General features: G+C 36.5%; 5 protein-coding genes and 2 long non-coding RNA genes across 17 annotated transcripts; 5 read left to right on the forward strand and 2 right to left on the reverse strand.

The window, feature by feature from the left end:
* Positions 1–76,809: 76,809 nt before the first annotated feature.
* LOC128920122 (uncharacterized) lies at positions 76,810–81,407 on the reverse strand. The gene is made up of 5 exons (XM_054226620.1): positions 81,260–81,407; positions 81,002–81,198; positions 80,766–80,942; positions 80,550–80,703; positions 76,810–77,051 (listed from the first exon to the last, which is right to left on the reverse strand). Exons 1-5 carry the CDS (start codon positions 81,315–81,317, stop codon positions 76,810–76,812), a joined length of 828 nt encoding a protein of 275 aa, XP_054082595.1. The 5' UTR covers positions 81,318–81,407.
* Positions 81,408–136,243: 54,836 nt separating this feature from the next.
* On the forward strand, positions 136,244–404,265 carry LOC105220469 (electroneutral sodium bicarbonate exchanger 1). 4 transcript variants are annotated; one of them, XM_054227256.1, is made up of 12 exons: positions 136,244–136,886; positions 175,172–175,275; positions 237,796–237,924; positions 244,673–245,137; positions 268,913–269,147; positions 269,210–270,017; positions 270,106–270,240; positions 270,303–270,805; positions 270,860–271,172; positions 286,122–286,430; positions 301,236–301,483; positions 403,492–404,264. In XM_054227256.1, the coding sequence occupies exons 2-12, from the start codon at positions 175,182–175,184 to the stop codon at positions 403,583–403,585; spliced, it is 3,333 nt and encodes a 1,110-aa protein (XP_054083231.1). In that variant the 5' UTR covers positions 136,244–136,886; positions 175,172–175,181; the 3' UTR covers positions 403,586–404,264. The 4 variants fall into 4 exon arrangements, with proteins under 4 accessions (XP_054083231.1, XP_054083230.1, XP_054083229.1 ...); XM_054227255.1 differs by lacking the exon at positions 136,244–136,886 and adding an exon at positions 153,537–153,683 and having other exon boundaries at positions 403,492–404,265; XM_054227254.1 differs by lacking the exon at positions 136,244–136,886 and adding an exon at positions 153,709–153,869 and having other exon boundaries at positions 403,492–404,265.
* Positions 404,266–433,325: 29,060 nt separating this feature from the next.
* LOC105219262 (serine/threonine-protein kinase nekl-2) lies at positions 433,326–450,306 on the forward strand. 4 transcript variants are annotated; one of them, XM_054227263.1, is made up of 3 exons: positions 433,326–433,544; positions 448,490–448,631; positions 448,706–449,165. In XM_054227263.1, exons 1-3 carry the CDS (start codon positions 433,483–433,485, stop codon positions 448,706–448,708), a joined length of 207 nt encoding a protein of 68 aa, XP_054083238.1. In that variant the 5' UTR covers positions 433,326–433,482; the 3' UTR covers positions 448,709–449,165. The 4 variants fall into 4 exon arrangements, with proteins under 4 accessions (XP_054083238.1, XP_028900726.1, XP_054083237.1 ...); XM_029044893.2 differs by lacking the exon at positions 433,326–433,544 and adding an exon at positions 446,239–446,378; XM_054227262.1 differs by lacking the exon at positions 433,326–433,544 and adding an exon at positions 446,347–446,484.
* Positions 450,307–472,026: 21,720 nt separating this feature from the next.
* Positions 472,027–474,325, forward strand: LOC105219261 (uncharacterized). 2 transcript variants are annotated; one of them, XR_852148.3, is made up of 4 exons: positions 472,027–473,212; positions 473,266–473,641; positions 473,699–473,886; positions 473,943–474,325. It is a non-coding gene; the product is annotated as an uncharacterized LOC105219261 (long non-coding RNA). The 2 variants fall into 2 exon arrangements; XR_003752984.2 differs by having other exon boundaries at positions 472,036–473,641; positions 473,943–474,320.
* Positions 474,326–499,787: 25,462 nt separating this feature from the next.
* On the forward strand, positions 499,788–516,340 carry Mcm10_1 (protein MCM10 homolog). Of its 2 annotated transcripts, none has more exons than XM_011195273.3 (3): positions 499,788–500,867; positions 500,923–501,222; positions 515,831–516,340. In XM_011195273.3, the coding sequence occupies exons 1-3, from the start codon at positions 499,910–499,912 to the stop codon at positions 515,986–515,988; spliced, it is 1,416 nt and encodes a 471-aa protein (XP_011193575.1). In that variant the 5' UTR covers positions 499,788–499,909; the 3' UTR covers positions 515,989–516,340. The 2 variants fall into 2 exon arrangements, with proteins under 2 accessions (XP_011193575.1, XP_011193574.1); XM_011195272.3 differs by lacking the exon at positions 515,831–516,340 and adding an exon at positions 501,285–502,003 and having other exon boundaries at positions 499,791–500,867.
* Positions 516,341–517,112: 772 nt separating this feature from the next.
* LOC128920270 (uncharacterized) lies at positions 517,113–533,939 on the reverse strand. 3 transcript variants are annotated; one of them, XR_008470371.1, is made up of 6 exons: positions 533,780–533,939; positions 518,596–518,686; positions 518,414–518,470; positions 518,290–518,356; positions 517,528–518,111; positions 517,113–517,453 (listed from the first exon to the last, which is right to left on the reverse strand). It is a non-coding gene; the product is annotated as an uncharacterized LOC128920270 (long non-coding RNA). The 3 variants fall into 3 exon arrangements; XR_008470370.1 differs by lacking the exon at positions 533,780–533,939 and adding an exon at positions 532,551–532,691; XR_008470372.1 differs by lacking the exon at positions 533,780–533,939 and adding an exon at positions 529,257–529,601.
* Positions 533,940–534,000: 61 nt separating this feature from the next.
* Positions 534,001–540,793, forward strand: LOC128920269 (uncharacterized). The gene is made up of 2 exons (XM_054227253.1): positions 534,001–534,222; positions 534,274–540,793. Exon 2 carries the CDS (start codon positions 535,058–535,060, stop codon positions 540,461–540,463), a length of 5,406 nt encoding a protein of 1,801 aa, XP_054083228.1. The 5' UTR covers positions 534,001–534,222; positions 534,274–535,057; the 3' UTR covers positions 540,464–540,793.
* The last annotated feature ends 18,598 nt before the right edge of the window (positions 540,794–559,391 follow it).

The raw sequence follows: 559,391 nt of genomic DNA on the forward strand, positions 1-559,391 counted from the left end.
CACAATGCGCTCGACAGAACCTTATACGCGATGTTGAGGAGGCTTATCCCACGGTAATTGGCGCAAATTGTTGGGTCTCCCTTTTTGTGTATTGGGCAGAGTACACTGAGATTCCAATCGTCAGGCATGCTTTCTTCCGACCATATTCTGCAAAGAAGCTGATGCAAGCACCTTATCAGCTCTTCGCCGCCGTATTTGAATAGCTAGGCCGGTAATCCATCGGCACCCGCCGCCTTATTGTTCTTCAAGCGGGTAAATGCTATTCGAATTTCTTCACGGTCGGGCAATGGAACATCTGCTCCATCGTCGTCGATTGGAGAATCGGGTTCGCCATCTCCTGGTGTTGTACTTTCATTGCCATTCAGCAGGTCGGAGAAGTGTTCCCTCCAAAATCCCAGTATGCCCTGGACATCAGTTACCAGATTACCACCTTGGTCTCTACATGAGGATGCTCCGGTCTTGAAGCCTTCGTTAAGTCGCTTCATTTTTTCATAAAATTTTCGAGCATTCCCTCTGTCCAGTTTCTCAAGCTCTTCGTACTCACGCATTTCGGCCTCTTTCCTTTTTTGTCTGCAGATGCGTCTAGCTTCCCTCTTCAGCTCTCGGTATCTTTCCCATTCCGCTCGTGTTGCGGTCGATCGCAACATTTCGAGGTAGGCAGTCTGTTTTCTCTCCACTGCGAGACGACAATCCTCGTCAGAGAATTACTGGCTTTGGTGAAGTGTATCAAACATTTCCATAAGTACCTTTATGGACAGCGATTTCGAGTAAGGACAGATCACGCAGCATTAAAATGGCTTCTGCAATTCAAGAATCCAGAAGGATAGTTGGCACGGTGGATTGAGAGATTCCAAAGTTATGACTTCTCTATAGAACATCGCAAAGGTAGTAGTCATGGGAATGGGGACGCGATGTCCCGTCGTCCTTGTAATTTAGAATGTAGACATTGTTCAAGAGCCGAGGCCAAAGAAGACATTATAGATGTCCGATTAATGACAATAACTTCGACAGAAGGCTGGGATCCAAAGGATTTACGAAAATGTCAGCAAGAAGATCCAGATTTGGAACTGGTAATGCATGGAGTGGTGATGAACAAGCGTCCAACGAGAGAAGAAATATCTGCAGAGAATCCAGTAGCACAGTGGAACAGTTTAAGGATGGTATCCGGCTGCTTGCATCGAGTATGGGAAAGCGAAGTGCATTAAAGCAAAAGGGCCGAAATCCAGGAGTCACGGCCAGATGAAGCAGTACAATTCGGGTGCCCCATTTGAACGAATTGCCATGGATGTAGCCGGTCCGTTTCCCAACAGTAAATTAGGAAACAAATATGTTTTGGTAGTTATGGATTACTTCAGCAAATGGCCAGAAGTATACCCAATTCCTAATCAAGAAGCTGAAACAGTAGCGAATGTATTCATCAATAATTGAGTAACAAGGTATGGTGTTCCAATAGAATTACATTCTGACCAAGGAAGGAATTTTGAATCAGCTCTAATCCAGGAAATGTGCCTAAAATTGGGTATACGGAAAACTCGTACCACAATCCGATGGAATGGTAGAACGTTTCAATCGAACTTTAGAAGAACATCTAAAGAAAGTGGTAGACAAGCATCAAAAGGATTGGGATACCCATATAGCTTTGTTCCTGATGGCTTACCGGTCTGCTGTACATGAAACAACGGGGCAGACTCCAGCAAAGGTAATCTTTGGTCATCACCTTCGGTTACCGATTGATTTAAAGTTCGGAATAAACGCAAATGGTGGAAAGAATGTTAGGGAAGCCGACAGTGTTCTAGAAGACGAAATGAGAGAAATTCATGCTATGGTGAGACAGCGTGCACAAATAATGAGTGATAAAATGAAGGCAAAATACGACAAGGCAATGAACTCCGAAGGATTTGTGGAAGGAGATTGGGTATTGTTATATAACCCACAACGGAAGAAAGGACTGTCTCCTAAATTTCAATGCAGCTGCGAAGGACCATACCAGGTTGTTAAACGGATAAATATGTAGTGTATCGCATACAAACAATTGGTAGACCTAGGAATAAAATGAAGGTGGTTCATCTAGAACGGCTTGCAGCATTTGGTTCTGGAAGTATGTCTAATCAGGACGACCAGACTTAAGTGGAGGGCACTGTAACGAAAATGACACCAGAACAAACTAGAATTGACAATCGAAATCGATAACTTGCCAGATGTATCTAGACATCGATATTCGTAGTTGCCAGAATGTTCGAGTTCAACACACAGTTCTAATTAGACAGTTGCCGAGTAAAGTGCAAGAAATTAGAAGTACGAAGTTGTAAACTTGTACAACGAGTAATCAAGTGTTAAGTTTGTTAAATTAGAAATAAAGATAAGTGTATAACCATTAAACAGTGACTTTTATTTGACAATCCAGTGATCAAACTCAAGGTAGAGTTTTAGAGTAAACGATTTATTTTGGAAATCCGTTAAAATACTTTTGATTAAAACCGCGCTTCCTCCTCGTGCTGATTTTGTTGTTTGGGTGCGGAGTGTGATATAAGTCATAATTTTTATACTATACTCTCGCAAAAAAGTTGCTAAGAGAGTATTATAGTTTTGTTCACATAACGGTTGTTTGTAACACCCAAAACTAAACGAGTTGGATATAAGGTTATATATACCAAAGTGATCGGGGTGATGAGTGGAGTTCAAATCCGGATGCCTGTCTGTCCGTCCGTCTGAGTAAGCTGTAACTTGAGTAAAAATCTGGATGAAACTTGGCACACTTATTTCTTGGCACCATAGGAAAGTTGCTTTCGAAGATGGGCAAACTGGCCCATCACGCCCACAAAATGGCGAAAACCGAAAACACATTAAGTGCCATAACTAAGCCATAAATAAAGCTATGGAAATAAAATTTGGTACAAAGGATCGCACTATGAAGGGGCATATGTGGATTTAATTTTTTTGGAGAAGTGGTCCTGGGCGAGCCCCTTACTAAGTTTTTTGTACATATCTCGTAAACTACTTAAGCAAATCTTACTTAGTTAAGTCGCTTCATAACTACAATTCTGGTCAAAAGAAATGACATATGCATATTTTTAACACCATAACTACATTCTTTGTACTTCCATATCTGTCAACATTTGAAGGAATAATAGGATTAGACCTGCTTAATGAAGTAATTGTTACATTGGATTTCAAAAATAAAGTATTTAAAAACAGCATCCGGTTCAGAAATAATTTAGTTTTTAAAATCTATTGTTCCCACCATCCGAAAAGAAGACGAAGAAGCGGTATACTCTAGAATGGAAGTTTCTGACTTTGTAAATAGTGAAGTTAGTAACTTGTTGAGACAAAATATAATTAGGCCATCTAGAGCATCACCCTACAATAATCCAGTAAGATATTCCCTCTAAATAAGGCTAAGTTCGGGAACAACCTCTCGCAATTTATTGCTATATTTTTATTAAGATAACACACAATTGAACCACCAATTGGAAGAAGGGTATAATTACAAAAAGTTCGAACTGAGATAATTAGAAAAAACTGATTTACTCTCAACGTATAGATCAAATAACCATGATATCTTAAAATGAAATGTAGTAAACATTGTTGCCTATAATATGCTGTAAAAAAATATTTTATGTGCAATTTATGAAAATAAAGACACAAATATTAAAAAATATTAGCATAAAAGATATTAATAACATAGAAAATATATTGTATTAATCCTCATCTATATCAGCACCATCCAATACGGTTGTGGGCCAAGTCAAAATCAAATCATAAAACGTCTTATACTCTTCAAGAATATATGGTATGATTTTTCGCGAATATATGGTATGATTTTTCAAAACAAAATCGCGATTGATCCAGCCAATCAAATTCAGTTGTTACTAACGGTTTAGGTGAATATAAATGTCAAATTAAAATAAACTTTAATTGTATGACAAAAGGTTGTTAGTTGGAAGAAGGAAATAAAACCATGATTACAAAATTAAAAAGGGTCAAGAAATATAATAACTACGGACACATAATGAGACAAGACGAAACAGAACTTTTCAGGTAGGGAATAAAGTAATTATGAAAATAAAAGGAGGCAAGGCAACAAACTTATTAAGAAGCTACAATAGAAGCCGACTTGAGAACAGCAGTTCTAATTAAAGGGAAAGAGGTTCATAAGGATAATCTAAGATAAATCTTAATTCCACTTGCTATTCTAAACTATATTTTTTTATTTAGGCTATCGACTGTGCTGCTTTTCGTGACTGTAACAACCGCTAAACTATCCGATTAAAACACTCAGATTACATCCCACTAATAGATGGAATTGCAGTTATCTGGCAGCATTTTAAATATCTCAGACCATCATCTAATGTAGCCATGTATTCAGAAATAGCTGGTGAAACAATATTACTGATGAAACACTTCCCCCAGACGCATATAAAAATATTTTAGATTCTGATACAGGTCATAAAGAAACACTTTTAGAAACAGTTAACATTCATTATAGGTAAGCAACGAGTATTACTATTCTAGGAACTGCTTTGAAAGTGGTTGACGGATCTACCGATTTTGATGATTTTGAAAATCTAAAATATGCAAGCAATAATAAATACTTGGATATTGGAACGAATTAACAAATTAACGGAAATCGTAAATAATATCGTTAATTATGTAAAAGATAAAGAAATCGATACTGGTCACCTCTATGAAACATTACTCCCGAGGGATAGAACCCTAACCTCAGAACTTGAAACAGTAGTGTTGTCAATTACACTCACAAAGACTCGCGTTATTAACTCTCTTATCTTAATTCTAAAGAAATAGAAAAAAAATTTAAATGAGCACTCTACAGGTATGACAATAATAGATTTAATGGAAAAGGGATATGTCAATGTAATAGTAGAACATAATTTCCTATATTTCATAATTAAACATCCTGAACCAGCCACCTAAAACCGTTGGAAGTAATAGACGGCGAAAAAACAATCCATGGTACATTTCTGGTGACATTCGATGTAGAAGTCGAAATAAATGGGTCTCTATTCTCGAATAGGAAGAATATTGTTGGACCCCAGCTCAGTGACATCGACGCTCTTGAATATCACTGGCCATCAAGAGTCTATCATACCTACAGAGGCTTATCATCAAGAATCTACTATATATTGGAGACATTGATAAAAAGCTGACAACAAGGCCTGCATCGTTTAGCGTGGCTATCCTCCTCATCATTGCTATTTTATTTTCTTAGGTGCTCCAAAAAGTTAAAAGAAAGAGACGCACATCTTCCATAAATAATGCCATTGCCTGAGGAAGCCCGAGGATGCCCTAAATTTAGAAGGGGAGTAGTTAACTCAAGTAGCTCATCCACAGACGGAGAACACACGCGTGGCTTGAGTGAACAAAATCCTTATCTCACGCCAGCCACTGCGTTGGTCACTTGATGCTATTATTAGTGCAACAAAAGATATTGTGAGGATAAGGAAATTAGTTATCTCACGTCAGTCACTGGATTGCTCGCTTGACACTACTTATAGTGCAACAGAAGATATTGAGAGGATAAGGAAATTGGTAAACTGGTACAGATATACTAGATATATTTCTTTAGAATTAAGCTTTAGTTATAAATTGTAGCTCATAAGGTGCAGCACTAGTTCACCAAATAATAAATTAACAAGTAAGGAACGGCTAAGTTCATTTTATACTCTCGCAATTTATTTATTTAATTATATTAATATAACTCACATTTTGGCCCACATATTCGTCATATATATGGTATAAAGTCGATTGAAAGTTGGAAACCCTAATATTAGGTATATGGGAGTTATGGTGAAGTTAAAACCCGATTTCACGCATTCTTGGGACTGAGTCATATTATTAAAAGAAAGATATTCCCTCTAAATATCTGAGAGACTTACTTATATTTTCGGTAAAACAATGTAGTCGAAGCACTGAGGTCCTCATGTTCGTTATATGGGTCCTTGAATACTTATAGTCCGATGTCGGCAATTTTCAGAAGGGCGATGCCACACTATAAATACAACATTTGTGCCAAGTTCTGATCCAATATCTACACTAGTGTTTACATTATATATGGTAAGGTTTCATTTCACTTTCATAGCTTAATTTATGGCTTAGTTATACCTCTTTATAGGTTTCGGGTATCGTCATTTGGTGGCAGTTGTCTGATTTCGCCCATCTTCGAACTTAACCTTCTTATGGTACCAAGAAATACGTGTACCAAGTTTCATCAAGATATCTCAATTTTTACCCAAGATACAGCTTGCACGGACGGACAGACAGACAGACATGCGGATTTCTGCTCTACTCCTCACCCTGAAGACTTTGGTATATGTACAAAACAAATGTGAACAAAATTATTATACTCTATTTAGCAACTTTGCATAAAATCTTAGCAATAAAAACTTACAGCGTCCATCAGTTCAGCCAACTTTTTGATTGTGATCAGCTGTGAGAAATGTACAAAAAACATGTAAGAAAAGGCTAAGTTCGGGAACAACCTCTCGCTATTTATTGCTATATTTTTATTAAGATAACACACAATTGAACCACCAATTGGAAGAAGGGAATAATTACAAAAAGTTCGAACTGAGATAATTAGAAAAAACTGATTTACTCTCAACGTATAGATCAAATAACCATGATATCTTAAAATGAAATGTAGTAAACATTGTTGCCTATAATATGCTGTAAAAAAATGTTTTATGTACAGAAAAACAAAAGTTAGGGTAGTTTGAAATTCTTGGAATTATTCCCTTTTTCCAATTTATGAAAATAAAGACACAAATATTAAAAAATATTAGCATAAAAGATATTAATAACATAGAAAATATATTGTATTAATCCTCATCTATATCAGCACCATCCAATACGGTTGTGGGCCAAGTCAAAATCAAATCATAAAACGTCTTATACTCTTCAAGAATATATGGTATGATTTTTCAAAACAAAATCGCGATGATCTAAGCAGCTATTGGCTAACCAGCCAATCAAATTCAGTTGTTACTAACGGTTTAAGTGAATATAAATGTCAAATTAAAATAAACTTTAATTGTATGACAAAAGGTTGTTAGTTGGAAGAAGGAAATAAAACCATGATTACATTTTTTTGGCCGCTAGTATTTCATCGGCGTTTGACCTTTTTATTTCTTTTTTCAACCTGACCCGTAGTTTTACGATTGAAGAGAACTAATATGAGTAATTATTCTTCCATATTATATTATATATAGGGCTGAGGTAACCCATCGTATTTTTGCAAAACCTATAATTAGGTATATGGGAGCTAGGGGAAGGTATGAACCGATTTTAACCATTTTTAATACAGAGACACACTATTGGAAGAAAAAGATTCTCTCTGAATTGAATTAAGAAATCAGAGATTTACCGATATTTTCGGTGAAAAATTACCTTAAGGCACTGAATTCGATATCCGAGGCATCGAAAAGTTATAATCCTGAGTACAACTGAGTACAGCTTCCTTCTGCCATTTCTTCTGCAAAATTTAGAGTTTCTGATGTTATTCGCTAGTGAGTTAACGCACTTTTATTAATTTTAATTTAACCTTTGTATGGGAGGTAGGCGTGGTTAAATACTGATTTGCTCCATTTTGGACTGTATAAGGTAGTGCCTAAAAAAACGACTGTAGAAAGTTTGGTTGATATAGCTCAGGTGGCTTATGAGATATGTACAAACAACTTAGTATGGGCGGGTCACGCCCACTTTTCCAAAAAAAAAAACATCCAAATATGCCCCTTCCTAGAACGATCCTTTGCACCGAATTTTACTTTTATAGCTTTATTTATGGCTTAGTTATGACACTTTAATCTTTTTCGGTTGTCGCCATTTTATGGGCGTGGCAGTGGACCGACCACAGACGGACGGACGGACAGACATCCGGATTTCAAAACTACTCGTCACCCTGATCACTTTGGTCTATAAATAACTTGTTTCTATTCTATTACTTGCAAAAAATGAAACATTCGCGCAAGCTACACAAACAACAACCAATCGTATGCGCAAGCGTATTAAAAAAGTTTCAGCATTACAGGATTCGAACGTAAATGCACGGAATAGCGTTTGATTAACTCCTTCGCGTTTACCACCTGCGCTAGAGGGAAAATGGAAATGCGCGCGCCTTAAGTGCCTTGGAGACGATCAAATAATTGCGTCAAACACTTTAAGTGTGTTGGTGTCGTCGGCTACACGTACGCTACACCGACCTGTTGTCGGCTCTGTTTGATGAAAATAAAAAAATTTTGATATTTCTATTTGACGGACGATAATTTGATCGTCTCCACTCATGTTTGACAAGCATGAGCTCATTTGCAGGGAAGATTTCAAGCTGAGAGGACATAGAAAAGTGAAGTGAAGCGAAGCGGAAAAAATAAAATAAAATCAAATAAAATAAAATAATAAAATCAAATATAATAAAATAAACTAAATAATATAAAATAATACAAAAATGGAGAAATTTTTTTTCATAAGCATTGCAGCACATGCCAATAATAGATAATCATCATCCGACGATGACATGATGACTGTTCGTTACGAGCTCAAAACTAAACTGATGTTTGACGTGTTAATTTGAACGTTTGCGGGCAACACACGATTGAACATCGCTAACACATATGCACTGTTTGACGCAATTATTTGATCGTCTCCAAGGCACTTTAGTCAGTGTTTTATTCAGATCATTTGCGTCTGTTTGTTAGCATTCCCTCATTCTGCGCTGTACTTTTTTCTTTCGAAGTGGCGAGTTTTCGATAATTTCGCACTCAAAATGTTGCGAGTTAACATTTGCTCCTGAGCTGGGTAGGCGCTGATCAGCTGCCAACACATGCTTAGTCGCAAGATCCTTCTGGCCTAAGGTTAACCGCGGTAGGTCTGCTGAACTTTTCGCCCTAAGTAAACCTCACCTCTCCTTAGTCGTAGGGGTTCTTACTGGCCATTGCCCCATTGGGATCCACGCTGTAAGGTTAAAAATCTTACCCGATACTAGCTGTAGAAGCTGCATGGAGGAGGATGAGATGGAATCGTCTCATCACTTTCTTCTGGAATGTCCCGCCTTTGCGAGATCAAGAAAGAGATTTCTTGGCTCTCACTTTTTGGAGCATGCTCGCGAAATAGCGAATATAGAGGTTAAGAACCTCTGCAGATTTGTAGTAGGTTCAGGGCGATTCGTCGACTCCTAATTTTGTTAATCTAAGGGGGATCCAAGCTTCACAAAGGACTACATTTTAAAGTCTACGTGTGTTTTTCCATTTGGGAAACAGCCTTGCAACCTAACCTAACCTAACCTAACACTCAGTTTCACTGTCGAGCTACTAGACGCCTCATTATCAACAAAGATTGCATCACTTGGACCAAAGAATATATTCTATGTCAACGCAACAAAATTTCACGACATACATTCTCACCTATAGCAACTTTTAAACCACCTTCACGTCGTTTCGAACATATTCACATAGATTTGGTGACACTTCCTCTATCAAAAGGACACACCAAATGTCTTACAATGATCGACCGATTCACACGCTTTCCAGCAGCCGCACCACTCATTGACGGCACAGTCGACCGAGTAGCACACGCACTTATGCAAACTTGGATTCCTACTTTGGAATCCCACTTCGCATAACCACCGATTTTGGAAGATAATTCGAGTCAGATCATTTCAGGAAACTCGCTGATCTCCTTGACTTCAAACATCAACGCACAACGAGTTATCACCCACAATCAAACGGACTTATCGAACGTTTTCACCGACAGTTAAAATCTTCTCTTATCTGCCACAACGAAAGTTGGTACGATGCACTTCCAGCAGTACTCCTTGGAATACGTGCAGCAATCAAAGAAGACGTTCAAGCCACTCCAGCAGAAATCGTTTTTGGTGAGTCAATTCGACTCCCAGGTGAATTTTTAACACCATCAACACAAAACATCGAAGCACCAGAACTCGTTAAAACTACTGCGTACTACTCGAGAAAACATTCATTTCAAAGGATCTAGTAAATTCAACACACGTTTTCATTCGAAACGTTAAAGTAAAACAATCATTTTCATCACTATACGCCGGACCATTCCCAGTCATGGAGCGATATGAAAAATACTACAAAGTACTACTTTATGGAAAATCAATACACATATCCATAGATCGTCTAAAACCAGCATTCATCTGTAGTGACGATATCGAACAACTAAATATCAATCCGTCTGGAAATATCAACAACATCACTCCTGATCCTCCTACTACAAAGAAACGACATGATAAAAGAGTACGATTCAAAACTCTTAGGTTAGGTTCAAAAAAATCACTCGTAGGATTTTCGATCACTTACAGGTTAATATTAAGATCATTTATATTAGCGCAACTAATGTGCTGAACACAAAGACGACGTCACGACACGACGTAGCGACGGCTGACCACAAATGTCGCTTTGAAGCCAGCGGTTTGAACATTTTGAAGACGGCAGCGACATATCAAACAGCAATTTCATTGTTGCCGTACTAACATCTTTCACTTCAATAAAATTTACATATTTAGTTTAAAGTGAAATTATTTACGCAAAAAATGTAAAAATTGGCGATTTATTTGTTTTAAATAATCGATTGTTATTTTAAATGATATATCCGCTGGCAAAATAAAGTTATACTTGTGGGAACTTTGAATAATTTTACATTTCCCATGTTAGTGGCAGCTCTACAGCGGCCATTGTCGTCGGCAAAATTAGAAACATTTCTAATTTGGCGACAACGACAACTACAAGCCTGTTGTCGCGTAGTCGTGCTGTTGTCAAAAAATCTGTGCCCATAAGAACGCGTGTATTTTAATATTTGACAGATGTCGCTCGTCGCTTGTCGTCTTCTATGTGTTCAACACAAGAGTTCTAAATTCAACAGACTTCCAAATCAAGTCATGCGTTCGCTAATCAAATACATGCAAGGCCCATTAAACGGATCTTTTATGTGACAGTTCTCAAGTCTCTCTAGGTCAAGTCAAGTATGGATAACTAGAGCTTTAGCATGTGCTAAAGGAGCGTAAATGATCGTATACACACAAGCGAAGAGCGTAAAACGAGGGACAATACGATAAATAAACGTTTTCATCAGTCTGCAATCAGAAGTTGAGTGAGCAGGTTGATGTAAGCGGAGCTGTATATTTTATGTATGAAATAATAACTATTATTTCATTGAAAAATATCATAAAATATTGAATATAAAATATTATTAATTTTTACATTCATTAAATTGTGCACATATTCGTATTGGCCAATCGTGTGGCTAAGACCTGCTCACTCAACCTCTGCAAGCAGACTGAATATTTTTGTTCGCTTACTCGCTTAGTCCCACAGTAAGCGCACTAACACAATCTCATTTTGTGATGCTGGTTTGACTGTAGTGATGCCCATCCCTGGTTATGACACTTCGTATGTTTCTGATTTTCTGCCATTCTGTGGGCGTGGCAATGATCCGATTTCGCCCATTTTCAATACCAACCTCCTCACCGTTCCCAGGAACAAGTTTCGTCAAGATATCTTAATTTGACGGACATTTGAAAGAAACTATAATACTCTCTAACCAACTTTTGTTGCGAGAGTATAAAAATTTTAAACATTGTAAACAGTGCATTATACCTAAGATACGTTCCATCGCTTTGGAAAGTATCAGAAGTTAATATGATACCTAAGCCGGGTAAACCACTACATGATATCACATCTTATAGGCCAATATCGCTGTTGACAGCTTTATTGAAATTCTTCGAGAATGCTCTCATAAAGAGTTTCACATCATTATCAGATCGAAAACACTTTATATCAGTACATCAGTTCGGCTTTCGTAATCACCATTCAACCATGGACCAGGTACACCGAATCGTTAATTTCGTTGAAAATGCTATCGATAAAAATAACTTTTGTTATGGATAACACAGCCCTGTTAGCAGCAGGAGAGTCTACCTCAGTATCTACCCTTCCAGTGAAGATAGTAGGAAATTACCAGATCTTCTTGAGTTTTTAAACATACTGATTGGTATAAATTTAAGAATAAAATTTTAAAATTAAGGAGTCATTTGTAGAATTTCACGTAAGTGAGGAAAGTTTCTGACTGCCACTCACTTGGGAGTGGCCAGGAACCATTCTTTTGCATGTGGCTCACGACTTCCGGTCTTAGACCAAGTATCCTCTGGGTAGCCAACAGACATCCGTTCGTAGGCGAGCTAAAGCGAGAAAACGAATCCCGCTTATGCAGCTGTGCGTAGGGTTTGGGAGCCACCACGTAAAAACAAGTAACCAATGAACAGGAAGCCACAGCCTCGGATAAGGAACCCCAATTTTTATGACGACAACTGCAAACGTATTAAGGACTATAATTTAAGGGTATGCACCTGGAATGTCCGGACCCTTAATTAGGAAGGTGTCAGCTGGTTGATGTCCTCGTAAGAGTAAAGACTGATATGACCGCCATCCAAGAAATGCGATGGACGGGACAAGGACGGAAGAAGGTGGGTCCTTGTGACATCTACTACAGCAGCCATCAGCCTGAGGCTGATCGACTTGGCTGGGGCCCGAAATTTGGTCGTCTGTAGTACTAGATTACAGTATAAGAAAACCCATCAAGCTACTTGGATGTCCACCGATTGAATCACTCGCAACCATATCGAGCATATTGTAATAGATGGACGACATGTCTCCAGTGCTTTTGAAGTGCGTACGCTCCGTGGTTCTAACATCGACTCGGACCACTATCTTGTAGCAGCTAAGATACGCGCCCGCCTCTGTGTAGAAAAGCGCACACGTCAACAAACACAAGGAGGTTCGACATCGAGAAGCTGCAATCACAACCGACAGCCGAACGAGTTTCTACTCGACTTGCACTTCTACTCTCTGAAAGCACTCATCAGGGCAGTTCACTTTTGCGAAATGTTCATGTTTTTGAATACCCAAAAATAATAATTTAATATATGTTAATACATTTAAATTTCACAGTTTATTGTTGTTTAGTATACATATTTATGTTTTTCTTAAGGGAATGTAAGAGAAGATTGTTATTTAAAAAAATTCACCCATATTTTTTTGCACATCACTAAGCACGTCCTTTTTGTAATTTAAGAGAATTTCAGAATTAGGGGATTTCTCAAGTTTAGAATTATTTAATACGCTAGACAGACGGCAGAGTTAACTCGGATTAACTGCGCTTTTAATCAGTTCCAATTTTGTGGGTGACAGACGGCAGCAAAGCGAGTTATAAACTCCCATAACAGCTGATTGGCAATAATATTTCCATTTTGGTGAAATAAAATTGGATAGAAAGAAAATAATGCGGTTGTTAGCCGCACAACTAGTACAAAATCACTAATTATTAAAAAAAATATACATAAATTCGTTATTATTAAAACTTCCTTTTTAGAAAAATTTAGCATGCGTATGTTTTTGTTTACATTCAATTGAAAAACAGCTGTCAGTATTGCATATTTTCATTCACAATAGATAAAAAGCGGCCATGTTTAACAATGTTGCCAACGAAAATGCCACGAACTCCCACTAACTCTCTAAAATTTTAAGGATTAAATGGGAGTTAGTAAACGGAGTTAACTGAGATAACTCTCGAATTAACCCCGATTAACGCAGTTAACCCGAATTAACGACGCCGTCTGTCAGGGGTATAATATCGATACTAAATACATTAAAATATTGAAACATTTATTGTTCATGTTTTATAGCTTTCGTGCCTTATTCACGTTTTAGAATAGTCAATGCACAAAAAAGTGTGTTCACTTTTCTGCGTGTTCACGTGTTAGAGTGTTCATTTTTTCGAGCGTGCGCGTGTATTTCATAGAATTCATTATACTATCAGTAAAGTGAATGGTGTCGACGCCACTTGCAGACATGTCGCGCTATATAGTAAAATATGTAACGAGTTTTAGATGTCGCTCTCAAAAAATGTAAGCTACCTGAGCAATGATGGTGAATGTTCAAAGTGTTCAGTAAGCTTTTTCATCTCATCGTTCTTTGTCAAGCTAGAGAAATGAGTTATTATTAATTTGAACTAATATGTTCTGTAAGCTTTTATGTTGATGCAGTCGTCATCAAGAATGGCTTTGTTGTTAATCTATAAGTAAAGGCAGAACTTAGTAGTTTGTTAATATTTCCAATACTAAAATGGTGAAACTAAAAGAATGGCCTTCAAATAGGTTTCCTTACACATGGTTAAAATAAGTGTTGTAAATATATTTGGTCATTTACTAAATTAAACAGATCTAAACGAGTAATGTTGTTAAATGTTACATATATAGTTATAGCACTTCATATTTACTTTTTACCAAATATATACAGTCAAACCTGGATAAGTGAGAACTGGATTAGTGAGAAAACTCTATATGTGGGAGTAATAGCTAGGACCCGTCATTTTAAGCTTCCAAAACCTCTATTAGTGAGAAACAAAAACCTCTGTAAGAGAGAGTCATTTTTGCCTCATAGACCTCCGTAAGTGAGACTGCTACTTATCTGGTCTCTATAAGCGAGAGAGGAACTTTATTTACAAGTTTAACATCTGCAATTTTATTACTTATTCTTAGCATTGGTTAAACTTCCGACCATTGTTTTGTATTTTTTTTCGTGGAATTCTATTTCGTGAAACTAAAAATGCTGTTACTCTATGGCATTCTTTTCGAATGGACACGTGTGCTTGTTTACCGTCCTGTTTGTCGGACTCACTCAGTTTATAGTTATCAATTGCGAAGGAAAGTTCTGCTCTGCATCATGTCAAAAAGATAAATCAAAGTACTGTCATTAAGTGATAAGCTTAAAATAGTGAATGCGTTTGAATCCGGAAAATCGCGGAATGAAATTCAGAGTGAGTTTACATATGTACATATTTACTACATTCGTACTTGCTGTGACTTGTTATTGCTGCGTACCTCTATAAGAGAGAAACACTACATATATACGTGCATTAGCGAGAAACTCGAGTTAGTGAGAAACCTCTTTAAGCGATAATAAGATTGTGCTCCCTTGAACTCTCGCTTATACAGGTTTGACTGTATATGGAATAAAGTCCATTGAAACCATAATATTAGGTTAAATGCACCGAGGTCCTCATGTACGATATATAGGGGCCTTGAAAACCTATGGTCCGATTTAGGAGATTTTTAGAATAGGACTGCCACACTATAAATGCAGTATTTGTGCAAAGTTCTGTTCCGATATCTTCAATAGTACTAACTTTATATATTGTAAAGTAAACTATTCAGACCGACTTCAGAGTTCTAGTATATGGGAAATAGGTGTGGTTGTGAATCGATTTAGACTATTTTCACAACATATCATTGCGAAGGTAGGAAGATTTTATGAACCGAATTCCATTGAAATTGGTCGAGTTGTTTCGAAGATATGGTTTTTGACCCATAAGTGGGCGGAACCACGCCCATTTTCCATTGTGTAAAAAAATCTGAGTACAGCTTCCATCTGCCATTTCTTATGTGAAATTTAGTGTTTCTGACGTTTTTATTTAGTGAGTTAACCCACTTTTAGTAATTTTCAACCTAACCTTTGTATGGGAGGTGGGCGCGGTTATGGTTATTTTTTTCATTTTTGGACTGTATTAAGAAGTGGCTAAAAAAAGACTGCTTCAAGTTTGGTTTATAAAGTTCTATTGGTTTGCGAGATATTAGTACATATCATACAAACGTATTTGGGGGCGGGGCCACGCCCACTTCCCCAAAAAAATTACATCCCAATATGCCCCTTCATAATGCGATCCTTCATACCAAATTTAATTTCCATAGCTTTATTTATGACTTAGTTATGGCACTTCATGTTTTTTCGGTTTTCGCCATTTTGTGGGCGTGACAGTGATCCGATTTTGCTCATTTTCGAAAGCAATGGTGCCAAGAAATAAGTGTGCCAAGTTTCATCAAGATATCTTAATTTTTACTCAAGTTACAGCTTACACAGACGGACGGACAGACAGGCATTCTGATTTGAACTCCACTCTTCACCCTGATCACTTTGGTATATATAGCCCTATATCTAACTCGTTTATTTCTGGGTGTTACAAACAACCGTTATGTGAACAAATACTCTATAATACTCTCTTAGCAACTTTGTTGCGAGAGTATAAATATTTATAGCCACAGTAGTTAGCACATAAAAAGCTTTCTAAAGATTTTATATTTATTTCATATAAAAAATAAAACTGCTGCTTTAAATTACTGTATATTTTCTTGACTGCAAATAGGTTTTCCGGGATATATATACAGTCAAACCTGTATAAGCGAGAGTTCAAGGGAGCACAATCTTATTATCGCTTAAAGAGGTTTCTCACTAACTCGAGTTTCTCGCTAATGCACGTACATATGTAGTGTTTCTCTCTTATAGAGGTACGCAGCAATAACAAGTCACAGCAAGTACGAATGTAGTAAATATGTACATATGTAAACTCACTCTGAATTTCATTCCGCGATTTTCCGGATTCAAACGCATTCACTATTTTAAGCTTATCACTTAATGACAGTACTCTGATTTATCTTTTTGACATGATGCAGAGCAGAACTTTCCTTCGCAATTGATAACTATAAACTGAGTGTGTCCGACAAACAGGACGGTAAACAAGCACACGTGTCCATTCGAAAAGAATGCCATAGAGTAACAGCATTTTTAGTTTCACGAAATAGAATTCCACGAAAAAAAATACAAAACAATGGTCGGAAGTTTCACCAATGCTAAGAATAAGTAATAAAATTGCAGATGTTAAACTTGTAAATAAAGTTCCTCTCTCGCTTATAGAGACCAGATAAGTAGCAGTCTCACTTACGGAGGTCTATGAGGCAAAAATGACTCTCTCTTACAGAGGTTTTTGTTTCTCACTAATAGAGGTTTTGGAAGCTTAAAACGACGGGTCCTAGCTATTACTCCCACATATAGAGTTTTCTCACTAATCCAGTTCTCACTTATCCAGGTTTGACGGTATATATTTGGTAAAAAGTAAATATGAAGTGCTATAACTATATATGTAACATTTAACAACATTACTCGTTTAGATCTGTTTAATTTAGTAAATGACCAAATATATTTACAACACTTATTTTAACCATGTGTAAGGAAACCTATTTGAAGGCCATTCTTTTAGTTTCACCATTTTAGTATTGGAAATATTAACAAACTACTAAGTTCTGCCTTTACTTATAGATTAACAACAAAGCCATTCTTGATGACGACTGCATCAACATAAAAGCTTACAGAACATATTAGTTCAAATTAATAATAACTCATTTCTCTAGCTTGACAAAGAACGATGAGATGAAAAAGCTTACTGAACACTTTGAACATTCACCATCATTGCTCAGGTAGCTTACATTTTTTGAGAGCGACATCTAAAACTCGTTACATATTTTACTATATAGCGCGACATGTCTGCAAGTGGCGTCGACACCATTCACTTTACTGATAGTATAATGAATTCTATGAAATACACGCGCACGCTCGAAAAAATTAACACTCTAACACGTGAACACGCAGAAAAGTGAACACACTTTTTTGTGCATTGACTATTCTAAAACGTGAATAAGGCACGAAAGCTATAAAACATGAACAATAAATGTTTCAATATTTTAATGTATTTAGTATCGATATTATACCCCTGACAGACGGCGTCGTTAATTCGGGTTAACTGCGTTAATCGGGGTTAATTCGAGAGTTATCTCAGTTAACTCCGTTTACTAACTCCCATTTAATCCTTAAAATTTTAGAGAGTTAGTGGGAGTTCGTGGCATTTTCGTTGGCAACATTGTTAAACATGGCCGCTTTTTATCTATTGTGAATGAAAATATGCAATACTGACAGCTGTTTTTCAATTGAATGTAAACAAAAACATACGCATGCTAAATTTTTCTAAAAAGGAAGTTTTAATAATAACGAATTTATGTATATTTTTTTTTAATAATTAGTGATTTTGTACTAGTTGTGCGGCTAACAACCGCATTATTTTCTTTCTATCCAATTTTATTTCACCAAAATGGAAATATTATTGCCAATCAGCTGTTATGGGAGTTTATAACTCGCTTTGCTGCCGTCTGTCACCCACAAAATTGGAACTGATTAAAAGCGCAGTTAATCCGAGTTAACTCTGCCGTCTGTCTAGCGTATTAAATAATTCTAAACTTGAGAAATCCCCTAATTCTGAAATTCTCTTAAATTACAAAAAGGACGTGCTTAGTGATGTGCAAAAAAATATGGGTGAATTTTTTTAAATAACAATCTTCTCTTACATTCCCTTAAGAAAAACATAAATACGTATACTAAACAACAATAAACTGTGAAATTTAAATGTATTAACATATATTAAATTATTATTTTTGGGTATTCGAAAACATGAACATTTCGCAAAAGTGAACTGCCCTGATGAGTGCTTTCAGAGAGTAGAAGTGCAAGTCGAGTAGAAACTCGTTCGGCTGTCGGTTGTGATTGCAGCTTCTCGATGTCGAACCTCCTTGTGTTTGTTGACGTGTGCGCTTTTCTACACAGAGGCGGGCGCGTATCTTAGCTGCTACAAGATAGTGGTCCGAGTCGATGTTAGAACCACGGAGCGTACGCACTTCAAAAGCACTGGAGACATGTCGTCCATCTATTACAATATGCTCGATATGGTTGCGAGTGATTCAATCGGTGGACATCCAAGTAGCTTGATGGGTTTTCTTATACTGTAATCTAGTACTACAGACGACCAAATTTCGGGCCCCAGCCAAGTCGATCAGCCTCAGGCTGATGGCTGCTGTAGTAGATGTCACAAGGACCCACCTTCTTCCGTCCTTGTCCCGTCCATCGCATTTCTTGGATGGCGGTCATATCAGTCTTTACTCTTACGAGGACATCAACCAGCTGACACCTTCCTAATTAAGGGTCCGGACATTCCAGGTGCATACCCTTAAATTATAGTCCTTAATACGTTTGCAGTTGTCGTCATAAAAATTGGGGTTCCTTATCCGAGGCTGTGGCTTCCTGTTCATTGGTTACTTGTTTTTACGTGGTGGCTCCCAAACCCTACGCACAACCGCATAAGCGGGATTCGCTTTCTCACTTTAGCTCGCCTACGAACGGATGTCTGTTGGCTACCCAGAGGATATTTGGTCTAAGACCGGAAGTCATGAGCCACATGCAAAAGAATGGTTCCTGGCCACTCCCAAGTGAGTGGCAGTCAGAAACTTTCCTCACTTACGTGAAATTCTACATATGACTCCTTAATTTTAAAATTTTATTCTTAAATTTATACCAATCAGTATGTTTAAAAACTCAAGAAGATCAGGTAATTTCCTACTATCTGCACTGGAAGGGTAGATACTGAGGTAGACTCTCCTGCTGCTAACAGGGCTGTGTTATCCATAACAAAAGTTATTTTTATCGATAGCATTTTCAACGAAATTAACGATTCGGTGTACCTGGTCCATGGTTGAATGGTGATTACGAAAGCCGAACTGATGTACTGATATAAAGTGTTTTCGATCTGATAATGATTTGAAACTCTTTATGAGAGCATTCTCGAAGAATTTCAATAAAGCTGTCAACAGCGATATTGGCCTATAAGATGTGATATCATGTAGTGGTTTACCCGGCTTAGGTATCATATTAACTTCTGATACTTTCCAAAGCGATGGAACGTATCTTAGGTATAATGCACTGTTTACAATGTTTAAAATTTTTATACTCTCGCAACAAAAGTTGGTTAGAGAGTATTATAGTTTCTTTCAAATGTCCGTCAAATTAAGATATCTTGACGAAACTTGTTCCTGGGAACGGTGAGGAGGTTGGTATTGAAAATGGGCGAAATCGGATCATTGCCACGCCCACAGAATGGCAGAAAATCAGAAACATACGAAGTGTCATAACCAGGGATGGGCATCACTACAGTCAAACCAGCATCACAAAATGAGATTGTGTTAGTGCGCTTACTGTGGGACTAAGCGAGTAAGCGAACAAAAATATTCAGTCTGCTTGCAGAGGTTGAGCGAGCAGGTCTTAGCCACACGATTGGCCAATACGAATATGTGCACAATTTAATGAATGTAAAAATTAATAATATTTTATATTCAATATTTTATGATATTTTTCGATGAAATAATAGTTATTATTTCATACATAAAATATACAGCTCCGCTTACATCAACCTGCTCACTCAACTTCTGATTGCAGACTGATGAAAACGTTTATTTATCGTATTGTCCCTCGTTTTACGCTCTTCGCTTGTGTGTATACGATCATTTACGCTCCTTTAGCACATGCTAAAGCTCTAGTTATCCATACTTAACTTGACCTAGAGAGACTTGAGAACTGTCACATAAAAGATCCGTTTAATGGGCCTTGCATGTATTTGATTAGCGAACGCATGACTTGATTTGGAAGTCTGTTGAATTTAGAACTCTTGTGTTGAACACATAGAAGACGACAAGCGACGAGCGACATCTGTCAAATATTAAAATACACGCGTTCTTATGGGCACAGATTTTTTGACAACAGCACGACTACGCGACAACAGGCTTGTAGTTGTCGTTGTCGCCAAATTAGAAATGTTTCTAATTTTGCCGACGACAATATATCGCTACGTCGTGTCGTGTCGTCGTCTTTGTGTTCAGCACTTCTAAGTTACGTTGACATTTGAACTGCTCTCCCTCTCTCTCTTTTCATTCTCATTATGACACTATTCCAGTGTTGCCTGAATGTTTTCGGTTAAAATTAAATATGTTAAAATTCTAATCTTTAATATTTATAAATCTTCAAATAAAGAAAAAATAAGATAATTCACAGGAAAATACCTTTTTCACAACAATTATTTTTTAATGTGTTTAATAAAAAAATCTTTTATTTTATTTATAACGCAAATACTTGTTTAACTTTAAGTGCAATAAACAAATCAAATCAAATAGGTACGATATGAGGGTAATTTTTGAAACAGAAACATAACTATTGCGAATCTCTGCAAGAATTTGTGGTGATCTGCTCCGAAAAAAAATATTTTGCGAATTTATGTAATGAAAAATTGATTGTAAATGTTCAAATACAATTTGAATAAATTATTTATTCACCTATCATTTATACGCTTGGCTGGCTCCAATTTATTACATCTTCTAACAATTCTAAATATCGAAAAACTGAACTACGCGTGCACGTTTCTTTTGTGCTATTCTGCTCAAAGCTATATTCATATATTTATTAAAGAGTTTTTTTCAAACAGAAAATCATCACGTGTTCTCAGATTTCCTAATAGTGAAGATTTTTTGTATACTAGTTTTAAAATCTTCAATCTTGGTGATATTTTAATTTAAAAAACTTAATTTTAAAGCCAAATCTGCACATCTGGCAACTCTACCCAGAAACTATAATAATAACAGCAGAATTTTAAGTTGTGGGAAGTATAACTGCATCTAAGTTTTCCAAGCCAAATTTTTCTAAGCTGAGTTGAGTCAAGCATGGATAACTGAGCTTTAAGACTTTGGCCATGCCTGGTCATAACTAAACTATAAATAAAGCTAGAAAAGTAGAACTTGGTATAAAGGATCGCACTAGAAAGGGGCATATCTTTAATGGATGTAATGTTTTTTGGAAAAGTGAGCGTGGCCCCGCACCTAAGTAAGACCTATGTGAATATTTCGCAAATCAATAAAGCTATATCAACCAAACTATCTGTAGTCATTTCTCTTACGTACCCCATTGCACACCATACAAATTTATATAATGGGATAATAGCCACGCCCACCTCCCATATAAAGGTTAGGTTGAAATTAACTATAAGTGCGTTAACTTACTAACGAAAAACGTCAGAAACACTAAATTTTACAAAAAAAAATTACTGAAGGAAGCTGCACTCAGTTTTATTTACAATATGGAAAATGGGCGTGGTGTCGCCCACTTATGGGTAAAAAGCCATATCTCAGGAACTACTCGACGCATTACAATGAAATTCGGTACATACTACATTCTTGACACCCTGATAACAAGTTTGGCGAAATCGGTTCATAACCACGACTACTTTCCATATAACTCAATTTTGAATTCCATCTGATTCCTTCACTTTATAATGTATACATAAGGAACCAATAAAGATAGCGTAATAAAACTTTACACAAATACGGCATATCATCTGTGGCTTCACTTGTGGAAAAATTGTTGAAATCGGACTATAACTTTTCAAGGCCAAAGATATCGCACGTGATGAACTCAGTGCCTAAGGGTAATTTTTAACCGAAAATATGGATAAATCTCTCAGTTAATTTAATGTAATTCAGAGAAAATTTGTTTTCTAATAGTGTATTAATATCGGGTCATAACATCTCCTAGCTCTCACATGCCTAATTATAGGTGAAATCGGTTCAGGTATTACCTCAGCCCTTATTCATTATATATGATGATTTTCGTTATTCTATTCGACTTTATGCCGAATATATGGGTCAAATTATGTGTTATCTTAATAAAATTATATCAATAAATTGCGAGAGTATAAAATGTTGGATTGCACTCGAACTTAGCCTTTCCTTACTTGTTTTTATTCAATTCTTTGGTAGATAGCGTAATATTTCTCCGGTTATTAAATCAAGCTTTTTTGAGCCTTGCGTTCCTGATAAGACTTTTAATTTCTTTACTAGTAACTGGAGAAATGCTGACGAGTGGATCCAACCAACTATTTTCACAGTTTAGCTCATGCCCATCGTTAGGAGTAAATGTGTTTCTCAAACAATTTGCCAACACAGCAGCTGCAGTGCAACATGTTTTATTTGTTTATTGTTTGGACATTGTTTATTGTTTGTGTTTTTCAGTATAGTCTTAAATTTATACCAATCAGTATGTTTATTAGATAAAGAAGACGTGCCGGACGAAATTACTAGTTATAGTTTTGTTCACTTAACGGTTGTTTGTAACACCCAAAACTAAACGCGTTTTATATATACGGTTATATATGTGGCGATACCTACATTTAACATTTATTAAATTTATATAAAGCGCTCACTTACAGGTTAATATTAAGATCATTTATATTAGCACAACTAGAGTTTAAGTTATCCTACATTCTCCTTTACCTTGTTATCTTTAGAGTTACACTATTGTTATCTCTCTTACGCATAGTAATTAAGCAATTACTATTACATTAATATCAATACATTATAAGTAAACCATCATTTCGCAGCGTTTTCATCAACCACCGGAATTTTGTAACTATCGCTCGCATATTTTCTTTATTTAACAATAAAACGTTTGAATTGAAAGTGAATCAAAATGCCTTCCGACGCTGACACAACACGCCTGCCGAAAGCATGGGAAACATCATGGGAAACAACCCCAACGCAGCAACAATTCGTGTTCCAAGTTTCAACCAAGACAGACCAGGTCTCTTTTCGCGCAGTTCCATAATCACAACGTCACACACGAGGTGGACAAATTCCATCATACGATTCCACTGGTTGACAGGCGCATAGCAGCCGACGCTGAAGACATCATTTCCAATCCACCAGTCGACAAGCCATATCAACGATTAAAAGCCGCACTAATCGTGTGCTACCCGAAATCCAGAGAAGCAAAACTACTTCAACTACTGGACGGTGAGTATCTTGGCCACAAAACAGCATCTCAACACCTACGAAGTTATTGACAGACATAGATGAGGAGATATTACGTGTAAGGTAGCTCTCACACCTGCCCGACCAAATGTCGATCGCAACATTGCGAGGTAGGCAGTCTGTTTTCTCTCCATTGCGAGACGACAAACCTCGCTGTTTTTTGGCTTTTCCGAAAACCAATGGTTTCGGTTGCAGCTGTACGTAAGGAGTTTGATATGCCGTCCCACAGCTCCTTTATACCGAGATGCTGATGAGTGCTCTCAGAGAGCAGGAGTGCAAGTCGAGTAGAAAATCGTTCGGCTGTCGGTTGTGATTGCAGCTTCTCGATGTCGAACCTTCCTTGTGTTTGTTGACGTGTGCGCTTTTCTACACAGAGGCGGGTGCGTATCTTAGCTGCTACAAGATAGTGTTCCGAGTCGATATTGGGACCACGAAGCGCACGCACATCAAAAACACTGGAAACATGTCGTCCATGTATCACAACATGATCGATCTGGTTGCGAGTGATTCGATCCGGGGACAGCCAAGTAGCTTGATGGATTTTCTTATGCTGGAATCTAGTACTACAGACCACCATATTTCGGGCCCCGGCGAAGTCGATCAGCCTCAGACCGTTTGGTGATGTTTCGTCATGGAGGCTGAATTTTCCGACTGTTGTGCCAAAGGCACCTTCTTTACCCATCCTAGCGTTGAAATCGTTACTCTTACGAGGACATCAACCAGCTGGGCAGAGGCACCTTCCCAATTAAGAGTCCGGACATTCCAGGTGCATGCCCTTATTTCGTAGTCCTTTAAACGTTTGCAGTGGCCGTCATCAAAATTGGGGTCTCTCATCCGAGGCTGTTTTCTCTTTTTCATTGGGGGGTGTTTTTATGTGGTGGGTCCCAAACCCTACGCACAACCGCATAAACGGGATTCGCCTACTCACTTTAGCTCGCCTCCAAACGGATGTCTGTTGGCTACCCAGAGGATACTTGGTCTAAGACCGGAAGTCGTGAGCTGCTTGAACCACATGTAAGAGAATCGTTCCTGGCCACTCCCAAGTGAATGACAATCAGAAACTTTCCTCACTTACGTGAACTTCTACATATGACTCCATCCTCCAATTAAAGTAACTCCCTTAATAAAAAAGAAAAATACTATTTTGAGTTAGTCTATATCTCCTACAATACTAGGAATCGCAATGTAAGCGATAACCAGTGGAATTACTTTTGAGGATTTAAAGCTTTTAACAGCAATTGCTCCTCAAACAAATGGTGTCATTGTTATGGAAACTTGTGAGGCTTTAATAAAAGTCTTAAAAGATTATATAAAGATATTATTGAGAAATTTAATTTTGTTTAAAAAAATCTGATGTAAATAATACTCTGTTTATAGTTGCCGGCAAACGAGAATGAATGGAAAACTGAGGCCAATGATTTTGGGTCAAGATGGAATTTTCCTCACTGTATTGGAGCAATCGATGGGAAACACATCAGCATTACAAAACCCCCAGGAACTGGATCGTCTTTTTACAATTATAAAAAATTTCCATCGTATTAAGGCGGTAGTAAACGCGAACTATGAGTTTTTATGGTTGATACTGGAACGAACGGAAGAGTGTCAGATGCAGGAATTTTTAATGAAACTCCATTATTTTCATTACTCAAAGATAAAGAACCAAACCAAATGTTGGTGTTAACCAACATAAATTGGAGCTTATTAGATTTCTGAATGAAAATAATGTAGATGTAATGCTGTTGCAGAAACCCATCTTACGATTAAAAACAATTTCTTTATACCGGAGTATAGAATCTATGTTACAAATCACCCAGATGGAAAGGCACATGGTGGAACAGCAGTGTTAGTTAGGAAACGACTAAGCCACCACGCATTAGAATCTCATGCTACAGCGCAGTTACAAGCTACAACAATATCTATAAAAAATCGTTGCGGAGACTTAAACCTGACGGCTATATACTGTCCACCTCGTTTTAAAAATACAGAGAGCGAATTTAAAGACTTTTTTGAAACGCTAGGTCATAGATTTCTAGCAGGTGGAGATTACAATGCAAACATATGTATTTGGGTTCACGACTTATTAATCCGAAAGGACGACAGCTGTATCATACTATTATAAATAGGCGCAATAACCTTGATATAATATCCCTGGGTAAGCCGACATATTGGCCTAGTGATCGTAAAAAATACCAGATTTAATTGATTTTGCAGTAATCAAAAAATATAGATAAATCGCACATAACAGTAGATACATGTACTGGCCTATCTTCTGATCACTCTGCTATACTAATAAACTTATGTGAACAACCCATATTTGTTGAAAAGAAAGTGGGCCTAACATCTCAAAAAACGAACTGGCTAAAATACAAAAAATACGTGAGTAGCCACATTAATATTGAATACAAAATAAATACAGAAGGAGATATTGACGAAACTAAAAGGGAACTCAATGATATAATTATTAACGCAGCTATAAGCCACTTGGTCTCAGAAAAATCAGTAATTGAGAAATAGAACAGCTTGTAAATGAAAAAAGACGTGCTAGACGAGAATGGCAGATAAATCGCTCCCCTTCCACTCAGCTTCAATTGAAATCTGCTGTACGCAAATTAAAAAAAACGCTTAAACGAGAGGAAGAACTCAACAATGAAATATATAAGCAAAATTCACTTTGGAAAGCCCAAAAGTCCATGAAGCCACCAGTCGACTCCAACATGCCTATACGGGACTTGGGTGGAAATTGGTCTCGAAATGACGCGGAAAAAGCCACTTGTTTTGCAAATCACCTAGAAAAGGTATTTCACCCAAATTGCCCAAAGAATAACTTTAAGTTGTCAATCTTACCTAACACAGCAAATGAGTCGAACGAGTCCTTTAAGACTTCACCTTCTGAAATTATTAGCATCATAAAAGAACTTAATCCAAAAAAGTCGTCATGACGTGATAATATCACCCCATAATTGCTAATTGAGTTACCAAATATTGCTGTAGAGGTGCTCTCTTTGCTCTTCAATGCAATTCTAAGTTTCGGATACTATCCAATTTCGTGGAAAAAGTCGCAGATTATCCTGATAGATAAATCTGGGAAAGACTTGACACAGCCGTCTTCATACAGACCAATCAGTCTTATACCCTGCCTTTCTAAAATATTTGAAAAGGAGCTACTCTCAAAGATGTCTCCTTTCCTCCACGAAAATAATGTAATACCAACGCACCAATTCGGGTTTCGTGCAAAACATAGTACAATAGAACAAGTAAATAGAATAACTAACGAAATAAGAAAAGCATTCGAGCACAGAGAGTACTGTTCAGCTATATTTCTAGACGTAGCTCAGGCATTCAGGCAGGTGTGGTATGAAGGTCTTTTATATAAGATTAAAAATATTCTACCTTTAGAATTGTATAAAATATTGGAGTCTTATTTAAAAAATATACAATTTATGGTTAAAGTGGGAGACTTTATATCTGATGAACGACAAATAAGGGCTGGTATACCACAAGTGTTTTAGACCCAACTCTGTACATCATATATACTGCTGATCTTCCAACAGCTAATAATGTTTTGACATCAACTTTCGCGAATGACACAGCTTTAGTGAGCCGTAACAAATGCCACATTATAGCATCAAGAATATTATCGGAGAACTTAAGATTTGTCGAAGAATGGCTAGCCAACTGGTGTATAAATGTGAATGAACAAAAGTGTAAGCCCGTTACATTTTCGCTAAGACCAAAAATGTGCTCGGCAGTAAAAATGAAAAATATTCTAGTGCCTCAAGCGAATGAAGTTACCTATCTTGGTATTCACCTAGATAGAAGGCTTACGTGGAGAAAACATATATCTAGTAAAATAACGTGCATGAAGATAAGAGCTGCAAATTTAAATTATCTTTTAAATAAAAACTCTAAACTTAGCCTAGACAAAGAAGTGCTTTTATACATTGCGGTCATAAAGCCGATTTGGATGTATGGCATTCAACTGTGGGGTACGACTTGTGCAACTATATATATATATATTTAGCGTAGAAACCGCTTAAGCGATTATAGCCGAATCCACCAGAGCGCCCCACTCGTTCCTCCTTTTTGCTTTTTGGCGCCAACTGGAAACACTTTGCACTTGGTCTTTCCACCGGAGTGGAGGTCGTCCTCTTCCGCGTCTTCCTCCAGCGGGTACTGCATCGAATACTTTCAGAGCTGGAGTGTTTTCATCCATTCGTACAACACGACCTAGCCAGCGTAGCCGCTGTCTTTTTATTCGCTGAACTATGTCAATGTCGTCGTATAAATCGTACGGCTCATCGTTCCATCGTCTGCGGTATTCGCCGTTGCCAATGTTCAGAGGACCATAAATATTACGCAAAACCTTTCTCTCGAAAACCCCAAGAGTCGTCTCATCGGATGTTGTCATCGTCCACGCTTCGGCGCAATACATCAGGACGGGAATAATGAGCGACTTGTAGAGTTTGATTTTTGTTCGTCGAGAGAGGACTTTACTGTTCAATTGCCTACTCAGTCCAAAGTAACACCTGTTGGCAAGAGTGATTCTGCGTTGGATTTCAAGGCTGTGCAACTAATATTGATATAATACAAAGGTTCCAATCGAAAATGCTTAGATCAATTACGTGCTCACCATGGTACATTCGTAATGGAAATATCCATAAAGACAGCAGATTGAAATATATATCTAAACTCCGTGATCACCCAAACCCATTGGCTAATGCCTTAGTACATTCCTGCGATCAAACACGCCTAAAAAGAAGGGATATGCCTGCGTACTAAAGAGCAACGTTTCACCAATACAGCTCAATCACTTGTTTGAGCTTGTCTAGTTTTTTAAATAGATTTAAGATTTTATAACTTATTGTTAGGCTTAAAGTAAAAGCAGATTGAATAAATAAAGAAATATTGAAAAAAAAACTTTTGAAGTAGAAAAAATAATACAAATTAGTCAAGAGGTGGTTATACCAATGAAAAAATTGATACTGGAGAGATAAAGCGCATTGGCAAGAGGAAGAAATATCTTTCACACCAATCGCAATGCACTACTGCAAATATATGAACGACGACAAGTAAATGAATATAAAATTTCATTTCATAAAATGAACAAACCAAAAATGAGTTTATTGGCTGTAGGTTGCAAAATATTCTACATTGGTATTTGTAATTTGAATCTCTCTTCGAAAAGTCACTATAAACTGATGAAATCTCGGAGGTGAGTTAAAATGGCTGGGTTATAATTGATGATTATAATGTCCGGCTGTGAAGTACATCATAAACTTTTTCAGCCATTGGCACGGTTAGTACACCCATACATCCTTGAAACAATACATCATACACTATTTTTCGTATCAACAATTTTTGTTCCGACTTCATATCTTCGTATTCTTGTGCCCAAGATTTGACTGTAGCATTTTCTGGTTTGTTCCACTGACGCTTAGCTTATAGCTGGCCGCATGCGATTTTTATTAAATTATCCTCTGGGCTTGTTTCTTTTCTTTGTATGCATGTATGTGATTGGCGTTGAACCGTTTAGCCGATTACAGCTGTATCGATGATAGCGCGGCACTCCTCTCTTTCCTTCGCAGTTCGGCGCCAGTTTGAGATCTCAAGTGTAACCAGATCGCTCTCCACCTGGTCCTTCCAACGGAGTGGAGGCCTTCCCCGTCCTCGGCTTCTACCGGCGGGTACTGCCTCGAACACTTTCAAAGCCGGAGAGTTTTCGTCCATTCGTAGCCGCTGTCTTTTTATTCCTGAACTATGTCATCGTCGTCGTATATCTCGTACAGCTCATCGTTCCATCGTCTGCGGTATTCGTCGTTGACAATGTTCTGAGGACCATACAAATTTTCCTCTTCAAAACTCCTAGTGTCGTCTCATTTGATGTTGACATCGTCCTCGCTTCTGCACCATAAAGCATACCTGGAATGATAAGCGCCTTATAAAGATTGATTTTGGTTCGTCGAGAGAGTACTTTACTTTTTAATTGTCTACTCAGTCCAAAGTAGTACCTGGCGATGTTGATGCTGGTTCCCAGGTATACGAAAATATCTACGACTTCGAAGTTATGACTGTCAACAGTGACGTGGGAGCCAAGACGCGACTGTTTGTTTGATGTCTGGAGATATTTCATCTTATCCTCATTCACCTACAGACCCATTCGCTTCGCTTCCTTATCCAGGCGGAAAAAAACAGAACAAACGGCGCGGTTGTTGCTTACGATGATATCAATATCATCGGCGTACGCCAGCAGCTGTACACTCTTATAGAAAATTGTTGCCCGGCTTCACAGTTCATACTTAAGTTGTGCCCAAATAAAATCTTAGCTATGCATTGTTATTGACTGAGTAGTAATTTGTGTTTCACAGTCGATGCTAATTTTATATAAAATTATATTATGATATATGTCATTACAATGAAAAGCATTTGTTTACAAATGCCATCTGAATATATCTATATGTTCGAGTAATTGAAATTATTGTTGATGAAAAACAAATTAGCGACGAAAATTAATTTATTTGAATTTTGGAAATAAATGTAAACAATAAGAGGACACCGAATTTCACCGCAAGCGAGTGGCGGCACCTATTGCAACTCGCAGGAAAGCATATAACCGTCATCGAATGCAAGAAATTCCAAAAAATTTGTCAGCAAATAATTTTTATTTTATTTTTTTTTTTTTACAAATAAGTCAATATTCAAAACAAAAATCAGCTGTTAAGCACAACCTAAGCACTGACTGTGAAACCGGGCATGTATCTTCTCTATTTAGCTCTGCGGCTCGTATTAGCATCGGGTTAAAGAAGTCACACGATTTTTAGTCACCTTGTCTGAAACCTCGCTTGCTGTCGAACGGCTCGGAGAGGTCCTTCCCAATCATGACGGAGCTTTTGGTTTTGCTCAACGTCAACTTATACAGCCTTATTAGTTGTGAAGGGATACCAAATTCAGACATCGCGGCATAAAGGCAGCTCCTTTACGTGCTGTCGAAAGCAGCTTTAAAATAGACAAAAAGGTGGTGTGTGTCGATCCTCTTTTCACGGATCTTCCCCAAGATTTGCCGCATGGTGAATATCTGGTCAGTTGTTGATTTACCAGGTCTAAAGCCACACTGATAAGGCCCAATCAGTTTGTTGACGGTGGGCTTTAGTCTTTCACTCAGTTCGCTCGATAGAACCTTATAGGCGATATTTAGAAGGCTTAATCCACGATTGTTGGCACAGATTGTGGGATCTCCCTTTTTATGGACTGGGCAGAGTACACTGAGATTCCAATCGTCAGGCATGTTTTCTTCCGACCATATTCTGCCGAGAAGCTGATGCATGCACCTTATCACTCCTTCTCCGCCGTATTTGAATAGCTCAGCCGGTAATCTACAAACCAGTCGAATTAACTACTAATGCCTCCTCTCACGGTATAGGCGCTGTTCTATCCCAGAACGGACGACCTATTACTATGATCTCGAGAACCCTTCCCTACAGAAGAAAATTACGTCACAAACGAAAGGGAATTAATGGCCATACCCTGGGAATTACAAAAACTTCGCAATTACTTATACCGTGTTAAATCTTTAAACATTTTTACAGATTAGATCATCAACCACAAAACATCAGATCCACGATTTCAGTTGATAATAACATCGAATCGGAAAGTCCTGTTGCAAATCAGCGATATGTTGAAGAACCTCGCTTTGATGCGGATTGTGGCTAGACGTTCATCCACGGGAGTGAATGCCAGGACTCGACGACGGAGTCTCTCTCCCACCACGAATCCCACACCGAATTTGCGCTCCTTTATATGGCCGCTGTAGTAGATGTCACAAGGACCCACCTTGTTCCGTCCTTGTCCCGTCCATCGCATTTCTTGGATTGCGGTGATGTCAGCCTTTACTCTTACGAGGACATCAACCAGCTGGGCAGAGGCACCTTCCCAATTAAGAGTCCGGACATTTCAGGTGCATGCCCTTATTTCGTAGTCCTTTAAACGTTTGCAGTGGCCGTCATCAAAATTGGGGTCTCTCATCCGAGGCTGTTTTCTCTTTTTCATTGGGGGGTGTTTTTATGTGGTGGGTCCCAAACCCTACGCACAACCGCATAAACGGGATTCGCCTACTCACTTTAGCTCGCCTCCAAACGGATGTCTGTTGGCTACCCAGAGGATACTTGGTCTAAGACCGGAAGTCGTGAGCTGCTTGAACCACATGTAAGAGAATCGTTCCTGGCCACTCCCAAGTGAATGACAATCAGAAACTTTCCTCACTTACGTGAACTTCTACATATGACTCCATCCTCCAATTAAAGTAACTCCCTTAATAAAAAAGAAAAATACTATTTTGAGGGAGTCTATATCTCCTACAATACTAGGAATCGCAATGTAAGCGATAACCAGTGGAATTACTTTTGAGGATTTAAAGCTTTTAACAGCAATTGCTCCTCAAACAAATGGTGTCATTGTTATGGAAACTTGTGAGGCTTTAATAAAAGTCTTAAAAGATTATATAAAGATATTATTGAGAAATTTAATTTTATTTAAAAAAATCTGATGTAAATAATACTCTGTTTATAGTTGCCGGCAAACGAGAATGAATGGAAAACTGAGGCCAATGATTTTGGGTCAAGATGGAATTTTCCTCACTGTATTGGAGCAATCGATGGGAAACACATCCGCATTACAAAACCCCCAGGAACTGGATCGTCTTTTTACAATTATAAAAAATTTCCATCGTATTAAGGCGGTAGTAAACGCGAACTATGAGTTTTTATGGTTGATACTGGAACGAACGGAAGAGTGTCAGATGCAGGAATTTTTAATGAAACTCCATTATTTTCATTACTCAAAGATAAAGAACCAAACCAAATGTTGGTGTTAACCAACATAAATTGGAGCTTATTAGATTTCTGAATGAAAATAATGTAGATGTAATGCTGTTGCAGAAACCCATCTTACGATTAAAAACAATTTCTTTATACCGGAGTATAGAATCTGTGTTACAAATCACCCAGATGGAAAGGCACATGGTGGAACAGCAGTGTTAGTTAGGAAACGACTAAGCCACCACGCATTAGAATCTCATGCTACAGCGCAGTTACAAGCTACAACAATATCTATAAAAAATCGTTGCGGAGACTTAAACCTGACGGCTATATACTGTCCACCTCGTTTTAAAAATACAGAGAGCGAATTTAAAGACTTTTTTGAAACGCTAGGTCATAGATTTCTAGCAGGTGGAGATTACAATGCAAACATATGTATTTGGGTTCACGACTTATTAATCCGAAAGGACGACAGCTGTATCATACTATTATAAATAGGCGCAATAACCTTGATATAATATCCCTGGGTAAGCCGACATATTGGCCTAGTGATCGTAAAAAATACCAGATTTAATTGATTTTGCAGTAATCAAAAAATATAGATAAATCGCACATAACAGTAGATACATGTACTGGCCTATCTTCTGATCACTCTGCTATACTAATAAACTTATGTGAACAACCCATATTTGTTGAAAAGAAAGTGGGCCTAACATCTCAAAAAACGAACTGGCTAAAATACAAAAAATACGTGAGTAGCCACATTAATATTGAATACAAAATAAATACAGAAGGAGATATTGACGAAACTAAAAGGGAACTCAATGATATAATTATTAACGCAGCTATAAGCCACTTGGTCTCAGAAAAATCAGTAATTGAGAAATAGAACAGCTTGTAAATGAAAAAAGACGTGCTAGACGAGAATGGCAGATAAATCGCTCCCCTTCCACTCAGCTTCAATTGAAATCTGCTGTACGCAAATTAAAAAAAACGCTTAAACGAGAGGAAGAACTCAACAATGAAATATATAAGCAAAATTCACTTTGGAAAGCCCAAAAGTTCATGAAGCCACCAGTCGACTCCAACATGCCTATACGGGACTTGGGTGGAAATTGGTCTCGAAATGACGCGGAAAAAGCCACTTGTTTTGCAAATCACCTAGAAAAGGTATTTCACCCAAATTGCCCAAAGAATAACTTTAAGTTGTCAATCTTACCTAACACAGCAAATGAGTCGAACGAGTCCTTTAAGACTTCACCTTCTGAAATTATTAGCATCATAAAAGAACTTAATCCAAAAAAGTCGTCATGACGTGATAATATCACCCCATAATTGCTAATTGAGTTACCAAATATTGCTGTAGAGGTGCTCTCTTTGCTCTTCAATGCAATTCTAAGTTTCGGATACTATCCAATTTCGTGGAAAAAGTCGCAGATTATCCTGATAGATAAATCTGGGAAAGACTTGACACAGCCGTCTTCATACAGACCAATCAGTCTTATACCCTGCCTTTCTAAAATATTTGAAAAGGAGCTACTCTCAAAGATGTCTCCTTTCCTCCACGAAAATAATGTAATACCAACGCACCAATTCGGGTTTCGTGCAAAACATAGTACAATAGAACAAGTAAATAGAATAACTAACGAAATAAGAAAAGCATTCGAGCACAGAGAGTACTGTTCAGCTATATTTCTAGACGTAGCTCAGGCATTCAGGCAGGTGTGGTATGAAGGTCTTTTATATAAGATTAAAAATATTCTACCTTTAGAATTGTATAAAATATTGGAGTCTTATTTAAAAAATATACAATTTATGGTTAAAGTGGGAGACTTTATATCTGATGAACGACAAATAAGGGCTGGTATACCACAAGTGTTTTAGACCCAACTCTGTACATCATATATACTGCTGATCTTCCAACAGCTAATAATGTTTTGACATCAACTTTCGCGAATGACACAGCTTTAGTGAGCCGTAACAAATGCCACATTATAGCATCAAGAATATTATCGGAGAACTTAAGATTTGTCGAAGAATGGCTAGCCAACTGGTGTATAAATGTGAATGAACAAAAGTGTAAGCACGTTACATTTTCGCTAAGACCAAAAATGTGCCCGGCAGTAAAAATGAACAATATTCTAGTGCCTCAAGCGAATGAAGTTACCTATCTTGGTATTCACCTAGATAGAAGGCTTACGTGGAGAAAACATATATCTAGTAAAATAACGTGCATGAAGATAAGAGCTGCAAATTTAAATTATCTTTTAAATAAAAACTCTAAACTTAGCCTAGACAAAGAAGTGCTTTTATACATTGCGGTCATAAAGCCGATTTGGATGTATGGCATTCAACTGTGGGGTACGACTTGTGCAACTATATATATATATATCAGCTGATAGCCTTTGTAGCTAGCGCTGCATGCCTTAGGTTATACATATAGTATTAACTTTGTATAAGCTTTTATAAATAAAAAAAAAAAAAAATTTAGCGTAGAAACCGCTTAAGCGATTATAGCCGAATCCACCAGAGCGCCCCACTCGTTCCTCCTTTTTGCTTTTTGGCGCCAACTGGAAACACTTTGCACTTGGTCTTTCCACCGGAGTGGAGGTCGTCCTCTTCCGCGTCTTCCTCCAGCGGGTACTGCATCGAATACTTTCAGAGCTGGAGTGTTTTCATCCATTCGTACAACACGACCTAGCCAGCGTAGCCGCTGTCTTTTTATTCGCTGAACTATGTCAATGTCGTCGTATAAATCGTACGGCTCATCGTTCCATCGTCTGCGGTATTCGCCGTTGCCAATGTTCAGAGGACCATAAATATTACGCAAAACCTTTCTCTCGAAAACCCCAAGAGTCGTCTCATCGGATGTTGTCATCGTCCACGCTTCGGCGCAATACATCAGGACGGGAATAATGAGCGACTTGTAGAGTTTGATTTTTGTTCGTCGAGAGAGGACTTTACTGTTCAATTGCCTACTCAGTCCAAAGTAACACCTGTTGGCAAGAGTGATTCTGCGTTGGATTTCAAGGCTGTGCAACTAATATTGATATAATACAAAGGTTCCAATCGAAAATGCTTAGATCAATTACGTGCTCACCATGGTACATTCGTAATGGAAATATCCATAAAGACAGCAGATTGAAATATATATCTAAACTCCGTGATCACCCAAACCCATTGGCTAATGCCTTAGTACATTCCTGCGATCAAACACGCCTAAAAAGAAGGGATATGCCTGCGTACTAAAGAGCAACGTTTCACCAATACAGCTCAATCACTTGTTTGAGCTTGTCTAGTTTTTTAAATAGATTTAAGATTTTATAACTTATTGTTAGGCTTAAAGTAAAAGCAGATTGAATAAATAAAGAAATATTGAAAAAAAAACTTTTGAAGTAGAAAAAATAATACAAATTAGTCAAGAGGTGGTTATACCAATGAAAAAATTGATACTGGAGAGATAAAGCGCATTGGCAAGAGGAAGAAATATCTTTCACACCAATCGCAATGCACTACTGCAAATATATGAACGACGACAAGTAAATGAATATAAAATTTCATTTCATAAAATGAACAAACCAAAAATGAGTTTATTGGCTGTAGGTTGCAAAATATTCTACATTGGTATTTGTAATTTGAATCTCTCTTCGAAAAGTCACTATAAACTGATGAAATCTCGGAGGTGAGTTAAAATGGCTGGGTTATAATTGATGATTATAATGTCCGGCTGTGAAGTACATCATAAACTTTTTCAGCCATTGGCACGGTTAGTACACCCATACATCCTTGAAACAATACATCATACACTATTTTTCGTATCAACAATTTTTGTTCCGACTTCATATCTTCGTATTCTTGTGCCCAAGATTTGACTGTAGCATTTTCTGGTTTGTTCCACTGACGCTTAGCTTATAGCTGGCCGCATGCGATTTTTATTAAATTATCCTCTGGGCTTGTTTCTTTTCTTTGTATGCATGTATGTGATTGGCGTTGAACCGTTTAGCCGATTACAGCTGAATCGATGATAGCGCGGCACTCCTCTCTTTCCTTCGCAGTTCGGCGCCAGTTTGAGATCTCAAGTGTAACCAGATCGCTCTCCACCTGGTCCTTCCAACGGAGTGGAGGCCTTCCCCGTCCTCGGCTTCTACCGGCGGGTACTGCCTCGAACACTTTCAAAGCCGGGGAGTTTTCGTCCATTCGTAGCCGCTGTCTTTTTATTCCTGAACTATGTCATCGTCGTCGTATATCTCGTACAGCTCATCGTTCCATCGTCTGCGGTATTCGTCGTTGACAATGTTCTGAGGACCATACAAATTTTCCTCTTCAAAACTCCTAGTGTCGTCTCATTTGATGTTGACATCGTCCTCGCTTCTGCACCATAAAGCATACCTGGAATGATAAGCGCCTTATAAAGATTGATTTTGGTTCGTCGAGAGAGTACTTTACTTTTTAATTGTCTACTCAGTCCAAAGTAGTACCTGGCGATGTTGATGCTGGTTCCCAGGTATACGAAAATATCTACGACTTCGAAGTTATGACTGTCAACAGTGACGTGGGAGCCAAGACGCGACTGTTTGTTTGATGTCTGGAGATATTTCATCTTATCCTCATTCACCTACAGACCCATTCGCTTCGCTTCCTTATCCAGGCGGAAAAAAACAGAACAAACGGCGCGGTTGTTGCTTACGATGATATCAATATCATCGGCGTACGCCAGCAGCTGTACACTCTTATAGAAAATTGTTGCCCGGCTTCACAGTTCATACTTAAGTTGTGCCCAAATAAAATCTTAGCTATGCATTGTTATTGACTGAGTAGTAATTTGTGTTTCACAGTCGATGCTAATTTTATATAAAATTATATTATGATATATGTCATTACAATGAAAAGCATTTGTTTACAAATGCCATCTGAATATATCTATATGTTCGAGTAATTGAAATTATTGTTGATGAAAAACAAATTAGCGACGAAAATTAATTTATTTGAATTTTGGAAATAAATGTAAACAATAAGAGGACACCGAATTTCACCGAAATAAAATCTTAGCTATGCATTGTTATTGACTGAGTAGTAATTTGTGTTTCACAGTCGATGCTAATTTTATATAAAATTATATTATGATATATGTCATTACAATGAAAAGCATTTGTTTACAAATGCCATCTGAATATATCTATATGTTCGAGTAATTGAAATTATTGTTGATGAAAAACAAATTAGCGACGAAAATTAATTTATTTGAATTTTGGAAATAAATGTAAACAATAAGAGGACACAGAATTTCACCGCAAGCGAGTGGCGGCACCTATTGCAACTCGCAGGAAAGCATATAACCGTCATCGAATGCAAGAAATTCCAAAAAATTTGTCAGCAAATAATTTTTTTTTTATTTTTTTTTTTACAAATAAGTCAATATTCAAAACAAAAATCAGCTGTTAAGCACAACCTAAGCACTGACTGTGAAACCGGGCATGTATCTTCTCTATTTAGCTCTGCGGCTCGTATTAGCATCGGGTTAAAGAAGTCACACGATTTTTAGTCACCTTGTCTGAAACCTCGCTTGCTATCGAACGGCTCGGAGAGGTCCTTCCCAATCATGACGGAGCTTTTGGTTTTGCTCAACGTCAACTTATACAGCCTTATTAGTTGTGCAGGGATACCAAATTCAGACATCGCGGCATAAAGGCAGCTCCTTTACGTGCTGTCGAAAGCAGCTTTAAAATAGACAAAAAGGTGGTGTGTGTCGATCCTCTTTTCACGGATCTTCCCCAAGATTTGCCGCATGGTGAATATCTGGTCAGTTGTTGATTTACCAGGTCTAAAGCCACACTGATAAGGTCCAATCAGTTTGTTGACGGTGGGCTTTAGTCTTTCACACAGTTCGCTCGATAGAACCTTATAGGCGATATTTAGAAGGCTTAACCCACGATTGTTGGCACAGATTGTGGGATCTCCCTTTTTATGGACTGGGCAGAGTACACTGAGATTCCAATCGTCAGGCATGTTTTCTTCCGACCATATTCTGCCGAGAAGCTGATGCATGCACCTTATTACTCCTTCTCCGCCGTATTTGAATAGCTCAGCCGGTAATCTACAAACCAGTCGAATTAACTACTAATGCCTCCTCTCACGGTATAGGCGCTGTTCTATCCCAGAACGGACGACCTATTACTATGATCTCGAGAACCCTTCCCTACAGAAGAAAATTACGTCACAAACGAAAGGGAATTAATGGCCATACCCTGGGCATTACAAAAACTTCGCAATTACTTATACCGTGTTAAATCTTTAAACATTTTTACAGATCAGATCATCAACCACAAAACATCAGACAAAAATCCAAACGGTAAACTAAAACGATGGCGTGCATTTGTAGAAGAGTTCTCTCCACGATTTCAGTTGATAATAACATCGAATCGGAAAGTCCTGTTGCAAATAGTAAGAAATCCCTCACATAGACAATTTTAATGGTATAAAAAACCTTTAAATTGTTTTCTAAACCAAATAATAATTGAAGAAGGGAAGACTTTTCCTAAAACCTCAAAAATAATCTTAAATCTAGATCTGATGCAAACTTTGAAAACTTGCGTAAATCCGAATGTAGTTAATTGTTTACTACCTTCCAATTCTTGCCAAAATTCGAAATAGAATTCTCACTGAATTCCCAAATTCGGCATGCACAAAACAAGTCATAGATGTCTTCAACGAGGACGACCAAAAAGAAATTAACAGAGCTCATCGCTCGTTACGTGAGAAAACAAAAAAAAATATTAGAAAACTACTATTTTCCAATGGTCAAATTGAAAGATTTCACAGTACTCTTACGGAAAAAGCACGTTGCGAGAAACTCGAGAGATGTATCACTGATACAATTGAGTTAATACTCATTGCAACAACTAAATATAATAGAACAATTCACTCAGTAACTTAAAAAAGTTCGATAGGCATAATTCATTAAATTCCAGAAGAACTTAGAGACGAAATAACTTATTACTTATTCAATAAACAGACCTTTAACGACATAGAGTTATTGTTAAAACAAGCAGAAGGATAGGGAACAAATTTTCAAACTTTATGTTGCAAAAATAGTGCAAAATCTGATCTAGGCACTTTTGTAATGATTGCTGGAAGAAAATTACACAAGAGTAATTAGAGGAATTAACGAATGTTTTCTTTTTGTCCCTAAGATTGTCCGGTTCTGACTTAACTTTTGGGTTAACGCAAAAATCCTTAACTACACCAACTCCTTCTATATGCCCATTACATCCGGGAATGTAATTGTTTATGAGGAGTATTACTTTCTGTTTCACAAGACTAACTTTTCGACATTCGATCAATAGCAGAAGAAACTGACAAATTACTAAATCAATTCCCACAGTCGCACGTCAAACGACTCTTAGAAAGCGACTCTAAACAAATACTACAACTATTAGACGCCGTTGAAATACATCACAGATACGCTATAGGAATTAACATTCTGGAGACCGCGCTAAAATACATAGCAGGAGCTCCGGACTTTGACAACTTAGGAACACTGGAGACTAGAACAGTAGAGGGCAATGAACAGCAAATAGTTGTGAATTCGGTCACTCAAAAGAAAATTGACGAAGTCCAGTTAGAACAGTGTTACCTAGTAACATGTCGGTAACGCGAGCCGGTTTAATTGTAATTGATAATTACTATCGCATTTTTAAGGGCGCATCAAAAAACCTCCCAAAATGTTTGTATACATGTGATTTTTTATCACCTTCTTAAGCACACGTTTTCTGTTGCAATAAACCTTCTCACACTTTGGTGAAATTTAAAGCAAGTGGAGAAAACTGCTTTTAGGAAAGCGCTTGGTATTCCGTAAGGCTCGTATTCGAATCTCAAAATAAAAGATAAAAGAATTTGGCGAGAGGTTGCTTCCCACCTCTACCGTCCCAGTTACATAAATAAATAGTTCATCAGTATATAGACTTCGCAACACATCATCATTGGGAAAAAATTATATATTACTTACCCTTGCACATAGATCGATTTTAGGAATTTAGGCGGTCACTTAGTATTGTCTTTTGTATAATAAGCATAACGTCTTACATATCAGGTATAGGTTAAAACAAACATTAAAAAAATATTTATTTATTCCTCACTTTCTGCCTCTGATATATCAGATTCTGGATTTGATTCAGCTGGTATATTTATTGTTTCTACATAAAATGATCTTAATTTTATGTTCTTTTTATTGTCTAATACTGCTTAATAGTGGATCTGAACTCAATAATAATTTATTATAAATATCAAGGTTGCAATGCTCCCTAGAAAATTTTCTAGCATAATTTTCTCGATGTAATCGAAAATGCTTATTTCGTGCCTCGGCTGCCTCCTCTGAAAGCTGTCCTATTGTAATGTATTTTCAATAATTTCGGCGATATGTATTAATATTTTATGCATAGGCGGAGTCATGGGATGCCACCCGTAGAGATCACAATACAATCTGGCCGTTGCTATAGCATACTCATAAAATTTTTTGGTGTCTATTTTATGCCCACTTGAAATAGTTTCCAAGCTGTCCAAATCACATTTATTCGGACAATGGCACTAATTTCGTTGGAGCATCGAAAGAAATTAAGACATGCCCTTACGCGATAGCCAACTCCAGCAATTTACCCCACCTAAAATGGCATTTCATTCCTGCAGGTGCTCCTCATATGGGGGCTTGTGGGAGGCTGGAGTTAAAAGTCTCAGGATCTATGAAGTACACATTCGAGGAACTTTCTACGCTGTTAGCTCGAATAGAAGCCTGTCTAAGCTCTCGGTCTATAATTCCGATGATGACGGATGACATCAACGACCTGACTCCATTAACACCAGGTCATTTCCTGGTCGGAGCACTCTTACTAGCAACGGCAGAACCAGAAATCACTGAGAACCCGCTATCATTAGTAAACCGCTGGCAAAAATTAAAGGCCCTAAGTCAGCACTTTCGTCAGAGATGGAAAACCGAATACTAAAAGGAACTTTAGAAACGAAAGAAATGGAAACATCCCCAACGGAACCTCCAAGTAAACGACCTAGTGGTAGTTCGTGATGAAAATTTACCTCCAAATGAATGGAGATTAGGCAGGATCACCAAAATATATCCAAGGTTGGACCTTCGAGTTCAAGTTGTGGACATCAAAACTCAACGCGGGTTAATTTGTAGGCCTATCAATTGTCATTTTACCCAATCAAATGGAATGGAAAATAATCCGTTCACCATCGCTACAACGGATTCGATGCCTTCTCAACCATGCCAACCGACGTCATGCAACCAAGGGAAAGTTCTGACCAACGATGCTTCTCTCGCATACCACACGCCCAGGATCGAGCCAGTCTCGACTCGTCTCGCCGACTTCGGCGTGCTGGTAACTTATATTAGGATTGGCGGCATGGTAACGATCGACTGAGACTCGATTCGTCTCAGCGACATTATCCGGACCCAGCGGAATGCAGTGCCACGCCGTCCGAAGAGAAGGTTTTTTGTTTTATTTTATTATTTTTTTTGTTTATATTACATTGCAACTAGTTCGAAAATATTTACAAAAGAAAAACTAACAAGTAACTTGAGTATGATATAAATTATTACAAAATTATAAAAATATTTTGAGAGTATTGGCTAATTTAAAAGATCGCTGGGTCTTACGCGTTTGAGTCGTCTTGGTGGTCCATCTCTAGAAGTTAACATGACTACTTCTTCGTTACAATGCTTTAGCAACCTGGCTTCATGTGTTGCTGCAATTTTTAATATTTTAGCGTTAACTGAGTTTACGTTTAGATCATGCTCTACAAAAATTTTCCACCGTAGCTTAGAGTCATGTGTCATTCGCAAGTATTTAGCGGAGTTGAAGTATGGTATTCCTACACCGTCTATGAAAATTGGTAAATACTGTATTTTGTTGTACGGGAAAACAATGTGTACAGACTTAGCTCCATTAAGTTTTATCTGCAATTTATTTGCCCAATGTAGGACTTTATTTACAGCTTCTTGAAGACTAATAATAGTTGACTCGTGTTCACTGCTACCAACAGCAAGCAACGCGGTATCATCTGCAAATGTGGCTGTTGTGTCATTGCAGTCTACTGGCAGGTCATGCGTGAATAAAATATAAAGAAGAAGATGGCTCAAAACACTACCTTGTGGAACTCCTGCTTTTATTTCCTTAAGACTAGAATACTCGTCTCCTTATTTAACACGGAAGTAGCGATCTGAAAAATATGATTTTACGATATCATAATGCTGTTTCGGTAAAATCAGTTTCAATTTCGAAAGCAGTCCTTTGTGGCAAACTTTATCGAACGCTTTTGCAACATCCAAAAACACTGTAAAACAGAATTTCTTTTTCTCAAATGCCTTTTCTATAGTATTTGTAATTCTATGGATTTGATCAATCGTAGAATGGTTAGCACGAAACCCAAACTGATGAGCTGGAGAGAAGGTGTGGACAAGGTGCTCGACGTCAAGCAGACGCACGCCGTATCATCAAGGATAGGCACGCAACACTACCTTCTTCTTCTTGACTGGCGTAGACATCGCTTACGCGGTTATAGCCTAGTCCTCAACAGCGCGCCACATATCTCTCCTTTTGGCAGTTTGGCGCCAATTGGTAATACCAAGAGAAGACAGGTCATTCCATCGGAGTGCAGGCCTCCCTCTTCCTCGGCTTCCACCAGCGGGTAATGCATCGAAAACTTTCAGAGCTGGGTCGCTTTCGTCCATTCCAACAAAATAACCTAGCCAGCGTAGCCGCTGTCTTTTTATTCGCTGGACTATCTCTATGTCGTCGAATAACACATATAGCTCATCATTCCATCTTCTGCGGCATTCGCCGTTGCCAATGTTTAAGGGACCATAAATCTTCCGCAAAACCTTTTTCTCAAAAACTCCTAGTGCCGTCTCATCGGATGTTGATACCGTCCACGCTACCATAAAGTAGAAGGGGAATGATGAGGCACTTGTAGAGTTTAGTTTTTGTTCGTCGAGAGAGGACTTTACTTTTCAATTGCCTACTCAGTCCATAGTAGCACCTGTTGGCAAGATTGAATCTGCGTTGGAATTCAAGGCTGACATTATTATCGGTGTTGAAGCTGGTACCTAGGTATTCGAAATTATCTACAACTTCAAAGTTATGACTCTCAACAGTGAGGAGCCAAGACGCGAATGCGCTGACTGTTTGTTTGATGACAGGAGATATTTCGTCTTGTCCTCGTTCACCACCAGACCCATTCGCTTCGCTTCCCTATCCAGGCGGGAAAAACCAGAACTATAGGCGTGGGTGTTGTTTCCAATGATATCGATATCATCGGCGTACACCAGCAGCTATACACTCTTATAGAAGATTGTACCTTCTCTATTTAGCTCTGCGGCTCGTACTATTTTTTCCAGCACCAGGTTAAAGAAGTCACACGATAGCGAGTCACCTTTTCTGAAATTTCGTTTGGTATCGAACGGCTCGGAGAGGTCCTTCCCGAGTCTGACGGAGGTTTTATTGATGCTCAACGTCAGCTTACACAGTCGTACTAATTTTGCGGGGATACCAAATTCAGACATCGCGGAATAAGGACAGCTCCTTTTGGTGCTGTCGAAAGCAGTTTGTTGAAGGTGGGCTTTAGTCCTTCACACAGTACGCTTGATAGAACCTTATAAGCGATGTTAAGGAGGCTTATCCCATGTTAGTTGGCGCAGATTGTAGGGTCTCCCTTTTTGTGGATTGGGTAGAGTACACTGAGATTCCAATCGTCGGACATGCTTTCTTCCGACCATATTCCGCAAAGGAGCTGATGCATGCACGCTATCAGCTCTTCGCCGCCGTATTTGAATAGCTCGGCCGGCAATCCATCCGCCCCCGCCGCCTTGTTGTTCTTCAAGCGGGTAATTGCTATTCTAATTTCTTCACGGTCGGGCAATGGTCGGGCAATCGTCGTCGATTGGGGAATCGGGTTCGCCATCTCCTGGTGTTGTACTTTCACTGCCATTCAGCAGGCTAGAGAAGTGTTCCCTCCACAAACACAGTATACTCTGATCATCAACAACCAGATCACCTCTGGGGGTCCTACAGGAGTGTACTCCAGTTTTGAAACCTTCAGTTAGTCCTCGGATCTTTTCGTAAAATTTTCGAGCATTACCCCTGTCGGCCAGCTTGTCAAGCTCTTCATACTCACGCATTTCGGCCTCTTTCTTTTTTGTCTGCAAATGCGTCTCGCTTCCCTCTTCAGCTCTCGGTATCTTTCCCATCCTGCTCGTGTTGCTGTCGATCGCAACATTGCGAAGTAGGCAGTCTGTTTTCTCTCCACTGCGAGACGAAACTTCCTTGTGTTTGTCAAGTGCGCTTTTCTACACAGGGGCGGATGTATATCTTAGCTGCTATTATAAAAGATAATGGTCCGAGTCGATGACCACGGATGACCACTATGACCACGGAGCGTACGTACTACAAAAACACTTTATACATGTCGTCCATCTATCACAATATGATCGATTTCCTCACTTACGTGAACTTCTACATATGATTCCATACTCCAACACTACATTGGCAGCAAAAAATAGCGCTTTCACCAACCGCCTTAATCAAGATACGCACTGCAACCAGGTTCATCACAGTGCGTGCCATGATTAACCCGGTCAGTCCATCCACTGTCATTCTCACCTCCAAGCCCGTGGAGACAGCCGAGTGTGCGATCTTATGTTTCGGGACAACCATGGTGGACAGTAAGAAATCTGCCCTAATACAACGTCATCAATTACCACCGACGCCAGTAAGGTCTCTGGAAGACCACACACTTCAACACTTCCAGAACCTAAGACTCGCAGACAACGATTTCTACAAGTCAGCGCCAGTCGAGGTAATTTTGGGAGCGAACATCTACTCCCGGCTCATACTGCCAGGGTTACAACCAGCGACTGTGCGACGCTTCTGATATTTACGATCGAGTTAGACTCGAGTCGTCTCACTGACCTCGGAATGTGGTAATTTCTATGCAGTTTGGTGGCATGGCAATGACTGTTTAAGACTACATTTGTCTCAGCGGCATTTCCCGGACCGAATCAGAGTCGATTCGTCTCGTCGGCCACCCCATTTGCAAGAAATGCACCGCTTGCCAGAGGAAGTACAGGAGCCAGTCGCGTGTTAGTTTTAAGTACTTAATTATAAACTGCATTTGCAAGGAGAGCGCATTGCTGACGCGCCCCCGCCTAATTTCACTGCCACCTCTGTGTCGGAAGAGAGGTCTCTTCTTCGAAGCTTTTTCGAAGTCTTAATTCGAACGCAACCAAATATTTGAATTTGCGATCTTGCTTTTCTTTGCTTCTGCTTACTTCTTCCTTTGCGACATCTCATCCGATCCTGACGAGGTAATTGACGAAGCATAAAATTATAATTATTATAAAGAATATTCGTTCTTTTTTTGGATTACATTGTGTGGAATCATTTGCGCCCATATTTCCCCACGGCCAACCACGAAACGAAGCACACCGTATTCCACGAACTGAGTTAACAGATGAAAATCAACTTTTGTTATATCAGCAGCTAATTGCAGGTTTTCAAAAAATCTCCTACTTATATTGCCATCATTGGTATTGCCGAAATTAATTTTTGGCATGTCTACCAACAATCCAGTTGAAAAATCTCAAGCGTTTTGAGATGCGAAATTACTAATACTGGGATGCGCGAATAATTAACAAACCTAATTGCCTGTTAGGAAAAATATAAAGATTCTGATTAAATAAAAATCACGTGCGTTCGCTTCTACGGTTCAATTACAAGAGAATTCTTTATTCCGTTTAAAAGGCTCACATAGCCTAAACTTAAAATAATTGTATTATAAATATGTATATTACAAAAAAAGGGCTAAGTATAATTTTGGCGTATTTTCGTTAAAAGACGTAATAGATCAAGGTAAGTAATAGAATAATGTAATATAAATGTATTATTAGGGTAAGTAATAGAATAAGGATTCTTTAACAAACCGAAACTTTTTTGGCCTACAATATCTAGGCGATGATGGTATAGGGTTTTGCCATATAATTTGTTTCCTTTTTTTCCACAAGTTATTCGAAGAGGAACAAACGAGCTCAGAAACATATTGGAGTCTGTGGCATCTTCGAAGGTTTGCTTATATTTAGCTTGTTGTGATCCGTCACAACCCCACTTACAAATTATTTTTAAGGAATTTCGTTAATTATCGTTAAGGGAACAGAGGATTCCTTCAAGCGCCATAGGTAAGTGCATAATTGTGTTATCAATTAGGCTTTGTAAACTGCTTTCCGCACAGGTGCTTTTGATCCTTATACAATCCGTGGGTGGATAACATTCTTTTTTTGCCTTGATTAACATATCATCGATTTGTTAAATATTCTTCAACAAACATTGATAGGGCGTGCAGTGGTGTAAGACAAGAAACTTCAGCTCGATCTAATTCTGCTATTTGGTAAGCTCTTCTGTATTTCACCGCGCGTGTAGGAGAATTTTTAATGTCTCGAAGTATTTTCGTCGCGTTCCTTTTTCTCTGAGAATGCAGTGTGGTGTTTGCTGCGTGAACTATGGCATCCACACTAAATATAGAGCGCATATTTTCCGTTCTCTTCGTTTAGTTCTTTCACTACAATCGCTAAAGGATTTAGACCAGTCGATTTCTAACATTTGGCGGAAGTTCCAACGTTCTGCTTAGCCAATTCTCATTTGTTTTATGGAATATAACTTCTTTTCTGTGTGCTTTAGACCATTTTTCTATGATAGATGATTTAAAATACCAATTTGTTTTTTTTTTTCCAAAATGTTTATATGGTCAGGTATGTCACAATAACAGGCAAAAAGGTAATTTTCAAAATAATTTAGTTTTTCATCCAAATTCGGCAAATTCTGCTGTTGAATTTTGTCGTAAAGATAATTATTTTTACGACAGAAGTACTTAAAGCCAAAAAATATGCACTTCATAAAATTTTAAAGATTAATTTTATTTTATTTTTTTAGACTTCCAATATTAAAAGCCCTTTAAGTCGCTCATCCGCTGTTATACGCACCCACAATTTATGTCATACGGTAGCCTAATATGTTAAATATTATAAACTATAAAAATTGTCACGCGAGAAGATAATTTATATTTACTACTATTATAAAATGGAAATATTTGTTTGTATGTTTGCAATGAATAACCTCAAAAACTACAGTGCCGATTTGAACTATTATTTCACCGTTGGAAACCTACATTCACCCTGAGTAACATAGGCTATATTTATTGCTTATAGATTAGGGATCCTTATTAAAACTTAACTAACGTAATCCAAAGAATAAAAAGTGGCCTAAAACGTCGGAGTGGTGGTCGTCCTCTTCCGCGGCTTTCTCCAACGGGTACTGCATCGAACACTTTCAGAGCTAAAGTGTTTTTATCCATTCGTACATCTTATCGTTCTATCGTCTGCGATAGAGTTTGATTTTGGTTCGGCGAGAGAGGACTTTATTTTCAATTGTCTACTCAGTCCAAAGTAGCACCTGATGGTAGAGTGATTCTCCGTTGGATTTCGAGGCTAACATTGTTGGTGTTGTTAACGCAGCGAATGCGCTGACTGTTTGTTTGATGACAGGAGATATTACATTTAGTCCTCATTCACCACCGGACAAATAAGCTTCGCTTCCTTTTCCAGTGTGGAAAAAGCAGAACAAACGGCGCGGTTGTTGCTTCCGATGATATCAATATCATCAGCGTACGCCAGCAGCTGTACACTCTTATAAAAGATTGTACCTTCTCGATTTAGCTCCGCAGCAGGTATTAATTTTTCCAGAAATATATTGAAGATGTCGCACGGTAGTGACTCGCCCCGTTTGACGGAGCTTTTGGTGTTGCTCAACGTCAGTTTACATAGCCGTATTAGTTTTGCAGGGATACCAAATTCATCGCGACACAGAGAGCAACTTCTTTACGTGCTAACGAAAGCAGATTTGAAATCGATGAAAAGGTGGTGAGTATCGATTCTTCACTCTCGGATCTTTTCCAAGATTTGCCGCATGGTGAATATCTGAAGCCACATTGATAAAGTCTAATCAGTTTGTTTGTATTTCCCACAATACGCTTGACAGGACCTTATCAGCGATATTGAGGATATTATACAACGGTAATTGGCGCAGATTGTGGGGTCTCTCTTTTTATGGATTGGGCAGATCACACTGAGATTCCAATCGTCAAGCATGCTTTCTTTCGACCATATTCTACAAAGAAGCTGATGCATGCACCTTATCAGTTCTTCGCCGTCGTATTTGAATAGCTCAACCGGTAATCCATCGGCCCCCGCTGCTTTGTTGTTCTTCTAGCGGTTAATTGCTATTCGAAATTCTTTATGGTCGGGTAATGGAACATCTGTTCCATCGTCAGCCAGCTTCTCAAGCTCATCATACTCACGCATTTCGTCCTCTTTCTTTTTCTGTGTGCAAATGCGCCTCGCTTCCCTCTTCAGCTCTCGGTATCTATCCCATCCCGCACGTGTTGTGGTCGTTTGCAATGTTGCGATGTAGACAGTCTGCTTTCTTTCCGCTGCGAGACGGCAATCCTCATCGTACCTGGTCGTTTTTTGTCGTTGCCGAAATCCAATTGTTGTGCTTTCAGAGAACAGGAGTGCAAGGCGAGTAGAAAATCGTTCGGCTGTCTGTTGTGATTGCAGCTTTTCGACGTCGAACCTTCGTTTCGTTATGGAGGCTGAATTTTCCGACTGTGTGCCAAAGACACACTCTTTACCCACCCTGGCGTTGAAATCGCTAAGCACATCTTGGATGGTTGTATGGGGACACCAAATAGCGGGGCAGAGGCATGTTCCCAATTAAAGGTCCGGACATTCCAGTTGAATGCCCTCAAATCGTGATCCTTAAAACTTTTGCAGGGGTCGTCATCAAAAGTGGGGTTTCTCATCCGTGGCTCTGTTTGTTCTTTCATTGGGGAGGTTTTTTTGTGTGGTGGGTCTTAAACCCTACGCACAACCGCAGGAGCGGGCTTCGCCTTCTCACTTTATCATTCCAATGTCATATAATACTTTAAAAATGTAAGTTATTAGAAAATTGTAGTCTGGTCGCCACTCACACCCGCCTACCTGCAAATTGGTAGAGTTTTGGATTTAAATCTCACAACGTTAATTACAATTAACCAAAAAAACATGAAAACATCGGACGCATGGGTTATCTGATGGAATTTTCGGACATGCTGCCACTCTGAATATTTTTTGGAAATGAAAAACGATCAGAACTAATATTCAGTTCTTTTCATAACTAAATCCACCTTATTTCCAATTTTCAGTAAATAATATATTTACTTTTAATTATCCGAACAGCGTAGCGACTCGAGTATTTCTTATAATTTTTTAATTATATTTTTTAGCTATTAAGCAAATAATTTACAAGCAGTTGTCGAGAATCGATTATCGACCTATCGCAGCTGATTGCTGAATAAAATTTCAGAACCGCCCAAGTACGCGCTCAAGAATCGGGTACTGAGCTTGTGAGGTGGATTGAAGAACAAAATATTTGAAATATACAAGCTCGCACTAGAGAGTTGAACTCTGAGCGTTCCCAACGCCTACATAATCAGAGAGAAAGACAACGGACAACAAAGATTTGAGGTTGTAATCATATTTTGCTCATTACAAAAAAAATTCATGTTCGAGTTTTCCTTATTTTACTTTTTTTAAATGACCCCACACTAGAAACGAGAAAGAACATATATATGAACGGGAGAGTGTGTATTTGTGTGTAGGAACATATAACTTTTGCAATGTTTGTTTTAACCCGTGCGAAGCCGGAACTGCTAGTTTTCGAATAAAGGAAATATAAGGAAATGAACTAAAAAAAAAATTCTACATACCCTCTTTCAAAATTGAACTGTTTCCATTAAATGAAGCTTACACACTTGAAATACCACAGAATATAAAAAAATATTACCTGAATTACACAAATCCATCACAATATTTGCGAAATAGCAATTAGAAAACACAAAAATAATTATTCTTTAATTTCATCAGCTGAGATCACTAAAGACAATTAAAGCGAAGATCAAGATGTTAGGTAATTAGCCTATTATTAGGTATTAACCTTTTATTAAAAAAATTAACTTTTGGCCAGCTAATTTTGAATAATCGACCTATGTGCGTTGTAGCAGCGAATTCGTCGTCATTTTGCGGATGAGGACCTAGCATTCATGGACCGTTTTTGGTTGCGCAATTTCTTCACTTTTATGAATAATCTGGACAAGAAACAAAGGGACATGTAGAGAAAAAATTTTATTTATACATATAAAAATTGATAAGGATGTAAACTTAAATTTTTTTTGCTTATCGATTTTAGTTTCCAAATTGCATACTCCCCTCGGCAAATAGTAAAGTGAATTGGAAATAGTGGTTAACATCACAATAACCTCTGGAAAAAGAGTAGAAATATAATAAATTAAACAAATTTAAGGAAATAAATTATATGGTTGTTAGATGACCGTTTCCTTCCAGACGTGTTAATTTTTCGCTTCAAATGTAATTGCTCTACAATAACAAAAACGTAACAATATATTGAAACGATACCCAGTAAAAAATCGAATGATCCAAAGATTAATCTTAGATCGCTCCTTTGCGAGTAATGGATTACTCCACAATGCTCCGAGGCCCATGCATTTATTACTCCTTTTTAACATAGCATGTCCTTACGAGGGATCACTCCTTTTGAGCTCCTAATGGAGCGCAAACCGAGCATTCTTTTGAGCTCTCTTTGACCTCCGAAACGAGAGCAGAGGGAGTGATCTTCTTTATCTCCAGAAAGAGTACAAAAGGAGTAATGATTTTGGAATATAGGAGCGCAAAAATAGTAATGATTTTTGCCTCCAGAAAGAGCACAAAAAAGAGTAATATTATTTACATCCAAAAAGAGCAGAGAAAAATATAAACAGTTTTTTAAATAATTTAATTCAATGTTTTAATTTTCAAAATATAAGAATTAGTAATTCACATAAATTATATACACTGTTATAATAATTTAAAATCAAGTTAATAGCTACTTTAATATTTAGGAATACTTCTGAGACGAAGCAGATTTGAATCGCTTTTTCAAAATCCCCATAAGACGAATATTTTTTTATTTAACTGATTCTGCAAAAGATGAAAAAATAGATAACATATATGTATAAGTTACTTAAGATAAAATATAAAAGCTCAGATCTTACCAATTTTTTTTTTTTTATCTGGAATTATTATAAATTGTGGTTTCAAGTTCATTATATAAATGTGTTAATATCAAATCATTTGGTTTCGACGCCTCTTCACAAAAAGTAGAACGATTCTTGGTAGAACATTTTTGAATTTCTCTTTTCATTAATCGCCTTAGGTGACGCTTGGAATAAATATTTTCACACATTTTTTTAGATTAACTAGCAGACCCGGCCACACGTTTTTGTGGCTAAGGTATACATTAAATTTGTAAATTTTTCAATATAGTGAAACAATTTATATATATTATAGTAGATCTTCTAAATCGTGTATTGAAGTATGTAACAAATGAGAATATTTCAAAGTTGGCAGAATGATGACAACTCCCACTACTTTTAATTGCAAGTGAGTGGGGATAGTCCAGACAATTTTAAATAGTCTGTGGGACATACTAGTTTGTAGCTGTGTCAACTCTTCTGGAACGAAATCCTAAATTGTAGCATTAAGATGGTTGAGATCTTTGTTTTTTTTTTTACCACCAATAAGTCATTCAATCAGTCATTTATGGTTATCATATTGAGTTTTCATGTCAGGAGTCAATGAAGTGACAGAAATCTGTTGGAAATGCTATTAATCCATCGAGGTGTCAACTGCGACCCTACCATTTCCAACTGCTTCTACAATCGCAATATTGGTGCAAAATCACTCGTATGTTAGTTGTTAATTTGCGATTTTTTATGTGTCTTCATAAATTAGATAATTTTAGGCATGTGATTAGATCGTCAGCAACAGTTGATCTAGGAATACTTGGTAGAATCTGGCGTAAATCACTTGCCAACAGAATCATGACTCCACCAAAAACGTTTTGCTTGTCGCGTAAATCTTGTAAAGTCTTGTCCCCCAGCTACTTCTTGAATATTTGGAAAGTCTTCGTTATAGCGCTATTTTGCCGACTGGTGTTTCTTTCATTTGCAAGTTAGGAATAATTTCAAGGTGTGTGCCGTTTGTTTGCCTACTAACAGGTGTTAAGTTGCCACTTTTGCCGTTATATCTTGGTGGTGAAAAATAGTGAAATTTTTTCAGGAATTATGTCAAACCCTCATATACTATATATAATGATTTTCTATTGGACTTTATGCCGAATATATAGGTCAAATTGTGTACTATCTTAAAAAAATTACATCAATAAATTGCGAGAGTATAATATATTCGGTTGCACCCGGTTGGGCTATCGACACAACCTTATACAATTGAACAATGACAAAAATATTTTAACAAAGCAACAATCACAACCTTTAAAATGTTATTATTTTTTGTTTTCTTCTTTTATATTTTTGTTGTTAACTCGAATAAAATTATCTTTCTCGCAATTTTTCCATATTTACTTACTTTCTTATCCTTCCCTGACCTTCCACAAATATTTCAAAACTAAAATTAGCCAGATCAGTTTAGCCCTTCTTGACTTTTTGCGAATTGCGACTACCTCTAGAAACATTCTAAAAAAATAATTTGAGAAATCGGTTAAGCGGTTCTGGAGTTATGCGCTTAGCAACACATTTAGCGATTCATTTTTATATTATAGATTAAATACATATGTATGTTTCTTATAGTTAATCACTTTTTACTCGTATCCTCGTTCAGTTAATCACTTTTTACCCGATTATATTCGCGATACTTCAATAATGATCACGCGTTGATTACAAATTTCAAACTATTTTAAAGTGATAATAAACGAGCAATAGAAGTATGCGTTCGCATATTATTAGCTCGTTTATTCCTCCAAAATGTATCAATAAGCGAGAAAACAAACAATTTTCGTAAAAACTAACGAAAATTACTTTATTACTCACTTAATGCTCGAAATGGATGAACAAGTCATTACTCCTTTATTACTCGATTTTGATATTAATCCAAATATTTTTTACTGGGTATTTTGTTAGTTTACATATACAGTAGAATTCATTTATAACGACGTCACTTTCGTCGACTAACCGTTTTTAGCGTCGATATTATTTACTCAAGTTTGGTTTAATAGTTAGATACTGAGAAAATGTAACCGTTTAGTGCGACTCCGGTTTGAGCGACAAATCCGTTTATAGCGACATTTTTTACCATAATTCGTCCGTTTAAAACGACGCGCGTCACCGTTTAATTATCCTTATTGGTGCGCGTAAATCACAGTTAGTGTTTGTCACCTGTTATGACAAGTTCATAAAGCGCCATAAAATGAGTCTTTGTCAGTACAACAGAGTTTTTTTTTTTTTATTTTTTTTTTTTATTTTTATTTTGCCATTGTAACTAGTTAATATAATACAAACTAACGAACAATTTGTTTTGCTTATTGTTTCATATAAATAAATAAAAGTTAAGGATTCTGTGCTTGTATATAGCGGAGAGTCTGGCTACTGCATGAGGTGGTGCGGCTTTTTGCGTTTTAGTCTTTCTTTCCATTCGCTTTGAGCGACAAGAGCAGAGGCTTCAGTGTTCACATGATGTGAAGGTCTTTCCATGTGAGATTTGGCATATTTATGGATTGCTACGGCAACTGAATCAATTCCGAGATCGCGTTCAAGGTCATGGCTGCATGGTGCATTGACGGCGCATCTTAGGATTTTGTTTTGAAATCGTTGGATTTGTGCAACTGTGTTGGGACTTGAGCAGCCCCAAAGTTGAATACCATAAGTCCAAACTGGTTTGAGTATTTGCTTGTAAAGCAGGACTTTATTAAATATGGATAGAGCAGAGTTTCTACCCAATAGCCAATACATGTTTCTGTATTTTATTTCTAATTCTTCTTTTTTCTTTTTAACATGTGCGCTCCATCTAAGTTTTGTATCTAATGTCATACCCAAATATTTCGCAGTATTGTGATATGGTATTTGTACACCATTTATATATAGTGGCATATACTAATATTATTGTAAGTGAAATCCACATGTACTGACTTATTTTCATTTAATTTTATTCGCCATTTGGATGTCCATTCATATATTTTGTTTAAATGTTGTTGCAAGTTGACAATTGATGCAGTTTGCGTTCTTCCGACAGACAAAACAGCAGTGTCATCTGCAAATGTTGCTGTAGTGCAATTGCCATCGTTAGGTAGATCACACGTAAAAAGTAGGTAGAGGATGGGACCTAACACGCTACCCTGAAGAACACCGGCTTTTATTTCCTTTAAGTCAGAGTACATATCTCCATGTTTAATTCGAAAAAATCGGTCCGAAAGATATGATTTTAAAATATTATAATATGCTGTTGGAAAAAACACCTTAATTTTGTTTAAGAGTCCGCCATGGCAGACCTTATCAAACGCTTTGGAAACGTCGAGGAAGACGGCTGAGCATACTTTTCTATCTTCAAAAGCATTTTCGATAACTCGTGTGATTCTATGCACTTGGTCAATAGTGGAGTGATTTTTTCGAAATCCGAACTGGTGCGCCGGTATCAGCTTCCTCTCTTCGATTATTTTGTTAAGACGAATAGCAAATAATTTTTCCATAAGCTTTGAAAGCATTGGCAGTAGAGATATTGGCCGATACGAAGTTACATCATGTGTTGGCTTTCCAGGTTTGTTGAACATAATCACCTCTGCGGTTTTCCAGTAAATAGAAACGTATTGTAGATTAAAAGTTGCGTTCATTATATCAGTAATTTTACTTATAATATTTTGTGGTAGCTGTTTTAACATTTCACTGGTAATAAGGTCAAACCCAGGTGATTTTTTTGGCTTAAATTTTTTTATTTCCGAAGACACATCATCGTCAGTTACGAGAGGGATTTCTGTGTGGTTGATATAATTATAAGGTTCCATTTCATCTGCATTGGTTGTATTATCTGGTTTAAAAACACTTTCAAGGTATTCTGAAAAAACGTTTGCTTTCTCTATATCGCTTTTGGCCCATGTATTATCTGTTTTTCTGATTGGATTATTCTGTATCACTGGTCGCGAAAAGTTTTTTGTACACTTCCAGAGTGAATAATCATTCCTCTCATCATTTGATAAACCTTTCAGATAATAGCTAAGAGTTAAATTTTTAAATGACTTTATCTTATTGGTAAGTTTTTTAGTTATTTTGTTAAGACAACTTTTGTCAGATGGTGATCTTGTTTGTTGCCACTTCCGGCGTAATCGGCGTTTTTCTGCAACCATTTCTTTAATCTCTTTGGTATACTTGTGGTCTGCTGTGACGCTTCTTTTAATCGGTGTGGCTGCAGATCAGGTCTATATACTTATCGCATTTTATTTGATGTCTTGGAGGACTGTAAACCGCTGTAAGGGAAATGTTGTTGCCACTAACTATCGTTACAGTTGTTGCTTGGAATTCATTTGTAGATATGCAGTTTTCTTGGTAGTGTTTAATATTGTTTCTTATTATAATTGCAGCTCCTCCTCGCGCACAATTATCCGGGTGTATTGCGTGATATGTTTCAAATTTTCTGAATTTAATATGGGTTTCCTTGATGAAATGGGTCTCCGATATTAAACATACGTCAATTTGTTCAGTGTTGAGTATTAGTTCTAGCTCATCTTTGTGTTTCATTAAGCCGTTTGCATTACATAGCATAATTTTTAAGAATTTAGTCATATTTATTTTCTTTTTTCTACTGGTTTTTCGAGCTTACAAAGCCTCTTTTCGATTGAAACGGTAAACTCATTCTGCTTTGTAAGCTTTTCTAATATTTGTTGAAGAATGCTAGCGTCATTTGAGCAAGTGTTATCTTTCACAGCTTGCGAGTAACTAATTCCGTTTGATGATGTAATTTTATTTGCTGCAATTAATTTGCGTGTTGTGTTTATTGAGAGATCTTTTGCATCTTTTTCAACCAGATTTTTAGCGCGAGTGTCGTTTTTCTTTGTACCAGTCCTTTGGTCCCGAATCTTTTGCAATTCTTTTGCAACTACGCATCCTCTATAGTTTGCAGGGTGAGCCTCACCACAGTTGCAACATTTTGGTTGATGTTGAGCAGGTTTCTGACACTCAATGGTTTTATGTTTTCACACATCTTGGTTGGTTGCCACGGTAATTGTGAGTATGTCCATAAGATTGGCACAACTTACATTGTGGTATGAGCTTCGACTGCTTTACAGCCTCAATAACGACAACAGAATGTAATATTGTTTTTATTCCATATATGTTGTTTATGTTTTCAGTTGCTTCGAAGGTAAGAAGAAACATATCTAGAGGCTCCTTCGTTTTCCATTTTAATTTGTTAACTGCGTTTATAGCTTTGAATCCTTTTTCATGAAGATCTATTAATATTGCCTCTGGCTTATTTGAATGATGTAAATTTTTTACCATTACTTTAATTGGTCGCGATTGCTTGTTTTCGTAAGAATACCATGGTAAACTCTCTTTGGATAACATCTTTGTTATTTTTCTATAATCATCAGCGTCTGAGGTACTGATTTTATAGATATTATTATTTAGAAGTTTAATAGAAAATCCTTGTTTAGCTTCATTATTAGCAATATTATAAATTTTTTGGTATTCACATTCCCCCGATATCATTATTGATGGAGGCCGAAAGATTTTCTTTTCCTTTTTGTCAATTACGCCTGCTTTTGCGGTATTTGTAGTTGGCTCAATAAGCTGAGGAGAGAGTTCAGCTTTTCTTTTTTTACTGGGTATTTTTTTCAAGATCCAATCTGTTTCACGGGAAAGCTCTTCCTCATCCGTTTCAAAACTTTCAGCATTTTGATCTGTATTTGCCGAATTTATAGTTTTTGTTTTAAGGTACTGGTTTTCAGCTTTGAGCAAGGCTATCTCTTTGTTTAATTCAGCACACAATTGCTCTATTGATTCCAACTGCCTGGATTTTTGGTTTATTATGGTTTCATAATGATTTGCTTTGTAAACTGTAGTTTCAGGGTTTTTGGGTAGTTGACCCCCACCAGGTGGAGGTGTTTGGAGATTTTCCATAATAAGCCACTAACTAGTTGGTAAAAATAATTATATGGCAACGTTGTATACAGATTTCGGTGTATACTTTTAGGCTAATCTTAAACGAGTAAAGCAAAAAGCTTACTACTTAGTACAGTATTCCAATTGGGTTTTTGTATTAGATATATTAATAGTATTAGATAAAAATAAAGCTTATACTACGGTAGCGGCTTTTCCAGATTCTCTTTTCGTGGTCAAAGTCCAGTGAAAAATGAAAACAGGTTGTCTTACATCTACTGTAGAAACTTTTAGCAGGTGCAGCAGCCTTCCTATTCGATTATTTCACCTCACTTCAACTTACAGGTGATCTCCGTAATAATCACTTCCGTGTAGAAACAAGCTCTTTTTAACAGAGTGATGTACACGATTGGTTAGAAAAAGTTTGGCCTACTCTACGGTGGCAGCCAACATGAGTGGCACAGCTTAAAAAAACTTCTCGTAATCGAGAAATCTCAACGTCTCAGTTGTTTTAAAAATGTACGGCATTTGCCATTGGAATATGAGAGCAATCGAAAAGCCTGGATCGTGAACTTACGAAAAAGAATAAGAAAATCCTGCTGTTAGTTGACAACTGTCTGCACATCCCCATATTGCAGACTTGAAAGTTGTTAACATCATGCTGGTTTTGCCGAAGCAATGTAGAATGTACCATAACTTTAGATGATTTTAACGAAGAAGACGACGTACATAATGCTGTCCGAATTTCTTACTACCGAACAAAAGTTTGTCAAAAACAAACCCAAATAACATATTTCCTACGTTAGTGACAGTATTACAGTACATTACGTACCTATGTTTGTAATTTGGTATGTACTACTTATTTGTGTACATATAAGAATAATTAATATAAACATATGTAACTGATTCCTACAACATGTTTTATTTACCTAAATAGGAAAATCAAACTTTCGCACTTATAATACATAATTACATACATAAGTAAATATCCGTTTATACGTCATCCGGTTAGTACGAAATAAAATCGCCGGTCCCTTAAAGGTCGTTATATCCGGATTCTACTGTATTTACATACCTTTTGCGGGAGTTGAAGGCGCTGTTGGACAGTCCCCCAAGTCAATTTCGTCAAATATATTTTCCATCCAATTTAGAAAAAAATTGCCAGTATCAAAGTTCTGTTTTCAAATATTTAAGAAAATGTAGTAAAATGAGCCGAGAAAAATATATATACAGTAGAGTTCATTTATAACGACGTCGCTTATAACGACTAACCGTTTTTAGCGTCGATATTATTTACTCAAGTTCGGTTTAATAGTTAGATACTGAGAAAATGTAACCGTTTAGTGCGACTCCGGTTTAAGCGACAAACCGTTTATAGCGACATTTTTTACGATAACTCGTCCGTTTAAAACGACGCGCTTCACCGTTCAATTCTCCTTATTGGAGCGCGTAAATCACAGTTAGTGTTTGTCACCTGTTATGACAAGTTCATAAAGCGCCATAAAATGAGTTCTGTGAAGAGAAAGTGTTTTACAATTGAAGAAAAGAGTGCAATATTACACAGATTAGAAGCTGGTGAGTCAAACACGACCCTCGCAAAGGAATTCTGATGAAAACATTGTGGATAATATCATCGCCGACGACGCGAATAGCAAAGATAGCGACGGTGATGATGACGAACCAGAGTTTTATCCAACCTAGAGTGTAACTGAAGCTCTGAAGGCTGCGGAAACGCTTAATATATTTGTTCAGACTAACTTTGATAATGACCATATGAAAACAATGATGCCACGAATTCACAATGCTGTCCGAAGTTCTTACTACCGAACAACAGGACATTAAGTACCTATGTTTGTAATTTGGTATGTACTACTTATTTGTGTACATATAAGAATAAATAAAATAAACATATGTAACTGATTCCTACAACATGTTTTATTTACCTAAATAGGAAAATCAAAATTTTGCACTTATAATACATATGTAAATATCCGTTTTATACGTCATCCGGTTAGTACGACATAATATCGCCGGTCCCTTGAAGGTCGTTATATCCGGATTCTACTGTACATAAATAATTTAAAACCCTAAATTGAAAATTTATGAAATAAATGATGTAGAATGGGTATAAGAAGAAACTTACTCTCAAGTGGAATAGAGAAATATTTGTAAACAATGTAATCTTTTTTTGATTTTATATACGATTTTATCTAATCTCTTCGCTACTAAAATTCTAAAACCAGTTGACGATTCTAAAGATTCTTCAAAATTGTTTTCAACATTCATGATCTGGCAACGCGCCAACTGTGAAAGCTCGTATTTCTTCTCGGTTCCTGAACTTTTGTGAAATTTTAACTTAAATATTAAATTTTTATTAAATATAACTTGTGCTGATTGAAATATAAAACTAATTATTTGTGCTAAATTGCTTCTGTGTTATATTAAAATTTTAATAGTATTTTAACTATTTTCTTAAACTCTTGTGTCGAGTCATTTAAATTATTTATTGCTGTTATAAATTTTTCCTCTATACTTTGTATATTGATTTTGTTTAATTTAATGTTTTTGTTTTGATTCGTTTTGTTTTCATATTTTGCTCATAGCTGTTTGCGTTTAAGGGTCTCAGTGCTTCTCAAACTGCTCATTATATTGGTTGCGATCTTTGATCATCCATTGTTATCCATCTTAAATGTGCTGGATTGACAGTTAGGATCTTATAGTATGTTTACATATGAAAATAATCTCGTTCTAAGCTCGTTCAATAAGCTAACCGTTTACATATAGCCAAATGAGATTATCAATTGTCAAATGTTGACAGGTAGGATCTTATAGTATGTTTACATATGAAATAAATCTCGTTCTAAGCTCGTTCAATAATCGAACAGTTTACATATAGCCAAATTAGATTATCATTTGTCAAATGTGTTGCATTTGTTGTTGTATTACATATATTTCTCTCGCTCGTTCTTCAAAAAATTATCGATAAATCTAGGAATAACACCGAAAATCTAGTTGTATAAAAAGAGATAATTTAATAATCTAGGAATATCGAGAGAGGAATTTTGTATGGAAAATCTTGTTTCTTAATTACAGATTATCGAGTTAAGCTCGTAAATGGAGATATTCTCGTTATATTTAAACATAGTATTAGATTATATTCTTGATGGTAAGGGTCTGCGTTGGTCTTGCTTAAAATCTAGACCGACAGAAATTGAATTATTTAAGGTTTTTAAACAGGCACTTACTAAACCCTAATCAAAACGTAAACGTCCGTCTGATGATGAATCTGCCACTTTGTACGTAAAGAGAATATCCAATGTAAAAATATAAATCAAAAGTGCATATTCCACCAAAAATTAGTTACTGTCAATCTTGTTGTTGCAAAAAATTTGGTCGTAATACCACAAAGAAAATCAATTTTCATTTCGAGATTAAGATATAAAGTTTTACATCTCGTCGAAATTAAAAACGAACGATATTGACATCAGAAATTTAACTGTAAATACGAAAGGAATATATCCTCTTTTAATTTGAACATAAACAACAAAAGCCAACAGTAATTGCTCAAATTCCAAAAAAAAGCCGAGGATGCAAAAAACCAATTATTAATAATTCATTGCAAATTTATTATAATAATGTAAGGGGTCTCAATACAAAATTAAAAGAATTGTATTTGAACAGCATTAATTGTAATTTTAAAGTCATCGCTTTTACTTAAACCTGGCTTAAACCTCATATTTTTGATAATGAGATATTAAATAGTGAATTTCAAATCGACTAAACAGAATCAAAGGAGGTGTACTTTTTGCTGTCCACTCTTCAATTTCATCTGAAGAAGTCGAAGTCTCTCATGCGGACATTATTTTATTTAAATGCATACGAATTTGCTTTAATAGTGGTTTTACTTACTTAACGTTATCGTATATACCTTCTCAATCAGACTTATCTGTATGTATGCACCATGCTTCTTTAATAATAAATGTTTTTTTAATTGCTAATAATACTGATTCCATGATTGTTCTGGGCGATTTCAATCTACCGTATGTATTATGGAAATCCATTGATGATTATATTATACCTGTTTGCACTCGTTTAAACTTTAATGAGTTCTTCGAAGAAATGTCTGAGTTGGGTCTTAACCAAATCAATTTTATTCCGAACGAATTCGGTAAATTCTTAGATTTGCTCTACGTTGATAATACTTCAATATTTTCTGTTATCTGATCTTATCCTTTAGTATTGCCAGAGGACTCTTATCATCCTACTTTGGAATTTAATGGCGAAATCATATCCGAAGTACTTGTTTATAGTGGTAATATTGAATTTAATGTATCACATTTTAAGAAAACTATTTTTAATTTATTTGAAAGGTTTGTTCCGAAATTTTTTGTTACCCAAAGTAAAAACTCAAATATATGGTTTTCGAAAGAACTATGTAAACAAAACAAGTAAGGAAGGGTTAAGTTCGGGTGTAACCGAACATTTTATACTCTCGCAATTTATTTATTTAACTTTATTTATATTATACAATATACAATTTGACCCACATATTCGTCATATATATTGTATATTAGGTTAGAAGCACCGATGTCCTCATGTTCGATATATGGGGCCTTGAAAACCTATGGTCCGATTTCGGCGATTTTTAGAATGGGGCTGCTACACTATAAACGTAGTATTTGTGAAAAGTTCTGCACCGATATCTTCACTAGTGCTTACTTTATATATTGTAATGTAAACGATTCAGATCGTTTTCAAAGTTTTGGTATAAAGGAAGTAGGCGTGGTTGTAAAGCGATTTGGCCTATTTTCACAACATATCATTGAGATCTAAGGAAACTATTACAAACCAAGTTTCATTGAAATTGGTCGAGTAGTTCCTGAGATATGGTTTTTGGCCAATAAGTGGGCGATGCCACTCACGCCCATTTTCCATTTTTTTTTTTAATCTGAGTGCAACTTCCATCTGCCATTTCTTAGGTGAAATTTAGTGTTTCTGACGTTTTTCGTTAGTGAGTTAACCCACTTTTAGTAGTTTTCAACACAACCTTTGTATGGGAGGTGGGCGTGGTTATAATCCGATTTCCTCCATTTTTGGACTGTATAAGATAGTACCTAAAAGAAACGACTCTAGAAAGTTTCCTTGATATAACTTTAGTAGTTTCCGATATATGTGCAAAAAACTTAGTAGGGGGCGGGGCCACGCCCACTTCCACAAAAAAATTACATCCTTCCTACCTTCATAGTGCTATCCTTCATACCAAATTTCATAACTTTATTTATAGCTTAGTTATGACACTTTAAGTGTTTTCTGTTTTCGACATTTTGTGGGCGTGGCAGTGATCCGATTACGCCCATTTTCGAACTTAACCTTCTTATGGTGCCAAGAAATACGTCTTCCAAGTTTCATCAAGATATCTCAATTTTTACTCAAGTTACAGCTTGCACGGACGGACGGACAGACAGACATCCGGATTTGAACTTTTCTCGTCACCCTGATCATTTTGATATATTTAACCCTATATCTAACTCGTTTCGTTTTAGGACTTACAACCAACCGTTATGTGGATAAAACTATAATACTCTCGTAGAAACTTTGTTGCGAGAGTATAAAAACAGAAAAGATCGTACTTTTAAACTTTATAAAAAATGGAGTACTTGGCGCCTATTTTAAATATTCTAAGTTACGCCAACAGTTTGCGGACCTTAACACGTCGGACATAGACGACGTCTACTTCATTGGTTTTATATGTAGTAGCTTATAGTGTGCCACTGCAGAAGCAATCAGATTTAAGTTAGTGTCCGAATTCGATGTGTTTTGTTTTTTTTTTTGTTAACTATAACGGAAATTTTCGTGAGTGGGACAAAAACATCACTTCGGTTATAGCCGACGTACTTATTTGTATTTTTGCACAGTTGCAAAAAAAGTGTCATTGCGTGAGAACCTAATATTTTTGGTAAGTTTTATTTTTTTACTTTCTTTTTCCCTGTGTTATTTTTGCTTTGACACTGAAAAAAATTAACTTATAGAAATGGATCACGAAAAATGACAAGAACATTTACAAAAAATGTTTGATGAGTGCTGTACCGACGATTCGTCAGAAGAGGACCAGTATCAAACTGACGGCGATGGCGATTCGGAGTACGTCATGGAAAATTCATCATCAAGTGACGACGACGGTGATTGTGATGAGGAAAGTGCATGCATTGGCAGCGATGGTGAAGCCAATGACTCCGGATCGGACGATGTAGAAGCAGATGAAAATATTGATTCCGAAACGGACGATGTAGAAGCGGATGAAAATGACAAGGATTGGCATGACACGGTTAGCGATATACCAAATTTTAATTTCGATTCTACTTCGGTTGGTATAAAAATCGAAATAAGTGACATATCGTCTCCAATTGATGTCCTCAATAAAGTATTTAATAACAACATCATGGAGCTACTTATTAGCTGTACAAATGAATACGGACTTAAATTAAGTAACCAGCAGTGAGGTAGCAGATTCAAAAGGATGATGAAATTTTCACCCGTTGATCGTCCTGAAATGTTAAAATTTTTAGGTTTGTGTCTACTTCAAGGGCAAATTAAAGTACCAAAGATTCGTCAGTTATTTTCGAAATCTGCACTATACTATCACCCGGCATTCTCTGCGACAATGTCCGGCAGAAGGTTCTAACAAATCTTGAGATGTCTTACTGCTAATCATGTGCGAGGCGAGTCACATATGGCAAAAATATTTAATTTCGTAAAATTGATAAATCAGAGTTTTCAAGCTGCTTTCTGGCCGTCTGAGCAATTTGTGCTAGATGAATCGTTGTTACTCCATAAAGGTAACGAGTCTACCTCATTAAATCGTCAATACATTAAATCGAAAAGGGCACGATTTGGAATAAAATTCTTTCAACTATGCGACTCATCCAGCTATGTTTTAAATATTGAAACTTATAAAGGTAAACAACCAGATCCAACGAAAGGTTCAAAAATCGACGCAATTGTTAATCGACTTGTTACTCTATACTTTGAGAAGGGTCATCACCTATTTTTGGACAACTATTATAACAGTATAAATTTATCTCATGATTTATTGCTGCTCAAAACTCACACTACTGGAACGTTAAGAAGTAATTGAAAAGGTAATCCAATTAAAGTGACAAAAAACAAATTAAAAACAGGTCAGTATATTTGGAAAAGACAAGGAAAGGTGTATGTATCAAAATGGTACGACAAAAGAGATGTCCTATGTATCACCACCGGCTACAGTCCACAGATGGTTATCACAAAGAACCGATTTGGGGTTGAAAAGTCAAAACCACTTGAAATTGTGAGATATAATGAATTTATGGGTGGCGTTGATCGCACTGATCAAATGAATTCTTATTATTCAAGTCCTCGTAAGACGATTCGGTGATATAAAAAGGTTATATTTCGAATGCTAGATTTGGCAGTACACAATTCATTTTTGTTGTACAAAAAAAGATTTCCGGCAAAATCAAAAATGGAATTTTTATCTTTTAGAGAAGAATTGATATATGCTATGATAGATTTGCCGAAATCAAAATTTCATCCAGAAAAACCTAGCCGCAAACTTAGATTGACAGTTCCAATTCAAATTGATCATTTTTTGGAAAACATACCCCGTAAAGGTACAAAAAAACAATATATTCGATGTCGTCAATGTTCTAAGAATGGCGTTCGTAAGGAAACCAGTGTTCGATGTGCTGGCTGTGAAGTTAACCCTGGACTATGTGTTGGCAAGTGTTTTACTGATTGGCACCAACAACAATCGTCAAATTTAGAATAACTTTTTTAGGTTCCCTTTTTTTATTCTTATATATTAGTTTTTAGTTTAAAAGTATTTGGAGATATATAACCTGCTTATTTTAAAAACATTAATTTTAGTTATGTACACAAAAACCAAATGAATGGACTGTGAATCGAATTTTTTTATTTTTTTTTTAATAAATGAACATTTTTTCTATGAAACTGAATATTCTTTCATATTATTTGTTGTATTTTAGCCTAATTACATAAAAAGAAAAATACACTTTTATTGTCAGATAATGACGACGTGTCCCTATAACAAATCAAAATCCCTAACTAGGACACGTCGGTGTATGTCGACATACTATAATTTTTTTGGTTTGAGTAAAAATTAAATATTCAATAAACCATAAACCCAAAACTGAAATCGGAATTCAATTATCGGTTTTGTAAGCCAAATAAATGCATATGTCATTCTTATAACATTTACTAAATTTCGTGTGGTCGCGAAAGGGTTAAGAAAAAATGTTATAAAAATTACATAAACAAAGTTAAAAATAATATTATTCGCAATCCGAAATCTTATTATGGTGTCGTTAACTCCAAACGCAGATTTCCAATTCTCCGCCCGCCATGAAATATAATTCAACCATGTCATGTGACAATTATACTATTTCTAATATTCTTAATTCTTTAAGTTCAATTATTGTTCGAACTCCCCTACGAATGTGCCATATCAGCATGTGTTTTGTCCGAGTACTGTTTGTAATGCACCAATTATTTCTGAATTATATGTCTTAAATAATTTAAATACATTAAAAAGTTCGTTAAAATATGGTCCTGATATGATATGGAAATCTACAGCAACAAACTTGCTTGAATTCGTAAGCCATGTGGCAATGGGTTTTAGGGACAATAAGAATACCGATGTTATTTATACAGACTTTAGTAAAGCATTCGATAGAGTAAACAACTCAATTCTTTTGCAAAAATTGGATCTTCTTGGTTTTGAACCAAGACTTTTTGATTGCGAATCTTCATATCTTAATAATAGCAAACAACAAGATATATTTATTAATACTTTATCCGATTCAATTAGGGTCCCTTAAGGCGTTCCACAAGTTAGTCATCTCGGTCCGATTCTGTTCTTATTTTTTATTAATGATATACCTTCCTTAATTAAGTTTTCAAAAATTGTATTATATGCGGATAATGTACAACTTTTTAAATCACATGCTTCTTATAACAAAAAACTGAGTTACAATTAGCTTAGAGCAAGTATTCACCTCTGTTGATTTATGAGTTACTATGGACCATAAACTAAATTTTAATTCTCATGTAAATTCAATAGTCTTAAAAGCTAAAGATGCTCTTAGCTTTGTTAAACGTTGGTCTAAACAATTTAGTGATTCCTATATTGGTATATAAGTTTGTAGCTCATTTTTTGTCTTATATCAAGTTTAATGACCCATTTCGTTCATCTAGGCAGTTTAGACTATTACCTTTAAAATCTTCTGGAACACATTTTGAGTAAAACAAACCATTCAGCCAAATATGTTGGGATTTTAATTTTCATTCCAGCACGTTTGATCTGTCTGACTCAATCTTTAACCTTCGCTTAATAAGTAAAATTAAAAAATGTTTAATGTTTGTTTTTGTAAATTTTTAATCTTAGCTGTTGAAATTTTTCTTTCTGTAGCTGAGCAGTTTAAGAACCCGACGCTTAAAAAACTCTTGCCTGTCATGACTCGGCAAATTTCGCTCGTTTTGAAAACAATTTTTGATCGCATTTTGAACAGCTGCCTTTTCCAGTGTGCGATTCTACACCTGTGACAAAAGTTCGGGCGGGAGAATCGCAGCAAAATAAACGAATGTTAAATTTCTTTTTAACGTGATAAGAACCTACCAGAAGACTGTTTTCTTTTAAATAAGACTTCTTCATACAAGAAATCGTTAATATTCCAGGGCTTTTCTGTTCCAGAAAAATATGCTATTGTAAATGGCTATTCGTTTGGAAAATCTACGATAGCCGCTAAAATTAGCCATAATGTATTTTTCGAATTTTTGAATAATCTAAGACTATCTATTCCTACATTATGTACAATGTTATCTCTCTTTTCAAGGTGACGAAATGAATTTTTCTCAAAATAATTTTGAATTCCCCTATATAAAAATGCGGCATTTGGAATGGTTTAAATATTAACTTTTATTCTACTTGTACCTGTAAGACTTTTTGCTGTTAAGTAAAAATTCCCTAAGCCTATTTTTTGGAAGTTTTGATGCAAATCAGCCATATTGTGGGACACTCTATTGCGTAAAGCCCAAGCTTTTATTTATTTGCATTTAATGGTATCTGGGCTATCATAATCATTTAAAGAAATATCTTTAGAGCTCAATTCTTCAAAATTGGAATCACCATCAGAACTCTAAAGAGGAAAGATTTGTATGAATGTTTTTAATAATTACTCAAAAACTACTTTGCCGATTTCAAAAATTATTTCACCTAGAGGTTGTAATCAAGTTTTAGCTCATTGCAAACAACATATATGTACATAATTTCGTGTTTGAATTTTCCTGCTTTTCCTTTTTAAAAATGAACCCACGCAAGAAACGAGAAAGTACATACATATGTATGGTAGAGTGTATATCAGTGTGTAAAAACTTATAACTTTTGAAATGTTTGTTTAAACCCATGCGTAGCCGGAGGAATCTGTTAGACTGAAGACAAATTTTTCGCAATTGTACACGCGTACTGAATTTCTTTTTCTAGAAACGAATAATCGAATGTAAACAATCTTATTATCATGTTGTATACTTTTACATACCTGGTTTTCCATAAACGGTGGCAAGTCCGAAATCAGTTTGTCTTTTTATACTCTCGCAACAAAAGTTGCTAAGAGAGTATTATAGTTTTGTTCACATAACGGTTGTTTGTAACACCCAAAACTAAACGAGTTAGACATATGATTATATATATCAAAATGATCAGGGTGACCAGACGAGTCAAAATCCGAATGTCTGTCTGTCCGTCCGTCCGTGCAAGCGATAACTTGAGTAAAAATTGAGATATCTTAATGAAACTTGGAACACATGTCCCTTGGGACCGTGAGAGGGTTGCTTTCAAAATCGGACCACTGCCACGCCCACAAAATGGCGAAAACAGAAAATACGTAAAGTGTCATAACTAAGCCATAAATAAAGTTATAAAAGTAAAATTTGGAATAAAGGATCGCACAAGGAAGGGGCATATTTGGATGTACAATTCGGTTATTTGTATATATCTCGCAAACCAATAAATTTATATAAACCAAACTTTCTGCAGTCGGTTCTCTTACGTACCCCATCACACACCATGAAATTTGTTGAAATCGGATAATAACCATGCCCACCTTCCCATACAAGGGTTTGGTTGAAAATTACTAAAAGTGGGTTAACTCACTAACGAAAAACGTCAGAAATACTAAATTTTACAGAAGAACTTGCAGAAGGAAGCCGCACTCATATTTTTTTACAAAATGGAAAATGGGCGTGCCATCGCCCACTTATGGGTCAAAAACCATATCTCAGGAACTACTCAACCGATTCGAATGAAATTCGGTATATAATATTTTCTTGATACCCTGACGACACGCGTGGAAAATGGATGAAATCGGTAACTCAATTCTGAACTCCGTCTTATTCCTTCACTTTATAATATATAGATAAGGAACCAATGAAGTTTGCGAAATAAAACTTTACAAAAATACTGTATATCATCTATGGCTTCACTTATGAATATATTTTCGAAATCGGACTATAACTTTTCAAAGCCCCGAACATTAAATTTGAAGAATTCAGTGCCCAATAGTAATTTTTTACCGAAAATTTCGGTAAACCTCTCAGGTACCTTAATTTAATTAAGAGGAAATATTTTTCTTCTAATAGTGTGTCTCAGTACCAGAAATGGTTAAAATCGGGTTATAACATCCCCTAGCTCTCATATACCTTATTATAGGATTTTAAAATTGGGTCAAATTGTGTGTTATCTTAATAAAAATATATCAATAAATTGCGAGAGTATAAAATGTTCGGTTGCACCCGAACTTAGCCTTTCCTTACTTGTTTTGTTTTGTTTTTATAGAAAAGCTGTTGTGTGAAGAGCTTATAATATAAATCAAACAAAAGACACAGAGGATTGACTCTTTACGCATTTAAATGATTTGTGTCGGAGTCTTAGTAATCAGTAACAAGTAAGGGAAGGCTAAGTTCGTGTGCAACCGAACATTTTATACTCTCGCAATTAATGAAAAAATTTTATTAAGATAACACACAAATTTACCCATAAATTCGGCATAAAGTAGAATAACGAAAATCGTCACATATAGATATGAGGGCTGAGGTAATTCCTGAACCGATTTCATTAAATTTCACCAGCAAGACACACTCACTTAATTTTGCTAAGATATCTCACATATTAACCAATACATATATGCGGGGATGTGGTCATATGTAGAAGTTCACGCAAGTGAGGAAAGTTTCTGATTGCCATTCACTTGGCATTGGCCAGGAACAATTCTTTTGCATATGGCTCAAGCAGCTCACGGCTTCCGGTTTTGGACCAAGTATCCTCTGGGTAGCCAACAGACATCCGTTTGAAGGCGAGCTAAAGTGAAAAGGCGAAGTCCACTTCTGCGGTTGTTCGTTGGGTTTGGGACCCACCACTTAAACACACCTCCCTTATGAAATACAGACTCCGTCGCCGAGCCCTGGCATTCACCCCGGTGGATGAGCCACAATCCGCATCAAAGCGAGGTTCTTCAACATATCGCTGCTTTGCGCCCACGGTTCAACGGAAGAGAAGGACGATGTGACCAAAGATGCTCTGTATGAGCGCTGCCCCTGCCACGATGTCAAAATCGTGCTTGGCGATTTCAACGCCAGGGTGGGTAAAGAGTGTGTCTATGGCACAACAGTCGGAAAATTCAGCCTCCATAACGAAACACCGCCAAACGGCCTGAGACTGATAAACTTCGCTGGTGCCCGAAATATGGCTGTCTGAAGTACCAGATTCCAGCACAAGAAAATTCATCAAGCGACGTGGCTGTCCCCTGATTGAAACACGCGCAATCAAATCGATCACGTTGTGATAGACGGAAGACATGTCTCCTTTGTTTTAGACGTGTATACGCTCCGGGACCAAATATTGAGTCGGACCATTATCTAGTAGCAGCAAAGATACGTACTCGCCTCTGTACAGCAAAGTGAACAAACACAAGGAATGTTTGACGTCGAAAAACTGCAATCACAACAGACAGCCTAACGATTTTCTACTCGACTTGCACTCCTGTTCTCTAAAAGAACACTCACTCACCAGCATCTCGATATAAGGGAGCTGTGGAACGGCATCTCAAACTCATTGCATTCCGCTGCAGCGGAAACAATTGGTCTTCGGCAACGACGAAAAACCAGTTGGTACTATGAGAATGGTCGTTCCGCAGTGGAGAGAAAACTGCCTACCTCGCAACGTTGCGATCGACCACAACACGTTCGGGGTGGGATAGATATCGAGAACTGAAGAAGGAAGCGAGACGCATATGCAGACGTTAAAAGAGAGAGGCGGAAATACGTAAGTTTGAAAAGCTTGTAAAGCTGGCCGACATGGGTAACGCTCGAAAATTTTATGAAAAGATGAGGCGATTTACAGAAGGTTTCAAGACCGGAGCATTATCATGTAGGGACCGAGGAGGTAATCTGGTAACGGATGTCCAGAGCATACTGAGATTATGGAGGGAACATTTCCGACCTGCTGAATGGCAAAGAAAGTACAACACCAGGAGATGGCGAACCCGATTCCCCAATCGATAACGATGGAACAGATGTTCCATTACCCGACCATGGAATCGAATAGCAATTTCCCGCTAGAAGACCAACAAAGCGGCGAGGGCCGATGGATTACCAGCCGTGCTATTCAAATGCGGCGACGAAGAACTGATAAAATGCATGCTTCATGAGCTTCTTTGCAGGAAGAAAGTATGCTTGACGATTGGAATCTCAATGTGCTCTGCCCAATCCATAAAAAGGGAGAACACACAATCTGTGCCAATTAGTGCCAATAATCTAGTGTGGCTTTAGACCTGGTAAATCCACAATTGACCAGATATTCACCATGCGCCAAATCTTGGAGAAGACCCGTGAAAAGAGGATCGACACACACCACATTTTGGTCGATTTTAAAGCTGCTTTCGACAGCACGAAAAGGAGATGTCTTTATTTCGCGATGTCTGAATTTGGTATCCCCGCAAAACTAATACGGCTGTATAAGTTGACGTAGAGCAACACCAAAAGCTATGTCATGATTGGGAAGGCCCCCTCGAACCGTTCGATACCAAACGAGGTTTCAGACGAGGGGACTCACTATCGTGTGACTTCTTTAACTTGAGCTCCAAAGCTAAATAGAGAAAGTACAATACTCTATAAGAGTGTACAGCAGCTGGCGTACACCGATGATATTGATATCATTGGAAACAACACCCGAGCCGTTTGTTCTGCTTTTTCCAGACTAGACAAGGAAGTGAAGCACATTTGTCTGGTGGTGAATGAGGACAAGACGAAATATCTCCTGTCATCAAACAAAAAGTGAGCGTAATCGCGTCTTGGCTCCCACGTCACTGTTGACAGTCATTACTTTAAAGTAGTAGATAATTTCGTCTACCTGGGAAACAGCTTCAACAGCTTCAACAACACCAACAATGTCAACCTCGAAATCCAGCGCAGAATCACTCATACCAACAGGTGCTACTTTGGACTGAGTAGGCAATTGAAAAGTAAAGTCCTCTCTCGACGAACCAAAATCAAACTCTACTAGTCATTTATTATTTCCGTCCAGCTTTATGGTGCAGAAGCTTGTAAGATGTGAACATCACATGAGACGACACTAGGAGTTTTCGAGGGGAACATTTTGCGCAAGATTGATGGTCCTCAGAACACTGGCAACGGCGAATGCCTATGGCTGGAACGATGAGCTGTACGATTTATACGATGACCTTGACATGGTTCAGCGAATAAAAAGACAGCGGCTACACTGGCTAGGTCATGTTGTCCGAATGGACAAAAACTCTGCGGCTTTGAAAGTGTTCGATGCAGTAGGTACTCGCCGGAGGAAGCCGAGGAAGGGGAAGGCGTCCACTCGGTTGGAGGGACCAGGTGGAGAGCCTGGACCTGGTTAAACTTGGGATCTCCAACTGGCGCCGAACTTCGACGGAAAGAGAGCAGTGGCGTGCTATCAGTGATTTGGCTATAACCGGCTAAACGTTTTCAACGCCAATCACATATATGTGTGCATGCCGTACATCTTCATACATATTTACGACAAGCCGATTTTCTACCAACAACGCAATGTTGCGTTGGTTTGACGTCTCGCAGGCGGCCATCAATCCCTTCCTAATTACAATTGCGCTTATTATGTATGTTGGATAGTATTGACCTACAATTAGAAAATTGATGTAAATAATTATATGTATTTAAATATTCTACCAATGCACTACAATTGATTTTTGTAAGAATCAAGTCATAAAAAATCAAACGATACTATGAGTTGGGGATCTGGACCCCTTTGCATGCGAACGCGCGACACTCTTTACAAGTCTTTGACATGAGAACAAAAAATTACAATTTGCGGCCATTCGTTGTCCGTGGCAACGAAGATGTTACTATAAACCATGAGGCACATATTTAGGAACATTATGCATATGGTTCTTTCGATTTTGTTTACGTGCACACATAATTTGAAATTATGAGCGAATTAAATTGGCTAGTAGGGTTCTGTGGTGAGACTAACTTATTGCGGCGAGTACCCCTGTAAAAAGAGGACCAATTTGTCAATCGGCACACCATGAACCTGCTCTATATTATACGTTCTCTGGATGAAGCAGCTACGTGAAATGATGTCACAGTTCCCTGCAGTTCAGCCAATGCAGGTCACTCATGAATTTAACACACCAATTAACATTACTCACTAGGGATTTCATTACCTATACTTAACTAGCTACCTAACTACATACATTCGGTTATAATTCACTACTTTTTTCATAACCTACCTTTATTTCAGTGGACACCATAAATAATTAAGAAATAACAATAAACTTAAAAAAAATTATTTATTTTTTTTCACAATTTTTATTTACCATTTGCATTGTACTCTTGAAAAGTATCGCCCAATGAGATTCTTTACTTCTCATACTGGTTAGGAAATCTGAAAAAGGAAGACCGTTACTAGAAATTAATGTTTATTACAAATTAATAAAATCACATATTTTCAACTGATGGTTGTCGTTGGTAATTCCTCTACGCTGATCTGCACTTCCTAATGCGTATTTCAATATGATTGGCATTTTTGACCCAAACCACCTGTAACTATAAAGAAATATATATATTTTATATCGTATTAATGAATTCACATATAATATAGTTTGAATATACATATTGTGACGAATATGTATGCTAGAATATACTAGAATCGGCAATCAAAATCGATAACTTTCCAGATTTATCCACACATCCATATTCGTAGTTGCCACAATGTTCGAGTGACGATAACTTGCTAACAATCGACTATATAAGGGCTGCCTGACAGGCAGCAACACACAGTTCTAATCAGAGAGTTGCTGAGTAAAGTGCAAGAAGTTATAAGTAAGAAGTTGTAAACTCTTATAACGAGTAATAAAATGTTAAGTTCTTTGAATTAGAAATAAAGATAAGTGTATAGCCATTAAATAGTGACTTTTTTGGACAATCCAGTGATCGAACTCAGGGTAGAGTTTCTGCGTAAACGATTTATTTTGAAAATCCGTTACAATTGGTGTCAGAAGTGGGATTGACAAATAAAATTCCATAGGAGATAATGGTTAAGTTCAAGAGAGTTGCCGAGTAAAGTGCAAGAAGTTATAAGTAAGAAGTTGTAACCTATTATAACGAGTAATAAAATGTTAAGTTCTTTGAATTAGAAATAAAGATAAGTATATAGCCATTAAATAAGGACTTTTTTTGACAATCTAGTGATCGAACTCAGGGTAGAGTTTCAGCGTAAACGATTTATTTTGAAAATCCGTTACAATTGGTGTCAGAAGTGTGATTGACAAATAAAATTTCATAGGAGATAATGGTTAAGTTCAACGATTTAAAGATACCACAACTGAACAAGTAAGGAAAGGCTAAGTTCGGGTGCAACCGAACATTTTACACTCTCGCAATTTATTGATATATTTTTATTAAGATAACACACAATTTGACCCAATTTGAAAATCTTATAATTAGGTATATGAGAGGTAGCCGCCATTCTGTGGGGGAAGACAATGATCATTGATCAATACACAATCCCCAAGCTGAGGCGCCCTTTGTGGTGTTTTCCACCGGTACCTTCTGTGGAGGTCCTTTAAATAATTTTATTTCCATCGGCGACTTAATTCATGATGGAGAATTTTAATTCTTTCCCATCTGTTTCTCCACGCCTGGCTCAGTTATGGCCAGGATGGGCGCTCCTTTAAGAAAATGCCCAGAAGTGAATGCAGTGAAGTCTGAGGGATCTTGCGAGAGTGCAGCGAGAGGCCGTGAGTTGAGAACGGCTTCAATTCTGGTTAACAATGTTGAGAATTCTTCATAATTAAATTTGTAGTTGCCAGCCAGCTTCTTAAAATGAGATTTGAAGCTTTTTACAGCTGATTCCCATAGGCCACCATATGAGGAGCGCTTGGAGGTATAAACTGCCAATCGATACCTTGGGGAGCGTATTTTTGGACAATATCGGGTAAGACTTGTTTCATGAAAACCCCAAATTGTCTTTCTGTCGCTCTTTGAGCTCCGATAAACGTTGCGCCATTATCGCTCATTATTTTTGAGGGGAAGCCACGTCGTCCGACGAAGCGAGCAAATGCTGCGAGAAAAGCGTCCGTCGTCAGATTAGTACATAGCTCAAGGTGGACTGCTTTTTCGCGGCTGAAGTAGCGCGTTTGTGTAGATGTGATATGATCGATCTTTGCATTTTGTAGGTCTTGGTGCGTCAATGTATCGCATAAGGGATAAGTTAATCCTTTGACTTTCAATTTGAGGCGCTCTATGAATTTGAGCATATAGGCGACTACTCTGAGTGCCCGGCGGAACGATGAAAACCGTTGAAGGTTGTCAGTATCATCCAGTGTTGCAAGATAAGTGTCGATTTTTCGACTTTCTGGGGCTATTATGTTTCGCATGAGCGATTGTGGCCGAGAATCGGGAGATTCTGTTAACCATCTGGGACCATTTCACCATAGGGTGGTGGTGGCGAGATGCAGAGGTTTGCATCCTCTTGTACCTAGATCAGCAGGGTTGTCAGCACTGGCTACGTGGCGCCAAGTGGCTGATCCCACTAGGTCAAGTATTTGAGACGTTCTGTTAGAAATATTTTCTAAACATGCTTGAACTATTTCGGAATCGGACCAAAGATATAATTTGTATCTTACCATGTTTAAATGGGTCTGCACCATAGATACTAGCTTGGCTAGTAGCAGTGCGCCGCAGAGTTCAAGCAGTGGTAGACTTTGCGCTTTTAAAGGAGCACCTTTCGCCTTTGCTACTAGTAGGTGACTTGTTGTAGCTATATCGCTTTGTGTGCGCACATAGATAGTGGCACAATATGCCTTTTCAGAGGCGTCGCAAAAGCCGTGTAGTTCTACTTTGTATTCGGGGGAATAGTTTACCCACCGAGGAATTTGTATCTGAGAAATGTCGTTCAGATTACTAGCAAACTGGGACAATTTTTCTAAACGAAGAGGCTTTACTTGTTCGTCCCAGTCAGTTCCGTCTAGCCATAATTCTTGGATCAGGATTTTCGCTTCTATCATAATTGGCGAAAGCCATCCTGCGGGATCGAAAAGTTTTGCCACAGAAGATAAAATTTGTCTCTGTCTGTCTGTAGTATATGAAATCTTATCAGATGTCGCATTCCATTGGATGCCTAGTGTTTTTGTTGTACTTTCCTTTTCGAATACAAGAAAATTAGTATCCAACAAATGATCTTTTGGAATATTTTTTAAGATATTTGGGTGATTGGCTGTAATCTTTTTTAACGGAAATCCTGCGGTGTTGAGGGCATTTATTACCTGTGATAAGGACTCGTATGCTAATGGAAGACTGTGGCTTTCAGACAAGATATCGTCTACATATGTTTGTGTTTTTAACACTTGTGTTACCATGGGAATTCTGACTTTGTGTCTTCTGCCAGTTCGTGGAGAGTATTTAGGGAATTCCCCGAGCTAGTGGATCTCGATGCATTAAATACAACTCTAACTTTTGTTTTTTTTTTTTTAACAGGCTTTACTACTGCGTGATGTGGCAAGTAGAATGAGTGATATTTGCCTTTTATGATTTTTTCGCATGGGCTTATTTTCTTCATGTGATCTAAATGGAGGTATTATTCTAAGACACTATCGTACTCCTGTTTGAGTTCACCTTTTCTAAGTAGGTTTTTTTCCATACTTAGAAACTGCTGAATTGCAGAGGTGCGAGAGTGACCTAAGGCGAGTGTGTCTGGAAATTGTTGTTTTAGTGGTAGTCGTACGACATACCGACCATTATCTGATCGAGTAATTGTGGCTTTGTAAAAGTCTTCACAATACTGATCTTCTCGTGTTGTAACCGAAATGGGGGGAGCTCTTCTAACTCCCAAAATTTCCTTAATTGTGAATTAAGACATTCGTTGGATATTTCTTCAACTTCAGTTGTCATGGTGGAAACTGTTTCAGTAACTAGTCCACTTAGTATCCAACCGAAGATAGTATTTTGAGCTAGAAGGGTGTTTGAGATTTTTTCAACACCTTCTAGTATAATTTGTGGTATAACGTCGCTGCCTAGTAGAATGTCTATTTGAGCTGGGGTGTTGCAGTTGGGATCTGCTAGAGTTAGGTGTGAAACCTTATCCCAATGCTTGCTTTTTATTTGATAGCTTGGAAGCATGTTTGTTAGTTGTGGTAAGACTATAGCTTCTGCTAGAATGCGCTTATTCGTTTAGTTGGATATTATGGTAATGGGGCAGATTTTATTAGAGTTCTGTATAACTCTTCCACCCATTCCCGTAATTTCATATTTTGCTTGTTTCGTTGGCAGTTTTAGTTTATTTTGTGCCTTAGACGCTATGAAGGATCGTTGTGATCCTTGGTCTATTAAGGCCCTAAGTTTGAACAGTTCTCCTCGGTGTTCGATGGAGACGACTGCTGTGGGTAGTAATACCATACTTTGAATTTCGCTATGTAGTGCTTGGGTCTTTGATGCCTTTGAGCAACATGGTGCCTCTTGGCCAATTTCGGGGTTTTGTGTTTCAGGAGTTGCTGTTGCAACTAAACCCGTGGTTCTTTTTGTGCTAATGTAAGCATTATTTTGAGGTCGCATAAGAGGTTTGTTAAAATGCAACATTGAGTGGTGTCTTTTTTGACAATAAACGCAGTTGAATTTGCTTTCGCAATTATTTATATTATGTGTGTGGGACAAGCAGTTTGTACAGAGTCGTTTTGATCTAACAAAGTTGTTCCTTTCACTAATATTTAATTTTTTAAATTTCTCGCAAGATTTTTTTTTATGACCCCCCTTACACATTTCACATACTGATTGCCATTTATTGGCTTGGTTTGACACGAAGGAGTGTTTTTTATTAACGTGTGTATTGTATTGTATATGTTTGCTGGCTTGAGGTTTAAGCAAGTTTTAACTTGACTCATTTTTATGACTTGATAGATTTATATTTTGGTTGTCCATTCGCTCGGCTATCTCGTACTGAGCAGCGAGGAATGTTTTCATTTGCTCCCATGTGGGCATTTCTCTTCTATCGTCTAGTGACTGTTCCCATCGTAGTAACGCAGCCTCAGGGAGTTTTTCTGCACAAATAGTTACTATCATATGGTCCCAATATTCTACGGGAGCATTTCGTGTTTGTAATACTGATAGGTACTCTTTTATTTTCATATCTTTGGACTAGTGCTTGCCAAGCCAGCTTAAAATTTTCGCCATTTAAACCGAATTGCTTGACGATCATGCCTGCTTCCCCTTGTGTTTTGTACCTTAGGTGGTATAGCTTTTGTGCATCATCTATAAAAAGGGCTGTGAATATGTCCCGGAAGGACGGCCATTGATCATAACATCCGTGAAATATTTCTGTATCGCATGCTGGGACTTGGAGATAAATGTCTGAATTATCTTCTTGGGGTTTTATTTGTGCCAACTCTACTCTCGATTGGGGAGTAGGCGCGATTGACTTCAAAAGTTTTAATTGATCTGAGATCATAATTTTTCTGTCTACATACTGCTCTAAACCATTTTTAAATTTGGCGTAAGCCGAAGATTTAAAATTTTCTGGTAGATCTGTATCATCAGTTTCTACGATTAAGTCATATACAGCTTGGAGACGTATCTAAAAATTTTCGATTGTTTGACCTTTTATTTCTAGTGCCGATTCAGAATTATCTTTCATCGGCGAAGAATCAAATCGAGTGCAGTATCTGTCACTCTCAGAAATAAATTTAGTGTATAATATGTCTTCCCCCCTGTTTTGTTTCGTAGTACCCTGCTTAGAGAGTGTAGCTTCTGCAGGTGCACATGGACTCTTATCGTCTGAAATCATTTTAGAAACTTTTAAAAATTGGGTCGCTTTAGATTCCTTTGAATCTAATTTCATTTAGACAATGTTAATTAATAAAATATAGGTATATTTTCTTTCAGTGTTAACTGAGAATTGTGGTAACCGAAAATTCTTTTAAATAAATAAGAGTTGTTATTTCCGAAAAATTACTCAAAAGTCACGTTTGTCGTTTTTATTTTCGCGTTTGTAAATACTTGCGATTTTTGTATTGCAATAATTATTTAGTATGGAATAATCCGTATGCCCTTGTATGTGAGCGCACTCGTGATTATAGGGGTCAATACCCTTTGTATTTACATATGTGTGCATGAAATGTGCTTATGTATGTATGTGCATATACCCTGCCAGCCAAAGGTGGTGAAAAAGCTGGTTAAACCAAAGCTTTTTAAACCAACAAAAGTGGTGAGTTTGCCATAGGCCAGCATAGCTGCTTGTGAGTTTTTTAACCACTATTCCCCTCACACGTACGAATTCATGTGATCTTACATCTCAGTTGCGCTCATTATGCAGTGTCATATAATTTATATACACAAAAATATAGCTGAACTGCTCTAATATCCCTAATTGTCAGCTGATGCAGGGTTGCATTTTTTTCATCCCTATTTATAAATTTTCTTAAAATTTCAAACATTTTATTTTAATTTCAAAATTATTTTATTAAACTTTATTTATTTATATGTTAACATATTTACATTTTATTTTTATAATTATTTAACATAATAATAATAATTTTTACAATTATTAGCATAATTAAATATTTATTATATAAAATATTTTTTGTAAAATATGTTATTGATATCTGAAAATAAAAGATAAGATAAAAGAAAAAGATTATTAATATCTGAAAAAGAGAATATTGGTTGAGAAATATATTAAATAAATAAAAATAATATAATATCTGAAAAAAAGATTAATAATAGCTGAAAAAAGATTAATTAAATAATAATAATTATAAAATATTAATTAAATATTTGTAATTATAAATTCTGAAAAAAATTAATTAATGGTGAAAAAAAAATCTGAAAAAAGGTTAATTAAAGCTGAAAAAATATTTATTAATAAATAATAATTATAAAATCTAAAAAAAAATTAATTAAATAAAATCTAAAAAAGGTTAATTGAAGCTGAAAAAATATTAATTAAATATAAATAATAATAGTTAATATGAATTATTACTTCTCCAATGTTACAATATTGTAATAAAACCAATTTTATTAAATAAATGAACATGAAATTATGGGTTAATGTTAAGCGCATATTTATAAGTATTTCAAACACCATTTACAGATATAAAAAGAACCACGCACCACAATGAAACAAGCAATAAAATAACAGCACAACATAAAGTAAAATTATATACATATATATTTCTATAGCAAAAAATTATATATTATAAATTAATTTTAATTCATTATTTCATTATTATATATTATAAATTAATTATAATTCATTATTTCATTAAACATTAAATTTACTTATTATTACGCCTAATTTGTTTTTGTCTATTATGGCTTAAAGTAACATAATGCTTAATAGCTAACATTTTTTCTACATGCATACTTGCAAATGCAGCTATTTGTACATAAAACATTAAAATTTAAATCTATTATCGTATTATATATATATCGTAATATATATATTTTATTAAATTTACCGAGAGTGAGGTCCACTATTTTTAACTTTATTAGCGCCTTCTTTCCTGCTTTTCCATCGCAGTTGTACAGCCACACCAACTCGTCGCTAAACAGTGACTGCAACACTTTTTCTATGGTCCCCTTGGTCGATTTTAATTTGAAAATAATGCCCGCCTATAAATGTATAATTATTAATATATTTATATATATATATATGGAAGGAAACATGAACTTACCATAGCGTCAGCGTGAGCCTTGTGGTTAAGGTGCTCCTCCATCTTCTTCAGTGTTTCCTCTGACGACATAGGGAGTAAGCTTTGCAACAAAATTTGTTCCTCACTCCCCACATCGCCAGTTATACGGCTTACACTGCGGTGGGTTTTTGCGTGCTGCACCTCAGCACGTTCGGGCATCTGAAATTTGAAATAAATATTAAATAATCAAAATATTACAATATTGGTATAATAAATACCTTCTCTGCAAGAGCACTTTCCACAGTTGTGAGGCGATTTAAAAGTGTCTCTTGTCGAAGTTCCATTCTACCAAGGGTCTCCAATATCTGTTGCAGTACCATTGCAGTATCTGTTGTTTCGTTGCTGCTAACTGTGGGTTGGGTGGCCATACGCTCTGAGTGAGCTTGTGCGATGCTGAAACGGCGCATTTCTCCTCCTACAAAGAAAGTTACAATTAATAGAATGAAAAACATATAAGTAGAGTAAATTCCTTTTACCATCTCGCTGATTTGCATCAATTCTATCTTCTTCCTCAACCAAGAATGAGAAGTCCATTTTCTACGAAAAATTATAAAATAAATTATGCAATAATGGAATTAAAATAAATTTATTCCCTATTGGAATAGAACAATACTTAAATTCTAAATCTACTTTTTGAATAATTTTAATGTCCTCATCTATAATTTGACCTACTAGGATACCCAAGCCAGATGAGGACACTAAGGGTTCTCTAAAAACATCACCCACTTTTGTCAAAACAACACAACCAAAAGTATCTGGTTGGTTTTGTTGGTTGACAATTTTTAAAGAGCCTATTTTATTGCTAAAAAAAAAACTCTTTATCTTTTTTAAAATTAATAATAAACTTATCTATTTGAGAAATATTGCTAGAATCTGTAAAATTTCTTCTTTCTTCTATTCTTAAATATAATTGCTGTAAAATCTTATTGGGGTTACTAATAGTTTTTTTTATATATTGCATATGATTTTCAAATTTTTATGCTGAAAAATTATCTAAGTGCCCGAATTTTTTAACGCAATCAGTTAAATGTAAAAGACCATGAATATTGAAACTAATTAAATGCTCTCCATAAAAATTACTAAATAACTTAACAAATTCTTTCAACATTTCGTTAGCAACATTAGATTCTACTCTACATGATTTTTCGCAACTTAGGAGTCGAATACCGGATTGTAGCAAAAGAAAATGATAATATAAATCGTCCGGAATGCAATCATTTAATACAAATAAACCCGAATATAATAAAAATTGACGGAATTCTGTGGACTTCCAGTTACTTATTTCGTCCAGATCTCTACTGCGTCTGGAAAACTCAGAGGGAACGTGGTTATTAACATGTACTATTTTCTCATTCATTTTTGTTACGTTCCCTCTCTTAATAAGTAACTGAAGTAGTTTTTTTGTAACCCCTAAATCAACTAAATGCAATTTCTAACGGAAATTGAAAAACCATGTCAATATTTACAGATTCTAGCAAAATTTCCGCATGCTTAAAATGGTCTATATGATGGCTTATTTCTAATCTATTCTTAAATGAAATACTAGTTCTCAATTCTCCTACAGTTTGTGAGAAACACACACTCCTTTCTTTATAAACCCCTTCCTGAATGCATTTAGGACAACTATTCTTCCCGGCGTGTGACTTTATACCTGTTACAAATGCGCGAGCGGGTGTGACAAACAAAAATCCTAACACTAAACTCTTTTAAACTCTGACTAGATCCTATTTTAACGCCATTTTGTTGCAAAAACTTAAGTTCGTCACAAAATTCTCTAATAAAATAAAATCATTCACATTCGCTGGCTTACCCATTCCTGAGAAGCATGCGATTGTAAATGGTCTTGAGCTAGGGAAGCCTACTACATGACCTAAAATTGCCCTATTGGAACTTTTATATAATTTAAGTCCATCTATTCCTACATCTATAGAAACTCTTTCTACGCTGTCTAAAAAATCAAAATCTGAAAAATTAAAATTGTATTGTATTCCTAAATACAAAAATTCACCCTCAGGTAGATATCTAAATTTTACTGGCTCTCGACTAGTACCTAAAAGAGTCCTTGCACTTAACGGCAGCCCTTTAATACCTGTTCTATCTAATGTTTGTAAAAGGTCCGTCAAACTAGTTTGTGATATTTTATTTTTTATAGCCCATGACTTTAACCCCTTACAAATTTCCTCATTAACGTCTTTGTCAATTGTTTCTGTATTATTGTCAATCTCTTCATCTTCAAACAAAAATCTGTCAATTTCGCTTTCACTACTATACTTCGTTTCCTTTTCAATTTCTATATTACTTAATGTTTCCCTACAGTTATCTGCTACATCACTGTCTAATCTATGAGAAACTGCTGCCCTGCTTGTGTATGGTATATCAGCGCTATCTAATCTAAAAGATTCGTTTATATTGCGAAACTTCGCAACTTCAGCCCGAAATCTAGCCTTTTCCTTGCTCAATAGGTTTGCAAACGTCCATTTGTTCATTTTAAATAATAATAATAATTCTAAGATAATAATAAAGATAAAATATTAATAGTTATTATATAATATAATAGTAATTATATATATATATATATTTGGCGTAGGAACCGCTTTAAGCGATTATAGCCGAATCCACCAGAGCGCGCCACTCATTCCTCCTTTTTGCTTTTTGGCGCCAACTGGAAACACCAAGTGAAGCCAGGTCACTTTGCACTTGGTCTTTCCACTGGAGTGGAGGTCGTCCTCTTCCGCGGCTTCCTCCAGCGGGTACTGCATCGAATACTTTCAGAGCTGGAGTGTTTTCTTCCATCCGTACAACATGACCTAGCCAGCGTAGCCGCTGTCTTTTTATTCGCTGAACTATGTCAATGTCGTCGTATAAATCGTACAGCTCATCGTTCCATCGTCTGCGGTAATCGCCGTTGCCAATGTTTAGAGGACCATAAATCTTGCGCAAAACCTTTCTCTCGAAAACCCCAAGAGTCGTCTCATCGGCTGTTGTCATCGTCCACGCTTCAGCGCCATACATCAGGACGGGAATAATGAGCGACTTATAGAGTTTGATTTTGGTTCGTCGAGAGAGGACTTTACTTTTCAATTGCCTACTCAGTCCAAAGTAGCACCTGTTGGCAAGAGTGATTCTGCGTTGGATTTCAAGGCTGACATTGTTGGTGTTGTTAATGCTGGTTCCCAGATAAACGAAATTATCTACAACTTCAAAGTTATGACTGTCAACAGTGACGTGGGAGCCAAGACGCGAGTGCGCTGACTGTTTGTTTGATGACAGGAGATATTTCGTCTTGTCCTCATTCACCACCAGACCCATACGCTTCGCTTCTTTACCTAGTCTGGAAAACGCAGAACAAACGGCGCGGTTGTTGCTTCCGATGATATCAATATCATCGGCATACGCCAGGAGCTGTGCACTCTTGTAGAAGATTGTACCCTCTCTATTTAGTTCTGCAGCTCGTATTATTTTTTTCAGCAATAGATTGAAGAAGTCGCACGATAGTGAGTCACCATGTCTGAAGCCTCGTTTGGTATCGAACGGCTCGGAGAGGTCCTTCCCGATCCTGACGGAGCTTTTGGTGTTGCTCAACGTCAGCTTACATAGCCGTATTAGTTTTGCAGGGATACCAAATTCAGACATCGCGGCATAAAGGCAGCTACTTTTCGTGCTATCGAAGGCAGCTTTAAAATCGATAAAAAGATGGTGAGTATCGATTCTTCTCTCTCGGGTCTTTTCCAAGATTTGGCGCATGGTGAATATCTGGTCCATTGTGGATTTTCCAGGTCTAAAGCCACACTGATAAGGTCCAATCAGTTCGTTGACGGTGGGCTTTAGTCTTTCACACAATACGCTCGACAAAACCTTATATGCGATATTGAGGAGACTTATACCACGGTAGTTGGCGCAGATTGTGGGGTCTCCCTTCTTATGGATTGGGCAGAGCACACTAAGATTCCAATCGTCAGGCATGCTTTCTTCCGACCATATTCTACAAAGAAACTGATGCATGCACCTTATCAGTTCTTCGCCGCCGTATTTGAATAGCTCGGCCGGTAATCCATCGGCCCCCGCCGCTTTGTTGTTCTTCAAGCGGGTAATTGCTATTCGAATTTCTTCATGGTCGGGTAATGGAACATCTATTCCATCGTCATCGATTATGGAATCGGGTTCGCCATCTCCTGGTGTTGTACTTTCACTGCCATTGAGCAGGTCGGAAAAGTGTTCCCTCCATAATCCCAGTATGCTCTGGACATCCGTTACCAGATTACCTTCTCGGTCCCTACATGATAATGCTCCGGTCTTGAAACCTTCTGTAAGTCGCCTCATCTTTTCATAAAATTTTCGAGCATAACCCATGTCGGCCAGCTTTTCAAGCTTTTCATACTCACGCATTTCGGCCTCTTTCTTTTTACGTCTGCATATGCGTCTCGCTTCCCTCTTCAGTTCTCGATATCTATCCCACCCCGAACGTGTTGTGGTCGATCGCAACGTTGCGAGGTAGGCAGTCTGTTTTCTCTCCACGACAATTCTCATCGTACCAACTGGTTTTTTGGCGTTGCCGGAGACTAATTGTTTCGGCTGCAGCGGTATGCAATGAGTTTGAGATGCCGTTCCACAGCTCCCTTATATCGAGATGCTGATGAGTGCTCTCAGAGAGCAGGAGTGCAAGTCGAGTAGAAAATCGTTCGGCTGTCGGTTGTGATTGCAGCTTTTCGACGTCGAACCTTCCTTGTGTTTGTTGACGGGCGTTCTTTGCTGCACAGAGGCGAGTGCGTATCTTTGCTGCTACTAGATAATGGTCCGAGTCGATGTTGGGACCGCGAAGCGTACGCACATCAAAAACACTGGAGACATGTCGTCCATCTATCACAACATGATCGATCTGGTTGCGAGTGATTCGATCCGGGGACAGCCAAGTAGCTTGATGGATTTTCTTATGCTGGAATCTAGTACTACAGACGACCATATTTCGGGCCCCGGCGAAGTCGATCAGCCTCAGACCGTTTGGTGATGTTTCGTCATGGAGGCTGAATTTTCCGACTGTTGTGCCAAAGACACCTTCTTTACCCACCCTAGCGTTGAAATCGCCAAGCACGATTTTTACATCGTGGCGGGGGCAGCGCTCATAGGTACGTTCTAGGCGCTCATAGAAGGTATCTTTGATCACTTCGTCCTTCTCTTCCGTCGGGGCGTGGGCGCAAATCAGCGATATGTTGAAGAAGCTCGCTTTGATGCGGATTGTGGCTAGACGTTCATCCACCGGAGTGAATGCCAGTACTCGACGACGGAGTCTCTCTCCCACCACAAATCCAACACCGAATTTGCGCTCCTTTATATGGCCGCTGTAGTAGATGTCACAAGGACCCACCTTCTTCCGTCCTTGTCCCGTCCATCGCACTTCTTGGACGGCGGTGATGTCAGCCTTTAGTTGTATGAGGACATCAACCAGCTGGGCAGAGGCACCTACCCAATTAAGAGTCCGGACATTCCAGGTGCATGCCCTCAAATCATAGTCCTTTATACGTTTGCCGTGGTCGTCATCAGAAGGGGGGTTTCTCATCCGAGGCCTGTGTTTCTTATTCACTGGTTATTCGTTTTTATGTGGTGGGTCCCAAGCCCTACGCACAACCGCATAAGCGGGCTTCGCCTTCTCACTTTAGCTCGCCTCCAAACGGATGTCTGTTAGCTACCCAGGGGATACTTGGTCTAAAACCGGAAGTCGTGAGCTGCTTGAGTCATATGCAAAAGAATCGTTCCTGGCCACTCCCAAGTGAATGGCAATCAGAAACTTTCCTCACTTGCGTGAACTTCTACATATGACCCCATCCCCCAATAATTAATAAAATGTAATATAATATAAGTATATATAGATAATTATAGTTCTAATAAAAAAGAAAAAAACGAGCCGAATACCAATATCAAAAAACGCAATCTGAAAAAAAAAAAATTATGAAATTAATAATGCGCAGGCCGCTTGAAACACTTTTCTTTTTATATTTTTTTTTTTTCAAATCCGCAGGCACACAAAACATAAGCATGCACTCAAATTATTGCACTGCGCAGGCACACAACACATATATGAGAATATCCGCCACAGAAAATCGATTAGTTTGTTGCATTATTTCACTGCTCAGGCACACAAAACATAAGCATGCACTCCAATTATTTCACTGCGCAGGCACACAAAACATAAGCATGCACTCAAATTATTTCACTGTGCAGGCAAACAAAACATGAGCATGCACTCAAATTATTTCACTGTGCAGGCACACCAAACATAAATTGCTGCACTGCGAAGGCACACAAAATATATAATGTAAGCAAAACTTACATTTTTTTGTTTGCTGCTGCTTCTATGCTATGCTGCTATGTTGCTGGTTGTTGTGTGCTGCTAGAATAATAACAAATTAGTTAATTTTATATAAATTATAATAAAAAATATTAACAATTCCATTCAACTCACCTTTTTAACCATATGTGCGCAAATGACTCGCGTTTTTTCAGTTTTTTTATATTTCCCTTTAGGGGATTTTTTTGGCACCAATGACAATTATGTTTTCTCTTTCGCACTCATTTAATAAGAACAAGAAATGAGATAACTAGTTTTGTTCTGTTTGGGAAATTCAAAATGTATTAACCCTAGTATGATTAATTCGACTTTTGAGGAACATATTTCTAAGCATTTTAGAGGAATTATTTTTTCATCGCATTAGGGTTAAAAAACAAAACAACCCAAACGTGTGCGTTGGTGTTAGTAATTGAAGAAATATGAGGGGAAAGTGGTTAGGCCTGGCTGGCAGGGTAATAATGCTCTTATATGTTGTTCGTTGTCCTGCTTATTTTTGTTTGACGAAGAACAAGGGGAACTACGTGAAATTCGCCAATAAGGACTTTGAATATTTATATATGTATGTAGGTATATGTACTTTTTTTTTTTTGAAATGTGTAAAAGAGAAACTTGACTATGTGCGGGTGTTTGACCTCAGCACTTGTATATGAGTAATATGTAAATATGTAAATAATAAAAACACGCACAGAGTTATTTTTATAAGTTTATTTTATTTAATATAAACGTTTACTCTCCTTGAGTGCTTAAATGACACTGAATTTGAATCTGAATTTCTAAAATGTCGTCAACCACACTTCATGCTCATATCTGTATGTATAGGAGATGAAATGCGGGAGAGACTTTTGGGAGAAGAGTAACATACGATATATATATATATGTAAAGTACATAAGTCACTCCTCCCAACTTTAAAGCTTCCCATAGTTCTTAACTAGTATATAAGTATTAATTTATTTTATATATTTAATTTTTTTTTAAATCTACATTCTTATTTTTTTTATAATATTTCTCACATATTATTTTTACATTAATATTTAACATTTGGTTTTTTTTTATTATGCTTCAATTAATTATTATTTACATAAATAATTATGAAAATACAATTCTCTTCTTCTTGTTGACTGGCGTAGACACCGCTTACGCGGTTATAGCCGAGTCCAAAACAGCGCGCCACGCCTCCCTCCTTCTGGTAGTCTGGCGCCAATTGGTTATACCAAGCGAAGCCAGGTCCCTCTCCACCTGGTCCTTCCATAGGAGTGGAGGTCTCCCTCTTCCTCGGCTTCCACCAGCGGGTACTGCATCGAATACTTTCAGAGCTGGAGCACTTTCATCCATTCGAACAACATGACCTAGCCAGCGTAGCCGCTGTTTTTTATTCGCTGGACTATGTCTATGTCGTCGAATAACACATACAGATCATCGTTCCATCGTCTGCGGTATTCGCCGTTGCCAATGTTTAAGGGACGATAAATCCTCCGCAAAAACCTTTCTCTCGAAAACTCTTAGTGCCGTCTCATCGGATGTTGACATCGTTCACGCTTCTGCACCATAAAGTAGGACGGGAATGATGAGGGACTTGTAGAGTTTAGTTTTTGCTCATCGAGAGAGGAGTTTACTTTTCAATTGCCTACTCAGACCATAAACACAAATACTTTGCACAAATGGAGGATTACAATAGCTACAACTTTTCTTAGGTTTGTACTACGAATACAAATATATTCATATTTTCTAATCGTTAACAACAATTTCTATTTCTAATATTTTTCAGGCATGATAAACAAGACAACAACAAATCCCATCGGACATTTAGATTAGCAGTTGCACAACCTCTTTCCGACGAGCTGAACCTTTTTATGATGTACATATGGGATAGGATTGTATGGAATTGACATCAAACAATATTGGTTCATTAGTTTCGTTGGATCCTTACAGGATAGTTATAAGGAAATCGTTCGCGTTTAGTATTAATTTATTCATTTGCTAATTCATAATTTAGATGTAAAATATTATTAAATTATACAAATGAATGTTCGAATACTAATAACATTCGTAATAGTAATGGAATTTTATTTGATTTGTATAACAACAACTACAAAAAATAAAAATGTAATAATTAATACTAAATTTATATATGAAATATGTAAAACGTAAAAATTTAATAATTAATACTAACTTTATTTTTAAAATATGTAAATTTTGTCAATGTATAAATAGCTGCAAAAACGTTTGTAAAAAGTTCACTTTGTACTGAAATGCTAATATTTAAAAATTAATCTATAATGATTATTAAAAATTTAAAATATTATACAATACTAATTTATTAATGTAAATACATCATACAATTATAATAAATAAATAAAAATAAAACAATTTCAATTTTTCATTTTAAAAAGGAAAAGTAGGTGACCTATAGAATGAAGACCAATGGAGACCAATGAACCAAATATAAGTAACGAAACGGTGACCCAGCAAATGACCAATACCTGTGATTAAAGGGTTACCCTGAAAATGATAAATCGAACAGTCTTCACTGATAGGTATGTATGTATGTGATTGGCGTTGCAACCGTTTAGCCGGTTATAGCCGAATCGACGATAGTGCGCCACCTCTCTCTCTCCTTCGCAGTTCGGCGCCAGTTGGAGATCCCAAGTGTAACCAGGTCGCTCTCCACCTGGTCCCTCCAACGGAGTGGAGGCCTTCCCCTTCCTCGGCTTCCTCCGGCTGGTACTGCATCGAACACTTTCAGGGCTGGAGTGTTTTCGTCCATTCGGACAACATGACCTAGCCAGCGTAGCCGCTGTCTTTTTATTCGCTGAACTATGTCAATGTCGTCGTATAACTCGTACAGCTCATCGTTCCATCGTCTGCGGTATTCGTCGTTGCCAATGTTCTGAGGACCATAAATCTTACGCAAAATTTTCCTCTCGAAAACTCCTAGTGTCGTCTCATCTGATGTTGACATCGTCCAAGCTTCTGCACCGTAAAGCAGGACGGGAATGATAAGCGACTTGTAGAGCTTGATTTTGGTTCGTCGAGAGAGGACTTTACTGTTCAATTGCCTACTCAGTCCAAAGTAGCACCTGTTGGCAAGAGTTATTCTGCGCTGGATTTCGAGGCTGACATTGTTCGTGTTGTTGATGCTGGTTCCCAGGTATACGAAATTATCTACGACCTCGAAGTTATGACTGTCAACAGTAACGTGGGAGCCAAGACGCGAATGCACCGACTGTTTGTTTAATGACAGGAGATATTTCGTCTTGTCTTCATTCACCTCCAGACCCATTCGCATCGCCTCCTTATCCATGCGGGAAAAAGCAGAACAAACGGCGCGGTTGTTGCTTCCGATGATATCAATATCATCGGCGTACGCCAGGAGCTGTACACTCTTGTAGAAGATTGTACCTTTTCGGTTTAGTTCTGCAGCTCTTATAATTTTTTCCAGCATCAGGTTAAAGAAGTCGCACGATAGTGAGTCACCTTGTCTGAAACCTCGTTTGGTATCGAACGGTTCGGAGAGGTCCTTCCCAATCATGACGGAGCTTTTGGTGTTGCTCAACGTCAATTTACACAGCCGTATTAGTTTTGCGGGGATACCAAATTCAGACATCGCGGCGTAAAGGCAGCTCCTTTTCGTGCTGTCGAAAGCAGCTTTAAAATCGACAAAAAGGTGGTGTGTGTCGATCCTCTTTTCACGGGTCTTCTCCAAAATTTGGCGCATGGTGAATATCTGGTCAGTTGTCGATTTTCCAGGTCTAAAGCCACACTGATAAGGTCCAATCAGTTTGTTGACGGTGGGCTTTAGTCTTTCACACAGTACGCTCGATAGAACCTTGTATGCGATATTTAGGAGGCTGATCCCACGGTAATTGGCGCATATTGTGGGATCTCCCTTTTTATGGATTGGGCAGAGCACACTGAGATTCCAATCGTCAGGCATGCTTTCTTCCGACCATATTCTGCAAAGAAGCTGATGCATGCACCTTATCAGTTCTTCGCCGCCGTATTTGAATAGTTCTGCCGGTAATCTATCAGCCCCCGCTGCTTTGTTGTTCTTCAAGCGGGTAATTGCTATTCGAATTTCTTCATGGTCGGGTAATGGAACATCTGTTCCATCGTCATCGATTGGGGGATCGGGTTCGCCATCTCCTGGTGTTGTACTCTCACTGCCACTCAGCAGGTTGGAGAAGTGTTCCCTCCATAACCCCAGTATGCCCTGATGTCCAGGTTACCAGATTACCACCTTGGTCTCTACATGAGGATGCTCCGGTCTTGAAACCTTCGTTAAGTCACTTCATTTTTTCATAAAATTTTCTAGCATTCCCTCTGTCTGCCAGCTTCTCAAGCTCTTCGTACTCTCGCTTTTCGGCCTCTTTCTTTTTTTGTCTGCAGATGCGTCTCGCTTCCCTCTTCAGCTCTCGGTATCTACTCCATACCGCACGTGTTGTGGTCGTTTGCAACGTTGCGAGGTAGGCAGTCTGTTTTCTCTCCGCTGCGAGACGGCACTCCTCATCGTACCAGCTTGTCTTTTGTCGTTGCCGAAAACCAATTGTTTCGGCTGCAGCGGTACGCTGTGAGTTTGAAATGCCGTTCCACAGTTCCCTTATACCGAGATGCTGATGAGTGCTCTCAGAGAGCAGGAGTGCAAGTCGAGTAGAGTATTTCGTGGCTGTCTGTTGCGATTGCAGCTTTTCGACGTCGAACCTTCCTTGTGTTTGTTGACGGGCATTCTTTGCTGCACAGAGGCGGGTGCGTATCTTCGCTGCGACCAGATAATGGTCCGAGTCTATATTTGGTCCTCGGAGCGTACTCACGTCTAAAACACTGGAGACATGTCTTCCGTCTATCACAACGTGATCGATTTGGTTCCGCGTGTTTCGATCAGGAGACAGCCAAGTAGCTTGATGTATTTTCTTATGCTGGAATCTGGTACTACAGACGACCATATTTCGGGCCCCAGCGAAATCGATCAGCCTCAGGCCGTTTGGCGATGTTTCGTCATGGAGGCTGAATTTTCCGACTGTTGTGCCAAAGACACCTTCTTTACCCACCCTGGCGTTAAAATCGCCAAGCACGACTTTTACATCGTGGCGGGGGCAGCGCTCATAGGTGCGTTCTAGGCGCTCATAGAAAGCATCTTTGGTCACATCGTCCTTCTCTTCCGTTGGGGCGTGGGCGCAAATCAGCGAAATGTTGAAGAACCTCGCTTTGATGCGGATTGTGGCAAGACGTTCATCCACCGGGGTGAATGCCAGGACTCTGCGACGGAGTCTCTCTCCCACCACAAAACCAACACCAAATTTGCGCTCCTTTATATGGCCGCTGTAGTATATGTCACAAGGACCCACCTTCTTCCGTCCTTGTCCCGTCCATCGCACTTCTTGGATGCAGAGGCACCTTCCCAATTAAGAGTCCGGACATTCCAGGTGCATGCCCTTATATCATTATCCTTAAAACGTTTGCAGGGGTCGTCATCAAAAGGGGGGTGTCTCATCCGAGGCTTTCGTAGATTTTTCATTGGTACTTCGTTTTTATGTGGTGGGTTCCAAGCCCTACGCACAACCGCATAAGCGGGCTTCGCCTTCTCACTTTAGCTCGCCTTCAAACGGATGTCTGTTGGCTACCCAGAGGATACTTGGTCTAAAACCGGAAGTCGTGAGCTGCTTGAACCATGTGGATAGGTGGCTGATTGAAAAAAAACTACTACAGGGGCTCTGCTAACCACAGAGTGATATATGCCTTTCCAAAACAAAGAAAAATTAGAGCAGAAAGACATATGCAGCATTGGCACCAAAATCAATGAGAGAGCGCGAGCAAGATAATCACATGCCGTAAAAGAGGAGAAATGGTAACTTTTTTCCTGCTGCTAAAACAAAAGAGACCAAAAAAGTAATACAGCTTCCTTTACCGGTAACCAATATTCCATAAGATAAGTAACTCTACTCGTCTTACAGGAAAGTGTTAAGTTCTTTGAATTAGAAATAAAGATACATAAGTGTATAGCAATTAAATAATGACTTTTATTTGACAATCCAGTGATCGAACTCAGGGTAGAGTTTCAGCGTAAACGATTTATTTTGGAAATCTGTTACAATATGATTGATAAACAAATAACTAATAAATTCATTTTCTGTGAAAAATGGGTAACCATGAAAATTACGAAACAAACAATACCTCTTGACAGAAATCAATGAGAAAAAGCGAGAACATGCAAAATAATCACACCGACGTGTAGCAAAAGAGAAGAAATGGAACATGGACCATAAGATAACTAACTTTTCCTTGGAGCGTTAGAGCAACATTTGCTTTCGTATTTTTCATATTATCCATTTGTTACCTCTGCTCGTAACATATGTTCGCAACTAATTAACCCATTTGGTACTAATATCACAATATATTGTTACGCTGCAGATCATTGTTTTCGTTAGCACTTTGTTACCTGGTAGTTTGTCACCACCACTGACAAATAAAAAAAGAGTGCATGGAGTCCCTATGCGCGGATGAAGTTATACTTCTTAGTGATATTCCAAGAAATGCATATCATTTAGTATGAAAGAAAACTAGCGAGAGACACTTTCTTAAATTCACATTTTATAAATTTATTATGCACATTTTATAAACCAAAGTCCAAATCAATTATCATTTCTGGGTTCTGACGGATTGATATCTATAATATTTACAATTGGATTATGATAACTAAAATACGATATGAAATGTCTTACATCTATTTTATCTATATTTCTCGCGAATACCGTATCAATAGTCGTACCTCCTTTTGTCGTAGGATCATTTCTTCCATTGATCATTTCAAATGAATATTTCTCTCTGAGGAATGCCAGTAATGGTTCAGCTTCTGGCAATGAGAAATTTACATTAAAATCTCCCGCAAGGAGTACCTGTTGTTCGCTATACTCTACTGGTTCTCCTATAATATCTGCAAAAGCTTGCGAACCTGCAGTTGACAACGGTAATAAAGCTTTACCGATGAACAATTTTATATCTCCCATCGATGAATTTGGTGATATATAAATGACAATTAAATTCAATTTTTTATTATTATGATTATCGCTAGGGTTCATTTTGCATTCTACCGCACACAAATCGCCAATTCATGTTGATGTTGATATCGTCACATCAGCATCACTCGCGTACGGAGCCTTTATATCTAAATGAGGAGTGAGAATATGACATTTGTCTTGTTCATTGTGATAAATAGCAACGCCTGAATTTCTTGTTTCATTTCGTTGAAATCTTACAACGAAATCAAAATTTGGTACGGTTAGAGGAGGCTCGTTGTCGTTCATAAATGTTTCGGATAACATCAAGATGTTTGACTGTTTGAACACTCTATCTGAGATATCATCAACATGAGCACGAAGACTTTGACAATTGAATGATATTATTGATAAACATTTTCTTGTGCTAAGAAACTCGAATAATTCTTTTTCTAAGGTGACAATTTGATTTCGACGTAATTTTATCATTTCATCTCGCAAAGCGCGACATGACCTATCATTGCTTCCAATGCCATGATCAATTTTTTCTGTTTGTTCACTGGGATAATGTAAATTTAGTGGTTGACAAACTTACGTGCACGCATATACTCGTACAAATGTAAGTTTGTGTGTTTGTTCAATGACATATAAACTTGTACATATGTATGTTTTGTAGTACATTTCTTGTAAAAACTTCGTTGAAACGGACAACAAATGACCGCAAATAGTAAGTTTTTTGTCACAGACTTATAATCAGTGTCGTTTTCGCAGGCAAAGAGGTCCATGTCCCAAACTCATATTATTATGGATTGTTTTATGTCTTGATTCATCATATATTAGTAGAATATTTAAATACATTTAATTATTTATATTTGCTAATAGTAAGTCAATACTATCCAATACATATTTTGCGCATTTATAATTACGGAGGGATCACTTGAAACGACTCTGTAAAGCTCGATGTGTAGAAAAATTGATGGCCGCCTGCGCGACGCTACATTGCGTTGTTGGTAGAAAATCGGCTTGCCGTAAATATGTATGAGCATTAGGGTGGCCCTTATTTTCCAAAGTATTCCGATTCTCGATCGCACCCCCTAGAAATATGAGAATAGCCAACAAACTAGTATATACAAAGTTTTAGGTCAATCAAAAAAGATTTAGAGGTTGCGCAAGGAGCTTGAAATCCTGAAAAATTAAGAATGTTTGCCATTTTTATGCCTCAGACTTCCATATTTCAAAGCCACATTATCCCTTACTGGTTTTCCATACCGTAATAAGATAATAAGAATAACATTAGAACCGTTATAACGGTATATCACGAGCATGCGACGCTTGAGAATGCACGTGCAACACATTTAATTTACTTTCATATTTGTATTTCTGTAACTCTATCATCAATCGACCGATTTTTAAGATTGTGGTAATTTTGGAAAGGTAATAAAATGCAGATCTTATTACGGTATGGAAACCAGATAGTGTGGCTTTGAAATATGGAAGTCTGAGACATAAAAATGGCAAAAATTCTTAATTTTTCAGGTTTTCAAGCTCCTTGCGCAACCTCTAAACCTTTCTTGATTGACCCAAAACTTTGTATATACTAGTTTTTTGGCTATTCGCATATTTCTAGGGGGTGCGATCGAGAATCCAGAAACTTTTCTTATCCTCCATACAACTAAGGGCCACCCTAATGAGCATGCAAACATATCGACATAAATTTTTGGCACTTGTTGTTTTTGTAGAACATTGCTTTTGATTTTTGGTGATTGACAAACTTACGTGCACGCATATACAAATGTAAGTTTGTGTGTTTGTTCAATGACATATAAAAATGTACATATGTATGTTTATGCATAATGTTGCTGTTGCGCAACAATTATCGCAACTGTTTTCAATATTTAAAAATACATATAGAACAATCATATATATTCAAATAGTTTAAACTGATTATATAATTGTTAAATTTAAAACTAACAGCCCTATTCTGAAAAAACCTCATAACTGAGTGAGAGGAAAAGTTTGTGAGGTTTCATGTGACGTATATTTTGTGAGTCTATTCTGGCTCGAACCTCATAAGAAAAAAGCTTAAAAAAGTCATCAATTGAGGTGAAAAGCATTTTGCTGTCAAACAGTTGTTTCAAAAGAAATAAATTAAAAAATTTGTAAACAAATGAAAAACATCACAATTGCATATTTACAGTCGAAAGTTAAAAAACAAAAGAATTATAAAAAAATAACATGGATGTAAATCATCGTCTTATAGAGGCTATGCGTCAGTATCCTTTGCTTTACAAAAATAATGCGTCCTTATCGTCACTGCCCTTAACATCCACAATTAGTTTAGATACAAAATGTAGGGCTCTAAACACAGAGGACTGGCTCATAGAAAGTATATAACTTTTCCCAACACATTTTTGGTAAGAGCCAAGCCCGTAAAAGTACAATCACGCCAGGAATCGCAGAGTAAAAGGAATATTCTCCTTCTGCACATCATGCGGCACTAATTCATCTATAAGAACTTTACATAGCGATTTTGGAAATCGAAATGTATTTATAAATGACTAGCTGACTCCGCAGTCGTTGCACTGCGTGAAATTATTTGTTTTGAAAACAAAGTTGAATTTGTATAGTGTTGGAAAACATTTATTTGCGATTTTTCTAATTTTTTTTTCAATGTAACACAGCTTAATAAACAACATTTTTTGTTTTCTGTTCCGGTGCGTAAATGTACAGAGAAGATGATTTTTCAACTCGTGAATGAAATTTATGCCACACACCTCCAGCGACTGTCTTTGAGACCAGTTGATTGTCATCCCAAATGCAAGTCTCATTGGAAACTGAATACGTTTGAACTGAAATGGAAAATCGTTGGAAGCCAAAGAAATTCGTGGAATCAAGCATTCTGCCCCCTTGTAAGTCCCTTTAAAAAATTCTTGCAACTAATACATTATTCGATAGCTGCTTGAAGATTGCGAAGCATAATAAATGACAAAGCATTATAATGACAAAGAATTTAGAAATTTCACTGGATAATTCACAGCTTCGTCTTTATTTTCAACATGATCGATCGATGTGTATGAACAGAAATATCCCGGAAGTTGACTTTAAGTCGTATAGATTAAGTCATCGACATCGGTATTTTTGAAAGTTAAAAATCTGCGTGCACTCAACCAATCGTAGTTACGATAAATTTGGCTAATGTTCGGATTGATATCAAACCATTTGAAGTATTAACCGGAAGTTCCTTGCAGATCTTCTGCGGTGCTATCCTGTTGCAGTAACACACGCATATTCATGGTCAAACATATTTTTCGCGTGCCGCCACAAGTACGATGACTTGAGACATGCGTTCAATTCCTCCGCCGTTGTTGATTTCGAAATAACAGAATGTGTTTGTCAATAACAGTATCATTACGCCACCAAAGCGATGATTATTATTCCACAGATCTTTCATTGTTCTGTCAAGTGCTTTCAGAAAATTGCGCTCATCTCATATATGTTTCATAGATTTGCATGTTTAACTGAAGCTACAGTGTCGTATGTGCCGTTCTTCCAACTTCAAGTAGCGTTGCAGCAATTCCAGTAGATGCGAGAGCCACGTAATGCCATTTTGAGATCGAATTGTTGCCAAAATCCCGTTTTTTACACATTTACCACTGTTTTTTCGCTCCTATTGGTCGTGATGCTATATAGCCTATAGCCTTCCTCGATAAATGGACTATCCAACACAAAAAGAATTATTCAATTCGAACCAGTAGTTTCGGAGATTAGCGCGTTCAAACAAACAAACAAACAAACTCTTCAGCTTTATAATATTAGTATAGATGTGTCTTGTATGGTAAAAGGATCGCTTGTGTCTCGGAAACCCTTCAAAATTTTTCTCCTACTCCCCGATTCCTCCTGCTCCTCAATAATAGCCGCACATACAAAGAACCATTCCTGCATGCTAGTTATAGCACGAAAATATTTACACATTTGTTTCCAAATATTGCTAAAAACCAAAACAAACACAAATAATTTTGAAATATTTTTTTATTGTGATGGCTGCTTTCACACCTCTATACAATGTTTTACACGTCACAGATGTTTGAGAAAATTGTGAGCATTTGAGCTTTTGAATTTTCTCCAGCTAAGGTAATCATCACAAAATTCAAAAACCTCACAGTAGTGAGTGTGGTGATTTTTGTGAGGGCATGAGAATAGCACTGTAATTTTATTATTTTTCTGTACAGTAATAGCAGTAACAGACGAGCAAAATTAATACGAATTGGAATTTTATGGTGAAACACGGAAGATTTATGCATTTAGACAGCTGATTGTGAAATCGTTTACTCATTAAAAAGTGAACAAATCATTAACATCTTTTCGTCGCTGGTTATCGCTGTTGTTCTTGAAACCGACTTTTCCATTAAAAATATTAAAATTTGTATTTGTTAAAAAAATTGCACATAATTTAATTTATAGAATACAAACTTAAAGCATTTGTTTCCGCTTTTATACCTTCTTCTCAATTACCATTCCTAATAGCAAAAATATGCCAATCTACGACTAATTATATCTAAACAAATAATAGCCGTGTTTTATTTGAACATCACAAGCTAATAGCCAAATCATGGACAAATAAACCACACTTATAGCGTTTTTAGACAGCCAAATTAATTCTCTTCTTCTTGACTGGCGTAGACACCGCTTACGCGGTTATAGCCGCGTCCAAAACAGCGCGCCACGTATCCCTCCTTCTGGCAGTTTGGCGACAATTGGTTATACCAAGCAAAGGCAGGTCCCTCTCCACCTGGTCCTTCCATCGGAGTGGAGGTCTCCCTCTTCCTCGGCTTCCACCAGCGGGTACTGCATCGAATACTTTCAGAGCTGGAGCACTTTCATCCATTCGAACAACATGACCTAGCCAGCGTTGCCGCTGTCTTTTTATTCGCTGGACTATGTCTATGTCGTCGAATAACACATACAGCTCATCGTTCGATCGTCTGGGGTATTCGCCGTTGCCAATGTTTAAGGGACCATTAATCTTCCGCAAAACCTTTCTCTCGAAAACTCCTAGTGCCGTCTCATCGGATGTTGACATCGTCCACGCTTCTGCACCGTAAAGTAGGACGGCAATGATGAGAGACTTGTAGAGTTTGGTTTTTGTTCGTCGAGAGAGGACTTTACTTTTCAATTGCCTACTTAGTCGATAGTAGCACCTGTTGGAAAGATTGATTCTGCGTTGGATTTCCAGGCTGACATTGTTATTGCTGTTAATGCTGGTTCCCAGGTAGACGAAATTATCTACAACTTCAAAGTTATGACTGTCAACAGTGACGTGGGAGCCAAGACGCGAATGCGCTGACTGTTTGTTTGACGACAGGAGATATTTCGTCTTGTCCTCATTCACCACCAGACCCATACGCATCGCTTCCTTATCCAGTATGGAAAAAGCAGAACTTACGGTGCGGGTGTTATTTCCAATGATATCGATATCATCGGCGTACGCCAGGAGCTGACGGAGGTTTTATTGATGCTCAACGTCAGCTTACACAGCCGTACTAATTTTGCGGGGATACCAAATTCAGACATCGCGGCGTAAGGACAGATCCTTTTCGCGCTGTCGAAAGCAGCTTTAAAGTCGACAATGAGATGGTGTGTGTCGATACTCTTTTCACGGGTCTTCTCCAAGATTTGGCGCATTGTGAATATCTGGTCGGTTGTGGATTTTCCAGGTCTAAAGCCACACTGATAAGGTCCAATCAGTTTGTTGAAGGTGGGCTTTAGACCTTCACACAGTACGCTTGATAGAACCTTATAAGCGATGTTAAGGAGGCTTATCCCACGGTAGTTGGCGCAGAATGTGGGGTCTCCCTTTTTGTGGATTGGGCAGAGTACACTGAGATTCCAATCGTCGGACATGCTATCTTCCGACCATATTCCGCAAAGGAGCTGATGCATGCACGCTATCAGCTCTTCGCCGCCGTATTTGAATAGCTCGCCCCCGCCGCATTGTTGTTCTTCAAGCGGGTAATTGCTATTCTAATTTCTTCACGGTCGGGCAATGGAACATCTGCTCCATCGTCATCGACTGGGAAATCGGGTTCGCCATCTCCTGGTGTTGTACTTTCACTGCCATTCAGCAGTCTGGAGAAGTGTTCCCTCCACAAACTCAGTATACTCTGGTCATCAATAACTAGATCACCTCTGGGGGTCCTACAGGAGTGTGCTCCGGTCTTGAAACCTTCAGTTAGTTGCCGGATCTTTTCGTAAAATTTTCGAGCATTACCTCTGTCGGCCAGCTTGTCAAGCTCTTCATACTCACGCATTTCGGCCTCTTTCTTTTTCTCTCTGCAAATCGCTTCCCTCTTCAGCTCTCGGTATCTTTCCCATTCCGCTCGTGTTGCGGTCGATCGCAACATTGCGCATTGCGAGGTAGGCAGTATGTTTTATCTCCACTGCGAGACGACAATCCTCATCATACCAGTGTTTTTTTACTTTTCCGAAAGCCCTTATACCGAGATGCTGATGAGTGCTCTCAGAGAGCAGGAGTGCAGGTCGAGTAGAACATCGTTCGGCTGTCGGTTGTGATTGCAGCTTCTCGATGTCGAACCTTCCATGTGTTTGTTGACGTGTGCGCTTTTCTACACAGAAGCGGGTGCGTATCTTAGCTGCTACAAGATAGTGGTCCGAGTCGATGTTGGGACCACGAAGCGTACGCACATCAAAAACACTGGAGACATGTCGTCCATCTATCACAACATGATCGATCTGGTTGCGAGTGATTCGATCCAGGGACAGCCAAGTGGCTTGATGGATATTCTTATGCTGGAATCTAGTACTACAGACGACCATATTTCGGGCCCCGGCGAAGTCGTTCAGCCTCAGACCGTTTGGTGATATTTCGTCATGGAGGCTGAATTTTCCGACTGTTGTGCCAAAGACACCATCTTTACCCACCCTAGCGTTGAAATCGCCAAGCACGATTTTGACATCGTGGCGGGGGCAGCGCTCATATGTACGTTCTAGGCGCTCATAGAAGGTATCTTTGATCACTTCGTTCTTCTCTTCCGTCGGGGCGTGGGCGCAAATCAGCGATATGTTGAAGAACCTCTCTTTGATGCGGATTGTGGCTAGACGTTCATCCACCGGAGTGAATGCCAGGACTCGACGACGGAGTCTCTCTCCCACCACGAATCCCACACCGAATTTGCTCTCCTTTATATGGCCGCGTAATAGATGTCACAAGGACCCACCTTCTTCCGTCCTTGCCCCGTCCATCGCATTTCTTGGATTGCGGTGATGTCAGCCTTTACTCTTACGAGGACATCAACCAGCTAGGCAGAGGCACCTTTCCAATTAAGGGTCCGGACATTCCAGGTGCATGCCCTTAATTCGTGGTCCTTTAAACGTTTGCAGTGGTCGTCATCAACCACATAAGGGGGTTTCGCCTTCTCACTTTAGCTCGCCTCCAAACGGATGTCTGTTGGCTACCCAGAGGATACTTGGTCTAAGACCGGAAGTCGTGAGCTGCTTGAGTCACATGTAAAAGAATCATTCCTGGCCACTGCCAAGTGAATGACAGTCAGAAACTTTCCTCACTTACGTGAACTTCTACATATGACTCCATCCTCCTAAATAAATAAATACAATTAGTTAAAAAAAAAAGAAAATTAACTTCTTCAATACATTTTCTTTTTCCTTTTAAACTGGGTTTTATATTTTCGGACTTTTTGATTTTTAAATTTTACTATATGGTGTTCCCCATCTTCTTCTGTTTTTAACAATCTTACTTGCCTATATGGATTACAAATTTTATCTAACCGTTTCCTTGAATTTTCCGCATTTACAAAATTAGTATCAATTTCTTTATCTTTTCTGTATTTTTAAATGTTTTCAATTATTTTTTCTTTGACTCGTTGGGGGTTATTTTTAGGTGACTTTTTATTGAAAAATATATTGTATGGAGTTTCTCCTGTAGTGGAGTGAATAATTGTATGATTATAATTATAAATTTCTTGCTCTATTTCCAAATATTTTAATTCTTTGTCTTCCGATGTATGTATGTATTATTCTCAATTTTTCGTTAAGTGGCCTATACCTGTTTTGCCTGTTTTGCCTGTTGTTACCTCAACTTTAATGTTCATTTGAACACACCATCGTTTGATAATAGTGTTGTTTAGGCCCTGATGTTGGTCAATTTAGTGCCTTCACTTTCTCTACCATAGCGTATTTAGAAAATATATCGATACGTGTCAAATGATATTAATTTTCCTACTTCCAAAAGTCTAAAACAAATTTTTCTCTGACTTCGTATATCGGAGGTGTAATCTTATTAGCAATGTGGTCACTTTTACAGTGATTCCAAAGAACACATTTATTAATAATATTTGAAATTTCTTTTAGATAATTTGGATAATAATATTTTTCTTTAAAGCATTTTGCAACTTTTTCAATTCCTTGGTGAAGTCCACTTAAATGAATTTCTGTAACAATGGATTTAAACTCAGGATATTCTAAAATATTTTTTAATTCTTTAGTGGTCCTACAAACTTTGTTTCTGCTACTACTAATCAAATTTTGTAAATATCTTGTAGATACAGGAAATCGTCATCACTTGGCATGTATACAACGGTCTTATTTTTTAGAAGATAAGTTTTAACTAAGTCTTTTATAAATTCGGGGGTTAATTTTTTGTATGTGATCAGAGTAAAAGTATTACCGAATATTTTTTCTGATTGGCTACTATTTTCATGTCCCCTTATTAGCTTAACTTGATTCTTAAACAAGTTTAATGGTCTTTCAGTTATTGGAATGTAACTTTCTGCGTCTTCCTGACCTGAATGGATTGTTGCACAATTTGAGGCTATTTCGTCTTCCTCTGCATTGCATTCCTCTATTTTGATGCGAGATAATGCATCCGCTACGTGATTTTCCTTTCCAGGAATATATTTCACATCGAAATCAAACTCGTTGAGGCGAATCTTCCACCTCTGCAGCTTTGCGTTTGGTTCTTTTAAATTATGTAGCCATTGAAGTGGTCCAATGGTCGTTATTTAAAACGAATTTTCTACCAAACAAATATGGTCTAAAATATTTTGTGGCCCAAACCATTGCTAATAACTCCTTCTCTGTAGTCGAGTAGTGAAGTTCATGCTCATTCAGAGTGCGCCTCGCGAAACAAATGGGATGACTATGTTGGCTTAATACTGCCCCTAAGGCGACTTTAGAAGCGTCTGTAGTTAGCGTAAATGGCTTTTCATAATTTGGGTAAATTAATATGGGATCTTCTGTAATCAATAATTTGATAGTCTCAATAGCATTTAGATATTCTTTGTCTTGCGCATTTATTATATTTTCCTTTTTTAAACAATTTGTCAGTGGTTTGGTAATATTGGAAAAATTTTTGATAAATTTGCGATAAAACCCCGCTAAGCCCAAAAACTGTTTGATCTCCTTTTCTGTTTGAGGTACAGGATAATTTAATATCGCTTTAATTTTATTCGGGTTTGTTTTCGTGTAATTGCATTCACGTTTTAATTTGATACAATCTTTAATTTTACAAATTTCATTATTTATTTCTTCACACAGAAGGCGTACGCTACTTCTAAATTTTATATTACTAACTTTTAATATTAGTGTCGATAGGAGTATGCTCTCCAAACTCGTCAATCAAAAGCTCTCTTAGTGTTGCCCAATTTGACGGCTGCTCCCTCCTTACGACGTCCATAGCTTCATTTAGGTTCATTAATTTGTTCTCTACTTAAGCAGCAGTAGTTTTTAGCAATAGTAATTTATAATTCTCATTTTTTTTTTCCTCCGGATGAGTAATTTTTGCAGTTTTTAAATTCTTAACTTTTTTTTAATGTTTTTTCCCTGGTGAGTAGTTATTTAACTTCTCACTGTTGTTGTTGTAAGTTTTTTGCCGGGTGAGTACTCACTGTTTCATTCAAGTTACTGTTTTTTTTCTCTTTTTTATACTCTCGCAACCTGTTGCACAGAGTATTATAGTTTTGTTCACCTAACGGTTGTTTGTATCACCAAGAAATATAAGAGTTGGATATGGGGTTTTATATATATAAATGATCAGGATGACGAGTGGATTTGAAATCCGGATGGAACATAGGATCCCATTAGGGAGGTGCACATTTGGATGTAATTGTTTTTGAAAAGTGGGGGTGACCCCGCCCCCTAATAGGTTTTTTGTATATAACTCGCAAACCAATAAAGCTATATAAACCAAACTTTCTGAGGTCGTTTATTTTAGCCATTTTTATACAGTCCAAAAAGAAATCGGGTAATAACCACGCCCACCTCCCATACAAAGGTTAGGTTGAGAATTAATAAATTTGAGTTAACTCACTGACGAAAAACGTCAGAAACACATAATTTCACATAAGAAATGGCAGAGTGAAGCTGCAAGCAAAAAAAAAATTGAAAAAAAAAAATCATTAATTCACGTACATACGAATCTATAAAATGCAAAACTAAAGTGCACAAAGTTAACAAGCGAAAGTGCAGTGTAAGAAGCAAAAAAGTGGTAAAATAATCAAAGCTACAATTGTAATAAACGGGCGCGATATTACATAAAACAAAGGTCAACAACCTCAACTCTACAACAACTACATAAACGGGCGCGATAAAATACAAATTACTAAAACTAAAAGAGACTAAAAAAATTACAAACAAGTAAGGAAGGGCTAAGTTCGGGTGTAACCGAACATTTTATACTCTCGCAATTTATTTATTTAACTTAATTAATATTATATAATAGACAATTTGACCACATATTCGTCATACATATTGTATAAAGTCCATTGAAAGTTGGAAACCATAATATTAGGTTAGAAGCACCGAGGTCCTCATGTTCGATATATGGGGCCTTGAAAACCTATGGTCTGATTTTGGCGATTTTTAGAATGGGGCTGCCACACAATAAACATAGTATTTGTGCAAAGTTCTGCACCGATATCTTCACTAGTGCTTACTTTATATATTGTAAAGTAAACGATTCAGATCGTCTTCAAAGTTCTGGTATATAAGAGTAGGCATGGTTGTGAAGCGATTTGGCCTATTCTACTATTACAAACCAAGTTTGGTTTACTCTCTTTAGCAACTTTTATTGCGAGAGTATAAAAAAGCCATTTCCGCGTACGGCTTTGCAAATTTCGCATATACATATACTGTACATACATACATAAATACAAAGTACAAAAAGTAATACCTGCTTACATACTTAGCCTGTGTCCCGAAACACACCACAAAATAAACCACAAAACTAATATTTTACATAAGTCAAGTATTACATACTTGCAATTTCTACAGCGATACCCCTTAAGCTAAAAAGCAAAACGCAGGATCGCTAATAATTCTAAGTAAAGGCAGAAGAAACAAGTAAGGAAGGGCTAAGTTCGGGTGTAACCGAACATTTTATACTCTCGCAATTTATTGATGTAATTTTATAAAGATAACACAAGTCTGCATAAAATTCAATAGAATAACGAAAATCATCATAAATAGTATACGGGGACTGAGGTAATTCCTAAACCGATTTCACTCTTTTTCACCACCAAGATACAATATATCGAAGACTTTACGCTCACTTAATTTAATACTACTTATAATTAGGTATATGGGATCTGGGGGAAGTTATGACCCGATTTTTACCATTTCAGGTACAGAGAGAAACTGTTATAAGAAAAAAATGCAGAGGGAATGAATTACAATAAAATATCTGAGGGATTTACCTATATTTTCGGTGAAAAATTAACCTTAGGCACTGAGTTCTTCATGTTCGATATCAGGGGCCTTGAAAAGTCATGGTCCAATTTTGACAATTTTTCCACAAGTGATGTCACAGCTCAAATACAGTATTTGTGAATTCAAAATTGAGTTATATGGGAAGTAGACGTAGTTGTGAACCGATTTCGCCCATATTCCACCCGTGTCATCAGGATGTCAAGAAAGTATTATATACCGAATTTCATTGAAATCGGTCGAATAGTTCTTGAGATATGGTTTTTGACCCATAAGTGGGCGACGCCACTTATGGGCGTTGTTATTATCCGATTTCTTTCATTTTTGGACTGTATTAAGAAATGGCTAAAAGAAACTACTGCAGAAAGTTTGGCTTATATAGCTTTATTGGTTTGCGAGTTATATACAAAAAACCTATTTGGGGGCGGAGTCACGCCTACTTTTCCAAAAAAATTACATCCAAATGTGCCCCTCCCTAATGGGATCCTATGTTCCAAATTTCATTTTCATAACTTTATTTATGGCTTAGTTATGACACTGTATAGGTTTTCGGTTTCCACCATTTTGTGGGCGTGGCAGTGGACCGATTTTGCCCATTTTCGAAAGCAACCTCCTCAGGGTGCCAAGGAACATGTGTTCCAAGTTTCATTAAGATATCTTAATTTTTACTCAAGTTATCGTTTGCACGGACAGACGGACGGTCATTTATGTATATATAACCCCATATCTAACTGTTATATTTCTTGGTGACACAAACAACCGTTATGTGAACAAAACTATTATACTCTGTGCAACAGGTTGCGAGAGTATAAAAAGAAAAAAAAAACAAGTAAGGAAAAGCTAAGTTCGGGTGTAACCGATCATTTTATACTCTCGCAATTTATTGAAGAAATTTTATTAAGATAACGCACAAATTTACCCATAAATTCGGCATAAAGTTTAATAGAATAACGAAAATCGTCCTATATAGTGTATGAGGGCTGAGGTAATTCCTGAACCGATTTCATTCAATTTCAAAAGCAAGGTACACTATATCCAATACTATACGCTCACATAATTTTGCTAAGATATATCACATATTAACCAATACATATATGCGTAATAAAGCCCAACGAATTTTGGAAAAACCTTTAATTAGGTATATGGGAGCTAGGGGATGATATTTTTGCAAAACCTATAATTATGTATATGAGAGCTAGGAGATGTTGTGACCCGATTTTAATAATTTGTGGAACAGAGACACACTATTGGAAGAAACCAATTTCCTCCGAATTACATTAAATTAGTTGAGAGATTTACCCCTATTTTCGGTTAAAATTTAACCTTAGGCGCTGAGTTCAACATGTTCGATATCTGGGGCCTTGAAAAGTTATAGTCCGTTTCGACAATTTTCCACAAGTGATGCCACAGATCATATATTGTATTTGTGTAAAGTTTTATTTTGCTATCATCATTGGTTCCTAATGTATATATTATAAAGTGAAGGATTCAGATGGAATTCAAAATTGAGTTATAAAGAAAGTAGTCGTGGTTGTGAACCGATTTCATACATTTTCCACACATGTCATCAGGGTGTCAATAAAATATTATATACCGAATTTCCTTGAAATCTGTCGAGTAGTTCCTGAGATATGGTTTTTGACCCATAAGTGGGCGATGCCACGCCCATTTCCTATTTTGTAAAAAGATCTGAGTGCAGCTTCCTTCTGCCATTTCTTACGTAAAATTTGGTGTTTCTGACGTTTTTCGTTAGGGAGTTAACCCACTTTTAGTAATTTTCAACCTAACCTTTGTATGGGAGGTGGGCGTTGTTATTATCCGATTTCTTTCATTTTTGGACTGTATTAAGAAACGGCTAAAAGAAACTACTGCAGAGAGTTTGGCTTATATAGCTTTATTGGTTTGCGAGTTACATACAAAAAACCTATTTGGGGGCGGGGTCACGCCCACTTTTCCAAAAAAAATACATCCAAATGTGCCCCTCCCTAATGGGATCCTATTTTCCAAATTTCATTTTCATAACTTTATTTATGGCTTAGTTATGACACTGTATAAGTTTTCGGTTTCCACCATTTTGTGGGCGTGGCAATGGTCCGATTCCGCCCATTTTCAAAGTTAGCCTTCTTATGGAGCCAAGGAACACGTGTTCCAAGTTTCATTAAGATATCTCAATTTTTACTCAAGTTACAGCTTGCACGGACGGACAGACGGACAGACGGATTTGAACTTTACTCGTCACCCTGATCACTTTGGTATATATAACCCTATATCTAACTCGTTTAGTTTTGGGACTTACAAACAACCGTTAGGTGAACAAAACTATAATACTCTCTTTAGCAACTTTTGTTGCGAGAGTATAACAATTAAGGAAGGGCTAAGTTCGGGTGTAACCGAACATTTTATACTCTCGCAATTTATTTATTTAACTTTATATTATATAATACACAATTTGACCCACATTTTCGACATATATATTGTATAAAGTCCATTGAAAGTTGGAAACCATAATATTAGGTTAGAAGCACCGAGGTCTCGTGTTCGATATATGGGGCCTTAAAAACCTATGGTCCGATTTCGGCTATTTTTAGAATGGGGCTGCCACACTATTAACATAGTATTTGTGCAAAGTTCTGCATCGATATCTTCACTAGTACTTACTTTATATATTGTAAAGTTAACGATTCAGATTGTCTTCAAAGTTCTGGTATATAAGAAGTAGGCGTGGTTGTGAAGCGATTTGGCCTATTTTCACAACATATCATTGGGATGTAAGGAAACTCTTACAAACCAAGTTTCATTGAAATCGGTCGAGTAGTTCGTGAGATATGGTTTTTGACCCATAAGTGGACGACGCCACGCCCATTTTCCATTTTGTAAAAAAATCTGAGTGCAGCTTTCATCTTATTGTGAAATTTAGTGTTTCTGACGTCTTTCGTTAATGAGTTAACCCACTTTTAGTAATTTTCAACCTAATTTTTGTATGGGAGGTGGGCGTGGTTATGATCCGATTTCTTTCATTTTTGGACTGTATTAGGAAAAGGCTAAAAAAACGACTGCAGAATGTTTGGTTTATATAGCTCTATTGGTATGCGAGATATGTACAAAAAAATTAGTAGGGGGCGGGGCCACGCCCACTTCCCAAAAAAAATTACATCCAAATATGCCCCTTCATAGTACGATCCTTCATAACAAATTTTATTTCCATAGCTTTATTTATGGCTTAGTTATGGCACTTTATGTGTTTTCGGTTTTCGCCATTTTGTGGGCGTGGCAGTGGTCCGATTTTGCTCATTTTCGAAAGCAACCTTCCTATGGCGCCAAGAAATAAGTGTGCCAAGTTTCATCAAGATACCTTAATTTTTACTCAAGTTACAGCTTGCACAGACGGACGGACGGACGGACAGACAGACATTCGAATTTGAACTCCACTCTTCACCCTGATCACTTTGGTATATATAACCCTATATCTAACTCGTTTAGTTTTGGGTGTTACAAAAAACCGTTATGTGAACAAAACTATAATACTCTCTTTAGCAACATTTGTTGCGAGAGTATAACAATACAGTGCTCCCTGCCAGCCAAAGGTGGTGAAAAAGCTGGTTAAACCGAAGTTTTTTAAACCCACAAAAGTGGTAAAAAATGTGGTGAGTTTGCCATAGGCCAGTATAGCTGCTTGTGAGTTTTTTAACCACTATTCCCCTCACACGTACGAATACAAAAACAAAACAACCCAAACGTGTGCGTTGGTGTTAGTAATTGAAGAAACATGAGGGGAAAGTGGTTAAGCCTGGCTGGCAGGGCTTAAAGAGATTTATGTATGTACATATATTCCCTTAAAAATTATAGTATCTTTCGCGCTATATAAATGATACCGCAATCGTACCCATCCTTGTGCTCTCTCATTTCCCATACATATTCTCTCTTCATATACATACTATATTAAACCACAATATACATATAAACACACATAAATATACGTAAAACAAGTAAGGAAGGGCTAAGTTCGGGTGTAACCGAACATTTTATACTCTCGCAATTTATTGATGTAATTTTATAAAGATAACACAAGTCTGCATAAAATTCAATAGAATAACGAAAATCATCATAAATAGTATACGGGGACTGAGGTAATTCCTAAACCGATTTCACTCTTTTTCACCACCAAGATACAATATATCGAAGACTTTACGCTCACTTAATTTAATACTACTTATAATTAGGTATATGGGATCTGGGGGAAGTTATGACCCGATTTTTACCATTTCAGGTACAGAGAGAAACTGTTATAAGAAAAAAATGCAGAGGGAATGAATTACAATAAAATATCTGAGGGATTTACCTATATTTTCGGTGAAAAATTAACCTTAGGCACTGAGTTCTTCATGTTCGATATCAGGGGCCTTGAAAAGTCATGGTCCAATTTTGACAATTTTTCCACAAGTGATGTCACAGCTCAAATACAGTATTTGTGAATTCAAAATTGAGTTATATGGGAAGTAGACGTAGTTGTGAACCGATTTCGCCCATATTCCACCCGTGTCATCAGGATGTCAAGAAAGTATTATATACCGAATTTCATTGAAATCGGTCGAATAGTTCTTGAGATATGGTTTTTGACCCATAAGTGGGCGACGCCACTTATGGGCGTGGTTATTTTCCGATTTCCTTCATTTTTGGGCTGTATAAGAAAACGGCTAAAAGAAACGACTGCAGAAAGTTTGGTTTATATAGCTTTATTGGTTTGCAAGATATATACAAAAAACATATTTGGGGGCGGGGTCACGCCCACTTTTCCAAAAAAAATTATATTCTAATGTGCCCCTCCCTAATGCGATCCTATGTTCCAAATTTTATTTTCATAACTTTATATATGGCTTAGTTATAGCTCTTTATGTGTTTTTGGTTATCGCCATTTTGTGGGCGTGGCAGTGGCCCGATTCCGCCCATCTTCGAACCTAACCTTCTTATGGTGCCAAGGAACACGTGTTCCAAGTTTCATTAAGATATCTCAATTTTTACTAAAGTTACAGCTTGCACGGACGGACAGACGGACGGACGGACAGACAGACATCCGGATTTGAACTTTACTCGTCACCCTGATCACTTTGGTATATATAACCTTACATCGAACTCGTTTAGTTTTAGGACTTACAAACAACCGTTATGTGGACAAAACTATAATACTCTCTTAGCAACTTTTGTTGCGAGAGTATAAACATCAAAACGTGCATATGAGCGACAATGCAAACAGGTGACGCTAAGTAAAAGCTAAGACGAGACTAGGTAGTGAATGCACACAAAGAAAACGATTAGTGGTAACAAGTGACCCAAGGAAATAAAGAAAAAGCTAAGGAATGACGGCCGCAGGTATGCACCCACAGAAAAAGATAAGTATACATCTATTTATTTTTATACTCTCGCAACAAAGTTGCTAAGAGAGTATTATAGTTTTGTTTACATAAGGGTTGTTTGTAACACCTAAAACTAGACGAGTCATATATACCAAAGTGATCAGGGTGACGAGTAGATTTGAAATGCGGATGTCTGTCCGTCCGTCCGTCTGTCCGTCTGTCCGCCTGTGCAAGCTGTAACTTGAGTAAAAATTAAGATATCTTAATGAAACTTGGAACACGTGTTCCTTGGCATCGTAAGAAGGGCGGAATCGGACCACTGCCAGTGAGAATGGGGCAATGGGGCATTAACACGCCCACAAAACTGCGAAAATCAAAAATACATAAATTTTCATAACTAAGCCATAAATAAAGATATAAAAGTAAAATTTGGAATCGCACTAGAAAGGGGCATATTTGGGTGTAGTTTTTTTGGGGAAGTGAGCGTGGCCCCGCCCACAAATCGGTTATTTATAAATAACTCGCAAACCAATAAAGCTATATAAACCAAACTTTTTGCAGTCGGTTCTCTTTCGTACCCCACTACACACCATGAAAATAGTTGAAATCGGATAACAACCACGCCCACCTCCCATGCAAATGTTATTTTGAAAATTACTAAAAATGGGTTAACTCACTAACGAAAAACGTCAGAAACACTAAATTTCACATAAGAAATGGCAGATGGAAGCTGCGCTCAGATTTTTTTACAAAATGGAAAATGGGCGTGGCGTCGCCCACTTATGGGTCAAAAACCATATCTCAGGAACTACTCAACCGATTCGAATGAAATTCGGTATATAATGTTTTCTTGGCACCCTGATGACACGTGTGGAAAATGATGAAATCGGTTCGCAACAACGACAACTTCCCATGTAACTCCATTTTGAACTCCATCTTATTCCATCACTTTATAATATATACATAAGGAACCAATGAAGATAGCGAAATAAAACTTTACACAAATCACTTGTGAAAAAATTGTCGAAATCGGACTATAACTTTTCAATGCCCCGAATACCGAATATGAAGAATTCAGTGCCTCATGGTAATTTTTCACCGAAAATTTCGGTAAATCTCTCAGGTATCTTAATTTAATTTAGAACAAATATTTTTCTTCGCTTCGTCGGACCACATAGACGATTTATTGTTCCGCACTCACCTTTTAGTTGTACAGTGTACACTCACACCAACCAATTATTAAAACGAGTATTCACTTCCCGATTTGGTAATTTCAAACTTATGATCTTTATTGAACGGATTTTAAATTAATTGGCAATTAGTACAATTATTAGGAGGGATAGAATAAAATATAAAATTGCGTATCGAAAAGAAGGGGCGAGATCTCCTATTGTAATCCCATTTGTATGAAATTATGTGAATTATGTGTGGTGTCCTCATGCGTGCTGTTATCGGTTTGATGTATGTGTGTATTGGTGCATCGGTGTGTAGTATTGATGTGTAGCGCGCTCTTGAGTGTTGTATGATGAGGATGGTAAGTGGTGATGTGGTGAGTGTGGTGAATGCGTGTTAGTAATGTGTATTTGCATGTGGAAATGGTGTGTGTCCAGGGTGATTAGAGCCTCTCAGGTATTGGTGTTGGTATGGTGTTTACGTGTAATGTGTTGTGTTGTTAGCCGATTGAGACTCATTTAGCCATTTTCATAACTTTATTTATGGCTTAGTTATGACACTGTATAGGTTTTCGGTTTCCACCATTTTGTGGGCGTGGCAGTGGACCGATTTTGCCCATTTTCGAAAGCAACCTCCTCAGGGTGCCAAGGAACATGTGTTCCAAGTTTCATTAAGATATCTTAATTTTTACTCAAGTTATCGTTTGCACGGACAGACGGACGGTCATTTATGTATATATAACCCCATATCTAACTGTTATATTTCTTGGTGACACAAACAACCGTTATGTGAACAAAACTATTATACTCTGTGCAACAGGTTGCGAGAGTATAAAAAGAAAAAAAAAACAAGTAAGGAAAAGCTAAGTTCGGGTGTAACCGATCATTTTATACTCTCGCAATTTATTGAAGAAATTTTATTAAGATAACGCACAAATTTACCCATAAATTCGGCATAAAGTTTAATAGAATAACGAAAATCGTCCTATATAGTGTATGAGGGCTGAGGTAATTCCTGAACCGATTTCATTCAATTTCAAAAGCAAGGTACACTATATCCAATACTATACGCTCACATAATTTTGCTAAGATATATCACATATTAACCAATACATATATGCGTAATAAAGCCCAACGAATTTTGGAAAAACCTTTAATTAGGTATATGGGAGCTAGGGGATGATATTTTTGCAAAACCTATAATTATGTATATGAGAGCTAGGAGATGTTGTGACCCGATTTTAATAATTTGTGGAACAGAGACACACTATTGGAAGAAACCAATTTCCTCCGAATTACATTAAATTAGTTGAGAGATTTACCCCTATTTTCGGTTAAAATTTAACCTTAGGCGCTGAGTTCAACATGTTCGATATCTGGGGCCTTGAAAAGTTATAGTCCGTTTCGACAATTTTCCACAAGTGATGCCACAGATCATATATTGTATTTGTGTAAAGTTTTATTTTGCTATCATCATTGGTTCCTAATGTATATATTATAAAGTGAAGGATTCAGATGGAATTCAAAATTGAGTTATAAAGAAAGTAGTCGTGGTTGTGAACCGATTTCATACATTTTCCACACATGTCATCAGGGTGTCAATAAAATATTATATACCGAATTTCCTTGAAATCTGTCGAGTAGTTCCTGAGATATGGTTTTTGACCCATAAGTGGGCGATGCCACGCCCATTTCCTATTTTGTAAAAAGATCTGAGTGCAGCTTCCTTCTGCCATTTCTTACGTAAAATTTGGTGTTTCTGACGTTTTTCGTTAGGGAGTTAACCCACTTTTAGTAATTTTCAACCTAACCTTTGTATGGGAGGTGGGCGTTGTTATTATCCGATTTCTTTCATTTTTGGACTGTATTAAGAAACGGCTAAAAGAAACTACTGCAGAGAGTTTGGCTTATATAGCTTTATTGGTTTGCGAGTTACATACAAAAAACCTATTTGGGGGCGGGGTCACGCCCACTTTTCCAAAAAAAATACATCCAAATGTGCCCCTCCCTAATGGGATCCTATTTTCCAAATTTCATTTTCATAACTTTATTTATGGCTTAGTTATGACACTGTATAAGTTTTCGGTTTCCACCATTTTGTGGGCGTGGCAATGGTCCGATTCCGCCCATTTTCAAAGTTAGCCTTCTTATGGAGCCAAGGAACACGTGTTCCAAGTTTCATTAAGATATCTCAATTTTTACTCAAGTTACAGCTTGCACGGACGGACAGACGGACAGACGGATTTGAACTTTACTCGTCACCCTGATCACTTTGGTATATATAACCCTATATCTAACTCGTTTAGTTTTGGGACTTACAAACAACCGTTAGGTGAACAAAACTATAATACTCTCTTTAGCAACTTTTGTTGCGAGAGTATAACAATTAAGGAAGGGCTAAGTTCGGGTGTAACCGAACATTTTATACTCTCGCAATTTATTTATTTAACTTTATATTATATAATACACAATTTGACCCACATTTTCGACATATATATTGTATAAAGTCCATTGAAAGTTGGAAACCATAATATTAGGTTAGAAGCACCGAGGTCTCGTGTTCGATATATGGGGCCTTAAAAACCTATGGTCCGATTTCGGCTATTTTTAGAATGGGGCTGCCACACTATTAACATAGTATTTGTGCAAAGTTCTGCATCGATATCTTCACTAGTACTTACTTTATATATTGTAAAGTTAACGATTCAGATTGTCTTCAAAGTTCTGGTATATAAGAAGTAGGCGTGGTTGTGAAGCGATTTGGCCTATTTTCACAACATATCATTGGGATGTAAGGAAACTCTTACAAACCAAGTTTCATTGAAATCGGTCGAGTAGTTCGTGAGATATGGTTTTTGACCCATAAGTGGACGACGCCACGCCCATTTTCCATTTTGTAAAAAAATCTGAGTGCAGCTTTCATCTTATTGTGAAATTTAGTGTTTCTGACGTCTTTCGTTAATGAGTTAACCCACTTTTAGTAATTTTCAACCTAATTTTTGTATGGGAGGTGGGCGTGGTTATGATCCGATTTCTTTCATTTTTGGACTGTATTAGGAAAAGGCTAAAAAAACGACTGCAGAATGTTTGGTTTATATAGCTCTATTGGTATGCGAGATATGTACAAAAAAATTAGTAGGGGGCGGGGCCACGCCCACTTCCCAAAAAAAATTACATCCAAATATGCCCCTTCATAGTACGATCCTTCATAACAAATTTTATTTCCATAGCTTTATTTATGGCTTAGTTATGGCACTTTATGTGTTTTCGGTTTTCGCCATTTTGTGGGCGTGGCAGTGGTCCGATTTTGCTCATTTTCGAAAGCAACCTTCCTATGGCGCCAAGAAATAAGTGTGCCAAGTTTCATCAAGATACCTTAATTTTTACTCAAGTTACAGCTTGCACAGACGGACGGACGGACGGACAGACAGACATTCGAATTTGAACTCCACTCTTCACCCTGATCACTTTGGTATATATAACCCTATATCTAACTCGTTTAGTTTTGGGTGTTACAAAAAACCGTTATGTGAACAAAACTATAATACTCTCTTTAGCAACATTTGTTGCGAGAGTATAACAATACAGTGCTCCCTGCCAGCCAAAGGTGGTGAAAAAGCTGGTTAAACCGAAGTTTTTTAAACCCACAAAAGTGGTAAAAAATGTGGTGAGTTTGCCATAGGCCAGTATAGCTGCTTGTGAGTTTTTTAACCACTATTCCCCTCACACGTACGAATACAAAAACAAAACAACCCAAACGTGTGCGTTGGTGTTAGTAATTGAAGAAACATGAGGGGAAAGTGGTTAAGCCTGGCTGGCAGGGCTTAAAGAGATTTATGTATGTACATATATTCCCTTAAAAATTATAGTATCTTTCGCGCTATATAAATGATACCGCAATCGTACCCATCCTTGTGCTCTCTCATTTCCCATACATATTCTCTCTTCATATACATACTATATTAAACCACAATATACATATAAACACACATAAATATACGTAAAACAAGTAAGGAAGGGCTAAGTTCGGGTGTAACCGAACATTTTATACTCTCGCAATTTATTGATGTAATTTTATAAAGATAACACAAGTCTGCATAAAATTCAATAGAATAACGAAAATCATCATAAATAGTATACGGGGACTGAGGTAATTCCTAAACCGATTTCACTCTTTTTCACCACCAAGATACAATATATCGAAGACTTTACGCTCACTTAATTTAATACTACTTATAATTAGGTATATGGGATCTGGGGGAAGTTATGACCCGATTTTTACCATTTCAGGTACAGAGAGAAACTGTTATAAGAAAAAAATGCAGAGGGAATGAATTACAATAAAATATCTGAGGGATTTACCTATATTTTCGGTGAAAAATTAACCTTAGGCACTGAGTTCTTCATGTTCGATATCAGGGGCCTTGAAAAGTCATGGTCCAATTTTGACAATTTTTCCACAAGTGATGTCACAGCTCAAATACAGTATTTGTGAATTCAAAATTGAGTTATATGGGAAGTAGACGTAGTTGTGAACCGATTTCGCCCATATTCCACCCGTGTCATCAGGATGTCAAGAAAGTATTATATACCGAATTTCATTGAAATCGGTCGAATAGTTCTTGAGATATGGTTTTTGACCCATAAGTGGGCGACGCCACTTATGGGCGTGGTTATTTTCCGATTTCCTTCATTTTTGGGCTGTATAAGAAAACGGCTAAAAGAAACGACTGCAGAAAGTTTGGTTTATATAGCTTTATTGGTTTGCAAGATATATACAAAAAACATATTTGGGGGCGGGGTCACGCCCACTTTTCCAAAAAAAATTATATTCTAATGTGCCCCTCCCTAATGCGATCCTATGTTCCAAATTTTATTTTCATAACTTTATATATGGCTTAGTTATAGCTCTTTATGTGTTTTTGGTTATCGCCATTTTGTGGGCGTGGCAGTGGCCCGATTCCGCCCATCTTCGAACCTAACCTTCTTATGGTGCCAAGGAACACGTGTTCCAAGTTTCATTAAGATATCTCAATTTTTACTAAAGTTACAGCTTGCACGGACGGACAGACGGGCGGACGGACAGACAGACATCCGGATTTGAACTTTACTCGTCACCCTGATCACTTTGGTATATATAACCTTACATCGAACTCGTTTAGTTTTAGGACTTACAAACAACCGTTATGTGGACAAAACTATAATACTCTCTTAGCAACTTTTGTTGCGAGAGTATAAACATCAAAACGTGCATATGAGCGACAATGCAAACAGGTGACGCTAAGTAAAAGCTAAGACGAGACTAGGTAGTGAATGCACACAAAGAAAACGATTAGTGGTAACAAGTGACCCAAGGAAATAAAGAAAAAGCTAAGGAATGACGGCCGCAGGTATGCACCCACAGAAAAAGATAAGTATACATCTATTTATTTTTATACTCTCGCAACAAAGTTGCTAAGAGAGTATTATAGTTTTGTTTACATAAGGGTTGTTTGTAACACCTAAAACTAGACGAGTCATATATACCAAAGTGATCAGGGTGACGAGTAGATTTGAAATGCGGATGTCTGTCCGTCCGTCCGTCTGTCCGTCTGTCCGCCTGTGCAAGCTGTAACTTGAGTAAAAATTAAGATATCTTAATGAAACTTGGAACACGTGTTCCTTGGCATCGTAAGAAGGGCGGAATCGGACCACTGCCAGTGAGAATGGGGCAATGGGGCATTAACACGCCCACAAAACTGCGAAAATCAAAAATACATAAATTTTCATAACTAAGCCATAAATAAAGATATAAAAGTAAAATTTGGAATCGCACTAGAAAGGGGCATATTTGGGTGTAGTTTTTTTGGGGAAGTGAGCGTGGCCCCGCCCACAAATCGGTTATTTATAAATAACTCGCAAACCAATAAAGCTATATAAACCAAACTTTTTGCAGTCGGTTCTCTTTCGTACCCCACTACACACCATGAAAATAGTTGAAATCGGATAACAACCACGCCCACCTCCCATGCAAATGTTATTTTGAAAATTACTAAAAATGGGTTAACTCACTAACGAAAAACGTCAGAAACACTAAATTTCACATAAGAAATGGCAGATGGAAGCTGCGCTCAGATTTTTTTACAAAATGGAAAATGGGCGTGGCGTCGCCCACTTATGGGTCAAAAACCATATCTCAGGAACTACTCAACCGATTCGAATGAAATTCGGTATATAATGTTTTCTTGGCACCCTGATGACACGTGTGGAAAATGATGAAATCGGTTCGCAACAACGACAACTTCCCATGTAACTCCATTTTGAACTCCATCTTATTCCATCACTTTATAATATATACATAAGGAACCAATGAAGATAGCGAAATAAAACTTTACACAAATCACTTGTGAAAAAATTGTCGAAATCGGACTATAACTTTTCAATGCCCCGAATACCGAATATGAAGAATTCAGTGCCTCATGGTAATTTTTCACCGAAAATTTCGGTAAATCTCTCAGGTATCTTAATTTAATTTAACGGGTGATTTTTTTGAGGTTAGGATTTTCATGCATTAGTATTTGACAGATCACGTGGGATTTCAGACATGGTGTCAAAGAGAAAGATGCTCAGTATGCTTTGACATTTCATCATGAATAGACTTACTAACGAGCAACGCTTGCAAATCATTGAATTTTATTACCAAAATCAGTGTTCGGTTCGAAATGTGTTTCGCGCTTTACGTCCGATTTATGGTCTACATAATCGACCAAGTGAGCAAACAATTAATGCGATTGTGACCAAGTTTCGCACTCAGTTTACTTTATTGGACATTAAACCAACCACACGAATGCGTACAGTGCGTACAGAAGAGAATATTGCGTCTGTTTCTGAGAGTGTGGCTGAAGACCGTGAAATGTCGATTCGTCGCCGTTCGCAGCAATTGGGTTTGTGTTATTCGACCACATGGAAGATTTTACGCAAAGATCTTGGTGTAAAACCGTATAAAATACAGCTCGTGCAAGAACTGAAGCCGAACGATCTGCCACAACGTCGAATTTTCAGTGAATGGGCCCTAGAAAAGTTGGCAGAAAATCCGCTTTTTTATCGACAAATTTTGTTCAGCGATGAGGCTCATTTCTGGTTGAATGGCTACGTAAATAAGCAAAATTGCCGCATTTGGGGTGAAGAGCAACCAGAAGCCGTTCAAGAACTGCCCATGCATCCCGAAAAATGCACTGTTTGGTGTGGTTTGTACGCTGGTGGAATCATTGGACCGTATTTTTTCAAAGATGCTGTTGGACGCAACGTTACGGTGAATGGCGATCGCTATCGTTCGATGCTAACAAACTTTTTGTTGCCAAAAATGGAAGAACTGAACTTGGTTGACATGTGGTTTCAACAAGATGGCGCTACATGCCACACAGCTCGCGATTCTATGGCCATTTTGAGGGAAAACTTCGGAGAACAATTCATCTCAAGAAATGGACCCGTAAGTTGGCCACCAAGATCATGCGATTTAACGCCTTTAGACTATTTTTTGTGGGGCTACGTCAAGTCTAAAGTCTACAGAAATAAGCCAGCAACTATTCCAGCTTTGGAAGACAACATTTCCGAAGAAATTCGGGCTATTCCGGCCGAAATGCTCGAAAAAGTTGCCCAAAATTGGACTTTCCGAATGGACCACCTAAGACGCAGCCGCGGTCAACATTTAAATGAAATTATCTTCAAAAAGTAAATGTCATGAACCAATCTAACGTTTCAAATAAAGAACCGATGAGATTTTGCAAATTTTATGCGTTTTTTTTTTTTTAAAAAGTTATCAAGCTCTTAAAAAATCACCCTTTAGAACAAATATTTTTCTTCGCTTCGTCGGACCACATAGACGATTTATTGTTCCGCACTCACCTTTTAGTTGTACAGTGTACACTCACACCAACCAATTATTAAAACGAGTATTCACTTCCCGATTTGGTAATTTCAAACTTATGATCTTTATTGAACGGATTTTAAATTAATTGGCAATTAGTACAATTATTAGGAGGGATAGAATAAAATATAAAATTGCGTATCGAAAAGAAGGGGCGAGATCTCCTATTGTAATCCCATTTGTATGAAATTATGTGAATTATGTGTGGTGTCCTCATGCGTGCTGTTATCGGTTTGATGTATGTGTGTATTGGTGCATCGGTGTGTAGTATTGATGTGTAGCGCGCTCTTGAGTGTTGTATGATGAGGATGGTAAGTGGTGATGTGGTGAGTGTGGTGAATGCGTGTTAGTAATGTGTATTTGCATGTGGAAATGGTGTGTGTCCAGGGTGATTAGAGCCTCTCAGGTATTGGTGTTGGTATGGTGTTTACGTGTAATGTGTTGTGTTGTTAGCCGATTGAGACTCATTTAGCCATCCCGATCCCCCTAGGCGAATATTCAGCCTAGCAATCGCTGGAGTTGCTGCAACGTAGCTACTATGGTGCTGAGGCCGCTTGGGCGGCGGGATGGTGGCCTAGCTCGGTAACGTCGGGTCTGTGACGAGTTGGGACGGTGCCTCGAACGGGGTTCCCCTATGTGGGATACTTGCTTGCGCTGCTGCGGTCGTCCGTACGGTGCAGCATCGTGTGATGCGAGAGCATACATACATGGCACAGATGGCCGGACGTACACTCCTGTGTTGTGTGTGTAGGTGCGAGGCAACTCAGGCAATGACCATGGGCCTGGGCGACCCGCTGACGTTGCGGAGGTGGCATCCCCTTAAAGATTCGACAGTGGGACAAGCGATGCGGTCAACAACAGAGAGGACATCGTACGCGAGGTGCTTCATTTGGTTGAGCTGCCGTGGTTGGGCGTGTTATGTTTCGTTGAACGATAGGCTGCGGTGTCGTGTGGTTCGGGGAGCTGGAGTAGGACCAGGGCGTGACACAATGATGGCCGAACGAATAGTTGGTACTGGTACTGCAGGCATATCCGCGTCCATATCAATCTGTATGGGAGAGAGTTATTAATATTATAAATTTCTGGCATATATATGAATGCCTCGGAATGTGGCAAGAGTGGGTCGTCATATGATCGATCACTTATGTTACTTTGTTGGTGTTAGCAGATTTTCAGTTTCGTTATTTATTTATTATATTGTTATTTATTTATTTTCTTTCGGTTTTTTGAGTTTTGTGCGGTTTATTTGTTGCGATTTTAAGTTTCGGTGTTATCGGCGGTCGGTAAAAAGCATAGTTTAACGAGCGGTCTCGTTAGTGTTCCGGTTTATGTACGCAGATCGACTACGCGAATATGACCGTCGGAACCGTAGTGAAGTTCTCTATGCGACCAAGCCGCCATTCTGTGGGAGGAAGACAATCATCATTGATCAAGACACAATCCCCAAGCTGAGACGCCCTTTGTGGTGTTTTCCACCGGTACCTTCTGTGGAGGTCCTTTAAATAATCTTCTTTCCATCGGCGACTTAATTCATGATGGAGAATTTTAATTCTTTCCCATCTGTTTAATAAGGAGAGCGTCTCCACGCCTGGCTCAGGTATGGCCAGGATGGGCGCTCCTTTCAGAAAATGCCCAGGAGTGAGGGCAGTGAAGTCTGAGGGATCTTGCGAGAGTGCAGCGAGAGGCCGTGAGTTGAGAACGGCTTCAATTCTGGTTAACAATGTTGAGAATTTTTCATAATTAAATTTGTAGTTGCCAGCCAGCTTCTTAAACTGAGATTTGAAGCTTTTTACAGCTGATTCCCATAAGCCACCCATATGAGGAGCGCTTGGAGGTATAAACTGCCAATCGATACCTTGGGGAGCGTATTTTTGCACAATATTGGGTGAGACTGGTTTCATGAAATCCACAAATTGTCTTTCTGTCGCTCTTTGAGCTCCGATAAACGTTTTGCCATTATCGCTCATGATTTTTTAGGGGAAGCCACGACGTCCGACGAAGCGAGCAAATGGAGAAAAGCGTCCGTCGTCAGATTAGTACATAGCTCAAGGTGGACTGCTTTTGTCGCGGCTGAAGTAGCGCGTTTGTGTAGATGTGATATGACCGATCTTTGCATTTTGTAGGTCTAGGTGCGTCAATGTATCGCATAAGGGATAAGTTAATCCTTTGACTTTCAATATAAGGCGCTCTATGAATTTGAGGATATAGGCGACTACTCTGAGTGCCCGGGGGAACGATGAAAACCGTTGAAGGATGTCAGTATCATCCAATGTTGCAAGATAAGTGTCGATTTTTCGACTTTCTGGGGCTATTATGTTTCGCATGAGTGATTGTGGCGAATCGTTTCGCTGCTTTTACGACCTCTTTGTCGGTAACTGGTGGGCTCATTGTTCCTGATTCTTCGATGCAGTATTCTTTCGGCGTTTGTGCAGGGAAGAGAGTCTCTACTACAGACTTTAGCAGCGTTGGGCAGGTTGGGGCTTGGCCTTTACGTCCTCGGACTTTTGTCATAACAATCTTGTAAGCGTCACCCCATGGATTTTCTTCTAACTTGTTGCACAACTCTTTAAAGCAGCAGGCCTTGCTCTTTTTAATTGTCTTCTTTAGTTCATTCCATTTTTTCTTAAAACTTTCTTGTAGTACTGTGTATTCTGCCGAAAGTCGTCCTCTTTGACACACACGCCTCGCTTTGTGACATTCTTTTCATAGGTCTTCAATTTCATAATTTCACCAGTATGCTGGTCTTTTATACGTGGATTGCTTTTTCTTTCACATAGCAGCATCACATGCCTTACTGATGTGTTGTATTAGATACTCAGCCTGTTGTTCCGTTTCTGTGGCATTTTTCGGGTCGTTGTCTAGCATGAGTTTAAATAATTCTTCGTCAATGGTGTTAGTTTTCCATCCTCTGGTTTGAACTCTCTTATGGGATCTAAATCTTTGTATATGTGCAGGATTTCCAATTTCGAAGAGGATGGCCAGATGGTCACTATGCGTGTATAGTTCACTTACTTTCCAGGTTGCTATTCGCACCAGGGAGCTACCAGCTAACGTGATGTCTATAACGGAAACACGGCCGTTCTTTTCGAATGTATTCCTGTTCGTGTGAGTGCTATCCCATTCCGTTGCCCACGCGTTGAAATCACCTGCCACAATATTCATTGTTGTATGTGCAACCTCTAGAACCAGGTTATCAAGGATTCTTTCGTATTCACACTCGGCGGTAGGTAACAGCTATAAAAGTTTATGCCACAGATTGTTGCTCGTGTGTAGTAAGTAAGTCCTATTATTATTATTCACAGTGGTTGAGGTTGAGTTGCAAGACCCTCATGTTTTGGCCCTTTTGCACGCTGAATGGTACTTAGGACATTTTTTTACTACCAATTTGGTGATCTGTACTCCCTCGTCCATTTTTTTACATACATCACACGATGGTTTCTTATCTTCGCAAAGTGTCCTTTTTCCCCACATTTAAGACAGGACTGGCTTCTTTCATCTGGGTTGCTGCAGGTTCTAGCCAAAGGCCCGTATTCCAAGCACTTATAGCACTTTTTAAGGTTCGGTCTTTCTCTGAACCGACATGTTACCCAGCCTATTTTTATGTTTTTTGCCTCTAGTAGTGATCTTGCCTGATGAGCAGAGAGGCTTAGAACGGCCGTTTGCATACCCCGCGTATGCAGCTTTGATGCTTTTAAGAGCACCTTTGTCAAAATCGCCAAGTCCCTTTACCTGGGTACGTATTCAGATGTTATCTGGTCAAGATCCCTGTCCACTGTCTTTTTCCTTTAGTATTCATTTACTAACGGTAGTTGGTTTGTCAATTTTTTTCTCCTTAGGCCTCCTCGGTTCCTCTCCATCGGTGGCGTCCTTCGTTTGGCTTGGTTTTCGTCACGGGGTCTCTTCGGTGTTATATCCGTGGTCGACGGCATGTTCAGAATGTGCCTTCTTTGTTTCAGTTTATAGTGCTCTTCTTGCGCTTTGTTATATAGCATTCCTATATGGCTAAGGAGATCCCTAAGGTTGTTGTTGATGGTTCGCTGCGGTGGTCGCATCATTTCCGTCAGCTTCTTGATTTCCTCTCCCAATAGTTTCAAAGCGTCTACACACGTTTCTATTAAGTTAGCCTGTGGTGTGCTATATTGCAACGCTGGTGGCGACGATCTTGTTCTCAGTGGTTTATCCACATCCATGGTAGGCGATCTACCAAGTCTTGGGGATCGTTTAAAGGGATATATATCCATACTCGGTGTCCTCTGGGAGGAGCATATCTCTGGATCCTTGTTGGTACAGTCATTTGTGGTTCCACTACCTATTATTGCGGCATAGATGTTGCTGCTACTATTGTCATTTCTCAACTAAGTTTCCATATCTTTCTAGTTTGTTTTACCAGCGCATCGTGTGCAGGGGGCGGACCGAAATAAACAGGAACGGGTTTACCCTCGGAGTCTATGCTCCTACCCCAGTTCCCTGAGGCCTGTCCTTCGCTTTACCAGTCCCGGAGAACAGGGACGGACCAGCGCTCGCCCGGAGCAACGTAGGCTACTAATCCTACGCCCAATGCTGGCCAGGAAGCCGCCCATTTTGGGCCCGTCGCGCCTGGATTTTTGTATTATTCAACATGCCCATGCATGTTGAGGGAGACACATATTTCTATGAGGCGGTGTCGATTCGCCACAGTCACAGGAGTTTCGACAGATTTGCTGGCTTTTATACCGCACCCTCCACTCCTGTCGCTCATCGTCGGGGGTTGCTTATTCGTTCAGACTTATTTCGCAACTAACCTGGTAGCTTAGAGCCCAGCTAGGAAGTTAGTATACAATGTACTACTTCGGGAGGAATATACAGAGGTAGTCAAAATTATTTACACATCGGACGTTTTTTTACATGTTTCACAGAAAAAGCTTTCGCTTGTTGTTGTTGTTGTCGCAAGGGGTTGTTGTAAATCTTGATCTATTCCCGAGCGAATGAAGTCGGTTTGGCAAGAATAGGTAGAAATATGGCGGAGATATAAGCAAATGAACTGAAGACTCGCAGTAGTCAAAAGTATTTACACACGGCGATTTAACCTTTATCCTTGGATTTGGTTTGAGCAAAAGTAGTAATTTGATTCTATTGCATTCTTAACAACCTAACTCAGCCTTAAAATATAAAAATTGGTAAATAAAATATCGAAAACAAAGGAATTATCGATTATAACTAGATTGAAGACTGTTACTAAGTTTAAGACTAAAAAGAAGGAAACGAAGTATTGCAAGGGCAATTTAAAGATAATTGGGCGGAAACCTGTGATAACTCAAAGAGAATGCAGAAGATTGGTAGGAACTGTCATACAAAATCCCACAATTAGTCCTCTTAATATTGCAGCATCATCGAATCAGCATATTGCATGAACAGCCAATGATGCTACACTGCTAAGGACATTTAAAAATAGTAACATAAATACATACGTTGTGCATAAAGTTCACCACTTCCGAAAACAAAAAAGTTTTATTTCCGAAACCAAAAAAGCGATATGCCTCTCATTTGCCATTGATTGCATCCTAAAGCCTATCGTGGGCAGATAAGGCTAAATTTTAGTTCCAGGGCTTCTTTAGTAAACGCTTTATGCATTTACCACGTGAAAAGAAGAATTATGCAGTTTAGACGCTAAATGGAGTCGGGAGTGACATTATGATTTTTTGAAATATTTTTGGAAATTTTCCTTACATCTGTTTTGAAGATTTGGTACTAATTTAGGGACCCTAAATCATCCGGATATATATGAATTCACATGGCCATGCCATTCTAGTGGTCCGTCGGCCTTTTCCAACTATTGACTGCATTTTACAACAGGATAATGCTCCATTTCATAAGGGATCTTTACCTACAAAAGTGTTAAATGAAGCAAATCAAGTTGACCTCCGCACATCCCTGACCAAAACTTTAGTCAAAATGTTTGGTCTTTCGTTAAATATCAGAGGACAATTGATATAATAACCGAAAACGCGGAAATTACCGACATTTGGTCAAAATTAACAGTTAACTTAGCGCACAATTGGGTTTAATCAATTCGAACCATAAAGCAGGCTGGTATTAATGCCAATGGTAATGTAACCAATTATGAATTTAGCGCTTTAGAATAGGAATTTATACTGAACATTTAAATTTTAAAGTTTTCATTAAATAAGAACAGGATAATAGAGTTTATGTTGTGTGTAAATACTTTTGACGCAAAAAAAATGTGTGTAAATACTTTTGACTACTGCGAGTCTTCAGTTCATTTGCTTATTTCTCCGCCATATTTCTAGTTATTCTTGCCAAACCGACGTCATTCGCTCGGAAATAGATCAAGGTTTACAACAACATAGCATTTTGTTACCCTTCGACAACAACAACAACAAGCGAAAGCTTTTTCTGTGAAACATGTAAAAAAACCTCCGATGTGTAAATAATTTTGACTAGCTCTGTATATGTGTATGTTTACATGTGTGTGCATCTCTTTGAGCATTAGGAAAAATAGAATTCAGTATACATAATATTTGCATACATACTTATGTGCGTGGAGTAACGCAGAGCTGTATATGAATTTCATCTGCCATAGACAATTGAAATACAATGTGATCAGTGGTCCTGTTTGCATAGGGCAACTTCATGTTGCAACTTAAAATATTTTGCCGATGTTCAAATACCATGCGAAATTCAACAATTTTCTTTATAATTTTTATGTTTTTTTTTATTTTACTTAAAATTAAACAGAATTACCTTGATTTCTTTTATATTCTCCCTATAAGTTAATTGGTTATTAATACACATTTTTCTAATATTCCCTAATGCGCATGTGCAAGATCAGCTGCGCAAGCAATCTCTGTTCTCATGTTCCTTTATATTGTGGTAAACACTTCCCTTATCGACTGGTAAACATTTGATTTGTTCCCCTTTTGAGTGGTGTGTTCCTTTATAGTGTTCCGAGGGGCTACTATTCCTCAGTGGGAATGGTCACCCTAGCTGAGCTTTAAGCGACCGGGGGGTCGACAGGTCCCGGATAGCCGGACGGCCTGTAGTAGCAGGTTAGTTGCGAAATAAGATTAGACGAATAAGCAACCCCCGACGAAAAGCGGCGGGAGCGGATCATAAGCCAGCATGACCGTTGAAACTCCTGTGGCAGTGGCGAACCGACACCGCCTCTTTTTAATATGTGTCCCCTACAACATGCGAAGACATGTTGTAAAACATAGAAAACCCAGGCGCGACGGACCCATAATGGGCGGCTTCCTGGTCAGCGCCCATGTTAGGTGCGGCTGATTCAGAAAATATCTTGACCGGTACACGACGTAGCATACTGGGAGTCCCTTGAAGTTTCACTAGCGACTTCTCCGTTGGGGAAATTGATAGGGTGATGTGAGCTTGGCTCTGCCGAGGTATCAGCTGTGCCGTTTACCAGTAAGCAGCCACTTCGGTCCTTGGTCAGGAAGTGTGTATTTGGCGTAGGCGCAGTAGCCTACGTTGCCCCGGGTGATCGCCGGTCCGTCCGTGTTTTCCGGGACCGGCAAAGAGAAGGGCAGGCCTCAGGGAACTGGGGTAGGGGCATTGTCCCCGAGGGTATACCCGTACTTGCTTGTTTCGGCCCACCCCCCTACACACGATGCGCTATAAAACAGAAGTCAATGGAAAACAAATCGAGAACCAATATAATTAATACAAGCAATAATAACAACACAAATGGAATTACGGTTACAATGAATAGTGTCGTTGAAAACTCTGTTGCAGAGATAGACCCGACGGTGAGAACTCCAAGTACGGAAATAGATCCTTTCAAGCGAGCATCAAGAATAGCGCGATCGCCAACACAGATGCTTATGGTAAATAAGCCGACACGTGCAAGGTCGTCACCACCAGTATTAGAAGATAGCACACCTCAACCCAAAATGGTACATGACAACTACTTGTTGCAGCTAGCTAATGCTATAAAGAAGCTGACAGAAACGATGCGTCCTCCGTAGCGTTCAATTAACAATAATATGAGAGACATTCTCAGCTCTATATCAAAATTGTATGCCAAAGCTTTAGAGGAACACACAGGAACGAAGGACATTAGACGGAATGTACTCCTCAAATCGGCAACTACGGAAAGAACACCAAAGAGACCCAGGGACGAAAATCAACTGAAGTGAAGAACACCGCCAAAAAAAAAAAAAACAAAAGGTCTCATGAAAAGGTCCTAAAAGATGAAGCTGTCAAGCATACAGCAGAAAATATCGCTGCTAAGTCCAGAGTACGGATGGAAACGGAAGAAGGCTGGGTAAACGCAAGCGCAAACCACAAAACCCAAAGAAGATCGCACGTAAACCACCAACACGGCCCGATGCTATAGTCAAAGCGCGCTCCGGAGATATGTCATACAGGGACATCCTAATGACAGTCAGAAACGAGAAAAAACTGCAGAAACTAGGGGAAAATGTATCACGCATTAGGAAGACAGACAAAGAAGAAATACTACTGGAACTGAACGCAAATGCAAAGTACGACCGAATTTAAAAGTGAGATAAGTAAACTGTTTGGAGATCAGGCGCAAATTAAAGCGCTTCCTCACGAAATCGCAGTAGAAATTCGGGACCTTACTGATGCTGAAGTGACGCAAGCTGCAGAAAGGTTTGGAAATATCAAAACACCAGGTCTAGATGGAATTCCCAATAAGGCACTGAAAATTGCTATTAAACACAAAGTGAAAATCTTTTCAGAGCTGTTTACCCGCTGTTTGCAAGAAGGCGTCTTCCCGAAAATATGTAAGAGACAGCCATTAGTTTTTCTGCAGAAGCCAAATAAACCGGCTGGAGAACCAAGTTCGTACCGACCTCTCTGCATGCTGAATACACTTTGCAAGATTTTTGAAAGAATTATCTATGTAATACTAGAGAATCACTTGGAACAAGAATACACAGGACTCTCCAAAAACCAATAAAAAAACGCCGTGCTATTTGCTACGAGTGGTCTCTAAATACTTGTCGAACAGATTGTTACAAGACGCACATCGAAAAAGCAACGAAAAAGCGGCGCGAGTAACCGCGGCCATATCGAGAATGATGGCCAATATCGGCGGACCAAGCCAGAACAAGCGAGCACTCCTGGCTAAAGTAAGTCAGTCTGTGCCAATGTATGCGGAACCCATTTGGGGACCAGCAATGCAGATTAATACGTATGCTAAGAAAGCAAGATCAGTGACTAGACTAACTGCAATCAGGGTGATCAGGGCACGAACGAAATGTAACATAGTAGCGAAAGAGAAGAGCTAGCGAAGAGTAGATTAAAAAATCACTGATGAAGAGCCAATTTTGGCTGAGCCTGGTCCTGCGAAGAAATGCTTAGCGGCAGACCCGTGGGTCCAGTGAACTGCAATCGGAGTTAAGGGTTTAGTACGTAGGTGTACTGCTACGCAAGTCTAGCATAGTAAGATACTTTGTAGGCGTTGTCCCGAAAGAGGTGTATCTTAGCGCGCAATATGAATCGTGCATGCTGTCTACTTTTGACGGTATTTATGAAAGATTCCCCCTCCGACATAAAAAAAAAAAACAAAAAAAAAACATATATTCCTCACAATCCACAAGTTATTTCTTCACTATGATGCTAAAAATCAAGAGTTGAAGAATTTTCTAATGTTCACTTCTGAAGTGAAAAGTGGCAACATATCCCTTTCCAGACACAAAAGATTCTTCAATCAATTCTGCAAATGCAAATCAATGTTCAGAATGAATGAATGCATATCTCTTATTCTTATTAGCCTATTTTAGCTGAAACTCAGCGGCATGAAACGAAGGCAAATCGAACATTGCATAACTATAAAAATAGCGTATGTCATAATTCAAGAACAAAACCTTACGAAAGAAATAAATGTGACAACATAGCCGACATTGTCTCTCGTCGACTCGCACAACAATTCGACATCAATATGTAAGCGAGCACATCTGTATGTTTGTGGGCAAAGTTGTCAGGGGTAAGGGAAGCGGTCATTTACTTACTTTACAACACAATATAGCGTCACGCCGCCTTCGCGCAAAATCGCCGTTACACCTTCGACATAACACCATGGGCAGAGGCGTTTCAACGGAGGGTTCCTTCTTAATCATAGTTATTGATTTGTATTGCGAAATATTTGTCATATTAAGGGGTTATTTAATTAAGAAAGTATGAATTCATACTAATTCTTAACTTTTGTTCAATTGCATATAATTTAATGCAATAAAAAATATCATTCATATATCATGGGGCCATTGCGCCAAGATCCTCCTTGCGAGCGATCATCCCACTTGCTTCTACAACTGTACTCGCATAAAAGTGACGACAAGCGTATGTGTATTGATGAATGCGTGCGTGAATCTGATTTGCGTTCATAGCCATAAACGTTTTGCGGAATTTTGGGCAGATGAGCAAATATTTTCATGAAATATTATAATTATTAAAATAAAGATAATATGCTATTGAAATGACTATATGTTATTCCAAAAATTCCTTATAAAAAAAGAGTATTAAAAAAAATTTCAGCATTACAGGATCCGATCGCTTTTGATTAACTCCTTCTTGCTTACCACCTGTGCCATTTCGAAAGTGGCAATCATCGCGCCTTAGTCAGTGTTTTGTTCAGATCACTTGCGTCTGTTTGTATCATTGTTCCCAGTTCCCTGATGCTGTGTTGTACTTTTTCTTTCGAATTGGCGAGTTTCCGATGTTCCCTTATAATTTCGCACTCAAAAAGTTGCGAGTTAACATTTGCTCCTTCTTATTATTATACGTTCTTTGATTATACATCAGAGGTCGGCTCGAGAGGAATTGTGATTGTGTAAGTGAGCACGAAATAATGAATACCCAGTGAGAACTCCGTAGCCTAAAATTTTAAGAATGTTTTTCATTGTTTCATAAACATTGCATTTTTGAGCTCATTTATTCATTTTAATTATTTTGTTATTAAACCATGACCATTATATAATAGGTCATAAAAGACTTAACTTTACTGTCTTTAAACAGCTTAAAACCTTAAATATAATACATAACATCAAAACAGTAAGGCATTTCGCACAGGGCACTTAAACAAAGTGCCACAGTCATGCGCGATGTTCATCCGGTGCTGGTTCGACAACGACTGAATGATAGAGCGTGAGCGTACGTGTGATGTGAAGTCGTCACAATTGTGCCAAACAGTGCCGACCACTGTTCTAATTAGATCATTGTTGCAAAAGGAGTAGTTAACAAAAACATTAAACATAACCAAATAAAGTTTGGATTAATTCAATTAAACAATTAAATCATTTTATTTAACTTGTATACTCTGTGGAGCGCCAGCGAGAAAAATCACCAAGGAAGGAGGTGTTGTCCTTTTTTGCTGCAATTACGTGTGGCACAAAAGTGCAGAGCGGCAAAACGAACAATATCAATTTCTCAAAACTTATTGTATTGATTGACATCAGGAAGGAGCCATCATCAAATATAATCGTATTCCATCGAAGCGAACGGCGATTAGTCAATTATTACTTATGAAAAAATACCTTAATATCGTAAAACGTAAATTTGCTGAATGGGCTTAAAACCATTACTTCTCTTGAGGCAACATTTGAATTGTTCTATTATGGTTTTTTATTTTTTAAGAAATCTTATATATGAAAATAAAAAAATTTATTAAACTGAAATTTACGGATATTAAGCTCATTTTTATTGAAAAGTATACCTCTAAGTGAGTACTCGAATTAACGAAAAATTTAATGTAACGAACAGGCCTGACATTCCACAGATTTTTTAAAATCTTTGAAATTGCCTAGACTATCACCACTTCATTTGCATCTCAAACTCACTGCGTACAGCTGCTGCCGAAACAATTGGATTGCGGCAACGACAAAAAACTAGCTGGTACGAAGAGGATTGTCGTCTCTTAGCGGAGAGAAAACAGACTGCCTACCTCGCAACATTGAAAACAACCACAACACGTGCGGGATGGAATAGATACCGAGAGCTGAAGAGGGAAGCGAGACGCATCTGCAGACAAAAAAAGAAAGAGGCCGAATTGCGTGAGTATGAAAAGCTTGAAAAGCTGGCCGACATGGGTAATGCTCGAAAATTTTATGAAAAGATGAGGCGATTAACAGAAGGTTTCAAGACCGGAGCATGCTCATGTAGAAACCAAGGTGGTAATCTGGTAATCGATGTCCAGGGCATACTGAGATTATGGAGGGAACACTTCTCCGACCTGCTGAATGGCAGTGAAAGTACAACACCAGGAGATGGCGAACCCGATTCCCCAATCGATGACGATGGAACAGATGTTCCATTACCCGACCATGAAGAAATTCGAATAGCAATTACCCGCCTGAAGAACAACAAAGCGGCGGGGGCCAATGGATTGCCGTACGAGCTATTCAAATACGGCGGCGAAGAGCTGATAGGGTGCATGCATCAGCTCCTTTGCGGAATATGGTCGGAAGAAAGCATGCCCTCAGTGTGTTCTGCCCAATCTATAAAAAGGGAGATCCCACAATCTGTGCCAATTACCGTGGGATAAGCCTCCTAAATATTGCCTACAAGGTTCTATCGAGCGTACTGTGTGAAAGACTAAAGCCCACCGTCAACAAACTGATTGGAAATTATCAGTGTGGCTTTAGACCTGGAAAATCCACAACTGACCAGATATTCCCCATGCGCCAAATCTTGGAGAAGACCCGTGAAAAGAGGATCGACACACACCACCTTTTTGTCGATTTTAAAGCTGCTTTGGACAGCACGAAAAGGAGCTGCCTTCACGCCGCGATGTCTGAATTTGGTATCCCCGCAAAACTAATACGGCTGTGTAAGTTGACGTTGAGCAACACCAAAAGCTAGTCATGATTGGGAGGAGAGGTCCTTCCCGAGCCGTTCGATACCAAACGAGGTTTCAGACAAGGTGACTCACTATCGTGTGACTTCTTTAACTTGATGCTGCAAAAATTATACGAGATGCAGAGCTAAATAGAGAAGGTACAATCTTTTATAAAAGTGTACAGCTGCTGGCGTACGTCGATGATATTGATATCATCGGAAGCAACAACCGCGCCGTTTGTTCTGCTTTTTCCCGCATGAATAAGGAGGCGAAGCGAATGTTTCTGGAGGTGAATGAGGACAAGACGAAATATCTCCTGTCATCAAGCAAACAGTCGGCGCATTCGCGTCTTGGCTCCCACGTCACTGTTGACCGTCATAACTTCGAAGTCGTGGAAAATTTCGTATACCTGGGAACCAGCATCAACAACGCAAACAATGTCAGCCTCGAAATCCAACGCAGAATCACTCTTGCCAACAGGTGCTACTTTGGACTGAGTAGGCAATTGAAAAGTAAAGTCCTCTCTCGACGAACCAAAATCAAACTCTACAAGTCGCTTATCATTCCCGTCCTGCTTTATGATGCAGAAGCTTGGACGATGTCAACATCAGATGACACGACACTAGGAGTTTTCGAGAGGAATATTTTGCGCCTTTTGGTCCTCAGAACATTGGCAACGGCGAATACCGCAGACGATGGAACGATGAGCTGTACGAGTTATACGACGTCATTGACATAGTTCAGCGGATAAGAAGACATCGGCTACGCTGGCTAGGTCATGTTGTCCGAATGGACGAAAACACTCCAGCTCTGAAAGTGTTCGATGCAGTACCCGCCGGAGGAAGCCGAGGAAGGGGAAGGCCTCCACTCCGTTGGAGGAACCAAGTGGAGAGCGACCTGGTTACACTTGGAACTGGCGCCGAACAGCGAAGGAAAGAGAGGAGTGGCGCGCTCTCATCGATTCGTCTATAACCGGCTAAATGGTTCAACGCCAATTACATACACACATACAATATGTGAGATATCTCAGCAGAATTAAGTGAAATTAAAATCATGGATATAATGTAATGTGTAATGTGACAAAAATAGTTGAAATCGGTCCAGTAATTCCTGACAGCTTCCATATATTATAAATAATGATTTTCCGTATTCTAGAGAACTTTATGTAGTATGTTAGTAAAATTCTGAGTTATCTTAATGAAATTATATAAGTAAATTGCGGGGTATAAACTGTTGCGTTTCACCTGAACTTAACCCTTTCTTGTTACCATAAGTTATATAATCGTAGAGGATGTGATTATTAACATATATAACAAAGTGTAATAAAATATGTTTTGGGTGGGGTGCCACGCGCACTAACTAAACATTTTTCAAGCACTGTTGTTTCTGTGATATTCTGTACCTAAATAAATATTTATAACGAAGTATATTGCTTGGTTATACATTTTATAGCTATCACTAAATGTCTTTGCTTTTCTGCGAAACAACATGTTTTCAGTAGTTTGGGTGAAATCTGTGACAATATGAGACTGTTTACGATAATTCTCTGTACATTCATTCATGTTCAATTATTTTATTTATCATTTACATAGTTTATCATAGTTATAGATAATAATATTAAAATTACTTTAATGCGGTCTCTGATAAAACTATAACAACCGGTTTCACGAAATTTTTTTATTGAAAATTAAGTTTAATTTTAATTTTTATTTAACTTTGCACTTAAGTTTCCTCCGTTTCACCATTATTGACATTTGGCATCCAAAGAATTAAAAGGCAGGGATGTTAGCAAGAATGATAGAGACAAGATTACGACAGTCGTTTACAGTTAGCTTTTTTGGGTTTTGAGTTGCTGTTGAGTGACAACTTTCACGACCCCGAACACGCGAGCAAAACAAAAAACAAAAGAAAAATTTGCATATTGCACGGTGGTACAAAACTATAAAACCGAAACAAAGAGCTGAAGTCAAGGCTAGTGCTTAAATATTATTTAAAATTCTAAGTCAAAAATGTATTAACTTGAAAAAGAAGTCCGCAATGGCGGAATTAAACCACAATAGTACAAAAATGTCGTATATAAACAATTTTTTTCACTTTTCTAACCAACAAAATAGTTGGCAAAATGGAGAACTTTTTGTAACAAAACATATAACTTTAATTATAAATATGCATTATAATATTGGATCATTTTATAAATGAAGATTTTAAGAATTACCTTCATTGTGATATTTCATCTGCACATTATACAATTTGGTTCACTATGTTTAACATTTCCGTTTTCCATTTGACAATTCTTCTGTTGCCTATTCCCATTCGTGGGTCGTGAACGCTTCAGTCTGTCGTAATCTTGTCTTCTATCATTCTTGGGATGTTAGTAAGAATAACAGCTGATTTATGTAAACAAATAAATTGTATTTCTTTGTCAAAATGGTAAACAAATGGGAATTCAGCTGATAGAAAAGAGTAACCATGGTTACATATGGCAGTATTTAAATAATATTTAAATGGCAAAGCGTGACCATTTAAATAAAAATTAAGTCAAATGATGAAACTGAAATTAATTATTTTTCACTTAAATTTGTTTCGTGAAACCGGCTGTAAGATTGGTAGCAATGTCTATATGTAACCCATGACGGATGTTGCAATTTGCGGATAAGTGTGTTATTTCACGTTAGAGAAGCATACGTGTCTTAAAGATTTGTAGAAGGTAGTAAATAGTAAATTCAACTGCAAATCTCTATTTACAACTGTAATTAATCATATTCAGTTATTGTAATATGTCGTTTGTTCGTTAATACCAAAATATCAAAAAATTAATGTTTTAAATGTTCTTAACAATGCAAAATTAAAATATTTATCCCCTCATTATTTAACCTTTGAACTAAGTTTTATCAAGAGAAAGTAATATAATTCTAAACTACTTTATTTATTTAGTCCTGTAAAATTTATATTAAGCATTAATAATATACACTATAACACATTGTTTACGTCTTATTGGCATTGGAATTTCCTTCGAGTGCATGGTTAAGGGTGTGAAATTGTAGAAACGGTTAATATTGCCTATTTTGTGGATTATATGTTTATATTTGAGCCTGCGCAATGAATACCGTGGTAGTGATTTCAAACTCTTTGCACGAATAATTCAATAAGGAAAACCGGATAAATACTATTTTGTATTTTGAAAAAAATATAGTTTTAGTAGCAGAATTGTGTGTGTTATACATACAGAGTTTAAGATAAAAAGTCTATATAAGAAATAATTATATAAATTGAAATTTAAAATATTGCATAATTTACATTGTTAATTGTACATTATAGATAATACAATATACTGTTAGTGAATATAATATTGAAAAAGTGAATGAAACACTTATCATAAATATTATTATACAAAATATTTAATTAGTTCTATTTGTATTTATGAGAAGATTTAAAAAGTAATATGCCATAGGTAAAGAAGTACAAATTTTTGTCTGTTACTAAGCCAAAACTAAACTGTTAAGAAGTTTCAACCCACCGTTAAATATTGTACAAATCGATTTTTTACACTTGGAAATGGAAAACAAACTTCTATTGCCAAAATATCCAGTAGGCGGGCAAGTGTTAATTATATACAAATTCTAGAACAGACGACAAATAACAACAGCAGTGCATTAAACAACATATGCTCAGGAAAATATACATGCATAGGGCGATAAAAACGCTGTGTAATTAAAAATACCTCGAAAATTACATCCCATACTGATTTATTAAAGTCAAATAAAAATATTTTCAAGTTTGTAAACTTTCAGGTGAGTACAATTAATATTTCCAATAGAAGTAAGTTTATATTATATAAATTGTGAAGATAAACTAATAAAATCGACAAACCAATGTATATTTTTTCTTGTGACTTCATAAATATACCATTTCAGAAAATACCCTCGAACGTTATGTATATGTGTGTATGTCAAATGTATTAACATTAAAACTTTTGACAGTGGTGCAACCATGGGAAAACATAAGTGCGAATAATTTTCTTCGATTTATTATGCATTTATTGGTTTACAATTTACGCTTTTTAGAAACTTAATATCCAATATTACGCCAAGATATAAATTTATAAATATGTATTTTAATATACAAAATAAACACATAAATACAACAAAATATTATAGTATTACAAAATCTATATCATAAGTCAACATTAACATGAATGCAACTTAATTGTCTGCAAATATTTTAGTAACAAATATATTTATTTATATTTTAAAACAATTAACACCTTAATATATTCTCTAAAAATTTATATGAAAATTCGAATTTTGTAATTGACATTTGAAACTGCTAAAGTATATTACTTTGGTACAAATGGCCAGCATTTCTTAAATAATACACACAAATAAACTCAATTTAACTAACAGTGAATAACAATTGAAAATCACAAAAAAAAAACTTATTTTCCAAAAAACGAAATAATTCGTTGTTTATTTCAGCGGGATTCTTAGAGGTAGCTCGTTTTGCCTGTCAATTGTTCAGTACCTCATGATCTGGCTTTGTTGCTAACATCAAAAATTAGTTCATAGACTCTCTCAACAAGTAAACGAGAAGAGTTTCGTATCACATTATCCATGGTGTCAACTGTTGTATGCAGGGAGTCAATTTCATTGAATCTTTTATTCATCAATAATTGCTATTTCTCTTTTCGTGGTGTCCATTGCGTTAACGCGGGCAACTCGAATTGGGCAAAATTCCTGAGGCTATTTACACGGTACACAAATTCTTTTCTATTAGTTAAAAACGTATTTACATACAGTGGAACTTCCATAACTCGAAGATCTCCACAACTCGAACACTCAAATTGGCAATAGTGTTTAGGAGCCAAATTTCATACAAATTTCCTTCCCTAACTCGAATTTCTATAACTCGAAGTTCTCCATAACTCGAACTCTTGAAGTGGCAATTGAAGGCAACTTTCATACAAAATTCCTTCCATAAATCGAACATTTTGGTCAGGGCATAAACAAAATTTAATATTTTACTATCGAGGCAGAATTTGAAAAGAGTCACTCTATATCGTATGGAGGAGAATAAAAAATATGATATTACACTAATGGATTTCATAAATCATGTTACAAAAGCATGTGATACAGACATCAAGAGCTAAACAAAAGCAAACTGCAACAAATAAAATTACAGAATACATGTTTTAACGTATGTTCATGAAACTTTATGAGAAGTAAATAAATAAAACTCTATAAATCTATATTTTCCAGCTTTTTGAAAAATTTTATGTTTTAATGAAAATTCTATAACTCAGGTTTTTTTTGTGGTTATGGGGATTCGAGTTAGAGAAGTTCCAATGTACGCGCGGATGAAGTTATACTTCTTAGTGATATTCCAAGAAATGCATATCATTTTGTATGAAAGAAAACTAGCGAGAGACACTTTCTTAAATTCACATTTTATAAATTTATTACGCACATTTTATAAACCAAAGTCCAAATCAATTATCATTTCTGGGTTCTGATGGATTGATATCTATAATATTTACAATTGGATTATGATAACTAAAACACGATATGAAATGTCTTACATCTATTTTATCAATATTTCTCGCGAATACCGTATCAATAGTCGTACCTCCTTTTGTCGTTGGATCATTTCTTCCATTGATCATTTGAAATACAATCATACATATGCGTACACATTTTTCCGAAGTCGTATAACTTCAAAAAAATTTAATTTTATTGAAATTAAACAATTTACTGCCACGGGTGAGGCTCGAACCCACAACCTTAACAAATTTTAAAAATTTAATTTTATTGACATAAATAAAAAATTTAATGCCCTGGGTGAGGCTCGAATCCACAACCTAAGAAATTTGAAAAATTTAATTTTATTGAAATAAATAAAAAATTTAATGCCCCGGTGGGGCTCGAACCCACAACCTTAACAAATTTTAAAAATTTAATTTTATTGACATAAATAAAAAATTTAACGCCCTGGGTGAGGTTCGAATCCACAACTTTAAAGAGTTTTAAAAAATTAATTTTATTGAAATAAAATACATACACATGTGAATATGTCACCAACCCAAAGTAATACTTTCCATTTGCAAAGAAAAAACATGAAGACTGACTACAAGAAATGATCCTGTGAAGCATAGTCTTAATGTGCTGAACACATAGAAGACGACAAGCGACGAGCAACATCTGTCAAATATTAAAATACACGCGTTCTTATGGGCACAGATTTTTTGGCAACAGCACGACTTCACCACAAAAGGGTTGAAGTCTTCGCTGTCGCCAAATTAGAAATGTTTCTAATTTTGCCGGCGACAATGGCCGCTGTAGAGCTGCCACTAATATGTGAAATGTAAAATTATTCAAAGTTCTCACAAGTATGACGTTATTTTGCCAGCAGAAACGTAAAATAGCTTTAATAAATCATTTATAATAACAATCGATTATTTAAAACAAATAAATCGACCATTTTTACATTTTTTACGTAAATAATTTCACTTTAAACTAAATACGTAAATTTTATTGAAGTGATAGATGTTAGTACGGCAACAATGAAATTGCTTTTTGATATGTCGCTGCCGTCTTCAAAATGTACAAGACGCTGGCTTCAAAGCGACATTTGTGATTAGCCGTCGCTACGTCGTGTCGTGTCGTCGTCTTTGTGTTCAGCACTTAAGTTTTCAACGGCAAACGCAGAGAATTTCAACCAAAAGTCACATAAACTAGTTGAGAATTCGCAGAAATGAAACAGAAACGAAAGAAAAAAATCAAAAGAACCATACGCATAATGTTCGCAAATTTGTTTAAATGCATATGTGTGTAAATATGTGCACTTGTAGTACATTTCTTGTAAAATCTTCGTTGCCGCGGAAAACGTTTGACCGCAAATAGTAATTTTTTTGTCACAGACTTGTAATCAGAGTCGCGTTTTCGCAGGCAAAGAGGTCTATGTCCCCAAATCATATTATTATGGATTTTTTTATGTCTTGATTCTTACTAAAATCAATTGTAGTACATTAATATTTTAGTAGAATATTTAAATACATTTAATTATTTATATTTGCTAATAGTAAGTCAATACTATCTAATACATATTTTGCGCATTTATAATTACGGAGGGATCACTTGAAACGACTCTGTAAAGCTCGATGTGTCGAAAAATTGATGGCGCCTGCGCAATGCCAAAGCGACGCAACATTGCGCTGTTGGTAGAAAATCGGCTTGTCGTAAATATGTATGAATATGCATGAGCATGCAAACATATCGATATAAATTTTTGGCGCTTGTTGTTTCTGTAGAACATTGCTTTTGAGTTTTGGTGGTTGACAAACTTACGTGCACGCATATACAAATGTAAGTTTGTGTGTTTGTTCAATGACATATAAACATGTACATATGTATGTTTATGCATAATATTGCATATTGCGCAACAATTATCGCAGCCTTTTTCGAACTCGTATAAGAAGTATAACTTCAAAAATAGATAATATTATCAGAATAATAATTTATAAAGAATTATTAATTGAAATTAAATTTTGTTACGAACAAGAAGAAATAACGCGTTGTCCAAACACAACCACCTCGGTGCGTTTTCACGGCCTTGTGTAAACTCATGCTTTATTCAGTGAACGACGTGCCCCGTAGCAAAGAAAAATTATCTAAAGTTATGAATTTGGTAGCAACGTAGAAATGAGAAACCAATGTTGCCATTGCTCATTTTGTATAGATAGTTTTACACAAATTTAGCTTTTCAGTTTTCATAACACAAAAGATCAAAACTGAAATACAACTATTAACAAGTAAGGAAGGGCTAAGTTCGGATGTAACCGAACATCTTATACTCTCGCAATTTATTTACATAACACACAAATTTACCCATAAATTCGACATAAAGTTTAATAGAATAACGAAAATCGTCATATATAGTATATGAGGGCTGAGGTAATTTCTGAAGCGATTTCATTCATTTTCACCAAGGTGCACTATATCCAAGACTATACGCTCACTTAATTTTGCTAAGGTATCTCACGTATTAACCAATACATATATGCGGAATACAGCCCACCGTATTTTTAAAAAACCTATAATTAGGTATATGGGAGCTAGGAGATGTTATGACCCGATTTTAATAAAACAATTTCCTCTGAATTACATTAAATTATCTGAGAGATTTACCCATATTTTAGGTTAAAATTTACCCTTAGGCGCTGAGTTCAACACGTTCGATATCTGGGGCCTTGAAATGTTATAGTTCGTGTTCGACAATTTTTTCACAAATGAAGCCAGAGATGATATACACTATTTGTGTAAAGTTTTATTCCAATATCTTCATTGGTTCCTTATGTACATGCATATATGTTATAAAGTAAAGGAATAAGACGGAATTCAAAATTGAGTTATACGGAAAGTAGTCTTGGTTGTGAACCGATTTCGTCCGTGTTATCAGGGTGTCAAGAAAATGTTAAATACTGAATTTCATTGAAATTTTGACCCATAAGTGGGCGATGCCACGCCCATTTTCTATTTTTTAAAAAAATCTGAGTGCAGCTTCCTTCTGCCATTTCTTTTTTAAAATTCCGGATTTCAACTCCACTAATCCATCCTGATAATTTATATATATATAACCCCATATCTAACTCTTTTATTTCTTGGTGACACAAACAACCATTATGTGAACAAAACTATAATACTCTCTTCAGCAACTTTGTTGCGAGGGTATAAAAATAGTCTACCCATTTACAAATAAGAGTATTCGACTGTGTGTTAGTTTAAGGATAGTTGAAATATATTAAAGTTTATTTTTTAATTTTTATAAAATATAGAAACTGGCAACCCTGTGATGTACGAGAGCAATCGGAAAAAATCCGAGAGTGTTCATTGTATGTAAATTGCGATCTCATAAGATAAGTCGTATCAGCTCTCTCCGTCTACGGTTTTGCGCTTTTCACTGTTTGAAGCATCAGTCATGGTCAACGGATGTGTTCCTTCATTTTCAGTAGGTATACTCAAAAGTCTCCGCAATCGATATGAAAAATGTCATTAAGTGCCTTATATGCACATATATTTTGCGGCATCGTTGTTTTTCTCGCTTAAATGCCTGTAACATTTAATAGCCTTGACATACGGCTATTTAATCCATTTCAATGCAACTTAGTGCCATAGAAAGGCACAAAATCTTCGTACATAGAGATAATCTTAGCAAATTTAAAAAAGAAATAAAGTAAACAAATTATTTATGTTTCTATTTTGCTAATCAAATAAATTATCAATAACTAATTTAAATGTTTAAATGTTGTTGTATATAGTACATGAGGTTGTGTTGGTGTAATTCATCACACCATTTCTCTAATTTTCATGTTGTTAGAGAGGGTACTAAAAGGAAATGTTACAAATAAGTTTGGTTTGTATAGATTTATTAGTTTGCGAGATATCTATGTATATACAGAAAACCTATTATGGGTCACTTTTCCCAAAAATTGCATCCATTTATGGGCTAATAATGAGAAGAGACAACGTAAAAAACTGTTCATATAAATTGTAAACAGCAATGCAAACACTTTTTGTATAAGTATAGTAGTAGGAGTTCAGTATATGCAAAAACAAAAAAAAACTGAAAATCAGACCCGAAATGTTTACGTGTATCCTATTTTTGTTTTTTTTTTCCTCGCGTGTTTTGGAGAAATCTAACGGTAACAAATTGTTTGAAACTATTCAATTGCTTAGATGATGTTGGAATTTTAATTTTCTGTCAAACGTCAATGTGTATAAAGTCGAACTGGGGCGTGGTCGTGAAATTTCATTTGAGACTCGGAAAATTATCTTAGACTTGTATTTAAAGGGGAATTTAGGACGTGCAATTGGCCGATTTATTAACAAACCGCCATCGAGTGAGCAATAACAATAATTCAATCATATGAAAAGTCTGGAACTTTACAGGTAAAACCACGGTCCTGCCATCAAGTTGACACCCTACGGTAAACGTAAAATCCTGGGAGCAATACAGGCAGACCTAAGGCGTGCATCCTCAAACCAAACAAAATGTATGGGTTGGTTAAATTTTTCATTTTATATACTGTTTGAGTATTATTTTCCAATAATTGTACTATCCAATTATCTATAAGAAAGTTTACTTATAAAAAAAAATAATTTCATATCATATTGAATGCACTAAAATGCTTATCCGTGCCTCTAACACTTTACAACATAAGCAAAAGCCAAAGATGCTTTCTATGAGCGCCTAGAACGCACCTATGAGCGCTGCCCCCGCCACGATGTCAAAATCGTGCTTGGCGATTTTAACGCCAGGGTGGGTAAAGAAGGAGTCTTTGGCACAACAGTCGGAAAATTCAGCCTCCATGACGAAACATCGCCAAACGGCCTGAGGCTGATCGACTTCGCTGCGGCCCGAAATATGGTTGTCTGTAGTACCAGATTCCAGCATAAAAAAATTCATCAAGCAACGTGGCTGTCCCCTGATCGAAACACGCGCAATCAAATCGATCACGTTGTGATAGACGGAAGACATGTCTCCAGTGTTTTAGACGTGCGTACGCTCCGAGGACCAAACATTGACTCGGACCATTACCTAGTAGCAGCAAAGATACGCACTCGCCTCTGTGCAGCAAAGAACGCCCGTCAACAAACACAAGGAAAGTTCGACGTCGAAAAGCTGCAATCACAACCGACAGCCGAACGATTTTCTACTCGACTTGCACTCCTGCTCTCTGAGAGCACTCATCAGCATCTCGATATAAGGGAGCTGTGGAACGGCATCTCAAACTCATTGCATACCGCTGCAGCCGAAACAATTGGTCTCCGGCAACGCCAAAAAACCAGTTGGTACGATGAGAATTGTCGTTCCGCAGTGGAGAGAAAACAGACTGCCTACCTCGTAACGTTGCGATCGACCACAACACGTTCGGGGTGGGATAGATATCGAGAACTGAAGAGGGAAGCGAGACGCATTTGCAGACGTAAAAAGAAAGAGGCCGAAATGCGTGAGTATGAAAAGCTTGAAAAGCTGGCCGACATGGGTAATGCTCGAAAATGTTATGAAAAGATGAGGCGATTAACAGAAGGTTTCAAGACCGGAGCATTATCATGTAGGGACCGAGAAGGTAATCTAGTAACGGATGTCCAGAGCACACTGGGATTATGGAGGGAACACTTCTCCGACCTGCTCAATGGCAGTGAAAGTACAACACCAGGAGATGGCGAACCCGATTCCCCAATCGATGACGATGGAATAGATGTTCCATTACCCGACCATGAAGAAATTCGAATAGCAATTACCCGCTTGAAGAACAACAAAGCGGCGGGGGCCGATGGATTACCGGCCGAGCTATTCAAATACGGCGGCGAAGAACTGATAAGGTGCATGCATCAGCTTCTTTGTAGAATATGGTCGGAAGAAAGCATGCCTGACGATTGGAATCTTAGTGTGCTCTGCCCAATCCATAAGAAGGGAGACCCCACAATATGCGCCAACTACCGTGGTATAAGTCTCCTCAATATCGCATATAAGGTTTTGTCGAGCGTATTGTGTGAAAGACTAAAGCCCACCGTCAACGAACTGATTGGACCTTATCAGTGTGGTTTTAGACCTGGAAAATCAACAATGGACCAGATATTCACCATGCGCCAAATCTTGGAAAAGACCCGAGAGAGAAGAATCGATACTCACCATCTTTTTATCGATTTTAAAGCTGCCTTCGATAGCACGAAAAGGAGCTGCCTTTATGCCGCGATGTCTGAATTTGGTATCCCTGCAAAACTAATACGGCTATGTAAGCTGACGTTGAGCAACTCCAAAAGCTCCGTCAGGATCGGGAAGGACCTCTCCGAGCCGTTCGATACCAAGCGAGGCTTCAGACAGGGTGACTCACTATCGTGCGACTTCTTCAATCTATTGCTGAAAAAAATAATACGAGCTGCAGAACTAAATAGAGAGGGTACAATCTTCTACAAGAGTGTACAGCTCCTGGCGTATGCCGATGATATTGATATCATCGGAAGCAACAACCGCGCCGTTTGTTCTGCGTTTTCCAGACTAGATAAAGAAGCGAAGCGTATGGGTCTGGTGGTGAATGAGGACAAGACGAAATATCTCCTGTCATCAAACAAACAGTCAGCGCACTCGCGTCTTGGCTCCCACGTCACTGTTGACAGTCATAACTTTGAAGTTGTAGATAATTTCGTTTATCTGGGAACCAGCATTAACAACACCAACAATGTCAGCCTTGAAATCCAACGCAGAATCACTCTTGCTACTTTGGACTGAGTAGGCAATTGAAAAGTAAAGTCCTCTCTCGACGAACCAAAATCAAACTCTATAAGTCGCTCATTATTAACGTCCTGATGTATGGCGCTGAAGCGTGGACGATGACAACATCCGATGAGACGACTCTTGGGGTTTTCGAGAGAAAGGTTTTGCGCAAGATTTATGGTCCTCTAAACATTGGCAACGGCGAATACCGCAGACGATGGAACGATGAGCTGTACGATTTATACGACGACATTGACATAGTTCAGCGAATAAAAAGACAGCGGCTACGCTGGCTAGGTCATGTTGTACGGATGGAAGAAAACACTCCAGCTCTGAAAGTATTCGATGCAGTACCCGCTGGAGGAAGCCGCGGAAGAGGACGACCTCCACTCCGGTGGAAAGACCAAGTGCAAAGTGACCTGGCTTCACTTGGTGTTTCCAGTTGGCGCTAAAAAGCAAAAAGGAGGAATGAGTGGCGCGCTCTGGTGGATTCGGCTATAATCGCTTAAAGCGGTTCCTACGCCAAATATATATAATTGGCCGATTTATTAACAAACCGCCATCGAGTGAGCAATAACAATAATTCAATCATATGAAAAGTCTGGAACTTTACAGGTAAAACCACGGTCCTGCAATCAAGTTGACACCCTACGGTAAACGTAAAATCCTGGGAGCAATACAGGCAGACCTAAGGCGTGCATCCTCAAACCAAACAAAATGTATGGGTTGGTTAAATTTTTCATTTTATAAACTGTTTCAGTATTATTTTCCAATAATTGTACTATCCAATTATCTATAAGAAAGTTTACTTATAAAAAAAAAATAATTTCATATCATATTGAATGCACTAAAATGCTTATCCGTGCCTCTAACACTTTACAACATAATCAAAAGCTATTTTAAGGAAACAACTTTGAGTTACAATACAAACGAAGTCTGTAAAATATATAATGTCGCTGGTGGAGTACGCCAGGGATCTGGCATAATGTACTTGGAACATTATGTACGACTGAGTACTGCGACTCAAAGTACCCAAAAACGTTGAAATCATTGGGTTTGCAAATGATATTGCTGTTGTGGTTATAGAAAAACACATTCACGATATAGTTACGATAAACAACAGGACAATAGGCGATTGGATCGACCGATGTAGAACACAAATTCTCGCATTTGCCGAAATATAACCATGAGAGACAACATTTACAAATACATTTGGTATAGACCCAATTCCCGATAACTTAGTAAAACAAATGGTCGAATCGGTAAAGAAGTTGAAAGCTGTTTGCTTAGTTACAACCAGAATTATGAAATCCCAACGAACCAGCGAACAGCTCCGGAGAATTGAGTATTTAAATGTGAATTTTTAACACTGACGAGACGGGAGGAGTTAACGACGAACAATGTACCACGCGGGGTATTATACCAACAGAGGTGGAACCAAGTAAAAACAAATTGTAACTGAATGCATTTTGACCATCACGATCGTATGAGTGTAACTCAACTCCCGACGTAATACTTGACGGTGGTACCGGGGGGAACGGTACAGGACAGTAGGAGATTTAGTTCGGATAAATGTTCCACCCTGACATGGAGTCCAGGCTTTCGATATTTCCTATATGTATATGGTTCTTTGATAGTTGTTTGCCTACGAACATTATATATTACATATGCGCAAAAGTTTTAGCATTTGAGATGTTATTAAAAACAGTTAATGACAAAACAAAAAAATATACATAAGAGCATATTAATATATTATATATGTTTTAACATATTTATATATATGTATTTATTATATGCATAATTCAAATGGTTTTATTGAATCATGTAGTTACTAATTTTTGAAACTAATGCTTTTTTGGTTTTACTGTTATGAATGTTGTCTGATGTCTTGTATTAAATTTAAGATTTTAAGTTCATTAAATGCATTAAAGTTATGCTTTTATGATCAAATGTATTTGTTTTAATAATAAAATGACTGAATGGCTTGCCGAAAATTGTTTTTTTTTTTTGCCGAAACTACAAAAGCTGAAAAAAAATTGTTTCCATTATCATGATCGGAGAGCTGAGCAATGTCATATTTACAATAAGGCTTTTTAATACTTTCGTAGAATTGGTTGGAAACTTTTAATAAACCAATGTTTGATTTAATTCGCCAAAGGAAAGGATAATCACTGAACACCCTTAATTGCCAAAGACTTCGAGCTCATTCTCATGATATCACAGATGCAGTGATACGAAAATTAAACTTTGTGCTTTTAGCCGAAACTTGGTTAGACAATGATGAATGACGACAGCAAATCGAACTTCACGTCAAATATAAACGACCGAACATTCGAGGAAGAGGTGTTGTGATCTGTTATACATTTCCAAATGAATGCAATAAATTGCACTGCACATACAGTGATTTTGACTCAAATTGGCGATATCAGTTTAAGTAAATGTAAATTATCAAATAGAGAAGAAATTGTCAACCCAGCGATCTATGTACATATCTCCTAACCATATGGCTCTAATGTAAATTCCTGAGTCAAGAATTCGGTTCAGAGATGCATAACGCTATATTGAATATAATGTACGAATTTGTATACCACATCTTATTATTTCGATTATCCCTGTATGGGAGGATGGAGTCATATGTAGAAGTTCACGTAAGTGAGGAAAGTTTCTGACTGTCATTCACTTGGGAGTGGCCAGGAACGATTCTTTTACATGTGGCTCAAGCAGCTCACGACTTCCGGTCTTAGACCAAGTATCCTCTGGGTAGCCAACAGACATCCGTTTGGAGGCGAGCTAAAGTGAGAAGGCGAAACCCGCTTATGCGGTTGTGCGTAGGGTTTGGGACACACCACATAAAAACACCCCACAATGGAAAGAACAAAACAGCCTCGGATGAGAGACCCCAATTTTGATGACGACCACTGCAAACGTTTAAAGGACTACGATTTAAGGGCATGCACCTGGAATGTCCGGACCCTTAATTGGGAAGGTGCCTCTGCCCAGCTGGTTGATGTCCTCGTAAGGGTAAAGGCTGACATCACCGCAATCCATATAAAGGAGCGCAAATTCGGTGTGGGATTCGTGGTGGGAGAGAAACTCCGTCGTCGAGTCTTGGCATTCACTCCGGTGGATGAACGTCTAGCCACAATCCGCATCAAAGCGAGGTTCTTCAACATATCGCTGATTTGCGCCCACGCCCCGACGGAAGAGAAGGACGAAGTGATCAAAGATACTTTCTATGAGCGCCTAGAACGTACCTATGAGCGCTGCCCCCGCCACGATGTCAAAATCGTGCTTGGCGATTTCAACGCTAGGGTGGGTAAAGAAGGTGTCTTTGGCACAACAGTCGGAAAATTCAGCCTCCATGACGAAACATCACCAAACGGTCTGAGGCTGATCGACTTCGCCGGTGCCCGAAATATGGTCGTCTGTAGTACTAGATTCCAGCATAAGAAAATCCATGAAGCTACTTGGCTGTCCCCGGATCGAATCACTCGCAACCAGATCGATCATGTTGTGATAGATGGACGACATGTCTCCAGTGTTTCTGATGTGCGTACGCTTCATGGTCCCAACATCGACTCGGACCACTATCTTGTAGCAGCTAAAATACGCACCCGCCTCTGTGTAGAAAAGCGAACACGTCAACAAACACAAGGAAGGTTCGACATCGAGAAGCTGCAATCACAACCGACAGCCGAACGATTTTCTACTCGACTTGCACTCCTGCTCTCTGAGAGCGCTCATCAGCATCTCGGTATAAGGGAGCTGTGGGACGGCATATCAAACTCCTTACGTACAGCTGCAACCGAAACCATTGGTTTTCGGAAAAGCCAAAAAAACAGCTGGTATGATGAGGATTGTCGTCTCGCAGTGGAGAGAAAACAGACTGCCTACCTCGCAATGTTGCGATCGACCGCAACACGAGCGGGATGGGAAAGATACCGAGAGCTGAAGAGCGAAGCGAGACGCATTTGCAGACAAAAAAAGAAAGAGGCCGAAATGCGTGAGTATGAAGAGCTTGACAAGCTGGCCGACAGGGGTAATGCTCGAAAATTTTACGAAAAGATCCGGCGACTAACTGAAGGTTTCAAGACCGGAGCGCACTCCTGTAGGACCCCCAGAGGTGATCTAGTTATTGATAACCAGAATATACTGAGTTTGTGGAGGGAACACTTCTCCAGCCTGCTGAATGGCAGTGAAAGTACAACACCAGGAGATGGCGAACCCGATTCCCCAATCGACGACGATGGAGCAGATGTTCCATTGCCCGACCGTGAAGAAATTCGAATAGCAATTACCCGCTTGAAGAACAATAAGGCGGCGGGGGCCGATGGATTACCGGCCGAGCTATTCAAATACGGCGGCGAAGAGCTGATAAGGTGCTTGCATCAGCTTCTTTGCAGAATATGGTCGGAAGAAAGCATGCCTGACGATTGGAATCTCAGTGTACTCTGCCCAATACACAAAAAGGGAGACCCCACAATTTGCGCCAATTACCGTGGGATAAGCCTCCTTAACATCGCGTATAAGGTTCTGTCGAGCGTATTGTGTGAAAGACTAAAGCCCACCGTCAACAAACTGATTGGACCTTATCAGTGTGGCTTTAGACCTGGAAAATCAACAACAGACCAGATATTCATCATGCGCCAAATTTTGGAGAAGACCCGTGAAAATAGGATCGACACACACCATCTCTTTGTCGACTTTAAAGCTGCTTTCGACAGCACGAAAAGGAGTTGCCTTTATGCCGCGATGTCTGAATTTGGTATCCCCGCAAAACTAATACGGATGTGTAAGCTGACGTTGAGCGACACCAAAAGCTCCGTCAGGATCGGGAAGGACCTCTCCGAGCCGTTCGATACCAGACGAGGTTTCAGACAAGGTGACTCACTCTCGTGTGATTTCTTTAACCTGATGCTGGAGAAAATAATACGAGCTGCAGAGCTAAACAGAGAAGGTACAATCTTCTATAAGAGTGTACAGCTACTGGCGTACGCCGATGATATCGATATCATTGGAAACAACACCCGCGCCGTTAGTTCTGCTTTCTCCAGACTGGATAAGGAAGCGAAGCGTATGGGTCTGGTGGTGAACGAGGACAAGACGAAATATCTCCTGTCGTCAAACAGACAGTCAGCGCATTCGCGTCTTGGCTCCCACGTCACTGTTGACAGTCATAACTTTGAAGTTGTAGATAATTTCGTCTACCTGGGAACCAGCATTAACAGCAATAACAATGTCAGCCTGGAAATCCAACGCAGAATCACTCTTGCCAACAGCTGCTACTATGGACTAAGTAGGCAATTGAAAAGTAAAGTCCTCTCTCGACGAACAAAAAACAAACTCTACAAGTCTCTCATCATTCCCGTCCTACTTTACGGCGCAGAAGCGTGGACGATGTCAACATCCGATGAGACGGCACTAGGAGTTTTCGAGAGAAAGGTTTTGCGGAAGATTTATGGTCCCTTAAGAATTGGCAACGGCGAATACCGCAGACGATGGAACGATGAGCTGTATGTGTTATTCGACGACATAGACATAGTCCAGCGAATAAAAAAACAGCGGCTACGCTGGCTAGGTCATATTGTGCGAATGGATGAAAGTGCTCCAGCACTGAAAGTATTCGATGCAGTACCCGCTGGTGGAAGCCGAGGAAGAGGGAGACCTCCACTCCGATGGAAGGACCAGGTGGAGAGGGACCTGGCTTCGCTTGGTATAACCAATTGGCGCCAAACTGCCAGAAGGAGGGATACGTGGCGCGCTGTTTTGGACTCGGCTATAACCGCGTAAGCGGTGTCTACGCCAGTCAAGAAGAAGATCCCTGTAATATGTACAATACAACTCTCTCTCACATTCTTTCTCGCTCTCACTTTCAATGAATGATTAAAGAGTATTAACTTCTATCACTTGTACTATGCTGCACGCGACGTTGTTTTTCATTTATAAGCTTTTCTGTATATTAGAGATTTTTTTGAAACCAAGTGAGTGTTTTGACGAAATTTGGTACACATGTTCTGGGAACTTTGGAATGAGGGGCGATATCGGACTATTGCCACGCCCACAAAATTGCGAAAACCGAAAACCTATAAAATGTTATAACTAAGCCATAAATAAAGTTATGAAAATATTATCTATAATAGGATCACACTAGGAAGGGGCATAACAGAGCTGTATAAACCCATTCTGCAAACGTTTCCACGACCAACCCCCATACAAAGTTTATGTTTATCGGTTCTCAACCGAGCATGCCATATTACTCAATTTTTAATTCCATCTGATTCGTTCACTTTACACAAATACTGTATTTGAGCCGTGACATCACTTATGGAAAAATTGTCAGAATCGGACTATAACATTTCAAGGCCCCGGATATCGAACATGAAGAACTCTGTGCCTAATGGTAAGTTTTCAACGAAAATATCGGTAAATCTTTACCATATTTTGATGTAATTCAGAGGGAATCTTTTTCTTCTAATAGTGTGTCTCTGTATCAGAAATGGTTACAATTAGGTCATAACTTCCCTTAGCTCTCATATAGCTAATTATAGGAATTTTAAAAATACGATAAATCGGGTAATAAATGAAATATCTTAGCCTAATTAAGTGAGCATATAATCTTAGATATAATGTACCTTGGTGATGAAAATTGGTGAAACCGGTTCTGGAATTACCTCAGCCTATATACTATATATTATGATTTTCATTTTTCTACTGCACTTTATGCTGAATATATGGGTCAAATTGTGTGTTATCTTAATAAAAATATTGCAATATATTGCGAGAGTATATTATGTTCGGTTGCACCCGAACTTAATCTTTCCTTACTTGTTAATATTCGATTTCCCTAAGTTCTGCACTCTTTTTGCAATGCGTCGCACAATTTTTCAGAAGTGGTTATTTCATCCAAATCCTTACATACTATCTTAATATTGTGGCTTTTAGGCGGTATAAGAGCCATCTCTCCGACCACATCCTCTAGGGCGTTTTGAAAAGGTTCGGCTCTCTTGTCCGTTTGGTTTTTCAATTCCAGTAAAAGGTCTCTTTTAAAGGTTTTTCTAATGTATGTCATATGTGATCCCAATGATTCGAGCTCACTGTTGCTTTTTATTTTACACAGGATATCAGCAAAAGAAGCGCCGTCTTTTTTGGTTTAAATGATAGCATCTGGTTTCAATCTGATTTTTTTTCTATTGGCCTCTTGTTCTTTACCACGTCCACTCATTTTCACCTGCGCTGGGTTTATTTCCTGGAGCATATGCTTGTTCTACTTTTACGGCTTCCTTATGGTGTCTGCGTTTATTCGTTTACATTCTTATGCTTCTTTGTTGGTGGTAATTGGCCATTTAAACTTGGTCGGCACTGTCGCCAATCTTCGTTGATCCAGCAGCTGTAATACCTCGTTGATGCCGTTCTCATTATTTTGGAGTTCGTCCTAAAATGATTCTCCGGTGTTCGTCCATCACCATTTTCAGATGCCATACCTCCGCAAAAAATGTTTGGGAACACCTGTCTTGACGCTAATACTCTATTTATATTTCCAATGGTTGGCTACGCCAAAACCAAAGGAGAAAAGAAAACAAAAAGGGGATCAGCTGATCGAGCAAAACAAAACGGCAAAATAGATTAAAGTATTCCAGTTTCCCGAAAAGCTTCAAGCTAAACTAATGTGATTCGTACAAAACCCCAGGACCTCACCTAAAACACATCTACTTCACTATAAACACTGCACATAAATTCTCTAAATAGCCTTATTATACATATGTAGTTTGTTGAAGCGGAATCCATAATGACATTGAGGTTGTCCAGAGTAATTTAAAATATTGTCTGTTAGCACTTCACCACCTGACTGGCCTTTGCACTAAGATAATTCTTTTATAATAGTACATGTCTCAAAATTTCACTCGTGATACAATACATACAAAATCAGATGGACTAATTCAAAGTTCGAACTAATCGACAATCGTGATAAACTATTTATAAATGTACATATTTTTGTATGTCTGCCAATCAACAACGAATATTGATACAATTCTATATTTGAGCTGGTAGCAGTTTTGATAAATACATGACAAGTTTATTATCTTACTAACGCTAATAGACATTAACGGAGTCTTAATTAAGGGATATGTCTGTGTGTACAGGTCATAATATAATATATGATAAATAATCAGTCAGTTGAGTGCCATTGAATGCTTCGTAAAAACTGTATTCACAAACTTTGTTTGATTCATTATCATTATAACGTACATAAAACTCGGTATATATCTTAGATCTAAATAAGAGATTTGTCAAAGTTTGTCCAATGTTTGAATGACTAAGTAAGTATATTCGAACATATATAAATTACATTCTCAGTTATCATGCGACGGTACACGAAGCTTATATAGCGGTAAATAACTCTTGTGAAAGAATCGTTGCAAAAGTAGACCATCAATTTAGTTTACTGTTATCTGTTAATACAGATTATTAAATAGCAATTATACAATGGCAAAACGATTAAAATTGTAAGTAACACAAAACATGTTTCTTATTCGGATATGCAAAAATAGTGTACAAAGTGGCCCGGGTATTAAGCAGTTGTTATAATATATTTAATATGATGGTGGAAATTATATATTGTGTGTGAACTTCTAATATAATAAACATAATTATATGCAAATGAATGGATGTAGTATATGTACATATGTTTACTAATGTAGAAAAAAGTAATTATTTTTATTTATCTTTATATATGTAACTGTATTTATTGACCACATAATGTTTTTTTTTTAAGTGGAAGTCATATTCCTAGATACAGAATGACTGAAACTATGTTTGTCGAATTTTTGGTTAGGATTCAAAGACGTGTGTATAATATAAATTTCAAATTACAAATAACTGAGTCTGTCCGAGCAAGCGGTAACTTGACTTAAAATTAAACTTGGTACACATGTTCCTTGAGAGGGTTGTTATTACAAATTGATGAAATCGGACCATTGCCACTTCTTCAAAATGCCGATAACCGAAAAGTTATAAAGTAGTATAATTCAGACACAAATAAAGCTACCAAAATAGAATTGTGTACATAGGAGCACAATAGAGAGGGGCTGTAATTTTTTCGAAAAGTGGGTGTGGCTCCGCCCCCAAATAAGCTTTTTGTATATAACTCGCAAATTACTAAAGCTATATAAACTAAACTTTCTCCAATCATGTTCCTTACGTACCCCTTCTTGACCTTGAAAATGGGTGTATTCGGATAATAACCGCTCGTGCGTCCTCTCACTAGCGAAACTCGTCAGAAACACTAAATTTCACAGAAGAAATAGCAGAGAAGAGCTAAACTTGAATTTCTATAAAAAATGGAAAATGGGAGTGGCCACCACTTTTGTGTCAAAAACCATAACTCAGGAAATACTCGACCGATTTCAATAAAATTAAGTACATAACATTTTCTTGACACTCCGTCATTATCGATGGCAATATCGGTTTACAACTACGCCTACTTCCCATATAATGCATCTTTTAATTCCATCTGATTCGTTTACTTTATAATTTATAAATTAAGCACTAGAGAAGATATAGGAATTAAACTTTACACAAATATTACTAATAAAAAAAATGGTCCAAATCGGACTATAACTTTTCAAGACCCCAGATATCATCATGAAAAGCTCAGTGCCTAAGAATATTTTTTTCAAAAATATCGGAAAATCTCTCAGATATTTATGTAAAAAGAGAATTTTTTCTTTTAATAATGTGTATCTGTACCAAAAATGGTTAAAATCGGGTCATAACTTCATATACACACATACCTAATTATAGGTTTTTCAAATAAAAGGTGAGCTTTATGCAGTATATTTGGTTTATATGTTAGATTCGGCGATTTCCTGCTGTCGTCATAACCATATACCCGTCATATATTCGTCATCGAAACCAAAGCCCATTTGTCAAAATGGAAGAGCACAGAAGAACTAAGCAAAAAAAAACAAGCCAAGTTTGATAATTTTTTCGACTGTAGGAAATCGCCAATCACGCAAATTACGTCTAACTTTTAAGCATGGCAATAAAGCAAGGGGCGATCAGGATGACGAGACTATTGTAATTTTTGATGTATGTGTTTCTCTCCGTCCGGGATAACTTGCGTAAATATTGGGAATTTTGATGATACTGAGTACAGGAATTCCTTGTCATTATAAAGAAGGTTTGACATATTGTCAAAAGAACGAACACAAAACAACGTTAATCTAAAATTTATAAAGTGCTATAACTGAACAACAAATGAAGCAACTGATAAATATTTCTTATTGAAATAAAAAACGGTAGCAAAGAATGTATACTAATAAGAAGGAGCAAATGTTAACTCGCAACTTTTTGAGTGCGAAATTATAAGAGAACATCGAAAACTCGCCACTTCGAAAGAAAAAAGTACACCAAAGCATCAGGGAACTGTTAACAATGATACAAACAGACGAAAGTGATCTGAAAAAAACACTGATTAAGGCGCGATGATTGCCACTTTCGAAATGGCGCAGGTGGTAAGCACGAAGGAGTTAATCAAAAGCGATTCCGAGCATTTACGTTCGCAAATACAAATCAATAACTATGATTAAGAAGGAACCCTCCGTTGAAACGCCTCTGCCCATGGTGTTATGTCGAAGGTGTAACGGCGATTTTGTGCGAAGGCGGCGTGACGCTATATTGTGTTGTTGTTGAGTTGTAGCAAAATGTTACAAATAAGTAAATGATCGCTTCCCTTACCCCTGACAACTTTGCCCACAAACATACAGATGTGCTCGCTTACATATTGATGTCGAATTGTTGTGCGAGTCGACGAGAGACAATGTCGCCTATGTTGTCACATTTATTTCTTTCGTATGGTTTAGTTCTTGAATTAAGACATACGCTATTTTTATAGTTATGCAATGTTCGATTTGCCTTCGTTTCATGCCGCTGAGTTTCAGCTAAAATAGGCTAATAGGAATAAGAGATATGCATTCATCTGAACATTGATTTGCATTTGCAGAATTGATTGAAGAATCTTTTGTGTCTGGAAAGGGCTATGTTGCCACTTTTCACTTCTGAAGTGAACATTAGAAAATTCTTCAACTCTTGATTTTTAGCATCGTCTTGAAGAAATAACTTGTGGGCGGCTTGAATATGCGGGGATGGATGGAAGATTCATTTTCAGTGGTTGGTTGACTCTTCAATATTCTAGAATTGAAATTTTTTCATCCTCGTTAGAAGGATCATCATACTGAAACGACTTTTGGTTGACCAGGCGCCCTTGTGGAGGCGTTGGTTGTGCGTTCCTTATGAATGAAATTGCTGTTGTAGCATGAAACATTTAAATGTTCTAATTAGAATATCTATGTAGCGCAATCGCAAATATTGACCAATCAGGAAGCGCTTGCGCATATGATTGGTTGTTGTTTGTGTAACTTGCGCGAATGTTTCATTATTTGCCAGTAATCGTTAGAAGGGATTGTGAGGAATATACATATGTGTGTAAGTTTACATGTGTGTGCATCTCTTTGAGCATTAGAAAAAAAAGGAGTGCGTGGAGTCCCTACGCGCGGATGAAGTTATACTTCTTAGTGATATTCCAAGAAATGCATATCATTTTGTATGAAAGAAAATTAGCGAGAGACACTTTCATAAATTCACATTTTATAAATTTATTATGCACATTTTATAAACCAAAGTCCAAATCAATTATCATTTCTTTCTTCTGATAACTAAAATACGATATGAAATGTCTTACATCTATTTTATCTATATTTCTCGCGAATACCGTATCAATAGTCGTACCTCCTTTTGTCGTAGGATCATTTCTTTCATTGATCATTTCTAATGAAAATTTCTCTCTGAGGAATGCCAGTATTGGTTCAGCTTCTACATACACATGCGAATATGTTTATACATACACATGTGAATATGTCACCAACCAATAATGCGCAACCATACAATTATACATATGCGTACACATTTTTCCAAAGTCTTATAAGACTATTACTCGAGTAATTGCAAAATAATCGCAAACAGCATTTTGAAATTTAATACATTTTATGTTCATCTAAGTTAGCGTACAAGGGTCGAAATTGGTCGCATCAGTCATTAATGACTGGAAACGGTGTAAACATAGTTAAATTCTGATATGTCAACGTAGTTTAATATCAACAAATGAATGTCTGGTAACACTGCATTTACAGTTAAGTCAAACGCATTTTACGTTCAGTTGTTTTTTTAATAAAATAGCAATAACTACGTTAAATGTCAACTTTGCTGCAAAAATTTAAAATTTTCTAATAACACAACAAATATGTTGCAGTATTTAAAATTAAAGCATGCAACAGTAGCCTGCAAATTGTGGTAAGTTGGAGCAATCGTTATTACATTTTAAATTTCTTCTAGTTATATATAAATATATGTGTACAAATTAGACTCTGAAATCTAGGAGTAACGACAATGTTCCCCTAAGTGATGATGACACTGACACCATGATTGAAATGGCGAGTTGCAGCAGCAAACTAATTAATGAAAGCCCTTCAGCTTCGAAACACTATTGATGCTTGGGAAGAAATGAAAACCGTACGGACTTTCAAAAAAGTGTTGTCATCTACTTGGTACCTCAGTACCTGCTGAGCGGCTTTTCTCAAAATCGTGCAACTGCGACCGAAAAACGCAATCGTTTGACAACAAAACGTTTATCGAAATTGCTTTTTCTTCAAACTTGGTTGAACAGAGAATAAATTTTCTTGACTTCAATAAATATATTTTCATTTATACTAAGACAAATGAATTTTTAATACGATATTTTAATTTTATTTTCGTTTTTGTTTTTGTGTATATACCAACATAATTTGAATGTCTGAAATAAGAATATAGTCTCCTATATTTTATTGGTTTTATTTTTACGCAAAGTTGCAAAACATAGTCTTTTAAGTAAGAGGCAATTCTTTTACTTTAAGATTGCTGTACATATTTTGAAAAATTTAATACCATTGTGCTACTTAACTTCAAATATAGACCATTTTCTCTTTTAGGATATGTCTCGGACTCTGTGATAGAGCATTATAATACAAAATTCGGCCTTGAAACTTGGTGGTGGTCTTTATGCAATTTAGTATTATTTGAAAACATTGGAGTTATTCGATTACTCGATTTTTTTACATTAATTGCAATTAATTGCAATTATTTTTTTATATCTTGCAATTAATCATTTGATTATTTAATCGATTAAAAAAAATGTTTTGCCATTTTTTTAACGTTCCTTCCATGCTTGATCTTATATGTATATCCATTAGCCTTTCTTGTACCTTAAGCATGAAGGATGTGAGGCTTATGGGTCTAAAATCCTTAGCATTTTCATGTGTTCTTCTGCCTGGTTTTGGTAGGAACACCACTTTAGTTCTTTTCCAACTTCTTGGGATGTAAGACAGTTGAATACTTGCCTTGTATATGTTTTCAAGCCTTTGACTTATTGGTTCTTCCAGTTTTTGCAGCATTATGGGCATAATCCCGTCTGGACCTGCCGCTTTGAATGGTGAGAAACTATTTATAGCGTATTTTATTTTCCATCTGCTTACTATCAGGCCTTGGTAGTCAGCTGCTTTTGTGGGTGGATCTGGTTGAACCTCCGTTATTGCCGTTTGCTGACTCCCTGGGAAATGCGTTTTAATGAGAACCTCCAAAGATTCTTTTGCAGAGGAGGTCCACGCATTTCCATCCGCCTTTATGTAGGCAATATTGCTGTGTCCCTAGGCTCGAACTCACAACCTTAAGAAATTTTAAAAATTTAATTTTATTGAAATAAATAAAAAAATTAATGCCCCGGTTGAGGTTCGAACCCACAAACTTAAGAAATTTTAAAAATTTAATTTTATTGAAATAAAATACCTACACATGTGAATATGTCACCAACCAAAAGTAATACTTTCGATTTGCAAAGAAAGTACATGAAGACTGACTACAAGAAATGATCCTGTGAAGCATAGTCTTAAGTTTTCAACGGCAAACGCAGAGAATTTCAACCAAAAGTTACATAAACTAGTTGAGAATTCGCAGAAATGAAACAGAAACGATAGAAAAAAAATCAAAAGAACCATACGCATAATGTTCGCAAATTTGTTTACATGCATATGTGTGTAAATATGTGCACTTGTAGTACATTTCTTGTAAAACATTCGTTGCCACGGACAACGAATGACCGCAAATAGTAATTTTTTTTGTCAAAGACTTGTAATCAGTGTCGCGTTTTCGCAGGCAAAGAGGTCCATGTCCCCAACTCATATTATTATGGATTGTTTTATGTCTTGATTCTTACTAAAATCAATTGTAGTACATTAATATATTAGTAGAATATTTAAATACATTTAATTATTTATATTTGCTAATAGTAAGTGAGATGGCGAAGCCCGCTTGTGCGGTTGTGCGTAGGGTTTGGGACCCACCACATAAAAAAATCTCCCCAATGAAAACAAACACCGAGCCTCGGATGAGAAACCCCCCTTTTGATGAAGACCCCTGCAAACGTACTAAGGATCATGATTTGAGGGCATGCACCTGGAATATCCGGACTCTTAATTGGGAAGGTGCCTCTGCCCAGCTGGTTGATGTCCTCATACAACTAAAGGCTGACATCACTGCCGTCCAAGAAGTGCGATGGACGGGACAAGGACGGAAGAAGGTGGGTCCTTGTGACATCTACTACAGCGGCCATATAAAGGAGCGCAAATTCGGTGTTGGATTTGTGGTGGGAGAGAGACTTCGTCGCCGAGTCCTGGCATTTACCCCGGTGGATGAACGTCTTGCCACAATCCGCATCAAAGCGAGGTTCTTCAACATATCGCTGATTTGCGCCCACGCACCAACGGAAGAGAAGGACGATGTGACCAAAGATGCTTTCTATGAGCGCCTAGAAAGCACCTATGAGCGCTGCCCCCGCCACGATGTCAAAATCGTGCTTGGCGATTTTAACGCCAGGGTGGGTAAAGAAGGCGTCTTTGGCACAACAGTCGGAAAATTCAGCCTCCATGACGAAACATCGCCAAACGGCCTGAGGCTGATCGACTTCGCTGGGGCCCGAAATATGGTTGTCTGTAGTACCAGATTCCAGCATAAAAAAATTCATCAAGCAACGTGGCTGTCCCCTGATCGAAACACGCGCAAATCGATCACGTTGTGATAGACGGAAGACATGTCTCCAGTGTTTTAGACGTGCGTACGCTCCGAGGACCAAACATTGACTCGGACCATTATCTAGTAGCAGCAAAGATACGCACTCGCCTCTGTGCAGCAAAGAACGCCCGTCAACAAACACAAGGAAGGTTCGACGTCGAAAAGCTGCAATCACAACCGACAGCCGAACGATTTTCTACTCGACTTGCACTCCTGCTCTCTGAGAGCACTCATCAGCATCTCGATATAAGGGAGCTGTGGAACGGCATCTCAAACTCATTGTATACCGCTGCAGCCGAAACAATTGGTCTCCGGCAACGCCAAAAAACCAGTTGGTACGATGAGAATTGTCGTTCCGCAGTAGAGAGAAAACAGACTGCCTACCTCGCAACGTTGCGATCGACCACAACACGTTCGGGGTGGGATAGATATCGAGAACTGAAGAGGGAAGCGAGACGCATTTGCAGACGTAAAAAGAAAGAGGCCGAAATTCGTGAGTATGAAAAGCTTGAAAAGCTGGCCGATATGGGTAATGCTCGAAAATTTTATGAAAAGATGAGGCGATTAACAGAAGGTTTCAAGACCGGAGCATTATCATGTAGGGACCGAGAAGGTAATCTGGTAACGAATGTCCAGAGCACACTGAGATTATGGAGGGAACACTTCTCCGACCTGCTCAATGGCAGTGAAAGTACAACACCAGGAGATGGCGAACCCGATTCCCCAATCGATGACGATGGAATAGATGTTCCATTACCCGACCATGAAGAAATTCGAATAGCAATTACCCGCTTGAAGAATAACAAAGCGGCGGGGGCCGATGGATTACCGGCCGAGCTATTCAAATACGGCGGCGAAGAACTGATAAGGTGCATGCATCAGTTTCTTTGTAGAATATGGTCGGAAGAAAGCATGCCTGACGATTGGAATCTTAGTGTGCTCTGCCCAATCCATAAGAAGGGAGACCCCACAATCTGCGCCAACTACCGTGGTATAAGTCTCCTCAATATCGCTTATAAGGTTTTGTCGAGCGTATTGTGTGAAAGACTAAAGCCCACCGTCAACGAACTGATTGGACCTTATCAGTGTGGCTTTAGACCTGGAAAATCCACAATGGACCAGATATTCAAGATGCGCCAAATCTTGGAAAAGACCCGAGAGAGAAGAATCGTTACTCACCATCTTTTTATCGATTTTAAAGCTGCCTTCGATAGCACGAAAAGGAGCTGCCTTTATGCCGCGATGTCTGAATTTGGTATCCCTGCAAAACTAATACGGCTATGTAAGCTGACGTTGAGCAACACCAAAAGCTCCGTCAGGATCGGGAAGGACCTCTCCGAGCCGTTCGATACCAAACGAAGCTTCAGACAGGGTGACTCACTATCGTGCGACTTCTTCAATCTATTGCTGGAAAAAATAATACGAGCTGCAGAACTAAATAGGGAGGGTACAATCTTCTACAAGAGTGTACAGCTCCTGGCGTATGCCGATGATATTGATATCATCGGAAGCAACAACCGCGCCGTTTGTTCTGCGTTTTCCAGACTAGATAAAGAAGCGAAGCGTATGGGTCTGGTGGTGAATGAGGACAAGACGAAATATCTCCTGTCATCAAACAAACAGTCAGCGCACTCGCGTCTTGGCTCCCACGTCACTGTTGACAGTCATAACTTTGAAGTTGTAGATAATTTCGTTTATCTGGGAACCAGCATTAACAACACCAACAATGTCAGCCTTGAAATCCAACGCAGAATTACTCTTGCCAACAGGTGCTACTTTGGACTGAGTAGGCAATTGAAAAGTAAAGTCCTCTCTCGACGAACCAAAATCAAACTCTATAAGTCGCTCATTATTCCCGTCCTGATGTATGGCGCTGAAGCGTGGACGATGACAACATCCGATGAGACGACACTTGGGGTTTTCGAGAGAAAGGTTTTGCGCAAGATTTATGGTCCTCTAAACATTGGCAACGGCGAATACCGCAGACGATGGAACGATGAGCTGTACGATTTATACGACGACATTGACATAGTTCAGCGAATAAAAAGACAGCGGCTACGCTGGCTAGGTCATGTTGTACGGATGGAAGAAAACACTCCAGCTCTGAAAGTATTCGATGCAGTACCCGCTGGAGGAAGCCGCGGAAGAGGACGACCTCCACTCCGGTGGAAAGACCAAGTGCAAAGTGACCTGGCTTCACTTGGTGTTTCCAGTTGGCGCCAAAAAGCAAAAAGGAGGAATGAGTGGCGCGCTCTGGTGGATTCGGCTATAATCGCTTAAAGCGGTTCCTACGCCAAATATATATATATATATAATAGTAAGTCAATACTATGCAATACATATTTTGCGCATTTATAATTACAGAGGGATCACTTGAAACGACTCTGTAAAATTCGATGTATCGAAAAATTGATGGCCGCCGGCGCGACGCTACATTGCGTTGTTGGTAGAAAATCGGCTTGTCGTAAATATGTATGAATATGTATGAGCATGCAAACATATCGACATAAATTTTTGGCGCTTGTTGTTTCTGTAGAACATTGCTTTTGATTTTTGGTGGTTGACAAACTTACGTGCACGCATATGTTTTTTTTTTTTTTTTGATTTCGAAGGGGGAATCTTCCAAAGATACCGTCATTTTTACGGACGATAGGCACGATTCGTATTGTCTGCTAGAGATGCACTTCATTCGGGCCCACGCCCATACGGACTTGCAGATCAATACGCCTACGTACTAAACCCTTGACTTCGCAGTGTTCGCTTGTACATATACGCCCCACGGAACCGCCGTTAGGCATTTCTTCATGAGGCCAAGCTTAGCCATTAGGCTCTTCACACACGCACGCACGCAGCCTACTCTTCGTTTATTCTTCTACTTTCGCGGCGTTGCCACTCTTTCATATCACTCTTTCACGCATATACAAATGTAAATTTGTGTGTTTGTTCAATGACATATAAACATGTCATATGTATGTTTATGCATAATGTTGCTGTTGTGCAACAATTATCGCAACTGTTCCGAACTCGTATAAGAAGTATAGGTAGGTAGGTAGGTAGGTAGGAGTGCTGCCCTGTTTTAGTTCGGGCTCAATTAGCACTATCTGTGCCATTTTGATGCACTAGTCGTTGACCTTTTATTTTTTTTATTTGCTGTCTTCTTTAAGCTTCTCGTTCATACCACTTTGTGGTTTCGATGAAGCTACTTATATCCATTATGCTTTTTGTAGACATCCATTCGAGGTTTGATGCTTGATGGATTCCCAGTGTTCTGTGACGGATCTGCGATAGGGCTGGGCATTCACAGAGGAAGTGGAAAATTGTTTCTTTATTCCCTGTTAGTTCGCAGCTTCGGCATATGTTATTGTAGGGCATACCCATTTTCGACGCATGTTCTCCAAATGGCCAGTGCCCTGTAATGGTAGCAGTTAGTCTGAAAATATTGTTTCTTGACTTATTTAATAAGTCGTTAGTTCTCTTCATGTCATATTTTGGCCATATCTGTTTGGTGTATTTTGCATTTTGTTGTATTTTCCCATCTGTTATTTGCTAATTGTTGAAATTGTAAATTAAGCTCCCTTCTGATCGAGCCTAGCGGGCTTGGTATTAATTCGGCCTCCGATTCGTTCAGACAAGCCCCTGTCTTTGCCAGCTCGTCTGCTTTTTCTATTTTGCTTTGCTTATTTTGCATTTTGTTGTATTTTCCCATCTGTTATTTGCTAATTGTTGAAATTGTAAATTAAGCTCCCTTCTGATCGAGCCTAGCGGGCTTGGTATTAATTCGGCCTCCGATTCGTTCAGACAAGCCCCTGTCTTTGCCAGCTCGTCTGCTTTTTCGTTGCCGAAAATGTTCCTGTGGCCGGGAACCCATACCAAGTCTAGGATGAGCTTGTCTTCTAGCGACTTCAGCGCCTTCTTGCAATTTAGGACAATTATTGAATTAGTCACGGGTGACGACAATGCCAGGAGAGCCGCTTGACTATCCGTATATATTGTTGCTTTATGTATCCTCTCATAGTTTTCCAATAGAGCTTCACAGGCCTTTTCAATGCCTAGTACTTCCGCTTGGAAGATACTAGCCGAGTTTGGGAAACGGATAGAGAGAGAAATGTCTAGATCATCGGAAAATACTCTCGTGCCTACACCGCAGTCCATTTTGGACCCGTCGGTATATACTGAGATGGTATCTTCCTCCTCTATTCTTCCCTTTCTCCATTCCCGTCTAGAGGGTATCCTCACCTGGAAGTTACTATTGAAATCCAGCTTTGGGAGAATATAGTCTGATTTATGGACTTGTGTTCTGAGTTGGTTTAGAATATCACTATGTCCATAGTTCTTCTGGTTCCAATCTCCTAATTCCTTTATTCTTATTGCAGAACATGCTGCTATTTTGTTAATATGAATGTCTATGGGTAGTTGATGCAGGATCACATTAAGCGCATCTGTCGGACATGACTTGATTGCTCCAGTTACTCCTGCACATGCCGCCCTTTGTATTCCATTTAGTTTTCTGATGTTATATTGTTTCTTCAGAGCTGGCCACCATACCAGCGCTCCATAAGTAAGTATTGGTCTAATGACAGCTGTATACATCCACATGATTATACGAGGCTTAAGGCCCCAATTCCTGCTAACAACTCTTTTACAAGTGTAGTAGGCCATATAGGCTTTTTTTGTTCTTTTTTCAATGTTCATTTTCCAGTTCAGTTTAGTGTCAATCTCCACTCCTAAGTATTTAGCTGTGGGAGACAGTGAGAGCGTTGTACCATTTAGTACTGGAAGATGAAACTGGGGAATCTTGGTTCTGCTTGTGAAAAGCATCAGATCTGTTTTATTAGGGTTAACACCTAGTCCATTGTTTGTAGCCCATATGTTTAGCCTGCGTAGTGCTCTTTCCATAATCTCGCTGACTGTTGATGGAAACATTCCTGATACCAACAACACTATATCGTCTGCATATGCTACTGCTTTCACCCCTCCGCCATTAAGTTGGAGGAGTATTTCGTTCAGTGCTACAACCCATAGGAGCGGGGAGAGGACCCCTCCTTGAGGAGTCCCTCTACTCACATGACTTATTTGTGTTGTAGCGCCATTTGATGCTATGATTTTCCTATTTCTAAGCATTGATTGAATCCACCTGCACACCGTATCTTCTATACCGCCATGCGTGAGAGAATTAATGATCGTGCTTACTTCTATGTTATTAAAGCTCCCTCTATATCGAGAAATGCAGCCATAGTATATTGTTTGTATAGTAGCGATTTTTCAATTACGTTTATCACCTCATGAAGGGCAGTTTCGGTCGATCGACCCTTTATGTATGCATGTTGGGACTTGGATAACGTTCCTTCCATGCTTGATCTTATATGTATATCCATTAGCCTTTCTTGTACCTTAAGCATGAAGGATGTGAGGCTTATGGGTCTAAAATCCTTAGCATTTTCATGTGTTCTTCTGCCTGGTTTTGGTAGGAACACCACTTTAGTTCTTTTCCAACTTCTTGGGATGTAAGACAGTTGAATACTTGCCTTGTATATGTTTTCAAGCCTTTGACTTATTGGTTCTTCCAGTTTTTGCAGCATTATGGGCATAATCCCGTCTGGACCTGCCGCTTTGAATGGTGAGAAACTATTTATAGCGTATTTTATTTTCCATCTGTTTACTATCAGGCCTTGGTAGTCAGCTGCTTTTGTGGGTGGATCTGGTTGAACCTCCGTTATTGCCGTTTGCTGACTCCCTGGGAAATGAGTTTTAATGAGAACCTCCAAAGATTCTTTTGCAGAGGAGGTCCACGCATTTCCATCCGCCTTTATGTAGGCAATATTGCTGTGTCCCTAGGCTCGAACCCACAATCTTAAGAAATTTTAAAAATTTAATTTTATTGAAATAAATAAAAAAATTAATGCCCCGGTTGAGGCTCGAACCCACAACCTTAAGAGATTTCAAAAATTTAATTTTATTGAAATAAAATACATACACATGTGAATATGTCACCAACCAAAGGTAATACTTTCGATTTGCAAAGAAAGTACATGAAGACTGACTACAAGAAATGATCCTGTGAAGCATAGTCTTAAGTTTTCAACGGCAAACGCAGAGAATTTCAACCAAAAGTCACATAAACTAGTTGAGAATTCGCAGAAATGAAACAGAAACGATAGAAAAAAAATCAAAAGAACCATACGCATAATGTTCGCAAATTTGTTTACATGCATATGTGTGTAAATATGTGCACTTGTAGTACATTTCTTGTAAAACATTCGTTGCCACGGACAACGAATGACCGCAAATAGTAATTTTTTTTGTCAAAGACTTGTAATCAGTGTCGCGTTTTCGCAGGCAAAGAGGTCCATGTCCCCAACTCATAATATTATGGATTGTTTTATGTCTTGATTCTTACTAAAATCAATTGTAGTACATTAATATATTAGTAGAATATTTAAATACATTTAATTATTTATATTTGCTAATAGTAAGTCAATACTATCCAATACATATTTTGCGCATTTATAATTACAGAGGGATCACTTGAAACGATTCTGTAAAATTCGATGTATCGAAAAATTGATGGCCGCCTGCGCGACGCTACATTGCGTTGTTGGTAGAAAATCGGCTTGTCGTAAATATGTATGAATATGTATGAGCATGCAAACATATCGACATTAATTTTTGGCGCTTGTTGTTTCTGTAGAACATTGCTTTTGATTTTTGGTGGTTGACAAACTTACGTGCACGCATATGTTTTTTTTTTTTTTTTGATTTCGAAGGGGGAATCTTCCAAAGATACCGTCATTTTTACGGACGATAGGCACGATTCGTATTGTCTGCTAGAGATGCACTTCATTCGGGCCCACGCCCATACGGACTTGCAGATCAATACGCCTACGTACTAAACCCTTGATTTCGCAGTCTTCGCTTGTACATATACGCCCCACGGAACCGCCGTTAGGCATTTCTTCATGAGGCCAAGCTTAGCCATTAGGCTCTTCACACACGCACGCACGCAGCCTACTCTTCGTTTATTCTTCTACTTTCGCGGCGTTGCCACTCTTTCATATCACTCTTTCACGCATATACAAATGTAAATTTGTGTGTTTGTTCAATGACATATAAACATGTCATATGTATGTTTATGCATAATGTTGCTGTTGTGCAACAATTATCGCAACTGTTCCGAACTCGTATAAGAAGTATAGGTAGGTAGGTAGGTAGGAGTGCTGCCCTGTTTTAGTTCGGGCTCAATTAGCACTATCTGTGCCATTTTGATGCACTAGTCGTTGACCTTTTATTTTTTTTATTTGCTGTCTTCTTTAAGCTTCTCGTTCATACCACTTTGTGGTTTCGATGAAGCTACTTATATCCATTATGCTTTTTGTAGACATCCATTCGAGGTTTTATGCTTGATGGATTCCCAGTGTTCTGTAACGGATCTGCGATAGGGCTGGGCATTCACAGAGGAAGTGGAAAATTGTTTCTTTATTCCCTGTTAGTTCGCAGCTTCGGCATATGTTAATGTAGGGCATACCCATTTTCGACGCATGTTCTCCAAATGGCCAGTGCCCTGTAATGGTAGCAGTTAGTCTGAAAATATTGTTTCTTGACTTATTTAATAAGTCGTTAGTTCTCTTCATGTCATATTTTGGCCATATCTGTTTGGTGTATTTTGCATTTTGTTGTATTTTCCCATCTGTTATTTGCTAATTGTTGAAATTGTAAATTAAGCTCCCTTCTGATCGAGCCTAGCGGGCTTGGTATTAATTCGGCCTCCGATTCGTTCAGACAAGCCCCTGTCTTTGCCAGCTCGTCTGCTTTTTCGTTGCCGAAAATGTTCCTGTGGCCGGGAACCCATACCAAGTCTAGGATGAGCTTGTCTTCTAGCGACTTCAGCGCCTTCTTGCAATTTAGGACAATTATTGAATTAGTCACGGGTGACGACAATGCCAGGAGAGCCGCTTGGCTATCTGTATATATTGTTGCTTTATGTATCCTCTCATAGTTTTCCAATAGAGCTTCACAGGCCTTTTCAATGCCTAGTACTTCCGCTTGGAAGATACTAGCCGAATTTGGTAAACGGAATATTGCTGTGTTCTTTGGATAGTATTTTACTCAGTCTAGCGGAGTCTTTGCAACTTTCCATCGATGTGCAGAAAGAACGCCATGCGTCAGTTTTTGCTTTTCTGACTGCTTTTTTGTATTTCTTTAAGACATCTTTGTAGGGTTGCCAGATTTTGGTTTTGAAACTTTCGTTAAAAGTTTTCCTTAGGTGTGTTCTCAGGTTCTTAAGATCACTATTCCACCAAGGAGGAGACTTTCTCTTTTTCAAAACCGTTAGCGGTGTGGATTTGTTGAAAGTTGTTATTAGGATTTTTTCGATATCCTCTACCTCTGTGTCGAGTTCTTGAGGAGTTTTGATGTTAATATTGCCTCCTTTATCGAGGCTCTTTGTTGCTATACTAGTAAATTTTACCCATGCTGCTCTTCTAGGGTTTCGATACTTGAGAGGAGTACTGAATTTCTCGCGAATATTGAAGAGTATCCAGGAGTGATCCGACATGGATGGCTCCTCTGACACCCTCCAATCCTCTACAACGAGACTGTCTGTGTCTGTTGATATCGTGAGGTCCAGCACTTCCTCCCAACCCGGAAACCTGTCAGAGCTTGGGAAAACAAAAGTTGGCCTATCTCCCTTATTGCATATAGCTAAATCGCTATTTAAAATATATTGTAAGAGTGACTCACCTCTGGTGTTTATACTGGAGCTTCCCCATAAGGTGTGTCTTGCGTTTGCATCACAACCTATTAGGATATCTTCATGTTTGTTGTCCTCTAGTAGCCTTATGATTGGTGCTGGTGGTACGTCCTTGTCATGAGTCATGTAGGCTGAGACCAAAAAGAACAGATTTTTCTTCTGTTCTACCTTTACCACCGTGGTATCTGCTGTGCTGTAATTTGGACAAAGGAATGCGTTTATACTTTTGTTTATAAGGATGCATGCCCTTGGTTTACCTTCATTACGTGTGTAAAAAATATTATAATTTTTGCTGTTTAGCCCTTTTATGGTGTCTTCATTAACCCAGGGCTCCTGTATTAAGCTAATGTCGATGCCCCTCTCTTGTATGAGGGTTGTCAGATTCTCCGTAGCAGTCTTTGAGTGCTGTAGGTTTATCTGCACACATCTCAGACAGTTGTTCATTTGATGTCTACGTTCTTTAGCAACTGACTGGCGTCGTCGACCTCTTCCGTGTCGTCTTCGTCAGCCGCTTTGTCGCCTTGAAAGATTTTCATTTTGGCCTTCAGAATGCCGTAGCTGATTTTGTTGTCAGTCTTCGTTAGAGCGTCTATGGACTCATCGCATATGGCCACTAGTATTGGTCGACTGGCTTTATTCGCTTTCTCCTCCTTTATTAGTTGCCACTCATCTATACCTGGTATAGTCTTGTTTTGCAACTTGGTGCACCTGAGGAGTTTTTCGCCTGGTTCCTCTATCGGGGCAGCCAAATGCGAGCACGTGGTCTCTTTGGGATGTCCTTGGCGGGTATAAGCCTCAGTTGGAGGCCTACAAAGGCGTTGCTGATCTTAGCAACGCTACCCGTTAGGAAATCCAGAGAGGCCTGGTCCGCGCACTTGATGACCCTGTAACCTCTAAGGGTTTCAGAGGAGTCAAACTCCGGATGGGGACTCGCCGGGTTGTCAAGTACATAGCTTAGCACCATACTTGACAGCTTGACGTCGATCTCCACCCATTTTTCTTGCACCGTGCTTGGTGAGGAGGAGTTGCCGTCAATGATGGCTACCTGTAGGCTATCTCTCGCTACATCGCAAAAGTGTCTTGCTGTTGTTGTACTTTTTTGCTCATTTTCACTCTGCCTGGGTTTTTTCGGCAGTGCTCAGTTCGATGAGTGAGCGATTCCTTTTATGGGAACTGCTCGGTTTTGTGCTTTCGATTTGTTGTTCTTGAGGCTCAGATTGCTTCCTTTTCAGGAAGCTTTCGTATTCCTCCACTGTCTGTTTGAGGCGCTTGATTTCTTCCTCATCAACTGGGGTGCCGGCTGCCTGATCTTTGGCTATCTTTCCTCTTTCATAAGAAGTATAACTTCAAAAATAGAATTCAGTATACATAATATTTGCATACATACTTATGTGCGTGGAGTAAAGCAGAGCTGTGTATGAATTTCATCTGCCATAGACAATTGAAATACAATGTGATTAGTGGACCTGTTTGTAACTTCATGTTGCAACTTGAAAAATTTTGCCGATGTTCAAATCCCAAGCGAAATTCTACAATTTTCTTTTTATTATACTCTCGCAACAAAAGTTGCTATGATAGTATTGTAGTTTTGTTCACATAATAACGGTTGTTTGTAAGTCCTAAAACTAAACGAGCTAAATATAGGGTTATGTATATCAAAATGATCAGGGTGACGAGTAAAGTTCAAATCCGGATGTCCGTCTGACCGTCTGTCCGTCCGTGCAAGCTGTAACTTGAGTAAAAATTGAGATATTTTAATGAAACTTGGAACACGTGTTCCGAAGATGGGCGGAATCGGACCACTGCCACGCCCACAAAATGGCGATAACCAAAAACACATAAAGAGCTATAACTAAGCCAGAAATAAAGTTATGAAAATAAAATTTGGAACATAGGATCGCATTAGGGAGGGACACATTTGAATGCAATTTTTCTGGAAAAGTGGGCGTGGCCCGCCCCCCAAATAGGTTTTTTGTATATATCTTGCAAACCAATAAAGCTATATAAACAAAACTTTCTGCAGTCGTTTCTTTGAGCCGTTTCCTTATACAGTACAAAAATTAAAGAAATTGGATAATAACCACGCCCACGTTCCAGATAAATGTTCGGTTGAAAATTAATAAAAGTGCGTTAACTCACTAACGAGAAACGTCAGAAACACCAAATTTTACATAAGGAATGGCAGAAGGAAGCTGAACTCAGATTTTTTTACGAAATGGAAAATGGGCGTGGCGTCGCCCACTTATGGGTCAAAAACCATATCTTAAGAACTATTCGACAGATTTCAATGAAATTCGGTATATAATACTTTCTTGACACCCTGATGACACTGGTGGAATATGGGCGAAATCGGTTCACAACTACGCGTACTTCCCATATAACTCAATTTTGAATGCCATCTGATTCGTTCACTTTATAAAGTATACATAAGGAACCAATGAAGATAGCGGAATAAAACTTTACACAAATAGTGCATATCATCTCTGGCTTCACTTGACAAAAAATTGTCGAAAACGAACTATAACTTTTCAAGGCCCCAGATATCGAACATGTTGAACTCAGCGCCTAAGGGTAAATTTTAACCGAAAATATGGTAAATCTCTCAGATAATTTAATGTAATTCAGAGGAAAGTGTTTTCTTCTAGAAGTGTGTCTCTGTTTGTTAAAATCGGGTAACAACTTCCCCTACTCTCCCATATATCTAATTATAGGTTTTTCAATACGGTGGGCTTTATTCCGCATATATGTATTAGTTAATATGTGAGATATCTTAGCAAAATTGAGTGTATAGTCTTGGATATAGTGTACTCTGCTGGTGAAAATGAATGAAATCGGTTCAGGAATTACCTCAGCCCTCATATACTATAAGTAACGATTTTCGTTATCCTATTAAACTTTGTGCTGAATTTAATAACATTTCTTCTATAAATTGCGAGAGTATAAAATGTTCGGTTGCACCCGAACTTAGCCTTTCCTTACTTGTTTTTTATGTTTTTTTTCTAACGAGGATGACAAAATTTCAATTCTAGAATATTGAAGAGTCAACAAACCACTGAAAATGACTACATATATGATATTCCAAAAATTCCTTTTAAAAAAAGATTATTAAAAACAATTTCAACATTACAGGATCCGAATGTAAATGCTTGGAATCGCTTTTGATTAACTCCTTCGTGCTTACCACCTGCCCATTTCGAAAGTGGCAATCATGGCGCCTTAGTCAGTGTTTTGTTCAGATCACTTGCGTCTGTTTGTATCATTGTTCCCAGTTCTCTGATGCTGTGGTGTACTTTTTTTAGAAGCGGCGAGTTTTCGTTGTATGTATGTGATTGGCGTTCAACCGTTTAGTCGGTTATAGCCGAATCGATGAGAGCGCGCCACTCCTCTCTTTCCTTCGCAGTTCGGCGCCAGTTGGAGATTCCAAGTGTAACCAAGTCGCTCTCAACCTGGTCCCTCCAACGGAGTGGAGGCCTTCCCCTTCCTCGCCTTCCTCCGGCGGGTACTGCATCGAACACTTTCAAAGCTGGGCTGCTTTTGTTCTATTCGAACAACATGACCTAGCCAGCATAGCCGCTGTCTTTTTATTCGCTGGACTATGTCTATGTCATCGAATAACACATACTGCTCATCATTCCATCTTCTGCGGTATTCGCCGTTGACAATGTTCTGAGGACTATAAATCTTCCGCAAAACCTTGAAAAAACTCGAAAAATCACATTGCCGTCTCATCGAATGTTGACACCGCCTCCGCTTCTGCACCATAAAGAAGGACGGGAATGATGAGGGACTTGTAGGGTTTAGTTTTTGTTCGTCGAGAGGGTACTTTACTTTTCAATTGCCTACTCGGTCCATAGTAGCACCTATTGGCAAGAGTGATTCTGTGTTGGATTTTAAGGCTGACATTTTTAGCGGTGTTCATGCTGGTGCCTAGATATACGAAATTATCTACAACTTCAAAGTTATGACTATCAAAAGTGACGTGGGAGCAAAGACGCGAATGCGCTGACTGTTTGTTTGATGACAGGAGATATTTCGTATTGTCCGCGTTAACCACCAGACCCATTCGCTTCGCTTTCCTATCTAGGCGGGAAAAAGCAGAACTAACGGCGCGGGTGTTGTTTCCAATTATATTGATATCATCGGCGTACGCCAGTAGCTGTACACTCTTATAGAAAATTGTACCTTCTCTGTTTAGCTCTGCGGCTCGTACTATTTTTTCCAGCATCAGGTTAAAAAAGTCACACGATAGTGAGTCACCTTGTCTGAAACCTCGTTTGGTATTGAACGGCTCGGAGAGGTCCTTCCCAATCATAACGGAGCTTTTGGTGTTGCTCAACGTCAGCTGACACAGCCGCATTAGTTTTGCGGGGATACCAAATTAGGGCATCGCGGCATAAAGGCAGCTCCTTTTCGTGCTGTCGAAAGCAGCTTTGAAATCGACACAAAGGTGGTGTGTGTCGATCCTCTTTTCACGGGTCTTCTCCAAGATTTGGCGCATGGTGAATATCTGGTCCATTGTGGACTTTCCAGGTCTAAAGCCACACTGATAAGGTCCAATCAGTTTGTTGACGGTGGGCTTAAGTCTTTCACACAGTACGCTCGGTAGAACCTTATAGGCGATATTTTGGAGGATTATCCCACGGTAATTGGCGCAGATTGTGGGATCTCCCTTTTTATGAATTGGGCAGAGCACACTGAGATTCCAATCGTCAGGCTTGCTTTCTTCTGATCATATTTTGCAAGGAAGCTGATGCATGCACCTTATCAGTTCTTCGCCGCCGTATTTGAATAGCTCAGCCGGTAATCTATCGGCCCCTGCCGCTTTGTTGTTCTTCAGGCGGGTAATTACCATTCGAATTTCTTCATGGTCGGGCAATGGAACATCTATTCCATCGTCATCGATTGGGGAATCGGGTTCGCCAACTCCTGGTGTTGTACTTTCACTGCCATTCAGCAGGTCGGAGAAGTGTTCCCTCCATAATGCCCTGGACATCGGTTACCAGATTGCCACATTGGTCTCTACAAGAGGATGCTCCGGTCTTGAAACCTTCGTTAAGTCGCTTCATTTTTTCATAAAATCTGTCTGCCAGCTTCTCAAGCTCTTCGAACTCATGCATTTCGGTTTTTTTCTTTTTTTGTCTGCAGATGCGTCTCGCTTCCCTCTTCAGCTCTCGGTATCTATCCCATCCCGCACGTGTTGTGGTTGTTTGCAACGTGGCGAGGTAGGCAGTCTGTTTTCTCTCCGCTGAGAGACGGCATTCCAGCTGTTTTTTTTTACTTTTCCGAAAGCCAATGGTTTCGGTTGCAGCGGTACGCAGTGAGTTTGAGATGCCGTCCCACAGTTCCCTTATACCGAGATGCTGATGAGTGCTCTCAGAGAGCAGGAATGCAAGTCGAGTAGAAAATCGTTCGGCTGTCTGTTGTGATTGCAGCTTCTCGATGTCGAACCTTCCTTGTGTTTGTTGACAAGCTAAGCGCGATTTTGACATGGTGACAGCTGGTATGATGAGCATTGTCGTCTCGCGAGTGGGATGGGAAAGATACCGAGAGCTGAAGAGGGAAGCGAGACGCATTTGCAGACAAAAAAAGAAAGAGGCCGAAATGCGTGAGTATGATTTCGGCAAATCTGTGTATTAATAGAATTTAAAGGGTCACAAATTTATTAACTCACAATTTATTAGCAAATTTATAGTTCAGTTATAACTCTTCATAATTTTCACTTAAACGTATTTTGTGGATGTGAAAATGAGTACATCTATGTACATCTAGTTAGTTTTGGGAGTTGCAAACAACGATTGGTAAAGCAATAATTAAAGAAAGAATACCCGTAATAGCTCTTTTAAACGAACTATACAATTATACTCAGACTTTTTTCTAACGCTTATTATTATTTATATTACCTAGCCCGTGGACAATGCAATCACCAGTGGAAAACGATGAGGCATCGAAAGATCCGAAAACAACCGAACATGATTTCTCACAACACTTCACTGAACATGATTTTGAAGGTAAATATTAGTGAGACTTCTGAATTATAATTAAACAAGAAAGTAAAGGTTATGTTCGGGTGTAACCGAACATTTTATACACTCGCAGTTTATATGTTTAGTTTTATTAAGATAACACACAATTTGTCCAGTATCAGTCCACTAGAATAACGAAAATCATTTTAAAAAGTATATGGAGGTTGGGGTAATTCTTGGACCGATTTCACTACTTTTCACCTCTAAGCTACATTATAACCAGGACAATTTGCTCACTTAATTTTAACCGATATACACGGGATAATGCGCACTGGAGGCTTAAAAGCTTAATGTTAAATATATAGGAGCTAGGGAAGTTATGACCTGATTTGGTACATAGACACACTATTAGAAGAACAAGAATTCCTCTGATTAACATAAAAGTATCTGAGGGATTCACCATATTTTCGGTATCTTTAGGCATCGAGTTCTTCTTATTTGTTATTTGGGATCTTGAAAATGTATGGTCCGATTTCGACAATTTTTAAATGATTGATACCACACTTCAAATACAGGTTTGTCTAAAGTTTTGTCCCGTTTTCTTCATTGGATCTTGAGGTACATATTAGGCGTGTTTTATTTGACCACCGCAAGCTAATAGCTAAATCATGGACAAATAAAACGCACTTAGCTTATTTAATATATTCCCTTAAAAATTAATTGTGTTGGTAATGCGGGCCAGAACTCTCATCTGTAGTGCGTTTCTGTAACTTTTCGTTATGATATCGAAAGAAATATCACTTTTGCGTAACGAAAGGTCTATAACGAACAATTGTTTTGAAGTGTTTCTGTAACTCAGAAAAGTCACCTTTCGTTATGGTTGTGGTGAGTCGTTATCAATGTCATAGAAAATGTGCTATAACTAAAATGAATGCATAAACATCTGTCAATGTACACGAATATATTTGTTTTGTTTACTCTTATTTTTTTATTCGTAAGTACAAATAATATTTTATATACTATATATATATTTTGAATGTATAAATTTATTATCAATTTTATAATTTCTTAGTGAATCAAATTATGATAGCTGCTGCATTATTTGCCTTATTGGAGGACCAACGGAATATGTTACGCGTTCATCGGCAACATCTGAGGGATACAACTGACCCATTTAATTTGCCGGAAGCTCGCTTTGAAGAGCTATTCCGTTTTAAAAAAGATCCCGCAATAGCCTTGTTACAAGAGCTAAGTCCTCATATGAAAAGTGGCGAAAGGCGTACGTTTGTCCCAAAATCATTAAGAATGAGTGCAGCACTTCATTACTATGCGACAGGATCATATTTGAGAGACGTTGGCCAAGATTTTGTGTGCTCATTAAGCAAGACAGTTGTGTGTCGTGCAATAAAAGAAGTCACAAACACCATCATTGGTAATTTTGGAAAGGTTATAAAATGCAGATCTTATTACGGTATGGAAACCAGATAGTGTGGCTTTGAAATATGGAAGTCTGAGACATAAAAATGGCAAAAATTCTTAATTTTTCAGGATTTCAAGCTCCTTGCGCAACCTCTAAATCTTTTTTGATTGACCTAAAACTTTGTATATACTAGATTTTTGGCTATTCTCATATTTCTAGGGGGTGCGATCGAGAATCGGAATACTTTGGAAAATAAGGGCCACCCTAATGTACATATGTGTTTATATTTTTACAGATTTTTTTCATCTAGGTTTTCCTATATATATATATGTACATACATGCATATGTTTATATATAATATACTGATCGAACCTTTTTCCACTGCTCAACGGTTTTACATGCTCCTCCGCATGCATTCAATTCCGCTGTGAGAGTTGCCCAAACAGCATTAGCAGCTTTGCCGCTGTTTTGGGCCACCAAATTGTCCGGTACCAACATTTCTATGATTTTTCAATCAATCTAGAAATTTTTGCTTTTGTTGTTTGGTAACTTTTCCAATTCTTACTTTTTCCTGTAAATAATATAAACATAAACATCAAAATTTTTCCAGCTTACCTCGCTCATCTTTATTTTGGCGCAAAATATCACTGCAATTTTTTTTAATGATATGATAACGAATGTCATAACGAAAGAAATAACGAAAATGCTTTTCACCAGACTTACAGAAACACTACACTTCGTTATACTAGTGAATTCGATATATCGTTCGTTATTATGCATAACGAAAAGTTACAGAAACGCACTACTGATATGTAATTTATTTGAAAAATAAAACGCTTGAATTTATATATCAAATTTTCCCTTTGTTTACCGCCTTTCTATTATTATCATTATTAGATCCGGAATAGTGAAAATAAATATGGATAAAGTTTATATTTGCCATTTTACACATCGAATAGAATTTAAAATTTTATTTTGTTTACATTTTTATCTGTCAAAATAGGGTTTCTCGCTATTGCCAACTACTTTTTATTGGAAAACCGCTAACTACTGTGAATGAAAAAAATCGATGAACTGGCAATGCTTCTAATTCAATATACAAGCTGTCATAGTTTATGAAAAGCCAACATAGTTATGTTGGCTAAGTCGTCCATACAAAATTTGCTGGTCAAATAAAGCACGCCTATCGTAAAGTTAACGAAGCAGATAAACTTCAGAAATCCGTTATATGGAAAGTAGACATGGTTGTGAAACGATGTCGTTAATTTTTATACTCTCGCAACATAATTACTAAGAGTTAATAATATGTTTGTTCACTTAACGGTTTTTGTGTCACCCGGAAATAAAATACTGTGGAATTTCCATAACTCGAACTTCTTCGAAGAACGCCATAACTCGAACTTTTGAATTGGCAATAACGTTTAAAAAACAAATTTCATACAAAGTTCCTTCCATAACTCAAACCTTTATAACTCGAAGTAAAATAGAAGTAAAATTACATATAAAATGCATTCCATAAATCGAACATTTCGACCGGGGGATAATACAAAATATAAAATTTTGCTATCGAGGCAGTATTTTAAAAGAGTCTTCTATATCGTATGGAGGCTAACAAAAATATGAAATTATATTTATGGATTGCATAAATCATGTAACAAAGGCATGGGATATAGACTTCAATGGCCAAACAATAGCATATTGCAAAGAACAAAATTACAGAATACGTGTTTTAACGTATGCACATAAAACTTTATTCAAAGTAAATTTGGTACACATGTTCCTTGGGACCGTGGGAGGGATGCTATCAAGAATGGGACTATTGCCATGCCCACAAAATGGTGAAAACGGAAAACCTATAAGGCGTCATAATTAAGCCATAAATAATGTTATGAAAGTAAAATTTGGACTAAGGGATCACACTAGGAAGGGTAATTTTTTTTTAATTGAAAATGGTTAATGGTTTTTTGTATATATCTCGCAAACCAATGAAGCTATATAAATCAAACTTCCTACACTTACTTCCATTACGCACCCGATCAAACACCATGTAAAAATGTAAAATCAGATAATAACCACGCTCACCTCCAATACAAAGGTTATGTTGAAAATTACTAAAAGTGCGTTAATTTACTGACGGAAAACATCAGAAACACTAAATTATACGGGAGAAATGGCAGAAGAAAGCTGTACTCAGATTTAAAAAAATGGAAAATGGGCGTGGCGTCGCCCACTTATGGGTCAAAAACCATATCTCAGAAACTACGCGACCGATTTCAATGAAATTCGGAGCATAATATTTTCTGAAGACCTTGATGATACGGACCGAATATGGGCGAATTCGGTTCACAACCAAATCTATTTCCCATACAATTCAATTGAATTCCATATAACTTTTCTAGGTCCCTAATATCGAACTTGAAGAACTCAATGCAAGGCAGCGTTCTAAAGAGCGATCATTCGCAATTAAAAAACGAAATGTTTTTTTTCAGAACTATGTCATTTAATTTTTGATATTTTTCAAAAACCGTAGGTCGTTGTATAGGAAATACCTTCAACTTTAATAACCCTTTCGAATATTTTTGTTTCAGCTAGACTGTAGAAGGAAGTGGCTATAGGGAATGACTGAAGACTGTTTGGTTGAAATAGCTTCAGTAATTTATGAGATATGTAAAAAAAAACTTTATAGGACACGCCCACTAATATAACTTTATATAAGGTTTAGTTACGGCACTTTAATTATTTTCATTTTACTACATTTTATGAGCGTGGCAGTGGTCCGATTTCGTCCATCTATGAAAGTAACCTTCTTATGGAGCCAAGTTTCATCAAGATATCTCAATTTTTATTCACACTATTGCTTGCACAAACGGACGGATTGACAGACATTCTGATTTCAATTCTACTTGACACCCTTATCAGTTTGGTATATACTATAACACCATATCTAACTCGTTTAGCTTTAGAACTCACAAACAACCGTAAGGTGAACAAAACTATTATACGAACTATTATACAACGAAACAGTTGTTTGTCCCACTATTATAACTATTTTTCTCTTAGTTATATATATATAGTTACTAGCTGACCCGGCGAACTTTGCCCCGCCCAATTTTTATTTGAAATAGTTAAAACGCTTTTTGAACTCTGTTCAAGGCCATTATTTGTATGGAATGTTAATATATTCAGGGAATAACGTCTCTGATCAGTATAAATATTTTTGGCGAAGTTCGTTCTTTGTTTTGTTGTGTAGCGTGTAAACAAATAAAGAAGATGGCTCTCCAACAGCGTGTTATGTATGTACATATTTCGGTTTGAATCATTCGAATTCTCAGTACGAACATTTCCTCACTTTTAGATTTGCTGTGTTGTAGTAAACTATTCACTACAGTGAAATTATTATTTATGAATAAAGACGGAAACCTTAGTATATACATATCTGGTATAAAAATCCACGGGATTGAGATTTGAACTTGAGGTCAAAATTTTTAAAATTATTGATGAAAATTTTCGTAGAGTTGATAATAAGCACAAATTTTCATAAAATTTGTTTTAACAAATAAGTTAATTACAAAATTGTTAGTTGATAACATGTAACATTTAATTTTATAATCTCAGGAAAGATAATTCTTAATTTTTAATAGTAGTATATTTTTTAGAATTATAAACAATTTAATTTAACTTAGCACTTATTGGTGCACAATATTTTTGGTTAACCTGTCTCGAGCTAACACAAATAGATTTGATGGTTTTCCCACACGTGAGCATGCAACATGTAATTGCCCATGGGAAAAACATGGATTATCCAAATCTAACCCACAAATGGACATTGTTTGGCCTTGAGACTTATTAATGGACATGGCAAAAGCTAAACGAATAGGAAACTGTATTCTGTGCATTATTGAGGTTTGATTTTTTTTTCAAAATAAGATGTAATAAATAAAATGAAAAGCAAGCTAATAATACTTACTTTTATTTAATTCGTTTAAAGAGTTTTAAATAATAAAAAGAAAGCAAAGCGTGGCCGAGTCTGATAAATTTTAAATACACGTTTTACGTTTAATAAATGGTAAATTTTTAACACACGTTTTACGTTTAATAAATTTTAGCTAAAATAAACGTTTGGACTTTTAATATAACAGCATCTGCTTCTATAGCGCCATCTAGCCTAATACAGCGCACTTATTCAATTACCTTACAACGTCAGCCGTTAGTATCACAAATAAGTGTCAATAAATGTATTCTCATGTTGCGCCATCTACTGCAATAGCACATATAACTTTAACTCCAAATGAACTCCATACTTATGTTGTGCTTAAGATAAAACAGGAAAATAGTATTTTACAGTTCATACTTAGGTTATGCTTAACTGAAAATGGGAGGCTTCAGCAATGCTTAAATAACAGCTGATTTTTGTTTTGAATTTGCTTTGAATTTTCAGCGACGTCTTTCGTAGAGTAGGGCAAGTGTCCGTTCGTTTGCACTCAATAACAGCTTATACTTTTCCTTCAGTTCCCATAGGTGCTCCGACTCGCTAGTGATGAAATTTGGGGTTCTTTTGTTGTTTTCATCAATTTTTGATATAATTTTCCTCGCAAATTTATGTATTGTCAGTTATAATTTATATATTTCAAACATATTTTTATGAGTGACATTTGTAAAACATATGTTGCCCATAACGTTGCAATATATCATAATAAAATTTTAAAGAAATTAAGCATTGACTGTGACACGCAAACGACTACTCAGTTTGCAACAATACTTAGCTAAGATTTTATTTAGGCACAACTTAGGTATGGATTGTGAAACCGGGCATTAGCCATAGAAAATTCGATACCTAAATGCAAATAAATTAAATTTTTTTTGCATTTAGGAAATACATGCAGAAATCAACTCTGCGATATCCTAAATTCCTCTGAAATCTCCCAAATTCGAGGAAGATTTACTGGAAAAGAGTGGCAGCATTGCTTATTTGTCTGACCATACATATGTACATAACTTTATTTATTTCACGGATTGTATGTGATTTTTTCTTAAATTTAGAATATTGGAAGTCATAGATTCGTATAACTTTACCACAAATAATATAAACTTCAAACAACGCATTTTCATTTAATGTTTTTAGCAAGTAGCAGCTTTCGTTATGACAGCCTAAATCCATGAAAATTTGGAAAGAAATGTAGCGCCATCTACTGTAACATAGCGCACGCGCCACCAACTGGTGGATAGCTCTTTGCTAATAATAAACAAATAATTTGCAATAAATAAATAATGCGACTATAAGGAGAGTTATAAACTATCCTATCTTTTAAGTTGGACCAAACTGCACACAGTGTTAAAAATTTCATTAAAATCGGTTCAGTAGTTTAGGAGTCCATCGAAAATAAACAACGAATAAACACGTGATTTTTATATATTAAGATATATATAAGTTAACGTATCATCGATTAATAATCGATTTTGCTCCCCATTATCGTATGCTGTGTTATATTGGAGATCACTTTTGCTCCCCATTTCATATGCTGGGTTAAGTTAGTATTGATGCTTGGTGGTAAAATGCAGGCTGCCAGCAACCTTGCATTAACAACAAAGTAAATAGCATTGATGACCTTCGCATTCCTCAATTAGAAGACGCCAAACAACAAGACTCCAGCACCTTTGGTTGAATAATTGACATAACAGTAATGGCAATTTTCAATGGAAAAATACCGGCGCTTGTTGGCGAATGTCAGCGAAATATTGAATGCAACAAGCGATCATCGAGCATTCTCAAAGTGGACATCAACGAGAGGAGTCATATCCTCATAGTGTAATAAGTTATAATTAAAATTTAATTAAAAAATTAGAATAAAAGTGTAATTTGAATAAAAATATATTTTACAATTTATTATGGAATAAATGTAAAAATATAATTGGCGCCCAACTCGCAGCAATTAAAAAAAGGACCATAGCATCCTGAGAAGCTGCTCTACCGAATAGGATCATAGCATCGTTAGAAGCTGCTCTACTGAAAAGGATAATAGAATCCTGAAGCTGATCTACCGAAAAGGATCATAGAATCCTGAAGCTGATCTACAGAAAAGAATCATAGTATCCAGAAGCTAGATACAAAAAGGATCATAGTATCCAAAAGTTATTTTACCAAAAGGATCATCGAATCCAGAACCTGTTCTTCAGAAGTCAACACGGATCATAGAATCCAGAAGCTGTCGAAGTCAAGAAGGACCATAGAATCCTGAAGCAATAAGGATCATTTGACGCTGTCCCGATGCACACAAATACCTAATATAGGATAACGAAAACCTGTAAGTGATTTTTTAAAATACGTTTGAAGTGGATTAAAGTAAAATAGTTAAACTTGATAATTAAACTGTGAAAAAGTTTAAAAACAAAAATTCGAATTAAAACACGTGTTTATAATTGAACATATTTTCGAAATTTAAAGTTAAAATTTTGCGACATTTTCTGTAAAAACTAGTGAATTTGTGACAAAAAATGCTTAGTTTTTGTTTATAAATAATATTTGAAACTTTTCTAAAGTGCGGAATATTCAAACAAATTATTTAATTTTTTCTAAAAATTTTTGTGAATAACTTTTGACTCGTGGTTGTAATTTTGAATTTAAATCTTTTTCGATAATTTGAAGAGCCAATACTTTTACAGTGGCATTTTCAGGAAAATTTTGATGAACTGAAGAAGTTGATAATTTATAAAATGAGTGTCAGTGAAGAGAAGGTCTTGCAAACTGTTGGTGAAACAATTGAGCGCACTAAGTTAGAATTTGCAGAACAGTTACGTCAATTAAACTTAGCAGTTTACAAGTTACATTCACCAAGCGTAGAAACATACCTACCGGTTGCTATAAACTCTTTGGTTCAAGATAATGCCAGTTTGGACTTGATTAAGTCTTTACTTGAATTTAAAGGTGATTCCGTTTCATACCCAGGATGGCGAAGTGCAGCGCAATTCGCTATGAATTACTACAAAGAGGGTTCAGAGAGATATTATATTGCTATGGGTATTTTTAGAAATAAAATTATCGAATCCGCTAACTCCACCCTTGCATCCTTTAATACTGTTCTAACTTTAACGCAATAATCGCTAGGCTTGACCAGACTTATTCAGATAAAAGACCGCTATATGTTTTAGAGAATGAGTTAAGCATTTTAAGACAGGATAATTTGTCTATCACAGATTACTACAATAGAATAGACAAAACGTTATCTTTAATTATTAATAAGCAGATTATGACCTATAGTAATGACAATGAGCTCTTAGCTGCTTTGAACGAGCGGGCTAGAGATAACGCTTTACGTGTTTTCATATCTGGTCTTCGAAGACCGTTATGTGATGTCTTATTCTCGGCTAGACCAAAAGATCTTTCATCAGCCTTGGCAGTTGCGCAAGAGCTTCAAACCAGTCATATGCGTTACGAATTCGCAGAAGTATTTGCATTGGGTAACGCAAATAGGCCTCGCCGGTCAAGACCATTTTTACAGCAATATTCGTCGGAAGTGGCCAAAGGCCAGAATTTAAATAAACCAATCCCAATGGAAGTTGATAATGGTTCAAGCTTCTACAGGCAACATAATAATTCCCGAAATGTATCTTTTCCGCAAAAGACGTTTACCCCTAAATATAACTTAGAAACACATAATCCCAATCCTTCTTCACCAGTAGCATTTAAACGTAGTAATAATCGATTACTATCTGATCGTTCACCATTTCACAAGATACAGAAAGTAAATTTTATGCCAGAGGAAGAATTTCGTTTAAATGATTATGAACACCAAAGCATTGATAACGATTATAATCGCAATGAAGGAGCTCAGTATACTTATGATGAAGTTGTCACAGTATCAGAATGTGAGGATGAAATCAATTATTTAAAACTGAACTCGCCCCTGCCTTTCATAACTAAAAAGACTAGAAATTGTCAGGAGCTTCGCATTCTTATTGACACAGGTACGTCAAAAAATTATATTAAGCCATTACCATTTATTCAAGGAATTAAAACATTAGAAAACAGCTTTTCACTAAAATCGAAAAATGGTAAAAATATAATTAATAAAAAATGCCAAATAAACATATTGGAAAATACCTCAACGTTTTACTTATTACCAAGTCTTAGCACGTTTGACGGTATTATCGGGTACGATTTTTTGAAACAAATCGATGCGAAAATCGATACTGTTAGAGGCTATTTATTTTATCGACAAGGTAAAGTTAAATTACGTTTTCTTTCATGTGACCACGAAAATCTAGTTACCATAGAGGAAGATTCAGTACCAGTAAAATATCAGTCACAATTTCGTAAGATTATAAATAAAAATGTTAATGCTTTTGCTGATGCAGATAGAGCTTTACCATACAATACTAGAGTCCAGGCCCGAATTCGTACAACTACAGGTGATCCAATTTACACCAAAAGCTATCCCTATCCCATATCCGTAGTCCCTTTCATTAACAATGAGATAAAATTGCTTCTTAAGGATGGATCATTCAAGAATCTTGTTCGCTTTATAATTCCCCTGTGCATGTCGTTTCTAAAAAAGGTGTTGATGAAAATGGAAAGCCCAACTTACGTATGGTAATTGATTTTAGAAAAATCAATGAAAAAACGATTCCTGACCGATACCCCATCCCAGATACGTCTGTGATATTAGCTAACCTAGGAAGTTCAAAGTTTTTTACAACTTTAGACCTAAAATCAGGATTTCACCAGATTATAATGTGTGAACAAGACAGGCAAAAAACTGCTTTCAGTATTAACAACGGGAAATACGAATTTTGTCGACTACCTTTTGGCTTGAGGAATGCGCCTAGTATATTCCAAAGGACTATTGACGATGTTCTACGCGAGGTTATAGGAAAATTCTGTCATGTTTATGTCGATGACATAATCATATACTCCTCTAATGAAGAATCGCATTTGAAGCATATCGATTATATTCTGCAAAAACTTGCAAATGCTGGAATGCGCGTTTCGCCGGAAAAGTCTAAATTTTTCAAAACGGAAGTGCAGTTTTTAGGGTTTCTTGTTTCCGAAAAAGGTATAAGAACTTGCGCAGGTAAGGTCCGCGATATCATTAATTATGAAACTCCCAGAACGCTACGTGCCTTGCGTTCATTCCTTGGCCTGTCCGGCTATTATCGGCGTTTTGTAAAAGATTATGCCTCAATTGTCGAACCTTTAACTCTCTATCTTCGCGGTGAAAATGATCGGGTTGGTACAAAAACTTCAAAACAGATAAAAATCAATCTAGACGACGAAAATTAAGCATATTTTAGCATCCGAGGAAGTTTTACTCCAATATCCTGACTATAACCAAACATTTGAACTTACAACCGATGCCTTGTCCAAAGCACTAGGCGCGGAATTATCACAAAAAGGTCGCCCAATAACTATGATATCGAGAACACTTTCGAAGAGTGAAGAAAATTATGTTGTAAATGAACGTGAATTACTTGCCATAGTGTGGTCATTGAAAACACTCCGCCATTATTTATACGGGATAGAGGTTATCAAAATTTTTAATATTGTTCTAATATTTTCGATGTCAGAAAAAAATCCAAACAACAAAATGAAAAGATTTATTTTATTGAAGAATTTTCGCCTAAGTTTTATTATAAACCCGGAAGTGAAAATAAAGTAGCGGATGCACTATCTAGGCAGTTTTCTCACAATTTAAATGAGACAGAATCTATTGAAACTGTGCACAGTGAAATATCGTCCAGTAATGTAATAAAGACAGTAAGGAGTTCCGTAAATCAGTTCAAAAACCAGCTATTGTTATCGAAATCAGGCTCATGCAGTAGAAGGACAAAGATTATTTTTCAAAAAATGATTAGACATACGATCACTTACAATTTAGTTGAAGAACTCATTCAGTGTTTAAAGTGCGCTGTTAACCCTAACGTTACCAACGGCATATACTGTAATCTATCCATATTGGGTGAAGTGCAAGACTCTATATTATTAGCTTTTCCTGGTATTAAATTTATTCATACTGAACTCCTCGTCATAGATTTAATTAATAAGGAAGACCAACTGGAAACAATAGCAACAGAGCACAATAGGGCCCACCGAGGGTTACATGAAAATTTTCAGCAAATATCTCGCAAGTACTTCTTTCCAAACATAAAAAAATTACTTAAAACAATGATTGGAAATTGCAAAATTTGTTTAGAAAATAAGTACCAACGTAAACCACCGGATCCAGTGATAGGGCGAACTCCTATTCCTAACAAACCAGGAGAAATCCTTCATATTGACGTATTTATAATTTCTAACCTGTGTAGATAAATTTACTAAATTTGCTGTAGTGAAGCCTATTGCGTCCAGAACTATGATATATATTAGAAATGCACTTTTAGAAACTTTGTTGGTATTTAAAAATACTCAAACTATCGTTTCCGACAATGAGAAAGCCTTAAAATCAACAACTATTATGACAATGCTTAGAGATAATTTTTCCATTAGTCAGTTTTTCATACCAACGCTCCACAGTGAAAGCAATGGTCAGGTGGAAAGGTTTCATTCCACACTACTTGAAATTATTCGATGCATAAAGAAGCAGCAGCAACTTGATGATAATATTGAATTAGTACTATTAGCAACGCATAAGTATAATTGTAGTATCCATTCCGTAATTAACGCTAACCCAATTGATGCGTTCCATGAGAGTTCAGAAGAATATTTAGAAAGTCTTAGAAAATTGTTAGTTGCAGCTCAAGAAAAAACTTTACAAAGGTGTAATGTAAATAAAACGTTAAGAACATATGATCCCGGTGAAAAGGTTTTCTTGAGGCGCAACAAAAGACTAGGCAACAAATTGGATAAAGTCTTTGTAGAGAAAAATATCGAGAAGGATATTGGTACCGCAGTTTTAATAGACGGCAGAAGGATACACAAGAGCAATCTTCGATAAAGCATATATTTGCTGTAAACAATATAATAGAAATAAATTGACAAACTGAATTTAAAATATCAAAAAAATTCAACCACTTTTTTCATGTTTTGAAAGATCATTTTTTTAACGCTGTAAAAATTATTAATTTAATAATCTAACATTGATCGTTATATAAAATTTAAAATTTACTGTACTTAACATAATTTAAGTTAATGCTCCCGCAAATATGTAGAATACTAATAACTGCACCAAAATGCGCCAATCAAAAGAAGCGTTCAAAATTTTTAAAATTTTATTTCGATCCGAGGACGTTCGATCTTAACAAGGGGGGTAGTTAACGTATCATCGATTAATAATCGATTTTGCTCCCCATTATCGTATGCTGGGTTATATTGGAGATCACTTTTGCTCCCCATTTCATATGCTGGGTTAAGTTAGTATTGATGCTTGGTGGTAAAATGCAGGCTGCCAGCAACCTTGCATTAACAACAAAGTAAATAGCATTGATGACCTTCGCATTCCTCAATTTGAAGACGCCAAACAACAAGACTCCAGCACCTTTGGTTGAATAATTGACATAACAGTAATGGCAATTTTCAATGGAAAAATACTGGCGCTTGTTGGCGAATGTCAGCGAAATATTGAATGCAACAAGCGATCATCGAGCATTCTCAAAGTGGACATCAATGAGAGGAGTCATATCCTCATAGTGTAATAAGTTATAATTAAAATTTAATTAAAAAATTAGAATAAAAGTGAAATTTGAATAAAAATATATTTTACAATTTATTATGGAATAAATGTAAAAATATAATTTATATATATATATTTATATATATATATATATTGGCGTAGGAACCGCTTTAAGCGTTTATAGCCGAATCCCCCAGAGCGCGCCACTCGCCAGGTCACTTTCCACTTGATCCTTCCATCGGAGTGGAGGTCGTCCTCTTCCTCGGCTTCCTATAGCGGGTACTGCATCGAACACTTTCAGAGCTAGAGTGTTTTCATCCATCCGTACAACATAACCTAGCCAGCGTAGCCGCTGTCTGTTTATTCGCTGAACTATGTCAATGTCTTCGAATAACACATACAGCTCATCGTTCCATCGTCTGCGGTATTCGCCGTTGCCAATATTTAAGGGACCATAAATCTTCCGCAAAACCTTTCTCTCGAAAACTCCTAGTGCCGTCTCATCGGCTGTTGACATCGTCCACGCTTCTGCACCGTGAAGTAGGACGGGAATGATGAGAGACTTGTAGAGTTTGGTTTTTGTTCGTCGAGAGAGGACTTTACTTTTCAATTGCCTACTTAGTCCATAGTAGCACCTGTTGGCAAGAGTGATTCTGCGTTGGATTTCCAGGCTGACATTGTTATTGCTGGTTTCCAGGTAGACGAAATTATCTACAACTTCAAAGTTATGACTGTCAACAGTGACGTGGGAGCCAAGACGCGAATGCGCTGACTGTTTGTTTGACGACAGGAGATATTTTGTCTTGTCCTCATTCACCACTAGGCCCATACGCTTCGCTTCCTTATCCAGTCTGGAAAAATCAGAACTAACGGCGCGGGTGTTGTTCCAATGATATCGATATCATCGGCGTACGCCAGTAGCTGTACTCTCTTATAGAAGATTGTACCTTCTCTATTTAGCTCTGCAGCTCGTATTATTTTCTCCAGCATCAGGTTAAAGAATATCTGGTCAGTTGTGTGTTTTCCAGGTCTATAGCCACACTGATAAGGTCCAATAAGTTTGTTGACGGTGGTCTTTAGTCTTTCACACAGTACGCTCGATAGAACCTTATAGGCGATATTTAGGAGGCTTATCCCACGGTAATTGGCGCAGATTTTGGAATCTCCCTTTTTATGGATTGGGTAGAGCACACTAATATTCCAATCGTCGGACATGCTTTCTTCCGACCATATTATGCAAATAAGCTGATGCATGCACCTCACCAGCTCTTCGTCGCCGTATTTGAATAGCTCGGACCCCGCCGCTTTGTTGTTCTTCAGGCGGGTAATTGCTATTCGAATTTCTTCATGGTCGGGTAATAGAACATCTGTTCCGTAAATAGTGTATGTGGAGTTATTGTCCAGGTCTATAGGCAGGTCCTGTTGTAAAATAAAGTGGTCCCCAAGGTTCACCATTGCGAGCTTTATTTTAAATTATCCAGAATGTCAGAATATTCAAAAAACTTGTTTATACATTTTCCCCTCAATGAATACAAGGTTTCTAATACCCGCCGCTGACATACAACCCCATATCCTGACAGCTCCACGCCCGTGTTTAACTGTATTTTTTCTTTTTTTTCAATATTTGTTTATTTATTGAATCTGCTCTTTAAGCTTAACGATAAGTTTTAAAATCTTAATTCTAATTAATACTATACAAGCTCATCCAAGGTATTGAGTTGTTTTGGTGAAACGTTGCTCTTCAGTGTGCTGGCATTTCTCTTCTTTTTAGACGTGATTGATTACAAGAATGTACTAAAGCATTAGCCAATGGGTTTGGGTGATTTCGGAGTTTGGCTAAATATTTGTTTCTGCTGTTCTCTACTTCTTTCTTTACAATGAGATTACCAAGACCTTTATGGATATTTTCATTAAGCATGTACCATGGTGAGCACGTGATTGTTCTAAGCATTTTTGATTGGAATCTCTGAATTATATCGATATTGGTAGCACAGGTTGATTGGAATCTCTGAATTATATCGATATTGGTAGCACAGGTTTTGTTCATTTACATTTATACGCCAGTTGACTAGCCTTTCTTCGCCAAAAATAAAATACTCTTCTAATACTCTTGATGCTATAATTGGGCTCACTAGAGCTGTGTCATCCGCAAAAGTTTATGTCAAAATATTACTACCTGTTGGAAGGTCTGCTGTATAAATTATGTATAGAGTTGGCCCTAAAACACTGCCCTGCGATACACCAGCTCTTATTGGTCGTTCTTCAGATATGAAGTCTCCTACTTTGACAGTAAACTTTCTATTTTTAAATAAGACTCCAAGGTTTTATGCATTTCGAGTGGTAAGCTTTTTTAATCTTATATAAAAGAACGCTTTATCGAACGCCTGAGCCACATCTAGAAATATAGCAGAACAGTACTCTCTATACTCGAACGCCCTTCTGATTTCGTTAGTAATTCTATTTACTTGTTCTACAGTGTCATGGTTTGCACGAAAACCGAATTGGTGCGTTGGTATTACATTATTTTCATGGAGGAAATGAGATATCTTTGATAGTAACACCTTTTCAAATATTTTAGAAAGACAGGGTAGAAGACTGATTGGTCTGTATGAAGACGGCAGTGTCAAGTCTTTACCTGGTTTGTCTATCATGATGATCTGCAACTTTTTCCATGAAATTGGAGAGTACCCGAAACTGAGGATAGCGTTAAAGAGCAAGTAGAACACTGTTATAGCAATATTAGGTAACTCAATTTGCATTTTTGGAGTAATTTTATCGTGTCCTGCCGATTTTTTTGGATTCAGCTCTTTTATGATATTAATAATTTCAGAAGATGACGTTTGAATAGACTCAAGCGACTCGTTAGCGCTATTGAAGATGATTGGCAGCTTATTGCTGTTCTTTGGGCAATTAGGTTGAAGTACCTTTTCTAAAAAACAATTTGCCTTATCTTCGTTACTTCGTGCCCAGTTTCCACCCAAGCCTCTTATAGGCAAGTTGGATTCGACTGGATGCTTCATTGACTTTTGGGCATTCCAAAGAGAATTTCGTTTGTTTGAATTTGGATTTCTTTATATAATTGTGAGTGTGGTATTCTTCCTCATGTTTAAGCGCTGTTTTTAGTTTTCGTACAGCATATTTCAGTTGCAGCTGAATAGAAGGGGAGCGATTTAACTGCCATTCACGTCTATTCGACAGCCAAGTAGCTTGATGGGTTTTCTTATGCTGGAATCTAGTACTACAGACGACCATATTTCGGGCCCCGGCGAAGTCGGTCAGCCTCAGACCGTTTGGTGATGTTTCTTTACTTTACTCTTACGAGGACATCAACCAGCTGGGCAGAGGCACCGTCCCAATTAAGGGTCCGGACATTCCAGGTGCATGCCCTTAATTCGTAGTCTTTAAACGTTTGCAGAGGTCGTCATCAAAATTGGGGTCTCTCATCCGAGGATGTTTCTTCCTTTTCATTGGGGGGTGTTTTTATGTGGTGGGTCCCAAATACTACGCACAACCGCATAAGCGGGTTTCGCTTTCCCACTTTAGCTCGCCTCCAAACGTATGTCTGTTGGCTACCCAGAGGATACTTGGTCTAAGACCGGAAGTCGTGTGCTGCTTGAGCCACATGTAAAAGGATCGTTCCTGGCCACTCCCAAGTGAACGACAGTCAGAAACTTTCCTCACTTACGTGAACTTCTACATATGACTCCATCCTCCCGATAAACGTTAGAAACACTAAATTTTACATAAGAAATAGCAGATGGACAGCAGCTGCACTTAGATTTCGGCTCAACAGCCGAATAATCGCACTGTTCGGATTAGCCGATCAAACTTGAATGCGCTCACATTTTCGTTGTTGATTTTAAATTCATTCGGGTGTGTCCGAGTTTGTTCGGGTCGTGTTCAATATAATGATTTGCTCATTCGGTTAAACAATCATTGTTTTGAACAAGAACAACCCTCAACTCGCAAAAATCAACTCATATGATTTTACTCATGCGCGCAGCAAGCGGCACTTTTTCTGCACAGAGCACTTTGACTAAAAATAACAACAACAAACAGCATAGAAATGGTTACGGTACATGCAGTCGTAACGCTCACATCGTGTCGTCTCATAATCGATCAACTCAAATTGAACCGAATGATGCTTTCGTCAACACATGCTCATTTTATTGAAGCTGGCTTTTGTTCAGTGAGTTAAATTAAGTGAGAAATTTTGAACCGAGGACTCAAAATCCTCGGAATGATATGTACGGCAAAATGAGTTGATTTTTACTCATCTGTTTTTTCAGTGAGTTGAGTTGAATGAAAAAGTTCGCGTATGAGTAAATCAAGAAAATAGTGATTTTTGCAGTTCTGTTCTGAATTCCTTTCTTTCATCTAATTTCTTCACTTTATAATGTATATATAAGGAACCAATGATAATCGTCTGTTTACAAAGTGCAGTTGAAGTGAACTCAAGTGCAATTTTCGGTGGAAAAGTCTAAATAACATTGTTAAACTGAATGCGAAACCGCATTTTTGTGCATTAAAGAAAAGCACAGAGTCCTGACGCAAATTGAATATATCTTCACTTTTGTGGTTTGGGGAATCTGATAAAAAGAAAACAAAACTACTTAAACGTTTCGTTAGTTAACAGAAAAATTATAAAAATTATTTATGAACAAGTAAGGAAAGGCTAAGTTCGGGTGCAACCGAACATTTTATACTCTCGCAATTTATTGAAGAAATTTAACCAATACATATATGCGGAATAAAGCTCACCGTATTTTTGAAAAACCTATAATTAGGTATATGGGAGCTAGGAGAAGATACTTTTGAAAACCCTACAATGAGGTATATGTAAATGTTATGACCCGATTTTAATAATTTTTGGAACAGAGACACACTGTCAGAAGAAAACAATTTCCTCTGAATTAAATTGAGATATCTGAGAGATTTACCCATATTTTCGGTTAAAATTTATCCTTAGGCGCTGAGTTCAACATGTTCGATATCTGGGGCCTTGAAAAGTTATGGTCCGTTTTCGAAAATTTTTTCACAAGTGAAGCCAGAGATGACATGCACTAATTGTGTAAAGTTTTATTCTGTTATCTTCATTGGTTCCTTATGTTTACATTATAAAGTGAAGGAATAAGATGGATTTCAAAATTGAGTTATAAGGAAAGTAGTAGTGGTTGTAAACCGATTTCGCCCATTTTTTGTCCGAGTTATCAGGGTGTCAAGAAAATATTATATACCGAATTTCATTCGAATCGGTCGAGTAGTTCCTGAGATATGGTTTTTGACCCATAAGTGGGCGATGCCACGCCCATTTTCCATTTTGTAAAAAAATCTGAGTACAGCGCCCTTCTGCTATTTCTTATGCAAAATTTAGTGTTTCTGACGTTTTTCGTTAATTAGTTAACCCACTTTTAGTAATTTTCAACCTAACCTTTGTATGGGAGGTGGGCGTGGTTATTATCCGATTTCAACTATTTTCATGGTGTGTGGTGGGGTATGTAGGAGACCCGACTGCAGAAATTTTGGTTTGTATAGCTTTATTAGTTTGCGAGTTAAATACAAATAACCGACTTGTGGGCGGGGCCACGCCCACTTCCCCAAAAAAATTACATTCAAATATGCTCCCTCCTAGTGCGATCCTTTATTCCAAATTTTATTTTCATAACTTTATTTATGACTTAGTTATAGCTCTTTATGTGTTTTTGGTTATCGCCATTTTGTGGGCGTGGCAGTGGTCCGATTCTGCCCATCTTCGAACTTAACCTTCTTATGGTGCCAAGGAACACGTGTTCCAAGTTTCATTAAGATATCTCAATTTTTACTCAAGTTACAGCTTGCACGGACGGACAGACGGACAGACAGACATCCGGATTTGAACTTTACTCGTCACCCTGATCACTTTGGTATATATAACCCTATATCTAACTCGTTTAGTTTTAGGGCTTACAAACAACCGTTATGCGGACAAAACTATAATACTCTCTTATCAACTTTTGTTGCGAGAGTATAAAAATAAACGTTATTATAAATAGAGACAGTCGTACTAAAGAAATAATTATATGTACAATCAGCTGTTCTCTTCTTGCAGTTACCAGCTGTGACTAAAGCTGCATTCAGGTTTAATAAATACAGAATAAAAAGTTTTATTCTCAACTGCATTACCGACCAAACAACAGGTTTCCAAGTAGGGAAATAGCTAAAAACAAAAAAGAGCTGGACCTCTAGATGCGGAGGCGCCGAGAAACCGTCTAAGCTCGTTTACAGTAAATAAAATTAGATAATTACAAAAGGCTAACTCTCTTTTAAATCAGAGACTTAAAACTTTATAAGCGTTGTGTAATCAATTACACAAAGATAACATAGCACTCAAAAAAGAAAACCAAGAACTGAAAGCCAGTAAAAGCAAGCCCGATGGTAGAGCACCAAAAACGAGAAATGTAAGTGTTGATGAAGTATAAGAAACGGATGAAGACGAACTAGCTAAAGAAACTGAGTGGATACTGAAAAAAAGAACCGCTCTTCAAAAAAACGTAAAGCTGATAATTCCCTAACAATTAATAGCCCTTTGGAAAATAAAAATAAAGAAAATGCGGCCATTAATGATACCAAAACTCACCGACCACCACCAAATATAATACAGGATGTTAAAGATTTCAATAAATTACATTCGGATGTTACCGCTATAACAAAAAAAATTTAATAAAGCTTTTGAGTAGCGGTGCTTACAAACTAAATACATTTGATGCTATTGACTATCGCACAACAACAAAATTCTTGTCAAGCGAAAATATACCTTGGTTTGCCTACGAGAGCAAACATAACAGGCCAGTAAAGGTAATGATAATAAATTTACACCACTCATGTGATACTTAATCCATTTTGAACGACCTTAAAGATCAAGGTTTTAATGTGTTAAATGCAATTAACAAACTTAAGTGGAAGACTAAAGAACCGCTAGATATGTTTTTAGTAGTATTCGATGCTAACGAGGATATTAAGAAAGTTTATCAGATCAAAAGCATTCTTAATACTGTTGTCAAGGTTGAGCCTATCAAAGTCGCTAAATTAATCCCTCAGTGCAAAAAATGTCAAGCTTACAAAAAACTTCTGCCGTAAGGCATCGAGATGTGTAAAATGTGGAAGCAAACATCTTACAACTGAGTGCACCAAAGCCGAAAAATATCCTGCCAATTGTTGCAACTGCGGCGATTCTCAACCTGCAAGGTACCGTGGTTGTGTCGTTGCAAAATAACTACAAAAAATAGAGACAATTAGAGAGAGGGCTAAGTTCGGGTGTAAATGAACATTTTATACTCTCGCAATTTATTTATTTAACTTTATTTATATTATATAATACACAATTTGACCCACATATTCGTCATATATATTGTATAGAGTCCATTGAAACCATAATATTAGGTTAGAAGCACCGAGGTCCTCGTGTTCGATATAAGGGGCCCTAAAAACCTATGGTCCGATTTCGGCGATTTTTAGAATGGGGCTGCCACACTATTAACATAGTGTTTGTGCAAAGTTCTGCATCGATATCTTCACTAGTACTTACTTTATATATTGTAAAGTAACCGATTCAGATTGTCTTCAAAGTTCTGGTATATAGGAAGTAGGCGTGGTTGTGAAGCGATTTGGCCTATTTTCACAACATATCATTGGGATGTAAGGAAACTATTACAAACTAAGTTCCATTGAAATCGGTCGAGTAGTTCCTGAGATATGGTTTTTGACCCATAAGTGGGCGACGCCACGCCCATTTTCCATTTTGTTAAAAAATCTGAGTGCAGCTTCCATCTGCCATTTTTTATGTGAAATTTGTGTTTCTGACATTTTTCGTTAGTGAGTTAACCCACTTTTAGTAATTTTCAACCTAACTTTTGTATGGGAGGTGGGCGTGGTTATGATCCGATTTTTTCATTTTTGGACTGTATTAGGAAGTGGCTAAAAAAAACGTCTGCAGAAAGTTTGGTTTATATAGCTCTATTGGTTTGCGAGATATGTACAAAAAACAACATATCATTGGGATGTAAGGAAACTATTACAAACTAAGTTCCATTGAAATCGGTCGAGTAGTTCCTGAGATATGGTTTTTGACCCATAAGTGGGCGACGCCACGCCCATTTTCCATTTTGTTAAAAAATCTGAGTGCAGCTTCCATCTGCCATTTTTAAACTCTCGCAACCTGTTGCACAGAGTATCATAGTTTTGTTCACATAACGGTTGTTTGTGTCACCAAGAAATATAAGAGTTAGATATGGGGTTATATATACATAAATGATCAGGATGACGAGTAGATTTGAAATCCGGATGTCTGTCCGTCCGTCTGTCCGTCTGTCCGTCTGTCCGTGCAAGCGATAACTTGAGTAAAAATTAAGATATCTTAATGAAACTTGGAACACATGTTCCTTGGTACCCTGAGGAGGTTGCTTTCGAAAATGGGCAAAATCGGTCCACTGCCACGCCCACAAAATGGAGGAAACCGAAAACCTATACAGTGTCATAACTAAGCCATAAATAAAGTTATGAAAATGAAATTTGGAACATAGGATCCCATTGGGGAGGGGCACATTTGGATGTAATTTTTTTGGAAAAGTGGGCGTGACCCCGCCCCAAATAGGTTTTTTGTATATAACTCGCAAACCAATAAAGCTATATAAGCCAAACTTTCTGCAGTCGTTTCTTTTAGCCATTTCCTTATACAGTCCAAAACTGAAAGAAATCGGATAATAACCACGCCCACCTCCCATACAAAGGTTAGGTTGCTAGGTTAGGTTACTAAAAGTGGGTTAACTCCTTAACGAAAAACGTCAGAAACACCAAATTTTACATAAGAAAAGGCAGAAGAAAGCTGCACTGAGATTTTTTTACAAAATGGAAAATGGGAGTGGCGTCGCCCACTTATGGGTCAAAAACCATATCTCAAGAACTATTCGACCGATTTCAATGAAATTCGGTACATAACACTTTCTTGACACCCTGATGACACGGGTGGAATATGGGCGAAATCGGTTCACAACTACGTCTACTTCCCATATAACCCAATTTTGAATTCCATCTGATTCGTTCACTTTATAATGTATTCATAAGGAACCAATGAAGCTAGCGGAATAAAATTTTACACAAATACTGTATTTGAGCTGTGACATCACTTGTGGAAAAATTGTCAAAATCGAACCATGACTTTTCAAGGCCCCTGATATCAAACATGAAGAACTCAGTGCCTAAGGTTAATTTTTCACCGAAAATATAGGTAAATCCCTCAGATATTTTAATGTAATTCATTCCCTCTGAATTTTTTTCTTATAACAGTTTCTCTCTGTACCTGAAATGGTAAAAATTGGGTCATAACCTCCCCCAGATCCCATATACCTAATTATAAGTAATATTAAATTAAGTGAGCGTATAGTCTTCGATACGTTGTATCTTGGTGGTGAAAACGAGTGAAATCGGTTTAGGAATTACCTCAGTCCCCATATACTATTTATGATGATTTTCGTTATTCTATTGAACTTTATACCGAATATATGGGTCGAATTGTGTTGTCTTTATAAAATTACATCAATAAATTGCGAGAGTATAAAATGTTCGGTTACACCCGAACTTAGCCCTTCCTTACTTGTTTATGTGAAATTTGTGTTTCTGACATTTTTCGTTAGTGAGTTAACCCACTTTTAGTAATTTTCAACCTAACTTTTGTATGGGAGGTGAGCGTGGTTATGATCCGATTTTTTTCATTTTTGGACTGTATTAGGAAGTGGCTAAAAAAAACGTCTGCAGAAAGTTTGGTTTATATAGCTCTATTGGTTTGCGAGATATGTACAAAAAATTTAGTAGGGGGCGGGGCCACGCCCACTTCCCCAAAAAAAATAACATCCAAATATGCCTCTTCATAGTGCGATCCTTCATACCAAATTTAATTTCCATAGCTTTATTTATGACTTAGTTATGGCACTTTATGTGTTTTCGGTTTACGCCATTTTGTGGGCGTGGCAGTGGTCCGATTTGGCTCATTTTCGAAAGCAACCTTCATATGGTGCCAAGAAATAAGTGTGTCAAGTTTCTTAATTTTTACTCAAGTTACAGCTTGCACAGACGGACGGACAGACAGACATTCGGATTTGAAATCCACTCTTCACCCTGATCACTTTGGTATATATAACCCTATATCTAACTCGTTTAGTTTTGGGTGTTACAAACAACCGTTATGTGAAAAAAATTAGAATACTCTCTTTAGCAACATTTGTTGCAAGAGTATAAAAATAATGGTAAAACAGTTGAAGAGAATGTCAATGCTCATGCAAAAAACCCCGTTGCGTACAATAGAAGGAGGGAAGTAAGACCTTCCATCAACTTCAAAACTTACATTTGCGCAAATGGCTAAGCAAGGTCAGACAAATACAGTTCAAAAAAGTAGACTTTATATCAAATTCTGGATAAACTAAACGAACAATACAAATTATTTAAGTCTATAAATCAGCGGCTCAGCGCTCTTGAATACCATATACAATTTATTGATGAATCTATGGATCGCCAATGGTCTTTCCAAAAGTAAAAATGAATTGAACGTTATTTTAAACGACAGAAATATTGATGTATGTTTGTTGTCCGAAACACATTTTACACAAACTCCGCACCCAGCAAACTCAGCACGAGGGGAAGCATTGTTTTAATCAAAAGTATTATTAAACATTTCGAAGAAGCTCAGATTAAGACTGAAGAAATTCAAGCTACAGCAATTTCAGTAAAAATGCACAGTCAGTCAGTATACTTAATTGCTCTATATAGTCCGCCCAGGCATAATATCAAAACTGATACTTATACGATTTTATTAAAATAATATGACGGAAGGTACACTGTAACCTTAATGCAAAACACACTCAATGGGGATCTCGTTAAACCTTCAAGCGGGCGCGCATAGTCGAATCGACCGCGCTTAGTACATTTACGTTCATAATTCAGTTTAATAATTTTTTTTTTTTTTAATAACTTTAATTACTTTTTCGACAAAATAGACTTTAAGGACAATGATAATATATCTAAGTACAAATAAGTAAATAATTACTGAATAATTAGTGCTTATATTTCTTTTATTCATCCCAAACGTCTTTTCGGTTACGCGCGCCAGTTAATTCATAAACTTATGAATGGTTTCAAAAAATATAAGTTCTTTTGCTGAATGTGATCTTTATTCTTGCAAACTACATACTTAATTGAACATGTTTTCGTATTATCCTATGTGTTATATACTATTCATTAAGTTGATAACATATCCATGTTTTGTGGCTTAGGTCTAAAGTCTAATCTTATAATTTATTGTAAACAAGTGCTTATTTTGCGGCCTATGCATGTCTTGTATTCAGATATGAGTTCAAAATCTTGTTTTGATACTCTTGTTTATTTGATTAGGCAGAGCTGAGCTGGCATTATCAGCGTTTCTCATATACTTGCGCATAAGTGTCGTTGATATTGGTATTAACTCTCCTCTCTCTTATAAAAAAAAAAAACAAAATGTCCTCATTTTTATAATGTAAAGTTTGCTGTGAGTTTTTGAAGTTCGTGTAGTTTCTTTCTTTCATTGGATAGAAGGCAACTTAAATAACGCGGTCATAAAGCCGATTTGGATGTATGGCATTCAACTGTGGGGTACGACCTGTGCTACCAATATCGATATAATTCAGAGATTCCAATCAAAAATGCTTAGAACAATCACGTGCTCACCATGGTACATGCTTAATGAAAATATCCATAAAGGTCTTGGTAATCTCATTGTAAAGAAAGAAGTAGAGAACAGCAGAAACAAATATTTAGCCAAACTCCGAGATCACCCAAACCCATTGGCTAATGCTTTAGTAAATTCTTGTAATCAATCACGTCTAAAAAGAAGAGAAATGCCAGCACACTGAAGAGCAACGTTTCACCAAAACAACTCAATACCTTGGATGAGCTTGTATAGTATTAATTAGAATTAAGATTTTAAAACTTATCGTTAAGCTTCAAAGAGCAGATTCAATAAATAAACAAATATTGAAAAAAAAGTCAGGATATGGGGTTGTATGTCAGCGGCGGGTATTAGAAACCTTGTATTCATTGAGGGGAAAATGTATAAACAAGTTTTTTGAATATTCTGATATTCTAGATAATTTAAAATAAAGCTCGCAATGGTGAACCTTGGGGACCACTTTATTTTACAACAGGACCTGCCTATAGACCTGGACAATAACTCCACATACACTATTTACGGAACAGATGTTCTATTACCCGACCATGAAGAAATTCGAATAGCAATTACCCGCCTGAAGAACAACAAAGCGGCGGGGTCCGAGCTATTCAAATAATAAATTATGTATAGAGTTGGCCCTAAAACACTGCCCTGCGATACACCAGCTCTTATTGGTCGTTCTTCAGATATGAAGTCTCCTACTTTGACAGTAAACTTTCTATTTTAAAATAATACTCCAAGGTTTTATGCATTTCGAGTGGTAAGCTTTTTTAATCTTATATAAAAGAACGCTTTATCGAACGCCTGAGCCACATCTAGAAATATAGCAGAACAGTACTCTCTATACTCGAACGCCCTTCTGATTTCGTTAGTAATTCTATTTACTTGTTCTACAGTGTCATGGTTTGCACGAAAACCGAATTGGTGCGTTGGTATTACATTATTTTCATGGAGGAAAGGAGATATCTTTGATAGTAACACCTTTTCAAATATTTTAGAAAGACAGGGTAGAAGACTGATTGGTCTGTATGAAGACGGCAGTGTCAAGTCTTTACCTGGTTTGTCTATCATGATGATCTGCAACTTTTTCCATGAAATTGGAGAGTACCTGAAACTGAGGATAGCGTTAAAGAGCAAGTAGAACACTGTTATAGCAATATTAGGTAACTCAATTTGCATTTTTGGAGTAATTTTATCGTGTCCTGCCGATTTTTTTGGATTCAGCTCTTTTATGATATTAATAATTTCAGAAGATGACGTTTGAATAGACTCAAGCGACTCGTTAGCGCTATTGAAGATGATTGGCAGCTTATTGCTGTTCTTTGGGCAATTAGGTTGAAGTACCTTTTCTAAAAAACAATTTGCCTTATCTTCGTTACTTCGTGCCCAGTTTCCACCCAAGCCTCTTATAGGCAAGTTGGATTCGACTGGATGCTTCATTGACTTTTGGGCATTCCAAAGAGAATTTCGTTTGTTTGAATTTGGATTTCTTTATATAATTGTGAGTGTGGTATTCTTCCTCATGTTTAAGCGCTGTTTTTAGTTTTCGTACAGCATATTTCAGTTGCAGCTGAATAGAAGGGGAGCGATTTAACTGCCATTCACGTCTATTCGACAGCCAAGTAGCTTGATGGGTTTTCTTATGCTGGAATCTAGTACTACAGACGACCATATTTCGGGCCCCGGCGAAGTCGGTCAGCCTCAGACCGTTTGGTGATGTTTCTTTACTTTACTCTTACGAGGACATCAACCAGCTGGGCAGAGGCACCGTCCCAATTAAGGGTCCGGACATTCCAGGTGCATGCCCTTAATTCGTAGTCTTTAAACGTTTGCAGAGGTCGTCATCAAAATTGGGGTCTCTCATCCGAGGATGTTTCTTCCTTTTCATTGGGGGGTGTTTTTATGTGGTGGGTCCCAAATACTACGCACAACCGCATAAGCGGGTTTCGCTTTCCCACTTTAGCTCGCCTCCAAACGTATGTCTGTTGGCTACCCAGAGGATACTTGGTCTAAGACCGGAAGTCGTGAGCTGCTTGAGCCACATGTAAAAGGATCGTTCCTGGCCACTCCCAAGTGAACGACAGTCAGAAACTTTCCTCACTTACGTGAACTTCTACATATGACTCCATCCTCCCGATAAACGTTAGAAACACTAAATTTTACATAAGAAATAGCAGATGGACAGCAGCTGCACTTAGATTTCGGCTCAACAGCCGAATAATCGCACTGTTCGGATTAGCCGATCAAACTTGAATGCGCTCACATTTTCGTTGTTGATTTTAAATTCATTCGGGTGTGTCCGAGTTTGTTCGGGTCGTGTTCAATATAATGATTTGCTCATTCGGTTAAACAATCATTGTTTTGAACAAGAACAACCCTCAACTCGCAAAAATCAACTCATATGATTTTACTCATGCGCGCAGCAAGCGGCACTTTTTCTGCACAGAACACTTTGACTAAAAATAACAACAACAAACAGCATAGAAATGGTTACGGTACATGCAGTCGTAACGCTCACATCGTGTCGTCTCATAATCGATCAACTCAAATTGAACCGAATGATGCTTTCGTCAACACATGCTCATTTTATTGAAGCTGGCTTTTGTTCAGTGAGTTAAATTAAGTGAGAAATTTTGAACCGAGGACTCAAAATCCTCGGAATGATATGTACGGCAAAATGAGTTGATTTTTACTCATCTGTTTTTTCAGTGAGTTGAGTTGAATGAAAAAGTTCGCGTATGAGTAAATCAAGAAAATAGTGATTTTTGCAGTTCTGTTCTGAATTCCTTTCTTTCATCTAATTTCTTCACTTTATAATGTGTATATAAGGAACCAATGATAATCGTCTGTTTACAAAGTGCAGTTGAAGTGAACTCAAGTGCAATTTTCGGTGGAAAAGTCTAAATAACATTGTTAAACTGAATGCGAAACCGCATTTTTGTGCATTAAAGAAAAGCACAGAGTCCTGACGCAAATTGAATATATCTTCACTTTTGTGGTTTGGGGAATCTGATAAAAAGAAAACAAAACTACTTAAACGTTTCGTTAGTTAACAGAAAAATTATAAAAATTATTTATGAACAAGTAAGGAAAGGCTAAGTTCGGGTGCAACCGAACATTTTATACTCTCGCAATTTATTGAAGAAATTTAACCAATACATATATGCGGAATAAAGCTCACCGTATTTTTGAAAAACCTATAATTAGGTATATGGGAGCTAGGAGAAGATACTTTTGAAAACCCTACAATGAGGTATATGTAAATGTTATGACCCGATTTTAATAATTTTTGGAACAGAGACACACTGTCAGAAGAAAACAATTTCCTCTGAATTAAATTGAGATATCTGAGAGATTTACCCATATTTTCGGTTAAAATTTATCCTTAGGCGCTGAGTTCAACATGTTCGATATCTGGGGCCTTGAAAAGTTATGGTCCGTTTTCGAAAATTTTTTCACAAGTGAAGCCAGAGATGATATGCACTAATTGTGTAAAGTTTTATTCTGTTATCTTCATTGGTTCCTTATGTTTACATTATAAAGTGAAGGAATAAGATGGATTTCAAAATTGAGTTATAAGGAAAGTAGTAATGGTTGTAAACCGATTTCGCCCATTTTTTGTCAGGGTGTCAAGAAAATATTATATACCGAATTTCATTCGAATCGGTCGAGTAGTTCCTGAGATATGGTTTTTGACCCATAAGTGGGCGATGCCACGCCCATTTTCCATTTTGTAAAAAAATCTGAGTACAGCTCCCTTCTGCTATTTCTTCTGCAAAATTTAGTGTTTCTGACGTTTTTCGTTAATTAGTTAACCCACTTTTAGTAATTTTCAACCTAACCTTTGTATGGGAGGTGGGCGTGGTTATTATCCGATTTCAACAATTTTCATGGTGTGTGGTGGGGTATGTAGGAGACCCGACTGCAGAAATTTTGGTTTATATAGCTTTATTAGTTTGCGAGTTAAATACAAATAACCGACTTGTGGGCGGGGCCACGCCCACTTCCCCAAAAAAATTACATTCAAATATGCCCCCTCCTAGTGCGATCCTTTATTCCAAATTTTATTTTCATAACTTTATTTATGACTTAGTTATAGCTCTTTATGTGTTTTTGGTTATCGCCATTTTGTGGGCGTGGCAGTGGTCCGATTCTGCCCATCTTCGAACTTAACCTTCTTATGGTGCCAAGGAACACGTGTTCCAAGTTTCATTAAGATATCTCAATTTTTACTCAAGTTACAGCTTGCACGGACGGACAGACGGACAGACAGACATCCGGATTTGAACTTTACTCGTCACCCTGATCACTTTGGTATATATAACCCTATATCTAACTCGTTTAGTTTTAGGGCTTACAAACAACCGTTATGTGGACAAAACTATAATACTCTCTTATCAACTTTTGTTGCGAGAGTATAAAAATAAACGTTATTATAAATAGAGACAGTCGTACTAAAGAAATAATTATATGTACAATCAGCTGTTCTCTTCTTGCAATTACCAGCTGTGACTAAAGCTGCATTCAGGTTTAATAAATACAGAATAAAAAGTTTTACTCTCAACTGCATTACCGACCAAACAACAGGTTTCCAAGTAGGGAAATAGCTAAAAACAAAAAAGAGCTGGACCTCTACATGCGGAGGCGCCGAGAAACCGTCTAAGCTCGTTTACAGTAAATAAAATTAGATAATTACAAAAGGCTAACTCTCTTTTAAATCAGAGACTTAAAACTTTATAAGCGTTGTGTAATCAATTACACAAAGATAACATAGCACTCAAAAAAGAAAACCAAGAACTGAAAGCCAGTAAAAGCAAGCTCGATGGTAGAGCACCAAAAACGAGAAATGTAAGTGTTGATGAAGTATAAGAAACGGATGAAGACGAACTAGCTAAAGAAACTGAGTGGATACTGAAAAAGAAGCGCTCTTCAAAAAAACGTAAAGCTGATAATTCCCTAACAATTAATAGCCCTTTGGAAAATAAAAATAAAGAAAATGCGGCCATTAATGATACCAAAACTCACCGACCACCACCAAATATAATACAGGATGTTAAAGATTTCAATAAATTACATTCGGATGTTACCGCTATAACAAAAAAAATTTAATAAAGCTTTTGAGTAGCGGTGCTTACAAACTAAATACATTTGATGCTATTGACTATCGCACAACAACAAAATTCTTGTTAAGCGAAAATATACCTTGGTTTGCCTTCGAGAGCAAACATAACAGGCCAGTAAAGGTAATGATAATAAATTTACACCACTCATGTGATACTTAATCCATTTTGAACGACCTTAAAGATCAAGGTTTTAATGTGTTAAATGCAATTAACAAACTTAAGTGGAAGACTAAAGAACCGCTAGATATGTTTTTAGTAGTATTCGATGCTAACGAGGATATTAAGAAAGTTTATCAGATCAAAAGCATTCTTAATACTGTTGTCAAGGTTGAGCCTATCAAAGTCGCTAAATTAATCCCTCAGTGCAAAAAATGTCAAGCTTACAAAAAACTTCTGCCGTAAGGCATCGAGATGTGTAAAATGTGGAAGCAAACATCTTACAACTGAGTGCACCAAAGCCGAAAAATATCCTGCCAATTGTTGCAACTGCGGCGATTCTCAACCTGCAAGGTACCGTGGTTGTGTCGTTGCAAAATAACTACAAAAAATAGAGACAATTAGAGAGAGGGCTAAGTTCGGGTGTAAATGAACATTTTATACTCTCGCAATTTATTTATTTAACTTTATTTATATTATATAATACACAATTTGACCCACATATTCGTCATATATATTGTATAGAGTCCATTGAAACCATAATATTAGGTTAGAAGCACCGAGGTCCTCGTGTTCGATATAAGGGGCCCTAAAAACCTATGGTCCGATTTCGGCGATTTTTAGAATGGGGCTGCCACACTATTAACATAGTGTTTGTGCAAAGTTCTGCATCGATATCTTCACTAGTACTTACTTTATATATTGTAAAGTAACCGATTCAGATTGTCTTCAAAGTTCTGGTATATAGGAAGTAGGCGTGGTTGTGAAGCGATTTGGCCTATTTTCACAACATATCATTGGGATGTAAGGAAACTATTACAAACTAAGTTCCATTGAAATCGGTCGAGTAGTTCCTGAGATATGGTTTTTGACCCATAAGTGGGCGACGCCACGCCCATTTTCCATTTTGTTAAAAAATCTGAGTGCAGCTTCCATCTGCCATTTTTTATGTGAAATTTGTGTTTCTGACATTTTTCGTTAGTGAGTTAACCCACTTTTAGTAATTTTCAACCTAACTTTTGTATGGGAGGTGGGCGTGGTTATGATCCGATTTTTTCATTTTTGGACTGTATTAGGAAGTGGCTAAAAAAAACGTCTGCAGAAAGTTTGGTTTATATAGCTCTATTGGTTTGCGAGATATGTACAAAAAACAACATATCATTGGGATGTAAGGAAACTATTACAAACTAAGTTCCATTGAAATCGGTCGAGTAGTTCCTGAGATATGGTTTTTGACCCATAAGGGGGCGACGCCACGCCCATTTTCCATTTTGTTAAAAAATCTGAGTGCAGCTTCCATCTGCCATTTTTATACTCTCGCAACCTGTTGCACAGAGTATCATAGTTTTGTTCACATAACGGTTGTTTGTGTCACCTAAAACTAAAAGAGTTAGATATAGAGTCATATATACTAAAGTGATCAGGGTGACGAGTAGATTTGAAATCCGGATGTCTGTCCGTCCGTCTGTCCGTCTGTCCGTCTGTCCGTGCAAGCGATAACTTGAGTAAAAATTAAGATATCTTAATGAAACTTGGAACACATGTTCCTTGGTACCCTGAGGAGGTTGCTTTCGAAAATGGGCAAAATCGGTCCACTGCCACGCCCACAAAATGGAGGAAACCGAAAACCTATACAGTGTCATAACTAAGCCATAAATAAAGTTATGAAAATGAAATTTGGAACATAGGATCCCATTGGGGAGGGGCACATTTGGATGTAATTTTTTTGGAAAAGTGGGCGTGACCCCGCCCCAAATAGGTTTTTTGTATATAACTCGCAAACCAATAAAGCTATATAAGCCAAACTTTCTGCAGTCGTTTCTTTTAGCCATTTCCTTATACAGTCCAAAACTGAAAGAAATCGGATAATAACCACGCCCACCTCCCATACAAAGGTTAGGTTGCTAGGTTAGGTTACTAAAAGTGGGTTAACTCCTTAACGAAAAACGTCAGAAACACCAAATTTTACATAAGAAAAGGCAGAAGAAAGCTGCACTGAGATTTTTTTACAAAATGGAAAATGGGAGTGGCGTCGCCCACTTATGGGTCAAAAACCATATCTCAAGAACTATTCGACCGATTTCAATGAAATTCGGTACATAACACTTTCTTGACACCCTGATGACACGGGTGGAATATGGGCGAAATCGGTTCACAACTACGTCTACTTCCCATATAACCCAATTTTGAATTCCATCTGATTCGTTCACTTTATAATGTATTCATAAGGAACCAATGAAGCTAGCGGAATAAAATTTTACACAAATACTGTATTTGAGCTGTGACATCACTTGTGGAAAAATTGTCAAAATCGAACCATGACTTTTCAAGGCCCCTGATATCAAACATGAAGAACTCAGTGCCTAAGGTTAATTTTTCACCGAAAATATAGGTAAATCCCTCAGATATTTTAATGTAATTCATTCCCTCTGAATTTTTTTCTTATAACAGTTTCTCTCTGTACCTGAAATGGTAAAAATTGGGTCATAACCTCCCCCAGATCCCATATACCTAATTATAAGTAATATTAAATTAAGTGAGCGTATAGTCTTCGATACGTTGTATCTTGGTGGTGAAAACGAGTGAAATCGGTTTAGGAATTACCTCAGTCCCCATATACTATTTATGATGATTTTCGTTATTCTATTGAACTTTATACCGAATATATGGGTCGAATTGTGTTGTCTTTATAAAATTACATCAATAAATTGCGAGAGTATAAAATGTTCGGTTACACCCGAACTTAGCCCTTCCTTACTTGTTTATGTGAAATTTGTGTTTCTGACATTTTTCGTTAGTGAGTTAACCCACTTTTAGTAATTTTCAACCTAACTTTTGTATGGGAGGTGAGCGTGGTTATGATCCGATTTTTTTCATTTTTGGACTGTATTAGGAAGTGGCTAAAAAAACGTCTGCAGAAAGTTTGGTTTATATAGCTCTATTGGTTTGCGAGATATGTACAAAAAATTTAGTAGGGGGCGGGGCCACGCCCACTTCCCCAAAAAAAATAACATCCAAATATGCCTCTTCATAGTGCGATCCTTCATACCAAATTTAATTTCCATAGCTTTATTTATGACTTAGTTATGGCACTTTATGTGTTTTCGGTTTACGCCATTTTGTGGGCGTGGCAGTGGTCCGATTTGGCTCATTTTCGAAAGCAACCTTCATATGGTGCCAAGAAATAAGTGTGTCAAGTTTCTTAATTTTTACTCAAGTTACAGCTTGCACAGACGGACGGACAGACAGACATTCGGATTTGAAATCCACTCTTCACCCTGATCACTTTGGTATATATAACCCTATATCTAACTCGTTTAGTTTTGGGTGTTACAAACAACCGTTATGTGAAAAAAATTAGAATACTCTCTTTAGCAACATTTGTTGCAAGAGTATAAAAATAATGGTAAAACAGTTGAAGAGAATGTCAATGCTCATGCAAAAAACCCCGTTGCGTACAATAGAAGGAGGGAAGTAAGACCTTCCATCAACTTCAAAACTTACATTTGCGCAAATGGCTAAGCAAGGTCAGACAAATACAGTTCAAAAAAGTAGACTTTATATCAAATTCTGGATAAACTAAACGAACAATACAAATTATTTAAGTCTATAAATCAGCGGCTCAGCGCTCTTGAATACCATATACAATTTATTGATGAATCTATGGATCGCCAATGGTCTTTCCAAAAGTAAAAATGAATTGAACGTTATTTTAAACGACAGAAATATTGATGTATGTTTGTTGTCCGAAACACATTTTACACAAACTCCGCACCCAGCAAACTCAGCACGAGGGGAAGCATTGTTTTAATCAAAAGTATTATTAAACATTTCGAAGAAGCTCAGATTAAGACTGAAGAAATTCAAGCTACAGCAATTTCAGTAAAAATGCACAGTCAGTCAGTATACTTAATTGCTCTATATAGTCCGCCCAGGCATAATATCAAAACTGATACTTATACGATTTTATTAAAATAATATGACGGAAGGTACACTGTAACCTTAATGCAAAACACACTCAATGGGGATCTCGTTAAACCTTCAAGCGGGCGCGCATAGTCGAATCGACCGCGCTTAGTACATTTACGTTCATAATTCAGTTTAATAATTTTTTTTTTTTTTAATAACTTTAATTACTTTTTCGACAAAATAGACTTTAAGGACAATGATAATATATCTAAGTACAAATAAGTAAATAATTACTGAATAATTAGTGCTTATATTTCTTTTATTCATCCCAAACGTCTTTTCGGTTACGCGCGCCAGTTAATTCATAAACTTATGAATGGTTTCAAAAAATATAAGTTCTTTTGCTGAATGTGATCTTTATTCTTGCAAACTACATACTTAATTGAACATGTTTTCGTATTATCCTATGTGTTATATACTATTCATTAAGTTGATAACATATCCATGTTTTGTGGCTTAGGTCTAAAGTCTAATCTTATAATTTATTGTAAACAAGTGCTTATTTTGCGGCCTATGCATGTCTTGTATTCAGATATGAGTTCAAAATCTTGTTTTGATACTCTTGTTTATTTGGTTAGGCAGAGCTGAGCTGGCATTATCAGCGTTTCTCATATACTTGCGCATAAGTGTCGTTGATATTGGTATTAACTCTCCTCTCTCTTATAAAAAAAAAAAACAAAATGTCCTCATTTTTATAATGTAAAGTTTGCTGTGAGTTTTTGAAGTTCGTGTAGTTTCTTTCTTTCATTGGATAGAAGGCAACTTAAATAACGCGGTCATAAAGCCGATTTGGATGTATGGCATTCAACTGTGGGGTACGACCTGTGCTACCAATATCGATATAATTCAGAGATTCCAATCAAAAATGCTTAGAACAATCACGTGCTCACCATGGTACATGCTTAATGAAAATATCCATAAAGGTCTTGGTAATCTCATTGTAAAGAAAGAAGTAGAGAACAGCAGAAACAAATATTTAGCCAAACTCCGAGATCACCCAAACCCATTGGCTAATGCTTTAGTACATTCTTGTAATCAATCACGTCTAAAAAGAAGAGAAATGCCAGCACACTGAAGAGCAACGTTTCACCAAAACAACTCAATACCTTGGATGAGCTTGTATAGTATTAATTAGAATTAAGATTTTAAAACTTATCGTTAAGCTTCAAAGAGCAGATTCAATAAATAAACAAATATTGAAAAAAAAGTCAGGATATGGGGTTGTATGTCAGCGGCGGGTATTAGAAACCTTGTATTCATTGAGGGGAAAATGTATAAACAAGTTTTTTGAATATTCTGATATTCTAGATAATTTAAAATAAAGCTCGCAATGGTGAACCTTGGGGACCACTTTATTTTACAACAGGACCTGCCTATAGACCTGGACAATAACTCCACATACACTATTTACGGAACAGATGTTCTATTACCCGACCATGAAGAAATTCGAATAGCAATTACCCGCCTGAAGAACAACAAAGCGGCGGGGTCCGAGCTATTCAAATAATAAATTATGTATAGAGTTGGCCCTAAAACACTGCCCTGCGATACACCAGCTCTTATTGGTCGTTCTTCAGATATGAAGTCTCCTACTTTGACAGTAAACTTTCTATTTTAAAATAATACTCCAAGGTTTTATGCATTTCGAGTGGTAAGCTTTTTTAATCTTATATAAAAGAACGCTTTATCGAACGCCTGAGCCACATCTAGAAATATAGCAGAACAGTACTCTCTATACTCGAACGCCCTTCTGATTTCGTTAGTAATTCTATTTACTTGTTCTACAGTGTCATGGTTTGCACGAAAACCGAATTGGTGCGTTGGTATTACATTATTTTCATGGAGGAAAGGAGATATCTTTGATAGTAACACCTTTTCAAATATTTTAGAAAGACAGGGTAGAAGACTGATTGGTCTGTATGAAGACGGCAGTGTCAAGTCTTTACCTGGTTTGTCTATCATGATGATCTGCAACTTTTTCCATGAAATTGGAGAGTACCTGAAACTGAGGATAGCGTTAAAGAGCAAGTAGAACACTGTTATAGCAATATTAGGTAACTCAATTTGCATTTTTGGAGTAATTTTATCGTGTCCTGCCGATTTTTTTGGATTCAGCTCTTTTATGATATTAATAATTTCAGAAGATGACGTTTGAATAGACTCAAGCGACTCGTTAGCGCTATTGAAGATGATTGGCAGCTTATTGCTGTTCTTTGGGCAATTAGGTTGAAGTACCTTTTCTAAAAAACAATTTGCCTTATCTTCGTTACTTCGTGCCCAGTTTCCACCCAAGCCTCTTATAGGCAAGTTGGATTCGACTGGATGCTTCATTGACTTTTGGGCATTCCAAAGAGAATTTCGTTTGTTTGAATTTGGATTTCTTTATATAATTGTGAGTGTGGTATTCTTCCTCATGTTTAAGCGCTGTTTTTAGTTTTCGTACAGCATATTTCAGTTGCAGCTGAATAGAAGGGGAGCGATTTAACTGCCATTCACGTCTATTCGACAACCAAGTAGCTTGATGGGTTTTCTTATGCTGGAATCTAGTACTACAGACGACCATATTTCGGGCCCCGGCGAAGTCGGTCAGCCTCAGACCGTTTGGTGATGTTTCTTTACTTTACTCTTACGAGGACATCAACCAGCTGGGCAGAGGCACCGTCCCAATTAAGGGTCCGGACATTCCAGGTGCATGCCCTTAATTCGTAGTCTTTAAACGTTTGCAGAGGTCGTCATCAAAATTGGGGTCTCTCATCCGAGGATGTTTCTTCCTTTTCATTGGGGGGTGTTTTTATGTGGTGGGTCCCAAATACTACGCACAACCGCATAAGCGGGTTTCGCTTTCCCACTTTAGCTCGCCTCCAAACGTATGTCTGTTGGCTACCCAGAGGATACTTGGTCTAAGACCGGAAGTCGTGAGCTGCTTGAGCCACATGTAAAAGGATCGTTCCTGGCCACTCCCAAGTGAACGACAGTCAGAAACTTTCCTCACTTACGTGAACTTCTACATATGACTCCATCCTCCCGATAAACGTTAGAAACACTAAATTTTACATAAGAAATAGCAGATGGACAGCAGCTGCACTTAGATTTCGGCTCAACAGCCGAATAATCGCACTGTTCGGATTAGCCGATCAAACTTGAATGCGCTCACATTTTCGTTGTTGATTTTAAATTCATTCGGGTGTGTCCGAGTTTGTTCGGGTCGTGTTCAATATAATGATTTGCTCATTCGGTTAAACAATCATTGTTTTGAACAAGAACAACCCTCAACTCGCAAAAATCAACTCATATGATTTTACTCATGCGCGCAGCAAGCGGCACTTTTTCTGCACAGAACACTTTGACTAAAAATAACAACAACAAACAGCATAGAAATGGTTACGGTACATGCAGTCGTAACGCTCACATCGTGTCGTCTCATAATCGATCAACTCAAATTGAACCGAATGATGCTTTCGTCAACACATGCTCATTTTATTGAAGCTGGCTTTTGTTCAGTGAGTTAAATTAAGTGAGAAATTTTGAACCGAGGACTCAAAATCCTCGGAATGATATGTACGGCAAAATGAGTTGATTTTTACTCATCTGTTTTTTCAGTGAGTTGAGTTGAATGAAAAAGTTCGCGTATGAGTAAATCAAGAAAATAGTGATTTTTGCAGTTCTGTTCTGAATTCCTTTCTTTCATCTAATTTCTTCACTTTATAATGTGTATATAAGGAACCAATGATAATCGTCTGTTTACAAAGTGCAGTTGAAGTGAACTCAAGTGCAATTTTCGGTGGAAAAGTCTAAATAACATTGTTAAACTGAATGCGAAACCGCATTTTTGTGCATTAAAGAAAAGCACAGAGTCCTGACGCAAATTGAATATATCTTCACTTTTGTGGTTTGGGGAATCTGATAAAAAGAAAACAAAACTACTTAAACGTTTCGTTAGTTAACAGAAAAATTATAAAAATTATTTATGAACAAATAAGGAAAGGCTAAGTTCGGGTGCAACCGAACATTTTATACTCTCGCAATTTATTGAAGAAATTTAACCAATACATATATGCGGAATAAAGCTCACCGTATTTTTGAAAAACCTATAATTAGGTATATGGGAGCTAGGAGAAGATACTTTTGAAAACCCTACAATGAGGTATATGTAAATGTTATGACCCGATTTTAATAATTTTTGGAACAGAGACACACTGTCAGAAGAAAACAATTTCCTCTGAATTAAATTGAGATATCTGAGAGATTTACCCATATTTTCGGTTAAAATTTATCCTTAGGCGCTGAGTTCAACATGTTCGATATCTGGGGCCTTGAAAAGTTATGGTCCGTTTTCGAAAATTTTTTCACAAGTGAAGCCAGAGATGATATGCACTAATTGTGTAAAGTTTTATTCTGTTATCTTCATTGGTTCCTTATGTTTACATTATAAAGTGAAGGAATAAGATGGATTTCAAAATTGAGTTATAAGGAAAGTAGTAATGGTTGTAAACCGATTTCGCCCATTTTTTGTCAGGGTGTCAAGAAAATATTATATACCGAATTTCATTCGAATCGGTCGAGTAGTTCCTGAGATATGGTTTTTGACCCATAAGTGGGCGATGCCACGCCCATTTTCCATTTTGTAAAAAAATCTGAGTACAGCTCCCTTCTGCTATTTCTTCTGCAAAATTTAGTGTTTCTGACGTTTTTCGTTAATTAGTTAACCCACTTTTAGTAATTTTCAACCTAACCTTTGTATGGGAGGTGGGCGTGGTTATTATCCGATTTCAACAATTTTCATGGTGTGTGGTGGGGTATGTAGGAGACCCGACTGCAGAAATTTTGGTTTATATAGCTTTATTAGTTTGCGAGTTAAATACAAATAACCGACTTGTGGGCGGGGCCACGCCCACTTCCCCAAAAAAATTACATTCAAATATGCCCCCTCCTAGTGCGATCCTTTATTCCAAATTTTATTTTCATAACTTTATTTATGACTTAGTTATAGCTCTTTATGTGTTTTTGGTTATCGCCATTTTGTGGGCGTGACAGTGGTCCGATTCTGCCCATCTTCGAACTTAACCTTCTTATGGTGCCAAGGAACACGTGTTCCAAGTTTCATTAAGATATCTCAATTTTTACTCAAGTTACAGCTTGCACGGACGGACAGACGGACAGACAGACATCCGGATTTGAACTTTACTCGTCACCCTGATCACTTTGGTATATATAACCCTATATCTAACTCGTTTAGTTTTAGGGCTTACAAACAACCGTTATGTGGACAAAACTATAATACTCTCTTATCAACTTTTGTTGCGAGAGTATAAAAATAAACGTTATTATAAATAGAGACAGTCGTACTAAAGAAATAATTATATGTACAATCAGCTGTTCTCTTCTTGCAATTACCAGCTGTGACTAAAGCTGCATTCAGGTTTAATAAATACAGAATAAAAAGTTTTACTCTCAACTGCATTACCGACCAAACAACAGGTTTCCAAGTAGGGAAATAGCTAAAAACAAAAAAGAGCTGGACCTCTACATGCGGAGGCGCCGAGAAACCGTCTAAGCTCGTTTACAGTAAATAAAATTAGATAATTACAAAAGGCTAACTCTCTTTTAAATCAGAGACTTAAAACTTTATAAGCGTTGTGTAATCAATTACACAAAGATAACATAGCACTCAAAAAAGAAAACCAAGAACTGAAAGCCAGTAAAAGCAAGCTCGATGGTAGAGCACCAAAAACGAGAAATGTAAGTGTTGATGAAGTATAAGAAACGGATGAAGACGAACTAGCTAAAGAAACTGAGTGGATACTGAAAAAGAAGCGCTCTTCAAAAAAACGTAAAGCTGATAATTCCCTAACAATTAATAGCCCTTTGGAAAATAAAAATAAAGAAAATGCGGCCATTAATGATACCAAAACTCACCGACCACCACCAAATATAATACAGGATGTTAAAGATTTCAATAAATTACATTCGGATGTTACCGCTATAACAAAAAAAATTTAATAAAGCTTTTGAGTAGCGGTGCTTACAAACTAAATACATTTGATGCTATTGACTATCGCACAACAACAAAATTCTTGTTAAGCGAAAATATACCTTGGTTTGCCTTCGAGAGCAAACATAACAGGCCAGTAAAGGTAATGATAATAAATTTACACCACTCATGTGATACTTAATCCATTTTGAACGACCTTAAAGATCAAGGTTTTAATGTGTTAAATGCAATTAACAAACTTAAGTGGAAGACTAAAGAACCGCTAGATATGTTTTTAGTAGTATTCGATGCTAACGAGGATATTAAGAAAGTTTATCAGATCAAAAGCATTCTTAATACTGTTGTCAAGGTTGAGCCTATCAAAGTCGCTAAATTAATCCCTCAGTGCAAAAAATGTCAAGCTTACAAAAAACTTCTGCCGTAAGGCATCGAGATGTGTAAAATGTGGAAGCAAACATCTTACAACTGAGTGCACCAAAGCCGAAAAATATCCTGCCAATTGTTGCAACTGCGGCGATTCTCAACCTGCAAGGTACCGTGGTTGTGTCGTTGCAAAATAACTACAAAAAATAGAGACAATTAGAGAGAGGGCTAAGTTCGGGTGTAAATGAACATTTTATACTCTCGCAATTTATTTATTTAACTTTATTTATATTATATAATACACAATTTGACCCACATATTCGTCATATATATTGTATAGAGTCCATTGAAACCATAATATTAGGTTAGAAGCACCGAGGTCCTCGTGTTCGATATAAGGGGCCCTAAAAACCTATGGTCCGATTTCGGCGATTTTTAGAATGGGGCTGCCACACTATTAACATAGTGTTTGTGCAAAGTTCTGCATCGATATCTTCACTAGTACTTACTTTATATATTGTAAAGTAACCGATTCAGATTGTCTTCAAAGTTCTGGTATATAGGAAGTAGGCGTGGTTGTGAAGCGATTTGGCCTATTTTCACAACATATCATTGGGATGTAAGGAAACTATTACAAACTAAGTTCCATTGAAATCGGTCGAGTAGTTCCTGAGATATGGTTTTTGACCCATAAGTGGGCGACGCCACGCCCATTTTCCATTTTGTTAAAAAATCTGAGTGCAGCTTCCATCTGCCATTTTTTATGTGAAATTTGTGTTTCTGACATTTTTCGTTAGTGAGTTAACCCACTTTTAGTAATTTTCAACCTAACTTTTGTATGGGAGGTGGGCGTGGTTATGATCCGATTTTTTCATTTTTGGACTGTATTAGGAAGTGGCTAAAAAAAACGTCTGCAGAAAGTTTGGTTTATATAGCTCTATTGGTTTGCGAGATATGTACAAAAAACAACATATCATTGGGATGTAAGGAAACTATTACAAACTAAGTTCCATTGAAATCGGTCGAGTAGTTCCTGAGATATGGTTTTTGACCCATAAGGGGGCGACGCCACGCCCATTTTCCATTTTGTTAAAAAATCTGAGTGCAGCTTCCATCTGCCATTTTTATACTCTCGCAACCTGTTGCACAGAGTATCATAGTTTTGTTCACATAACGGTTGTTTGTGTCACCAAGAAATATAAGAGTTAGATATGGGGTTATATATACATAAATGATCAGGATGACGAGTGGATTTGAAATCCGGATGTCTGTCCGTCTGTCCGTGCAAGCGATAACTTGAGTAAAAATTAAGATATCTTAATGAAACTTGGAACACATGTTCCTTGGAACCCTGAGGAGGTTGCTTTCGAAAATGGGCAAAATCGGTCCACTGCCACGCCCACAAAATGGTGGAAACCGAAAATCTATACAGTGTCATAACTAAGCCATAAATAAAGTTATGAAAATGAAATTTGGAAAATAGGATCCCATTAGGGAGGGGCACATTTGGATGTAATTTTTTTGGAAAAGTGGGCGTGACCCCGCCCCAAATAGGTTTTTTGTATATAACTCGCAAACCAATAAAGCAATATAAACCAAACTTTCTGCAGTCGTTTCTTTTAGCCATTTCCTTATACAGTCCAAAAATGAAAGAAATCGGATAATAACCACGCCCACCTCCCATACAAAGGTTAGGTTGCTAGGTTAGGTTACTAAAAGTGGGTTAACTCCTTAACGAAAAACGTCAGAAACACCAAATTTTACATAAGAAAAGGCAGAAGAAAGCTGCACTGAGATTTTTTTACAAAATGGAAAATGGGCGTGGCGTCGCCCACTTATGGGTCAAAAACCATATCTCAAGAACTATTCGACCGATTTCAATGAAATTCGGTACATAACACTTTCTTGACACCCTGATGACACGGGTGGAATATGGGCGAAATCGGTTCACAACTACGTCTACTTCCCATATAACCCAATTTTGAATTCCATCTGATTCGTTCACTTTATAATGTATTCATAAGGAACCAATGAAGCTAGCGGAATAAAATTTTACACAAATACTGTATTTGAGCTGTGACATCACTTGTGGAAAATTGTCAAAATCGCACCATGACTTTTCAAGGCCCCTGATATCAAACATGAAGAACTCAGTGCCCTCATTCCCCAGTGTCATTCCCTCTGAATTTTTTTCTTATAACAGTTTCTCTCTGTACCTGAAATGGTAAAAATTGGGTCATAACCTCCCCCAGATCCCATATACCTAATTATAAGTAATATTAAATTAAGTGAGCGTATAGTCTTCGATACGTTGTATCTTGGTGGTGAAAACGAGTGAAATCGGTTTAGGAATTACCTCAGTCCCCATATACTATTTATGATGATTTTCGTTATTCTATTGAACTTTATGCCGAATATATGGGTCGAATTGTGTTGTCTTTATAAAATTACATCAATAAATTGCGAGAGTATAAAATGTTCGGTTACACCCGAACTTAGCCCTTCCTTACTTGTTTATGTGAAATTTGTGTTTCTGACATTTTTCGTTAGTGAGTTAACCCACTTTTATTAATTTTCAACCTAACTTTTGTATGGGAGGTGAGCGTGGTTATGATCCGATTTTTTTCATTTTTGGACTGTATTAGGAAGTGGCTAAAAAAAACGTCTGCAGAAAGTTTGGTTTATATAGCTCTATTGGTTTGCGAGATATGTACAAAAAATTTAGTAGGGGGCGGGGCCACGCCCACTTCCCCAAAAAAAATAACATCCAAATATGCCTCTTCATAGTGCGATCCTTCATACCAAATTTAATTTCCATAGCTTTATTTATGACTTAGTTATGGCACTTTATGTGTTTTCGGTTTACGCCATTTTGTGGGCGTGGCAGTGGTCCGATTTGGCTCATTTTCGAAAGCAACCTTCATATGGTGCCAAGAAATAAGTGTGTCAAGTTTCTTAATTTTTACTCAAGTTACAGCTTGCACAGACGGACGGACAGACAGACATTCGGATTTGAAATCCACTCTTCACCCTGATCACTTTGGTATATATAACCCTATATCTAACTCGTTTAGTTTTGGGTGTTACAAACAACCGTTAAAAAAAATTAGAATACTCTCTTTAGCAACATTTGTTGCAAGAGTATAAAAATAATGGTAAAACAGTTGAAGAGAATGTCAATGCTCATGCAAAAAACCCCGTTGCGTACAATAGAAGGAGGGAAGTAAGACCTTCCATCAACTTCAAAACTTACATTTGCGCAAATGGCTAAGCAAGGTCAGACAAATACAGTTCAAAAAAGTAGACTTTATATCAAATTCTGGATAAACTAAACGAACAATACAAATTATTTAAGTCTATAAATCAGCGGCTCAGCGCTCTTGAATACCATATACAATTTATTGATGAATCTATGGATCGCCAATGGTCTTTCCAAAAGTAAAAATGAATTGAACGTTATTTTAAACGACAGAAATATTGATGTATGTTTGTTGTCCGAAACACATTTTACACAAACTCCGCACCCAGCAAACTCAGCACGAGGGGAAGCATTGTTTTAATCAAAAGTATTATTAAACATTTCGAAGAAGCTCAGATTAAGACTGAAGAAATTCAAGCTACAGCAATTTCAGTAAAAATGCACAGTCAGTCAGTATACTTAATTGCTCTATATAGTCCGCCCAGGCATAATATCAAAACTGATACTTATACGATTTTATTAAAATAATATGACGGAAGGTACACTGTGACCTTAATGCAAAACACACTCAATGGGGATCTCGTTAAACCTTCAAGCGGGCGCGCATAGTCGAATCGACCGCGCTTAGTACATTTACGTTCATAATTCAGTTTAATAATTTTTTTTTTTTAATAACTTTAATTACTTTTTCGACAAAATAGACTTTAAGGACAATGATAATATATCTAAGTACAAATAAGTAAATAATTACTGAATAATTAGTGCTTATATTTCTTTTATTCATCCCAAACGTCTTTTCGGTTACGCGCGCCAGTTAATTCATAAACTTATGAATGGTTTCAAAAAATATAAATTCTTTTGCTGAATGTGATCTTTATTCTTGCAAACTACATACTTAATTGAACATGTTTTCGTATTATCCTATGTGTTATATACTATTCATTAAGTTGATAACATATCCATGTTTTGTGGCTTAGGTCTAAAGTCTAATCTTATAATTTATTGTAAACAAGTGCTTATTTTGCGGCCTATGCATGTCTTGTATTCAGATATGAGTTCAAAATCTTGTTTTGATACTCTTGTTTATTTGATTAGGCAGAGCTGAGCTGGCATTATCAGCGTTTCTCATATACTTGTGTATAAGTGTCGTTGATATTGGTATTAACTCTCCTCTCTCTTATAAAAAAAAAAACAAAATGTCCTCATTTTTATAATGTAAAGTTGGCTGTGAGTTTTTGAAGTTCGTGTAGTTTCTTTCTTTCTTGAGTGACTTGTAGTAGTTTGATTAATTAAGTTGTGTCCAAATTATCAGGATTATAATTCCAAAGGTTGTAATTGTGTAGCAAAAAGTTTGGATCGGGTGATCTTCGAATGGAATGAGTAGTTTATGTAACTTCCGGATATTCGTAAATTTAGTTTCTTCATTGGAGTTGATTACTTCATCAATTGTTATGGTGCCTTCATGTTGGATTATCTGCTTTATTGTATCCTGTATGTTTGTGTACTTTCGTCCATTTATTTTAATGGTGTCATTGAACTGGATCAAGTTTACTCCTGAGATAGTTTCGTTATTAATTTCATATTTTCCATCTAATATTATATTACCATAATCTAATACTGTGATATTTGCATTTGTTTCTTCAATAGTTTTACAATTCGCTATATATTTGTCTAATATACATATATTTGCCATGTAGATAGCTTAACGATGTTATTTTAAATAATTTAAATTTTTACGTAATTAAAGGATATTTATAAATGATTACATATTTTATATCCATACTTATAGATTCTCCTTGTAGATTTGTTACTGGCCTATCAGTTGTTTTGTTGGTCTGCGCTCGTATTTTTATACTCTCGCAACAAAAGTTGCTACGAGAGTATTATAGTTTTGTTCGCATAACGGTTGTTTGTAACACCCAAAACTAAACGAGTTAGATATAGGGTTATATATATCAAAGTGATCAGGGTGACGAGTAGATTTGAAATTCGGATGTCTGTCCGTCCGTCCGTCTGTCCGTCCGTGCAAGCTGTAATTTGAGTAAAAATTAAGATATCTTGACGAAACTTGGCACAAATATTCTTTGGCACCATAAGAAGATCAAGTTCGAAAATGGGCAGAATCGGACCATTGTCACGCCCACAAAATGGCGAAAACCAAAAACACATAAAGTGTCATAACTAAGCCATAAATGAAGATATAAAAGTAAAATTTGGAATAAAGGATCGCACTAGGAGGGGGCATATTTGGATGTAATTTTTTTGGGGAAGTGGGCGTGGCCCCGCCCACAAATCGGTTATTTGTATTTAACTCGCAAACTAATAAAGCTATATAAACCAAACTTTCTGCAGTCGGGTCTCTTACATACCCCACCACACACCATGAAAATAGTTGAAATCGGATAATAACCACGCCCACCTCCCATACAAAGGTTAGGTTGAAAATTACTAAAAGTGGGTTAACTCCCTAACGAAAAACGTCAGAAACACTAAATTTTGCAGAAGAAATAGCAGAAGGGAGCTGTACTCAGATTTTTTTACAAAATGGGAAATGGGCGTGGCATCGCCCACTTATGGGTCAAAAACCATATCTCAGGAACTACTCGACCGATTCGAATGAAATTCGGTATATAATATTTTCTTGACACCCTGATAACTCGGACAAAAAATGGAAATCGGTTTACAACCACTACTACTTTCCTTATAACTCAATTTTGAAATCCATCTTATTCCTTCACTTTATAATGTAAACATACGGAACCAATGAAGATAACAGAATAAAACTTTACACAATTAGTGCATATCATCTCTGGCTTCACTTGTGAAAAAATTTTCGAAAACGGACCATAACTTTTAAAGGCCACAGATATCGAACATGTTGAACTCAGCGCCTAAGGATAAATTTTAACCGAAAATATGGATAAATCTCTCAGATATCTCAATTTAATTCAGGGAAATTGTTTTCTTCTGATAGTGTGTCTCTGTTCCAAAAATTATTAAAATCGGGTCATAACATTTCCATATACCTCATTGTAGGTTTTTCAAAAGTATCTTCTCCTAGCTCCCATATACCTGATTATAGGTTTTTCAAAAATACGGTGAGCTTTATTCCGTATATATGTATTGGTTAAATTTCTTCAATAAATTGCGAGAGTATAAAATGTTCGGTTGCACCCGAACTTAGCCTTTCCTTACTTATTGTTCATAACAATTTGAACAGTTTCGTGCAAAGTTTTTGATTTGTTTCGCCATATCGGGCCAAAAATATTGTTGTCTAATTTCCATCGCGTTAATTTTCTCATTTCTATGCGCTCGGTTATGTATATTTGTTATAATTTCCAATTGATTGTTTTTGTCTGTTATGTCTTCGACTAGATTTTGTGCCTTTTGTGGTACTGTCCAAACTGGTGAGTTATAAGGACTTCTACTAGGTTGAATTATATTATTCTTTAATAATTTTTTTTATTTCTGAATTGACAAAATCGTTATCTGCGTACGGATATTGGTATTGTTTCGTCCAAACAGGTTCATTACTTTCTGTCCTAATGGTTGCTTCTATTGTTGTGGTAAATGGCAACTTTTCTGTTTTATTATTTCTCCTAATTATTTCTCTAATCTCCTCTTCCTAATTTTTATTATCATTTGTGTAATTTATTTTTTGATTTTTGTTTTTATTTGTATATTTTAGTTGTAGTGACGTGAAATCTATTTCTGCATTTAATTTTTCCAATCCACAAAATCCTATTATCATATCAAAATCTTTGATATCTTCTAGTTCAAAAAATGGTAAATCATGGCTTAACAGATGTATTATTTTTATACTCTCGCAACCTGTTGCACAGAGTATCATAGTTTTGTTCACATAACGGTTGTTTGTGTCACCAAGAAATATAAGAGTTAGATATGGGGTTATATATACATAAATGATCAGGATGACGAGTAGATTTGAAATCCGGATGTCTGTCCGTCCGTCTGTCCGTCTGTCCGTGCAAGCGATAACTTGAGTAAAAATTAAGATATCTTAATGAAACTTGGAACACATGTTCCTTGGCACCCTGAGGAGGTTGCTTTTGAAAATGGGCAAAATCGGTCCACTGCCACGCCCACAAAATGGAGGAAACCGAAAACCTATACAGTGTCATAACTAAGCCATAAATAAAGTTATGAAAATGAAATTTGGAACATAGGATCCCATTAGGGAGGGGCACATTTGGATGTAATTTTTTTGGAAAAGTGGGCGTGACCCCGCCCCCAAATAGGTTTTTTGTATATAACTCGCAAACCAATAAAGCTATATAAGCCAAACTTTCTGCAGTCGTTTCTTTTAGCCATTTCCTTATACAGTCCAAAAATGAAAGAAATCGGATAATAACCACGCCCACCTCCCATACAAAGGTTAGGTTGAAAATTACTAAAAGTGGGTTAACTCCCTAACGAAAAACGTCAGAAACACCAAATTTTACATAAGAAAAGGCAGAAGAAAGCTGCACTGAGATTTTTTTACAAAATGGAAAATGGGCGTGGCGTCGCCCACTTATGGGTCAAAAACCATATCTCAAGAACTATTCGACCGATTTCAATGAAATTCGGTACATAACACTTTCTTGACACCCTGATGACACGGGTGGAATATGGGCGAAATCGGTTCACAACTACGTCTACTTCCCATATAACCCAATTTTGAATTCCATCTGATTCGTTCACTTTATAATGTATTCATAAGGAACCAATGCAGCTAGCGGAATAAAACTTTACACAAATACTGTATTTGAGCTGTGACATCACTTGTGGAAAAATTGTCAAAATCGAACCATGACTTTACAAGGCCCCTGATATCAAACATGAAGAACTCAGTGCCTAAGGTTAATTTTTCACCGGAAATATAGGTAAATCCCTCAGATATTTTAATGTAATTCATTCCCTCTGAATTTTTTTCTTATAACAGTTTCTCTCTGTACCTGAAATGGTAAAAATTGGGTCATAACTTCCCCCAGATCCCATATACCTAATTATAAGTAATATTAAATTAAGTGAGCGTATAGTCTTCGATACGTTGTATCTTGGTGGTGAAAACGAGTGAAATCGGTTTAGGAATTACCTCAGTCCCCATATACTATTTATGATGATTTTCGTTATTCTATTGAACTTTATGCCGAATATATGGGTCGAATTGTGTTGTCTTTATAAAATTACATCAATAAATTGCGAGAGTATAAAATGTTCGGTTACACCCGAACTTAGCCCTTCCTTACTTGTTTTATGTATTATTATTACTAGATTACATGATGTATTATGTTTTACTAGATTACATGATGGAATATCCATGCATTGATTTTGTCCATACAGGATCTATTGATATACTCTTACCTATTCTGCATTTTTATACTCTCGCAACCTGTTGCACAGACTATCATAGTTTTGTTCACATAACGGTTGTTTGTGTCACCAAGAAATATAAGAGTTAGATATGGGGTTATATATACATAAATGATCAGGATGACGAGTGGATTTGAAATCCGGATGTCTGTCCGTCCGTCTGTCCGTCTGTCCGTGCAAGCGATAACTTGAGTAAAAATTAAGATATCTTAATGAAACTTGGAACACATGTTCCTTGGCACCCTGAGGAGGTTGCTTTCGAAAATGGGCAAAATCGGTCCACTGCCACGCCCACAAAATGGTGGAAACCGAAAATCTATACAGTGTCATAACTAAGCCATAAATAAAGTTATGAAAATGAAATTTGGAAAATAGGATCCCATTAGGGAGGGGCACATTTGGATGTAATTTTTTTGGAAAAGTGGGCGTGACCCCGCCCCCAAATAGGTTTTTTGTATATAACTCGCAAACCAATAAAGCTATATAAGCCAAACTTTCTGCAGTCGTTTCTTTTAGCCATTTCCTTATACAGTCCAAAAATGAAAGAAATCGGATAATAACCACGCCCACCTCCCATACAAAGGTTAGGTTGAAAATTACTAAAAGTGGGTTAACTCACTAACGAAAAACGGCAGAAACACCAAATTTTACGTAAGAAATGGCAGAAGGAAGCTGCACTGAGATTTTTTTACAAAATGGAAAAAGGGCGTGGCGTCGCCCACTTATGGGTCAAAAACCATATCTCAAGAACTATTCGACCGATTTCAATGAAATTCGGTATATAACACTTTCTTGACACCCTGATGACACGGGTGGAATATGGGCGAAATCGGTTCACAACTACGTCTACTTCCCATATAACTCAATTTTGAATTCCATCGGATTCGTTCACTTCATAATAAATATATACATTAGGAACAAATGAAGATAATATATATATCATCTGTGGCTCCAATTATAGAAACATTTTCGAAATCGGACTATAACTTTTCAAGGCCCCAGATATCTACATGAAGAACTCAGTACCTAAGGTTAATTTTTCACCGAAAATATCGGACTTAATTGATGTCACAAAAATGATACGCCCCTGAATCTTTAAAAATGTAAAACGATGTGCTTTTCCCGTAGATCTGTTGATCCTTCTCCCTATGTAATAAATAACTTCAGTTTACTTTTGCTTTAGATCACTTACATTGGGAATCAAGATTGAATCTTCCTCTGTATACTAGTCGTTTAAAACTTATAAATCTACCTACACTCACTAGTCGTAGGGAAATACTAGGCATAATATTTCTAGTAAAACATCTGAATGGTTCAGTTTATAGCTTTTTCCTTTTGTCTGATATCAAGTTTAATGTCCCATTTCGTTCATCAAGGCAGTTTAGACCATTACTTTAAAACATACATTAAAATCTTCGAGAACAAATTTTGAGTTAAACGATTCATTCCGCCAAATATGTTATTATTTTTTTAATTCTCATTCCAGCACATTTGACCTGTCTGATTCCATCTTTAGCATTAAAAAAACTATTTTGTCTTCGCTTAATAAGTAACATTAAAATATTTAACCTTTTGTTTTTGTAAATTTTAAATCTTAGCTGTTGAAATTTTTTCTATCTGTAGCGTAGCAGTTTGATATCTCGACGCTTAAAAAACTCTTGCCTTTCATGACTCGTCAAATTCCGCTCGTTTGCGGATTGCGGTTGGGCAGGAGGAGGGTAATCGTTTGGGTTTATAACTTCTCCTAGCTCGCATATACCTTATATTTGGTTATCAAACTTCTTTTGGGCTTAATACCAAATTTAAGTGAGCGTATAGTCTTGGACATATTGTACCTTAGTGGTGAAAATTAGTGACATCGGTTCAGATATTACATCAGCCCTCATATACTATATATGATATATATCCCTATTTTTTTTCATAAATTATCAGCCCTATCCTGTGCACTTGAAAAAGTAAAATAAAATTTTAAAATTTATACAGTTTTTTATGAAGTAAGAATTTTTTTGGTATTCTGTGACAATCTTGATTTCTGTCCAATTATATTCGAAATGAATTGAAAAATTTAATTGAATTATTCTATAACGTAAGTTTTCAAATGCATTGCAATATTTGTTCCAAATAGTTAATAATTTAACTTAAATTTCACAGTACATCCTTTGCGTCAAGTTTTTGATTGTGCGCAAATATACCATGCTGGTCTTATTTTCCATGCTAAAGGTCATTATTTTTATACTCTCGCAACCTGTTGCACAGAGTATAATAGTTTTGTTCACATAACGGTTGTTTGTGTCACCAAGAAATATAAGAGTTAGATATGGGGTTATATATACATAAATGATCAGGATGACGAGTAGATTTGAAATCCGGATGTCTGTCCGTCCGTCTGTCCGTCCGTCCGTCTGTCCGTCTGTCCGTCTGTCCGTCTGTCCGTGCAAGCGATAACTTGAGTAAAAATTAAGATATCTTAATGAAACTTGGAACACATGTTCCTTGGCACCCTGAGGAGGTTGCTTTCGAAAATGGGCAAAATCGGTCCACTGCCACGCCCACAAAATGGTGGAAACCGAAAACCTATACAGTATCATAACTATGCCATAAATAAAGTTATGAAAATGAAATTTGGAACATAGGATCCTATTAGGGAGGGGCACATTTGGATGTAATTTTTTTGGAAAAGTGGGCGTGACCCCGCCCCCAAATAGGTTTTTTGTATATAACTCGCAAACCAATAACCCACACTTTCTGCAGTCGTTTATTTTAGGCATTTCCTTATACAGTTTAAAAATGAAAGAAATCGGATAATAACCACGCCCACCTCCCATACAAAGGTTAGGTTGAAAATTACTAAAAGTGGGTTAACTCCCTAACGAAAAATGTCAGAAACACCAAATTTTACATAAGAAATGGCAGAAGGAAGCTACACTGAGATTTTTTTACAAACTGGAAAATGGGCGTGGCGTCGCCCACTTATGGGTCAAAAACCATATCTCAAGAACTATTCGACCGATTTCAATGAAATTCGGTATATAACACTTTCTTGACACCCTGATGACACGGGTGGAATATGGGCGAAATCGGTTCATAACTACGTCTACTTCCCATATAACTCAATTTTGAATTCCATCAGATTCGTTCACTTTATAATGTATTCATAAGGAACCAATGAAGCTAGCGGAATAAAACTTTACACAAATACTGTATTTGAGCTGTGACATGACTTGTGGAAAACTTGTCAAAATAGGACCATGACTTTTCAAGGCCCCTGATATCGAACATGAAGAACTCGGTGCCTAAGAATAATTTTTCACCGAAAATATAGGTAAATCCCTCAGATATTTTAATGTAATTCATTCCCTCTGAATTTTTTTCTTATAATAGTTTCTCTCTGTACCTAAAATGGTAAAAATCGGGTCATAACTTCCCCCAGATCCCATATACCTAATTATAAGTAATATTAAAGTAAGTGAGCGTATAGTCATCGATACATTGTATCTTGGTGGTGAAAACGAGTGAAATCGGTTTAGGAATTACCTCAGTCCCCATATACTATTTATGATGATTTTCGTTATTCTGTTGAACTTTATACCAAATATATGGGTCGACTTGTGTTATCTTTATAAAATTACATCATTTAATTGCGAGAGTATAAAATGTTCGGTTACACCCGGACTTAGCCCTTCCTTATTTGTTTGATATGTATTTGTTTGTAGCGCCAGAGTCGATCATGATATTCACTTCTTGTTGTGTCGGACCATCCTTGAGTGTAAGGCAAGGTAGTCCATTCTTTAGCCTAAAAAAGTACTCGATGTATCGTCAGCTTCTTCCATGTGTCTGAAGGTTTGTTCTGGTTATTTAAATTATGTTGTTGGATTTCGATAGGTCGTCTTAGATTTTTATTTTCACTAGTTTGTTGTAATCGTATTTCGATTTGTTTAGCACTTGTATAGGTTTGCATTAAGCTTTGTTATTGATTGGATGCTAAGGCTGTTGCCAAATTTTTATTTTTTAATCCTTTAATAAATTGTGTTATAGATTCTGGTTCAATATATTTGTTATTTATTTCTGATTTTAGAAGGTCCACTGTATTTTTAATCAGCTTCCTGTGCAATGTCAATGTGTATTGGAAATAAATATCCAAGTCTTCTGTTGGTTGTTGTGCCAAGTTCTTCATGTGTTCTTGTATTTCATACAGTGCGTTTGGGTCGTGATATAGTGCGTCCTAAGATTTGTGCTATAAAGAGGTTGTAGTTTAGAAAATGTTTACTTAGTAGTGATTTTATTGCGAGTAGTTCTTGTTCATCAATTTTAATCGCGTTATTGAAATTAGGTGTAACAAGTAAGGAAAGGCTAAGTTCGGGTGTAACCGAACATTTTATACTCTCGCAATTTATTGAAGAAATTTTATTAAGATAACGCCCAAATTTACCCATAAATTCGGCATAAATTTTAATAGAATAACGAAAGTCGTCATATATAGATATGAGGACTGAGGTAATTCCTGAACCGATTTCATTCAATTTCACCAGCAAGGTACACTATATCCAATACTATACGCTCACTTAAATTTGCTAAGATATATCACATATTAACCAATACATCTATGCGTAATAAAGCCCATCGAATTTTTGAAAAATCTATAATTAGGTATATGGGAGCTAGGGGATGATATTTTTGAAAAACTTATAATTATGTATATGGGAGCTAGGAGATGTTGTGACCCGATTTTAATAATTTTTGGAAGAAAACAATTTCCTCTGATTTAATTAAATTAGCTGAGATATTTACCCATATTTTCGTTTAAAATTTAACCTTAGGCGCTGAGTTCAACATGTTCGATATCTGGGGCCTTGAAAAGTTATAGTCCGTTTCGACAATTTTTCACAAGTGATGCCACACATCATATATTGTATTTGTGTAAAGTTTTATTTTGCTATCTTCATTGGTTCCTTATGTATATCTTATAAAATGAAGAAATCAGATGGAATTCAAAATTGAGTTATATGGGAAGTTGTCGTAGTTGTGAACCGATTTCATCCATTTTCCACACATGTCATCAGGGTGTCAATAAAATATTATATACCGAATTTCATTTAAATCTGTCGAGTAGTTCCTGAGATATGGTTTTTGACCCATAAGTGGGCGATGCCACGCCCATTTTGCATTTTGTAAAAAGATCTGGGTGCAGCTTCCTTCTGCTATCATTTCTGTGAAATTTTGTGTTTCTGACGTTTCTCGTTAGTGAGTTAACGCACTTTTAGTAATTTTCAATCTAACCTTTGTATGGGAGGTGGGCGTGGTTATTATCCGATTTCTTTCATTTTTGGACTGTATAAGGAAACGGCTAAAAGAAACGACTGCAGAAAGTTTGGTTTATATATGCAAAAAACATATTTCGGGGCGGGGTCACGCCCACTTTTCCAAAAAAATGACATTCAAATGTGCCCCTTCCTAATGCGATCCTATGTTCCAAATTTTATTTTCATAACTTAATTTATGGCTTAGTTATAGCTCTTTATTTGTTTTTGGTTATCGCCATTTTGTGGGCGTGGCAGTGGTCCGATTCCGCCCATCTTCGAACTTAACCTTCTTATGGTGCCAAGGAACACGTGTTCCAAGTTTCATTAAGATATCTCAACAGACAGACGGACAGACAGACATCCGGATTTGAACTTTACTCGTCACCCTGAACACTTTGGTATATATAGCCCTATATCTAACTCGTTTAGTTTTAGGACTTACAAACAACCGGTATGTGGACAAAACTATAATACTCTCTTTAGCAACTTTTGTTGCGAGAGTATAAAAATTTCTTTTAAGGTTTTTGTTAGATAGTTAGTGTTTTGATATTCAATAATGTATCTGTGATACTTTGGAAAAGTCGTTTGTGTTTCTTTTTTATTTCGTTTAGTTTTCTTTAATATGATTTGATTCTTAAATGAATTTATCGTTTGTTTTGCGTATGTATAGTTTTCGTTTGGTGAACTACGTGTCGAGTGCATCGATTCTATTGTTGAAGTGTTAATTTTTTGTCTTGATAATGCATCTGCTACTACGTTTTGATTTCCTGGTTTGTTTACAATTTTTTTTCTCCAGATTCTTGTATAAAATTTTTCCATCTTTTTAATTTTATATTTGGATTTTTGTCCGAAATAGAAAATTGCAATGCCTGGTGATCAGTGTGTATAGTTAAATCTGCTATACCGTAAATATAATTCCTAAGTTTTCCTATAGCCCATACTATTGCTAATAATTCTTTTTCCGTTGTACAATAATTCTCTTCTGTTTTTGTTAATGTTCTTGATATGAAAAATATAGATTTCTTTTCTTGTGATAAAACTCCTCCTATGGCGAAATTACTCGCATCTGTAGTTAAATCAAAAGGTTTTGAGAAATCTGGTTGAAATAGTTCAACTTGTTCTTTTAATTTTGTTTTAATTATTTGTATAGCTTTTATAGCTTCTTTATCTAATTTAATTTCTTTCTTAGCTGACATTTTTTTTACTTGTTATACCATTTTCTCCTTGTAGATGTATGGTTAGTGGTTTTGTTATTTTGCTATATCCTTGTATAAATTTCCTATAATATCCTGCCATACCTAAAAATGACCTTAATTCTTTCAGGGTTTGAGGTATCGGATACTTGTCTAATGTTTCTACTTTCTTAGGATCTACCGTTATCCTATTTTGTGTTATTATATGTCCTAAATATACGACTTGATTTTTAAAGAAGTGTGATTTTTCATCAGAGATTTTCATATTTGCTTTATGTAATGCGCTTACTATTATTTGGATGTGTTTAATATGTTCTTTAGGTGTCGACGAATATATTAACACGTCGTCGATATATACAAACGCAAATTTATTTATATATTCTCGTAGAATATCATCAACACATCTCTGAAATATTGAGGGTGCATTTCTTAATCCGAAGGGCATTCGTATAAATTCATATTTTGCTCCATTTATGGAAAAAGCTGTTTTTTCCCTATTTTTTTTTTATCATAATATGGTAAAATCCTGCTTCTAGATCTATCGTAGAAAAAATATTTAGCTTTACCTAACGCTTGTATTGTCATGTTTATATCCGAATAGGATATCTATCTGTTATAGTTTTTGAATTTAATTTTTGAAAATCTATCACTAATCTTTTCTTGGGTTTTCCATTTTCATCTATACCCTTTTTTGGTACTGTCCAAACTGGTGAGTTATAAGGACATCTACTAGGTTGTATTATATTATTCTTTAATAATTTTTTTTATTTCTGAATTGACAAAATCGTTATCTGCGTACGGATATTGGTATTGTTTCGTCCAAACAGGTTCATTACTTTCTGTCCTAATGGTTGCTTCTATTGTTGTGGCAAATGGCAACGTTTCTGTTTTATTATTTCTCCTAATTATTTCTCTAATCTCCTCTTCCTAATTTTTATTATCATTTGTGTAATTTATTTTTTGATTTTTGTTTTTATTTGTATATTTTAGTTGTAGTGACGTGAAATCTATTTCTGCATTTAATTTTTCCAATCCACAAAATCCTATTATCATATCAAAACATGGCACTGTAGAACAAGTAAATAGAATTACTAACGAAATCAGAAGGGCGTTCGAGTATAGAGAGTACTGTTCTGCTATATTTCTAGATGTGGCTCAGGCGTTCGATGAAGTGTGGCATGACGGGCTTTTATATAAGATTAAAAAAAGCTTACCTCTCGAAATGCATAAAACCTTGGAGTCTTATTTAAAAAATAGAAAGTTTACTGTCAAAGTAGGAGACTTCATATCTGAAGAACGACCAATAAAAGCTGGTGTACCTTAGGGCAGTGTTTTAGGGCCAACTCTATACATAATATATACAGCAGACCTTCCAACAGCTAGTAATATTTTGACATCAACTTTTGCGGATGACACAGCTTTAGTGAGCCGAAACAAATGCCCAATTATAGCATCAAAAGTATTAGGAGCGAATTTGATTTTTGTCGAAGAATGGCTAGCAAACTGGCGTATAAATGTAATCGAACAGAAGTGCAAGCATGTTACATTTTCTCTAAGACCAAAAACGTGTCCGGCAGTTAAAATGAACAATATTTTAGTACCCCAAGCGACTGAAGTAACATATCTTGGTATTCACTTGGATATAAGGCTCACGTGGAGAAAACACATATCGTGCAAAATAACCTGCATGAAGATAAGAGCAGCACATTTAAATTGGCTTTTAAATAAAAATTCAAAACTTGGCCTAGACAACAAAGTTCTATTATACAACGCGGTCATAAAGCCGATTTGGATGTACGGCATCCAACTGTGGGGTACGACCTGTGCAACCAATATCGATATAATTCAGAGATTCCAATCAAAAATGCTTAGAACAATCACGTGCTCACCATGGTATATGCGTAATGAAAATATCCATAAAGATCTTGGTATTCTCATGGTAAAGAAAGAAGTAGAGAACAGCAGAAATAAATATTTGTCCAAACTCCGCGATCACCCAAACCCATTGGCTAATGCTTTATTACATTCTTGTAATCAATCACGTCTAAAAAGAAGAGATATGCCAGCACACTGAGGAGCAACGTTTCACCAAAACAACTCAATCAATTGGTTGAGCTTGTCTAGTTTTAATTAGAATTAAGATTTTATAACTTATTGTTAGGCTCCAAAGAGCAGATTCAATAAATAAAGAATTATATGAAAAAAAAAAAAAAAAATCAAAATCTTTGATATCTTCTAGTTGAAAAAATGGTAAATCATGGCTTAACAGATGTATTATTTTTTTATGTATTATTTTTTTACTAGATTACATGATGGAATATCCATGCATTGATTTTGTCCATACAGGATCTATTGATATACTCTTACCTATTCTGCATTTTTTGATATGTATTTGTTTGTAGCGCCAGAGTCGATCATGATATTCACTTCTTGTTGTGTCGGACCATCCTTGAGTGTAAGGCAAGGTAGTCCATTCTTTAGCCTAAAAAAGTACTCGATGTATCGTCAGCTTCTTCCATGTGTCTGAAGGTTTGTTCTGGTTATTTAAATTATGTTTTTGGATTTCGATAGGTCGTCTTAGATTTTTATTTTCACTAGTTTGTTGTAATCGTATTTCGATTTGTTTAGCACTTGTATAGGTTTGCATTAAGCTTTGTTATTGATTGGATGCTAAGGCTGTTGCCAAATTTTTATTTTTTAATCCTTTAATAAATTGTGTTATAGATTCTGGTTCAATATATTTGTTATTTATTTCTGATTTTAGAAGGTCCACTGTATTTTTAATCAGCTTCCTGTGCAATGTCAATGTGTATTGGAAATAAGTATCCGAGTCTTCTGTTGGTTGTTGTGCCAAGTTCTTCATGTGTTCTTGTATTTCATACAGTGCGTTTGGGTCGTGATATAGTGCGTCCTAAGCTTCCATGATATTGTAGAAGTTGAGAGGTGTGTTGTTGCATTCAAGTAACATATCTGCATGCCCGTGATTCTTATTCTGAAGGTTGTAATGATATTGTATAATTAAAGTGTGTTCTGGAATACTTGGAGTGGTTCCATGACTTTCATTACATGTGACTTCCATATCGTATATTCTTCTTTGTTTCCTTGGAAAATAGGTAATTCCTTTATGACTTCTTGGTATATTGTTGGAGTAGAAGTTTCGCTAGTATTAAGATTTGTAGTCTGGAACATCCGTAATATTAACTCCTTGTCCTTTCTCCTTTCTTCGTCCAATTTCGAGAACGGATTCTGAATGTAGGACATTATGTAGTTTTCAGGAGTGGTAGGGACTGTAGCTGAAGGATTTATGTCCTCGTTAGGCATTGCCCGTTTTGCTCCTTGACTCATTTTGTGAGTGTCTGTCTTCGTTAAGGAAGATTTAAAAATTTTAGCTTAAGGATTTAGATGTCCTTCTTTATGCGCTTCGAAGATTCTTAAGGACGCCGAAGTCCTGTTGTGCGATCTCCTCCTTCCCAGCAAAGAGCGGTTGAGCCCCCAGTTAATTCATAAACTTATGAATGGTTTCAAAAAATGTATATTCTTTTGCTGAATGTGATCTTTATTCTTGCAAATTACATACTTAATTGAACATGTTTTCGTATTATCCTATGTGTTATATACTATTCGTTAAGTTGATAACATATCCATGTTTTGTGGCTTAGGTCTAAAGTCTAATCTTATTATTTATTGTAAACAAGTGCTTATCATGCGGCTTATCTTGCGGCCTATGCATGTCTTGTATTCAGATATGAGTTCAAAGTCTTGTTTTGATACTCTTGTTTATTTGATTAGGCAGAGCTGGCTTTATCAGCGTTTCTCATATACTTGTGTATAAGTGTCGTTGATATTGGTATTAACTCGCCCGCTCCCGTTACAAAAGACCGCGCGCCCGCTTGAAGGTTGACTTCAACAAAAGGTCGAGAACTTCTGAAAGCCATACAAGTTATTGGATGCAATGCTATTTCGACAGGGAGACCCACTTATTGGCCTGTCGGCATTAGGAAATCACCAGATCTTTTTGACTTTTTTGTCATTAACAAAGTATCGAAACTCAATTTACGTAGTGAACATAGCTCAGATTTAAGCTCTGATCAGTCACCGGTGTTACTAAATCTATGTGACAAACCAGTAATTTCGTCCGACACGTCTTCTTTATCTAATAAACATACTGATAGGTATACATTTAAGTCTATACGGAATAAAGTCTATTTTAAGCTAAAACGGATATCGACAGATGTTGACTTATGTAGATTGTGAAGTTGAATCTTTCACGAAAGTAATTCAAAATGCTGCGTGGAATAGTACACCGAATATTCGCGTGAATCTAAGTGGAAACAAATTCCCAATATACATCATAGAAGGTATCCATAAAAAACGCAAACTTCGACGAAGATGGCAGCAAACTTCGCTCTGGCAATCTGCAAGGAATATTAATAAACAAATAAAACATGTCGCACCAATAAAATTAATCGAAACTGAATGGCCAAAAACGAATGCACAAAAAGCTGCAGTATTTGCAAATCATTTGAGAAACACATTTAAACCTAACGATGGACATGAGCTCCACAAAAAGAGATACCGCACAATCTGCGCCAATTACCGTGGGATAAGCCTCCTTAACATCGCTTATAAGGTTCTATCGAGCATACTGTGTGAAAGACTAAAGCCCACCGTCAACAAACTGATTGGATCTTATCAGTGTGGCTTTAGACCAGGAAAATCAACAACTGACCAGATATTCACCATGCGCCAAAGAAGAGAAGACTCGTCAAAAGAGGATCGACACTCACCATCTCTTTGTCGATTTTAAAGCTGCTTTCGACAGCACGAAAAGGAATTGAATTTGGTATCCCTGATAAATTAATACGGCTGTGTAAGCTGACGTTGAGCAATACCAAAATTTCCGTCAGGATCGCGAAGGACCTCTCCAAACGCTGGACAAAATAATACGAGCTGCAGAGCTAAATAGAAAAGGTACAATTTTCTATAAGAGTGTACAGCTGCTGGCGTACGCCGATGTAATCGATATCATTGGAAACTACACCCGCGCCGTTAGTTAGGTTTTTTTCCGCGGTTTAGACAGTTTGGATTCATATTTAAGATTTAAGTCTCCTTTCAAAATTTGTTGTACACGTTGTCTTCGCACTGAGACTAAATTCCAATGCCAATTAGTACGTTCATTTATGGAAGATTTTGGTCCGCTTATGTTTTTTGTATTTCTCGAGTTGCTAAAAAGTTTCGTATGATTTATCGAGCCGTTGTTACGATAAATCATACGATTACTGTTATTGTTTATACTAACAGTACTATGAGCAAAGTATTGTCGTTGATTTTTTGTACAAATTGTGCAAACAGAAAGAAGGCATTAATAAACATAACTGCATACTCAGAATTAAGCTATTGTTTTTTCTTTTGATAATTACAAAAAAAATCCACAAATATCAATCAATTGTCTGAGGTTATTATATATGAAGACTGGAGTAATACCTGAACTTATTTTACTAATTCTGACCATCAAGTTACACCATAAGCAAACTCACTTACCTTCGCAAAAATATAACCGATATTACGAAACAGCCCAGCGGATGTTTGAAAACCCAATATTTCCCACAAGACACATTTTTAGAAGAAAAATGTTCACTCTAAATTTCTTTAAAATATCTTAGAGATTTACTGAAGTTTTCATAATCGATATCTGGGGCCTTGAAAAGTTATAGTACGATTTCAACAATTTTAAAATGACTTATGCCACACCTCAAATGTAGTACTTATGTAAAGTTTTCTTCCGATATTTTCATTGGTTCTTCATTTCCGTATGTATGTATGTATTCAGATGGAATTTAAAATTGTGTTATATAGAAAATAGGCATGAATGTAAACCGGTTTCATATATTTTCCATCCGCAATATCCGTGGAAGCGATAACTTGAGTAAAACTTTAGATATCCTAATTAAACTTGTTACAAATATTCCTTAACATCATGTGAGGGTTGTCTATATAGAAAACGTTTTAAAAGTGTGCGTGACTCTGTCACTAAATAGGTTTTTTGTATGTATCCAATATAAGCTACAGGTCAAAAAGGCACTTGTTCACTTTACAATTCATATATCAAGAACCAATGAAAATACCGGAACAAAACTTTACACAAACGCAGCATTTGTGGCATGGCATTATTAATTGAAAAATTATGGATTTTTTACCGAAAATACCGTTTGATCTCGCAAATATTTTTCTTTCGAATAATGTGTCTCTGTGTCAACAATGTGTAAAATCAGGTCTCCAGCTACCTTATACCTAATAATAGGGTTTTCAAACATCTGGTGGTACTATACCGTATATATCGGTTATACCTGAGACAGACATGTAGTACATATTGTAGTATGCTTCAGAAACCATATGTGTATCACTGGTGTTCCGAATTTTATTTGAAAGCAAATGGTGGTCCGTACTACAATACAGTTCTAGAAATCAAAGAAATTTTGTGGTGTTGTGAAATGTACTACAATAGATCGCATTGAACACGCCGAACGCTTTAAGTTCTTCTGCCACAATCATATGTTTTCTGACATTTTGACATACAGAAAATAAATTGAATTCAAAATAAGATTTGAAAAAAATGTGTGAAGTATATGTTGAGAAGTAATAATTATAATTGAAAATTATTTTTTAAAGATTGATTTCAGTTATATCTAAGCCAGGATCCATCCATTTTAATTATATTTTGCTTGAATTATTTGTATCAGCTGATGGATGAAAACATAGTACAATTCTACATGTGTGTCACTATGCTGGTAAATGGTTTCTTGAACTTTTATTGTGTACATATTGTAGTACGGAAACCAAAGTCTGTCTTAGGCATTAATATGTAATATATCTCAGCAAAATGAACTGAGCTTGTAGTCTTGCATATAATGGAGCTTGCTAGTGAAAAAGAGTGAAGACCGACTACAACCGATCAGGGCCTTGTTCTAGTCCGATATCGGCAATTAGATATTGTTTATTTTCAGACTACAGATATTCTTTGTTTCAAACCAAATGTATGTACATACATACATATATGCCTGTTAACTTTGTTCGACCGATATAAACAGAATTTTTAATATGCTCTCACGCTTTTCTCAATATTTTATTATTATCTTCTAGGTCATCGCCTGCATAGCGTTTATCTTGGTTTACATGTGACTGGTGGTCGCCGTCATTTAGTAAGGCGCCGTAAATATCATATTTATAAAGAAAATCTCGTTGAAAGACATCGTCAAACAGAATTACCAGGTAAGGAAGAAAATGGATTTCAGATTTTTTAATAAGTTGGGAAAAGAAATACGCCTAATTATTGTTCGAGCACGTTTAAACTTCTAAGGAGGGGCATTGTCTCCAGCGTTTGAAAAACTACGCTACTCTCGTAGCATTTCATTTTACTCTTGCTACCGCTCTCACTTTGTCGAGAGCCACAGCATAGCCTAGCATAACAATGTAAAAGTATGTGCTCTACTCTGCTCCGAGTTTTGTTAGGTAAAAAACTATAGCTGGAGCGGGAGCAAAAAATTAAATTTTGCGCTATGCTCTGGCGTAGCGGTAGCAAAAAATTGTAGCACAGCAGAGCTAATGAAAATTTTCATGTGCGACAGCTCTCGCATGTGTTTGTTGCTTTGAAGTTATACTTCTTATACGAGTTCGGAACAGTTACGATAATTGTTGCGCAACAGCAACATTATGCATAAACATACATATGTACATGTTTACATGTCATTGAACAAACACACAAACTTACATTTGTATATGCATGCACGTAAGTTTGTCAACCACCAAAAATTTATGTCGATATGTTTGCATGCTCATACATATTCATACATATTTACGACAAGCCGATTTTCTACCAACAACGCAATGTAGCGTCGCGCAGGCGGCCATAAATTTTTCGATACATCGAATTTTACAGAGTCGTTTCAAGTGATCCCTCCGTAATTATAAATGCGCAAAATATGTATTGGATAGTATTGACTTACTATTAGCAAATATAAATAATTAAATGAATTTAAACATTCTACTAATATATAAATGTACTACAATTGATTTTAGTAAGGATCAAGACATAAAACAATCCATAATAATATGAGTTGGGGACATGGACCTCTTTGCCTACGAAAACGCGACACTGATTACAAGTCTCTGACCAAAAAATTACTATTTGCGGTCATTCGTTGTCCGTGGCAACGAAGATTTTACAAGAAATGTATTACAAGTGCACATATGTATTTACACACATATGCATGTAAACAAATTTACGAACAGTATGCGTATGGTTCTTTTGATTTTTTTTCTTCCGTTTCTGTTTCATTTCTGCGAATTCTCAACTAGTTTATGTGACTTTTGGTTGAAATTCTCTGCGTTTGCCGTTGAAAAGTTAAATCTATGCTTTACAGGATCAATTCTCTTAGCCAGTCTTCATGTACTTTCATGTATTCCTCTGAGAGAAATTTTCATTAGAAATGATCAATGGAAGAAATGATCCTACGACAAAAGGAGGTACGACTATTGATACGGTATTCGCGAGAAATATAGATAAAATAGATGTAAGACATTTCATATCGTATTTTAGTTATCATAATCCAATTGTAAATATTATAGATATCAATCCGTCAGAATCCAGAAATGATAATTGATTTGGACTTTGGTTTGTAAAATGTGCATAATAAATTTATAAAATGTGAATTTAAGAAAGTGTCTCTCGCTAGTTTTCTTTCATACAAAATGATATTCATTTCTTGGAATATCACTAAGAAGTATAACTTCATCCGCTCGTAGGGACTCCACGCATTCTTTTTTTTCTTTTTCTTTAGAAATCATTTCGAAGTATTGCACAGAGCTCTGCAATATACATTGAAGTACAGTAGTTTTCCGAAATAACGAACACATTAATTGTCAGGCCTATTCGTAACATCGAATTTTTTGTTATTTCGAGTAGAGAGGTATGTTTTTTCTATAATTTTAAGCTTTTTTATAAAACTCAACATACACTACGTTTATGTTTCATTTCTACTCGGTTATATTATACACGGGTAAGTTCAACCAACATGCATAAACACTTTTTCACCACGAGTTAAATGATCTACTCGGATAGAATATACACATTTTCTTTACGTATGTAGACGAGTTAACTCGGATGCATAAACGGATTTAGAGTTAAGTTGAACGTCAAATCAGCTGATTTTTTGTGCCGGTGTATATTGTTTTGACAAATTGCATATACAGGGTTCCCGTATTGCCAATTTTTCGCTAAAAACCGGTTATTGGTTACTTTTTGGCACCGGTTTTTTTGTGGCCCACCCGTGGCACTGTGGGTAGTCGGATGGTGTGCCGAAAACCGGGTTTTTGCAAAAACTTCGACGAGTGGGTAGTCGGTTTTCATAAAAAACCGGTTTTTTTGGTCGGTCAGTGGTCGCTTTTGCTCGTGCATTTCTGCCCGAACACTTCTCAACTGATTTATGCCGCACACCCCTTATATCTGGAAAATACGGACATATGTATAATACGTGGCAGCCCTCAATTAAATTCAATTCAGAATTTTCCTCGAGTAGAGTATTTGCCGTTTATGCTTATAAGCTTTACCCATGTAGAATATAACCGTGTAGAAATGAAGCATAAACGTAGTAATATTTTCAATTTTCACATTTCTTTTGAATTTTCTCATGTTATATGTTTAATTCTGGTTCGATGTTATTTGATTTTTTCTCTTTCTTCATATCTCTTCTTCATGTTGTTCGTTAAACCGAGTACTTACAAATCTCCGATGCTCGTTATTTAAGGTACTCAATGTAACAAATTTGGTTTTTCGTTATAAGCGGTTTTCGTTAAAACGAATATTCGTTATTTCGGAAAACTACTGTACTTCAATGTATATTGCACAGCTCTGTGCAATACTTCGAAAAGATCTCTGAACAAAAAGAAAAAAACATCAAACACACGCGAGAGCAGTAGCAATGAAAATTTTAATTAGTTCTGCTGTGTTAACGCTCTCGATTTTTTGCTACCGCTACGCCAGAGCATAGCGCAGAATTTAATTTTTTGCTCCCGCTCCAGCTATAGTTTTTTACCTAACAAAACTCGGAGCAGAGTAGAGCACATACTTCTCATTGTTAAGCTGCAGTTACCGATTCTTGACTTGACCTAGAGAGACTTGAGAACTGTCACATAAAAGATCCGTTTAATGGGCCTTGCATGTATTTGATAACCGAACGCATGACTTGACTTGAAAGTCTGTTGAATTTAGAACTCTAAGTTACGTTGACATTTAAACTGCTCTCCCTCTCTCACTGCTTCTCTTTTCATTCTCATTATGACACTATTCCAGTGTTGTCTGAATGTTTTCGGTTAAAATTCTAATCTTTAATATTTATAAATCTTCAAAGATAGAAAAAATAAGATAATTCAGAGGAAAATACCTTTTTCACAACAATTATTTTTCAATGTGTTTAACTTTAAGTGCAATAAACAAATCAAATCAAATAGGTACGATATGAGGGTAATTTTTGCAACAGAAACATAACTATTGCGAATCTCTGCAAGAATTTGTGGTGATCTGCTCAGAAAAAAAAATATTTTGCGAATTTATGTAATGAAAAATTGATTGTAAATGTTCAAATACAATTTGGAATTAATATTTATTCACCTATCATATACACGCTTGGCTGGCTCCAATTTATTACATCTTCTAACAATTGTAAATATCGAAAAACTGAACTACGCGTGCACGTTTCTTTTGTGCTATTCTGCTCAAAGCTATATTCATCTATGTATTTATTAAAGAGTTTTCTTTCAAACAGAAAATCTTCACGTGTTCACAGATTGCCTAATAGTGAATATTTTTTTGTAGACTAGTTTTAAAATTTTCAATCTTGGTGATATTTTAATTTAAAAACTTAATTTTAAAGCTAAATCTACACATCTGGCAACTCTACCCAGAAACTATAATAATAACAGCTGAAGTTGAAGTTGTATGAAGTATAACTGCATTTAAGTTTTCCAAGCCAAATTTTTCGAAGCTAGTCAAGTCAAGCATCGGTAACTGGAGCTTTATGCTAGGCTAAGCTGTGGCTCTCGACAAAGTGAGAGCGGTAGCGATAGCACAGCAATAATTCTAGAAATTTTGTTGCTACAGAGTAGTAAATGAGAACCCTGATTGTCTCATATTTTTGGATGAGAATAAATTTATTTACAAAAGCGCAGATGAATAAAGTTATTTTTAGGATCTCATACACACTCGGGTCAAAGATGTAACAGTGAGTGCGAAATTATAAGAGAACATCGAAAACTCGCCACTTCGAAAGGAAAATATTACACTACAGCATGAGGGAACTGGGAACAATTGCACAAACAGGCACAAATGATCAGAATAAAACACTAGCTAAATCGCCCATTCCCACTTTCGCAATGGCGCAGGTTCCTCATAATTCCTTCTAACGATGACTTGCAAAAAATAAAAAAAATTGATACGGACATCAACCAATGGTATGCGGAGGTGCTTCCTGATTGGTGGTCAATGCTCGCGCTTGCACTATATGTGTATTCTAATTAGAACATATAAATATTTCATGCTACAACAGAAACAATTTCATTCATAAGGAACGCACTTCTTCGACAAAGCAAAGTTCATGGATTTGCAAATCAGCGTCGCACTCTTTTTTCTGCGCGCCTGGTCAACCAAATGTCGTTTCAGTACGATGATGATGCAGAATCTTTGAAAATTCTATTATCCCCCGCATATTCAAGCCGACAACAAGTTATTTCTTCACGACGATGCTAAAAATCAAGAGTTGAATAATTTTCTAATGTTCACTTCAGAAGTGAAAAGTGGCAACATAGCCCTTTCCAGACACAAAAGAATCTTCAGTCAATTCTGTGGAGGCTTTCAAATCAATATGAATGCATGTCTTGTGTTTTCGGTTTAGCCTATTTTAGCTGAAACTCGGCGGCATGAAACGCAGGCAAATCGATTCAGATATTATAACAATTTTTATTTAATTAAGCTTTTTTCCAGATATTAATCTTTTAATTTCAGATATTATTGCTATTTTTATTTAATTAATTAATTTTCAGGAATTAATAATTTTTTTATTTAATTTTTTTTTTTCAGATAATAATAATTTTCTTTTATTGATCATTTTTAAATGTTCACCTTTTATTTTGAGATATTAATAATTTTTTTTAATCTTTTTCTTTTATTAATCTTTTATTATCAAATTTGAATAATATTCTTTGCATTAATTTGATGAATTGTAAATAATATATATATAGTATATATAGTATATATATATATATATATTAATAAAGATTAGTTAAATAATTATAAAATTCAAAAAAATAGTTTGAAATTTTAAGTAAATTAAAAAATAGGAATAAAAAATGCAACCCTGCATCAGCTGACAAATAAGGATATTAGAGCAGTTCAGCTCTATTTTTATGTATATGATTTATATGACACTGATTAATGAGCGCAACAGAGACGTAATAGTGGTTAAAAGCTGCACAACCAGCTATGCGTGCCTATGGAAGACTTACCACTTTTTTAACGACTTTTGTGGCTTTGAAAAGCTTCGGTTTAACCAGCTTCTTTACCACCTTTGGCTGGCAGGGCATACAAAATGTTTCTTCTTATATGTACCTATATTGTGTACACAAAAATATGTGGGTATGCTGAAAATTCCTTTCTATATGTATGAGGTTGTCAAATCTCCCTTCCTTTTTTGATCTTTATTCAATGCTTTATAAAAAGTGTTACAGTGATCGGATTTAGTTCAAATATGAGTCGTTTCATTCGATAATCTGTTTCCATCTAGACGGCAATTTCATAAAACCCCCCTCGTAGAATGTACCCTCCTTATTTACGAGGAAAACATCCCACCCGAGCTCCCGTAGCTTCTGACGAGTCATCAACAAAGTGTGGTGTGGCGTTGATTCGGTCCATCAAGCTTTTTTGTGTATCCAGTCTTCTGCAGATGGTTTAAAATGGTTTGATGACTAACTCTCCTGGGCGATGTCACTAGATGCCACATGCCGGTCTAACTCGATGCTTTCCATGATTTGATCGGGTTTCGTCGTTACATTTCTTCCGCAGGCTGGCTTATCCAGCCGCTCTGAATAGTCGAAACCGTTCCTCCGCAGTTCGAAGTGATATAATACCATCCCCAAAAACACAGTTAATCTCACGGAACGTTTCTCTAACGTATTTGCCTTTAACGAAGGAAAACTCTAAAATAGCGCAAATTTCGACGTGAACTCCATGTTTACACATCTATAACTGTTGAACGCAATATCCAAACAAATCATGCATAGCGTCGTTTTGTATGTTATGTAAAGACCTTTCAAAGATATACATATAGTATTGCCAGATACGAGCTATGTATATACATAGTCGCGAAATTGGAAAGACCAAAAGGCGGAAAGGAGATATTTGCCAACCTAATATATTACCTATTTCAAAACGGCTTTCGACAACCCAAAAACGAGGTACCTCTATTTTTGAATTTGGCATGCCTTCAAAACCAATGTGCCTATGTAAACTGGAGTTTAGCACTTCTCCGAGCCGTTCGAAATAAAAATTTATTTCAGGGTGGCTCACTATCGTAGGACACCTTCAATCTATTAGTGGAGAAAACAATACAAGCTTCAGAGTTAAATAGAGAAGTTACAATCCTCTATAAGAGTGGATAAGTGAATCGCTCAAGAATTACTTGCGCACTAAGTGAACTCGGCTATAATCACATAAACCGTGTCTATTCCAGTAAAGAAGAATTAGTAATATTTAATTATATGTCGCACATTGTGATTAATTGCCCAAATAGTACATGCAATGGAATTGAAAATATGACAGTTTAATGCTAATTGAATAGCGAACTATATATATATATATAAAAAATCCTACGACTTGTGAACTTCTTATTTTTGTCTAAGCATATGTTGCAAATCTGTATTAGTATACATTTAGTAAAATTATCATTGCGTTTAATTTGTCTATTTACAGCTACTCCGCCAACGCAGCGTATACAATTTATACTTGGAGGTGATGATTGCAATGAAGTTTATGAAGTGCATCCGGTATTTTCCGAAATGATGACGAACGATGAGTTTGAATGGAAAGAAATTGCAAGGTGGATAAAATTTGAAGAAGACGTAGAAGAAGGCGGAAACAGATGGTCGAAACCACATGTTGCCACTTTATTTTTGCATTCATTGTTCGAACTACGTACTTTATTACGTAAGGGGTCCGTTTTGTTGGATATGGAAGCCAATACCTTGGAACTCATAATAGACTTGTTATGCGACAACATGGTTAATGATGGTACATTGCTGCTAAATTTACGTGTTAAGTTAACAGACATGTTACTGAGACGTCATCGCCATCAGCATGAGTATAGTAAAAAAAGTAAAGGATTACCAATGATGCGTTCGTTTGTCGATATCACCTGTAACCAAACAGAATCAAAAAGTAAGTAGTAAAATATTTACAAACTTCTTTAAGCTTTAGAAATGAACGATATTTCAGCACCGGTGTTTTTATCACTGCTACTCAAAAATTATGTAATTATCGGAAGAATTTAAAAAAAATCGTGCAAAAAATAGGAAACGTGTATAAAAGATTTAATTTTACATGCAAATCTATCTATTCGTACAGTGAGCATTTTAACTGTAGACTTTTATGGTATTATATGTAAGTGTATATACTATCTATTACTATTAAAAGGAACAAACAACTCCTATTCTGTGAATGGTAAAAATTTAATAACATGTACATTTGAAAGCTCATGTAGATATGTTACGTTTATGAGTAAAGAATGCGCCATTAAACGCTGTGTCTTCTTTGTCCTAAATACTTCATACAGTTTCAGTTATATGTTTACGTATAATAATGAAATTGTTGCAACCTTTTCACCGGCTTCCAAAATTTGTGTAAAAAAGGAGATCAAGTGTATCTAACTACTTATATACATATACATATGTTTATGTTTCACGATGCTGGCATAACTGCGTTCAATAAACCGCAATAAGCAATTTATTTCGTCCGCACACCCGTCTTTGTTGATTGTCAGCAAGCAAATGAGCCTTTTTAATCAAGCATGAATATTTCATATCCCGGGTTAATGTATAAACTAATTGAAAAATGTCGGTTTTTGTCGGTTACACATACGCTACACAAATTTGTTGTCGGCTCTGCTTGACGAATATCAAAAATTTTTGATATTTTAATTTGACGCCCACAAATTTGATTGTCTGCACTAAAGTGATGAACACGAGTAAAAAAACTTTTGAAAAAATTAAGATTTAATAATTAATATTGACGAAACTTCGAAATGGGGGAAATCGGACCACTGCCACGCCCACAAAATTACGAAAAACGAAATCACATAAAGTGTCATCACTATGCCATAAATAATGTTCTAAAAGTATAATTTGGTACAAAGGATCGGACTATGAATCGGCATATTTGGATGTAATTTTTTTGGGGAAGTGGGCGTGGCCTCACTGGTTTTTTGTATATATCTAAAGCTATATAAACAAAAATTCTACACTCGTTTCCCTTACATACCCCAAGCTAATAACCCAAAGAGGAGAAAGTCTGTTTCTTAACTTTCTAGCTTCGGGCTTCTTGTGTACTATTTTTTCTTCGTTTTGAATTTTAAGACCTTTCATATCTTAAATATAGTCTTATATATAACATGTAAGGAACGGCTAAGTTCGGGTGCAAAGTACACTATATTCAAGACTATACACACACTTGATTTCGCTAAGATATCTCACATATTAACCAATACATTTATGCGGAATAAAGCCCACCGTATTTTTAAAAAACATATAATTAGGTATATGGGAGCTAGGAGATGTTATGACTCGATTTTAATAATTTTTGGAACAGAGACACACTCAGCCCTATCACGCAATCCATCGTAGCAAAGCTACGAATACGAATGTTCGCTACGAATACGAATAATTTGCTATCACTGAATCCATGTGAACTCGAAACTTTGTTACCATACTTAAATTTTGGATTTTGACATTTCGAAATCAGCTGGGTTGAGAAAATTATGTATATTTTGATAAAGAAAACTGAAAACTTTTATGATATAGTTGAATTTATGAACAAAAAATGTATTCGCTAACGTATGTATTTTTGCTGATGGAGGAAGAACGAGAGAGAACCCGCCGCGATCTAAAACTTCAAAGAAAATCACTTAGGGACTTGAGTAACCCTCTGGAGTTAGGCGAAACAACGTACATACTCAGGTTGTACAAAAATAGTTATACTTTATTCAAAGGAGTTTCTCAAAACAGGTTTGTTAAAAATTTTCGCTTAAATAAGGCGGCCTTTACGTATGTCCTCGGCGTTCTTGAGCGGAATGCAAGTTCTTCAAGGACTTCATCTATATCTTTACTTCAACGTTTGTCTTCAGTTTTACGTTTTTTTGCTGAGGGAGGCTACCAGCATGGAGTAGGCAAGGACTTCGATATTCCAATGGCTCAGTCTACATTTTGTTGCGTCTTAAAAGATGTATTAGTATCGCTTCAGTCCCATCTATGCCCTCAGTGGATAAACCTTAATTTAAGTAGAATTAAGATGAAAAAAGACAAGCCAAGAGGGATTTCTATCAGAAATACGGATTTCCAGGTGCGATTTTGCGTGCGTGTAGACGGTACACACATTAAAATCGTTGCTCCAACAAAAGATAAGTTTCTCTATTATAACCGCAAAGGATACTTTAGTATCAATGCCATGATTGTAAGTAAGGTAGCAAATTCACATGTCAAACTTCTTATTCAATGTTTTGCAGATATGCGACAATAATATGAAAATACGTTATGTAAACGCTCAGTATCCTGGGAGCAATCATGACTCCCATATATGGAATGTTAGCAGTGCGCGTTATTTTTTTGAGAAAAAGTACCTCGATGGGGAACGAAACACTTGGCTTTTGGGTATTAAACCTACACACATATATACATATGTATTAAAATTGTCATAACTCTTTACAAACTTTCAAAATTACAATTTTTAGGAGATGCTGGATATGCCCTAGAACCATGGTTAATGACACCTTTTCGAACACCTTCCTCAGGAAGCCCGGAAGAGAAGTATAATAAAATACATGCAAAGGCGAGAAATATTGTAGAAAGAACAATCGGTGTTTTTAAAAATCGATTTAGATGTCTTATGAGTGCTCGTGAACTACACTACGAGCCATGGAAGGCATCTCAAATCGTTAATGTTGCGGCAGCGTTGCACAATGTTTGCATCCAGTTTCGTGTACCTGATGAAGCTTTAGAAAATGTTTCAGAACCAAATAATTTTTCTGAAAATGATGATATCATCTCATCAACTTATAATGATGAAGCTTCACAGATAAGACAGACTATATGTAGAACACTTACACGAATATAATATACTAAATAAATTTAACACGATATATTTTTGGAGGTTTGATTAAATTTTTATTTATTTAAATATATTTGATAATGTAAGCTTTGTTGCTCCACTTGCAACATTTGCTGCTTAATAGAATTTTTTGCAGCAATTAAACTTTCCATTGCTCTATTATGCCTACCGATTTCTTCCACCTCTGCTTTCTTTAGGTCGCATAATCGGCGCATATCTGATGAAAGATCGTCTAACTTTTCAAAAACCTTTTTTTGAAAAACTTTTTGAAGTAAAAGTTGTTCTTTTACTAAATCAATTGTACTTGCTTCTGGTGGCTTAGTACTGCGTCTTGGCAGTGCAGGGCTACAACTCATTGAAGGTAGCGATATATCGGCCTCGGCCTCATTATCAGTGTCAACTGACATAGATAAACCCACACTCACTGTGTTTTGTATGCCGTTAGTGCTCGTCTCTAATGCAGTTAATTTGATTACAGCTTCTTCAAATTCGCTGAAAAGGTACTGTATATTTCGACCGACACCAGTAGCTGGCTTCTTTGTTTTCGGCCAATTTCCTTTTTATATATGCCTTCCAATCTAGCCATACCTTTTAAAAAATAAATTATAGAATATATAAATTATTCTTTTAGTTTCAATAATTAAAAGAACTGTAATACCTTACCTTCTTCCAGCTTGAAATGTCTTTAGTGGGGGGGGCCTACACTGTTGAGTAAAAAGACAATGTTTCATTATTTTATTCAGAAATTGAAGTCTAATCTTCTACATTCCATAACATTTAAAATCTCTTCCTCCGTCACGTCTATATCTCTATGGATATTCAAGAGAGCCATTCCGTTCAGGCGTGCTTCTCCAGTTTTATTTCTTAAATATGTTTTAAGCCTGCGAAGTGAGGAAAACGAGCGTTCACTTGAAGCGACAGATATAGGGATTATTGCTCCAATCTTTAAAAAACGATGCACTGTTCTGTTTCGCGTTCGCCCCTGTATCAGGGTGTCAAGAATATATTATATACCGAATTTCATTAAAAAAATCAGTCGAGTAGTTCCTGAGATATGAGTTGGCGATGCCACGCCCATTTATCATTTCATAATCATAACCTTTGATTGGGAGGTGGGCGTGGTTATTATCCGATTTCAACTATTTTCATGGTGAGTGGTGGGGTACGTAAGAGAACCGATCCTTTATCCCAAATTTTTTTCCAGACAGACATCCGGATTTCAACTCGTCTCGTCATCCTGATCATTTTGATAAATATAACCCTATATCTAACTCGTTCAATTTTGGGTGTTACAAATAAACGTTATGTGAACAAAACTATAATACTCTCTTAGCAACTTTGTTGCGAGACTATAAAAATTGCAAACAGTGCATTGCACTTAATATCATGTTCCGACAAAAAAAATTTGAAGTGATTTGATTACATTTAAACGCATTTAAAAGGGTAGTTTCCCTTTTCTCACTGCCGTTGGAGATATATAAATCAACTGTTGATGACTCATATACGTAAGAATGTTTCTGTACTGTTAGCTAGTAATTTTTTTGCGGTGAAACTATGAAAACGCAAATTATGAGGTATTATAAAAATTTATTAATTTTTGATTGTTATTCATTGGTTTTAGTTTAAAATATCTTCTCAATTAATTTATTTAATATTATATTGATAAATTTTAAAAATATTATACGGTCGTTACTCTTCTTCTTCTGAAAGCCAACAGCAGCCAGCACCTATTAGCTGTAAAGAACCACTCTTCGCAGCTGTTGAACGAAAACAAAAAAAAGGTATTAAAAAGAAGAAGAATAATGTGTATTGTAAAAATATAATTATTAATCGCACAAGATTTACGAATTTGCCTCCTCATCAACCACAAATTCGCACACAATTCTGTGATTTCTAATTGGATATTTTTCATATTCTCTATTAATGAGGTGTTCGTGTTCCGTCATAAAGTGGTGGAAAAACTGCGTAGAGGAGTATATACCGCTTGTGTTGTAAGCGTGGGTAAATGCGTGGGTTTCAAAGTTGACTTTGGTGCTGTGTGCTTAGCAACTCAACATTTTGCAACTCCAAATATTTTGCTCGAGTTCAAATCCTGCATAAAATATGAATATATTTTTTGACTTTGTATTTTTATTATATTTTACTTTATTTCCAAATAATTATTATTCATTTGATTATTGGTAATTTCGTCCTATAATTATTTTTGTTTGAAATTTTTCTATTTAAAATATGATATTTGTTTACATAATTTTTTTTTATTTTAATTTTAATATTTTTCTATTTATATTTATATTTTTTTTACTCCTATGATAAATAAAATAGAAGTTTAATAATAAATAAATAAATGAAAAATGATAAAAAATAAAACTTTCCTTCATAATCAGCATATTTGGAGTTATAATAGTATGCAATTTTTCACTTTTCTTCCACCTCATATTGTTGACACGTAGCAGCGAAAAATAAAAATACAAACATGTACACATATAAGCTCAGTCGGTATATGTTCATATGTATGAACAGTACGTATGTAGCATCCCTGTAGTTCGGTACAATCGGAGAAGAGCTAACTATATAACTAATTCCGAATCATTAGCACCGGTCCCAGCCCGATTACATGCAATGTTATTTGACTAACGATTTTTACATTGCAATGTCCTACGAGAGTAATCGAGCGGTGCGATTATGCATTACCAGTCATTGGTGAAAGGACTAGTTCCAAAATCGTTAGTGAATCACTAGTACAAAATCACTAGCGTTTTCGTTAATTCAAAATGGCTAGTGATTTGACTAATTCGAACACGCTAGAGGTTTCATTAATTCAAAATCGCTAACGATTCTACTCGTCCAATAACGCTTGTGGTTTTACGCCTGAGAAAAACTTTTGAAAACAACACTTTTACAAAAAATAAAACAAATGTTTACGAAATACAAAGAAATATTTATTTAGTTCATGTGCAAATATTTATTTTCAATTTATTTTCTTTATTAATATTACTTTTTCGTTATTAGCTATTTTAATTAATTTTTATTTATTATTTAATACACATACATGAGTGTACAAAATAAAAAATATTATTAGTTTTTAGTATAATAATGTTGTAATAATAAGTTTTCAATTATATTAAGTATATAACCTGATCTATGGGTGGATAATCCCGCGATGGTTCTATGGGTTGTAGAGTTTGGGTGATCTGCGGTGATTTTGTTGTTGTTTGTGATGATTCCGGTGTTGGCGTAGTTGTTTTTGCCTTCTTCTTGTGTTGCGTTCTTATTCTTATTTTATTGTTATATTTATTCACTTATTAAATTAATTTTCACTTTTTTGCACAATTCTTTTTCACTATATGTAAAAATATTCTATAATTTTCCGTACGCAAATTACACATCTTCTTCTTAGTCGGAAAAATGTGAAATGACGCGTCAAATTTTTGGAAAAAAATTGTGTGACAAAAGAGACAAGAGAGAGAGCGCGAAATGAAAAAACAAGAGTACTGTTTTTAGGGGTGGGATTTGCCAATTCATTTTTCGAGTAATGCCTCGTTGCATTACAAATCATTAGCGAAAAGACTAATTAAATTAAAATATGCGAAAAAAAGACTTCGGTCAGGATTTGAACCCAAGCACCATCTAAAAACCGAACACGTGGTGCGTATTGAACATATACATATGTATATTTCTGCACGCGTATGTTAGTAAAAATATTTGAACACATTTTTATGAAATTTGCCGACGGCAAATCAATGATTGCTCGAGACCATAATGATATTATAGATTATTATATAGTTTATTTTAATAATTAAAGAATAAGATAGAATTTTTAATTATATATGAATAAAAAGTAACTTAAAAAAATAAAAATAATATAAAATAAAAATTAAATGAAAAATAGATAGAAAATTAAATAAAAATATTTATGAATAATATATAAATATAATAAAACATGACTATCAGAATTGCCTACCATCAATCGGTGAATTCTCGCACAATCTATTCGGTGAACTATCATACATACATACATCCAAACGCACGTATTTTCCTACTTTGCATATCCATCAAATTCCCTAGGTTCGACGCTCATCATAAAAATATTTTTTATTAATTAATTAATTTAAGTGAAAATGTATTTTTAATTATTAATTATATTAATTTAAAAATTTCTATAAAATATCTTAAAATATATATCTTGAAATTTTAATTTTTTTTTTTCAATATTTCCTTATTTACTGAATCTGCTTGTTTTTAAGCCTAACAATAAGTTATAAAATCTTAAATCTATTTAAAAACTAGACCAGCTCAAACGAGTGATTGAGCTGTATTGTTGAAACGTTGCTCTTTAGTACGCAGGCATATCCCTTCTTTTGAGGCGTGTTTGATCGCAGGAATGTACTATAGCATTAGCCAATGGGTTTGGGTCTCCGTGATCACCCAAACCCATTTAGATATATATTTCAATCTGCTGACCTCAACTGCTTTCTTTACCATAGGGATACCAAGATCTTTATGGATATTTTCATTGCGAATGTACCATGGTGAGCACGTGATTGTTCTAAGCATTTTCGATTGGAACCTTTGTATTATATCAATATTAGTTGCACAGGTCGTACCCCACAGTTGAATGCCATACATCCAAATCGGCTTTATGACCGCATTGTATAAAAGTACTTTGTTGTCTAGGCTAAGTTTAGAGTTTTTATTTAAAAGCCAATTTAAATTTGCAGCTCTTCATGCACGTTATTTTACTAGATATATGTTTTCTCCACGTAAGCCTTCTATCTAGGTGAATACCAAGATAGGTAACTTCATTCGCTTGAGGCACTAGAATATTGTTCATTTTTACTGCCGGGCACATTTTTGGTCTTAGGGAAATTGTAACATGCTTCGCTAATATTCTTGATGCTATAATGGGACATTTGTTACGACTCACTAAAGCTGTGTCATCCGCAAAAGTTGATGTCAAGACATTATTAGCAGTTGGAAGATCAGCTGTATATATAATGTATAGAGTTGGGCCTAAAACACTGCCCTGTGGTACTCCAGCCCTTATCTGTCGTTCATCAGATATGAAATCTCCTACTTTAACCATAAATTGTCTATTTTTTAGATAAGACTCCAATATTTTATACAATTCTAAAGGTAGAATCTTTTTAATCTTATATAAAAGGCCTTCATGCCACACTTTATCAAACGCCCGAGCCACGTCTAGAATTATAGCTGAACAGTACTCTCTGTGCTCGAATGCTTTTCTTATTTCGTTAGTTATTCTATTTACTTGTTCTATTGTACTATGTTTTGCACGAAACCCGAATTGGTGCGTTGGTATTACATTATTTTCGTGGAGGAAAGGAGACATCTTTCATAGGAGCACCTTTTCAAATATTTTAGATAGGCAAGGTAGAAGTCTGATTGGTCTGTATGAAGACGGCTGTGTCAAGTCTTTCCCAGGTTTATCTATCAGGATAATCTGCGACTTTTTCCACGAAATTGGATAGTATCCAAAACTTAGAATTGCATTGAAGAGCAAAGAGAGCACCTCTGCAGCAATATTTGGTAACTCAATTAGCAATTTTGGAGTGATATTATCATGTCCTGGCGACTTTTTTGAATTAAGTTCTTTTATGATGCTAATAATTTCAGAAGGTGAAGTCTTAAAGGACTCGGGCGACTCATTTGCTGTGTTAGGTAAGATTGACAACTTAAAGTTATTTTTTGGGCAATTTGGTTGAAATACCTTTTCTAGGTGATTTGCAAAACAAGTAGCCTTTTCCTCATCACTTCGAGCCCAATTTCCACCGAAATCTCGTATAGGCATGTTGGAGTCGACTGGTGGCTTCATGGACTTTTGGGCTTTCCAATGTGAATTTTGCTTGCTTGAGTTTGGACACAGCTTCTTTATATATATTTCATTGTTGAATTCTTCCTCGCGTTTAAGCGCTTTTTTTAATTTGCGTACAGCAGATTTCAACTGCAGCTGAGTGGAAGGGGAGCGAATTATCTGCCATTCTCGTCTAGCACGTCTTTTTTCATTTACAAGCTGCTCTATTTCTCTATTGCTGATTTTTCTGAGACTAAGTGGCTTAGAATTTTTCTTTGGTGTTGCTAAGACCGCTGCGTTAATAATTATATCATTGAGTTCCCTTATACTTTTGTCAATATGTCTTTCTGTATTTATTTTGTTTTCAATATTTATATGGCTACTCAAGTATTTTTTGTATTTTAACCAGCTCGTTTTGTGAGATGTTAGCCCCACTTTCTTTTCAACAAATATGGGTTGTTCACATAACTTTATTAGTATAAAGGAGTGATCAGAAGATAAGTCAGTACTTGTATCTACTGCTATGTGCGATTTATCTATATTTTTGATCACAGCAAAATCAATTAAATCTGGTATTTTTTTACGATCACTAGGCCAATATGTTGGCTTACCCGGAGATATTATATCAAGGTTTTTGCGCCTATTTATAATAGTTTGATACAGCTGTCGTCCTTTCAGATTAATAAGTCGTGAGCCCCAATACATATGTTTTGCATTGTAATCTCCACCTGCTAGAAATCTATGACCTAGCGTTCTTTAAATTCGCTCTCTGTAATTTTAAAACGAGGTGGACAGTATATAGCTGTCAGGTTTATGTAACCGCAACGATTTTTTATAGATATTGTTGTAGCTTGTAACTGCGCTGTAGCATGAGATTCTAATGCGTGGTGGCTTAGTCGTTTTTTAACTAACACTGCTGTTCCACCATGTGTCTTTCCATCTGGGTAATTTGTAACATAGAGTCTATACCCCGGTATAAAGAAATTGTTTTTATTCGTAAGATGGGTTTCTGACAATAGCATTACATCTATATTATTTTCATTCAGAAATCTAATAAGCTCCAATTTATGTTGGTTAACACCGTTAGCATTCCATATACAAATGTTAAGTACGCTCATTTTTTACTTAAAAAAGTTTGCAACATTTGATTTTGTGCTTTGATACCTCTTGGATCAAATTTTGCATAGTAGACATAAATTGTGTCATACATTGGGTAAGGTTTAAAATCATTGTTTCAATGCTTCCATTTGGTTGGTTTTGGGGAATTTGCATTTGCGTTGTGTTGCCTTTCACCACATTTGCATAGCTCCCTTGAGTAGCATTATTTTTAAGAATACATTGATTTGAAATATGGACAGGGTTTTCAATAATTTCGTTAGAAGGAATATTTATCATTTGATTACGTCGTGTTTGAATTGCAATAGACAATTTCGTTTTTAAGTCTTTGTATACCGGGCAACCCCTATAGTTTGCAGTGTGATTTCCACCACAATTACTACATTTTTTATTTAAATCCTCTTTTTTACGAGTACATTTTGATGTAGGATGCAGATCACCACACACCACACAGACACTGCGTAGAGTGCAATATGCTTTCGTGTGCCCATACTCTTGGCAGTTGGTGCATTGTACCGGACCATTTCTTTTATGTGGTTCCTCGACGGTAATTCTGCGATGGAGCAAATATTTTAACTTGTAAATTGGATGCGTTTCATTTTTCTTTAGTTGTTCATTATTTGGAATCAGTTCTATTTTGAACATTGGTTGTGGGACTTTATTTCTGTTAAAAATATTTACTGCTGATTTAATTCTAAAATCACCTTCTTCCAGAGCTTCTTTAACTTCGTTATAGTCTACCGAAGACTCTATACCTTTTATGACTACCACTAGGCCTTTAGAGCTCTTCAATTGGTACGAGTAATAATTCTTATTATTAATTGATAAGTATTTTACTACATCCATGAAACTTTTTTCAGTGTACGTTTGAATTTTTGTTTCATCTATGTTACCTTTTTTTAAAGGCACTATATGAAAGTTGTTTGTGCCTATAAAATTACTTAATTTGGAGACAAGCGCATTTGAGCTACGCTCACGCTAATAGATTGGAGGAGGTTTGGCATTCACTGATGCAGTGGTACCCTTCGCATCGTCGTTAGGTTCTTTGCTCAGTAAGACAAATCTATTACCATTTAAAATTTCTGGCTTTTTACCACTTGGCCATTTATTGACCGCTGATTTAATTGGACTAGATTTCCTTTTTGTGTTTATGTAGCGGTTAATACCAGTCTGAATAGATGGTCCTTTCTTGCCTTGTGTATTCTCACCTTCCTTTTTCTTTTCCTTCGTTATCTGGGTGCTTGCTGGTACCTGCATACTTGTCGCTGTCAGCGCATTTGTTGTGGCGCGATTGCTGTTTACTGCTGCTTCTGTTGACTGCGACCTTTGCTTCGATTCCATTTCAGCTGATCGCTGCGATGACTCATCACCGCCGTTGCTCTTTTTGTTGGCTGGAGTTGTTTGTGTTGGCTCCACAAAGCTGAAGTAGGCATTTAAGGAATGCCTACGGCTTTACTGGTGAGGCTGCGCAGCGCTCATTATTGTTTATTTGATTTTATTGTTTTTATATTTTTGTTTTGTGCACTATTTGTTTATATTTATTGTAATAAGTTTTAATTTTTAGGAGGATGGAGTCATATGTAGAAGTTCACGTAAGTGAGGAAAGTTTCTGACTGTCATTCACTTGGGAGTGGCCAGGAACGATTCTTTTACATGTGGCTCAAGCAGCTCACGACTTCCGGTCTTAGACCAAGTATCCTCTGGGTAGCCAACAGACATCCGTTTGGAGGCGAGCTAAAGTGAGAAGGCGAAACCCGCCTATGCGGTTGTGCGTAGGGTTTGGGACCCACCACATAAAAACACCCCCCAATAGAAAAGAAAAAACAGCTTCGGATGAGAGACCCCAATTTTGATGACGACCACTGCAAACGTTTAAAGGACTACGAAATAAGGGCATGCACCTGGAATGTCCGGACCCTTAATTGGGAAGGTGCCTCTGCTCAGCTGGTTGATGTCCTCGTAAGAGTAACGGCTGACATCACCGCAATCCAAGAAATGCGATGGACGGGACAAGGACGGAATAAGGTGGGTCCTTGTGACATCTACTACAGCGGCCATATAAAGGAGCGCAAATTCGGTGTGGGATTCGTGGAGGGAGAGAGACTCCGTTGTCGAGTCCTGGCATTCACTCCGGTGGATGAACGATTAGCCACAATCCGCATCAAAGCGAGGTTCTTCAACATATCGCTGATTTGCGCCCACGCCCCGACGGAAGAGAAGGACGAAGTGTTCAAAGATACCTTCTATGAACGCCTAGAACGTACCTATGAGCGCTGCCCCCGCCACGATGTCAAAATCGTGCTTGGCGATTTCAACGCTAGGGTGGGTAAAGAAGGTGTCTTTGGCACAACAGTCGGAAAATTTAGCCTCCCCCGCCACGATGTCAAAATCGTGCTTGGCGATTTCAACGCTAGGGTGGGTAAAGAAGGTGTCTTTGGCACAACAGTCGGAAAATTCAGCCTCCATGACGAAACATCACCAAACGGTCTGAGACTGATCGACTTCGCCGGTGCGCGAAATATGGTCGTCTGTAGTACTAGATTCCAGCATAAGAAAATCCATCACGCTACTTGGCTGTCCCCGGATCGAATCACTCGCAACCAGATCGATCATGTTGTGATAGATGGACGACATGTCTAAAGTGTTTCTGATGTGATTCGTGGTCCCAACATCGACTCGGACCACTATCTTGTAGCAGCTACAATACGCACCCGCTTCTGTGTAGAAAAGCGCACACGTCAACAAACACAAGGAAGGTTCGACATCGAGAAGCTGCAATCACAACCGACAGCCGAACGATTTTCTACTCGACTTGCACTCCTGCTCTCTGAGAGCACTCATCAGCATCTCGGTATAAGGGAGCTGTGGGACGGCATATCAAACTCCTTACGTACAGCTGCAACCGAAACCATTGGTTTTCGGAAAAGCCAAAAAAACAGCTGGTATGATGAGGATTGTCGTCTCGCAGTGGAGAGAAAACAGACTGCCTACCTCGCAATGTTGCGATCGACCGCAACACGCGCGGGATGGGAAAGATACCGAGAGCTGAAGAGGGAAGCCAGACGCCTTTGCAGACAAAAAAAGAAAGAGGCCGAAATGCGTGAGTATGAAGAGCTTGACAAGCTGGCCGACAGGGGTAATGCTCGAAAATTTTACGAAAAGATCCGGCGACTAACTGAAGGTTTCAAGACCGGAGCACACTCCTGTAGGACCCCCAGAGGTGATCTAGTTATTGATGACCAGAGTATACTGAGTTTGTGGAGGGAACACTTCTCCAGCCTGCTGAAAGGCAGTGAAAGTACAACAACAGGAGATGGAGAACCCGATTCCCCAATCGACGACGATGGAGCAGATGTTCCATTGCTCGACCGTAAAGAAATTCGAATAGCAATTACCCGCTTGAAGAACAATAAGGCGGCGGGGGCCGAAGGATTACCGGCCGAGCTATTCAAATACGGCGGCGAAGAGCTGATAAGGTGCTTGCATCAGCTTCTTTGCAGAATATGGTCGGAAGAAAGCATGCCTGACGATTGGAATCTCAGTGTACTCTGCCCAATACACAAAAAGGGAGATCCCACAATTTGCGCCAATTACCGTGGGATAAGCCTCCTCAACATCGCGTAAAAGGTTCTGTCGAGCGTATTGTGTGAAAGACTAAAGCCCACCGTCAACAAACTGATTGGACCTTATCAGTGTGGCTTTAGACCTGGAAAATCAACAACAGACCAGATATTCACCATGCGCCAAATTTTGGAGAAGACCCGTGAAAATAGGATCGACACACACCATCTCTTTGTCGACTTTAAAGCTGCTTTCGACTGCACGAAAAGAAGCTGCCTTTATGCCGCGATGTCTGAATTTGGTATCCCCGCAAAACTAATACGGCTGTGTAAGCTGACGTTGAGCAACGCCAGAAGCTCCGTCAGGATCGGGAAGGACCTCTCCGAGCCCTTCGATACCAGACGAGGTTTCAGACAAGGTGACTCACTCTCGTGTGATTTCTTTAACCTGATGCTGAAGAAAATAATACGAGCTGCAGAGCTAAATCGAGAAGGTACAATCTTCTATAAGAGTGTACAGCTACTGGCGTACGCCGATGATATCGATATCATCGGAAACAACACCCGCGCCGTTAGTTCTGCTTTTTCCAGACTGGTTAAGGAAGCGAAGCGTATGGGTCTGGTGGTGAACGAGGACAAGACGAAATATCTCCTGTCGTCAAACAAACAGTCAGCGCATTCGCGTCTTGGCTCCCACGTCACTGTTGACAGTCATAACTTTGAAGTTGTAGATAATTTCGTCTACCTGGGAACCAGCATTAACACCAATAACAATGTCAGCCTGGAAATACAACGCAGAATCACTCTTGCCAACAGGTGCTACTATGGACTAAGTAGGCAATTGAAAAGTAAAGTCCTCTCTCGACGAACAAAAACCAAACTCTACAAGTCTCTCATCATTCCCGTCCTACTTTACGGTGCAGAAGCGTGGACGATGTCAACATCCGATGAGACGGCACTAGGAGTTTTCGAGAGAAAGGTTTTGCGGAAGATTTATGGTCCCTTAAGAATTGGCAACGGCGAATACCGCAGACGATGGAACGATGAGCTTTATGTGTTATTCGACGACATAGACATAGTCCAGCGAATAAAAAAACAGCGGCTACGCTGGCTAGGTCATGTTGTCCGAATGGATGAAAGTGCTCCAGCTCTGAAAGTATTCGATGCAGTACCCGCTGGTGGAAGCAGAGGAAGAGGGAGACCTCCACTCCGATGGAAGGACCAGGTGGAGAGGGACCTGGCTTCGCTTGGAATAACCTTGGAATTGGCGCCAAACTGCCAGAAGGAGGGATGCGTGGCGCGCTGTTTTGGACTCGGCTATAACCGCGTAAGCGGTGTCTACGCCAGTCAAGAAGAAGAAGAAGAATAATTTTTGTACACTGTTTTTTGATTTAATTGTTTGTTGAGAATTTAACCGATGCTATTTACTTTTTTTTTGTTTACTTTTGTAAGAAATCAGATTTCACGGAGCGAATTAAAAAGCACGTCCGTATAACTTGAATGCTTTACAATAGAATATAAAATAAATTGCAAATGTAAATCTTAATGAGCAAGCACATGGAGAATTGACGTGAGAACACCCATTTTCCCTTTGTGTCTAATGATCTCAGTTCTCGCATGCTGTGGTGTATTATTTTTCTTTCGAAGTGGCGAGTTTTCGATGTTCCCTTATATTTTAGCACACAAAAAGCTGCGAGTTAACATTTGCTCTTTCTTATTATTATACATTCTTTGCCGAAACTGTGATATTTTTTTGACAGTTTGTAGTGAAAATCAGCTCTTATTAAAAATATGTGACCAACAGATGGCGCTAAATCAGAGTCGCACGGGGAGATTTAGAGTAGTTCAGCTTCGAACCACTTCGGTGAAGTGATTATGAAGTGTCATTTTTGTATAGCGAAGCACAGAGAACGTTAAATATAGAGAAGGTCCAATTGCGGACCAGCGTGTGAATTGTCAAAATCTAACAAAACACGATGAGCGTGTTTCACCTCAGCCAGCTCGGAAGGAGAAATTTTAACAGCGTCACGTTAACATTGCTGAGCATTAAATGAAAAATATGCTCAGAGATTTACATTTCTATTATATCGGAATGTTAGCCCGTTTGCTTATATATTGATACATTTATATGCAATCATATGTGCTAATATGATATTTATTTATGACTGCATGCAAAATTTATTCAATTCGAATAAATTATGCGATTTCAGAGGCATATTGGTCGGCATGTTTAAACGGACCTACATATGTATGTAATGTTTTAAAATAATATACCTACTTTCATAAAAAATGTTTTTATTTTTATATTAAATGCATTTCTTACAATACTAAAATTAACTACATATTTCATTATATGAGACTTGTATATACATACATGTGTATACCTAGATATATACAAAAGCGCTTACGTACATACATACATATGTAGATGCATAAGTATGGACATCTTCCAAAATTCGTATTGTCTCGTTATCACTTATCAGTGAAGGTCATATGCACACATTGTTACATATGCATATACATAAATATGTTTGTATGTCAATGACGAACAAGTAATGCATACACAAACTTACATTCGCATATGCGTACACGTAAGTTTGTCACCATCACAAAAAATCAAAAGCTGAAATATATTTTAAATCGACTCAAGGGTTGCCACTTTTATCCCTTGGTTTTTGCGATGTTGCAAATTTTCCAACATTAGAAAAATCTTCAATTTATGATTTTTGTCATCGTCGCGAAAAGGCGTTTGTGGGCATGGCATGCGCGGGGGATTTGTATGGTGTTGTTTTTATGAATGAAGCAACTTTGCCAAGTGAATGTGCGCTTGCGTTCATGAATGAAAATGTTTTTGTTGTGTTTACTACAAAATTTGGCTTCGCCGATTGGTTGCCATATTGACTTGTGATGATGCTTATGCCCTTGAGGCCCTTGTTGTTTTTTGTAGAAAATGCTTTTGATTTTTTGTGAAGGTTGACAAACTTACGCGTACGCATATGCGAATGTAAGTTTGTGTATGCATTACTTGTTCGTCAATGACATACAAATATATTTATGTATATGCATATGTAACAATGTGTGCATATGACCTTCACTGATAAGTGATAACGAGACAATACGAATTTTGGAAGATGAAGATGAAGATGGATATACACATGTATGTACAACTCTCATGTAATGAAATATGTAGTTAATTTTAGTATTGTAAGAAATGCATTTAATATAAAAATATAAACATTTTTTATGAAAGTAGGTATATTATTTTAAAACATTATATATTTAACCATTACATTAAACCATTTTGACGACAAATATGCCTCTGAAATCGCATAATTTATTTGAATTGAATAAATTTTGCATGCAGTCATAAATAAATATCATATTAGCACATATGATTGCATAAAAATGTATCAATATATAAGCAAACGGGCTAACATTCCGATATAATAGAAATGTAAATCTCTGAGCATGTTTTTCATTTAATGCTCAGGAATGTTAACGTGCCGCTGTTAAAATTTCTCCTTCCGCGTTGGAGCTTTTGACAATTCACACGCTGGTCCGCAATTGGACCTTCTCTACATTATACGTTCTCTGAGCGAAGTCTTGTTAAGTCCATCGGTTTAGTGAGTTAAACTACCTAACAGCCCAAACCTCGCAGATTAGTATCTGTGGGAACATGATATAAGATATGTTCCATCGCATGATGTCACATCTTATATGCCAATATCGCTGCTGACAACTCTATCGAAAGTCTTCGATAATGTTCTCATAAAGAGGCTCAAATCAATGATAGATCGAAAACATCTTTTACCAGTACATCAGTTCGGCTTTCGTGATCACCATTCAACAATTGAGCAGGTGCACCGAATAGTTAATTTCGTTGAAAATGCTATGGATAAAAACAACGTTTATTCGGCGGCCTTCTTAGACGTGCCTCAGGCTTTTGATAGAGTTTGGCATTCGGGATTACTGTTGAAATTGAAATGCATGTTACCCAAACAATATTGCGAAATAATTGCTTCCTGCCTAAAATATAGATACTTTCGCATAAAACAAGAGGATGCATACTAAAACTTGCAACCGATAGAAGGAGGAGGATAGCAGCATTGTTAACAACAGGAGAGTCAACCTCAATATCTACCCTTCGATTACAAACAGCAGTCAATGCAATTACTAAATAGCGCATTTAATTAAACGAAAAAACACATCATACCATCCCATTTATATAAATGGTACTCCTATACCACATCACAATAATGCTAAGTACTTAGGATTCACCCTAGATGCTAAGCTTCGCTGGAAAGTTCATGTAAAGAAAAAAAGGTGTGAGCTTCATTTAAAATATGCTAAGTTTTACCATCTAGTCGGTATTAGGTCCACGCTTTTATTCGAAAACGAGCTGTTTAAATATAATTAAGTACTAAAGTCAATTTGGACCTATGGAGCTCAACTATGGGGTTGTTCAAGTCAAAACTGTATTGCCTGCATTCAGCGCTTCCAAAATAAGGTACTAAGAAGTATAGTTAATGCCCCTTGGTATGTTAGATCTGCTGACCTTCACCGTGATCTTGGTGTGAATTCAGTAGTAAACGAAAAACTAAAGTTGCAAAGACTCACAAAATGAGGCTTAGACAGCATGTAAATGAAGAGGCATCCAGACTCATTGAAACTGCTGAACGAGAAAACCGACTAAAACGTAAGAGGCCTTCAGACATAGCAAGGCAACTGTAGCAGTAAATGAATTTAATTTTATAACTTACAAACAACCGTTATGTGAACAAAACTATAATATTCACTTAGCAACTTTTGTTGCGAGAAATTTAAAGGTTTTTCTCCCTTTTCAAAAATCGTTGGCATATGCAGGATATTTTTGCGTTTCAGAAATTATTTCACACTGATTCCAATTTGGAATTTTCATCATCACTTTAAATATTCCTTCAAAACCGCGTCGTTTCTATGTAGCTCTCAATTATAACAACGACAAAGAACGACTGTTTCTATGCCGTTTCTATCTTCTTCTTCTTCTTCTTGACTGGCGTAGACACCGCTTACGCGGTTATAGCCGAATCCAAAAGAGCGCGCCGTTCGGTGATGTTTCGTCATGGAGGCTGAATTTTCCGACTGTTGTGCCAAAGACACCTTCTTTACCCACCCTAGCGTTGAAATCGCCAAGCACGATTTTGACATCGTGGCGGGGGCAGCGCTCATAGGTACGTTCTAGGCGCTCATAGAAGGTATCTTTGATCACTTCGTCCTTCTCTTCCGTCGGGGCGTGGGCGCAAATCAGCGATATGTTGAAGAACCTCGCTTTGATGCGGATTGTGGCTAGACGTTCATCCACCGGAGTGAATGCCAGGACTCGACGACGGAGTCTCTCTCCCTCCACGAATCCCACACCGAATTTGCGCTCCTTTATGTGGCCGCTGTAGTAGATGTCACAAGGACCCACCTTCTTCCGTCCTTGTCCCGTCCATCGCATTTCTTGGATTGCGGTGATGTCAACCGTTACTCTTACGAGGACATCAACCAGCCGGGCAGAGGCACCTTCACAATTAAGGGATTCCGGTCATTCCAGGTGCATGCCCTTATTTCGTAGTCCTTTAAACGTTTGCAGTGGTCGTCATCAAAATTGGGGTCTCTCATCCGAGGCTGTTTTTTCTTTTTCATTGGGGGGTGTTTTTATGTGGTGGGTCCCAAACCCCACGCACAACCGCATAGGCGGGTTTCGCCTTCTCACTTTAGCTCGCCTCCAAACGGATGTCTGTTGGCTACCCAGAGGATACTTGGTCTAAGACCGGAAGTCGTGAGCTGCTTGAGCCACATGTAAAAGAATCGTTCCTGGCCACTCCCAAGTGAATGACAGTCAGAAACTTTCCTCACTTACGTGAACTTCTACATATGACTATGCCGTTTCTATACTCGTTTCAAATTGGGGAATCTCAATTTATTTTCGATAAATGTCGATAACGCCAACAGGAATGCCAATAGGCGTTCTTAAACGATAACAACAACGGGAATAGGGACGATTATTGTCGAATAAAATAATCTAATTATAAGCACGCTATAGCTGGTATAAATTTTTACTTGACCTTGTTATTGGACCTAGACATTGAATCTGTTTCGATCGAAAAATTTTATGTTGAAATCATTGAAACCGTATCGAAAATTTACTCACTTACCGAATTGATAAAATACATTCCGGCTTATAGATGGCGCTAATTTTGAAATCATTGAATCGAAAATTTTGATCGCAATATATCCGTTGGTGAGTGGGTTGCGGAAATTTACCACTTGGAAGTTTTTCTGTAAGCAATTACTGATGACGGACTAAATTATGTTTTATATGGGTATTTTAGAGACAAAAACAACAATTAAGGAAAGGCTAAGTTCGGGCGCAACCGAACATTTTATACTCTTGCAATTTATTGCTATATTTTTATTAAGATAACACACAATTTATGTGGGCATAAAGTCTAATAGAAAAAACGAAAATCATCGTATATAGGCTGAAGCATAGTGTAATTAACAAAATGAACTAAGTATTTGACATACCCGTTTTTGACAATAAAATAGTAAACAATTTATGTATTAGTTTACATTAACCCGTCTTTTTTATCTTGAACAATATAATATATATTAATAAATTTTTTTGCAATTTGTCAGTTGGAGCACAAAACATTAGTAAATTGCTTCCATGAGTTGTTTTTCACAAGCAGAAAGTATTCGGCATTTTCTTTTATTCATTTAAAAAATATTTTTTTGGTTTGAAATTTGTTTACTTTTGAATTTCAAAATTTGAATTTTTGAATAAATGTAAGGGTTAAATAATTCCGATTTCTCTCATTTTACCCACCAACATACATTATATCTAATATTATATGCTCACTTAATTTGACTAAGATATTTCACATATTAAAGGATTTATAAAGGGTATATGGGAACTAGGGGAAGTTAATAATTTTTGATACAGAGACACACTATTAAAAGAAAAAGAATTTCTGACTGAAATTCAGATATCTGGGGGATTTACCGATATTTATTCTGAAAAATTACCTTAAGGCACTGAGTTCTTCATATTCAATATACGGGGCATTGAAAAGTTATAGCCGATTTCGACAATTTTTTCACAAGTGATGCCACAGATCATATACAGTATTTGTGTAAAGTTTTATTCCGCTATTTTCATTGATTCCTTGTGCATATATTATAAAGTGAAGGAATGAGATGGAATTGAAAATTGAGTTATATGGAAAGTAGTCGTGCTTGTGAACCGATTTTATCCATTTTGTTCACGTATCATCAGGGTGACAAGAAAATATTATATACCAAATTTCAATGAAATCGGTTGAATATTTCCTGAGGTATGGTTTTTGACTTTTAAGTGGGCGATGTCTCGCCCATTTTAAATTTTTTCAAAAAAATCTGAGTGCAGCTCCTTCCTGCTATTTATTCTGAAAAATTTAGTGTTTCTGACGTTTTTCGTTAGTGATGTAACGTACTTTTAGTAATTTTCAACCTATCCTTTTTATGGGAAGTGGGTATGGTTATTATCCGATTTCAACTATTTTCATGGTGTGTGGTAGGCTACGTAAGGGAACCGACTGCAGAAAGTTTGGTTTATATAACTCGCCGATTTCGCCCATTACCGTCTCATGGTGCAAAGGATTATGTGTACCAAGTTTCATTAATATATCTTCTTTTTTACTCAAGTTATCGCTTGCACAGACGGACGGGCGGACAGACATCCGGATTTCAATTCTACTCGTCACCCTGATCACTTTGGTATATATAACCCTATATCTAACTCGTTTAGTTTAAGGTGTTACAAACAACCGTTATGTGAACAAAACTATAAAACTCTCTTAGCAACTTTGTGGCGTGAGTATAAAAATTAATTTGAGGCATTTAAATACGAAATAGCGAAAAAAAAAATTCTCAAAGAGCCTCAGGCGAATTAAATACTTTTTGGGGCGAAATTTCCCAATTGTTAAACGGTATAGGCTCAAATCTAGGAAAAAACGAAGACATTGCCACGCCCACAAAATGGCGAAAACCAAACACCTATAAAGTGTCATAACTAAGCCATAAATAAAGTAATAAGAATAAAACTTGGAACATAGGATCGTATTAGGGAGGGGGAAATTTGGATGTAATTTTTTTGGAAAAGTGGGCGTGATCCCGCCCTCAAATAGGTTTTTTGTATATAACTCGCAAACCAATAAAGCTATATAAACCAAATTTTCTGCAGTTGTTTCTTTTAGCCGTTTCCTCTTACAGTCCAAATCAAATCGGATAATAACCACGCCCACCTCCCATACAAAGGTTAGGTTAAAAATGACTAAATTTCACATAAGAAATGGCAGATGGAAGCTGCACTCAGATTTTTTTACAAAATGGAAAATGCATGTGGCGTCGCCCACTTAAAAGTCAAAAACCATATCTCAAGAACTACTCGACCGATTTTAATGAAACTTGGTTTGTAATAGTAGAATAGGCCAAATCGCTTCACAACCACGCCTACTCCTATATACCAGAACTTTGAAGACGATCTGAATCGTTTACTTTACAATATATAAAGTAATCATTAATGAAGATATCGGTGCAGAACTTTGCACAAATACTATGTTTATAGTGTGGAAGCCCCATTCTAAAAATCGCAGAAATCGGGCCATAGGTTTTTAAGGCCCCATATATCGAACATGAGGACCTCGGTGCTTCTAACCTAATATTAGGGTTTCCAACTTTCAACAGACTTTATACAATATATATGACGAATATGTGGGTCAAATTGAATATTATATAATATTAATAAAGTTAAATAAATAAATTGCGAGAGTATAAGATGTTCGTTTACACCCGAACTTAGCCCTTCCTTACTTGTTTGTCCGTCTGTCCGTCCGTCCGTCCGTCCGTGCAAGCTGTAACTTGAGTAAAAATTGAGATATCTTAATGAAACTTGCCACTGCCACGCCCACAAAGTAGCGAAAACCAAAAACACATAAAGAGTCATAACTAAGCCATAAATAAAGTTATAAAAGTAAAATTTTGAATAAAGGATCGCACTAGGAAGGGGCATATTTGGATGTAATTTTTTTGGGGAAGTGGGCGTGGCCCCGCCCTAAAACGGTTATTTGTATATATCTCGCATACCAATGAAGTTATATAAACCAAACGCTCTGCAGTCGATTCTCTTACGTACCCCACCACACACCATGAAAATAGTTGAAATCGGATAATAACCACGCCCACCTCCCATACAAAGGTTAGGTTGAAAATTACTAAAAGTGGGTTAACTCACTAACGAAAAACGTCAGAAACACTAAATTTCACATAAGAAATGGCAGATGGAAGCTGCACTCAGATTTTTTTACAAAATGGAAAATGCATGTGGCGTCGCCCACTTATAGGTCAAAAACCATATCTCAGGAACTACTCGACCGATTTTAATGAAACTTGGTTTGTAATAGTAGAATAGGCCAAATCGCTTCACAACCACGCCTACTCCTATATACCAGAACTTTGAAGACGATCTGAATCGTTTACTTTACAATATATAAAGTAAGCACTAGTGAAGATATCGGTGCAGAACTTTGCACAAATACTACGTTTATAGTGTGGCAGCCCCATTCTAAAAATCGCCAAAATCGGACCATATGTTTTCAAGTAACCATATATCGAACATGAGAACCTCGGTGCCTCTAACCTAATATTAGGGTTTCCAACTTTCAATGGACTTTATATAACATATATAACAAATATGTGGGTCAAATTGTGTATTATATAATATAAATAAAGTTAAATAAATAAAATGCCAGAGTATAAAATGTTCGGTTACACCCGAACTTATCCCTTCCTTACTTGTTTTTTTTTGCTATGATATATCTAACTGCCTTCCCTAAATAAAAGCGTTGGCGGAACGTTTTTTAACGCTCAACGTTAACGTCGATGCGCCATTCCTAAATAAAAGCGGAAACTTTACGTCAAATATCACAATGTTTGCTTGAATTGTTGTTGTGAAATTTTATTGTACCGAGAAACTTCGGTTTTCGCAGACAACTTTACTTCTTAATGCACTGTCAAAATATAATTTTTCAACGCTCAGCGTCGCCGTCGCGTTGTTTCGGCTTTTATTTAGGGAAGACAGTAAGGTTCACTCAGTGCGCGCTCAGAGAGCGGGCAGTGTGCTGCCAATCCCTGGTATATACAACCCCATATAATCCTTCTAAATATTTAACTGGTTAAAATAATATGAACAAATACTATTACCGACCATAACTTAGATATTCTTAACCCAAAAAGTATAACCTTTATCTTTATTTTCAATGACATTGCACAATACTCGTATAGGAGAGGAACTAGTAGGAAACCCATGCAACGTGTCTATACAACACCACAACAGTTCCAGTGACCTCAGCGATCACAAGAGTAACACAAACTTTATGCGAAAAATTCCATCGGGTGCCGAAGCAAACAACATTTTTGTAGGAGAAGTGGATTTCTTGGAAAAGCCTTTGGTAGGATTCATTCGTCTGAAAAAAGGATCTTATTTGGGCGATTTAACTGAAGTTCCAATTCCAACTCGGTTTGTTTCTAAAAATGCGAAAATTACATTAAATAATGTTTCTCATGATAACTTCTTTTTAGCTTTATTTTTATAGCTTTAGGTGGACCTGGAAGTCAAAGTAATATGCAAGAAATAGGTCGAGCTGTGGGTTCGCTTATGTCTGATGAGATATTCCATGAAGTAGCTTATCGTGCAAAAAAAAGTGAACACCTAATTTCAGGTATTGACGAATTTTTAAATGCGGTTACTGTGTTGCCACCAGGTGAATGGGATCCAACTATACGAATTGAGCCTCCAGCTGCAATACCTTCACAGCAAGTTCGCAAACGTCCCCCAGAAACAAGTAAAGAAATAAATGAGGAAGAAGAAGAACTACGATTACGTCAAGAATCCGGACTAACACGCACCGGACGACTTTTCGGAGGTTTAAGTAATGATTTTAAAAGAAAGGCAATGTGGTATTTTACTGATTTTAAAGACGGATTTTCGATGCAGTGTGTGGCATCTTGGATATTTTTATATTTTGCTTGCCTCTCACCTATTATAACATTCGGGGGGCTGCTATCCCAAGCAACTGGCAAAAATATAGCAGCAATGGAGTCTCTTGTTTCTGGTTTCGTTTGTGGTATGGGATATGGTCTTTTTTCAGGACAGCCACTCACAATTTTGGGATCGACTGGGCCAGTCTTAGTATTTGAGACCATTGTTTACGACTTTTGCCAAAATCAAGGTTGGGACTATTTAACGTTTCGTTTCTGGATTGGCACTTGGATTTCTGTCATACTATTACTTTTGACAGCAATTGATGCAAGTGCTTTAGTTTGCTACATAACTCGTTTTACTGAGGAAAATTTTGCTACACTAATTGCTTTCATATTTATTTACAAGGTAAAAACTGAATTTATTTAATAATAGATTGTAGTATATACGTATGTATATTGTGGAAATCATTAAATTAATATATTATTTTATTTAGGCAGTTGAAAATGTTTGGATGATAAAAAGTAACTTTCCAATAATTAATCCAATATATGATTGTATATGCACACCACCCCTAAATAGTAATTATACAGTTTTGGATTACGCAAAATATGACAAGTCAATTTGCGAAGTAAGTTGAAATTACATATTTGTTTGTATAAATGTAAGTTTATTCATTCTATCCTTTAATAGGATAACTATGGTATTCTGGTTGGTTCAGACTGTAATCGAGAAAGTACTGAAAATGTTTTCCTGATGTCGCTAATACTTTTTTGTGGTACTTTTATAATATCAGTGTTACTAAAAGATTTAAAGAATGCCCCATACTTTTCGTCAATCGTACGGCAGTATATAAGTGACTTCGCTGTTATTATTGCCATATTATCAATGTCAATTCTGGATTTTATAATGAACATTCCAACTCCAAAACTTGATGTGCCACATGAATTTAAACCAACTTTGAGCTCGCGTGGTTGGTTAGTTCCACCGTTTACATCAAATAATCCTTGGTGGACACCACTTATAGCAATATTTCCAGCGATGTTAGGAACTATTTTAATTTTTATGGATCAACAAATTACGTCGGTTATAATAAATCGCAAAGAAAACAAACTTAAAAAGGGGTGTGGTTACCACTTGGATCTATTCATATTATCAATTCTTATACAAATATGCAGTACAATGGGCTTACCATGGCATGTAGTGTTTACTTTTTAGTATCAATAAATCTAAATTATTTGTCGTTTCAGGTTTGTTGCAGCAACTGTTCTTAGTATAAACCATGTGAATTCCTTAAAATTGGAATCAGAATGCTCGGCACCCGGAGAAAAACCTCAATTTTTAGGTGTACGAGAACAACGTGTAACACATGTATTAATATTTTTGACAATCGGCCTCTCGGTGATATTAACACCACTGCTTTGTCACATACCCATGCCAGTACTTTTCGGCGTATTTCTTTATATGGGTATAGCATCACTGTCAGGCTTACAATTTTTTGATCGATTACTAATCATACTCATGCCTGCAAAGTACCAGCCGGATTTCATGTTCCTTCGAAAGGTAAGTTTAAATTTTTATATTATCGCAATATAGTGCGCATAGTACAACAAACAACCGTGACATAGATCAATGATTCAAATATTCATTTTCTTTCTGTTCGCCATCCGCCTACAATATTTCATAGTGCACTATATCTCTGCTACTTAATAAGTGAAGTATCGTTCGTCTACAAATTTTCGAATTCGGAAGATAACTTGTCATGGCCTCAGAAAACAACATAGGGACCTCGAAAGTATCAGTCAATTTGTGATATATTTTAATGAAATTTAGAGGACAGATTTACCTAATAATAAATTGCTTTGGTGCTGAAATCAGGTCAATACTTCCCTTGTCTTTACTACTATTATAAAAAGGAAATATTTGTATGTATGTTTGTAATGAATAAACTCAAAAACTACTAGGCCGATTTACTATTCATTCACCGTTGGATAGCTACATTCACCCTGTGTAACATAGGCTATATTTATTGCTAGAAAAGATTCGGGATCCTTATTAAAACTTAACTAACGTAATCCAAGGAATAAAAAGTGTCCTAAAACGTTGGGGTGGAGTGTTTTCATCCATTCGTACAACATGACCTAGCCAGCATAGCCGCTGTCTTTTTATTCGCTGAACAATATCAATGTCGTCGTATAAATCGTACAGCTCATCGTTCCATCGTCTGCGGCATTCGCAGAATTAAATTTTTAAATTTTTTGTACAAATATCAGTGCAGTAACATCTTTTCATAAAATTTAGTGCTTCTGCAATTCTCGCCAAATAATAATGTCGGTGTAACCTTTGGCATCGATGTTGAATGATAATGAATGAATGCAGATACTATAACCGTTCGAATTTTTGGAGCATTCTGTGATCTTGATCAAAATATCCATTTCGTTGGAATTCGGAATATGGGAATTCCAACAACGACTTAAGTTAATGGTTTGTCATAGATTTTTTGCATTCGCCGTTGCCAATGATTGGAGGACCATAAATCTTGCGCGAAACCTTTCTCTCTTAAACCCAAAGAGTCGTCTCATCGGATGTTGTCATCGTCCACGCTTCAGCGCCATATATCAGGACGGGAATAATGAGCGACTTGTAGAGTTTGATTTTGGTTCGGCGAGAGAGGACTTCACTTTTCAATTGCCTACTCAGTCCAAGGTAGCACCTGTTGGCAAGAGTGATCCTGCGTTGAATTTCCAGGCTGACATTGTTTTTGTTGTTAACGCTGGTTCCCAAGTAGGCGAAAATAACTACGACTTCTATGTTATGACTGTCATCAGTGACGTGAGAGCCAAGACGCGAATGCGCTGACTGTTTGTTTGATGACAGGAGATATTTCGTCTTGTCCTCACTGAAGCCTCTTTTGGCATCTTTGGTCACATCGTCTATTTCTTCCATTGGGGCGTGGGCACAAATAAGCGATATGTTGAAGAACCTCACTTTGATGCGGATTGTGGCTAGACGTTCATCCACCGGGGTGAATGCCAGGACTCGGTGATGGAGTCTCTCTCCCACCATAAATCCAACACCAAATTTGCGCTCCTTTATATGGCCGCTGTAGTAGATGTAGATGATGCTGGAGCGGGCTTCGCCTTCTCACTTTAGCTCGTCTCCAAACGGATGTCTGTTGATCTACTTGAGCCATATTCAAAAGAATCACTGCTGGCCACTCCCAAGTGAATGTCAATCAGAAACTTTCCTCACTTGCGTGAACTTCTACATATGACCCCATCACCCCAATGTCATATAATACCACCACTTGGTATTAATACATTCGAAAATATCATGAGTTTAAAAATGAAAGTTTTTAGAAAATTGTCGCCTGGTCGCCACTGACACTGGCTTACCTACATATTGTTAGAGTTTTTGATTTGAATCTCACACCGCTAAATTATAATTAACACAAAAAACATGAAAACATCGGACGCATGGGTTATCCGCCACTTTGAATATTTAATGGAAATGAAAAATGATCAGAACTAATATTCAGTTCTTTTCATAACTAAATCCATCTTATTTTCATTTTTTCAGTAAATAATATATTGTATATTTAATGTAATATGTATGTAAAATAATGTAATATTTCTTATAATTTTTTAATTACATTTTTATAGCTATTAAGCAAATAATTTACAACCACATGCACGATAATCGATTATCGACGTATCGTAGCTGATTGCTGAATAAAATTTCAGAACCGCCCAAGTACAACAAAATATTTGATATATACAAGCTCGCACTAGGGAGTTGAACTCTGAGCGTTCCCAACGCCTGCATAATCAGAGAGAAAGACAACGGACAACAAAGACTAGAGGTTGTAATCATATTTTGCTCATTACAAAATAATTTCATGTTCGAGTTTTCCTCATTTTACTTTTTTTAATTGACGCAAGAAACGAGAAAGAACATATATGTGAACGGGAGAGTGTGTATTTGTATGTAGGGACTTATTACTTTTGAAATGTTTGTTTTAATTTTAATAAATATTAAAATAATAAATAATATAATATCATCATTGGTTCTTGATTTTGCGACGGTTTGAACAGGCGACGTTTACAACCGAGTTCGCCCATTTTCCTGTTGTAACATCAAGATATCGGAACGAACTTTATTAACAAAGGTCGAGTAATCCCTGAAATGGTTCCTGAGCCGATAGTGGGTGACGCCACACTAATTTTAAATTTTTTGTACAAATATCAGTGCAGTAACATCTTTTCATAAAATTTAGTGCTTCTGCAATTCTCGCCAAATAATAATGTCGGTGTAACCTTTGGCATCGATGTTGAATGATAATGAATGAATGCAGATACTATAACCTTTCGAATTTTTGGAGCATTCTGTGATCTTGATCAAAATATCCATTTCGTTGGAATTCGGAATATGGGAATTCCAACAACGACTTAAGTTAATGGTTTGTCATAGATTTTTTGGTTCGTTAATGCAATGGGAATTACATTTTACCGAAAACCACATTGTTCCATAAACGTCCATACCGTAAGTGGCTAATACAACTAGCTTTTTTTCCTGGTCAGTTTAACCCTTATGTTAGTAACCGGGTACCCGGGTACTCCCAGCGGTGTGTCTGTATGAATAACTCAATGAAAATTTAATATTTTATTTAAAGCTCTCAAATCGTCGTTTTTATTTTATTGAATTATTTTTATTTTTTTAAATAAGCTTAAAATCCAGCTATGGCCTCATTAGCAAACGGATACCCGTGTACCTACAGTGGAAAGCATAGCAAATAAATTAAATATAATTTCTCTAAATGCATGCAAATATATTTTATTTAAAAAATAAAGAAATATTACATTTTTTTCTTATAATTATTACACTGAACACATTGTACATGATTAATTGAGTGCTCGTCACATACAGGTTGGTTACATTTGGTACAAATGTGTCTTACGTGTCTTGTGCCGTCTTCTAATTGGCAAAATATTGCAGACATGGCAAGATCCTGTCACTTTTTTTCCTTCCGGTTTTATCTTTTGGAGTCTCTGGACCAGGATTCACCATGACTCTTTCTGTCAATGCATGGCCCAAAATACTTTCGATGGCAATCTTTGTTGAGATGTGGCGCATTATTTGTGGATTCGCCGTGCGTTGTTCAATCATCGGTAATACTAGTTCTTCACTGAGTTTACGCAAAAATTGACGACGTTCCGTCGTTTTTTTGGCAATCATTTTATTATTTTCAAAATAAATTTTATATGCCGCCATTTCAGAGATGTCTAGTATGTTGAAGAACATTGGCCATCATGAAGATCTTAGTTGACTCCGCACCATTTGGTCCATTGTGTCAACGCCAGCTTTATATATATTATTAAATTTATTATTTCCGGTTTTTTATCAGTAACTTATGCATCTGAATGTATTGTAGATATCAGAATTACAGCTTTATTTTTTTAGGGACACATGGTAACCTTTTCGTGAAACCCAAAAACTGTTCAATACTGGTCCCGTTTCGTATTTGGCCCAATACCACTAGGGATGTAAAGTTCTTTTTTATAGTGCCAACGTAATATTCCACGATAATAAATGCTTAGCAACGGGTAGAGTAGTAAAGAAGTAATTCATGCTGATATTTCTACCACAACCTCGGTACGGCCTCCAATCCTTTTATTACTCTTTCACCTCGAGTATTACCTATTTTACCAGTGTACATAATCCCTTGCAAAGGATATGCGTTTTCGGCATCACAAATCCACCAGATCTTTATACCATACTTAGCTGGTAGATATTGTATAAATCCAGAATCCAGTACGGCCACGATATGGATAAAACTTTTCATCAATCGTCAAGTTTGCGGTTGGTTTGTACATCTGAGCTAAATTAGAATTTAACATTGTCCACACATCACGAATTGGAGCTGCCTTGTCTTCTTTTTTACGTTGACTTCGAGTATTACACAAGTACTGCGGTTATTATGTCGTATAAATACTCTTGGTCGGTACTAAGCTCTTCCCTAGTTATTTCAGATATTATTGTAGGTATAACGGTAAATTCCACTATTGGCATTGTTTGACACGTTTGTAATTGAGATCCGCATTTATGTCCTGGAGTGTTTCAGTCTAAATGTAATACAGGATAACCTGTCTAAGCTGGACACCTGCGGTTCACCACTTTTTATCAAGTTACGCGAGAGTCCATGTTATACAGAAATGATTGTTTATACTATATTATGTTGGTACAGAACATTTGATCCAATTTGGGCAAGTGTCAAAATTATAAGGGTGTCCAACTTTGCAGGATTTACTATAAAAGATATCGTTGTGGTAATTCATCGAATCAAACGAATAACACTATTTGAGACCTGTATTCACTACAGTTCCATCACACCAGTTCCAAATTATTAATATAGAGTTTTTAATATTTTTAGCTGTCTCTGACCAAAATACTAGTTCCTTCCTTGTACCGATAAAATCATAACGGGTGATTTTTTTGAGGTTAGGATTTTCATGCATTAGTATTTGACAGATCACGTGGGATTTCAGACATGGTGTCAAAGAGAAAGATGCTCAGTATGCTTTGACATTTCATCATGAATAGACTTACTAACGAGCAACGCTTGCAAATCATTGAATTTTATTACCAAAATCAGTGTTCGGTTCGACAAATCGAAAAATCGACAAATCGACAAATTTTGTTCAGCGATGAGGCTCATTTCTGGTTGAATGGCTACGTAAATAAGCAAAATTGCCGCATTTGGGGTGAAGAGCAACCAGAAGCCGTTCAAGAACTGCCCATGCATCCCGAAAAATGCACTGTTTGGTGTGGTTTGTACGCTGGTGGAATCATTGGACCGTATTTTTTCAAAGATGCTGTTGGACGCAACGTTACGGTGAATGGCGATCGCTATCGTTCGATGCTAACAAACTTTTTGTTGCCAAAAATGGAAGAACTGAACTTGGTTGACATGTGGTTTCAACAAGATGGCGCTACATGCCACACAGCTCGCGATTCTATGGCCATTTTGAGGGAAAACTTCGGAGAACAATTCATCTCAAGAAATGGACCCGTAAGTTGGCCACCAAGATCATGCGATTTAACGCCTTTAGACTATTTTTTGTGGGGCTACGTCAAGTCTAAAGTCTACAGAAATAAGCCAGCAACTATTCCAGCTTTGGAAGACAACATTTCCGAAGAAATTCGGGCTATTCCGGCCGAAATGCTCGAAAAAGTTGCCCAAAATTGGACTTTCCGAATGGACCACCTAAGACGCAGCCGCGGTCAACATTTAAATGAAATTATCTTCAAAAAGTAAATGTCATGAACCAATCTAACGTTTCAAATAAAGAACCGATGAGATTTTGCAAATTTTATGCGTTTTTTTTTTTAAAAAAGTTATCAAGCTCTTAAAAAATCACCCTTTATAATGATCTTCTCTCCGTCTTTTTCTAGGAACATTTCCCTTTTTTATCAATACGAAACAAAGACGTATAGCGTTTTTAGACAGCCAAATTAACTGATAAATTAAAATTGTTATGGAGAAACCCTTTTTTGTCTTTTATACTGCCGCCTACTCGATAACCGATCAGCTGTAATACATTTTTGTTTTTGCTTTTCATCAGACGATTAATATTTTTAGCAGCTACGGTGGATGTAGCTTTTTTATAAAAAAATCAGCCAATCGCAGACAAAGTACGTCTTTGTCACAGAGTTGCATTTGATTTTCAATTTCCCGGCTCAACTACAAAAATCGCTAAGTTACGTAACGGGTTGGTTAGTAACCATTCTCGAAAGGACTCTCCGATTGAACTTTATTTCTTCACTATGGAGAAAAGTGAAGGTAATATACATACCTAAAGCGGGCAAAAGCTCTCACAGCAGTCCAAAAGACTTTAGACCAATCAGTCTTTCCTCATTTCTACTGAAAAACTGACTAATAGAAATTAACATAAGAAGCAGACTACCTTCAGAAAGGTTAGCAGTTTCGCAACACGCGTACTTCAAAGGAAAATCTACGGAAACAGCTTTAAAATCTGTGGTAACAGAGATTGAAAGGGCTCTGGAAGTAAAGGAATACGCTCTCATAACTTTCTTGGATATAGAAGGAGCTTTTAATTACATCCAGCCTAAGGCCATTATCAGCGCGCTTAAAGATCTGCATGTGTCAGAATCACACACGAAGCTTATAGAACAGATGCTTCTATGCATGGTTCATAACTTCAACGCTGGGGGTTTCAACGATGTGCAGATCTGTCCGTAGGGGCAGTACTATGCTGATGATGTGGCGGTTTCAATTAGGGGAAAATTCCCAAGTATCCTCGCGGACCTTATGCAAACAAGGTTAAATGAGTTAAATCGATGGGCTAAATCCTGTGGATTAAGCCTAAACGTAGGTAATACTGAGATAGTGCTGTTTACTAGGAAACACAAGATTCCAGAATTCACACCACCTTCAATAAATTTCACATCACTAACAATAAGTGAGAAAGCAAGATATCTGGGACTAATTTTAGACAGGAAGCTATCATGGAAACCAAACTTAGAAGCTAGGGTAAGAAAGGCGGCTTTGGCCTTATACACCTGTAAAAGGATGGTCGGACCAAAATGGGGACTAACACCCCGCGTATCGCATTGGCTCTACACAGCAGTGGTAAGGCCGATTATGACATACGGTATATTCGTCTCTTGGCCAATAATCGACAAGAAATACTCAGTAAAGAGCATGGGAAGTCTACAAAGAGCGCCGAGCCAGGCATATATTCTGTAAGCAGCAGGCTGCGAAATCGGCACTTAGACTGAGAGAATCTTCAATACTGCAAAACTGCAATAGGGGACATTCTAGTATACTCGGCAAGTTCCCATTTATACCAAATAGGATGGATTTTCGCAATTCTATAGAAATGAATCTAAAATCTGAACTACATATATCATTCCCCTCTAGAGAGGAGTGGGATATGGGAAAAGAGGACAAAGATGCAGTGATAAGTATCTCAAATCTAGACCAACGAGTTGGAGGTGGGGTATTCTCAGAAAAACTACCAGAATCGCCTTCCGGCTACCGGTTCATTGCAATGTGTTCCAAACAGAAATCACTGCAATTAAAGAAAGCCTTCTTGTTCTGTCAAAAAGAGTGTTAGCCACCAGACAAATATTCATATTCACGGATAGTCAAGCGGCTTTAAAATCATTAAAGTTTCATAGAATATCTTCTAAGATAGTGAAAGAATGCTTGGATTTATTATTGACAATGACGTCATATTTCACGATACATCTGCAATGGGTCCCAGGACATAGTGACATCCCTGGGAACTGTGTGGCAGATGAACTAGCCACACTGCAGTTGGAGGCCGATAAATATATACCTCTGGCAACCTGCAAATGCTTAATCGATAAACATGCAGTAGATACGGCTGAATCACAATGGAAACAAGTAACGACTTGCTCCGTAAGCAGACAAACGTGGCCAGAGTGGAATAAGAGCCGTACTTGTCGCTTATTGAAATTTAAGAGGAATGAAACAAGAACCCTTGTAGGGGTGTTAACGGGACACTGTCTGATTGGGAGACACGCCAGCAGACTGGGGCTACCTTTCAATGATTACTGCATGAGATGCCAAGAAGAAGAAGAAACGATTACACACCTTCTTTGTGGATGCAACTCTCTGTACAGGAAAAGAATCGCAACTATTGGACGCGGGTTTCTCGAGGATGTGGGCGAAGTTGCTCATTTCAAATTGGGTGAGCTTTTTCACTTTATCAGGACCACAGGGTGGTTCAATGAGGACTCGATAGTGTGAGGGATCTCAGTCCCAGTGGTATCACAATGGGCCTCCCAATGGCCTAGGTGCGTCGTTTGACAGCCACTCAACCTAACCTAACCTAACTTATCCGGCAAACCAAAGACAGTACAGTTCGTCGTTTGTCGTATTTGAACTTGAGACATATTTCTGCTATTAACAAATAAATGGATCGCGAATAAGTGAACTGCTCTAAGCGCGCGAAAAGTCACTGTCAATCTATCGGTGGGTGTAAAAGTAATAAACCTACCCCGTGTTAAGTTATTTGAATCTTTTAAGGTAATTTATTTCTATCTGACTCTAACTAGCATCGCTAAGAACATCAAATAGCATTTATAAAATGTTTCCGAATATATGAGTATTTGAGATAAATTCTCAAAACTTCATGTCGATTGGGCACCTCCAAACATAGCACATGATTACTGATTTTTCTGGTGTTTAATTTTTACCTAAAACAGCAACTTTCTACAAGTATGCCGAAGCAAAAAAAAAAAATTGCTCCACTCTAGTAGATAGGTTAAAACATGTATTCTGTAATTTTGTTTGTTGCTGTTTCATATTTTTTGCCTCTTGACTTCTGTATCCCATGCCTTTGAATTATTATTTAAGCAATCCATAAGTGTAATATCATATTATTTGTTCGCCTCAATACGATATAGTGACTCCTTTAAAATTCCGCCTGGATAGTATTATGCCCTGGCCGAAAAGTTCGATTTATAGAAGGAAATCAATATGAAATTTGACTCCTATGTCCAATTCAACAGATCGAGTTATAGAACTTTTAGTTATGGAAGGAAATGTATTTGAAATTTGACTCATAAACGCTATTGTGAATACCCCTTTTATATTACACAAATAGTTCAAAAATTGCTAATGGTTTTATGAAATCATGATTATTTTACTTCGAGATCTTAAATTGAAATCGTTCAAAATACAGCTTGTGCAAGAGCTGTAGTTTGGGGCTTTGTAAAGTCTATGTGGACAATCCCGTTTCGATTCACTCCTTGGAGCAAAACATCTCGCCTGTCATTCGGCAGTTACCAGTCGAAGTGCTCGAACGAGTCATCGAAAATTATTTCGAATGATAATAAACATTCCCAATTAAATTTTAATTGTCTGTGTTTTTTCTTTAAATATGTAAAATAGGGATGTAAAGTTCTTTTTTATAGTGTCAACGTAATATTCCACGATAATAAATGCTTAGCACCGGGTAGAGTAGTAAAGAAGTAATTCATGCTGATATTTCTACCACAACCTCGGTACGGCCTCCAATTCTTTTATTACTCTTTCACCTCGAGTATTACCTATTTTACCAGTGTACATAATCCCTTGCAAAGGATATGCGTTTTCGGCATCACAAATCCACCAGATCTTTATACCATACTTAGCTGGTAGATATTGTATAAATCCAGAATCCAGTACGGCCACGATATGGATAAAACTTTTCATCAATCGTCAAGTTTGCGGTTGGTTTGTACATCTGAGCTAAATTAGAATTTAACATTGTCCACACATCACGAATTGGAGCTCCCTTGTCTTCTTTTTTACGTTGAGTTCGAGTATTACACAAGTACTGCGGTTATTATGTCGTATAAATACTCTTGGTCGGTACTAAGCTCTTCCCTAGTTATTTCAGATATTATTGTAGGTATAACGGTAAATTCCACTATTGGCATTGTTTGACACGTTTGTAATTGAGATCCGCATTTATGTCCTGGAGTGTTTCAGTCTAAATGTAATACAGGATAACCTGTCTAAGCTGGACACCTGCGGTTCACCACTTTTTATCAAGTTACGCGAGTGTCCATGTTATACAGAAATGATTGTTTATACTATATTATGTTGGTACAGAACATTTGATCCAATTTGGGCAAGTGTCAAAATTATAAGGGTGTCCAACTTTGCAGGATTTACTATAAAAGATATCGTTGTGGTAATTCATCGAATCAAACGAATAACACTCTTTGAGACCTGTATTCACTACAGTTCCATCACACCAGTTCCAAATGTATTAATATAGAGTTTTTAATATTTTTAGCTGTCTCTGACCAAAATACTAGTTCCTTCCTTGTACCGATAAAATCATATAATGATCTTCTCTCCGTCTTTTTCTAGGAACATTTCCCTTTTTTATCAATACGAAACAAAGACGTATAGCGTTTTTAGACAGCCAAATTAACTGATAAATTAAAATTGTTATGGAGAAACCCTTTTTTGTCTTTTATACTGCCGCCTACTCGATAACCGATCAGCTGTAATACATTTTTGTTTTTGCTTTTCATCAGACGATTAATATTTTTAGCAGCTACGGTGGATGTAGCTTTTTTATAAAAAAATCAGCCAATCGCAGACAAAGTACGTCTTTGTCACAGAGTTGCATTTGATTTTCAATTTCCCGGCTCAACTACAAAAATCGCTAAGTTACGTAACGGGTTGGTTAGTAACCATTCTCGAAAGGACTCTCCGATTGAACTTTATTTCTTCACTATGGAGAAAAGTGAAGGTAATATACATACCTAAAGCGGGCAAAAGCTCTCACAGCAGTCCAAAAGACTTTAGACCAATCAGTCTTTCCTCATTTCTACTGAAAAACTGACTAATAGAAATTAACATAAGAAGCAGACTACCTCCAGAAAGGTTAGCAGTTTCGCAACACGCGTACTTCAAAGGAAAATCTACGGAAACAGCTTTAAAATCTGTGGTAACAGAGATTGAAAGGGCTCTGGAAGTAAAGGAATACGCTCTCATAACTTTCTTGGATATAGAAGGAGCTTTTAATTACATCCAGCCTAAGGCCATTATCAGCGCGCTTAAAGATCTGCATGTGTCAGAATCACACACGAAGCTTATAGAACAGATGCTTCTATGCATGGTTCATAACTTCAACGCTGGGGGTTTCAACGATGTGCAGATCTGTCCGTAGGGGCAGTACTATGCTGATGATGTGGCGGTTTCAATTAGGGGAAAATTCCCAAGTATCCTCGCGGACCTTATGCAAACAAGGTTAAATGAGTTAAATCGATGGGCTAAATCCTGTGGATTAAGCCTAAACGTAGGTAATACTGAGATAGTGCTGTTTACTAGGAAACACAAGATTCCAGAATTCACACCACCTTCAATAAATTTCACATCACTAACAATAAGTGAGAAAGCAAGATATCTGGGACTAATTTTAGACAGGAAGCTATCATGGAAACCAAACTTAGAAGCTAGGGTAAGAAAGGCGGCTTTGGCCTTATACACCTGTAAAAGGATGGTCGGACCAAAATGGGGACTAACACCCCGCGTATCGCATTGGCTCTACACAGCAGTGGTAAGGCCGATTATGACATACGGTATATTCGTCTCTTGGCCAATAATCGACAAGAAATACTCAGTAAAGAGCATGGGAAGTCTACAAAGAGCGCCGAGCCAGGCATATATTCTGTAAGCAGCAGGCTGCGAAATCGGCACTTAGACTGAGAGAATCTTCAATACTGCAAAACTGCAATAGGGGACATTCTAGTATACTCGGCAAGTTCCCATTTATACCAAATAGGATGGATTTTCGCAATTCTATAGAAATGAATCTAAAATCTGAACTACATATATCATTCCCCTCTAGAGAGGAGTGGGATATGGGAAAAGAGGACAAAGATGCAGTGATAAGTATCTCAAATCTAGACCAACGAGTTGGAGGTGGGGTATTCTCAGAAAAACTACCAGAATCGCCTTCCGGCTACCGGTTCATTGCAATGTGTTCCAAACAGAAATCACTGCAATTAAAGAAAGCCTTCTTGTTCTGTCAAAAAGAGTGTTAGCCACCAGACAAATATTCATATTCACGGATAGTCAAGCGGCTTTAAAATCATTAAAGTTTCATAGAATATCTTCTAAGATAGTGAAAGAATGCTTGGATTTATTATTGACAATGACGTCATATTTCACGATACATCTGCAATGGGTCCCAGGACATAGTGACATCCCTGGGAACTGTGTGGCAGATGAACTAGCCACACTGCAGTTGGAGGCCGATAAATATATACCTCTGGCAACCTGCAAATGCTTAATCGATAAACATGCAGTAGATACGGCTGAATCACAATGGAAACAAGTAACGACTTGCTCCGTAAGCAGACAAACGTGGCCAGAGTGGAATAAGAGCCGTACTTGTCGCTTATTGAAATTTAAGAGGAATGAAACAAGAACCCTTGTAGGGGTGTTAACGGGACACTGTCTGATTGGGAGACACGCCAGCAGACTGGGGCTACCTTTCAATGATTACTGCATGAGATGCCAAGAAGAAGAAGAAACGATTACACACCTTCTTTGTGGATGCAACTCTCTGTACAGGAAAAGAATCGCAACTATTGGACGCGGGTTTCTCGAGGATGTGGGCGAAGTTGCTCATTTCAAATTGGGTGAGCTTTTTCACTTTATCAGGACCACAGGGTGGTTCAATGAGGACTCGATAGTGTGAGGGATCTCAGTCCCAGTGGTATCACAATGGGCCTCCCAATGGCCTAGGTGCGTCGTTTGACAGCCACTCAACCTAACCTAACCTAACTTATCCGGCAAACCAAAGACAGTACAGTTCGTCGTTTGTCGTATTTGAACTTGAGACATATTTCTGCTATTAACAAATAAATGGATCGCGAATAAGTGAACTGCTCTAAGCGCGCGAAAAGTCACTGTCAATCTATCGGTGGGTGTAAAAGTAATAAACCTACCCCGTGTTAAGTTATTTGAATCTTTTAAGGTAATTTATTTCTATCTGACTCTAACTAGCATCGCTAAGAACATCAAATAGCATTTATAAAATGTTTCCGAATATATGAGTATTTGAGATAAATTCTCAAAACTTCATGTCGATTGGGCACCTCCAAACATAGCACAAGATTACTGATTTTTCTGGTGTTTAATTTTTACCTAAAACAGCAACTTTCTACAAGTATGCCGAAGCAAAAAAAAAAATTGCTCCACTCTAGTAGATAGGTTAAAACATGTATTCTGTAATTTTGTTTGTTGCTGTTTCATATTTTTTGCCTCTTGACTTCTGTATCCCATGCCTTTGAATTATTATTTAAGCAATCCATAAGAGTAATATCATATTATTTGTTCGCCTCAATACGATATAGTGACTCCTTTAAAATTCCGCCTGGATAGTATTATGCCCTGGTCGAAAAGTTCGATTTATAGAAGGAAATCAATATGAAATTTGACTCCTATGTCCAATTCAACAGATCGAGTTATAGAACTTTTAGTTATGGAAGGAAATGTATTTGAAATTTGACTCATAAACGCTATTGTGAATACCCCTTTTATATTACACAAATAGTTCAAAAATTGCTAATGGTTTTATGAAATCATGATTATTTTACTTCGAGATCTTAAATTGAAATCGTTCAAAATACAGCTTGTGCAAGAGCTGTAGTTTGGGGCTTTGTAAAGTCTATGTGGACAATCCCGTTTCGATTCACTCCTTGGAGCAAAACATCTCGCCTGTCATTCGGCAGTTACCAGTCGAAGTGCTCGAACGAGTCATCGAAAATTATTTCGAATGATAATAAACATTCCCAATTAAATTTTAATTGTCTGTGTTTTTTTCTTTAAATAATTAGGGAACCTCGTAATGAGTCACTCTTTATACTTCTTATAAGTTAAAAAAAATATTACAGTGATTCTCGCTAAAGTGCCTCCCAGTTTAGGTGTCTTTCCTTAAGTGCTTTCGCTTAAGTGTCTTTCTTGCATAAATTCCTGCAACATTTAACAATATAAGCTCAAATTATCTTTTAAACCAAATAAACGCTTTGAATTATCAGCTGATTGTGAATTGCGTAAACTGCAACTGAAAATGGTCTCGCATATTTGCAAGATTGTCGTAAAATAAAATAATTGTAAAAATGAACAGCTATTTTACGATATTGCGATTTCCCGATATTGCCATACGTTTGCGACGTTAAATGAGTACAGTCTGTTTTTTCTACTAGTGTACCTCAGTGGCAAATTCGGGTCAATCTTCCTGTAGCGCCATATACCTAATATACGGATTTTCCAACTTTATGACGAATATATGGGTCAAACTATGTGTTGTGTGTATAGTCACATAAATAAATTGCGAGAGTATAATGTATAATGTATAATGTTCGGTTATATCCAAACATCCTTACAAATTAAACGATTTAAAACCGATTAGGGGGCTGGGCTACGCTCACTTTCTCAATAGAATGTTAACCAAAGATGTCTTTCCATGTTGTGATCCGCTGTATCGATTTTCACTTAATTCGATTCGATTCGATTAAGCATCTCCCTCCTCAGGGTACTAAGGACATGTGTACGTAGTCTGTTCAATTATGTTAATTGTAAAATTTAAAATATCACGGGTTATCATCAAATGAGGACTATTTTAAACGCGACAGCAATAAAATGGATTAATGAATATTTTTTTTTTAAGGAAAATTTCCTTTATTTTTTTAACAGACCACGTATTGAGTTTTATCAGTTTTAGTTTTGTGTAAGTATTACAAACAGTTATTATGTGAGCAAAACGATTGATATATTCTATTCAAATACAACTAAAAGGCTAAAAAGTAAAAAAATTCAAATAACAGTCATGAGAAATGCGTTACTTTGCGTTGTGAGTGAATATAAGTTATGATTCCTTTTTATTGTGTTTTAATTTGAATAATTTCATATTAAAATGTAATTATTATTAAATAAACATTTTTTTATTACAGGTTCCCATAAAGAGGGTTCATCTTTTTACAGGCATACAACTGGCCTGTCTTATAATGTTATGGCTAATCAAATCATTTTCGGAGACATCTATCTTGTTTCCTTTAATGTTGGTTGTTATGATTGGTATACGAAAATCTTTGGACTTAGTGTTTACTCGCAGAGAATTAAAAATACTGGACGATGTTATGCCTGAAATTAACCAATCAGATGTTTCGGACGAATTGAATCAAAGAGAAGCAGAAAGTGGATATGTAGCTAAATTTAAAAGGTGTTGTTTAGGAGAATCACCTTCATCGAAACAACAAAAAGTAATTAAAATCAGTAACGAAAAAGAATTTGAAGCTGCAAGTAGCCTATTAAAATAAAGCATCGTGTGTTCTCATGTTCCATTAATTTTGTTTCAATTTAAATTCTCATCATAACTTACTTAAATTATTTATAGTGCGAATTTTTCACAGTTTCATCCAAAATACTATTGTTTATTTTGCAATTACTAATGAAAATTTTAATATATGTATAAAAAGATATTTGTTAGAACATTAACCCTGGACGGTTATACATTCGTCGAATCGACGACGCACCGCCTGAGTTTCTTAGTATATGTAAAATAAATATAACCATACATGGTTAAGGACAGAGTTACAACATTTTAAATTTTGAAAAGTCTGTTTTTCTTAGACTCTCCTATTTTCGATGTTCCATAATAACCCGCCGATTAGAACCTGTGTTTTGCCCAAGCTAAAAATAGAGACCCAGAGATAAGCCTCTTCAATATCGCATAGGATGTTCTATCGAGCTACTGTGTAAAAGATTAAAGCACAGACTGATTGGACCTTAGCAGTGTTATTATTAGACCTGGAAATCTTCAACTAACCAGATTTTCACTATCGACACCAACCACCTCTTTGTCGAACCAGCGTTAACGCTATCATAAAAAGTAGAGTATTCTCTCGTCGAACTAAAATCAAACTCTCCGTTCTGCTTTATGATGCAGAAGCGTGGACGACATGAACATTCGATGAGTCGCATTAGGAGTTTTCGAGAGGAAGTATTTGCGTATTTGTCATATTGTCCGAATGGACGAAATCACTCCAGTTTTGAAGGTGTTCGATGTGGTACCCGGTTGTGGAAGCAAAAGAAGAGCTCCACTCGGTTGAAAAGACGAGCTGGGGAAGGACTTGTCTACACTTAGTATCACTAATTAGCGCCAAACAGCGAAAAGGAAACACGAATAGGGCGCTGTTGCTAACTCAGCTATAATCGCCTAAGTGGTGTCTATGCGAGTAAAGAAGATGAAGATAATATAGTTCCAATACAGTTATCTAATTTAATTCTAACTTAACGTGCAATTTCCATTATACTTGTAAGCAAAACTAGATACAACATGGTTAATTGGTTTCCCCGTTTAATTGAACCGTGTGATCGGGCAAAAACATATAGCATATAAAAGCACAGGTAAATTTCTCCGGATAATTTAACCCCGTTAATTGATTTTCCCGGTTAGTTTACTCAAAATATAAGTCATCAAAAATAATTTTCCTTTTATTTTCCCCGGTTAATTCCACCAAATAATATTGTTGGAAAAACTTATATTAATTTTTATTTTGCAACGCTGTATAATTTTTATACTCTCGCAACAAATGTTGCTAAAGAGAGTATCCTAGTTTTGTTCACATAACGGTTGTTTGTAACACCCAAAACTAAACGAGTTAGATATAGGGTTATATATACCAAAGTGATCAGAGTGAAGAGTGGAGTTCAAATCCGAATGTCTGTCTGTCCGGTGGGCGGTGTGAGGTGGGCGTGGCCCCGCCCCCAAATAGGTTTTTTGTACATATCTCAGAAACCAATAGAGCTATATAAACCAAATTTTCTGCAGTCGTTTTTTTTAGCCATTTCCTAATACAGTCCAAGTATGAAAGAAATCGGATAATAACCACGCCCACTTCCCATACAAAGGTTATGTTGAAAATTACTAAAAGTGGGTTAACTCACTATCGAAAAACGTCAGAAACACTAAATTTCACATAAGAAATGGCAGATGGAAGCTGCACTCAGATTTTTTTACAAAATGGAAAATGGGCGTGGCGTCGCCCACTTATGGGTCAAAAACCATATCTCAGGAACTACTCGACCGATTTCAATGAAACTTGGTTTGTAATTGTTTCCTAACCTCCCAATAATATGTTGTGAATTGGCCAAATCGCTTCACAACCACGCCTACTTCCTATATACCAGAACTTTGAAGACGATCTGAATCGTTAACTTTATAATATATAAAGTAAGCACTAGTGAAGATATCGGTGCAGAACTTTGCACAAATACTATGTTTATAGTGTGGCAGCCCCATTCTAAAAATCGCCGAAATCGGACCATAGGTTTTTAAGGCCCCATATATCGAACACGAGGACCTCGGTGCTTCTAACCTAATATTATGGTTTCCAACTTTCAATGGACATTATACAATATATATGACAAATATGTGGGTCAAATTGTGTATTATATAATATAAATAACATTAAATAAATAAATTGCGAGAGTATAAAATGTTCGGTTACACCCGAACTTAGCCCTTCCTTACTTGTTTAATAATAGATTTGAAAAACAAATACATATGTACATGAATCGTTACCTATGTAAGTACATATAAATTGTTTCTGTAATTGCATTTTTTTTTGTAGTTCATTGACTACAACATTTTAGTTTTGAGATAAATCCGTTTAAAATTTTTCATTCAAACTCACTCATATTCATTTTGGAATCCATACCTTAATTCACTATTGTCCAATTAAGCGTGATTCCTGTAATTGAAAAAATTGTTCAATTAAGCGAGTATCTGTTAATTGAACGAAAATTTGTGCAAATTTGAATGTGCAATTAAGCGAAAAGTACTGTAATATAATTTCGTACTATAATTCAATAAGTTTGTCGATTAAATAGATTTTTATATTGATCTTGGACATTTGTGTCAACATTAACACAACAAAATATTTGTAGAGATCTGTTTGCATCCCAAACTTATTCTCAACCGAAAATGTCACTTTTTGAGCAGAATTCTCGACATTTGCGGGAAATTTTGCTTTTCTTTTTTAATTCTAAGAAAAGTGCGGCTGAGGCTCATCGACATTTGAAACCGTTTTTATAAAAAAAAACTTTAATTTACAAAAACGCGGCGCTTTAAGTGCAAACGCTTAAATTCTGTCATAGCCTGGAGATTTGTTGTTGCCAATGCTTTGGTCTCCTCTTACTGCAACTATTTCAGCAATCGGTAATTCCATTGGACAGGCAATATCCAAATAGTTGCTGATTGCTGCATTGCTAAATCCAGCGCTAAACGGGTTCACCAATGGTCTCTGCTGGTTAATATTGGTGGGCATCTGACTATCGGATGCCGGAAACGTTCTCCGCTTGTGAATGCTGTGTGAGGTTTTAGCTTCTGACGTGCTTATATGGGCATTGTGTATGCTTCTGGCCAAGATTTCCTCAGTATAATTGATATCTGTCTCAGAGCAATGTATTTGTGAGCGATGAACCTCCTCACGTATTTTTGGCATTAAGTCACCACTAGCAATGCATTTATAAAGGGGTTAGTTGGGTTTCAAAGGCTAAAAACAAGGGTATTTTTCCTTTTTTTTACAATATAAACAATCATGTATTTCATTTAAACATTTCAGCGTATCAAATATTCATTTTAATAGAGTATTTTGTGAACCCACATTTTTGGTCAAAATAGTTATAATAAAAATATAAAGAAATAAAAGTTGTTATTCCAAAGATGTGTGCCAAATTTGAACCAATTCGCCTCATAACTTTTTGAGATATCGTGTCCACCGGATTGAAAAATTGAGTTTTGAGATAAATGCGTTTAAAGTTTTACATTTGTACTGACGTGGCCTGATGGACGGAACTTCCAAAGAATATTACTCGGATTAATTTGATATTTTCGGAAAATATTTTAAACATATTGTACTAATTCATAATATAATAAAAATTTTTTCAAATTTTGAAAATTTCAAACCCACCATAATTGGCTTATACATGACCTGCGATAGATTGAGTCACTGAGAAAAGTATAAGGCAGGTATCGTTAAATATCCAATACTTGCAATATGACCGATCATTGAAATGGGTTTCTGCTACAAGTAGCATATCGATATTGATAGTTTTGATATAGTGTTCTACTTCAGCCTTACTTTAACATAGGCCATTGGCATTCCAAATAGTAATTTTAAGTCTTACTTGTCATCTGCATTACCATTTGCTTCCACTTTATTGTTATTGATTCCTCATAAACAGGTATGGACAAAGTCTTAGCATGTGTAAAAAAGCGTAAGTGATCGTTTACCAAGAATGATAGAAGACAAGATTACGACATAGTGACGCGCTCAGGACCCCTGAATGGGAATAGGCAACATGAAGAATTGTCAAATGAACACGGAAATGCTATGAACAGTGAAACAAATTGAACATGAAATAGATTACACTAGTTAACAATATTTTAATAAATCATATTTGTTAACTAAAGTGATATTTACGTGACCTTAAAACAGAAAACTCTTATGAAAACACATTTGTATCATATATAAATAAATATTTTTAACTTTTCGTCAACCTAATAATAACAAAATGGAATGAATGTTTAAAAAAATGTGTTTTTGCGATTTTATCTTCAAAAGTTTCTTTTATTGCGAAAATGATTATTGCTTTAATTGTACATAAACATTAATTAAGCACTAACCTGGACTTCAACTCTTTGTTTTGTCTTTATTGTTCTGTACTTCCGTGCAATTTGTCAGTTTTTCTTTCGTTGTTTGTTTTGCTCGCGTGTTTGGGGGTCTTTATTGTGCCACTTAATATTAAATTAAAACCAAAAAAAATAAATGTAAACGAATAGCTTAATCTTGTATTCCAGTGTGTTTCAATCTTTTTGATTTCGCGACCCCTTTACTGGTTGAAATATTCTGGCGACCCCCTTGTGTCATAGTAAGTCAAAGAAATAATTTAATTTTAATTAAAAGACTACATACGTTAGGTACTAAGTTTTTCCTATTTTGGCAAATTTATCTAGTATTCGCGTGGGTCATACTGCGTCGGCGACGGCGACGTAACCACACCGCACGGCATGATTGTCGTTGCGATAACAGCAAGCGCTCCGCGCGCTCCTCCCGCAATGTTCTTTTGTTTCAACTCTCATCACTCAGTTAAGCGTAGTCGCCGATGAGTTCAGACATCATTCTTTTGTCTTTTCGCTTGCTCTGCGCGTTTATAAAATAGATAAATTTCTCAAAAGATCGCAGCCTTCAACATCTGGTATGAGTATCAATAGTGGTGGTGGTGAATCGAATCCGAAAAAAATAGACATTACGATGACAGTTATTTGAAATACGGGTTCACAGTCATAAATAATAAACCTCAATGTGTAATTTGGGGCGATGTTTTATCACGTGAGAGTATGAAACCGTCAAAGCTTATGCGGCATCTCACAACCAAGCATCAAAAAGAAGCTGATAAGCCGTTGGATTTCTTTGAACGAAAGTTGAAAGCTCTTAGTCAGCAGCAAAATACTATAATTCAGGTAAGTAAGAAAATAATGAAACGGAAGAAATCTTATTTTGCAAAGCACTTCCTGCACACACTACGTACGATATGTTTTTAGAAAGCACTTGCGACTACGATATTGATTGGAAAAAATGTATCGATATATTTTTAGAAAGCACTTGCGACTACGATATTGATTGGAAAAAATGTATCGCTATTTGTAGCGATCGTCCTAAAGCTATGACTGACAAAAATAGCGGACTCATTGCAAAATAAAAATCGATAATACCAAACATATCCTGGACACCCTTTTTTTTCATCGACAGGCTCTAGCTGCTAAGGTAGTACCTTCTGATTTAAATAACGTGCTCAAGGAGGTAATAAAAATTGTGAATTCTATCAAAGGTAAAGCTTTGCAAACCCGGCTATTCAGAATCGTTTGTGAAGATATGGACTCGCTTCATCAAAATCTCCTTTATCACACAGAGGTCAGGTGGCTATCCAAAGGAAAGGTATTGACAAGAGTTCTAGAACTGAGAGCTGAATTATTAATGTTCTTACCAGATGCAAAATCAGAAAATGCTTACCGTTTTTCCGACCCTATTTGGCTCTTGAAATTAGCATTTTTGGCAGATCTTTTTAGCCACCTTAACAATTTGAACAAGAACCTTCAAGGAAGAAAATATTTTTACAGTAAAAGATAAAGTAAAAGCGTTTCACGCAAATCTTCGTTCGTGGTCGACCTCTCTGCAAAACAAAATGTTTGAGTCTTTTCCGTGTGTTCAGAAGATTGTTGAAGATAATGCATCAGACCAAAGTTTTGCAGTATCGGCTCATATTCTTGGCATGATACAAAGCTTGCATAATTTACAAGAGAAACTTTTGACATACTTTCCAGACTTGCACTCTGAAGCTGACAATGGATTGATGGATTTTAAACCCTTTTTTGGACAAATCAATAGATCTGGCTGATGTCAACTCAAAAATGAAATAATGTCTTCTAGAATTAGCTACTGATGGCATGCTTAAAATGGAATTTTATTCGCAAAGTGTCGACGTATTTTGGATGAAAAGAAAACATGAATATCCAGAGCTGGAAAGGGAAGCTCTTAAATTATTAGTGCCATTCGCCACTTCATACTTGTGTGAACTGACATTATCTTCAATGGTAGACATTAAAACTAATAGAGAAATAGACTGCAATTAGAAAATGATTTAATTATTAATGCTTCAAAAATTACACCACAATTTGATAAACTATTGAAAAATAAACAAGCACATCTTTCTCATTAAAATTGTTTTGTTGTTGTGTAAGAACCTCGACTTTTTCTTTCAGCTGGCGACTCCCGAGTAAGACCACAGATTGAAAAACACTGTTGTATACTATCATTCTTGATCGTATACGTCGAAACACCGATTGTCACTAGCACGCACAAACGAAGAGCGTAAAACGGGTACCTATGATCGGACAATACGATAAATAAACGACGATAAAATCAAACTGCAACCAGCAGATTTTTTGACAACAGCACGACTACGCGACAACAGGCTTGTAGTTGTCATTGTCGCTAAATTAAAAATGTTTCTAATTTTGGCGACGACAATGTGCAGCTGTAGAGTTGCCACTAATATGTGAAATGTAAAATTATTAAAAGTTATAACAAATATAGCGTTATTTTGCCGTGAAATAGATTAATATATCATTTATAATAACAATAGATTATTTAACAAATAAATCGACCATTTTTAAATTTTTTGCACAAATAATTTCACTTTAAACTAAAAATTTAAATTGTATTGAAGTGAAAGATTTTAGTACGGCAACAATGAAATTGCTGTTTGATATGTCGCTGCCGTCTTCAAAATGTTCAAGACGAAGGCTTCAAAGCGACATTTGTGATCATCCGTCGCTACGTCGTGTCGTCTTTGTGTTCAGCACCTATTTCATTGTAAAATAGCATAAATTTACTTTTTAAATTATTACATTGCCCAAATTAGCTATTATTTATACAAAAAATAAAATATTATTAATTTTTACATTCATTAGCACGCGCACATATTCGGAGTGTGCAATCGTGCGACATAGACCTACTCGCTCAACCTCTGCAAGCAGACTGAATATTTCTGATCGCTGATTCGCTTGGTCCCACAGTAAGCACACTCAAACCATCTCATTTTGTGATGCTCGTTTGACTGTAGTGGTGCCCATCCTTGCTCATTAACGACTGACGTGAGTCAAGAGTTGAGAAGGGTTATATGTGTGCCTTTAATAATTTGACCGGATGGAGTAGACCGAATTTCGCATTGATTTCCCGACTGGTAGTTTCTGCTTTGTAATTTAAAAATCTTTGGGGTGTTTGCTCATACACTTTGCAGCCATTATACGATACAGTGTGCTCTTCTCCACAGTCGCACAGTAGGCTGCGGTTTCTTTCGTTTGAGTGCAGTGAGATATTTGATGATTTTGTGCACACTTAACTCACCTAAAATACACTACTACAAATCCTACCAAATTTTTTTCGTCACTTTTGAAAGTTTATATACATACATATATATATATGGGTGATTCTACGATAAGAGGTTTCAATTGCATAGAGAAAACGGCCAAAGAAAAACTTTTATTTATCTTCTTCACTTAATATATAGTTTATTACTTTTTCGACGACCAGGGTAAATACATCGGCCAGGGGAGAGACGTAAAGTTTATGGTAGATAATTATTTTACCAAAAGCAAAAAATTCATTTAAAATAGTATTACAAATTAAACGTAATGGAGGGCTTACTGTTCCTCTGCTTCCACCAGCTGGACTGCATCGAACACTTTCCAAGCTGAAGGGCTTTCGTCATTCGAACAACATGACATAGCCAGCGTAGCCTCTGTCTTTTTATTCGCTGAACTACGCCAGCGTAGTCGTATTGCTCATCGTTCCATCATCTGCCAATGTTCACAGGACCATAAATCTTCCAAATAATCTTTTTCACGAAAACACCTAGTGCCGTCTCAGCGGATGTTGACATCGTCCATGATTCTGCACCATAAAGCAGAACGGGGATGATAAGGGACTTGAAGAGTTTGGTTTTGTTCATCGAGAGAGAGCTTTAACATTCAAATGTCCACTCAGTCCAAAGTAGCACCTGTTTATAAGAGTGATTCTGCGTTGGATTGCGAGGCTAATATTTTTGGTATTGTTGATGTTGGTGATGACTGGAGGTGGGGAAGAGGTCATGTTCAGAAGTTTACTCAAGAAAGTGTCAAGACTCACGCAGCTCAAGGCATCCGGTCCGTCTGTCATGATGAATAGTATCTTCACTGGTCTCTAACTCTCTCCACTGGCAGTTATTTTGCCAGGAGAGAGACGTTTTCATTAAAAATTTAATTGTTTTAATTGACAAACTTATTTTTTGGGTTAATTATTTATTTCACTTTAATTCTCACAATATTAGTAATTTAGGACAATAAAGGCAAATAATAATAGTATACGTTATATGAATTACTAGGGGAGAGACAAAATCAGTTTTCGAATACAGTACACCGCACGATCGGACCGCAATAACTAAAAAACTCAAACAGCGTTCAAACGGATTTCGCGATTAGTATTATTAACTTCAAGCTGATATATGCTATTGACACTTTTTTCAATGTGATCGTCTTTAAATTTATGTCGTACAAGCGGAACAAAATTTGGCAGAGTAGATACATAAGAACAGCGGGACAGAAGTTAATTTAAAAGATTATATTAAATAAACAAAATATTTTTTTTTTTTTTATTTAACAATACTTAATTTTGATTAGTTTACTTTCGATTGAACTTTGTTTAAGTTTAGCATTTCATACAAAAAATATATGTATTGTCCAAAAGTTAAAAGAAAAGTAGCAATGGGACGAGCCAGGGGAGGGACTTTTTTAGACTTTGAAAGGAATTTCAGAAAAAATTGCGTTAATTATGCAGTAAGTTGTAATGTTATTGAATACATTACATTATTATGATGTGATATATAATATATCAAACACTTTAACACAACTGAATTGATTTGAGCTTAATACCAATTCAAAGCAAACATTTTATGTTTGAAGAAAAGAAAAAACATATACAGGTACACATTTCATGTGTTTAACTAAGGTTTAAAGATATTAAATAATATAAAAGGTAATAAATTATTAATCTAAGAGATCCTTTTTTGAAGTTATACTTCTACGACTTCGGAAAATGTTGCGATAATTGTTTAAAACTTCAGTGGAGGGGGAATAGCGTTGTATTTAATATGGTAGGCTGAACTGTACGGTAGTGTGATTAGATTATTCACAAACTTGTATAAATCAATGAAACAAAACTTATTCATAACATTTTGAATTGTACCAACGGCACTCCAAAAATTGAATCTATATATACATATCATTACATCTATCTATACATATTGATATACATATCATTATTTAAATTGTTATCACTCGATCACAGAACTAAATTTTTTAAATTTTGAATCAATGTTTGCATTTCTATATTTTTTTCCAAAAGAACATTGCTTGGCGTTATAATATTTAAAAACTGTAAATCTTCTCGGTAAAAATCAAATCTCGATTTATTTGGTGTAAAGCTCAATATAAAATTCAAGAATGTTAGTTTGATTCTCACTTATTTCGTTATCGCTAGATTTACTTTTAATATATTCTTCGCAGATGTCCCAACAAATATTTTTGATACATGAATATGAATTTTTGTATCTTTATATTTAATAAATATATTGTTCGAAAATTTGTTGCCAATGACATTACTTAAAACCAGTAAGAGAGGGTTAAGTTCGGATGAGACCGAACATTTTATACTCTCGCAATTTATTTATTTAATATTATATAATATATATATATATATGGTATCAAGTCCATTGAAAGTTGGAACCCCTAATATTAGGTTAGAAGCACCGAGGTCCTCATGTTCGATATATGGGGCCTTGAAACTCTATGGTCCGATTTCGGCGATTTTTAGAAAGGTGCTGTCACACTATAAATGTAGTATTTATGCAAAGTTCTGTTCCGATATCTTCACTAGTGCTTCCTTTACATATTGTAAAGTAAACTATTCAGATCGACTTCAAAGTTCTGGTATATAGGAAGTAGGCGTGGTTGTGAACCGATTTGGCCTATTTTCACAAAATATCATTGGAATGCAAGGAAAATATTACAAACAAAGTTTCATTGATTTTGGTCGAGTAATTTCGGAGCTATGGTTTTTGACCCATAAAAGGGCTGAGCCACACCCACTTTAATTTTGTATACCAATTTGGGTAGAGCCCTATTGTAGCTTCTTTATAATGAAGTTTAAAGTTTCTGGTGTTTTCCCTTACTGAATTAAAGCATTTTTAGTAGTTTTCAACATAACCTTTGTATGGGAGTTGGGCGGTGTTATAATCCGATATCCTCCATTTATGGGAAGATGCCTCTGCCCATCTGGTTGATGTCCTCGTAAGAGTAATGGCTGACATCACCGCCATCCAAGAATTGCGATGGACGGCACAAGGACGGAAGAAGGTGGGTCTTTGTGACATCTACTACAGCGGCCATATAAAGGAATGCAAATTTGGTGTTGGATTTGAGGTGGGAGGAAGACTCCGTCGCCGAGTCCTGTCATTCACCCCGGTGGATGAGCGCCTAGAACGCACCTATGACCGCTGCCCCCGCCACGATGTCAAAATCGTGATTGACGATTTTAACGCTAGGCTGGGTAAAGAAGGTGCCTTTGGCACAACAGTCGAAAAATTCAGCCTCCATTACGAAACATCTTACTCTGAAGACTAGATACCAGCATAAGAAAATACATCAAGCACGCAGATTGATCATGTTGTGATAGATGGACGACATGTCTCCAGTGTTTTTGATGTGCGTACTCTCCGTGGTCCCAACATCGACTCGGACCACTATCTTGGACCAGCTAAGATGTGCACTCGTCTCTGTGCAGCAAAGCGCGCACGTCAACAAACACAAAAAGGCTCGACATCAAAAAGCTGCAATCACAACCGACTGCCGAACGATTTTCTACTCGACTTGCACTCCTGCTCTCTGAGAGCGCTCATCACCAACTCGATATAAGGGTACTGTGGAACGGCATCTAAAACTCACTGCGAACTGCTGCAGCCGCAACCATTGGATTTCGGCAACGACAAAAAACGAGCTGATACGATGAGAATTGCCTCCTCGCAGAGGAGAGAAAATAGACTGCCTACCTCGCAAGGTTGCAAACGACTACAACATGTGCGGAATGTAATAGATACCGAGAGCTGAAGAGTACGAAGAGTTTGAGAAGCTGACCGACAGAGGTAATGCTCAAAAATTTATGAAAAAATTAAGCGAATGGGTCAAGACCGGAGCATCCTCAAGTAGAGAACACGGTGGTAATCTGGTAACCGATGTCCAGAGCATACTGAGGTTACGGAGGGATCGCTTCTCCGATATACTGAATGGCAGTGAAAGTACAACTCCAGGAGGTGGCTAAACCGATTCCCCAATCGATGATGATGGAATTGATGTAACATTACCCGACCATGAAGAAATTTGAAAAGCAATTACCCGCCTGAAGAGCAACAAAGCGGCGGGGCCGATAGATTACCGGCGGAGCTATTCCAATAAGGCGGCGAAGAATTTATAAGGTGCATGCATCATCTTCTTTGTAGAATATGATGGGAGAAAGCATGCCTGACCATTGGAATCTCAGTGTGCTCTACCCAAGGGAAAAAGGGAGATCCCATAATCTGTACCAATTACCTTTGATCGATTGGGCGAAAATGCTCCAGCTCTGAAAGTGTTCGATGCAGTACCCGCCCGAGGAAGCCGAGGAAAGGGAAGACCTCTACTCCAATGGAAGGACCAGGTGGAGAAGGCCTGGCTTCACGTGGTGTTATCAATTGTGGCTAAACTACCAAAAGGAGAGATGTGTGGCGCGTTGTTGTGGACTCGGCTATACCCGCGTAAGCGCTGTCTACGCCAGTCAAGAAGAAGAACTTTATTTTGTGAAATGCTTTATTAAAGTCTGTGGTTGATATTGTCATTGTGATTTTGTCTATTTTTTATACAGCGGCACTCCATTTTTAAGGAACACATCCTTTAAATTTCTTTAGAATATCTGTGTGATTTATCCACATTTTCGTTTAATTCGGGGCCTTGAAAAGTTATATGTACTCCGATTTTTAGACAGACGCTGTTACACTATATATGCAATATTTGCGCAAAGTTTTGTTGCGATATCTTCACTGGTGCTTAATTTCCAATTTGTGTTATAAGGAAAGTAGGCGATCTTGTGAACCGATTTTGCCCATTTTCAAATCAAATCGTTCGACTCGCCAAGTACATACGCTTCGTCTGTAACAATGCCAGCATATATGCAAAATCAGTAAGCATATTTTTCCAAAACCCAATTGATACATTGTTTAGAAATTCAGATAAATTTGTTATTTCCCTTTGCTGAATCGGTGTTGAGAAGAAGAAATTAATGAAGAAATCTAGAATGTTGTTAGATATCACAGCTCTTAAAAAGTTAAGGTATATCTGTTTTCTGATATGATATGATGTACAGATTATCACACAGAAACGAGATTTCTTAAACAAATTTCCACTCTTTTAAATCCTAGATTACGGATTACGGCATTATGTTGCGGATGTGGTCAGTTGTGGATTTTCCAGGTTCAAAGCCATACTGATAAGGTCTAATCAGTTTGTTAATGGTGAGCTTTAGTCTATTACACAGTACGCTCGATAGAACCTTATAAGCGATGTTAAGGAGGCTTATTTTTCGTAAAATGTTTGAGAATTACCCCTGTCGGCCAGCTTGTCAAGCACTTCATACTCACGCCACTTTCTTTTTTGTCCGCATATGCGTCTCGCTTCCCTCTTCCGCTCCCTGTATCTATCCCACCCCGCTCGTGTTGCGGTGGATCGCAACATTGCGAGGAATTACGGTTTTCTCTCCACTGCGAGACGACAATCCTCTTCATACCAGCTGTTTTTTGACATTTCCGAAAGCCAATGGTTTCGGTTACAGCTGTACGTACGTTCCCTTATACCGAGATGCTGATGAGTGCTCTCAGAGAGTAGGAGTGCAAGTCGAGTAGAAAATCGTTCGGCTGTCGGTTGTGATTTATGCCTCTCGATGTCGAACCTTCCTTGTGTTTGTTGACGTGTGCGCTTTTCTAACCAGAGGTTGGTGCGTATTTTAACTGCTACAAGATAGTGGTCCGAGTCGATTTCTAACATGATCGAACTGGTTGCGAGTGATTCGATCGGTAGACAACCAAGAAGCTTGATGGATTTTCTTATGTTGGAATCTAGTACTACAGACGACCATATTTTGGGCCCCAGCGAAGTCTATCAGCCTCAGGCCGTGTGGCGATGTTTCGTCTTGGAGGCTGAACTTTCCGACTGTGGTACCAAAGACACCTTCTTTACCCACCCTAGCATTGAAATAGCTAAGCGCGAGTTTGACATGGTGGCGGGGGCAGCGCTCATAGAAGGTATCTTTGATCACTTCGTTCTTCTCCACCGTCGGGGAGTGGGCGCAAATAAGCGATATGTTGAAGAACTAGCGGAGCTAAGAACAAGATTCCTTCAAAATGTATTTGTCCAAACTCACTGTTCATAAATCTCTGGAAAGCTAACTGAATGGGCCAAAACGAATGCACAAAAAACTGCAGTATTTGCAAATCATTTGAGAAACACATTTACACCTAACGATGGATATGAGCTAATCTGTGAAAATAGTTGGTTGGTTCATTGTAAAAAGTGCATTAAGATAAGATACGTTCCATCGCTTTGGAATGTATCTGAAATTATTATAATACCTAAGCCTGGTAAACCACTACATGATGTCACATCTTATAGGCCAATATCGCAGCTGCCAGCTCTATCGAAAGTCTTTGAGAATGTTCTCATAAAGAGGCTCAAATCAATAATAGATCGAAAACACCTTATACCAGTACATCAGTTCGGCATTCGTGATTATCATTCAACAATTGACTAGGTACACCGAATCGTTAATTTCGTGGAAAATGCTATTGATAAAAAGAACGTTTGTTCGGCTTACTTGCTTTTTACAAGTGATATCCCCACTGACTCGAGTTATGTGACAGCGACATTTGCAGATGACACAGCCCTTTTAGCAGCAGAAGAGTCAATCTCAGTATCTTCGAGTGCAGTATGTTAGATCTGCAGACCTTCACCGTGATCTTGGTGTGAATTCAGTAGTAAACGAAATAACCAAACTTGCAAAGTCTCACGAAATGAGGCTTAAACAGCATGTAAATGAAGAGGCATCCAGACTCATCGAAATTGCTGAACGAGAAAACCGACTGAAACGTAAGAGGCCTTCAAACTTAGCAAGGCAACTGTAGCAACAAATGAATTTCTCTTACATTTAGCTTTTAATTATTTTTTTACTTATTAGAATTGAATTGTTGTTACTATGCATTTATTGTATACTAGATACAAAAGAAAAAGAAAAAAGCTTTGTCTTGTCTGACCCAAAATATTTCATACATATTTAGCGAGTTCAGTTCATATCAAATACTTTTTTTCGTTTTGTTCATTTAAGAATAAACATCATCTACGACGTAACACTAAAGGAAATCGTTCCTTAAATAACAAAAGAACTGTGAATTACACAATTGAAGAGATCAAATCAAGAGCACAATTCAACCACAATAAAGAAAAGCAATTTGGAGCTGCAGAGGAAAGAAATGTTAGTTTAGACACTTTCCAACACCCACACAACTTCAATATAAGTGACCAGTTTATTATTCCAGTGTCTGCCAAAGTAAGGCATATAAGCAGTTCAGGAAAGTAAGTTAACACTTTTATTTCGAAAAAACTAAATACCAAGATCAGATTTATAACATTCAAATAATATCCCAGTTACAATCAACATTCAATTATTTGAGGAAAACTTCATTCCGCTTTTCCGGGCGTAATATTTGCTGTTAGAATTTTACTTAGTACTTTTTGAAATACCAAAATTGTTTATTTACTATAAACATATATTTGTACGAATTCTTACTTACTAGTACTTACATATATGTATATATGTACTCAATAATAATAACGTAAGTAATAATCATAGCAAACCTCAGTTTGATCGAGGAACGGCTTACTTTTCAGCGGCACGGCTTCCTTTTTGCTTTTAGTGAAATGTGTTGTTGCTGTAATTTGCGGACTATTGCTGAATTGAATTTCTGATTATAGTAGCAACATTCTTGTCTGTATATTCTACTAGCTACGAAAACTTTGTTGATGTATATTTTGGTAGCTATGCTAGCTGTGGTAACTCCTCCCTTCTACAGCATAAGCGTCTCGCTGATTAAGAATTAGTGGCTGCTGAAAGCTGTGGATAATCTATTATTGGTGGGTTAAAGAATGAATTTCTGTTTGTTTGGTTTAAGTATGATATACACAGCTAATGATAGTGTTACTTCAACCCGAATTGTTACGAAGCTTGAGCAAATTGCAATAATGTTCTTGAGTGTTATTTGTTCTAATTCGTCTACATTATTTACAATTTAATTTCATTTTCTGTTAGATTATTCTGAAGTATTGTGGGTAAGATCCACTAACGTTATTCAAGGTTATAGTTTCGTTAAAGAAGTTGATAATAAATTTAATGGTGATTTCATGCTAACCATTTCCAAGCAGATCCTATCCAATTGATTGATCTCTTTTGAATGGTAGCGTTTTTGGTTCGCAGTTGGCTTAATAAGCTATCTATCTCGGAAAGCTGGTGTTTTAATTGTGGAAATAAAGCACTTGTTGTACTAATTTCGTGGTATATAGTAAGTCTGACGTCGTTGGTAATTTTTTCGTAATCGTTCAAGTCGATAGCAATCTTTCCTAGTCCTTGTTTGATCGTTACGTGCGGGCTTTCGTATTCGTAGGTGTCCACCGTTGCAGTTGTCCAGTACGGTAAGAGTCTAGAGAATAAATGTCAGCCAGTTTTTTAAATGTGATTTATGAATCGGATTATAACCACGACCACCTCCCATACAAATGTTATGTTGAAAACTACTAAAAGTCCCTTACTACTGTAAGGAAAAACACCAGAAAGCTTAAATTTCGTGGTAAAGATGGTACAGAAGAGCTGCACTCAAATTGGTGTACAAAATTTTAGATGGACGTGGCTCCGTCCAATTATAAGTCAAAAACCATATCTCTGAAAATACTCGACCAATTTCAATGAAATTCGGTTCATAACATTTTCCTTGCATCCCAATCATATGTTTTGAAAATAGGTTCACAACCACACCTACTTTCCATAATTTTTCAACAAATTTTTAACGAAAATATAAGTAAGTATCTCAGATGATTTGAAGAAACTCAGAAGGAATTTTTTTTTTATAGTATGACTCCGTTCCAAGAATGAGTTTAAAATGTTCGGTTACACCCTAGTGATGAGCGATATTGCTATTTTTAAATCACTGTGATTTTATATTGCTATTGCGATCGCAACAAAAAACAAGTAAGGAAAGGCTAAGTTTGGGTGTAACCGAACATTTTATACTCTCGCAATTTATTGAAGAAATTTTATTAAGATAACGCACAAATTTACCCATAACTTCGGCATAAAGTTTAATAGAATAACGAAAATCGTCATATATAGATATGAGGGCTGAGGTAATTCCTGAACCGATTTTATTCAATTTCACCAGTATGGGTCATTATCATTATCTACAAAAAATGCGACATCATATCTCTAACTATTATAGTTTTGTCACAATAAGCGATTTTATATAAAAATTAATTAAAATACCACTACTTGAAAAGGCTCTTTATTTATACCTTAGTATTAATCCTTATTGAAATAAATTATTTATTATTTAAGATCGCTTCAAAACCTTTATATAACTTTTTGAATTTTAGATTCTGACATACCATTCAAAAGATATCACGAGTTAAAAATTTTGAAATTTTTGAATGGTCCTGTGCGGAATTAAAAATAATTGTCGCTTGATAATAATATGATATAACAAGTAAGGAAGGGCTAAGTTCGGGTGTAACCGAACATTTTATACTCTCGCAATTTATTTATTTAACTTTATTAATATTATATTATACACAATTTGACCCACATATTCGTCATATATATTGTATAAAGTCCATTGAAAGTTGGAAACCATAATATCAGGTTAGAAGCACCGAGGTCCTCGTGTTCGATATGTGGGGCCTTAAAAACCTATGGTCCGATTTCGGCGATTTATAGAATGGGGCTGCCACACTATTAACATAGTATTTATGCAAAGTTCTGCACCACTATCTTCACTAGTACTTACTTTATATATTGTAAAGTAAGCGATTCAGATCGTCTTCAAAGTTCTGGTATATAGGAAGTAGGCGTGGTTGTGAAGCGATTTGGCCTACTTTCACAATATATCATTGGGATGTAAAGAAACTATTACAAACCAAATTTCATTGAAATCGGTAGTAGTTCCAGAGATATGGTTTTTGACCCATAAGTGGGCGACGCCACGCCCATTTTCCATTTTGTAAAAAAATCTGAGTGCAGCTTTCATCTGCCATTTCTTATGTGAAATTTAGTGTTTCTGACGTTTTTCGTTAGTGAGTTAACCCACTTTTTGTAATTTTCATCCTAACTTTTGTATGGGAGGTGGGCGTGGTTATAATCCGATTTCTTTCATTTCTGGACTGTATTAGGAAGTGGCTTAAAAAAACGACTGCAGAAAGTTTGCTTTATATAGCTCTATTGGTTTGCGAGATATGTACAAAAAACTTAGTAGGGGGCGGGGCCACGCCCACTTCCCCAAAAAATTTTATCCAAATATGCCCCTTCATAGTGCGATCCTTCATACCAAATTTTATTTCCATAGCTTTATTTATGGCTTAGTTATGGCACTTTATGTGTTTTCGGTTTTCGCCATTTTGTGGGCGTGGCAGTGGTCTGATTTTGCTCATTTTCGAAAGCAACCTTCCTATGGTGCCAAGAAATAAGTGTGCCAAGTTTCATCAAGATATCTTAATTTTTCAAGTTACAGCTTGCACAGACGGGCGGACGGACGGACGGACAGACAGACATTCGGATTTGAACTCCACTCTTCACCCTGATCACTTTGGTATATATAACCCTATATCTAACTCGTTTAGTTTTGGGTGTTACAAACAACCGTTATGTGAACAGAACTATAATACTCTCTTTAGCAACATTTGTTGCGAGAGTATAAAAATGAATTGCTGTTCGTTTGTGCCGCAAAAAAACGAGAACGGCCAAACCGATCTGGCTAATTTTAGTCTTGAAATATTCGTGGAAGGCCAGAAAAAGATTAGAAAGTGAGTAAATATGAATAAATTTCGAGGAAGATAATAATAAGAGAATTTTATTCGAGTTGACAAGAAAAATATAAAAGAGAAAACGAAAAATTATAATTTGAAAATGGTCATTATTGCTTTGTTAAAATATTTTTGTTATTCTTCAATTGTATAAGGTTGTGTCGATAGCCCAAAACAATTTGTAACAAGTAAGGAAAGGCTAAGTTCGGGTCGAACCGAACATTTTATAGTCTCAGAATTTTTTGATGTAATTTTATTAAGATAACACACAATTTTACCTATATATTCGACATAAAGTCCAATAGAAAATCATCACATATAGTATATGAGGGCTGATGTAATTCCAGAACCAATTTCACTCATTTTCACCACCAAGGTTAACGGCAATAGGGGCGACTTGGCACCTGTTGGTAGGCAAACATACGGCACATTCGGCCTTGAAATTACTCCTAAATTGCAAATGAACGAAACACCAGTCAGCAAAATCGTCAAAAATAGCGCTTTAACGAAAATTTTTCAAATATTCAACAAGTCGTTGGCAGTACGACTTTAAAAGATCTTGATTGTTGATGAACGTTTTTGGTGGAGCCAGGATTCTGTTAGTAGGTGATTTACGCCAGACTCTTCCAATTATTCCTGGATCAACTGTTACTGACGGGCTAATCGCATGCCTAAAATCAAGAAGTTTTCCTGATATGATAACCATAAATGACTGATTGAATGACCTATATTGGTGGAAAAAAAAGTATCGATGATCTTAATGCGACAATTTAGAATTTCGGTCCAAGAGAGTTGACACAGCTACTAACCAGGATGACGTAGTCAATTATCCCACACTATTTAAAATTGCCTGTACTTTGCAATTAAAAGTAGTGTGAGTTGTAATCATGCTGCGTAACATAAATCAACCTCGAGTAATCAATATCGTCGCCGAAGCCAAGATTGGACCAACTTAATTTAATGTATACCTTAGCCACAAAAACGTGTGGCCGGGTCTGCTAGTATCTATATATGACGATTTTCGTTATTCTATTAAACTTTATGCCGAATTTATGGGTATATTTGTGCGTTATCTTAATAAATTTTCTTCAATAAATTGCGAGAGTATAAAATGTTCGGTTACACCCGAACTTAGCCTTTCCTTACTTGTTTATTTTTATTTCTTTACATTTACATTTTTATTAATTTTAACACTATCCAAAATTTACCTGCTTTTGTAATCACAATTAACTAATTAATAGATTTTAGGTACATTTAACTGCTTTTGTATCACTAAATTCGCTACTGTGATCAAAGATCAGCTGCGCAAGCAAACTCTGTTTTCATTTTCCTTTATATTGTGGTAAACACTTGCTTGGTTCCCTTATCGAGTGGTAAACATTTGATTTGTTCCCCTTTTGAGTGTTGTGTTCCTTTATAGTGTTCGAAATTTATTCGATGTTCCCTAATGTCAAATAACATTTTGGCATAGCCAACATTTGCACCTTCTTATTATTAAACGTTCTTTGCTCATGCTGTGATGTGCTTTTTTCTTTCGAAGTGGCGAGTTTTCGATGCTCCCTTATACTTTCACATTCAAAAAGTGCTAGTTAACATTTGCTGCTTCTTATTATTATACGTTCTTTGGTACAACTCTCATCTCACTGGAAGTAAGAGCACAATATCAAAAATACCTAAGCTTTGACAGTTGACGAGATGAGGAGGTTTTAACATTTCGCAATTGGAAAAAGATTGATATGTTATCAGAATAATACGACGGGGACATTTATAAATATAAATGGAAACGCGAAATTTTAAAGTGGTTTAAGAAAATTTTTGTGATTTGCAGCTTCGATTAATTAATTATTCATGGAAACTTATAAAAAAAATGATTAATTTTCAGTTTTTTCATAATAATTGACCTTATTTATTACTGAAAGTTCAATTTTTTTTTATTCAACATTAAGTGTATACGACTTCCCGTAAAAAACGGAAATTTAGAGGCGCTGTCACACTGTAATAAGTTGGACGTCCATTTATCCCAGGGGCCTGTTTTAATTTTTGGAAATTAACTTTATTGACGATATTGTTTATTTGCACAATATTGAATTTCTGATATAACAGCAACATTCTTGTCTATATATTTTACTAAATGCGACAACTTTGTTTTTGGTATATTTTGTTAGCTACGACAGCTTTGTTGTTGTTGATTTTGTTAGCTATGCTAGCTGTGACAACTATGATAACCAGGGTGACCCATTTTATGATTTTACTTAATATTGCTTATGCTGCATATTTTTGCAATTATTTGGTTATGCTGCATATTTTTGTATTTGTTTTTTAAGGTCTTATTTTTACCTTTTATTCCTTTTTTTACCATTTTTCACAACACTGTTTCTGTTAAATATTCATGTTGTTCTTTTACACCTTTATATGTATTTAAAATTAAAAAAAACAGGTGGAAAATAAATATATATGGGTGTCTTTAGACGAAACGACAGACGTCGAGCAACGTTATATTGCCAATTTTGTATTTGGAGTTCTTGAAGAAGAAGAAGAAAAAGACAAGTGTTACCTTTTAAATGTAGCCGAGCTGGATTCGGCAAACGCAAGTAATGTGGCTGCATTCTTTAATGAAAGCATGCAATTATTATGGCCAGAAGGCATACAATATTCGAAAGTCTTACTTGTCGTAACAGACGCAGCGGCCTAAATGCTGTCGGCTATGTCCAGCTTAAAAGTGTTTTGCGCATGCATTGCATAGACTTGCTGAGTTCATCCGTTGTCATTTCAACAAAGTAAATACGCTTATTGCAAGCAACAAATCTCTTTTTTTTTTTTTAAGGTAAGGTTTTACTGTATTCACAAGGCAAACTTTTATTTAACAAATTTTTTAGGCACCCTCGCGTAAAAAAAAACTTTTGGAAATGTTCCCAGATTTACCATTGTCTCCCAGTCCAGTTATAACCAGATGGGGGACCTGGTTGAAAGCTGCGGAGTACTACCGCAAAAATTTTCATGAAATTAAAACTGTGCTTGACACCTTCGACCCAGAAGACTCAGAGGCCATTAAAGTCGCAAAAAACCTTTTTGAAGATCAGCAATTGAGCAGCGACTTAGCTTTTATAAAAATGAATTTTGTTTTTATAAACGAAAGCATAAAACAGCTCGAAGAAAAAGGAAAAAAGTATTAACATACTTAACACAGTTTTTTTGAGATTGAAAACGATCTCAAATGATAAATATTTAAATAAATTTAAAGCAATTATGCTGAGTAACCCAGATTACAAAGTACTTGTGGACATAAATAATGTTCTTTTCGAAAATAAACAAGTAACAAGTTTAATTGCTAAGTTCTCTCCAAATGAAATAACTAAATATAAATATTGTCCAACCACATCTTGTGCGTGGAAAGATCTTTTTCAATTTATGGAAATATATTATCTGAATACAGACGTAATTTTAAGTTGGAAGGCCTAAAAATGCACATAGTAGTACTTTGCAATAAATAGGACAAAGGAAAATATACTTTTATTATTTTTCTTAATTAAAGTAGTAAAATTTGAATATTTATCAATAAAATTCACAAAAAGAATTGTAATACAATAAAATTTTTTATCGTCATATTTTACTTTTTTAAGAGCATAGTTTTAACTTTTTTGGAGCTTTTTTAAGCGCCTAAAATCGATTTTTTAGAGCGATATTTCACTACCGTTGATTTTTTCACTGTGATTGAAAAATCACATATAACAACTGTGATCAATTTTTGTAAATATCAGTGATTTACAATCGCAATTTCAGTTCAGTAATTTGAGATCTATCATCGTAGCTATAGAGAAGTTCAGTGCTTTTGTTCAATCACATTACATATAAGAGTTCAGTAATTCTAATTAGATTACTGTAGCAATAACAGCTCAGTAATTCTAATTCGATCATTGTAGGAATAGCGTTCAGTGATTCTAATTCGAGCACTGTAACAATAGCAGTTCGAAAAGTAACAATCACAGTTCAGTATCAATACCAGTTCGAAAGTATCAATCACTGTTCAGTAGCAATACCAGTTCGAAAGTATCAATCACTGTTCAGTAGCAATACCAGTTCGAAAGGAGCAATCACTGTTTAGTAACAATATCACTTCGAAAGTAGCAATCACTGTTTAGTAACAATATCAGTTCGAAAGTATCAATCACTGTTTAGTAACAATATCAGTTCGAAAGTAGCAATCACTGTTCAGTGATCACTGTAGATATTTTAGTTGTGATTTTGATAATTTTGGATACGGTGATTACAAAAGCAGTTAAATGTACCCAAAATTTATTATTTAGTTAATAGTGATTACAAAAGCAGGTAAATTTTGGATATTGTTAAAATTAATAAAAATGTAAAAGTAAAAAATGAAAAAAATGTGGAGTATAAATTCTCATAAATTCGTTTTTTTTGTTGTGATCACAATAGCAATATAAAATCATAGTGATTTAAAAATAGCAATCACTGAAATCACAGTGATTCAAAAATAGCAATATCGCTCATCACTTGTCACCTTGATGATAACTTATACAGTGATCCCTGCTTAAGTACTCCTAGTTTTTGGAAAAAATAAATTCAGAGTGATGAGAACAAGTTTGAATTTAAAAAAATAGAAAGGTAGAGAAAAAGTTGACGAAAGAATCAAGAGAGGTGAGTGCATCCAAAGCAAAGTGCAATGTTCGGATGTCGATATGTTTTTAAAAACTTCGAATTAGAGAGTCTTCGAGTTATAGAAATTTTCATTAAAACATAATTTTTTCAAACAGATGTAAAATATAGATTTATACTCAGTTTTATTTATTTATTTCGCATAATTTTTATGTAAATTTGTACAGTGACGAGCAATACTGTAACACGTTAAAGGCGATTTTATTTCAACTAAGTATACATATTTCACCAGTTAGGGTTAAAACTGAATTTTTTATAATGTTGTGTGTGGACATTGTAGAGATACAGGTACAGTAAAAGTTCTAACATCAAACAACAATAAACTACTGTAAACTGCGAAAATTAAAATTAACTAAAATGTTACAGTTATGTTCGCTCGTCATGTGTAGGTTCTTACCGCTATTTGTTTTAATTGTGATAAGCGGGTGGGAATTTTTTAATTGTTAAGTGATAATTGAGTTATTATGTAACAAAAGTAACCATGCACCAAGTGCTAAATACCCTGAAAATTTAAAATTATCATAGGAGAAAAAATCTGTGCGTTATTATTTGGTTATGCTGCAAATTTTTGTATTTGTTTTTTAAGGTCTTATTTTTACCTTTTATTCCTTTTTTTTACCATTTTTCACAACACTGTTTCTGTTAAATATTCATGTTGTCTCTTTTACACCTTTATATGTATTTAAAATTAAAAAAAAAAGGTGGAAAATAAATATATATGGGTGTCTTTAGACGAAACGACAGACGTCGAGCAACGTTATATTGCCAATTTTGTATTTGGAGTTCTTGAAGAAGAAGAAGAAAAAGACAAGTGTTACCTTTTAAATTTAGCCGAGCTGGATTCGGCAAACGCAAGTAATGTGGCTGCATTCTTTAATGAAAGCATGCAATTATTATGGCCAGAAGGCATACAATATTCGAAAGTCTTACTTGTCGTAACAGACGCAGCAGCCTAAATGCTGTCGGCTATGTCCAGCTTAAAAGTTTTGTATCCAAAAATGATGCATGTAACATGTTTTGCGCATGCATTGCATAGACTTGCTGAGTTTGTCCGTTGTCATTTCAACAAAGTAAATACGCTTATTGCAAGCAACAAATCTGTTTTTTTTTTAAGGTAAGGTTTTACTGTATTCACAAGGCAAACTTTTATTTAACAAATTTTTTAGGCACCCTCGCGTAAAAAAAAACTTTTGGAAATGTTCCCAGATTTACCATTGTCTCCCAGTCCAGTTATAACCAGATGGGGGACCTGGTTGAAAGCTGCGGAGTACTACCGCAAAAATTTTCATGAAATTAAAACTGTGCTTGACACCTTCGACCCAGAAGACTCAGAGGCCATTAAAGTCGCAAAAAACATTTTTGAAGATCAGCAATTGAGCAGCGACTTAGCTTTTATAAAAATGAATTTTGTTTTTATAAACGAAAGCATAAAACAGCTCGAAGAAAAAGGAAAAAAGTATTAACATACTTAACACAGTTTTTTTGAGATTAAAAACGATCTCAAATGATAAATATTTAAATAAATTTAAAGCAATTATGCTGAGTAACCCAGATTGCAAAGTACTTGTGGACATAAATAATGTTCTTTTCGAAAATAAACAAGTAACAAGTTTAATTGCTAAGTTCTCTCCAAATGAAATAACTAAATTTAAATATTGTCCAACCACATCTTGTGCGTGGAAAGATCTTTTTCAATTTATGGAAATATATTATCTGAATACAGACGTAATTTTAAGTTGGAAGGCCTAAAAATGCACATAGTAGTACATTGCAATAAATAGGACAAAGGAAAATATACTTTTATTATTTTTCTTAATTAAAGTAGTAAAATTTGAATATTTATCAATAAAATTCACAAAAAGAATTGTAATACAATAAATTTTTTTATCGTCATATTTTACTTTTTTAAGAGCATAGTTTTAACTTTTTTGGAGCTTTTTTAAGCGCCTAAAATCGATTTTTTAGAGCTTAAAATGGGTCACCCTGATGATAACTTATACAGTGATCCCTGCTTAAGTACTCCTAGTTTTTGGAAAAAATAAATTCAGAGTGATGAGAACAAGTTTGAATTTAAAAAAAATAGAAAGGTAGAGGAAAAGTTGACGAAAGAATCAAGAGAGGTGAGTGCATCCAAAGCAAAGTGCAATGTTCGGATGTGGATATGTTTTTAAAAACTTCGAATTAGAGAGTCTTCGAGTTATAGAAATTTTCATTAAAATATATTTTTTTCAAACAGATGTAAAATATAGATTTATACTCAGTTTTAATTATTTATTTCGCATAAATTTTTATGTAAATTTGTACAGTGACGAGCAATACTGTAACACGTTAAAGGCGATCTTATTTTAACTAAGTATACATATTTCACCAGTTAGGGTTAAAACTGAATTTTTTATAATGTTGTGTGTGGACATTGTAGAGATACAGGTACAGTAAAAGTTCTAACATCAAACAACAATAAACTACTGTAAACTGCGAAAATTAAAATTAACTAAAATGTTACAGTTATGTTCGCTCGTCATGTGTAGGTTCTTACCGCTATTTGTTTTAATTGTGATAAGCGGATGGGAATTTTTTAATTGTTAAGTGATAATTGAGTTATTATGTAACAAAAGTAACCATGCACCAAGTGCTAAATACCCTGAAAATTTAAAATTATCATAGGAGAAAAAATCTGTGCGTTAATGAGAAAACTCATGTAAAGTTACCCATATGACCGTGCACAGGTTAAACAAAAATATTTGAAAATCACGTATAACAACAAGGGTTGTCGGCACAAAAACATTAACGACCGGCAATGCCGCCATCTCGCCGAATTGGTCACTTCGAACAACGCGGTACTGCAGAAGCACTTGAAGTGGTAAATATCGAAGCATGTGAGTGAACTGCGTGGATTTAAAAAAAACTGATTCCTAAATCATCTGAAAAGAAAAAAAAAACAAAGTTGATAAAGATAAGGTGGTCTTAACAGCCCAAAAGTAATTGAATTTTTAAATAATAGAATTTAATTCTACATAGTCATTTGAAAAATTGTAATTTGTTGTTTTCAAAGCAATCTTTCTGCCGACGATGTATGAATATGTAAAATAAATGAATACATTAGTACCTAACAGCGTTGCCGTTTTGATACATTTGTATCTTTTTTGATACTCTTTTTCTAAATTTTGTGATTTGATAATTTTTTTGTTCACAAACGGCCTATTTTGACACTCTTCTGCTGAAAGAATTTAATTTTTTGAAACTATGAAAATGTTAAACTAAAAACAAACCTATTGTATCTGGATAGTATTAAAAAGTTGTGGGAATGTAGGCCAATTAAAAAACCCAGAAAAATATAAACTGGACAGAGACATTTTTTTAATTTGCTTCAAAGTAATGACTTTGCCTTATAACTCTGTGGCTGCTGAACTGGATTTTTTTAGATTTATGGGGAATTGTGAGTTGAAAATGGACTTCTTTTGAAAATTACTTCTGAACTGAAAAGTCACCAATAAGGTTTCTATTATTTTTTTATAGTTTAAAAACTCATTTATTATGACTTTCAGTTTTCGTTCCATGAGCAAACTGTTGTGAAATAAATTTAAATTAAAAACAAGTAAGGAAAAGCTAAGTTCGGGTGCAACCGAACATTTTATACTCTCGCAATTTATTGAAGAAATTTAACCAATTTTTGAAAAACCTATAATTAGGTATATGGGAGCTAGGAGAAGATACTTTTGAAAAACCTACAATGAGGATGGAAATGTTATGACCCGATTTTAATAATTTTTGGAACAGAGACACACTATGAGAAGAAAACAATTTCCTCTGAATTAAATTGAGATATCTGAGAGATTTACCCATATTTTCGGTTAAAATTTATGCTTAGGCGCTGAGTTCAACATGTTCGATATCTGAGGCCTTGAAAAGTTATGGTCCGTTTTCGACAATTTTTTCACAAGTGAAGCCAGAGATGATATGCACTAATTGTGTAAAGTTTTATTCCGTTATCTTCATTGGTTCCTTATGTTTACATTATAAAGTGAAGGAATAAGATGGATTTCAAAATTGAGTTATAAGGAAAGCAGTAGTGGTTGTAAACCGATTTTTTGGTTTTCGCCATTTTGTGGGCGTGGCAATGGTCCGATTCTGCCCATTTTCGAACTTGATCTTCTTATGGTGCCAAGGAATATTTGTGCCAAGTTTCGTCAAGATATCTTAATTTTTACTCAAGTTACAGCTTGCACAGACGGACAGACGGACGGACGGACAGACATCCGGATTTCAAATCTAGTCGTCACTCTGATCACTTTGATATACATATAACCCTATATCTAACTCGTTTAGTTTTGGGTGTTACAAACAACCGTTATGTGAACAAAACTATAATACTCTCGTAGCAACTTTTGTTGCGAGAGTATAACAAGTAAGGAAGGGCTAAGTTCGGGTGTATCCGAACATCTTATACTCTCGCAATTTATTTATTTAACTTTATTAATATTATATAATATTCAATTTGACCCACATATTCGTCATATATATTGTATAAAGTCCATTGAAAGTTGGAAACCATAATATTAGGTTAGAAGCACCGAGGTCCTCGTGTTCGATATATGGGGCCTTGAAAACCTATGGTCCGATTTCGGCGATTTTTAGAATGGGGCTGCCACACTATAAAGGTAGTATTTGTGCAAAGTTCTGCATCGATATCTTCACTACTGCTTACTTTATATATTGTAAAGTTAACGATTCAGATCGTCTTCAAAGTTTTGGTATATAGGAAGTAGGCGTGGTTGTGAAGCGATTTGACCTATTTTCATAACATATCATTGGGATGTAAGGAAACTATTACAAACCAAGTTTTATTGATATCGATCGAGTAGTTCTTGAGATATGGTTTTTGACCCATAAGTGGGCGACGCCACGCCCATTTTTCATTTTGTAAAAAAATCTGAGCGCAGCTTTCATCTGCCATTTCTTATGTTTAATTTAGTGTTTCTGACGTTTTTCGTTAGTGAGTTAACCCACTTTTAGTAAATTTCAACCTAAACCTAATGGGAGGTGGGCGTGGTTATTATCCGATTTCTTTCATTTTTGAACTGTATTAAGAAGTGGCTAGAAAAAACGACTGCAGAAAGTTTGGTTTATATACCTCTATGGGTTTCCGAGATATGTAAAAAAAACTTAGTAGGGGGCGGGGCCACGTCCGCTTCCCCAAAAAAATTACATCCAAATATGCCCCTTCATAGTGCGATCCTTCATACCAAATTTTATTTCCATAGCTTTATTTATGGCTTAGTTATGGCACTTTATTTGTTTTCGGTTTTTGCCATTTTGTGGGCGTGGCAGTGGTGATTTACTCAAGTTACAGCTTGCACAGACTGACAGACATTCGGATTTGAACTCCACTCTTCACCCTGATCACTTTGGTATATATAACCCTATATCTAACTCGTTTAGTTTTGGGTGTTACAAACAACCGTTATGTGAACAAAACTATAATACTCTCTAGCAACTTTGTTGCGAGAGTATAAAAATTATGCTATTTGCAAAAAAAAATACTTGAGTGCCTTAATTAAAATGTCTATATTTTTAATAAAAACAACCAGAAAAAACTGGTCTGAATTAGATACACAACTTTACTTATTATTTGTTTTTCAAATTAAAATTTTCAAAACAGTGCATCGTTTTTTAAAGATTGGAGCAACAATCCCTATATCTATCGCTTCAAGTGAACGCTCGTTTTCCTCACTTCGCAGGCTTAAAACATATTTAAGAAATAAAACTGGAGAAACACGCCTGAACGGAATGGCTCTCTTGAATATCCATAGAGATATAGACGTGACGGAGGAAGAGATTTAAAATGTTATGGCCCAAAATAAAAGAAGATTAGACTTCAATTTGTAAATAAAATAATGAAACATTGTCTATTTACCTAAAACCACCCCCAAATTTTTTTCCTGCGTTCGCCACTGGTTCATGCGAAGGAGAAGCAGGCGAAGTACCCTAATCCTCCTAGGGGGTATATGAGTTGTGGGACCGGACTCAAGAAGTTTGAAAAGCTATACTCCCGGATCATTAAAATCATTGTTTATTTTTGTTTTCGGCGTCATTTTAGAATGAGTCACTGTCAATGTCTTGGTCGAAAAATTCGAATAATGAAAGGGAATTTGTATGAAATTTGACATCTATTGCCAATTCAAGAGTTCGAGTTATGGAGAACTTCGAGTTATGGAAGGAAATTTGTATGAAATTTGATTTCTAAACGCTATTGCTAATTCAAAAGTTCGAGTTATGGAGATTTTCGACTTATAGAAGTTCCACTGTATATTTCGCGAATTTCAGGCACAAAGTATAATTACTGTACATTTTTTATTAATGATATTAACACAATTATGTAAAAACGAAAGGTATTCCCCTCGGTGATTTGTTATCTGACGTGTTGAGGGGCTCAGTAGATATATTAATCCAAAGAGCGACGCTGGCGATAGCGTAGCTACCAGCAGGGCCACCAATGCCGGTAAGGTCGATGGTGAATATCGAACCTAAAAGCAATCCACAACGTATCAGCGTCTGTTACTATAAGTATGGCTGAAAGCCGCCGTATATACTTGCATCAAGCGGTTCGCTTCATAAATGTGTATGAATGGAAAACATTAAACTCTTCAATAGGCAAGGGGAAACCACCGAAGTATACTTCCCGGCATATCATATCGAGCCTTTACCGCCATTTCAGCGTAAGCGACAAAAATTTAAATTTTATAATTTTTTTTTTTCAATTATATATGTAAATGTCTGAAAAGCATTAATGTATGAGAAATTTTAAATTACTACCACGTTAATGGTTAAAAGTATTTAAAAAAAACCTTCTCCTGTAATGTTTGGTTTTTGTCGCTTACGCTAAAAAGGCGGTAAAGGCTCGATATGATAATGATAATACAGCCACACCAAAGGCCCTCAGTCTCCGGCATATCGAGGGTGCTAAGAGTCCTCGGAGGTAAAACAAAACCAAAGTGTATTCAACAAAGTGAACTAAATATTTGACATACCCGTTTTTTGACAATAAATTGTAAAAAATTCATGTATTTGTTTACATTAACCCGTCTTTTTTATCTTGAACAATATAATATATATTGATAAAAGTGTTTGCAATTTGTCAGTTGGAGCACAAAACATTAAAAAATATTTTTTTTTGGTTTGAAATTTTTTTACTTTTGAATTTCAAAATTTTAATTTTTGAATAAATGTAAGTGTGAAATCAATGGCAACAAACATGTCAAATTTGGGTAAAAAACATAAATGTCATATACTTAGTTCACTTTGTTGAATACACTTTGAACAAAACAAACTTTAAACATCATAATTGTGTCCAGATTGTGGGGAATTTATTTCACAAAATGCAAAGTTATTCTTCTCTGGCAATTAAACTAAAAACACCTCAACGATGTAGGCATTATATTCTAGCAAAGAATATGAAGTAAAATGACAAAATTTCAGTTTCGGGTGCGGGCGGTAAGCAACAGGGGGAATTTGGTTAGCAGAACTTGAACAACGGAATTATGTTAAATTTCATATTCTTTACATTGCGAAAATATGCATGAAGTTGAACTTTTGGAACGTCGCGCCTATTCGTAAATTCTTGTTGCCTATGTCGTGTTTTTTGTTGTTGGCTTTTTGAAAGAAGCAATGGTTTGTATTTGCGATCAAGTCTGTTTTTGTATTTACATTGAAATTGCAACGGTATGGCCGCAATTCAAAATACTACAAGGACAAATAAAAATTGTGCAAGGTCGGGAATTAAATGTTGTGTGCGCAGTTGCCAAAAATCAAAAAGATACTGGCATAATTTAAAATTATTTAAATTTCCGCTGCCGATCTTATTTTCGGTCAAATTTGGGGCGCCAAAATTTTTTTAAAAAATTATGCAATTCCAACATTAAATTTGGATGAAGATCATTTATTTTCTGATGAAGACCTGGGGGAACCAGATATTCCCTTGAAGCGACCCCACTGGGATGATGTTATGTGCAATAACTGTGAAAAAAATACAAGAATATCTAATTTTTATAGAAAAAAATACAGCGATTTATTAAAGAAATTTAGTAAAATCAAAGCAAAGCTGAGAACTAAGGAACTCCCTGTTTTGAAATCTAGAAAGGCAAATTTAAGGATGTTGCAAAACTCAATTGACTCTTTAAAAAATATAAGTTCTGAGTCCAAAACATTTTGCAAGCTGCTGGTAAGCACGAGGTCAAAGGAATATTCTGATGATGTGAAATATTTGGCACAAAATATATTTTATATTTCACAGTCAACTTATTCCTTTCTAAGGAATAAATTAAATTTAAATTTGCCACACATAAGCACTTTAAATCGGTGGGCTCCAATAAAATTCCTTCAACTTGGTATCAAAAATGTCGCCTTCGATTCCATCTAGAGTATATGTTTAGAATTAAAAGAATAAAATGAAAATCACTTGGTACTTTTGATGTACGAAATGGCAATTCGAAATGAATTAAAATATAATTCAAACCTGGATTTGATTGACGGATTTGAATGTACAGACTTCGAGAGAACAAATAAAATTGGTAAGCAGGTATGCGTTTTTATGCTGAAATCTATGTTCTTTAATTGGAGTTCAATTTTAAATTATTTTGTTTCTGAGAACGGATTAACCTCAAATATTTTATGTGGAATTATTAAAGAAATTCTGAGAATGATAAGTAGCTTTGGCACAAATATAAATGTACTAGTTTGCGATCAGGGATCGTCTAATCGCAAATGCTTTTTCTAATTTTGGGGTTAGTACAGAAAGCCTTATTTTAATTTTGAAGGGAAAACATTTACTGTATGTTTGATTTCCCACATTTGATTAAGTCGTTACGGAATGGATTGCTGAAGTGTGACCTAAAAACGCCCGATGGCACTGGAACGAGAGGAAAACTACAATACCAAAATGTGCCCAAAGTTGACTAGACAACACATATTTCCAAACTCATTTGAAAAAATGCGAGTTAAATTTGCAACGCAAGTGTTTAGCAAAACAGTTGAAGCTGCTATTAAAACTATTTGCGATACATCGGATTTCAAGCAAAGTCCACAAGCGGTAGCTTTATCAACGGCTGAATTGAAATTTTCAAAAATTTTGACAGCATGAATAGTGGATCATTAAACTCAGATAATTGTTATCGGTCTGCTATTCAACTCAACAAAGAACTACATAAATTTATTTAATTATTCTTATGCTACTTAGAGGGAGTTAAATTTGTCGACGGAAAAAAAGGTTATATTTTTTAGATGGAATGAAATTATCATTAAAATCTGCTCTTCTAATCGTCGAAGAAGTATTAAAAGATAATTCAAACAAATTTGTAACCATTGACTAGAAATTTTATATTTTATGTTATTAATACTTTTAAGAAAACACTGCATTTGGGCTGTGCAAAAAGGAAGTTTGAAACAAAGAAAATTAAAAATTATTGCTGGTCAATAGATATTAATATTTTATTTTTTATTTAAAATTGAAACAATTAATTAATTTATATAAAATTTATAATAAACTATATGTTTGTTTTCGTTTTTGTCGCAATGACTATAAAATTATGATTATAACTATTAATACATATTTATGTATAAATTTAATTTTACAGTAGACATATATATAATATCACATACATATGTACGTTTATTTATATTCCCTCATATCCATCATTTTATGATTTTTTTTTGTTTTACGTGTAAAGATGTGAGAAACGAAGCAAGGAAACGAGGAGTCATTCGGCTACAGTAATGGCTTCTGTGTATTGAATTTTCTGTAAAGTTAACAGCGAAATGAGCACATTTTCTGCGAACTTAACAGCAAACTAGCGGGTTGTACCAGTATGACCCGCCATACAACGTGTACGTTGTACGAGATGCGCATTCTACACTACTTCATATTCTAGTTAAAGAACACATTTCAAAATCTGTCATCGGATTTGTACCCAAATCTGATAGGGAAATGTTGTTATAATTATTTACAAAACCGCTGAATACTAATGTTAACAAAACCACAAGAAATAAATATAATTCAAGACGATTTTAACGCAAAAGTCGGAAGAGAAAAAGTCGAAGGAGTCGCAGGCAAATACGGCTTAGGTGATAGAAATGAGAGAGGAGATCGACTAATTCCATCTGACGCTTCTGATAAAACCATCAGAAATGAAATAGATTATATCATGATCAATAATCGCTTTTGTTCCTCAATAAAAAATGTCAATACCTTTCATTTTCACTAAAAATTGAAAGAAGTAGCAGGGATACAACAGGAAAAAAAACGCCCCCAATCCTTATAAATCAAAACAATGAGATAGTATACGACATAAATTAAATGAAAAGTATATGGAAGAAATATTTTAAAAAGTTTTTTCGGATGACGGTAGATTGAACCAGAATCTTCATCTCCATCATAGACCAACTGGCAATAATATTACGAAAGACGAAATAGAGAGAGCTATGCATTCAATGAATTACAAAGCAACAGGTCCGCATGAGGATCCAGCTGAAATTTTAAAGTTAATAAATGGCATTTATGATAATGGCAAATATCCAAAAGACTGGTTGAAATCGACATTCATAAGAAAAATAATGCGAAACATTGTAGTAAATACAAACTAATTAATCGAATGTCACATGCTCTCAAGATATTCCTTAAAGTCATTCACGCCAGAATGTATAGAAAAGGTGAAAGAAGTTGTGGAAATTATATGTTCCATAGAGAAAACTGCCCATGTCAGCATCAATGGTGAAATATCTATTTCACGAGGTGTAAGACAAAGATGCATTCTGTCACCTTTGTTATTTAACATATATTCGGAAGTAATAATTCAAGAATTGGAAACCAGTATTGATCAAGATGTGAAAGTGAATGCTATTTCCATCGATAACATACATTATGCTGATGAATACACACTTGTAGCTGATAGTTTGATCCACAAAACATATACAATGACACGCAACTTATGATTAACAATATGCCCATTGAAAGGGTTAAAAATTGGAACTTTTCTCAAACACAGAATCATTTTATGTGGGTCTTGACTTAACATCACAACCAAAATACGTTTGTTAAAATGCTATGTTTGGTCAGTGATTCTCTACGCCATGGAAACATAAACTCTGAAAATAAAAAATATCAACAGCCCAGTCTTTTGAGTCATGGCTTCTTAGAAAAATCTTAAAAATTCCATGGACAGATAGAGTCACAAACAGTGAGTGAGCAGCCCACCTAGGACATGTTCTGAGGAACCCTAACTACGAGCTCCTACAATTAATTATCCATGGAAATTGAAGGAAAACGGGGTATTGATCGGAAACAACTCTCAAAGATGTGGCAAGAGACGAGAATAGTACGCTGCCATAATTAAAAACCTATGACTTACTTACTAATATACAACAGATATATTTTTATGCTATATGTATAACATGTGAACATTATTATTATATTATTATTATTTTTTAATATTGTACATATTAGAGAGCTGCAACGGGTATATAATTTTCGTGCACACTCGAATGTCCAGTCTGATTTTGTTTAATCAAACTTTTCTATATGAATACATGTATTGACTGCTAGGAGACGAGTTCAAAACGAACGAGCCTTTCGCGACACTCGAACCACAAGCATATATGTTTGTTTTAACAGTGTGCAGAATTGACACTCGTTTGTGAACGATCTGGAACTCTAACCCGATCGTTATTTTGATTTTGATCGAGTCTCACACGAGTGTGCACGAAATTTAACAATATGTATGTTTGTAATTGGCAGTCATGCTATTATTGCTTAGTGATTGTCAACGATTAGTGGTTTTGTTTGTTTTGTTAACATTTTATAATTCATAATGACAACGATAGAAAATTCGGGTTATGAGAACATTTCCAATGGCACTAACACCTTGTCTGGTGTACACCTGAAATTTATGATTTAAAAAAATCAAAATATTTAAGTGCAATGAAATGTTTGGTTTTTATTTATGATGTGTTAATTAATAAATGAAATAAGTTTTGAGTGAATTTTATTCTTAAATTGAATTATTCTTTTTTATGTACTATGACGTCTAATATTCTTATTTGAATGTGGGGAATATTGTGTGTCCGTGAAAAGTCAAAATATGCAGAAATAAGTGTTGACTTTGGAAAATTTATAATTTAAATGGATTATTGTATAGCAAAAATGCAGAAAAATATTCCAGGAGCAAGGTCACAATCCAGAATGTGTGACAAAGTTATAAAAAAATAAAGGAGTAGAGAGCGCGCTAAGACCAGGCCACAGCACGCGAATAGACTAAAATAATAAGAGAAGTGCAGAAAGACCCCTTTGTTTCAGACCGATTTATTGTGCATATTTAGCAACTAATAGTTTTTGTAACTTATAATTCAAATGTACAATTTTTGAATTAATTTTTTTAATGCAATGTACCCATTACCAAAACAAAGGAATACTAATTTTAGTCATTGCATTCATAGGGTACTCATAGTTTTATCAACCGTTTTAAATTACAAGCAGCTCATGACTTCCGGTTTTAGACCAAGTATCGTCTGGGTAGCCAACAAACAGTTGTGTTGTAGCGGTTGTGTGTAGGGTTTGGGACCCACCACATAAAAACGAATCACCCAATGAAAGATCGATGACAGCCTCGGATGAGAAACCCCTCTTGTGATGACGACCCCTGCAAACGTTTTAAGGATCATGATTTGAATGCCCCTGGAATGTTCGGTCCTTTAATTGGGAAGGTGGCTCTGTCCAGTTGGTTGATGTCCTCATTAGACTAAATGGATGGACGGGTCAAGGACGGAAGAAGGTGGGCATTTGTGGATGGACATCTAGCCATAATCCGCATAACAGCGGGGTTTTTAACATATCACGCCCTGACAGAAGATAAGGACGATGTGACAAAAGATGCTTTCTATGAGCGTCTAGAACGCACCTAAGAGCGCTGCTCCGGTCATGATGTCAAAATAGTTCTGGCGATTTCAACGCTAGGTGGGTAAAGAAGGTGTCTTTGGGACAACAGTCGGAAAATTCAGTCTCTACGACGAAACATCGTCAAACGAACTGAGGCTGATCGACTTCGTTGGGGCCCGAAATATGATCGTCTGTAGTACCAGATTCCGGTACAAGAAAATTCATCAGGCAACATGGCTGTTTCCTGATCGGAACAGGCGCAACTAAATCGATCATCTTGTGATAGACGGAGGACATGTCTCCATTATTTTAGATGTTCAACGGCTCCGAGGACCAAATATAGACTCGGACCATTATCTGGTAGCAGCCAATATACGCACGTACAGAAAAGAACGTCCGTCAACAAACACAAGGAAGGTTCGAAGTCGAAAAGCTGCAATCTCAATTGATAGCCAAGCAATTTTCTACTCGGCTTGCACTCCTCCTCTCTGAAAGCTCATCAGCATCTATATATATGGGAATGTCCTGAACGACATCTCAACTCACTACATAGCGCTGCTGCCAAAACAATTGGATTTCGTCAACGGCAAAACACGAGTTGGTACGATTAAGATTGCCGTCTAGCAGCGGAGAGAAAAAAGACGCAACGTTGCTAACATTGAGCAACACCAAAAGCTCCGTCAGAATCGGGAAGGACCTATCCGAACCGTTCGATACCAAACGAGGTTTCAGGTTCCGTCAGATTAATGGTGTTTATGTTACTCTATCATTTCGAACTGTGGAGGAGTGGTTTCGACTATTCAGAGCGGGTGAAAACGATACTATGCATAAGCCATCCGGCGAAAGACCTGTGACGACGAATATCGATCTAATCATGGAAAATATGGTGCTAGACCGGCATATGACATCTCGTGACATCGCCCAGGAGATGGGGGTTAGTAACCAAACCATTTAAACCATCTGAAGAAGGCTGGATACACAAAAAAACTTGATGTTTGGGTGCCGCATGAAAAACCTTCTGGACCGAAGCAACCCCTGCGATTTGCTGCTGAAACAGATGGTGACTGGCGACGAAAAATGGATCACATACAACAACATCAAGCCGGGATTGACAGCCAGGAATGTTTTGCTTTTATTAGATTTTTAACTATTTCTATATATGTATGTCCTCTCCATAGTGTTCGTTAAACCGAGTACCTACAAAACCCCGATGTTCGTTATTTAAGGTACTCAATCCAAACATTTTGCTTGTTCGTTATAAACGTTTTACGTTCTCCTAAATGGTTATCTGTTTTCTGTTTCTGTACATGGTCTAATTTTAGTCCGTATTTCAGTCAACTTTTAAAATGTAAAAATTACATAAATATAAGTAATAGTTAGTTATATATATATATATATATTTGGCGTAGGAACCGCTTTAAGCGATTATAGCCGAATCCACCAGAGCGCGCCACTCATTCCTCCTTTTTGCTTTTTGGCGCCAACTGGAAACACCAAGTGAAGCCAGGTCACTTTGCACTTGGTCTTTCCACCGGAGTGGAGGTCGTCCTCTTCCGCGGCTTCCTCCAGCGGGTACTGCATCGAATACTTTCAGAGCTGGAGTGTTTTCTTCCATCCGTACAACATGACCTAGCCAGCGTAGCCGCTGTCTTTTTATTCGCTGAACTATGTCAATGTCGTCGTATAAATCGTACAGCTCATCGTTCCATCGCCTGCGGTATTCGCCGTTGCCAATGTTTAGAGGACCAAAAATCTTGCGCAAAACCTTTCTCTCGAAAACCCCAAGAGTCGTCTCATCGGATGTTGTCATCGTCCACGCTTCAGCGCCATACATCAGGACGGGAATAATGAGCGACTTATAGAGTTTGATTTTGGTTCGTCGAGAGAGGACTTTACTTTTCAATTGCCTACTCAGTCCAAAGTAGCACCTGTTGGCAAGAGTGATTCTGCGTTGGATTTCAAGGCTGACATTGTTGGTGTTGTTAATGCTGGTTCCCAGATAAACGAAATTATCTACAACTTCAAAGTTATGACTGTCAACAGTGACGTGGGAGCCAAGACGCGAGTGCGCCGACTGTTTGTTTGATGACAGGAGATATTTCGTCTTGTCCTCATTCACCACCAGACCCATACGCTTCGCTTCTTTATCTAGTCTGGAAAACGCAGAACAAACGGCGCGGTTGTTGCTTCCGATGATATCAATATCATCGGCATACGCCAGGAGCTGTACACTCTTGTAGAAGATTGTACCCTCTCTATTTAGTTCTGCAGCTCGTATTATTTTTTCCAGCAATAGATTGAAGAAGTCGCACGATAGTGAGTCACCCTGTCTGAAGCCTCGTTTGGTATCGAACGGCTCGGAGAGGTCCTTCCCGATCCTGACGGAGCTTTTGGTGTTGCTCAACGTCAGCTTACATAGCCGTATTAGTTTTGCAGGGATACCAAATTCAGACATCGCGGCATAAAGGCAGCTCCTTTTCGTGCTATCGAAGGCAGCTTTAAAATCGATAAAAAGATGGTGAGTATCGATTCTTCTCTCTCGGGTCTTTTCCAAGATTTGGCGCATGGTGAATATCTGGTCCATTGTGGATTTTCCAGGTCTAAAGCCACACTGATAAGGTCCAATCAGTTCGTTGACGGTGGGCTTTAGTCTTTCACACAATACGCTCGACAAAACCTTATATGCGATATTGAGGAGACTTATACCACGGTAGTTGGCGCAGATTGTGGGGTCTCCCTTCTTATGGATTGGGCAGAGCACACTAAGATTCCAATCGTCAGGCATGCTTTCTTCCGACCATATTCTACAAAGAAGCTGATGCATGCACCTTATCAGTTCTTCGCCGCCGTATTTGAATAGCTCGGCCGGTAATCCATCGGCCCCCGCCGCTTTGTTGTTCTTCAAGCGGGCAATTGCTATTCGAATTTCTTCATGGTCGGGTAATGGAACATCTATTCCATCGTCATCGATTGGGGAATCGGGTTCGCCATCTCCTGGTGTTGTACTTTCACTGCCATTGAGCAGGTCGGAGAAGTGTTCCCTCCATAATCCCAGTGTGCTCTGGACATCCGTTACCAGATTACCTTCTCGGTCCCTACATGATAATGCTCCGGTCTTGAAACCTTCTGTTAATCGCCTCATCTTTTCATAAAATTTTCGAGCATTACCCATGTCGGCCAGCTTTTCAAGCTTTTCATACTCACGCATTTCGGCCTCTTTCTTTTTACGTCTGCAAATGCGTCTCGCTTCCCTCTTCAGTTCTCGATATCTATCCCACCCCGAACGTGTTGTGGTCGATCGCAACGTTGCGAGGTAGGCAGTCTGTTTTCTCTCCACTGCGGAACGACAATTCTCATCGTACCAACTGGTTTTTTGGCGTTGCCGGAGACCAATTGTTTCGGCTGCAGCGGTATGCAATGAGTTTGAGATGCCGTTCCACAGCTCCCTTATATCGAGATGCTGATCGAGATCAGAGAGCAGGAGTGCAAGTCGAGTAGAAAATCGTTCGGCTGTCGGTTGTGATTGCAGCTTTTCGACGTCGAACCTTCCTTGTGTTTGTTGACGGGCGTTCTTTGCTGCACAGAGGCGAGTGCGTATCTTTGCTGCTACTAGATAATGGTCCGAGTCAATGTTTGGTCCTCGGAGCGTACGCACGTCTAAAACACTGGAGACATGTCTTCCGTCTATCACAACGTGATCGATTTGATTGCGCGTGTTTCGATCAGGGGACAGCCACGTTGCTTGATGAATTTTTTTATGCTGGAATCTGGTACTACAGACAACCATATTTCGGGCCCCAGCGAAGTCGATCAGCCTCAGGCCGTTTGGCGATGTTTCGTCATGGAGGCTGAATTTTCCGACTGTTGTGCCAAAGACACCTTCTTTACCCACCCTGGCGTTAAAATCGCCAAGCACGATTTTGACATCGTGGCGGGGGCAGCGCTCATAGGTGCGTTCTAGGCGCTCATAGAAAGCATCTTTGGTCACATCGTCCTTCTCTTCCGTTGGGGCGTGGGCGCAAATCAGCGATATGTTGAAGAACCTCGCTTTGATGCGGATTATGGCAAGACGTTCATCCACCGGGGTGAATGCCAGGACTCGGCGACGTAGTCTCTCTCCCACCACAAATCCAACACCGAATTTGCGCTCCTTTATATGGCCGCTGTAGTAGATGTCACAAGGACCCACCTTCTTCCGTCCTTGTCCCGTCCATCGCACTTCTTGGACGGCGGTGATGTCAGCCTTTAGTTGTATGAGGACATCAACCAGCTGGGCAGAGGCACCTTCCCAATTAAGAGTCCGGACATTCCAGGTGCATGCCCTCAAATCATGATCCTTAGTACGTTTGCAGGGGTCGTCATCAAAAGGGGGGTTTCTCATCCGAGGCTCGGTGTTTGTTTTCATTGGGGAGATTTTTTTATGTGGTGGGTCCCAAGCCCTACGCACAACCGCACAAGCGGGCTTCGCCTTCTCACTTTAGCTCGCCTCCAAACGGATGTCTGTTAGCTACCCAGGGGATACTTGGTCTAAAACCGGAAGTCGTGAGCTGCTTGAGTCATATGCAAAAGAATCGTTCCTGGCCACTCCCAAGTGAATGGCAATCAGAAACTTTCCTCACTTGCGTGAACTTCTACATATGACCCCATCCCCCAATAGTTAGTTATAGTTGGACTTATAATATCGCAAAGTTTTTCTAGATATTGATATGCTACATTCTTGTATAACATTCATTTGTTCTATCATCAATAGTTTGCAAAGCGCATGCAACGAAAAACGATTTAGGACACCTAGCTACAAATGTAGCCTACGTTACTCAGGGCGAATGTAGGGGTGCGTTCGAACTACTTAATAACCGCAGCAGTACCGGAACTCTGTTGCATATTTGCCACTACTTTGCCGATGCTCTGAATTTTTCTGAAATTTCCGACTGCTGTGCCAAAGTCACCTTCTTTACCCACCCTAGCGTTGAAATCGCCAAGCACGATTTTGACATTGTGGCGGTGGCAGCGCTCATAGGTACGTTATAGGCGCTCATAGAAGGTATCTTTTATCACATCGTCCCTTTCTTCCATCGGGGCGTGGGCGCAAATAAGGCATATGTTGAAGAACCTCGTTTTAATGTATATTGTGGCTAGACGTTCATCCAACGGAGTGAATGTCAGGACTTGACGACGGAGTATCTCTCCCACCACGAATGCCACACCGAATTTGCGCTCCTTTATATGGCCGCTGTAGAAGATGTCACAAGGACCCACCTTCTTCTGTCCTTGTCCTGTTCATCGCATTTCTTGGACGGCGGTGATGTCAGCCTTTACTCTTTACGAGGACATCTACCAGCTGGGCAGGGGTACCTTCCCAATTAAGGGTCCGGACATTCCCGGTACATGCCCGTAAATCTTAGTTCTTAATACGTCTGCAGTGGTCGTCATCAAAATTGGGATACCTTATCCGAGGCTGTTGCTTCCTGTTCATTGGTTATTCGTTTTTATATGGTAGCTCGCCTCCAAACGGATGTCTGTTGGCTACCCAGAGGATACTTGGTCTAAGACCGGAAGTCGTGAGCTGCTTGAGCCACATGCAAAAGAATCGCATGGCCACTCCCAAGTGAATGGAAGTCAGAAACTTTCCTCACTTACGTGAACTTCTACATATGACTTCACCATATACATCGCATTGTGAAAGGAGGCTGTCCGAGTTCTGCGCAAATAAGGAGGAGGCTTCTACGAGGGGTATTTTAAAGTTGTCGTCTAGATGGAAACAGATTATCGAACGAAACGGCGCATATTTGAACTAAATCCGATCACTTTAACACTTTTTATAAAGCAAGCACAAAAAGCTAAACAGCGTAAGGAAGATATTTGACAACCTAATATTATAACGCCAGTAATGTTCTTTTGGAAAAAATATAAAAATTTAACCATTACTTCAAAATTTAAAAAATTTTGTGGACTTAGGTTGATTGATAATAATAAATGAAGGTTCAAGAAGAGTTTTTCCCGAGACAACGAAACAACAATAACTTAAATGGAATTTTGGGCTGTGCAATTAAATTGAAGATGACAAAACAAATAAAGACTCGTAGCCTTGTTGGTTAGCAATATACTGAATTATTTAATTAATAAAAAATTTAATTAGGTACATTGATTTAACGTATGTTAATAATTGGCATAAATGTCCATATACTTGCACATGCGAAGAAGTCTCACAAAAGGAGTGACAAAAACTCTCGATATGTGCGTACATATCTAGACATGCGTGCGTGTGTATAAAAAAATGAGTGAAGCGGGAGCATCCGCTGATGAATGCGAGAAATAAGCTTCAAAGCTGTGCGCATACATTTTTATACGAAATCACACAGGTAGCGCAGAGTGGAAACCGAGCGTAACGCTGATCAACGCGAGAAAAACATTTTGGAAGTTTTTTCCGGCCCTAACTCGCGCTCATACATTGTATTTATTCACTTGATTTGAGTAGTTATATGCAATTTAGTAAACAAATAGTATATTAATATTTTGATAATTTTAATTATATAAAATTAAATTCAATGTTTTTTTTTATTTAGTAATATAATATTTATAAAATTGGTCCAATTTTTTCAATACTAATATAATCACACATTCAATCAATTCTTTGAGTGATGCCAAAAATGCTTCCGTGGACAAGTCGGAGACGACTTCGATGTGCACTAAAGGCTGTCCAAAAAACAAATATCGCAATGTATGCTTTATAGGGTACCTTGCCCCTGATACGAATGTAGACATTGACAGGTCCACGGAAATCGACGCCACAACGAGAGAATGGGCGTGATGGGGTAAAGCGCTCAATAGGGGCATTACCCATCATATGTTGAAGCAATTTCGGTTTGTAACGCAATGAATACATGACCGGACGATACATCTAGCATCCAAAATTGTAAACGAATTAAAGCGACCAGCGCTTTAGGTCTGGCATGGTCGTTTTTAATATGTAGATATCGAATATACCGTGTAACAATTCCATATTTACTCGGTAGCAAAATAAGGTGTTTCTGACTTTCTGGAAGATTGGTCAATTCAAGTCTTCCTCTCATCTTTAATAGTTCAAATCCTGCAGTTATTTCCAAGAACGTTCAAATTTCGTAATATGTCATTTGTCATAGTATTCCTTCGTAATAGTCGAATATCTGTAGCGAAGTGTTGTTGAGTGTTCCAAACAATGCATAGCAAAGCGCGATGTAGTTCATCAGTAAGTGGTCCATTTACAATTTCCGTATTAAATTTCTTTAATTTAGTGTGAAAACATCCATGAGACAATCCGAACTTCACGAGTATGAGACTGTATCTATCGAGTGCTTCAAGAATATTATTATTGGTTACAATTATTTTAAATACTAATTTGCTCATTGCAGCGTTAACAATTTCCATGTCAACGTTGTTACTTTTTCCATTAGGCCAATTTTGTTCATCTTCATATAGAAACTCAGGAGTTCACATGGTGTACTTCCTCTGGATACAATATCTACTGGGTTGCTATTCGTTGGCACATGTCTCCAACGAGCGTCCAGAGTCAAATCTTGAATTTCCGATACTCTGTTCCCAACAAAGACTGAAAGAGTACTTGAATGCATTTGAAGCCAATGAAGGACAATCTGCGAATCTGTCCAAAAAAAGTATCGAAATTAGAATCAGAAAATGTAATTTAATTTTTGCGAATAGTCGAGAAAGTAGTTGTGCACCACAAAGTTCCAATTTTAGTAGTGACTGTTGTTTAGTTAGTGCCACACGTAACAAAAAAATGAAATACAATAATAAAATAAATGTAATTAGGTAATAATGGATGACCAAAGATCACAACCAATATAGTGAGCAGTTTGAGAGGCACTGAAACACTTAAACGCAGGCAGCTGTGAACAAAAAACGAAAAACGACAAAATCAATATGCCAAGTATAAAAGAAGAATTTATAACAACAATGAATAATTGAAATGACTCGGCACAAGAATTTAAGAAAATTAATTAAAGTAGTACTAAAATATAAGTACACACAGAAGCAAAATAGCACAAAATACTTAGCTTTAGATTTCACTTAGCACAAATAAATTATATTTTATAAAATTTAATATTTAAGATAAAATTTCACAAAATTCGGGAGCCGAGAAAAAATACTTTGTGGAAAAGATTCAGCCCATTCGAGTTTCAATAACCACATCTCCTGAAGTAGAATTTTAACTGTATCGATTACTGGTGCTAGTAGTCCAAGCGGGTCGAAGAGACCAAGACCAAGAGCATTGGTGTCAGAAGTGTCGAGATTTAAATCCTTGTCAGTTTGATCGACTCTGAAACATTGGTGGTTGGAATGCCATTTTGATAGCTCAAGTCCACCTAATTTTAGCACCTCTGTTACCTCATGTTTTATCCTAGCTCGGCAAGTGAGTCAGCTTCACACAATAGGTCGTCCACGTAGAATGATGACTTGACGACATCTGACCCAACAACGAATTAAGACACATATTGATCCGCGCGGTAATGTAGACTACGAACAACAAGATATGACGCGGCTGCTATTCCGTATGTAACATTGTTAAGTTGACATGTCTGAATATCCTGATAGAGCGAACTCATCCACAAAATATACTGGAACCTGCGATGTTCCTCACTGATTAGTATCGGCCTATACATTTTAACAATACGAGTATCTGCAGTAAGAGCGAAGCGATGTAAATGAAAACAAAGCAAATTAATTACAAGATCGCTTTGAATTGTAGGTCCCACCATTTGGATGTTATTTATCGATTTTTGCGTAGTTGTTCGACAAGATGCATCGAATACAACTCTCAATTTAGTTGTAGTGCTATTTGGTTTCAAAATGTAATGATGAAGTTTATCGTCGCTTGCCACTTAATATTTGTAGAAGTTTTGTACTTTATCTTGGTAGAGGACTTACCAATACTTTGAAACTTAATGTTGTGTTTGCTGCGTAGAAGAATTAGCTTTTGTGAAAGTTTATCAGTTATGAAATTCACTTGGGAACAAGAATCAAGCAAAGCACGACCAAGACTTTAATTTCCAGAAGCGTCGGGAAATAAAACCTCTGCTGGGAAATAAAACCTTGTCAAGCGACGAGGAATTGTTCATGTGTGTGTGAACAGCAGATCTCGAAGAAGAATTTGTCGAATCTGGCGTAATCTCACAACGTAACAGAGTATGGTGTTGACGAAAGCAAATCTTACACGCGTGGATTCGCAGTTCGATAACTGGTGTCCCTTTGACAAACAGGTAATACAGATCCCCATCTGTTTTACACGGTCAAAGCGTTACGATACACTAAGCACCTTGAAAAAGTCGCAGTTGTGTATTTTATGATCGTTGCTGGAACATACCGAACAAATCGAGTTGAAGCACGAAAATTAATAACCCTTACGAGAAGGTTTTGCTCTATGTGCGTTGATAGTGCTCTGATGTACATATCCAACGGTGTGAGCGTTATCAATGGAGTCGAGGTACTGGCAAAGTCTCTCCAAAACATGAGTGGAATCACCCCAGCTTGGCAAAGTTTTAAAGTCGAAAGACTCCTTCCAGTTGTGATTGGTTTCTACATCTGTCTTCTGTAAAACTAAATAAATGAGCACAGCTTGTGTAATTTGGCTTTACATTCCCAATGACAACAACGAGTCATAAATTGCAGATGCCTTAACAAGTAAGCTTCTCAAGTGACTACCGTTAGGCTCACAAATTTTTATACTCCCGCAGCAAAAGTTGCTAAGAGAGTATTATAGTTTTGTTCACATAACGGTTGTTTGTAAGTCCTAAAACTAAACGAGTTAGATATATGGTTATATATACCAAAGTGATCAGGGTGACGAGTAAAGTTCAAATCCGGATGTCTGTCTGTCCGTCCGTGCAAGCTGTAACTTGGGACACGTGTTCCTTGGCACCCTAAGAAGGTTAACTACGAAGATGGGCGGAATCGGACCACTGACACGCCCACAAAATGGCGATAACTGAAAACACATAAAGAGCTACAACTAAGCCATAAATTAAGCTATGAAAATTTGATACAAACGATTTTCTAAGGAGGGGCATATTTGGATGTAATTTTTTTGGGAAAGTGGGCGTGGCCCTGTCCCATACTAAGTTTTTTGTTCATATCTCGTAAACTACTAAAGCTATATCAACTTTGAGGAGTGGTTTTTCTCAGGTATTTCCTTATATAGTCCAAAAATGGAGAAAATCGGATTATAACCACGCCCACCTACCTTACAAAGATTATGTTGAAAACTACTAAAAATGCTTTAATTCAGTATGGAAAACCAACAGAAGCCTTAAATTTCATTATAAAGAAGGCACAGAAGAGCTGCATTCAAAATTGTAAACAAAATTTTAAATGGGCATGGTTCCGCCTACCTATGGGTCAAAAACCATATCTCCGAAACTACTCGACCAATTTCAATGAAATTCGGTTTGTAATATTTCCCTTGCATCCCAATTATATGTTGTGAAAATAGGCCAAATCGGTTCACAACCACGCCTACTTCCCACATACCAGAACTTTGAAGCCAATCTGAATCGTTTACTTTACAATATATAAAGGAATAACAAGTGCAGATATCGGAATAGAACTTTGCACAAATACTGCATTTATAGCGTGGCATCGCTCTTCTAAAAATCGCCAAAATCGGACCATAAGTATTCAAGGCCTCATACATCGAATATGAGGACCTTAGAGCTTCAAATAAGTTTTTTAACGAAAATATGGGTGAATCTCTCAGAGAGAATATTTTTCTTCTGATATAATGTCTCCGTGCCTAAAATACGTGAAATCGGGTCATAACTTCACCTAACTCCCATATACCTAATTATAACTTAGCCCTTCCTTACTTGTTTTTTATTACAATTGTAGCTAGTATATAATGATTAAATACTAACAACAATTACATTCTAAAAGTTAAAAAATAATAATTAAAAGCTAAATATTATAGGAATTCATTTGCTGCTACAGTTGCCTTGCTAAGTCTGAAGGCCTCTTACGTTTCAGTCGGTTTTCTCGTTCAGCAATTCTGATGAGTCATTTACATTCTGTCTAAGCCGCATTTCGTGAGACTTTGCAAGTTTGGTTAGTTCATTTACTACCGAATCCACACCAAGATCACGGTGAAGGTCAGCAGACCTTACATACCAAGGAGCATTAACTATGTATATATCTTAGCACCTTATTTTGGGAGCGCTGAATGCAGGCAATACTGCTTTGACTTGAGCAACCCCATAGTTCAGCTCCATAGACCCAAATTGGCTTTAGTACTTGATTATATATAAACAGCTCGTTTTCGATTGAAAGCGTGGATCTCCTACCGACCAGCAAAACTTAGCAAATTTTAAATCAAGCTCACACATGCTTTTAGACATGCTCTTTCCAGCGAAGCTTAGCATCTAGGGTGATTCCTAGGTACTTAGCATTATTGTGATGTGGTATAGGAGTACCATGTATATAAATGGGATGGTATGATGTTTTTTTTTAAGTAAAGCCTACGTGCATTGCTTAGGAATCGTTTAATTTAATTCGCCACTCGGAAGTCCATTTAGTAATTGCATTGACTGCTGTTTGCACTCGAAGGGTAGATATTGAGGTTGACTCTCCTGCTGCTAACAGGACTGTGTCATCCGCAAATGTCGTTGTCACATAACTTGAGTCAGTGGGGATATCACTTGTAAAAAGCAAGTAAAGCATTGGCCCCAACACGCTTCCCTGGGGAACACCCGCTTCTATCGGTTGCAAGTTTGAGTATGCATACTCTTGTTTTATGCGAAAGTATCTATATTTTAGGTAGGAAACAATTATTTCGCAATATTGTTTGGGTAACATGTATTGAGACACGTCTAAGTAGGCCGCCTAACGAAGATTTGAGCCTCTTTGTGAGAACATCCTCGAAGACTTTCGATAGAGCTGGCAGCAGCGATATTGGCCTGTAAGATGTGACATCATGTAGTGGTTTACCCGGCTAAGGTATCATAATAACTTCAGATACTTTCCGAAGCGATGGAACGTATCTTAAGTATAATGCGCTGTTTACACTGTTTACAATTTTTTTATACAATTCTTTGGTAGATTGCGTAAAATCTCTCCGGTTATTAAATCAAACCCAGGAGCTTTTTTTTAGCCTTCCGTTCCTGATAAGACTTTTAATTTCTTTACTAGTAACTGGTAATTTTCACAGTTTAGCTCATGTCCATCGTTATGTGTAAATGTGTTTCCCAAATAATTTGCAAATACTGCAGCTTTTTGTGCATACGTTTTGCCCCATTCAGTTTCGTTTAATTTTATTGGTGCGACATGTTTTATTTGTTTATTAATATTCCTTCTATCAACAGTGAGTTTGAACAAATACGTTTTGAAGGAATAGTTTTTAAACTGTCTAATTTTAGTTCTTAGTTCCGTTATATATCTATTAAGCTCTGTGAGAGCAGCCGACCAGTTTGTTGCCATCTTCGTCGAAGTTTGAGTTTTTATGGATACCTTCAATGATGTATTTTGGAAATTTGTTACCACTTAGATTCACGCGAATATTCGATGTACTCTTCCACGCAGCATTTTGAATTACTTTTGTGAAAGATTCAACTTCACAATCAAAGTCAGTATCTCTCGATATGCTCTTTAGCTTAAAATCGACTTTATTCAGTATAGTCTTAAATTTATACCAATCAGTATGTTTATTAGATAAAGAGCGCGTACCGGAAGAAATTTCTGGTTTTTCACATAAAGTTAGTAACACTGTTGAATAATCAGAGCTTAAATCTAAGCTATCTTCAATACGTAAATTGATTTTCGATACTTTGTTGTTAACAAAAAGGTCAAGAAGATCTGGTAATTTCCTACTATATGCAGACCAATAAGTGGGTCTCCCTGTCGAAATAACATTGCATACAATAACTTGTACAGCTTTCAGAAGTTCTCGACCTTTGGTTGAAGTTAAACGAGATCCCCAATGAGTGTGTTTTGCATTAATGTCACCACCCATGATGTAACTTCCTTACCGTCCTATTTTTTTAATAAACTCGTATTTTTTTGATATTATGTCTGGCCGACTATATATAGAGCAATTGAGTATAATGATAACGGTTGTTTGTAACACCCAAAACTAAACGAATTGGATATAGGGTTATATATACCAAAGTGATCAGGGTGAAGAGTGGAGTTCAATTCCGAATGTCTGTCTGTCCGTCCGTCCGTCCGTCTGTGCAAGCTGTAACTTGAGTAAAAATTAAGATATCTTGATGAAACTTGGCACACTTATTTCTTGGCACCATAGGAAGGTTGCTTTCGGAAATGAGCAAAAGCGGACCACTGCCACGCCCACAACATGGCGAAAACCGAAAACACATAAAGTGCCATAACTAAGCCATAAATAAAGCTATGGAAAAATTTGGTATGAAGGATCGCACTATAAAGGGGCATATTTCGATGTATTTTTTTTTGGGGAAGTGGGGGCCCCCAAATAAGTTTTTTATACATATCTCGCAAACCGATAGAGCTATATAAACCAAACTTTCTGCAGTCGTTTTTTTTAGCCACTTCCTAATGCAGTTCAAATGAAAGAAATTTGATAATAACCACGCCCACCTCCCAAACAAAAGTTAGGTTGAAAATTACTAAAAGTGGGTTGACTCACTAACGAAAAACGTCAGAAACACTAAATTTCACATAAGAAAGGGCAAATGAAAATAGGCCAAATCGCTTCACAACCACGCCTACTTCCTATATACCAGAACTTTGAAGACAATTTGAATCGTTTACATTACAATATATAAAGTAAGTACTAGTGAAGATATCGGTGCAGCACTTTGCACAAATACTATGTTAATAGTGTGGCAGCCCCATTCTAAAAATCGCCGAAATCGGACCATATGTTTTTAAGGCCCCATATATCGAACACGAGGACCTCGGTGCTTCTAACCTAATATTATGGTTTCCAACTTTCAATGGACTTTATAAAATATATATGACGAATATGTGGGTCAAATTGTGTATTATATAATATAAATAAAGTCAAATATATAAATTGCGAGAGTATAAAATGTTCGGTTACACCCGAACTTAGCCCTTCCTTACTTGTTTAATTTTAAAAAGGAATGGTTCGTAAAATGTGTTTCGGATAACAAACATGCATCAATATTTCTGTCGTTTAGAATAACTTCCAATTCATTTTTACTTTTGGAAAGACCATTGGCGTTCCATAGCATTATTTTCAAAGAGTTACTGTTCATCAATAAATGGTATATGGTATTCAAGAGCGCTGAGCCGCCCATTTATGGACTTAAAAAATTTTAGTTGTTCGTTGAGTTTATCCAGAATTTGGGATAACGGACGTTATTTACGTTTTTTGAAGAGCGCTTCTTTTTGAGTATCCACTCAGTTTCTTTAGCTAGTTCATCTCCATCCGTGTTGTATACTTCATCAACACTTACATTTGATGGTTTTGGTGCTGTACTAGCAGGTTTGCTTTTGCTGGCTTTCAGTTCTTGGTTTTCTTTTTTGAGTGATATATTATCTTTGTGTAATTGTTTACACAACGCTTCTAAAGTTTTAAGCCTTTCATTTACAAGAGAGTTAGCCTTTTGTAACTCTTTTATTGTATTTACTCTAAACGTGCTTAGACTATTTCTCGGCGACACCTCATGTTGAGGTTCAGCCATTTTTTGTTTTTAGCGATTTCCCTACTGGGTGTTAGCAACCTGTCGTTTGGTCGGTAATGCAGTTGGGAATAAAAACTTTTTATTCTGTATTTATTAAACCTGTCTGGCAGCTTTGATCACAGGTAGTAATTCTAAGAAGAGAACAGCTGATTGTACATATGCTCATATCATTTACTTACGCACGCTGTCCCCATCCACAATAACGCTTTGTGTTTAACAATGTAATTTAGACTTTTCCACAGCACCGAAAATTGCACTTGCGTTAACTTCAACTGTTCACTTGAATAAGTGAAAAATAATTAATTTCAGCTTCACCATTTGACTTAATTTTTATTTAAATGGTCACGATTTGCCATTTAAATATTATTTAAATACTGTCATATGTAACCATGGTTACGTTTTTCTATCATTTACCATTTTGACAAAGAAATACAATTTATTTGTTTACATAAATCAGCTGTTATTCTTACTAACATTCCTGCCTTTTAATTTTTTGAATGCCAAATGTCAATAATGTGGAAACGCAGGAAACTTGAGTGCAAAGTTAAATAAAACTAAAAATTAAATGGAACTAAATTTTCCTTTAAAAAATTTCGTGAACCCGGCTATTATACTTAGATATGGGTAACTAAGTAGAAATACCTGATTAAGCTAGAATAAGGTAAATGGTGTTGCTTTAGATGACCCAAGAATGGATGTCAATACATTTTGGAGTACCATTAAAAATGGTATGAATAACTTTTGTTTCATTGATTTATACAAATTTGTGATTAATCTAATCACACTACCGCTCAGTTCAGCCGCTGCGAAACAAAAATTTTCGGAATTTGCACTTTTAAAAACAATATTAAGAAACATATTATATATAATTAAATAGTGTATTCATTGTAGAGAACTAGTATACAAGCATGAAGTACGTTATGTATGGTCAGACTTTATTTAAGCCCATGAAATGTGTCAGGTACACATTATATGATTTTTCTTTTCTTCAAATATAAAATGTTTGATGTGAATTGATTTAAGCACGTGCTATGTTAAAATGTTTGATATACATACATACAATGTGCCAAAATGTACCTAAATGTTATGGTTTTTTTAGTAGGTTCATACTATATATGTCATATTATATATGTATGTATGCAAAAAAAAATTGGGTAGAGTGAAAGGAGATTTTGTAGGCATTTTGCTCGTAAATATTTTCTCTAGTGGCAACACTGTGTGGGACCAAGCGAATCCACGATAAAAAATATTCAGTCAACTTGCAGAGGTTGGCTATTGCACAATACGAAATTGTTCACGTGCTAATATGATAACTTTTCGACATTTTTACCGATCTGGTAATTATAGTACACCAAACAACGTTTTTTTGCCAGGCATTTTAATTTTACAACACACTACGGTTCGAATCACAATTTCGTCACTAACTGATAGCAGATTAATAAAAAATAAATAGAAAAGATATTTCTTTTTGCATATCCTTTAAAATATTCCATATAACATAACATGTGTTGACTTATAATGTGTACGATTTCGAATTATTATAATATTTTGTTGTATTTATGTTTATTGTTTATTTTAAAAAAGATGTTTATAAATGTACATATGTGTTGGCGTAATATTGGATAAGATATAGACACTTGTTATCCAATATTGCAAACCAATAAATAACCAAGAAATCGATTAAAAATCTCCGCACTTACGTTTCCCCCAGTTACACCACTGCCAAATATTATTAAAAATGCCGACTTTGACAGCTCTCTCTCGAATGACAGAGTTTCGCATCATGTCATTCATGATTCTATACTAGAGCATATGAAAAGAGACCAAATGAAGCTTTGCTTCAAGCGCTTGAAGTTTCGAATAGATATATGCTCTATTTGCAAGCGCTTTTGACATTTGATATTGTAACTAGGGTTTCCAGTTTGAGCGATATGTAACAATTTCTTTAATTCTTTTGTTGCTTAATTGGCACACACAAATTTTTCATACATGTGTTTGGCAGTACATATATAATAAAATATTTTAAACATTTGATATATATATGCAGAAATTTACAAATTATTAATAATAATATTACATTTAACTTGAAACTAATGAAACCAATGTTTTCTTTGACTTTTTGGTGCACAAATAATAAAGTGTGTGGCAACCGTGGTTGTAACATTGCTTTGAAAGCGTTCAAATTGGCCATGCACGCATTCAAAGCACGCAAAGTCAACGAAAGCAAGTAAGCCAGCCATCATTGGGTTTGGTCCTTTAGTGACAAACGGTGGTGTACGTAAACGATCACTTATACTCTTTTAGCACATGCTAATTCTTCAATTATGCAAATTAACTTCCCTTACGTGGGAAGTATTAAAAAAATATATTATTTACCGCTACGCGCGGTGTTAAATAAAAGACGAAGTGTTGGTTTGAGTCCGCTCACCAACTGGAAGGAACTGACTTTATTCTTAAAATTGCTTATATTTATGTACTTACAATTCTATATGTAAAAGCTAATTATTTGAGATGCTTTGGCATTGCATTAAGTGATGAAATGCCAGAACATTGGATTTCCAATTATTATCAAAACAAATAACGGAATCTTGAATTTTGCTTACTTATTAATATTCTTACTTTTATTATGCCTTCTTGCGAGGGCTAGAAATATTGTTTGGATAAGAATGGATTATTCCATTCTGAACGGAAAAAGTGTATCAAATTCTTAGATAAACAAAAACATTAATAAAGATTTTAATTTATGTGGTTGTATAGTTACAAAGTGTAAAGATTCAATTATGTTTATAGTTATGGTAAAGTTGCTGTATGGAGGCTGTCGTTAACTCCCCCCTTCCTAAGATGAATCGTCCCCGATTCAATATTATTTTTAGTTATTTTATGTATTTGATCTAAAAGAGCATTATATGTGACTTTTTGCAATTGCAAATTTTCTACTGGTTTGGGAATTTCGTTAGATTTTTTGAATTTTAAAATTATGTATGTTATGGAAAGTATTCCCAAGATTAAAATTATGTACCAAAAAATTGAATGAACTGTGATATCCTTATTCCGTTCTGTTAAAATATTTATATTATATAATTTTAACAGTTTATTACTGGTTTCAATATATTCTTTCAAAATAGTCATTAAATTTTCTACTGTATCATATTCTATTAAATGCCTTTTATTCCCAAAAGTTTCGATTAACTCATGAATCGTGAACCTATTTTTACACAATATAATTTGCTGTTTAAATTGATTTAATGGTTTTTGTGTTTCTTATATTTGATTGTTTTCACTACTTTGTGCTGAGTGCTGTGAATCTTCTGATTCGTTTGACAAATGGTTTAATTGAAGACGGAAAAGTGCGTCCGCTACTACATTGGTTTTACCGGGTTGGTACACAAATTTAGGAGCAAATTCTTTTATAATTGCATGCCATCTTTTCATTTTTGGATTGGGGTTACGGGGTGATAAAACAAATGTTAATGGTTGATGATAAGTATGTATTTCCAAATTAGTTACACCGTAGAGATTATTTCTTAAATTTTTTAGTGCCCAAACAATGGCATAAAGCTCTTTCTCATTAGTCTCGTAATTTCTTTCAGTTTTATTAAGAGTTTTTGAAATTAAGGTAATTGGTTTACCTCCTTGTGATAGTACCGCACCCATTGCAAAGTTAGATGCGTCGGTAGTTAATACAAATATTTTTGAGTAATCAGGTTGTGTTAATTCTATTTCTGAAGACAAATGTTTCTTTAACGTATTTAATGCAGATATTTCTTCTTCATCTAGGGTTATTTCAAATTTTTTTGATTTATTTTTAGAAATTCTACCATTTTCTCCTGATAAGTATTTTGTCAGAGGTTTGGCTATCGCAGCGTAGTCTTTAATAAATTTGCGATAATATCCTGCAAGCCCTAGGAAACCTCTTAATTCTCGCAAACTTCTTGGTATTGGATAATTTAATATTAATTTTATTTTGTTTGGGTCAGTTTTGATAACATTCTGAGCTACTATATAACCCAAAAACTCTATTTCTTTCGCGAAAAATTTTGATTTTTCTAATGAAATTTTCATATTAGCATTTTTTTACATTTCTGTAATTGTTTCCAAATCCTTTAAGTGTTGTGTTATGTTTTCCGAAAAAATAATTATATCATCCATATAAACGTGACAAATTTTTCCAATATGTTCTCGCAATATGTCATCCATTGCCCTCTGAAAAATTCTAGGAGCATTTTTTAGACCAAAAGGCATCCTCATAAATTCATATTTCCCATTATTAACGGAAAAAGCTGTTTTCTCAATATCATTCTTTGACATTAAAATTTGATGAAATCCTGATTCTAGATCAATGCTTGAAAAATATTTTGCTTTGCCTAAATTAGACAGTATTACGTTAGTATCCGGAATAGGATAACGATCGGAAATTGTATGCTCATTTATTTTTTTATAATCAATTACCATTCTAAGTTTTGGTGTTCCATTGTCATTTGTACCCTTTTTTGGTACCACCCAAACAGGTGAATTATACGGACTTTTACTCGGTCTTATGATATTTTCATTAATCATTTTGTTTATTTCTTCATTAATAAACGAGTTTACAGATAAGGGATATGGATATTGTCTGCTCCATATCGGATCCTCATTTTTCATTCTTATTTCTGCTTTCACATTTGTCATGAAAGGAAAGTTTGTATTGATATTTGAATGCATTTGAGCAATTTTTTCTTTTATATGTGGTTTAAGTTCCCATAATTCTTCATCCTGATTTTCACTGTTTGAACTTTCGGAATTCTTTACCGAATAGTAATTATCATTATCATCATTCATTTCTGAGCCTCTTTCACCCAGTATCGAATAGTTATCGTTTATGTTACCAGTAAATTCATCGGCTGGCGTTGTATAACTTTTTTGTTCCACAATATATTTTTTATTTAATTTGCCGGTATTATCATCGGCTGGCGTTGTAGAACATTTTCGTTCCACAATATTTTTTGTATATGTAATTGTTATTATTCTGCTGGTATAACTCTTCAGCTGGCGTTTTAGGACTTTTTTGTCCCAAAATAATTTTTTTTAATATAATGTTGCCGGCAGTAGCTTCGGCTAGTTTTGCGTAATCTTTATGTTCCCTAATTTTTTTATTGCTATACCAATATTTTTATTGGCAGGTTGAGCGGAAACTGTTTGTTCTTTGGGTTTTAAGTTTTTCCCAGTTTTATTTTCAAAACAAATGTCCATACTTTTTGTCTCGTTCTTATTATTCTTTTTTTCCATATAATTTATTTTCCCATTGGGCACATCGATAAGTGCCTCAATTGTTTTAAGGAAATTGTAGCCCAATAGTATATCCGATTCTAAACCTTCTATTTCGTAGAAAATCCCTTCAACCCCAAAGATGGTTATTATATGGTAATATTTTATTATAGAATAGCCGTTAAAGGTTTTTATCTGTTTGTAAATGGCTAGTTCGTTTTTAATATTATAAACTCCAGGCTTAATGTAGCAAGAGGTTGCTTCTGTATCGACTAGAGCCTTTAAACTTTTTTTTTATTTTTGCGTCATATAAGTTTAGATAGGGGAGTTCATCCCCTCTTTGCCTAAAAAATTACTCTCATTCATGTTATTGTCTTTCTCTTGGCCGTTCTATTCCTTGGGTATTTTTATTTGAAACATATCTATTTGTATTGAGTGTTTGTACTGGCCAATTATCTTCCAAAATTTTGATATCTAAAGCCATTGTTTTGTTGAGGCTTTTGATAAGTTTCCTGTCGGTATATTCTGGACATAGATGGATCTATGTCCATTGGCACAGGTTTTGGTATGTTGCTCCTCTGAGGAAATCGTAAATTGTTATTTGGATAATATTGTTTTACTTTTATCCTTTCATTTGCAAAATTTTGTGCAAATCGGGCTCTCTGATTATTGGATTCTAATTCCTGAGCTTTGGCCAATGCGTCTGGCAGATCTTCCGGACAGAGTGAAAATATTATATCTCTTAATGGAGCGTTAAGTCCGATTATAAAAATTCTAAGAGCTTGGTCTCTATTCTTTTTGTTTAATTCTTTTGTTATTGATGCGGCTCCACCATAAGTCATTATGGTTTTATTAATCATTGAAGTTAGTTTTTTGTTAACTAAATTGTAATATTCAATTACTGTCATTGAGCCCTGACGTAGAACACTCATTTCTTGTTCTATGATATGTATTGGACGTTTGTCCGAATACGCAAAATCGAGACGCGCAATTATCGCGTCAAAATTTAACACAGTACCATGATTGGTTAATGTATCATTAGCTTCCAGCGTAATTTTGTTACGCAAAATGGTGAGGGCTGCGAAGTACTTTCGGCTTCCTCTAACGTATAGGCTCATCGCATTATGTGCTGCTTCTCGCCAGCTAACATAAGCATTTATCCTTCCTGAAAATTCTGGTAAGGATTTTATAACATCCATTGATTCATGACACTGAATATTGTCGTTTATTACTTCTGTCTGAAAATCTGTTACCCTATGTGTTTCTATCTCGACTTACGCTTTTAGCCTGTCAATTTCCTGCCTTAACGTAATATTACTTTCTGCAATTAGGCGCGTAATTAAATCTACTGTTAATCCTGCCTCAGTCGCCATTTTTATTTTTATTTTATTTTAGTTTTATTGATTAAAAATTTAATTTAATTTTTTTGTTTGTTTTTATTTTTGATCCTTTCTAGGAAAGGAGACTCTTTTATTCTGGTGGGTCTCGAGTTCAGAATCGCAGAATTGAGTTTTTGTTATAAACCGGAGGGTCCCCCTTGCGGTGGTGAATCGCGGTTTCAAAATATTTTATTATTTGGCTGATCGAGCCTTGCTTTATATTCTTGATTTTTTATTTATAATTCTCTGGAGGGTCCCCCCGAAGGTGGTGAATCGCAGAGATTTTTATTTATTATAAGCTGGAAGGTCCCCCCGAAGGTGCGACAGCTTTATTTTATTTTATTATTGGTTGTACAAACTATAAATTATGTTTTATTTTTTCTGGGACACTTCTTCTCTTTGTGGGCCCCACCGCAATATTGACAGTAATACAATCTAATATACTTAGGTTTAGTTGGGGTATTCCCCATAAATATATATATATATGTATATAATTTATAATGTTAAGATTATTTAATTTTCTTAGTAATAATTATTAAATGTCTAATCTTACTGCTTTCTCCACTGTTATCCTCTGTTGTCCTCTTATTGTCCTCTTGTTATCCTCTTCTTATCCTATGAACTTCCTGGCACTTCCCACGCTGCTGTAGTCACAAATGTAAATTTGTATGTTGTTGTTGTTCATCACTATTATCATATTATATATATTGTTAATTGTTTGCAGTTGTTGTAACTATGTATTTTTTCGTAAGTTTTTACAATTTAATTTGTATTGTTTTTTTTTGTTTTTGATAGTAACTTTGATAGTTTTAATTTTTTTATTTTTATATAAAAAATTTTCAATATTAATTATTATTATTATTTTTTTTTCTCTTAATTTACGCGACACGGCACGTTTCGTTAAACTTTTAGTTTATACTTTTAACTTTCCTTTTTTTAAATTTACGCGACACTGCACGTTTCATTAAATTTTGTTAAAACTTTTCACTTCTCCTTTTTTTATTTTACGCGACACTGCACGTTTAAATTTTATTTAAAACTTATTGTTATGCAATTTCTTTTTTTACATATTTGTTACCTCTCACATGAGGTTTTTATATGTGGGTTTAGACCACGATTACGAATCCTTTTCCGAGGATTTTTCGATTTTTTTCGTGACCCCACGTTGGGCGCCAATTAACTTCCCTTACGTGGGAAGTATTAAAAAAATATATTATTTACCGCTACGCGCGGTGTTAAATAAAAGACGAAGTGTTGGTTTGAGTCCGCTCACCAACTGGAAGGAATTGACTTTATTCTTAAAATTGCTTATATTTATGTACTTACAATTCTATATGTAAAAGCTAATTATGTGAGATGCTTTGGCATTGCATTAAGTGATGAAATGCCAGAGCATTGGATTTCCAATTATTATCAAAACAAATAACGGAATCTTGAATTTTGCTTACTTATCAATATTCTTACTTTTATTATGACTTCTTGTGAGGGCTACAAATATTGTTTGGATAAGAATGGATTATTCCATTCTGAACGGAAAAAGTGTATCAAATTCTTAGATAAACAAAAACATTAATAAAGATTTTAATTTATGTGGTTGTATAGTTACAAAGTGTAAAGATTCAATTATGTTTATATTTATGGTTGCTGTGTGGAGGCTGTCGTTAACTTGCATAATTGACTTGAAGTAGCTACATGTGAGAACTGTCAAATATAGGCAATTCACAAGCTTTGTTGTATGTCTTATGTCATATTTTAATATTCTTAAAAATATGACACTTGTGAGCACCCTTAACTGTTGTATGTCATATTTTGTCATATTTCTACACTTAATCAGCGATTTTTGCTGAGGCCAAAACCAGATATATGTCCGTATTTTCCAGATATATGCAATGTGCGGTATAAATCGGTTGAAAAGTACTGCAGTACTAGGCATATGCCGCAAAAAGTAGTAAGAGTGGGTAGGGGCACTTGCTGCCGAATTTTTTCGGTTTTTTGCGGCATATGCCTAGTACTGCAGTAACCGGTTACTTTTTGGAACCGGTTTTTTTGGGACACACTCGTGGCAGTGTAGGCGGTCGGTGGGTGGGGCTTTGGGGCGTTTTGGGGCAAAACTTCGACGAGTGGGTAGTCGGTTTCCTGAGAAGAACCGGTTTTTTTGGGTCGGTCAGTGGTCGGTTTAGCTCGTGCCCTTCTGTCCGAACACTGCTCAACCGATTTATACCGCACATTGCATATATCTGGAAAATACGGACATATATCTGGTTTTGGCCATATATAGAATAACGAACTCAAGAAACATACCACGCAGTGTTGTACGAGTCATATCTTAATTTTGCATGTGAAACAACAACAGTGTTGGTGTGACAGTCATAAAAAAATATGACAATATGACGATATGACACAATATGACACCTTGTGAATACCCTAATAGAGAATCTGTTTAATGTATTGATTACCTAACGCTTGATTTGAATTGGAAGTCTAATGAATTTAGAATACTAGGTTACGCTGACATTTAAACTGCTCTCTCTCTCCCATTGTTTCTATTTTCATTTTCATTCTGACACCAGTGCTGCCTGAATGTTTTCGGTTAAAAATAAATAAGTCAAATTTTATATTTATAAATCTTCAAAAATAGAAAAAAGTAAGACAATTCGACAAAAAATACTTGTTTTCACAAAAATTATTTTTTAAAGAATTTAATAAAAAAAATCTTTTATTATAAATAAATGTAATATAAAGTTGATTCTAAATTTTTAAATACAATTTTAATAAAAGATTTATTCACCTATCATTTGTTCGCTTGGCTTCCTCCAATTTATAACATCTTCTAAAAATTCTAAATCTCGAAAAACTGAATTTCGGCTGCGCATTTCTTTTGTGCTATTGTGAACAAAGCTGTATTATTATTTTTATGAATAATAATTCTAAATCTAACTCAATGTATGACACAATTCATGTCTACCATGCAAAACATGATCCAAGATTTGATCAAATCTCAAAACCAAATGTTACAAAACTTATTATCTAAAAAATTAGTATACTAAATATTTGTATAGGAATGACAACGGTGTAAACCAACACAAACTGGAGTTAATACGAATTCTGACTGAAAAAAGCATAGATGTTATGCTCCTATCAGAAACTCATTTAACAAATAAAAACAATTTCTTTATAGAGGGATATAGACTTCATGTCACAAATCATCCAGATGGAAAGGCGCACGGTGGAACAGCAGAACCGCATGCTTCAGCGCAGTTACAAGCTACAACAATATCATTGAAAAATCGAGGTTCTGACCTCAATCTGACGGCTATATACTGTCCACTTCGTTTTAAAAATACAAACTGCGAATTTAAAGATTTGTTTTGGAACGTTAGGTCCAAGATTTCTAGCAGGTGGTAATTACAATGTAAAACACATGTACTGGGGCTCACATCTTATTAATCCGAAAGGACGACAGCTCTCTCTCCTGGTAAGCCGACATACTGGCCCAGTGATAGAAACAAAATACCAGACCTAATAGAAAAAATAAAAAAAAACAAAAATATAGATAGATCGCTAATAACAGTAGATACATGTATTGACTTATGTTCTGATCATGCTCTCTTTGCTCTTTAATGCAATTCTTGGTTTCGGGTACTATCCAATTTCGTGGAAAAAGTCGCAGATCATCATGATAGATAAACCTGGAAAAGACTTAACACAACCTTCTTCCTACAGCCCAATAAGTCTCTTAGCATGTCTTTCCAAAATATTCGAAAATGTTTTACTATCAAAAATGTCTCCTTTCCTCCACGAAAAAAATATAATACCAACCCACCAATTCGGGTTTCGTGCTAAACAAGGCACAGTAGAGCAAGTGAATAGAATTACAAACGAAATCAGGAAAGCATTCGAGCACAGTACTGTTCAGCTATTTTTCTCGATGTAGCTCAGGCGTTCGATAAGGTCTGGCATGAAGGCCTTTTATGGAAAATCAAAAACGTTTTACCTTACGAATTGCATAAAACATTGGAGTCATATTTAAGAAATAGGAAATTTACAGTTAAAGTATCGTATTTCATATCAGAAGAACGAGCAATAAGGGCTGGTGTACCTCAGGGCAGTGTATTAGGCCCTACTCTGTACATAATATATACAGCAGACATTCCAATAGCTAATAACGTATTGACATCCACTTTTGCGGATGACACAGCCATAGTATGCCGTAACAAATGCCCCATTAGAGCATCAAGAGTATTAGAGGAGCACTTAACTTGTGTCGAAGAATGGCTAGCCAACTGGCGTATAAAAATTAATGAGCAAAAATGCAAGCATGTTACATTTTCTCTAAGACCAGAAACATGTCGGACAGTTAAAATAAACAATGTATTAGTACCCCAAGCGAATGAAGTAACTTATCTTGGGATTTACCTGGATCGAAGGCCTACGTGGCGAAAACATATAACGAGTAAAGTAACTTGAATGAAGTTAAGAGCAGCAAATTTAAATTGGCTTCTAAACAAAAAATCTAAACTTAGCCTAGACAACAAAGTCCTGTTATACAATGCAATCATAAAACCGATTTGGATGTATGGTATTCAACTGTGGGGTACGACCTGTGCAACCAACATTGATATAATTCAGAGATTCCAATCTAAAATGCTTAGAACAATAACGGATTCACCATGGTACATGCGTAATGAAAATATCCATAAGGATCTTGATATTCCTATGGTAAAGAAGGAAATAGAGGACAGCAGAAAGAAATATATCTCTAAACTGAAACTCGTGAACATCCAAACCCATTGGCAAATGCCTTGGTACATTCCTGCAGTCAAACACGTTTAAAAAGAAGAGATCTACCTGCCTACTAAAGAGCAACGTTCTACCAAAAAGCTCAAACACATTCTTGAGCTTACTTAGTTGTAAATAGATTTAAGATTTTAATACTTATTGTTAGGCTTTAAACAAGGCAGATTCAATAAATAAAGAAATATTGAAAAAAAAAATATTTTCATTAAGGAGTTTTTTTTCAAACCGAAAATCTTCAAGTGCTAGTGAAGATTTTTTGTATGAAGTTTTAAAATCTTAAATTTTGGTGGTATTTTAATTTTAAAAACTAATTTTGAACATGAATCTGCACTTCTGTCAACTCTACCCACAAACCATAATAATAACTAAAGTTGAAGATGTGTGAAGTAAAATTCCATCTAAGTTTTCCTAGAAAGATATTTCTCAGCTGAGCTGAGTCATGTATGCATAATTGGAGCTTAACACCCATATTATGTATCCAGTCGCCTTTAGGTTACCGTAACCCGAAAAATATATTGAGAGGCTACAGGCGAATATGACAGGCTACTGATCGCCAGTCGCCATTTTTTTCCATATTATCTATTACTATCAACCCTCATTATAGAATACAAATATGTCAAAAGGGCAGTTCTTTCATTATAGATTGTAGTCTTGAGGAAAGCAGTAAATATATTGATATGGCGAAGAAATTGTAAATACAAATAAAAAATGAATTTACATTAATGTATAATTGAATGAGTTGCTTTCTAAATATTATTTGGAATAAATGCAAAACTATTCGGAGGTACAGTGGAATGGCTTTACAGCCGAAATAAATAGATTCAGGTCACCACATAAGACTGGAAAAAAATGACAGAGTCTAATATTTTAATAATACTATATTTTTAAGCAATTTGTAGGATGTTTTTTTTTGTTATCGAAGGGGGAATCTTCTAAAAGGTACTGTCCTGAATGACAGCATGCACGATTCGTTCCGTGCGTTTGGTACATCTTTTTCGGGACCACGCCCGGTCCATACTAAAATTTAATATGCCGAACTCACGCACCGGTACGCCTACTTGCTAAACCCTTAACTTCGTCAGCTTTATATCTACCTTGTGAGACTACCGTTAAGTATTACTTCGCAAGGTAAGCTTTGCCCATTGGCTCACGTCTCTCACTGTATTTCTCCTCTGTTTAAGGCCCTGCTTTCGACCTTTTGTATTTGTTCCATTTTTCGTAATTCGCCATTTTCCATTTTCACAGGTTTTTTCGATATGAGTTTTGTAATTCAGTCTCGCATCTATTATTACGTCCAGATACTTGCGTGAGTGATGGCTGCGTTGTAATAGTATACCCATCAATGTTTAGAGTAATAGTCTCTACTTTCTTTCTACTCGTAATCAAGACTGCTTCGGTTTTCTGTCTCGCCAGCTGTAGTCTTAACGCATCCAGCCAGTTTTTAATCTTCTGGGACATTAAACTCACGCGCTTTGACTCTGATGTAACTCTTTTGCTATCCAATTAAGTTCGTTTCTTTCGACAGAGGGAGACGCAATATTCCGCCATACAGGATATTCCATAACACCGGTCCCCGAACGGAGCCTTGTGGAACTCCATCCGTTCCCGCATAACTTTTGGTCCCTTCAGCTGTGTCGTAAAACAACAGTCTGTCGGACAAATAGCTTCTTATAATTCTAAGCAAATATACCGATGTTTCAAGGTTCACTAAGGTGATGATTGCACAGTATTTTTTGGTACCATGTATCTACCTAGTACCTTCAATGGCCTTTTATGCGATTCCGGTCAATGTTTTGATTGCGTCGGTGGTCGAGTGCTTTTTACGAAACCCGTATTGGTTGCTAGACAAGCCATCTTCCACTCCTTCATCTATTCGCAATTGTTGGGTCTCACTGTTCCACCAGTAAGCTGGCCTGCGTTTAAAGCTTTGTTCCTTTCTAATATGTTGGACTAGCAGCTTAGCCATCTGATTTATGTCTTCTGATTCGGGTTTGTCTTCAGTCAACATGTGTTTGAATAAATCTTCATCAATGGTGTCAAGTAAGCAGGTACCTGCAAGCGAGCAGACAGCGAAGAAAAGCATAACGCCAACGAAAAGCATATGTCCATCTGTTCAGATTAGCATTGACCGCTACGTCAATATTAAAAGTTAATTAAGTTCTGTGAAGTCAGCTTTCAATCCTAAAAAAATTCAAGGCAGCACGCCAATCAAGAATAAACCTGAAGTTTTAAATGACAACAGATTTGTCGTACTAAGCAATGGTTCTGATGATGATGCGAAGGGTACCACCACAGTCGCGTATGCTAAACCGCCTCCAATATATTTGCGCGAGCATAGCTCAAATACTCTTGTTGCTAAATGAAGCGAAATTGTAGGTACAAAAAACTTTCACATAGTACCTTTAAAAAAAGGCAATATAGATGAAACGAAAATACAGACATACACTGAGAAAAGTTTTATGGATGTTGTAAAGTTTTTGTCAGACAAAAACGAAAATTATTATTCCTATCAGCTGAAGAGCTCCAAGGGCCTAGCTGTAGTAATTAAAGGTATAGAGTCTTCCGTAGACTCTAGTGAAATCAAAGAAGCTCTTGAAGAATGTGGCTTTGAAGTTAAAACTGCCGTAAACATCTTTAACAGAAATAAAGTACCACAACCCATGTTTAAAATTGAACTGATGCCGAATTCTAAACAGCTTAAAAAGAACGAAGTGCATCCAATATATAATTTAAAATATTTGCTGCACCGTAGAGTAACCGTAGAAGAATCACACAAAAGAAACGGTCCGGTACAATGCACCAACTGCCAAGAGTATGGGCATACCAAATCATATTGCACTCTACGCAGTGTTTGTGTGGAATGTGGGATTTACATCCCACTTTTAAATGTTTCCTCCTGAAGAACCGGTTTTTTTGGGTCGGTCAGTGGTCGGTTTAGCTCGTGCCCTTCTGTCCGAACACTGCTCAACCGATTTATACCGCACATTGCATATATCTGGAAAATACGGACATATATCTGGTTTTGGCCATATATAGAATAACGAACTCAAGAAACATACCACGCAGTGTTGTATGAGTCATATTTTAATTTTGCATGTGAAACAACAACAGTGTTGGTGTGACAGTCATAAAAAAATATGACAATATGACGATATGACACAATATGACACCTTGTGAATACCCTAATAGAGAATCTGTTTAATGTATTGATTACCTAACGCTTGATTTGAATTGGAAGTCTAATGAATTTAGAATACTAGGTTACGCTGACATTTAAACTGCTCTCTCTCTCCCATTGTTTCTATTTTCATTTTCATTCTGACACCAGTGCTGCCTGAATGTTTTCGGTTAAAAATAAATAAGTCAAATTTTATATTTATAAATCTTCAAAAATAGAAAAAAGTAAGACAATTCGACAAAAAATACTTGTTTTCACAAAAATTATTTTTTAAAGAATTTAATAAAAAAAATCTTTTATTATAAATAAATGTAATATAAAGTTGATTCTAAATTTTTAAATACAATTTTAATAAAAGATTTATTCACCTATCATTTGTTCGCTTGGCTTCCTCCAATTTATAACATCTTCTAAAAATTCTAAATCTCGAAAAACTGAATTTCGGCTGCGCATTTCTTTTGTGCTATTGTGAACAAAGCTGTATTATTATTTTTATGAATAATAATTCTAAATCTAACTCAATGTATGACACAATTCATGTCTACCATGCAAAACATGATCCAAGATTTGATCAAATCTCAAAACCAAATGTTACAAAACTTATTATCTAAAAAATTAGTATACTAAATATTTGTATAGGAATGACAACGGTGTAAACCAACACAAACTGGAGTTAATATGAATTCTGACTGAAAAAAGCATAGATGTTATGCTCCTATCAGAAACTCATTTAACAAATAAAAACAATTTCTTTATAGCGGGATATAGACTTCATGTCACAAATCATCCAGATGGAAAGGCGCACGGTGGAACAGCAGAACCGCATGCTTCAGCGCAGTTACAAGCTACAACAATATCATTGAAAAATCGAGGTTCTGACCTCAATCTGACGGCTATATACTGTCCACTTCGTTTTAAAAATACAAACTGCGAATTTAAAGATTTGTTTTGGAACGTTAGGTCCAAGATTTCTAGCAGGTGGTGATTACAATGTAAAACACATGTACTGGGGCTCACATCTTATTAATCCGAAAGGACGACAGCTCTCTCTCCTGGTAAGCCGACATACTGGCCCAGTGATAGAAACAAAATACCAGACCTAATAGAAAAAATAAAAAAAACAAAAATATAGATAGATCGCTAATAACAGTAGATACATGTATTGACTTATGTTCTGATCATGCTCTCTTTGCTCTTTAATGCAATTCTTGGTTTCGGGTACTATCCAATTTCGTGGAAAAAGTCGCAGATCATCATGATAGATAAACCTGGAAAAGACTTAACACAACCTTCTTCCTACAGCCCAATAAGTCTCTTAGCATGTCTTTCCAAAATATTCGAAAACGTTTTACTATCAAAAATGTCTCCTTTCCTCCACGAAAAAAATATAATACCAACCCACCAATTCGGGTTTCGTGCTAAACAAGGCACAGTAGAGCAAGTGAATAGAATTACAAACGAAATCAGGAAAGCATTCGAGCACAGTACTGTTCAGCTATTTTTCTCGATGTAGCTCAGGCGTTCGATAAGGTCTGGCATGAAGGCCTTTTATGGAAAATCAAAAACGTTTTACCTTACGAATTGCATAAAACATTGGAGTCATATTTAAGAAATAGGAAATTTACAGTTAAAGTATCGTATTTCATATCAGAAGAACGAGCAATAAGGGCTGGTGTACCTCAGGGCAGTGTATTAGGCCCTACTCTGTACATAATATATACAGCAGACATTCCAATAGCTAATAACGTATTGACATCCACTTTTGCGGATGACACAGCCATAGTATGCCGTAACAAATGCCCCATTAGAGCATCAAGAGTATTAGAGGAGCACTTAACTTGTGTCGAAGAATGGCTAGCCAACTGGCGTATAAAAATTAATGAGCAAAAATGCAAGCATGTTACATTTTCTCTAAGACCAGAAACATGTCGGACAGTTAAAATAAACAATGTATTAGTACCCCAAGCGAATGAAGTAACTTATCTTGGGATTTACCTGGATCGAAGGCCTACGTGGCGAAAACATATAACGAGTAAAGTAACTTGAATGAAGTTAAGAGCAGCAAATTTAAATTGGCTTCTAAACAAAAAATCTAAACTTAGCCTAGACAACAAAGTCCTGTTATACAATGCAATCATAAAACCGATTTGGATGTATGGTATTCAACTGTGGGGTACGACCTGTGCAACCAACATTGATATAATTCAGAGATTCCAATCTAAAATGCTTAGAACAATAACGGATTCACCATGGTACATGCGTAATGAAAATATCCATAAGGATCTTGATATTCCTATGGTAAAGAAGGAAATAGAGGACAGCAGAAAGAAATATATCTCTAAACTGAAACTCGTGAACATCCAAACCCATTGGCAAATGCCTTGGTACATTCCTGCAGTCAAACACGTTTAAAAAGAAGAGATCTACCTGCCTACTAAAGAGCAACGTTCTACCAAAAAGCTCAAACACATTCTTGAGCTTACTTAGTTGTAAATAGATTTAAGATTTTAATACTTATTGTTAGGCTTTAAACAAGGCAGATTCAATAAATAAAGAAATATTGAAAAAAAAATATTTTCATTAAGGAGTTTTTTTTCAAACCGAAAATCTTCAAGTGCTAGTGAAGATTTTTTGTATGAAGTTTTAAAATCTTAAATTTTGGTGGTATTTTAATTTTAAAAACTAATTTTGAACATGAATCTGCACTTCTGTCAACTCTACCCACAAACCATAATAATAACTAAAGTTGAAGATGTGTGAAGTAAAATTCCATCTAAGTTTTCCTAGAAAGATATTTCTCAGCTGAGCTGAGTCATGTATGCATAATTGGAGCTTAACACCCATATTATGTATCCAGTCGCCTTTAGGTTACCGTAACCCGAAAAATATATTGAGAGGCTACTGGCGAATATGACAGGCTACTGATCGCCAGTCGCCATTTTTTTCCATATTATCTATTACTATCAACCCTCATTATAGAATACAAATATGTCAAAAGGGCAGTTCTTTCATTATAGATTGTAGTCTTGAGGAAAGCAGTAAATATATTGATATGGCGAAGAAATTGTAAATACAAATAAAAAATGAATTTACATTAATGTATAATTGAATGAGTTGCTTTCTAAATATTATTTGGAATAAATGCAAAACTATTCGGAGGTACAGTGGAATGGCTTTACAGCCGAAATAAATAGATTCAGGTCACCACATAAGACTGGAAAAAAATGACAGAGTCTAATATTTTAATAATACTATATTTTTAAGCAATTTGTAGGATGTTTTTTTTTGTTATCGAAGGGGGAATCTTCTAAAAGGTACTGTCCTGAATGACAGCATGCACGATTCGTTCCGTGCGTTTGGTACATCTTTTTCGGGACCACGCCCGGTCCATACTAAAATTTAATATGCCGAACTCACGCACCGGTACGCCTACTTGCTAAACCCTTAACTTCGTCAGCTTTATATCTACCTTGTGAGACTACCGTTAAGTATTACTTCGCAAGGTAAGCTTTGCCCATTGGCTCACGTCTCTCACTGTATTTCTCCTCTGTTTAAGGCCCTGCTTTCGACCTTTTGTATTTGTTCCATTTTTCGTAATTCGCCATTTTCCATTTTCACAGGTTTTTTCGATATGAGTTTTGTAATTCAGTCTCGCATCTATTATTACGTCCAGATACTTGCGTGAGTGATGGCTGCGTTGTAATAGTATACCCATCAATGTTTAGAGTAATAGTCTCTACTTTCTTTCTACTCGTAATCAAGACTGCTTCGGTTTTCTGTCTCGCCAGCTGTAGTCTTAACGCATCCAGCCAGTTTTTAATCTTCTGGGACGTTAAACTCACGCGCTTTGACTCTGATGTAACTCTTTTGCTATCCAATTAAGTTCGTTTCTTTCGACAGAGGGAGACGCAATATTCCGCCATACAGGATATTCCATAACACCGGTCCCCGAACGGAGCCTTGTGGAACTCCATCCGTTCCCGCATAACTTTTGGTCCCTTCAGCTGTGTCGTAAAACAACAGTCTGTCGGACAAATAGCTTCTTATAATTCTAAGCAAATATACCGATGTTTCAAGGTTCACTAAGGTGATGATTGCACAGTATTTTTTGGTACCATGTATCTACCTAGTACCTTCAATGGCCTTTTATGCGATTCCGGTCAATGTTTTGATTGCGTCGGTGGTCGAGTGCTTTTTACGAAACCCGTATTGGTTGCTAGACAAGCCATCTTCCACTCCTTCATCTATTCGCAATTGTTGGGTCTCACTGTTCCACCAGTAAGCTGGCCTGCGTTTAAAGCTTTGTTCCTTTCTAATATGTTGGACTAGCAGCTTAGCCATCTGATTTATGTCTTCTGATTCGGGTTTGTCTTCAGTCAACATGTGTTTGAATAAATCTTCATCAATGGTGTCAAGTAAGCAGGTACCTGCAAGCGAGCAGACAGCGAAGAAAAACATAACGCCAGATGGGAATGCACAAACCAAAAAAGGTCCATCTGTTCAGATTAGCATTGACCGCTACGTCAATATTAAAAGTTAATTAAGTTCTGTGAAGTCAGCTTTCAATCCTAAAAAAATTCAAGGCAGCACGCCAATCAAGAATAAACCTGAAGTTTTAAATGACAACAGATTTGTCGTACTAAGCAATGGTTCTGATGATGATGCGAAGGGTACCACCACAGTCGCGTATGCTAAACCGCCTCCAATATATTTGCGCGAGCATAGCTCAAATACTCTTGTTGCTAAATGAAGCGAAATTGTAGGTACAAAAAACTTTCACATAGTACCTTTAAAAAAAGGCAATATAGATGAAACGAAAATACAGACATACACTGAGAAAAGTTTTATGGATGTTGTAAAGTTTTTGTCAGACAAAAACGAAAATTATTATTCCTATCAGCTGAAGAGCTCCAAGGGCCTAGCTGTAGTAATTAAAGGTATAGAGTCTTCCGTAGACTCTAGTGAAATCAAAGAAGCTCTTGAAGAATGTGGCTTTGAAGTTAAAACTGCCGTAAACATCTTTAACAGAAATAAAGTACCACAAACCATGTTTAAAATTGAACTGATGCCGAATTCTAAACAGCTTAAAAAGAACGAAGTGCATCCAATATATAATTTAAAATATTTGCTGCACCGTAGAGTAACCGTAGAAGAATCACACAAAAGAAACGGTCCGGTACAATGCACCAACTGCCAAGAGTATGGGCATACCAAATCATATTGCACTCTACGCAGTGTTTGTGTGGAATGTGGGATTTACATCCCACTTTTAAATGTTTCCTCCTGAAGAACCGGTTTTTTTGGGTCGGTCAGTGGTCGGTTTAGCTCGTGCCCTTCTGTCCGAACACTGCTCAACCGATTTATACCGCACATTGCATATATCTGGAAAATACGGACATATATCTGGTTTTGGCCATATATAGAATAACGAACTCAAGAAACATACCACGCAGTGTTGTATGAGTCATATTTTAATTTTGCATGTGAAACAACAACAGTGTTGGTGTGACAGTCATAAAAAAATATGACAATATGACGATATGACACAATATGACACCTTGTGAATACCCTAATAGAGAATCTGTTTAATGTATTGATTACCTAACGCTTGATTTGAATTGGAAGTCTAATGAATTTAGAATACTAGGTTACGCTGACATTTAAACTGCTCTCTCTCTCCCATTGTTTCTATTTTCATTTTCATTCTGACACCAGTGCTGCCTGAATGTTTTCGGTTAAAAATAAATAAGTCAAATTTTATATTTATAAATCTTCAAAAATAGAAAAAAGTAAGACAATTCGACAAAAAATACTTGTTTTCACAAAAATTATTTTTTAAAGAATTTAATAAAAAAAATCTTTTATTATAAATAAATGTAATATAAAGTTGATTCTAAATTTTTAAATACAATTTTAATAAAAGATTTATTCACCTATCATTTGTTCGCTTGGCTTCCTCCAATTTATAACATCTTCTAAAAATTCTAAATCTCGAAAAACTGAATTTCGGCTGCGCATTTCTTTTGTGCTATTGTGAACAAAGCTGTATTATTATTTTTATGAATAATAATTCTAAATCTAACTCAATGTATGACACAATTCATGTCTACCATGCAAAACATGATCCAAGATTTGATCAAATCTCAAAACCAAATGTTACAAAACTTATTATCTAAAAAATTAGTATACTAAATATTTGTATAGGAATGACAACGGTGTAAACCAACACAAACTGGAGTTAATATGAATTCTGACTGAAAAAAGCATAGATGTTATGCTCCTATCAGAAACTCATTTAACAAATAAAAACAATTTCTTTATAGCGGGATATAGACTTCATGTCACAAATCATCCAGATGGAAAGGCGCACGGTGGAACAGCAGAACCGCATGCTTCAGCGCAGTTACAAGCTACAACAATATCATTGAAAAATCGAGGTTCTGACCTCAATCTGACGGCTATATACTGTCCACTTCGTTTTAAAAATACAAACTGCGAATTTAAAGATTTGTTTTGGAACGTTAGGTCCAAGATTTCTAGCAGGTGGTGATTACAATGTAAAACACATGTACTGGGGCTCACATCTTATTAATCCGAAAGGACGACAGCTCTCTCTCCTGGTAAGCCGACATACTGGCCCAGTGATAGAAACAAAATACCAGACCTAATAGAAAAAATAAAAAAAAAAACAAAAATATAGATAGATCGCTAATAACAGTAGATACATGTATTGACTTATGTTCTGATCATGCTCTCTTTGCTCTTTAATGCAATTCTTGGTTTCGGGTACTATCCAATTTCGTGGAAAAAGTCGCAGATCATCATGATAGATAAACCTGGAAAAGACTTAACACAACCTTCTTCCTACAGCCCAATAAGTCTCTTAGCATGTCTTTCCAAAATATTCGAAAACGTTTTACTATCAAAAATGTCTCCTTTCCTCCACGAAAAAAATATAATACCAACCCACCAATTCGGGTTTCGTGCTAAACAAGGCACAGTAGAGCAAGTGAATAGAATTACAAACGAAATCAGGAAAGCATTCGAGCACAGTACTGTTCAGCTATTTTTCTCGATGTAGCTCAGGCGTTCGATAAGGTCTGGCATGAAGGCCTTTTATGGAAAATCAAAAACGTTTTACCTTACGAATTGCATAAAACATTGGAGTCATATTTAAGAAATAGGAAATTTACAGTTAAAGTATCGTATTTCATATCAGAAGAACGAGCAATAAGGGCTGGTGTACCTCAGGGCAGTGTATTAGGCCCTACTCTGTACATAATATATACAGCAGACATTCCAATAGCTAATAACGTATTGACATCCACTTTTGCGGATGACACAGCCATAGTATGCCGTAACAAATGCCCCATTAGAGCATCAAGAGTATTAGAGGAGCACTTAACTTGTGTCGAAGAATGGCTAGCCAACTAGCGTATAAAAATTAATGAGCAAAAATGCAAGCATGTTACATTTTCTCTAAGACCAGAAACATGTCGGACAGTTAAAATAAACAATGTATTAGTACCCCAAGCGAATGAAGTAACTTATCTTGGGATTTACCTGGATCGAAGGCCTACGTGGCGAAAACATATAACGAGTAAAGTAACTTGAATGAAGTTAAGAGCAGCAAATTTAAATTGGCTTCTAAACAAAAAATCTAAACTTAGCCTAGACAACAAAGTCCTGTTATACAATGCAATCATAAAACCGATTTGGATGTATGGTATTCAACTGTGGGGTACGACCTGTGCAACCAACATTGATATAATTCAGAGATTCCAATCTAAAATGCTTAGAACAATAACGGATTCACCATGGTACATGCGTAATGAAAATATCCATAAGGATCTTGATATTCCTATGGTAAAGAAGGAAATAGAGGACAGCAGAAAGAAATATATCTCTAAACTGAAACTCGTGAACATCTAAACCCATTGGCAAATGCCTTGGTACATTCCTGCAGTCAAACACGTTTAAAAAGAAGAGATCTACCTGCCTACTAAAGAGCAACGTTCTACCAAAAAGCTCAAACACATTCTTGAGCTTACTTAGTTGTAAATAGATTTAAGATTTTAATACTTATTGTTAGGCTTTAAACAAGGCAGATTCAATAAATAAAGAAATATTGAAAAAAAAATATTTTCATTAAGGAGTTTTTTTTCAAACCGAAAATCTTCAAGTGCTAGTGAAGATTTTTTGTATGAAGTTTTAAAATCTTAAATTTTGGTGGTATTTTAATTTTAAAAACTAATTTTGAACATGAATCTGCACTTCTGTCAACTCTACCCACAAACCATAATAATAACTAAAGTTGAAGATGTGTGAAGTAAAATTCCATCTAAGTTTTCCTAGAAAGATATTTCTCAGCTGAGCTGAGTCATGTATGCATAATTGGAGCTTAACACCCATATTATGTATCCAGTCGCCTTTAGGTTACCGTAACCCGAAAAATATATTGAGAGGCTACTGGCGAATATGACAGGCTACTGATCGCCAGTCGCCATTTTTTTCCATATTATCTATTACTATCAACCCTCATTATAGAATACAAATATGTCAAAAGGGCAGTTCTTTCATTATAGATTGTAGTCTTGAGGAAAGCAGTAAATATATTGATATGGCGAAGAAATTGTAAATACAAATAAAAAATGAATTTACATTAATGTATAATTGAATGAGTTGCTTTCTAAATATTATTTGGAATAAATGCAAAACTATTCGGAGGTACAGTGGAATGGCTTTACAGCCGAAATAAATAGATTCAGGTCACCACATAAGACTGGAAAAAAATGACAGAGTCTAATATTTTAATAATACTATATTTTTAAGCAATTTGTAGGATTTTTTTTTTTTGTTATCGAAGGGGGAATCTTCTAAAAGGTACTGTCCTGAATGACAGCATGCACGATTCGTTCCGTGCGTTTGGTACATCTTTTTCGGGACCACGCCCGGTCCATACTAAAATTTAATATGCCGAACTCACGCACCGGTACGCCTACTTGCTAAACCCTTAACTTCGTCAGCTTTATATCTACCTTGTGAGACTACCGTTAAGTATTACTTCGCAAGGTAAGCTTTGCCCATTGGCTCACGTCTCTCACTGTATTTCTCCTCTGTTTAAGGCCCTGCTTTCGACCTTTTGTATTTGTTCCATTTTTCGTAATTCGCCATTTTCCATTTTCACAGGTTTTTTCGATATGAGTTTTGTAATTCAGTCTCGCATCTATTATTACGTCCAGATACTTGCGTGAGTGATGGCTGCGTTGTAATAGTATACCCATCAATGTTTAGAGTAATAGTCTCTACTTTCTTTCTACTCGTAATCAAGACTGCTTCGGTTTTCTGTCTCGCCAGCTGTAGTCTTAACGCATCCAGCCAGTTTTTAATCTTCTGGGACATTAAACTCACGCGCTTTGACTCTGATGTAACTCTTTTGCTATCCAATTAAGTTCGTTTCTTTCGACAGAGGGAGACGCAATATTCCGCCATACAGGATATTCCATAACACCGGTCCCCGAACGGAGCCTTGTGGAACTCCATCCGTTCCCGCATAACTTTTGGTCCCTTCAGCTGTGTCGTAAAACAACAGTCTGTCGGACAAATAGCTTCTTATAATTCTAAGCAAATATACCGATGTTTCAAGGTTCACTAAGGTGATGATTGCACAGTATTTTTTGGTACCATGTATCTACCTAGTACCTTCAATGGCCTTTTATGCGATTCCGGTCAATGTTTTGATTGCGTCGGTGGTCGAGTGCTTTTTACGAAACCCGTATTGGTTGCTAGACAAGCCATCTTCCACTCCTTCATCTATTCGCAATTGTTGGGTCTCACTGTTCCACCAGTAAGCTGGCCTGCGTTTAAAGCTTTGTTCCTTTCTAATATGTTGGACTAGCAGCTTAGCCATCTGATTTATGTCTTCTGATTCGGGTTTGTCTTCAGTCAACATGTGTTTGAATAAATCTTCATCAATGGTGTCAAGTAAGCAGGTACCTGCAAGCGAGCAGACAGCGAAGAAAAACATAACGCCAGATGGGAATGCACAAACCAAAAAAGGTCCATCTGTTCAGATTAGCATTGACCGCTACGTCAATATTAAAAGTTAATTAAGTTCTGTGAAGTCAGCTTTCAATCCTAAAAAAATTCAAGGCAGCACGCCAATCAAGAATAAACCTGAAGTTTTAAATGACAACAGATTTGTCGTACTAAGCAATGGTTCTGATGATGATGCGAAGGGTACCACCACAGTCGCGTATGCTAAACCGCCTCCAATATATTTGCGCGAGCATAGCTCAAATACTCTTGTTGCTAAATGAAGCGAAATTGTAGGTACAAAAAACTTTCACATAGTACCTTTAAAAAAAGGCAATATAGATGAAACGAAAATACAGACATACACTGAGAAAAGTTTTATGGATGTTGTAAAGTTTTTGTCAGACAAAAACGAAAATTATTATTCCTATCAGCTGAAGAGCTCCAAGGGCCTAGTTGTAGTAATTAAAGGTATAGAGTCTTCCGTAGACTCTAGTGAAATCAAAGAAGCTCTTGAAGAACGTGGCTTTGAAGTTAAAACTGTCGTAAACATCTTTAACAGAAACAAAGTACCACAACCAATGTTTAGAATTGAATTGATGCCGAATTCTAACCAGCTTAAAAAGAACGAAGTGCATCCAATATATAATTTAAAATATTTGCTGCACCGTAGAGTAACCGTAGAAGAATCACACAAAAGAAACGGTCCGGTACAATGCACCAACTGCCAAGAGTATGGGCATACCAAATCATATTGCACTCTACGCAGTGTTTGTGTGGAATGTGGGATTTACATCCCACTTTTAAATGTTTCCTCAAGAAAGAGGATTTAAACAAAAAATGCAGCAATTGTGGAGGAAATCACACTGCCAACTACAGGGCTGTTTATAAAGATTTGAAATCGAGGTTGTCACAGGGAATTCAAGCACGACGTAACCAAATGTTACATACTCCTCGACATTATAGATATCACAGACCATATTCCAAAATCTAGTAATATTAAAAATAATACTGTACAAGGGAGCTATGCCAATATTGTAAAAGGCAACAATGTACAAATGCAACCACCACAAAATCCCCCAAATGGTGGTATCGAAACCATGATTATAAATCTTACGCAATGTATGACGTAATTTATGTCTACTATGTAAAATATGATACAAGATTTAATAAAATCACAAAACCAAATGCTGCAAACTTTATTAAGTAATAAAATGAGCGTACTAAGTATCTGTATATGGAATGCTAACGGTATTAACAAACATAAATTGGAGCTTATTAGATTTCTGTCTGAAAAAAACATAGATGTAATGCTAATATCAGAGACTCATCTAACAAACAAAACCAATATCAAAATACCGGGATTTAGACTGTATGTAACAAATCACCCGGATGGAAAAGCACATGGCGGAAAGGCAGTGTTGGTTAGAATTCGGTTAAACCACTATGCTCAGGAATCTCATGCTACAGCCCAGTTACAAGCTACAACAATATCCTTGCAAAATCGGGATTGTGATTTAAATCTAACAGATATATACTGCCCACCTCGTTTTAAAATTACAGATAGCGAATTTAAAGACTTTTTTAGAACGCTAGGTTATAGATTTCTAGCAGGTGACGATTATATTGCATAACACGTGTTCTGGGGTTCACGTCTAATTAATCCGAAAGGACGCCAGCTGTACCAAACCATTATGAACAACAATAACATTGATATAATATCTCCTGGCAAGCCCACATACTGGCCAGTTTGTGACAGTGATGCAACAAAATACCAGATTTAATTGTTTAAGAATTAAATTGAGGATGGCACGCGAAACTTTTTTTAATTTTGAAATGTTTTCAACATTAACAAAGAGTAACTACATGTTATAATACACTTATTTTATATTTATTTCATTCAAGTTCTTCACATCGACTTTTATTTAGCTAAAAATTTCATGTATGGAAGAAGATATGATAAATTTTGACAAAAATTTGGTAAATATTTATATTTTTAGTACGACGGAAACCCTATTTTAAACAGCATAAATTTAAATCAGCTGTTTAACGTCATCAGAATGGAACTAAAAGTGGAATTATTGATAATTTTGTTTAAATACGTACAGAAGAGGCGACAAATGCTGATGGCTGAAATTTTGCAAAAGCACTGCAAATTTTTACGTGCACGAAGACTGCATATGAACGGAGAAAACTCTACTTAAACATAACTTTTTTGCGCAATTTTCAATACCAACACGATTTTTTACACTACTTGTGCCTCGATTTCGAAGATTTATGATGAGACCACGGGATCAAAACCACTGGTACTACTTACAAAAACCACAGAAAATTTAAACTTTTTATGAAAATTTTCGTATGAGTGCTACTACGTTGCATAGGCTATGCACCAAGTTGGAGCCCTTACTTCTAAATACAAGTGGTTGTACAATACCACTTCTTCCCATTGCGAAACAAGTGGCAATATGTATTTATAAATTGGCTACTTGCGCAGAGTACCGAGTAGTGGGAGATGTTTACGGGGTCCATACAAGCACCTTACATTAATATTATCATCGGGTAATTGACGCTATTTTAGCATGGAAAAAGGAGTAGAAAAGATTTCCAAGAGGAGAAGAGGCATTAGTTATTTGAAAAAAATGTCGTATATGGGCATATCCCAGAAACTGTCTACCAACCAAAAATATTTGAACTTAATCCATCCTAATTTTTTTTTTTAATGGAGCATTAGAATAGATATCCAATTTTATAAATTTATAAAAAAAAAAATTATTTCGATGACGATTAATACAAAAATTATTAAAAAAATCCTACCCTACCTCATGTCTTTTCAGATGTTATCCAAAATAGTGAAATTTTTTACGTATTCATCATTGCTTAATATTAACATAGATGGTCCAATCGAAAGCCATATGGGCAAATCCTGCGTTACGAACGCCACATTCGTACGCGTTTTCGGATTGAAATATAACAATTGTTATATTTGAGTGTACTTTCGAATGTCATCAAAATATTTTTTGTAACATGTTTAAGCTGCGAAAAATTTGATCTCAAAGTATTGTTATGCACGCTACAAAAAATGGAAGTAGCTTTGAAGGTTGAGGTATGTTTTCGTAATATTTAGCAAATTTTGTATAATAAAGCACACCAAATGAAATACCTTAAAGAAAGATGAATATAAGAGAATTCTAAAATAACTTACTTGCAGCCAAAAAATTGTGTAGTTTTTTATCAATGGTCGTGAACCCAACGTTACGCACGCTACGTTACGCACGCTAAATTTTTTCCAGTAGTATATAAATAAAAACAATTGTATTTATTTTAACAAAACAATTTATACTATTTTTTAATAAGATTATTTAATTCATATTTTATGTTTATAAATTAATTTATTAATGTATATATGTTTATAAATAAATTTTATGTTTTGCTGAATCTGCCGTTAGTGCTATTTCGAGCTCATTTTCATTAAGAAATGAAAAATAATGGTTGCTTTTTATTCCGGGAATGCTCTTAACGTTAGCCCATCTCTCCGAAAGAAATGCAGTTGTATTTTTTATATATGTACTGCTTACATATAAAATAGAAATACCACTTATATTATTTTTTGCCAATTTAAAAAAATCATGGGCGTTATTAAGAACAATATTCTGAGCTTTCACCATTTGCCAAATTTTTCTCTTTATGACAGCTCCAATTCCGTCTACTGCACCCTTTCCGTGAGCAGTTGCAAAAAAATTCCACTCAATGTTGGTCAAATCTAATTTTTCTTTAAAAAACGGTATAATACTCAAAATGAACTTGTTTTTAAATTGACTTGCACAGCCATCAGAAAATAAAAATAACTTCGAAATAGCGTTTTGTTCTTTAAGTTTATTTACAATTAACTGGAGAAAGCAATAAACATCATATTTATTGTGTGACAGTTGATCGCTCGTAATAGCAAATGATCTTGTGCAATTGTGCAACCAGGCAACACAAGTAAAAATGGTAACTTGGGAGTAACTAAAATGTGCAAACTGAATTTCATTTTGATTGAGGAGCCTATAGTTTTCCGCAAAATCGACTTGCAGAACAGCTTCATCTTGTTTAATAGATATTTTTCGGTCTTGAATGTATTTTTGTTGAGTCCTTGTAACGTAAGTATGCAGTTTAAAGGAAGGTAACTGAGATTCCAATTCATTAATCAAATCAGTTATTGGTCCTTTCGTATAACTAATGATGATGCGTTTATCAACGATTCTCCAATGCTTCCATTCAGTAAGCTTCGAGTTGATTAATGTAAATCAAAGGGACGAAAGCGTCTGTAATGTCTTTAATAAACTTGTTACATTCATTCCTCATACAAACTTCATTGGTTTCGTCACAACACACTTTTCTTAAAAAATTTCGGAAGTTAGATGGGAACATACGAAAAATGCCAAACATAGCTTCAAATAAAAATGAAAAATTGGCGTGGTACTGGCAAACACACATGTTATGTGGAAGCTTACTAGACAATTCCACGTGTTTTGGTCGGTTGTTATAAAATTTAGTACGTGAAATATTTGTTCCAGCAAACGTTGTTTTAAACAATTCATATGCTTCTCTAATTGTCATAACCATGAATCTTTTAGATATAGGAAGGTTATTTGATTTTGATATAAATGTGGACTTTCTTCCGGCAGTTTCCGTAGAGATGTCATCGTTTGTGTAAAACTCATAAATCATTTTAACATTTTCGTCAACCGTATTTTTTGTTTGAGCTTCTTCTTCCTCTTTCAAGTATTTTTCTGTAAGCATTCTAAGAATTTCCTTTTTTTTGTTAATGTCTTTTGGTAACGCTAATTCCACTTTTTTAAGGCCTTGTAAAGGGTATTTTTGCACTTATATGCACCATCCAACGATATTATTGTTTGCTCTTGTTGTTTTTGTTCCTTTAATTTCTTTCTATAAATTTGCATACGGTTTCGGTGGTCAGCCTTTAATTTTTTTGATAATGAATCATCATTTTTAAGTTTTTCTTTAAGATTTTTTCTATAAATTTTCATTTTTTTTAATGCCAGGTAAATGCGTTGTAGCGTGCGTAACGGAAAATCAGGTTTTTTTATATTGTGAGTAGAAAATTTTTTTTTTTACAAATCATCTTTTTAAATTATAGATTTATTAATTATACTTATTTAAATAAGTATCCTGCTTTTAAGAAAAAAAAATTTCATTCTACAATTAAAAACAAAAAAATTACAGCATATTCATTTCTGTGGCGTGCGTAACGATTTGAGTTCTCACAAAAATTACAATAGAAACCTTTGCAATTTTTACTCTGTTTTTTTATCACTTCGCTTCTTAAATCTATTATTCGCCTACTATTCTTAGCCTACTATAATCGTACCGATTAGCGATTATTTTTTTAAACGGTAAATTTCACGTTGTCTAAGCTTTGGTTTCGTTTGAATCATTTGCAATTATCTTTCACTGTCACTTTATATTATCGGCATATTGGTACCACAGAAAATTGTTTATTTACAATATAATATTTAATAATAACAGTTGAATAATATCTATTAAACAAGATGAAGCTGTTCTGCAAGTCGATTTTGCGGAAAACTATAGGCTCCTCAATTAAAATGAAATTCAGTCTGCACATTTTAGTTACTCCCAAGTTACCATTTTTACTTGTGTTGCCTGGTTGCACAATTGCACAAGATCATTTGCTATTACGAGCGATCAACTGTCACACAATAAATATGATGTTTATTGCTTTCTCCAGTTAATTGTAAATAAACTTAAAGAACAAAACGCTATTTCGAAGTTATTTTTATTTTCTGATGGCTATGCAAGTCAATTTAAAAACAAGTTCATTTTGAGTATTATACCGTTTTTTAAAGAAAAATTAGATTTGACCAACATTGAGTGGAATTTTTTTGCAACTGCTCACGGAAAGGGTGCAGTAGACGGAATTGGAGCTGTCATAAAGAGAAAAATTTGGCAAATGGTGAAAGCTTAGAATATTGTTCTTAATAACGCCCATGATTTTTTTAAATTGGCAAAAAATAATATAAGTGGTATTTCTATTTTATATGTAAGCAGTACATATATAAAAAATACAACTGCATTTCTTTCGGAGAGATGGGCTAACGTTAAGAGCATTCCCGGAATAAAAAGCAACCATTATTTTTCATTTCTTAATGAAAATGAGCTCGAAATAGCACTAACGGCAGATTCAGCAAAACATAAAATTTATTTATAAACATATATACATTAATAAATTAATTTATAAACATAAAATATGAATTAAATAATCTTATTAAAAAATAGTATAAATTGTTTTGTTAAAATAAATACAATTGTTTTTATTTATATACTACTGGAAAAAATTTAGCGTGCGTAACGTAGCGTGCGTAACGTTGGGTTCACGACCATTGATAAAAAACTACACAATTTTTTGGCTGCAAGTAAGTTATTTTAGAATTCTCTTATATTCATCTTTCTTTAAGGTATTTCATTTGGTGTGCTTTATTATACAAAATTTGCTAAAAATTACGAAAACATACCTCAACCTTCAAAGCTACTTCCATTTTTTGTAGCGTGCGTAACAATACTTTGAGATCAAATTTTTCGCAGCTTAAACCTGTTACAAAAAATATTTTGATGACATTCGAAAGTACACTCAAATCCCACTAAACACTGTGTATAACTTGAAGGTATGTCTTTTGAAAGACCAAAAAATTGTTATATTTCAATCCGAAAACGCGTACGAATGTGGCGTTCGTAACGCAGGATTTGCCCATATACCGAATATAATTGGTGCTATATCTATCTACATAAATTAATTTTTGTTTTATTTTTTCTGTTATATAGGTACACACATTCCAATGCTGCCACCGAGAATAGGTTATTTAGATTATATTAACAGGAAAGGCTGGCCGTCAATTATAATGCAAGCGGTTGTAGATTACAATTACATGCCAATCGTTTTAGAATATACTACATCTCTTATTTATATAATATTAATATATAAGTACATATCCATTTTGAAGGTTCATAGACGAGTTGAGTTTCAGAGATTCAAGCTATTACCAAAGGAGTTTAAGGTTGTTTCTAATATCGAAATGCCATTAGTGATTGTTGGTGATGCAGCGTATCCACTTTTGTCGTGTTTGTGGAAACCGTACATCGGCACATTAAGTAATTCAGAAGAATCGTTTAATTGCTATCTAAGTAGTGCTCGAATTGTTGTAGAGAATGCATTTGAAAGGCTAAAAGGCCGGTGGAGAGCTATTTGCAAAATAATTGACGTAGCACCTAACTTCATTCCAAAAGTAGTACTAGCATATGCGATACTACATAACTTTGTAGAACAAAATAAACAACAATATTTGAACATTTGGTCAAATGAAGGCAGGACGCAATATGATATATCCAGCCTCAGGACAGCACTTCATTACAAATTATTCACGAAAACAATTTGAATTTTTAAGAATAATTTTCCATTACGACGTTCTCGCATTTAATTTCGTTAATTCATATCAGTATACATATGTATGTGTTTTTTAAATAATATAAATCTAAAATTTCTTATTTTAAAGTATTTAATTCATTTGAAGAATTATTGTGTCGGGAGTTGCATAGCTACAAGTATTGATTGGAACATACTTTGAAAATATACAAAATATAGCAAACATAACTAATACCATTTAAATTCTTAGCGTACTTCACAAGTGGAAGATCCAAAGGATTGGAATCATCTCTAATTAGCCTTCGAATTAATGCGACATTCAAGCTTTCCTCCCGACTCATGAAAAATAATTCATAACTACTCACCATAGTTCTTTTTTATATTTTGATTTAAATCCAATATTTTTGTTCACGTATTTGTATTTTCAACTGCACAAATTGTCACTCACATTTCAACAACGCTGCCAAATACTTTGAAAATATTGTCAAAAAATGTAAACTCAGGACTGTTATCTGCGTATTCTAGGCAACTGAGACAAATAGCTTATTGTAATATTAAATCTAGTCTCAGTAGCTTAGGCAACTACACTCGCAACTATTTGCCAGTAGCCTTACACAATTGGAGTGTAAGTCTCTGTCAATGCTTGTTCATCAGCAGCGTTGGCGTTTTGGTCCGATCGGACAAAAATTGGTAGTGTCTTTGGTAGTTTGGTTGGTCGACAATGTTTTTTTATTTATGTTAATCTTATAATTAGTTCGCTTAAGATTGCAAAATCTTTTGCTTTAAGAAAATTTGATGAATACTGTTCAGTAAAACTTCATAAAATTCTAGATATTTCCCAAACTATATGGCTTAGTTTAAAATATGTACATAATTTACAGAACTATGAGAAAGTGTGAGATTTCAATCCAATTCGATCCACAAATTTAGCAAACACTATAAATTTTGAAAGCTCTCAGCTGCCATATTTATATTAAAATATTAAGTAAATATTCCTTCATATTTTAAGTAATTTCTTTGATAAAATTTTTCAACAACATATTTATATTTATTAAATATAAAGATACAAAAAATCATATTCATTTATCAAAAATATTTGCTGAAACAAACTATGAAGCATATGTATATTAAAAGTAAAACCAGCGATAATGAAATAAGTGAGAATCAAACTAACGTTCTTTAATTTTATATTGAGCTTTTAGACCAAATCAAATCGTGATTGTTAAACAAATCGAGATTTGATTTTCACCGAGAAGATTTACACCTGTTCTTTTGAAAAAAATTTAGAAATACATTCATTAATCAAAAATTAAAAAAAAAAAATAGTGGATTGCGATCCCGATAAGGTAATAACTCAGTGGAAATTACTTAGGTTGAGTGATAATTCTAAGAGAGATATTGATATCAATAGATTTTGGAGTTCCGTTGGTACAATTAAAAAAGGTATCAATAAGTTTTGTTTGATTGATGTCTCTAATTTGTGTTTAATCTAATCACACTACCGCACAGTTCCGCCCCTGCGAAAGAAAATTTTCAGAATTTGCACTTATAATAATAAAATTAAGAATCATATTAAATATAAGTACTGTAAATAGTATATTATGCAATGTAAAGAACTAGTACACAAGGTGAAGTACGTTATGTATGGTCAGCAAAAAAAATTATCTCCTAAAAACTTTCTCGAATTTCAACTCTGTCTACAAGTTGCTTCTTATTCCCGTCCTGCTTTATGGTGTAGAAGCGTGGACGATGTCAACATCCGATGACTCGACACTAGGAGTTTTCGAGAGAAAAATTTTGTGCAGGATTTACGGTCCCTTGAACATTGGCAACGCCGAATACTGTAGACCAGCGTTGTCCACGGCCTATGCGCACAATAGCGCACGGACAAGCCAGACACCTTTCACCAACATGTCGCGACAAGTGTCTGTGAAAGCACGATTGTGCTACCGTATTCAACTTCGTAGGCAAGCAAAGCAGAATTTTGCGATCAGTTGACGCTAGAAAACAGAACGCACTAAAAATGTTCCAACAAATTTGGGAAATATGTTATTTTTTTATTGAGAACAATGAAAAGCATGCACAATTCTTAATTTGTTATAAAAAAATAAAGCGTTGTGGCAAACATGATATAAAAAGACATTATGAACGTTGTCACAAAAATCTTGTAAATATCGAGGGAGACGCCCGAAAAAGTCTTCTTAATAATTACAAAAGAAAATTTTATTTACAATTAAATTCTCAGCTATACTATCAAACAATCACATTTTTGATCTCATTAGAATTAAGCAATATAATAAAGAAATAAATATAGATAATTTAGTTGACCGTAATTTTTAAAAAGTACGTTTACTTATTTGTACGCACTGTTCCGTATTCGTGTTGTCTGCTCGTAGCTTTCCGAATGTACGCTAATAACCAACACAAGCATAACGTGCACACAGTCACGTCGGACAACACTGCTGTAGACGATGGAACTATGAGCTCTATATGTTATACGACGACATTGGCAAAGTTCAGATATTAAAAAGACAGGCTACGCTGGCTAGGTAACGTTGTTCGAATGGACGAAAAAACTTCAGCTTTGAAAGCGGAAACATACACAGCGCCCACATCATTCAAAAGAAAAAAAAACCGATCGTAATAAAGCTATAGAAGCGGTGATTGTTAAAACAATCGGAAAATCGCGAAGAGCCTTTTTTCGTAGCTCTCCTTCTAGATATCTTCTTAGATCAAAGGATCCACAATCCACTCGAAGAGAAATTCTTGGGATTTCATCCTAAGATAGGAATAGCTGAGGAAATCAGCTAAACTCTAATCAGCACATACCATTTCTGGTAACGGGATTATAACCCGTTCACAAGTATCAACAAGACACCCTGATTGACAGATAGCCCAGAAGCTTAAGTTGCTACTCCGTCTACACATGATGATACTCCATCAAATAACGATAGCAACTACAAACGCCAGCGTCAACCCTAGGCACCACTAACAACGAAATAACAATATGTGTGAGTGAAGAAAAGAGCACGATCCTTGTTCTATCCGTACTAATAGACGAGTTTATTTCGCTCACGCATGGCCAAAACCAAAGGCATGTTAATCAGCATATTCGAAACATCATAGACTAGAAAGCAGTAACAGAGGTTAGAGAGTTGGTAACTCACTCGAGCGTCGGGTAACCCGACCGAGAGCAAATTTAATTGGCCAGTTCAAACGATCAATAATAGCAAATGATGATGTTACTAATCAAATGTTTGAAGCCATTGCAAAGTCGCCAGCAATAATGCCGCCAACGATAGGGTCTGATAATAACCCAACAAAATTAAATCCATTAGGGGAACAGTGGAATATAATTGCAAATAAGAAGCCAGTAAAACTGCCAAAAATACAACAAAAACAAGTAAGGAAAGGCTAAGTTCGGGTGCAACCGAACATTTTATACAGGGTGTCAAGAAAATATTATATACCCATAAGTTAGCGATGCCACGCCCATTTTCCATTTTGTAAAAAAATCTGAGTGCAACTTCCTTCTGCAATTTCTGATGTTTTTCGTTAGTGAGTTAACCCACTTTTAGTAGTTTTCAACCTAACCTTTGTATGGGAGGTGGGCGTGGTTATTAACCGATTTCAACTATTTTCATGATGTGGTGGGGTACGTAAGAGAATCGACTGCAGAAAGTTTGGTTTATACAGCTTCATTGGCTTGCCAGATATATACAAATAACCGATTTGGGGGGCGGGGCCACGCCCACGGACGGACGGACCAACAGAAATTCGGATTTTGACTGGTCTCGTCGCCCTGATCATTTTCATGTATATAACTCTAACTCTGTTGGTTTAGTTGTATGACTTACAAACAACCGTTATGTGAACAAAACTATAATACTCTCTTAGCAACTTTTGTTGCGAGAGTATAAAACATTTTCAGTGGTTTATAAATGATAGTTTTCCGCACAGGACACTAAAACTAATTGCCAGTAGAGAGACTGTAAATCACAAACAACGCTGGGAAGACAGTGCAAACGGTCGCTATCCGAAAATTTTGTGTTCCTTGTGCCGAATAATATTGGTTCAATGGGAATCAGGATCAACAAAGTACGTATTAAAATTATGAAACTATGCTTCTTTTTATTTAATAGTAATTTTTAATTTTTTTCTTTTTCAGGCGATACATGAAATTTAATATACCAATGATATGGCGAGAACCTACATGCCACTCAGAAGATTGTTATATTTGTATGACAAAAGTACTTGGCTTTGGAAAATCAAGAAAAGTGATTTATGCTAACGTACCTACCGTTTCATTGCCAGTTCCACATTCAGCTGAAGTTGCGTATCCAGTTTCGTTGTCAACAGCAGTATCTGAAGGATCATCTGAATATGCGAAATCAAGTTGTAATGAATTTTTAATGGAAAACGAGAGAAACGTTCTATCACAAGCGCAACTAAACGATTGGATTAGAGATTTGGAATTATCCAAGGAAAAAGCTGAGCTACATGCCTCTCGTATGCAACAATTTCAATTCATGTCGCCCCATGTTAAGGTGACATATTTAGAAATCGTCACGAACCATTTGCCAAACACTATACGAAGGAAGACAATGTATGCTATTGCAAAGACATTCCGGGATTATTCAAAGAGTTTGGTCAACCATAGGATTCCGAGGAGTGGCGATTGTTCATAGACAGCAATAAACTGAGCTTAAAAGCCCTCGATCCCGATCGCGCAGAAGAATCGATACCAAGGTTTCTGGGACGTCGGTATGATGGGTGACTACTGTTGGTTTCTCATAAGAGAAACCGATCCTAAACTAAATAAACGACACGACAAAACAAAACACATAATCATTTCGACTATAATGTAATCACATCAACTTAAGACAAAAATAACACATTGTTTTAATATATATTACTAATATATAAATAAATGAGTTTATAAAAACTAAAAACGACATGAAAATTTACTTTTTACTTAACAGAAACAGCGCATAGCCAGATATCCCACCCCTACTTTACACACTACATACGCATATACGTATACATTGACTTTGCGAGACTTGGATATATTTATTTGATCATGTATATCTTTCCTATTTATCCATGGATTTTGTTCGTTGGTAGCTTATTTTTTTCTAAAGAAACAGGACTTCATATAAAATAAAAAAAAATTAAAAAATATCTTTTGTTTTAAATTTTTTTTCTTGCCAAAGTTTATTTTTTTTTTTAATTTTTTCATAAAAAAATTTAAAAACTCGAAGTGATTAATCAATTTCTCAGAAATTATAAGGCCTATGGAAAAATGGAGTAGGCAATATTTTTAGGAAATTTCATTCACTTTTATTTTCTATAATTTGCAGTAAGATTGCTCAACTGGTGAGTGAGATATACATGATTAAGTGAAGACACCTTTTTTTTTTTTGGTCGAATAACGGTAAATTGCAAATATCTCAAAAACGTATCCATAGAAAAAAAAAAATAATTCGATTTTCGAAATCAGGGAGCCAGATTACTGACAATCTGATTCGTTTGGCCTGGAATCAAAAAAGACAGCATTCGCATGAGCATGCGAACAATGTCAAAAAGCAAAAATCACTCGACACACCTTTACGCCTCTTAAACGTTACGGATCGGGAGACTCGCGATTGCCTCACAATCATGGACCATTTCTCGAGATGGTCAGAAGCCATTCCTATACTATGACTGCGCTATGACTGTACCAAACATCGCCAATTAGATTGCAAGGTTTGGAGCTCCAACCACCATTACATCAGATCAGAATTTTTTATAAACTAAAGTGGTACCTATTAAGAAATAACCTGGAGTTAAGGGTTGTAAATTCGCGTGTTTCTATTTATACTTTTCACTCCTGCTTCCCAGAGTGCACCAATGTGTGGAGCTCCTGGAGGATTATAGTGCAAGATACTGTTTTGGTATATTACACTTGATCTTACTAAAACACAAGGTGACTTCATAAATTCTCGTCGATCTTTGATTAAGAGTTAAGACGCTCCATTGTCCAAATTGAGATCGGCAGGAGTATTGCCATGACTTTTTCCGTCCTATGTAAAACGCAAGTTTTACACATGAGTCTTAAAACTAGGGTTGCCAACATGTAGGCCAATTTGTGAGTTAATTGGGAGAATAGTTTTGTTAATTTGTTAATCGACTGCTACACTGCCACATTCGTTTAAACGTATCACTAATTTATTTTTGCTTCCTTCTCTATCTTTTATCAATGATTTTCTTAGATTTTATTTCAACTCTGTCAACTCTTTCAACTCAAAGCATAATTTGCTTTACCTCCCGATTAAAATGCCTCCAAAACCATAACGCTGCCACCAACAAAGTTTATTTTTGACTAGCAGACCCGGCCACACGTTTTTGTGGCTAAGGTATACATTAAATTAAGTTGGTCCAATCTTGGCTTCGGCGACGATATTGATTACTCGAGGTTGATTTATGTTACGCAGCATGATTACAACTCACACTACTTTTAATTGCAAAGTACAGGCAATTTTAAATAGATTGGGATAATTGACTACGTCATCCTGGTTAGTAGCTGTGTCAACTCTCTTGGACCGAAATTCTAAATTGTCGGATTAAGATCATCGATATTTTTTTTTTACCACCAATATAGGTCATTCAATCAGTCATTTATGGTTATCATATTGAGGTTTCATGTCAGGAAAACTTCTCTTTCGAGTCAATGAAGTGAAAGAAATCTGTTGGAAATGCTATTTATCCATCGAGGTGTCAACTGCCAACTATTTCTACAATCGCAATTTGGTATTGTTGCAAAAACACTCATATGCTAGTTGTTAATTGGCGATTCTTTATGTGTCGCCACAAATTAAATGATTTTAGGCATGCGATTAGCCCGTCAGTAACAGTTGATCCAGGAATAATTGGAAGAGTCTGGCGTAAATCACCTACTAACAGAATCCTGGCTCCACCAAAAACGTTCATCGACAATCAAGATCTTTTAAAATCCTGTGCAGTACCTCCAACGACTTCTTGAATATTTGGAAAATTTTCGTTAAAGCGCTATTTTTGACGATTTTGCTGACTGGTGTTTCGTTCATTTGCAATTTAGGAGTAATTTCAAGGCCGAATGTGCCGTATGTTTGCCAAGTCGCCCCTATTCCCGTTAACCTTGGTGGTGAAAATGAGTGAAATTGGTTCTGGAATTACATCAGCCCTCATATACTATATATGATGATTTTCTATCAGACTTTATGTCGAATATATAGGTAAAATTGTGTGTTATCTTAATTACATCAATAAATTGTGAGAGTATAAAATGTTCGGTTGGACCCGAACTTAGCCTTTCCTTATTTATTACAAATTGTTTTGGGCTATCGACACAACCTTATACAATTGAACAATAACAAAAATATTTTAACAAAGCAACAATGACAACCTTCAAATTATATTTTTTTGTTTTTTCTTGTCAACTCGAATAAAATTCTCTTATTATTATCTTCCTCGAAATTTATTCATATTTACTCACTTTCTAATCTTTTTCTGGCCTTCCACGAATATTTCAAGACTAAAATTAGCCAGATCGGTTTGGCCGTTCTCGTTTTTTTGCGGCACAAACGACCAGCAATTCATTTTTATACTCTCGCAACAAATGTTGCTAAAGAGAGTATTATAGTTTTGTTCACATAACGGTTGTTTGTAACACCCAAAACTAAACGAGTTAGATATAGGGTTATATATACCAAAGTGATCAGGGTGAAGAGTGGGGTTCAAATCCGAATGTCTGTCTGTCTGTCCGTCCGTCTGTGCAAGCTGTAACTTGAGTAAAAATTAAGATATCTTGATGAAACTTGGCACACTTATTTCTTGGCACCATAGGAAGGTTGCTTTCGGAAATGAGCAAAATCGGACCACTCGACGCCCACAAAATGGCGAAAACCGAAAAAACATAAAGTGCCATAACTAAGCCATAAATAAAGCTATAGAAATAAAATTTGGTATGAAGGATCGCACTATGAAGGGGCATATTTGGATAAAATTTTTTGGGGAAGTGGGCGTGGCCCCGCCCCCTACTAAGTATTTTGTACATATCTCGCAAACCAATAGAGCTATATAAAGCAAACTTTCTGCAGTCGTTTTTTTAAGCCACTTCCTAATACAGTCCAGAAATGAAAGAAATCGGATTATAACCACGCCCACCTCCCATACAAAAGTTAGGATGAAAATTACAAAAAGTGGGTTAACTCACTAACGAAAAACGTCAGAAACACTAAATTTCACATAAGAAATGGCAGATGAAAGCTGCACTCAGATTTTTTTACAAAATGGAAAATGGGCGTGGCGTCGCCCACTTATGGGTCAAAAACCATATCTCAGGAACTACTCGACCGATTTCAATGAAACTTGGTTTGTAATAGTTTCCTTACATCCCAATGATATGTTGTAAAAATAGGCCAAATCGCTTCACAACCAGGCCTACTTCCTATATACCAGAACTTTGAAGACGATCTGAATCGTTAACTTTATCATATATAAAGTAAGCACTAGTGAAGATATCGGTGCAGAACTTTGCACAAATACTACGTTTATAGTGTGGCAGCCCCATTCTAAAAATCTCCGAAATCGGACCATAGGTTTTTAAGGCCCCACATATCGAACACGAGGACCTCGGTGCTTCTAACCTAATATTATGGTTTCCAACTTTCAATGGACTTTATACAATATATATGACGAATATGTGGGTCAAATTGTGTATAATATAATATTAATAAAGTTAAATAAATAAATTGCGAGAGTATAAAATGTTCGGTTACACCCGAACTTAGCCCTTCCTTACTTGTTATATCATATTATTATCAAGCGACAATTATTTTTAATTCCGCACAGGACCATTCAAAAATTTCAAAATTTTTAACTCGTGATATCTTTTGAATGGTATGTCAGAATCTAATAATTCAAAAAGTTATATAAAGGTTTTGAAGCGATCTTAAATAATAAATCATTTATTTCGATAAGGATTAATACTAAGGTATAAATAAAGAGCCTTTTCAAGTAGTGGTATTTCAATTAATTCTAAAGAAACAGGACTTCATATAAAATAAAAAAAAATTAAAAAATATCTTTTGTTTTAAATTTTTTTTCTTGCCAAAGTTTATTTTTTTTTTAATTTTTTCATAAAAAAATTTAAAAACTCGAAGTGATTAATCAATTTCTCAGAAATTATAAGGCCTATGGAAAAATGGAGTAGGCAATATTTTTAGGAAATTTCATTCACTTTTATTTTCTATAATTTGCAGTAAGATTGCTCAACTGGTGAGTGAGATATACATGATTAAGTGAAGACACCTTTTTTTTTTTTTGGTCGAATAACGGTAAATTGCAAATATCTCAAAAACGTATCCATAGAAAAAAAAAAATAATTCGATTTTCGAAATCAGGGAGCCAGATTACTGACAATCTGATTCGTTTGGCCTGGAATCAAAAAAGACAGCATTCGCATGAGCATGCGAACAATGTCAAAAAGCAAAAATCACTCGACACACCTTTACGCCTCTTAAACGTTACGGATCGGGAGACTCGCGATTGCCTCACAATCATGGACCATTTCTCGAGATGGTCAGAAGCCATTCCTATACTATGACTGCGCTATGACTGTACCAAACATCGCCAATTAGATTGCAAGGTTTGGAGCTCCAACCGCCATTACATCAGATCAGAATTTTTTATAAACTAAAGTGGTACCTATTAAGAAATAACCTGGAGTTAAGGGTTGTAAATTCGCGTGTTTCTATTTATACTTTTCACTCCTGCTTCCCAGAGTGCACCAATGTGTGGAGCTCCTGGAGGATTATAGTGCAAGATACTGTTTTGGTATATTACACTTGATCTTACTAAAACACAAGGTGACTTCATAAATTCTCGTCGATCTTTGATTAAGAGTTAAGACGCTCCATTGTCCAAATTGAGATCGGCAGGAGTATTGCCATGACTTTTTCCGTCCTATGTAAAACGCAAGTTTTACACATGAGTCTTAAAACTAGGGTTGCCAACATGTAGGCCAATTTGTGAGTTAATTGGGAGAATAGTTTTGTTAATTTGTTAATCGACTGCTACACTGCCACATTCGTTTAAACGTATCACTAATTTATTTTTGCTTCCTTCTCTATCTTTTATCAATGATTTTCTTAGATTTTATTTCAACTCTGTCAACTCTTTCAACTCAAAGCATAATTTGCTTTACCTCCCGATTAAAATGCCTCCAAAACCATAACGCTGCCACCAACAAAGTTTATTTTTGACTAGCAGACCCGGCCACACGTTTTTGTGGCTAAGGTATACATTAAATTAAGTTGGTCCAATCTTGGCTTCGGCGACGATATTGATTACTCGAGGTTGATTTATGTTACGCAGCATGATTACAACTCACACTACTTTTAATTGCAAAGTACAGGCAATTTTAAATAGATTGGGATAATTGACTACGTCATCCTGGTTAGTAGCTGTGTCAACTCTCTTGGACCGAAATTCTAAATTGTCGGATTAAGATCATCGATATTTTTTTTTTACCACCAATATAGGTCATTCAATCAGTCATTTATGGTTATCATATTGAGGTTTCATGTCAGGAAAACTTCTCTTTCGAGTCAATGAAGTGAAAGAAATCTGTTGGAAATGCTATTTATCCATCGAGGTGTCAACTGCCAACTATTTCTACAATCGCAATTTGGTATTGTTGCAAAAACACTCATATGCTAGTTGTTAATTGGCGATTCTTTATGTGTCGCCACAAATTAAATGATTTTAGGCATGCGATTAGCCCGTCAGTAACAGTTGATCCAGGAATAATTGGAAGAGTCTGGCGTAAATCACCTACTAACAGAATCCTGGCTCCACCAAAAACGTTCATCGACAATCAAGATCTTTTAAAATCCTGTGCAGTACCTCCAACGACTTCTTGAATATTTGGAAAATTTTCGTTAAAGCGCTATTTTTGACGATTTTGCTGACTGGTGTTTCGTTCATTTGCAATTTAGGAGTAATTTCAAGGCCGAATGTGCCGTATGTTTGCCAAGTCGCCCCTATTCCCGTTAACCTTGGTGGTGAAAATGAGTGAAATTGGTTCTGGAATTACATCAGCCCTCATATACTATATATGATGATTTTCTATCAGACTTTATGTCGAATATATAGGTAAAATTGTGTGTTATCTTAATTACATCAATAAATTGTGAGAGTATAAAATGTTCGGTTGGACCCGAACTTAGCCTTTCCTTATTTATTACAAATTGTTTTGGGCTATCGACACAACCTTATACAATTGAACAATAACAAAAATATTTTAACAAAGCAACAATGACAACCTTCAAATTATATTTTTTTGTTTTTTCTTGTCAACTCGAATAAAATTCTCTTATTATTATCTTCCTCGAAATTTATTCATATTTACTCACTTTCTAATCTTTTTCTGGCCTTCCACGAATATTTCAAGACTAAAATTAGCCAGATCGGTTTGGCCGTTCTCGTTTTTTTGCGGCACAAACGACCAGCAATTCATTTTTATACTCTCGCAACAAATGTTGCTAAAGAGAGTATTATAGTTTTGTTCACATAACGGTTGTTTGTAACACCCAAAACTAAACGAGTTAGATATAGGGTTATATATACCAAAGTGATCAGGGTGAAGAGTGGGGTTCAAATCCGAATGTCTGTCTGTCTGTCCGTCCGTCCGTCCGTCCGTCTGTGCAAGCTGTAACTTGAGTAAAAATTAAGATATCTTGATGAAACTTGGCACACTTATTTCTTGGCACCATAGGAAGGTTGCTTTCGGAAATGAGCAAAATCGGACCACTCGACGCCCACAAAATGGCGAAAACCGAAAAAACATAAAGTGCCATAACTAAGCCATAAATAAAGCTATAGAAATAAAATTTGGTATGAAGGATCGCACTATGAAGGGGCATATTTGGATAAAATTTTTTGGGGAAGTGGGCGTGGCCCCGCCCCCTACTAAGTATTTTGTACATATCTCGCAAACCAATAGAGCTATATAAAGCAAACTTTCTGCAGTCGTTTTTTTAAGCCACTTCCTAATACAGTCCAGAAATGAAAGAAATCGGATTATAACCACGCCCACCTCCCATACAAAAGTTAGGATGAAAATTACAAAAAGTGGGTTAACTCACTAACGAAAAACGTCAGAAACACTAAATTTCACATAAGAAATGGCAGATGAAAGCTGCACTCAGATTTTTTTACAAAATGGAAAATGGGCGTGGCGTCGCCCACTTATGGGTCAAAAACCATATCTCAGGAACTACTCGACCGATTTCAATGAAACTTGGTTTGTAATAGTTTCCTTACATCCCAATGATATGTTGTAAAAATAGGCCAAATCGCTTCACAACCAGGCCTACTTCCTATATACCAGAACTTTGAAGACGATCTGAATCGTTAACTTTATCATATATAAAGTAAGCACTAGTGAAGATATCGGTGCAGAACTTTGCACAAATACTACGTTTATAGTGTGGCAGCCCCATTCTAAAAATCTCCGAAATCGGACCATAGGTTTTTAAGGCCCCACATATCGAACACGAGGACCTCGGTGCTTCTAACCTAATATTATGGTTTCCAACTTTCAATGGACTTTATACAATATATATGACGAATATGTGGGTCAAATTGTGTATAATATAATATTAATAAAGTTAAATAAATAAATTGCGAGAGTATAAAATGTTCGGTTACACCCGAACTTAGCCCTTCCTTACTTGTTATATCATATTATTATCAAGCGACAATTATTTTTAATTCCGCACAGGACCATTCAAAAATTTCAAAATTTTTAACTCGTGATATCTTTTGAATGGTATGTCAGAATCTAATAATTCAAAGGTTTTGAAGCGATCTTAAATAATAAATCATTTATTTCGATAAGGATTAATACTAAGGTATAAATAAAGAGCCTTTTCAAGTAGTGGTATTTCAATTAATTTTTTTATATAAAATCGCTTATTGTGACAAAACTATAATAGTTAGAGGTATGATGTCGCGACGTTTTTTGTAGATAATGATAAGTTCTACAAAATTGTAGTACATCACTTTGTTATATCTTCAATCGTTTTCGCAGCATTCGCGATTTAAGAAAGTTTTTTGGCATTTTTTTTACATTATCGGAGTTTTGGTAAGGAACCCTATTTTTTTTTTTTAACTAAATATAGCCTATGTCACTCAGGGATAGTATAGCTTTCCAACGGTGAACGAATTTTTCAAATCGGTTCAGTAGTTTCGGAGCCTATTCGACACAAACAAACAAAAAAAAACAAACATTTCCTCTTTATAATATTAGTATAGACAAATCGTGTCATCAACAACTGTAAGAGTCTAGACCATCTAAATTTAATATTTTTTCATCGGAAAACACAACATCATCCCTCTCAGTTGTCCACTGCATGGGTTTCCGGGTGAAGTCTTGCTTGTGAGGAGGCTTCAACAAGGCTTGTACATCGGTTTCTTCCATTTTAATTCGTGTTATATAAAATGTGAGTAATATGTCTGGTTGTCACTGGAAGACCCAAATTCTCTTTTATTTTCTGTACAGTTCAAAATATTTTTTTTGTTCTTACCATTTAAGATTATATATAACAGCTTGTTTCCGCTTGAAATCGTGGATCTCCTACCGACTAGATGGTGCAACTTAGCATGCTCTTTCCAGCGAAGCTTAGCATCTAGGGTGATTCCTAGGTACTTAGCATTATTGTGATGTGGTATAGGAGTACCATTTATATAAGGTAAGATGTTTTTTTAAGTAAAGACTACGTGCATTGATTTGGAATCGTTTAATTTAATGCGCCACTTGGAAGCCCATTTAGTAATTGCATTGACTGCTATTTGCACTCGAAGGGTAGATATTGAGGTTGACTCTCCTGTTGCTAACAGGGCTGTGTCATCCGCAAATGTCGCTGTCACATAACTTGAGTCAGTGGGAATATCACTTGTAAAAAGGAAGTAAAGCACTGACCCGAAAACGCTTCCTTGAGGAACACCCTCTTCTATCGGTTACAAGTTTGAGTACGCGTCCTCTTGTTTTATGCGGATGTATCTATCTTTTAGTTAGGAAGCAATTATTTCGCAATATTGTTTGAGTAACATTTATTTCAATTTCAGCAGTAGACCCGAATGCCAAACTCTATCAAAAGCCTGACACACGTCACGTAAATCAAACCCAGGAGCTGTTTTGAGTCTTACGTCCCTGATAAGACGTTTAATTTTTTTACTAGTAACTGGAGAAATGACGAGTGGATCCAACCAAATATTTTCACAGTTTAACTCATGTCCATCGTTAGGTGTAAATGCTCAAATGATTTACAAATACTCCAGCTTTTTGTGCATTCGTTTTGGCCCATTCAGTTTCGTTTATTTTTATTGGTGCGAAATGTTTTATTTGTTTATTAATATTCCTTGCAGCTTTCCAGAGCGAATAATCGGTAGATTTATCAACAATGAGTTTGGACAAATACGTTTTGAAGTAATAGTTTTTAAACTGTCTAATTTTTGTTCTTAGTTCCGCTATACGTCTATTAAGCTCTGTGAGAGCAGCCGACCTTTTTGCTGCCATCTTCGTCGAAGTTTGCGTTTTTTATGCATCACAAAGAAAGTCAGCATCTGTCGATATGCGCTTCAGCTTAAATTCGACTTTATTCTGTTTAGTCTAAAATTTTACAATCAGTATGTTTATTAGATAAAGAAGACGTGCAGGACGAAATGACTGGTTTTTCACAAAAAGTTAGTAACACTGGTGAATCTGAATATCTTGAATACGTAAATTCATTTTTGATACTTTGTTGATGACAAAAAAGTCAAGAAGATCTGGTAATTTCCTACTATCTGCAGGTCAATAAGTGGGTCTCCCTGTCGAAATAACATTGCATCCAATGACTTGTATAGCTTTCAGAAGTTCTCGACCTTTGGTTGTAGTTAAATTATATCCCCATTGAGTGTGTTTTGCATTAAGGTCACAGTGTACCTTCCGTCATATTATTTTAATAAACTCGTATAAGTATCAGTTTTGGTATAATGCCTGGTCGGACTATGTAGAGCAATTATGTATAATGACTGACTGTGCATTTTTACTGAAATTGCTGTAACTTGAATTTCTTCAGTTTAATCTGAGCTTCCTCGAAATGTTTAATAATATTTTAAAACCGCGCTTCCTCCTCGTGCTGAGTTTGCTGAGTGCGGAGTGTGGTATAAGTCATAATTTTTGAAGTTTATTAAAAAATTGCTGACTAATGCTTCTGATCTGTCAATTTTGTGCACACTCTCCTGATTTCAGTAACCTTCCTTGTGGTAAATATAGATTTGAGCTCAACAACAATGCTTAGCTAAGATTTTATTTGGGCACAACTTAAGTACGTACTGTGAAACCGTTCATATGAATTCAAAGATGTTGCATAGTGATTGAAGTGTTGAAGTTCAATTTCAAGACCAAGGTGTTGCAGTGGTAAATAATATTGTGGATAAAGTGGATTTGAGGATTTCTTGGACAGTGATAGTGTTAGTGTTACAAATGGGCGTCAGACTTCGGAATAAGTTTTGGCATTTAATGCTTTACTGTGTGTCTAAACAAATTGAAAATGAGTAATTTTCCATTAAAAATTGATAGTAAATGCTGGCTGGGATCATTCAGTCGTTGTCGAACCAGCAACGAATGAACATCGCGCATGACTGTGGCACTTTGCAAAATGCCTTACTGTTATGAATGTCGTTTTATGTGATTATTATATTTATGGATTTAGGCTGTTTAAAGACAGTAAAAAGGCTAATATATTTGTTTAATAATAAAATGAATAAATGAGCACAAAAATTCATGTTTTATGAAAAAATGAAAAACATTCTTAAAATGTTAGGCTACGGAGTTCTCACTGGGTATTCATTATTTCGTGCCCACCTACACAGTCACAATTCCTCTCGTGGCGACACTCCCACTAGAAAAATGTAATAAGTAATAGGTAGTGTATGAGTAGTGAATTAGTCAGTTGTAAGCATTACCGGCTCACATACCTGGGTATGCGAATCTATCAGTTGTGCGAATTACCGGCTCACATACCTAAATATATGAATCGATCAGTTGTGCGCATTTCCTACTAAAACGAATCCAAAATAAATATATTGTAGTTTTATATTTTTTAATTCAATTAGAAATAATACAGAAGTCTATTTCAGTACAAATTACTATAATTAAGATTTTACATTTAAAAATAATGTCAATGTTACTTAAATTAATTGTTTTCATACTTTAATTTATTATATTTGTTTATCTTTTTGCTTTTTCAAAGAGTCCGCTTTGTGATATCGGTTTTTATCCATCTTGAAAGCTCTTTTGAGCTCCCGCTCATAATCGCCTTTAGTGAAACCTTCCACTTGCATTGCTTCTAAAAAAAATAAACAAAGCGTATCAAAACAAAGACTTATTAATTACGGAAAAGTAAAATTTACCATATATGGCATTATTTAGGCACTCAAACTTCTTGAATGCCACCTTGCCTTGCAGTCCATCATAATTTAACTGCACCATGACGAAATCGCTGAGAATTTTTTTCATTCCGTTTGTAACTCCAATTAATCCAATAATATTTTTTATAATAGACACCTGATACACCGATTTAGTTGCTGATAATGAATTTATGGTAAGACTTTAGACTTACGTATATATCTTTATTTTTGGAAACATCATCTTCAATTTCCGTGAGTTGCATTACGTCGCAAACTGGGAATCTTGTTTTCTTCTCCACTTTATTAAGCACTTGCTTTATCAGCAAATTGTTCTGTGCCTGGCTGCTTATTAAGCCTGCAATAGATTTTTCCTGCTCTAAAATAAAAATGTGTATGTTGAAAATTATATGCAGTCACTAACAAATTTAAGTATAAATTTGTTTTCTTATGATATTCACTCCGTTTTTCATTCTTAATTTAAAATTATTATTTTTTTTTTTATTGAAACGTAATTAGATATATTTTTACATTTCATATGATTGCAACTAGTGAAACAAAACAAAATTGTACTAACAAGCAATATTTTTCTAATTATAAAAGATAAATACAATATAAGCGTTTTTTTTCAGCAACTAAATATTACGTATTATTATTTTTTTTTATTTTCGTATAAGTTCGTAGAATGTTGTAGTCGACGCCTGCTATTTCTAATCTCTCCTAGTCGTCGGGCTTCTGCGTTTACAGAATTTTGCAACCTCGCTGAATGTTTCAATGCCGTCTCGTGAATAACTTCCCGGACCATTTTTATATGAAGATCACGGTGCAGGTCTGAATTACGTATATACCACGGGGCATTTACAAATTTGCGTAGGACTTTATTTTGGAGCCGTTGTATCGCTTGAATGTATATCGGTGCAGCGCATCCCCACAGTTGAATTCCGTATGTCCAAATAGGCTTCAACGTTTGATTATATACGGGAATTTTATTTGAAGTTGTTAGCTGCGATTTGTTACCGATTAACCAGCTTATTTTGCTATATCTTAGATTTAGTTCTGCAACTTTTTTTGTATGTGCTCTTTCCATTTCGGCTTTGCATCTAGCGTTATGCCTAGATATTTCGCAGAGGTGGAGTATGGGATTACCACAATACCAATGTGTAAAGGAATATATCTAGCACTTTTTTTCGTGTAGTTTACGTGTATTGATTTCGTCTCGTTTAAAGTAATGCACTATCTCCGTGTCCATTCCACTATTTCGTTAATTGCGGATTGCATTCTGTTGGCCGATTCCACTTCGCTTTTGCCTGTCGTTATGATGCAGGTATCATCAGCAAATGTGGCAATTGTACAGTTTGTGGGCGTAGGCTTGTCGGAAGTGAACAAGGTATATAAAAGTGGTCCCAGGATACTACCTTGGGGTAGTCCTGTTTTTATTGGTTGCAATGTGGTATACGATTGTCCCTGCTTGATTCTGAAGTAGCGGTTGCTCAAGTAAGATTCAAGTAAGTCAGTTAGATATTGTGGTAAGAAACGTCTTAATTTATAAAGTAAATCAAGGTGCCATACTCTATCGAATGCCTGAGATACGTCTAGAGACACAGCTTTGCAAATCAATTATTTTCCATCGCATCTTCCATTATGTTTGTTATGCGATGTACTTGATCGATTGTGGAATGTTGAGTCCTAAAACCGAATTGATGAATTGGTATGATACCTTTTTCTTCAATTATGTTCTCAAGTCTTTTGATAATGACAGCTACGAGTAGCTTAGACAAAATAGGCGAGGCTTCATGTGCACTTTTCCCAGGTTTTTGTACCATAATGATTTCGGATACTTTCCATGACATTGGGACCTATTTAAGATTTAAGCAGGCGTTTATTATCGATGTAAGCTTTGTTAATGCTCTGGGTGTTAAATGTTTCAATACATCACTTGTAATTAAGTCGAAGCCGGGAGCCCTTTTAGGCTTTAATCGAATTTTGATGATATTTTTCACTTCTTTTTTTTGTAGTTGGTAGAATTTCGCTTACATATTGCGTTGCTTCTAGCTGCGGTAAGCTAGTTTTAGTTAGTTTCTCTGAAAAAACTTCCGCTTTTTCTTCGTCGCTTTTAGCCCAGGAACCGTTGGGCTTTCTGAGAGGAGTATTAGCCAATATCGGTTTCCTGGCATTTTTTACAGCGTTCCAAAGAGAATAGTCTGTATTTTTGTTTGGCGTTAATTTCTTAACATAGTTCGAAATGTTTTGATTTTTAATTTGTTTTATTTTGATACTGAGAAGCTTGGTTAAATTGTTCAGCTCTTTTTTATATTCATGAAATCGCGTGTTTTGCTATTTTTTACGCATTTTTCTTTTTTTACTTATGAGATCCAGAATATGCAGGGTATTTAGTATAAAAGTTTTTTTGATTTAGAACAGGTGTACTTTTCCATGCCGATTCTTGAATAACTTTCGTAAATTCATAGACTTCATATCCCAGGATATCAGGTGTTGTTATATTTTCTGTAGGATCAATATGTTTGTCAAGCATATCTTTAAAATACTCCCAATCTGTATGTTTATTAGAGAGATATGGTGGTAGCTCGATTTCTTTTAGATGGTCATTTAGAATGAAATACACTGGTGAGTGGTACGAATTTAAGTCTAAGCCAGTGTCTACGGTAATGAAGTCCTTCGATATTTGACGAATGATAAAAAAGTCGATCAAGTCAGGTAATTTTCTTGTATCGGTAGGCCAGTAGGTCGGTTTACCAGTAGACACGAAGTCACATCCAGTGGCCATAGCAGCTTTAAATAGCTCTCTACCCTTTGATTTCGTAATTCTTGAACCCCATTGCTAGTGTTTTGAGTTAAAGTCACCACCCATAATGAATTTTCCATGGTGCTGTAAAATAAGCTCTGTATTTAAATCATATTTAATATTATGCCTAGGTGGGCTATATATTGCAGTAATATGTATTTTTCCAATCCCAGAGTCGACCAATATAGTCGTAGTTTGGAATTCGGGAATGCTTATATTCATTTCTTCGAAGTGGTGAATGTTGTCTCGAACAATTATTGCACTCCCCCCTCTAGCGTTATTATTTGGGTGATTAGAGCAATACGTCCTGTTTTTAAACTTAACAAAAGACTGATTTGTGAAATGAGTTTCAGATATAAGACATATATCAATCTTTTCAAGATGGAGCAATGTCTCTAATTCGTCCCTATGTTTGAGTAAGCCATTAGCATTCCAAGTCATAATTTTTAGAGGTTTCATATTTGCTGCCTATTTCCATTTTGCAGTCGCTCTAGTTGCTTAAGACGTTCGTGAATAAGTTTATTTTGCTCTTCTAACTTATTTAGCTTGTTGAGAATCAACGAAAGATTGTCGGTAACATCATCAACTACTTTCGGATTTATTTGATTTTCAGACATTTGTTGTTGCAATTTGTTGCCATCTTTTACTATGCTGGCAGATGATGGTTCACCAGATTCCTGGATTGTATTCGTAACTTCCTTCTGTGGGGCAATAGATACTCTTGTGTTTATGTTTTTTGGTTGTTGAGGCTCTTTATGTTTCACAGCCGCGTTTTTAATTTTTTGTATTTGTTTTGCCACTTCACATCCCCTATAGTTCGCAGGGTGGTTTTTATTGCAGTTACAGCATTTCGGCGGTAGATCGGATCGGTTTTGTACAGCTTAGAGTCGTATAGTTTCCGGCACACTTCACACACAAGATTTGCACTGCGTCACAAGTTTCGATGTCTTGATGGGCTCAAGTTTGACGACAGAATTTAGAATATGTTTAATTTCATAAATTTTCTGAATGTTTTCTGTAGGTTCAAAGCATATAATAAACATATTTAAAGGATTTTTTGTTTTATATCGAAGTTTGTTTATGGCCTTCGTAACTTTGAAGCCTTGTTTTTGAAGAGCTGTGACGATACTTTCCGGCTCACAAGAGTGATGAAGGTCTTTTACCATGACGCGTATATCACGCAATTGTTTGTCCTCGTACGAGTACCAGGAGATTTTCGATTCGTTTAATTTCTTTGTGAGGATTCTATAATCTGAACTGTCTGACAGATTTATTTTGCAAGAGCTTGGGCCAGTAAGCTTAATTGTGTACGAATTTTTCACTTCTGTACTTAACAAGGAATTCATCAAGGGCTGATTAAAATTTCCCGATATTATAATTGGCGGGGGGCGATGGATTACATTTATAACTTTTTTCGTTTGGGCTGATCCATCCGGACTTGGAGATATCATACTTACATCCGGTGAAGAATCTGCCTTGCGTTTCTTATTATTCCTGCTTTTTTTCTTTTTTAACAACCAGTTTGTTTCATTTTCAAGCTCTTCTTCGTCTGTTTCAGCTACAAACGTTGCTTTTGATGGAGGGGAAGAGGCTTCATCGGTATATTTACTAAGAGCTTTTCTTAAATTTTCATTTTGGAGCTTAAGTGTCGCATTTTCATTTTTTAGTTCATTGGCTATTTTTTTATCCTCATAATGTGTTCAAGCAACGTACTCATTTGGTTACATGGTGTTCCGCCACCAGGAGGGGTCTGGGTATCCATCGAGTACTTATCAAGATATAATTATGTTAAGTACTGTAAACTGCCTTACCAACTGCTTTACCGACTATTATTTCAGATAATGCAGTACACTCTGCACAATCAGCTGGTTTGCCGTGTGACTGAAACAGCTGCTAAGCACTTTAGATTAGTGGACACTGAATTTTAGCGCGAGTGTTTGTTTATTTTTGTATTTTTATTTGTTATTGTTTAGAGAAACTTAATAATTGCGTGATTTATTTTAGTGATTCTACACAATTTATTTTAGTATTTCGAAGAAATTGATATACAGCGTGGTGGCAATGATGATGGGCTCCTCCGGCAAATCGGCCTACAGAATTCCAAAGCGTTTATTGCTTGTGTATTAAACGCAATTTCGGAGCACTCTCGACTATCGACCACATACACTGAAAAAACAACTCACTCAAAATATAGAAAAATTCACAAATTTGTTTAACAAATTTTTTAAAAAATTGACGAAAATAGTTTAGCATGAATGTCGTAAGGAAAACACTTTATACTTAATCAATACTAATATGTCCCATAGTCTGACATAAAAATTCCTTTGCGGGTGAATCACATATGAACGCTCTGATTTTGATTTGAAATACCTTTCCACTTATGTTTATACCATTTTTAAGTAAATTGGATATTTCAGACGCAAATTCCTGTAAATAACTATTCGCGCTGGATGGTTTTTTTGTGCCTACATAAACGCCAAATAACAATACATCAGTATTTAATTGTGGAAAAAACTTTCCCAAAATAGGCCATAACGTTTGCTGTGAGCTCTTATATAGTGGAAGACCGTCAATACCGATATCTAACACTACAATTTCCATTTGTTTTATAATGTCACTTATTCTACGCAGCTTATTTTCGACTCCTAAATGCAAATATGTTCCAGGCGAAACACTTCTTATAATTGAATCCTGCCTAATAATCAGAGACTCTGCGCAAGTTGGGACATTTAAATGCCATTTATTTAAAAGTTTCAATAAACCATCAAAAGCCACACGAGTTACGTTATTTTTCACTGTACCAAACTACTTTCATTCACATTTTCAGTTCTTGAATTTAGGACTAACGGTTACCAATTATTTTCAGAAAAGAACAACAACAAAAAAGCATCGGTTTTGTCACACAACCTATTTCCTATGAAATTTAGTACTGAAGCCCTCACATACCCAGAGGGCTGGGTCGATCAGTTGTGCGAATGACCAACTCATATGAATAAAATTCGCACATTTCTTGAAGATAACAACAACGATTTTAAAGCGAAATTTTTTTCATTTCTTGCCCCGCAACCCATTACCAACTCGCTTACTTTTTTCAGTAGTGCATTATTTTGCTACTGGGGCTGATTTAAACCAGTAACAATCTCATACATTCAAACAATTTATTTCGTGAGAGTGTATGAGTGTTGAGAGCTACTCAACTGACCAAGTGTTCTGTTCTACTGGTCCCGATTTTTTTTAGAACTGGTGAAATTAGGCCCAATACTGGTTTCCTAACAATAATTTTTATAATGTACGTTAGTTTAACACATACAATCAATGCAGGACTGTGTAAACGGACAATAAGACTGAAATATAATTGCAACACTGTGTAGGGAACAGATGTGACAGCAGCGAACGGAATGGAATGACAACGAAGCAGTAGGGACGAAGACGAATTAAGGACAGACCACTGGCAACCACGGACCACGGCAGATCACAGCGGATGTGATCGCCATTTAATCTGTGCCCAAAAAATAAGGTGACATTTGAATTTAAATTGGAGCATTTCGACCGGAAGAGGTAGCAAGCCAACGGAATGTGAGTGAGGTTAGAGTCGAATACCACAACTTTACTCTCCGAGATGTTGAGGACTCAATGACTTCGTTTAAAGGAACAGGTCGTCCAAGTTTCGAACAATGGCAAACGCATCAGCAGTGCATTGGAACGAGCTGCAGAAATTCTTCTACGCAAAACAACTGTTGAAGGGTTCGGCAAAGATTTTTATAAGTAGCCAAAGCGGAATAAGCAGCTGGAGTTCACTAAAACTAGAGCTGCGGCAGGAATTTGGTATAGCATTATCATCGATGGAAGTACACCGTACTTTACGTAGTCGTCGGAAGCGACATGGGGAAGATCTTCGAGAATATTTATACGTTTTAATGGAGTTGGGGAGACCGATAGGGCTAGATGACTCAAGCTTAATAGAATATTTCATCGAAGGCATACTCAAGGTCGAACAAAAGCAACATATACCAGGCGAAAACTATACACGATTTAAAGGAGCAGATCAAGGTATACGAGAAGATTGGTTACAGCCAGTCACAACCCGAGAATGGGAACCAGGAGAAGGCATCGTCGTCGTGCGGTAAAGAGGGGCATCGTGCAGCTGACTGTGACTCCTAAATCGGAACGAAGCAGCGTCAATAATATGACGAATGAAGGAGAAATCGTAAAATCGGAGAAGCGGAGTGGATTGATTTTTAAGGATGTAAGTTTCAACGGAAAATCTGCGTCGGCATTAATCGAGACAGGTAGCGACTTATGTATTATACGTTACGTTACGTTAAACATACTTAGCCTGGACGTACCAGCAAACTTACAACAATAGGTAGCTTGACTACATCCATCGAGATAAAGTTGGAAGTAAAATTTGTCGTAGTGAGAGAGCGAGACATCAAATATGCGCTCGTGATTGGTAACGACGTTCTGAGACAAGTGGATTTATTCGTTACGGAAGATGGCGCCGAGTTCAGGCAGAAGAAGGTGGAGGAAAAGCCACAGAGTAAGGAGGAGGTGAATACTGGAGCAGTAAGGAAAGATCGCATTGTGGGGTCAGCGAAGCCTAAGAGGTTTGATGTGAAATCAAATGTGGGCACAAGCGTGCAGTATATGGAAGCTGTTAGGAAGTATCGCAAGCGAATCCGTGATAGAAGAGCTTTGGAAGTAGCAAAAAATGAGAGCGAAGGCTAAGGAGCCAAGAGAGTTCATGAATTCAGAAACGAGTTTGAAGTTGGTTCATGAGACTGCGGAGATGGGCACTGACGTTAGGAACAACCCAATTGATGAAGGTGATAACAGGATTGCTGAGCGAAGAGTTTGGAACCCTGTGTATGGTCGCAGGAATGGAGAAGGTACCTGTGGACGAAGACGATCTTTCACACCTCAACAAAAAGCAAGCAACTATAGAAAGAAGAATGGTAGCGAATTATAAGCCTACAAGCAATTCAAATTCGCCAGTAGAGATGAAGAACTTAATTTCAGATGACACCCCAGTATACGAAAATCCCAGACGGATGTCATACACCGATAGACAGGAAGTGGATGAACAAGTTAAGGAGTGGTTGAAGGATGGGATCATCAAACCCAGTAATTCAAATTATGCGTCACCAGTGGTGTTAGTTTCGAAAAAGATGGAAGTAAACGTTTGCGTTGCCATTATCGGCGATTAAACACAAAGATAGTTCGCGATAACTTCCCGATGCCAAATATCGGCGATGTTATCGAAAAGTTACAGGGTGCTAATGCTTTTACGACACTAGACCTTAGGAATGGATTTTTCCATGTCCCAGTGGAGCCTACATCAAGGAAGTACACCGCATTCGTTACATACAATGGGCAATATGAATTTCAATACGTGCCTTTTGGTATATCGAAATCGCCGGCAGTTTTTTCAAGATTTATTTCAGCAGTATTTAGAGATCTTATACAAGACGATACTGTAGTGGCTTACATGGACGATTTACTTATTCCCTCCAAGATTACACTGAAGGCGTACACAGTTCAGAACGAGTTCTACGTAGAGCTGAAGAATATGGTTTGCGGATGAAATGGGACAAATGTCAGTTCTTATAAGTAAAATAGACTTCCTAGGCTATGTTAAAGAGAACGGTTCAATAAAACCATTTGATGCAAAAACGAAAGCGATTAGGAATTTCCTATTGCCACATGACCAGGAGGCTTTGCAGAGATTCCTGGGATTGACATCAAACTTTAGATGATTTATCGATGGATATGCTATAATAGCCAAACCGCTGTCGGATCTACTCTGGAAAGAGGCTAAGTTCGAGTTACGCGACAAGCAGTTGGAGGCATTCCAGAAGTTGAAGTCAGCATTGATCAGCGCACCAGTCCTAATGTGGTACAATCCGAAAGCACGGACTGAGGTACATACAGACGCTTGTATGTCCGGGTACGGAGCAGTGCTACTTCAGAAGGATTTCGACGATCAAGCTTTCCATCCAGTTCAATACATGAGTCGGAAGACAAAACCAGCAGAGGAAAAGTACCATTCAAACGAACTCGAGGTACTAGGGATTATAGAAGCACTTAAGAAGTGGAGAGTATATTTGTTGGGGATATGTTTTAAGATAGTAACAGATTGTAATGCATTCGCAATGACGATGCGGAAACGAGATGTGCCATTAAGAGTATCTCGTTGGGCAATGTTCCTACAAGACTTTTGCTACGAGATAGAACATAGAAACGGTTCAAAAATGCGACATGTAGATGCGTTGAGTAGGGTATCTTGCCTCATTATAGAAGATTTCCTAATCCATCGGCTGAAGCAAGCACAGGAAGAGGACGATTAGGTACGAGCTGTGTTGAAAGTTCTGGAGAAGAGCGACTACGAAGACTTTTATATCAAACATGGAGTACTGTAAAAGGGTTCAACAAGAGAACTCCTGGTAGTTCCATCCGTTATGGAAAACCGAAATCATCAACATGGCACATAGGCAAGGACACTTTTCCATCAAGAAAACGGAAGAAGCAGTAGAAAAATCATTTTATATACCAAATTTAAATAAGAAGGCAACGAAGGTTGTAATAAGTTGCGTAGAGTATATCGTCAACGACATGAAGTCAGGAAAGAAATAAGGTTTCCTAAATCCAAATAGTAAGGAGGACAAGCCTTTGGGAACACTACATCTCGACCACGTTGGGCCGTTGGAGTCGACAAAGAAGGCATATAACTACATCCTTCTGATGGTGGACGCATTCTCCAAGTTTGTTTGGGTATATCCAACTAAGAACACAGGAGCTGATGCAGTCGTCGAATGCATAAAGAAGAGAGCAGTATGGAGCAGGATTGAGACTTAAAGCAAAATTCTTTGGGCCTTATAAGATTGTAAAGAAGATGGCACATGGAAGATATGAAGTCGAGAAGATCGGTGATCATGAGGGACCAAGACGCACAATAACAATTGCTGAATTTATTAAGAAGTGGAACCCATCATTCGGGGTGAACATTCCGAATGAACAGCCAGGATAGCCGAATGTAGGACTGTGTAAATGGACAATAAGACTGCAATAGAAATGCAACACTGTGTAGGGAACAGATGTGACAACAGCGAACGGACTGGAATGACAAGGAAACAGTAGGAACGAAGACGAATTAAGGACAGACAAACGGACAGACAAACGGACAGACCACCGGCAACCACGGACCACGCAAGATCACAGCGGACGTGATCGCCATTTAATCTTTTATATACCGGCCATTGCAACTATTTCTTTGCGGTCATATTAATTAGATAATTTGAATAAAGTTGTAATTTTAATCTTTTTATATAAAACGCGGTATTTTTATTCGACAAGTTACTTGGCCATCCCACATCAATTGTTATTACTGCGAAGAAATGTGTATGAAAACATTATAAAGCAGTAAACTTTAAGTAAATTACATTTTTTGCAAAAAAAAAAATCAATAGTACTACTTCGAATTAAACACACAATTACTAATTATATTACGCGGGAAATGGGCCGTTCACTGGTTTAAACGAATATGTACATCTTTTTTATACTCTCGCAACAAAGTTGCAATTGTTTGTATCACCCAGATAAAGGAGTTAGATATGGGGTTATATATATATAAATGATCAGGTTGACGAGTGGATTCTAAATCCGAATGTCTGTCAGACCGTCTGTCTGTCCGTGCAAGTGATAACTTGAGTAAAATTGAGATATCTTAATGAAACTTGGTACACATATTCCTTGGCACCCAGAGGAGGTTGGTATTTAAAATGGGCGAAATCTGTCAACTGCCACGCCCACAATATAAAGTCATGAAAGGAAAATTTGGTACAGAGGATCACATTAGGAAGGGGCATATTTGGGTGTAATTTTTTTGGGAAAGAGGGCGTGGCCCCGCCCACAAATAGGTTTTTCGTATATATCTAGCAAACCAATAAAGCTATATAAACAAAACTTTCTGCAGTCGGTTTCCTTACGTATCCTACCACACACCATGAAAATAGTTGAAATCGGATAATAACCACGCCCACCTCCCATACAAAAGTTAGGTTGAAAATTACTAAAAGTGCGCTAACTCACTAACGGAAAACATTTTTACGGAGGAAATGGCAGAATGAAGTTGCACTCAGATTTTTTTAGAAAATGGAAAATGGACATGGCGTCGCCCACATATAGGTCAAAAACCATATCTCAGGAACTACTCGACAAATTTCAATGAAATTCGGTATATAATATTGACACCCTGATAACTCATATCAAAAATGGGCAAAATCGGCTCACAGCCACGACTACTTCCCATATAACTAAATTTTGAATTCCATCTCATTCCTTCACTATATAATATATACATAAGGAACCAATGAAGACAGCGAAAAAAATTGCACAAATACTGTATATGATCTGTGGCACTACTTGTGAAAAATTCGGACTATAACTTTTCAAGGAACCGGATATTGAACATGAAGAACTCAGTGGCTAAGTTAATTTTCCACCGAAAATATCGGTAAATACCTCAGATATTTTTATGTAATTCAGACAACTTCTTTCTTCTAAATGTATGCCATATACCAAATTAAAGGTATTTCAAAAATACGGTGGTCTCTACTGCGCAAATATCGGTTAAAATGTGAAAAATCAGAGCCAAATTGAGTGAGCATACTATTTGGGATATAATGTATGTTGGTGGTGAAAATGAGTGAAATTGGTTCATGAATTACCTCAGCCCTCACAAACCTTATATGATGATTTTCGTTATGCTATTGGACTTTATGCCGAATATGTGGGTCAAATTGTATGATATCTTAATAAATGTATATCAATAAATTGTGAGAGTATTAAATGTTCGGTTACACTCGAACTTAGCCTTTCCTTACTTGTTTTATCATATTATAAAACAGAGTTGAAATACTAATTCCCGTTACCTTAGCAAGTAATATGACATAAAAGTTGTTTTAAGTCATTGAAAAAAAAATAGAGAAGGAAGCAAAAATAAAATTAGGGCTGCGTTTAAACGAATGTGTGTAGGCTAGCATAATCGGATGATTCTCGTTATATACATATAGTGCGGCTCAGCCGCATCTCGATCGGTTATCTCTTGTGTTGTGGTGGCGAAAATCTTGATTAGCTTAAGTTCCAGTGTTGTGTCGACTGTATATTGGATAACTGACCAATGCACAGTGGTTGGGCTTGTATGAAGGTGCGGTCATAAATACTTCCCGTTGAGATATCGCTTTGAAATTTTCACCAAAAATCTAGAAAATTATTTTAAATATATAGTAAAAAAAATTGGCCCCATCGGACTACTAGGTCCTATAGCTCCCATAGAACTGTAATTGCCATTATATGGCAATCATGCGCAAAAATACTTCTCATGGTCATGGTCGGAGCGTCAAAACTTTTAGTAAGGCTTTGTAAAAACATTTAAGAAAGCGATAAACAAGCTGAACATGATTTGTCGTTATAGTTTCCCCCATCCAACCCCCACATATCATATAAAAAAGTCATGTAGGAAAAAAGCAAATTATCAACCAATTTAATACAGTTCATTTTCAACAGCCATTATAATTAGAACAAAAACTTATAATGCATCCTCTAGTAAACCGTACATAGAGTTAAATAAAGATGGTTTATCCTTCTTTCTAAGCTTTTTTAGTCCAATTATAATGAGTTTGAACTTAAAAATAGTTAATTCAAAGGCCATTATTATTTTGACGATTACTTCTACATCTGCAAATTTCCGCACCTAACTTTAACACTTTTATTACCTTAAGACTCTGGTAAAGACAATGTAAAATAAATATAAGGGGGATCGCGGGGGAACACAACTAAAACTTTATGTAAACACATTGAAGACATTGAAGACGCAGACTAATTTCACAAAAAATAAAAATCACGTTAGTCTTAATTAATTTCACAAGTTAAAATAAATACCTTTAGCTTCAAAAGCCATTAAAAATAATCTTGATTCGTTAACCTGAACAATTACCAGAACAATTTGAAGTGCGTTGTTGCTGCGAATTAAAAAAAATGTCTGATGTGCTTTAAAAAATACAGTTGTTCATGCGTTTAACTCTATTTTTAGAAAGTACCGTTAGATTTTTGGGAAAACCCGGTTTGAAAATAAGAAGTTTGCACAATTTAGAGGCCATCGGTTTACATTTTGTCAAAAAATCGAGAGATGGACTTTTTAATTTTTGGCCTACGGTGGAACCACTGAACAATTGAAACATTACAACGATTGTATTTAGTCCAATAAGCAATAATTTTCTTGCAAATGTTACCAAAACAAATGTTAAGTTTTCTCATCTCTACTGCGTAGCCTTTGTTTTTAATGCTTTGTTCTACCAAACCTAATTTGAGCAACAGTAAGACGACAGCTTAAGTTTATTCACGAATATAAACATATGGGCAAATATCGGCAGCTACACCTAACATTTGTATTACCTTAAAACATTGACAAATACACTGATAACACTCATAAAGGGGGGATCGTGGGGTAACATAACTAAATGTCTATTAAAACATGAAAATTACCAAAAACATGAAAGCCAAAAAAAGTATAATCAATCAAAAATACACAAAAAATAATAAATCAATAAAATTAATTTCACAAGATGAATTTATTAAAGTAAATACCTGCAACAATAAAATTCTTTTTAAATAATCAAAATCGGACCTCTCTAGCAAACGTTTGACCACTTTGAAATTCAATTTTGTTATCACGAAAAGCTAACTTAGCGCAGTTTCGCTACAAAATTGAACAGTTGATCACGCTTTGCATTCTATTTTTAGAATGTCCCGTTAGATTTGCATTAAAAACAGGTTTGCCATGAAGAAGCTTGGACATTTTAGAGACGATTTGGTAACTTTTCGGAAATTTTTGTTGTTATGACTTTATTGAATTTTGTCCTATGGGCGCAACCACTGTGCAATGGTTCGGGTCGAGTTTTAGCCATTGCCAGAGGAGTACATTCGCAACCAGCAAGATCTGCCGTGTTATCCTGACTTTTAACGTGACTCAAAAGTTTGGTTTCAATCATTTCTGCTATTGTGGAAAATTGATGTAACACAAAAGTTCTCCATGAGCATTGGGGTTTGCTTAGCAGGAAAAGAACAATGGTAGAATCCATATAAAGGTGAGTGTAATGCTGGGTAATGTTTAATTGGGGTATGGTCGCATATACTAAATTTGTCAGAAGTACGGCTCCGCAAAGTTCTAGCCTTGGTTAGTATATACTTTTTATTGAGACCTGAGCCTTTCACACCAGAACAACACGTTTATGTTTGTAGAAATACTGATGTAAATATAAGGTTGCAGAGTAAACATTTCTAGATGCGTCGGAGAATCCGAGAAATTACAATCAACTTTAATGCATCCTTTATTAAAGTTTTACATCGATGTAGAGTTAAAAGTTTTCGGCTCTCAAAACCAATCGAATTTATCAAACCATATCTGTTGCATTATTATTTAGGCTGTGATTACAACGAGACTGAGCCAACCATCCGTGTCGAAATAAATATTGTCGAAATGCAGAAATTGTTTTCTCTTAGTATTGCCACTGGCGGCGCGAATTTAATTCTCGAGTCGAACGTTTTGGCGAAAATTCGAATTGTAAGGCTTTGTATTCGCCTAAATTTTTTGTTGCGATACCAAAAATGTCACTCGAATTCATCCAAATTTTACATTTTTGACGTCTTTAATTTGAATACAGTAATACCAGCTTAACTGCTAAAAATGCAGCTGCTAAAAATTTAACATTTTTGGGAGACTAGAAAGGGGAAGAAACTTAAATTAATTCCACTTAAGTGAATCGAGTTACTTACCAAATTTTTTCTCAAATATATACTGTATTTTTTTTTGTTTTGTTTTGAATTTTATGCAACCAAGGGTTTAATGTAAAAAAATAATATAAAAATGCTCAACAACGTTGATTTATAATTTGAGAGTTTTAAAGGACAAAAAGCAATTTATTTAGTGCTTACGCCTACTTAATGGGTCAAAAACCATACCTCAGAAAATATACGACCTATTTCAACGAAATTCATTTCATAACATTTTTTTGGCATCAATGGTATTGTTTGAAAATGGGAGAAATCGGTTCACAGGATCGCCTACTTTCCTTATAACAAAATTTTGAAATTCATCTGATTCGTTCACTTTACAATATTTGAATTAAACACCACTGAAGACATCGCAACAAAACTTTGCACAAATATTGCATTTATGGTGTAACATCGTCCGTCGAAAATTATACGAAATCGGAGTACCCTTGATTCGCAGGGTATTTGACGATATGAGTTTATAGCCTGCACTCATCGCAGTTGATACGTTTTTCGTTTACATACATTTCGTTTTGGAGTATATCTGCTGCCAGTGGATGGGTTCCTTTTATATCATCCGCTAATTTGAGGATAACTAAATATGGGCACAAACACTAATATAACTGTTTGTAGCTCAAATTCTTAATCGATTTTCTAAATAAATATCTTTGCTTTCAACAAGTATTTGACGATACATTTTTTGAATATCTGCGTTGAATACGATTCGGAGCGTACGCCATTTTACCTCCAGGGTTCCAGAATATGGTTAACACACACATAAGACAGAGTATAACAGTTTTGTTCACATAACGGTTGTTTGTGTCACCTAGAGTAAAAAGAGTTGGATATAGGATTATATATACCAAAGTTATCAGGGTGACGAGTAGATTTGAAATCCGGATTCCTGTAACTTGATAAGCAAGTGATAACTTTAGTATAAATATAGATATGTATCTTAATGAAATATACACATATTCCGAAAACATATAAATACAATTATGGGTTAAACATCATATCTCAGGAACTATTAGATCAATTTCAACGAAATTCGGTTCATAATATTTTTTAGAACCCCAATGATATACTTGGAAAATGGATGAAATCAATTCTCATGAATATTTGGTATGTTGTAGATTTTTGAGGTCTAATATTACTTGAAGCTTGAAAAAATTATACGAGCTGCAGAGCTAAATAGAGAAGGTACAATCTTCTATAAGAGTGTACAGCTGCTGTCGTACGCCGATGATATTGATATCATTGGAAGCAACAACCAGTTCTGTTCTTTCTGCTTTTTCCCGCACGGATAAGGAGGCGAAGTGAATGGGTCTGGAAGTGAATGAGGACAAGACGAAATATCTCCTGTCATCCAGCAAACAGTCGGCGTATTCGCGTCTTGGCTCCCACGTCACTATTGACAGTCATAACTTCGAAGTCGTAGATAATTTCATATACCTGGGAACCAGTATCAACAACTCCAAGAATGTCAGTATCGAAATCCAGCGCAGAATCACTCTTGCCAACAGGTGCTACTTTGGACTGAGTAGGCAATTGAAAAGTAAAGCCCTCTCAGGGCGAACCAAAATCAAACTCTCAAGTCGCTTATCATTCCCGTCCTGCTTTATGGTGCAGAAGCGTGGACGATATCAACATCAGATGAGATGAGTAAAGCCCTCTCAGGGCGAACCAAAATCAAACTCTCAAGTCGCTTATCATTCCCGTCCTGCTTTATGGTGCAGAAGCTTGGACGATATCAACATCAGATGAGACGACACAAGGAGTTTTCGAGAGGAAAATTTTGTGCAAGATTTATGGTCCTCAGAACATTGGCAACGGTAAATACCGCAGAGAATGGAACGATGAGCTGTACGAGTTATACGACGACATTGTCATATTTCAGCGAATAAAAAGACAGCGGCTACGCTAGCTAGGTCATGTTGTCCGAATGGACGAAAACACTCCGGCTCGGACAGTATTCGATGCAGTACCCGCCGGAGGAAGCCGAGGAAGGGGAAGGCCTCCACTGCGTTGGAGGGACCAGGTGAAGAGCGACCTGGATACACTTGGAATCTCCAACTGGCGCCGAACTGCGAAGGAATGAGAGGAGTGGCGCGCTTTCATCGATTCGGCTATAACCGGCTAAACGGTTCACGGCCAATTACACACATACAATGCTACACTGATATGGTCCAATCAGTCCGTGCCTCATACTTTCAGACTGAACGCTCGATGGGACCTTGTATGCGATGATGATTGCCACGGTATTACTATGTTTACATATAACGAGATTATCTCCATTTACGAACTTAACTCGATAATCTTTAATTAAGAAAAGAGATTCCCCCTTCCAAAATTCCTCTCTGGATAATCCGAGATTATAAAATTATCTCGTTTTATACAACTAGATTTCCGGTGTTATTCCTAGGCTTATCGATAATTTTGCGAAGAAGGGGAGAAATGTCAAATGCAAATGTAAATAAAAATGGCCGATAGCGAGAGAAATATGTGTAATACAACAACAAATGCAACACATTTGACAATCGCATTTGGCTATATGTAAACGGTTAGATTATTGAACGAGCTTAGAACGAGAAAACGAGATTATTTTCATATGTAAACATACTATAATTGGCGCAGATTTTGGGATCTCCATTTTTACTTCATAGTCAGGCAAGGGAAAATCTGAACCATCGTAATTGATCTCCTGATGTTCCCATATAACACAATTTTGAATTGTATCTGATATGTTCACTTTACAATATGTAATTAAAGAACTATTGAAGATATAGATTGGACTCTACTTTTTTCAAAGTCTTTTTTACCTACACCCCTATTGTAGTGGTTTTCGCAATTTGTTCTTGACTTTTCCCGTATATACCCAATATTACGTTTTGCCCATTTGATTAACTTTACACTAATAAAAGAATATTAAGATTATATATTCTGGTAATAATAATTACCGCTTTTGAGCTTTTCAACTTCTTCTTATCTTTGGAAATTGTGATAATTAAAAACGTTCGTTTGCATGCCAACTGAATACTTCCTGCTCGTTTAAAATATCATTATTTCTCTATATTTCAGAAAAAAACATCTAATAAGGTTGGGTACGACGGACTTCATAATCAATGAGCAACCATGCACACTTCAACAAAATCAGCTGGGATCAATACTATGAGAAAAACTTATTTTCCAGTTAATTTCAATGTATTACTGTTACCTACCTTTCGAAATAAAACAAAATAATGAATTAATGAAGTGTTGAGTGAGAGTCTGTAACCGGATGCTACGTATTTATTTAGTACATTTATGTAAAATATTATAACCCAGTGAGAAATATAATTGATGATTGTGAGGTGCCTGCTAATTTTTATATGGAAATAGCGAAGAGATGATATCACTTAATCTCTAAAGTTGTACACTAGTTTATAGAATTGTCTGCAAATTTGTATAATAAACACGTAAGGAAGAGAAGAAAAAAGAAGGTTTCGGATGCCAAAGCATCTCAAATAATTAGCTTTTACATATAAGTGGTACTCATATAACGTCGTAAACGTATGGCAACATCGCAGAATTACAATATCGTAAAACAGCTGTTAATTTTTACATGCATTTTATTATACGACAATCTTGCAAATATGCGAGACCTTTTTCAGTGGCATTCATGGCATGCTTACAATTAATTCACAATAAGCTGATATTACCACAATATTGCCAAAGAGCGCTCATTTAACATTTGTTGCCATATTGCAAATTTACTATATTTATATAATTGCAACGTTAAATGAGTACTACTATAGAATTGTAAGTACATAAATATAAGTAATTTTTAGAATAAAGTCAGTTCTGTCCAGTTAGTGAGCGGACTGAAACTTCGTGTTTTATTTCCAACCCCGCGTAGCGGTAAAGAATATATTTTTTTAATACTTCCCACGTAAGGGAAGTCAATTGGCGCCAAACGTGGGGCCACGAAAAGAAATCGAAAAATCCTCCGAAAAGGATCCGTGAAATGGAAAAAAAATTACATAATAATATAATGTCAAAAACAAAAAGGAGGGAAAAGTGAAAAGTTTTAACTCTAGTTTAATGAAAAGTGCAGTGTCGCGTAAATTTAAAAAAAGGAAAAGTGAAAAGTTTTAACTAAATAATTAATATTAAAACTTGTTTATATAAAAATAAAAAAAAATAAAATTAACAAAGTTACTATCAAAAACAAAAAAACCAATACAATACAGTGTAAAAACTTACGAAAAAATACATAGTTACAACAACTGCAAACAATTAACATTATAAAAATAGTAATGAACAACAACAACATACAAATTTAAACGCAAACAACATTTGTGACTAGAAAACAAAGAGGATAACAAGAGGACAATAAGAGGACAACACTGGAGAAAACAGTAAGATTAGACATTCAATCATTATTATTAAGAAAATTAAATATCTTAACATTATAAATTATATATATATATATATATATTTATGGGGAATACCCAAATTAAACCTAAGTACATTAGATTGTATTACTGTCAATATTGCGGTGGGGACCACAAATAGAAAGGGTGTCTCAGAAAAAAAAAAAAAATTTTCAAAATTGGTTTATGTATTGAATCTGCTCTTTGAAGCCTAACAATAAGTTATAAAATCTTAATTCTAATTAAAACTAGGCAAGCTCAACCAAGTGATTGAGTTATTTTGGTGAAACGTTGCTCTTCAGTGTGCTGGCATATCTCTTCTTTTTAGACGTGATTGATTACAAGAATCCACCAAAGCATTAGCCAATGGGTTTGGGTGATCTCGGAGTTTTGATAAATATTTGTTTCTGCTGCTCTCTACTTCTTTCTTTACCATGAGAATACCATGATCTTTATGGATATTTTCATTACGCATGTACCATGGTGAGCACGTGATTGTTCTAAGCATTTTTGATTGGAATTATATCGATATTAGTAGCACAGGTCGTACCCAACAGTTGAATGCCGTACATCCAATTCGGATTTATAACCGCGTTATATAACAGAACTTTGTTGTGTAGGCTAAGTTTGAATTTTTGTTTAGAAGTCAATTTAAGTTTGCAGCTCTTATCTTCATGCAGGTTATTTTGCTCGATATGTGTTTTCTCCACGTGAGCCTTCTATCCAAATGAATACCAAGATATGTTACTTCAGTCGCTTGCGGTACTAAAATATTGTTCATTTTTACTGCCGGGCACGTTTTTGGTCTTATGGAAAATGTTACATGCTTGCACTTTTGTTGTGTTACTATCAAAGATGTCTCCTTTCCTCCATAAAAATAAAGTAATACCAACGCACCAATTCGGTTTTCATGCAAAACATGGCACTGTAGAACAAGTAAATAGAATTACTAACGAAATCAGAAGGCCGTTCGAGTATAGAGAGTACTGTTCTGTTATATTTCTAGATGTGGCTCAGGCGTTCGATAAAGTGTGGCATGACGGGCTTTTATATAAGATTAAAAAAAGCTTACCACTCGAAATGCATAAAAACTTGGAGTCTTATTTAAAAAATAGAAAGTTTACTGTCAAAGTTGGACCCTTCATATCTGAAGAACGACCAATAAGAGCTAGTGTACCGCAGGGCAGTGTATTACAGATCTATACATAATATATACAGCAGACCTTCCAACATCTAGTAATATTTTGACATCAACTTTTGCGGATGACACAGCTTTAGTGAGCCCAATTATAGCATCAAGAGTATTAGAAGAGCATTTGATTTTTGTCGAAGAATGGCTAGCCAACTGGCGTATAAATGTAAATGAACAAAAGAAAAAATAAAACATAATTTATGGTTTGTACAACCAATAATAAAATAAAAAAATCTGCGATTCACCACCTTCGGGGGGACCCTCCAGAGAATTATAAAAAAAAAATAAATAAAAAAAACAAGAATATAAAGCAAGGCTCGATCAGCCAAATAATAAAATATTTTGAAACCTCGATTCACCACCGCAAGGGGGACCCTCCGGTTTATAACAAAAACTCAATTCTGCGATTCTGAACTCCAGACCCTCCAGAATAAAAGAGTCTCCTTTCCTAGAAAGGATCAAAAAAAAAAAAACGAAATGACTGATGCATTACCAACTGACTTAGACTATAATGAAATAGACCGAATTGTTAGAAATTTTGAAGGATATGTGAATAGAGTTAATAATAGATACAGGAATCCAATTAAAGATAGACTCAGAATTAAATGTATGGAGAAAGTTTTTAAATATATAGGAAATGATAAGAAGGCACGATTCCGATTACTTTGGCGGTCGGGGTTTGACAACTCCGGTGAAATGGGGTATCGGGTGAAAGAGGAGGCTCTCCAGAGCAGGAATATATATAAATATTCTTGAAAAATATTCATGTTTAAAAGTCCAATTTTTTCTATAAGTAACACATGGAATTTCACGCACTGTAACACTATTTTTTCACATTTTTCACTTCACATATTGAAAATTACACTATTAACATTCAATTTAATTCAAAATATAGATTTATTTAAGATTTTTTAAGCAAAAATTACAGTATGTCAAGAAACAGTTTACACATTGAAAATAAATACACTTTTTTACTTTCCGCAGCACATTTTATTACTTTTTACTTCAGTTTAACATATTTTTTGAATCAGGGATGGTTACTTACAGTATTTAAAGAGATGTGATGCAAAAAAAGCTGCGAAAGCAATGCAAAAACCAACCAAGAACATCAAAAAACAAAAATCATTCAATTTTGTTAGTGTCAAGAAAAACTTTACACACTTCGATTATTTTACTTGTTAAGCACGTGTTATACAGTTAACCGTACTTCACCGTTACCTATTCTTCGCAAAGGCATTTACAATGAATTTGTCAATTAGTTGGTGATTAATTTTTGCTTTTTTCATATCTAAAGTACCCAATATTGTCTTTTTAATATTCCATGCAAAGAGTTTAGTTTGAAGAGGTCCAACTATTGCCCCATAATCCCCAATGGGGTAAAAACGTTTGAGATCTAACAGCAATGTTTTCTTTAACCCTCTAAATAGTGTATAATGGCTAAAATTGATCGGAAAATATGGAAATACAAGAACCAAAGCCACAAAAGGGCCCTAAATTATAAATAAGTGGACATGTACAGTGCTTAATGTCTAGAAAACTTGACCAAATTCCAAAAATTTCGATCAGTGTTCTTACGAAAGAGTTCTAGGAAGAGCGCAGTATTCAGATTTCTCATGAAACTGCGCGCCAAAACATGCTACGACATGAATACATATGTATCAAGATGTGCTATAAAAAATAATCGAAATTATGTTGTGTCTTTCTAATGAAAATAATGCCTTGTGGCGTACTCTAGTTAGCCAATTGTTGAAATATAACATCTTCTTGTTCTCGTCCCAGTATATGACATCATCCCAGTAGCTCCCAGGTTCAGAAATATACTGAATAATAGCAAACAAAAAACGTTTCTCTACATTTGGTGCAGATAACATTTTTTTGTTTTGGCAGATTTTCGTGCGTGTTCATGTCGTAGCCTGTTTTGTCGCGCAGTTTCATGAGAAATCTGAATACTGCGCTCTTCCTAGAACTCTTTCGTAAGAACACTGATCGAAATTTTTGGAATTTGGTCAAGTTTTCTAGACATTAAGCACTGTACATGTCCACTTATTTATAATTTAGGGCCCTTTTCTGGCTTTGGTTCTTGTATTTCCATATTTTCCGATCAATTTTAGCCATTATACACTATTTAGAGGGTTAAAGAAAACATTGCTGTTAGATCTCAAACGTTTTTACCCCATTGGGGATTATGGGGCAATAGTTGGACCTCTTCAAACTAAAATCTTTGCATGGAATATTAAAAAGACAATATTGGGTACTTTAGATATGAAAAAAGCAAAAATTAATCACCAACTAATTGACAAATTCATTGTAAATGCCTTTGCGAAGAATAGGTAACGGTGAAGTACGGTTAACTGTATAACACGTGCTTAACAAGTAAAATAATCGAAGTGTGTAAAGTTTTTCTTGACACTAAAAAAATTGAATGATTTTTGTTTTTTGATGTTCTTGGTTGGTTTTTGCATTGCTTTTGCAGCTTTTTTTGCATCAAAACTCTTTAAATACTGTAAGTAACCATCCCTGATTCAAAAAATATGTTGAACTGAAGTAAAAAGTAAAAAATGTTGCTGCGAAAAGTGAAAAAGTGTATTTATTTTCAATGTGTAAACTGTTTCTTGACATACTGTACTTATTTTTAAAATCACTTAGCAGACTAATAGCTGAAAAGGTTTCTGTGTTTACAATTATGTGGAAAACGAGCGTTGCCACATGTTAGAAACCATAGATGATAGATTTTTTAATGACTGTGTTTTATTTATTAGCATATCATAGTTTTTTGTCGTAGAACTCTCTTCTGCATCAAGGATGTTTATAAAAAATCTTTCCAGGGATGTCCGAAGTTTTTTCGTGTAGAACTCCTTTCTGCACTGGCGGCCTTCTGCCGCGCTTTAAAAAAATAACCCTGGTCCAGCCAAAACCGGGGTGTCCAAAGTTTTTTTTCGCGTATAAGTCCTTTTTGCACTGGCGGCCTTCGGCCGCGCTTTAAAAAAATAACCCTGGTCGAGCCGAAACCAGGGTGTCCAAAGTTTTTTTTTTCGCGTGGAACTCCTTTCTGCACTGGTGGCCTTCGGCCGCGCTTCAAAAAAATTACCCTGGTCGAGCCAAAACCGGGGGTGTTCGAAGTTTTTCGCGTAGAACTACTTTCTACACAGGCGGCCTTCGGTCGCGCTTCAAAAAAATTACCCTGGTTGAGCCAAAACCAGGTGTGTTTTTTCGCGTAGAACTCCTTTCTGGTCAAGCCAATACAAGTGTTAGCAAAATAAAAGACTGTCCTCGATATGATTTTTAAAAATTTATTTTGTTAAATAAAAGAAGGGGAATTTTGGCAAAAAAGAGGAATTTTCGCAAAAAGAGGAATTTATGGATGAATTTATATATGGTATCTACAATGTGGCAGCGCTCGTTTTCCGCATAATTGTAAACACATAAATCTTTGAGTGAAAAGTGATTTTTAAAATAGCTAATTTTTGTTTAAAAAAATTTAAATAAATGTAAAATTTGAATTTTATTGAGTGTTAGCAATGTAATTTCAAATATTTGAAGTGAAAAAAGAGCATAAATTGGATTACAGTGTGTGAAATTGCTTGTTGAAAATTTTGATTTTTTGATCTTTAAAGCGGAATATCTCGAAAACTAGGCGTCTGTGGTACCTATAACCCTCTTTATATTTTTTAATCGGGAGGACGTCCTCTTTCCAACGGTGCCCTCAGACATAGTTATCGGAATTGTGTCGATAAGAAAGCCGCACTTGAGGATTATTATAATCTGGATACAATTATGTCTGAAACCATATTAATGATGCAAGTCTCCAGAAAGGAAGATAATTTGTAAATGCGAAGTAATACAAGCGCTCCAAAATAATAAAGGTTGCATTATTGCAATCAAAAAGTGCCCATATATAAAAAAAAAACAAAAAAATTAATCAATAAAAGTAAAATAAAAATGGCGACTGAGGCAGGATTAACAGTAGATTTAATTACGCGCCTAATTGCGGAATGTAATATTACGTTAAGGCAGGAAATTGACAGGTTAAAAGCGCAAGTCGAGATAGAAACACACAGGGTAACAGATTTTCAGACAGAAGTAATAAACGACAATATTCAGTGTCATGAGTCACTGGATGTTATAATATCCTTACCAGAATTTTCAGGAAGGATAAATGCTTATGTTAGCTGACGAGAAGCAGCACATAATGCAATGAGCCTATACGTTAGAGTAAGCCGAAATTACTTCGTAGCCCTCACCATTTTGCGTAACAAAATTACGCTGCAAACTAACATTAACCAATCATGGTACTGTGTTAAATTTTGACGCGATAATTGCACGTCTCGATTTTACGTATTCGGACAAACGTCCAATACTTATCATAGAACAAGAAATGAGTGTTCTACGTCAGACTCAATGACGGTAATTGAATATTACAATTTAGTTAACAAAAAACTAACTTTGATGATTAATAAAACCATAATGACTTATGGTGGTGCCGCATCAATAACAAAAGAGTTGAACAAAAAGAATAGAGACCAAGCTCTTAGAATTTTTATAACCGGACTTAACGCTCCATTAATTAAAACACGAGTTTTACTTTTTAATTCCCGTTTATTACAGCCGTTACAGCCGATAACGCTGGGTGAGTTATAACAACTGATTTCTGATTTTACAAATTAGCGGCGACTACGCCTAAATGCCTAACTTCCCTAAACACTAGCAGTTGCTGCCGCGTGATCAAAGCCCTTTTGATGTAACTTGACTCCAGAAGTTGTTTGTTATTCCTAGCAAGCTTGCAGATGCATTGTCAGCAATTCGATGGGAATGAAATCGAATTGAAATCGGATATGCAACTGTTAACTTTATGTGTTTGCTGATGTTGTTGTCATGCGTTGACTTATTGACGCATGCTCAGCACTTTTTCGTACATTGTTGCTAATATTATAGGAGTCATTACAATTATGCTTTTGCTGGTGTTGTTGTCATGCGTTGACTTGTTGACGCATGGTCAGCATTTTTCGGGTGTTCAGCATTTTTCGGGTGTTCAGCGTTTATGCGAACGCTGGTGTTAACTACCCCCCCTCTAGAAATGAAGGCGTCCTCGGCTTCTTTTATTACTTTATTCAAGATCACGGTGTTAGCCTTCCTTCTTTTTAGTAGGATTGTTCCGATTATAGCGACAATGAATAATAAAAGGAGGAGTGTGCTTCCAGATTGTAATGAACGGATGTTAATTAAATTATGTAGGCCTGCTATGTGTTTTAGGTTCTTCATATTTACTTTCTGTAAATATGGTAGCGACATCAAATCAATATGTTCAGTGAAATGTATGATTTGTGCGGGTGCTGCTTCCGGGTGTGATCGTGCCAATTTGTTCCAGTTGAAGTAAGTAGTGGTGTTTATAGTAATTTCGCCATCAAACGGTACAAGAAAAGTTCCTTTCGTTAATTCTGTTACGTTTGTGGTTCGTATAGATGCTGGTTGGTCATTGATCACGATAATGCCATCCTCGACTTCTTCAATGGCATTAATATTATCGGCAGATTTGGATTTACATTTTGCTGAATGTTGGTTAAGCAAATGTAATACACAAGTACTATCCTTTAGAGGTTGACAAAAGCTTGCTGTTATGGCTTCCTTGCAGTTGTATAGTGGGATGTAACTTCCATTGCATTCGGCTACGACGTCTGTTTCCAAAGAAATTATTTTTCCATCGTGAATCACGGGTAGCAACTTTACATTATTGCAAAATCTAGCTATTTTGGGGTATTTAAATACAAAGTAAATGCATTGATTATTTTGAAATATCTTAATTTTAGAATTTGACAATAAATCACTTATGCTAATATCTGAAGAGTGTTCTTCAGCCAATAAGCTACTGATCTCAACACCATCCAGTAGTATAGGGTTGATTATGTTTAATTTCCCAAGTGTTACTGATGTTATAATGGTTTCTAGTTCCATTATAACTGCTCCATTTCTGGTGGAAGCTAACGAAAAAAGATTTCCTGTGTCTATTTGTGTTTGTTTAGCATTCTGCAATAATATGTTTACTGTCCCCGTCAATTCGTCAATTTTCTTTTGAGTGACCGAATTCACTATTATTTGTTGATCATTGTTTTCTATTAACGTTGCTGTTCTGGTCTCAAGTTTTTGGAAGTCGTCAAAATCCGGAGTTCCTGCAATGTATTTTAGTGCGGTCCCCAGAATGTTAATGCCTCTAGCATATCTGTGGTGTATTTTAATAGCATCTAATAGTTGTAGTATTTGTTTAGCGTCGTTTTCTAAGAGTCGTTTAACGTGTGATTGTGGGAATTGGTTCAGTAGTTTGTCAGTTTCTTCTGCTATTGCTTTGAATGTCGAAAGGTTAGTCTTGTGAAACAGAAAGTCGTATTCTTCATAAACCGCTACTTTCCCGGATGTAATAGGGATATAGTAGGAGTTGGTATAGTTAAGGATTTTTGCATTAACCCAAAAACCAAGTGAGAACAGGACAATCCTAGGGACGAAAAGAAAAGATTCGTTAATTCCTTAAATTACTCTTGTGCACTTTTCGTCCGTCAATCATCACAAAAGTACCTAGATCTTTTTGCACTATTTTTTCAACATAAAGCTTTGAAAATTTGTTCCCTATTCTCCTATTTGTTTTAACAAAAACTTTATTTCCTGGGCTATACTGTCGAGTTTGTCGGTTTGCATTATGTCGATGAAGGTCTGTATGTTGAGTAAGTAATAAGTTATTTCGTATTTCATCTCTAAGTTCTTCGGGAATTGAATGAATTATATCTATCGGTCTTTTTTTAGTTACTGAGTGAATTGTTCGATTATATTTAGTTGTCGCAATGAGAATTAACTCAATTGTATCAGAGACACATCTGTCGAGTTTCTCGCAGCGCGCTATTTCTGTAAGAGTACTGTGAAATCTTTCAACTTGACCATTGGTAGTACTATGAGCGGGAGGTGTCGTGTAAATTTTTATTCCAAAATGATTTTTTAATATTGTTTTAATTGTTTCCGAATTTAGGGATCGTTCATTGTCACAAACTAAAGTTTTGGTGTTTTTATAAAAGTTGAGAAGTTCATAAATAGGTTCTTTTATATCCACTATAGCTCTTGATTTTATCGGGAATACAATAGCAAACTTAGAAAATTTATCTATTGAAGTTAGGAAGTGGGTTTTATCAGTAGAGTAGATATCTACATGTAGGATTTCTCCAGGATATGTTGGAATAGGACTTTCACCAATTCCTGGATTTGGGGGGTGCCTTTGGTATTTAGCTTCATTACAAGTTCTGCAATTTAAAATTATTTCTTTTGTTTTTAGGCGTATGCTTGGAAAATAGTAGTTTTCTAATATTTGTTGTATGTTCTCACGCAACGAGCGATGAGCTCTGTTATGTTCTGTTACTAAAATTTCTTTTTGGTCGTCTTCGTTGAAGACGTCTATGACCTGTTTTTTTGTATGCCGAATTCGAACGGCTGGGAATTCAGTGAGAATCTTATTTTGAATTTTGGCAAGAATTGGAAGGTCGCATAATAAACAATTAACTACATCCGGGTTAATGCAAGTTTTCAAAGCTTGCATCAATTCCTCTATATTATTAAATATTATATGATGTCTTATTCTAGATTTAAAGATTATTTTTGAGGTTTTTGAAAAAGTCTTCCCTTCTTCAATTATTATTTGGTTTCGAAAGCAATTTAATGGGTTTTTTTACCATTAAAATGGTCTCCGTGAGGGATTCTTCACTATTTGCTACAGCACTTTCTGATTCAATGTTATCATCAACTGCGTTAATGTATTGTCTAGATAAAGCGTCTGCTACCAGGTTTTTCTTTCCAGGTTTGTAGTGAAATCGTGGAGAGAACTCTTCTACAAATGCACGCCACCGTTTTAGTTTAGCATTTGGGTTTTTGTCTGATATAGAAAATGTTAATGGTTGATGATCCGTAAAAATGTTTAAATTTTTTGCACCGTATAAGTAATTTCGAAGTTTTTGTAAGGCCCAGACTATGGCCAATAACTCTCTTTCGTTTGTGGCATAGTTTTCTTTTGTAGGTGAAAGAGTTCTTGAAATCATAGTAATAGGTCGTCCGTTCTGAGATAGAACAGCGCCTATACCGTGATTAGATGCATCTGTTGTTAATTCGAATGGTTTGTCGTAATTGGGGTAGAGTAGGAGCACATCTTCGGAGGCAATAATTTGTTTAATTCTATCAAAAGCCTCAAGTGCATTGGTATCCAGTTTTATTTCAATTCTTTTTGATTGATTAGCCTTAATGTGTCCATTTTCGCCGCGCAAATATTTTGTCAAAGGTTTTGCGATTGTAGCAAAATCCTTTACAAATCGTCGATAGTAACTAGCAAGCCTCAAAAATGAGCGCAAAGCTCTTAAAGATTTTGGAACTTCAAAATTTATTATGTCCTTAACTTTATCGGGACAAGTTTTTATTCCGTCTTTTGATACCGTAAATCCCAAAAACTCAATACTTTGTTGGAAAAATTTAGATTTTTCCATCGACACTCGCATGTTAGCGTTAAATAACTTAGTAAGAATTTTGTCAATGTCCCTACTGTGTTCCGCAGCTGTCTTGGAAAATATTATTACATCATCGATGTAAACATGACATGTTTTTCCAATTTCTCCCTCAAAATGTCGTCAATTGCTCTTTGAAAAATGCTGGGAGCATTTTTAAGACCAAAAGGTAGTCTGCAGAACTCATACTTTCCATTGTTAACTGAGAAAGCTGTCTTTTTTCTATCCTTTTCTGCTAATTTTATTTGGTGGAATCCTGACTTTAAATCGATCGTTGAAAAGAAAGTTGAGTTTCCCATATTTGATAAAATTACTGTTGTGTCTGGAATTGGGTATCTGTCACTAATTGTTTTACTATTCAGTTTTCTAAAATCTATCACAAGTCGTGATTTTTTCTTGCCCTGTTCGTCATGTCCCTTTTTATCTACCACCCAAATGGGATTGTTATATGGTGATCGAGATTGTCTTATTATTCCATTATTTATTAAGTTAGAAATTTCTGTGTTCACAAATTCTGCCGCTGCGATAGGGTATGGATAACTTCTAGAGTATACCGGAAGGCTATCTACGGTTCTAATTGTGGCTACTATATTTGTATTATAGGGCAAAGCTTCATCAGGATCGGCAAATACTCTTGCATGCCGTTGAAAAATGTGTGTGTTTTTATCCATTATTGATTCTGGATAATTTTCAATTTCTTTTGAAAGATTATTAACATCGGGGTAACGATAATACGACAATTTTTCTTGTCCTCCATTATATTTTAAAACTCCTAATTTCATATCAATATTGCCGTCTATTTTTTTAAGAAGGTCAAATCCTATAATGCCATCGAAATTTGACAGACTACTTAATATAAAGAATTTTGAATTTGTGTTATAAATATTAATTGTACAGTAACGTTCTACCAATTCAGTACCGTGAATGGAATTTACATTGAAAGTCTTTTCCAATGTTTTTATTCCTTTAATGGAACTTATATTCTTAATATAATTTTTCGCGGCTCCCGTGTCGATTAAAAATTTTAAACCTCTTCCCCCAAGTGTTCTGCTAATATAGGGCAAGAGGGATTTTGTCCTAAAAAATTAATTTCGTCATTATGTTTAATTGAAACTTTATTATAGTCTGCAATCTGATTGTTGCAATTATAATTTTTATATTCCTTAAAATTATTCTTATAATTATTCGATCCGCAATATTCATCATCCTGGTCATATCCTTCTTCTGCCATGTGGTTAATCCGTTGTACCTTTTGAACTAGTTGACGGTCACTTCCATGTTGCCTCTTTTAGGCTTTTTCTCTTGTGTCCATCATTTGTGTCGGTTGTGCATTTTCTGGAGCAAATGTGCGTCTAAAAGGGTTATTGAAGTTCCTATTACTTGGGCCAATTTGTCTCTGGTAATTATTCCGGCCTGGTTGTCCTTTTGTCTAAATTGTCTAAAACGGGAAAGCGATGGATCGACGTCCATTGGTACTGGTCGTTGTCGTGGTGGTTCATTGGTGATTCTGCGATATTGTGGGGAATATTGGTAATTATTGGGAGTATGTGGGGAGTTATTTCTCCCAAATGAGTTCATAAAAGTCATCTTGGTCATCCTAGCTCGATTTGCTTCCAACTCTTGAGCCAGGGCTAGTGCGGAGCTTAGATCGTTTGGTCTTGACGAAAATAGAATGTCACATAATGGTCTATTATATATATATATTTGGCGTAGGAACCGCTTTAAGCGATTATAGCCGAATCCACCAGAGCGCGCCACTCATTCCTTCTTTTTGCTTTTTGGCGCCAACTGGAAACACCAAGTGAAGCCAGGTCACTTTGCACTTGGTCTTTCCACCGGAGTGGAGGTCGTCCTCTTCCGCGGCTTCCTCCAGCGGGTACTGCATCGAATACTTTCAGAGCTGGAGTGTTTTCTTCCATCCGTACAACATGACCTAGCCAGCGTAGCCGCTGTCTTTTTATTCGCTGAACTATGTCAATGTCGTCGTATAAATCGTACAGCTCATCGTTCCATCGTCTGCGGTATTCGCCGTTGCCAATGTTTAGAGGACCATAAATCTTGCGCAAAACCTTTCTCTCGAAAACCCCAAGAGTCGTCTCATCGGATGTTGTCATCGTCCACGCTTCAGCGCCATACATCAGGACGGGAATAATGAGCGACTTATAGAGTTTGATTTTGGTTCGTCGAGAGAGGACTTTACTTTTCAATTGCCTACTCAGTCCAAAGTAGCACCTGTTGGCAAGAGTGATTCTGCGTTGGATTTCAAGGCTGACATTGTTGGTGTTGTTAATGCTGGTTCCCAGATAAACGAAATTATCTACAACTTCAAAGTTATGACTGTCAACAGTGACGTGGGAGCCAAGACGCGAGTGCGCTGACTGTTTGTTTGATGACAGGAGATATTTCGTCTTGTCCTCATTCACCACCAGACCCATACGCTTCGCTTCTTTATCTAGTCTGGAAAAGACCAGAAATAAAGACACGAAGCGCATCTTCGCGATATTTCTTACAAAGAGACTCAATAAGTGGTTTGTTGTCACTATGAGTCATTGTTGTTTTGTTTATTAACATAGTTAATTTACGTTCTATTTCATCATAGTACTTGACAACTGATGATGACCCTTGACTGAGCATTGAAAGCTCTTGTTCGATCAAATAGATCGCTTTTTTGTCAGAATATGTAAAATCTAGTCTCGCAATTATCGCGTGAAAATTTAGCACCGTATTAAATGATGATAGTACCATATCCGCTGAACCTATAATTTTGTTCCTTATTATACCCACAGCTTGATAGTGTCGTGAGCTACCTTCGTATCCTTCAAAGACTTTGTATGCGGTATGAGCTGCTTGTCTCCAAGATACGTAGCGCGCTTGATCTCCATTAAATTCTGGCATACTTTTAACTAAGTCCAAGGATTCGTCGCACGTAATACCAGATTGAATTGTTACAGGTTGAAATTCCTCCACACGAGGAGTTGTTTCCATTCGAGACAACCTATTAGTTAATTCGTCTATTTTTAGTTGAAAATCCCGTCGGGTATGCTCTGTTGCAGTACGCACTGCAGCATTAAGCAGCGTTTGAATGGTTTGTGCTTCTATTGGTAGATTTAATCACAAAAAGGTATAAAGGAAAGAAAGGTAAGAACTATCTGTTCCTGTTCGTCCCAGGACCACCTATCACTCACTGTAATTTTTTATTTAATTTTTTTATTATCCCTTCTCGTTTGTATTTAATTATAAAAATTTTTTGAAACTTGGATCATTGCCACGCTTTCGGATTCTATAGTTTCCCTGTTGTAGTAGTCCTCTAACGTCGCTATTTTATTTTTCCCTATATAATTAAATACTACGTTCATGCAATTTATTTTCCCTTTTTTATTATAAAAATAGTTTTCGACAATTTTTTTCCTGTCGGTCCTTTTGTCTAAGCCGTCCAAGTCTCCTACAATTTTATTTATTTTGTCGTAATCTATATTACTGGGTAGAGCATCCCAGTCTGACATATTTTTCATTACCTTAGTTACCTTGATAAAATTTTATTAAATGGACCGTATGGGCCTTATACTTTTTATAATTCTCTGGAGGGTCCCCCCGAAGGTGGTGAATCGCGAGAAATTATTTATTATAAGCTGGAGGGTCCCCCCGAAGGTGGTGAATCGCAGCTTTTTTTTTATTTTTGTTTATCGGTTGTACAAACCGTTTCATATAGTTAAAAGTTTATTTTTATTATTTTTATGTTTATAATTCTCTGGAGGGTCCCCCCGAAGGTGGTGAATCGCAGAGAATTTATTTGTTATAAGCTGGAGGGTCCCCCCGAAGGTGGTGAGTCGCAGCTTTTATTAATTTTTTGTTATCGGTTGTACAAACCGTTTTTATAATTTTTTATTTAAAGGTAAATTTAAACACAATCAACCCAACACTAATGAAAGGCGCTAAAACAAGTAAAATAATGATCATAAAAACACTCTACTTACAGTTTTCGATACATATTAATTAATATTAACTAATTGTACAATTTTCCCTCGGTGTTCCAGGAGCCTTCTTGTCTTGTTTCCTTGGTATTGGATTTTCTCGATGATCCCCCGATGGCTACGCCTCGGCTTGGCGTGCAATGCCTAATAAAGTTTGTGTGTTTATTTTTTATTATCCTCTATGAGGGTCACTTTTATTTATTTATTTATTTTTTTTTTCACTGTCCTCTATGAGGATCACTCCTTCCTTTTTATGTTGAATTCAATTGTCCTCTTTTGAGGATCACTTTTATTTTAAACATTTTTTTTTTCACTATCCTCTATGAGGATCACTTGTTCTTCACTTATCCTCTATGAGGATCACTTGTTTTTCACTTAACAATTCACTGTGTCCTTTACAAGGATCTTTTTCGCATGGGTCCGAACCCACGGCCACGTTCGCGTATCCTTTTCGAAGGGTATTTACTTTGCGTGGCCCCACGTTGGGCACCAATTAATTAAAACACGAGTTTTACTTTTTAATTCCCGTTTATTACTTGCTACGCAAGTACAGCCGATAACGCTGGGTGAGTTATAACAACTGATTTCTGATTTTACAAATTAGCGGCGACTACGCCTAAATGCCTAACTTCCCTAAACACTAGCAGTTGCTGCCGCGTGATCAAAGCCCTTTTGATGTAACTTGACTCCAGAAGTTGTTTGTTATTCCTAGCAAGCTTGCAGATGCATTGTCAGCAATTCGATGGGAATGAAATCGAATTGAAATCGGATATGCAACTGTTAACTTTATGTGTTTGCTGATGTTGTTGTCATGCGTTGACTTATTGAAGCATGCTCAGCACTTTTTCGTACATTGTTGCTAATGTTATAGGAGTCATCACAATTATGCTTTTGCTGGTGTTGTTGTCATGCGTTGACTTGTTGACGCATGGTCAGCATTTTTCGGGTGTTCAGCGTTTATGCGAACGCTGGTGTTAACTTATATAATATTTTCCCTCTGTCCGCAAGATCTGCCAGACGCATTGGCCAAAGCTCAGGAATTAGAGTCCAATTATCAGAGAGACCGATTTGCACAAAATTTTGCACAATTTACGATTTCCTCAGAGGAGCAACATACCAAAACCTGTGCCAATGGACATAGATCCATCTATGTCCAGAATATACCGACAGGAAACTTACCAAAAGCCTCAACAATGGCTTTAGATATCAAAATTTTGGAAGACAATTTGCCAATACAAACACCCAAGCCAATACGGAACAACCAAATAGATATCTTCTTCTTAACTGGCGTAGAAACCGCTTACGCGGTTATAGCCGAGTCCACAACAGTGCGCCACGCATCTCTCCTTTTGGCGGTTTGGCGCCAATTGGTAATACCAAGTGAAGACAGGTCCTTCTCCACCTGGTCCTTCCACCGGAGTGGAGGTCTCCCTCTTCCTCGGCTTCCACCAGCGGGTACTGCATCGAAAACTTTCAGAGCTGGGGCACTTTCATCCATTCGAACAACATGACCCAGCCGGCGTAGCCGCTGTCTTTTTATTCGCTGGACTATGTCTATGTCGTCGAACAACACATACAGCTCATCATTCCATCTTCTGCGGTATTCGCCGTTGCCAATGTTTAAGGGACCGTAAATCTTCCGCAAAACCTTTCTCTCGAAAACTCCTAGTGCCGTCTCATCGGATGTTGACACCGTCCACGCTTCTGCACCATAAAGTAGGACGGGAATGATGAGGGACTTGTAGAGTTTAGTTTTTGTTCGTCGAGAGAGGACTTTACTTTTCAATTGCCTACTCAGTCCATAGTAGCACCTGTTGGCAAGAGTGATTCTGCGTTGGATTTCAAGGCTGACATTATTATCGGTGTTAATGTTGGTTCCTAGGTATACGAAATTATCTACAACTTCAAAGTTATGACTGTCAACAGTGACGTGGGAGCCAAGACGCGAATGCGCTGACTGTTTGTTTGATGACAGGAGATATTTCGTCTTGTCCTCGTTCACCACCAGACCCATTCGCTTCGCTTCCTTATCCAGGCGGGAAAAAGCAGAACTAACGGCGCGGGTGTTGTTTCCGATGATATCAATATCATCGGCGTACGCCAGGACCTGTACACTCTTGTAGAAGATTGTACCTTCTCTATTTAGCTCTGCAGCTCTTATTATTTTCTCCAGCATCAAGTTAAAGAAGTCGCACGATAGCGAGTCACCTTGTCTGAAACCTCGTTTGGTATCGAACGGCTCGGAGAGGTCCTTCCCGATCCTGACGGAGCTTTTGGTGTTGCTCAACGTCAACTTACACAGCCGTATTAGTTTTGCGGGGATACCAAATTCAGACATCGCGGCATAAAGGCAGCTCCTTTTCGTGCTGTCGAAAGCAGCTTTAAAGTCGACAAATAGATGGTGTGTGTCGATCCTTTTTTCACGGGTCTTCTCCAAGATTTGGCGCATGGTGAATATCTGGTCAGTTGTTGATTTTCCAGGTCTAAAGCCACACTGATAAGGTCCAATCAGTTTGTTGACGGTGGGCTTTAGTCTTTCACACAGTACGCTCGATAGAACCTTATAAGCGATGTTAAGGAGGCTTATCCCACGATAGTTGGCGCAGATTGTGGGGTCTCCCTTTTTGTGGATTGGGCAGAGTACACTGAGATTCCAATCGTCGGGCATGCTTTCTTCCGACCATATTTCGCAAAGAAGCTGATGCTCTCTGAGAGCACTCATCAGCATCTCGGTATAAGGGAGCTGTGGGACGGCATATCAAACTCCTTACGTACAGCTGCAACCGAAACCATTGGCTTTCGGAAAAGCCAAAAAAACAGCTGGTATGATGAGGATTGTCGTCTCGCAGTGGAGAGAAAACAGACTGCCTACCTCGCAATGTTGCGATCGACCGCAACACGAGCGGGATGGGAAAGATACCGAGAGCTGAAGAGGGAAGCGAGACGCATTTGCAGAAAAAGAAAGAAAGAGGCAGAAATGCGTGAGTATGAAGAGCTTGACAAGCTGGCCGACAGGGGTAATGCTCGAAAATTTTACGAAAAGATCCGGCGACTAACTGAAGGTTTCAAGACCGGAGCACACTCCTGTAGGACCCCCAGTGGTGATCTAGTGGTTGATGATCAGAGTATACTGTGTTTGTGGAGGGAACACTTCTCCAGCCTGCTGAATGGCAGTGAAACTACAACACCAGGAGATGGCGAACCCGATTCCCCAATCGACGACGATGGAACAGATGTTCCATTGCCCGACCGTGAAGAAATAAGAATAGCAATTACCCGCTTGAAGAACAACAAGGCGGCGGGGGCCGATGGTTTGCCGGCCGAGCTATTCAAATACGGCGGCGAAGAGCTGATAAGGTGCATGCATCAGCTTCTTTACCAAATAGATATGTTTCAAATAAAAACACCTAAGGAATAAAACGGCCAAGAGAAAGCAATTATAGCTTTCGGCCGCAAGAAAAAACACAGAAAGTCAATAACATGAATGAGAGGCAAAGAGGGGATGAACTCCTCTATCTAAAATTATATGACGCAAAAATAAAAAAAAGTTTAAAAGCTCTAGTCGATACAAGAGCAACCTCTTGCTACATTAAGCCTGGAGTTTATAATATTAAAAACGAACTAGCCATTTATAAACAGATAAAAACCGTTAACGGCTATTCTATAATAAACTATTACCATATAATAACCATCTTTGGGGTTGAAGGGATTTTCTACGAAATAGAAGGTTTAGAATCTGATATACTATTGGGCTACAATTTCCTTAAAACAATTGAGGCACTTATCGATGTGCCCAATGGGAAAATAAATTATATGGAAAAAAATAATAATAAGAACGAGACAAAAAGTATGGACATTTGTTTTGAAAATAAAACTGGGAAAAACTTAAAACCCAAAGAACAAACAGTTTCCGCTCAACCTGCCAATAAAAATATTGGTATAGCAATAAAAAAATTAGGGAACATAAAGATTACGCAAAACTAGCCGAAGCTACTGCCGGCAATATTATATTAAAAATATTTATTTTGGGACAAAAAGGTCCTAAAACGCCAGCTGAAGAGTTTTACCAGCAGAATAATAATAACAACTTAAAACACATATAAAAGAAAAAAATGCATTCAAATATCAATACAAACTTTCCTTTCATGACAAATGTGAATGCCCTCTGAAAAATTCTAGGAGCATTTTTTAACGGAAAAAGCTGTTTTCTCAATATCATTCTTTGACATTAAAATTTGATGAAATCCTGATTCTAGATAAATGCTTGAAAAATATTTTGCATTGCCTAAATTAGACAGTATTACGTTAGTATCCGGAATAGGATAACGATCGGAAATTGTATGCTCATTTAGTTTTTTATAATCAATTACCATTCTAAGTTTTTTTTTTGGTGTTCCATTGTCTTTTGTACCCTTTTTTGGTACCACCCAAATAAATGAATTATACGGACTTTCACTCGATCTTATGATATTTTCATTAATCATTTTGTTTATTTCTTCATTAATAAACGAGTTTACAGATAAGGGATATGGATATTGCCTGCTGCATATCGGATCCTCATTTTTCATTCTTATGTCTGCTTTCACATTTGTCATGAAAGGAAAGTTTGTATTGATATTTGAATGCATTTTTGTCTTTTATATGTGTTTTAAGTTGTTATTATTATTCTTCTGGTAAAACTCTTAAGCTGGCGTTTTAGGACCTTTTAAAATTAATTTAAAAAATTTTTACGATATACAGTTTTAAAGTTTGAGAAATTCTATACAAAAATTCACATGGTGTTTTAAAATCTGTTAATTAGTTTTAAAGTTAGTTCGAAAATTTTTTTACAAAAAACTTTGGCTCCTTACAGTATGGCAACCCCGCGTTCCACAGACCTAACAGCATATAGTTTATTTTAGGTTTTACATGTACTATAAGATATATCATTGCCAAAGAGAATAAAGAATTTTTTTTTCAAGTGGCTTTTTTTCCAGAGAATGCCTCATATATTGATTTCTTTTTGTTTTAATTTTTCTGTCTGTGTTATCACCTTTTATATTATTTACAGTATCAGTTAATTCTGTTATTACTTTAAAAATTTCTGAATTTGTAGTAAATTGTTTATTATTATTTATTATTAAAACATTTAATCTATCATTTATTTATATGAAATCGTCATGGTCTGGAGTTCCCGCTATCCATTTCCAAAGTGTCCCAAATTAATTTATTCCTCGTTTTTGTCTATCATGGTTTTGTTTTAACTGCCCTAATAAATTTTGATTAATAATATTTCTGATTCTGTTTCTTGAGTGGTAAATCCTACATTATCTTGATTACCTATCTCATATTTGATACTGTTATAAAAACTTGATTTTTCTTCTGCTATTATATTTTCAAATATTGTCAAATTAGTAATATGAAATATATCTCCATATTCTTCATAAATAGAAACGTCTCCATTTCAATAAGTACGTAGTCCTGACGGGTATAATCTATGGCATCGGCTGTCGTCAAGCCAATTAGTAATGCGAAAATTGAAAGGATCATTTTAAAAACCTAAAAGTAATTATGATTTTATGTTATCTTTATGTATAATTCTATTTCTATTATTTATTATTATCTTATTTCCTAAGTTTTCTTTAACTTGTTGTTTCTTATACCTAGGTTGTAATTTATTTCTCTCTCCTATTATTTTCTCATAAATAATTTGTCCGGGATGTATTGCTTGTCTGTTCTATGTTTATTATGAAACATTAGCATATTTTCCTACGCTTGTTTTAAAATCGTTGGCGAATTTTCATGGTCTACTTTATTATAAAGTACTTCACTTGGTTTAAAATTCGTTACTGAATGTATTGTTGTATTGTACTGTTGCTCTGCTCTAAGTACTGCTTCTAAATTACTGACCATATTGTATTCTTCTTTTATACATCTGGCTATTTCAATTACCGTTGAATGGACTCTTTCAACTTGTCCATTAGTTGTGCTGTGACGTAGATTACAAAAGTAAATTTCAATATTTAACCTTTGCATTGAGGATTTAAATGTTTGTGAGGTAAAGCTTAGTTCATTGTCTAAAGTAATTTGTTTTACATCCGTGAAAGTTTGAAGCAATTCTAAAACCTAAAACCTAAAATCGATATTTGACTTATCTTCTATATGTTTTAACATTAAAAATTTGGAATAAGCGTCTACACATGTGATAAGTTTTAGTTTCTGTGCGTAAAAAATGTCTAAATGCAGCTGTTCTCCTTCTTTCTCTGGAATTGGGGCTTTGGTATTTCTGATTGGTATTTTCTGAGGATGGCGATCGTATTTATTTTTATTGCATATCATGCAATTTCGTACGTATTCTTTCATTCTTTTTCTCATTTCGGGCCAATAATACAATTTCTCAATCCGGACTGATCTTCTCTATTAATAATATCCATTGGAAAAAGTTTTGTAAATATAAAGTTGTTTTGAAAAGTTAGTTTCAGAGCTTCTTGGATTTCATGCAAGTCTTCAACAGCCGTCACTAACTTTGGTTGAATATAATCTTTCAAAATAGTCATAAAATTTTCTACTGTATCATATTCTATTAAATGCCTTTTATTCCCAAAGGTTTCGATTAACTCAGGAATCGTGAACCTATTTTTACACAATATAATTTGCTGTTTAAATTGATTTAATGGTTTTTGTGTTTCCTATATTTGATTGTTTTCACTACTTTGTGCTGAGTGTTGTGAATCTCCTGATTCGTTTGACAAATGGTTTAATTGAAGACGGGAAAGTGCGTCCGCTACTACATTGTGTTTACCGATTTGGTACACAAATTTAGGAGAGAATTCTTCATTATTCGCGTAATTTCTTTCATTTTTATTAAGAGTTTTTGAAATGAAGGTAATTAGTTTACCTCCTTGTGATAGTACCGCACCCATTGCAAAGTTAGATGCGTCGGTAGTTAATACAAATATTTTTATACTCTCGCAACATGTTGCACAGAGTATTATAGTTTTGTCCACATAACGGTTGTTTGTGTCACCAAGAAATAAAAGAGTTAGATATGGGGTTATAAATATATATAAATGATCAGGATGATGAGTGGAGTCTGCCCGTCCGAAAATAAAATTTGGAACATAGGATCGCATTAGGGAGGGGCACATTTGGATGTAATTTTTTTTTTTAAGTAGGCGTGACCCCGCCCCAAAATAGGTTTTTTGTATATATATATAGCAAACGAATAAAGCTATATAAACCAAACTTTCTGCAGTCGTTTCTTTTAATCTTTTCTTCTTTTACGGAACAACCAAATAGATATGTTTCAAATAAAAACACCCAAGGAATAAAACGGCCAAGAGAAAGCAATTATAGCTTTCGGCCGCAAGAAAAAACACAGAAAGTCAATAACATGAATGAGAGTCATTTTTTAGGCAAAGAGGGGATGAACTCCTCTATCTAAAATTATATGACGCAAAAATAAAAAAAAAGTTTAAAAGCTCTAGTCGATACAAGAGCAACCTCTTGCTACATTAAGCCTGGAGTTTATAATATTAAAAACGAACTAGCCATTTACAAACAGATAAAAACCGTTAACGGCTATTCTATAATAAAATATTACCATATAATAACCATCTTTGGGGTTGAAGGGATTTTCTACGAAATAGAAGGTTTAGAATCGGATATACTATTGGGCTACAATTTCCTTAAAACAATTGAGGCACTTATCGATGTGCCCAATGGGAAAATAAATTATATGGAAAAAAATAATAATAAGAACGAGACAAAAAGTATGGACATTTGTTTTGAAAATAAAACTGGGAAAAACCTAAAACCCAAAGAACAAACAGTTTCCGCTCAACCTGCCAATAAAAATATTGGTATAGCAATAAAAAAATTAGGGAACATAAAGATTACGCAAAACTAGCCGAAGCTACTGCCGGCAATATTATATTAAAAATATTTATTTTGGGACAAAAAGGTCCTAAAACGCCAGCTGAAGAGTTTTACCAGCAGAATAATAATAACAACTTAAAACACATATAAAAGAAAAAAATGCATTCAAATATCAATACAAACTTTCCTTTCATGACAAATGTGAATGCCCTCTGAAAAATTCTAGGAGCATTTTTTAACGGAAAAAGCTGTTTTCTCAATATCATTCTTTGACATTAAAATTTGATGAAATCCTGATTCTAGATAAATGCTTGAAAAATATTTTGCATTGCCTAAATTAGACAGTATTACGTTAGTATCCGGAATAGGATAACTATCGGAAATTGTATGCTCATTTAGTTTTTTATAATCAATTACCATTCTAAGTTTTTTTTTGGTGTTCCATTGTCTTTTGTACCCTTTTTTGGTACCACCCAAATAAATGAATTATACGGACTTTCACTCGATCTTATGATATTTTCATTAATCATTTTGTTTATTTCTTCATTAATAAACGAGTTTACAGATAAGGGATATGGATATTGCCTGCTCCATATCGGATCCTCATTTTTCATTCTTATGTCTGCTTTCACATTTGTCATGAAAGGAAAGTTCGTATTGATATTTGAATGCATTTTTTTCTTTTATATGTGTTTTAAGTTGTTATTATTATTCTGCTGGTAAAACTCTGAAGCTGGCGTTTTAGGACCTTTTAAAATTAATTTAAAAAATTTTTACGATATACAGTTTTAAAGTTTGAGAAATTCTATACAAAAACTCACATGGTGTTTTAAAATCTGTTAATTAGTTTTAAAGTTAGTTCGAAAATTTTTTTACAAAAAACTTTGGCTCCTTACAGTATGGCAACCCCGCGTTCCACAGACCTAACAGCATATAGTTTATTTTAGGTTTTATATGTACTATAAGATATATCATTGCCAAAGAGAATAAAGAATTTTTTTTTTCAAGTGGCTTTTTTTCCAGAGAATGCCTCATATATTGATTTCTTTTTGTTTTAATTTTTCTGTCTGTGTTATCACCTTTTATATTATTTACAGTATCAGTTAATTCTGTTATTACTTTAAAAATTTCTGAATTTGTAGTAAATTGTTTATTATTATTTATTATTAAAACATTTAATCTATCATTTATTTATACGAAATCGTCATGGTCTGGAGTTCCCGCTATCCATTTCCAAAGTGTCCCAAATTAATTTATTCCTCGTTTTTGTCTATCATGGTTTTGTTTTAACTGCCCTAATAAATTTTTATTAATAATATTTTTGATTCTGTTTCTTAAGTGGTAAATCCTACATTATCTTGATTACCTATCTCATATTTGATACTGTTATAAAAACTTGATTTTTCTTCTGCTATTATATTTTCAAATATTGTCAAATTAGTAATATGAAATATATCTCCATATTCTTCATAAATAGAAACGTCTCCATTTCAATAAGTACGTAGTCCTGTCGGGTATAATCTATGACATCGGCTGTCGCCAAGCCAATTAGTAATGCGAAAATTGAAAGGATCATTTTAAAAACCTAAAAGTAAGTATGATTTTATGTTATCTTTATGTATAATTCTATTTCTATTATTTATTATTATCTTAATTCCTAAGTTTTCTTTAACTTGTTGTTTCTTATACCTAGGTTGTAATTTATTTCTCTCTCCTATTATTTTCTCATAAATAATTTGTCCGGGATGTATTGCTTGTCTATTCTATGTTTATTATGAAACATTAGCATATTTTCCTATGCTTGTTTTAAAATCGTTGGCGAATTTTCATGGTCTACTTTATTATAAAGTACTTCACTTGGTTTAAAATTCGTTACTGAATGTATTGTTGTATTGTACTGTTGCGCTGCTCTAAGTACTGCTTCTAAATTACTGACCATATTGTATTCTTCTTTTATATATCTGGCTATTTCAATTACCGTTGAATGGACTCTTTCAACTTGTCCATTAGTTGTGCTGTGACGTAGATTACAAAAGTAAATTTCAATATTTAACCTTTGCATTGAGGATTTAAATGTTTGTGAGGTAAAGTTTAGTTCATTGTCTAAAGTAATTTGTTTTACATCCGTGAAAGTTTGAAGCAATTCTAAAACCTAAAACCTAAAATCGATATTTGACTTATCTTCTATATGTTTTAACATTAAAAATTTGGAATAAGCGTCTACACATGTGATAAGTCTTAGTTTCTGTGCGTAAAAAATGTCTAAATGCAGCTGTTCTCCTTCTTTCTCTGGAATTGGGGCTTTGGTATTTCTGATTGGTATTTTCTGAGGATGGCGATCGTATTTATTTTTATTGCATATCATGCAATTTCGTACGTATTCTTTCATTCTTTTTCTCATTTCGGGCCAATAATACAATTTCTCAATCCGGACTGATCTTCTCTAATAATAATATCCATTGGAAAAAGTTTTGTAAATATAAAGTTGTTTTGAAAAGTTAGTTTCAGAGCTTCTTGGATTTCATGCAAGTCTTCAACAGCCGTCACTAACTTTGGTTGAATATAATCTTTCAAAATAGTCATTAAATTTTCTACTGTATCATATTCTATTAAATGCCTTTTATTCCCAAAGGTTTCGATTAACTCAGGAATCGTGAACCTATTTTTACACAATATAATTTGCTGTTTAAATTGATTTAATGGTTTTTGTGTTTCCTATATTTGATTGTTTTCACTACTTTGTGCTGAGTGTTGTGAATCTTCTGATTCGTTTGACAAATGGTTTAATTGAAGACGGGAAAGTGCGTCCGCTACTACATTGTGTTTACCGGTTTGGTACACAAATTTAGGAGAGAATTCTTCATTATTCGCGTAATTTCTTTCATTTTTATTAAGAGTTTTTGAAATGAAGGTAATTAGTTTACCTCCTTGTGATAGTACCGCACCCATTGCAAAGTTAGATGCGTCGGTAGTTAATACAAATATTTTTATACTCTCGCAACATGTTGCACAGGGTATTATAGTTTTGTCCACATAACGGTTGTTTGTGGCACCAAGAAATAAAAGAGTTAGATATGGGGTTATATATATATATAAATGATAAGGATGATGAGTGGAGTCTGCCCGTCCGAAAATAAAATTTGGAACATAGGATCGCATTAGGGAGGGGCACATTTGGATGTAATTTTTTTTTTTAAGTAGGCGGGACCCCGCCCCAAAATAGGTTTTTTGTATATATCTAGCAAACGAATAAAGCTATATAAACCAAACTTTCTGCAGTCGTTTCTTTTAGATTTTCCTTATACAGTCCAAATATTAAAGAAATCGGACAATAACCACGCCCACCTCCCATACAAAGGTTAGGTTGAAAATGACTAAAAGTGGGTTAACTCACTAACGAGAAAAGGCAGAAACACCAAATTTTACATAAGAAATTTCAGAAGGAAGCTGCACTGATATTTTTTTACTAAATGGGTCAAAAACCATATCTCAAGAACTACTCGACCTATTTCAATGAAATTCGGTATATAACTTTTTCTTGACGACCTGATGACACGGGTGGAATATGGTTCACAACTACCCTTACTTCCCATATAACTCAATTTTGAATTCTTCTGATTCGTTCACTTTATAATATAATATATACATTAAGAACCAATGAAGATATCGGAATAAAATTTTACACAAATACTGTATTTGGGCTGTGACATCACTTGTGGAAAAATTGTCAAAATCGGACCATGACTTTTCAAGGCCCCTGATATCGAACATGAAGAACTCGTAGGTGTTCCCATATACTATTTATGATGATTTTCGTTATTCTATTGAACTTTATTCAGAATATATGCGTCGAATTGTGATATCTTTATAAAATTACATCACTAAATTGCGAGAGTATAAAATGTTGGGTTGCACCCGAACTTAGCCTTTCCTTACTTGTTAATATACAAAATTGTAAAACTTCTTCTTCTTCTTAACTGGCGTGGAAACCGCTTACGCGGTTATAGCCGAGTCCACAACAGTGCGCCACGCATCTCTCCTTTTGGCGGTTTGGCGTCAATTGGTAATACCAAGTGAAGACAGGTCCTTCTCCACCTGGTCCTTCCACCGGAGTGGAGGTCTCCCTCTTCCTCGGCTTCCACCGGCGGGTACTGCATCGAAAACTTTCAGAGCTGGGGCACTTTCATCCATTCGAACAACATGACCCAGCCAGCGTAGCCGCTGTCTTTTTATTCGCTGGACTATGTCTATGTCGTCGAACAACACATACAGCTCATCATTCCATCTTCTGCGGTATTCGCCGTTGCCAATGTTTAAGGGACCGTAAATCTTCCGCAAAACCTTTATCTCGAAAACTCCTAGTGCCGTCTCATCGGATGTTGACACCGTCCACGCTTCTGCACCATAAAGTAGGACGGGAATGATGAGGGACTTGTAGAGTTTAGTTTTTGTTCGTCGAGAGAGGACTTTACTTTTCAATTGCCTACTCAGTCCATAGTAGCACCTGTTGGCAAGAGTGATTCTGCGTTGGATTTCAAGGCTGACATTATTATCGGTGTTAATGTTGGTTCCTAGGTATACGAAATTATCTACAACTTCAAAGTTATGACTGTCAACAGTGACGTGGGAGCCAAGACGCGAATGCGCTGACTGTTTGTTTGATGACAGGAGATATTTCGTCTTGTCCTCGTTCACCACCAGACCCATTCGCTTCGCTTCCTTATCCAGGCGGGAAAAAGCAGAACTAACGGCGCGGGTGTTGTTTCCGATGATATCAATATCATCGGCGTACGCCAAATTGTAAAACTGAAATTACAAAAAAACCAGGAGCAATATTAATACAGGAAACAAGTAAGGAAAGGCTAAGTTCGGGTGCAACCGAACATTTTACACTCTCGCAATTTATTGATATATTTTTATTAAGATAACACACAATTTGACTCAATTTGAAAATCCTATAATTAGGGAAGTTACACTATTAGAAGAAAAATATTTCCTCTAAATTAAATTAAGATACCTGAGAGAATTACCGAAATTTTCGATGAAAAATTACCATGGGACACTGAATTCTTCATATTCGGTATTCGGGGCTTTGAAAAGTTATAGTCCGATTTCGACAATTTTTTCACAAGTGATGCCACAGATCATATACAGTATTTGTGTAAAGTTTTATTTCGCTATCATCATTGGTTCCTTATGTATATATTATAAAGTGAAGTAATAAGATGGAGTTCAAAATTGAGTTACATGGGAAGTTGTCGTGGTTGTGAACCGATTTTATCCATTTTTCACACGTGTCATCAGAGTGCCAAGAAAATAATATATACCGAATTTCATTCAAATCGGTCGAGTAGTTCATTTTGTAAAAAAATATGAGTACAGCTCCCTTCTGCTATTTCTTCTGCAAAATTTAGTGTCTCTGACGTTTTTCGTTAGTTAGTTAACCCACTTTTAGTAATTTTCAACCTAACCTTTGTATGGGAGGTGGGCGTGGTTATTATCCGATTTCAACTATTTTCATGGTGTGTGGTGGGGTACGTACGAGAACCGACTGCAGAAAGTTTGGTTTATATAGCTTTATTGGTTTGCGAGTTAAATACAAATAACCGATTTGTGGGCGGGGCCCCGCCCATTTCCCCACAAAAATTACATCCAATTATGCCCCTTCCTAGTGCGATCCTTTATTCCAAATTTTACTTTTAACTATAACTTCATTTATGGCTTAGTTATGACACTTTATGTGTTTTTGGTTTTCGTCATTTTGTGGGCGTGGTAATGGTCCGATTCCGCCCATTTTCGAACTTAATCTTCTTATGGTGCCAAGGAATATTTGTGCCAAGTTTCGTCAAGATATCTTAATTTTTACTCAAGTTACAGCTTGCACAGACGGACAGACGGACGAACGGACAGACATCCGGATTTCAAATCTACTCGTCACCCTGATCACTTTGGTATATATGACTCTATATCTAACTCTTTTAGTTGTTACAAACAACCGTTATGTGAACAAAACTATAATACTCTCGTAGCAACTTTGTTGCGAGAGTATAAAAATATTGTAGACAACCAAACATTAACTGGAACCTATTTAATAACTTTTGAAAATAATACAGTAATAAATAATCAAACTTATGAAAATATTGAAACAAAAATTTGGAATTATCTTAAAAATAACAATATCAATATTTTTGAAATTTTAGAATATATTCAAACCAATAATAAGCTGTTAAAATTAGATAATATAAATATTTTAGCAGAACGGAATAAGGATATCACAGTTCATTCAATTTTTTGGTACATAATTTTAATCTTGGGAATACTTTCCATAACTTACATAATTTTAAAATTCAAAAAATCTAACGAAATTCGCTCTTTTAGACCAAATACACAAATTAACTAAAAATAATATTGAATCGGGGACGATTCATCTTAGGAAGGGGGGAGTTAAAGGCAGCCTCCACACAGCAACTTTACCATAACTGTAAACATAATTCAATCTTTACACTTTGTAACTATGCAACCACATAAATTAAAATATTTATTAATGTTTTTGTTTATCTAAGAATTTGATACACTTTTTCCGTTCAGAATTGGAATAATCCATTCTTATCCAAACAATATTTCTAGCCCTCGTAAGAAGGCATAATAAAAGTAAGAATATTAATAAGTAAACAAAATTCAAGATTCCGTTATTTGTTTTGATAATGAGAATAATTGGAAATCCAATGCTCTGGCATTTCATCACTTAATGCAATACCAAAGCATCTCAAATAATTAGCTTTTACATATAGAATTGTAAGTAAATAAATATAAGTAATTATACCCTGAACAGGGTATATTAAGAGTGTCACGAAGTTTGTAACACCCAGAAGGAAGCGTAGGAGATCCTATAAAGAATATATATAAGTGATCAGTATGTTGGACTGAGTCGATTTAGCCATGTCCGTCTGTCTGTATATATACGAACTAGTCCTTCAGTTTTTAAGATATCGTTTTGAAATTTTGCAGATGTAATTTTCTCTTCAAGAAGCTGCTCATTTGTCGGAACTGCCGATATCGGACCACTATATCATATAGCTGTCATACAAACTGAACGATCGGAATCAAGGGCTTGTATGGAAAACTTCCGCATTTTACTACATATCTTCACGGAATTTGACATGGATTACTGCTTAAGGTAATAATATAATCTCCGAAGAAATTGTTCAGATCGGTTATTTATATATATTTTTTTTCAATATTTCTTTATTTATTGAATCTGCTTTTACTTATAAAATCTTAAATCTATTTAAAAAACTAGACAAGCTCAAACAAGTGATTGAGCTGTATTGCTGAAACGTTGCTCTTTAGTACGCAGGTATATCCCTTCTTTTTAGGCGTGTTTCATCACAGGAATGTACTAAGGCATTAGCCAATGGGTTTGGGTGATCACGGAGTTTAGATATATATTTCAATCTGCTGTCCTCTACTGCTTTCTTCACCAAAGGGATACTAAGATCTTTATGGATATTTTCATTGCGAATGTACCATGGTGAGTACGTGATTGATCTAAGCATTTTCGATTGGAACCTTTGTATTATATCAATATTAGTTGCACAGGTCGTACCCCACAGTTGAATACCATACATCCAAATCGGCTTTATGACCGCATTGTATAAAAGCACTTTGTTGTCTAAGCTAAGTTTAGAGTTTTTATTTAAAAGCCAATTTAAATTTGCAGCTCCTATCTTCATGCACGTTATTTTACTAGATATATGTTTTCTCCACGTAAGCCTTCTAGGGTTACAGCTTGAGGCATTAGAATATTGTTCATTTTTACTGCCGGGCACATATTTGGTCTTAGCGAAAATGTAACGTGCTTACACTTTTTTTCATTCACATTTATACGCCAGTTGGCTAGCCATTCTTCGACAGATCTTAAGTGCTCCGATAATATTCTTGATGCTATAATGTGGCATTTGTTACGGCTCACTAAAGCTGTGTCATCCGCGAAAGTTGATGTCAAAACATTATTAGCTGTTGGAAGATCAGCAGTATATATGATGTACAGAGTTGGGCCTAAAACACTGCCTTGTGGTATACCAGCCCTTATTTGTCGTTCATCAGATCTCCCACTTTAACCATAAATTGTCTATTTTTTAATAAGACTCCAATATTTTATACAATTCTAAAGGTAGAATGTTTTTAATCTTATATAAAAGTCCTTCATGCCACACCTTATCAAATGCCTGAGCTACGTGTAGAAATATAGCTGAACAGTACTCTCTGTACTCGAATGCTTTTCTTATTTCGTTAGTTATTCTATTTAATTGTTCTATTGTACTATGTTTTGCATGAAACCCGAATTGGTGCGTTGGTATTATATTATTTTCGTGGAGGAAAGGAGACATCTTTGATAGTAGCACCTTTTCAAATATTTTCGAAAGGCAGGGTAGAAGACTGATTGGTCTCTATGAAGACGGCTGTGTCAAATCTTTCCCAGGTTTATCTATCAGGATAATCTGCGACTTTTTCCACGAAATTGGATAGTATCCGAAACTTAGAATTGCATTGAAGAGCAAACAGAGCACCTCTACAGCAATATTTGGTAACTCAATTAGCAATTTTGGGGTGATATTATCATGTCCTGGCGATTTTTTTGGATTAAGTTCTTTTATGATGCCAATAATTTCAGAAGGTGAAGACTTATAGGACTAGGGCGTCTCATTTGCTGTGTTAGGTAAGATAGGCAATTTAAAGTTATTCTTTGGGCAATTTGGTTGAAATACCTTTTCTAGGTGATTTGCAAAACAAGTAGCCTTTTCCTCGTCACTTCGAGCCCAATTTCCACCCAAGTCTCGTATAGGCATGTTGAAGTCGACTGGTGGCTTCATGGACTTTTGGGCTTTCCAATGTGAATTTTGCTTGCATGAGTTTGGACACTGCTTCTTTATATATATTTCATTGTTGAGTTCTTCCTCGCGTTTAAGCGCTTTTTTTAATTTGCGTACAGCAGATTTCAATTGAAGCTGATTGGAAGGGGAGCGACTTATTTGCCATTCTCGTCTAGCACGTCTTTTTTCATTTACAAGCTGTTTTATTTCTCTATTACTGATTTTTCTGAGACCAAGTGGCTTATAGCTTTTCTTTGGTGTTGCTAAGACCACTGCGTTAATAATTATATCATCGAGTTCCCTTATAGTTTCGTCAATGTCTCCTTCTATATTTATTTTGTATTCAATATGAATGTGGCTACTCACGTATTTTTTGTATTTTAGCCAGTTCGTTTTGTGAGATGTTAGGGCCACTTGCGATTTATCAATATTTTTGATTACTGCAAAATCAATTAAATCTGGTATTTTTTTACGATCAATAGGCCAATATGTCGGCTTACCCGAGGATATTATATCAAGGTTATTGCGCCTATTTATAATAGTATGATACAGCTGTCGTCCTTTCGGATTAGTAAGTCGTGAGCCCCAATACATAAGTTTGGCATTGTAATCTCCACCTGCTAGAAATCTATGACCTAGCGTTTCAAAAAAGTCTTTAAATTCACTCTCTGTAATTTTAAAACGAGGTGGACAGTATATAGCCGTCAGGTTTAAGTCTCCGCAACGATTTTTTATAGATATTGTTGTAGCTTGTAACTGCGCTGTAGCATGAGATTCTAATGCGTGGTGGCTTAGTCGTTTTCTAACTAACACTGCTGTTCCACCATGTGCCTTTCCATCTGGGTGATTTGTAACATAGAGTCTATACTCCGGTATAAAGAAATTGTTTTTATTCGTAAGATGGGTTTCTAACAACAGCATTACATCTACATTATTTTCTTTCAGAAATCTAATAAGCTCCAATTTATGTTGGTTAACATCATAAGCATTCCATATACAAATGTTAAGTACGCTCATTTTTTACTTAAAAAAGTTTGCAACATTTGGTTTTGGGCTTTGATTACCTCTTGAATCATATTTTGCATTGTTGACGTAAATTGTGTCATACATCGGGTAAGGTTTAAAATCATTGTTTCAATGCTTCCATTTGGTTGGTTTTGGGGCAATTGTATTTGTGTTGTGTTGCCTTTTACCACGTTCGCATAGCTCCCTTGTGCAGCATTATTTTTAAGAATACATTGTTTTGAAATTTGGACAGGGTTTTCAATAATTTCGTTGGAAGGAATATTTATCATTTGATTACGGCGTGTTTGAATTCCAACAGTCAATTTTGGTTTTAAGTCTTTGTATACCGGGCAACCCCTATAGTTTGCAGTGTGATTTCCACCACAATTACTACATTTTTTATTTAAATCCTCTTTTTTAAGAGTACATTTTGATGTAGGATGCAGATCACCACACACCACACAGACACTGCGTAGAGTGCAATATGCTTTCGTGTGCCCATACTCTTGGCACTCTTGGTGCATTGGACCGGACCATTTCTTTTATGTGGTTCCTCAACGGTGATTCTGCGATAGAGCAAATATTTTAACTTGTAAATTGGATGTGTTTCATTTTTCTTTAGTTGTTCATTATTTGGCATCAATTCTATTTTGAACATTGGCTGAGGTACTTTATTTCTGTTAAATATATTGACTACTGATTTAATACTAAAACCACCTTTTTCAAGAGCTTCTTTAACGTCGTTAGAGTCTACCGACGACTCTATACCTTTTATGACTACCACTAGGCCTTTAGAGCTCTTCAATTGGTACGAGTAGTAATTCTTGTTATTATTTGATAAGAATTTCACTACATCCATGAAACTTTTTTCAGTGTACGTTTGTATTTTCGTTTCAACTATGTTACATTTTTTTAAAGGCACTATATGAAAATTGTTCGTGCCTATTAAATTGCTCAATTTGGAGACAAACGCATTTGAGCTACGCTCACGCAAATAGATTGGAGGAGGTTTGGCATTCACTGCTGCAGTAGTACCCTTCGCATCGTCGTTAGGTTCTTTGCTCAGTAAGGCAAATCTATTGCCAATTAAAATGTCTGGCTTTTTACCATTTGGCGTGCCTGCTTGAAATTTTTTGTTATTGACCGCTGATTTAATTGGACTAGATTTAATTTTTGTGTTTATGTAGCGGTCAATACCAGTCTGAATAGATGGTCCTTTCTTGCATTGTACATTCTCACCTTCTTTTTTGTTTTCCTTCGTTAACCGGGTGCTTGTTGGTACCTGCGTAATTGTCGCTATCAACGCATTTGTTGTTGCGCGATTGCTGTTTACTTCTGCTTTTGCCGACTGCGTCCTTTGCTTCGATTCCAATTCAGCTGATCGCTGCCGTTGCTTTTTTTGTTGGCAGGAGTTGTTTTTGTTGGCTCCACAAAACTGAAGTAGGCATTTAAGGAATGCCTACGGATTTGCTGGTGAGGCTGCGCAGCACTCATTGTTGTTTGTTTGATTTTATTGCTTTTATATTTTTGTTTTGTGCACTATTTGTTTATGTTTTTTATGGTAATTTTTGTGCACTGTATTTCGATTTGATTGTTTGTTGACAATTTAACCGATGCTATTTATGTTGATGTTTGTTTACTTTTGTAAAAAGAAAAAAAAACGTTGACACCTTGAATGCTTCTATCTTCTAACGTCCGTACACCTTGAATGCTTCTATCTTTTTAACTATATAACCTTAATGTTTCTAGCAAACAACACGGCTAGAAAGAATTAGTAAAATGTTTTTTTTACTTACTTTTTCTTACGTCTTTCGATTTGCTTAAACACATAGTTACTAAAAGAAATGCACCTGTGAAGGGTATATTAGCTTCGGTACAGCCGAAGTTAACGTTTTTTCTTGTTTTAAGAATAAAGTCAGTTCTATCCAGTTGGTTAGCGGACTCAAACTTCGTGTTTCGTGTAGCGGTAAAGAATATATTTGTTTAATTCTTCCCACGTAAGGGAAGTTAATTTACACACAAATACGTATGTACCTAGTTATAGGATTAGAATTAAGAAATGTATTGACTGTAATTTTAATAAAGAAATTCAGAGTCAAACGTGAACTCTCACAGTACGGATTAAAACAAAGTTTTTTTCTGTACAGTTAATGCTATTTTAGAAGCCGAAGGGATGGGCATGGGCTTTCAGATAATTCTGATAAAACTGAAAACTTCTTTAGTATTTAGACTGCTCATCATAAGTTTGCGTATTTTGTTTGTTAGTAACATCGATAATCGAGCTATTATTTTGTTTGTTCAAAATAAATCTTAAAAAGCTCTTCTGGCTCTCTATATCGATATAGTCGTTTCAGATTCAAAAATCCTGCGACAAAGCGGATGAAAACACAACACAATGTCTAACACAACAGTAATGTCTTATATTAGACATGATAAGAGACAAATGCCGACTGAAAGATGTAGAAGAAACGTTGTTTCCTCCACATCAATCGAGCACAGAGGGAGTTTAGAGAACCTTTATTCTCTACCGGACAATGATAACGAGGTAGTATGAGCAGCGAAACATTTTAAAAATGCAAATGCACCGTTTTTCAACATTACGTCAAAGTCACTATGATTTTAAACACTTCTTTATATATAGTCCAGTTCTTTTCTATCATTTATTCTGTAAAAATTGAGTTTCTGGCATTATTCGTTAGTAAGTTAACGTACTTTTCATAGTTTTCAACATAACCTTTGCATAGGGGGTGGGCGTGGTTTATCAAAAAAATTACAAAGAATCACTTTCATGGACGGTTTAACGGTCATCCGGTGGAAATATTTCTCCGATCATTCTTTAGTTTAGTACCAAAAGAAAACTCAATCAGTCACCCTATTTTCTATTGACTTTATACCGTACCTATAATATTTTTGAACACAATGTATTTCAGAGGGTTACTCCGATTGACTTTCCCATAACCAAAATGTATAATCCTTTTTTTTATAAATTTAAACAGGTTGCCCTGAGTTTCGTTCACCTTACGGTTGTTTGTAAGCCTAAAACTAAAAATGAGTTAGATATTGAAATATAAATCCCAATGTAATCAGGGTGACGAGACAAGTTGAAACCATAAATAAAGCTATAAAAATTACATGTTGTACTTTATATATTACTGGATACATTTCTTTTTAATATACCCTGAAAATTGTTAATCTCAGATTATACCCATACCCACCCACGTACAAATGTTATGTTAAACACTCTCGAGAGAGAGCTTTCAACCTATACGGACGTGTATTTTATGCGCTCCGTGATTATTCTCTAAAACCTAAAATTAAAATAAAATAAGTAAAAAACAAAACAACTTAAACAGTGCATTAAGCCAAGCGTTAGTCAATAACGCCGAAATTGTTAGCAAAACAAAAAAAAATCACAAAAATAAAAGTGTACAAACATTCTCTGAATGCCTACTTTAGCTTTGTCGAGCCTGCAAAACCAGCTCCTACCAACAAACAAGGCAAAGGCGAGAAGGATGAGACATCTCAGCGATCAACGGAGCAGCACCCTAAGCAGAGCTTAGCAACAACAATAGTAGCAGAGAACGGCAGCCAACAACGGCCAGCAACAAACACGAACGCATCAACATATAAGCAGGTACCTGCAAGCGAGCAGACAGCGAAGAAAACGCAAGGTGAGAATGCGCAAATCAAAAAAGGTCCATCTATTCAGATTGGCATTGACCGCTACGTCAATATTAAAAGGAAATTAAGTCCTGTGAAGTCAGCGGTCAATCCTAAAAAATTTCTAGGCGGCACGCCAACCAAGAATAAACCTGACGTTTTAAATGGCAACAGATTTGCCGTAATAAGCAATGGGTCTGATGATGATGCGAAGGGTACCACCACAGTCGCGTATGCCAAACCGCCCCCAATATATTTGCGCGAGCGTAGCTCAAATACTCTTGTTGCTAAATTAAGCGAAATTGTAGGTACAAAAAACTTTCATATAGTGCCTTTAAAAAAAGGCAATATAGATGAAACGAAAATACAGACATACACTGAGAAAAGTTTTATGGATGTTGTAAAGTTTTTGTCGGATAAAAACAAAAATTATTATTCCTATCAGTTGAAGAGCTCAAAGGGCCTAGCTGTAGTAATTAAAGGTATAGAGTCATCTGTAGACTCTAGTGAAATCAAAGAAGCTCTTGAAGAATGTGGCTTTGAAGTTAAAACTGTCGTAAACATCTTTAACAGAAACAAAGTACCACAACCAATGTTTAGAATTGAATTGATGCCGAATTCTAACCAGCTTAAAAAGAACGAAGTGCATCCAATATATAATTTAAAATATTTGCTGCACCGTAGAGTAACCGTAGAAGAACCACACAAAAGAAACGGTCCGGTACAATGCATCAACTGCCAAGAGTATGGGCATACCAAATCTTATTGCACTCTACGCAGTGTTTGTGTGGTATGTGGAGATTTACATCCCACTTCAAAATGTATCCTCAAGAAAGAGGATTTAAACAAAAAATGCAGCAACTGTGGAGGAAGTCACACTGCCAACTATAGGGGTTGTCCTGTTTATAAAGATTTGAAATCGAAGTTGTCACAGGGAATTCAAGCACGACGTAACCAAATGTTACATACTCCCCGTACTGACATTATAGATATCACAGACCATATTCCGAAATCTAGTAATATTAGAAATAATACTGTACAAGGGAGCTATGCCAGTGTTGTAAAAGGCAACAATGTACAAATGCAACAACCGCAAAATCCTCCAAATAGTGGTATTGAAACTATGATCATAAATCTTACGCAATGTATGACACAATTTATGTCTACAATGCAAAACATGATCCAAGATTTAATAAAATCACAAAACCAAATGCTGCAAACCTTATTAAGTAAAAAATGAGCATACTAAACATTTGTATATGGAACGCTAACGGTGTTAACCAACATAAACTAGAGATAATTAGATTTCTGTCTGAAAAAAATATAGATGTAATGTTAATATCAGAGACTCATCTGACAAACAAAAACAATTTTAAAATACCGGGATTTAGACTGTATGTTACAAATCACCCGGATGGAAAAGCACATGGCGGAACGGCAGTATTGGTTAGAAATCGGTTAAACCACTTTACTCTGGGTTCTCATGCTACAGCACAGTTACAAGCTACAACAATATCGTTAAAAAATCGGGGTTGTGATTTAAATCTATCGGCTATATACTGCCCACCTCGTTTTAAAATTACAGATAGCGAATTTAAAGACTTCTTTGGAACGCTAGGTCATAGATTTCTAGCAGGTGGAGATTATAATGCAAAACACATGTACTGGGGGTCACGTCTTAATAATCCGAAAGGACGCCAGTTGTACCAAACCATTATGAACCACAATAACCTTGATATAATATTTCCTGGTAAGCCTACATACTGGCCCAGTGATCGTAACAAAATACCAGATTTAATTGATTTCGCTGTAACCAAAAATATAGATAGATCACTTGTGACAGTTGATACATGTACAGACTTATCTTCAGATCATTCACCTGTACTAATAAAGTTGTGTGAAGAACCCATATTCGTTGAGCTAAAGGTGGGTCTAACATCTCACAAAACGAACTGGTTAAAATACAAAAAATATGTGAGTAGCCACATTAATATTGATGTAAAAATAGATACAGAAAGAGATATTGATGAAGGTATAAGAGAATTTAATGATGTAATATCAAATGCAGCTGTCATAGCAACACCAAACATAAGCAATAAACCGATTATCCGCAGAAAACTCACTAATAATGAAATAGAAAAGCTTGTAAATGAAAAAAGGCGAGCTAGATGTGAATGGCAGTTAAATCGCTCCCCTTCTACTCAGCTGCAACTAAAATATGCTGTACGAAAACTAAAAACAGCGCTTAAACATGAGGAAGAATACCACACTCACAATTATATAAGGAAACTGTGTCCAAATTCCAAAAGCCTCCAGTCGACTCCAACTTGCCTATAAGAGGCTTGGGTGGAAACTGGGCAAGAAGTGACGAGGGTAAGGCAAATTGTTTCGCAAATCACCTAGAAAAGGTATTTCAACCAAATTGCCCAAAGAACAGCTTTAAGCTGCCAATCATCTCCAATAGCGCTAACGAGTCGCTTGGGTCTATTCTAACGTCATCTTCTGAAATTATTAAAATCATAAAAGAGCTGAATCCTAAAAAGTCGGCAGGACACGATAAAATTACTCCAAAAATGCTAATTGAGTTACCAAATATTGCTTTAACAGTACTCTCCTTGCTCTTTAACGCTATTCTCAGTTTCGGGTACTATCCAAGTTCATGGAAAAAGTCGCAGATCATCATGATAGAGAAAACAGGTAAAGACTTGACACAGCCGTCTTCATATAGACCAATCAGTCTTCTACCCTGTCTTTCTAAAATATTTGAAAAAGTGTTACTATCAAAGATGTCTCCTTTCCTCCTTGAAAATAATGTAATACCAACGCACCAATTCGGTTTTCGTGCAAAACATGGCACTGTAGAACAAGTAAATAGAATTACTAACGAAATCAGAAGGGCGTTCGAGTATAGAGAGTACTGTTCTGCTATATTTCTAGATGTGGCTCAGGCGTTCGATAAAGTGTGGCATGACGGGCTTTTATATAAGATTAAAAAAAGCTTACCTCTCGAAATGCATAAGACCTTGGAGTCTTATTTAAAAAATAGAAAGTTTACTGTCAAAGTAGGAGACTTCATATCTGAAGAACGACCAATAAGAGCTGGTGTACCTCAGGGCAGTGTTTTAGGGCCAACTCTATACATAATATATACAGCAGACCTTCCAACAGCTAGTAATATTTTGACATCAACTTTTGCGGATGACACAGCTTTAGTGAGCCGAAACAAATGCCCAATTATAGCATCAAAAGTATTAGGAGCGCATTTGATTTTTGTCGAAGAATGGCTAGCAAACTGGCGTATAAATGTAACCGAACAGAAGTGCAAGCATGTTACATTTTCTCTAAGACCAAAAACGTGTCCGGCAGTTAAAATGAACACTATTTTAGTACCCCAAGCGACTGAAGTAACATATCTTGGTATTCACTTGGATATAAGGCTCACGTGGAGAAAACACATATCGAGCAAAATAACCTTCATGAAGATAAGAGCAGCACATTTTAATTGGCTTTTAAATAAAAATTCAAAACTTAGCCTAGACAACAAAGTTCTATTATACAACGCGGTCATAAAGCCGATTTGGATGTACGGCATCCAACTGTGGGGTACGACCTGTGCAACCAATATCGATATAATTCAGACATTCCAATCAAAAATGCTTAGAACAATCACGTGCTCACCATGGTACATGCGTAATGAAAATATCCATAAAGATCTTGGTATTCTCATGGTAAAGAACGAAGTGGAGAACAGCAGACACAAATATTTATCCAAACTTCGCGATCACCCAAACCCATTGGCTAATGCTTTATTACATTCTTGTAATCAATCACGTCTAATAAGACGAGATATGCCAGCACACTGAGGAGCAACGTTTCACCAAAACAACTCAATCAATTGGTTGAGCTTGTCTAGTTTTAATTAGAATTAAGATTTTATAACTTATTGTTAGGCTCCAAAGAGCAGATTCAATAAATAAAGAATTATATGAAAAAAAAACTTCTAAAAATGCATTAACTCACCCACTAATAACGTCAGAATAAAAAATAAAAAATGTGCCCTACGAACTACTAGACTAATTTCATTGAACTTGGGTACAGAATGTTGAATGATCGAAATCTGCTAAGAACTCAGATATTATATGATAAATATCTCATATATTTAAAAGAAATTTAGTGGGAATCTTTTTTTCCAATGATGTGTCTCTATGTCAAAAATGGGTGATATCGGGTCATAATTTCTACGAAATTTAGTGAGCTTATAGTCTTGGATATATTATAGCTTGCTGGTGAAAATGAGTGATATCAGTTCTGGAATTACCCTTATATACTATACTATTACATATAATGATTTTCGTTATTCTAGTTGACTCAATGCCGAATACATAGGTCGATTTAATAAATAAATAATTAAATTGCGAGAGAATAAACAGTTCGGTTACACCCAAACTTAGTCCTTCCTTTTCTGTTTAGGAATTCCATGAACATAGTGATTTATGTTAGATGGTTGGATTTTAATATTGTATTAATATTTATGACATAAAACAGACTTTAGTTCAAAACTGGAAAATACTTCTGGACATATTTTTTTGCGAACGCGAGAATATGTATAATAATGCACCTTAAAGTTCTTTGCTTTGGTAGTTGAAACATTAGTTTACACGTTGCATCATTTTAAGCGCTTTTTTGCTGAGCAGCTCACACTTTCGCCTTCTTATAGTGACGCTCAAATATTATACGTTCCAGTCCACGTTTAAGGAGGGAGTTCACAACGTTTATACCTATTCAAATTCAATAGCGCACTATATAAATAAACCAATAGCACAGTTTGTTAACTCCCTAATTAGGTTTTGGAAATTTTTAAGTAAATAAGGCTCATCAGTCATGTATTGGAAATCGTGCGATTTCATTTTTATACCGAAATTTCAAATCGCATAATTTATTTGAGGTGTGACGAAATTCACTCGATTTCATTCATTGAATATAAATTTTATGTAAAATATTTTTGTAAGTACAGTAAAACCTGTTTAAGAAGGGCACCTGCCTTTCAGCACTTTTTGTCCAAGTTACGCGAGTGTCCATGTTATGAAGAAATCATTGTTTGTACTATATTGTTGGTACAGAACATTTTGTCCAATTTGAGCGAGTTTCTAAATTATAAGGGTGTCCAAATTTACAGGTTTTACTGTACAAGCTTATTTACTATAATGAAATAACTTGAAAAGTCACGAAAAAGTACACGGACGTATCCTTTAGATATTCCAGAGGCAGTGTAAGACCATAAACGTATAAAACTGTATTCCCAGCGTTAATCTACTGAATCTGATTATTAATAGATTAATTTCGTTATACAGGATAATTTAAAAAGCCTTTCAAAATATCATTAGCGATACAATGCCTCTAATGAATTCAACCGTCATAGCTGTTTTACCAAATGCGTTGAGATTTCTTACGGAAAGAAATTTCAAAGATCCGGCGCTCGGCCGATCGTGTGTGCTGTGCTTTCCACAACATAAGCCGATTTCAAATGTTAGATTTGAGAGAACTCCATTAAATATTAAATATTCAAGATAAACCTGCCGTTCATCCGCCGTTTTCACACTGAATAAATAAAGCAAATAAACTACAAAAACTATACTAACTATGCCTTAGTAACTAAATCACGAACGCATGTCCGACCGATTTCAAAACGGATATTTCAATTTCGACGGTAATAGTCTGGACATACGACAGAGTTAACCCCGATTAACTGCACTTTTAATCAATTCCAAATATGTAGGTGGCAGACGGCAGCAAAGCGAGTTATAAACTCCCATAAACAGCTGATATTTTCAGTTTGGTAACATTAAATTTGATAGAAAGCAAATATTGCGGTTGTTAGCCGCACAATTAATACAAAATCACTAATTATTATAAAAATACACATAAATACGTTATTATTAGAATTGCCACTTTAAATGTAGCTATTTCATTGCATGCGTATGTTTTTGTTTACATTTAATTGAAAAACTGCTGTTAGTATTGCTTATTTTCATTCACAATATTTAATAGCGGCCATGTTTAACAATGTTGCCAACGAAAATACCACTAACTAACACTAACTTTCTAAAATTTTGAGCATTAAATGGGAGTTAGTAAACAGAATTAACTGAGATAACTCCCGAATTAATGCCGTTTAAAGCAGTTAACACCGTCGTCTGTCAGGGGTATAACACAATAAATCGAATATCATAAACTTTCTTTATATTCTCTTTATACAATCTTCTTATAGGTCATTTGGGGTATTTATTTATTTTGTTTTTTTTTTTTCATTCGTTAGCGAAATATCTTATATGGCAACACTGATTACTAGTCAACCTGCAACCCTTTTTGTTATTGTTGAAACAAAGATTTGTGTAAAATGTTAAATATTTATTTACAGCTATTTTCATGATAATTTTTATAAAAATAAATATGCAGAAACCATGTGGTGAAGTGTCAGTGTATAATAAGTGCAAAATATTATAAAATATTGAATATATATCGTAAAAGTTCAAGATAAAAGTTGTACTTTTTTCAACTTTAAGTGCGAATATCTCTCAGGTGCAGCTATATGTATATATATTCTTAATCTGGGATAGTATACTAAAGCCGACCCACAGATCGCACTGAAATTAATGTTTCACATCAAATCTTATAAAATTCGTTTATTGGGTTAGGGCTATATGTATATGGAGATGTCAATGGTACTCAAACAGAAATGGCTTCCACTTTGTTATTACCTATGCTTGCTGTAGCTTTAGATATGGTTGAGAAATCAATACGCGAGGAATTTGCTACCATTAACTACATTTCTACTGATTTTCCAACATATTATATGTTTTTTATATTCTCGCAACAAAGTTGCTAAGAGAGTATTATAGTTTTGTTCACATAACAGTTGTTTGTAACACCCAAATCTAAACGAGTTAGATATGGGGTTATATATACCAAAGTGATCAGGGCGACGAGGCGAGTCAAAATCCGAATGTCTGTCCGTCCGTTCGTCCGTCTCTGCAAGCTGTAACTTGAGTAAAAATTAAGATATCTTGATGAAACTTGGCACCATAGGAAGGTTACTTTCGAAAATGGCAAAATCGGACCACTGCCACGCCCACAAAATGGCGAAAACCGAAAACAAATAAAGTGCCATAACTAAGCTATAAATAAAGCTATGGAATTAAAATTTGGTTTACAAGATCGCACTATGAAGGGGCATATTTCGATGTATTTTTTTTGGGGAAGTGGGGGCCCCCAAATAAGTTTTTTGTACATATCTCGCAAACCAATAAAGCTATATAAACCAAACATTCTGCAGTCTTTTTTTAGCCACTTCTTAAAACAGTCCAAAAATGAAAGAAATCGGATTATAACCACGCCCACCTCCCACACAAAGGTTATGTTGAAAACGATTAAAAATGCTTTAATTCAGTAAGAGAAAACACCAGAAACGTTAAATTTCATTATAAAGAAGGTACAGAAGGGTTCCAATCAAATTGGTATACACAATTTTAAGTGGGTGTTGCTCCGCCCACTTATGGGTCATATCTCCGAAACTACTCGACCAATATCAATGAAACTTGGTTTGTAATATTTTCCTTGCATCCCAATGATATGTTGTGAAAATAAGCCAAATTGGTTCACAACGACGCCTACTTCCTATATACCAGAACTTTGAAATCGACCTGAATATTACAATATGTAAAGTAAGCACTATTGAAGATATCGGAACAGAACTTTGCATAAATACTGCATTTATAGTGGGGCAGCCTTTTTCTAAAAATCGCCGAAATCGGACCATAGGTTTTCAAAGCCCCATATATCGAACATGAGGACCTCGGTGCTTCTAACATAATATTAGGGTTTCCAACTTTCAATGAACTTTATACCATATACATGACTAATATGTGGGTCAAATTGTCATAATATTAATAAAATTAAATAAATAAATTGCGAGTATAAAATGTTCGGTGACAACCGAACTTAGCCCTTCCTTACTTGTTATGTATGTTTTTTTTTTAATTATCGCATTTCAGAAGCTTATTTTATTTGAGAATTTTCCATTTGTTTAACGGATAATATATAATATGACTAAATTAATAAATAAAAATAAAAAGTATTAATTAATGTCGGTTTTATTTACTAAAACAAGGCATTTTAGTACCAAATATACTTGAGACCAAGAATGATAGAAGAAGATTCTATCATTCTTGAGTTGAGGCCACGTCAAAACAAACATTAGCTGCCATCGATTGGTCACTTCACTGCTCGCTATCTTTGGGCGCTACTCGCCTGTCAAAAATTTTACATGTGAAAGCAACAACAAAGATATCTAGTTGAATTCGTGCTGGAGAGTATGCGAATACCTCATTAAAATTTCAATCGTCGTTTCCTGAGTGCTACCAATTTTTGTTTTACACATTTTAGAACCATTTTACTTTTGTGAACGGCAAAAATTGTTTACACAATTTTGAAATTGAAAATGACAGGCGAAGATAAATCGTACAGAGTATTTTTGTATTGAATTTTTTTGTATAAAAAACTGTAATAAAAATTAAATTTGTTGCAGAAAAGGTAAGACATGGACGGTGGTAGAAACCAATGGACTACTAAAATGCTACTTAGCCCGAAGAGAAGAATTTCTCCATCAAAGAAAAAAACGCAACGCATACGCTCATGTGTTGGAGGACAAGCTGCCACAAGGCTTCACCGTAAGTTAAAAGTTTACATTTATATTTTTGTAAAAACTTTATGTAATTATTTTCATTGAACTCTTCAACAACAGTGATAGCGTTGGAATATAAAATGCGCACTTTGCTATCGGTGTATAAAACCGCCAAAGACAATGCCAGCAGAACGGGTGCGTCTCCATGTATTGCTCCATATATGGAAGATATAGAAGAAATTTTCGGAGACAGTGTACTGGCTAGAAACAGCCATACGCTCCCAACTACATCTTCCCTCCCGACTACTTCTTCAACAACTCCGCTGCAAGCAACACAACTAAACCGCCGGCGAAAAATTGCAAAAGAGCGTTACTACGCAAACAAAATTAAAATTATGCGTCCATAAATGCATACCTATTAAAGATTCCACGGTCGAACGCCGCAACCACATTTACGATTTGAATTCATTCTCACCAAAGCCTTCATGACAGCTATTGTATAACACCAACACTTCGATTTTACAACCAAATTCGATTAAGATCTTGATATTTTTTAGCTACCAAATGTACGGCAACCCTATATGTTGGATCGTTTTGTAACAAATACCGAAAAAGTAATGTGTCATTGTTAAACATTCTACAATAATTGTAAATAACATATCGATGGATTTTGGAGATTCAAGTTTATGTCCTGTGAGAATATTAGGTGAAGGATCTTTTGGACAGGTGTTTCTTTGTAGGTCTAATTCATGTGATCACATACATGTCTGTGTGAAGCGTATTGTAATTCGCAAACCCAAATTAGAGGTTAAAATGCTGATGGATGAGGTATATGCATTGAATAGGGGAATTATATAATATGTTTTGATAATTTATTAATGATTTGGCTTCACAGATTTATATAATTTCCCAACTAAAGCATCCAAACATTATTAGATATATCCGATCATTTTTATTCGAAGGAATTGTAAATATTGTAATGGAATTTGCATCAAAAGGAACATTGCGTGATATAATTAATTCGAATAGTAACCGTCGCCCAGCTGTTTCGAAACATATGTTTAATTCATTTATACATGATATCTTATTGGGACTTGAATATTTACATATTCGTCATATAATTCACAGAGATCTTAAGCCCGAAAATATTCTAATAGACAATGAAAACAATTTTAAAATTGCTGATTTCGGTATATCAACAATACATTCCAGTAATAAACCAACGAAAGGTCTCATTGGTACATTTCTTTATATGGCACCAGAAATTATGATGGGGGATGGATATGAATTTAAATCGGATGTTTGGTCTCTTGGATGCATATTGTATGAAATGTGCTTTGGCGTTAGTCCATTTCAATACGCTAAGAACGTAGATGATTTAAAATATTTAATGCTTACTTCACACTACGAACATAATGTTAGCGTTATGTCAAATTATTATGGGGTTGAATGGTGTTGCCTTTGCGTAAAAATGTTGAACTGCAATCCCAAAAAACGGGTTTCATTGTATAGTATAGTCACATATAATGCGAAAATTGCCTTTACTTACTATAATAATTATTTTAAATATATATATAATTTTTCGTAAATAATTTTTTCCGTTTTGAGATACTAGTAACTTCACAAATAATTAATTAATATTTTTAATTTATATGTAAAAAATTCTGATTCATGTCTGCGTAATTGTTAAACCAAAAATAAATGAATGCTTATAACCAAAATAGCGAAATTTCATGTTTTTTTCAGAATACGATGGTTCAGGTTTTTATTAAGTGTACATATATGTATATTAAAAAATAGTTTAAATTTTAAATTTATTTTCAAACTAGAGGAGTAAACTTTTGTCCATTCATGGATGTATGTATGCATTATGTCATAGGAATATTGCACATGTATGTAAAAATTTGGATATATAGTATTTCAATAAACCTTACCAAAAGATTAAAAAACATTATGAACACACTACAATTTAAACATGAAAAAAATATAATTAAACTATAATACAGTGGAACTTCCATAAATCGAACTTCTATAAGTCGAAGATCGCCATAAATCGAACTTTTGAATTGGCAATAGAGTTTAGAAATCAAATTTCATACAAATTTCCTTCCTTAACTCGAATTTCTATAAGTCGAAGTTCTCCATAACTTGAACCCCTAAATTGGCAATAGAAGCCAAATTTCATACAAATTTCGTTCCATAAGTCGAACTTTTCCACCAGGGCATAATAAAAAATTTAAAATTTTACTATCAAAAACAATTTTAAAGGTTTTCCTATATTCATATGGAAACGAACAAAAAATAAGATATTACATATATAGATTTCATAAATCGTGTAACAAAGGCATGAGATACAGACGTCAAGAGACAAACAATAGCAAAGTGCAACAAACAAAATTACAGAATACATGTTTAATGCATTTAAATAAAACTTTTTGCGAAGTAAATAACTAAAACTGTGGGTGAATCTATATTTTGAAAAATGTATGTTTTAATGAAAATTTCTATAACTCGAAGTCTCTCTAACTCGAAGTTTTTTTGTGGATTATGGTGATTCGAGTTAGAGAAGTTCCACTGTATATATGTATCCTAATTTTTCAACAGATATGTATATAGTATGAAAGGCTCAAAATCACAAAAATAATTTCAGATGTTGATAAACCTTTATATACAGTATGTAACACAATTGAGCAAATAAAATCAAGTATTTCTGATTTTTTTGCACTACTCAACTTATTACGAAAAGAATATATGTATATGTATTCGAATAGGTACACTAGTTGAGTTTTTTTCGCGGAAATATAACGGTATATTTCTCAATATTTTTCTGGTGGCCTCTGCTTTGCGTCACGTGCACATTTGCTCAATTGTGTTACAACATCGGTTGCGTTCAGGCGTGTGAGCATAGTTAAAACCAAATAAACAACTTTCAAGTATTTTAAATACCAGTAGTTCTATTTATCAATTAACTAACGTTTTCAGAAGTATTTTTCATTGTATAGACGGTAAGTAGTTTTAGAAATAATTTTTTTGAGAAGCTGTTTAACTTCGCGTTTTTTTTTTAGAAAAATTAAGAAAATTGCTGACTCTATTAAAAAATCTGTGCTTCAATGGTTGAATGAAGGACTCTCATATCAGCAAGTTGCAAATCTAGCTGAAATTTCATTTGGGTCAGCGAAAAATATTGCTAATTGTCTTGAAATATCAGTACCAAAACATTGATCTGGTCGGCGATCCCTTTTAAACTAAACGTCATCAAGAACTACGTCTAAAATTAGCTAAAGCGCACCGAAACTGGACTCCAGAACAGTGGGCGAATGTATTTTGGACAGACGAAAGCAAGATTAACCTTCACGGGTCGGACGGAATAGATTACGTTTGGAAGAAGTCATCAAAGACTATTACCAGCCGCGATGTCATCCCAACGCTCAATTTGGGGGCGGAAAAGTCCTTTTTTTGGGTGGCTTTGGTAAAAGTGGTGTTGGGGACCTAATTTTAATCGAAGGAAATATGGACGCGAATATGTATACAGATATATATTCAGGCAAGGGTATTTTTCTTCGTTGGAGAAATTGGGTCTGTACAGTAGCAAAATCGTTCTGATGCAAGACAACGACCCAAAGCACAAAGCTAAGAAGACTATGGAGTATCTTAGAAGTCAACGAATTGAAACTTTGAAATGGCCCCCCCAAAGTCCCAATATTAATCCTATCTAGAACCTGTGGTTTGTTTAAAAAAAAAGGGTATACAATTATGCCAGTCCACCGAAAACAAAGGCGGAATTATTTACTAGATGTGTAGAAGTATGGAACTCCATCACTAAAAGAGAATGAGAAGATTTAGTCAATAGCGTTCCCAAGCGGATTGAAGCGGTGATTAAAGCGGTAAAAAAAGCGGTACATTGTATCAAAATTGAGCTAGTGCCATACAAGAGAATTTATATTTTCTTCTTATAAAACCAAAATAAATTTGTTACTCTTTTGTTGCTTTATATTATAGACGGACCTAAGAATGTATTTGAAAAAACTGTAATTCAATTTGCCCAAATTAAATACACATTTTTTGTAAGAATCGACATTTGTGATTTTATTTGCTCAATTATGTTACATACTGTATATGTATGTATTAAAAAATGTGGCACATAAATACAATATTCGCTTTTCGTGAATGGATTGCAATGAAATTTTGTATCTTATTTAGCTACACTTGGAATCTCCAACTGGCGCCGAACTGCAAAGGAAAGAGAGGAGTGGCGCGATCTCATCGATTCGGCTATAACCGGCTAAACGTTTGAACGCCAATCACATACATACATAGCACATAAGCTCAATTAGTTTCATTACGACACTTTGTCATGTCCCAGTTATTTATATAAATTTTATTCTAATAGCGTTTTCTTTTTTCGATAAAAATGCTACCTTATTATATGACAAAATTTTACAAATCCTCAATTATACCCTGTAAAAATTTTCAATTTTTTATATGACAAACGAACAAAACAAATGTCGTTTTGGCATGCTTGTCAACTCTCACTCTCATGCCTTGATAAGGGAAAGAAGGAAAAGAAAAAAGGTAACGGAAAAAATAATTTGACAGCTCGAGTACATGACAAAATAAATGCAACATTTGTATGAGAAAAGGACCCTATAGCTAACGCTGCGCCTTTAAGTTGATCACATCAACTTTTTATCAAAACTGATTCACCTTTAAACCTGGCGAGGGTTGCAAACAATCATATTATCAACAAGTAAGAAAGCGCAAAGTTCGGGTGTTACCGAACATTTTAAATTCTCCCAAGTTATTTATTTATTGTTATTTAAATAGGGGCTGGGATAATTCCAAGATTATATGTTCACTTAATTTTGCTAAGATATCTCACATATGTATCTACCGATGTATATGGTTTAAAGTTGTACAGGATCCAATTTTGTCCAAAGCACAGAAGCACACTAGTAGAAAAAAAATTCTCCTTTGAATTTCTTTAGAATATCTGATTTTCTTAAGAAATTCAGAATACTTAACGTAAAAAATAAGTCATAAGCACTGAGGTCCTCATATTCGGCATCTGGGACCACTGAAGCATTGGGATGTGAAGGATTTTATTACGAACCGAATTCCCCTAAGTAGGCAAAGCCACGGAGCTTTCCAACTTTATTTTTTTCAGGCTGTAGACATTTTATTTGTGCAGAAATTGATACTATAATTTTGATTTTCCGCCAAATTAATTTCCCCCATTTTCGTCTTTAAAATATATTACATTCATAATTATACGTTCACATAATTCTATTAAAATATTGTAGAAATTGACCAACATCTAAGGTATAAAACGACCCGGAAGTATTAAAATATTTATTTATTTATGTACATACGTATATGCCACAGCTGATTTTTGATATTGCCAACGCTTTTACTGCTGATAGTAATGACACTGAGTTGCAATTGTATTTTGTACTTGCGATACATTTTATGATGTCGAGTCGTTTTTAAAGTGCAGATACGAGGTAGGCGATGCGACTATTCCATTTGTTTCTTTTATTAAATATACATAAGTGCGGGTAGTTTTAAATGGTTAACAGAGCTTATGTTGATGTTGTTGCAGTGGGTGTTAACCTGACAGTTGTGTTTTTTACATATGAGGATATGTTTACATTTTTGTAGTGATAGTTGGGCCCATGAATATTGGGACCAGTTGGCAATGTCGTTATGTGAGATCTAGCGGAGTATGTTTTGTTCTGTAAAGTTTTTTTATAATAATGAAGTCGTCGGCATATGCCACAAAGTTGAATTCCTTATGAAGGGAAATTATGTTACTAAGTTTATAAGTATGTATGTGATTCCTGTGGGTTACCATTCTGTAGAGCATGTTGATGAAAACAAAGGGATTTTTTTTTATTTTTGATGTTCTGTTAGTCATATAATACTTTAAGTATCGGAAAATTTCTGGGCCGATATTCCAATGTCTAAATTGCTCCAAAATGGAGTGCATACCCACTTTGTCAAAGCTTTGGAGAAATCTAGAGAGATGACTGATCGGTGTTTTTTTGTCTGAGAGGGATTGAGTGATATGTTAGTCTAGATATACTAGGAAATCAGAAGCTGAAGCCCATCTGATGGTTATCTATAAGTTTATCTGTGCCGACAAACCACCATAATCTATTGACAATGATCTTTTCTAGTACTTTTGAGCAGAATGGATTGAGGGAAATATGTAGGTTATCGAGGTCTGGTTTAAGTATGGGGATTACCACAATATTTTTTTATATCTGCGGTAAGTATAAGCGATGGCAACTTTGCCACTTGTAGCCGATGACAGCTTTTCATGTGTGGAACATGAAAGGTGTCAAAACCGCTTGCGTCCTACAAGCTGACAGCAAAGAAGAACGCCATATAGTCTAAGAACGAACGCCGGCTAGTGAAGTTAGAAAAGTAATTTATTCCGTGTACTCATGTACCTTTTTAAGTGAACCTAAAAAATAAGTTAAATTCAAAAGTCGAAGATGTAAGAAGAAGTGAGATGACTTACGTTCCTAAATATAGTACAGAACATGCATATTTACATATGTACACTGCACTCTTGTGTTTTTCATGCGAAATGCTTAACGAGTTCACATAAATTACGACGGCGACGCAGAAGCGGAACAACAACAACAACGAATTTTCAACAGCAACGAATTTGCACATCGCAACTGCGCATGAACGAGGAAGTAGACAACGCTACGACGTATATTACAACGACAACTCAAAACGAAGAAATCATACCGCTAGCGAGAAGAAGCGAAACAACAACAATTTTAGAGCAACAACAATTTTAGAGCAATTGAGCAATAAAGAAATTGCTACGAGAAAGGAAAGTTACCAACGAGTGGTACGCGGGACCAGCTGGTACAATGTCTTACCGCCTACTAGTAGTCCGACGACGGAACGGCGCAGTCGCAGTTGGCGCACTCCCAAAAAATCACGCCAACAAAAATATTCATATAAAGGAAAATATTTGACTCGCGTCAGATAGCAGAATCTTGAATAGATTTTGCCAATGGATTACGACACGAGTTTGGATAAACACGAGACGAGGCAGAAATCTATTTCGTCATGGCCACTTCAACAAGGAGCCCAAAGGAAACTGGCTAAATGAGTCCAACCATACCAACACCAACACCTGAGAAGCTGTAATCACAACACTCAAGAGCGCGCTACACATCAATACTACACATCGATACACCAATACACACACATACATCAAACCGATAACTGCACGCACGAGGACACCACACCGGCCACATAATTTCATACAAAAGGGATCGCAAGAGGAGATCTGGCCCCTTTTTTTATCTATTCGATACGCCGTCGATAACATACGCAAGCCTTTTCGCATCAGTGAAACGTTGATTTTTCGCATTTTTCGCGTCGTTTTTTATAATTCGCTTGTAATATTTTAATAAAGAATTCGAGTCTTGTGACAATAAAGTTTCCTTCTCTTTCATTTAAAGAATTATCCGTGTATTATCAGTGGTAAGTGTTTCCTTAAAAGAAAACCCTCGAGGTGCATAGCTATGGTCGTTCGAGCCTAAAAGACGGGCACCATTGGAAGAAGTAGATTTACGTACGTAAATAGTGCAGTGAAAAAAGAACAAAAAAGTGCTATAAAATGTGCATAAAACATAAATAGTGTAGTGAACAAATAAAATAATCAAACATGGCAACATAATGCAGTAAAAAGTGCATATTACAAAAAAAAAAACAAAAAACCCTCCACCGATCACCTAAATAAACCAAAAACAAAACATACATATATAAAAAACCAACGGGCGCGAATCTAATTACAACACATCAAAAATTACAACACATCAAAAAAGTGCTAAACAAATTTCAAAAAAACCAAACTACGTACAAGAAAAAGCAAAATAAAACAGGAGGTTTTTTACAACAACATCCAGAAGCAGCCTTCGAATAGGAGAAGTAGAGATAAAAATAACCACACCTAAATACCTCCCCCCTTTAAACCCTTGAGGCGGAATAAAGTGAGTGTATCCATTCCTTATTACTATTACATATGCACATTTTTATGTAAATACGAAATTCCGTTTAAAAGATTTCATTAAAACAGGTATAAAAATTTTAAGCTACGGTAAATTTGAAGATACCGGTAATAAAAAAACGGTTTGGTAATATATATGAATATCAAAATACATATATATACAGACATATATATATATACCTATATATAAAGCATTATTTGCTTATATGTGCTTACAATTGTCTATACAAAAACAAATTGTAAAAAACCTAAAAATAAAATAAAAATAAGGAAATAGTCCGGAAAAGAAATAAAATATAAATACACATACATATACTTACATTCTTCATGCATATTTATTTTATTAATATCTATATTTGCTTATTCTAACTTTTTGGCAAATTTTATTTATTAACGTACATATCTGCTTAAAATACCTTTATATACAATTCTTTACATTCACTATATATATATATATATATACATACTGTAGTTACAATATAATTATAATCACCATAACATCAAAATTTACATACACACATATCTTCCGATATACAAGTACAGTGGTGAAAACCCTGCACTCTGTCAAATCCGTTTTGAAATTTGATTCTTTCTACAATAGCATATGGGTACACAAGAACGAAATACATACATACATATACTTAAGTGTGGACGACAAATTACACATTATCGTTTTTCGTTTTCGCGCTCTTCTTATAACGCAAACATACGGGTATACGGATAATTCCGTAACAAACAAAAAAAAGCGCCATAAAAAATACCATAAACGCATTTAATAATTTTCGGAAAAAATAACTATTATTTATATTTAAAAGAGTTTTCGGCCACGACAAATCTCAGTTTACACTGAAAGAAAATATATATATATTATTAAATAACATTTTCTAAATGAACATAGATTCAAAAGAATCTAAAGCGATTCAATTTTTAAAAATTCCTAAAATGATTTCTGACGATAAGAGTCCAAGTGCACCTGCAGAAGCTACACGCTCTAAGCAGGGTACTACAAAACAAAAGAGGGGGAAAGACATAGTATATACTAAATTCATTTCTGAGAGTGACAGTCAAATTAGATACTGGACTCGATTTGCTTCTTCGCCGATGCAAGACAATTCTGAATCGGCACTAGAAATAAAGGGTCAAACAATTGAAAATTTTTGGACATGTCTCCAAGCTGTGTATGACTTAATAGTAGAAACTGATGATTCAGATCTACCAGAAATTTTTAAATCTTCGGCTTACGCCAAATTTGAAAACTGTTTAGACCAGTATGTAGACACAAAAATTATGATCTCAGATCAATTAACAATTTTGAAGTCAATCGCGCCTACACCCCAAGCGAGAGTAGAGCTGGCACAAATAAAACCCCAAGAAGATAATTCAGACATTTATCTCCAAGTGCCAGCATGCGATACAGAAATATTTCACGGATGTTATAAGCAATGTGACTAATTGCCTATCAGTATTACAAACACAAAATGCTTCCGTAGAATATTGGGACCATATGATAGTAACTATTTATGCAGAAAAACTTCCTGAGGCTGCGTTACTACGATGGGAACAGTTACTAGACGATAGAAGAGTAATGCCCACATGGGAGGAAATGAAAACATTCCTCGCTGCTCAGTACGAGATAGCCGAGCGAATGGACAACCAAAATATAAATCTATCAAGTCATAAAAATGAGTCAAGTAAAAACTTGTTTAAATCTCAAGCCAGCAAACATATACAATACAATACACACGTTAATAAAAGTCACTCCTTCGTGTCAAACCAAGCCAATAAATGGCAATCAGTATGTGAAATGTGTAAGGGGGGTCATAAAATAAAATCTTGCGAGAAATAAAAAAAAAATAAATATTAGTGAAAGGAACAACTTTGTCAGATCAAAACGACTCTGTACAAACTGCTTGTCCCACACACATAATATAAATAATTGCGAAAGAAAATTTAACTGCGTTTATTGTCAAAAAGACACCACTCAAAGTTGCATTTTAACAAACCTCTTATGCCACCTCAAAATAATGCTTACATTAGCACAAAAAGAACCACGGGTTTAGTTGCAACAGCAACTCCCGAAACACAAATCCCCGAAATTGGCCAAGAGGCACCATGTTGCTCAAAGGCATCAAAGACCCAAGCACTACATAGCGAAATTCAAAGTATGGTATTACTACCCACAGCAGTCGTCTCCATCGAACACCGAGGAGAACTGTTCAAACTTAGGGCCTTAATAGACCAAGGATCACAACGATCCTTCATAGCGTCTAAGGCACAAAATAAACTAAAACTGCCAACGAAACAAGCAAAATTTGAAATTACGGGAATGGGTGGAAGAGTTGTACAGAACTCTAATAAAATCTGCCCTATTACCCTAATATCCACCCAAGCGAATAAGCGCATTCTAGCAGAAGCTATAGTCTTACCACAACTAACAAACATGCTTCCAAGCTATCAAATAAAAAGCAAGCATTGGGATAAGGTTTCACACCTAACTCTAGCAGATCTCAACTGCAACACCCCAGCTCAAATAGACATTCTACTAGGCAGCGACCTTGTACCGCAAATTATACTAGAAGGTGTTAAAAAAATCTCAAACACCCTTCTAGCTCAAAATACCATCTTCGGTTGGATACTTAGTGGACTAGTTACTGAAACAGTTTCCACCATGACAACTGAAGTTGAAGAAATATCCAACGAATGTCTTAATTCACAATTAAGGAAATTTTGGGAGTTAGAAGAGCTGCCCCCCATTTCGGTTACAACACCAGAAGATCAGTATTGTGAAGACTTTTACAAAGCCACAACTACTCGATCAGATAGTGGTCGGTATGTCGTACGACTACCACTAAAACAACAATTTCCAGACACACTCGCCTTAGGTCACTCTCGCACCTCTGCAATACAGCAGTTTCTAAGTATGGAAAAAAACCTACTTAGAAAAGGAGAACTCAAACAAAGTACCATAAGTGATCGATCCATATGACGAACGACTCTTGCCACATTCCGAAGCATTCATATACATTCCAGAAATTTATAATATTAATAACTATCTCTCATACAGATTGATATGGACGCTGATATGCCTGCAGTACCAATGCCAACTATTCGTTCGGCAATCACTGTGCCACGCACTGGTCCTACTCCAACTCCCCGAAACAGCACGGCGACACCGCAGCCAATCGTTCCAAGAAATACAACACGCCCCACTACGGCAGCTCAACCGAATGAAGCACCACGCATACGCTGTCCTCTCTGTTGTTGCCCGCACCGCTTGTCTCACTGTCGCATCTTTATGGGGATGCCACTTCCGCAACGTTAGCGGGTTGCCCAGGCCCATGGCCATTGCCTGAGCTGCCTCGCACCTACACACACAACACAGGAGTGTACGTCCGGCCATCTGTGCCAAGTATGTATGCCTCCGCATCACACGATGCTGCATCGTACCACCAACCATGAAGCCGGGCAACACCCTACTCGACGTACCTGGAGTGGTAACGTACGATTGCAGCGACAATGTGGCCCACCCGTGGCACTGTGGGTAGTCGGATGGTGAAGCGAAACCCGGTTTTTTGCAAAAACTTCGACGAGTGGGTAGTCGGTTTTCGTAGAAAAACCGGTTTTTTGGGTCGGTCAGTGGTCGGTTTTGCTCCTGCATTTCTGCCCGAACACTTCCCAACCGATTTATGCCGCACACCCCTTATATCAGGAAAATACGGACATATTTATAATACGTGGTTTCGATGTTATTTGATTTTTTTCTCTTCCTTCATATGTCTTCTTCATGTTGTTCGCTAAACCGAGTACTTACAAATCTCCGATGTTCGTTATTTAAGGTACTCAATGTAACAAATTTGGTTTTTCGTTATAAGCGGTTTTCGTTAATATTCGTTATTTCGGAAAACTACTGTACTTCAATGTATATTGCACAGCTCTGTGCAATACTTCGAAAAGATTTCTGAAGAAAAAGAAAAAAACAACAAACACATGCGAGAGCTGTAGCACATAAAAAATTTTCATTAGCTCTGCTGTGCTACCGCTCTCAATTTTTTGCTACCGCTACGCCAGAGCATAGCGCAAAATTTAATTTTTTGCTCCCACCTACAGTTTTTTACCTAACAAAATTCGGAGCAGAGTAGAGCACATACTTTTACATTGTTATGCTAGGCTATGCTGTGGCTCTCGACAAAGTGGGAGCGGTAGCAAGAGTAAAATGAAATGCTACTAGAGTAGCGTAGTTTTTCAAACGCTGCGTTCGAGGCACCGTCCCAACACGTCACAGACCCGACGTTACGTTGCAGCAACTCCAGCGATTGCTAGGCTGAATATTCGCCTAGGGTGGCCGGGATGGCTAAATGAGTCTCAACCATACCAACACCAACACCTGAGAGGCTCTAATCACCCTGGACACACACCATTTCCACATGCATACACACAGCACTAACACGCTACATTCACCACACTCACCACATCACCACTTACCATCCACATCATACAACACTCAAGAGCGCGCTACACATCAATACTACACACCGATACACCAATGCACACACATACATCAAACCGATAACAGCACGCACGAGGACACCACACCGGCCGCATAGTTTCATACAAAAGGGATCGGAAGAGGAGATCTCGCCCCTTTTTTTCTCTATTCGATACGCCGTCGATAACATACGCAAGCCTTTTCGCATCAGTTAAACGTTGATTTTTCGCATTTTTCGCGTCGTTTTTTATAATTCGCTTAGAATCCTTTTAATAAAGAAATCGAGTCTTGTGACAATAAAGTTTCCTTCTCTTTCATTCAAAGAATTATCAGTGTATTATCAGTGGAAAGTGTATCCCCAAAAGAAAACCCACGAGGTGCATAGCTAGAAACAAACGAATATTGTTTTCTAGTATCAGTGCTGGGTGTACGACATAAATTGAGCGAATCAGCCATGATACGATACGCAAGAGCTGGGTTGAAGCACCGTGAGCTCCAGCAAAGCTTTGCTCAATGAGGTTCACAACAATGAAGCAAATGTGAGATACTATCACAAGCGAGTCAACAAAGCAAACGAGACGTAACGTAAATTATACCGACCGGCAAATCAGAACGAAGAGAATGCTACGGCGACAAGGCGTGACAAATCTAGACGAACATTTCAAGAAACAAGGTTACAAAGAAGTTCAATCGTACATCGCATTTATCGACACCGGCAGTCAATGCAGTATTGTTTCAAAGAAACTTACTTATTCACCTTAAAAAATTTTTATCAAAACTCTCTATTCAAAACAACAACTGTTTCACAATTTTTTTATAATTTAACTGGAATTAAACTGACTTTTTTCGCATTTTTTCACGCTTTGTTTGATGCTTTTATTTGCAATGCCGACAACAAACTAGCAAAACAATTATTGCATCAAATGAAAGTATATCGTTGTGTGATGTTAGAACCCCTTTTTGAAGTGAAAACTTCTTATGGCGCGTTAGGCACTTTTGTGGGTGAGCATTTTCAACCGTTTTCGCGACAGATGAGATTTTACACAGACATACATGCAAATGAGTACTAATACTAATATCAAAAATTACTAAGACTCATTTCCACGAAACCAAAAAAAACTCCTAGTATTTCTACACTTGCCGTCAATTTAAGACTCAAACGAGTGTATAGTAACAATTTGATTTTACTCACTCATTCATTGGTCATGATGAAAATAAACTTGAATGAGTTCGGTACACTGATCGGAACGAGTGGAATTGTGACTTCGTAGCTGAGCAGTGAGAATTTTGTCACATTAAATTTTTCATTATTTCATTGAATATGCATTTTCGTGCGTCTTTATTCATTTTCAATATACATATATACATATTAATATTAAAAGAAATATATTAGAACCTAAAAGTATTAACTTTACTGTCATTAAATAACTTAAAACATTAAATGTAATACACAATATCAACGAACAAAACACATCGTTAGTCAATTCCCACGGGCCACATTTGCCCAGCGGCGGCACAGACTTCGTCAGTTTTACTTTGATCATATTCGTATCACTTTATTCTTTCAGCTACACCCTTGGTGTTTTTTGGTGGTAGGGCTCATTTTGGTTTAGCTTGACTGAATTATTGTCTCATGAGACAATTGAGCACTTCAACGAAGCGTATCAAGAGAAACTTAATCATTATTCATACTCTCGCTTTGTGTGCTGTGCCTAAATGTGTTTTAGTGGATATTGGTGTTTGATGAGTTTTGACTTATATGCACTAATACTATTTTTTATGTTACTCAACCAATGACTCTAAAAATGGAATAATTGCAGTTGTCTGATATACACCGCGTGTATTCTTATAATATATGTATACTATACGCAGTCTTTGCATGGAAATTCGTTCGTGCCCTCGCGACAGACAAGATTGAGAGTTTTTTATATTTATTTTATAAATGAATATTAAATGGAAAATTTATTTATTTAAATATTTCATTTGACATTTATAGATTTAATTTCTACAAAAAAGGGTTATCTATTTTTTCATTCAATTGTCAAAGCTTACGACGACATGTATATGACCTATCATTTGATGCTCTTGTTGAGAAAATGAGTGTGTTAATATTTTCAGAAACTCATGTGAGTAACGAAGCAACCATTGACATTCCAAATTTCAACTTTATAGCAAGTTTCAAAAGAGACAATCGTCCAGCAGGTGGGGTGGCTATTTATCATCGGTCCGATGATACTATGACCACATTTTCTACAGATCATATGGAAGTGCATGCGAGATATACCAGTATGTTTAGCACTAATGTTTCGAATATTGGTGATATACATATGTATTTCCCAATGCCATTCTAATGGACAAACAATAATAATGGCGGCCGTTTATATTTCACCAAAACAGTCTTTACAAGCAATACGAGAGTTCTTGTATTCAAAATTATTCATTTATTCTAAAGCTGCTTCCGCACTATTTATGATGAAAATTAATAGAAGATTTGGTCATTATCCTATGATTTTGAATGGAGATTTCAACATAAACTTTGCAGATGTCAAAAATCAATAATTAATTGAATTTTTATATGAAGAACAATGATCGCAATCTTAGCACAACAAAATACAAAACAAGAAGTATTCACAAGATATATAAATAGATTTAAATCAAAATTGTTCATTTCATACTTTAGTTACCATAGACCTATTGTTCCAGTTTTAGAATTTGATGAAAATCCTGATAATAATGATGAAAATGCTGATAATGATGATGTAAGAGTTGTTGAAATTTTGAATGAGAATTTATAAATTTTGTATTTACTATTTACTAATATTTAATCATTTAAATAAAACCACTTCCTTCGAATATAGTTTCGATATTATTATACTTCATGTCCATTCAAAAAGTGCCCACATTGCTTTGATAAACTTGATTTTTTATGTACAATTTCTGATGTCGCGAGCGCACCTAAAAATGCTCACCCAAAAAAGTGCTCAACGCGCCATAAGTTCAAGTTTTCACTTCTGCCTGCACTCCGGGGGTGCAACCCCACTCGGTTTTAATTTTGTCGTTGACTACACAATTACGTATTTGTTTGTCACTTTGTAAACACATGTTCAGCGATGCTTTAAAAAAGACAACTATCAAAGTATGGACAAAATGCAAAGAAATGCGAGAAAACATTTTTCAAATTAAAATAGTAAATATTTGAAAAAATTTTCGTAAAAATCGCGTTGTAAAATGTCCGCACTTTGAAAACCGCGTTGTAGCGAACACGCGTTATAGGACACCGAATTGTAGGAGGTTCACCTGTATTTTACAATCGCTAAAGTCATAATATTTTATCAGTATGCTTTGGGTCGTTTTCCTGTTGGAACCAAAATGTCAAAGACAAGCCGATATTATTTGCACCTTGTTTCAAATGCTTTTTCCAAATGTTCAAATATCTCCAATTATTCATTATCAATTCAATAAACCACATCTGACCCACATCACCAGCCGTCAAACACCCCCACAATACAATACCTGGTTTGTGTCACAATTTGGCCACCTTTTATGCCGATTAATAAATAAAATTGTTTTCGTCCAAAATTACTTTTTCCCAGTATTCCGGACACTCATCTGTATAATTATGAGCAAACTCAATACCCTTACATTGGATTAGATGTGAAACAAATGTTTTTTTTTTGGCGACTATGCAATAAACCCCAACTTTGCGTAAAATTTTGTAGCAGTTTCGGCACAAATAATTTTAAACGTTTCCTTCACATTTTCAATAATACTTGTTGACTTAATTCAAGGGTTAACCTTTACCATATTTATTGTCTTGCGTTCCTCCCGGATTGCTAAAATATACGGACGCCATGATCGTGTGGAAGAATACATTTTTGCAATAGTTTGCTAATTTTTTCTTTCTTTCTTTATTTTTCACTCATTTCTTTCGCTTTGTGGAAAACTGTTTAAAACTATTATTAAAACACGCCACAAACTTTTTAAACAATTAATTAGAGTAATAGGAATAAAAAATTACACATAAAATAGAAAAAATTTAATGAAAAATAACGGTAATCTCAAGTCAAGCAAACTAAAATCTGTCTTTTTCTTTGGGTTTTTGCTTCACTTAAAAAAATTGCTTAGGTGGACGCAGACTTTATTGACTATGTGCATTTATTTCTACAGTCCTGCACCGGGCACGCTTTTGGCCTTAGTGAAAATGTATCATGCTTGCATGCTTTTGTTCATTCACATTTATACGCCAAGACTAATACTGGTTGATCTATATAAAGTTGTGTTACTACAACTTTGCGGCTGTGTTGAGTCTTTCCGAGGTTTATTTATCGTGACGATCTGCGACTTTTTCCATGAATTTGTAAAGTATCCGCAAATGAGAATAGCGTTAAAGAGCAAAAATACCACTGTTATAGCAATATTTTGTAACTTAATTAGAATTTTTGGAGTAATATTATCGTATCCTGATGACTTTTTTCATGATCATAATGATTTCAAAAGTTTAAGTCTTAATAGACCCAAGCGGCTCGTTAACGGTATTGGGGATGATTGGCATCTAAAAGTTGTTTTTTGCAAAACAACTTTTCCTCGTCACTTCGTGCCCAGTTTCCACTCAAGCATCTTATTGTCATGTTTTAGTCGACTGGGGGGCATCATTGACTTTTGGGGTTTCCAAAGGGAAATTGCTTGAATTTGTACACAATTTCTTTATATAATTTAGTCATATGCAGAAGTTCACGTAAGTGAGTAAAGTTTCTGATTGCCATTCACTTGGGAACGGCCAGGAAAAATTCTCTTCAATATAACTCAAGCAGCTCCCGACTTCCGGTTTTAGACAAAGTATCCTCTGGGTAGAAAGTATAAAAAAACCTCCCTATGAATAACCTCGGATGAGAAACCAAACTTGTGATTACAACCACTGCAAACGTTTTAGGGATAACGATTTGATGGTATGCATCTGGAATGTCTGGGCCCTTAATTGGGAACGTGCCTCTGCCCAGCTGGTTGATGTCCTCATACAACTAAAGGCTGACATCGCCGCCATCCAAGAAGTGCGATGGACGGGACAAGCACGGAAGAAGCTGGGACCTTGTGTCATCTACTACGGCGGCTATATAAAGGAGCGCAAAATTTGGTGTTGGATTTTTGGTGGGAAGACTCTGCGTCATCGAGTCCTGGCATTCACTGGCATTGGTGAAGGGAAGCGACTTAACGAAGGTTTCAAGACCGGATCATTCTCATGTAGAAATCAAGGTGGTAATCTGGTAACCGATGTCTAGGGCATACTGGGATTATGGAGGGAACACTTCTCCGACCTGCTGAATGGTAGTGAAAGTACAACACCAGGAGATGGCGAACCTGACCCGCCTGAAGAACAACAATGCGGCGGGGGCCGATAGATTACCGGCCGAGCTATTCAAATACGGCGGCGAAGAACTGATAAGGTGTATGCATCAGCTTCTTTGCAGAATATGGTCGGAAGAAAGCATGCTTGACGATTGGAATCTCAGTGTGCTCTGCCCAATCCATAAAAAAGGTGATCCCACAATTACCAATTACCGTGGAATAAGCCTCCTAAATAACGCCCATAAGGTTCTATCGAGCATACTGTGTGAAAGTCTAAAGCCCACCATCAACAGACTGATTGTATCTTATCAGTGTAGTTTTCGACTTGGAAAATCCACAATAGACCAGATATGCACCATGCGCCAAATCTTGGAGAAAACCCGTGAAAAGAGGATCGACACACACCACCTTTTTGTCAATTTTAAAGCTTCTTTCGACAGCACGCAAAACTAATACGGCTGTGTAAGTTGACGTTGAGCAACACCAAAAGCTCCGTTATGTTGGGAAGGACCTCTCTTAGCCGTTCGATACCAAACGAGGTTTGAGACAAGCGGTCTCACTATCGAGTGACTTCTTTAACTTGATGCTGGAAAAAATAATACGAGCTGCAGAACTAAATAGAGAAGGTACAATTTTCTATAAGAGTGTACAGCTGCTGGCATACGCCGATGATATTGATATCATCGGAAGCAACAACCGCGCCGTTAGTACTGCGTTTTTCCGCCTGGATAAGGAAGTGAAGCGAATGGGTCTGGAGGTGAACGAGGACAAGACAAATTATCTCCTGTCATCAAACAAACAGTAATTTTTTCCGGTTTGCAGTCGGTCTGCCGTATGCATGCGAATCATATATTTGATAGCACAAAATTTGGAAAAATGTTGACGATTTAGTTTAGAGTTTACTTTTTGTATTTTATTTGTTATACAGTGAAACTTCGATAAGTCGTAACCTCGATAAGCGAAAAACCTTGATATTTTATAGTATTTCTTCGGTCCCTAGAAAAATTCGCGACAAATGCATGTATTTCGGTCCCTTTGATAACTCGTATTTTTCTTGAGACAAAAATTGAAAAATGTGTATCAAAAGCCTCTACAACTCGTTTTTTTCACAAAAAACCGTACTTGACGAAAACATAGTACGTTTTTTAACCGTTATTATTTTACAGTTACGCTTATTCATAAGTTTTGCTTTGTTTTCTACAACTAGCGTAGATTAGTATCAATTAGGACGCAAGATGTCAAGTTCTCGTAAGTGCAAAATATTGCCAATTAAAAAAAGAAAGAAATTATTCTTGCCGTAAAAAATGGTGAAACACAAGTAGAAATTGCGAAAAGGTTCGGTATTGCGCCATCTACTATCACATCAATTTTGAACATTTTTTTTTTTTAAATATGTAAATTTTATTGAAGTGAAAGATTTTAGTACGGCAACAATGAAATTGCTGTTTGATATGTCGCTGCCGTCTTCAAAATGTTCAAGACGTCGTGTCGTGTCGTCGTCTTTGTGTTCAGCACTGGCGAAAGTTGAAGATGCCAATATAACGGAAATTGCGGCATCGTTTCCTATTGAGACCACTGACTGTGTTTTTGATATCGAGCAAAAAATAAATGTGAAAGAATACATATTTGGTTCAAAATATATATCGTTTTACACCTAATTTAATTTAAAAAGTACCTAATTAATTACAAACATATATCTTTAATATTTTGCGGCTATTCAAAGATCCTTCAATGATCCTCCAACAATGTCGATAGAGTTCTCCGCTGAATTTTTTCTGACAAATTAATGAAGAACTTTAATTGGGATGGACGATGTGGAAAAAACAGCTAAATAATTTAAAATTGATTGACCAAATTTTGATTGGTACATAAAATTAATAATTTTTTTAACATTATTTGTTAATTCTATTTTCTTCATTGTAGGGTTATTCCGGGCTGACAGACGTTTGGCATTTGAACGAGGTATGAAGTATGTGGAGCTGCCCTCAGCGGTTCTAAGAAGAACAAGTAAGGAAGGGCTAAGTTCGGGTGTAACCGAAAATTTATACTCTCGCAACTTATTTATTTAACTTTATTTATATTATTTAATACACAATTTGAACCACATATTCGTCATATATATTGTATAAAGTCCATTTAAAGTTGGAAACCATAATATTAGGTTAGAAGCACCGAGGTCCTCGTGTTCGATATATGGGGCCTTAAAAACCTATGGTCCGATTTCGGCGATTTTTAGAATGGGGCTGCCTCACTATAAACATAGTATTTGTGCAAAGTTCTGCACAGATATCTTCACTAGTGTTTACTTTATATATTGTAAAGTAAACGATTCAGATCGTCTTCAAAGTTCTGGTATATAGAAAGTAGGAGTGGTTGTGAAGAGATTTGGCCTATTTTCAAAACATATCACTGGGATGTAAGGAAACTGTTACAAACCAAGTTACATTGAAATCGGTCGAGTAGGTCCTGAGATATGGTTTTTGACCCATAGGTGGGCGCCGTCACGCCCATTTTCCATTTTGTAAAAAAATCTGAGTGCAGCTTTTTAGTGTTTCTGACGTTTTTCGTTAGTGAGTTAACCCACTTTTAGTAATTTTCAACCTAACCTTTGTATGGGAGGTGGGCGTGGTTATTATCCGATTTCTTTCATTTTTGGACTGTATTAAGAAGTGGCTAAAAAACGACTGCAGAAAGTTTGGTTTATATAGCTCTATTGGTTTCCGAGATATGTACAAAAAACTTATTTAGGGGCGGGGTCGACGCCCACCTCCCCAAAAAAATTACATCCAAATATGCCTCTTCATAGTGCGATCCTTCATAACAAATTTTATTTCCATAGCTTCATTTATGGCTTAGTTATGACACTTTATGTGTTTTCGGTTTTCGCCATTTTGTGGGCGTGGCAGTGGTGCGATTTTGCTCCTTTTCGAACTTAACCTTCTTATGGTGCCAAGGCATATTTGTGCCAAGTTTCGTCAAGATATCTTAATTTTTACTCAAGTTACAGTTCGATAAAGTGTGGCATGACGGGCTTTTATATAAGATTAAAAAAAGCTTACCTCTCGAAATGCATAAGACCTTGGAGTCTTATTTAAAAAATAGAAAGTTTACTGTCAAAGTAGGAGACTTCATGTCTGAAGAACGACCAATAAGAGCTGGTGTACCTCAGGGCAGTGTTTTAGGGCCAACTCTATACATAATATATACAGCAGACCTTCCAACAGCTAGTAATATTTTGACATCAACTTTTGCGGATGACACAGCTTTAGTGAGCCGAAACAAATGCCCAATTATAGCATCAAAAGTATTAGGAGCGCATTTGATTTTTGTCGAAGAATGGCTAGCAAACTGGCGTATAAATGTAACCGAACAGAAGTGCAAGCATGTTACATTTTCTCTAAGACCAAAAACGTGTCCGGCAGTTAAAATGAACACTATTTTAGTACCCCAAGCGACTGAAGTAACATATCTTGGTATTCACTTGGATATAAGGCTCACGTGGAGAAAACACATATCGAGCAAAATAACCTTCATGAAGATAAGAGCAGCACATTTTAATTGGCTTTTAAATAAAAATTCAAAACTTAGCCTAGACAACAAAGTTCTATTATACAACGCGGTCATAAAGCCGATTTGGATGTACGGCATCCAACTGTGGGGTACGACCTGTGCAACCAATATCGATATAATTCAGAGATTCCAATCAAAAAAGCTTAGAACAATCACGTGCTCACCATGGTATATGCGTAATGAAAATATCCATAAAGATCTTGGTATCCCTATGGTAAAGAAAGAAGTAGAGGACAGCAGAAAGAAATATTTATCCAAACTCCGCGATCACCCAAACCCATTGGCTAATGCTTTATTACATTCTTGTAATCAATCACGTCTAAAAAGAAGAGATATGCCAGCACACTGAGGAGCAACGTTTCACCAAAACAACTCAATCAATTGGTTGAGCTTGTCTAGTTTTAATTAGAATTAAGATTTTATAACTTATTGTTAGGCTCCAAAGAGTAGATTCAATAAATAAAGAAATATATATGCAAAAAAAAAAAAAAAGTTACAGCTTGCAAAGACGGACGGACGGACAGACATTCGGATTTGAACTCCACTCTTCACCCTAGTTTTGGGTGTTACAAACAACCGTTATGTGAACAAAAGCCAAAGCATAACAACATTCAAATTCAACACTCAAATTCCATCAAAGGAATGAAATTTTTTTAATAGCCTAGACCCAGATTACCTCGATAATAACCCAGATTAACTGCGCTTTAAATCAGTTTCAAATTTGTAGGTGACAGACGGCAGCAAAGTGAGTTGTAAACTCCCATAAACAGCTGATTGGCAATAATATTTTCATATAAATATATAAATACGTTATTATTAGAACTTCCCCTTAAAAAATTTTAGCTACTTCATAACATGCGTATGTTTTTGTTTACATTTAATTGAAAAACAGTAGAGTGTATTGCTTATTTTCATTCACAATAGGTTAAAAGCGGCCATGTTTAACAATGTTGGCCACGAAAATGCCACTAATTCTCTAAATTTTTGAGGAAAACTTGCGCAAACGGAGTTAACTGAGATAACTCCCCAATTAATCCCCGAGCAGTTAATCTGGATTAACGCCGCCGTCTGTCAGGGGTATACGATTTAGTGGAATGCATGTTACGTTATACAGCAGTGTCGGCCAAATGCATTTTTCCTATGCCCGGGGCATAGGCTAGCTGCGACGTCAAACACGTATACTCTTCTGCCAGCTTCAGAAAAAATGAAAGAGCTTGGTTCGGAATATACGAATAGCTTGGTTCGGCAGCAACGTATGGCGAAGCTAATTATTTCAATTGCGTTTCAGAATTCTGTGAGCTAGCACGTATGCGCAAGTTTAATTTTTTACACTGCCAGAAAATACCCCCTTGCGTAATTTATAAAAATGTTTAAAATTGAATGGGAGACAAATATTTTTTTGTTGAAAATATGGAGGGAGAAGTCCAGTGCCTCAAATTTTTAAATTATATTCCATGTTTGGATCCACATTTAGCTGTGAAGTTTCATTTGCAACACTTAAATTGGTCCAAAATAAGCATAGAAACAATCTTTCGGATCAACATATAGCTGACCTCATTCGAATTAAGGAGTATAATTCTGAGATAAATGTGGACATAGTAATGGAAAACGCGCTGATCAACATTTGTACAAATTGAACTTAAATCATTTTCATCAACATTATAAAAAAAATTGCTCATTATTTATTCAGTGTACTTTTCTGCCAATACAGTTTGCAGCAACGCTTTACGCACACAAGTGAAAGCTACATACTATTGCATTGGACAACACTGTTATACAGTAATAGAAGACAGATGTGTTAATTTTATGTTTTCTTTTGAATTTTTTTATTTTGATATTTTAAGCTTTAAGCTATTTATAAATACTGCAATGAATTTAAATTTTTTAATAATAACAAATGAAAATATTTAAATAAGATGAATTACTCAATATAATGAATGTTAATACATTTTCATTTGGGGTACAGTTTCGGGCCTTTTGGGAGTCGCAGTACTGAAAGTGCACGCGTAGTTTCGGTTCGCCGTTTTTGGTCTTTTATCCGTAATTGTACCAAGAACATTCTCCAAATTGTGCAAGTGGTATATACAGAGGTAGTCAAAATTTTTTACACATCGAACTGTTTTTACTAATTTCACAGAAAAAGCCTTTTCTTTTTGTTATTGCTGTTGCAGTGGAACAAAATGCTATGTAGTTGTAAACATTGATATACTCCAAAGCGAACGATGAACGAATTGGTTGGGATAGCTGGACATATGATAGAGAAATAGTCAAATGAACTGATGACTACCAGTAGTCAAAAGTATTTACATTTTATTTTTTTGCGGCAAAAGTATTTACACACCGCTATTTAGCCTTTAACCTTTGATTCGATGTGAGTAAGAGTAATGGTTGGGAATATATGTATTGCATTCATAATAAGCTAACTCTGGTTTAAGGCTTAAGCTTAAGACGGCTTACGATTGGAAGGGCAATTAAATGAGAACTGGGTGGAAACCGGTGATAGCTTAAAGAGAAGGCAAAGATGGATGACATCAGGTTTAAGGAAAATGATCGCCTAAACAAAAAAGCTTTTAAAAAAGTATGCCAAAGAGTTCAGGAAATCGAAAAGTCGAACAATAATGTAACGAAAATGGCACCAGAACAAACTAGAATCGACAATCGAAATCGATAACTTGCCAGATGTATCTAGAGATCGATATTCGAAGTTTCCAGAATGTTCGAGTGACGATGTATCGTTGTAAAGTAGAGTATTGAGTAATAAAGTGTTAAGTTATAAGGAATTGGAAATAAAGATTAGTGTATAGCCATTAAAGTGTGACTTTTATTTGACAATCCAGTGATCGAACTCAGGGTAGAGTTTTAGAGTAAACGACAGATTTTGGAAATCCGTTACAATAAGATGAGACTTTGTATGTATTCCTGTTCAAAAAAGAGTGGCTATTGCCTTATACGCATTAGGTTCGTCGGCTGAATATCGAACTGTTGCCAGTTTATTTGGCGTAGGACGCACTTCATTTGGAGAAATTGTACTGGACTTTTGCAACGCTTTTTGCAAAAATGTAGCGGATTGCATCAATAGTGTTTCGGAGCAGTATATGGCTGCCATGGTTCAGCCGAAAAAAGAAGACGCTGTCGATTTCTATAAGTATAAAGGGTGGTATTCCATTGCTCTGTTAGCAAGTTGCGACTATAGGTAAACTTCATTAATGGTTTATTTTAAATATGTATACAAATTCTCTTTGATAGGTTTAAATATACTTAGACATGTCGGATCAGCTGGAAGAAATAATGATTCATACATTTTTGAATTGTCATGAAAGCTCCGAAATTTTTTCTCAGAACAGCAGAATAATTGGAGGTGTTATTGTTCCTGTGCTACTTATTGGGGATTCAGCTTTTTGAATGTCGTGTTATATGATGAAGCCTTTCCATATTCACCAAATCAACCACTTTTAGAAAAAAGACAAAAATGGATGACATCAGGTTTAAGGAAAATGATCGCCTAAACAAAAAAGCATTTAAAAAAGTATGCCAAAAAGTTCAGGAAATCGATAAGTCGAACAATAAGATGAGACTTTGTATTCCTGTTCAAAAAAGAGTGGCTATAGCCTTATATGCATTAGTAAGAAAAAGGTAATATTTATTTCTGAATAAAATAATATTATTTTTCAAATTACAGATGACTTCAAGACAACAGAGATCGGGATGGTCACTCCATGACGAAATAGAGCTTATAGATAAGTGGTAAGCGCATTCGCAAGGCAAAGAGGAACGCGGATATTTATCAAAATATGGCACAGGAAATGGACAATAGATACCCGGCTGAGGAAATTCACACAAAGTGAAGGATTTGGCCAAGAAATACAGGTTAGTTTAACTAAAAAAATTAATTATATTTCATTATATATATTGAAATCCAACAGAGAAGAAAAAACTAAAATGGGCCCATCAGGCGGTAGCCCTTCTGGACGGAAACACTACCAGGCAGTGCATCGAATTATCGGGTCCACAGTGGTCAATTCCACGACGTGCATGTCGTCCTATCATATGGTAAACAAATCAAAAAAATATACTAAAATCGAGTGCAGAGGAAGCCAAGGTAGTGAATGATGAGATTGTTGGTGCGATTCGTGAGCACAACAGAATGACGGACAGATTTTTAAATATGATGGAGAAACTTACCGAAAAACTTTAAGTCCTTCTTCATTTTTTTTAATTTTTATATATGATTTACTCATATATTAATGGAATTATTTTAAGAAATATGAATTTAAAATAAAGACTTTGTTTTTTTAAAGCATTAAATTGTGAAATTATGTGTACTAATATTTTAGAAAATATGGAAATGCTGTTGATAGAGATTAATATGTTTTCTAGTACTCTGCTATAAATGTATATATTATAGAGATACTTACCAAAACTCAAAGATATTGCATTTCTAATAGCCGATGCTGTTACATAATTTTCCCCAGCTCTTGTTGTATGATGTGGTTGATTTTCTCTTGTTATTCCTATAGCATCTTGGATCCACGAAGAAGGAATTTCATCATTTTCAATTTTTAAAAAATTGTGTAAAATACAACATGCATATACAATAACGTTAATGTTTTTTGGAGCTACTTGCAAGCCTCTGCCAACTTTTCGAAATCGATCTTTTAATTGGCCAAAGCACTTTCTATAATTCTGCAACATTTGATCATATAACGCGACATTTGAAAAGCTGAATCGCCAATAAGTAGCACAGGAACATTAACACCTCCAATTATTTTGCTGTTCTGAGAAAAAAATTCGGAGCTTTCATGACAATTCTTCAAAGAGCTATTTTCAAAAATGTATGAATAATTTTTTCTTCCAGTTGATCCGACATGTAGGTACGTAAATTTAGGCCTATCAAATAGAGAAAAATAATTGGTATACATATTTTAAATAAACCATTAATGAAATTTGCCTATAGTCGCAAATTGCTAACAGAACAATGGAATACCACCCTTTATAGTTATAGAAATCGACAGCGTCTTCTCTTTTCGGTTGAACCTCAATGTGGCAGCCATCTACTGCTCCGAAACACTGTGGGAAACCAAGTTGCTTCTTGGCTTAGAGGATTGTAGTGCGGAGGAGCTGTAGTGCATCCTACGCCAAATAAACTGACAACAGTTCGATATTCTGCCGACGAACCTAATGCATACAAGGCAATAGCCACTCTTTTTTGAACAGGAATACAAAGTCTCATGTTATTGTTCGTCTCTTCGATTTCCTGAACTTTTTGGTAAAGTTTTTTAAAAGCTTCTTTGTTTAGGCGAAAATTTTCCTTAAACCTAATGTCGTCAATCTTTGCCACATCGTACTCCCAAAATGTGCCATTGCGGTTCTTTGAATTGTGACATATGAGATATATAAATATATATTATCGAAATATAACATACTAAACTGACAAATTTCCAGGTCCTTCTTTGGCGTGTCTGAAAAGTCGCCACTGCATTACTAGTTTGTTTTGTTTTGTTCATTAATGAATCACATATTTCGATGGAGTTTTAGAAGTAGTGTATTTAAATGTTTTTGTATTAAAAAGTGGTTTTGAACCAATTGGACTGCTAACAACCTTAATCATTAGCTGTCATCGATTGATTAAGCGTTATAGCGAAGCCAATAAAGCACACTATCCATAATTTAATTGAACAGGCAGAACTTACGGTGTAGCCCTCCACTAATATGCCCTCATGCGTAATAGTGTTACACTATTTTCTTTGATTGAGGAATATTTAAATCGGCGTATTAAAAATTTGTTTACCCTTAGTTTCGAGTTGCGTCTATGCCTTACGTTTTCTGTTTAATCACTTCAAAATTTATTTCAAGTTAAAACAATAGAAATACAGTGATTCCGCATGCAAATCTGCACAAAATTCCTCAGCTAAAATATATGTGCAGTACATTTTTACAATCTTCAGTTCGAACAAGACTCTTTCTTAACTGCTAGAATCTGCTGGTAATCAGAAAGAGGAAGAGTGCCATTTACCGAGTTACTTTTACAAAGAACGAAAGTAAAGAAATGGAAAAATAGTAGCAAGTTGCAAGTAAACATCTGAGTGCTGTTTTGGCCCACTTAATATAATTTAGGTTAAAATATCAAAAATTGTCTTATTGTCACTTACTAGCAGTAGCGAAACAAAACAACTGAGCGCAATTCAGAATGCTGCCAGACATTGCTCAAAAATTAAATATTTGAATCTTGTCAGCATTGGCTCTACGCAGAGAAATTCAAATATCACATGCCATGCAGATCTGTATTTAAGTAGAAACTACATAGCTCGCGAATGCGAATGCGAACGTTCGACTATTGAGTTGAATACACAGGTTCTTATGAGATGAGCTACATATGTAGCTTTCGCTATGTAGTTTCAGCTTTAGGTGTAGAACTTGGAACTGTCAAATCAGTACAAATTTTTGTTCTGCATGCATTCTGCACATGTAATTCCGGCATTAAGTATAGATAAAGCTAACAGATAGTTGTTGTGGAGACTAGGAATAGATATTAAAAAGAATTGAGCAACATGCAACATTATGCATAAACATACATATGTACATGTTTATATGTCATTGAACAAACACACAAACTTACATTTGTATATGCGTGCACGCAAGTTTGTCAACCACCAAATTTACATTATCCCAGTGAACAAACAAAGACAATTTTATCATGGCATTGGAAGCAATGACAGGTCATGTCGCGCTTTGCGAGATGAAATGATAAAATTACGTCAAAATCCAATTGTCACCTTAGAAAAAGAATTATTCGAGTTTCTTAGCACCAGAAAATGTTTATCAATAATATCATTCAATTGTCAAACCTTTCGTGCTCATGTTGATGATTTTTCAGATAGAGTGTTTAGACATTCAAACATCTTGATGTTATCAGAAACATTAATGAACGACAACGAGCCTCCTGTATCCGTACCAAATTTTAATTTCGTTGTAAGATTTCAACGAAATGAAACAAGAAATTCAGGCGTTGCGATTTATCACAATGAACAAGACAAATGTCATATTCTCACTCCTCATTTAGATATAAAGACTCCGTACGCGAGTGATGCTGATGCGACGATATCAATGAACCCTAGCGATAATCGTAATAATAAAGAATTTAATTTAATTGACATTTATATATCACCAAATTCATCGATGATAGATATAAAATTGTTCATCGGTAAAGCTTTATTACCGTTGTCAACTGCAGGTTCGCAAGAATTGCAGATATTATCGGAGAACCAGTAGAGTATAGCGAACAACCGGTACTCCTTGCGGGAGATTTTAATGTAAATTTCTCATTGCCAGAAGCTGAACCATACATTCCTCAGAGAGAAATTTTTATTAGAAATGATCAATGGAAGAAATGATCCTACGACAAAAGGAGGTACGACTATTGATGCGGTATTCGCGAGAAATATAGATAAAATAGATGTAAGACATTTCATATCGTATATTAGTTATCATAATCCAATTATAAATATTATAGATATCAATCGTCAGAACCCAGAAATGATAATTGATTTGGACTTTGGTTTACAACATGTGCATAATAAATTTATAAAATGTGAATTTAAGAAAGTGTCTCTCGCTAGTTTTCTTTCAAACAAAATGATATGCATTTCTTGGAATATCACTAAGAAGTATAACTTCATCCGCGCGTAGGGACTCCACGCACTCTTTTTTTCTTTCGTTTCTGTTTCATTTCTGCGAATTCTCAACTAGTTTATATGACTTTTGGTTGAAATTCTTTGCGTTTGCCGTTGAAAAGTTAAGACTATGCTTCATAGGATCATTTCTTGTAGTCAGTCTTCATTTACTTTCTTTGCAAATGGAAAGTATTACTTTTGGTTGGTGACATATTCACATGTGTATGTCTAAACATATTCACATGTGTATGTATTTTATTTCAATAAAATTAAATTTTTAAAATTTCTTAAGGTTGTGGGTTCGAGCCCCACCCGGAGCATTAAATTTTTTATTTATTTCAATAAAATTAAATTTTTAAAATTTCTTAAGGTTGTGGATTCGAGCCTCGACCGGGGCAGTAAATTTTTTATTTCAATAAAATTAAATTTTTTTGAAGTTATACGACTACGGAAAAATGTGTACGCATATGTATGATTAAAATATGAACATATTCGCATGTGTATGTATAAATATATTCACATGTGTATGTATAAACATATTCACATGTGTATGTATTACATATTCACATGTGTATGCATTACATATTCACATGTGTATGTATTTTATTTCAATAAAATTAAATTTTTAAAATCTCTTTAGGTTGAAGGCTCGAGCCTCACCCGGGGCAGTAAATTTTTTATTTCAATAAAATTAAATTTGTTTGAAGTTATACGACTTCGGAAAAATGTGTACGCATATGTATGATTGAAATATGAACATATTCGCATGTGTATGTATTACATAATCACACGAGTATGTATTACATATTCACATGTGTATGTATTTTATTTCCATAAAATTAAATTTTTAAAATCTCTTAAGGTTGTGGGTTCGAGCCTCAACCGGGGCATTAAATTTTTTATTTATTTCAATAAAATTAAATTTTTAAAATTTCTTAAGGTTGTGGATTCGAGCCTCGACCGGGGAATTAATTTTTTTATTTATTTCAATAAAATTAAATTTTTAAAGTCTCTTAAGGTTGTGGGTTCGAGCCCCACCTGGGGCAGTAAATTTTTTATTTCAATAAAATTAAATTTTTTTGAAGTTATACTTCTTATACGACTTCGGAAAAATGTGTACGGATATGTATAATTATATGGTTGCGCATTATTGGTTGGTGACATATTCACATGTGTATGTACATATAAACATATTCGCATGTGTATGTATGTAGAAGCTGAACCAATACTGGTATTCCTCAGAGTGAAATTTTCATTAGAAATGATCAATGGAAGAAATGATCCTACGACAAAAGGAGGTACGACTATTGATACGGTATTCGCAAGAAATATAGATAAAATAGATGTAAGACATTTCATATCGTATTTAAGTTATCATAATCCAATTGTAAATATTATAGATATCAATCCGACAGAACCCAGAAATGATAATTGATTTGGACTTTGGTTTATAACATGTGCATAATAAATTTACAAAATGTGAATTTAAGAAAGTGTCTCTCGTTTAGTTTTCTTTCATACAAAATGATATGCATTTCTTGGAATATCAGTAAGAAGTATAACTTCATCCGCGCTTAGAGACTCAACGCACTCTTTTTTTTAGTTTATTAAAGCTATGACTACAACGGCAGCAAATGAAATAAAAGTAATACCTTAGTTCCAAGACCTTTATTAAACTGAAAATAATTTTGATTCTTATCGTCCGCATTTCTAAACATCGATGTATTTTTGAACTTGTTTTATATTTAATGTGAAAAGCTAAGGGATGCAGAAGCATAAGCATAAATAAATGAAATATAGTACGTTTTAAGTTGATACATTTTATGCCACTTAACCACTTATCTGTCTGTTCAAGATTTTTCTCAGAAATAACAGAATTAAAAACAACAGCAGGTTTTTCGATTTTTCTTCTGCGTTATAGTTGCTCTGGGTTAAGAAAACAGTGGTTTACCCCGGAAACACTCTATTCATGTCAACCCAAACTCTATTGTGTTCTGATTGCTAGGAGTAACAGCTTCCGTCCCTGTAATTTTTGATAAACGTGACAGCTAACATTTCACATTTTGGTAGGCTAAATGTTTATTCTGTTTCCAAATATCAAACGAGTATTCTGTTTCACACTCATCCGAAGATTTCGTGGGCGTTGGGCAGGAACTACTCGACCGATTTCATTGAAATTCGGTATATAATAATTCCTTGACACCGTTATAGCCTAGACAGACGGCAGAGTTAACCCAGATTAACTGCGCTTCCAAATTTGTAGGTGACAAACGGCAGCAAAGCAAGTTATAAACTCTCTTTATGAGCTGATATTTTCAGTTTGGTAACATTAAATTGGATAGAAAGCAAATCTTGCGGTTGTTAGCCGCACAATTAATACAAAATAACTAATTATTATAAAAATACACATAGGGTTAGGTTAGGTTAAGTGGCCTAGGCCTTTGGGAGGCCCATTGTGATACCATTGGGACTGAGATCCCTCACACCACCCAGTGGTCCTGATAAAGTGAAAAAGCTCACACAATTTGACATGAGCGACTTCGCCCACATCCTCGAGAAAACCGCGTCCAATAGTTGCGATTCTTTTCCTGTACAGAGAGTTGCATCCACAAAGAAGGTGTGTAATCGTTTCTTATTCTTCTTGGCAGCTCCTGCAGTAATCATTGAAAGGTAGTAGGTAGGTTTCAATAAGCGACAAGTACGACTCTTATTCCACTCTTGCTTACGGAGCAAGTCGTTACTTGTTTCCAATGTGATTCAGCCGTATGTACTGCATGTTTATCGATTAAGTATTTGCAGGTTGCCAGAGGTATATATATTGCCTCTTTATCGGCCGCCAATTGCAGTGTGGTTCCCAATCTGGCTAGTTCATCTGAAGAAGATATTCTATGAGACTTTAATGAATACACATAAATATGTTATTATTAGAATTTCCACTAAAAAAAAATGTAGCTATTTCATTGCATGCGTATGCTTTTGTTTATATTTAATTGAAAAAGAGCTATCCGTATTGCTTTTTTTTCATTCACAATAGATTAAAAGCGGCCATGTTTAACAATGTTGCCAACGAAAATGTCACTAACTCCCACTAACTCTCCAAAATTTTGAGGTTTAAATGGGAGTTAGCAAACGGAGTTAACTGATATAATTCCGAATAATCCGACAGTTAATCAGGATTAACGCCGCCGTCTATCAGGGGTGTTATAACACGAATGAGAAATAGGCGAAACGGATCACAAGCACGCCTAATTTTGAATTCCATCTGATTCCTTCACTTTATAATATTGAGACGAACATGGATGCTAGAATCGACAATCAGACATCGATATTCGTAGTTGCCAGGATGTTCTAGTGGCGATATATTGCCAACAGTCGACTATATAAGAGCAGTTCTAATTAGAGAGTTGCCGAGTAAAGTGCAAGAAACTAGAAGTAAGAATTTGTAAACTCGTATGACAAGTAATAAAGTGTTAAGTTGTTTTGAATTAGAAATAAAGATCCAGTGATCGAACTCAGGGTAGAGTTTCAGCGTAAACGATTTATTTTGAAAATCCCTTACAATTGGTGTCAGAAGTGGGATTGACAAATAAACTTCCATAGGAGATAATGGTTAAGTTCAACGATTTAAAGATACCACAACTCAAAAAGGAGCAACGAGGCTTAGCAACGAATGGGTTGAAAGCTGAGTTAAAAGCCCGGGTGCGAGAGGCCATGGAAAAAGAAAACAACAATGTAATCGGTGTTGGAGGAATCAATAACAGAGATAGAAGAAAAGGAAGGGACTCTATGTTCCTCAGGAGTAATCGACATGAATAAGATTTTGTCTGCATTGTCGTCGGATATGAAAGCCCAGCAGTTGTCACTGTTCGAAGACCAGGACACACGTTTAACAACAAAGCTCCAACAAATAAAGGAGCATATGAAAGAGCATGAACAGACCGCACAGTTGGAAGAACAGGACGCACGTATATCACAGGTGACTTCACAAACAGCAGCAGTGTCAACAAAGATTTCAGAAGAGCAATACAAGATTGAGAGTGATGTGGAAGAACTAAAAATTGTTTCCGTAACCAACAATTAAATCAATCCAATGGTGTCAACAGGATCTGTCAAAGTCAAAACTCCATCATTTGACGGCACAACTTCGTTACAGATTTTCAAATTCTAATTCGAAAAGACTGCAGTTACGAATAATTGGAACGCGGAAGACAAAGTTGCTGCGTTATTCAGGGCTGTAAAAAGGGCTGCTTCGGAATTTCTACAAACAATACCTAATTGCGAGTCAAGCAGCTACGAGGCGTTAAAATTTGCTACGGAAGTTGAAAGGCAAGCTCACTTGACCCATGCACATAAGTCGGCAGAGGATATAAAAATCCAGAATTTCGTTAATGGTATACGAGACGAGAATACGCGCTATGCCGCACTAGCATGTCTAAAATTTACTTTTGCAGAAACGGTAGTTATGACTTTTCTATAGAACATCGCAAAGGTAGTAGTCATGGGAATGCGGACGCTATGTCCCGTCGTCCTTGTAATACTTGCATAACGGTCCAAGTGGAGGGCACATGGGAATCACAAAAACATTGGAAAAACTAAAGCAAATATTTTATTGGGTTGGTTGTCAGTCACGGAGTGGATTGCTAATTGTGCTGAGTGCATTACAATAATAAAAATAATCGAAATCCAGGAGTCACGGCCAGATGAAGCAGTACAATTCGGGTGCCCCATTTGAACGAATTGTCATGGTTGTAGCCGGTCCGTTTCCCACTATGGATTACTTCAGCAAATGGCCAGAAGTATACGCAATTCCTAATCAAGAAACTGAAACTATAGCGAATGTATTCATCAATAATTGGATAAGAAGATATGGTGTTCCAATAGAATTTCATTCTGACCAAGGAAGGAATTTTGAATTAGCTCTAATCCAGGAAATGTGCCACAAATTGGGTATACGGAAAACTCGTACAAAAGCCTCACAGTCCGATGATATAGTAGAACGTTTCAATCGAACTTTGGAAGAACATCTAAAGAAAGTGGTAGACAAGTATCAAAAGGATTGGATTTAAAGTTTGGAATAAACGCAAATGGTGGAACGAATGTTAAGGAAGCCAACAGTGTCCTAGAAGACGAGATGAGAATACATGCTATACAGCGCACCCAAATTATGAGTGATAAAATGAAGGCAAAATACTACAAGGCTATGAACTCTGAAGAATTTATGGAAGCAGAATGGGTGTTATATAACCCACAACGGAAGAAAGGATTGTCTTCGAAATTTCAATGTAGTTGGGACGGACCATGCCAGTTGTTAAACGGCAAAGCTATGCAACTTATCTGCCAAAGGTTTTTTTTATAACGTCCAAATATTGGATGCATATAATGAATTGCTATGGAAGGAAGAACAAGAGTCAAACATGATTTTCTTCGGGTTTCTTCCGACTATTTATAAAAAATGTACGAAAAAAGAAACAAATACATTTTTAAAAAAGTTTTTCTTGTGAAAGCACTAACAACATCGTTTAAATATTGACGTATTATAAATTGAACGTCTAGCTGTTACGAAGTATTTAGCCGCAATCCAGCAATATTCAATATTTATCGTGATATTTGAATCGCGAAAACTCTTGTTCTTCCACCCATAGCAATTCATGCATCCAATATTTGGACGTTATAAAAAAAACCTTTGGCAGATAAGTTGCATAGCTTTGGCAAAGGTTATACTGTAAACATTATAATTCATTATATTTTAATTATTTATATTTTTTAGAATATAGTTGATTTAATTGGCACTGTTGTCTTTCACCAATTCGGACTTGTAAATCACAAAATACGCTACACGTTCAATATTTATCTCGCGTTATTTTGTGATATGGATCATGATCCATCATATAAGTGGTATGAGATTCATAGTCGTCATATAAGTGGTATAAGATCCATTGAATGTTGGAAACCGTAATTTAAGGTATATGGGAGCTAGGTGAAGTTATGACCCGAAAAATACTACCAATAAATATATCTGTTTTTTTTTTCAAAATATCTGAGAGACTTACATATATTAGTTTCGGAGATATGGTTTTTGGCCCATAAGTGGGCGGAGCCACACCCATTTAAAATTTGTATACCAATTTGAAAACCTAACCTAAGTGCAGCCCATCCGTACCTTCTTTGTCCTGGAATTAAGGGTTTCTGGTGTGTTTCATTATTGAATTAAAAATTGTTTAATAGTTTCCAACAAAATCTTTGTGTGGGAGGTGGGCATGGTTATAATCCTCCATTTTGGGACTCTAGAAATTTTCGTTAATATAGCTTTAGTAGTTTACGAGATATGCACAAAATACTTAGTAGGGGCGGGGTCACGCCCACTTCCCCACAAGTGCAGGTAAAAAATTCTCAGTAATGATCAGAGAGGCCTGTATAGCCCTGAAAAGATGGCAAAAATGTATGTGCAGTGTTGCATAGCATATATGCAATGTAAGAATTCAACATATGTATGTATTACAGATATTTTGTAAATGAAAACAATGACACAGAAAGAGATACGGGAATGAGACTCAATTAAATAAAACTGGTAATAAAATTAGAGATTATACATATTATGTTGAATAATATAATTGAATGAAACGTTCCAACGACATTTGAATTCATATTTTGTTTTAATAAATACATATATTTTCAATAAAAATAGGAACTTGGAAATAAATTTAATCAACATGTCGTAAATATTGGTATTTATTTATGAACTCTTCCCTAACAAATAGCTAAGGAGTGAAAATTCGATTCCTTCGTTCAATCGAGAATTCGTTATCGAATAACGAAATTTGTAATTTCGAAAGTGCGTACGTATGTACATACGTATAGATATTTTTTACTGAAATTACCCGGAGCAAACTCATACACCACTACACATGCAAAGTTTTTCAGCTTTTACCCAAGAATGATAGAAGACAAGATTACGACAGGCGTTTACAGTTAGCTTTTTTTGGGTTTTGAGTTCCTGTTGAGTGACAACTTTCACGACCCCGAACACGCGAGCAAAACAAAATTGCACGGTGGTACAAAACAATAAAACCAAAACAAAGAGCTGAAGTCAAGGCTAGTGCTTAATTGTTATTTAAAATTTTAAGTGAAAAATGTATTAACTTGAAAAAGAAGTCCGCAATGGCGGAATTAAACAACAATAGTACAAAAAAGTCGTCTATGAAGAATTTTTTTCACTTTTCCAACCAACAAAAAACGTTCATTGTGATATTTTATCTGCACATTATTCAATTTGGTTCACTATGTTTCACATTTCCGTTTTCCATTTGGCAATTCTTCTGTTGCCTATTCCCATTCGTGGGTCGTGAACGCTTCAGTCTGTCGTAATCTTGTTTTCTATCATTCTTGGCTTTTACCAACACATACACAATACTAACTGTTTGTAGTTAAATGGTAATCTCGGTAGTTAGAGTGGCAACATTCAGTAACCCTAATTTTGTATGCATAAGAAAGAGATACACATACTACAATGAACCGTTCAAAATCGCCGCCATGACTGCCATTTATATGAAAAGAAAATTTTAAGTGATTGGATGTAAGTGCGTATTAATAATTTGTTACTGATATTATTTTATATTTATAGTAAATTATCTCTTTAAAGAGCGGTACTATGTTTGACTGGATGCTGCTGAATATTGGAAGGCAGAGCGATCTGCGACGCTTCTGGAGCATACATGTAAAACTAAAAAGAGAACCAGAACAAGGATTATGCCACTTTAGGCAGATGATTGAGTTGATAATATCAAACCTTACATATGTATATAATAAACATGAAATCTTTCGTTAAAATATACTTTTATCTATTTATTATCCTTTTCAGATATTTGCAAACTTCGGAAGAAAAACTAAAGCTTAAACTGGATACCACCCATTTACTCTCATATAGGAAGGTACCCAGCAAGTCATGGGTCTGAAACTCCAACACATTCAAAGAAATTTTGATAACACCACTACATACACACATATGCAACACGAAATGTGCATAAACATTTACCTCAACTCTTCTTTCGTACAGCACCCTGAATGATAGAAAGAAACAACCAAAGTTCTCGTGTTTAAACAAGTTTAGTTTTGAGCTTTATCATGGTTGCTTGTGAAGTATTATTTTGCGTGTTTTATTTAAATCAGTGATCTGCAGCCTAATTAAAGTTTAAATTTTTGAGGCACGCATTTTAAAAACGTAAAATAAAAGTTTTCTAAAGCCAAAATATGGAATTGAAGAGGGTGATACAGTAATACTTCAATACATTGTCAATTCGAAGCACGCAATAGAAGCTATGCCAACAATGGTCAACATCAAGGGCGAAACCATTGAATACGTAAATAATTATTAAATATAATAATATTATCTTGCCTTAAATTCAAAAATTTTCCATACAGATATTTCAAACCTCATGCGGCGCGTTAAAGGTACGCAACCTAATTGGTGTCACTTATGGTAGCAGCGTAGAACTTTCGAATCGATGGAGTATGTGCTGCAAGCAAATCCAGAACTATGGATGCAAACACTGCTTTTTCACTTTTTTAAGTGCAATTAAACCTTTTGCTCAACACAAGCCTGGGAAGAACTGAAACGACATGGTTTAGGTGCTTTTGTAACCGTTTATCATCGCGATGTGTGTAAACTGGGTTTTGCCAATGAGCTAGAGGGCAAAGCAGTTGCAGTATTTTTAGAATTACCGGCCCCTTAGTTGGCCGTGCCATTAGCAGCTAAAACTCAGAAATTAAAGGGTAAATTTAAGTGAATGTTTGTGATCATAGAAATATAAAAAACTTCTTGTATCTTCAATTAGGAGGACTTTTTTGATTCATTTTCACCTTGTATTGAGCAATCATAACGTTGTTGAATCGCTTTACAAGAACATGGATTCACCGAAATTAGTTCATTGGAAATACTACAGCAAGAGCATGGATGTTATGACTAGAACGTTGCCCGTTTTATATTTAGAATTCCTGAAACATAAGGTAATTATTACCAACTTTAATGTAAATGTAATGTAAATTAAAATTCAAATTTTACTTTATATTTTATAGAAACCCTCCTCCCAGAAATTGGATGAATCTAGTACTAGTGAAATTAATGAAAGAACAGATCTTACAAAAACTCCTAAAGAAACCAAAAGAGTCCTCACATAATGTGCGCAGCTTACACTTCCAGGCCACTCGGGGTATTTGACATTTGCCACTTTTCCTCCAGCCCTTGTCAGATAGCAAAAATTGTTCAACTATTCAATACGTTTTACATATGTATATAGTGCAGTACGATAATACATTTATAAAGTAAATATTATAATAAACACCTAAATGGCATGATATTTTAAATAAATATAAATAAATATAATTAATGATTTTGTTATTAAATTCTCATTTGGGATTTTGGTAGAACTAACCGAAAAAGCGGGTATAGTTTGAGGGCTTTTGTGGGTCGCAGTACTGATAGTGCACGTGGAGTTTTCGTTCGCAGTTTTGGGTATTCCATCCGTAATAGTACCAAGAACAGTACTGAAAGTGCACATGTAGTTTTGGTTCGCAGTTTTGGGCATAGAAACTTTCATTGAAACTGCTTTAATTGCAAAACAAAAACAAAACAATAATTTTGATATTCTTATTATTAGGTCCACAACTTTGCTTCCGCCGTTTTTTTTTTTGTGAATTTTAGGTCTTTTTTGTATAAAAACGGTTACAAAAATGTTATTCAAAATTTTGGCCGTCGCTAGCTACTCAAAAGTAGACCATCTTTCTGGCAGCATGCGTATTTCGTGCAAATGTCGAGAACTCTGCTAAAAAAGTGACATTTTCAGTTGAGAATAAGTTTGGGATGCTAACAGATCTCCACAAATATTTTGTTGGGTTAATGTTGACACAAATGTCCAAGATCGATATAAAACGATTTAAATGTCCAAAATTCGGCTCGAAAAGTGACATTTTCAGTTGAGAATAAGTTTGGGATGCAAACAGATCTCTACAAATATTTTGCTGGGTTAATGTTGACACAAATGTCCAAGATCCATATAAAATGATTTAATCGACCAGTACTTGACCCTGGAGACATTCCCGCAAATGTCGAAAATTCATCTCAAAAAGTGACATTTTCAGTTGAAAATAAGTTTGGGATGCAAACAGATCTCTACAAATATTTTGTTGGGTTAATGTTGACACAAATGTCCAAGATCGATATAAAACGATTTAATCGACCAGTGCTTAACCCTAGAGACATTCCCGCAAATGTCGAAAATTCGGCTCAAATTGTGACATTTTCAGTTGAGAATACGATTAGGATGCAAACAGATCTCTACAAATATTTTGTTGGGTTAATGTTAACACAAATATCCAAGATCGATATAAAAAAATCGATTTGATCGACCAGTGCTTGACTCTAGAGACATCTATTGGAAAACGGCGGAAGCAATGATAGACCCAAAACTGCGAACCAAAACTACAGTGCACTTTCAGTACTGTTCTTGGTACTATTACGGATGAAAGACCCAAAACATGCGAATGAAAACTCCACGTGCACTTTTAGTACTGCGACCCACAAAAGACAAGAAACTATACCCGCTATTTTCGGTAAGTTCTACCAAAATCCCAAATGAGAATTTAATAACAAAACCATTAATTATATTTCATAGTTATTGAAAATATCATGCCATTTAGGTGTTATTATTATATTTACTTTATACATGTATTATCGTACTACATTATATACCTATGAATAACGTATTGAATAGCTGAACAATTTTTGCTATCGAACAAAGGCTGGAGGAAGAGTGGCAAATCTCAAATACCCCGAGCAGCCTGAAAGTGTAAGCTGCGCACATTATGTGAGGACTCTTTTGGTTTCTATAGAAGTTTTTGTAAGATCTGTTCTTTCATTAATTTCACTAGTACTAGATTCATCCAATTTCAGGGAGGAGGGTTTCTATAAAATATAAAGTAAAATTTGTATTTTACAACATAAAAGTTGGTAATAATTACCTTATGTTTCAGGAATTCTAAATATAGCACGGCCAACGTTCTAGTCATAACATCCATACTCTTGCTGTTGTGTTTCCACTGAACTAATTTCGTTGAATCCATGTCCTTGTAAAGCGATATAATAACGGGTATGTTCGAGTTGAACAATAAATACCGCAATATTGCAACCCTGTTACTTACTTGATACTCTGTTGCTGATACTCAGCTGATAGTCTGCAGCAATATTGCGAGCATAATTTTCACAGAACGTTATTGTTTAAAAAGTCATAGTTAAAAAGGAAATTTTAACGTATTTAATAACTGACGATATTATGGAAAAGCAAAGTGACAATTTTTTAAAAAATAGAAACAAAAGAAGAAGGATTACTTTGCCCCAAAGAACCGATTTTTTTCTTTTGCCGCAAGAAAACTCTTGCTCCATGTCCAGTCGACACCTGACCAACAATTTGGACTCAGCTGCACTTAATTTAATTCTAAAAATAACAAAAAGAAATATTTTATATTTAAATTACATTGAATTCTATATTAAATATCAAATATTGCAAAGTTTACTTACATTTCGTTCTCCATTTCAAATGCGCAGAATTTTTTTTGTGTTGCGTTTGATTGGCTAGTGATGAGCAACAGATTGATTACATTTTCTTGCACGAACGTGTGACGTTGCCATTGTTGCCGAAATTTTCGCGGCGAACGTGATGCTTTCTCATAGAAAGTAACAATGCCGCAATATTTACTGAACGAACACACCCAACGTTATGATTCCTCAATACAAGGTGAAAATTAATCAAAAAAGTCCTCCTAATTAAACATACAAGAAGTTTTTAAATTTGTATGATCACAAACATTCACTTAAATTTACCCTCTCTTCAGCTGCTGGTATGGCCAACTGAGGTGCCGGTAAGTCCAAAAATACTGCATTTGCTTTGCCCTCTAGCTCATTGGCAAAACCCAATTGACACACGTCGCGATGATAAACGGTTACAAAATCACCTAAACCATGTCGTTCCAATTCTCGTGTTTGTTTTTACCAAAAGGTTTAATTGCACGTAAAAAAGTGACATTAAGCCTAATATCTGGTGTGTAAATGATTTTTGTTCCATGTAGCAGCATTTGCATCCATAGTTCTGGATTTGCTTGCAGCGCATATTCCATCGCTTCGAAAGTTCTACGCTGCTACCATAAGTGACACCAATAAGTTTGCGTACCTTTAACGCGCCGTATGAGGTTTGAAATATCTGTATGGAAAATTTTGCGTGCTTCGAATTGACAGTGCAATGAAGTATTACTGTATCACCTTCTTCAATTCCATATTTTTGATTTAGAATACTTTTATTTTACGTTTTACTTAATTAAAAATGCATGCTTCAATAATTTAAACTTTAATTAGGCTTTTTTCCTGCTGCTCGAACAAGAGAGACCAATAAAATAATACAAGCTTTTTTACTGGTAACCATAACACCATAAGATAAGTAACAAGAATGTATTAACGCATTACCCAAACCCTGCAAGACGGGTAATTTTCAGCTAACATGTTACAGCTGTGTTACTCTAAACATTAGCAAAAATTAATTTGTCTGTTAATTTGTCGTTTCATTACAAAATCAAATATGTAGATAGTACAATCATATAAACGTAAACAGTTAAACTTATTATTAAATTTTTACATTTACAAGTTATTAATATAAAAATTACATTTATATATAAATTACTAGCTGACTCCGCAGTCGTTGCACTGCGTGAAATTATTTGTTTTGAAAACAAAGTTGAATTTGTATAGTGTTGGAAAACATTTATTTGCGATTTTTCTAAATTTTTTTTTTTTTTTCAATGTAACGCAGCTTAATAAACAACATTTTTTGTTTTCTGTTCCGGTGCGTAAATGTACAGAGAAGATGATTTTTCAACTCGTGAATGAAATTTATGCCACACACCTCCAGCGACTGTCTTTGAGACCTGTTGATTGTCATCCCTAATGCAAGTCTCATTGGAAACTGAATACGTTTGAACTGAAATGGCAAATCGTTGGAACTCAAAGAAATTTGTGGAATCAAGCATTCTGCCCCCTTGTAAGTCCCTTTAAAAAATTCTTGGAACTATTACAATAATCGAAAGCTGCTTGAAGATTGCGAAGCATAATAAATGACAAAGCATTATAATAAGAATTTAAGAATTTAGAAATTATAAGAATTTAGAAATTTCACTGGATAATTCACAGCTTCGTCTTCATTTTCAACATGATCGATCGATGTGTATGAACACAAATATCCCGGAAGTTGACTTTAAGTCGTATAGATTAAGTCATCGACATCGGTATTTTTGACAGTTAAAAATCTGCGTGCACTCAACCAATCGTAGTTACGATAAATTTGGCTAATGTTCGGATTGATATCAAAGCATTAGAAGTATTAACCGGATGTTCCTTGCAGATCTTCTGCGGTGCTATCCTGTTGCAGTAACACACGCATATTCATGGTCAAACATATTTTTCGCGTGCCGCCACAAGTACGATGACTTGAGACATGATTTCAATTCCTCCGCCGCTGTTGATTTCGAAATAACAGAATGTGTTTGTCAATAACAGTATCATTACGCGATGATTATTATTCCACAGATCTTTCATTGTTTTGTCAAGTGCTTCTAGAAAATTGCGCTCATCTCATATATGTTTCATAGATTTGCATGTTTAACTGAAGCTACAGTGTCGTATGTGCCGTTCTTCCAACTTCAAGTAGCGTTGCTGCAATTCCAGTAGATGCGAGAGCCAACGTAATGCCATTTTGAGATCGAATTGTTGCCAAAATTCCGTTTTTTACACATTTACCACTGTTTCTTCGCTCCTATTGGTCGTGATGCTACATAGCCTATAGCCTTCCTCGATAAATGGACTACCCAACACAAAAAGAATTATTCAATTCGAACCAGTAGTTTCGGAGATTAGCGCGTTCTAACAAACAAACAAACAAACTCTTCATCTTTATAATATTAGTATAGATGATATTTATGCAATTTATGTTCTAATTTAACAATTCAAATGATATATAATCTTATTTTATTCTTAATCTAAATATATGTATATATTTTAACAATGTTGGGTGTGGACTAGATATACCTTACGCAAACCTGCTACCAACATATCAAGAAATTCCATCCCAGCATCCAGGCGTCTAACACCTAAAATAGAAAAACAAAACGAAGGATGAGTATATGGAAAACGGTACATAATATATATATATTTGGCGTAGGAACCGCTTTAAGCGATTATAGCCAAATCCACCAGAGCGCGCCACTCATTCCTCCTTTTTGCTTTTTGGAGCCAACTGGAAACACCAAGTGAAGCCAGGTCACTTTGCACTTGGTCTTTCCACCGGAGTGGAGGTCGTCCTCTTCCGCGGCTTCCTCCAGCGGGTACTGCATCGAATACTTTCAGAGCTGGAGTGTTTTCTCCCATCCGTACAACATGACCTAGCCAGCGTAGCCGCTGTCTTTTTATTCGCTGAACTATGTCAATGTCGTCGAACAACACATACAGCTCATCATTCCATCTTCTACGGTATTCGCCGTTGCCAATGTTTAAGGGACCATAAATCTTCCGCAAAATTTTCCTCTCGAAAACTCCTAGTGTCGTCTCATCTGATGTTGACATCGTCCAAGCTTCTGCACCGTAAAGCAGGACGGGAATGATAAGCGACTTGTAGAGCTTGATTTTGGTTCGTCGAGAGAGGACTTTACTGTTCAATTGCCTACTCAGTCCAAAGTAGCACCTGTTGGCAAGAGTTATTCTACGCTGGATTTCGAGGCTGACATTGTTCGTGTTGTTGATGCTGGTTCCCAGGTATACGAAATTATCTACGACCTCGAAGTTATGACTGTCAACAGTGACGTGGGAGCCAAGACGCGAATGCGCCGACTGTTTGTTTGATAACAGGAGATATTTCGTCTTGTCCTCATTCTCCTTCAGACCCATTCGCTTCGCCTCCTTATCCATGCGGGAAAAAGCAGAACAAACGGCGCGGTTGTTGCTTCCGATGATATCAATATCATCGGCGTACGCCAGGAGCTGTACACTCTTGTAGAAGATTGTACCTTCTCTGTTTAGCTCTGCAGCTCGTATTATTTTCTCCAGCATCAGGTTAAAGAAATCACACGAGAGTGAGTCACCTTGTCTGAAACCTCGTCTGGTATCGAACGGCTCGGAGAGGTCCTTCCCGATCCTGATGGAGCTTTTGGTGCTGCTCAACGTCAACTTACATAGCCGTATTAGTTTTGCAGGGATACCAAATTCAGACATCGCGGCATAAAGGCAGCTCCTTTTCGTGCTATCGAAGGCAGCTTTAAAATCGATAAAAAGATGGTGAGTATCGATTCTTCTCTCTCGGGTCTTTTCCAAGATTTGGCGCATGGTGAATATCTGGTCCATTGTAGATTTTCCAGGTCTAAAGCCACACTGATAAGGTCCAATCAGTTCGTTGACGGTGGGCTTTAGTCTTTCACACAATACGCTCGACAGAACCTTATACGCGATGTTGAGGAGGCTTATCCCACGGTAATTGGCGCAAATTGTGGGGTCTCCCTTTTTGTTTATTGGGCAGAGCACACTAAGATTCCAATCGTCGGGCATGCTTTCTTCCGATCATATTCTACAAAGAAGCTGATGCATGCACCTTATCAGTTCTTCGCCGCCGTATATGAATAGCTCGGCCGGTAATCCATCGGCACCCGCCGCCTTATTGTTCTTCAAGCGGGTAATTGCTATTCGAATTTCTTCATGGTCGGGTAATGGAACATCTATTCCATCGTCATCGATTGGGGAATCGGGTTCGCCATCTCCTGGTGTTGTACTTTCACTGCCATTCAGCAAGTCGGAGAAGTGTTCCCTCCATAATTCCAGTATGCTCTGGACATCCGTTACCAGATTACCTCCTCGGTCCCTACATGATAATGCTCCGGTCTTGAAATCCGGTCTTGAAATTCCGGTCATAAAATTTTCGAGCATTACACATGTCGGCCAGCTTTTCAAGCTTTTCATACTCACGCATTTCGGCCTCTTTCTTTTTACGTCTGCAAATGCGTCTCGCTTCCCTCTTCAGTTCTCGATATCTATCCCACCCCGAACGTGTTGTGGTCGATCGCAACGTTGCGAGGTAGGCAGTCTGTTTTCTCTCCACTGCCGAACGACAATTCTCATCGTACCAACTGGTTTTTTTGCGTTGCCGTAGACCAAATGTTTCGGCTGCAGCGGTATGCAATGAGTTTGAGATGCCGTTCCACAGCTCCCTTATATCGAGATGCTGATGAGTGCTCTCAGAGAGCAGGAGTGCAAGTCGAGTAGAAAATCGTTCGGCTGTCGGTTGTGATTGCAGCTTTTCGACGTCGAACCTTCCTTGTGTTTGTTGACGGGCGCTCTTTGCTGCACAGAGGCGAGTGCGTATCTTTGCTGCTACTAGATAATGGTCCGAATCAATGTTTGGTCCTCGGAGCGTACGCACGTCTAAAACACTGGAGATATGTCTTCCGTCTATCACAACGTGATCGATTTGATTGCGCGTGTTTCGATCAGGGGACAGCCACGTTGCTTGATGAATTTTTTTATGCTGGAATCTGGTACTACAGACAACCATATTTCGGGCCCCAGCGAAGTCGATCAGCCTCAGGCCGTTTGGCGATGTTTCGTCATTGAGGCTGAATTTTCCGACTGTTGTGCCAAAGACACCTTCTTTACCCACCCTGGCGTTAAAATCGCCAAGCACGATTTTGACATCGTGGCGGGGGCAGCGCTCATAGGTACGTTCTAGGCGCTCATAGAAGGTATCTTTGATCACTTCGTCCTTCTCTTCCGTCGGGGCGTGGGCGCAAATCAGCGATATGTTGAAGAACCTCGCTTTGATGCGGATTGTGGCAAGACGTTCATCCACCGGGGTGAATGCCAGGACTCGGCGACGTAGTCTCTCTCCCACCACAAATCCAACACCAAATTTGCGCTCCTTTATATGGCCGCCGTAGTAGATGTCACAAGGACCCACCTTCTTCCGTCCATCGCACTTCTTGGACGGCGGTGATGTCAGCCTTTAGTTGTATGAGGACATCAACCTGCTGGGCAGAGGCACCTTCCCAATTAAGAGTCCGGACATTCCAGGTGCATGCCCTCAAATCATGATCCTTAGTACGTTTGCAGGGGTCGTCATCAAAAGGGGGTTTCTCATCCGAGGCTCGGTGTTTGTTTTCATTGGGGAGATTTTTTTATGTGGTGGGTCCCAAGCCCTACGCATAACCGCAGAAGCGGGCTTCGCCTTCTCACTTTAGCTCGCCTCCAAACGGATGTCTGTTAGCTACCCAGGGGATACTTGGTCTAAAACCGGAAGTCGTGAGCTGCTTGAGTCATATGCAAAAGAATCGTTCCTGGCCACTCCCAAGTGAATGGCAATCAGAAACTTTCCTCACTTGCGTGAACTTCTACATATGACCCCATCCCCCCCCAACGGTACATAATAGAACTACACAATATACAATGGCCACTAGTATTTACAAAGCTTTTAATATTTATTTTTCTTCTTATATTTAGCACTTTTCTTTTAATATTAATATTCTTTAATTTAGCACTTGATTTTTTGAATATTTCTTTAGATATTTATATAGCTTTTAATAATAATTAATCATTTTATATTTAACCATTGAGGTTAATATGTTCAGAATTCTGCAAACGAGCAGATACCCTCACATCCGAAAGCACTTATTTAAATGAGTTAGGTACCAACCGCTTGTATACCCAATTCATTTATTTTTTTTTTCACTTTTGACCTACACAATTTAAATATAATAATAATTAGGTATTAATTAAGATAATTTTAAAATAACTTACATTTTCTTTTGTATCAAGTCCCGGTCTTTGTGCGTTGATTTTGCCTGCAATTTCATTAAAGCTGTATTAGTAAAAATACACAAATTATTAGATAAACACAAATCAAACTTACCTTTTTAATTGAATACTTTTATATATCTCCTGCATAAAAATTCAAATCAATTAATATTAATAATAAAATTTAACCAAAAATAACTTTACCTCTTCAAGCGTCAATTTTTTTATAAAATGGCCAAATTGCCGCTTCAATTTCAGTTTTTCTTTTTTTTTAATGTGATATCTGTCTTCTTTTAGCATATTATTATATCAATATGCTTACAGTGGCAATATTTTTTCTCTTTCTAACGAAAGCTTTCTCCAATTCAATTCAAAATTGTAAACAAATGTAAGTGTTGTAATTGTATGTGTAAACAGCTGAAAAAGTTTGATTGTGTTTGTGCAGTTTGTTACCTTCGTCTTGCAGGGAAGGGTTTGGGTGATCTCTGAGTTAGATATATATTAGTTGTAATCGATTGGTCACTTCTCTGCTTGGTTGTCAACAATTTTATATGTGAAAGCAACAACAAAGTTGTCCCGTTGAATTCGTGCAGGAGAGTATGCGGATACCTCATTAGAAATTCTATCGCCCCTTTTAGACAAAAATGACAATTGATTAAATAGAACGGAAGGCTTAGACGCAGCTCGAAATAAAGGGATAAAAAATATTTTTGTGCAGCTTTAAGTATTTCTCCACCTAAGAAAATGATGATTAATGGGCACTATTGCCCATGATTAAGAGGACATTTTAGCGCAGGCTTGCACCATTAGTGCTGCCTGTGTGTGTGAATTACAGCATATTGAGTTCTATTGGCTTCTCTATAACGCTTAGCCAATCGATGACAGCTATTAATTTCTACTGTTCTCAACTTCTTCCTTTACCATAAGAATACCAAGATATTTAAGGATATTTTCATTACGCATGTACCATGGTGCGCACGTGATTGTTCTAAGCATTTTTGATTGGTATCTCTGAATTATACCGATATTGGTTGCTTAGGTCGTACCTCACTGTTGAATGCCATACACCCAAATCGACTTTATGACCGCGTTGTATAATAGAACTTTGCTGTCTAGGCTAAGTTTTGATTTTATTACTTAAAAGCCAATTTAAACTTGCTGCTTCAATCTTAATGAAGGTTATTTTTCTCGATATATGTTTTCTCCACGTGAGCCTACGATCCAAGTAAATACCAAGATATGTTACTTCATTCGCTTTTGGTACTAAATATTGTTCATTTTAAGTGTCGGGCACGTTTTTAGCTTTAGGGAAAATGTAACATGCTTACACTTTTGTTCATTTACATTTATACGCAAATTTTCTAGCCATTCTTCGACAAAAATCAAATTCTCTTCTAATAATCTTGATGCAATAATTGGGCATTTATTTCGGCTCACCAAAGCTGTGTCATCCGCAAAAGTTGATGGCAAAACAGCACTAGCTGTTGGAAGGTCTGCTGTATATATTATGTATAGAGGAAGTCTCCTACTTTGACAGTAAACTACATATATTTGAAATAAGACTCCTAGGTTTTATGCATTTCGAGAGGTAAGCTTGCCACTCTTTATAGAACGCCTGAGCGACATCTAGAAATATAGCAGAACAGTACTCGCTATACTCGAACGCTTTTCTGATTTCAGTGATATGTTTTGCGCGAAAACGGAATTGGTGCGTTGTATTACATTATTTTCGTGGAAATATGTCTCCTTATTTGGTAGTAACATATTTTCAAATATTTTAGAATGGCAGAGTAGAAGACTGATACAGGCCAATGAAGACCGCTGTGTCAAGTCTTTACCTGGTTTGTCTATCAGGAAGATCTGCGACTTTTTCCATGAAATTGAATAATATTCGAAAGTGAGAATAGCGTTAAAGAGCAATGAGGGCACTGTTAAAGCAACATTTGGTAACTCAATTAACATTTTTGGATATTTTCGTGTCCTGACGACTTTTTTGGATTCAGCTCTTTTATGATTTTAATAGTTTCAGAAGATGATGTTTGAATAGACCCAAGCGACGCGTTAGCGGTATTGGAGATTATTGGCAACTTAAAGTTGTTCTTTGGGCAATTGGATTGCATACCTGTTCTAGGTGATTTGCAAACCAATTGCCTTATCCTCGTCACTCGTGCCAGGTTTCCACCCAAGCCTCTTATAGGCAAGTTGGAGTCGACTGTATGCTTCATTGACTTTTGAACTTTCCGAAGGGAATTTTATTTGCTTGAATTTGGAAACAGTTTTTATATATAATTGTGGGTGTAGTGTTCTTCCTCACGTTTAAGCGCTGTTTTTAGTTTTCGTACAGCAGATTTCAGTTGAAGCTGAGTAGAAGGGGAGCGATTTAACTGTCATTCACGACTAGCTGGCCTTTTTTCAGTTAGAAGCTTTTCTATTTCATTAATAGTTTTTTACGCGCTCGCTTTCTGTAATTTTAAAACGAGGTGGGCAATATATAGCCGTTAGATTTAAATTACAACCTTTTTGATTTTTTAAGGATATTGTTATAGCTTGTAACTGGACTGTAGCATGAGATTCCAAAGCATGGAGGTTTAACCAATTTTAAGTCAACACTGAAGTTCAGCCTTGCGCTTTTCCATCCGTGTGATTTGTAACATACAGTCTAAATCCCGGTATTTTAAATTTGTTTTTGTTTGTTAGATGAGTCTCATTACATTCATATTTTTTCAGACGGAAATCTAATATGCTGATATGCCGATATTTTATCTCTTTCTAACTTAAGGTTTCTCCCATTAATTTCAAAATTGTAAACAATGTAATTGTGTGGGAAGATTCTATACCTTTAATTACTACAGCTAGGCTCTTGGAGCTCTTCAGCTGATAGGAATAATAATTTTTGTTTTTATCTGACAAAAACTTTACAAATTCTATACAACTTTTCTCAGTGTATGTGTGTATTTTCGTTTCATCTATGTATATATCCGTTTTTCAAAGGCACTATGTGAAAGTTGTTTGTACCAACAATCATATTACTATATAAAATTATAAAATACTTGTGTATCATGAAGTAGTTCGAATAAATAATAATAATCTCTCACATTTTTCATGACCTTAAAATTTTTCGTCATTTTGAGAATGAAATATCAAAACAGCAAATGCCCACATAAAGAATTTCCCAACTGCAATAACAATCGATTTCACAGTTTTATTGCAAAGACGACGATAGGAGACGACGTAGCTACCGCTGACTACAAATCTCGCTTTGAAGGCGGAGTCTTGAACTTTTTGAAAACGCAGCAACATATCAAACAATAATTTCATTGTTACCGTACTGAAATCGTTCACTTCAATAAAATTTACATATTTTGTACAAAATTAAATTGTTTATGCAAAAAATATACTGTTGATTTATTTGTTTCAAATAATCGATTGTTAATACAAATGATATATCAAAGATATTTTATGCTTCTGCTTGCAAAATAACGCAATACTTATTACAACTTTGAATAATTTTACATTTCACATATTAGTATCAGCTCTACAGCGGACATTGTCGTTCTCATTATTAGAAACATTAGTAATTTGGCAACAGCGACAACTTCAACCCTGCTGCCGCGAAGACGTGCTGTTGTCTAAAAAGCTCTGCCCATAAGAACGCGTGTGTTCTAATATTTGATAGATGTCGCTCGTCGTTTGTCTTCGTCTATGTGTTCAGCACTTATGCTATAAAATTTTGTACAGGGAAACTCCTGTAACAAAAATCAACTACAGAGAAGAACATTGGTGCCAACGTCGCGAATCTTGTTGTTTTTTGCATGCAAATACATAAGGAAAAACGAAAAATGTATAACTTTTATAGTAAGTATTTTCAGATCGTATTTTTAATGTCTTCACTTTAACTTCACCTGGAATGCACACAAATGTCCTAAATATTTGAATATTTATATTTTATAAACAATTTTGTGTGTGTAAAATGCATGATATTATTGTAATATGTATATTAGAAAAAGAAAAATTATAATACAATTTAACTAATGAAGTATATTTTTATGTTTGAACATAATGCGAACAAGAGGTAGAGAAATTGATATGAAAGGGAATGACAGAAAAACCTGAACCAAGCTGTTGAACACAATTTTTCGTGTGAACATGATGACTGACACCAATGTCCCAAAATTTCACAACAATAGTATTTCTGTATGAACTGGGACAAATATACATAGGGTGTTTTGAATACATCAAAGCATATCGTCCATCTCTAGTGGAGACTGGGTGTTAAGGACAGAATTGTTTATATGTGTTGTAAATATATTTGTTGTATATTTAGTTTGTTTGCTGAATATAGTACAATTTTGAAATGGCAAGTGGGGATAATAATGATATATTACTCAACAGTGAGGAGTTTTCAACTCTAGATGCTCTTTTAGCCGAAGTTGATGATACAGTAGTAAAAAGCCATGAACCTCAATTTTATTCAAATAGATTAAATAAAATCAATGACGATAATGTGGAGAATTTCTTGCTATGCAAGTTCAATCAATATAGTGGTAAACCAAACGATTCGCTTTCAATTGTTAGTGACGATATTGAAAAGGATGTAAATAATGCAATCCAACTTGTCAAACATACTACTAACATTTCAAATGAGAAAGATGGTATTAATAAAATTACTAATGGTTGCAAATATAAGGAAGCAATTTTGAATGAATATGACAACAAACAAGTATATACGGACCCCATTTTTGGTTTGAGAATTATAAATCCTCAAATATCAAGTGTGTTATTAACGGAACGAATGGCGGGACGGAAATTGGTTAAATTCGATGAATTACCTAGACATCTGGAGGTAAAAACTGCTTCTGATTGGGTTATTGCTGGCGTTTTATTAACTAAAGAAGTGAAGTGTAGTTCAAAAAATTCTAGTCGTTTTACAATATGGAAGTTGTCGGACCTTCAAGGGAATATGAAAGCAATTACAATATTTCTGTTTCAAAATGCTCACAATGAATTGTGGAAAACATCTGCAGGAACTTGTGTTGCTATCCTTAATCCTTCTTTTATCGAAAAAAAATCATACACTCAAGACATAGCTAACCTTTCAATTGAATCAGCAAAGAAAGTATTGATTTTGGGCAAGTCTAAAGATTTTGGTGTATGCAAAGCTAAAACAAAGAACGGAAACCTATGTACTAATTTCATAAATTTGCAAGAGAGTGATTTTTGCGTTTTTCACATTCAAAAAGAGTTCAAAAAAGTAGCACGGCCTTTTGCTAAAGAAAAAATTAATCTTAATGGATATCGAACAAACCAGAATGGTAATATAAAATCAACAATTTTCACTAAAGTTATTAACTCAAAATCTTTTACTAGCATCAAATAAATCTGCACATCTTGGTACCTCAAATCTTTTACAAAAAGATAAATTAAGATTGGAATCTTTAAACAACCCGAACAACATCAAAATATCCGGAAATATATCTTCGAATGCATATACTGTAAAATCGAATGTGCCATCGGTACCCCCTAAAAGTTATAACTATGGAAGTGCATCTAAAGTGGATGCAGACGGCAAACAGCGTAAAACAGATTTGGAACGAGTCAAATCACTTTATTCTTCAATGAATTCGTCTAATATATTTTCACTACCTGAAGGGGCGATAAAATTTAAAGGTAACACAAACTAAGTAAATATTTTTTTAATATAATACATTGTTTTACGCTAAAATAAATAGGTACAGAAACACATCAAATAGCCAAGCTTAAAGCTTTTGAAGTTTTAAAAAAGTGTCCAATTGAAAAGATTAACCCTAATTCAATACGGGGAACAATAGGTGGTAAAAAACGTGCTTTGGAGGTACTTAATGAATTCACGGATCCTAAACGCCGCAAAATTGAAGAAGAACATAACTTGCATATATCAGATATTTTTAAAGCCGGCTCAAACCATACAGAATTAGTAAACATTCGCCAAAAACAAGAGGAAGACAAATATTTTAATAAGTTGGAAAATAAAGAAGTAATGGAGGAAAAAATGTTAAAAACGTTTACAATAAATTGTAAAGCTGTTATATGCAAGGAATGTAAATATACAGCTTTTTCTGCTGCTGACCGATGTAAAATAGAGAAACATTCATTAAAAATAATAGACGCTGTGAAACGATTTTTTCAGTGCAAAGACTGTGGAAATCGTACAATTACTCTTTTTAAGCTTCCAAAATTTAGTTGTTCTAATTGCAAAGGCTCCAGGTGGGAACGTAGTGCAATGGTACGAGAAAGAAAGCTGAATGATTCATCAATTCAACTTTCTATAAGAGGAGACGAGGAGAAATTTTTAGGGAGCACAATCTCAAAAATGAATGTTAATCTCCTTGTACCATAATATTACTATATTACTGCTTTTAATATCAAATGTTTCACTGATTAATAAAGCCTTTTTTGTGTGAAAATTTAATTTATTAGTTATTTGTACATATATATTATGGAACATTTTATTGTATTCTTCTGGATTGGGGATAAAGATAAATATGGGAGTGAGCAAAGGAATCTCTTCATTAATAATATAAAAGATATATTGTCCTAGCTGCGCCCTACTTAACGTAGGCGACCGTATAGGGGTGGCGTAGTTTACGACAGTCCGGCCCATAGCCCAGTAAGTGACCAAGAACGTTTCTTAGTCAGTCCCATGTGTTACCGGCTAGCCATTTGAGGATCTTATTAGTGGTATGTACCTTGGTAACAATCGCTATCGTATGAGAAGTGAAAGAGTACAGGCTATCCAAAGTGACACCCAAAATTTTGAGGTTGTTAACAGTAGGAATTTTGATTTTCATTTGCGTTTACTTTCGAACACATGTCATCGATTCAAATGTCCGACATCATTATCGTACAATCATCATCTTATGAGGTGACTGAGACTCTATCTGATGGTTGGGCAAGTTTCGAGATGTATAAGTTGAAAAGTAGAGAGGATAGGACACATTCCTATGGAACTCCTGGTTTAATTCTTCTAAGTTTTCACGTTTGACATTTTGCGGATGACTCACGACCGCTCGGATAATTCATGGTCCACCTCTTTAACTTTGGAAGAAGCGAACATATCGCTTATTTGCGCCAACGCCCCGACGGAAGAGAAGGACGATGTGAACAAAGATACTTTCTATGAGCGCTACCCCGCCACGATGTCAAAATCGTGCTTGGCGATTTTAACGCTTGGGTGGGTAAAGAAGGTGTCTTTGGGACAATGGTCGGAAAATACAGCCTCCATGACGAGCCTGAGGCTGATCGAAATATGATCGTCTGCAGTGGAAGATTCCAGCATAAGAAAATCCATCAATTTACTCGGCTGTCCCCCTATCGAATGACTCACAACCAGATCGATCATGTTGTGATAGATGGACGACATGTCTCCAGTGTTTTCGATGTGCGTACGCTCCGTGGTCCTAACATCGCTTAGATACGCATTCGCCTCTGTGCAGCAAAGCACGCACGTCAACAAACACACGGAAGGCTCGACATCGAGGAGCTGCAATCACAACCGACAGACGACCGATTTTCTACTCAACTTGCACTGCTGCTCTCAGAGAGCACTTATCAGCAACTCCGTATACGGGAACTGTGGGACGGCATATCAAGCTCCTTACGTACAGCTGCAACCGAAACCATAGACATTCGGAAAAGTAAAAAAACAGCTGGTATGATGTGGATTGTCGTTCCGCTGTGGAGAGAAAACAGATTGCCTAACTCGCAATGTTGCGATCGACCACAACACGAGCGGGATGGGAAAGATACCGATAGCTGAAAAGGAAAGAGAGACGCATTTGCAGACAAAGAAAGACGCCGAAATGCCAATATGAAGAGCTTGACAAGCTGGCCGACAGGGGTAATGCTCGAAAATTCTACGAAAAGATCCGGCGACTAACAGAAGGTTTCAAAACCGGAGCACACTCCTGTAGGACTCCCAGAGGTGATCTATTGGTTGATGCTCAGAGTATACTGAGGTTGTGAAGGGAACACTTCTCCGACCTGCTAAATGGCAGTCAAAGTACAACACCAGGAGATGGCGAACCCGATTTCTCAATCGATGAGGATGGAACAGATGTTCCATTACCCGACCATGAATAAATTCGTGTAGCAATTACCCGCTTGAAGAACAACAAAGCGGCAGGGGCTCATGGATTACCGGCCGAGTTATTCAAATACGGTGGCGAAGTACTCATAAGGTGCATGCATCAGCTTCTTTGCAAAATTTGGTCGGAAGAAAGCATGCCCGACGATTGGAATCTCAGTGTGCTCTACCCAATCCATAAAAAGGGAGACCCCACAATCTGCGTCAATTACCGAGGGATAAGCCTCCTTCACATCGCTTATAAGGTTCTATCGAGCGTACTGTGTGAAAGACTAAAGTCCACCGTCAACAAACTGATTGGACCTTATCAGTGTGGCTTTAGACCAGGAAAATCATCAACTGATAAAATATTCACCATACGCCAGATCTTGGAGAAAATCCGTGAAAAGAGGATCGACATCTCTTTGTCGATTTTAAAGCTGCTTTCGACAGCACGAAAAGGAGCTGCCTTTATTCCGCGATGTCTGAATTTGGTATCCCTGCAAAACTAATACGCCTGTGTAAGCTGACGTTGAGCAACACCTCCGTTATGATCGGGAAGGACCTCTCCCAGCCATTCAATACCCAACGAGGTTTCAGACAATGTGACACGCTATCGTGTGACTTCTTAATGAGACGACACTAGGAGTTTTTGATAGAAAGGTTTTGCGGATGATTTACGGTCCCTGAAACATTGGCAACGGCGAAACCGCAGACGATGGAACGATGAGCTGTACGATTTATATGACGACATTGGTATAGTTCAGCGAATAAAAAGACAGCGGCTACGCTGGCTAGCTCATGTTGTTCGATTGGACGAAAATGCTAAAAATCGCTTAAAATCCAAGTGTCAATCTGTTTTCACCACGAAGCAGCGCACCGATGCTCGGGTGATATCCTGTTTGGCAACATGTAACTGAGGGGATGTATATATTAAATATTTCGAGCTCGACAATGCCTGACCAGATAGCTGTGCCCTGACATTCTAGGGTAGTATCCCTGCGATCGATGTCTCTATCGTTTAATCCATACTGCACTGTGTTGTGCAAGATGAATGCTACCATCACCATTGTCTCGCTCGCGATCCCTACGTATAACATTGAAATCGGTACAGCTCAGAAGATCTGAGTGGCCGTTTAGATTGATTTCTTGGACCGCAGCTATCAATACGCCTTCCTGACTCATTAGCTCAACTATCTCCTCGATCTGGAGTCCGTTGCAGTTAAATTGTAGAAGCTTCATTTGTCTCGGTTGGTCAGTGGTGATCCTAGGTGAAAGGAAGTGATGTACAGGTGTTGATTTTTGCTGTTGCAAAACCCACAGAGAGAGAGATTGTCGCACTAGGGTATTGTTTGGCGACTCCGTTTGAGGTAACTTGTCGCCCACTCTCTATGGGTCTCAAGGCCAGAACAGGTCTTAAGATGGCTCCATCCATTTCATGTGTTACACCTAACCGAAGTTGAGTTTGGATGGAGCCTTTTGGCGCATACGCAAAAGGATGGAGAGCAATCCTTCTTTAAGGTGTTGTTCAATTGATGACAATTTTAGATTAGAACTACTCCGAAAATCCTAGTCATAGACTGTTACTAGGACCGTCCTCTTTACACACATTGTTTGTTAGGTTTGTTTTGTTGAAAAAAGACCTTTTTTCATGAATTTTTTTAGAAAAAATTATTGCTGTAGGTTTATTTTACTTATTATTTTATGAAAGTACAACATTTGAAGGATACTTAAAAAAAGTTTTATCGAAAAATAGCGAGGAATAACGCATTTATCGTCGATCTCTGCAGGCACCTCGAAAAGAAGTTTTTGTGCGGTGACCAGCCTACAGCATCACTGGATCATCCGAAACCAAAAAATTAAAATGCTTTCTTTAGTTTATCTTTCAACTGACGTCGAGTTTTGTTTTAATTTTTCAATTTTTAAATTTTTGGTACCATTTTCAAGCCAAAATGACGATTTTAGACGAAAAAATCGACCTATTTGTTATTGTAAAAATGTTAGTAATTAAAATTTTAGAAAAACTCGACGTCATTTGAGAGCTATATATATGTAGAATATTTGTTCAAAATTTCAAAACGATCGATGCAGTAGATTTTTCTGTAGGCTGGTCACCGACTTTAAAAATGACATATTTGGGAAAATCGGTTCAAAGTTTTGTACACTCAGCGCAGATAGCTGGAAGGCGCGTTATTCAACCTGTTGTAACTTCGTAAGTTTTTCTCCGAATGACATAAAACTTTAACACAATATTCTTGAGATGTTGATGGTTCCGAAAAAAAATAAAAAAAAATAAAAAAAAATGAAAAAAAACTTGTCAAACTTGAAATCGATGGCAACAAGCATGTCAAATTCCGTTAAAGAAAAATGGGGTCGGCTTTAGTATAGTATCCCCCGATTTCAGGGATGAAATGGGTATGGTTGGAAAGAGGACGATCTCCAGATTAGGAATATATATAATAGTTGCCGCAGGAGACTTATAGTTTTCGAGATATTTGCATTTTAAGTTGAAAATTTAATAAATTTTATGTGGCGATATTTCGATTATTAGTTAACTTTTAATTTATATAATGCGCTTATTATACACTAACACTTCACTAAATTGTTTCCACATATTTATTTTATATCAATTAGTTTAATATTTGCTTTAAATAAGCATTTTAATTTTTACACAATTTTGTTTATATGCACAATAACAATGTTGACAGATATCAAGTGTTGCCAAATCTACATATTTTACAAACGAACGAAAGTGAATACAAAAGTACATGAATTATAATAATTTTATTCCTTTTTCTTGAAAAACCATGATATTGGGTGGACCAGAGTTATTGTCGCAAAGCGCGGCCGAAGGTCGCAATTGCAGAAAAAAGCAATGCGCGAAAGATTATTATTTTTATTTTCATTTGTTTGAATATGGCAACACTTGATATCTGTCAACCTGGTTATTGTGCATATAAACAAAATGGTGCAAAAATTAAAATGCTTATTTAAAGCAAATATTAAACGAATTGTATAAAATAAATATGTAGAAACAATGTAATGAATTGTAAGTGTATAATAAGTGCATTATATAAATTAAAAGTTAACTAATCATCGAAAAATCGCCACATAAAATTTGTGAAATTTACAACTAAAAATGCGAATATCTCCTGCGGCAACTATTATATACATTCGTAATCTGGAGATCGTCCTCTTTCCAACAATACCCATTTCAACCCTGAAATCCGGGGATACAATACTAAAGTTTCCCCGAAAAATTAAATGTCATATACTTAGTTCACTTTGTTGAATACACTTTGAACAAAACTATAATATTCTCATATACCCGAGACACACATGTAGTAACAATACTATGTATGTATGTGATTGGCGTTGCAACCGTTTAGCCGGTTATAGCCGAATCGACGATAGTGCGCCACCTCTCTCTCTTCTTCGCAGTTGGAGATCCAAAGTGTAACCAGGTCGCTCTCCACCTGGTTGCCAATGTTCTGAGGACCATAAATCTTGCGCAAAATTTTCCTCTCGAAAACTCCTAGTGTCGTCTCATCTGATGTTGACATCGTCCAAGCTTCTGCACCGTAAAGCAGGACGGGAATGATAAGCGACTTGTAGAGCTTGATTTTGGTTCGTCGAGAGAGGACTTTACTGTTCAATTGCCTACTCAGTCCAAAGTAGCACCTGTTGGCAAGAGTTATTCTGCGCTGGATTTCGAGGCTGACATTGTTCGTGTTGTTGATGCTGGTTCCCAGGTATACGAAATTATCTACGACCTCGAAGTTATGACTGTCAACAGTGACGTGGGAGCCAAGACGCGAATGCGCCGACTGTTTGTTTGATAACAGGAGATATTTCGTCTTGTCCTCATTCACCTCCAGACCCATTCGCTTCGCCTCCTTATCCATGCGGGAAAAAGCAGAACAAACGGCGCGGTTGTTGCTTCCGATGATATCAATATCATCGGCGTACACCAGGAGCTGTACACTCTTGTAGAAGATTGTACCTTCTCGGTTTAGCTCTGCAGCTCTTATAATTTTTTCCAGCATCAGGTTAAAGAAGTCGCACGATAGTGAGTCACCTTGTCTGAAACCTCGTTTGGTATCGAACGGCTCGGAGAGGTCCTTCCCAATCATGACGGAGCTTTTGGTGTTGCTCAACGTCAGCTTACACAGCCGTATTAGTTTTGCGGGGATACCAAATTCAGACATCGCGGCATAAAGGCAGCTCCTTTTCGTGCTGTCGAAAGCAGCTTTAAAGTCGACAAAAAGGTGGTGTGTGTCGATTCTCTTTTCACGGGTCTTCTCCAAGATTTGGCGCATGGTGAATATCTGGTCAGTTGTCGATTTTCCAGGTCTAAAGCCACACTGATAAGGTCCAATCAGTTTGTTGACGGTGGGCTTTAGTCTTTCACACAATACGCTCGATAGAACCTTGTATGCGATATTTAGGAGGCTGATCCCACGGTAATTGGCTCATATTGTGGGATCTCCCTTTTTATGGATTGGGCAGAGCACACTGAGATTCCAATCGTCAGGCATGCTTTCTTCCGACCATATTCTGCAAAGAAGCTGATGCATGCACCTTATCAGTTCTTCGCCGCCGTATTTGAATAGTTCTGCCGGTAATCTATCGGCCCCCGCTGCTTTGTTGTTCTTCAAGCGGGTAATTGCTATTCGAATTTCTTCATGGTCGGGTAATGGAACATCTGTTCCATCGTCATCGATTGGGGGATCGGGTTCGCCATCTCCTGGTGTTGTACTCTCACTGCCATTCAGCAGGTCGGAGAAGTGTTCCCTCCACAATCCCAGAATGCCCTGGACATCGGTTACCAGATTACCACCTTGGTCTCTACATGAGGATGCTCCGGTCTTGAAACCTTCGTTAAGTCGCTTCATTTTTTCATAAAATTTTCGAGCATTCCCTCTGTCTGCCAGCTTCTCAAGCTCTTCGTACTCACGCATTTCGGCCTCTTTCTTTTTTTGTCTGCAGATGCGTCTCGCTTCCCTCTTCAGCTCTCGGTATCTATCCCATCCCGCACGTGTTGTGGTCGTTTGCAAAGTTGCGAGGTAGGCAGTTTGTTTTCTCTCCGCTGCGAGACGGCACTCCTCATCGTACTAGCTTGTTTTTTGTCGTTGCCGAAAACCAATTGTTTCGGCTGCGGCGGTACGCAGTGAGTTTGAGATGCCGTTCCACAGTTCCCTTATACCGAGATGCTGATGAGTGCTCTCAGAGAGCAGGAGTGCAAGTCGAGTAGAGTATTTCGTGGCTGTCTGTTGCAGCTTTTAACAATACTATACTACGTAGGAATACTAGTGATAAGCGATATTGCTATTTTTGAATCACTGTGATTTCAGTGATTCCTATTTTTAAATCACTGTGATTTTATATTTCTATTGCGATCGCAACAAAAAAAAAACGAATTTATGAGAATTCGTACTCCACCATTGTAAATCACTGTTATTAACAAAAATTGATCGCAGTTGCTATATGCGATTTTTCAATCACAGTGAAAAAATCACCGGTAGTGAAATATCGCTCATCACTAAGGAATACCAGATTAGTGTCACCAAATACCAGTATTGTGCTGGTAACAATATCATCATTTCTTTTGTGGTATTTCACTAAACACAGCTGAAAATCCTAGGAGAGCTCATATACAAAAGCCTTTCCAAATATATTGCCAAAATGATACTCACTACCTTTTCATCGATTTTAAAGCTGCCTTCGATAGCACGAAAGCGATCTGTCTCTATGCCACTATGTCGAAATTTGGTATTCCGGCCAAACCACGTAAACAGACGTTGAGCAAAACCAAAAGCTCCACCAGGATCGGGAATAATGTAGGAAAACTTATCCTTTAGTTTGGCTAATATAAATGAACTTAAGGTTAACAAGTGTGTGATCGCTTTATATACATAAATTTAATGAAATGTCAAATGTGGGTATCTTCTTCTTGACTGGCGTGCGTTCTTCAACAGTGCGCCAATGATTTCTCCTAATGGCAGTTTGGCGCCAATTGGGAATATCAAAAGAAGCCAGGTCCTTCTCCACTAGGTCCTTCCAACGGAGTGGAGGTCGCCCTCTTCCTCAGCTTCCACCAGCGAGTGGTCAGAGTTGGAGCACTTTCGATCATTCGAACAACATGACCTAGTCAGCGTATCCGTTGTCTTGTTATCGCTAAACTATTTCTACGTTGTTGAATAACACATACAGCTCATCATTCCATCGTCTGCGGTATTCGCAAAATTATCTACGACTTCAAAGTTACGACTGTCACGTGACGTGGGAGCCAAGATGCGAATCCGCAAACTGTTTGTTTAATAACAAGAGATATTTGTCTTGTCCTCGTTCACCACCAGGCCCATACGTTTCGCTTCCTTATCCACTCTGGAAAAAGCAGAGCTAACGCCGCCTGTGTTGCTTCCCATGATATCGATATCATCCGAGTACGCTAACAGCTGTACACTCTTTTAGAATATTGTACGTTATCTATTTAGCTCTGTATCGAACGGTTCAAAGAGGTCCTTCCCGATTCTGACGGAACTTTTGCTGTTGCACTATGTAAGTTTACAGTATTAGTTTTGTGGGGATACCAAGTTCACACATCGTCTTTTCGTGCTGTCAAACGCAGCTTTAAAATCAAGATTTCAAGATCCTTTCAATCAAGACCTATCAGTTTGTTGAAGGTGGGCTTAACTATTTCACACAGTACGCTCGATAGAACATTTTAAGCGATATTGAGGAGGTTTATCTCGCGGTAATTGGCGCAGATTGCGGTGTCTCCCTTTTTGTGCATTGGGCAGTGTACACCTAGATTCCAATCGTCGGGCATTTCCCCTGTCGGCCAGCATGTCAAGCTCTTCATACTCACACATTTCGACCTCGTTTTTCTTTTGTCTGCAAATGCGTCTTGATTCCCTTTTCAGCTCTCGGTATCTATCTTCTTAATACGTTGGCAGTGGTCGTCATCAAATTTTTTTTTTGTTTTTTATTACTTTTTAATTTTTTTATTTATTTAAAGCGTAAACACAGTTCATTCATATTTGAATGAACCAATCTTTCTTCACGATGATAACATTACATCTAGTATGAAGAAATGCATTAAATTGAAGGTTTTATTTATACACAGTTTTGTCCAACAACTTGTTGACTTGGTGCTGATCAAGACAATAAAATGCATGCACCTCTCAAACTAGCTTCTGAAGTTTCTTCTCCTATTGGCTGCTTGTTTCTGGACAATCGCTCATTTTAACAGTGCCATTGTTGACAGTGTCAAACCCGCTTAACATGAAGCAAAACTTTTCTGACCGTCAATCCTTGCGTGGCCACTGTTCGCGCGGTCTTACCGTGATCCCACTACGACTATTTTCGCTTGTAGTTTACATTACTGAATCACTTTTCTTTTTTTTTGCGATTCAGTAGCGATTCGCGATGAAAATTCGGTCTTTTTTTCTATACCGAACCAAATATGGCTAAAACCTTTTCTTCAAAATCTCAACGTCTTGGAACTTGACTTTAGGTTTTTATCAGCCTCTGGCTCATTTTTAAAGGCTATGCTAACGTACTTCGTTGATTCGTCTACCCCAACGATTACATCAATAATATAACAAGTAAGAAAGGGCAAAGGGTGTAACCGAACATTTTATACTATTGCAATTTATTGCTGTAGTTTTATTAAAATAACTAAATTGCTCCATATATACGGCATAAAGTCCTATAGAATAACGAAAATCATCATATATGAGGGCTGATGGAATTCCTGAACTGATTTCACTCATTTTCACGACCAACGTACACTATCTCTAAGACCTTACGCCCACTTAATTTGGCTTCTAGTCATTTGTACCACATTAACCGATTTATAAGGTATAAAGCCCACCGTATTATACAGTACATTTGTACTTATACAGTATTTGTGTAAAGTTTTATTACGTTATCTTCACCGGTTTCTTATTTATACATTATAAAATGAAGGAATCCGAAGGAATTTAAAATTTACTTATATGGAAAGTAGGCGTGTGCCAATATGTGTACCAAGTTTCACTAAGATATCTAATTTTTTTTTTTACTCAAATTATCGCTTTCACGGACACGGACAGACATCCGCATTTCAAATGTACTCATAATCCTGAACATTTATATATATATAACCCCATATCTAACTATTTTATTTCTGCAAGACACAAACAACCGTTATATGAACAGACCTATTGTACGTTGTGCAACATGTTGTGAGAGTATAGAAATGATTTTTTTATAACGCAAATCTAGAGAATAGCTGAACAGATTTCGCTATTTCATTTCAAAAGAGTGTTCAGTTTTAATCACCCGGATGGAAAAGCGCACGGTGGAACGGCAGTATTGGTTAGAAACCGGCTTAACCACTATGCTCTAGAATATCATGCTACAGCCCAGTTACAAGCTACAACAATATCATTAAAAAATCGGGGTTGTGATTTAAATCTAACTGCTATATACTGTCCACCTCGTTTTAAAATTACAGATGGTGAATTTAAAGACTTTTTTGGAAAGCTAGGTCATAGATTCCTAGCAGGTGGAGATTACAATGCAAAACACACGTACTGGGGCTCACGTCTAATTAATCCTAAAGGACGACAGCTGTACAACACAATTATGAATAAGCACAATAATCTTGATATAATATCTCCTGGCAAGCCGACATATTGGCCCAGTGATCGTAACAAAATACCCGATCTAATTGATTTCGCAGTAATCAAAAATATAGATAGATCGCTTGTGACAGCTGATACATGTACAGACTTATCTTCTGATCATTCACCTGAACTAATAAAGTTGTGTGAACAACCCATATTCGTTGATCCAAAAGTGGGTCTAACATCTTATAAAACGAACTGGTTAAAATATAAGAAATATGTGAGTAGCCACATTAATAGTGTGTACAAAATAAATACAGGAAGAGATATTGACGAAATCATAAGAGAACTTAATGATATAATAACTAACGCAGCTGTCTTAGCAACACCAAACAGAAACTATAAGCCACTTGGTCTCCGAAAAACCACTAACAGAGAAATAGAAAAGCTTGTAAATGAAAAAAGGCGTGCTAGACGAGAATGGCAGATAAATCGCTCCCCTTCCACTCAGCTTCAATTGAAATCTGCTGTACGAAAATTAAAGAAAGCGCTTAACCGCGAGGAAGAATTCAACAACGAAATGTATATAAAGAAGCTATGTCCAAACTCAAGAAAGCAAAATTCCCTGTGGAAAGCCCAAAAGTCCATGAAGCCTCCAGTCGACTCCAACATGCCTATACGAGACTTGGTTGGAAATTGGGCTCGAAGTGACGAGGAAAAGGCTAATTGTTTTGCAAATCACCTGGAATAGGTATTTCAACCTAATTGCCCAAAGAACAACCTTATGTTGTCAAATGAGTCGCTCGAGTCTTTTAAGACTTCACCTATTGAAATTAATTGCATCATAAAAGAACTAAATCAAAAAAAGTCGCCAGGAATTATCATGTCACCCCAAAAATGCTAATAGAGTTACCAAATATTGCTGTAGAGGTGCTCTCTTTGCTCTTTAATGCGATTTTTAGTTTTGGATACTATCCGATTTCATGGAAAAAGTCGCAGATTATCCTGATAGAAAAACCTGGGAAAGACCTGACACAGCCGTCTTCATACAGACCAATCAGTCTTCTACCCTGCCTTTCTAAAATATTTGAAAAGGTGTTACTATCAAAGACGTCTCCTTTCCTCCACGAAAATAATGTAATACCAGTGCATCAATTCGGGTTTCGTGCAAAACATAGCACGATAGAGCAAGTAAATAGAATAACTAACGAAATAAGAAAAGCATTTGAGCACAGAGAGTACTGTTCAGCTATATTTCTAGACGTTGCTCAGGCATTTGATAAGGTGTGGCATGAAGGGCTTTTATATAAGATTAAAAACATTCTACCTTTAGAATTGTATAAAATATTGGAGTCTTATTTAAATAATAGACAATTTATGGTTAAAGTAGGAGACTTCATATCTGATGAACGACAAATAAGGGCTGGTGTACCACAAGGCAGTGTTTTAGGGCCAACTCTGTACATCATATATACTGCTGATCTCCCAACAGCTAATAATGTTTTGACATCAACTTTCGCGGATGACACAGCTTTAGTGAGCCGTAACAAATGCCACATTACAGCATCAAGAATATTAGCGGAGCACTTAAGATCTGTCGAAGAATGGCTAGCCAACTGTGTATAAATGTGAATGAACAAAAGTGTAAGCACGTTACATTTTCTCTAAGACCAAAAATGTGTCCAGCAATAAAAATAAACAATATTTTGGTGCCCCAAGCGAATGAAGTTACCTATCTTGGTATTCACCTAGATAGAAGGCTTACGTGGAGAAAACATATATCTAGTAAAATAACTTGCATGAAGATAAGAGCTGCAAATTTAAATTGGCTTATAAATAAAAACTCTAAACTTAGCCTAGAAAACAAAGTACTTTTATACAATGCGGTCATAAAGCCGATTTGGATGTACGGCATTCAACTGTGGGGTACGACCTGTGCAACAAATATCGATACAAAGGTTCCAATCGAAAATGCTTAGAACAATCACGTGCTCACCATGGTACATGCGCAATGAAAATATCCATAAAGATCTTGGTATCCCAATGGTGAAGAAAGAAGTAGAGGACAGCAGATTGAAATATATATCTAAACTCCGTGATCACCCAAACCCATTGGCTAATGCTTTAATACAATCCTGTAATCAATCACGTCTAAAAAGAAGAGATATGCCAGCACACTAAAGAGCAACGTTTCACCAAAATAACTCAATCACCTGGTTGAGCTTGTCTAGTTTTTAGTTAGTTTTGAGATTTTATAACTTATTGTTAGGTTTATTGTTTAAAGAGCAGATTCAGTAAATAAATGTATATTGAAAAAAAAAAAAAAGTTTTTTCAAAACATATAATAAATTTTTTTTTTGTGTAAAAGTAAACAAGAAACGACCATAAGTTACAAATAGAAGATTCTTCAGATATGCAGTTGATAATTTGGACGAATGCGCCACGGCCCACAAGAGGCACTGTTACTTCACAAATTCGAAAGAGAAGCTTATTCAGTGTGTTCTTCCGGACATAAATTTTCGGAATATTTCGGAAAACTGCTGTACTTCAATGTATATTGCACAGCTCTGTGCAATACTTCGAAAAGATTTCTGAAGAAAAAAAAAAAAAAACAACAAACACATGCGAGAGTTGTAGCACATGAAATAACTAGGGATGCAAACATCATGAAGTGAAACATCGAAGGTTCGATGTTTCTTCAAAAAGCATCGAAATCAAAAACATCGGCCATTAAAACATTTATGTTTTTTTAAAAATTTTTGACGTATTTCAATATCGGTAGAAATAGCTAAGAACTACTGAAGCAGAAAATAAATAAATACAAATTTGAATACCAGAATAGGAAGGACAAGGAGCAGCTGCAACATTATATAATGTTTTGCAAGCAACATCCTGATTTGCAAGGGGAGAAGCTAACTCGGACCAACTCTCAAGGGCTTCAAATGCTTTGGTCGGAGTTAGCAGATACTCTAAATACTTTAAGGGGCCCGACGCGTACAGTAGCCAAGTGGAAGGAGATAAGTACACAAATGTTTGTGTTTTTTACCATGTAAAAATATTGTTCTTGTATACAGTTTTTAATGCATTGGATTGAGTTCTCGTGTGCGGAAAATTAAGGCGCTTGCGGAAGCAACTGGTGGAGGCCCTCCGGCGCAAAGTATATCGGAGTTCGAGGAGCAGGCAACGCAACCTTTGGGGAAGCAGCAGTGGATGGATTGTCGGGTGTTGGAGCTTTGGGTCACCAGGAAATATTGATTTTAATATTTGTAGGGGTAAATCGACGAATGGGCGTGAATTAATTTGTGTTGGGTTGGATTTTGTGATTTGTTTTCCTTCGTTTTCACTTTTATTTTGTGTCGATTTGGGTATTCGTGTTGTCCACCTTCTCTTTTTATCTCTATGTTGTAGTTGTAAAAGAATATGGGTGAAGTTGGGGCGGTTGTTTTCCTCTGCATTATTACTTTTTGGAGAATAATGGAGTATTTGTTAGAAGTAAACAATATTCATAATGTAATTTACTATTATATTGGGCAATAATTTGTCCATTTTATACTTACAGATTTTTCCGCAGGTGTATATAAATACCGATCCACCTCCCGTTCAAGCTCCATTACTTTTGACATCATCTACTCAGACTCCTCCTCCTCCAGCTCCAGCCCCCTCCCCAACAGCCACATCGCCTGCTCCAGCTTTTCCTGTTTTTCCACCTTTAACTGATTCGTCGTCCGTTTTATCCCTCCGTATCTCCTACCATGCTTTCTTCTTCTATCTCATCTCCGTCCGCTTACATCGCTTCCGAAGGGAAATTGACAGCAACGATAATGCTTGGAGCAGTCCTGAAAAAATGGAGGACCGCGAAATGCGAGAGGAGGAGGAAAAAAAGAATTGTAGAGGAAAATGAGCAGATGGCAGGCGGGGCTCTTACACCACAAAAAAAATTGTATGGCAAAACGAACAAATAACGGGGGTGCTCAACCAAATGTCTCAAGCACTAATCTCGATGTCAGAGGTTTTATGTAAACTATGTGATAAAATAAATGAATAATAATAATTGAATTATTTAAACATATGTAGATGCTTTTTTATTGATACTTATAGGAAGTAAAATGTACAAAGGCAGTAAATATCATGTTAAGCGTACCCTGCAAGACGAGTAGAGTTACTTATCTTATAGAATATTGGTTACCGGTAAAGAAAGCTTGTATTATTATTTTGGTCTCTTTTGTTCTAGCAGCAGGAAAAAAGTTACCATTTCTCCTCTTTTACGGCATGTCGGTGTGATTATCTTGCTCGCTCTCTCTCATTGATTTTGGTGCCAATGCTTCATATGCCTTTCTGCTCTAATTTTTCTTTGTTTTGGAAAGGCATATGTCACTCTGTGGTTAGCAGAGCCCCCTGTAGTAGTTTTTTTTTAATCAGCCATCTATCAGTGGAGACTGTTCGATTTATCATTTTCAGGGTAACCCTTTAATCACAGGTATTGGTCATTTGTTGGGTCACCGTTTCGTTACTTAAATTTGGTTCATTGGTCTCCATTGGTCTTCATTCTATAGGTCACCTCTTTTCCGTTTAAAAATGAAAAATTGAAATTGTTTTATTTTTATTTTTATTTATTTATTATAATTGTTTACATTTATAAATTGGTATTGTATAATAATTTAAATTTTTAATAATCATTATAGACTCTCTCTTTTTACAAACGTTTTTGAAGCTATTTATACATTGAATTTTATACATTTATATTTATACATTGACAAAATTTACATATTTTAAAAATAAAGTTAGTATTAATTATTAAATTTTTACTTTTTACATATTTCATATATAAATTTAGTATTAATTATTACATTTTTATTTTTTGTAGTTGTTGTTATACAATTCAAATAAAATTCCATTACTACGAATGTTATTAGTATTCGAACATTCATTTGTATAATTTAATAATATTTTACATCTAAATTATGAATTAGCAAATGAATAAATTAATACTAAACGCGAACGATTTCCTTATAACTATCCTGTAAGGATCCAACGAAACTAATGAACCAATATTGTTTGATGTCAATTCCACATAATCCTATCCCATATGTACATCATAAAAAGGTTCAGCTCGTCGGAAAGAGGTTGTGCAACTGCTAATCTAAATGTCCGATGGGATTTGTTGTTGTCTTGTTTATCATACCTGAAAAATATTAGAAGTATAAATTGTTATTAACGATTAGAAAATATGAATATATTTGTATTCGTAGTACAAACCTAAGAAAAGTTGTAGCTATTGTAATCCTCCATTTGTGCAAAGTATTTGTGTTTATGGTCTGAGTAGGCAATTGAAAAGTAAAGTCCTCTTTCGACGAACAAAAACGAAACTCTACAAGGCCCTCATCATTCCCGTCCTACTTTATGGTGCAGAAGCGTGGACGGTGTCAACATCCGATGAAACGGCACTAGGAGTTTTCGAGAGAAAGGTTTTGCGGAAGATTTATGGTCCCTTAAACATTGGCAACGGCGAATACCGTAAAAGATGAAATGATGAGCTGTATATGTTGTTCGACGACATAGGCATAGTTCAGAGAATAAAAATACAGCGGCTACGCTGGCTGGGTCATGTTGTTCGAATGGACGAAAGTGTCCCAGCTCTGAAAGTTTTCGATGCAGTACCCGCTGGTGGAAGCCGAGGAAGAGGGATACCTCCACTCCGATGGAAGGACCAGGTGGAGAAGGTCCTGTCTTCACTGGGTATTACCAATTGGCGCCAAACTGCGAAAAGAAGAGATGCGTGGCGCGCTGTTGTGGACTGGGCTATAACCGCGTAAGCAGAAGAAGATTTGTGTTTTCTATATCTGAAATGGATGATGAAAATATAAGTACTGCTAAAAAACAAACGTATGTTTATTCTAAATAAATATTTTGGACACAATGCAACAGATGCATTCTTGTACATACATACATATGTACATATGTATGTGTACATCTTAATACGCACTAACTCAACATGCACATATACGCATTTATATTTACCATGTTATTTTCCATTGTTTTCTGCGTTGTTGTTATACTATATTGCACCAATGCTAAATCCAAAAACCTGAAATTATTTAAAATTACTAATTTTTATTATGTATTAAAAATATATGAAACATACCTCCACCAATTCCACCGTCACCTCCTTGCTCTTCCTTTGCTGTGCACACACGTATAACTAGAATGAAATTATTTTAATTATAAAAACGAATAACAAAAACAACACAAATAAATGCATTTATAAATTCGAAAAATATCCATTAACACTTAACAAAATAAAAGAAATATTTAAAACGCACTTACATCCATTCACTAAAAATTTTATTTTGAAATGAACAGCGGCCACGTCGGCGATTTTTGAACGGTTCTTCCTTTGCTGTGCACACACGTATAACTAGAATGAAATTATTTTAATTATAAAAACGTATAACAAAAACAACACAAATAAATGCATTTATAAATTCGAAAAATATCCATTAACACTTAACAAAATAAAAGAAATATTTAAAACGCACTTACATCCATTCACTAAAAATTTTATTTTGAAATGAACAGCGGCCACGTCGGCGATTTTTGAACGGTTCATTGTATCTCTCTCTTACACATACAAAAATTAGGGTTAATTAGTTTTGCTACTCTAACTACCGAGATTGCCACTTAACTACAAAATGTTAGCAATGTGTATGTATTGGTAAAAGCTGAAATGATTTGCATGTGTAGTGGTGTATGAGTTAGCTCCGTCTTGTAGGGTAATAAACAAATTAAATACTTATGTTTATAGTACATAACGCCTCTGGAAATAAGTATATTATAAAGTCATAATATAGCGTTCTCTAACTCTAACACCCTCCCTAAATTGGGGTTTTCGATAACAATTTCGGTGTCTAGTGAGTCTTCAAAAACTTCTTCGAAACCAAGGTCAGCACCCACATCATGCTTCAGTAAAATGTTGTGAAGAATTGTACACGCGTAAATAATCATAGCCGTTTTTTTCAGGGCTGTAATGAAGAATGCGGTGTTTTGAGAGGCATTGGAATCGTGACTTCAAAACACCAAAGGCTCTCTCAATGGTATTCCGTGCTTTGGCGTGCAACTTATTGTAACGCACTTCCCTTGCATTTGCAGGTTTAGCGACTGGCGTTAACAGCCATGGCTCCAATGGATATCCTTGGTCACCTAACAACCACGAATCACTTTGTAAGCTATATGTACTAATGAGGTGCATACGTGTTGGGGATGTGGTCCAAATACCAGAATCGTGACAAGACCCGGGATATCTCGCGTTGACAGCGGCGAAGAGAAGTCGATGATTACAAATCTTTCAAAAATGCAAATACATACATATGCATAAACAGAAACATTAGGAAATAGTTTGGATAATATGGAACATTACGTACAGCTTCTACATTAAGGCTGTAAAATCCTTTCCGATTCATAAAAAGTGAGACAGGAGTGGTGGCGTCTGTGCTCGTGGGTTATACAATCCCAACATGTGTACAATCGATTGCGCCGATTGTGGCCTTGATCCCTAATTTCGAGTAAAATCTTTATTTATTTATATTTATTAATATTTATTTATCTTACCCTCTCTTTGTATCCGAAACATCATGTGCGCTTAAAGGGAAATAAATTTCACTGCCCTTAACATCAACAATTGCTTTAGATACAAAATGTAGAGCTCTAGACACGAGGACTGGCTCATAGAAAGTATACTTATATCTATTCCCAATGCATTTTTGGTAAGAGCCATGCCCGTAAAAGTATAAGCACACCAGGATCTCGGAGTAAAAGGAATATTCGACTTCTGAACATCATGCGACACTAATTTATCTATCAGAACTTTACAGAGCGATTTGGGAAATCGAAATGTATTTATAAATGATGCGTCTTGCATGGTAAAAGGATCGCTTTTGTCTCGCAAAGCCTTCACAATTTTCCTCCTACTCCCCGATTCCTCCTGCTCCTCAACAATAGCCGCACACACAAAGAACAGTTCCTCCATACAAGTTACAACACTCAAATATTTACAAATTTATTTTGAAATATTGATGTAAAACAAAACAAACACAGGTATTTTTGTATTGTGATGGCTGCTGTCATACGTCACAGAAGTTTGAGAAAATTGTGAGCATTTGAGCTTTCGAATTTTCTCCAGAATAAGGTAATCATCACAAAATTCAAAAACTTCACAGTAGTGAGTGTGGTGATTTTAGTATGTCAACTTATTGATACATTTTATTTACACTTAACTCTACACTCTATTAAAACTCAAAAATAACACAATTTTAAATTTTCTTCTGCGTGAAAGATACTCTGGCATTAGTACATAGTCGTTCACTAGGGACTGAAGTGAACTCTGTACAACTCCGGAAACACACTTCTTATGTCAATCTAGATCTCTATTGGATTCTGAGTGATAGAAGTAACATCTGATCCAAGATACATTTTCTCTTCAACCTTCTGCGTTGTAGTAGTATAAAAATTTGACAGCTTACATTTCATATTGTGATGGGCCAAATGTTTATGATGATTCCAAATATTAAACGAGTGTCTGTTTCACACTCATTCGAAGATTCAATTGTCTCACCCTTATTCTTTATTTTATGAAAACGATGTTGTTCTTTAGCTATTTTACCCATTAACAAATTCTCCGTATTTAAAAAAAAAAAAACGAATGTGTGACAAAGCTTTTCCAAATATGGGGTTTCAGGTTATACTATGTTTACATATAACGAGATTATCTCCATTTTCGAGCTTAACTCGATAATCTGTAATTAAGAAACGAGATTTCTCATACAAAATACCTCTCTTGATAATCCGAGATTATAAAATTATCTCGTTTTATACAACTAGATTTTCGGTGTTATTCCTAGTTTTATCGATAATTTTGCAAATAAGAGAAGAAACGTCAAATGAAAATGTAAACAAAAATGGCCGATAGCGAGAGACAGATGTGTAACACAACAACAAATACAACACATTTGACAATTGATAATCTCATTTGGCTATATGTAAACGGTTAGATTATTGAACGAGCTTAGAACGAGATTATTTTCATATGTAAACATACTATTAAAAACATCGACATAAAACTTAGCTGAAAGTAACATCGATGTTTTTATATTCGATACATCGTTTGCATCCCTATACGTAACATAAATAAACCTCGACTTGTAATGTAACACGACCGGCTGTAAAGAAACTAATGAATATCGTCATCGAAACCACGATCATCATGAGAAAATACTAAGGAGAGGACGTCTTGATCCCGTGTATACCGACGATTCCAACATTGCCATTCGATTTTAAGCGTTTAGAAATTCCCGTGCGTCTGGCTTTTGTAATGACCATTAATAAATCTTAAAGTGCCTTGGAGACGATCAAATAATTGCGTCAAACACTTTAAGTGTGTTGGTGTCGTCGGCTACACGTACGCTACACCGACCTGTTGTCGGCTCTGTTTGATGAAAATCAAAAATTTTTGATATTTCCATTTGACGGACGATAATTTCATCGTCTCCACTCATGTTTGACAAGCATGAGCTCATTTGCAGGGAAGATTTCAAGCTGAGAGGACATAGAAAGTGAAGTGAAGAAGAAAAAAGTGAATTGAAAAATAAACTAAACTAAAATAAAATAAATATATTTTTGATATTTGTAATTCTGCGAGAAGATTTTCATGCGTAAACTTATTACGCTGTTTGTACCAATTCTTCATTCCTTCCGCCTTCTTCCTTTTCAATTTTTTTTCATAAGAATTGCAGCACATGCCAATAATAGATAATCATCATCCGACGATGACATGATGACCGTTCGTTACGAGCTCAAAACTAAACTGATGTTTGACGTGTTAATTTGAACGTTTGCGGGCAACGCACGATTGAACATCACTAACACATTTGCACTGTTTGACGCAATTATTTGATCGTCTCCAGGGCACTTAAGTCCAGTCATTGCAAGTTTGCAGAATCAACTTGGAGTTTCTTTATTTTAACTGTATAATAGGCTTCGGCATACCTGTAGAAACTTGCTGTTTTAAGTAAAAATGAAACACAAGAAAAAACAGTAATCTCGTGCTATGTTTAGAGGTGCCCCCATCGACATGAAGTTTTGACAATTTACTCATATATTAGCAAACATTTGATAAACGCTATTTGATGATCTTAGCGATGCTATATTAGAGTAAGATAGAAATAAATGACCTTAAAACATGTGTGTTACGTATAAGAGGGAAGGTGGTATAACTTTCTTTACATCCACCGATATAGTGGTAGTGGCTTTTATAGTTTTCGCTCGCTTACAGCATTTCTCTTGTTTTGGTTTGCCGCCACTCGTTTCTCCTTTTTGCTTTTTGGCGCCAAATGGAAACACCAAGTGAAGCCAGGTCACTTTCCACTTGATCCTTCAATCGGAGTGGACGTCGTCCTCTTCCGCGTCTTCCTCCAGCGGTTACTGCATTGAACACTTTCAGAGCTGGAGTGTTGTCATCCATCCGTACAACATGTCAATGTCGTCTAATAAATCGTTCCATCTTCTGCGGTATTTGCCGTTGCCAATGTTTAGAGGACCATAAATCTTGCGCAAAACCTTTCTCTCGAAAACGGGACAGGAGTAATGAGCGACTTAGAGAGCTTGATTTTGGTTCGTTGAGAGAGGACTTTACTTTTCATGACTGTCAACAGTGACGTGGGAGCCAAGACGCGAGTGCGCTGACTGTTTGTTTGATGATAGGAGATATTTCGTCTTGTCCTCATTCACCACCATACCCAAATGCTTCGCTTCCTTATCAAGTCTGGAAAAATCAGAACAAACCGCGGTTGTTGCGGTTATCATCAGCGTACGCCAGAAGCTGTACACTCTTATAGAAGATTGTACCTTCTCTATTTAGCTCTGCAGCTCGTATTATTTTTTCCAGGAATAGATTCAAGAAGACGCACGATGGTGAGTCACCCTGTCTGAAACCTCGTTTGGTATCGAACGGGTCGGAGAGGTCCTTCCCGCTTCTGACGGAACTTTTGGTGTTGCTCAACGTCAGTTATATAGCCGTATTAGTTTTGAGGGGATACCAAATTCAGTCATCGCGGCATAAAGGCAGCTCCTCGTAGAAGTGTTCCCTCCATAATCCCAGTATGCCCTGGACATCGGTTACCAGATGTTGGTTTCTACATGAGGATGCTCCGGTCTTGAAACCTTCGTTAAGTCGTTTAATTTTTTCATAAAATTTTCGAGCATTACCTCTGACTGCCAGCTTCTCAAGCTCTTCATACTCACGTATTTCGGCCTATTTTTTTTGTCTGCAGATACGTCTCGCTTCCCTCTTCAGCTCTCAGGATCTATCCCATCCCGCACGTGTTGTTATCGTTTGCAACGTTGCGAGGTAGGCAGTCCGCTTTCTCTCCACTGCGAAACGGCAATCCTCATCGTACCAGCTCGGTCTTTGTCGTTGCCGAAATCCAATTGTTTCGGCTGCAGCAGTGTTAGAGAAATTCATTTGCTGCTACAGTTGTCTTGCTAAGTCTGAAGGCCTCTTACGTTTCAGTGGGTTTTCTCGTTCAGCAGTACCGATGAGTCTGGATGCCTCTTCATTTACATGCTGTATAGCCTCATTTCGTGAATCTTTGCAAGTTTGGTTATTTCGTTTACTACTGAATTCACTCCAAGATCCCGATGAACGTCAGCAGCTCTAACATACCAAGGAGCATTAAGTATACTTCTTAGTACCTTATTTTGGAAGCGCTGAATGCAGGTATAACTTAGCAAATTTTAAATCAAGCTCACACCTTTTTCTTAACATGCCCTTTCCAGCGAAGTTTAGCATCTAGGGTGATTCCTAGGTACTTTGCATTATTGTGATGTGGTATAGGAGTATCATTTATATAAAAGGGATGGTATGATGTCTTTTTTTAAGTAAAGTCTACGTGCATTGATTTGGAATCGTTCAATTTAACGCGCTACTTGAAAGCCCATTTAGCAATAGCATTGACTGCTATTTGCACTCTAAGGTTATTAAATCAAAAACAAATTTTTTGACCCTTGCGTTCCTGATTAGACTTTTAATTTCTTTACTAGTAACTGGAGAAATGCTGACGAGTGAAACAAACTAACTATTTTCACAGTTTAGCTCACGTCCATCGTTAGGTGTAAATGTGTTTTTCAAATGATTTGCAAATGCTGCAGCTTTTTGTGCATTCGTTTTGGACCATTCAGTTTCGTTTAACTTTATTGGTGCGACATGTTTTATTTGTTCATTAATATTTCTTGCAGCTTTCCAGAGCGAAGAACCGGTAGATTTATCAAGTGAGTTTGGACAAATACGTTTTGAAGGAATAGTTTTTGTTCTGTTTTGAGAGCAGCCGACCTAGTTTGCTTCCATCTTCCTCGAAGTTTGCGTTTTTTATGGAAACCATCTAAGATGTATTTTGGGAATTTGTTTCCACTTAGATACACGCGAATATTCGGTGTACTGTTCCACGCAACCTTTTGAATTATTTTTGTAAAATATTCAACTTCACAATCTTAGTCAGCATCTGTCGCTATGCACTTTAGCTTAAAATCGATTTTAATCAGTATAGTCTTAAATTTATACCAATCAGTATGTTTAGAACACGTGCCGGACGAAATTACTGTTTTTATACTATCCCAACAAAGTTGCTACGAGTGTATTATAGTTTTGTCCACATAACGGTTGGTTGTAAGTCCTAAAACTAAACGAGTAATACCCCTGGCAGACGGCGGCGTTAATTTGGAATAACTGCTCTCGGGGTTAATTCGAGAGTTATCTCAGTTAACTCCGTTTGCTAACTCCCATTTAATCCTCAAAATTTTAGAGAGTTAGTGGGAGTTCTTGCATTTTCGTTTGCAACATTGTTAAACATGGCCGCTTTTAACCTATTTTGAATGAAAATATGCATTACTGCCAGCTGTTTTTCCATGAAATGTAAACAAAAACATATGCATGCAATGAAATGCTAATTTTTTCTAAAATGGAAGTTCAAATAATAACGTATTTATCTATATTTTTTTGGTTATTAGTGATTTTGTACTAATTGTAAGGCTAACATCCGCAATATTTGCTTTCTATCCAATTTTATTTTATCAAAATGAAAATATTATTGTCAAGCAGCTGTTAATGATAATTTATAACACGCTTTGCTGCCGTCTGTCACCTACAAATTTGGAACTGATTTAAAGTGCAGTTAATCGGGGTTAACTCTGCCATCTGTCTAGCCTATTAGATATTGGGTTATGTATATCAAAATGATCAGGGTGGCGACTAAAGTTCAAATCCCGATGTCTGTCTGTCCGTCCGTGCAATTTAGTACTAGTGGCAGCGCCCTTCTAAAAATCGTCGAAATTGGTCCATAAGTTTTTAAGACCCTATATATCGAATATGAATATCGGACTATATAGAGCAATTAAGTATAATGACTGACTGTGCGTTTTTACTGAAATTGCCGTAGCTTGAATTTTTTCAGCCTTAATCTGAACTTCTTCGAAATGTTTAAAAATACTTTTGATAAAAACCTCGCTTCCTCCTCGTGTTGAGTTTGCTGGGTGCGGAGTGCGGTATATGTAATAACTTTTGAATTTTAAAAACGAATGGTTCGTAAAATGTGTTTCGGACAAGCAACATACATCAATACAACATCTGTCGTTTAGAATAACTTCCAATTCATTTTTACTTTTGGAAAGACCATGTGACCATGTTCCTTAGCATTGTTTTCAAAGAGTTACTGTTCATCAATAAATTGTATATGGTATTCAAGAGCGCTGAGCCGCTGATTTATGGACTTAAAAATTTTTCTTGTTCGTTTAGTTTATCCAGAATTTGGGACAACGGACTACTTTTTGAACTGTATTTGTCTGACCTTGCTTAGCCATTTGCGCAAATATAAGTTTAGAAGTTGATGGCAGGGGTCTTTCTTCCTTCCTTCCTTGGTCCGCAACGGGGTTTTCGCCTGAGCATTGACATTCTCCTCAACTGTATTACCATTCTTTTTGTCTCTAATTTTTTGTAGTTCTGCGGTAGCTTGCTGGATGGGAATCGCCGCAGTTGCAACATTTGGCAGGATCTTTTTTGGCTTTAGTGCATTCAGTTGTAAGATGTTTGCCTCCACATTTCAAACATCTCGATGGCTTACCGCAGAAGTTTTTTGTATGAAGTGCTTTTGATCTGATAAACTTTCTTAATGTCCTCGGTAGCATCGAATACTACTAAAACCATAACCAGCAGTTCTTTAGTATTCCACTTAAGTTTGTTAATAGCATTTAAAACATTAAAGCCTTGATCTTTAAGGTCGTTGTATTCTGTATTTATTAAACTTGTATAGCAGCTTTGATCACAGCTAGTAATTGTAAGAAGAGAACAGCTGATTGTACATATAATCATTTGCTTACGCACGTACCTAGTACGGCTGTCCCCATCCATAATAACGCTTTGTTTTGTTTCTTTTTTTCTCCCTTCTCCTTTTTCCTACAAATGGTTTTTATACATTTTCGGTTCACTAACAAAACGTTTAAGCAATTTTGTTTTCTTTTTTTATAAGATTCCGTAAACCACAAAAGTGAAGACACATTCAATCCATGCCAGAACTCTGTGTCTTTCTTTCGTGCACAAAAAATTCAGTTTTTAACAAATAATAAAAAAAAAACAATTTATTAAACTGCAATTTTCGGATATTTAACTCATTTTTATTGAAAGTGAGTACAATTAATTTGCTCGTTATTTCGGAAAACTACTGTATATGTAAGAATCATATAACTCTACGATTCACCACAAGCGGGATATTAAAAATGAATAAAAACGAAAAACATTTATTAAAAAAGACTTGTATAGTCTATAAAATTACAAAAAAAAAATATGTTAACATTCATAACTATGAGATTCACCAAAAACTGGGCCAGAGATTATCAGTTTACAATTATATTTTTTCATTCGTTTAATATGTAAATGTATCATATATTTACCATTTCAAAATCATAAAAAATTAAAACTAAAACACTTAAAAAAATGTTTAAGGCGTGAAAATAACAGCGTTTTTTTCATAGCTTTCGAAATATTGCATATCGTTTTAAGAAAACAAAATATTTGATTGAATTTAATCAACCCCTAACCTTGTCTATTTCCGATAAGTTTAAAATAAAGACTGTAACCAATATATTAATGAAAGTTAATGTATTAAAGATTATAATGATAATAATTTTTGATTTTTTAATGATTAATATTTATACTCTTGCAACAAAGTTGCTAAGATAGTATAATAGATTTGTTCACATAACGGTTGTTGGTAGCACCCAAAACTAAACGAGTTAGATATAGAGTTATATATACCAAAATGATCAGGGTGAAGAGTGGAGTTTACCAAACTCTCTAAAGTCGTTTCTCTTATGTACTACCTTATACAGTCCAAAAATTTAGGATATCGGATTATAACCACGCACACCTCCCACAACATATAAAGTAAGCACTAGTGAAGACATTTTGAAGAATTTCAGAGGAAATATTTTAATTCTAATAATATGTCTCCGTGTCCAAAATGGGGAAAATCGGGTGATAACTTAACCTAGCTCCCATATACCAAGTAAGAGAGTTTCGATGGACTTTATACCATATGTTAGGTCTACATCTTTGTTTCCGCCGTTTTTCAATAGATGTTTTATAGGGTCAAGCACTGCTCGATTAAATCGATTTTTTATATAGATCTTGGTTATTTGTGTCAACATGAGCCCAACAAAATATTTGTAGAGATATTCTCAACTGAAAATGTCACTTTTTGAGCCGAATTTTCGACATTTGCGGGAAAAGTGCTCCTGAGGCTCATCGAATGCTTTCGGATACGTACGGTGAGGCTGTCCTAACTGAAAAAAGGCCTTAAATGTACAAAAAAAAAAACGGCGGAAGCAAAGTTGTAGACCTAATATATGACGAATATGGGGGTCAAATTGTGTGTTATATTAACAAAATTAAATAAATAAATTGAGAGAGTAAAAAAATGTTCGGTTACACCCGAACTTAGCCCTTCCTTACTTGTTATTTATGTTTTCAATTCAAATAAAAATCTCTTCTTATTATCTTTCTAGCAATTTTTATACTCTCGCAACATGTCACCGAGAACTAAAAGAGATATAGGGTTACATACAGTTGGTCAACTAATTTTGCGAAATGCAAATTGATAAATTAAATTTATTTATTTAAATTTAAATTTTTTACGATTTTTCTTTTACAGTATTATTAAAAGATATATCTAGTAATAGAGCATGTAAATGATATGCAAATGAGTTCACGAGAAATTTAACTAATTGTTATATTTTAATTATTTCAAAGAAAAAAATAAAAATAGGTGTCCAAAATTTTTAATATTAAGCTAAGCACTATATACAATGTTTTTGAGGGGCAAAATAATAAAATATACTGCATTAGAAGAACTCTGGACGCAAAATTACTGAGCTTTCACTTAATTTTTCTTAAATATTACAATAATTAGATAAACAATTAATGAAGGACTAAGTTCGGTTGTGACTTAACATTTTATACTCTCGCTATTTATTTATTTAATATAATATAAAGCATAATTTGACCCACATATTCGTCATATATATGGTATAAAGTCCATGTTGGAAATCCTAATATTAGGTTAGAAGCACCAATGTTCGATATATGGGGCCTTGAAAATCTATGGCTGCCACACTATAAATGCAGTATTTATGCAAGGTTCTGTTCCGATATCTTCACTAGTGCTTACTTTACATATTGTAAAGTAAACAATTCAGGTCGACTTCAAAGTTCTAGTAAGGGCTGTACTTAAATTTGTATATAAGTTTTGAAATGGGCGTGGCTCCGCCCACTTATTAGTCAAAAACGATATCTCACGCTACTAGTGTATCTCTGTTCCAAAATTGAACAAAATCACGTCAATACTTCCTGTACTTTCCATATACCTAAAAAAACTGATTTTCAAACTTACGGTGGGCTTTATTCCGCATATATCGGTAAATATGTGAGATATCTTAGCAATATTAAGTAAACGTAAATTATAGAACGTAATGTAGCTGGGTGGCAAAAATAGTTGAAATCGGTCTAGGATTTACCCCAGCCCCATCCAAGAAATGCGATGAACGGGACAAGGACGGAAGAAGGTAGGTCCATGTGACATCTACTACAGCGGCCGTATAAAGGAGCGCAAATTCGGTGTGGGATTCGTGGTGGGAGAGAGACTCCGTCGTCGAATCCTGGCATTCACTCCGGTGGATGAACGTCTAGCCACAATCCGCATAAAAGCGAGGTTCTTTAACATATCGCTGATTCGCGCCCACGCCCTGACGGAAGAGAAGGACGAAGTGATCAAAGGTACATTCTATGAGCGCCTAGAACGTACCTATGAGCGCTGCCGCCGCCACGATGTCAAAATCGTGCTTGGCGATTTCAACGCTAGGGTGGGTAAAGGAGGTGTCTTTGGCACAACAGTCGGAAAATTCTGCCTCCATGACAAAACATCACCAAACGGTCTGAGGCTGATCGACTTCGCCGGGGCCCGAAATATTATGAAAAAATTGAAGCGACTTAACGAAGGTTTCAAGACCAGAGCATCCTCATGTAGAGACCAAGGTGGTAATCTGGTAACCGATGTCCAGGGCATACTGGGATTATGGAGTGAACACTTCTCCGACCTGCTGAATGGCAGTGAAAGTGCAACACCAGGTGTTGGCGAACCCGATTCCCCAATCGATGACGACGGAATAGATGTTCCATTACCCGACCATGAAGAAATTCGAATAGCAATTACCCGCCTGAAGAACAACAAAGCGGCAGGGGCCGATAGATTACCGGCTGAGCTATTCAAATACGGCGTCGAAGAACTGCAAAATATGGTAGAAAAAAGCACGCCTGACGATTGGAATCTCAGTGTGCTCTGCCCAATCCATAAAAAGGGAGATCCCACAAACTGTGCCAATTACCGTGGGATAAGCCTCCTAAATATCGCCTATAAAGTTCTATCGAGCGTACTGTGTAAAAGATTGGACCTTATCAATGTGGCTTTAGACCTGGAAAGTCCACCATGGACCAGATATTCTCCAAATCTTGGAGAAGACCCGTGAAAATAGTATCGACACACCCCATCTCTTTGTCGACTTTAAAGCTGCTTTCGCACGAAAAGGAGCTGCCTTTATGCCGCGATGTTTGAATTTGGTATCCCCGCAAAACTAATACGGATGTGTAAGCTGGCGTTGAGCAACACCAAAAGCTCCGTCAGGATCGGGAAGGACCTCTCCGAGCCGTTCGATACCAGACGAGGTTTCAGACAAGGTGACTCACTCTCGTGTGATTTCTTTAACCTGATGCTGGAGAAAATAATACGAGCTGCAGATCTAAATAGAGAACGTACAATCTTCTATAAGAGTGTACAGCTACTGACGTACGCCGATGATATCGATATCATTGGAAAGAACACCAGCGAAGTTAGTTCTGCTTTTTCCAGACTGGATAAGGAAGCGAAGCGTATGGGTCTGGTGGTGAATGAGGACAAGACGAAATATCTCCTGTCGTTACACAAACAGTCAGCGGATTCGCGTCTTGGCTCCCACGTCACTGTTGACAGTCATAACTTTGAAGTTGTAGATAATTTCGTCTACCTGGGAACCAGCATTAACAGCAATAATCCAACACAGAATCACTCTTGCCAACAGGTGCTACTATGGACTAAGTAGGCAATTGAAAAGTAAAGTCCTCTCTTGACGAACAAAAACCAAACTCTACAAGTGTCTCATCATTCCCATCCTACTTTGGGAATGGACGTGGAGGTGGACGATGTCAACATCCGATGAGACGGCACTAGGAGTTTTCGAGAGAAAGGTTTTGCGGAAGATTTATGGTCCCTTAAACATTGGCAACGGCGAATACCGCAGACGATGGAACGATGAGCTGTATGTGTTATTCGACGACATAGACATAGTCCAGCGAATAAAAAAAACAGCGGCTACGCTAGCTAGGTCATGTTGTTCGAATGGACGAAAGTGCCCCAGCTCTGAAAGTTTTAAATGCAGTACCCGCTGGTGAAAGCCGAGGAAGAGGGAGACCTCCACTCCGATGGAAGGACCAGGTGGAGAGGGACCTGGCTTCGCTTGGTATAACCAATTGGCGCCAAACTGCCAGAAGGAGGGATACGTGGCGCGCTGTTTTGGACTCGGTTATAAGCGCGTAAGCGGTGTCTACGCCAGTCAAGAAGTAGAAGATATGTAATATATAACGATTTTCGTTATTCTAGTGGACTTTATGCCGTATATGTGAGTTAAATTGTGTATGACCTTAGCAAAATTACATAAATATTTACTTGTATTTACTTTCTTACTTGTTATTATTACAGTTGTGTGACATGGAAATGCTATATATTTTGTATTTTCATAATTTTTGTCGTGCAAGCTTGCAGGAAAGAAAAGTCTGTAAATGGCTGTTTTACATTTAACTCACTTTTATTATCGGTGAGGTTACTAGGTGAGATTTATTTTTATTAGTTATTTATTTATTTATTATCGCAACATTTATATGCGTACAGTGTTTAACAGTAAAATATTGAGTAGACTTATTTACATTATTATACACTTATTTCTGATGCCTCTAAGACAGAAACAAGAACAATATTTAATTGTTCACAATAAAATTTACCCAAATCGGTAAAATAGTTCATTATAAAAGATGAAAGAAAATAAAATTATAAAAAACATAACTCTAATATTTTTATATGGTTTGCTGCGGCAACAACAACAAAACTGCAAACAATAAATTTTGAATTTATTCATATAACAACACACAATTTGACTCACATGTTCAGCATTTACATTTGTATATGGTAGAAAGACAATTGTAAGTTTGAAAACCCTAATATTATGTATATGAGAGCTAGGGGAAGTTATGACCTGATTAGTTTCAGAGATATTTTAGTTATGACTCTTTATAGGTTTTCGGTTATCGCCATTTTGTGGGTGTAACAGTGGTCCTATTTCGCCCATCTTTGAACTTAACATTCTTATGGTGCGTGTACAATGTTTCAAATGGATATCTCAACTTTTACTCAAGTTACAGCTTGCATGGACGGACAGACGGACGGACAGACAGACATTCGAATTTGAACTCACCTCGTCACCCTGATGAATTTGGTAAATATAACCCTAAATCTCACTCGTTTAGTTGTAGTACTTGCAAAGAACTATTATACTCTCGCAATTTGTTGATATAGGTTTATGAAGATAACACACAATTTTACCCAAAAATTCAGCATAAATTCCAATAGAATAACGAAAATCATCATATATAGTATACGAGGGCTGATATAATTCCTAAACCGATTTCACTCATTGTCACCACCAAGGTACACTACATCCAAGACTATACGCTCGTTTAATTTTGCTAAGATATCTCACATATTAATAGGGATGCAAACGATGTGTCGATGTTTTTGAAACATCGATGTTTTAGTCAACGATGTTCTATGTCGGTGTTTTATATAAAAATTTGACTTCACACTTTTTCGGTTATTAGAATAGAATAGAAATTTTAGAGGAATGCACTACGACCTGTGGTCTTTTGTACCCTCCCTAATGAAGTATTAAGTCGAAACCCTCACCTTGGATACGCTTTATTACATTGGAATTCGATTTTTGTAAAATACGGAAATATCGTTAAGGGAATGTGCGCTTTTACAATACTGCGGTTACTTTTATGATTTATTTATACAATTTAATTCTGGCGTAGGCTACTGCGTTAGATGAGAGATTCAAATTACTGCATTTTAAAGATGCAATGGCTAAAAGAATAATCCTATTAAAAAAACAATATTGGGTACTTTAGTTATGAAAACAGCAAAAATGAATCACCAACTAATTGACAACTTCATTGTAAATGCCTTTACGAAGAATAGGTAACGGTAAAGTACGGTTAACTGTATAACACGTGCTTAACAAGTAAAAAGTCGAAGTGTGTAAAGTGTTTCTTGACACTAAAAAATTTCATTGCTTTCGCAGTTTTTTTGCATCAATTCTCTTTAAATACTGTATGTAACCTAATTAAAAAAAAAGTTGAACTGAAGTAAAAAATAATAAATTTTGCTGCAGAAAGTGAAAAAGTGTATTTATTTTCAATCTGTAAACTGTTTCTTGACAAATTGTATATGGGAGCAAGGGGAAGTTGTGACACGATTTTAATCATTAAAAAAAAAAAAAACCTGAATGAAGCTCTCCTTTGGCCTTTTTCTGTAACGTTTAGTGTTTGTGCTGTTTTCCGTTAGTGAGTTAACGCACGTTTAGTAATTTTCAACCTAACCTTTGTATGGGAGGTGGGTGTGGTTATTATCCGATTACAAATATTTGTATAGTGTATAATGGGGTACGTAAGGGAAGTGACTGGTTTATATAGCTTTATTGGTTTATGTTTTGTATTAAATTTAACTTTTTTACTTAACTTTATTTATGGTTAGTTATGACACTTTATACATACCTGGACAAAACTAAAATACTCTCTTAGCAACTTTGTTGCGAGAGTATAAAAAAGCTAACATTTCCACTTCCGAAGCGAATTCTAGCCGAGACTCAGCAGCTTTCTGTTTACGTTTCTTTCTGTTTGCAGTTCGATTTGAAATATCTGTTTTCGATGCTCACTACCAAACCGCCTTTCTACAGCACCCATCAATGCTTCGTAGCTGCTTGATCCACAATTAGGACTGTAACAAAACGACTACTTGTAACGAACTAATTTGTAAAGTATTTTAAGTCTACTATTGTGAATAGCTATTGTGAATTATCGCTATTATGAATTATTGCCATTGTTAATTATCGTAGTATCCTTTGCCTCTGCCATTCGCTTCGGTGTCCTCTGCTGTAAGACAGCGATCGCAATTCACTCGATTTCCAATCACTGAAGAGGATGGCTGAGACACTGCGGTAAGTTAGCTAAACTATATATAAGTTTGTATTATAATTACTTCTTTATAGAAATAAATTCCTTTTATGATTTATCGTAAATCGAATTAAATTCGCCAGCCAGGGAGTCGAGACATCTTTATTTCGCAGTTGTAAGCGAAATATCTTATTTCGCATTCTGTTGCATTCAATTGTTGCCGCCGTCTTGAATGTAACAGGCCGATCTTTATTTCACAGATGTAAGCGAAATAACTTTATTTCGAATTCCTTTGCATTCAATGCTGCCGCCATCTTGAATGCAAAGAGCCATCTTTACTTACGATGTCAGTGAAATAAATTATTTAGGAATCTATTGCATTTAATTGTTGCCGCCATCTTAAATGTAAAGTGCCGATCTGCATTTGCCGTTGCTATGAAATAACTTTATTTCACACATCTTTATATCGCATTCAATTGTTGCCGCCGTCTTGAATGCAAATGCCGAATACATTGTCGTAACTTCTGTGCCAATTGGAGTATACAATTTACAGCAAAGTCCTGCCATCTTTGCACCAGAAGCTCGTTGTGGATTACTTGACCACGTGCCGCCATTGTGACACAACGTGAAAACGCTTCTACGCCGCCAAACGGGACGCCATCCCGAGAATTCGCAGCCAGCGAAATAACCGTTTATTGCCAACGGGACGCCATCCCGTTAATCCGTAAAACGTATATAACGATTATAGCCAAGTTATAGTGTTTATATTGCCAAAGGGAAGTTATCCCATTAATTTGAATACCGACTTCCTAGTCGAAGAATATATTTGCCGTTAAGATTATTTAATTATTTGTTTGCCGCCACCATATTAACCGCATAATGGACAACTCAACGAGAAAGAGTGTGCGGGTTCAACGCCAAGACAGCCTTAGTAAGTCAACTACAGCCGAGGACCAAAGGTCAGACATCGAAGACGCCGCCACCGGAGCGAATCCTCCGGTTAACACATCAACCAACCCACCTACCCCGAGTACGTCTACTAAAGCCACAGTAGAGAGCCAACAACAAATGCTAATTGCCATGCAGAAGCAAATCAACTCCCTAAGCAGCCAGTTGCGCGGTACCCAGGCTAGATTAAAGGAGAGTGAATGCCAGTATGAACTTTTGAAGTCTATTATACAACAACAACCTGGACAAGAAGAGAACGGAGTAAAGTCGAATTCCACTGCTGCCTCAGTGGATCCCGCAATAGATACCGCTATCCAGCCTTTAGCGGCGACAGCGCAGCCAATAACGGACCCGCAGAACGGTTCGGACGTTACTGCACAGTCGACGTCAACGTATGCAACCGCTACGCATACGTATAGCCAATGTCTTCAAGAGAGGACTACTTTACCGACATTGACCGCTACAGCCTCTTCGTTAGGAACTACACCTTCAATTTCATCACCGCCACAGCAAACTGTCAACCATATTCAAGACAGTTCATACTTGCTTTCGTTGCCAAGGAAAATACAAGATTTGCCAAATTTTGATGGATGTGCAGAAGACTGGCCTATGTTTGCCGCCGCCTTCGAACAGTCAACTGCAACATACAACTATACGAATTTCGAGAATAACCAACGTCTCCAGAGGTGCCTACAAGGTGAGGCCAGAGAGACAGTGCACTCACTGCTAATTCATCCGGATAATGTCCCTGCCATTATGGACATGCTACGATTTCGATTCGGACGCCCAGAATTGCTGATCAGAAGTCAGCTACGCCAAGTACGTGAGATGCCCTACATAACGGAATCTGCTGTTGACAAAATAATTCCGTTTTCCGTCAAAGTGAAGAATTTAGCCGTGTTTCTGCAAACCATAAATGGTCAGCACCATCTTTGTAATCCAACGTTGATGGAGGAGCTTGTGGGGAAATTGCCCATGAGCAAGAAACTCGAATGGGCCAGAACCTCATCGACGATACAGCCGTATCCGACAATTAGAGATTTTAGTACGTGGCTTAGTGGAGTGGCAGATCTGATATGTACAGTACAAGACAGTCGCCCAAATGAACATAAGCGACGCGTCCTCCTTCAAGCCACCGCCAATATTCGTGAAATTACATGTCCACTGTGCCGTGGTGGACACTACATTTCCGATTGCGGAACATTTAAGTCGTTAAGTGTTCAAGATAGATGGAGGAAAGCTAAGCAACTTCGATTATGTTTCTCCTGCCTGCTGGGTGGTCATATCACAAGAACGTGTCACCGACGGAACATCTGTAGAACGAACGGATGCCAACGAGTACATAATAAATTGCTACACGAGTCATCGAGGATCATTTCGAAGCCGCAACCAGCTGAGATGCAACCTTCACAAACAGCAGCCACAGCCGACAGAGTTTTCAGTTGTACAGCCAGTACAGTGAGAAAACAGAAGGTATTGTTTCGAATAGTTCCTGTCACAGTACATGCCAACAAAGCGAATATTGAAACTTTCGCTCTACTGGACGAAGGATCATCGATAACTATGGTCGATTCTTCGTTAATTGAACAGCTTGAAATAAAGGGTTACCCACGCCGAGTATCCCTGCAGTGGTTGGGTGGAAGAGCTGCAAGTGACAATGCAACTATAGTCGACATCGACATCAGCGGTTCCGGTCTAAGTCAGAAGCACAAGTTACGTCACGTTTACGGTATTAAAGATTTACAACTTCCGATGCAAAGCCTACAGAAAGCCGATGTAGATGAAGCACGTTTGAACAAGCTGTCGATTCAAACGTATGCCAACGCAGTTCCCAAGATACTTATTGGACTGGACCACAGTCACCTGGGAATTGCCACAAAGATTGAGACCTTACAACACAAAGGTCCTTATGCCGCCCGTACGAAGTTAGGTTGGGTCGTCTTTGGACCCACCGACAACTTCAATCAAGGAAAGACGTCATGCTTGCACATGTCTGTCGCCGATGACGGATACTTGCATGACTTGGTAGCCGATTACTTCAACACAGAGAGCTTTGGTGTACGTCCAGCACCACTTATCGAGCCCGATGAAGATAAACGAGCCCGCCGGATCCTTGAGTCTACAGTTATGAAAACCGATGGACGTTTTCAAGCCGGTCTCCTTTGGAGACAAGATGATGTTCAGTTACCCGACAGTTACTCCCACGCCGAGAGAAGACTTGTTGGAATTGAACATAAGATGAAAAGAGATGAAACATTTGCCCGAGAGTATCGTGCAGTTATTCGAGATTATGTTAATAAGAATTATGCCAGGAAACTAACGCCGGACGAAGCTGCAGTCGTAAGCCCAAGGACATGGTACCTTCCACACTTCGGTGTGACGAACGTTAATAAGCCCGGTAAACTGCGCCTAGTGTTTGATGCCGCCGCCGTCGTCAACGGTTGTTCACTAAACAGTTACCTTCTAAAGGGCCCTCAGCAATATCAGCCTATGCCAACGGTACTATTTAATTTTCGTGTGGGCGCAGTTGCAGTCGCCGCCGACATTAAAGATATGTTTCACCAAATTGTTATAAGAGAAGAAGATAGATGTGCCCAGAGATTTCTTTGGAGAGACGGTGATGATAAAATCCCTCCAGAAGTATATGAAATGTTAGTGATGACATTTGGAGCAGCGTGCTCGCCATGCACGGCTCAATATGTTAAAAACATTAACGCACTTGAACATCGCGAACGATGTCCAAGAGCCTATGATTCTATCGCAAAGCATCATTATGTCGATGACTTCGTGGATAGTTTTGCCAATGTGGAAGAAGCCACCAAAGTTGCCAACGAAGTTAAGAATATTCATAAGAAGGCCGGATTTGAACTACGAAACTTTTCTTCAAATTCTATAGAAGCCAAAATTGCCCTTAACGGTTGCAATTCGAAGGAAGTAACAAATAGCCTAGTCACATTAGCAGTAGAACGTGTGCTTGGAATGTATTGGCAGCCAAGCAACGATGTATTTAGCTACACACTTAAGTTTCACAACGCGGACCCTGACGTCATCAGTGGACACAGACGACCTACTAAGAGAGAGCTGTTAAGTATAGTTATGTCAGTATTTGACCCACTTGGATTTCTGTCCAAATTCATGGTCAACGCAAAGCTGTTGGTGCGCGAAACGTGGCGTTACGATCTGCGATGGGACGAATCTCTACCTGAACCTATATATCAAGAATGGGATAAATGGCGCCGCCAGTTGAAGAATGTTTTAAACTTTCGGGTTCCTCGTCACTATTTTGCCTATGGACTGCCACCCGAACTCCAGCTACATATCTTCGTAGATGCCAGTGAAGATGTATTTGCCGCCGTGGCTTATTGGAGAGCAGTATATTCGGATGGTAGAGTCTGCGTCGTACTCGTATGTGCCAAGACGAGATGCGCCCCATTAAAGCCAATGACGATTCCACGCCTTGAATTGCAAGCAGCAGTTTTGGGAACGCGATTATTAGAAACCATCATTAATGAACATTCAGTAGTAGTTAAAAGACGGGTTTTGTGGAGTGATTCCAAAACTGTTCTAAGTTGGATTGAGTCAGGAACACGTCGCTACAAGCCTTTCGTAGCACATCGAGTAGCAGAAATCCTCGCCACCACCAACGTGGACGAATGGCGTTGGATATCATCACAGGAGAACGTGGCCGACGAAGCAACCAGACCAAGCGCAACTTTCGATATTCGCCCTACTTCGAGATGGTTAAATGGACCATCATTTCTAAAGGAAGCAGAGCATGCCTGGCCTACAACCGAAAAAACCCCGGATTTTGTACATGAGAGTGAAGAACTTCGCCCAAAGTTCGCAATGCTAACAACACAGTCATGTGTTATAGACATTGCCCGATTCTCAAACTTAACTAAGCTGAAGCGGTCAGTCGCTTGGATCATCCGATTTATTAATAAGTGTCGCCGAAAGAGGAATACCGAAGGATGCCTGACCGCTGAAGAACTAAAAATAGCAGAATACTGCATATGCCGCCTAGCCCAATCCATCTCGTACTCTTCTCAACTTGACCAGTTAAGAGAGAGTGGAAATGTCCCGAAAGGAAGCGAGTTATATAAATTGTCGCCATTCATTGATTCAGAAGGTCTTATGCGTGTCAACGGACGTATCAATGCTGCCAGTTGGCTTCCGTATGACGTCACGCGTCCTATCATATTAGCGCCGAATCATGAATTTACTCGCTTAATCTTATTGGATTGTCATAATAGAATGAAACACCAGAATGTGGAAGCGACGATATGTGAAGTCAGGCAAAAATATTGGGTGCCGAACATAAGACGTGTCATGAAGAAGATCATATCGAAATGTCTTGTTTGTAAAATCTCAAGGTGCACACCCTCACAACCGATGATGGGTCAATTGCCAAAGGACCGATTAACACCGTTCGTGAGGCCATTTTCCTACACAGGAATTGATTATTTTGGACCTGTTAATGTAACGATTGGTCGACGTAAAGAGAAGCGGTGGGTGGCATTGTTTACATGCCTAACAATTCGAGCCATTCACCTGGAAGTCGCAGCCGATCTCTCAACAGATGCATGCATCCTTGTGATTCGAAACTTTATCAATCGTCGTGGTTTGCCTGTGAGAATTCGGAGTGATAACGGCAAGAATTTCGTCGGAGTCAATAATGAAGGAAAGCGATTTCACGAGGTATTTGATTGTCATAGCATTCAGGACGACCTTGCCGTGAGAGGAGTCGAGTGGATATTCAACTGCCCAAACAATCCTGCAGAAGGTGGTATATGGGAACGCATGGTGAGATGCGTGAAACGCGTTCTCAATATGACCCTAAAAGAAGTTGCACCACGGGAACACACTCTACAGAACTTATTAATTGAAGCCGAGAATATCATAAATTCCAGACCGCTCACACACTTGCCGCTATCACCAGATCAAGATGAGCCGCTCACACCGAACCATTTTTTACTAGGGACTGCCAACACCGCCCAGACGCCAGCAGTCAACGACCCAGTCGAGAACGCTTTCGTACTTCGTAAACAGTGGCGCATTGCTCGCCAGTTAAGAGACGCGTTCTGGCGGCGATGGATCCACGAATACTTGCCAACGCTCACACGCCGAGCAAAGTGGTGCGAAAGGTCAAAACCCCTTCAGGTGGGTGATCTGGTATTCGTGTGTGATGTTAATATGCCACGTAAGCAGTGGTGCCGCGGTCGAATAGAAGCCGTACATCATGGAGTTGACGGTGTCATACGGAGAGCCGATGTACGCACAAGTAGTGGAGTACTTAGTCGCCCCGTAGCCAAATTAGCCGTTTTGGACGTGGAGTAAGTGAATCGGATCGATTCACGGAGGAGGGGATGTAACAAAACGACTACTTGTAACGAACTAATTTGTAAAGTATTTTAAGTCTACTATTGTGAATAGCTATTGTGAATTATCGCTATTATGAATTATTGCCATTGTTAATTATCGTAGTATCCTTTGCCTCTGCCATTCGCTTCGGTGTCCTCTGCTGTAAGACAGCGATCGCAATTCACTCGATTTCCAATCACTGAAGAGGATGGCTGAGACACTGCGGTAAGTTAGCTAAACTATATATAAGTTTGTATTATAATTACTTCTTTATAGAAATAAATTCCTTTTATGATTTATCGTAAATCGAATTAAATTCGCCAGCCAGGGAGTCGAGACAAGGACGCAGCCACAATATTTTATTTTATTGTACCTAGTATACAATGATTAAATACTAACAACAATTCAATTCTAATAAGTTAAAAAATAATAATTAAAAGCAAACTGTTAGAGAAATTCATTTTCGGCTACAGTTGCCTTGCTAACTCCATTTAAGCTAGTGACTGACCGATGCCGATGCCTATTCTTTAATCAACAACTTTATTTAGTAAATTAGTATAGTAACAAAAGAAAAACAAATACAAATAACATCACAAAATAAGTAAACAACTCAGTTCATATGTAAATATGAAGTAGTTTATTCATTAAATTTATATTCAAAACTAAATAAATTGTTATTATAAGATATACATATGTACATATGTTGATAGGAAAAATAAGTTATTCGCGTTTTTTTCAAATCGAATTAGCAATATAGCTTTTTCTTTCAGGACAAATATTAGCATTACGGCCAATATTCGAAAATAGTAGGTCTAGTAAAAAGAATCCGTTATTTTCAAAGGGAAGGCTTTTGTGATTTCTATCTCTCGATATTAAAAAATGTGTCAGTGGGTTTAGTGTTAATGCAAAATATATTTATACAAGACTTAAATTATCATCGTGATGAATTATTAGTTTAGTCTAATATGATTTACTTTGTTTTATATGGTAAACAGAAGAATTCAAATTTAATGCTTTATAAAATAAAAAGAGTAAAAAAAATATATATATTTTAGTGTAATCCGAAAGAAGGAGAATAAATCGGCTAAGGATCGGCCTAATATGGCCAATGCCGATACCGATGCTGAATTTTGTGGCCGATACTGGACGATGCCGATACCATGGCCTATTAATCGGTCGATCTCTAGTTTAAGCCTCATTTCGTGAGTCTTTGCAAGTTTGGTTATTTCGTTTACTACTGAATTCACACCAAGATCACGGTGAAGGTCAGCAGATCTAACATACCAAGGAGCATTAACTATACTTCTTAGTTCCTTATTTTGGAAGCGCCGAATGCAGGCAATGCAGCAACCCCATAGTTGAGCCTAAATTGGCTTTAATACTTTATTATATATTATTATTAACCCAAACGATTACCCTCCTCCCGCCCAACCGACGCGTGGGGCGCAGTCCGCATACGAGCGGAATTTGCCGAGTCTAGAAAGGCAAGAGATTTTTAAGCGTCCGGTTCTCATACTGCTCAGCTACAGAAAGAAACATTTCAACAGCTGAGATTTAAAAATATATAAAAACAAAAAGTTAAAAATTTCTGAATATTATTTATTAAGAGAAGACAAAATAGTTTTTTTGATGCTAAATATTGAGTCAGATGGATCAAATGTGCTGGAATGCGAATTAAAATCATGACATATTCGGCAGAATGGTTCATTTAACTCAAAATTTGTTCTAGAAGATTTTAGAAATAATGGTCTAAACTGCCTGGATGAACGCAATGGGACATTAAACTTAATATCAGACAAAAGGAATGAACTACAAACTAAACCATTCAGAAGTTTTACTAGAAAAATTATACCTAGCATTTCTCTGCGACTAGTGAGTGTGGGAAGACTTATAAGTTTTAAACGACTAGTATACGGGGGAAGATTCAATCTTGAATCCCAATGTAAGTGGCCTAAAGCAAAAAGTAAAAATTGTTTTTGAACGGACTCAAGCTTATCAGAATGGGATTGATAGCTAGGATTCCATACCACAGAACCATACTCCAGTAAGGTAAGGCCTATAACCAATGTTGTAAAAAGAATTTTAGTAATATACGGATCACTAAATTCTTTAGACCAACGTTTAACAAAGCTAAGAGCACCTTTAGCTTTTAAGACAATTGAATTTACATGAGAATAGCTAAAAACTTGCTCTAGACTGAAGTTATTTATTACATAGGGGGAAAGATCAACAGTTCTACGGGAAAAGCACATCGTTTTACATTTTTTAAGATTCAGTGGCATATCATTTTTGTGACACCAAGTAACTAAATTATTTAAATCCGATTGCAACTCAGTCCTTTCGTTATGAGAAGTATATGATTTAAAAAGTTTTACATCATCCGCATATAATAAAATTTCTGAAAACTTAATTACTGAAGGTATATCATTGATGAACAACAAGAACAGAATCGGGCCGAGATGACTACACTGTGGAACCCCTGAAGTGACACTAATTGAATCGGATAATGTATTATTAAATAAAACTTGTTGTTTTCTGTTAGTAAGATATGAGGATACCCATTCAAGAAGTCTTGGTTGAAAACCAAGAAGATTCAGTTTTTGCAAAAGAATTGAGTGGTTTACTCTATCGAATGCTTTACTAAAGTCTGTATATATAACATCAGTATTCTTATTATCCCTAAAACCCATTGACACATGGTTTACAAATTCAAGCAAGTTAGTTACTGTAGATTTCCCTTTACAAAATCCATGCTGAGAGAATGAAATTAAAGGAGAGATTAAGAAAGTTATTTGGTCAGTGACAATAGCTTCAAAAAGTTTGGGTATAGCTGACATTTTAGCTATCCCCCTATAGTTCTCAACAGATGATCTAACTCCACTTTTATGCAAAGGTAATATAAAAGAGTTTTTCCACATTGACGGAAAAATACCTTGTTTAAGAGATAGGTTAAAAAGCTTAGTTAAGGGCAGATAGATATGTTTTGCGCAATTTTTAAGAAAGCTTGAGGGAATCATATCAGGGCCATATTTAAACGAATTTTTTAACGTAACTAAATAATTTAAGACATCTGTTTCAGAAATAATTGGTGTATTAATTACAGTACTCGGACATAACACTTGATGATATGGCACATTCATAGGGTAGTTTGAACAATAATTGGATTTGAAGAATTCTGCAAACATATTAGAAATAATAAAATTGTCACATGACAATGTTGATTTATATTTCATCGCGGACGGAAAATTTGAAATCCTGCGTTTGGAGTTAACGAAATCATAAAATAGTTTTTATAACATTTTTTGTTAAGTTCCTCAAACTGACGACGCAATTTAGAATATTTTAAATAGTCAATAAGAGCTCCAGTTCTTTTATAAAGTTTAAAAGCACGAGCTTTTTTATTTTTTTAATTTACATAGCTCATTCGAATACCACAAATTTGAACTTTTTCTTTTGATAATAAAACTTTTCGGAACAAATCTTTCAAAAATATTATAAATTGTTTCATTAAAATGTGATACATTTAATTCAATATTACCACTATAATCAGGCCAAGTCAATTTAGAAAGTTCACAATTAATCTTTTTGAAGTTAGCTTTCGCAAAGTTGAACCGAGAACAAAGGTCCTGTTTATTGCATACAAGTAATTCGTCTATGATTTCGATATTAATTTCCAAGGCAGGGTGATAAGAGTCCTCTGGCAAAACTAAAGGATCAGATCGGACCACAGAAACTGTTGAAGTATTATCAACATAGACCAAATCTAAGAATTTACCAAACTTGTTCGGAATTAAGTTAATTTGGTTAAGACCCATCCCAGACATTTCTTCCAAAAACTCATTAAAGCTTAAACGAGTGCAAAAAGGGGTAATGCAATCGTCAACAGATTTCCAAGATACACACGGTAAGTTGAAATCGCCTAGAACAATTATGTAATCAGTATTCTTAGCAATTGAAAAAACATTATTTATTAAAGAAGCATGCTGCGTATATACAGATAAGTCCGAATGAGGCGGAATATAAGATAAAGTTAGATAAATAGAACATTTATTAATACAAATTCGTACGCACTTAAATTCAATAAAGTCCGCATGAGGAACTTCTACTTCTTCAGATGGAATTGAAGAATGCACAGCAAATAGTACACCCCCCCCGACTCTGTTCAGTCGATCGCATCTAAAGATTTGAAATTCACTATTTAATATTTCGTTATCAAAGATATGAGGTTTAAGCCAAGTTTCAGTAAAAGCGATGACTTTAAAATTACAATTAGTGCTGTTCAAATACAATTCTTTTAATTTTGTATTTAAACCCCTTACATTTTGATAGTGAATTTGTAATGAATTTTTTATAATTAGTTTTTTGAATCCGCGGCATTTTTTGGAATATGAGCAATTACAGTTTGTTTTTGTTGCTTTTGCTCGAATTCGCGCACGAAAGCACCAGGTGGCCAAAATGATTCATCAAGTAGCAATTGAAAATTAACAGCTGAAACGCCAATCTTGAAAGAAGATATGTTTCTTTCGTATTTAAAGTTAAATTTTCTGACATCAATATCAATATCGTTAATTTTTAATTTCGACGAGATGTAAAACTTTATATCTTCGATTGTGGTATCCGAAGCGAATCTCGAAACGAAAATTGATTTTCGTTGAGGTATTACTACCAAATTTTTTGCCACAAACTCAGAGTTAATAGGAGGCGGATCCTGAATAGTTTTCCGCTTAAGGTTATCGTTATTTGAAGAGGAAGGCTTCTCTCCTTGAGGGCAAGGAGATGAGAGATTAATAAGGTCTAATTTCACCGGTGACATACTTTTTACGGACAAAGTGGCAGGTTCTTCATTAGACGGACGTTTACGTTTTGATGAAGGCTTAGCATTATCATCTTGATCATTTAGGCATTTAAATGATTGAAACAACACTTCATAATGCTTAAATTTTTCTGTAAGGTTTTGAAGTTCTCGACCGATTTCTTTAAAATTATTGCGCGCCTGTTTAAAAACTTTAAATAATTCAATATCTGTCGGTCTACACTTTAAGCACGACCAGCGCAGACCCTTTCCATCGAGAATAGAATCTAAGATTCTACCTGTCAATCCAGCACATTTAAGATGGGCAAGCCCGTCACAAAGCCAACAAGAAACAAAACGATCAGAATCGCCTTTAATAGTACAATTCGGAAAATTGCAAGTCATTATGAAAAAAAATAATTAAATTGAAGGAAAAAACAGAATAGTAAATAATAATAAAAATTAAAATATGATATAATAGTAAATAGAAAAACAATAATAGTTATACTGAATTAGCCGAGATCACAACCAATATAATAGTGAGCAGTTTGAGAAGCACTGAGCCACTTAAAAATAACACGCAAACAGCTGTGAGCAAAAATGAAAGAAAAAAAGACGAATCAAAAGAAAAAGAGCAAATTAAAACAAAAACAATATGCAATCGCACAAACAATTGCAAAGTAGGAAATAAAATTTATAATTGATAACAACAACAAATGATTTAAAAGACTCGGCACCAGAATTTAAGAAAATAGTTAAAATACAATTAAAATTTAAATATAATACAAAAGCAAATTAGCACAAATACTTAGCTTTAGATTACACTTATTAAAAGTAAAACTTTCTTCAATTATATTAATAAATTTAAGCACAAATTCAAGAACCGAGAAAAAATTAAACTTCACAGTTTGACGTGTTGCCAGATTATGTTGAAAACAACTAATCTTCTAATCAAAACTGTATAATTTTTTAATAATAAATTTGAAAAAAAAATATACAGTAGTTTTCCGAAATAACGAATACATTAATTGTCAGGACTGTTCGCTATATTGAATTTTTCGTTAATTCGACTACTCACTTAGAGGTATTTTTATCAATAAAAAATTGTTAAATTTCCGTAAATTGCAGTTTAATAAATTATTTTATTAATTAATTGTTAAAAAATGAAAAACCATAACAAAACAATTAAAATCCAATAAATTCTTTCAAAATGGACCAATTCTGACACTTATATTTCTATTTCGTGCTGATCAATAATTTTAAGTTTTTTTGTAAAATTCAAAATTTATTCAAATTTCACATTTCTTTTAAATTTTTTTCAAGTTTTATTTCTTCTTTTGGTTAGATTTTTTCGCTTTTTTCATATGTCTTCTTCATGTTGTCCGTTAAACCGAGTACTTACAAATCCCCGATGTTCGTTATTTAAGGTACTCAATGTAACAAATTTGCTTGTTCGTTATAAGCGGTTTTCGTTAAAACGAATATTCGTTATTTCGGAAAACTACTGTATATACATATGTATGTACATTAATAGATACATAGATTACATAGTACATAATATATGTAGTTATTGTATTTTTTCCTTTAAGGATAAAAAATATTCAAATATTTAAAAAACTTTAAGTGCACTTCTGTACATATGCATTATCCTTTAAGGGGTTAGGTGAGTTTCAGAGGTTGAAAACATGAGTATATTTACAATTTTTTGTTAATGTATGCAATCATATATTAGGTTTTCAATTACAAGGAGATACATCCCAATATTTTGTTCAGCATATTAACATATTGTGAAATTTATAGTTTCAAATTGAAGTGGCCAAAAAAATGTTCTTACCGTGGGCATCATAAATCATTATTGGCCAAACCAAAACCAAAAATATTTCTTGTTAATGAACGAAGGAAAAAAGAAAATATTAAAAGTTGAATTTTTGATAGATTTTAAACAAAATACTAACTTTAGTGGTCAAATTTGCGCCATGTACTGACTCAAAAAAATAGTCATAACTTTTCAAGAAATTATGTCCACTGATATCTAAAAATTGAGTTTGAGATAAACCCGTTTAAAGTTTTACAATCATTCTGAAGTGGTAGGATTTTCCTTATATCTCTTGAAATTTTAATCGTATCTATTTCATAATTTTGGATAATATTTAAATATTGTACTATTTAATAAGACAAAAAAATTTCAAATTTTGAATCCCTAATCCCTCAATTCACCAGGTGGTCTAAATAATAGTGATTCCTGTAATTGAACAAACTGTTCATTTAAGCGAGTATCTGTTAATTGATTCCCCAAATTTTGATGTGCAATTAACCGAAAAGTACTGCATTCGTTGTAACAAAACCCGTTATAACGAACAAGCAAATTTGCTACATTGAGTACCTTAAATAACGAACATTTGTAAGTGCTCGGTTTAACGAACAACATGAAGAAGACATATGAAGAAAGAGGAAAAAATCAAATAACATCAAACCACAATTAAAAATATAACTTAAAAAAATTCAAAAGAAACGTGCGAATTGAAAAAATTATGAATTTTATAAAAAAGCTTAAAATTGTTGATCAGTACCAAATAGAAATATAAGTGTCAAAATTGGTCCATTTTGGAAAAAAGTTGTTGGATTTGAATTGTTTTGTGTTGGTTTTAAATTTTTTAGCAAATAATTAATAAAACAATTTATTGAACTGCAATTTACGGATATATAACTAATTTTTATTGAAAAACATACCTCTAAGTGAGTACTCGAATTAACGAAAAATTCGATGTAACGAACAGGCCTAACAATTAATGTGTTCGTTATTTCGGAAAACTACTGTATTAGCATTATTAATAAAGAGTGTAATTCGGTGTAATGTAGTTTGATGGCGAGAATGTGTGCAATAGGTTTACCGCAGCTCTCTAATACGATTTTAACTTTTGTAGAGCCTGCGAAATCTGGTCCAACAAATAAACAATCCAGCAGTAAGTAGACTAAATCAGCGAAGCGCTCAGCCAAACTGAAAAAAGGAAAGGACAGTTAACGTACCAACTTTCGTGCGAATGACTTTTTTTCTATCTACATATATATATATATATATAACAATAATGATTTTTTTTTAATTTTGAATAAATATTAATACACTTCAAACAAATGTACATATACATAGAGTGTTTCGCAACTTCGTATTTATGAACTGAGTTTTTTACTTATTTTGTGAAGTTTATATATTTTTTTAAATTAACCTGTTTTTATCAATTTTTAACATCAGTGCACATTAGTCTTTTACTACGATTTACATCCTTTGAATATTATTAGTATATCCGAAAGCTTAGTTGATATTTTTGCCAACAAATTAGCCATAGGTACCGAATATTCGATATCTAAGGCCGGGAAAATAGATTTAATTCCTTTTTGTACAAAGTTGTGTACCAATATTCATTGGTGCTAAATTCAATTGACAATTATATGGAACAGAATTCTAAAACGCTTAAAAAGCCAAAGATTTGACCGGCTGTGAAGATTATCAGCTTCAAGGCGAAGTAAACACTCGACGACTTTGCTGAAAATCAAACACCAGGACAACTTTTTGAAATGGAATATGGGAGCATATCATAAAATTACTGGTGTTCTGGAGTATTTCGACAGTTAAAATCCCTTAATCGTCCGACCGTGAAGAAATTAAAATAGCAATTGCCCGCTATCGGGGCGGGGCCGAAATATTTCCTGTCATCAAACAAACAGTCAAATCATTCGCGTCTTGGTTCCCACGTCACTGTTGACAGTAATAACTTTGAAGTTGTAGATGATTTTGTATAATTAGGCACCAGCATCAACGCAGAATCACTCTTGCCAACAGGTGCTACTATGGACCGAGTAAGCAATTGAAAAGTAAAGTCCTCTCTCGATGAACAAAAACTAAACTCTACAAGTCCCTCGTCATTCCCGTCCTTCTTTATGGTGCAGAAGCGTGGACGATGTCAACATCCGATGAGACGGCACTACGAGTTTTCGAGAGAAAGGTTTTGCGCAAGATTTATGGTGAATCGGCTAAAATTTATATAATGGGCATGATAACACCAAACGTTTTTTCTTAAATATTTCTTTATTTATTGGATCTGCTTGTATAAAGCCAAGCAATAAGTATTAAAATCTGTAATATAATTAAAACTAAACAAACTCAAAATGTTGTTGAGCAGTTTTGGTAGAACGTTGCTTTCTAGTAGGCTGGTAGATGTCTTCTTTTTAAGGCTGCTGATTGCGGGAATGTAGGGCATTAGCCATGGAGTCCCCGGGGTTTAGATATACATATATTTATTCTGCTGTCCTCTATCTCCTTCTTTACCATAGGGATATCAAGATCTTTGTGGATGTTTTCATTAGGCATGTACTATGGTGAAAAAGTGATTGTAGTAAGTATTTTAGATTGGCATATCTGTGCTATAACAATGTTGGTTGCACAGGTCGTAACCCACAGCTAAATATCATACATCCACAATTTATTATCAATGCTAAATTTAGAATTTTTGTTTAAAGGCCTATTTAAATTTGCTGCTCTTAATTTCATGCAAGTTATTTTACTCGCTGTATGTTTTCGTCACATGAGCCTACGATCCAGGCGAATCCCAAGATAAGTTACTTCATTCGCTGGGCGTACCAGCACATTGTTAACATTAAGTGTGAGCTTTGAAAGAGTGCGGACGTGTTTTAATGCGCTACGTGATTTATTTGATTTATCTAAAATAAAACAGCCTGCGAAATCTGCTCCAACAAATAAACGAGCCAACGGTGATGCTGATGAGTCATCGAAGCATCGAAGAAGGAGAAAAAACAAACAAGTGCACAACAACAAATCTGCAAACACCAACTAGCAAGCAGGTACCAGCAAATGTTACACCGAAGGAAAACACAAAGCGAGGTGCGCATGTACTACAAAGAAAAGGACCATCTGTCCAGATTGGAATTGACCGCTACGTCAACATAAAAAGAAAATTAAGTCCTATCAAGACAGCGGTAAATTCCAAAAAATTTCAACCCGCCTCGCTTAATACAAATAAGCCTGGAAATTTAAATGGCAACAGATTTGCCTTACTAAGCAATGGATTGGAAGACGATGCGAAGGGTACAACCACAGTCGTGAATGCCAAACCGCCGCCAATATATTTGCGTGAGCGCAGCTCGAATGCACTTGTTGCTAAATTAAGTGAAGTTGTAGGTACTAATAATTTTCATAAAGTGCCTTTGAAAAAAGGCAATATAGATGAAACTAAAATACAATCCTACACTGAGAAAAGTTTTATGGATATAGTGAGATTTTTATCAAATAACAACAAGAATTATTATTCTTATTAACTGAAGAGCTCTAAAGGCCTAGTTGTTGTTGTAAAAGGCATTGAGTCTTCGGTAGAATCTAACGATATCAAAGAAGCCCTTGAAGAATGCGGCTTTGGAATTAAAAATGTGGTAAATATCTTCAATAGAAATAAAGTACCACAACCAATGTTTAAAATCGAATTGTTGCCAAACTCTAATCCATTAAAAAAGAATGAAACACACCCAATATATAACTTAAAATATTTACTCCATCGTAGAATTACCGTTGAAGAACCTCATAAAAGAAATGGTCCGGTACAATGCACTAACTGCCAAGAGTATGGGCATACCAAATCTTATTGCATTCTACGCAGTGTTTGTGTGGTATGTGGTGATTTACACCCAACTTCAAAATGTGCTCTTAAAAAAGAGGATACAAATAAAAAATGCAGTCATTGTGGAGGAAATCACACTGCTAACTATAGGGGCAGCCCTGTATTTAAAGACTTGAAATCAAAATTATCACTGGGAATTCAAGCTCGTCGTAACCAAATGATGAATATTCCTCGCAATGAAAATGTAGAAATTGCAGACCAGTGTTCGAAACCTGGTAATTCTAAGAATATACTTGTCCAGGGAACCTATGCAAATGTGGTAAAAGGCAACACTGTGCAAATGCAACAACAGCAAAGTCCACCAAATGGAGGTATTGAAAATATGATTCTAAATCTTACTCAATGTATGACACAATTTATGTCTACCATGCAAAACATGATCCAAGATTTGATCAAATCTCAAAACCAAATGTTACAAACCTTATTATCTAAAAAATGAGTATGCTAAATATTTGTATATGAAATGCCAACGGTGTAAACCAACACAAATTGGATTTAATACGATTTCTGACTGAAAAAAGCATAGATGTTAGCTACTGTCAGAAACTCAATTCTTCAAATAAAAACAATTTCTTTATACCGGGATATAGACTTTATGTTACAAATAATCCAGATGGAAAGGCGCACGGTGGAACAGTAGTATTGGTTAGAAATCGGCTAAACCACCATGCTTTAGAACCGCATGCTACAGCGCAGTTACAAGCTACAACAATATCATTGAAAAATCGAGGTCCTGACCTCAATCTGACGGCTATATACTATCCACCTCGTTTTAAAATTACAGACTGCGAATTTAAAGATTTTTTTGGAACGCTAGGTCCAAGATGGTGATTACAATGCAAAACACATGTACTGGGGCTCACGTCTTATTAATCCGAAAGGACGATAGCTGTACTACACTATTATAAATAAGCACAATAACCTTGATATAATATCTCCTGGTAAGCCGACATACTGGCCCAGTGATAGAAACAAAATACCAGACTTAATAGATTTTGCTGTAGTCAAATATATAGATAGATCGCTAATAAAAGTAGATACATGTATTGACTTATGTTCTGATCATTCTCCTGTACTTATAAAGTGGTTGAAATATAGAAAATTTATCATTAATATCGATTTAAAAATAAGTACAGGAAGAGATATTGATGAAACCATAATGGAATTCAATGATGTAATAACTAATGCAGCTGTCTTTGCAACACCTAAAAGAAACGTTAAGGTTTTTAGAAACATCTCTAATATTGAAATAAAAAAGCTTGTAAATGAGAAAAGGCAAGCCAGACGTGAATGGCAGTTAAGTCGTTCCCCTTCAACTCTGCGTCAACTGAAATCGGCTGTACGTAAGTTAAAAAAAAGTACTTAAACGCGATGAAGAATACAATACTGAAAATTATATAAAGCAACTGTGTCCAAATTCAACCAAGAAAAACTCTCTTTGGAAAGCCCAAAAGTCTTCTAAGCCACCAGTAGATTCCAACATGCCTATAAGACATTTGAATGGTAATTGGGCGCGTAGTAATGAGGAAAATGCAAATTGCTCAATTTGTTAATTGAGTTGCCAAATATTGCTATATCAGTGCTCTCTTTGCTCTTTAATGCAATTCTTGGTTTCGGGTACTATCCAATTTCGTGGAAAAAGTCGCAGATCATCATGATAGATAAACCTGGAAAAGACTTAACACAACCGTCTTCCTACAGACCAATAAGTCTCTTACCCTGTCTTTCCAAAATATTCGAAAAAGTTTTACTATCAAAAATGTCTCCTTTCCTCCACGAAAATAATATAATACCAACCCACCAATTCGGGTTTCGTGCTAAACATGGCACAGTAGAGCAAGTGAATAGAATTAATTACCCGACACGTGTCTGGTCTCAGCGAAAATGTAATATGCAAGAATTTTTGCTCATTGATATTTATACGCCAATTGGCATCGTTCGACAAATTTTAAATGCTCCTCTATGTAAAACTCTTGATGCTCTGTTGGGGCATTTGTTGCGGCTTACCCTGCAATCCACAAAAATGGATGTCACGTTATTAGCTGTTGAAATGTCTGCTGTATATGTATATTATGTATAGAGTTGGAACTAGTACACTACCTTGAGGTACACCAACCATTCTAGTATGCTATAGAGACCATATGTATGTGTGTCATGTTTGTTTTGAAATTTGTTCGAAACCATTGAAATTATGAGGTGGTGAGAAATTTACTATAATGGATCGTATTGGACACAACGAGAGCTTTAAGCTCCTCTATCAAAATCATACGTTTTCTGACATTTTGACATATTTAAAGAAAATAAATTCAAAATAAACTGAAATCAAAACACAAAGTTAATTACAATAACCATTAATTATAATGGAAATAAATATTTTAAGATTGCTAGCAGTTGTAACTAAGTCGGGAACCATTTTCATGCCTTTTATTCATAATTTTATTTTGTTTCAATTTATTTGCATCAGTTGATTGATGCCATCTTCGTACATGTGTGTCCCTATGCTGATACATGGTTTCGTGAGCTTTTTCTTCTTTGATGAAATTGGATAGTATCCGAAACTAAGAATTGCATTAAAGAGCAAGGAGAGCACTACTATATTTTGTGGAAATATTACCGTGTCCTTTCCGGATTTAACTCTTTTATGATCCTATGTGATCTGCAAAGAAATTTGCCTTTTCCTCATCACTGCGTGCCCAATTACCATTCAACTGTTTTATAAGCATGTTGGAATCTACTGGTGTAAAGACTTATTGGCTATCCGGAGGGAGTTTTGCTTGTTAGAATTTGGACACAATTTAATTATATAATTTTGAGTATTCTATTCTTCTTCGCGTTTAAGCGCTTTTTTATCTTACGTTACGGGACAAGGACGGAAGAAGGTGGGTCCTTGTGACATCTACTATAGCGGCCATATAAAAAAGTGCAAATTTGGTGTTAATTTGTGGTGGGAGAGAGACTCCTTCGTCGAGTCCTGGCATTCACTCCGGTGGATAAACGTCTAGCCACAATACACATCAAAACGAGGTTCTTCAACATATCGCTGATTTGCGCCCACGCCCTGACGGAAGAGAAGGACGAAGTGATCAAAGGTACCTTCTATGAGCGCCTAGAATGTACCTATGAGCGCTGCCGCCGCCACGATGTCAAAATCGTGCTTGGCGATTTCAACGCTAGGGTGGGTAAAGAAGGTGTATCTGGCATAACAGTCGGAAAATTTGGGCTTCATGACGAAACATCGCAAAACGGTCTGAGGCTAATCGATTTCGCAGGGGCCCGAAATATGGTTGTCTGCAGTGCTAGATTCACGTCAACAAATACAAGAAAGGCTCGACATCGAGAAGCTGCAATCACAACCGAACGATTTTCTACTCGACTTGCACTCCTTCGCTCTGAGAGCACTCAACAGCGTCTCGGTATAAGGGAACTCTTGGACGGCATATCAAGCTCCTTACGTACAGCTGCAACCGAAACTATTGGCTTTCGGAAATGTCAGCTGGTATGAGGATTGTCGTCTCGCAGTGGAGAGAAAACAGACTGCCTACCTCGCAATGTTGCGATCGACTGCAAACGTGCGTGATGGGATAGATACCGAGAGCTGAAGAGGAAAGGGAGACGCATTTGCAGACAAAGAAGCACGCCGAAATGCGTGAGTATGAAGAGCTTGACAAGCTGGCCGACAGCGGTACGCCACACTGATGAAGGTAAACGAAACTATTGGCTTTCGGAAATGTCAAAAAACAGCTGGTATGAGGATTGTCGTCTCGCAGTGGAGAGAAAACAGACTGCCTACCTCGCAATGTTGCGATCGACTGCAAACGTGCGTGATGGGATAGATACCGAGAGCTGAAGAGGAAAGGGAGACGCATTTGCAGATAAAGAAAGACGCCGAAATGCGTGAGTATGAAGAGCTTGACAAGCTGGCCGACAGAGGTAATGCTCGAAAATTTTACGAAAATATCCGGCAACTAACTGAAGGTTTTAAAACCGGAGCACACTCCCGTAGGAACCCCAGAGGTGATCTCGTTGTTGATGACCAGAGTATACTGAGTTTGTGGAGGGAACACTTCTCCAGCCTGCTGAATGGCAGTGAAAGTACAACACTAGGAGATGGCGAACCCGATTACCCAATCATCTGTTCCATCGTCCGACCGTGAAGAATTTAAAATAGCAATTACCTGCTTAAAGAACAACAAAACGGCGGAGCCGATGGATTCCCGACCGAGCTATTCAACTACGGTCTCAGTGTACTCTGCCTAATCCACACAAAGGGAGACCCCACAATCTGCACCGATTACTATGGGATAAGCTTCCTTAACATCGCTTATAAGGTTCTATCGAGCGTACTGTGTGAAAAACTAAAGTCCAACGTTAACAAACTGATTGGTCTATCAGTGTGGCTTCAGACCGGGAAAATCTACATCTGAGCAGATATTCAACAAGCACTAAATATTGGAAAAGATCCGTGAAAAGAGGATCGACACACACCATCTCTTTGTTGATATTAAAGCCGCCTTCGACAGCACGAAAAGTAGTTGCCTCTATGCCGCTATGTCTGAATTTAGTATCCCTGCAAAATTAATACGGCTGTGTAAACTGACGTTGAGCAACACAAAAGCTCCGTCAGGATCGGGAAGGACCTCTCCGAGCCATTCGATACCAAACGAGGTTTCAGACAAGTTGACTCACTATCGTGTGACTTCTTTAACCTCATGCTGGAGAAAATAATACGATCTGCAGAGCTAAATAGAGAGGGTACAATTTTCTATAAGAGTGTACAGCTACTGGCGTACGCCGATGATATCAATATCATTGGAAACAACACCCGCGCCGTTAGTTCTGCTTTTTCCCGCCTAGATAGGGAAGCGAAGCGAATGGGTCTGGTGGTGAACGAGGACAAGACGAAATATTTCCTGTCATCAAACAAACAGTCAACGCATTCGCGTCTTGGCTCCCACGTCACTGTTGACAGTTATAACTTTGAAGTTGTAGATGATTTTGTATAATTAGGCACCAGCATCAACACCGATAATAATGTCACCCTTGAAATCCAACGCAGAATCACTCTTGCCAACAGGTGCTACTATGGACTGAGTAAGCAATTGAAAAGTAAAGTCCTCTCTCGACGAACAAAAACTAAACTCTACAAGTCCCTCATCATTCCCGTCCTTCTTTATGGTGCAGAAGCGTGGACGATGTCAACATCCGATGAGACGGCACTAGGAGTTTTCGAGAGAAAGGTTTTGCGGAAGATTTATGGTCCCTTAAACATTGGCAACGGCGAATACCGCAGAAGATGGAATGTTGAGCTGTATGTGTTATTCGACGACATAGACATAGTCCAGCGAATAAAAAGACAGCGGCTACGCTGTCTAGGTCATGTTGTTCAAAGGACGAAAATGCTCGCGCTCTGAAAGTGTTTGATGCAGTACCCGCTGGAGCCGAGGAATAGGGAGGAAGATGGAAGGACCAGGTGGAGAGGAACCTGTCTTCACTTGGTATTACCAATTTACGCCAAACTGCCAAAAGGAGAGATGCGTGTGGAGGAGAGAAGGTAGGTGGGTTTTAGAGGCTAAAAACAAGCGTATTTTTAATTTTTATTAAATAAATACAATTATACATGTCTTTTAAACTATTCAGCATATCAAAGATACATATTTAAACAATATTTTGAGAAATTTTTCAATTATTTATAAATTTGAAAGCTCAGCCGTTGATACCTCATCTCCCATGACATGTCCAAAAAATGGTTCTTGCCGTGTACAGCACAAGTCATTATTGGTTTATCCAAATCAACAAACCAAAAATATTTCGATAGTGCATGGATAACTCTGTTAATGATCTAAGGAAAAAATGATATATAAAAATTTGAATTTTTGACCGATTTTGGACAAAAAACTAACTTTTTTGGCCAAATTTTCGCCATATACTGACTCAAAAAAATTGTTGTAATGAAGATGTGTGCAAAATTTAAACTTACTTAACTTTCATAACTTTTCGAGAAATCGTATCCACTGACTTCAAATTTTGAGCGATCACCTGAATAATGAACAATCAAGAAGAAGGATCTTATGCACAAGTTATGCGTATATAGAAATATGAGGTGTAAGAGAATAAACATAATTAGTAAGGTTGTTCTTGTAAACGACGCAATGGCATGACCTAAACAATGGTAGAATGGTGTGGCATACCGAAGTACATTTCTCCAATCTTGTAGGTCTTGATTCATAACTCTACTAGCACCTACAAATTGAGTTCTGTTGTCACTATAAAGGACCGACCATATACCTCGTCGGCTTATGTATTGGCAAGAATTATAGGCTGCTTTTGCTCATACTAGGTAGTTCGGAGTTTGTCAACCGACCTCCTACTCGGAGTATGCTTTCTTCATCCAAGATTGGGTTCAATGGGAGCAATCTGCTCGACGAGTCAATGCTTGAATGAGACTTGAGTGCTCTAATTTCAGATGGATACATATTACCTTTGTCTTTGACGAATATGGACGATCAATCCCCACTTTTTCTATTTAGCAGTAAACAACTCATTTGAGCTTTGATTCCTGAGTAACGGAATAAAACGTCGAATTCGTGCAGTTGTGTTCAACAATGCATTCAATCTGCTAAATCTTACTACCAAAGGTATTCGCTCTGCTCTAAACGATGTCAATAGCAAACCTGTTCCAACGCCAGCGCCAAGATGTACCTTTAACAGCCGGCTCTCTCCGGTTAAAATTTGTTGTTGCTCAGTTGTGAGACTTGGTCTGGGTGATGATAATGAATACGTGCTCGCGCAGTCGGCTGGGTCGTATTCTGATCGAATGTGGCGCCACGCGCTTACATCCTAGACGGGTGTGTAATGCACACTAGACGGGTGTGTAATGCACACAGTTCATAATTGGAACCAACAATAACATCGTTTAAAACTATAGAAGACCATATGTCTGCTCCAATGAGTACTCTACAGAACCTGGTGTTGCGGATTCAGAATATGCCAAATGAAAACCTCGTAGATGATGATTCGTCCGATTGAATCAATGACATACGCATTGAAATTGATTTGAAATTGCTGATCCGCATGAGACTGCATACTGACACCGACTATTCCCTTGGTCCGTGTTGAAATACTTTGGTCAATACCTTCGGCTTGAAGCTCGCAAGGGGTTCTAGGAAGATTCAAAACGGTTACTAACGATTCACAAACGAGGCTCACCTAAGAACTCATATCGCAGAGTGCGCGACATGTTGCATATAACCCTTAGAATCAGCAAGTAGCACTCTTGCCGTTGCTAAGAGAACGGTAGGTCATTGCTGTCGAGGAAATACGTTAGGCGTCACCATTGGCACCGTAGCTGTCACGATATCTTTTTGCTGTGATTCTGCATAAGAGGGTATTCTCTTTCTGCTGACAATTGAAACATAACCCAGACGAACAGCCGCGAGCGCAATGACCAGCTCGAAGGCAATTAAAACATAAAGATGCTTGCTTCACCAGCTCTCAACGTTTCTCAACTTAAAGATTGCGAATTTTATGGCACCGTACAATACGATGATTCTTATTATAAGACGGACAAGTTGCTATATCTGATGATGCTGACGGGTGCGGCATTCTTCCGTTGTTTGTTGCCAAATGCGCCTTCACGGCTCTAGTTGATACGCCTGTGCTGTAAGTACTCGCAGTAACTGGCAGGTTGGCTGCGCACCGTTCCACGAACATTATTACGTCTTCCATCTTCGGGATGTCATTGGTTGGTAGACTCATTCCCCACTCGGTACGGGTAACCACTAGTAGTTTCGGTAGTAGTAATGGTACGGCTAGAGCATCCCATTGTTTCATTGGTACGTTCATCATTTCAAGCGCTCTGAATGAATTACGGACACAGTCCATGAAGTTTATCAGCGTATCTCTAGACTCTGCTGGCTGGTACCGCAAGTCTAACGTATGCTGAACATGGTGCTCGGAAAGAGTACGTGGATTGTCGTAACGTTGTTTGAGCGGAGCCCAAACTTTTTCATTCCCACGTGTGTATAAGCCACCTTCCGCATTCATATATTGCCGTAATTTTTCGAGTTTATATGTGGGCTGCAAATCACTTCTGTTGTGTACAAGGGTCTCGAACATATCCTTGAACGCCAACCAATTTGCTGGTTGTCCATCGAAACTCGGATTTGAAACAGGGTCCTACCGCATGTCTGGTGAGTGACCGTACACCTGGTTTAGAATCTCACTATACGTTGACATCTTACGCCTTAATCTGATGCAAATGTTGTTATATGTCTCCTCCGTTGAAGTTAGGAGATCGTCGGGATCTACCATCTCGTCTTCATGTGCGCTGAAACGAGCGAAATATTGACGAGCGCTAGACAAGAGCTGTTCACTTTCGACACAGTCTGGATTGTAGCTATCCGATTGGATTTGTGACCATATGCGC

The sequence above is a fragment of the Zeugodacus cucurbitae genome, chromosome 3 (assembly GCF_028554725.1).
Source record: "Zeugodacus cucurbitae isolate PBARC_wt_2022May chromosome 3, idZeuCucr1.2, whole genome shotgun sequence".
Classification (NCBI taxonomy): Eukaryota; Metazoa; Arthropoda; class Insecta; order Diptera; family Tephritidae; genus Zeugodacus; species Zeugodacus cucurbitae.

Bases quoted from the DNA above. Each gene is read 5' to 3' on its own strand.
- LOC128920122 (XM_054226620.1), bottom strand. From the start codon at position 81,317: ATGGACTTCTCATTCTTGGTTGAGGAAGAAGATAGAATTGATGCAAAT. The intron at 80,704-80,765 runs GTAAGTTCATGT...ATACATTTATAG, and splicing joins AGGCTCACGCTGACGCTATG to GCGGGCATTATTTTCAAATT. The intron at 77,052-80,549 runs GTAAATTTAATA...ACACCCTTCTAG, and splicing joins AATAGTGGACCTCACTCTCG to CTCAAAATACTATCTTCGGT.
- LOC105220469 (XM_054227254.1), top strand. From the start codon at position 153,850: ATGGCAAAACGATTAAAATT. The intron at 270,241-270,302 runs GTAAGTTGAAAT...ATCCTTTAATAG, and splicing joins ATGACAAGTCAATTTGCGAA to GATAACTATGGTATTCTGGT. The intron at 270,806-270,859 runs GCATGTAGTGTT...TTGTCGTTTCAG, and splicing joins AGTACAATGGGCTTACCATG to GTTTGTTGCAGCAACTGTTC.
- LOC105219262 (XM_011195275.3), top strand. From the start codon at position 449,249: ATGGATTTTGGAGATTCAAGTTTATGTCCTGTGAGAATATTAGGTGAA. The intron at 449,414-449,480 runs GTATATGCATTG...TTGGCTTCACAG, and splicing joins TTAAAATGCTGATGGATGAG to ATTTATATAATTTCCCAACT.
- Mcm10_1 (XM_011195272.3), top strand. From the start codon at position 499,910: ATGGCAAGTGGGGATAATAATGATATATTACTCAACAGTGAGGAGTTT. The intron at 500,868-500,922 runs GTAATATAAAAT...ATCTTTTACTAG, and splicing joins ATATCGAACAAACCAGAATG to CATCAAATAAATCTGCACAT. The intron at 501,223-501,284 runs GTAACACAAACT...TAAAATAAATAG, and splicing joins AGGGGCGATAAAATTTAAAG to GTACAGAAACACATCAAATA.
- LOC128920269 (XM_054227253.1), top strand. From the start codon at position 535,058: ATGGACAACTCAACGAGAAAGAGTGTGCGGGTTCAACGCCAAGACAGC.